At 37.5% G+C, this 496,079-nt stretch overlaps 5 protein-coding genes and 1 long non-coding RNA gene across 8 annotated transcripts; 4 read left to right on the plus strand and 2 right to left on the minus strand.

The window, feature by feature from the left end:
• Nucleotides 1-26,436: 26,436 nt before the first annotated feature.
• On the plus strand, nt 26,437-28,789 carry LOC126869353 (uncharacterized). Its single transcript, XM_050625753.1, has 2 exons — nt 26,437-28,060; nt 28,582-28,789. The coding sequence occupies exon 1, from the start codon at nt 26,707-26,709 to the stop codon at nt 28,048-28,050; it is 1,344 nt and encodes a 447-aa protein (XP_050481710.1). The 5' UTR covers nt 26,437-26,706; the 3' UTR covers nt 28,051-28,060; nt 28,582-28,789.
• Nucleotides 28,790-29,726: 937 nt separating this feature from the next.
• On the plus strand, nt 29,727-36,465 carry LOC126869356 (protein tipE). Of its 2 annotated transcripts, none has more exons than XM_050625758.1 (4): nt 29,727-30,070; nt 30,557-30,815; nt 31,548-31,726; nt 32,197-36,465. In XM_050625758.1, exons 1-3 carry the CDS (start codon nt 29,785-29,787, stop codon nt 31,717-31,719), a joined length of 717 nt encoding a protein of 238 aa, XP_050481715.1. In that variant the 5' UTR covers nt 29,727-29,784; the 3' UTR covers nt 31,720-31,726; nt 32,197-36,465. The 2 variants fall into 2 exon arrangements, with proteins under 2 accessions (XP_050481715.1, XP_050481714.1); XM_050625757.1 differs by having other exon boundaries at nt 31,548-31,715.
• A 1,794-nt stretch (nt 36,466-38,259) lies between these two features.
• Nucleotides 38,260-65,677, plus strand: LOC126869351 (uncharacterized). Its single transcript, XM_050625751.1, has 6 exons — nt 38,260-38,626; nt 41,792-42,187; nt 43,186-43,396; nt 52,659-53,113; nt 58,229-58,526; nt 61,474-65,677. The coding sequence occupies exons 2-6, from the start codon at nt 42,045-42,047 to the stop codon at nt 61,741-61,743; spliced, it is 1,377 nt and encodes a 458-aa protein (XP_050481708.1). The 5' UTR covers nt 38,260-38,626; nt 41,792-42,044; the 3' UTR covers nt 61,744-65,677.
• Nucleotides 65,678-83,851: 18,174 nt separating this feature from the next.
• On the minus strand, nt 83,852-89,751 carry LOC126869537 (cilia- and flagella-associated protein 298). Its single transcript, XM_050626188.1, has 6 exons — nt 86,814-89,751; nt 85,580-85,729; nt 84,745-84,830; nt 84,427-84,597; nt 84,027-84,242; nt 83,852-83,863 (listed from the first exon to the last, which is right to left on the minus strand). The coding sequence occupies exons 1-6, from the start codon at nt 86,950-86,952 to the stop codon at nt 83,852-83,854; spliced, it is 774 nt and encodes a 257-aa protein (XP_050482145.1). The 5' UTR covers nt 86,953-89,751.
• Nucleotides 89,752-89,892: 141 nt separating this feature from the next.
• LOC126869345 (rho GTPase-activating protein 7) lies at nt 89,893-438,892 on the minus strand. Of its 2 annotated transcripts, XM_050625732.1 has the most exons (16): nt 438,113-438,892; nt 408,030-408,269; nt 314,962-316,554; nt 314,272-314,446; nt 313,243-313,482; nt 312,134-312,373; nt 310,969-311,162; nt 302,268-302,310; nt 167,276-167,347; nt 121,549-121,709; nt 92,436-94,146; nt 91,911-92,248; nt 91,543-91,694; nt 90,938-91,219; nt 90,624-90,803; nt 89,893-90,324 (listed from the first exon to the last, which is right to left on the minus strand). In XM_050625732.1, exons 2-16 carry the CDS (start codon nt 408,225-408,227, stop codon nt 90,210-90,212), a joined length of 5,694 nt encoding a protein of 1,897 aa, XP_050481689.1. In that variant the 5' UTR covers nt 408,228-408,269; nt 438,113-438,892; the 3' UTR covers nt 89,893-90,209. The 2 variants fall into 2 exon arrangements, with proteins under 2 accessions (XP_050481689.1, XP_050481690.1); XM_050625733.1 differs by lacking the exon at nt 312,134-312,373 and having other exon boundaries at nt 438,113-438,891.
• On the plus strand, nt 205,027-206,681 carry LOC126869361 (uncharacterized). Its single transcript, XR_007690908.1, has 2 exons — nt 205,027-205,422; nt 205,590-206,681. It is a non-coding gene; the product is annotated as an uncharacterized LOC126869361 (long non-coding RNA).
• Nucleotides 438,893-496,079: the final 57,187 nt, after the last annotated feature.

Below are 496,079 nucleotides of genomic sequence, written 5' to 3' on the forward strand. Positions count from 1 at the left end.
TATCAATTATATAAGATGCGAATTATTCATTATAGACAGACATGTAGTTAAATACAGTAATCTAGACATATTTCCTGCTTTAGTTTAAAAGCAGAGTATTTAGTCCGAGTTATGGGAAAAACATAAATATTTTGATTAAATTGCGCGAGGCATTCAAACACTTATAGACAATATTTTAGAAGTACATAATATTGTTACGAACCCTTTACATAATTTAATTATATGTTTCCATTTCCCTAACAAAGTTGTTTAGGTTAAAAACAGAAAAGTGAAAGCAGAAAACTCATCGAAGACCTGATTGTATCGATCGGACGACGTTATTCGAGAAGAGGAAGAGGGTCGTAATAAGATTCTGGTTGAAATTAACGAAACGTATTTTTCGTAACACTCGACCGGAAATACTTGACGAAACTGGTTTACCAAGTTTCGCGATTTCATGGAAGCATCCGAGTGATTTAGCTCTGACTCTCCGCGATTTTCCTTGCAATAATTCATGATTCATTTCACGACGGTGGTATTTATTTTCGTAACAAACACTCGTTTTTTCTGGCGAACTTAGGAGGTCGACAGATTTGTGGAATTTGGGTTGTTACCATTTATATCAAATATCGTTTTGGTAACAGACCAGGTTGGTTTGCGATAACGTTTTACATATTGGAAATTAGCCAGGGAATTTTAATAGATGTCTGACATTTAAGGTCGAATTACAATGTGTTTATCGATAGCCGGGCATTGATGCTTCTCAATTTACATAATACTACTGCAGAGATTAGAGTGAAGTGTCAGTGGAAACTTATGGGATTGAATACAGCCGAAAGATTACTGTTTTTACGCCAGAAAAAGGATTAAAAGGATTAAAATTAAATATAATGGCCAATATACAGAGTGGTTGGTAACTGGTGGTACAAGCGGAAAAGAGGTGATTCTACGCGAAAAAAGAAGTCGAAAATATACAATAACAATTTTTCGTTTGAGGCTTTGTTTTCGAGAAAATCGACTTTGAATTTTCGCTCGGTACGCGTGCACTTTATCACGTCTCGTTATAACGGATCTCACTGTAGATCGTTGTCTCGATGGAAAAATTAAAAAAAAAAAAAATTTTTATTCTATATTTTCGACTTCTTTTTTCGCGTAGAATCACCCCCTTTCCGCTTGTACCACCAGTTACCAACCACCCTGTATAAATAAGATGGTAAATTACACTCGTAAATTCAACTAATTGTGTCGCGAAAAATTTTATTTCTATTCTTTTTTAAGTTTCAAGAGTTCTATATACTTTCTATTTTTTCCATAATATGGGATTCAAAAGTATGTTTGTTATATTGTACTTTGGAGCATTGTTAGCCTAGAACAGCTTTTAAACTTTTATTTCAAGTAATAATTACAAATAAAAGTAAATTATATTTCATATAAGTCTATTCCTCGAATTTTTCAATTTGGTTGGCAGTTGGATATGTTTTAAATATAAGATAATAAAATTTAAGAATTTAATCAAGTAATTCTGTAATATCAAACGTCGATTAATAAAAGAGAAAAGAAAAAAAGGATCTCTTGAAAATACAATTCAGTAATGAGACAAGTTTTTATCCTCGGATTAAGACGAGTCGCAAGAAATTGCGAGAAGGTAAGTTCTCCAAGATCGTGTATGCACCCTCCAGGGTTTCCCTAATGACCTAATGCTGATGCAGCCGTGGAGCTTTGGAACCGAAACCAATAAGAACCGGTCTACCATGAGTTTGGAACAGTTGTAAATCGTTGTAACGAAGTTAGCCAGTGCAGCGATGTTCGAGACGAGCCTGAGAAATTAGTTTGTCCGGCAGGGTAAATCGATCCTCTTCGCCAGGAATGCCGTTTCATTTATGAAACCTAGCTCTACGTGGATTCGTCGTATTAATCTGTCTATCTGTGGTGAGCACGATGAACCTCAGAAGATTTGACTGATTCGAAAACTGAATCCGACTGTTGAATTAAAATATAAGGAGAAAATAGGAAACATCGTCCTACATAACATTTACTAATAAAAGGGCTAATGTTTCTCATTTTTATAATAATACAAGATAGCATTTCGTATCTGATTTTGCTCTAATATTTTATATGACATTGTAATATTTTTATTTTAAATGACCAACTCGGAAAAAAGCAATAATTTTTTGTTCGCTTTTTCTCCACCTTCCCAACCTTACGTTGCTTATACCTTACGGTAGCTATATTTTGAAATATAGCTAAATCCATAGAATTTTGTCTCTAATAGGTTAAAGTATTAAAACTTGATCTCCTCAAGTGCAGAAAAGGTAATTGTTCCCTGACCTTAATTACTTCGCTAAAGCTAAAGTAAACTTGTGGATAGTGCAAAAACGCATACGTATCGTGGTATGAAAAATTTCTAGAGATTAACAATTTTGCCCTGTTCCAAATTCGAGGATTATTCCGTGCGGTCAAACGTGGTCAGTTCATAACACGCAAATCGTATTGAGCCAGCATATGCGTTTCGATGTCTGTTTCCGTCTACCGATGAACAGTTCGTTGATTATCGCATTTGCTTATTCTAGCTATTGTCACTCAACGTCAATTCCATTAAGGGAGATGACACCATCTCCAGGTTATTACGATTATCACGATGTCTGCGTTCCGTTACACCTGCGTTTCGTGGTATTCCCGCGGAACTAGTTAAAACTGGGACGACTCTGTCACGAGGTTTTTACCAAACGCCTTCCCTTGTCGTTGTCATAATTTATGGGACCGAATATTTCATGTCACGAAACTGCTATGAAAGTTCTCTTTTCTGTTCCATGATATTAGTGCTTTGCTCTAATTATCGAGCTTATATTTTGTGTTGGGGCAAAAAGGTTTGTTTTCTTTTCGCGTATTCAAAATAGCGTAATACTTTTATTTAGAGGATGTATAAGAATGGCATTTAGAGGATGAAACAGATCTCCCCTTACATCCTATTTCTTTATTTAGGTTCATAAAAGTACGAATTTACATAAACATCCGTAGTCTAACAATACCGAAGTTAATCTCACAGCATAAAAATAATGAAAACAATAAAGATATTTTATAACAAAAGAAACATATAAATATGTATCTGACCCTGTTTTCGGGTCATAACAGTTTGTCCAATATATATGTCAGCTACTTTAGATCTTAAAAGTAAACCGCATTAGAAACATTTCTACACGTATTATTCTTATCAAACGAACAGATCTAATATTTCCGAACGTCACTAGCAATTTCCGACAAGATGTTCGCAACATTATCACGTACGAGCATATTATTGAATCTCGATCATCGTCGATTTAGATAGGAAAATTGAACCCATTATTTTCATCAATAATAATTATCGAGTAATTATAGAAGTTTCGTTTCGTGGCTGGCATTCTGACGAGTTTGTTTCGTGTTGCTCGGTGATAATTCCTTGTTCGAAGAAGAGCCTTCTATTCGTTGCTCGTTAGCACTCGAATATCAAGTATGTAAGCGTTTAGCCTCTAACAACAGGCCATACACATGGATCGATCAAAACAAGCCCACAGGACGTTGCACTTTGAACAATGTCGTAACGAACCTTCTCTCCCCTGGTGAACTGCTTCGCCTCGCCGTATTGGAAGTGGAGTGCGCTCCAAGTATGCTCGAACCAGCTAGGTTTGTTTCTTTATTGATACAGACCGCACGGCGGATACTCTTATCCTCTTGATGATATGGAATATCGTTACCACGACACACTTTTCACTCTATTGCTTCTTTTTCTTTCTTTCTTTTTAATACTGTACACAATCACGAATCGATGTTGCCGACGTTTCATCCTTGTCAGTTTCCTCGACGATACGAATCCATTCATGCAATTCCTGATTGTTGTTTATTTTCTATTACCGATGGGATCCGTCGTGAAATGAAATTCCCGGGACGTCTTCCAGGGAATACCAAAACTCGTAACTTCGCGTTTCCTACTTTCCGTTTGATATACAGCCTCCAGAGTGTTTAGGATATAGCATATAGGATTCTTCCAGCATTGCGTATTGGAACGATGGTTCGATTTGAAAGAACAAAATGTGTATAATAGATTAGGTTTCTGAAAGTTCGTGGTGTTTCTGGTGATCGATATTAACTCTTTGTAAACGAGAATTTTTTTGAGAGTATTCCTTGGTGAATTGGATATATCTTTTATATAAAACGAAATCATATGGTGAAAAATTAAATTGCAATTTTTTTTATATTATTTGATAATAACTATGTGAATTATTATATTGATAACAATAAACAATTTGTATAAGTATTGATCACAAAATAGTAGCTGTTGATGATTAGAAAAGGAATGAAAAATTTGTTAATTAAATTTGTTTTTATTATGCAATACTGTTAAGTGGAGTATACTACCCTACATTATCCTAGTTATAATATAAGACTAGTAATAATAGAAGTAATAATAGTAGTGTAATAATTGTGAATATAAATTGCTGCGAATTGTGTTGCAGCTAATGAAATGATTTTTTGCCATCATATTTTCAACCTAGTAACTAGAAGAATTTAATCGCTTATTTGACCCAAATGGTTATTTTCTATTGTGCATTTGGCTGAACTGAAAGGGAATTATTCATTAGAAATTTCAAACAACAAAATGGAATCGGTTAGTTACGACACAGTTCTATGAAAACACATTGCCACAAATATTTGTTATATCTTGCTACGAATTCTTCAAATAATCAAACATTTATGACCAATAATAACTTAACAGTAGGAAAATTACGACAACAACAACAAATTAAAGTATCAATTAATAACAAATATATTATCATTAGAATTATCGAAACAGAAAGATACAAAGATTATATCAAATAATTCCCTTCCTTCGCGTTTCAGCTTAACAAATAGCACTTACGCGTTTTCGAATAAACTGGACTGATCAGATGTACTCTCGCCTTCGACTGTTTATTCTTCCCTTCAACGTTCGAGTATAATATTTAGAGAGAGTACGGTCGCTGTATCCTCCTTTGCTCGCTGCTAAAGTTAAACTGTTATCGCGAGTTTCGTCTGTTACGAAACAGGGATCGGTATTTGCTCACGTACTTTCGAAGAATTCACTGGGTTAACTAGACTGCAAAATAATTTACTCTCGGGGCTATTGTTCCGGAGGATCGCGCGAATGTGTGTTGCTTTCGTTCGATTGCACCGTGAACTGGATGCGATAAGTAAACAGCGTATCGTCGCGTCATGTTGTCAACTCCTTCGCCCGTTTCTCTTCACTGTTTATGGAAATGAAAGAAACGGGATTATTGCGAAATGTCGTGCTGTTACTTGGACATCTGGTACGAGTACTTACGCATAGTTTTACGACCTTTGTAATTTTGTTACGTTTGATTCTGTTACGGCTGTTAATGATCAATGGTTCTACGCTACTGGAGTTGTTTTCTTACTAGGGATAGGATCAAGTTTGATATGTACCTACATACTCAACTCAATCCCAATACAATTCCAGTAAACATACGGTTGTTTGTACATTTATGAGAAGTTCAAGAGTGCAAAAATATATAGAATACACGTAATGCGCAAAAATATATAAAATATTCAAAGTACACCACTCTTAATATGGCAAGGTATGGCAACGGTACAACAGTCTATGGTATTCATATATTTGCCCAAAACAGAAATCTTCTGGATAAAGTCCTCATAGAAAGATCAATTATAACTGAAACCACTTCTTACAATTTTCAAAGTATTTGGTTATAAGAAGTACGAATTTATCTGGTCTAGATATTTAACCGTATTGTCTATTTAAAAATATTGTTTCTTTTTTTTAATGTTTGTTCCAGATATTGCAAACTTATATTGCAAACCTATGAAATAGAAGAGTCAAACTGTAAAAGTTACATCGTCTAGACAATTTAGCAAATTGATATAAGTTAGAGAACGTAAAACTGAATCACGGTTGCATAAAGTAAACTTTAGCTGTGATTCAATCTCTATTGAAAAAGGTAGAACGTTGTATGCAATCGTGGGTGTTATATATCTGCTTGATGCTTCCGTGTAGTGTAGAATCTCATTATATCGTGGCGGAAACTGTTCCGCGAACTCCGGCTTCAGTAGTAGGACAAAAGCATGGCCAGCCGAGAGTCTCGTAAGTAGAACATGTTTACACAGACTAGGCGTGGAGGTTTTGAGTGTTTGGGAGTCATTTTCATTGTTACTATACCTGTATGATATTTAAAGCGAATAACTTCACTTTAAATACTGTTTTATCAATCATGTTTAATAATTTGCGGTAACATTTCGATAATCAATAAACTTTTATATTCAGAAACTTATAAATTACTATCTAGTTTCATTATTTCAAATTTATAAGAATTGTTAATTCTAAAATTCGAAAAATCTTAAAATTGACCTGTTATAGTTTCTTCGCCAACAATTGTTTGAAAATAATTTATTCGTCAAAAATTGTGTAGAATATCTTTAATCTTTTTCAAATGTTAAATTTATATTTCCAGCAACTTTTGTAGCAGTTTTCCCAAACTTAAACTTCTGCCTATTCATGACGAGCAATAATAAGGTTGTAACATTTCTATTAAAATCTTAACACATTGAATGCACATGATTTATGGCAAATTTCATCCGTCTTATCATAGTAGATAATTGATAATAGGAAAAAATTTAATCTATCGTATTGACTCATCAAAGTTTGAAAAAACGATATTTCATATGCACCTACCTAATCCCAATCCTTCAAAAATGGGTTACAAGCTCAAAGTACTTACACACTTTCTTCATTACGATTCAGAGAAATAATTAATCCTACTTAACAAAAACATTACACTACTCCTTAAGTAAATTTAATTTTTTTTATTTACGGCCAAGTCAAGGAAGCTATAGTTTACGTTGTGTATTCGATACAACAAGATGTTGCTGAATATTTCAACAAGAAGAAAAGGAAAAGAGCTATACAAGAGTCATGGATATTGTTGTATTCTAGTTTTGTCTTAAACTCGTAAAAACAGCATTCACGATACTAACAATGGTGCTACGTCTTTTTCTGGTAGCGTGAAAGAGGCAACGAATCTTCTCTATTAGGTTGGGCAAAAAAAAATTGGCTTGTATTCCGTTGCCGTGTTATGAATCAAAGTCTTTTTTTCGCTCTTTTTACTCGTTTTGTATACATATACATATACTTTTTATTTGGCAGGAGAAATATCTTTTGCGGCTTTTGGTGTTTGATATACATCTATGCAGGAAACGAATTCGTTAAAATATAATTTCGTCAAGACTCAGTCTATTTTTCGGTTCTTTTTATTTAAGAAAATTATTTAATTATTTCGTGACACTGCAAAGAAGTCTGGTTGAAGAACTAACAACTTTTAACAAGCTCTTAAACTCCCTTAAGCTGACCAGCGGACCTAGTTGAAATTTATACGCGCAATCCTTGCTGGCTTCAAGCACGCTCAGTCGCAAATAAACGTCAGGAGATTGCTTAAAGTTGCAACAGTTTGTATGCTTCGAGGAAAGCTATCGAGTAATTCCTGTTAAAGAACATAAGGGTTACGTTCACCGTTATTTTATCGGTCTTCCACGAATTGTTATTTCTTACTTTAAATAGTCGAAGAAAAATTAATTCAATGACGAATGAAAGAAAAGTCAGATATTCTTGCTCTTTTTTAAATTAAAGAAAATTAAAGATGAGTCAAAGTATTTAAACATCGTCAGACCTTTACGCACTAAAAATTAAGGATTACTCTTATGAGAAATGTATTCTTCATTGGACCATGTTTTACATTCTACGTATTGTATCTATGTTTGTCTGATTCATTTATATTGGTATGGAATTGACCAAGCTCTATCATTATAGTCGGTGAGAAGGATGTATATTTTATACCCTTAGGAGAAACTTCTTATTATCATAAAAAACTTCGCAATTAAAAACAAGTATACATCGCAAGAAATCAGTCTCTACGAAAAAACTCGACGGCACAGAAGCGTTGAGTGCCGGACAGCTGCTTAGAACGCAATAATATAATACTGACCGAAATTCCATACGCGACTCGCGACGAATCACGTACGTAGAAGACAACAAGGCTCGTAGGCAAGGATGTCAGGAATTTTGGTAATAATCCGCGATGAATTTCGAGTATTCGCCGGTGGCAGTTCTGTCCGGATGTGACGAATGGCTCCACACCGTCTGATCTCGATCGATTTGCACGGAGCCGCGTCGCGACTTCACTTATTCTGAACCTTCATCTCGAATTCGCGTGGTAAATGCCTTTTTGACCCGTGATGAAGCAGCGGTCTGTGTTTCTAGCTTTAGACCCTGCGGCATAACGAGCGCAAAGGAGATCAGAAAGACGATGAATCGCCATTGTGAAACGTACTTTGTCACCATGCTAACCTACGGAAGTCACGGCGACAGGGAAAAGATTGGACTGAGCAATTTAACCGGTGTCGTTTCAGAGAGGACGGTTTGTTCTTAGGGCGACGGTTTCTCGGGAAAATTGGCTGGGAGCCAATGAATGGAAATGTGGGCCAAATGTCTTCCTCGTATCCGTGCACGTTGTCTGTTCCATGGATTCTCTGATAATCTGTGGTCCATACCTCGCGGAATATACGATGCAAATGACGCCTGTATATCTTCTACATTAATTGTACACTCTGCCCCCAATCGACCCGTTTTCTCTTTTTCTCTTGATTCTTCGTGCGGGGTCACGTTTACCGAATTTTTGTCGTGTGATTCGTGGAAGTTCCAATGGGGATTCTAATGATACCTACTTATGTAGTTTATGGTAATTCTGGGTCGATCAGTTTCTAAAGAAATATGTATCTTGGATTTTTTTGGCTTTCCATATTAACTTTATTATTTATCACATACAATTATTAGATAGAAATTTTGTGATTAGGAATATACTAAATGAAATGAAAAGAATATAAATATTCTTTTTTGATTCTGGGATATACATCCATTATGAAGGGAATATAAGAAAGGAACAGTTGAATATAATAATTTTCCTTCTTTCCTTCTTGTCCTTCCTTCCTCTTTTTTTTCTTCAACTTTTTTTTTTATTCGATCTTTCGTCTTTCTTAGTTTTCCACATCCTCTTTTTTCCTATTTACCTTTTCCCTCGCCTCGTTCAACGAATAATTTCACTCAAATTGCAATTTTATCTTAGAAAATAATATCGATGATAATAATTCTAATAACTTTCCTGGCGCAGAAAGGAAAAATCTTCCATAAAGGTAATTTAATAAATGTAAATTTAATAATAGAGTTAATTTAATAAATGTATAAAGGAAAGGTTTTATGAGAACATACTCGTATGTACGTTTAAATTTAATGTTCGTAAATAGACAATTCTTAAAAATGTCTTTGAGAGAAAAGTATTGCTTTCCGAAGTTTTCGATAAACAACAACCACCTTATCGTTTTAACAGACCGCCTCAACTGAACGCGTCACAAATGGGATATCCCTCTGTAATACATCTAATGTCCATTGAATTATCGATAATCCCACAACTAACTGACAGTGTGTCAGATGCAAATGACATTGCCGGGTCTTCGACGCAGCTGGTCTTCCATTTGCTCGCATTCGATAACTTCTCGCCTTTATTTCGTTCCTTCTGACATTTGGAAACTTTTTGAATACCAAGTGTTTCCTTATTTCACTTCTCTTATGAACAAAACTTTCTATCGCGTTTCCTTTGATAATTTTCTAGAAGATTAAATAGCAACTTTGGAATATTAAAATTATATTTTTAGATTGCAATAGATTGTGTAGAAAGTACGACATCATACAAAAAATCTTTTTGAAGTACAAACACAGCTGACGACATACATAAGATTATGCGTCATTAGCATAAAACAAAACTCGTGGATCATCCCGAGTGAGATGAATTCTCAGCGTGGTTTCTGGTATACAAAGGTTCCGCATAACTGATTTCACAGAAAATCTGCATATATGCGTCAAATGCAAATGACGCCGATAAATCTACAACACTAAGCACGGTTTGGCTGCAATTAAGAGGAACGCGAAATAAAATTATGGGCGCAGCTCTGACAAGTGTAACAAGTTAAAAGGCACAGTGTATCTTTAACTTCAACATGTACCTTGGATTTCACTTTAATAATTTAAATTGTGAGGTGTGCATAAATTGTAACAGTGCGCTCACGCGGAAGTGTGTTTAAATTAATTTTACATAATTTGTCTTCATATCTGCATCCCGTGTTTCCTGATTATTATTCCGACCATTTCTAAAATGATCAAAACTAAAAGTTGGAAAATGGAAAAATGTGATCACATTCTATATCGAGAGAAAATAAAAATCTTCACAACTCTCCTAAATAAACTCTTTAAATCCTTTAAATAACAAAGACCATCTTTTAGAAATAAATAAGACAAAAACGAATACCACATACTACTACATTATACAGCGGTGCGAAAGATTTTGGAACTTATCTTTATGTTACAACGAATAAAGAAATAAAAGACATTTAGATATGTAGAGCGTGTGTAACAATTCACCTACCGAAGCAACTAGCCCTGAAAATGGATGGCACTGAAGCGCCGCGCCTATACTCCGCCGTCAGTGGCAAGTGGGAAGGCACGCGAGTCTCGATCTCCTTGCAGGATCGAAATGGGGGGCACGAGGTGGCTACGGGTTCTCAGGGCGTAGGTCCACGCCCTGGGAAACCCCGATGAATCTGATATTCTCCTATAGCCGGATGGTGACTGGTCGGCGTCTTCGGCCCCCTCCAGTTTGCCGATCCGGTGCGGAGAACCTCAGAGAAGTTGGTGGGCCCGTATCTGCCAAGACCACTCACCTCACCTTTTTGTGGGACTCCCCGTCATCCTGTGTCGGCCTTGGCCGGGGCAGGGTGCGAAAGAGTGAGTGGCACCAGGATGGAAACCCTTGTTGACGACCTCGGCGACTTCAGAATCACAATGGACAGAAAAACGAATCAAAAAATCGTTTATGGTGCAGGGGAGGGATACCCCAGTACCGGTGCAGCCGCGGGTTGTAAAGCGGGCCCCGCTGCGTCGTCATCGAGCAACCGTGGCCGTCTGGGGGTGGGCCGCCAGGCCCCGGGACACGCTCATGCGTCTGGCGAATGGGGACACACGAACTGGGGGGTCTCGGAGGGGGTTGGAGGAACCCGACGTTATGACCGTCGGCCCGGGACCCTGGCGGGATGGGATGCGGCGACGCCGCAGTCGCGGCCGGGGGGTGAGATCCGACGACGAAATGTCGTCATGCTCTTCCTATTCGACCGTTGCAGGCACGCTCGGCAAGTGGTCGTACCGCAGAATTACTGAGTCCACAGAAAGTACCGTCCCCGCCTCCAACGGTTGCGGCGGAGGCGCGGGACGTCGCACACGGCGGGGAGACGCGCCCGCGGGGGATCCGGACTCTGCACTACTGCCGGTTCCCGGTAAAAGGAAGAAGAGGGGCGCGAGGCGCGGGACGGATACTGACACCGACGCCGAGGCAGCCACTGTGGCCGCCACCGCCTCTACCATCCGCGGCGCTGCCGACGGCAGCGATAACATGCGGAGGGGTGAAGTAAGGATCGGACCAGTCGACAAGCAAGCGTCCGCGAAGGACGCGGATCCGACCCACGATTAGGAAGAGGAGCATGTCGCATACTTGCAAAGGAGGGTGCGCTTTCTGAAGAGAGAGATCAGCCGTCTCCAAGAGACGGTGGAACGGCTGACCAAGGAACGCACGGAGAAGGCAGCCAAAATTGATAATAACGACGGCGAAGGACAAGAGGTGGGGATCACCTCTAAGAGGGGCACGAAAGAAAATGCTCCCCGGGCTCTAACGGGGACGGTTATGGGTCCCCCTCCCCCACCTCCCCCACACCCCTGGTCAGCGGCGCGCCGTCCCCGCTGCCCCAACGGGTCGTGGAGTAATACACAGACCAAGGGAACGGACAGATTCGGTGGTCCAGGACCTCGAGATCCACTAGAGGATCTCAAGAACCGCAAGTTGGAAGAGCGGCGACGAGAAATAATGCCAGGGGGAGCGATCCTCCCGGCTACGGAGGCTGGCGCTGCCGCAAGAACCGTACAAGTACGGTCGCGGCCGGCGAGAGACACTTCGCGGTCGACCGTGGAGTCGTCGGCCGACGAGGCAGGGTTCATTGCCGTCCAAGGAGGAAGAAGAGGGAGAGCGGGGCAAAAGAATAGGAAGCCCTTGCAACCTCTTCCAACGGCCAACGCGCCGACCGGGGACGCAAGAACCAAGGGACGGATATCGTCGTCTCATCCGTCGTCGACACTACGAACAAGGGCCTTGGTGCCCGGGACGGCGATCGGGAGCGGCGGAACGAGAGCCAGGACTTTCGCGGAGGTGGCCGCTCGGCCTCTGGTGCACCCTACGGGAAGGGAATCCATGCGAGGAGCGGGCGATGGACTCAGAGCCATCGGGGAGGTAAAAGACGCAACGCTAGTAGGCGGGACGCGCACGGCGAGAAAGTGCCGGGCCTTCCCCGACCCCCGCGGTGCGCCGCGGTTTCGCTCACCGTGAGGGGCGGCTCGGGCTTCACGTATAGGGGATGCGATGTCGGTGGTGAAGAGGGAACTCGAACTCCGAACTCGAGATCACAGAGCTAAGACCGAGGAGAGCGATCACAGGGGCGCTACTGTTTGAAATTCCAGACCAGGACGCTAGGAGCAAAGCATCACGACTGGCCGAGCGGATGGCGGCCACGCTGAAGGATTTACCCGCCAAGGTAACCGTGCCGCGAAGGACGGCCGAGCTAAGAGTGACCGGACTGGAGGACTCGGTCACCCCGGAGGAGGTGGCAGCCACCGTTGCTGAGGCCGGGGGCTGCCAGGTCGATGAGCTCAACGTGGGAGTCATATAGCTACGCTACCGCTGACGGGTCGGTATGGCTACGCTGGCCGCTGACAGCGACCAGGAAAATCAGCAGAGGAAGAGACGCTCGACCAGGAGGTAGGATTAACATAGGCTGGTCAACGGCGAGGGTTTCCCCTCTCCCTGCGCGCCGACTCCAATGCTTCAGGTGCATGGAGTCGAGTCACGTGCGTCGGGATTGCACATCGACGGCTGACCGGTCGGAGCGCTGCTATCGGTGCGGGGTGGAAGGACATCGCGCCAGGGACTGCTCGCGTCGCACCGTATGGGGTCACCGGCATGCAAACCGCCTGCCCGTAAGAGGAGGACCAGGAAGCAAACACCATTCCAGGCAACTGTGGGGACGCGGTGAGTCGGAAGGAAACGATACCGCCGTCAACTGACCCCATGAAGGACAGAAGAGAGGACAGAGAAGTCGGACACAACGACTGCAAGGGGAATGGCCCGAAGGAAGCTATGGAGACGGAGCCTTCCTCGACCTGAGCGGAAGAAGAGGAGGAGGACAACTGCTCCTACAGTGCAATCTTAACCGTTTCCGCCGGGCTCAGGACTTAATGTTCCAGAGCCTGACGGAATGGCGGATTGCTCTGGCGGCAGTGGCCGAGCCGTACAGCATTCCCGGCGCATCACGAGGCACTGGGGATCTGATCGGTTCGGTCGCCGTGTTCTGGACCGGAATCGCGGGGAGCCCCTCCTGCCCGGTGATCGAGCATGGACGGGACTTCGTGGTCGTGAAATGGGGCGACCTGGCAGTGGTGGCCAATGGGGTGGCCTGGCAGTACGTGTCGCCCAACATCAGCGGGACAGAATACGCCTCCTTCCTGGACGGGCTCGCGGCTTGCGCGAGGCGTTTGGGCGCCTGCCCGTCACTGGTCCTCGGGGACATCAACGCCCACTCAACGGAGTGGTGCTCCCACAGGACCAACGGAAGGGGGCGCGACGTACAGGTCTGGGCGGCCGCACTCGATCTCCGGCTTACGAACCGTGGGCCGTTCAGCACGTGCGTGGCGTGGCGGGGAGAGTCCATAGTGGACCTCACATGGGCAAACCTTGCCGCATCCCGCCGTGTTTCCGGTTGGGAGCTTTCCCCGGAGGAGACCCTCTCGGACCACCTCTACATCTTGATGGAGGTGGCGGTTGGCGGCGCGATAGGCGACTGTTCGTTGGCTGCGCGCGGGCCCGTCGGCCCACCGGGAGGGAGAAGAAGATTCCCGCGGTGGGCGGTGACCCGCTGCGACGAGGATTTCATGGCGGCGGCCGCTACAGCCGTCGCTTGGTTAGAAGAACCCAGGATCGACGAGGACGCGGAAGCGGGAGCGACCCAGCTGAGGCGCGACGTGCACGCGATCTGCGATTCGTATATGCCGCGGCCTGGAGCCCCGCGCCGCGCCGGCGCTGTGTACTGGTGATCTGAGGAGATCGCTCGTCTCCGCGAGACATGCATCCGCGCCCGGCGCCGGTACACCAGATCTCGCCGTAGGCGGCGGGTGGACGGAGCCACGGTGGCTCGTCTGTACGAGGCCTACAGCGAAGAGCGAAGGCTCCTGCATCGAGCCATCAAGGAGGCGAAGAGGCAGGCCTGGGACGAGCTTCTGGCCAGCCTCGATTCTGATCCCAGCGGGCGCCCTTACAAAATGGTATTGAACAAACTCCGTCCATGGGCGCCACCCTTAACGGAGAGCATGGACACACGATTCCTGGAGGAGGTCGTCGGCACCTTGTTCCCGGGGGCAGCGAACGAGGGAGATGGCAGCCCTACCGAAGAGGAGGAGCAGGAGCCTCAACCGCCAGAAGAAGAACCACGTGTCTCCGCGGGAAGGTGGAGCCCGGAATCGAGGGTCAGCGACGAAGAACTGGCCGGGGCCGTCGGGAGGATCGGAGCGCGGAAAGCTCCTGGTCCCGATGGAGTCCCGGCCCACCTGTGGAAGGACGTCGCCGGCGTCTTGGCCCCGAGACTAATGCGTCTGTTCGACGGATGCCTGTCTCGGGGTGAATTCCCCGCTTCGTGAAAGGAGGAGCGGATCTACGACCGACGCTGTCGCCCGCATCCGCTCCCTTGTCGAGCGGGCCGAGCGGCGTGGTTACCTGGCGTTGGCCGTGTCGCTGGACGTGGTCAACGCCTTCAACAGCATCCCCTGGGACAGGATATGCCGGGCCCTCGAATTTCATCGGGTGCCAGCGTACCTGCGGGGTGTGATCCGGGCGTTCCTCCGGGACCGGAGTATCGTCTATACCGTCCGGGGCGGAGAGGTGACCGGGAGGGCTGTACACCGCGGAGTCTCGCAGGGTTCTGTGTTGGGTCCGTTGCTGTGGAACATCGCGTACGACGCAGTGCTTCGGACGCCGATGCCTCCGAAATCGGCACTGTCGTGCTACGCCGACGACACGTTGGTGCTGGTCTGGGGCACGGCATGGGGTAGAACCGTCCGCCTGGCGGAGCTGGCGGTGGCCTGCGTGGTCGCGGAGATCAAGGGATTTTGACTGAGGGTGTCCCCTGAGAAGTCCGAGGCAATGTGGTTTTGCCGCAAGGCCGATCACGGGACGCCTCCAGCGGGTTATTGCCTGAGGTTGCAGGGGGCTGAGATCGGGGTCGGAACCACCATGAAGTATCTGGGCCTAACCCTCGACAGCTGCTGGACCTTCAGCGCTCACTTCGAGCGCCTGGCACCGTCTGTTGAGACGACGGCGAACGCCTTAGGACGTTTGCTGCCTCGGCTGGGCTAGCCCGACGTCGGAGTGCGCCGACTGTACGTCGGCGTGGTGCGATCGAAACTCCTCTACGGAGCTCCGATCTGGGCAGAGGACCTGATGACCAACCGTCGCAGTCTCCTAGCGATCAGGAGGCTGCACAGGGCGGCGGCCATCAGGGTAGTGAGGGGCTTCCGCACCATTTCGGCGGCAGCAGCGGCGGTGATCTCCGGGTTTCCCCCGCTCGGGCGCCGACGTCAGGGTTCGGGCTCGGCGGGCTTTGCTCGACAGATGGCGCGCCAGCCTCGACACGAGAGCGGGTGCACCGGGGATAAGGGTCCTCGGAGCCGTCCTTCCAAACGGGGACGTTTGGTTGGACGGCGGCGGGCCTCCCCTGACCTACAGGGTGACGTAGGTGCTCACTGGACACGGCTGCTTCGGTGAGTATCTGCACCGAATCGGGAAGGAGGCGAACGCGCGCTGCAACCACTGCGATGCGAGCGTGGATTCAGCGCAGCACACACTGGAATACTGCCCGGCGTGGGCGTACCTCATCGCGGAAATCGGATGGGACCTCTCGCCGCCGACGATCCTCGAGGCATTGTTGGTAAGCGAGAGAAGGAGGAGGGCCGTGACCTCCTTCTGTGAACAAGTTATGCTTCGAAAAGAGGCCGCGGAGAGGGTGAGGGTGCGGTACTCTCACCCTGAGAGGATTGACCGGCGAGGGCGCGGCAGAGGCCATGGACGCGCTTCACTGAGGCGCGCTAGATCCGCCGCGCCCCCCGGTGGGGTGCAAACTTAGGCGCTGGCACCTCAGCGCCCCGGGGCCGCAAAGCAGCCCGGTAGGGGAACCGGGCTTGCCTGGCACGGCGGCTCCGGCGACGAGGCTCGGTGTAACAATGGCCACACACCGCTCCATCAAGCGGTGGTATTAGGCGCCCGGGGGGGGGGGGCGGTGTATCGCTCACACCGGTTCCCGGGGCCCCTTTCGATCGCAGCCGGGACGGTCATCGTGGAGGTTTTAGTCGGTTGGAGTCCGGCACTACCACGCCGCTTTTCTCCAGAAGCGACCTGGTGTCCGTGCGGATTTCCTCCACGTTAATAAAAAAAAAAGACATGTAGAGCGTCTTTTTATGCCCAAATCTGTTAATTATTAAGTATTAAATATATCTCATTATAAAAAATATTATATTCCTGAACAACTTTTAAGAAAATATCAAATAAATCATAATTATTCATTAACAAAGCGTGAACAAATTTTCTAAAATGACTTGCCGCCATATTGGGGTGTAACTCACAATCAGTTCTATTCGACTTTTCATCCAGAATAATTCTTTACTATACAGTGGAAGTATAAAATAAATTGTTTTTATCGTTATTATGTATTGGGAGAATACGACGTATATTTAATATGATGAAAAACGTAAAAATACGAACATCAATATTCGCTCCTTAGTAATTTCTCATCAAAATAAAGACTAAACATACACTAAGACTAAACATACACAAAATAAAGACTAAACACTACAATCTATCGTAGATATGTCATCGTTGAAAAGATCTACAGTTCATGATACACAATATATACTATGTGTATTATTTTACCTATTGTAATATGAAAAAATGTTCCGAAAACTTTTTTACGCCACTGTAATATTCCATGATTAACAAACAATACTGCCATCCAAACACAAGAAAATTCGTGCTGAATTATCTGAGAGGACCAGTCCTTTTTAATAGGCATAACAATAGATCGTAATAAGCGGGATTTTCCGTAGAAGTAAAAGACCATGAGTCGCGGTCATTGTGAATGGCTTATTTTTCCCGCATTTGATTTCATACCTAAGAATATATGTTCGAGCCAGGAATTTTCTGTTTCGTTATTGATTTACGTTTACCGGCCAGTGACCATACATTGATCGGGGGAAATCGTTCGACGGTTATCAGAAGTGGGATAATTCACACAAAAAATAACTTGCGCTTGTTGACGATGAATAGTTTCATGAAACATACAATGAAAACGCATATATCGACCACTTCATGATTCGATCGGGTAATTCAGCAATAATATTTGCTTTAGCCCGTCATAAAAACCGCGTATTATCACTCGGCAATTTTTAGAAGCGCGTGGAATCGAGCTGACTGTTTCAGGGAATGTAATTTTGTTGTAAATCATTGTGTTCTTGTGAATTTGTCCTCGACTACTTGCCGATTCTATTACCATTTGATAGAGATATGTTCATGGGCGTAAGTTATGAAATATTATGGTTGAAATTTATCGTGCAATTAAAATTCGCTAAATTATTCCGTGCTTTGCTGGATCATAATTATATATGTATATTTAATGTGTATGAACAGGTATATGTGCGAAATATAATAGAAATTCATATAGATTTTTGTTACCGGTGGAACTCGCTCTGTCATGTCACAATTCACAAGAACTGTCTTACCTCTGTGTTAGTCTAATAGTAACGAATACGCATAAAATCTAAAGACTATTAGCTACATAATTTTTTACTTCAAACTTCCAATCGAACTGACTTCCTGAAAATGTTATTTTCCCAGTTACATCATTCTCCTAGCAAACCGATGATATATTCGAAGGCGATTCCACCAGAGTATCGAACACGTTCTCTTTCTTCCTTGCTGTCTTTCTTTCCTCCCCTTGTTACATGTCAATTTTAAAAGGAAACGGGGAAATTCGATGCAAAAGCAACGAGACACGTGCTTATTTTCAAACTGACGTATCGCTTCGTTTTTCATAACTCTAAAAATATTACTAACTGTATATAGGTTACCGTTTCGAGAAAGAGAGGTTGTATGGTGCATGCCTATGCACCAGCTCCACGGAAATATCAATTCCCCGGCGGTTTCAGGGACTACACGCCAATTTCTTTGGCACGTAAGCCAACCGTTCTAATTTACTCACTGCAGGCGCAACTAGCCTTGTCAGTCAGTTGCTATTTACCGTGCGAAGGAGAGAAATAAAGAAAAAAATGCAGAGAAATCACTCGTAGCTCGTGTTTGCTATGGTAATTCCACGTCGACCACATTATCATAATTCTGTTTCTCCTAAGGTAATACTTTCACGTACGTGCGCTTCATTTCTACGTTTGCTTATGAAAATTTTGATCTTCTCGCGATAAGATATATCACAAAAATGGAGAGGATGTCGACACGAGAGTAGAGGTAAGCAAATTTAGTGGTTTCGGTTTATTAAAGAGATACTGGCAAAATCTTTCCGGAAAATTTATTATAATTTGGAATATTGAAATATTTATTTACGTAGAAAATTTATTTATGCTTACCGCGAGATTATGATATGTATTAGCGTGAAAACTAAAGGAACCAAATAAGAAAGTTTTTGATTGTTGGAAAGAAATTATAAAAATTAATTTTTTAACTAAAATTGATTCTTTAATTTAATTGAAAAAAGTTGGCGGTACCAAGAATTGTTCAAGTGCTTAGACAGCAGACTGGGCTTCGTCATGGTACTGTAAAAGTATTTTGACACTTTAATGTGCGTTCTAATCAACTTGTAAATATCACTAATAATGTTCGTTCACACATTCCACAAAAGGACTCATGCAATTTTAGTGACCTCCTTTATTGATTATATTTGATACTTTCGTTTATTTTTAGTGGTGAAAAAAGCCGAAGACAGAAATAGTGTTGATTAATCGCTAGCGGCTTCGTTCTTTAGTTTTTCTGTTTTGTCGCATCCCTCTCAAGGAAACGACGAACGACGCGGAAAGAAAGACAATCATAATAAAGCTTCCCTCGTAGTTTCATTCATAACTGGTACCTCGTCTGACCGGAGCCGCTAGATAATTTGTTTGTCGAACAAACAAATTATCGACTGCGAATTCTCTTTTTCTTTTTCCTGACGTTGGAAGGAACGAATGAAAGCAGTGATTCAAGACGTCTGCAAACATGTAAGATTAAGAAGGCAATGTTCTTTTTACAGAGAACAATTTCTGACGATATACTTCGTAAGTTTCTTCCGCTTCCTAACGGAATGGTAATGAAACAACTGGTTTCTCTGATAGACGAAATATATGTGAATATCTTGTATAATTCGGTGATTGAACACAGTAGAATATTGACTACAACATCCGAATGCGGTTGTACGGTGAGATATCTAACTTATATTTTATTGTGAATGAAGCAATTCGGAATTTATGGATGAAATATATTGGTTCCTTATTGCCATTTAATCGTTACGTTAACTTAATGAACTAAAAGTTTCGTCTCATTACGATGTTATGTTTCGTAAGTAACTCCGCATAGTTCCGTGTAAATAATTCGACGTGTGAAAAACACGGTTTCTCTCAGCTACACCGAAACCCGTAATTGGTTCTGCCCAACAAGCCGAAGGAAGAGAGCGCATAGCAAAAAAGCCCATCGAAAGTACGCAGGAAATTAAACAGATCGCCGAGCTTCGTGTCAGACTAATTAATTAAAAAAGCCCGGTGTACTCCGTGGACGCAAAGTAATTTTCATTATTATTCCAACTCCCGGTGATTATCCCTCCTACTGTCGTGTCGTGACGTAAAGTAGAATGGAAAAGAATACCGCAGAATCGAATTCGACGGCCGGACAGATCGATATCGCCACCGATGCAGAGTTAACCGATAAAACGGAATGCAGGCTGACTTCTACCATTGTTGTACAAAACTTTAATCAGGCCAGTTTCCCATTCCAAAGCTCTGTTTCATCCCAGGTCGAAATCAAACGTCCCGTTCCAGACAATGAAAAGATCGATCAATTGATCGTCACGTGCTTCATCATCGCGGTACTCATCTACCGATCTGCCACCAACTGAACTCAAGAATCAGTTCGATTGTATGAAAGAAACCGGTGTTTTGCCGTGGGCTACGGATGGTGAACAATTACGGAGAAAAAAGGAGCAGGCAGAAACACTGGTAAACCGAGGCGACAATAGGAACGGTAGCAGTCGGTGAGCCCCGTTAACGGGATCAGGAAATCTGATTTTCCGATTCCCATTCAGGCCACTTTTTCCCACCGTTGAATAGGGTAAACTACGGCGGAGACAGAGAAGCATATAACCAAGCTATCATAACAAGGATAGCTAAACAGAACGATAGAAAGCGACAGGGAAAATGGGATAAAGCGAGAGAACTTGTTAACTATCGGAAATTCTTCTTTCTTCCTCGAACGCCGTTCTATATAGGCATAATTCGAGTCCTCGTTCCTGAAAATATCGTAGTATTGCCTGTGGACGTGAACACGGTCCGAGGAAAAAGCCTCGGTATTGGTGGCAACAGGAGTATTGATTTTCTGGTACGATACGGCAACAACGAGGTGGAGCCATTGCAGCTCCAATGGTAGCACCGCCATATTTGTTTCCCCCAGGAGGACCAGGGAGAAACTGCGGAAAGTGGATTTTCCAGGGGCTTCTTCCAGTCGCTGATCTATCGCCGATTCACGTAAGTACGACCAGTTGACGACTATACATTCATGCCCACGCTTTTCGGCCGCTTCCGCTTGTAAAGCATCTCTAACGAGGTTTATCGGTACGCGACGCTGCGGCGAATGACATGCTTGCCGATTGCTGCGACTGTCTCTTCAAACAGGATCGTGTAAACAACGTGCAACGGCTGTTTGACAGGTGGTTGTCTCGGCTTGAGTGATCCTTACATATTAGTATTAGAGAATGATACAGTTTGTTTCAAGTTTATTGTTTCGGTTCGCGTGAAATCTCAAGAGAAAAACGCGCTGTCAGTGTCGGATTCTTTGCATGACGCAGTCTGTCGTGCGATCATTCCTTCCGTTCTCGTTTCGTTCGATGTCATTTTAATGTTGTGTGGAAATATTAGTCTGTTTAGATGATGGAAATATTAGTTTTTCTGGATAATATATGATACAACCAGCGTGTAATGATGTGCAGTTGATTTGGTGTAAAACCAGATTGATGATCGTTAACCGATCGATCGGCTCGGCTATTCTTAGACGCAGCACGTGGTGATAATATGCCATGTATTCGCGTTTATAAAGCTCGTTTCTACTTCCGGTGAAGGCGTGTTTCATGAGTTTGAAACACATAAAATCCTATCTGGTTTATCTATGCCGTGTAACGGCCTGTTTTAACGGTCGTTTTTAGAAAGGTTTAATTCGGTTTCCTGTGAAATCGAAGTCTTTTTTGTTTTGAAATCTTTCTGATTAATGTTATATTGTGTAACGAGTGTCGACAGAATGTGATCTGTTTATACATCGAAACTTGATTAAATTGATTAGACCGATCGCACGTGATGTGAATTGAAGTAGTATAAGTGCATCGTATTCGTGATTATCTCCTTTCTTGTTTTGCGATGGAAAGCTTGCTGTATAAAATGGTATCTCTCTAAATCCATTTTTTGCTTTGTAATTTTATTTTGTTTGATAAATTTTTTAATCATTTCTCTTGTACATTCATGTTTTATTTTATGTATACAGAATTTGCTACATGAAATTTTTTTTTAGTTGTAATCCATGAATTACGTTTTTGTATTTTGAGTAACTTGAAAATGATGTAGAGGAATTATAGACAATAATATCTACGAGTACATTAACCTGATTATTTTTACATCGCAAGCAATGAACACCAAGAATAACATGAAATGTGCTTTTGTGAATTTTACACTGAGTACGTATTTTCTGTGCATTGAGTAATTAAATGTTTGAACCACAATTTATTATTTTATAAAAACAATTTCTAAGTCATCGATTCCTAAACCATTCTTATAAAAATTAGCTTTGGAAACGAAGAACGGAGAAAACCTGCAAAGTTTTTATACGAACCAAAGCAATAACATTTTTCAAAAATAGTATTATTATATTAACATAAAAATGTTAAATAAAAATAGAAGACATAGTAGTCCTATTAGTTATTTATAATTATTTATACAATATCTTGATGTGATAAAAGAATTTCAATTCCAACGACATAATATTTCGATTAATAAGCTTATTCCAATGAAACATAAAACCATATTTAGTTTAATCGAAGAAGAATGATATTTCATATGACATAATCTGATTCATAATTTTATATTTCACATATTACAACCTGATACATAATTTTTGTATTTTATACGTGGAAACCGGATACTTTATGATTTACGATATAATTTTAGAAAATAATAGTTACAATTTTTATAATGTTATTTTACCCCATTTATAGATATTTAAAATCACATGTGTACATAATCATTCGTTATCCGCTACATGTTCCATAACTATTAAAATAACACCCGTTTATGCCTACGTACAGTATCTGTCAGTTGACCATATAACGATTCATCATAACCGATAGAGTATAATCTACAATTTTTTGCGTAAATATTTTCCGAGCAATCCTTTTAAGTCGGTATGTCTTCAATAAATAACAACATCGAATGAATCGAACCAAGACTTTCACACAAGAACAATCATTCCTAACATTGAAAAGACAACGATAGAAATTTCTCGGAGGATTTTCCTCGAGCGTTTGGCTTCGAACGAAGCTTGCACGAAGTGTACGCACTGGCGCCGTTCGCACAAAAACTGCTGCTCGCCTGGAAAAAACAGAGCAGTGCCGAGTGCTTTTCTTCGTGTAGGTTCACGAGCCTGGGAAATGGGAGGAGCGCCATGGAATTGCCCCGAAATATTTATGCCACCAACGGCGGAAAGCGTATGAAAGTGTCGTGTTCGTTTAACGAGCAACGAAAGAGACGCGGAAAGCGAAGCGGAGAATAAAAGCAAAGAAAAGTGGTCTGCTCGTATAACTAGAAACACGATCGGTAGGGCAAAAAAGATGCAGGGGTTTCGTCGTAAAATTAACGAGCAAGTTTTTAAGATCTGAATGATCCTTAGAAAATCCTTTGATATGGAAGAAAATCTGAAGAGATAAGGAATTTAGAAAAATGAAAAATGACAAATAGTGCCAAAATATTGAAAATATTTTAAAATAGATTTCGAAAAATCAGAAAGTAAAGATGAAAATTAATCATGAAAATGTAGAAGAATTTTAAAATTTAAATTTAAATTATATCAGAACTAATTTCAAATTTGATTGGAAATTTATCGAGAAATAGAAATAATCTTAAGTAATATCGGAGAAATTTTTTCTAGAGACGAGAGGAAAAATTCAAAAAATTCAAGGAAATTTTTAACACAGTAACGGAATTGCAGGTGAAACACATGTGAGGTCGAGACGTAAAGAAGCAAGGCATAAAACAGCAGGCGCCACACCGTCTGCGGCTAACGCTCGATAAACTACATTATGTGTTAACGCGTTGTGCCTTCTACCTCTTCCTCCACCTTCTTCTCTTTTTTTTTTTCTCCCCGTGATCTCCCCTCCTTTTTCGTTACCTTCGCCTGGAACTGTGTCAGCTACGAACGAAGCTATCACAGCGCGTTCTATCGCGTCCTATCGCGAGGAGAAACTATGTCACAATCTCCATGGCGGCATCGACTTGGCGGGAATTAAAAATCTGGAATGTACGTGTTATGGAAAACGCGAGCTGATAATTAAGTGGTTCCGGAGAGCAAAGCTTTAATTTCGCGATAAAAAAAAGGGTCGCGTTCTCAAGTCGATCCTTTCGCGTGTGTTCTCATTGTACAACTACCACAAAAACTCTTTTTACCGCTGAGTCGTTGAAGAAAGTGCTACGACCTCGTAAGAGGCTTCAGGTAATTGCAGGAATTGTGAGTTTTCGTGCTTGCACGCACTGTTTAATATTCTACAAAAATATACGAAGAAAAATCTGGTATAATAGTTTGACGATATAAGAATTTTTTTCAAAGATTAACTCCTTGAATTAAATATGCTTTTATCCGTTTACAAAATTTTTTAGTAGGTTAAATTATATCGGAATAAAATCACAAGAGGATATATAAGACAATTGAAGGAAAAAGATTTCTATATCGACATAATTAATTACGTGTTAGCGCTGTGAATTTCGTGCTTTTTGTCTTCGCTACTTCTGTTACTTGTTCTTCAAACTGTGTCACCTGTTCTGAAAGCCCTATGGCGAGGAAAACTGTGTCACAGTTGCACTGGTGGTTCGTGTCGCACATCGATAGTCTCGAAGGAAAAGCTGACCTGATCCGTGTCGCACACTGTCGAGGAAAACTCACTTGCTAATTATTTGTAGACTCATTATTTTCGTGATTCAGATTTATTAATATTTTATCAGTTTAACATTGGAAGAGCTTGAGAAATTGGCAAATGAAACGTTTTTCCGAATTTTTTAATGATTTTGAAGTAAACATTTAAACAGTTAATATTAAAATTTCAGATGAAAATTTTATTAGAAATTATTTATTTGGAATTAAAGTTTTATTCTTTCTAGTATGAAAATTGATGGTTCGCTTTTTGAAAGGAGGATTCTTTTGTAAAACAAAATGTATCCAAATTTTTTAAAAATTTACGTAGGAATCTTATGAAAAAAAAGATGAACGTAATAAAATGCATGATAATAATCCAGATTGATTTTGCATAAAGCACTTGAAACTGGGTATCGCAACAGACTTTTTGATTTCAATCTTTACCAGAAACTTCTCTTTAGGATCTGTATGCAAAGTAGAGTGAATAATAAACAGATTTAAATTTGTGATTTAAAACGTGATTATACATATACTATTTCGCGGTAAATATTTCTTAGCGTACCAGTTTAAAAGTCTTATATAGAAATAAATAAGTCTTCAGCATTATGAAAATAAAATTTTGTCTAGATATCCCGAAAATAACCAAAGCTCGCTTGGAATAATTAAAGAAAGTTCATCGCATTTAAATCTTCGACCCAGTTTCGCCTAATGCGCATTCGAGTAAAGTTTACACAGAAATGCGTTGCATTTGCGTGCAATGTTAGTATATCGATTTCTTTATTCAAGAAAATATATTGAAAAAGGGAAGAGTGCCAGGCTCCAAACTAGTCACTTTATTTATTAACTCTTTAAGATTATACCTTAAGACATGCTCGAACAAACTGATAAATATAATAGCACAAATTTCATGTCTTAAATGTCATCGGATACAAAGCAATTATTAATTCAATCGAAAATATGTATTTTTTATATCTGATACCATAAATTTAGAAAATCTTGAGGATAAAGCGATAATTTTACATTCTTTATAATTTTATTACACTATTAAAAGATTAAATTTATATTTAATATATTTGGTAAATCACTGATTGACTATAGATATCCTCAAATCTACAACAAAGAAATGGAAACCGACTGAAAATGATCGATAAAAATTATGATTTGTACTAAATGCTTCGTGCAAGTTAGTTTTCAATATGAACAAGAAGGAATCATTAAAGAAGAGAGAAAAGTTTTGTATAATAGAAAAGATTGAATGTCTTGCCGCTGGATCCGCCGGATCCCGCCATCTCTGGACGATTATCCTGCAACAGAGATCTTCCTGATGGCACGAAGGTGGCATCAATGACGTCAAATGCGGCAGTACACGGTGTCGTTGCAGTTGCAGAGGATGGGCATGCGCGAGGCATCGATCGATGCGCGATGCTGCTCGAGTTTTCGAGCCACGCACCTCACACGAGGCGCAAAGCGAACGAAAGCAGAACACGCGCGCGACTGGCCTCGTCCTGCTGTAAAAAGAACACCGGTGACACGAACTCGCGAGAAACTCTGACGTGGATATCTTCGAGATCACGATGTGGAAGCTAGACTGATCTTAAACTTCGTCGAGACCCTTCGAATTTCATCGGTAGAATTCGCAACGGTTTGTCTTCCTATCTCAAGGGACCAAATCAGTGGTATAATGAAAAAATCAGACACGGAGAAGCTTCGTGAATAACGTCAGGTCGATTGACTAACAGCTGGAGTATGATAAACATTATTCTGGAGAAGCATTCTTGAATAAATGTTCGAGCTACTCATGGTACGTTAATGGTACGTACAATCTACGAAACTTATAAATCCATATATTGATAAAACGTCAATGACTTCGACCGTGCACACCTCGTAGCTTCTATTCCTTTTAATCGTCGAACGATCGGAAGAACAAGGAAGATCACATATTTAAAGAACAATGATGTAGAAAATTCACCAGCGTAGTACATAGACACGATGGACAGGCTGACGTAGGATGTAATAATTCATTGTTCCTTGACATCAGGATCTTCTTGGTGATCGAATCGAGCTCGATAAACTCGACACGATGCCCAAGCAAGTGCCAGTGGAGAATTTGGTGATCCCGCCGCAGGACGGTCGGATATGCGGGACGATTTGCATCTGCCAGATGACGGCGGTGTTATCCTCCGTCGCTCTGGTTTATCTGACCGTGGCGATTTACATGCCGAGCACGCGAGCGTTTCAATCTGGTATCAGCGAGATACCAGTGATGTGCACGACAATACGCGCGATCAACGCGGATAATTGTGAATGGGGCAGCTGTGGAGAGTGGTGCCTGTCGAAAACATCCGGCCCTTGCGTCCAGATTCATGTAAATCTCCGCAGAAACGGCTCGGCGATCATATTAGCGAACTGTACCAATACCACGAACAAGACCTGTTACGGTATCGATCAGGAAAACGCGAAGAAATCGAAATGCATCGCGGACGAGTGTCGCAATCTCACCGGTACGTTCAACTGTACGTCTGGTGTATGCATTAACATCACAGACGCGTTCGAGTGTATATTCCACGACACGGATCCACCGTTGAAATGTTCCGGTAGACGCGGTAAGATAACCTGCATAGACATAGACGGTCTGTTTAATTGTAACCGTGGAACCTGCGAACGTATCAGAACACCCTACAACTGCGACCGTAGGTGCGTCGATATCCCGACCAGGAACAAAAATATGATTTTATTGAGCGGCGACAAGGTTTACCTGAGTCAATGCGAGAGAGCTATAGACGTCGAGACGAATCGGGAAATCTGGCACGAGGATCGTGGTGACGTCATGATGGCGTCCTGTTATGGAATATTCAACTCCACCTTGGGCGTCGAAGCTGTTGATTGTATCAATGGATCCGTTTTAGAGAAAGATCTTCTCTCTGATCTGACGAATTTCACCTATCTGTCATATCTCAACATATTCGCGACGAAACCACTGGATGAAACCAGAATGGTTGCTCCACCAGAGCAAGATCTTATCATCGCTAACGAAAGTCGTCTGCTAATTAATCTCGAGGGTTGCGTCAATACCCTACGCGAGGAATGTAAAGAATTCCTTCACGTATATGGGAAGGATGGTTCTGATCATAACGCACGCGCTAGATTTCCATGTTATTACGCTGAGGGTAACACTGAAGTCGTTGTATCCCGATTTAACCTGGAAAGCACTTACAAGGAGTTTCTAATCGCGTTGGTGTTGCCCAGTGTACTGTTCGTCATCAGTTGTCTGACGTTGATCTTTTGTCAGAGGACCGTGGTGGTCGGAGATGATGCCAAGATGAGATTTAAGGGCACAGTTGGTGCCGGCCTCACGTCGATAGAGAAGAGCGCTTCGGGTAACCTAGGGGATGCTGGCGGAGGAAACTCTGCTATGGCGCTCTGAGATCCGTCACGTAAGAATCGTTAAATAGAAATGAGACAAAGGTTATAAGGCATCTACATATAGCATTGAAGGGTTCTAAATGGGTTTACAGAACACTAAAAATATACTTTGAAACTTTTCAAGCGTCTACTGGAGAAATAAAGAGTTTTGCAAAATATGGAAAGGAAACAATTAGATAATTCACCGTGATAATATGTGCAGGCTCTTAGAAACTATTCCCTTTGAAAAAAACAAATTGATTATCGATTGCACGAAATTTTCTGCACAATATTTACATAGTTGTAGAATTACATTCGAATGCAATTCACTAAAAAGATTGAAATCCTATTTAATTTATTGAAAACGAGTTTTTTGGGATAATTAAGATTAACATGTATTAAGAACCAATTAAGTCGTAGCGTTTAGAACAATTTGTTCAACAATCTGATAAAGCAATAGTCACCAATGTTCAGAAAACTGTGTAGAGTTTTGAAGCGAGTAATTTCATAGTAGAATAGGAATTTTATGCGACATACTCTTTTCTGTTTGCAGGCATTCCCCTCCTGGAGGAGAGTCCGGCTCGTCAGTCGATATTCTCCCTGCGCGGGCATTATTAAGGTGTAGGGAGGGGGGGAACGCGTGGTTGAAATTCTCATCTTGCAAAAAAACAAAAACTACAAAACAAAATATACAAATACTTCTGCAGAAAGCGCAAACTATTTTTGAAAAACAAGCAAAAATATACAAAGAGAGAGAGAGAGAAAGAGCAAGCGGTCAAGAACAAGTACCAAAGAAAAGCAAACAAGATTTTTCCTACTTGCACTGCCTGCACACTAAAAACAAAGAAAGGAACACTTTTGAGAGTTCACGTGCTTTTTTCAAATATTCGCGTCACTGCACGCATGCATGAGCGCGGATGAATCGCTTTGAGAAGTTCATACGACCGGATGCGCGATATAGCTCTCGCCTGTCTCTCTTCTGCTGACAAGGAAGAAGAAGAATCCTGAATTTGGACTCGACCAATTCATTTTTCGGATACGACGGGAAAACGTAACTAGAGAAAAAAAATAAATAGAAGGAAAAAGCAGACAATTCGGCGTCTTTTACACGTGACACAACATTCGTCGGTAGCTTTTAAGTGTCCCCCTTCTGATTGATTCGCCGTGACAGTAGATAAGAACCATTTATTACATATAGCTCTAGGTATCAAGGCTAAGCAATTCTTATTGTAATCACACTAACACCACAAAACCACATTCAGAACCGAAGGACGTACCTTGCTGGTAAATGATCGATCGATCCCTGCACAGCTGGCAACAAGCCCACAGAAAAACATTTGACAAACTCCTTGCTTAGTGCATCTTTTGAATGTATTCGATGCTTCTCGTATAATCGGTAGAATAATAATAAGTTGAACAATCAAAACTTATCGTCAGTTTACAGTACAAGAAGACGAACGGAAAACGTAACAATTCGGTAATTTATTTGATAATTTGGAAACTCCAACAATTTTATTTGGAAGCTACACGGAAACGGAGAAGAAAAATTCTTTCGGAAAACGTTGAAACGCGTTGAACGTGTGAAAATAAGGTTTCTTGACTCGAAATCAAAAGAAAAATTTCAGAAAAGTTCAAACAACTTGGATATTAATCTCGTATCTTTAAAGACGAAGAAAGTTTTTAATATTTGAACAAACAGGGTCCAAGTGACCCGTACAATAGAGCAATCATTGATTCCGACGAGTCGACGGTGATCATGGGTGCCCAGGAAGAGGACACTAAGTCCAGCACCTTGGGTGGGGTGCTACCGGTGGTGGAAGTAGCGTCCTTGATGGAGAAAGCGAAATTTTACACGTCCCTCTGCCTGGGTACCATAGCCATCCTTGCTGTCTTCGCCTTCCTTTTTCTAATACCTTTCGTTGTGGAACCGGCAATTTCCACGATTTTGGCCGATTTCTCTCCTCACGCTGTGGCCTGTGTCGTCACTGATCATGTTTACGCTGAGGGACTAAAAAATTGCTCTTGGGCGAGCTGTAGAGAAGGTAAATTTTGAGTTTTCCTAACGCTGTAAGTTTGATATTCTATTTCAGTTAATTTTTCTCGGTTCTAACACATAAAACAAATATATGTAAATATAGATATAGCGACGAGCATAGCAACGAGATGATATTTACGTTATTTACATACTCGTAATACTATATTATCATTAATTAGACAAATATGAAAATTCTCTTTATTATGCACAGCTTTTAAAAACATTTATGCTTATTAAGCATGAATCAATTGGAATGAAATGTTGAATGTTGTTTGAATCATAAAAAGTTAAACGTATACTCCTTTTTTCTATTCTCTGTAAAGAATCACATCCTGTGAATAATCATTTTATTAATTTATAAATAATTTTTAGGAGCTTTTTCTAATAATAATGATTGATGTGAATTCTAAATTTGAGAAATTCGTATACATTTAATAGTATTTATGTACTAAAAATTTGCATAGATATATTAATAGATTTTTCTCGATTGTAGGTTGTACTAGCGCCGCGCTTCGTTGTCATCAGATTAGGGTGAACTATACGAGATTAACGTTCGAGGAATTCGTGGCAAAACCTTTGGGTTCCATTTCCTGGGATGTCTCGGACACGAAATTCTTCGTAAACACAGAAGGCTGCGGTTACCCACCCACAGTGAACTGTTCGGATTTTGCTAAGAAATACGGATATTCGAACATGGGAAAGATATTCCCCTGCTATTACAGCAGAACACACCCAGAGACTGTCGTTGCAAGGTATAATCACAGTATCATATTCGTGATAAATACGTTAGCGAAAGCACGAAACGTGTCATGCTTTCAGCGCATCGACATTAATGCGGCAAATACTACTTTATCATTATGATTTTCAATACATTTAAATTCTCGTATGTGTATGAAACTATATTCTATGCTGTGTTAACACGCTCACGCAAATCAACTTTGTTTGTTAGAAATATCACAGTCCGTGTTTTTCTACATCAAAAGAATTGGAAATATTCTTCTCTGGTTATGAAATTACAAATGGTTCTATAATTAGGCTATGTTACGAGACCTTGTTTCGTACTATATAATTCTTGTCGACCTACTTTCTTTTAACCGGGTCATTGAAGTAGAAACTTCTATAACTATGGTATTATAAGATAATAAAAGCAATTTCTGTTAGGTTCTTGTAAGCGCATTAGATAGAAGCGCTCAATAAATAGGCACCATGATGGTTTTTTACTCTTCGTATGGTGATAAACAATCAACATTATTAATCTCATATGATCGAGTTTAGTCCAGAGAAGATATTTGATGAGAGATTAGTGAACGATGCACATATTGTTTTCTACATACTGAAAAATTAGTACGAACTAATAAGAATGATATAATTTTTAATAAAAATGGAGCGATATGTGAAAGAATAGAAATAAAGAAATTTTTCTGTCTTCTCCGATTAATAGGGTAATAAAAATCAGTAGAGTGACACTATGAATATATTTCTAGGTACTCTTGGGATGAAAATTTGAGGCATCTAGTGCTAGCGTTGGTGGTGCCTACAGTTGTTTTTGGAGTATCCCTCAGTGTATTATGTTATTGGTATTGTCCACCGATGGCCAAGAGCTGCGGAGGGCCAGGTCGTAACCTGATTGACAAGTACTCGAGGAAGGAAGAGTAAGTAACGTGTATGTATGCAGTGCCCAGTGAGGCTAGAAGAACCTATATACCTTATTTACATTCTAGAATTGCTTCAAGGAATTAATGTCTTTTTTCCATAAAATATGCTAAAATAATATTTCATTAAAGAATCGTAAAGCTCAAAAGCTATTATCTACGTTGCTAGATTTTAAACGAAAAATATGTTCATCGCTAAATTCTAAATAAAAGATTCTATTTTAAATCGACTTCTCGAAAAATGTACTTTATCCACTTGTATCACTCGTCTAGTAAACCTACGATACAGTAAAAATAACAGAAACAGAAAGAAATACAATACCAAATTCAATTCAACGTAGAACCATAAAGAATTAATATATCAGTTACTTTGTTCGAACTAAAAATACAATAACTCCTCGAAGCAATACTGCTGCATTATATTTTGACAAAGAGACCCTGCTGTATTTTCTATCACAAGTTTTCTGTTGCATTCGTACAGTATCCTGGGAGAGGACGAGTTCGAGGAGGACGAGGAAGAATACTGACTACTACCAAGGGCTCACCCCCCAGCGCGGGAGTGACGCCGAAGGAATTACTGAAAATCCCCTAGCGTACTTTACGCTCTAAATGTAAGCGATCGTCCGAAAGCAATAGCAACGTTCAGGAAATTCCATCAACGGACATAGAATGCAATTCGTTCTCGTAATTCGCGTCAGCTCGTCTGACCCAGTTTCGACTTCTACTACTTACAATCGATCTAAACTTGTCGCAAAACATTGCACTTGCGCTTAATCGATTGCTTTCATTAAAGAAAATTGGTAACCACGCTAACTTTGCTATTTAAACCTCGCCTATGGACCATTCTCTATTCTTACACGGTCTAATCAAATTATTTCCCATTTTAACTTGCAATAAATCAAAATTAATGTTATACACCCTTATTGCGAGCAAAACGATTCCTTTCTAAAGACTTCCCCGTGATAAAGTGTAGTACAAACCGAAATTAATCTAAGATCGTTCTGTTCGACCATATTGTGGGATCGTACATCGAAAGTGCTATCATATTTTCCCCCTGTGGGGAAAGTGTCTGCCCCTTACGAATTAATATTTGAGATGTTTGCGATATTTTTACACCGAGTTACCGTGGAACCAAACAGAAACGATCAATGACACAAACGATCGTGCAACTATTGTTCGAGGTATAATCGCGATGTTTTTTCGATATTACACGTAATTACTTTGCGAGATTTTTATATACAAACGCAATAAACTCCAATGGGGAAGAAAGGAAGTTGTTCATCGATTTTTAGAGGTAAAGTAAGTTTGGTTAATCGACGGGAGAACTCAGTCTCGATCATCTACCAGTATTCCGAACGAGATTCAGAGATACGATGTGACATGGTGCGCCTTCCTACAACGTGATAACTTTAAACGTAAGGAACAAAATATTCAAGTGGCACATTTTACCACAGCATTCGTTCGTAATAAGATAAATGAGATGTGCTTGTGTACGTATTTGTAAGTCATGTTTCCCCAGACTCGGGTAAGATGACGTTTGAAACGATAAATAAGAAGATAATGTAAAAGGAAAAGAGAGGAATGAAATATTTTTCGAAGCAGCATAGTATCTGTATCGATTTGACATTTGATGTTGCTTTGAATATTTTGAAATCACAATTGAACGAAATTTGGGAAGTTTATTATGTGAAATATCATTTTACCCAGATCTGCCTGTATCTGAGCCGATGATCGAAGAAAATAAGGAAGTAAAGGTTTGTACGTCGCGGAAAAGGAACAGTCGATTCGTCAAACATTTCAACAAAAAAAGAAAAAATCAAAATCCTGCGCAGGCTCGTGTCACGCGAGCGTACGTTTCAGTACGATCATTTCAGTATTTCTACTTGGAATGTTTCAAACGGATAATTACATTCGGCGATGGAAGTTAACAGTGAGATAAAGAAGAGAGAAAAGAATATTTTCGACTTGAAAATTATATCAAAATAAAAACGAGAACCGTAGTGCTTTCGCGTATGATCGCAAGATTAGAATGACGAATCTACACGGCTATTTTTGCAATAAGAGCGAAGGAAAAACTCGTAGTTAAAATTCTAATTTTCGAAGTGAATGAAACGTAAGAAATACAGAAGAGGCAGTAACGCGATCGTCTCCAGGATCTGTCTTCGCACCAAAGGATAAAACTCGTAGTTTAAGTTTAGCCCGTAAGTTAAGTCTGTGAATATAATCGATTACCGTAACGAGATCGATACAATGATTGTTACAAATTTTTTACGCGGACGCAAGTCGCGTCGTGGTATAGTTAGGATAAACAAACGTATTTGCATAAAGCGCAGGTGCACGCATGCACGTATCGCGCGCAGTAGTTTATAGCTGTAGATATCGGTTTTTCAGTTCAGTTTTCCAAAAGGGACAAGCGATATGCGTTCCATAAGCTGCGAAACAACGTGACCTGCCGAGCCAATAACTTAGTGAATTCATTAGCAATAATTCTCAATTTATATCTAAAAGAATTTTGAAACGCTTAATCAATTTATTTGCCGTACAGTGAATTTCATAAAATGTGAACTTAATCTTAGAAACCAGATGCCTAGCGCACTTTAATGAAAAGAAATTACATAAAAGCTGTAAGCAAAATTACTATACAAAAGGAGTACAAAATAATTTTTTTAAGGGAAGATGTATAGTCAACATTATAAAATACTTTAAAATAGACATCACTACAAATCCAACATTTCTAAGATCTTATTCATATTTTATGAGAAAACTTGTACAAAATAGATCTGCAAATAATTCATCTTAGATATTTACCAAAATTTGATATTATTAGGCTAATGACCACTGTCGATATATTCAGTGGAATTATTGATATATTATTTGTACAGTACTTACTAATTATATATCAATTATATATTAATTATAACGATATCTTACGTTAAATCGTTAGCTTTATATGGATGGGATAGCAAAGAGTTACGCAGTTGTTTCGAAGCGTACGGAAACTACATCGCGAACCTGTACATCTAGAATGGTTGTGAATCCTTACTTGGCCTTACTCTAGGCATCCAGCAAGTTGGCACGATTCGCCTCGAATGAGATGCGAATTCCAATGGAGCCTGCGTTTCGGCACTCATTCCCCACTCGAAGCTTGCTAATCGATTTCCGTTCTGTGCGTGCCAGCGATTGATCGATGGATCGCAAGCGCGCCTTCTAAAATTAAACGGACGAAATCTTCTCTCTTGCACTTTTTTGTGGTCACGTGAAACTTTTGCTCAAAGACGCTCAACTCACGGGACGATGAGGTCGATTAAAAATAATATTAATCGGTGCAAAAAAGAAAGAAAATTTGAAAAATATGGACATTTCTTTAATGGAATTTGAGACACTAATTAGTAGACTGCGGATATTTATACATTTTTTAGAAATTGAAATGTGCGACGATATGAAAATTGTGAACAGATATATGTTTAGATTCCGTTTCTTTATCAAAACGATGTTTTTGGTTCTATTTCTTCAGTAATCAGTTTTGTAATTAGATTCTACGTTTCAATTCTGTCTCTTTAGTACAAGTTTAAAACTTCTGTTTAAGTTCTATTCCTCTTATAAAAGTATGGGTTTGCATAAAAATCCGCATAGAAAACTAGCGCGATATGAGTTAAAATTTTGTAGTGATCGAACATCGAAAATCCTGTAAGTCGAACTATTGAATGATTGTCGTCTCCCTTAGATGGACGCATGAGAAAAGATTATTTAACTTTGATCGAAGTAAATGTTTCCTAGCCACGAGAAATTTCGATCATCGAATCATGATTACAAATACATTTATAATGCATTGTGCTTGATCAACATACACGCGAGTATCGAGTATCGTTTCGAAAAATTCAAGCACAAATTCGTGGACTTCTTCGTCCATGGGAAAAAGTGCTCATTCAACTTCGAGCACTTCCATATCTCTCATATCAGATCGGTTTAGTGCCAATTCGTTAGTCGATTAGAATCTCGCAAATGACCATCGAGTTAAACGTATTTAGAATCATCGGTCGCGGGAGAAGACGTCGATACAATTAGATAGATTATACGAAATTCTTAGGAGATCGAGATATTTATTAAAAAGTGATAATCGAAAACAAGATAGTGTCATTGGTAAACAGCTAGGATAAATATTAACCAGTGGTTGAAATTAATCAATGAAATGAAAAGAGATGAAACGAAAATTCCATAGACGGTTACAGATTAGAAAGCAGCGATTAATTGTAAAGTATCGATACTTATGTATAATACGCTCTATCGCATGTTACTTGATTATTCTAACGTACCTGCACTTAATATAGTTAAGCTGTTACATCGATTTTCTTCCTATATTCTATTTCACTCTGTCTCTTCGTTTCTTTCCCTCCCTTTCTCGATAAAAATTTCTTCTAGCCTGTAGAAATATCTCGATCAGTATTCCTTTGCCTCCTCTCTTTCCTATTCTTCTCCTAACCTATTAATATTCTTTCCAATTGATGACATAAAAAATACAAATCAGGGAGAATGCTCTACGAGCTTCCTGGTTCTATACTCGAGAATTTTAGACCTCATCGAAGAAAACATTATTGTTCACCGCTTCGTGCGTATCATTATAAAGTCCTGAATACATTGTACATAATATATTATATATAACATACTCGTTTTCTGCGATACTAACGGACTATTGTAAATAAAAGGTTGTACGATTTCGTTTGAAATATACAGAAACACGTTTTCTGTTAAATGTATTTTCCTTTACAACATCCAGTACAATTTTTTTTCATAGAATTTAAATTTTCTCTTTCTTACTAAATTTCCATTTTAATTTTCATGAATAAATGAATTTCTTTCAGTGATAAAATATTTCAATAAATCACAATCACGGAAGATTAATGAATATTTTGCCATAAAATACGTCCGCGTAGACGAAATGTCTTTTTCGATATGAAACGATGTACTCTGCATTCGAGTTTCATTTATTTGCGATTTGATTTGCGACTATACTTTATGTAACGACAGCAATCCTTTGAAAAGCTTTTAAGCTCTAGTATGTATACCGCGCTTAATCCTTACTAAGCGCTCGAAAATATTGAATCACTGTAACAAAATGTTGAATTACCGAGAAGTTTATTTTTTTTTTATAACAGAACTACTAAATAAAAGAAAACTTTAATAATGCGAAAAGTAATTACGATGTGCATCAGAGTTTTTCAATATTATTTTTCTTTTCTAATCTTTTTTAATACTCCAGTTTAATCAAGCGTTACACAAGGAAGTTTGCTTAACGAGATTCAATATGTTTACATCAACATGATGCCTCTTAAAGCTCCCAGATCGTTCGTCAAACATTTGTGCTGCATTAAACTATTCAAACGGTGGTAAGACTATTATGCTTGCTAGTGGGAAAATTTTCGAATTGTTTAATACGTTATGTAATTACATCAAAGAGCGAGAAATTTACTAACAAGAGGGAACTACAGGTACACGAAACAATGGAATTCTGCAATTATTCGAGATCCTATGAGTCTGAAATGGAAATTGTATATGTATGTTATTACTAAGCCCTATAGAACTGTTACAAATATCATATACATATACGATGGAACAGAATTGATCGAGATGGTCAAACGTTCGTAATTGGATACGTTTCTGTTTTCTAATTGAAGAATATTCCGACTTTTGTTAGTAGGAAATATTATCTATATATTAATAATAAATCATTATTAATAAGCACAAGGAATTTCTTCACGTAACATAATAGTTTAAAGGCTAAAATTAAACCTATCAACTCGATACCTTAAAATAATGTACCTGATAATAAGATCTGTAATGTGATGATCGTGAAAATTAGCAACAGGTTAATTTAAGATACGAATATTAAATCACGTATAAACAGATTAAGAAGTTTCTAAGAGAAGCTTTTCAAATTGGAACCTCAACATTTTCAACATCTGCATGATCAAAACAATGTTCTGCAATACTGATAAGATATGGGGGTTGTGAGTATAGTAAAATAAATCATGATATACATTACACACCAAGTAACCACTATATATACCTATGAATAAATACAAAGTGACAATACCAGCTGAAACGTAGATTTAATAAACCAAAAGTTTAATGAACAGTCAGTTCCAATCTACTAATAACGCAACACCACCATCCTCCCCACAGAGCGTTCAAAAACTGTTTAATCAACGAAACGTAATGTCCAACAAACCATGAGTCAGCATGAAAGAAGCGAAGGTCAGCATTGACTTCTCCCTCACTAATTAATCAGCTTTTGCAGGGGAAGTCGCAAACGCGTATTCGCACTCGAGGGCAAAACAGTCGTAGGTAGGTTTCGAGGTATGTTGGGAAGATTCGAGCGCCTCGGGCGTTCTGTCAGCCGCTCTCGTAATATAAAGGAACACCGGCTAGGCCCCATAAACGCAGAGCCGTGACGGTGCTTCAGGGCGCAAGCTCGGTATGGGGGAGCTTGCGAGCCATATACTCGACGACCAGCCTTGTTTTCAAATAGTCGTCTAGATTGCGTGGATACCTCGCGGTCGTTCGACGCAGTATAAACTGGAGGAGATTTCTTGTTCTCCTCGCCGATGTCAACGCACCGCGGGAAGCAATGACATCGAGAAAGATGGATGGAAATGAAAACTCGAGCAGCTCGCGTCGTTATTGACTGGTCTTTTTATCGCGACCGTTTCGAAATCACATCGACCAGACCTTTCGCTGCAAGCGAATCTCGCTTGTATCGATACATATCGAGAATCCCTGCGATATCGCCGTGTGTGGTTGCGTTCCAGAACTCTGTAAAACTCGAGTGAATTTTTTTCGGTGAATCTCGTTGAGTCTTGTGCATTTCAATCGAAATTTTTGTCTATGCATCTGCCACGATTTCAAGATTTCAGGTAAAACTTAATTATTTTATAAATCATGTTTGATGTTGGATGACTCATGATTGAAATTATTGTAATTTAAATTGTTCTGAAAGTTTTATGTTTGAAAACGTTATATTAGGGAGAATGGAGTATAACTGACTTTTTAAAGTGAGAAAGAAAGTGATATTTAGCATGTTGTACGTGATCGAAGATATTTGACATTTAGTGCAAGTCTCGATAGACCTGAAGGTAGAAGATGTGTTCGTACAATGTTGTTTGGAGGATGTGTCGCTGTGCATAGAAGTTTTGTAATATTCAAAGTTGATACAATGGAAATTGCGTACGTATTTCGTTGCAAAGGTTTAAATTTTCGCGTTACTCCCGCGATCTTCACTCGAACTATAATATTAGAACTATACCCTCAACTTAAGATATTATCGTAGATTTATGTCGATCATTTACAGCCAAGTAAACGCTCTTGCGTCAAAAGAACGTAATTCTCAAACGCTTAAGAATTGCAAATCAGATATTAACTAATTAATAGCAATTATTTAGCAACAGTTATTTAATAACAAATTCATTTAAACGTACCTTTTATTGTTTTAGAAAATGGAACATTTTGGAATTAGTTAAATCATCATTGATTGAAATTTATTTTTCAAATTCCGAGATCCAAAGTAAAACATTTCAGAATTAGTTATATCATCGTTGTTTATTTATTATCTAGAATTTTTCAAATCTCAGGATCCAATATACTACTTCCAGAAAGTCGATAACGCACTATATTTGGCATAGCAAATATATCACGGTATTCGTATGCTAACATCGATTCGTCTACTCCTTGAATTCTCTTTGATGTCAACTTAAACATCGTTGAATCGTCTTGTCGTGAGAACTTTCAAGATACCCTACAACGGACCTGTTTATTCAAGCTTGAAAGTTTCCCAGAATCGATATGTATTATTTTCCAGTGGTCGTTAAGCGATCGTCTCTTACGCAATAATGGGATTACGAGTATCTAATTGCACGTCATCCGGTGGAGTGCACCTGTTTACACTAGCGATACACATAACGAAGTTAAAACCCGGTAATTGCTTTAACTGCATTAAGCTTGGTGCGCGAATAGCATGAAGCAAAAAAGGCGATGGGAAAAATCTAGGGAAAGAGACTAAAACTATCAGAGTTGAAGATAAAAAGTGATCGATAATTGTTTACGACCGTTCCAGAAGTATAATCTTAGTACAGAACGTATACATTCGTTAAAAGTCAAATTGTTTTATTCGGCGTTATGGAATTTATAAAATAAAATATCTTTTTTACATGTTCTACTTCACGAATTCATAAGTATTTCTCGTTAAAATCTATTAATCATTTAACGACGCACTTTTAACCTTCCTTTCCGTGAATCAACTCGATAATTTCCAAGACTTCTTGGATATTACGAGGATTCGCAGGAACGATGAGTCGAAAATCGATTTTCTGAAAGGCTACCAGACCATCGCGATATGATTCCTTAACGAGAGACAGCGTGTAAGGCTAAATGCCTAGAAGAGAGCTTCCAACAGAGTGAATCGATAGAAAGTTTCCGACGTTTGTATCTGTTCTAGAAAAGCGATTCGAAACTCCGTGAACTTTCCCTTTTCAATGGGATATTTCACAGTCGAGCGGGCTTGAATTTCGTGGCGATTTTAATTGGAGCAACGATTGGTCGAATGAGTGGTATTCGCGGTTTGAGTCATTATTTGCTCGCATGTCAGTCTTGGGACCTTATGTAAAATCAACCACTTTACATAATCAGAAAATCAATGTTCCGCGCGAGCTTTCATACTTCTGGTGATATCTTAATCAAGGTCAAATTTTTTGTATTTCGTGTGGAATATACTTTCGAACGCTGGATCGATCGGTTTATTTAGGAACCTGATATTTGAGAGAAGGTAAACAGTTTCTAATACATATGTCTGACTCGGTTACGTAGAATTCTTGCCAGCGCGCCGGGAACTCCTGGATCGATGATACGCGGCCCGTATTCTCGAGAAGAATGTTTGAACTCGACCGGCGAGCTATCGAGACACCTGTTGTGAAGCGGACTCAAGCCTGGAAAATTCAACAGCTGTGGCAACTTCCTTCGAGAAAATTTCATGGCCGTCGGGATCGTAAATTAAATTATATTCTTAAAACGTTCTTCACCGTTTGTTTCCACGTGGAAGTAACAAAACCGATCGGTGCAAATAACTACCTCGGTTCCACGATCTACGGGGAATAAAAATCGATGACGCTAATAAGTCAATATTTCAGTAAATTGTAATAAAACTCTCTTCAATGTTGCAATAGAGAAACTTGGCGAGAAAAATAGTACAAGTGTGTTTAGCGAGAATAAAATCTTTATAAAGTCTTTTTAAATAAAAAATGTGTCTATGTGGTTAATTTAACGGCAAAATAGATAGTATTCACAAAATTGCATCAATTTTATAGATCATAGAAAACCCTTAGAACATTTTTAACTCGTCTTTTCGACTCTTACTATTTTTGTGACAAAAGTGCGATGTAAGTACAGAGAACGAGACATAATATCCCCTTTAATTAGAGGTTCTTGTTCTATATATCTTCCATAAAGTCTACAATTTAACGTTCTTCCCTTTATACGTCACTCACCGTCAACTCACCCTCTCATTCATATACCGCAATATAAATCTATTTATTAGTACGTATAGTAATCGAAAGCGTACAATTTCGTCTTATTAAAGTTTCACTTCATTTACAGCTTTCTCAAATTAAAGATTCTGTCACTCCTATCGCTTTGATTCTGAATTAAGAAAGCGTCTATTTCTCAATCTTTAATCTATTCATATCTTTTGTGCAGAAATTCGTAACAATCGACGATCGATCGAATAATTGTTTGATCTTTTCTACTAAAATTTAACTTCATCGTCCGCCTTCTTTTAAAAGAGTTTGTCACTTCACCTTCCTCTCTGTTCCTTCCAACCCTTCAATCATAAATTTCAAGTAAAATAAAATGCTACAGAAAACTAAAAAATTTTATCATTCGTGTCACTTTATTTTTGATACATCGATTATAAATATCGGAATAAAATTCGTTACAAAATTCTATTCCTCAAATGTCAATCTATTTATTCATCATCACTGAAAGATTCGAATAAATAAAAATCATGCTAACTGATCGCGTTTCTTTTCCAGAAAACTAGTATAAACAGGCGTTCTTCAAAGCTTCGCGAACATTGCTTACTTCGGTGAACTGTGATAAAACATGTGCCGATGACAAATAGAGTTTCTTTCTATCGAGAAACGATTTGTGCCGAGCGAGCCGAGAAATCGTCCGGTTTGAAGCGGATCCGAAGTTGATGAGAAGAGACTTTAGGTTAATCCGTTCAGAAATTACTGTTGGAGCACGGTTTCACGAAGGAAAAGAAGATCTGATTGGCTGCTCGCGATGGGTCGGAAGCACAAACGTCGCCTGATACCGGAACAGGATCGCAGGATATGCGGAATTATCTGTTTCTGTCAGTTCACCAATGTCACCAGCTGCGTGGCATTGGTTTATCTGAGCGTGGCAATCTATATGCCGGCCCACAGGTAAACGACAAGGCTGCATCGATTAATTGACCAAGGTCGGTAGTAATTAAGTTACGACTCCGCCGGCCTTAATTTCCTAGAGGAGATCTATAACTTGCACTCTATGACCCCAACTTTAACCCTCTATACCAGGAGTGTTGTTTATGAGAAAAGAAATTACTATTCATTACAGCCTTTTTATTTCAAATTAGAAATAATGAATTAGTAATTGTCATAAATAGATTGCTTGCATCTCTTTACAAAATAATTTATCCATTAATTTTACTAATATTGGTAAATTGTCGAGCAACAAATTGCGGATTTAAAAATTTTACTTATACTATTGCTTTAATTTTGCAAAAGGAACAGAGATAAGTAGAAAATGAGGAGTTAAAGAGCGTAAATGTACAATACAATCGTAAATTACATGGCATTATAGAGCGTTAATAATTTTACATTTGTCCTACACGGAAAATTACCTCAGGAATCACTAACCATTCAATCAATAACCATCAGAATGTCTGGATATTTATGAGTTATAGAGTGTATGTAGCGAAAATCAGTGTAATTTGGAAGAATAATCTGTTACACAATAATACGGTAGCGAATATAATGATTCCATCTACACAATAGCGTAGACACTGGTGTAGATTCAATTCGAAGAACATCGATAAGTGTATGATCTTTGGAACTCTATAGGTTAAAGGTCAAATCTTAAATCGCGTAAGGTTTCTTAGAATCTTTTCGGTTGTTGTGAACTATAAGTCATGTAGACGTCTTATTTTTCTTTCTCTTCTTTTTTTTTTTTTGATCTATAGTTACTTGCATCTGATTTTGACGTCTATTCGCATTTTAAAAATATCTTTCAATCACTTGTAATTTTATAAACGAGGGCGATCGATAATAATGCTATATCAACAAATTCATCGGCTTTTGTACTTGGTATATCGTATCACATCATGCAAAAACCAAACCACTCACAGCAAAATATTAACGAACGCGACGCAATTAATTTCCAGAGTCTTCAACGCTGGGATTGATCCGGATCCAGTCATGTGCCAAACCATTAATACCACCTTAGCCAATAATTGCGGCTGGGCAAGCTGCGGGGAGTGGTGCTTGACGAGAACCACAGGATTTTGTCCTCAAATCCACGCAACAGTAAGAAGAAACGGAACCGACATCGTTTTTGAAAACTGCACTAATTTCAGCAGCATATCCTGTCCACAGGTTCGTTACTTATATTTTAATATTCGATGAATCCAAATTTAATCCATTAAAGGCGAAGCATTGAAACAATATCTGAAAATTACGTATTCACGTACTTACGTACTGAAAGACATGAATAAAGCAATTTATGTATTGTTTTGTTAAAGTATAAAAATGTATTACCCTAATAGACATTCTATAGAAATTCTATACAAATTTTATACAAATTAGAGACACAGAGAATATTTTTATTTATGTTTTAAAGAAAAATGTTACGATCATAATCTCAACGCTATAAAATTGTAAAACCTGGATAAGAAAAAAGTAATAACGAAAAAGATATTCTTATTAAAAAAAAGTTCTTGACATTCTTCTTTATAACTACAATGTGATAAAGTAGAATTTAATAATATAAATGGACTAAAAAGAAAGAAATGTCAGGTTAGCATAGCGTTAGTTCTTAATGGATCACTGTATTTTATATCACTGGTTGACGTAATAAATATCTATAATTGTTTTCCCACTTTCGTTATATAAAAAATGGAAAAAGGATTCTGCATCATATAGAATGATTCTATATCTTTCACAGAATTTAATAAAACATAAAAAAGCCGTTGTATGTTTTATGTAAATTTTTATAAAATTTTTGTTTTTTTATTTTCTTGAGATAAATTTATTTCATTATTTTTCATCCAAAAAGATCTTCATATTCCATACAGCAGAAAAATTTTAATCATATTCGACAAGAAACTGATGATAGATTTAAACCCTGCGGAATAAGCAAGCAAGGGAAATAAGATCGTATATATCCGGACACGTTTTACGACCAGCTTACACGCTCCTATAACTCACATCATATCACAAATTACTTGCAGTAAAAATTGTGCAGATAAGAATTTTATATGCAGTTGAAAAATTATTAACAATTCCATCCAGTTGAGCTTTACAATTAGATATTTCTATAGTCACTTTTATTTAGCATTACGAAGAACATGCGTACATATATTATTTACAATATACCTAAATCTTCTATGCACGATAAATTTCATAAGATCGAGTAGATATCGTAAAACAATTCACGAACGGCGCTTTAAATCAGCGATAACTTAAATTCACGTAAAATTGAGTTACTGAAATACGTTCTATATTCCTTAGGACGTAAAAAGCGCATAAGGTAAATCTACATGCGCAAGCATCGTCAAACGATTCCCAATTTTTCACGTCAATATTAGTTTCCCACACGATCATCCACGTATAATATACAGGGTGGTTGGTAACTGGTAGTACAAGCGAAAAGGGGGTGATTCTACGCGAAAAAAGAAGTCGAAAATATAGAATAAAAATTTTTCGTTTGAGACATTGTTTTTGAGAAAATCGACTTTGAATTTTCGCTCGGTACACGTGCGGTACGTTATAACGGATCTCACTGTAGATCGTTGTCTCGATGGAAAAATTAAAAAAAAAAAATAAAAAAATAAAAAAAAAGAGAGGGAGAACGTTCCGAACAGGCAAATGACTTTCTGTGACAGGTTGCATGCTGTTCCACTCCTGAAGGAGATGCAACGCGGAATAAATTGATCTGAATAACTTTAAAATTATGCGTCCTGCGGAATCGTGCAGAAGAATGAGTTTCATGGATTAAGTGGAAACTGTTAAGTGATAAACAGAATAGATTTTACCATGAACAACAATTTTCCATTATCTTGATCGCCGAGAATCGATGCTTCTTATTGAAAATGATACTCTCGATTCTCTCGCCAAATGTTTCTTCAACGTCACATTCTTCTTTTCTACCTCTTTGCATTGATTATTTCGCTCGTGCCAATTATGAGATAATAATTACTTTATCTCTCATGCCGAACACAACACGATTCCGCTCCTGTCTTATCCGTCGTTCCATAGATAAACCGGAAATGATTAAATTGCAGACGACAAAAGCCCTAAACTGGCGCCATCGTGATTGCCCGCGAAGATCGCTATTATCAGTGGCTCGGCTTCTAGAATTTTATTTCTTCCCTTGTCAACTTCAAAGTCGATTTCGCATCTGCACCACTTGGCGCTTATTGTTCGACCAATCGATTTGATATCCTGTATGTAATGTACAATGATTTATGGATGAACATTCGAAAATATTATTTCTCAGAATTTTTGTGTTTCCCGGTCAGGAAAAATCGATAGCTCTTCAAAGGCGAGCCACGTTTTTAATTAATCCGACTAGAACTAGCTCAATGAACATTGCTTTAACCAAATTAAATGAGAAAAATCCGATTACATCGGCGAAAGGCTCCGAGATACAGAAAGAGAGCGTTTTAACGCAACTCTCACGCTATTTTACGATCGGAACTTCCGTTAATATAGTCGAAAGCCAACTAGCCATTTAAAAAAGTTGTTTCCTGAAAAGATCATTCTAGCGAATAAAAGCATAAAAAGAGAAAATGTGACATAGAACCTAAATGATAGATGAAATTGTTATGATGATTCGAAAGTCAATTTACTTAAAATTCTTGGTCGTGTACATGTGAAATGTATCGTATCACTCGTTTTTCTGGCGGAAGTTTTTCGACAAAACCAAGGTTCCACGCCAGCGAGGCATAAACGATATTACCGAGTTATGCTAATGTAATGAACATAGCCCGCTGGCCGGTTACTTCGATGCGCTAACCTCGTTACCTGCTACGTAACGCTTTCGATCGGGTTCGTCGTCTTGAATTACTTTCTAATGGCGTGTTCTACTCGCCTGCCACACCTTTTATCGATCATTTTAACCTCACACATCGTGATTTAAAATAGACCGTTTCAGAAGTTGGTTTCATTATTTTTGAAAATATAAAAAATGAAAATAAAATTTAGTTCTTCATTAGTTTGTAATTATTTTGTTATATAAAATTATAGTAAATATTTTAGTCGAATGTTACATTAAAGGGGAGTAAAAGTAATGAAGATTTGCTCCGTTTTCTATTTTTACACAAATGTAGCTTTTTGCGTATGAAAAAATTTGTCTCGTTTATCGAACAGCTTGTTTCGAGCATGACAAAAGACAATGAAGCTAATTTAGAACTGGACGTCAATCATACTGAATTTCTATCCACGGAGAACGCACGTCAGACGGTGGAATATAAACAACTCTCAAGCGAACTGCTGTGAAAATAGAGAGAAATGGGTTGTATGAATTTTATATTTTTAAAACGAGCAACCAATCGTCTTTTCCAAAGTTTGATGTGACGACAAGCTAACTAATCGATGATGCCAAATCTGTCAATACCCCAGGTGAATCGACGAACAATTTCTATATTGCAACTTTAAACAAACTATTAAGTTGAATGTAATTTCCTCTGAGAATTGAAATCAGCAGAAAGACAGCATTCCTTAAATTTCATCTAGTATTAGTTATTAGGAGTTCCATTGGGGCAGTTGCGTGGAGCAGTCGTAGAGAAGACGGAGCCGTGAGCGCGAGCGAAATCTGCGGGAAAACTGGAGAATTCGGACAAGGAAGTTAACCAGAGTGAAGGGCTAGTGCCTGTGAAAAAAAGTGGGTGTAAGAACTAACGAAATCCGGTCTGGAAAGACGTTACAGGCGAAATAAAACCGAGTGTGAGGTTATGCCGGTGAGGAAGTCATATTGGCACGCGCGCCGAAAACGCGTCGCGCGGGCCATTTGAACCACAACCGCGGGGAAAGATAAAGAGGTGGATGAAACCATGAGAGGAGGTAAAGCGGAGTTGGCTGCTGAGCCGACACACGTCAGCACCAGAAGTATGAGGAAGGCGGTCCCTCTTAAGAAGGGGTTCTTCTGCTCCACACTGAACGGGGGGAACCTACGGACGGATGAAACGACGGAGGAAGAGGAGACCCCTGCCGTCGAAGCACCCCGCGCGACGAAAAGGAAGGCCAGCGATTCTCCCGAGCTCCCCACGGACTTGGCCGAAGAGATGAGAACATCTACTACGGCGGACATAGGAGTGGAACTGATCCGTCGAGCTTCTGAGGTGACCAAGGTTGCCGAGACATTCCGCAACCTCAAGGGCACACGTGGGAATACTCTGAAAGAAGCGGCGAGGTCCATTGCCGCTGGCGCAACAGAGATGATGAGAAGTATGGACCCCGCCTCTGGCGTCTTCGCGATAATGGAAGGACTCATAGCGGCATTAGAGGCGGAGAACGAGGCGCTTCGAAAAGAGCTGGCCTCGCGCTCCACTGCAGAGGAGAGCAGCGAGACAGCGCGTCTCGTCGCAATCGAATGTTAGATGGAGGAGCTAGGACCCTCGCTGATCCGGCTGATGGAAGAACGCCTCCAAATTATAGAAAGAAGAAGAGAAAAGAAGGTCGTTCCCAACGAGACCAAGAGAAGGGTGGAGCCTCGAGTTCCAAACACTCCAGCGACCAAGGGAGGACAAGCGGCTGCCATTGGCAGACCGTCGAAAGAAGAAACAAGAAGAAAAAGGAGCCAGCGAAGAAACAACCGGCGAAGCTAACTCCCGGGACAGGAGCGAAGGGCCCGAGGAAAACTCAGAGAACGTGCGAAGAGGGGGAGACAAGCTGGTCTCCCCCACGTACATCGCGAACATCGGCGGTAACGATCACGCTGAAGGATAGATCGGGCCAATCCTACGCAGAGGTGTTGGCCGCGGCCAAGGACAGCGTCTCTCTGGCACAGCTTGGCATCAACACGGCGAGGATACGCAAAACTATGACCGGAGGCGTCGTTCTGGAGGTCTCCGAGGACCAGAAGAGGGAGAAGGCCGCTGCGCTCCCGGCACGGCTGACCCGGACCTTGGATCCGAGCAAGGCCCGCGTGGCGATACCCTTCCGAACTGTGGAAGCAAGGGTGACCAAGATAGATATTTCGGCCACCAAGAGGAAAATCAGGAAAACTATGGCGAAGGAGAGCGGTTGCAAGGCGGAGGACGCCCGACTGGGAGAGATCTGCGTCGCTCGAAACGACCTTGGATCTGTATGGATACGAGATCCCGCCGGTGCAGTGAGGAAACTGGCCCAAGCTGTCAAGGTCGCCATGGACCCTAGGTGATTGAAAAAATGCGCATCCTTCAGACCAACTTGGGATGGTCAAGACGAGCGCAAGACCTGCTCCACCAAACCATTCCGGAGAGCACAGTCGCCCTAGCGGTGGTGGCCGAACCATACAGAGTTCTGGATGCTCCAGACTGGGCTGGAGATACGGACGAAATGGTTGCTGTCACCTGGACATCAATGCCGGGGGCGTTCGCCCACGGAGTCCCGCTGGATCACGGCAACGGATACGTTGCGGTCGAGTAGGCAGGGATGATGATGATGGGCGTGTACGTGTCACCTAATAGCGGATGGGCAGCGTTCGAGGAGTTCCTGGATGGGGTTGGCGACTGCGTCAGGCGACGCCTTCTCCGGCAAGTGCTCGTCCTGGGAGACTTTAACGCACACTCCACGGAATGGGGAAACTACAGGACCAACGCGCGCGGCCACGCGCTGTCAGACTGGGCCCCGGTACTTGGACTCCTGTTGGTGAACAGGGGCTCGGCCAGCACCTGCGTGGCGTGGAGAGGGAGCTCCGTCATTGACATCATATGGGCTTCCCTCGATGCATTCAGGCGGATTTCAGGCTGGAGAGTGGCCGAGGGAGTCGAGACACGGTCGGACCACCTCTACATATTCATGGAGGTGAAAGACACACTTGGACCCAGAACGATGGTCGCGGCCCGCCGAGAAGAGGACGCGCGCGCCCACTGCCAAGATGGAAGGTAAAGGAGAGGAACGAAGATCTACTCCGGGCGGCCGCTATAGCGACAGCTTGGGGCTGGGAGGCCTCGACGACGACCGAAACAGGCGTGGAAGAGGAGGCCGAGAATCTTCGCCGAGCCATGACAGCAATTTGCGACGCATCCATGCCGCGAGCCACGCCGAGCACGGTGCAAAGCAGAACAGTTTACTGGTGGAATCCCGACATCGCAGAACTGAGGGCGAGATGCGTCCGGGCCCGAAGACGGTACCTGAGGGCCTTCCGCTGACGACAACGCGACGAGGAAGAAGTCTCCCTGCGCTATGGCGCCCGTTACAAAAGGAGATCAAGATCGTGAAGGACCGTGCCTGGTTCGAATTAGTCGAAGCAGTCGAATCTGACACACGCCCTCTGATAACGATGGAGATTGAACCTGCGCTGCTGCTGCAGATCATCGGGACGCTTTTCCCCCCACAAAAGGACAGTGCGGGAGAACAATCGCGGGAAACAACATGGCCGGTAGAATGGACAGATGACTGGGAAGTCACGGAAGAAGAGATGTGGGAGGCGACCAGAAGAATGGCCTCCCGTGACGTGGCACCGTGCGCGGACGGAATCCCGGGCTGGATCTGGGGGGAAGTGATGGGGTTCGTGGCTCCCAAACTTCGGCGCCTCTACACAAAATGTCTGAAAGAGGGAGTTTACCCCCGAACATGGCGAACGGCGAGGCTGGTCTTGCTCCGTAAAGAAGGCCGACCGACGACTTCTCCGTCGGCGTACCGGCCGATATGCCTGCTGGACGAGGCTGGCAAGCCCCTCGAGAGAGTGGTTGCCGCCCGCCTGGAGCGACACATGGCGGGGCGGGTGCCAGGTTGGCACGAAAGGGACAGTACGGCTTCCGGAAGGGACGCTCGACGATTGACACGGTCAGACGCGTGTGGGCATTCACGGAGGACATGGTTTCCCGGGACGGCGTGGCGCTAGCGGTCTCTCTGGACATCGTCAACGCGTTCAAATCCATGCCGTGGGACAGGATAATGGCGGCCCTGGAGCACTTCGAGGTTCCCAGCTACCTCGTTCGGCTGATCCGAGCCTACCTCAACGACAGGTGGGTACGCTACGCCAGCAGGGAAGGGGAAGAAAGGCAGCCCGTCGAGCGCGACGTTCCGCAAGGCTCGGTGTTGGGACCGATCCTGTGGATCATCGCATACAACGAAGTACTGCAATGCCCGCTGCCTCCGGGCGCAGCCGTGGTGTGTTACGCGGACGACACTCTGCTCTTAGTCGGAGGTCGCGGATGCCACGAGACGTTGCGCATCGAAGAAATCGCAACGGCCTGCGCGATTCGTGTGCGAACTGGGCCTAAGGGGTTTCCCTGCGAAGTCGGAGGCCATCTGGTTCTACGACAAGAAAAGGCGAGGGATTTCTCCGCCCGGCCTGAGCATAAACATGGCAGGTGAAATCGTCGGGGTGAGATCACAGATGAAATACCTGGGTCTTGTCATCGACAGCCCATGGACGTTCGAGCCGCACTTCGACTCCCTGATTCCGAAGGTGTCGGCGGCTGCCAATGCCTGCTGCCGAACATCGGCGGGGCAGGAGTCGCGGTGCGCCGACTATACGAGGGCGTCGTTCGGTCCCTAGTGATGTACGGGGCTCCGGTATGGGCGGACGATCTGATGGCGAGTCGTCGCAGCAAGTATTGTCAGTCTTTGGTTACGGGTGCTTTCCTCGGCGTCTATTTATCGCCACACAGTACCCGGGCACCCCTAGGGCCATAGGGGTTGGGATTACGCCCAACCATCGCGCAAGGCACCCAGTGCCTTGCTACCTCGATTAGCTAAGCCTGCAGGGACTGTCGCTCGTCTCAGGTCGAACGGGGCACATTCTAAGCCCTTCCGTCTCTCCAGGACGGTTCCGGAGCAGGTGGGACGCTGCTCACCCGTCGAAGGCCATTCGGGGCGAGCCTTACCCCTTAAATCGGCCCTCTTCCCAGCATCTTGGCCATCAACCACTGCCACCACGAGTCCAAACCCATAATTGGCCGAGCAGAGGGGTCGCTACTCCCTCCGGGCTTACACACGACCCCCGTGGTACCATCCTAAGTCCATTGGTGGGACTATCGTGTAGATGTACGGCCACGTCACTGCCGGCCGACGACCTGCTAACCGTGCTCGGCAGTTCTAGATGGGACGTAAGCGGGGGCCTCAAGGTACAAAGTACCCGGGAACTTATCCAGACGGTCCCATCCTTGGCATCAGGATCGTGGGTGCGCTACTACCCAAGGCCACGTAGGTACACTCCTGGCGACCTTCCCTGTGCCCCAGCCTCCATAGACTTACATAAGCAAGTCCTCCCTGCGGGAAGTCGTCGCAGCATCCTGCTACTCAGAAGGCTGCACAAGGTAACCGCCATCAGAATCGTCATGGGATACCGAACGGTGTCCCAAACGACCTAGGAACTGCCGAGGAGGACGCGTAGTATCAGTGGCGATCCCAGCTGATCAACGAGAGAGGCGAACATCGAGGCGCGTAGGCGGTCCTCCCAAACTGAGAGATATAGAGAGGCCGCCGTGGCCTCCCGCTCACCTACAGAATGACCCAGGTGCTCACGGGACGCGGCGTGTTCGGCGAGTACCTGAGGAAAATCGGACGGGAGACGATGGACATCTATCACCACTGCGGGGAGAGCAGGGATACGGCGCAGCACACGCTGGAGCTTTGTCCGGCGTGGGAGCTGTCCCGCTACACCCCGCGGCACGTCATAAGCGAAAGATTGCCCCCTCGGCGATTGTAGAAGTGATGCTGAGCTGGCCACAGGAATGCGAGGCTGTCCGCCTCTTCTGCGAACGAGTTGTGCTCGCAAAGGAACAAGCAGAAAGAGAGAGAAAGAAAAACTCTCACCCTTGTAGGATAACGCGATGGAAGAGGATGGTGGTCAGGAGCCCTAGGGCCGCTTCATCGCCGTCCAAACGGACCACGACTAGAAGGGGGGATAGCGCTAGGGGTAATGGCGTCCCTAACACCAAATTCAACAGTAAGAGAATTATTAGGATTGGTTCGAACAAGAGAACGCGGGAAGGGGGTGCAACAGAAGATAATTCATAAGAGGTTTCTGGAGTACTCCTGTCATACGCGTAGGATGTCATCGTGGAGTTTTAGTCGGTAAGAGTCCGACACTACTCTGCTGTTGCCGATTATTAGCAGCAGCGGAGTGTCCATGAGGATTTCTCCACGTCCAAAAAAGAAGTATTAGTTATTAGAGATGTCGAATATTATATATATACATGTCGAATGTGCATAATACATCTCTCTTATTGAAAAGAATTGAAAGAATTTCATGAGTCTAGAATTGATAATTTCCATAAATTAGATAAAATTATATGAAAATTATTCTACTTAAATATACGGTTCTTCAAAAAACCTACATATGCTCAAAACCTCAACATTTTTTACCATCATTATGCATCAACTTAACAAATCAAAATCTATCTATCAATGTAATCTACTATCTTCTTTTTCTTTCTACTCAAATTATTCTAATTACTGAAATCGAAGTATTCTCCTGTTCCAGGTGAACGTGGCGTCTCTGAAAAAATACAACTGCAACAATGGCAGCGAGTGTAGCGTACTTTCGGGGGTGTTCAACTGCAGCCTTGGCCACTGTGTCAACATAAGTGAGCTGATGTTGTGCCATCATAAAGCTGACGGCATTGTTGTGGACAGCGAGAAGGACAACATGAAGCTGAATGGCTTCTTTAGCTGTCAGAACTCGAGATGCACGAAAATCAAAAGCCGCTTCAATTGTGATCGTTATTGCCCGAATATTGCCACGTCAGACGTAAACGTATTCCTTATGCAGGACGACGACGTCATCACCGCGAAATGCCAACGCGGCCTAGCCCTTAACAAAGCAAATGGAAATCTGCTTGGTGTCAGATTAACTACGCCTGAAGAATTTTGGGACGATCGAAATGGAAGTATCGTTGCTAGCTGTTTGGTGGTGAACAAAGAAGCCAACGAAGTAAGGTAAATATTTATCAACGATTATTATTCACTATTAGTTAAACGATGGAAGTTGAAACTTTTATTTCCAATAAAAATAGAAGTTGTTGTGGTTTATAAAATACAGTAATATTTTTTTTCACTTGGGTATTTCAAAGTAAAATTATTTTGTAATTGGTTCTGTCTTTTGTGAAAAATATCGTATAGCAACAGTGAAACAGTTTTGAGAATGAACGAGTTTCATATCCCAAAAATAATCATTTATGTGGCGAGATTATTGAAATAACAATTAAACTAAATTACTATCGTTAAATATATTTTGACTAATATCTTTCACCATGATCTTATTAGTTTGCTCTGATGTACAGAGTGACAATAAACGGCTACTAGACTTACGAACAAATTTTAAAACGTGATGATGTTACTTTTTGGTCTCTTTTATAGAATGCTAATATTTTATCAATTTTTCAACTTATATATTTACTATTTCCACATATTTATGTAAGAAACTTTCTTTCTCATATAAAAAAACCTGAATGAAGTTATTCAACAGAACAGTGTAAACCATAATGAAAAGTTGAATTAAATTTAAATCGTTTCTCGGATAAACTATATAAATATGAAAAAGCTGTAATGAATGAGTAATTTTGAGGTCAAGTAACAATGAATCAAACTGTTGCGTACTCTTGTGCCACTCGTTTAGTCGATACCTTTTAGTGACGTCATTCCGTGACAACTAAGATCTCGAATGCAAATCCAAGGAGACTCGTGTAACGGCTTCAAATTAGTTCGAATAAGTTCGAGAACTGTCTGGTGACGTAATTAAGACGTCAGAAAGCAAACAATCGCATATATATATTGTGTCTTCAGATTAATTTGATATCTGGGTACATCCATCCCTAATAAATTATTTTTAACTGAATAATTAATTTCATTCATTTCATTCATTTCCAACTCTATTTAATTATCAATTTCAAAGAAATATTATGTACATCTACGTTATTTCACATGATTTATTTAATTCCAAAATATAATTTTATAAATTAATTGTATTCGAGGCGAAATGTATATTAATGATGTTTATGTATGTCGGGTTGGCGTTGGGATTAGGGTTATGGGCGTTTGATGAATCTCCACTGGAATCAGCCATCGTTGTGATACAATGAAGATAGAGTTTATTAACACAAGTATGGATACAACCGATTTGACAATTAACTGCGACGATTAGGCACTCGTAACACTAATGACAATGGCCTCAGGTTCGATAACGAATCCGCGGTCAACGGGATGGCGAATTTATTACTTTCGTCAAAGTCTAAGTTGGACTATATGTTAAGACGTGAAATATTCACGGATCGTAAAGACGTTACTTAACTCGTTGATGAGACCGTACGCGAGAGAGTGTCTCTCCGTCACGGTGACGCTGTATAGGAAAACTATGATGGGTGTGTCTAAGGGTACGAGATCATCGGATTCGTGGAGAAAAGCCTTCTTCCGGAAAGTGAGGGAAATTGACGTTACTGTTAATCGGTTAATTCTCATATTGGTGGTCAGAGAAGGATGCTAGCCGCCCTTGGGGAAAGTTGCTAGCGGGAAGCGTCGTTCTTGTAAAAATTAAGTTTCCCCTATCTTCCCGTAGTTGGAACAAAGACTGTTTGTCTGTTTGAAGGATTTTAGTTAACTAAATCTTAAGATTTATAACAGGACCTTAGACTAGCTGAACATATACTGTGGAGATGCGTCGACATCTGGTAATCATCTTACCCGAAGAATAGGGTCTGCGTGTGGCAAGCCACGGGACAGAAACCGTTGGAATGTTTACTGTCGAGTGCCGCTACAACTATTTCTTTTTAAGGAGAGCTATACTATTACCTCATACCTTTGTTGGACGAAGCGTTCATCCCTTGACTGCGGCCACGTTGGGCGCACTGGTTGTCGCCTCGAGCCCAATCCCACTATCACAACTCTCGAACAAATACAATCAGATTGAATGACGACAATTGTTTAATTATGATAGAATCTAAATTACGGTGTTAAGGGATTTTCCCGAAGTTCTAAAGGGGAGGCTCCGATGTTCTTTCATTTTCGACATATATTTATAAGAACTTTAAGTGTGAAAAAAAATGAATATGCGAAGATATATAAAGTATACAACGTAAAGCATTTGGATTTTGATTGAGTGTTTACATGAACATACTGCCTAATATGTGGTCAAAAAAATAAACCAAGGTTATAGAGAATGGTAACTATTTTCATTATTTGTTTTACTACGTGATCTATAGGTACTCGTAATAATAAAATACGCGTAAATATTACATTTTTTTTTAATGCATCGAATTAATATCTAAATAGTTGATATATTATTCAGTGTGTCTGTCTAGAACAACGCAGTTGGTCGGCTAGAGAAGATCGACGTTCTTGATTATATTGGGATCAATGCCTCCCTGAGGTTAAACGGTCCGAGCCTTTCGTTCTTCTGTATTTTGGTCGCGTGCATTTTGTTCCTTTTAGTGCTGACGATTCGTGAGTTTTCGGAAAGAAGAATATCGACGTAACAGGAGAAATTACACAATAAACTAACGAAAAGCTGTCTGTCGCGATATTTCTCGGTGGTCGCAAACCCACACGATAAAGCGGCAATCTGCCGCACTTTGCCAAGTCAATATTCGATTCAATCGGCTCTCAGAACGATCTTGGAAACTTCCTATGGAAATTCTTTGGTCGCGAAGCTCGTACAAACATGTTTGCTACCGTGAATTATGCTACAATTTGTATTCTTAGAACTGTGCTTGCAAATAATTGCGTCATATTCACACCTCAATTTGCATCAATAGGACTGGTTGCCGCTTTTCGAAATTATCTTATACAAATCCGTAAATATGAAATTTTCGATCAGTGCCGTTCGAAGACCTATGTTTCTGAAAGGTCTTAAAATTTAAATCTTAAAGGTTTTGATGCACATTGGCTCATCGAAATATTTGAACAACTATAAAGACTTGTTATGAATATATTATGAGTGTTACACGAAAAATTCTAAAATTTCACTAGCATTGCAGTGAAACGTTGATGAAATTTCAAAATATTTTATATGACACGCATAGTATACATGTATTTTCGATCTTTCGCGGGGAGACGCAATCGCGAGGAAGCGCGTCAACGAGAGTCTGTAAATTCCCTTTACAATTATAAGAATCAACACCTCGAACAGATCGTTCCCCTTATTTCTTGTGGGATAATAGGGGTGATTGATGTGGTATAACACTGCGATTAACAGAGTTATAAAATTTGTATTTTCAACACTTAATACACTAAAGAGTTACACCGTTACGTACGATATAAATGTCGTAGACGATACTTTGAAGTATAACACTCCGATAGATGAGCACTGAATGTTCTTTCGTAATAGAGCAAGGCCTTTACAGTTGAATATAAGAAGGTGACTTCCTTGATGTAGCAAAAATAGCAATTGAGCAGACTAAGTTTAGATATGATGTGACTACTCTGTAGTCTAGAGCACAAGTTTAGAGAGATGAAGTGACTGCTCTGTAGTGATGAGAACCAGAGAAGTTCGTTCTTGTGTGATTACGGAGGAAAGCTCGGTGTGGGTGTGTCTTTTGAACTAAAGACGTGGATTCGTTGTTTACACTTTTCGTTAGAAAAGTGAGAGTAACGATTCGCAATGCCCATTGGTTATAGCCAACGTTAATAAAAGAAGATTAGAGGAGGAAGCCTCCTACTGACGTGGCTCGGGGGTGACCTTGTTTATGGAAAAAACCGGCTTTTCCGTTAGACAAGTATCCACTTTTTCCGTTATGTAACTACTCGCTTTCTCCGTAATTTGTAAGAACGTGCAATAAACCTAAGGACTGTTTTCAATGCCAGCTATAAACCGAAAATACTTGCAGGATTAAAGGTTCTTGCAAAGTGATAAGATTCAGTTTTTTGGGCCTTGACGTTCAGACAATGAAGGATGTCGCACGGACCATCTCACGCGACGTAACAATACATATACTATATAAGAGTTTTCTGTGATATGTGTTCAAATGCTTTCGTGAGTCACTTTAAGTACGTAACTGTACTTTTGCATTTCCGTATCATTTACTTATCATGGGCACGTGTAGTTTCCATATATTCTAGTTCTTTGGCTCTAGAAGACGCCGATAAGGGTATTTCCATGGCAACCATTGATCCTGCGGCTCTACCCACCGATTCATTCCCTATCTTTCGAGTTTTTCTGGCTCGTGTGTTTTCTCCTCGCTTCTTTTATTTCGATACTTCATCTGTACTCTTCTTTTATATCTACGAACGCCCACATTAAGGGCGCCGGGTCAAAACGGTCGACGGGTATAAGAACCAGGGAACAATGAGGCAGGATTTTTACACCGAATCACCAAATAAAAACAGTCGTATCGAAAGATGTGTAGTCAAGCATTCGCGGTCGGAGCAAGCGAAATTTCTTTTGAAATGTGTTTACGAAGGAATGTTTCAATGAGGAAAATGAGGCAACTTGGATAAACTATTCCACTTTGTCAACAACTTGTTTTCTGGGTGAGACATGTAAAGATTATTATATACGTGTAAGGATTATTCTATTTAAAATGACATTTTTGAATAGAATTCTTATACAAAACGTGGAACGTTATTTGTACATACGAAGCTTCGATTTCGAATAAGTCGATATTAAAGATTTGTCGATTACAGATGAGCTTACACGTGATCTCGTTTACACATACATGTATATTAGTAAATGTCAGTACGAATGGTCTATATTGTTCTTTCAGATCATCATGTTAGATAGCAAAAACTTTGTAAATGTACAACTTTTTCTGAATGTAGAAGTTATTACAAATGTCTCTACCAACATTATTCTGCCCTGTGTATTACGTTTTTATACGCATTCTTCTCCGACTTATTCCAACATGAAACTCTGTGTGAAAAAATGTTAAGAATGTTTTCGAGCAATTTATTATCAAGCTCATACTATTTAATTTACTAAAAGAAATTTATTAGGAAACTTTCCAATCTTAAAAGAGGAAGTATTTTTCCCACATTTTCTGAAGTGGAAACACAATGGGAAAAATACGTGATGACATTTTAGAACGTCGTTTCGTAAGTCAGGTTTTGGCTTCTTCTCCGCAGGACGCAGGATTGCGTGAATGGCACCTTATTAAAGGAGATCCCAGTACCTGAGCCGAGTATCAATTTTACAAGCTTTCTAAATATATATGAAAAGAGCTTACAATACCCTGTGGATCCTACGAATGTCTACGTGCCGGAACAACGATCGCTGACAATTTACAATAGTTCCCGCCTTTATATCAACTACGAAGGCTGTGTCAACACCCTGAAAGGAGAATGTAAAGATTTTCTTGCTACTCATGGCCGGGATGGTGACAATCAGACGGCACAAAGTCGATACCCCTGTTACTACATAAAGGTATGCTATTTTCTGGAATATCTCATTTTCTTTGAAAATTAGCTTTTTCAATTTTCTCTTATGAAATCATTTTTCTTAAAAAAAAATATTGTGCCTTTACACGACTTTAATGAACATATTCCATTTCATAAGTCTTTGCTTAGCAATGCTTTTAAGAACCTGTTGCTTCAAACTAATGTTTCTGCATGACATTTATTTCTCTAAAACCAAGAAAGAAATTATATAAGATACGTATAAAGAACGATTCTATAGAAAATTTTCTCAATTTTACAGTAGTATCCCTGTTATTAAAGTAAGAAATGAGTTTTCCTGCCACCATGAAATCTTTTCTAATATAAATATTCCGCGTAAAAGCTTCGTAAAGCTTTGAAACAAAGGCTCATGGTGTATAGAAGATTAATTTCATTAGAAAAACACACCAGTACTTTCAACACCGCCTAATCAACTTTTTAATTGAATCGAACCATCCACTGGCTGGTATGTTTTAATACGCTCAAACTTTGATAGAATCGGCATCAAGCGAAATGAAACTTTTGGCTGGTGGAAAATTGCATTAAGCAACATTGAACAAGAATTACTGTGAATTTTCTTGCAATTAAACTTTTCAAGTATAGATTAACAGGGAAAATGTACCGTTACGTCCTTTGAACATTTCTACGAGTATCTATGGGAATAAAAATATTACGTAATAATTGCTTTGTTTTGTTCAATGCAAGACGTAAGGTTTAATGAATGACTCGAGTGGAACTGCATCCTAAACAACGCAAACTGTTTTTATATTTCTTCTTTTTTTATTTCTACAAAAAATAATACGTTACCGTTGCTCTCGTTATTCGGTTTCCTTTAATTGGATCTTCAACGAAATTATTTTGTAACAGAGAGTTTCGCGCAGCTCTCAACGATCGGCTCCCTCGTCTTCCACTTTCACGAATTAAATTACGGAGTCCAACGAAGTCCGATGCATTTAATTATTCCTTTTTTTCCCGGCATACTTCCGCGCCATGGTTCAAGTAAGCTTCGAGTTATATCCATTTTTAATGGAGAAGCATGAACCTCTGTTTCGCGCATATTTCGTTATTTCTAATCTAGCAATTGTTGATTTATTTTAACGTATTTTGAAACTAGTAATATGGAATAAATCACTGAACATAACGTTTGAGATTATACGAATATCCTAGAAATGTTATGTTTAATTAATGAAAATAACTGAAACGTGGTAATATGAATGTTAATTCAAAATTAATATCAATCAATGTCTTATTTGGAATAAAATTCTCTTTGTAATTAATGGTATTTTGCTATACTGCTGTCCTTTTAATTAAGTTTTCTTTAAGATCGTAAAAAACAATTTTGAAATTTTCGAGAATATAAAATTTGATAACATTACGAAACTCCTGGAATTTAATTAACTATTTCGGTATCCTTAAAAAATAAACTTTTACATGATTTATGAAAAGCAATATGTTCATTTTAATTAAACTTTATTCCGAGAATAATGTTTTTCTTTGAGGAAGAAACAAGAAAATAGGGCAAACATAAAAAAGTCAAACCTACAGAGAGAAAATTGTACGAGGAAGCTGTTTTATTTTTCATCAAACATTCGTGTTGGCAATTTAAATCCTAAATTTTTTAAGAACCAGCCTTTTTCTATCTTCTATCTTCTTGTTCTATCTGCCTTTGCCTTTGCATTGTCAAAAACGTCATTTCAATGCTTTTTACACCCTTTCAATAAAGGGATATGAAAAATACATCAAAGAAATCGTAAACTACCGTTTTATTACGTAGCTATATTTTAGTATACAGGAGAAATTTATAGATATGTATCACATATGGTACATACATATGTGTAGCAATCACATATTATACATTTGATGTTTCCCTTCAACATAGGGTAATTAGAGAGTAAATATCGCCTGGGACGATTTATCACTAACAACAAGTGTATGCTTCTATACATCAATTAACATTTGATTAAAAGTTTATGTAATCATTTTATGTAATTAATTACTATTTATGCTACCTATCTATCTAATTTACAAATGAATTATGTATATTTAGAAACTTTCATTGCAAAAATGTAGGACAGAGTTGGAAATCAATTTTAACGCCAAATAAGATCATAATTATATAGATTAAAAATAATTCTTAAGTATAATATCCAATGCGTGGCAAGATAGAACACAAGATTTTATGGATCTTCCATATAATATACAGGGTGGTTGGTAACTGGTGGTACAAGCTGAAAGGGGGTGATTCTACGCGAAAAAAGAAGTCGAAAATATAGAATAAAAATTTCTTTTTTTAATTTTTTTTTTTTTTAATTTTTCCATCGAGACAACGATCTACAGTGAGATCCGTTATAAAATACCGCACGCGTACCGAGCGAAAATTCAAAGTCGATTTTCTCGAAAACAATGTCTCAAACGAAAAATTTTTATTCTATATTTTCGACTTCTTTTTTCGCGTAGAATCACCCCCTTTCTGCTTGTACCACCAGTTACCAACCACCCTCTATATGTATCCTACAATCTCCTTGCCTATTCTGCAGTTTATTTCACTCAGTCCACGAAAATTACACAGACATTCGCAAGATACGTTCGGTCATGTCCACCTAAAGCCTTGGATCTCTACGCTTCCTCCTTTCACCCTAATCCCAAGCACTCAATACTTCCTCTTATCCCTAGCACTCAAAACTCAGTTACAGTTACCATTCATACAAACCTCGCATTCCTACAAATATTTTTAGGAATATACAAGTAAATACAAGTAGAAAAGATTCCAATCTTCATTCCATATATCATTTCCACGTTTCAAACTGAAAAATCATAATCGAAGCAGATCGTGGGCACGTTATTTCACATTTATTCCCAACGACGAGTAATCAACAATTACGTAACGTGCCTACTTCCGATATTTCCCGCGCGGCTTCTAACGTCATTTGTTACAGAACAACTCGTTATTAGTCGTGGCACGTTTTGACCTGAATAAGACACGGACGGAATTGCTGATCGCCATCATCGTGCCATCGGGCTCATTCGTCATCAGCCTGACGACGCTCGTTATCATAACGCGATTGGTGCAGGTGGGCGACGATGCGAAGATGCGTTGCCGTTACTGCATCGACAAGCAGGAGGTCGAGGGCGAGGACGAAGGACTCGTAGAGGACTCGTCCCAAGGTCAGGTAAACGAGAACGAGATCAAAAGCATGGCGCTTTAGCAGTTTAAGCCATCTGGGACGAGTACCGTGCTCCGTTACGAGAGAGTGCCATTGATCGACACTGACGAAGCCGAGGACTCATTTTGAACAAAAGGGCAACGTTATATTTTCATTAAAAATTGATTAGCAGTGAATTTAATTACCTTCATGACATTCATTAATGTGTTTCAATCTCGAAGTCAAATATATGGTATCTCGCGCATTTTACGATTCGAATTAACAAGAAATCTTGTGAAATCGCTGTTAAGTGATGATAAAAGTGAGAGATTACAGAATTTGCCCTTAAGTAGTCTCATGAACGTTACTTACGGTGATAAAAATAAATTATATTGTTCACCAAGCGAACCTTGTCATTTGTGGAACGAATAAAAAGTGTGTACGTGTGTATTCCTTTGTGTGAAATTAATTGGCAGTACTAGGAAAGATGTTAAACGTAGAAATATTGAACGTAAATTGTTCTTTGATCGTGCAAACGCTTCAGCTGTATCGCACTGTTTACAAAGTCGATTAAACGCTTTCCGCAAACGATTATCAATTCGATTAATCGTCATATACTTTTGTAAAAAGTATAAAACGGTAAACGGAGGAATAAACGATCGACAACCGAGGGGTTCGTGTTTCATACAGCTTGTGTATCACGCGTTTCTGATCGAGTATGGCTATAAAAAAAGGGAGGGGAGTGCGCGTAGATTTATTTGTAATTAATAACATTTTTAAAGACCTAAAAAAAAGACTGATTTCCTTTTTTTGCTGAAATATCACCGTTTTTATCTAGCAGATATTACCAATGAAGACGAACAAATTACTCAGTGTTGTTGAGTTCGATTGGAATATAGGTAATAAACGAATTGGTGAATCCAATTGCAATGTACAACACGCGTTCTCTTCGTGCACTTTCCGTAAGAGCGCACAATAAAATGTGTTCGAACAGAATATTTTATTGTTTTTAATATTATTCGGTCCTTGTAGAAATTTCATCGTTCGTTCAATGTAATGGAAAAACCGGAAGAAATGCTTGGTGCAGCACAAATCAACGGGTAATAAATTCATAACTTGTTGAATGTATAATACAATGTTAACGGCCATAATACCGATACCTTTCTCATGACTAAAAAGGTTAAATATTAATGTTTCTAAGAAAACAAAAATTTCTTGCATTAATAATAAATTAAAGTAAATACGAAATAAATTAAACTAAATAATAATTTTTAATTAATAATGATAAATGATATGAAATACGATAGATATATTAAAGCAAATATTGCTAATTTTTATTCTTGCCTTAATTGCAGAAATTTACGCTTTCTTACTTTCGGAATTTCGCAAAATTATTGGCCGCGAATGTGTCCAAACAAAAGCTTGCGATGGATTTTATATCGTCTTCCGGGTGGAAACAAAAGATGAAGGTACGAGGAAGGTAGGAGGTTTAAAAGTCACCCACATTAGTGGCCAAAGTAATTAAATAATCATTTAATCATATATTTGTATACATTCTACGGATATTTTACATTATCATCGATGCCTTGAATAATTTGTGACTGCTTTGATTAATTATGTTAACAGAACTATGTTCAATATATATATAAAAGTAATACTTGAAAGATTATGATTAGAGGCCAGCTTTTTAAATATTAGATGCAAAAAATATTCTGTGTCTTTGCTTTCATGTTCAGTACAAAATTTTTATCTCAATTTTTAAAAATTGGGATATTTCGAATAACTGAAAGCTTTCTATTGTTCGACTGTTTTTATTCAGCAATTCTTGTTATTTTTACGTCTCGAATTTTTTACAGCCACTGGGATGTAGTTTGTAATTGGTTCAAAACTAAAATTTCTTTCAAAAAAATTTTTGGTATAAAAATAGAACAGATCATTTCGACGACTTTAGCAATGTTTTTCTTAACTATATATGATCATTTGTCAAGTTATATCGCAGATAGAATGATAGATAACACTTTATTGTAAAAGTTAACTATCAAACACGTTAATAGACGGTAAGATATCTCAATTTGAAATAATGACATAGAATAATGATGCAGTGTATACAATTAAAAACACTCAAATTTTTTCTACTAATATGTCATTTAAGAAAGTACCTTTTTACTTTACCTTCAATAAAGAAAGTCTTTTTAAAACTAAAAATAAGATTACTAATGAACTACTGAAAGATTTACTTCTAAAAATTAACTCAGAACTAAACATCGTAATTAAAGAAAGAAAGTTCGAATTAAATGTTCGAAATATTGTTTCATAAAAACTTGAAAAGTGATTATACACGTGATAAATATTTTCTGACTGTATAGATATAGATATTTCATAGGAAAGGAAATATAAAGAAAATAGAATGAGACAAAGAACCAACTAGAGCAACAATGAAATATTGTTAACCGGTTAATTGTAAAAAAATTCATGTTTCTCCGTGCGCGCGATGATTCAGAGCACGAACGAAAAATATCGCGATGCTTTCGATGTACAAGGTAGATTAGAAAGAAAAAAACAATTTATTCTGTAGAAGTTATTCGTTAGGTTTCCAGTTTTCGAGCGTACATTGAAGCCGATTTAACCTCGGTTGATCTCGAGTTTCGACTGTCAACGAACGTACACTTATATTATATTTCATAGATGGTGATGTTGTATACCAAAATATAGAGTATAAACGAGTAGAGATTAAATATCGATTTACCAGTGTTATTAGCAAATATTTCATTTCAAACGCTGCGACTGCCTATAAAAAAGTTATGGCATCGTTCGTTTGCGATAAATGCAATTAAAACTTAATCAGAGATTTAGATCTTTTACAGGCTAGCAGTGTTATTCGATTTTTTATGAAAGTAGCTGAAATGCTTGCTGGTCTTGTGTTACAGCCACCAACTTCGATTGTCAATGTTGAATCGTGCTACGAAAGCTTAAACTTGTAGCTATAGAAGATCTCAAAGATATCACATTCTATTATTATTTCTAATAAACTTTGGATTACTTATAATTCACTGATAGTAACATTATTTTTTTAATAAGATCATTGTAGATATACAAGATAGAGTATAATCGTAAATGACTAATGCCATCCTCTCGATAGTATAAAAGTTTTTGTTCATAAGATATATTTAAATAAATATAATAGATTGAACAAAGAACAAGAAATGATAGTTATGTGAATAAATGTGTCATTCAACAGTTGCTATTTGAAGAATATTTATGTAACATAATGAAAGACAATTTACTTCTTGTAATATGTCAATACTCGATTGAGCAGCAACATTTTAGATCATTACATTTAATATAAAAATGTTATTCAAAAATCATTGCAATCATTTTTTCCAAATTTTGATAACAAAGAATAAAAAATATTTTCTCGACAGTTTCAAGACATTTTATTTGAAGAACAACTTTTTGCTTAATATTTGTGTTCTATAAATGTAGATTACAAGCTAGTATATGACATGTAGACAAAAGAAATTGTGTTTTCAATGCATGTAAAATACCGATAAAGCTATACACTATCATATTTGTCATGTTATATGTGCCTTCTTCCGTTTACGCTAAAATTGATAAAATATAATCAATCGTGTCTTCGAATAACGTAACTCTTTCGCTAGAAACTTATACGAATCAAAAACATTCTTACAAAGAAAGCCTTTAGTAACTTCATAGCGAATAATAAAATAAAAGCTCTCATCAATTATAAATTTATACAATCGTCAAATGAATCACATTTCGATTGAAAAAGGGCCAACAGCATTTATTAAGTGTTACCGAATTAAAGAGCGAAAGGGTTAACTAACTGCGGCTAATATGTAACAAATTGAAGAGATCTGTACTTATATGAACAATATATATAAATATAATATATTTATGTTATATCCATTTATTGTCTGAATATATTTGTAATAACATATATGTATGTATGAAACAACGGAACCTACATGTATCATTTATAATAAAATTATTGTTTATCAAATTTCTATATTTTAAAATCTTTCATATTTTACATAATTTCTATTCCTTAAAATCTTTATAGATATATTTCCATTGGAAAGGGTAGATTTATATAGATTTATACAACAGTTAGAAATACCGTGGTATATCCGATAAATTAAGAAACATAGCATATTTGAAAAGTAGATTACACTTTCGTTATTTTACGTGTGTGGGGCGGTTATTAAACACACGATTTATTATGCATTACATTGGGAGGAAACAAGCGTGCATGTCGAAATACATTTATCGAAATGCATTTATGCGAAACAAAGAGACAGAAAGAGATGACTGAAACAATTAATTTGCATGTTACACGGCGATCTATATTTGTAATTGTAAATGCGTCAAGCGTTTATGGTTTTCATGGTTATCTCTTTGAAAAGTGAGATCAGTTTCGTTATTCATTTGATATTGTCTAATCACTTTATACATTCGTACTTTTTACGAATCACAAATTCTTATTTTTACGTATTACAAACATATGTATCGTAAGGAACACTTTTCAAAAATAAAATTAAAAAGTTACCGTAAAAATGACAAGGAATTATAAAAAATAGTGGTGAATATGCTGTAGATTGAATTGAATCTTAATCTAGTATTTCTTACACGACTAATACATAAATTTTAATATTTTTGGTACTTGGATTTGGATTTCACTTTTCATAAACTAAAAATGTAATAAGTAAAGCATCGAAAATAATAATAGTAGAATTTGTTAGAAATGAATACTCTTAGGAATTGTGTACGATAGCTAAAATTGGAGCACGCATAAAAATCAGTATTATTCTCCTTCTCTTTGCTTATGTATTCCCGTCACGAACACGTACGTACTCTTCGCATAATTGCGTGTAGATGAAATATTTATTGGGTCTGCATATATTACGGGGTGTCTTTCAATTATACGAATCCATTGTTTGCTGTGTGAAAAATTGCGATTCGAGAAATTTACCTCAATATATCAGTTTAATGAATATCTTTTGATCTTTTTTAAACATAATGTAAACATTGAGAACGAAAGTACAATAACGTTGGCATGGGTTGCGTGTCTTATTGTACTTTTTGTCGAGGACACGTTTCAGAGAAGCTACAGAATAACAAACGATAGAGCGATTACACTTACGATATGTGTACTGGTAATGATGGTAAGCACTTTTTTCTTTTATGCGATAAATGAACATTTTTTAATTAAACTTTCTCGAAATAAAGAATATTATAACCAGCTATAATACAGAATACTATAAACTAGAAATAAGCAAATCAATATCAATTTTATAAGAACATGTAATAATATAAGATATATAGATTATAATCATTTCTTGTTTTTTAGAATTAAATATGTTTGAAGAAAAAACTATAACTAAACATAAAGAATTAATACCATGTATAAACCAGGAATAAAAAGTTAATTTGGTTAAATTTTATAAGATTACGTAATAGTATAAGAAATTGTAACAACATTTATGTTCATTAATCACCTTGGAATTTATGATTGCTTAAATTTCTATATTTATGAAATTCGATGGTTGAATCTAACATTAATCACTATCCTTAATAACCTTAATAAAAACCTTAATAAAAAGGGAGACAAAGTCGAGTCGACATTAATAGCCATCAGAATTGAAAGTAGGTCGAAATCGAGTACATTCAATGTCAAATCAACGTGCCAACCAATCAAATAATTTTTATTCACTCGTTTTCCTATAATTCTATAATCTTAAGTTGGCTGTATCTTTTTTTGTATATTTTGTATATTTTGTATATACCACGTAGTGTGATGATCTAAAGTAAAAAGTATTCTTACAGTAGATAAAGTTTAAACCTTACACGAAGGGTTGAAATCATCGGATCGATACACTAATGTAATCAAAGACCTTGACGAAATGTACACACATAACTACGCCCTAACAACAGAGAAATATGGAATTGCGTCTTTCTCTCATCGATCGAAGAATTTTTAATCTCAGGCATAGTCGTTATTTAAGTAGTCTAATTAATTTTAGTAATTCTTTTTTTATTAAAGTATAGATAAGTTAGTGATAGGAAGAATACTCATTAGATATTTGTATTAATTACTTTCTATTCTCTTACTCATTAATAATGGCATTGCTAAATAAAAGAAGCTGCTTTTTTATAAGGACAGTTTACATAGCTGAAAGGATGACATTCATTCTTTCTGCTTTTTTCGCCCATAATTCTTTTTATCTACCGTAGTCTAGGATTCTTTATTTCATTAGAGATACGAGACAAGTTTCCGAGATTGTATTTAATGTCGCTCTCTTATTATATCAACTGTTGCTTGTAACTATGCAAATAGGAAAACATGAATTTATTAATGACGAGGGATTTCTTATACCAAATGTGATGTATTAAGTTCAATATTTACGATGTCTTAATTTAAGCACCATTGTTTTAAATATTCATCTATCGATTCGAGTTATTATCAAAAGTGATTTGAAGCTCCAAACAGGATTAAGAACTGAAACTTTTTACTACAATTTTCTTATAACTTTAAGAAAGGAGCTTGGAAAAATTCAGTTTGAAAAAATACGATTTCTTCATTGAAAAATAATTTGTCGAACAGATACGAAAAATATAGGAAAAATTAGAATACTTTATTGTAAAAACTTTCGCTCATTATCCCTCTACATTACGGAAAAGTTTATAACAAATAAAAATGATATTCAGTTGCGCATAAATTGCACATATTATAGAAAGTTTAGTATTACGGATTAAATTACAAAGTCTCTATATACCATTGATTAATTTCAATAAATTAAAAAACTTATAGAAGAAATTTGTTTGGAAACTGCATGAAACAAACTTGTGTCAAAGATTTAATTCAATATGATATTTTATTTTTTAAAATGTCATATTCTATAGAGAAAGAATTTATTTATGAAATATCAATTCGGAAAAATATAAAATTCATGAAACGATAAAAGCAAATTATGAGAGATAAATTCTATTATTGATAGGTCACAGTTGAATGTACTTTGTAACATAAATGGAAATCACGCAATTATGGCTCTTGATCGATAACAGAAATAGAAGAATCGTTTAACGAGTTTGTTCAACTGGCACGAATATATCTTCTGAACATGAAACTCATGTATTTCTGACAGAACTTCATTATTTATTGTGTTTGTTAAATTTAATTACGTTTTGATTTATTCCACTTAATCCGTTTTATTTAACTGAAAAAATATAAATGTATGCCAGAAGTTCCTTACACTGTTTGCCAAAATTATGACTCCATCGATTCTTTCTAATATATGATTTGAATAAAATAAATTTTTGAATTATCGACAACATATGAAGCTCAATCAGTCGAATCACGTCTAAACAATTTATATTTCTTCCTTTACAAACATGCTAACGCGAAATAAATATGATATGAAAAGAAACCGGTTAGATCTCTCACAACATACGATTTATACTCATTATACTATGAGGTGTGCATCTGAAATGAATTAACCTACTTTAAAAAGGACGTTCAGTAATGGTCGATAATAAAATACATGTTGCTCTATCTGAGTCTTTAAATCGGTAACGACACCATACCGTTCATACTATGAGACAGAATGAATGGTTGCATAAAACGCAGAAGATAAAATAATTAATATGAACTTTTGATTAAATATTAATTTGCGATATTCCATATATAAAATTATTAATTAGAAAATGAACTTCATGCTTCTTTCTTATTGGAGTTATTCATAAAATTACATTTGAAACGTGCGTAAAGTGATCTAATACATTACATATTCAAATCACAAGCAAGGTACAAGATAAAATTATGACGCCTTTGTAACCCCCTTTCAAGTTCCATATTCTGAAATACCGATTGTGCAAAGTATCAGAAGAAATATTTTATATCTTAGACAGAGATAGGAACGTATATTGGATATTTTTGACACGCAATTTTGGGGATCATCTGACTCCCTTTTCATTCTCGTGTCACATGCTACATTATTGATTTTATAATATATAGAATAAGATTGTAATCTTCATAATGGTTAAAATAAAAATTGAATGTAATTATGAAATTATAAATTATAAATTGTTATTTTAGATAACACAAAATTCTGTATTTTTTTAGTACTTATGTTATTCATCCTTCATACAGGTTAAATAAAAAGATGGATGATTGGAACGGTAATTTTGAACAGAAATTACAATATTCTTAATTCCATTTCGATTTTAACATGATCTGACTCGATAAATGATTTTATCTTTCAAATTGTTAATAATACGAGAAATATAATATTTTTCGATGTTTATTCCATTATTAATTTTTTTTGTATCTTCATCATAATAAATAAATTATAGTACAACTTTAACATAATCTAGACATTAATAACTATTTCAAACCTATATAAAAGCTGATCCAATAATGTAATTAAATTTCCATGTTAAAACTATAGTTCTATTTCATGCTAGATGAAAATTATCTTTAATTATTTCTATTACTTATTAATCAATTTCACTTGTCTGACAACGCACGCAAATATGTCGAAGTTGTCTACGTTCTAAAATATTCATATACAGCATTAACAATGAAAACGTTTTGCTACAACACTTACCTTTTTCCAGGAAACCACTCATTCGTGCCCATATAATGCAGATTTCATTACACAAAAACCGTAGGACTAAATATTTCTTATACCAGCGAAAATTTCTCGTACCACTCTATTTCGAAGTTCGTTAACTAATAATCGTTTTATGATGCAACATACGAAATTTAGATTCTCGAATGCGATTTTCGAACGCAATTCTTAAATGAGAAGGTGAGGGGGGAGAACGCCGATTTATCTTAAGATGTGTGAGTTTATTTGACGTCCGTAATGGGAGCATTAACATCTTAATATTTTCATTGTTATTCTCTCTACATTTATATGCTCTTATTGACTTATTATTACTGTGCGTTCATATAGTGACATGTTCAATGTTATATCGTTATATGAAAGAATCAATCAATCTTTTATGTTCTTTTCTTGTTCTTTCTTTGATTATTATGTATTTAGAGGTTAGAATCACCGGTAGCTTGTATTGTTATGTGGGGAGCACGAGGCGGCTACGGGTTCTCAGGGCGTAGAACCACGCCCTGGGATACCCCGATGAATCTGATATTCTCCTATAGCCGGATGGCGACTGGTCGGCGCCTTTGGCCCCCGCCAGTTTGCCGATCCGATGCGGAGAACCTCAGAGCAGTTGGTGGGCCCGTATCTGCCAAGACCACTCACCTCACCTTCTTGTGGGGCTCCCCGTCACCCTGCACCAGCCTTGACCGGGGCAGGGTGCGAAAGAGTGAGTGGCACCAGGATGGAAACCCTTGTTGACGACCTGGGCGATTTCTCAGAATTAGAATGGATAGAAAAACGAATCAAAGAAACGTTTACGGTGCAGGGGAGGGATACCCCAGCCGCGGGTTGTAAAGCGGGTCTTGCTGTGTCGTCATCGAGCAACCGTGGCCGTCCGGGAGTGGGCCGCCAGGCCCCCAGACACGCTCATGCGTCTGGCGAAGGGGACACGCGAACTGGGGGGTCTCGGAGAGGGTCGGAGGAACCCGACGTTATGACCGTCGGCCCGAGATCTTCGTGGGGCGGGATGCGGTGACGGCGCGGTGGAGGCGGCGGCGCGGTGGCGGCAGGGGGGGAGATCCGACAACGAAATGTCATCGTGCTCTTCCTATTCTACCGTTGCGGGCACGCTCGGCAAGCGGTTGTACCGCAGGATTACCGGGACCGCGGAAAGCACCGCCGCCAACGGTAGCGACGGAGGCGCTGGACGCCGCTCACAGCGGGGGGACGCGTCCGCCTCTACCATCCGCGGCGGTGCCGACGGCGGCGACAACACGCGAAGCGACGAAACGAGGATCGGACCGGTCGACAAGCAAGTAACCGTGAAGGACGCGGAACCGACCCATGATCAGGAAGAGGAGGATGTCGCATACCTGACAAGGAGGGTGCGCTTTCTGGAGAGAGAGGTCAGTCGTTTCCAAGAGGCAGTGGAATGGCTGACTAAGGAATGCACGGAAAGGGCAGCCAAAGATGACAACAACGACGGTGAAGGACAAGAGGTGGGGATCACCTCTACGAGGGGGACGAAAGAAAATGCTCCCGGGGCCCCAACGGGAACGATTAAGGGTCCCCCTCCAAACAAACAAAGGAAACGGATAGATTCGGTGGTCCAGGACCTCGAGATCCACTAGAGGATTTCAAGATCCTGTTGGAGGAGTGTCGGCGAGAAATAATGCCAGGGGGAGCGACCCCCCGGCTACAGACGCTTGCGTCGCCGCAAGAACCGTACAAGCACGATTGCGGCTGGCGAGAGACACCTCGCGGTCGACCGTGGAATCGTCGGCCGACGAGGCAGGATTTACTTCCGTTTTAGGCGGAGGAAGAGGGAGAGCGAGACGAAAGAATAGGAAGCCCACGGGGCAACCTCTTCCAACGGTCCATGCGCCGACCGAGGACGCTAGAACCAAGGGACGGGTATCGTCGTGTAATATCGGAAAATAAGGATAGAAATTTTTTTTCCGGATTACTTACAATTTATTAATATTAAATTGAATATACAAATATAAATTGGACAGAGAACGATATTTATTTAACGGAAACTAAATGCAATACTCGTATCTATATCAAATAACTTTACAGTTATTTGACCATTCTCGTCACAACGAATCTAACACACACACTCTCTCTCTCTAACAACTCTATCAATTCTCACGACTCTACTCTTCGACGACTTGAAACCTTTAACGACTCTACTCTTCGACGACTTGAAACCTTTAACGACTCTACTCTTCGACGACTCAATTAGCTCTGCTCTTCGCCAATACACTCCTGCCCAGTCGTGCTCGTTCTTGCTCTCACCCTCTCACACACATACACACTTTTCGGCTCACATACTCTGGCCTCTCGATTGCCACTCCTTGAAATATGAAACCGTACCTCTGTTTTGACGCTGCTTATCCTTTCTCGCGTCGCTGTTACTAGGCGCTCTTGGATGTAAACAAACCACGAAAGACGACGTACACGGTTTTTTTCTATTTTCAACCGACCTCTAATTCAAATCTATTCTACGATATTACAGTCGTCTTTTCCGTCGTCGACGTTGCGAACAGGGACCTTGGCACCCAGGACGGCGACCGACAGTGGCGGAACAAGGGCAGGGACTTTCGCGGAGGTGGCCGCTCGGCCTTCGGTGCGCCCCCGCACGGGAAGGGAATCCATGCGAGGAGCGGGCAACGGCGATGGATCCGGAGCTATCGGGGCAGGAAAGAGACGTAACGCTAGTGGGCGAAAACTACGCGGCGAGAAAGTCCCTTCCCTTCCCACGGTGTGCCGCGGTATCGCTCACCGTGAGCTCCACGTACAGGGATGCGATGTCAGTGGTGAAGAGGGAAGTCAAGCTCTCCGAACTCGACAAAACGGAGTCAAGACCGAGGAGGGCGATCACGGAGGCGCTGCTGTTCGAAATCTCAGGCCAGGAGACTGAGAGCAAAGCATCGCGACTGGCCGAGCGGATGGCGGTCACGCTGACGGGTTTGCTCTCCAAGGTAATCGTGCCGCGAAGGACGGCCGGCTGGAGGACTCGGTCACCTCAGAGGAGGTGACAGCCGCCATTGCTGAGGCCGGGGGCTGTCACGCCGACGAGGTCAACGTGGGAGTCATACGCTCCGCTCCTCGGGGCCTCGGGTCGGTATGGCTACGCTGCCAGCCGACAACGGCCAGCAAAATCAGCAGAGGAGGAGACGCCCGACCAGGAGGTAGAATTAACATAGGCTGGTCAGCGGCGAGGGTTTCCCCTCTCCCTGCACGCTGACTCCAATGCTTCAGATGCATGGAATCGGGTCACGTGCGCCTGGACTGCACATCGACGGCGGACCGATCGCAGCGCTGCTACCGGTGCGGGGCGGAAGGACATCGCGCGGGGCTGCTCGCGTCGCACCGTATGGGGTCACCGGCATGCAAACCGCCTGCCCGTAAGAAGAGGGCCGCACAGGAAACAAGGACCGTTCCAGGCGACGGTGGGGACGCGGTGACGAGGAAGGAAACGATGCCGCCGTCAACTGACCCCACGAAGGCCGAAGAGAGGACAGAGAAGTCGGACACAACGACTGCGAGGGGAACAGCCTGGAGAAGGCTATGGAGACGGAGCCTTCCCCGACGTGAGCCGAAGAAGAGGAGGAGGACAACTGCTCCGGCAGTGCAATCTTAACCGCTCCCGCCCAGCACAGAACTTAATGTTCCAGAGCCTGACGGAGCGGCGGATTGGTCTGGCGGCAGTGGCCGAGCCGTACAGTATTCCCGACGCGTCACGAGGCGCTGGGGATCTGATCGGCTTGGTCACCATATTCTGGACCGGGATCGCGGTAACCCCTCCAGCTTGGTGATCGAGCGGGGATGGGGCTTTGTGGCCGTGAAATGGGGCGACCTGGCCGTGGTGACCGTCTACGTGTCGCCCAACATCAGCCGGACAGAATACGCCTCCTTTCTGGACGGACTCGCAGCTTGCGCGAGGCGTTTGGGCGCCTGCCCGTCACTGGTCCTCGGGGTCTTCAACGCCCACTCAACGGAGTGGTGCTCCCACAGGACCAACGGAAGGGGGCGCGACGTACAGATCTTGGCGGCCGCACTCGATCTCTGGCTTATGAATCGGGGGTCGGCCAGCACGTGCGTGGCGTGGCGGGACGAGTCCATAGTGGACCTCACATAGGCAAACCCTGCCGCATCCCGCCGTGTTTCCGGTTGGGAGGTCTCCTCCGGGGAGACCCACTCGGACTACCTTTACATCTTGATGAAGGTGGCGGTTGGCGGCGCGATGGGCGACCGTTCGTTGGGTGCGCCCATCGGCCCACCGGGATGGAGAAGAAAATTCCCGCGGTGGGCGGTGACCCGCGGCGACGAGGACTTCATGGCGGCGGCCGCTATAGCCGTCGCTTGGTTGGAAGAACCCCCGACTGACGAGGACGCGGAAGCGGGAGCGACCCGGCTGAGACGCGACATGCACGCGATCTGCGATTCGTGTATGCCGCGGTCTGGAGACCCGCGCCGCTCCGGCGCGGTGTACTGGTGGTCCGAGGAGATCGCTCCTCTCCGCGCGGCGTTCATCCACGCTCGACGCCAGTACACCAGATCCCGCCGTAGGCGGCGGGTGGACGAAGTCACGGTGGCTCGTCTGTACGAGGCCTGCCGCAAAGCGCGGAGGGCCCTGCAACGAGCCATCCAGGAGGCGAAGAGGCATGGCCAGCCTCGACTCCGATCCCTGGAGGCACTCCTTAACGGAGAGCATGGACCCCCGGTTCCTGGAGGGGGTCGTCGGCACCCCAACGAACGAGGGAGATGGCAGCTCTACCGAAGAGGAGGAGCAGGAGTCTCAGCCGCCGGAAGAAGAACCGCGTGTCACCGATGGAGTCCCGGCCCGCCTGTGGAAGGACGTCGCCGGGGTCTTGGTCCCGAGACTAATGCGTCTGTTCGACGGATGCCTGTCTCGGGGTGAATTCCCCGCTTCGTGAAAGGAGGAGCGGATCTACGACCGACGCTGTCGCCCGCATCCGCTCCCTTGTCGAGCGGACCGAGCGGCGTGGTTACGTGGCGTTGGCCGTGTCGCTGGACGTGGTCAACGCCTTCAACAGCATCCCCTGGGACAGGATATGCCGGGCCCTCGAATTTCATCGGGTGCCAGCGTACCTGCGGGGTGTGATCCGGGCGTTCCTCCGGGACCGGAGTATCGTCTATACCGTCCGGGGCGGAGAGGTGACCGGGAGGGCTGTACACCGCGGAGTCTCGCAGGGTTCTGTGTTGGGTCCGTTGCTGTGGAACATCGCGTACGACGCAGTGCTTCGGACGCCGATGCCTCCGAAATCGGCACTGTCGTGCTACGCCGACGACACGTTGGTGCTGGTCTGGGGCACGGCATGGGGTAGAACCGTCCGCCTGGCGGAGCTGGCGGTGGCCTGCGTGGTCGCGGAGATCAAGGGATTTTGACTGAGGGTGTCCCCTGAGAAGTCCGAGGCAATGTGGTTTTGCCGCAAGGCCGATCACGGGACGCCTCCAGCGGGTTATTGCCTGAGGTTGCAGGGGGCTGAGATCGGGGTCGGAACCACCATGAAGTATCTGGGCCTAACCCTCGACAGCTGCTGGACCTTCAGCGCTCACTTCGAGCGCCTGGCACCGTCTGTTGAGACGACGGCGAACGCCTTAGGACGTTTGCTGCCTCGGCTGGGCTAGCCCGACGTCGGAGTGCGCCGACTGTACGCCGGCGTGGTGCGATCGAAACTCCTCTACGGAGCTCCGATCTGGGGAGAGGACCTGATGACCAACCGTCGCAGTCTCCTAACGGTCAGGAGACTGCACAGAATGGTGGCCAGGGTAGTGAGGGTCTTCCGCACCATTTCGGCGACAGCAGCGGCGGTGCTCGCCGGGTTTCCCCCGTTTGGGCGTCAACGTCAGGGTTCGGGCTCGGCGGGCTTTGCTCGACAGATGGCGCGCCAGCCTCGACACGAGAGCGGGTGCGCCGGGGATAAGTGTCCTCGGGGCCATGCTTCCAAATTGGGACGTTTGGTTGGACGGCGGCGGGTCTCCCCTGACCTACAGGGTGACGCTGGTGCTCATCGGACATGGTTGTTTCGGTGAGTATCTGCACCGAATCGGGAAAGCGGTGACCGCGCGCTGCCACCACTGCAATGCGAGCGTAGACTCGGCGCAGCACACGCTGGAATACTGCCCGTCGTGGGCGCGGCCGCGCCGCGACCTCATCGTGGAAATCGGATGGGACCTCTCGCCACCGACGATCCTCGAGGTATTGCTGGTAAGCAAGAGAAGGAGGAGGGCCATGACCTCCTTCTGTGAGCATGTTATGCTTTGAAAAGAGGCCGCGGAGATGGTGAGGGTGCGGTACTCTCACCGGCGAGGGCGCGGCAGAGGCCGTGGACGCGCTTCGGTGAGGCGCGCTAGGTCCGCCGCGCCCCCCGGTGGGGTGCAAACTTAGGCGCTGGCAGCTCAGCGCCCCGGGGCCGCAAAGCAGCCCGGTAGGGGAACCGAACTGCCTGATATGGTGGCTCCGGTGACGACGCGCGGTGTGACGTGGCCGCACATCGCTCCATTAGGGGACGTATTAAGCGAAGGGGTGGGGGGGCGGTGCATCGTTCACGTCGGTTCTCTGGCCCCTCTCGATCGCAGCCCGGACGGTCATCGTGGAGGTTTTAGTCGGTTGGAGTCCGGCACTACCACGCCGCTTTTCTCCAGAAGCGACCTGGTGTCCGTGCGGATTTCCTCTACGTTAATAAAAAAAAAAGTTTGTATTGTTATGTAGATGTCGAAACGATATCTAAGAATTCGATTATTTCTACATATTTGTATATATATATGTATATATTTGTATATTTCATAATTGGTGTTAGTTTTATCCAACTTTTTGAAGGTCTTGAATGCTTTTATACAGATTATTGCGATTGCGTGATTGACTTCAGAGGTGATTGTACTATCGACGCCATGCTGATTGATGTTTAATCTGATGACTTTTCATGTTGTTAGGACGTTTGATTTATTGTAACAAAGCCAAACGTACGTATATGTATTTATTGGATTGCACGTAGCATTTGGTGAAGATTTTAGATTTATTTTGTGATATACAAGTTTTAGTTTGTAATGAATATTTAGTATACCTCATTATAGACAATTATACATATATGTATCTTGTTCATAATATTAAAGTGAAGGTAATAAAAATTAGAAAATTTACTATTTTTGCTTCCAATACATTTAATCATTTCTTTTATCTCAAATAGGAATATATTGGAACTCATATTGGTACTACTATTTCATTGTATTGTAGCATAGAAACTTGCAGTAGATTCAACTATTTGACACTATTAAGAAAACAAAATGCACGTTCATCACAGTTAGGTTCATATTCAATCTTCATAATATGATGTTAACGAAAAATTAATAATAGCCACTTAACAGTTAAGCTTTACAAAGCAGTAGCTTTTTCTAAACAAACGTTCGGTGAATAAGAAGAAGATAAAAAATATGTAAACAGTATCTTGTTTCTTCCGTTATATTTCCTCCCTTCCTAACACACCTTTATTAAGATATTAAATCGTTTTTACTTTCACAGAATGCTCGTAATCGCGCGCAGTGCGGTCGATAGAATCAATGTTTGCAGCGTAGTAGTATTTTTAATATTCTCAAGACCACAGTAGCTCTCACTAACTTCAATTAGAATAAAGATTTAATGCCAGTATATATTTTAATTTTATTCAAGGAAATGTGTACGCGAAATTAGAATCAGTGCATATTCGCCGATCATTACTTAAATGGACGTATTAATAGTTTTTTCATTTATTTGTACATATTATATGTGTTTTTAAATATTCGTTTCCGGTATTAGAGCCAATGATCAACTTTTCTTAAGATGTAATGGCTTTCCAAAAATTAATGACGTAAATATTTTTCTATATATTGTACTTTTTTAAATTTTGTTCTTGATTTAATTATTATTAAGGAACAAGTAAATCAGTAATTTGGGAAGTTTCAAATTTGTATTCTTCTATCAAAATAAAATTCAGGTTAACACAAAGCCTTAATGTTGCATTTTAACCTTTATTATTATTAGAGTTTTAAATGTGATAGAATCCATATTTGACTACTTTTATTTTTTTAAATAATCTGTGACTTCAAGAACAATTATAATATTCTTTGTTTTCTTTAAGATTCTACAGCTTCCACCTTCTTCAATGGGGTCCAATGATTCTTTCTCAATGATGGTCTATCTTGATTCGTGATGACGAGTACCTCTGAGTTACTGTAACGTCCTTCACATCGAACTGTGGTGAGTTTCATATATTTTGTTTCTTCAGTTGCCTAATCATGCCATGGGATGAAAGGTCCGAATCGATGCAAGTGACTGGTTATATTCTGTAGAATTTTTTTACGATCGTAGTGGCATTTATTATATACAGAATGAGTAGAAACATTTCTAGTGTTTCATTTATTTGTCTAGGTCTTCCTGCGTATTGCGTAACTTCATAGCAATAATATGATATTGAGATGATTAATTTTTCATTAACAATATAAATATACCGGTGCATGTGCAGCATGTCCTGGCCGTTGTGGAGGACAGGAAAGCCGAAACGCGAACCTGGATCGACGATAGTATACACGAGATCAGCCCAGATCCAGGACAGATTATCGCGGTCAGCGCAGAATAACTGCGGTAATCAGTCCACCTGCACAAAACGTCGGAGCAAGCGATCCTTTGGCCACCACCATCAACGTGTTGAGCGAACGGATGACCCAAATGCAAGCGCAAATAAATGCGCTGAGTCTAGGTAGTACCCGCTCTGCACAAAGACGAAGCCGGAGTCGTCGGAGATCGACTTCAAGAGACTGACTACAGCAGTTCGGACTTTGTTACTACCACGCATTCCACACATTTCAAGAACGCACGAAAAAGTGCCGTTCCCCATGCACTTGGAATACGGGAAACGGAACCACCCGTCCGTAAACGCGGCAAGCGATGACGGCCTAGTATCCCGCCGTATATTCGTGATGGACAAGTACTCAAACATCTCCTTTCTAGTGGACATCGGCGCCGACATATGCGTATATCCGCGCAACAAAATACATGGCCCCGCGAACAGAAGCGAGTACGAACTGTTCGCGGCCAACGGAACGCGGATCGCAACATACGGTACCATCGCGATTAACCTAAACCTGTCCCTAAGACGAGCCTTCAAATAGCGTTTTACAGTAGCCGACGTCCAAGCGCCCATCATCGGCATGGATTTTTTGAGCCGCTATGGGTTGCTCGTGGACCCGCGAAAGAAAAGATTCCTCGACACGACAACCCAGTTGTCATCAATGGGATACGCTGCCACAGCCGACGAAGTATCGATAAAAACTATTATCGGCGAATCAGTTTACCACTAACTCTTGGCGGAATTTCCAGACCTAACTCGTCCACCGGTTTTCGGAAGAGAGAAGACTCGACACGATGTGGTACACCACATCGAAACCACACCCGGCACACCTGTCTACAGCAAACCCCGCCGCCTCGCATTTCATCGACTTCAACAGGTTAAAGCAGAGTTTGAAACGATGATCGAGCAAGGCGTGAAGAAGGATGGGAACCTACTACCATGTGGCGACTATCGTGCATTGAACGCTCGCACCGTACCCAACAGGTACACGCCGCCACATATCGAAGACTTCGCGCAACATCTACATGGTAAGAATAGCTTTTCAAAAATCGATCTTGTTCGCACATATCATCAAATTCCGATTGCGCCCGAAGACAATCAAGAAAACCGCGATAACGACACCTTCCGGACTTTTCGAAGCAACCAACATGATGTTTGGACTTCGGAACGCCGCGCGAACACGTCAGCGATTCGTCGACGAAATCACACGTGGTCTCGATTTCGTCTACGCGTACATCGATGACTTTCTTATAATTCCGGAAAACGAAAAACAACATCGCGAACATTCGCGAATCCTGTTCAACCGCCTCAACGATTACGGTGTAGTGATAGACCACACGGAATGCGAATTCGGCGCGCACGAAATCACATTCCTCGGATATATGGTAAACTTCGACGGAATTAAGCCGCTGGCCGAACGTGTCGAATCGATCGTAAATATTTTGAAGCCCGCGAACGTTAAGCAGCTACGTAGGTACCTCGGTATGATTAACTTCTACCGACATTTCATACCGGGGATCGCGAAAATACTTCAGCCACTTAATGATCTGTTAAAATGTGCGAAAAAGAGCAACGCGCCCATTGAGTGGTCGGAACAATCTGAAAACAGCTTTCGCGAATCAAAACGTGCCTTCGCGAACGCCACAATGCTAGCGCATCCGATACCAGGTGCGCCCGTCAGCCTCGCGGTAGACGCGTCCGATTACGCAATAGGTACAGTATTGCAACAACGCGCGAACGACGAATGGCAGCCGCTAGGGTTCGTCACGAAATCCTTGACCCCCGCGCAGCGAAAATATAGCGCGTATGATCGCGAACTACTCGTGATGTACACCGTGGTCAAACGTTTTCGACAGAAGGCCGTAGAAGGCAGAAATTTCGCAATATACACCGATCACAAGCCCTTGACATACGCATACAAATCTAGAGAATCTAAAATCTAGAGAAATGCTCGCCGCGACAATTTCGATATTTAGATTATATTGGTCAATTTACAACCGACATTCATCACATAAAAAGTCTAAACAACGATGTAGCCGACGCTCTGCCACGCATCGCAGCGATATAAAAGTCCGTAGATCGCCAAACGCTCGCCGCCGCGCAAGAAAATGACATCGAGCTACGCGAATTAGTCAAATCCGATACATACGCGTTACACCTAAAAAAGATACGTTTTCTCGATTACGATATAGAAATATATTGCGACGTATCGGACGACACCGTACGACCGTATGTTCCGAAATCTTTGCGACGCAACGTATTTAACTCGTTACGTGGACTTTCCCATTCAGCGATACGCGTTACACAAAAATTGGTGACGACGCGTTTCGTCTGGCCTTCGATAAACAAGGATTACCGAACTTGGACACTACAATGTATCTCGTGTCAACAATGTAAAGTCACCAGGCACATATCCTCACCCATCGGAACATTCGGAGAGTTAGGCCGATTCGAACACATACACATAGACATTATCGTGATGCAGTATTCGCAAGGCTATCGATATTGTCTAACGTGTATCGACCATTTTTCGCGTTGGCCCGAAGCCATTCCCATCGTCGATATAAAAGCGGCAATCGTTGCTTCGACCCTCCTTTCTACATGGATATCTCGTTTCGGCGTGTCTTTTAAAATAACATCATAACCAAAGACGCCAATTCGAATCAAAATTATTTGAGGAATTATGCCGGTTGCTCGGCATTAAGCATTTGCGCATGACGACCTAACACCCTGCGTCCAACGGGATGGTAGAGCGTTTGCACCATCAACTGAAAGCAGCAATCAAATGCCACGATATAAGCAACTGGGTAGAAATCTTGCCAATTGTTTTATTGGGGATACGAACTGCTATAAAGGAGGATCTGAACGCAATGGCAGCCGAAATGGTTTATGACACCGGCATACGATTGCCGGCAGAATTCTTCGTACCAGCGAAGCAACAGGCCAATTCCGAACACGCAAATCGTTTAAAAGAACGGATAGAAAAAATCAGACCACACCCGATTACACGACGCGGCGCGAAGAAAACTTTCGTTTTTCGCTAACTAAAAATATCGCCCTATGTATTTTTACGCTGCCTTTACAACCACCCTACGACGGGCTATATAAGGTGATACAGCAAGGCGAAAAAAATTGTACAATAGAAATAAACAATAAACATATAAAGGTATCCATAAACCGATTAAAACCCACTTTTATTGTAACCGACGATATCGAACATCAGCAGCTCGAAAATAGCGCAGGAACCCACGACGTGTTCACATCGCGCAAAACCCCAACAATGCAAAATACTAAACGAGCACAGCAAAGCGAAGGTGACTCAAGAAGTCATTACACCACGCGCGCGGGCAGGAAAGTTCACTTTGTAGGCAGGTTGTAGATAAGTTAGTACATAAGATCTACCTGTGTAAAAAATAAAGATTAACGTAAGGGGGTACTGTAGCGGCACTCGACAAAGACTCTATCCATCGAACAAGATGATTGCCAGACGTCGGAACATTTTTATAGCATATTTTCTACCTAACCTAAAGACCCGCTATAAACCTTAGGATTTCTCTAACTAAGGTTCTTCAAACGAGCAAATATCCTTTGTTTTAGCATTTCCTAAAGTTTATTACATACTATAGAAAGATACGGGAAATATGGTTTTTCTCACGTACGATGCTTCCCATTAGCAAAATTCTCTCGAGGGCGATTAGCATCTTTCCTCAACCACCGACCTAGAGATTAACTAATTAACAGTAACGTCCATTTTCCTCACTTTCCTAATGAAAATTTTCCTCGACGAAGCCGATGATCTTGTATCCTTAGACACACCCATCATAGTTTTCTTCTGCAGCATCATCGTGACGGAAAGTCAGCCAAGAGTCGAGTCTCGAGTCGTCAATCGATAGTCTCCAGTCAGCAGTCGTTTGTTGGTAGTCGATAGTTGACTAGGTCCCTCGACGCAATCATCCTCCGAACTCGCTCCGCACACTCTGCTGAATCGCTATCGTAACGCATTGTCTAGAAGTCGAACTTGTAACCGCGAAGCGCGAACCGCTAATTGTAATCGCAAGCTCTACGCAAAGTGTACAACGAGAATATTTGTTAATTAGTATATTGTTAACTATACTCTAGTTTTTCTTCAGCACATATCATGACTAACCACTTGAAAAGATTTAATTAAAATCTTATCCTTAGGATTTTTTAATCAATTTTTTTTAAGATTTAGGTTGTTTTTTTCGCATAACGAGCAAGGATTGATTGTTTCGTAAATGTATGTATAAGAAAAGGAAAATTTATTTGAAGATTAATAAACCTTACGTAGAAAGGAGTGGATGAGAATTACTGTTCCAATCAACTGTTTCATAACATTTAGAATATATAAAACAAGGACGTACAATGTACAAGCACTGTAAAGATACAAAATTCTCTAGTTTACTTTTAATAGTAAAATATTCTGTTCTATGCATATCTTATTTGTAATTTCATAACAACATTTAATTTCTTTCCCAACCACTGATAACATTGGAATTTAACATATTCTATACTGAATCGGCAACGTTGAAGATGACAAGACTTAAAATGATACGTGAGCTTCAATGCCTCCCAGAATTAGGAGAAAAAAAGTACATTGTATTGTGTTTCTACTTTTCAGTACTGTACTCGAATAATATATAGTACAATGTGAAATAATAAGAGTGGATGATGAAACTTACTTAAATACTTACTCATTGGAAGGGAAGATATGTAATACTTACCGTCAGTAGATATTTTTCTAACATGCAAGGTATAGATAGAAAATAGTTTTCTTGTTTTGTACAAACATCTTAATAATTATGGGATATGTCTTTAGTACTATTACATTATCAATAACGTAACTTACAATTAATAGTTAGCATCGATTAGTACATTAGAAAATGTAAACATCAACTATCACAATATCACCTTTTCAGAAAACAATGTATATTAGTGCAAATTGGGAAATTTAAATTTTGCCTTTAAATTATTTCAGAAATCTATTATAGGTAACGTTTCAAAGTTGCAACTCAAATATATGTACGTACAAAAGAGAAAACTACTTTATCAACAAAACGGAAGCTTCACTTACCTTGAGCTGTTCCTGTCGCTTATAGGCGTGTAGCATTAGTTGTTTCCTTTCCTCTTCTGACATTAATGGTTCACGAGCAGGTCTTCCGCCTCCTCTTTTCTGCAGCTTGATAATAATCTTTGTCTTTTCGTTCATCCCGACATAATCCTTTAATTTCGTCCCTGGTAATAATTCTTTTCCTGAGAACCAAAGTTGTGCCAGTTGCACATCTATAACCTGCGACCATCAAATGTATCCTATAGCATCTACAAAGTTCTAATCGAACAATTACCAATAATTATATAAATAAAAAATGGTTTGTTATTTTCAAATAATTTTTGTTTATTCAAGTATCATTTGAATAAAATTTTATTCGATTTAATCTATTTGAAATGTTAGTCAAATAAACTCGAACTCTGACCTCGAGCGATGCTTGAGTGCCGCTCAAATCCTCCGTGTTCTCGAATTCCTGACGGATAATATCATGAGGAGGAAGCCCCATTGGATAAACGATCGTCACGGCACCTCTTAGAATGTCCAATGCCTCTTGCACGGTTTTCTGTGTCACCAGCTTTTCTTGCTGCACCAACTTCTACGAAGTCCAAAAACGAGAGAAAAGACGCCAGAAACACATTAGTAGAACACATAGGGCGAAAACGAGAAAAGTCTATCCTTCAGTTGATAAAAACAAGAAACGAGGAACATACACATACACACAGACATATAGGATGAAAATTACCTTCGAAACCATAGTTCGTGCCTCTTCGATCGTTTTCTTCAAGACCTCCTGCATCTTCACGTTAGGTTGTTTGCCATTTCTGCGGCCTGAAACATGGAAACCACTCGTGGTAACATTCTGGCTGAGACTGGCAAGCAATTAATGCAACGATTACAAGCCCATTCGAAGCAACAAAAATCCTGGTTGAGCCAATTTCTCGCCTGCGTTGCACGCTCCATTCCCGATAACCATATATTTGCATGCGCCCTAAGCGCGGCCGTTTAGAGCGGCGTAAAATAAACTGCATCGTTATTCCCTTCCCTTGGCTCAAAAGTCCGTCGCTTGTATATACGAGATTAAAAATATAATTTGTCATCAAAAAATTCTTCACCTTTTTACGATATTTTAACTTTTTTTTAGGTATATATGTTTTGATTTATATAATTTATAATTCCTAACTATCTTAGCATTTCTAAGAAAAATAATGTACATTGTACATAATCATTGACGATAAAATTGTAGTTAGGTCTTCGTAAACAAATTTCATGCACACAAGATATTTCATTTAATATTAATAGTACTCTTGAATCCTATTATATCTATAAAATTCTATAAATTAACTCTTTCACATCCACGGAAAGGATGTTTCATAGAATGAATTCTACAGAATCCGTATAATTTCCATCAGCGACCTCATATTGTTAAATAACCATATTTAAAATGTCGTTTATGAACGACTTTCTATGGCAAAATGTGTAGGTACTATTTGTTTCGTCTATTAATGTGAAAAAGCTAATATAAATATGCGCATACATGCCAGTATCCTCCTGAAGGAGCTAAATACGTTTCCACGTACCTATGACGTCCTTGTTAAAGGTCCATCCGCCTATCGGCACGCATTTTTCACCCCACTCGTCCTTGAGCTTGAGCTCCTCAACCTGTTCGTCGGTGAGACCCATCATGTCATGGGGCAGCATGGTGCCGTGCTTAATCAGCTCCTCGATTTCTATTTTTCGAAAAACACAGACCATGGTGCACGGTTAAACGTAACTCCACGTAATTATTATCCCGGCGCGACGTGTGACTAATATTACATGGTGCGCAGGATGGATGGGTTCATAAACTCGGCCCTCCACTTCTTATTACGCGCTGTTATTACGAGCCGCGGGTGAGGCCTTCCACGAGAGATAATCGTTAATGGATTTCTCGCGTTAGCGTTCCGTACAGGAACCGAGACCGACTATAACGAAGCAGAAGAGTCCATTGGAAATGGTAAAAAAATCGTCGAGATTCGACTAGTACTCGTGTGAACATACGACCACGTACAAATGATAATTCATTGCTTTAAGAACGTATGTAATTGCTAATGGAGAATTGCTTCCTTGGTTAGTTGTATTTAATTGATCGTAAATTGTTATTCTCTTTCGCGGATCTATGTGAAAGGTCAATCAGTCGTTGGGTGGAAATTGTTAGCATTTTTTGGTATTAACGTCTTTGTAATTTAATATAGATTTATAAATTTGGGATGCTATACAAGTCTATATATATATAAACATTTAAGAACAAAAAGTCCTACAACATTCATTATATTAGAAAAAATCCCAAATTTGAAAAGTTCCTTCAATATCCAGAAAGGTTCAAGTTCGAAGATAACAAAGAATAAAGACGTAAAATCTCTCTGGTCAAGAAAAATTTATAAATAAACGGCAGTATGTAGACAATGTTAAAACATGTCATTGGATTAATGGCACAATCGGAGAATAGATGAAGGGATACGTAACTTGTTATCGTCAATGAAATCATTGGCATTCGTGCGGCCCGCAGTAATACTCGATAAAATCGTACGCGTTCGGTTTGCGAGAGGCCGTTACATGCACGTGAAAATAAAAAGGCCGAGAAAACGGTAATAATGCGTTTTACGTTGTTACCTCGGGACAACTCATGCCACTTAACTTGCGATCCCGCAGTCAACTGTGCCTAAATAAAGTGTAACTTTCCACGGACAAGCGAACGTTTTCTTTTGCCACGCTGTTAGATATGTCATCTTTCTCGATCTGATTCCCCCTTTCCGAGATACAAGCGATCATTACCATAACATATTCTTGAGACTTTCAGCCGACCGTTGTAAATAATAGTAATGTCGTATATAATGTCTTCAATCCGAGCCTCCACGAGTGTGTCGTACAGAAACTGGCTCTCGTCGCCTTTCTTCACGTGCAGCCGAACCATTTTCTCAGAAAGCTTGGAACAAAGCGTACGTGACCACTTTCAGCTTCTTGTAGCATGTATTACTTTATTTATATGAGATGCGACGAGCGATAAACATCATAGTCTTTAACGATAGGCTGGAAGACTCTACCAGTGTGATTAAAATAATCGATTCATAATTTTTTTACAGAATTTTGAGAAAATAATGTAAAACTTCAAATTCAGAAGGTGTATTTTTTCAGCTACATGAGGAAATATATCACGTAATATGTTATATTTCACGTTAGTAATTAAGAATTAATATGGTTACTAAAAGGGGTTCATATGACGTTCAGATAACATTACAGTGACAGACATTCTACATATTGTATTGCTGGTAACACGAGATACTATCATTTTCATTATAAAATATTGGAAACATTAATAAGAATAATGAAGTTAATTAATTCTAGAGTATGTTTATCGCTTCTCGTGATATGATAATACTATAATATTGTAAATATGACAATGTAAATAGGTTACCTTTTCAATACAGCTAGTCAGTTCCAAAGATTTGGTGCTGTCAGTCAATAAAACAAATTGTTAATCGGTTTGACACTTAACTCACTTAAGAATTCCAAGGTAAATTATTCTTCGAAGAAAAATGTATCTACTTGATGTTGGAAACGAAATGTATGCAACACGTGTTACACGATAATAGAAATTGACAGTACCCTTTAAAGCGAAAATAGCAGCTTGTGTCCGGCTAACTGATCGAGAAACGGCAAGATCATAGCACGAACGCGAAAACGCCAATGTATTGCTCGTGGTAACGCAAAGTATCGATTAAACAACTCGTGATAAATCGTTTTTAACTTTAACTGATCGTTCATTGCACAACTGAAAATCGTAAATACGCGAGCTGTAACTTGATTGTTTCGAAAAAACGCGTTTTGGAATGTAATTAAATGGCTCGTACGCGAGGTGTACAAAATAAAACAATCTCGTTTAATGAGTATATAATCGTGTTTCATTATTGTATAATATACATATTTACATATTCTAGTGAAACACGGATTACAAGAATAAAGACGACCATATATCGTTACAAATAACGGAGAAACATTCAGACGCGCTCTCTTGCCTGCTCTCTCTCTCTCTCTTTCTCTCTCTCTCTCTCTCCCTCTCTCCCGCTCTCTCGTTCTTTCTTTCTCTCTCACTCATTCACATTCGCGGTACTCCCTACTGGCGTTTTTTGGACACAAAAATATCATCGATATATTTCTTTCTTTTCCATGTAATTACTCTATGTGTCAATAATATAATAATTATATTAATAATAATAATTAAATATTCTCGACGCAGCGTTCGTAGAATAAAAATCTATACACTTATATCCGATATCCGTAACTTCATCTAACTTGTAAATGACTAGTATTATGTTAAAATACACTTATAATTCGATTCGATGAGGTGTATTATTTCTCCAGGTCGTTTTTTTCCCGATTCGGTATATTTGTATAATATATTTTTTTCTTTTTCTTCATTTTCTTTTAAGGTGTAAGGGGAGTCTGAATGAAGGTGGTCCCTATGCGTTAATAGTGCATGCACAAACGTATCTTGAACGATGACGGATTCGTTCTAAATGCTTGACTGTCCGAGAACAATTGAAAAAAACAGTTCCCCGGGCCACCGGCTCGATTGACATTTACAATTTCAGACAGACAATTAACAATAGACGCTATGACGATTTTTCAACGCTTCAACATCGATAATACAAGTGACAATGACAATTGCTTAATTAACGCGAGTTTCACATCGTTTGCGCCTGATTGCAACGGGCGCGAGAACTTACACATTTACTCAAAATCCTTTCGCATTGCTCGATTAAATCGGATTAATCGTAAGATTAGGGCATTATAGGGGAAGGAGACGTAATTTTACGACGATTTGGAAAAGAAATACAATTTGAAATTGCACGTACAGAAATATCGAACGCAAGTGGACCGCGTTGGACGTCCAATTTTCACGTTGTTAGCTATTTTGTATATAAATGGAATATACGTAAATACATTGTATAATTGCGTATCCATTACAATAATTTCACACACGGTCCTCGTGGTCATCTAAATTGTGACATGTACAAAAAGAATCGATCTGAAAGAACTATGTCTCGAGATACTCGTTACGACGGCGCGTGATATGATACAATAGAAATATTGGCATTTGGTCCGAAAGAAACATACAAAATAGGGGTTCTTAAGTGCTAAACAGTGAATTAATAATATTGTGCGCTGCTTCATTCTCCTATCGATCGCTTGTATATCATTTGGTGAGATTAAAACATCGTGCGACGCGGAATATTACATACACAGATTGCAACAGCATTTGTAGCGACTACAAATCCAAAAATATTCTACGTCCATTCTCTCACATGCTTCGCGTATATTTTAATCGATACGATTATTGAAATCATTCTATCTAACCATTGAAAAAGGCAACATTATTTGCTACGTTAGCGTTCTTCTTCTTTACATCGAAACATCGCAAAAGATTGTATATTCCACAATATGTTATCGCCGAAGACAAAAAGCATCGCTCAGTGGAACTTCGATTAACATTATAACATCTGACTACGGATATTTGCAAAAATAGTGCGCTGTATCCTACGTACACAGGGGAAACACGTACTAGCCCATTTTTAACTTTCCTTCGACTCGGTCTCCTGCCTTTTTTATTTTTTATTTTTTTTTTCTTTAAATGACTTTCACGATCACTGGACGGCAAGATCCTTAGACAATAAAACATCACACCGAGAGAATTTTCGTCTAGAATTACGATAACAATAAATTCTTTCTTCTTCATCCTCTAACAACACGATTAATAATAATTCGTCTAATTCTATACATCTCAGGCTTCAACAAAAAATGCTTCACATCAATTAAAGCTCGTGCATGGTACCGTTAACGTTTCTGTTTTGCATTTCTTTTTCTTTTTTTTTTTTTTGTTTCCCCTATTTTCAATTATAAATATCATCTCATTAATCAACTCGAGAAACGCACGACGGGATTCATATCTTTGACAGCGAGTTGTCCCATTACATCTTCCAAGATCTCTTAACTTCTTGGTCATGGTACCGATGAAGTGGGCGCGATTTGAATTCTTCTTTATTCCTCGTCAATGGTAGGCTGAACCTGTAGCACATCCTTCAGGATCCTGTGTTCTTCATGCTGATCATCCTGATCCTGTAAAGTAGAGAAAGGACCGTGCAACGATCTTCGTTGCACGGTTGCTTCCTCTCAGACTTTACTCTCAGGACCATCTGTTGTATGCTTGAAGGAGCTGCGAATTTTACTGAGATGAAGGGCAGCGAGGTGGCCGTAGCTTTTGTTGTACCATTCTGGAGTGCGTCCTCTGTAATTAAAATTAAGCACAATAGTATTAAGGATTATGATTTAAAATAATGTATGAATATAAAAATTGTAAAAAGGTTAATATGAACAGAAAATCAATATCTTTTATTTAAATTTAATGGTTAAGGTTGGGATTAACGCGATTTAAAGTATTTAAAACTATTAATCTACAAGGATATTGATTCATCAATCAAAATATTGAATCGCCAATTCATAATTTTTCATATTTTTAGGGATTTGAAATTTTTTTACAGTGCATATAAAAAGATTATCGATTCCCTAAATCCAAAGAATACGTACTTTGTATCCACTCTGGAGAGATGCATAATCCGTGATTTACCGCTACCACAAGGTTCGATAAGATAGCGCGAGGCTAAAACAATACCACGTGTTCCACCAGGCATAACAGGAGCATCCGGATGTTCTACGGATGTTTCTACGATGACGCAGGCTCCTTTAGGGAGATCGTTACGCCAGGATCTGTACAATGCAACATTACATAATTTACAACTCGACCCTCACATTTTACACCTCTTATAAATCAGTCTTGCTATTTGTCACGTTCGGTTTCTCGATGCAATTGAATATCGTGCCTCTCAAACACGAATACACACCTTAGCACACAATAATCCCTAGCAGGAAGAGGACTCATGTTCCCAGTGGCGTATTGAAAGACCTCCACGTTGGTGTCCAGTTTATTGACCAGTCTGTACTTTAAAAGCTGAGGATCCCAGATATGCCTTTCTCTCAGAACACGATGGAGAAGCTCGTTCGGTGGTGCTTCCACCTCGGTTGACACTCGCCACAATCGGAGCGGATGTCCATCTCCGACCTTCTTGTATGCCATTTCCACTGTGCTATCAGCTGGATTGTGCACGGTGACCCATCCTCGACTTCTGTAAAAGAAGTATACATTATATGGCTAGCTACATGTATATAATATTTTTTCTAAATGAATAATTTTCGCTGAAATTGGATGAAAATTATAGAAGAATTTGTATCAAATATCTGTATTCACCAGAACTTGTATCAAAAAGTCTAAAATGAATGGTATACGAAAAAATATATAACGCGATGAAAGAAACAAGACTTTACGAGAAATCATCCAAATGCCAAAAAGTGTAAATGAAAGCATAACTTTTTTTAAAGAAGATCCATCATTATATTAATCATAAACAAAATTACGACAAAAGGGAAGACAAACTTCAAATGTACGTACTTCTCACGCGCCTCCTTCAACAAGGCCGTAGTGCAAGCGTAAAGATATCCTCTCCAATCCTGCTTAAGTTCGGATCCCAGCTCCTCCAAGGCGACCGGTACGCTTTCCTCCATGTAATTGAAATGACACTGCGTCAACATATCCGAGGAGACCTGATGCAACAAGAAACAGAGAAAAGGGGATGAGATTAACTCGTATTTCCCTTCATGATTCGTGAGAACATATCCGAATAATACACACATATACATATGTATAAATATATATGTATATATATCTCAGATTCGAGCGCGATCACAATCGCCGTTTCGAGACGACGACGGATGACGCTCCTCTCGAACGACCTGGACGTTCGGCATCGAGCCACTCACCATGAATAATTCACGATGCATCTTGACCAGATACAGAAGACAGTCGTGAGCGGCTTTGTTTTCCGACAGTTCCCTCTGATCGGGAATGCCCACGGTCTTTCTCCTACGTGGCGATACGCTGCTCGACCTGTTGGTCACGTTCGTGTTACTGTGGTTGAAGTGGAACAGGCTCGGTGCCAGGCACACGGCCAGGTTCGAGGCTGTCATTTGGTTGTAGGGAGCGTTGCTCGCTACGTGGTTCAAGAAATCGAGCAGAGTCTCCAACGCCTCCCGATGCTCGTCTGGCAGAAGCAGCAGGACGCATTGCACTGCGTCCGGTCGCAGATCAACAGGTACATCTATAACAATTATGGATATCTGTAATTACCTTTGTTGTCGGTTTTAATTTAGTTTACTAATAAGTCATTAGTTCAGAAGGCTTACGAGATTAAAGATGTATGGATATCAAGAGCGTTAAAGATTCTGTATTGGTCTCATTCTGTCATCGATATGGATACTGATATATAGATGTACATATATACTCACGTTGGAAGATGGCGATGAAGGTCTCGGATAACTTGTTGGTTAATAGCGCTTCCGGCAACTCCCTGAAATACTGCTTAACGAGATCAGCCACATCAAAGGCCTGCTGACCATCAAAATTAATGTTATCCCCGAGAGTCTCGGTCATCATTTTCAATTTCTGTATCCTCGATTTGACACCGCTCTTCCTAAAAATTCCAACTTGGTCGAGGGCGTTCGCTCTCAACCACCTCAACGCAATTTGAATACACTTTGGTAAAGCCTGGCCGGTTCGCTGCAGAGATAACAACAACGGTACCCCGAAGACTGTTTTATCCTTGTAATCAGGGGTCTTTATCTTCCTGATGAACTTTGGCAATTCCCAGTTCCAACCCGTACGATGAGTTGGACAGTATCGTTCCATGCAAGCGGTCAGTTTTAACAGAGCCAATTTCCTCAGTACCAAGAGTTGCCCGCAGGACATCGAGGCCATAGCTCGTGAACACAGAGGATCCAGCGGTTCAGGATACAGTGATCCCCTTTGAAAACTGTGCCACCTAACAACGGTACCCTTGTGCCTTGGAGAATCCTCTTCCTGATCCGAATCACGACTGGCTACTGTTGAACTGCTCTCTTGACTTCCAGCGAGTTCGGAACTCCTGGACCTCGACTTTTCTCTGTAAACCGTCACTTCCTTGGACAAGAGTTTACCCTCTCTGTACGGATCGTCGCGATGTCTGAAGCTCTTGTGCATCTTGTCTTCCCTCTTCAACGCGGCCACCTTGTCTTCCTTGTACCTTTCCTGACTTTGTCCCGACAACTTGTCCCTGTACCTTTGCGACTCCTTCCCAAGATTCAGGCTTCCTCCGCGACTATTTATGGGAGTTTTGGTCGGCGAATCCTTGGGACTTTGGGGATGGGCAGTCACGTACTCTAACACTTTAGCATGATTGCTGTTCGCGTCTCTGAAATACCTGTGTCGCCAACTGGTAGGTTGACACTCGGAGTCGCTGAGCGCGCCTTGATCCTCTCGGCCACGATGCAAGAACCTTCTCGCTCGATTCATCTTCGTGCGTGTCGGCGTAGGCGTCGGGCCACCTCCTTGTGACCCGTCCGAGCAATAACTCGACGAATCGTCGCCGAACGGACTAGGCGCGTTGGTCAGAGGCGACGGTGGAAGGTGATAAGGAGAAGCTGGTAACGTGACGGGTGATCCAGGCACGTGAAGCGGCGAACCTGGTAAAAGATCGTTGAAAGACACCGGCGCGGGTCCCGTAGGTGATACGTCCACGCAATTCAACTCTTTCATCTTTTGCTGCATCGACATCACGTCTAGAATTTGCGGGCCACTGATGACGATGCCGTCGCGGTTCTGGTGCTTTCGCCGTCGGGATTTCAACGACTCGACCCGCCTAAGGAAAGCTTTAGCTCCATCCCTCAGTCTCTCGGAGCCGGTTCTTCGAAATCTCGGGCCGATCTCATCGGGAAGCGTACCAGGTGGTAAGCTACTGTATCTGAGAGTGTCCAGCATCGTATCCTCGGCTTCCTCGGCTTCCAGTCGATCCTCCAACGAGTCCTCCTCGGATTGCAAGTTCTGCCCAGCAATCGCCTGTAACCTCTCGACGTTGGTTTGCGTCACGTCGCACACGCGGGACCAGCGTCTGGTTTTCTTCTCGAACGTCCAATTCTCGCTGAGGGCGCACTGTGTATCTTCGTCCGAATCATCGCCGCCACCCTGCAACGGTGTAAACGTATTGAGCGTGCGAAAATTAAGCGAGAGCGAATTTCAACGGTGCCCTTAATTAAAAGGAAAGTTACGAAACGCGGCCTTAATCGCGCGTCTCATTTGCATAAGTAACAGTCATAAGCAAGAATTCTATCTTCTTCCATCTTCGACCATGCCTGACAGGTTTTGACGTCAATAACGTACGATGCAACGATTCGTTTTGGGATTTATTAAAAGAACGCCAAGATCTACGTCTATATCAATAAATTTTGGATTACACGCGGCAATATGTGGTTACCTCGAAACTTGATCTTTTTTATACTATTACGGTAGTGGGGCTCGTGGAAGATTACAACGAGCTAATGACGTGATTCAGAGGAGACGTGACTCATGATACACTCCGGTCGACCATTGGAGAGTGTGGAGAAACGTTTCGTGCAAGATTAACGACTCGTAGCGAATGTTTAGCAGCCACCAGTGGCACTGGTTGATAATCAATTTGCGTTTGATGTAGCGACAAATTAAGGACCACCGTCGAGGACGCTATCGTGTCGTGTAATTAATTGTAGAAAGTGTTTCAAGCCCCATTGCTTTTACCTATGGTCTCTCGCAATCGGCTGTGACACCGTACGTAAGTTGTGGAAGATGAATGATTCTTCCGGCAAGCGTGAGAAGAAAAAAACCACGCCTTTATGTTACACCAGCTCTGCTATGAAAATATAGTTTTTTAAAGAACGAATCATTTCCATGCATTTTACACGCTTTCTGTTTTAACGTAGTATTACTTTGGTTTGAATACTCTTGAAATCTTGAATTTCTGACTTACATAATTGATATTTCACATCGGTTGTATATAATAACGAACTTAATAAGGCATCAATCGCATTTTGCCTTCCTTGTTTGTTCAGCAGCTAATTATATTAACTTCTTTTTTTTTACTATAATTGTTGTATTCGATATACTATAGAAGAAACGCAAAGAAGAGAAGAAGAGAAAGGAGAGTTACGTAATGTATGTGTTTGCAAATGTACGCAGCTCTCGAGTAAAACTTCATCTGAGCACAGACACCTTTAACAGTATTGTGTCACAATTATAATTTCTGCTAATTAAATTATTGGACCCAGCAAATTATCACCATACGATTACAGAATACACAAACGTCGCAATTTCTCTATTCGACTATTTCTTGATTTTGTATTTTACGGAACTGATACTGGTCAACTTACTATTGCAAAATCAACTCGATTTTTCCATTTGGTTAATTGCCAACTTCATGTTCTGTCGAATTTGAGAAACTATCCATTTTAGCCCGACAAACTATCGATTCTATCTTATAACTACAAAATCATCTCAAACTTTGTAAGTTCTTCATCAAACCTCGCCTCAATCCGATGTTCCTCTACTTTCCCACAATGCAACTCTGAATTACCATTTCACGCTTTATTATCAAGCGGACAAACGAGCCGAGAGACTAACGTGGGATTCGACGTCTGGAAGAGCCGGATCGGGGCCACAGATGACTAAACTGAAACGCTGTTCCTTCTGACGACCGTAGGCAAAGCCAGTCCGTTTTCTAACAATAAAGCCGACGCTCTGTTGCTCGTTACGAAACTTGACGCCTTTGTTGTTTCCACGTAGGGCATCGGCAGGGCTGCGAGAGTCAGTCGGGAGAGTGTGTGACCTTACGTGATCTTCGCCACATGACAATGGACCAAGTTTCACCTCGTGTCGCTTCGCACGGTTTCCATCGGTGGCATCGTGGCGTACAGCTAAACTCCTCTTTGCGCCGCTCGCTGTCCAGGAAGCGAGCATCACGACCTAACCATCTAGTACCGCAATTTTTTTTCCATTCTATTTCATGGCGATGCATGAGGACATAATGGAAGCTATGCCTCTACGTTGGCGCACGCCGACGAATTCTCTTGCCGACGAAAACTTGGCCTCAAATGTGTCTAATCGCTGTCACGGATGTACCGTTTCCCTAGCTTTCATGAAATCGTTATGAATGAGTGGGAGGATCTTGAGTGTTAGAGAGAATGTGATGATTAATACACAGCTGCATTGCATTTTATTTTAGGACACCAAATGTTCTTCACAGATCTTTAGGTGTATTTTTTTAAAGTATTTGACGAGTAGAGAGTAATATAATTTCTGAATGTAGGAAATTATCGGCTCAAAAGCTAGTTTTCTTTTCAGAATTACGTTGGGTTTGGTATAGGTGGTTATATTCAAACAGTAGTAAATCAAGAATTTGCAATAGTGAAGTAGAAACTAGAAATTCTGGTGGAGAATAACTTTTCAGAATAAAACTTTTCATGTAATGCATATTGCTGTAAAATTACTGTATACGCGTATTGAACATTAAGAAAGACTTCTCCTGTGTATAATGAATTTTATAATGTTTATACTTTGATACTTGCAAATGAAAGCTGAATCGAAGCATAAATGTACGACAGTGGGAAAATAAACGACAGATTCGTGAATGTCGCTTATGAGAGACCAAATTACTCCGTAGAAAGCTTATCGCGTTTTAAAAGGATTGAACCTTAATGATTGCGGTGATGCAAGGAATAGACGAAGAGTATTTATGGATATTTACGTTAGCAGCTTAACGCTGTACAATCTGTTCTTTTTCCTCGGGGTGTAACGTTATTACGGTGATAAATTTTAATCGTAAACGCCATGCCGAGCAGTGAGATCGTTAAACGAAATTACCAGAGCATTCGAGGAAAGGGAAACGCGTAAAATGACATGCAAAGTGTTCCCTCTTTCCTTCTTCTTTTTTTCCTCCTCCTCGTCTTCTTTTTTTTATTCTTCATCGATGAACGTTACGAAGTCAGACAACAGGGCCATTTGATTATACGAGAAAATAATCAACGTGCTCGAATGTGGGCCATGGTTAAAAATACCCGGCATTGCAGAAATGGGATATCCGTTAAGAATAAACGGACTCCCGACCGGAATAGATTTTTCGAATCTTAGATGTCTCTCCAGACATTCACCATTCGATCACTCATTCTAACAGAAGCTATAATTTCCTGTCGCTGCATTAGAAGAAAAATTTAGGTGATACTAAAAGTCCATTAGAATTTCGTTACGAACGACAACCTTGACACTTACAAGATTGTATATTATATCCTAAATACACACTTCTTAAATTAATCAAAAAAAAAAAAAAAATAGGATTTATTTATAGAAAGATTCCTATGAATTACAAACTGGCTTAAGATAGTACTGTTTTTAACACAGTGTTTCTTTTTTCATGCTATGCTATATCCGAATATAATCAACATTCCACTACATTATGTATATTTTACTAGCGTGTATAGGGACAGCGTATTGTAAAAATAGAATCAAAGAATTTAAGGGCTTCTAGTATATAGTACTCATCAAGGGAAATGAAGAATGTTGAGTAAACGTAGGTTCTAAATTCAGTGCTGTTGGTGTAAAATGTAATTTTCTTTCTCCTTATAGGGGTAGCTAATGAATTTCATTTACTCGCCCATAAGACATAACGTAGTTGAATTGTAATATTAAATGAAAAATGCAGTATATGTAAGACAATATGGAACAAGGTGGGAATGTTGAAAAATACACATCCGTTGATTCACATAATTTACATATTACAGTCTTGTAAATTATGTTCCATGCCTTTCTATGATTTTTTGTTGATATTAGATATTCCTATCTTAATTTTTTTCAATTGACGTACTGGCAATCCCTGAGTAAGGCGGTTGGTTGGTTTCATGTTATTTATGCAAATATGATCATTATGTCCCATGTTATTCTTTATCATCAATATACACCTAATATATTATTCAAGCACATATTTCTAAATCTATTTCTTTATTCATATCCAATATATTCCCACGAGACGTAACTAATTCATTTACAAATACACAATTTTATACTTCATTACAAAAAACTTGATTCCTCTATTTATATCTATATCTAAATAGCTCGAATAATTGATTTTATATTCTACACTCTTTTTACGACGCACCCTAAATCCTTAACGTCTTAAACGCATACTTTTTGACCGTATATATTTCTTGAACGAAATTATCGAGAAGCGACGGTTGACGAGCAGTAATTCTTGTGAGACGCAGAAGAATGTGTCTCGAGGTACACCCCGTTGTCCAACTGGTCCGAACGAAGGGAACCTTATCCTCAAGGAGAAGCGGGCAAGTCGAGTCGGAGGAGACGGGGAAGCCGCGTTTCGCGTACGATTATCAGCGATCCGCCACTTATACTTCTCTTACATATCTGCATTTCCGTTCCGGCGTGTTACCACACGACGTGACGATTCTCGTACGTGAGTTATTTCCGCGCGGGTTCGTGCTGACCAACGAGCCGTGTCGCCCCACGTTGCTACGACGTCACTTCCGTCTAGGCAGGTTGAACAAACCCTGGTGTTTTATGCGTGACAATGGCTCGGGAATGGACTCGTAAAACGAACAGTGTTTCGTGCGAGTTTTATGGGCTTCTACTATTTATTCTGCGCGAATGTTAGTTTATCCTTCTTTTTTAACTGCCGGTTACGTGTGTCTACTATCTAGAGAGAATAAAATTTCCCTCTCCCCTTCTCCAATAGGACGCACGTTCTTATTATTTTTAGAGTCGATCGAAGTCTTCAGATTCGATTTACGCGCCAACTGTGATTTTTCAATTTACGATAAAATTGCTTGCTCTGAGGATCGATATTTGAAGATCAGTTACGTGACATAATTCGTAAAGATTCTGTGATGATTCTGTATTCTTATAACTCAAATTCCAACTCTGATAATCCAAAAAGTATATATGGGATTAAACCAAGCACACGTCCAATCTACCGTAATATCGGAGCAACTTACATCTAATCTCCACGTCAAATCTCTAACAGTTAAAGTTCCTTCATAAACAGTATAAACTTTGCCACAGGATATGAAGACAATTAAACTTGTAGAAGCCGTAAACAATCGTTCAACGTACTCATCCGATTAAAATTCGTACTATGCATACTTCGCGTGCTTCCTAAATTACCAAGCTGGCAACTCGAACGAATAAAAGTCGCACAACGTTCATTGCACTCCGAATTTAGAATACGATGACGGTACAATGACCCAGATCGCCGTTCTCGCTTGTTAAAAGGACCCTTGGCACATTAGTCGTAGCCCTCTCGCGTTAAGTATCAATTAAACGTTGCCTCGCTCCCGATCTCGTCGTCCCCTGTAATTGGTCCGCCAGACCAATGGATTGCTTCCTCTAAATCGATAATATATTTCTGGTCGCTGGAGAACGCGTATGAGAAACCCGTACAAAATCATATACTTAACCCTGCTACGTTCTTCCAATCATTTTCGATCCAATTACGTTGCTTTAATGTTGAGAGGTATCTTAGGTTTACGAAAAAAAAAAAAGAAAAAGTAGTTATAGATGTATACAATTCCTCGTTTCAACTTTACGTTACACACCATTAACATTTTTGAAATATTTTTTATTATAAACTGAAGGATCGTAATGACGCTAATGCTTTAAGTCTATAACTTTTCAATTTATACAAAAGATTGTGTAATTAAAATTATGTTTATTAAATGCCTTCATAATGAACGTAACTAAATGAAAGTAACTAAAATAGAATTTAAAAGTTGAAATATAGTACCCACATTAGTAATAAAACAAAATCACTTGTTCTTTCCATTTTGGCCCATGGTGCCCCGTCATAATTGTATACACGGCTTTACCCTGTTATACGATCTTGTACGAATGTCTCCTACCTTCTTCTCGTTTTCCTTAGTTTCTAACTCGAGTATATGTCAGTTGCTGCATTCTCGTTACGGGCCAACCAGAAAGAGGTTAAGTTAAAGTAGAAGATAGAAAGAGGCTGAGTTTCAACAGCGAAAAATATCGCGTGCGAATGTTGGTCTTCATTAAAAATTCTTTTATCCGCGGTCTGATATGTTGGGTCTTTAAAAGGCCGCGCGCTTGTGTCACTTGAGAGTACGTAGTCAAAGTAGGATTCTGACACGAGGAACGAGATAATGTAATATCTGATGTGATGTGACTGCGGGAATAAATGATTTGAGAGATGAATAAGTTAGTTACGGAGGAGTTGCTGTAGATGGAAAGTTGGTTGTAGTTTGAAAATATTCCTCAATGGTGTTATTCAATCTGGAGAGACCCTGGAGTTCTTTAATGACGTTGTTGAATGGATTCTTTACGTTACGCTATCTCTTTTTTATCGCGAACATTAAATAAATTTATCTTGAATATCGATAAAAATGTATATGTCCGACATATTAACCCTTATAGAAACAAAATGTTTGTCTTCGCCCACTATCATTAACAGAAATATGCTTTTTCTAAAGATCTTGTAAAGAAAATACAACACACTAAAAATTAAGCCCAGTTTATATCTTCCTAAAATACAATACAGCATATACTCTACATGAAATACAAATGAGTCAATTGTTTTTATGATAATCATTCTTCAAAACGATTTATAGAACTTCACATAAAATAAAGGAAGCGCATTTCAAAGTATTTTACCAATGAATTTTAAACCGTCCATTGAAAAATACATCACGAACCCCTTTTCGGCTCCACCATACACGTTCAGTACCAAACAAAATACTTAATGAAATCTTTTCCGCAATCGAATGGGCCGCTTACAGTCGAATCGAAGAAAGAACGTTTGGGACAGGTAGGGGTTGAAAGGAGTATCAGCATTTTAAATCATGACGTCCAGAACGATGTATCATCCGGTAGGATGGAAGGAGGAGGACAAGCGAGTTGGTGAATTCGCACAGTGTCTCCTCGGTAGAAACAAGAGCGAGCCGAACGAATTGTGAGAACAAAAACGGCGTACGCTTCTCACGAGCCTCATCGATTCTGCCCAGTTGAAATCCTCCCAGTTCGAAAGTATGGTATCGTTTGTACGAGGGGGATACCTCGATCTCTCGACCAGCCAAAGAAATAGAGGAGAACGACATTCCATGGATTTCCATCGCGGTTGCTCTCCGCTCGCCAGACCGCGGATTTCTTCATTGACAATCGTGATTCAGTAACGAGCCTCCGGGAATCGTACGGTTCGCGAAGCTTTCTTTTCCCTTTTTCCGTCAGCTTCGTGTCGATTCACGGGACGAACGACAAAGACGATCGTCTCGAGTCGTGGCAATTAACCACCTCACGAACCAGATCTGGTTCCCTGGATTTCCAGCCTCGACGACGACCTCTTTTTGCCCACGGATTTGTCCCTAGCTGACCGAGCTTTTCGTTATTTCTCACCGACATATCGTTACCAATAACCATTTCCGCTCCATTTTCTAACAAGGTCAACGATGAATGGATAGATTCTTCGCGCGACGTTTCGACACATACACGTGTCTTTTGACGTTGACGCTAGCTTACGTATAGTCGATTACGATACTAGATTTCCTGTCATTTCCCAATCCACCGGCGTCAACTTTGAAAAGTTTTTACATTCTTGGCTTATTCGTCGTGGGAGATTCTTCGATAATGCTCGGTTTTAGATAGATGTTGTCGATCTCTATGTATGCTCTGCAAAGTATGTTTCCGTAAGAGTGTTTCTATTGAAGTTTAAAAGAGTTGGTTGAGTAGATTTTGGAGATAAGCCAAGAAGTATTTAAGTGTGGGATAATTTTGTAAAATATTTTAGGATGAAGTAGATACTGTAATGAATTCGTATTAATTGGCTTTGGCTAATTTAAGTAGATTACGTTGGTACGTTAAAAATAAAATGAAGAACTTCAATCAACTGAGTGCGGTAAAAAATTGGCAAGAGAAAAGGGGTTCAAAGCGGAAATCTTGGCATAGTATAAAAGCAACTTTGAAAACCACTTAATCTGATGCCATTAATTGCCGCCACGGTATAGTTGTCCTCGCCTACTTCTCGCACATCCGGTACCATTCTCGCACAACAAGCAGTTGCGTCAATCCGAGAATACTTTTACGAGATGTGAATTCCATTCCACGTGAAGGATATCATTCATTATACAAACTGCCTGACGCGATGTTTCCACTCTCGGCCAAAGAATCTGACAAGCTTCGCCTACGTTCGCGTTTCGAGTAAAAAAAGTACAGGATAAACTGAGAACTAAGATAGAAATTTAAAAAAAGACACTTTAAATATATGAAAATATATTTATAGAAGACTAAATCTATAGCTATTAATATAGCTTCCGCGATTAAAAAGGTTTCGTGCTATTGCTATTAATTAACTTCCGCAATTAAAAAAATTCTACGCTATCGCTATTAATTAGTTTCCGCAAATTTAAAAAAATTCCATGTTCGTGGCATATTTTCACATGCTTTAACAAGTCCCGCGCGTTCTTAAAATCTTCAAACTTTTCCCTGAATCATTTTACAAAAATAAATATTAAAATATGAATAAAAAGTGAGTTTCTAAAAAAGAAATAATCAAGTTTGTAACATGCTATGTTACAAACAGAACATCAGCTTTTGGCTGGTCGATTAACTGCACATAAGAAGCTTTAATCGATCGTCGTGATCGAATATTCGAATCTTCTTCGAAGTATTATGGTAATTCATTGAAAATGCAAATCGATCGTCGAGTTAACACGTAATTCCTAATTTCTGTTGAACTATTACAGATTTACGACTCGACTATCAGGTTCGAAACAATTTAAAAGAGATACCCTTAAATATTTAATTTAAAACAATTAAATCGAATATCATATAAATTAAATATCGATAAAATCCTCATTGGAAGAGGTAATACAAAGAAGTAAGAATACAAATTGATTATATCAAAATCATTAAGAGGACAAAGATACAATTTACAATGAATTCGAAATAAAATTATCAAAACTAAAACATAATTGTCGAATAACTTTTGACGAGCACAAATTTATTGTTTATATATTCGCAATGAATAGGAGTAAAAGCTGAATATCCTATAGCACTGAAAACGGAAAACCGCTTTATCGTACGATTTCACCCTCAAAGCTTTAATCAACCTCGCGAGAGCTAGCCATTCATTCAAGAGCCATCGTTGCACGTTAATGAACTGGCGTCCGATCTTAGACCGCCTTCGCAAGAACTAAATCCTCATTTACTAGATCTAGATCTCGAGCTTGATCGACAGATCGGGCCCGATTGTCGATCCTTTCTCTCCTTCGCTCCTATTTTACTCGACGTCGATTTCCATCTGTCCCCGTGGCGGTTAGTTCGCTCCTCGTAAATAGCAGACGCTTTTACGTTAATCGTCCTCTCAACCATAAGCGAAGAAGCAACTTCCAAGCAAGCAACAGTGTCCGTGTGAAACGTGTTAGACTATCGGGATGCAAATTTTCCCTGATATCAGCGAATGAGTTTGCTAATTTAGACGGTTATCCGCTAATACAAAATTCCAACGCCGCTACAGCGCTGGGCTGTTTTATTAACGAAAATAGAGAGGAGCCTCTGGTATCGTCGACATGCAACTAGCACTCTGTGTTAAACCAACCGATAACACAGCCACGAATTAAAGGAATACGTATGTGTTTTGTCTTTTGAACAGAATAAAATAGAGTTACTTGAGTCAAGCGGGTTATTTGAGACAAGCAAGTAATTTGTTTTGTGATTCGTTAAATTCTGTTATAAAACAAACTGCTTACCTCTTCATTAGTGACGTGGTAAACAATGAAATATTTGGTATACATTTACATCTCGATGGCCATAGATTTCTACGATGATATGATATGTTCTACCCATCAAAAGGAAATAAATTCGTTCAATGTTAATATTCCCAATCGTAATTATCATTATCCAATAACGCGTATATATTACTTTATTTTTGGAAGTTTATTTTATTAGTGCTTCTATAGTACCTCCTCGCTGGCTTAAGTAACACTACCACAGAGTTATTCGAATCATTTTCGTTTCTTATATTTTTTCTTGTTGTGTCTAAAATATTTTCTCATTTTTTCATTATCATACTCGTATTACAATGTACAAAGTTCAAGATTGAATTTTAAGACAACTCAAGTAACCTTATCTTATTATACCCTTAAATTCAATTAGAACTAAATTTCTTATTTGAATTTCATCCGTCTTGCAGATCGACCTCACCTTTTGATGTGGGTGGAGTTAGTTATGTTTCCGTTCACGGAACGTATCGTACATTTTATTACTGCCCTTTCCTTTATTATTCTCGCTAGCGGGCGTTTTGTTATACTCGTGTATCTGTATAGTTTAACGAGAGAACTTGTTTGATTTGCTCCAATTAAGATTCAGTTTAAATCTTTGCGGAATTAATTGCACCGCAAATAACGCGCGGGTTTTCGGTCTGCATTTACCAAGAATGCTGAGAAGAACGCTTGCGGCAAATATGAGAACGCTGACACGCGATGAAAACTAAATACCTACCCGATGAAACGTTTCGAATTTCTACATATATCGGATATTTGTGTCTGCCGATGCATTTTTCACAAATTCGATATTGATTTTTCATTAATCAGTTTATTAGCAAAGTGAATAAAACAACTAAATAAATAAACATGTTCGATCAGGCCTGATTATAATCGGATCAATATCGACAAGTATTAAACGGGGCATAATTTCCAAAAAGAACTTGTTTACTCGCCGAGCGAACTAGAATATACTGAGAATCGACTCTATTTGTATGTTTTCCGTCGAAATTAATTCCCGTATTTGCAAGTATCTCGTTTAAATCAAAAATCAAAATATAAAATTCCAAGTCCTCAAAATTTCTCAAAAAGTACATTGAACTACTCGAACTATTCATTTAAATTTGCTATGGTTTTCACATGGTTTGTAAATCAACTATTTCCTTCTTTGTCATATAAGAACAAATTTCTCAATCAAGGGCTCAATGTTAAAGAACATGTGGAAAAATCATGATAAGTTCATTTTTATTAATTCTTTTATTTCAATGTCTTACTGGTTAACTGGTACGGAAATATATATCTAATTCAAACTGAATAAAGATATGTTATTAATGTAAGAGTAACAGAGAATGTGCCGAATTTTAAAAATCCTTTCCTGTAAAATTGGAAAAATGTGATTTATCAAATTTTTCCCTTGTGATCTTCAATTGGGCAAGGCGACTTTGAAGTTGAAAATTCATCGGGCACGTCGAGTTTCGAGTTCCCCATCCCTGTTGGCGCATGATGGCGGGTCGAGTTCCGGTTCCACCGCCGTGGTACACGTATTATATACACGGGAAACGTGGTCGCTGTGCCAAGGCGCTCGGCCGGCGACGCGACGCCACGCTGTCTGGCGTACATGTTTCTCGGGCCTCGAGAGCTCTTTCACAACTCTCTCACGGTGAAATCATTTCGCGGTGCCCGTCGTTCCGCCCGAGGCTATGCGTGACACTTGTTTACCACGCAGCAGAGCAGAGCCGGGATAGCCAAAACGGAAGAGAGACCGCGACACTTATCCCATCGCGGAATCCGCGTCAGGGAAAGCTGAACCGTTTGCGCCTTTTTCCAAGCATTTCCAATTCACCTCGAACAGATTGAATGTAAATGGGAATTAACGAGACTCCGTCGTGACTCTTCCAACCGACCATTATTTAATTTTCGCGCCGTTTTGGAGAGAAATTTTCTCGGGCCGCCTTGTTCGGCTAGAAATTAATCGCGCGAGCTGTGAATAGCGGCGTGTTTGATTCTGGAATGCTTGAATGGAGGCTCTGGTAGCTGGTCTAGGCGAGATTTTCCCGGCTGATATTTTAGGTTTATGTAATAGCTCTTGAAGTATAGGTTGCGGGGTAATGAACTATCGTTTCTTGCGAATTAATGCTTTAACGCTCGTGACACCTTGATGGATTGTTATTTAATTTCCTAAGAGGTCGCTAAATTTTAGGTAAATATTTTCTCTCTTTAGATTATTATTAAATTGCGATTTTTATTATATTAAAATTGCTAATGTAATCTTAAATGCAAATGAAAGTCTACAGTTTATAATTGTTACTCTATTTTATAAATATTTGGAAAATTATATCAGAAACTATTTTTTGAATAAATCTTCTATTTTTGTATACCTAATAAGAAATTAAATACGTAAAATCTTCAGCTACGTAGTATTACACGAAGAAGGCTAATACAGGTAATGTCTTATTCCGTATGAAGAAATTTCCAAGGTCCTCCTTTTGATTTATATAAATGGAAAGTATTACACTGTTCGCTTAAAGAATGTCTGACTTGTTATTCTCGATTGAGCGATCCTTCGATCTTACAAGACAGTTTTTAAAAATATCAGTCATAACGTCGAGCCAATAATTGTCGTACAACAGATGGAACAAGATAGGCCTTCCTTTATTAAGCAATCTTGAATTTTACATGTCAGTTTTCGAAGTAATGCCTCTGCGTGTTTGATTGAAACGTAGGATCTTCGACGTTCACTTTCGAGTGCAGTCAAGAAAGAGATAGAAAGATCAAGATTGTTATCCTTGTTTCCAAAGTACTAGTACGTGCATACAACCTCTCTAAACATCCAATATTGCGCAACGCGAACAAACCGACGCGAGGTAAACTTTGGAATTTTTCAACGCAGAATGCAATTAACACTCCCTGTTTTTTTCATTCTAATGAACGCAGACCACCACGTTGAAAAGACTACCTGCCACGCCATTAACATAGCGTGAAAAATTCCACTGTGAAATTGCTCAAACCACGTTGCAGTTCCTCGAATTCCACCGAGATACCATCGAGATCGTTATCGAACCTTGAAATATCGGTGATTTCGTACACGCGGTCCTCTACACTTGCATACGACATTTACACACTACTCTATACTTGCATACGACACTTACACTCTAAGACGACTACTCTATATTCGCACATTAAATTTACACACAGAAGACACATTTACATTTACGCATTAAAAAAGTAGAACCAAGGCACACAGTTGTCTCACCTACTGAATATCGTAACAAATAATATACTTTTGACATTTTATATACTATATACATTCTATGGATTTTTGAATGCACAAAAATCTACAGTCAGTTACAAGCAATATTCGCATGAAAATTATAGAGTAGCCATTGAAGTTATAAAAGTTGCAAACATCATTCAGACACTGTCTGCCAACGCATTTGCTAGTGAGTACGTGCTTTTACATTCACATATTACTTCGTGCTCACATATTACGCTTACGTACCACACCACTCTTCACTGGAAGGTCGCGCAGATGTAACGAACGGACGTCGTACGTTACCTGCCGGCAGGACAACCTGGAACGAATGCGAAAATCGTCGCGGCGAGTTACTTAACCGAGCACCACGATCGCGACTCGATAAAATCCCGCTCGTACGAAACGAGCACGCTTATCGGTACATAGCGCGCAACACGGGGATCGCGATAGCGAAAACGATAGTCTAACAGTGAGGTAGCACCTGCGGAAAATCACATCAGACCGGGACCGATAAACCGTAGAGGTCAGCCGTTGTGCTCGATAAAACGTCGATCGATTGCGTCCTAGCGAATCGCCAATAAGTCGACAACTTTATTCGACATCGGTTATCGGGGCCAACGATGCCAGCTCCTTTTAAATGTTCTTCTAAACGTGTACTTATACATTTTAACGCGACTCCATTGTTAGTCTCCAGCTTGGAGCTGAAGAGCTATGCAATACAGGTCGCTTAAATTCCAATAAATCCAGGATCCGGATTATAATCTTCGCGGAACAGGTAGTGATTTTGTTCTAAAAATATAAAACTAGTCTCGTCACAAAGGCAGATCTATCGAGAACAAGTGACAAAGATATAATATTTTTCACTTACTCCCATCGTGTCTATTCACTTTGTTAATAGTAGGCTGCGGGCGTTAGTGCAAATTTGGATGTTTGGATATATCATTAAAAATATAGAACCTACATAGAATCCATATACTTTGCTTTAGATATTTTGGATATTTTCGTATATTACATTCATTCTATATATTGTTATATATTTAGATTTTTCATAAATGCATAAACAGTCGCTTAGATTTGGATTACATGTAGCTTTGAAATGAGTTTCAAAGAAATTAAAATATTTATTACACTGCGTATTTATCCTCCTACGATGAATGAACTTATGGAAGTAAATCATATGTTTCTTGAAAATTGAATAGTGTACCTACTCATATAGTGAAATTAAGAAATTAATAAAAAGCGAAGTTGATCAGTTTTGCTTATGCGAGGTTCACATAGCAGAAATCGTAGATCGGCAACTGAAACTGCTGTCGGTGTTGGTGTTTGGATCAGCGTGAGATTGGTAAGACGCCGAGAAATATCGTGTGACTTGTTGCGTGTACGTGTCAAACGGTCGAAAGGATATAACAGGTTTAACTTAATTTCGTGAAAATATCGCATTGGCTTATCTGAGTGTGCCAGCGGCATTCTTGATGCCCGTGGTGCCTGCACCGATTGCACGGTATTAAAACGGTGGCCGAGCAAACGGTTCTCTCCCGTGGTCGGGTTGATTTAAGTAAAACCACGTATCGCGGTCTTCATCTCGGTGTGACTTACGCTAATTGGCTTCTGAACGGTCCGATGGAAATTTATGGTAATACGCTAGCTCGCCCGCGAGCACGCTAACGATACCACACGGTTCTATATTCTGTTGCTGCTCTCGCACGCCAAGTTTCATCGTCGGCTCGACCGCCTGTACGAAGGATGCCCAACTGCGTACAGAGAGCGTCATCCCTGATAACCGTACTGCAGCTAAATAAAGCAGAGATATGGTAGGCTCAGTGGTAAGTGGCCGCGAAAACTTGAACGTATTACACGCCTCTGTTTGCGAAGATCTGCCTCTGTTTTGTTTGGAATCTTATCGGTGGATATGTCATAGACTTGAGATTTTAGAGATTCGAGCATAATATGACAATAATGTAAGGAACTAAATTACTCGTACTTCGGTGCAATTTGACTAATCAATCTGCTAGTAATTACATTAATACAATTTTGTTCCCTAAATCTTGGTGAATTTGCACATATTCAGCGTACTGTACCTCTATATGGTCGACTGCTGTGTTGGAATTATAGATTTAAAAAAACATATTTTCATTACATTCTATTTACATAACAACCAAGCTTGTCGTTTCAAAAGCTTGCCTAAAAAGTAAAGGATCATATACGAAGATCCGTTGTACCTTTGACAGTCGATCAGTGAGGCTTTCTCCAAAGAAAGAACTCAGACAACATTTCTCGAACTCGAATACCCGTGACACGATATCGTAAACGATGATTGTGAACAAGAAACGCGACGTGGAGAAAACGACCCTCTCATCTTGACACGAAAACATCGATCAACCGATTGTCAACTACGAATCCAACGTGTTAAAACGAACCAATACAATACAAAACCAATATCTGAAACGTATACACTGGTCGTAACAGGATAAAACGAACAGAAGGCAACTTAACGTAAAGTAGGCGAAGAATATTTTCAAGTTCAACGACCTAAGAAAAACTGGTGGCGGAAAATTGGCGCCGGAAACATCGGTGAACGATCGAATTATGTATGCCGCGAAAAAATAATTTAAATTTCCAACTGTGTGAAATCCCGTGGTCGCGTTGCGTACAGGTGCGAACTTGTGCAACGGACTACTAAAAACTAGATCCAACGAGCTGCGTCCCCGCGGATCGTTATAACGGTCTGCCATAGAAATGCGTATATATGTCCTCACGCGACCGCGGGACATTTATATCACGTTAATGACCGTTTCCAGCCGGACAATATGTCACATCGTGGCAAGAACATGTTATAGCTCCAGTTAGCTACCTACTTTTGACGAAGTTCGTCTTGAAAATTTCGAGTAACGAGCGAGCCAAGATGCTTTCCAATGGAAAAACGACGCAAGACGAAAGATGAAACGCTTTCAACGGTTCCTGTCGAACTCGGGTTCGTTTAATCGGGTGTTTAATCGGGTGATATAATCAAGCTAAGAAAGTTTCGAACGTACGATAAGTGTGCGCTCGTTCGCACGAAACGCGTTCGCAATTAGAGGAAGAACGTATAATTACTAGGAAAGCGATCCTGATCGAGATGGTGATTGGTTCGATCTGGGAAATCGGAAATTATTTCCTGCTACGATTTCATTTTTTAAGTAAGACGAGAGTTGTTGAATTTCCAGGAAAGGAAGTGGATCTTGTAAGGGGATAATTTTGTTGGATATTCATGGCGTTAATTTTATGATCGACGATCTGTCGATAATTATACGACGAACTGTGTCAAATTTCCTGTAGATAATTATTTATTTAATAAGCTATCTTGATGTATCCTCCGTGGAAAGTTGGACTCCAGAACGAATTTATTACGATGGGAATAAGAAGTATTTTTTATTTCTTTGGGAAAAATAATATATGTATAATATGTATTTATACGTAACAAGTGGATATCAAGGCTGACTGTTTGTGGAAGGATCTTATTTCAAAGGAGTATTCATGGAATCTTTTGAATTGAAAAAGAATTGTGAGTTATAGAAGGAACAAGCAATCAAAAGACCTAAAACAATAAACCTGTCTTCATAAACATTCCACCTCCACAACAAAATTGTTAGCAAATCAAAAGTTACATCTTCAGACACTATATAAGGTTATCATACATTTGAGAACAATCAACATAACCATCATCCTTTGAATTCTCCGACCGCGTTGAATCGATTTCCATTTACCTAAACACGAAGGATTAACTGGGAAGATGGTGAGATCTATAACTCCAGAGAAACGATCTGCAAAAGCGGCGCCTTATGTCGAGGACGAAAGCTCGGTTGAGAGGAGGCGGAGAGAGGAACGAGGCGGTTCTCTGTCGTGGTCGGTCCTCCAGGCAGGTTGACAGGCGCAACAGCAGCCGACATTCCTTCGTCAATCGGGTAAACCGGTTGCCATAAATTCGCGCGAACGAACGCGACTGTCCTGTGGCCCGTTTCAGCATTTTCTGCCGGCGATACCAGTATCCGCTTGCCTGAGTACTTTTTCTCCTAGTACGGCGGGGACGCTGTTTCTCGATCCGAGACGCGTGAACGTCGATCGCCGGAATAAATCGCGCGCCACCGCAAAAACCGTATTATTTTGCAACAAGTTCGCCACAGGCTCGTTGATTGCACGTTGAAATAACCTCCTTTTCGTTCTTTTTTCTTTGTTTCTATCTGTTTTATTCTCGATAAAATTTCCGCCCGGGTGAATTAGCTCGAAGTTTTTAACGATCTATAGATTGTACCGGCGCATGGTGAAATATTGACTCGAAGTTGCGTCACGTGTTAGAATATTTTTCATCACAATTTCGTTCAAACGTTGTTACCGACGGTAGGAGTGATAGCTTTGTGTCGAAGAGTCGTTTCGTTTTTCGATTTCAGTATGTGAGAGATCTGACGAGTTTCCATTAATCTGTGTCGTCGGAAAAGCGGTGAAACACTCAATCTTCGTATTTTTTTCTCCAGTGCTAATTGGACTTTTTCCCGACAGATGAATATTCATCGACAATTTATTAGCACGCAAAAATCGAAATTTTCCAGGTCGAAACTCGGTTCTCTATGTTTCACACATGTGTCCAATGCGCATTTTTTTCCACTCTGATTCTGATGGACAAAAAGTTCGCGCATCTGTTGTCGCTTCCTCGTTTGGAACGGAAATTTGTTAAGCCACTGCAACCGTACCGGAAACGCCAAAACGGTACTAGTTTGTGGGGTGCTCCGAATAAAACTTGTATGAGCACGTTTATGGCATATATCGTTCATTTTCATCCTTTGGTGTAGCAGAATTTTTATATTTATTGTCTGATATACCTTTCGTAATCGATTTATCAAATTTCATATATTTTATACAAAATATAAATGAGAAGCATTTTCGGAGAAACAACAACAAGATTTCTAGATCATTCTAGATCACATGATTCACTGATTTCAAAATTTATCTAATCCATCGAATAAAACGAAGTGCTATACGAAACGATATATAATACTAATAATTATTTTATTCTTCGTTGTCAAACATTTTGTTCATTGTTTGATTGAAAAATTACTTTTCTATAGTTCTATAATTTTCACGGTATGTATATTAAATAGAAGTTGCATTGTTATCGACACTATTCCATTCACATCAGGGAACAGGTGCCATGTACGAGCACCTTGAAACGACAAAGATTTGCTATGCTCCAATTCACCTATATAAAAACTAACAGTAAAGTACCTCATCCTGACTCTATTATCCACATTCTTACATTTACCACGAAAATTGATCCAAATACGCATTGTAGATTCAGATACAGATATGGAGATTATTAAATTCTCTCCGGTAACTACCTTGTCTATATACTAAATTCACATCTTCCGCTATCCATTCCATTTTTTGCTTACGCTATCAATTCAAAATTCTCTTACCAGAGACTACAACCAGTTCACCGACGTCCTCAAGGAAAAAAGGATCGTTCCCATATTGCTATTTTCACGGTCGGCTGCTTCCTCAAACAGACGTGAAACGGTTATTTAAAAAGAATTAGAAAAGAACGTAGAAACTTTAAACTGGCGCTCTCATCGCTACGGAACGTCGCGGAGCGGATTTCATCACGCTCTAGTATGCAGCAGGCGTGCATTTGCGCAATCGAACGCGGCTGGTGCAGGTGCAACTGGCAGCCGTGCCGCGCAGTCTGCCAGCCACGACTTTCAGTAGGGTCTCGCGTGTACCGAACCAGTTTCCAGCTTTTACGCGGCAACGACAACGATCACCGTGACTGTCATCGTCGTCGTCCACCTCCTCGTCATCCCTGTCGCTCGAAACGCGGCTCCACGTCCGCAATTATTGCTCCTGCACCTTGGCGAGGATGTAACATAGAAAACTAGAAACGTATTGGTACAAAGTGGAGCGAGAGGGGGCAAATGAGAAAGGCGGTAACTGCATAGAATGCCTTTTATAACGAACCACTCTGCTCGGTAATTAACTGTTCGCCAATTAATGAGTCCACGAAGTCTTCGTCTTGTTTCCGTGGTTATACACAGAGAGGGAAGAGGTGTGTGTGTGTGTGCGTGCGTGTATGTGGAATGAATATGATGGTCTCATTTTGCAGAAAAGATTTCTTCAAATGAATAAACGATTGTGAATATTTGTGGTTAATAAAGATGTAGTTTAGAGAGGTTTATTTTAGAGTTAAATGTTTAGTCTATCTACTAGATTATTTATTAAGTATATTAGAAACTTTTATAGTTATGGAATTTGAAGTTAGTCGAGACACTTAATACTTATACATGCAAACACAATATAATTCATTTTTAGTAGAAATTACATGACACGTAAAAAAATTGATACGCCCAAAAGATCAACAGTTTTAATGACGAGTTAACAGGTTAAATGGTCCTATGTGTTCGCTAAATCGCACACTTTGTATAAATTAAAGATTCTATTTGATATTTATATTATGCTATCTTTTGTATGAGATATTTAATAGTGAGACATTTAACAGTTCTACATTTTCTTGTGAAATTTGGAAAGAGAAATTTATTATAGCTTAACACAAGTTAAGATACGATAGATGATTAAGATAAGAGAGACGTTAAATAGTAAAGTTTCGAGATTATTCCTAGATTTTGTACTGGATATGGTTAAATCGATTTGAAGAAAAATATGTAGTCGCGGTTAAAACTGGTTCTCTTAATTGAATATAGGATGCCAACGGGCGTTACTTTATGGATATTGGAAAGTGAAATTGAAATTTTCTTCTAACTTAACAGTTAGTTAAATTAATTTTACGACCGTATTATCGCTTTGTATGTATTGGAGAAGTATCGAATACCTAGCTAGCTTCATTACCTTCCATTAATGTCACCATTTACAAATCTTAACCTTTATATTAATTTAATTATGTAGATTTTCAATTATTAATCCAAACATATCTACACAATATGTAAATCTTCCTACTTTCACTTGCGATTCATCTTGTAGCCAAACGATCTTAATTAACTCTTCTATCTATGAATTTCATCTTCAACCTATTTATATACAAACGTATCGTACGGACAAGTATTTTACATGACGTACACTATCAAATTGGAAACAGTTGGGAACAGTTGAATAAAAATCTTATAAAATTAATTTAGAAATGACTTGCAGTATGACACTGCGATATGTATACGTTGTTTAACAAAAGAAAAGATAGAAAAACACGCACGATAAGCAAAATTAAACAAAATAAAAAATTGTTTAAAAACATTGCTAGAAGAAGTTAGTAAAAGTTCTGTGATCACAATTTCATTATAGTAAATTTCGAGTCAATAATAAAATTAATAGGAGATTCGGTGGAGAATGTTTGGAACAAGCGGGAAGTAATTACAACAAGTGTTATATAGTAGAAACAAGCGAAAACGTCAGTGCTCGACTGAACCTCGCCTTTCCGCACCTGTCGCGCAAGAAAAGGACAACGGCGTCGCGTTCAGAAAACACCAAGAGCCCAGCATTGCTCTCTGAAATCCATCGAATTCCATCTGGCTGTGAAACGAGGTAAAGGAAAGCGCGGGGTTAAAGGTTCCCCAAGTGTGTGCGCGTCTCGGAGTCGACGATCTACTTCTGCGTTTCCAGGAGTCGAGCCCGGGCGAACCGTCAAATTACTTTCGAGGAACCAAACCCCGTAAAGTGGGACGCTATACGACGTCCACGAGTTCGATAACACAACCGTAAATCGAGCCTCAATCGTTTCCTGTTCGATCGGTAATTACCGCCAACCATCGATTCGCCCGACACGCGACGAATCGCCATTCTCTGGTTTCGATCAAAACGGACGATCTCGCTGGCCAACGTTTACAGGGATGAAACTCGAAGAAACGAAAGGCGCACTTTCTGACAGCGAAAGTCTCTGATTCGACTCCAGTATACTCGAACAAGCGCGTACACATGGCCTGGCATGCCTCGGAAAGTAGACGATTGTCTGATCAAATTTGAAAGGGGGTTTCTTTTCGTAATTTGTGAAAAAGGAGCAGGTTTCGCGTGAAAAAATGGGCTGACTCGATATCGTGACAGATTGGGACAAACTCGGAGTGATTGCAAGAAATTATAATTGCATCGGATATTGGTATTATTCGTGGATTTAGGATTTGTTTAGTTATTCAGATTCTTAGAATGAATTTTAGACTTGAATTTGGATAATAAATCTGCGATCTACTTTTATTTATACAGCATTTCTCCTGTGTTTTATAAATTTACATGACTAAGCATGAAATTGTGTTCTTATTATACTGTCCAAAATTAAATATTGTATGTACAAAGTTGTCATGTTTTGTGCTTATCTAACTGATCTTAATGTCTTCCATAATACAATGAGGAAAAGGTATAGTTCCATCTAAAAAATTCAAGATGATCCTACCTTCACTATGAAAGGAGAAAGTATATTTGAAATGTTTTTTATCGCTACTTTTCTCTGAACACAGATAAATCTTCAGGAATAATTTTGTTTTTCCTATCTAGACTGTCACCAGTGATTGAAAAATGGACACCCTTCACTTCCATCCAAATCCTGATTGACAAATATTTCAAGACCGAGCCCTCTTCCGCAACATCATGACACAAATATTAATTTCCAGATCCTTTCTCTTTTTTCATCGACGATGATCGAAACGATTCCCAGAAGGAATCGAGGCGAAATAACTGGACATCGCCTCTAACTTTCTCTCCGGGTCGAATCCTGGCGATCGGTTGCGCGCCTATTAATTTTGACAATCGAAAAGTCGGAGTCTCGACCTTGCACTCGTGGCCAAGGAAAGCCCTACTAGGTGAAAGCAAGCAGATGAGGCGTGGACACGTGGAAACGATCATCCACCGGAACCGTACGCCTTGCGAAAGCAAAAGTTGAAGCCCGTGCTATCGACGTCGTTCTCGTGAAACGTCTCGCGAAACGAGCGTTCCTTACGAAATGGCTGATTAGACGATAGACTCGTGGCGTGTAACGTTGTCCGCGTTTCAATGAAACGACGCGACGCGACGCGACGCACATGTTGTGAACAGTCTGAGGAAGCTACCTGTGGCGTCATGGTCGAAAGTAAAACGTCGTGTACTTAGCTAGGCACGTGTCTTTCGATGAGCGAAGATAAGAATATCGTATGAGAGATTTTAGTAAACTTTGTTTATTACGTACAGTGATGAATCTCGCAAGTTTAGAAGAAATTTGTGAATGTATTTAAAAAATTAGAGTTTTTATTTATTATGTTTATTTTATTTTATTTGTGATCTAGCATAATTCGAGTTATTTATGCTTGTATTTGGAAAGCTGACAAATTTTGCGTAAAATTTCTAAAAAGGATACTTCAAAATTTGAAGGCAGTATCGTGAAGTTACTACATTTTTATATAAATTTCAAAATTAGAAAATTAAATATTTAAATAATAGCAAGCATAAGGAGGCATGGCTCCAGAATTTCATGTTATTCGAAACATGATAAATAATCAATCACATGATAATATGGAATAATAGCTGATGTAAATGGAGCAAATGAATAATAGCATAAAACGTGATTAAAAGCTTCTATCCCATCGTGGAACATAATTTATCGCGAAATTTGCTTTCAAGTAATTTTTAAAGTCGCGTTTAATTAATGTTTCGTGATAAATATAACGTCAAGGTTGATTTTTGTCGATCCTGTAGCTAATAGCTGTTTGCGGATACCTTGAACATGTTCGTTCGTCCGTGAAAAGTTTGCTTTTCAATGAAAATTACGATCGACCGAATTTGCAGAGTAATCATGGCGAATGATAGTGGTGAATTCTCAGGGTCTAAAGTGGATCGATAGGCTACGTTCGAAAATCGGGTCAATGCAACGATAAAACGTGAATAGAATACTCGCCGTAATATCCAATTCCAATTTGAAACAAATATTTTGCGAAATAATATTGAAGCACTAAAAGCCAGCAACCAGTACGTAACTACTACTTACTTTATACTTAAATATAGCTAGTATAAACTGCATAAGATAACCTATCGGGCATAATAACATGAAATCTTCTTCTTAGAGTTTAATTTAGTTTCTAAGTATTAGTACATTTAGGTCATATAACTTATTTTTAAGGAATCTTATAACTTTTAATATACCTAACTAGTTATCAAGAATATCACTCGTCAATGTCTTTTTGTTAGCAATTTCTTCTTCACTCGTATACGATACAGCACAGGTTACCTTATCTTACGATCTTATATGTCACAAGAAGAAAGTCGAAATATACATAATTTATATCTGAAAATCTTAGAATTAAGAACTTTATTATAGATATAATCTGCCTTGAATGCATCTTAACCGTAATCTATGTCAGTGTTGTCGTCTTGTAAGAGTTATTGCTATAGGAAAAAAGCCTTTAGAATGAGAGCGAGAGATCCAATGTGAGTTCTCTCATTCCCCGTCTCATTGTACAAACGACGAAAATGATTTATGATAATACAAAAAGCTTACTTTATGCGCGAACAATATTTGAACATGTCTGATCCATACTATTATATAAATTGATATAATTTAATGTTATAAGATTTAAGCTCTTTCGTACAATAATTTAGTAATGAATCAAGTTCTAAATTTACATCGAATAACCCAAAAAACTGACACATAATTCGAAAATACACTTATGTAAGACTACATTTATTTTATTATCACGCTTATTACTCTTATGCAAGTCAAATTAATATTACTGGTTACTTGGCAAATTTCGCCAATTACATTAATTCAATTGTGCAAGAGGATCACAAGGCGACCATACTTATAAATAGTTACACATCTGATCTTCGACGTATGACTCAAAAATCATAACGGTTATGATTGATCCTCTTATACATACGTGTCACGTGTTGCAATTGTCAGCAAAAAATGGCAACGATATCGAATGATTTCGTATGCCACGACGGTTAATACCATAAATGTGCGAACGTGCTTTCTCTCCATCTAGGGAGGCATGTTCGAAAAATATTCCCTGGTACAGGCGCTTTTTTTCTCTCTCTTTCTCTCTCTTTCGCGCTTTGTGGTTGCACGGTGTCTGTACTTGTCGGTCGCTTTATACGAGACCTCGCGACATTTTCTATTTATTAAATACAGAGCGCGCATAACGCAGTGTCCACTCGCTTCCGGTGAGAGCACCGACACTTGTTGCAGCTGCACGCGTGTCTACGCACGTGTGAGCTCGCGCTAATAGCGGGTAAAATGCGCGCCCGTGCACCGTTTATGGGCATGAAAGTCCTCGATCTCCGTGATCTTCGGGCGCGTACGCCGACAACCGTTGAAGAAAGCTCTATTATTTATCTAGCTGATTTTTCGTAACAATAGAATCGTGGTTGTTTTATTATTTTAGCAAATTGTTTGTTTCAGCATTAAGTAGTTGGAAATACTGCGTATCATTCGGCTGAAAAATTTTCTAATGCAGGAAGCATGAAATATTCAAATTAATTTGGAACCTAGCTCTACGTTTCAATTCCTCTTTACTATACTAAGCTTAAAAAAATCTCAAAAAGTTCTATGCTAGTTATCAACGTTCTTAGTATATTATATAACCGCTCACTAAATTAAAAGTTTGAAATGTTGTTTAATAAAGATAGAAAATCAGAAGAGAAGGTGAAATTTCATTCCAAAATATATGATGATCTAATATTGTTTTACTGTACGAATTGCAAATGTTAGCAGACAAAAAATTGCCTGGAGGAGTCGGAAGAAAAATCGCACGATATAAAAACAATTTATGAGATGAAATCTCGGATAGACGGTTTCCATTGATCTATCGATTCGCACCGTCATGTTACGGAGATAGAGATTACGCGTATCGATACGTACATAAGGTATTCTCGCGTATGTTTGAATGAAAATAAAAAAGACAGAGGAAGAAAAAAAAAGAACAGCAATCACGATTATTCGCAATGAATTCAATCGGACTCTGCGCTGCTTTCTTTTGTACGATTGTTACGAGGGGCGCGTGAATGGATCCGAGTAATTTCTCTCTTGAGATCGCACGAATTGATCCTCGTGATCTTAATCGACCGGCCCCGGCGTATAATTGATTTAAGCTCACAACGAAACGCTTTTAACTCTGATTTGCGAGGCGAATGCTCGTAGTGCGTCGTCTCATTGTATAATTTTGGAACACTTCCTGCTTGAACGACGGAGGCTGAACAATAAAATTTCTTTAAGATTGATCTTTACGAGTTCCGTGACACCACGCGGACGATTCCCGCCCTCGACTCGCGTCAGTTTTGAATTTAACGAGGCATGTACATTTCGCGCCATATAGTTCGATTAAACGACGGGAATAAAAAGGTGTTCACGCGAGAAGTTAAAAACGTCAAACACTGCTGGCATTGGTCTCTCGATTCAATTTCCTCGATTATTCTTCCATTTCACTCTTCGCGATAATTGTACATATCACACGTGCGACTGCTTTTTATGAAAGTTTATGAACACGCTAGATTGGAGGTAATCGTGGTGTTAAACGAAATTGTTTTAGCAATGGTGATAAAATTGGTGAGAGTTATTTGGGGAAAACGCAAAGAATGATTACGAAATCGAGCGATTTGAATCCTCCCGTTGGGCATTAACTTTTATTTAGCAATGAATATTATTTTTGATAACACTATCAGTTACTGATAAGTACCTCGGTTTTTTCTTAATCTTAATGTCTTTTCGCTATCCTAACGAACCGGAAATCAATTACGAAAAATAAGATTTTACGAAACGATCCTAATGGAAAATTCGAATGCCACTCTCGTACGACCACCATAAGGACGTCGTTCCACCATGCCTGGCAGCACTTTCCACGATAATTAACTCTGGTCTTATCCTGGTCACGTGACGATCGTTAGTTGTTATTCCATTCGTATGTTCGTCCTCAGCAAATCGTAAGAATAGCACGAGACGGCCAAGAGCCTCGCATAACAATGACCATACACGATGGAAACGTGTCATAACTCGTTGAATTCCGATAGCTCGAGCCTGCAATTAGTCGACGGAGAAAGAGATTCGAGATAACGAAGTGTATTTCGATGTCGTCGCCACTTGGCGAAACACGGACGATGGAATGACGAAATGACATTTGTGACCCTGGAATTTTACTCGAAGCAAATTGGAAAATGTCGAAGATAGAATTAGTCGACACCGTTACTGCACTATCTTGAAGATTTATTCTATTTTGTGTAGGATTTAATCGACGTGAATGGAAAGTTGGTTCAAATACGATCGACGGTAAATGTATTAATTAAGGCTTAGAGTGTTGTTCGTATGGCTGGATACCGCTAGAAAATTAAATTTGTTTTTGTTAATGATTTTCAAGGGGACAGAATAAATCCTAAATCTTATTGAGCTCTACTAAAACGTTTCCTAACCTTCTAAGAATGAAAGCACGAAAATGATTTCTAAATTTCACTCAAGCGTACTATAATTTTCCACTTTATTTTAAAATAATTTTCTAATAAAATTAGTAGATACATAGAGTGCCTCGAAATTTTCGTAATTCGTAATTTCATGAGAAAGTTCATCGAATTTTAAATCACGTTTTAGAAATGATTCTTTCTTCGGTTCCTTTATATTTCATTTCACAGAATATGAATTTTAATATATATGAGGTGTATAATGAGGATCGCATGTCTACAAGATTCAACAGAAGATACAGCGTGGAAACTAAGGTACCTGAGTTCCTGTGGAGATCCTAAGATCCATCATCAAAAAGATAACAAAAAAAAATTCTATTGTGATGTGAACGTATCCTACTCACAAAATTCTACCTACTAAAAATTCAACAACCAGTTACTTCGACTAATATGCAAAGTAATGATTCGAAAAGTAACTCTTGCTTAAACGAATTTACTCTAGGTAATCTCAGATCAACGTCAAATATTGGACATTCCTGTGGCTCTTGTGGCTCTTGACATATCAAGAGATTACTCAGGTGACGTGTAATGTACGTCTTAGATGACGAATCCTTTCGGAAGCCGAGCGACAAAGCGACTTTCCCAAAAATTTGAGGAACGAATCAGCGTTCAAACAGATAATCTGGTCGCACTACGGAAGTTGAAGAAGGGACGTGATCCTTGAAAGGACCGCACCCGAGAAACCGTGGGATTCTAAGAAGCATTTAGGTGGAGGAACCCTTGTCGCGGCAAGCCCCGACTCCATCCTGATATTCCTGATCTAGACTGGTATTTCCGTTTATGGAGATCTTCTCCTTTCGGATAGCTAAAAGCTCAAAAGGGTCTACTTGAAAACGAGCAATGAGTTTCTTTCAAAAAATATTCAGAAACCAGGAACGACACGATAGAAAGAATACAATGCAAATGATATATCAGAAAATACAATCAAACTGACTTTTGCTTGTAACTTTCCTTTTAATTTATTCGAGACCCTTAAAGAGAGTTGTGTGTTTTATTTATTTTATATTTTTGAGAAAGGTTTAATTCCTTCAGTTAAGGGATATACAAAAAATATTGTCCTTTTAAAATTATAAATTATTAGAGACTACTTACGCTTTTGCTGTGACTAGTGCTGTGCGTGTGATGCGTGTCGATTTTCATATTGGCACACCGATTAAGTGCGTGCAATCGTCGAAATAGACTTTGTAGGGAATCAGCCTCGAGGAAGGGATGGTCCTTGGCTACGCCAGAAACGTCTATTGGGAACTGGTAATCTGGAACAAACAGGAAACAAGCGTTTCATTTATCTGCACCACTTAACCAGTCGGCATCAAGATTTTAAAAATTTACTTATTAAAAATGGAACTCTTCTTTTACCAACTGCAAAGTTACACATTTCGTTCTGTTATTTTCTCTTTTAGAAAGAGAAGAAAACACTTGAGTTTTAAATGGAAAAGAAAATGTTATAGTGTCAAAACATATCTTCAGAATATTATTAAAAAATGAAACTTATCCTGAACCCTAACAATAATGTATATTTTAATTAATTTGAAAATGGTAAAATATACAATATCAAAATTCTAAAAAGAAAAAAGAATATTGTATCGAAATCGAGCAAGAAATGTTTTCAAAACGTCATAAAGAACAAAATGTTCTTCGAGCCCTTTAACAAAATAACACACTTCACCAAAACCCGTTTATCAACTAACAATCCTGTACCGATCATTCTTCGTGTACGAAGTCTAATTGAAATAATGGCTAGTAAAATCAATTAAAACAGGGCGCGTGCGTTCCTACCGTTCTTCGTTTCTAATTGAATTTAAACGAGCGCTACCGCGCCCGGAAAAATAGAGGAGCAGGGATGCCAAGGCACCGACAATGGCTGTGGCCAGGATTTTATGGGCCCATCGAGTTTACGAGGAGATTAATGCCTGCGGGCTAAGTGGACACTGACCAAGCCCATTCAAGATCTTCGTTTGTGCAAGTTCATGCATTTACGTGCTTGAAAGTCGATCGTCCTCTTCCCGTATCAACGACACCACCATGATACATGAATTTCGATTATTTGATTAATGAACTCCATGTAAATTCTATACCGCAGGGGACACGTCTGTCCAACTTCCTACTCGGTTTAGAACCTAATTTGCTTCTAATGACGCGATTGTATCGTTCGATGATGCTCGAGATAATTATTGATGCTCGAGATAGTTATTGTTACAAAAACTTAAAATTGCAAAATGGGTGTGTTTTCTTATTAAGGTATAGAGCGTCTTACAAAGGTGCTTTGAAAAAAATACATATTCGAATTACTGCGATTATTAAGTATTACAAATATCGCTTTATCTATATTTCTTTATTTTCAAAAATCTTTTCAATATTACTACTAATATCTTTAATATTATTTACGTTGTTTTGCATATATGAAAGACTAATTTGTTTGCAAAGAGTTAATAACAGCCTTTGGTATAATTTTTATAATTCCCCTATATTCTACAAAAAAAAAGATGAATTTTTCTATTTCAAAACGATATTCAATTGCAGAGGAAATTTACAGTCTACAAAGAGGTATGTTTCCAAAAATGAAAAAACTAATTCTTCAAAGAAAACCTAGCGATCGCTATACAACTACGGGTTTTCAGTTAGCGCGTAAACGAAACAATCGCGATGTCTGATGTGGGTAAGGATTCGAGGAAACGTAAGATATATGGGTACCCGCAAAGGTGGAGAGGATCGCCTTAAAGAATCGCAGACTGGCAGAAACGAGGGGGAAAAAGGACACAAAGGGGACTTTCGTGGAATTCTTTTTTCGCGGAGTTGACTCGCGAAACATCAATACGTTTCGCCAGACCGTTATTTTATCCCTTATCGGCTTTCACTTGAAAATTTCGTGCAGTTCCGCAGATGACATTATTCTTGGCCGTTTTCGTCGCGGTCATCCGTCTCTGTCTCCTTTTGTTCACAAAACACCCTGTTGCAAAACACCATGAATACGTGATCGTGGATGCCCCGTTGAAACCTCGGATGGCCTCCATCGCGGCTTGCGCAATGTCGACCCAGATCTCTTGAACCAGATCTCAGATCTATGATCTCAGAACGAGGGACCACGGATTGATCGAGACGATCTATTAACGTCCGCGGTAACGTTCATTCGATCGTAACAAACCGTTTTTTCTTTCGTTTTTTTCTCTGTGCGTATTTTTCTACGAAATAAGAAGAATTACCTTTCGTCGAAGGAAATTTTTTCTTGAGGCACGAACAGTTCGAAGTTACGAAACCGAAACTGTCGATACGGAGAAGAGACGTGCCGGTACGCTATGAGATTTCATACGAGTGAAAAATGACTGATCCAGGTAGTAGAAAGATTTAAATGAATTTGCTACTTCTGACTGGGAACACAGTGTGAAGGATTCTAAGAAATATGAAAAATGGACGGTATGTCGGATTCGGAATCTTGTTGGTAAATTAAACGCGAGAGATTTCGAGAAATAACAAGGAGAAATCTGAGAAACTTTTTCTTCTACCATCTACTGTTTATCATTTTCGTGTTGTATTTTGTACTTTCCAATTCTAACTATTTACTTTCTCATAAGTTCGGTATCTATTCAGTCAGATTACATTTGCATAAAAATAGAAAATGTTTAAAAGTATTATTATCGAATTATTTATATCGTTAATTTTAAGAGATCACGCGTATAAGGAAGGAAGGTTCGCAAGATACGTCGTTATTTAAACGAACACCTGGATCTGTAATTATGTTTGGGTCGGCAATCAAAACATTAACTTCATTATTTGAAATTTAATAGAGTCCACTCTATCGTGTTTTACTATTCTGTCCTGTTCGCTTCATTTTATTACAATTATGACGTTGCATGGCGTAACGGGACTTTCTCTATAAAAGTCCGATGCTTCTAATAATAACGGACGCGCTTCGTGTACAGCGATTCCCTTTCGTGATTTAACGTTCCCCGCGATAATCAGGAAATTAAACTACGCCACGTGACGTAAACGAATTTACATATGCCCTGAAACCACTTTCGATGAACTCATTAATATGAAAACCCTTCTCGAGTTTAGTATCCACTTTCTCTGTGATAAATGATTCAACAGTTGGAACACCCTCTCAAACAGGAAAATATGATACGAAAGTGTTTTAATAAAAGGTATTACATAGGAATATTTCGTATTAGTTATTTTTCGAGATAAGTAACTATTTTGAACAGTATTAGATTTTGCAGAGAATTGTCACAGTTTTTTTATGGTTTTGTTGCACATTATAATGCGTTTTATTCCACGGTATAAGTGTTTTCTATGTCTAGTTGGTTACTACAGTTTTCTTGTTTCGTATTACCTATTTATTAAATTACGCAAAAAGATGATGATCTATAGATGAGATTTGATGGATGAAGCAAAACCTCTTATCCTAAATGTCCAAGTTTCTTTCGTGCGATAAATGCAATTCACGTAGTTTTACATGCAAAGCAGAACGGATCTTTACTACATTTAATATCTTCTACATTCAACTAACTCAAATAATGTACATCATCTCAAATCTAAATAAGTGAATCCATTCATAAATGACATTAGAGATAAAAAATGAGAATAAATAATCAGAAATTCAATCTACCTTCTCTAAATCTCGAATTCAGCACACTTTAAAAAGAACGTCCATTGCTTAAATCTCGATGCTAAACAAAATTTCTAAAACACTCACATCGTTATAACCCTAAAAAACCAACTCTCAAGAGAGAAAGAGGAGAAAAAAAGACTTTCAGTAGCCACTTTCTAATGAATAAATCAATCGATCTGGCCGTTAATAATTTACAACGATTCAAGTTCCTAACGATTCGCGTACGAAAGAAAACGAGACTGGCGCGGCTCGTGCAGTTTCGCGGCGATTTTATATTTAATGAACACGTCGGCTCATTATCTGTGTTTCACGTGTGTCTACTTTTTCATCTGGCAGAGGTCTACGCTCTCGTAGTACATCGATACACAGACGATATTCCATTAAACCGGGACAAACGAGGCGCATCGCGGCGTCGTGATTATAACAAAATCGCGTTGCCCGATAACTCTTGCTTCACGATCGATAGATTAACGTTAACGATTGGCCGATTACGCTCTCGCTTCCTGGATGTACTAATTGCCGAGCGTTCCGCGAGGAAATCTTCGTTGCCAGCTGCGCCGTCCATCTCTGCTTCGCCTAACGTATTAATTAGCATCCGTGGGGACTGGATTTCACTCACTCGCCATCGTTATTAGCGTAATCAATAAATATTAACGGGACGAAGAGGATAATTGGAGTTAACAATTTTAGATAATCACCACGAGTTTAAATAAACGTGTATCTCTGCCTCGTTTTCTCTCGATCGCGAAGACCATTGTCTTTTGGTTGAAAGGATTCTGCGAGGAAGAGAATATCAACGTAGATGAAATCAAGTTGATAAGGTGTATCGAAGTGCATTCTTGTTCTTGCTCGAAATTGGAGGGATCCGAACGAAGAGAATTTACGATTTAAGTTAGTGGTCTCGGTACTTTACATGGAATTTTAGTTGAATATTAATATTTTTCTTCGATAAGGCGCAGAACGTTCGTTCATAGATGCAAAATATGCGCTGACAACGCAGGGCTATTTTATGGAACATCGATAGGTATAAAGAGTTTTGTTAGTTTCGCGAAGTTTATGTTTTGTGTATGAATTATATCGTAAATAGTTTTAAGTAGTGGTAATGTTCTTGAGATATTTCAACTCCATCGAACTCATGCGAATCCCCTGTGTATATAAAACGAAGTAAGTGCGTTTCGTAATAGCGATTATAGGAATGAAGTAAGCATCCTATTGACCGTGAGTTTGATTTCACTGATTGGATCGCAAATGCAAGTGAATGTAATGCTCGCATCAACGTGAACATTGCCGTAAAAATTCTTTTTTTTTTTTTCTTTCCAAGCGTAAAACATTCTCTCGAGTCGAATTAAAGGCATCTGAACATAAAACGGCGATTTGCCAGGTGTGACAAACGTATCGCGTGTCTGCAAAGCCGATACCTCGAAAACACGCATCATCGTGATTTCCTGTTACTTTACGCAACGAAATGCTTCTCGTGATAATCATCGTACGAGCATCGATCACTTCGTAATGCGAATTTTTTTAGTTGATCGCGTCACTATATTATAAACGTGGTATTCCTGGAACGAGGCCCGCTTCTCTAAAAGGAAAAGAAATCGACTAGCATCGATTTCGTCGAGAATTCTATTCGCCCAACCACCACCAGATCCCTCAACTGGAATCAATGAATACGATATACGGAGCGACCATAAATGTGAATATGACGTCAATGCTGTCCACGCGTATTTTTCTCTTCGTTTGATCGTATCGTGAATCATTGATCGGTCGGTAAATCGACGCTATTGAAAGATCGTAACGTTAGTAACTTAATTAACTATCGATCCTCTTAGTGTACACGTGCGACCAAAGAAGTGGGTCAACGAGATTGTACCGTGGGGATGATCAATATAAATCTTCTGTAACTGAAGTTGGATTTATCACGGGAACTGCGCAGCCTCTATACCGTCATGTCATTCCGTGCGTGTCCCCCGATCTCTAGATCTCGTGATCTCTTGATCCTTGTACCCGACCATTTATCGGTGCGCAACCGGCCAAGTGATCTATGGAGAAGTCCATAGGATGCACGGAAACGCGTCGTTTTCGAAAAGTTTCTGTTAATCTGTTTCTTTCTATTAAGCTAAACGTTTCTTATTAAACTTTTAGGCAAGAAATTACGATCTAAATCTTGTAAGACAATTAAATACTATAAATAATATAATAACACTAAATAATATAAGTTTTACAATTTAAAATTTTGTAAATATTATAGAAATACACAAATAAAATTCGACGTAGTGAATTTTTGTATAGAATCCGTAAAATTTTTATTTGATCGCATTCATTCTTTTCGTATTAGTAACGTCGATTAGCTTTTTAGTGTTCGAAACAGGTTCGCGAGGAATTTGAAATAACTGTGACGTGCTTGGAAGAATAAGAAGTTGGCGTTTGTGCACGGTTTGATAGATTACAGTTTGCAAATATATTCGAGAGCACGTACGATTATGCTAAATATAATGGTAGAGTACTTCAGACTCTAGGAAGAATAAAAAGTAGTACAGCTAAAGATAGAAATGTGGTCGATAAAAACTGTCTGTTAGACACGCAATACTTGTTCTCTATTTCTGTATGCTAACCTTCTGCACGGAAAAGAAATTCTGTTACAGAGCGATGAAAGTTTAGCACTCCATATATTACATTCAGAGGTATTACACAGAGATATTACATAGCTTAAAACAAACAAAAAAGTAACTTCATACGCGTGTTAAATAATACCGAAAAAAAATTGTAAGTGGTATTGAACATGTGATCAAACAGAAAGTATCGAAATCGAAGCTCTTTAATAAACAGAATCTGATACATCCCCATCTTTGAAATCTTGTAACTTGATTCTTTCACAAACCACCATTTCGTGGTGTCTGTTTGCTCTGGCTTGTATGCAACATCCAAAATATTGTATCACATATATATTACATATTATGAATTCCATTGAAACCAAAACTGGTGTAAATACGATCTCACTTATCTATCGTTTCGTAACTTGATTCCTACGCAGGAAATTCATTCAGGGTAGCGTTTTAATGAATGAATTCTTGGATAAGATAAAACTAAAATAAAATACTGAAAAATTACAAAATTAATAAAGATGTTGGAACTTTTAGTTATAAATTAATGGTTAATAAAGCATTTGTTTGAAAAAGTTGAAAGTTATGTAAATTGTACCAATTAATACACCAAAATATGACAATATTTTTCTTGAGATTAGCGCTTTTTCTACTTAAACTTCTTACATGTTTCGATACCCTACAACTTTTGATTAACATCAAGTTACAAGTTAAAGAGAGTTCGGCAACAGATCACTGGACTCAATATGACTTCTTTTTTCACGCGTAGCTTTTAACCGCACGAAGTACAAGTCCAGTTAGTTCACCAACAGCACTTTTCTACTCTGTTCTATCTCAAATGGAATTCCTCGTCCATCTACCGCATCTAACATTATCAAAGCCGCAGCTGCTTCACCAATATTTTGCTCGGAAAACGAAAAGCACAGGAACATCGATGTAACCATCCTAACCTATCGAATCTCTATGTATATCCGCCGTTTGTATCGGTATCGTATTTATATCACGGCTTGTGCCGGCCGACTGGAGTTCAACTGGGTCAATTAGCTACTATTCATAGTGCGCTCCGATCGTGAGAGGCCGGTTGAGTTACGATCCGACCGGTATACGTGCGCTAATACGCGGCCGAAGGAACGAACGTGGCGGCGGGTCGTCTCCCTCTTGAAACGCGTTTGTTTTGCCGCGTTGCACACATAGCACTGTGGAACCGGTGCAACAAGAACCGTGGCCGAAGAGAAAGAGAAGAGAGCCAGCACGTCAAAGAGAAGCGTGGATCGGATTTTCTCACGCGATCTCCCCAACACGATCCTCCCAAGAGCGCGTCGATCGGTTTCGCTCGCCGATTTGACCGAGCCGCAGGCTCGCCTCTCTCGTGGAATTATCATGTTTCGAACGGATATCGCGATGCCGTGAGCCGTGGCTTCCAGTTGCATCGAGCGAAATGGTTCCCCTGTTTCGACGCCTCCGGTTTGATGTTTCAGGCAAACGCCGGTAGCTACACGCTCTGTCGTTAACCTTAGAACCGTACGCCGTTTGAACCGTAACGCCAACTTGTACGCCAGCCCTGATTTACGAGCGGCTCACTTGCTTTTAGCCGACGATTGTGAGTGCTTGGAAATCGCGGATATTTTTGTGGAGGCATGTGTTATTTGAATCTTTCGTCATTTTGGTGAGGTGAAGGGGAATTTTTGGATTATTTGAAGGGTTATTTGATTCAAGAGCCATATTCTTTAGTTCCATAAATTGAAATCTAGAGAAAAGGTTTGATGTTACGAACACCAAATTTACCTTTGAATTTGCTATTATTTATGTCATTATGTTACAATAAATGAGAAGCGAGTCATTTGTCTCTTGGAATTTGAGTATTAATCGTGTACTGGTCAATGATTCACTTCAACACTGAAAAATACAGCTGCCTCTTTATTGCAGTGGCAATCTATGAATTGTATTTTTGTGGTTTTCTTCATATACATTATCCGGAATTCGGAGTATTTCAGAATATATATATATTTCAGAATATTCTGACTTTTCCTCAATAATTTCCTTGAAATCACATGTATTTTCGTAACCTCAAAAGATATATCGAAGTTTTTATAATAATAAATACACCATGTTATGAAAAACAGCAAGGGACTGATTTATACCACTATGATTCTCAATCTCTACCCCTTAATAGAAAAACAACTTTTTAACAAACTATTATGGCAGGAGGAATAATTCCAAAGTTAATAAACAGCAAAGATATTAGATCTTAGATCAAAACCCTCGTGTCAAATGTTGGATCGAACCACGCTCCTGAGGTACCGTAACTTATTACTTATAAACCCTGAAACGTTCATAATCAAACGAATCTTTATGCGGAAATCAATTTGTTGGTTGGAGTTTTCTTTAATTGCTACCCGAGTATTCTGAATTCCACTGGTCTCATATATCAAATCAAAAGTAGCGGGCACAGCAAGCGTAAAATATTCCGCCAATGAATATATCAAGAGAGAGAGGAAGAAACCTGTCTCGATAAGAAATAACGATAAGCAATCACGCCGAAGGCGGAGACGACCAAGCTTCTCTTCAGGAATCGTAACATTGCTAAAATCGCTGTCGCTGTTGCTGCTGCTCTCTGCTCCACTGTCGATCGTCTAAAAATAGTTGGCAAGTTTCGTAACTTTTTACCACGGCATCTCATCGAGAGCCGTGCAAAACATTGCTGCGGTTAAGGGTACCAGCCTTTTATTTAGAAACTTGCACCATTCTTTCCTCTGCATTTGGCATCTGGGTTGTTGCAACACACTGCTCAGTGCGCATGCTGCGTGTGTCTTGTCCAGCTGCGCTACATGGCAAACGTGTTTCTCGGTAGCAGCGGGTCTGACCATTTATTTACATACTGATTGCTCTTGAAAATCGAGCGCCTGAAGAATCTTGAAGCATCAAGGAAAAAGGAGGGAAGATGAGTTCGAGGTACGCGTTCGATAATCCGATAAACGAACTTGTTACAGTCGAAGGTGTCACATGGCGGAAAGAAATTGTGGCTACTTCCTGATTATAAGCTTTTAAGTCACCGCCGAGCAATATCAAGTTGACATTATCTGGCAATAATTTCGTTTGATGTTTCCCATCAATATCCAATATCCAATAACATTCAGTGGAACTAGCTTAATATTGCCGCTCTATATCGAACTGACCTTCACACTTGTATTATTTATTATCTTATCATCATTATTATTATTCTAATCTTTCCAGTTTTAACATATTGCGTTGCAAATTAATTTTCCAACATAAATACATTATTGGAAAATATTAATAATTAATACGTTAGGAAATATGAAATTACAATAGAATCTTGACTAGCCAAATTAATCATGACACATGCTATTCGAGTAACCGAATAACTCTGTTTCTGTATAAGAAACAATTTCCTAACAATTTCTTCCAATTCCTATTTTAATCGTTCTTGCAAGAGATCATCTCCAATTTTTCCGTTAATCGAACTTCTATTGCATATTCAAATTATAAACATCTTCAAAACAGATACAGGAACCGCTTAGGATAAAATATCGAATGCCACTCGAAATGCAGAGGAATCAAATCCACAAGCACAGTTTCATTTGATTGAACGAGCCCAAGGATAGTGTATCGGTTCATCAACTGTATCCAAACACCGGTTGTACAGGCATCGCACACCTTTTAATCGAGGCGACGAAAAAAAGGGTAGCAAGCATCGTCGCCGATCAGAAACACCACGGAAACGATTACCACGGCTCGTTCGAAGTGGCATTTATAAATATTAATACCGGTCGTTCGCGGCATCTCGCGCCAACAGGGAGAGAGAGGGCTGCGCGCCGTTCTGCGGTTAGGGTAGAACCTGTTATTTAGTAACTTGCGCCATACCTTCTCTCCCGCTTTTGGCATCTGGGTCGCTGCAACGCACCGCGGTGTCGCCTGTCCAGCTGCATTGTACAGGACATGTTTATGGGTGCCTCGACCCAAGCAACGGTCAGCTCTACTGACTCACCGTGCAAAGCTAATGTCGCACGGGCCGTGTTTCTAACGACTCGTCAGCCAAACCACGTCAAACGTCCCCCTATCGACGATCAAGCAAAATTGAGCAGCTACCTCGTACCGCGTACTTATCCGACTCCGCATGGTGCTTGCGGGGTGTTTCATAACACGTGGCCATGTAGGGGCGTAATTTAGTAAATGAAAGAAGATGAAAGTACAAATAAATGTACAGTCACCTATAGATGCTTTCGTGTATCTTGTAAAAGGGTGTTTTTATCTGAACAAAACGTATATGATATTGTATTTGTTAATGTATAGAGTATTAATAAAACGGCTATCAAACATCTTGGCGAAATGTGCTAATTTTGCAGTGACATCTCCTAGTATTTTAGCTTTAAGAAATCCTAATTTAAAAAATATATAATTTTTCATGGATGAATTCAATCATTTCGAGCTACAATTTCATAAATAAAAGCGGCCAAAAATATGAAACAAGTCTTATATAAACATATGTTGTTCGTGAATATTAATACATACATTGTTTTCAAATTATTATCGTTCTTTTTTTCTACTAATTCTTATAGCAAACTAAAGTTAACCCTCAACTTTCAGGCTTATAATTACAATTTACAAACTCATTTAAATTTTCTTATTAGTGTATCTTAGAACCGAATCTAACATTTAAGAATTCCCACTCCATTGTAACAATTAACAACTAAATATTTTATGTCTACTTTTTTATAAAAAATCATCCCCTTCCCGTTTATCTTATAATTACAAATATCCTCTATATAGCAATATAAATGTGAAACGGGGGACATTTTTTCACGGCGCAAAGTTAACCTTGGAAGATTGCATCATGCCGCGAGGACGTTTGTTACCTGCCGTGCAGAATGAATGGGCGGTGAGAACAGGGTGCATGTGTTTAATGGGGCGTGAAACAGTTTGGGAAATCTTTCTCCGGTGGATTGACCGAACATTTTGATGGACCAGGCACGTCCCTGAGGGTTTTAGACATAATTAAAGAACCGCTGAGCAGCTAAAGATGATGAGTTTCATATGTAGGGAATTATAAATAGTTTGATAATGGATGCTGGAACTAATCCCGACGGATGTCACGTTAGGACACGTGCTCGATTTTCGATGGTTTTCGCTGTCAGGATAGTGGTAGGACAGAGTGGATGTGCAGCGTGACCGCTTTGTTATCCACTAATTTGTTTAATGTTCTTTTTCTTTTTTGTAATGAGTACACTGTGTAACTTTACATGTTTGCATTTTACAAATAAGTAGCAAAATATTACAGTAAAAATGAACGAAATATTTTGAATAATATTGAGATGTCAAGTGAATTTAGGTTTGAAGTTTCAAATGTTTAATTTCTAAGTTTCTAAATTCTCAAACTTTTAATGTCAAAATTAGTGCAATTTTCTATACTTTACTATGCATCGCATGAAGTAACGCGAAGAGCAGTAACAGGAACTTCGTGTGTCGCATCATCTCGAACTTCTGTTCATTAGTCAACGCGATAGACGCCGTCGATCCGTCAAATATAACGTTGCAATCGACTTCGTGCAGATTCATTGCGATTACCCGGGGCGCGCGACAAATTACCCGTATCGATGTCGGTCGTGAAGATCGACCCTTGACATTGAGTTCGAACGCGTCGCGCGACCTTTAAACCGACCGCGCGGAGTCGTGCAAACGAGCACACTCGCCCGTCAACCGGACGCAACGTGAAAGTATCTGATAACTCCACATTATTACGAAACGAATGATAAATCTGTCTCACCCCCATGACACTAGGGAGCCCCGGATCGCTCGTAAACGACTCGGTCGATAAAGATTACATTACGTGTTGATGCTCAGCTCGCATAACTCGAAACGACGAAATTCATTCGTTACGTATCCCGATGCCATCGTATGCGAATTTCCGAGCTATGACTCAGAAATCGCGATTATGGCCTTGTTCTACTAAATTTCAGGTCACTTCATGGATACTGTCACATTCTTCAGATTCTTATTTTCGGTTGTTTTGGTTAGTTGTGCTAATGACGTATGACGAAACCCTTTTGTTATCATTTCCAAATCAAAATGTAAAAATGAAAATTAAATAGTTTGATACTTTAACGAGGATCAAAACTCCATAGAAAGTAAATAGCTTGAGATCTCAGTGAGAGTCAAGGTTCCATAGAAATTGTTTATAATGAAATAAGCAATTAAAAACATTTATGTTCAACACACTTACACAAGTTCCTCGAAGAATCAGTGAGAAAAGAAATTATAGGTAATTAAAGCTTCCTGCCGCAATTTAATAGTTAGAAGAATTTATTGTATCGAAGTAACAGTGCAATGTTTAATGAAACGAAAATGACAGACAGATGACAGAAAAGTCCATAAAAGCTTTGCTTAACTGACTAGAAAACATGTAGTTCAATAGGTTAAATTTCACATCGGCTCTGTGACACCAGCTCATTCACGGTGACATTTGAAGAATAATTACACAAGACACCGTTGTAACATTTCCCAGCATCGTTTCACACCGTGAGTGAATGAGTTCACGGGCATCATTCGCGCTACCGTCACAAGCTATCACGCGTCACGACAATTCATCCAGCGAGCAATTCATTCTCGAAGAGGCGCCTTCAACGTCTGTAAATAATCGACGTTTCCAAGCGTATCGCCGACGCAGAACCCGGTCGTTGAAGTCTCCCCAGCGCTCAAATTACTACGATAATTCGCGACCCACGGATATATGTACATATATATACGTATGTACTCATTTGGTACTAGCCAATCTCGTAAATCTCGATGTGGCCTGTTGCCATTTGTTTGTGACCCATGCACACTTCTTATGCAAGATATACGACTAACAATTAACAACAGTGCATCGTATTGTAGTTTCGTACTGTGTAGATTCTGAAGAAAGCATTCGGATATTAATAGAAGACACTTTTTACCAATATAATATATTGATGCGCACATACATATAATATACGTGTAGGAAACATTTTCAAATTTCTTCAATGATAGTGTTATGAGACTCAACTATGATCATTATATTCTCAGTCTCATAAGTCTGGAGAACGAATATATTGTAACAAGATTATATGATAGCAAATCTATTTATTAACCACATGTATCACGTTCAGTAGTTCGATTATTCGTATTGTCAATTGATTTTACGACGTCAAGAGTTACAGATGCCTGTTTCATGAAACAAAACTGTACTTGAAACCCATAACTTAATCTTAACGTAGGTGATTAACAAATGTACCGTAGAATATTAAGATTACAATTTCTATAACGTTTAGTAATACCGCCATTGTGAAATTTTTACCTAGAACAACAATTGAAGATCTTTTCTTTGTTTAACACTATAATGGAATTATGGAAGGAGATAAAATAACCAATTCGTTACTTTACGTAGAAATTTTAAAGATTTACGATAGCACCTCTGGAAATTTCAATGATTTTTTTTTTTTTGAAGTACACGAGCAAAGTTTAAAACTGAAACAAATCGATAACATTCTTAAGTCGAATTTTTGGATGTTCCACGAAATTGTTCCGCTTTCTCACGACCGCGGTTCAAGTCTTACAACGCAACTGTATCTACTCTGCGAGCATCCAGCGTGAATTTTGATCCGACTTTACGTAACGAAGTCGGCTGACCGATCACTGCTGTACTGGACACCTGTGCGAGTCGCTACACGGAAGGACGAAGTCGAGATCGTAGGACGCCAAGAAATTGCGAGATCACAGCGACGAAGGCCAGCCTCTTATTTTTAAGCCTTCGATCCGCGCTACGGTTACACCCACACAAAGCGGACAGAGAACGCGGATGACGTTGAATCCGCTTGGCGTTTCTCTTCACTCGGCAACGGTGATTTCATTCGCGATCGTTACATGGACAATCTAATTAAACCATGATTCTTCGACGACGTTGCTATCGATTACGACACTGGCCATTTTACGCGGGAATCACACCCACACTCCCTACATTCGTATAACGGCGGAATGTTTAGTGGATTTAGGGTAAGAAGGAATTTATATCGCGTTTATGACACTTACATTTAACAAGGTAGAATAGGATTATTTGAGTCAAATTAAGCAATCTGCTTGTATCTCGTTAAATTCAACTACGAAAACTTTTTCGATGATCTATATTTCAAAAATAAACAATTTAACTAGTTGTCAGTGGCACCTGTTCGACTTATTGATGCTGTTCTGATAAGTGGTGAATTATATCGTGTACATTGCATAGTGCAGATCTTAAATTTTCCCGAAATGGACTTTTATTAACTGAATTTATCTATCTGATCGAGAATTACAAGTAATTTGTAGGTAGAATTGGAATTCTATTATATAAACTTCAGTTATAATATTTATCCCCTAACATAGCAGAGTGAGTAGAATTTTATCATACCACGGTAACGCGTAAAATATAATTAAGAAACCAAACTATTCTATTTTCCTGCAGTTCTACCAAAATGACCTTCAACAACCACTTCGTTCCAAATTGGCAAAAATTCAGTGATTTATGAATGACAGTATGATTGCTTATAGTTTCGAATCTCGGAAGACGTTTCAGTGGTTCATGCACTATTTGCGCGCCTTATCTCGCAAAAATTCCGATAACAGAAGATAACGCGACTCTGGATCGTCTTTTGTTGCATGGCCCATGTCACGTGGTGTGGGTCGAACGTTGTACATATTTCTCAAGCGACTTTTATCGGGCGACGATATCGACGTTTCGGTGTCGTTCATCTGGCCGTGATAAAAATGCGATACGCGAATACGGTATCGTAAATCGATTTGTATGTGGAGCGACACGTGTACCCCAGGGGAGTCGAGTGTGAATTACGAGTAACGACACGGGACCATACGTGAACGAAGCAAAAACCGATTGGGAACATCGATGAGAGCATCGTGTCTTTAAGACGAACCGACTGTTTCGATATCCCTTATCAGTTAGAGATTTGATTAGAGGAAAATATACGACATAATACTCTATTGTCATGGTTTTTGAGGTTATTTCGGTGGTTCATATCGCATGGTATTGAATGAAGAAGAAATTTCGAAATCGTTTTTATTCTTATTGAAGTTTGAGGTCGTTTTTTTATCTTGTTAGAATGGTGTAGAAATAACGCGGATGAATGAGTTTGCTTTTGGAATTAAATGTATTGATGCTAACATAATTTATCGAAATATAATTTTTACTACGAACAATGAGATCTTAAAGGAAACACTTTTCGAAAATAGTATTCGAAATGATTGATCGTTTTCTTCATATCGTTTTTCGATAGCCAAATTATTTTCAATGTTCACCTTATTATACCATGATTATTTCTAGTGTGATATTGCTCTTGTAAATAACATACTTAAGTTTCATATCTTTAAAGTATTAATAGTCGTCATTTTCTTAATTTTGGGTTTTCTGTTGATAAAAATCGCCATATATAGGATAGACATTAAATGTCTTATTATGTGTAAACTCTAAAATAATCCTAATCTTTCTATAATTGATGATAATCAACATCGATAAATCGCCAAAACAATAACCCGAAAATACGATCGTTAGATTACGTGGAAATTACGAATCGAATAAATATAAATAATTTAACAAAACAATCAATCTATACTTGGTATAAAATAAAATTCCTACTCCAATATTAGTAATGCTAAGTTGCAAGCAAGAATAACGAACGCGCTTCTGACATCGTTGTAAAATTAGTTCGAAACACATCGGCGACATCGAGCCCGGATACTCGGACGCTTTCTCGGCCCGACTGTTTGCGATGCAAATACAGACTTCAATTACGAAAAAGCGGGCGAAGATAAGGCCGCGGCGTGAGCTACCGAACGAGCATCGAAACCGAACGTCTGCCAACTTTATCAGGCTTGCCAAGCTCGCATCGTGTGTCGGCCAATCTCTTGATCCCGATTCCGACTCCGGATGCAGTAGATTCTCAGCGGGCTTCGATCAAGTTATATCGTTTTGAGAAACGCGAAGATAACATCGTATGGAGGTAAAAAACAATCTTCAGATAGCAGTATGATTGCGTTTACAAATAAATTGGGCGGAAATCAATGGAAAATAACGCGTGTTCGATGCGGTTTTAGATTTGGAATTTTCAAATCTTTTTCAATTCTTTAAAAGTTATAGATACATACGATAGGAATTATAGAATTTCCAATCTTTGTATATATCTATTATAAAACAAATCAATTTATTTTGTTTTCGTACGATCTTACTCGCATGATCTTTCTCGCTTCGTGATCAAACTAGGTCATTTCTGACAAAGTCTAATTTTTTACTGCTCTAGACTTCCAAATATCCTAAAAATATTCTAAGATACTTATCAACGTCTCTATTGAGTTATACAATCATTCATCCAGCCGAAACTTCGATGTTTCTATCGATAGAAATAACGCATCGTTTCGAAAAAATTCAGAGGTGAAGTTTCCTTTGAATCGTCAGTGACCTAGTTTTTATTACGCAAGTTTAAACATTGTATTCGATTCAGAGTATTGAATACTCAAAGGGTAAAAAGGTCTTGGCTATTTTGAACGGTCTATTAGGAAATCGGTCTGTTTACCTTTCATGTTTCCTGCGTGACAGTGTCGACACATTCGTGGCAGCGCTGGTTCGATTCCTCGTTTCTCCGGCAACGACTAGCCTTCAGTGGCGCACGAACGTGAAAAATCCCATGCTACTCATGGCTACCATCCGCTTCGAGCACCCAATCGTTCGACCAGCGTCGCGCGTCGTTTTTATCGATCAGCTGGGGAACCTTGCATAAGCTTCGCGCTACTCGATCGCATTCCGTCTTCGAATGCTCCCACCAGTTTCCTAGCGTCACGATCGATCGCACTTGTTCACGTAGGCATAAGTGCTTCGCGGGTTTACCGGTACGATGACCCACGATCATTCGTCGAACGATTTCTTTTATTGATTGATCCAATAATACAATATGGAGTCTTTTTCTCTCTCCCACATTGAACAATCGAAACACGAATTGTACAATTCAAGTGCGTACCTTTCGCTTGTTTGCTTTCAACGAATAAAAAGCAAAGTAATAGCTTGGTGGGTATATGTACGACATATAACAAGCATTTGATGAGAATTCATAGAAATCACTTAGTTCTTCGCGAAACTTCGTTCTGCCGAGATACTTGGATGGCATTCATTATCGCGCCAGTTGGAAACGATGTATAGAATGCGTAATGTGCGATGCACACGCGGCATGGAGTATCATATCAGCTAGCGATACGAATTTTCACCGAAGGAGTTCACGATGGAGAACAGCGTATGAACACAGCGTATAAACACAGCCGCTGGAATAATAGCACTTCTGTTCCCCGATTCTTTTCACAACGGAAAGATAGGCCGCACAATACGAAGTGCACGAAACACCAAGAGATCTCGGCGCAGACCGGTAGGAATTACTGTCAGACGAACTGGCGGCCGTGGTAATTGACGCGGCTCCTCTTCCGGTTGTTGGTCGACCAGCAAGCAACTGCTGTACGTGATCTAAAACCAACACGATCGCTGTACCATCGTTTGCGGCATAGTTCCCTGCACTTTCATCAGCATTTTCACCATCGTTCTTAGCTACTGTCACTCTAAAACGAATCACCGTATCATTCACCAGAACGAGACACTATATCGGTCCATGATCACAAGTTCAGCCTAATTCTAGCTGTTCACTGTTCTAAAAGCACACACGATGATACCGCTATTGGTAGATCACTAGTGTCAAATGATAGATAATCGTGGAATAATCTTTTAATCCACCGAGTAAAATATCCATAATTTTACACATCGAAACACTTTTTCGAATAGGATCGCTCGAAAACGATCTGGTTTGAACCTGCATCCATTACGCGAATTAAAATCACCGTTAGTATTGATGTTGAATAAATTCAACGATTCCTGAATACGCGAATGGTGATCGATCAATTGGATACGCAACTCGAGCAAAATCGGAGCAACACTGAGAAAACGTGTATTAAGCAGATCGGTCTGAGAGCAACAACTCCTCCACCGGTTGCCTGTCGACTAGCGGTCGTCGGCGCGTAGCACTGGTATAGAAGAGAAGCTCGCAGTATGAAGAAACTACAGCACGAAACGTAGCGTGATGGTTAGGTGGGGGTACTCGTACCCGTGGGGCAGCTGTCTTGAAAGAGGGACGGCGGCGGAGAACGCCGGCCTGCCGCCTATAAATGTATACGAATGTGTGTTTGTCAAGTCCGTGGTGGGGCACCTTGTATCCTGCGGAGGGCACACGGAACGACCGCCAACCTGGAGGGGAGATGCAACCGATGCATTTCACGGGTACATGCCCTGTGCTCGACTTCGCTCCGGACCGCGTTCCGCGCTGATAATCCTTGCACGATCGCGAGAAACCGATCGTTTCGAACCGATTTATTTCTGAGCGCCCAGCTTTGTTTCTAATTTGGATAAAGAGCCTGAGGTTCTTATTATTCTACCTATTACTGTTTCGGTAATTTCATCGATACAGGTTTATTGTTTACTATGGCTTTTGGGGAAGAAGAAGACTCAAGGATTTGGAAAGAATTCGTACGAGTTCGTTTCTACAATAATTTTTTTTCCTATTTTTTCTTCCGCAGAACTGAGCTTTATTAGATATTTCTATTGCACACGTTTTTATGTATGAACGATGGGATTTGATTATCAGATAAAAATATAGCACTAAGAAGTACAGAAAACGAGCGAGAAAAAATTCGGCGATTCTCGAGAGGATGATGCAACGTCAGGATTTCGTGGTACGATTCAGGGTAAATGAACCAACTTTTGCTGTTTCCTTAATTATGGCCGTTACACACTCGAAATCTTAATCCATCGTTGCTTTTCAACTTTACCACTCTAAATATTAACTTTATCAGATTCTATTAAGGCGTTTATTTAATTATCACACCTGCTACTACATATACACATATAATTTTACAATAGTAATTAAACAACGGAACAATAAGAATTTCAATAGTAAATAAAATACTTTTAAACGTATATATCGTGCGATTACACCGGAAACGAAATCCAGAAAACGCAGCTGGAATTAATGGCGAGGTATCAGTTAGGCGCAGCTGCAATTTCGAAGAAAATCGTCATTAGCATTCTACCGGAGAACGATGGTGGTTCGATTCAGAAGCAAATTTCGTGTCCACGATGGTACCAGTGAGATCGAGATCTGCGGTCGGTTACCTACCGATATGCATGCCAACAGTATGCATCGTTGGTCTCACAGAGAGTATCCATCAGGTCATCCTTCTAGAGATCGAACGATAGCGGGATCCATTGTTAGTCTTCGCAACGAGCCAGTGATCGATGGTCCTTAAAGATCCACCTTGTGTTCGTCCCGAGACACGAGAGGTGTCGATTAAACGATTTACAGCAAACGATCTGGGATTTCGCGGTAAATACACACCAAGGAGCCCCCTCGTCGATCGATGCCATCGATAAGTGACCGACTCGCGACTCGTGCCTTGCAATTCCAACAACGCAGTGAACGATGGCCCTTCGAGGAATCGCCGGCACATTCTGCGTCTTCTAGACATGCATATCGTAACCGTGCCTCAAGTGTGTCCCGACGTGGAATCGAGATATTTCAACAAGTTGTTTTTGAATGTCATATTAGCCATAATACTGGTACGTCCTTTTAACTTCAAAGAGGGCATAATTAATTACTTTTTGATTTTGAGGATAAACGCGTAATGGTTTAAGACTTTGTTGATACCAAGTGATTAATATTTTACTTTGTCTCTTCTGTGGTGAAATTTTGTGGAAAACTAGTTACTTGGTTAATCAATACTCTGGGTCTGGGACTAAATTTGCAGGAAGCTCAATATCACAGGTACAATTCGAAAACTAATTTCAAACATTCAATCAATAGCACATATTTGACAGTTCAACAAACAGCTCTTTCTTACTAAATTCGATTTCTCATCTTACGTCATAACCAATGAGCAAAAGTAACTAACTAATTAGCGAATAAACCAAAAACATCTTATTCCACGAAAGAAACTATGAGTAAATCTTTCAAAACACTCGGCGTTGCATAATCCGAAACAAGTTAATATTCTCCAGAACTTAGTTCCTCTACCATCAACGTTACCAATCGATTATTTCAAAACCAAATAACTCTTCAATCAGCCACTGTCGTACAAAATGAGTCCAAGTAGACCAAACTTACCTAATCGAACTAACCTAAACACTAAATTCCCCAAATATTGAATGTTCTCGTTAAAGCCTGTAAAAATAGCGGTTTCGTTCAACCAAACAGTAGCAAAGACGCGTGAAAAGTAAACGCGAGGGTCGACGTTTCGCGTAAGACGACTAAGAAACGCGCGGCGAGACGAGTAACACGCGAGATCGCCGTGAACGCGATTCGATGTATCAGGTCTAATGATGATCGCGATACCAGACTGGTTCGAGTGGCGTTCAGAGAGAATCAGGACAGATCCGATCGACCTCCAAGGAAGCGGTCGATTCCTCGCCTCGGGGGATAGATGCGGCAGCCGGTGAACACGTCCGCGTGAATTTCTCGCTCCATCAGCGCGCGGACGAGTAGCGTATGAGCAGTCAGAAGCGGCCGACGTTTCCCTCGGCGAAAACTGATATGGCATGGCGGAATTCACTGGCCCACCTACCACGATCATCGCGAGCCAGAGGACACGCGTTCGCGGAATCCAGCCTTTGAGACACTGTGTCCTTCGATCTCGCGCCTCTCATTAATTACGTAGCGCTTCCACGCTCGCAGTACGCGGAATCGTATTTTCGAAGCCGCGAATTTGCGACTGCTCGCGAGGATGCAAGTTTTAGTGGTTTTGTCGGTGGGTTGGTGAGTTGGATTAGTTTGAGATGTTTTAAGATTTTGGATTGATTCAGATCGTGGATTGGATCGAAAAAAAAGAGGTAATAAGGGAAAATATTGTAAACATTCTGAATATTTGTGGAAGACTTTAGAATTTGGAAAATAATTATCTCTTTATTTTCAAGATTGCATACGTGTTTAATGTCAAGTTGCGTTTTCAATTCTTTTCATTAACAGCTAAGATACTAGAATGAATATATTTTTGTGAAGGTTTCTATGTATAATAAATGGATTCTCTATTTAAAAATGGATAGTTCAAAAGTATCGTTCTCCCTGCAATCCTAATATCTGTATAGTAACCCTGTAATCCAATACATTAAAAAAGATATACATATAGACTGCTGATAAAAAAAGAAATTCGTGGCAAATACCTTTCCGTGCACTATCTCTAGCAAAATTTCGTTAAAATCAAAATATATGCATTTGATATGTTTCCTTGCAAGTTCATGTATTTCATACATTTATTAGCTGATTCATATTATTCCCTGAATTATTTAAAAAAACGCAGCTACATGATATTTATACTTTTGCAAACAGTTTTCCAAAAATATGTTTTCAATAGTAAAATCAAAGTTAATGACGAAAGATATGTTTAAGACCATCCAGTGCATAGTCGCAAATGTTTAAAATACGAGGCTAAAGTAGAAATAGACATATATACATATTTGACTCGTCAGAAGTACATTCTTTTTAAACAATAATTTAGTACGAAGCAAAATAATAAATGCAGCAATATATTGATTTATATACAAGAAGTATTTTGTGGAGGATTATCGTCGCGATAAATCATGACTAACGATTTTTTACCCACTTTCAACGATACGAAACAGATAAAGTTTATATTATGTTTATATTAAGTGTATAAATACGCGAATCATAAAAAATTCAGTAAGATATGTCTTGTTTAATATAACGAATAAATTAAATATTCCGGTTATTTTTAGAGTTATAACGTTTGCTGTGAAATGTTGTCATTAGATTTTGTTATTCGGAAATATTGTCTTCGCCCATTAAGGTTTACTCTACCCATTAGCGTCCAGCGTGGTTTCCCCTAGCTGGTTCAACGACCCACGCCTTAAAAGTACTTCAAGGTCGACAAAGGTCGAAATTTAAGGCTTAACTAATTGTATAAGCTAATAGGGAGGAAGACTATTCAGGGAGGTCTCATGTTCTTCATCGCGTTTCACGTTCAACAGCCGCTTAGGCTTGCAAGGAGAATCTTTACAGAAGGTACGATGGAAACTTTGAAGCACCTTTGGGTCACGGGTCATTGAACTCTGCTTTGGAGAAGGTGCTATCAGATGTCGATAAGAAAATCGACAATGTTTCATTCAGAAAAAGAAGATGCCCTTAATAACAAGTAGTGTAGATAAGGAGGTTAGGTAAGATATGTGATACACGTGCAATTGGATTTCTTTAAAAGATAAACCCAGCTGTTCCAACTTTAATTTTTCGCTTTAAGAATTATTATCTCTTTACGAATTTAAATTAATTCAAAATATATTATGTAAAATTTTACGGTGTCCAAGGGTTTGACAGGCAAACTTTGTAGCGATATTTTATCGGTATAATTAAGTGAAAAGATAAGAGATGTAAATGGAACAGTAATAGTCTTACGATTACTATACTATGCATAAGTGTATATACAGATTATATCTAGCAGTCATATCGATTCCTCGAAAACTTTGATAAAATGAAAATTATTGTAGTTAAAATTTCTTAGAAAACGATGATTTCCCATAGTCGTAAATTTCTTCAATAATACATTGCGGCATGTAGAGAGAGAGAAAGAGATAGATAGATAGATAGATAGATAGATAGATAGATAGAGAGAGAGAGAGAGAGAGAGAGAGAGAGAGAAATTCACATAATGAATCTCGAACTGGGAACCGATGATTTCCGCGTTTCTGGCAAGCGTTCCCGAGAGGATTCATAGGACTGGCATAGGGAGCCATCGATTACGCACCACGACACGCGATTTTCAGCACGACCAAGGTTCAAAGGGACTATTCGCGGTCCACCTACCGACTATTTTCGTTAGACGCCTCGTCCCTTTCGGTCCAGACGTGATTAAGACCGCCTGTCTGTCGCTGTCGTCCGCGCTGGCGCGTTCGCGGATTTCATTCAAAGGCCAGTTTCCCAGACGGACGCGTAATAATATCTTTCTCAACAATAATAATTCCTGTCGTCGGTCTCGCCTGAACTTTCAGGAGATCCGTGGTGATGAAGAATAAACGAAAAGCCACGACGCGCTTCGACGAAAACGACGCGGTGTCGCGAAAGGGATAATGATATAAAATTATTTGAAGAAAAATATCGTTGGGAAGAGTATTCGACCCTATCGCGACGTTCATCGACATCGTCGCGTGATTGCCATTCTGATTCGTCGCTGCTTCTCCTTTCGATTTGATATTCCAGACAATACCTAGTGAATCTATTATGTTTAGACGTTGAAAGGTTTGTTGACTTCGGCTACGTGGCCGTCTTGCTTTTATAATTTCTGTAGTGATAATAGAGATATGTGGATGATTGAAGTTATGAGATTCGTAGATTTTTTCTCTATCGTTGTAGATAATTCTTTTCTAGGGACGATATACAATATACAATATACAATATACATTTCCAAAATGCAATTGTTTGCAACTCTTGGATTATTGATAATCCGTTTTTAGATAATAATTTGGATTGCGAGACTACTAGATTTCGATTAAGAAGCGCATTGTTATTGCATGTTTATAATGTTACTCTTACATTAGTTTTTGTATAGAGATAGAACAGAATATATGTATTACACATTTTTGGAAGATATTACAAACTTACGAAATGAAAATTTAAAAAACTGTAAAGAAAAATCACCATTTTGTCCATGCTTGAGATTTAAAATGATCTAAAGTCAGTAGAAACACAGTTCGATGTAAAGTTAAGAAATCCCAAACAACCAATTAGTAGAAATTCCAAAATCAGCATTTACTATATTATTATAGAAAAAAAAACAAACCGTTCGCCAAGTATCTTTATAAACCAAACATCCTCAATGATTCTCAAACCAATTGGATAACGCGAAATCCTCATAAATCCCTCACACATTCCTCAAAAACCATTCCAAGCCGATTTGTCTAGTTCCAAGCCACGCGTCTATCGTAAATTAACATGTCTCGCGAAGAAACGCTCGACTCGAGACAAACTGGCCACCTACTACGAAATGTGTGACAAAGAAGCGTTTCATGGAACATAGCATTTACCATCGAAACGCATTAAGGAACGTTGACTACCAACTGCGCCCGTTGATTCCATTTGGCAACGGTAATTTTCCGACGCGGCTCACGAACGGTCGTAACGCGTGCCTTTGTGCTCATTGGCAGGAGAATCGCAAGCGGTTTATCCAGGTGCGGTCGCGGGTACAGGACACGTTTTCGGACTTGGCTCACCCCCAACAGATGTGTCAAAGACACATCGACAAAGACGCACCCTTTTTGCAACGTTCGAATCTGCGTACAACGTAACCCGCCGCCCGCTGTTGGCACACGACCAAACCCTTAGATGGCTGTTTCGTGGAAGTGACCGGCCAAATTAGAGCGTGTATCGAGGGATTTCGGGACTATATCCGACCCACCACACGCTGAGCATTCCTTTGTATCCGCGCAACCGAATGCATCTTGGTTGCTCGAGTTTTGCGAGAATTTTAATTGGAAGTAGATTAATATGTTACTTTGTTACCTTGGATTCTTGTCTTGTTAGTTTAATGCTGAAGAAAAAATGAGTCAAGAAACTCCCTGGGCTATTGCATTGACATCACTCTAAAGATTCAAGACTAACTATCTTTTTAGCGAAGTTAAGAAACGTGAACGATACTTTATAGTCTCATACAAAGTGTAATAATTAACGTAGATTGTTAGGGAAACGATTGATCAATCAGAATTTTTTATTCGTGTAAGATAATAATCAGAAGTACATGGCAAAAATTTGGACGAATTATTTGCAAAAGCTACGAGCAAATAATAAATTAACAATTATGTATAAGCTTCTGTCAGATTTATATATACTATTTATATATATATTACTTAGTAATAATTAGACAGCCAAGAACGACTTAATATATGCATCGTACAGCTTTTGAGCTGGAAAAGTAAAATTTCTGTATGTAATTTTACTTTAAAATATTACATCTTCATTTTATATTTCCGACTTCTAATTATATCTACTACCACGGTTAATGGATGATAATTTCATACAAGTCTATCCACTTTCTTATAAAAGAATACAACTCACACATTTCCCACTTCAACATTCCATGTGAAGAGATCCATCAAAACAATTTCTCATAATGCAATATAATCTCAACAAACCGTCCATCAAGAAGACGACGAATCACTATGAAAATATTCCCTTAATATTCTCCGTGGAAGGGGCAGCATGTGCATCGGTGAACTGAGCGTATTTCTCGGTAAGAACCGCGTCGAGGACCTTTTGGATGTTCGCAAAGCGAAACCGCGTCTTCTTGGCCACGGTCCAAGCTGTTGCAGTCGCGCTTCTACCTAGGAAATCGCGACGATCCGGAATTCCGGAGGCGTGTCTGGGCCGCGTTTAATCCGGTGCGGATCACGGTTTCGCCGCAGAAATGCGAAAACAGACACCTGGATCGCGACACTTCGTTCAGACGAGCACGAGCAGGAGATTCGTGTAACCATAAACGCGTGTTTTCCCTTCTTTCAATCGAGATCACACTCGTTGGTTGACTGGCCAATTTTACGCGATGGGATATAATTTACCGAGAGTATTTTCAGACGTAACAGCTCGAACATACACTATTCGCCCGCTATCTGAAGTCCGTAACAGCCGTATTCCTGATGCGCGGAAGCCACTCAGTTTCAGGACACCGGATCCTCAGCGAATAGGATGTTTTGTGTAAACTTGGTTGCACAAACTGTGTCGCAAGTCATAATCGTATAATATATATCATATAATCTCTTGCATTATTACATTCAGTAATACAATATGGCTATAATTCAAAAGAATCTCCATTTACACGTAATAAAAACTTTCAATATCTAATATCATGCATTATTGTCTTTATAAACATTGTACAATATGTGCATTTGTTCCCATATAAACATTGTGACAGTCTTTAATATGGTTTCATATTGATCACTATTAATTAAATATTACATAAGCCAGTAGAAAAATTGTCTAACTTTACAAGTCATTTGTCCTAATAATAAAATATACTAAACGACATGGAAGACGCTTATACATTATTCAACAAAAGCTCATAACATGATGGAAGGATGATCTCTCATTGTTAGACAATAGCTCGATTACTTCTATTTCTTCGAAAAATATCACCCGGTTCTATCACGTTCATTATATAATGACGCATGAAGGCGCAAAGAAAAACATCACTCCACGACGCCGACAAAATCCCACTCTTTGTCTTCTCAACGTAGTCATCAGCTTGTGTGTAGCGGCTAGCCAGGACGGTTTACTTACATTAATCCGGTGCATAAAGTAATTCGTTACGACGAATATAGAAGTAGGGCTTCTCGTTGCGAAGCAGCTCGGGTGTCGTAGAACCGTGATTTTCGCTTTTTCATTTTTTGTCAGGGCTCAATGTCATCGCCCGAAATAACCCCTGTTGTTCCTAACGCGAGAAAGACGCATCGAGTTGCAAAAGCCTCCTCTTCTCTCGTGACAGTTCATTAATTAATATTCACGAAATAGCGTTGCAATTTGAACGCGGACCTTCAAAATGACAGAAACTTCTTCAAAGTACTTTCTCACGGATAGATTGTGAAATCTCGTGCTATTAGCCGGCGATGATCTTTGGAAACATCGCATATAATTTTTCACTGTAACTGATTTTTAAGTAAAATCGGTGCAAGAGAAATCTTTTAAAGATTTCGTCTCTATTTGATTTACCTTTTGCCACATTGGAACTTCTTTTGCATTGGAACATATTTCCTAACTTGAGAACAAGTTCCACCAATGTTGATTCTTTTATTCGATTCTACGTAAAAGGTGTGCGATTAAACAATAAACCGTGTAAACGCGAATGTCTCGGGGCATAATTTATTTAAAATATACTGTTTTCAGAAAAGCTAACTGTGCCTACGCAAGGTACTCCCACACGTACTTATACCTGTTCAATTTTTATGTTACTCGACGGCGTAAAGCATAACAGAATTATAACATTCTTGTTAAAGAATCTTCCATTATTATTTCTAAATAAACAATAAACGAATGTATCTCTTCTCTGAAACTAAATTTCAAGGGATTACCATTATTCAATATCAACATTTCCACTTATTTCGACATTTCAAACTGTAAAGTCTATACGAAAGGAAGATTCTTGGTAGAAAAAAAGGCGTATCTTATCCACTTGAAGTTGAAGAGCATCATAGGTGGATTCTGGTGCTTCTCGTGTTCTATCACGAGCCCGCGTGACGTCAGAGCAAAAGCCGTAGAACGCGCGAGTTGAGGCCGATTATTTTCAAGACCAGGCTCCGTTTCCAAGCAGCCTTTAAAGCCTGACGATGTGTCTACGGTGTCACGTGACTTTCGAGACTTTCAAGGGTGCGTTACTCATGCAGCTCAAAAAGAAGTGGTTCAGGAGAGACCCAGTCGTTCCTCTCTTTCTTCCCGCGACCATTTCTTGCCAGAGAGAAGCCGATGACGCTGGATTACCGGCGTGCAAACCAGACGAGGCAGCGACTGTCACGTAAGGTGATCGAGTCATCGAGCTTGCATCGACGTCATTTTGATGAACGAGCCGAGGTGATGCGGTCCGTCGTCGTTTTTGACCTTCTTCTTCGAGGCAAAAATCCCCGTCGTATCATGGCCGAGCCGTCCTTGCTAACAGAACTTCTGCTAATAAGGAAACGTGACGTTCCCCCCGTGATCTTTCGTGTCGTTTTTCGTTTCTTTTCTTTTCTCTTTAAAATATTGCTTCGTTTATTCGTTGCTTGGTTCTATGAATAGTGTGGGCTCTTTTTGAGCTCCGGTAAATGTCGGTTTGCACATACAATTGGTTGAAAGCTTGGAATCACTATGTGTTGTATAGAATCTATGAATTTAAAGGAATGCCAGCTTAGCCTTCTGTTAGCTTAGAAAGTTCTTTTGTCAAAAATCTTTCAAAACGAAGAAGTTTATTATGAATTTCCTCTGTTTAACTGTTATAACTGTTTCCTCGAGTTAAAGCATTGTAATACAATTCTTTTACTTGGACTTGAATCATTCTATTTAAAAGCTTGTTCTTCTTGAAGAACTGAATGTGTATCTTGTATGCTTAATTTCAAAGCAATCAGAAGCTACAAACATCGGTCAATACGCGCATCAATCGTGTTCCCAGCTTCCTAGTTGCTGAAGCTCGAACTTCCTAGTAACGTAACGTAAGCTATAACTCCGATCTCAATCTCAAAGCTACTAAGAATTATAAATGTCTATGCAACGAACAGTGCATCTCTCACTCCTTCACTTGAGACACCAATCTCTTTGCTCCTTCTTATAGACATCGCTGTGAATTTTCATTTCAAAACCAGCTGTAATCGTAAACTCCGCGCGACATGTGACGACACGTCACACGACAAAAATTGTAGTAAACCATTCAACTCCCTAAATTACGCCCAAAAAATTGATCAACATGACACAAAATCTCTTGAACCATTTAAACAAATCAATCAACAAAGATTACCACTGCAGGATTTCCAAAATTCCATGGACACAAAGATTCGAGATGTTGGTGGTGTGAATCGTAGCCATATAAATTAGCGCGTATGTGAAAGAGATTGGCCACTTAAGTGCCAGAGCAAAGTATTCGCGTATAAATTGCCGCCCTCGCCCACCGCCAGGACGAATTTGCATTTTCACCGCGCGTCGAATAATTTATCTCGGCCGAGATTACTTTGTCGCGGTGGGAGAACCGCGCGTGGGACCGAAACGAAAAGAAACTTGGAGCAAAGAAGGGGGAAAAAGGGTAGGAAGGTTGTGGAGGGCGATGGAAATTATTCGAGCGATCACACGAGGAATGAAAGTCTCCGCCTCGAGGACGACTTAATCAGCTTAGGATAGAGGCTGGTCAGACTGGAACGATCAAGGCTTTTTCCTCGCGTTTCGACTTCGTCTTGGTGCCCGCTTTTATCGTTGCCGCGAACAATTGTACTGAACACACGATGAACGTATACGAGGTGTATCTAAAAGTAACAGACACATTGTGGAGACGTTTATACATTTATGAGGAATTTTGGTGTATTGAATGCAGAAATTAAACATATGCAAAAGTATGAAAAGTGAAATATTCGTTGGTTAGACTCTAAGTACTTAGACTTTAGACTTTAAGTGTGGAAACGTAATTATATAATCTAGACTCTTTGGTTAATTTATACTAAAAATATACAAATAGCACTGAAATGCATAGATAAAATCACATTGATAATTGAAAATAGTTTTGATCATCTTTTTATAAAATTACCCCGTTTTGTAAGTGTGGAATAGTAAATTTTGTTTTAATATATTAATTTGTAATTGACTCGTTATTAAATATATACAAGACCAGTTTTATTAGATACATCATATATATCTATGATATATGAGGTACAGCAAGCAAGTGTAGGTTACAGTTTTTATTTTCATTCTATCTTGATAGACAACGTTGTCGTATACTAATGAGAGAACGTAATGCAAAAACGTATAATAGCGGGGGAAATAGGAAAGCGTGGACGCAAAGAAGCTTGTTTCTTAACAGTTGATTTGACACGTAATTGATAATAGACTGGTGGAATGCTCAGATATAAAAATCCTAATACAGGAAGCGAACCACCGAAATGCTAGGCGTTTCCTGATTCCAAACTTCGTTCTTTTTTAAACGAATGAACCCTTCGACTATTTTCAACGGCACCCTACAGCGACTTTAGCGTTGATGCACGAGCAAATCGTCTCTGCCCGAAAAACGACGAAGGAAGAAGAAAACGAAATAATCAAGCACGAACGGCAATAGTCCGAAAAAAGATCCTTTTCTCTTTCATCCGGTGTTTGTAGCCACTAAAAACTCCTCCGGTAGAGAGAAATGTTGCCGTGTAATCCCGGTCTAAATTAACAAAGATCAAAGTATCCGGTGAAAAAGAGCAGCGGCAACGATCTACCCTCTCGCTCTGTGTGAGAAGAACCAGGAACGTACCTGTCGCGTGTAAGCGCTTCGTAGAAACATTAAAATTTACGGAAAGTACAATTGCCTTCCACAAATCTTTCGTTGTTCGTTCTAATTCCGTGTCCTAAAACCTCGTTTAGATTAGTTGAGTTACTTGAGTTCAAGCAAGTGCAACTTTCAACTTAGAACTTATCCATTTTGCAAATGTTTGTTATTTATTGGGTTTAGCAATGTGCCTGTTACTTATGCAACAGAAATTCATATTCAGATGAACAGATTCAATTGATAGGAATTTATTTAATCGAAAAATAATATAATACGCGTATCGTTCATCATTATTTTTTCTTATTCTTTCCTCAATAATCTAATGTATGTTCTGGCTATCTTTCTAACAAGAGAAGACTTTCTCCCATCTTTTCGTCACGGAAAGTAGTAAACATAGAAATCCTCCTGCATCGATCGTGCTAAAAAAAGCCAAGTTTTATATAGTGGAAAGAAAAAATAAATAAAATTTCGTTCCAGTAAATGAAGTTCTGCTATAACTTGAGTAATCTGAGCAGAACTTAACGATTACGCATAGTGGAGTTAGAATGGCCATTTAGACGGTTGCAGACAGTCGCTCAGCTAATTTCTGGGGAGTTGGCGTGTGCGCGAAATCGAACAGAAATACATATATCGCGCGTGCGTTGAAATCGTCTATTTTGGTGCTCGCGCGAGCATCTGTTCCTCGTTTCATCGACTTCGTCGCCACGTCGACCGATGTATGTATAAATTTTCCGCGTTTCTTTTCTCGTGCACATCAACCCGGAAGAAGACGAGGAAATGAGAATATGTCCGCGAACGCCGATGACGACGATTCGTGAACCTCGTCCGACCAGAGAACCGGGTTACGCTGCTCATTTCTCCGGTTCCACGAAGCACGCGCGTTGTTATTTAACGATCGCCAGCAGCAGTTCGTTTTTCTTTCGATCCTTCCGCGCGAGCCCGAAGAGACGCGAATTTATGCTCCTGGGATCATTACGCTTCGGCTTAATCTTCCATTTCGGTTCCTTTGAAATGTGTTTTAATTCTAGGTTGCAGGGATTCGACTGATCGCTTGGCAAATTTAAAGGAAAATCGGAGAGTGATACGATAATTAATATTAATGCTTGCAAATAATATGGTTAAGTTTCGGATAATTAGTGTATCATACCAACATGTATACAGGGTGTTTTTATTATCTGGCTAGATTCACTTTGATCACGAATAAATTGTTAGGAATTCTTGGTTTCGGAAGAAGATAGGGCAACGATATTGATACAATGATCAACATGAATCTCATCATGCTTACAATTTGCAATTGTACGTCAATTTGTAATTGCAATTTGTAATTGCTACGTCAGAATTTTAACGATATTTATATTGCGTACAAAGATTTTGCAGTTTATATTTGAATGAATGAATTCTCGTGGTCTGACTATTTCACAAACGATATCATACACATGTATGTATCTATTGTAATTGCGAACGATATTCATAATAGGAAGAAAGTTTTTTCAATATCATAATGATTTCGCTGAGACAAATTTTCTCCAGCTTGGCAATAACTTTCAATAACAAGAATATCTTGACAGAAGTACAAGAGTTTTGGTATTTCCAATCTTGTCGATGGAAACATCAAAAAATTGTCCATAATATTCCCTGACACTGACAGGAACAACGAAGACTTACAAGGGCCGAGAAATATCACGACGCAGCCTTACAATGGTACTTGGTACCTCGTGTAATCACGATGGATGTAACGGCATCGTTTGCCATTACGAACCAGTTGTAACGATGGAATTGATTGGTACATCATATTCATGATGTACAAGGCCCCGTATCGCCGCTTTGTTTATCCGATACGAACACAATCGTCGATGACGAGGCCATCTTTCTATCGCGCGACTTTTATCGCTTTACGATTTTCAAATATTTACGTCTGAAATCCGTGCTGCAAAACACACCGCGTTGTACCTTCTTCGCGTTTTTTTCAGGCAGTGAAACCTGGCAAACTCGGAGCATAAATCTCATTTCAGATATATTGATTTTTTTACTGATTTCTGATGAATCGTATCAGCGATTCAACTCGTAATAATAATCAATTCACCTCCTAGTATCTTCCTGTTATTTTCTTTGCGTTTCATCTTGTTCAAAACAGGTTTGCCGTACAATCTTTATCTTTCACTTAGATTTTGCGTTTGAAAGGTATTTTATACATCATTACAATTCTATTGTAAATAAGAAATTACCATTTCTGGAGTTATATTCTTTTCTTTTTTTACCAAGAACTTCTTTATTTTTAATAACGATGATCGTTCCGATATGCTGCCGTTGCTTTATGTGTCTTTCTAGATTGTCTTATCCAAATACACAAAAATTGAAATGCAACAATTGCGTCATTATATTCAGCGAATTAATGGAATGGACGCAACATACCTGTCAATAGCAATGAATACGTTAATCGAGTATTCAAATGTAAAATCCATAGACGTTAAATCACAAGAACGTGCTGGCCAATTAATGTCAGCATGTTGAAAAGTGTCATGATCATTCGCAATGAAGTCACTGTATCTCTCTTTTATTTTCTATTTTTTTAACATAGTTTTTATATTTCTACTGTACATGGACACTAAAAGGTGACAGATATCTATAGGTTTATTTAAAAAACAAGTTCAAAACGAGACGACTATCAATTGATCGAATAATGATGGCTCGAACTTATCAGACAGAAAAAAGGAAACGTTTTAGCAATTTGCAACGTTAAGAGGAAATAAAGTACGTTAGAATTGGAATCAACATCGCATTGACTAATTGTGTACACTATACAACGTCGTACGTGCTGGCAGCGCTGGATTAGGTCTGGTATCGAGCCTATCTTTTATTATCATCTGTTCGATGGTGGAGAATAACAAAGGACTGGTGGCTTAAAGATAACGTTAAAACGTCTCAGTCGAAATTCAAGAGAAAGGCGATTAGTGCATTTCGAATCCTGTCACGTAGGCACTACTTTAATCTACTACTTGTAAACTTGACCTTCTCGCCACAAGGAAGAATTCTAAATGAATGAATCGTTCTGTTAATAATTCGTCAAATATTAGTTTTCTAATTGTGTAAATTCTCTCTGTAGAATTATTATATATGTCCTTCTCTTTTAATTTATAACTGATTTAATTGATTTGATTACTTGATTGATTTAATAAATCGGATGATTGAATCAGTAACTTAATTGATTTACATTCACGAATACAAAAATTTGCTATTAATGATTTATCATAATTAGTATGCATAATATATCGGTTTAAAATTCGGACTGTTCCAGCTGCGTATATTCCCATAGTTTGACTAATACAACTGGCCTACACCAACATGCAAGTCAGCGAGAATGCATCGTTATGACTCATTATACGCTTCATGGTTAAATTAAGTTTAAGGAAATATTATTCTTCCTATTCTTGCTGTAACAATATACAACTATTCGCCTAATCTGTTTCTGACAAAGTGGGAACGTTGTAACAAAAACTACATCTTTTCAAAGCTCATTTCATTAAAAGCCTCTCCGTATGTCTACGAATTTTATTCTTTATTTGATTTCAGAGTAACTTAGACGGGAAAAAATTCCATGCTATAATTACCAAGCTGTTCTCTGAAGATCTAAAACCGTCTTGTTTAAACTAAAATGTAAATAGTGTATACCGACGCATTTTCCGGTGTAGTTTATTTTATTTTAGTAAGTATGGAAAGAACAAAAGTCTTTAAGAATCGTTTTTCAATCTTAATTATTATTCGTCGAATTATAATAACGAATACAAACGTAACTGGTATTAAGAAACGAGAAGTAAACTAAATAATTAAATTTATTTGTGGGCACTTTTCTAAAAAAAATTCCTCGATCAGAATTCAAAACGTTATAACATATATATGGTATATTTTTCAAGCGTAGATTTTGATATTCCCCTGAAGTACGATTTTCTACCATTTGCAACGCGAACGAAGCAGAACCGGGGCCGAAGAAATATTAAAAAATATTAAGTAACGATGCCGGTAACGACAAACGATCCGACACGCTTCTTTTGTTGTTCCACTCGACTTTGCCTTCAAAATCTAAATTTAATGACGTCCTCCTTACAGGGTCGGCTATTTGTAAAGCAAGCGTAACAGTAACACCATCCGTCCCTCTATCATAATGTATAACAAAAAAAAGTCAACAAGTTCAACGTCATTTATCAGTGTCAATATTGGTCACGAGCGGATCATTGCTGGTTGCGGATGCATGCCAAACGGAATTCTTTCGTTTAAACGTGAGAACCCTGATGTGGTTACGTTTTATGCGAAACCTTGGTCGATTTGACATCGGACCACTGAAAATAGAGGAAAACGTATGGCCGTTCATCGGGAAATATCGATGGCGATTCCCGAAAACTGGGACGAAGGTTGCTTAGATTACAATTCAGCAAAGGAACCGAAGGACGCGGACTTTACCACCGCTTTATTTCCGACAAAACAACCCCGGCTACAATAATAATCTCGTGCGTGCACTGATGAAAAGAATTTTTCGCTGCGAGGAACCTTCACCCACTTTCCCTGACACGGCGCCTTCGATGGAAAATCGCCGTCAAGATTCTTTTGTCGTGCCTTTGCACATGTTGCGGATGGTCATGATGGAATGACGTTTCTGTGAATGGTAATTGCGAAAATGGTGAAAGATAATTATATGCTTACATATTGATATTAGACAGATGAATATTGATAGAATGATTGGAAGATTCTACATGTGAAATGACTTAAAGAGCTGGTTTACTTGGAAAAAATCTAGGTATCAAGAATAATATGAATGTGCTAAAAATTATCGGATAATAATGCCCTTTTACCATCTGTAAACTATAGATAGTAAAAGGACGTCCATTACGTAAAAATAGAAACATATCTTTGATATAGAATGAATCAAAATACATTTAAAGAGAATGAACCTACATTAATTTGTATAATTATTAAAGTGTAATTGAAAAGATTTAAGTTATTACTTTGTTCGATTCAAATATCATTTCTAACATAAAAAGATCACGTAAAGAATTTTTTGAAAGATTCAAGCTACTTTAATTAATTCCTAAGATATAATCTAATCAGTAAATTTCACCTCACGAATATTTTTCTTTACCTAATTGCTTTAATTAATAAAATTTTCACTTGAGAAAGTCTGAATCCTCCGCTGACCAGATCGATTTCACATTAATTATGTATTTTTATAAGTTCTTACTATCTCTTGTAGTAATTATCGCGCGAGGCACGCGAAATTTCAAGAATAATTTTTTACCTAAAATTCATAACGAGACGTAATATTAGTACTTTAAACAGAACCCGGGCCAGTTTTAACTTCCTCTATGAACATATGTATGCACTCTAGTTTTCGCTCCGGCGAATCTTGTAAGTCATGACCGCATACGTTTCATGAGGTCGTGGTTAACTAGGACGTCCCGTTTTGCGCAGCTACAACGTAACAACTGCTTAGTTTAAATAATCATCGCCGCTCTAAATTTCCCTTTCATCCGTTCCTCTTTCAAGCATCCTACGGCTATATTTCAGCTGTGCTTTATGGAATCAGCTGAAAGTTTTGAAGAAAGAGTCTCTGGAAAAAGCTTTACCTTCCCTTTACTTCGAATAAAGTGACTGACATAAAAAAAAATTATACAACCTAATAGAAATAGTAACGTATGAAGATCACAGAAAACTGGCACTAATCTGTTTCTAAACTGACACTAATTCAGTCGATCAAAGAACACAGCGAATTTATTCGACCATATCACAAACCTCCAATTTCTACAGGTGTCCCAATTATCGCGGGTTCTGAGTTGAATTAAACGATTCCAAAAACGCCGTTAATGGCGTTTCCAAACGGGCTACCGCAAAGGCCAGCGATCCACATGCTAATTTGTATTTGCCATCCGCGGTGCAAAGGCCCGCCTCGTAACGACTCTGCCGCAACAGAATAATAAGCGTCGTTGTGCCTGTTCTTAATCATCGCCAAATATTCTCGTCGCGCAAATACCCCAGAAACCTAATGAACCTCGTCTGCGAGAGAAGGTTTCTCGACTATCCTTCTTGGTGGGTTCTTCCACGTCCGGTTCCGTGAACCGTTCTATATGCGTGTTTCGAGCAACTAATTAAGCGAACCCCATCCACGGAAATCGTTGTAGCGACAGCTGCCCGCATGCCATTCGCAATTCCGGGTAATAGACCGGCTGTCTGGCTGCTCAGAAACAGGATGATCACGATTTTCGAGCTGGACAACGGGACGAGAGCGAGAGACGGAGAGGCTAAACGGAGAGGAACAAGACGAAAGAGTAGAAAATAAAGGAGAGACCATCGCTGGACGTGTTCCAAATCGATGAAAGGAACAGAAAGAGCAGCACGTGCTTCCGACATCGCGGCATTTCGTGAATCGTGACTACAGACCCGCGTGTAATTTTAGATGTACCGATTGAAATTACTTTCGAGTAAGTATCGTAAATTCGCACGGTAAATGAAAATGTGGCCAGCCGACGTTATATAGAGCGATACTCTTGCAGTAGTAGCACGATAGTACAAAAAGGACTGAGCTCACGTGACGCTGGGCCACCTTTCAATGGCGTCTTGAGAATTGGGCCATCGCATCGGCGTTATGGACGATACGGGCTATGAAGTATCGTGGAGATACATTTGGCGGACGTAACTGTTGACGTGATTGATCGCTGTTTTATTACGTTTATACGCAAGATTGATCGTTGTTATTTTGTTATATATTTTTTGATCTCACGAGGTTCGTGATGCGATACTGGCATGGTAGGTGTTTGTGAGATACATTGATACATATATCAATTAGTTTGAGTTCGAAAGAAAAAATGGAGAAGATTATCTTCCGGATTGGTAGTTCGTTATTGATGTAACTCTTAAGTATATTTTTCATGCTAGTGTTTAAGGTGTGGAATGGTTACCTACCTGCAAATTTGTAGGAACGACAAAGGTACGTGTTTATGCCTACAATAAGCGGCGTGATATGTATTTTATGAACTGTGCACTAAAATGCACAATTTGAAAATGAAATTTATAATTAGAGTATACAAGAAACGACGTGTCCATTATGTAAAAAGTTTATCAAGCTACTCAGGTACGCATTATTTGTAATTTTTGTATTTAATTTCCTGTGCAAGAAAATCTTTTTAGCATCAGGCAGATACCACGAATCTTCTAGAATTATAAAATCCTTTACTTAGGACACATGAGGTTATAATTTAAAAAAAGATTCGATCGAAACGAAGAATAGAACATTTGCAATAAAAAGAAAACTTACTGTCGGTAGAATATGTAATGGGATATTTTTGCGTCACCGTCACTTTTATTATATTCCCGCTTTTATTTGCCGTTTGTCTGTACGATGTAAACAGATATACTTTCCACAAGTTTATGGATTTCATTCTCTCAACGAACCATTCAGGAGTCTCAACAAATCAGGCAAGAAAAGCCTGGAAGCGTGTCTCGTTCCAAGAAAATACGTAAACGCACGAAAGTACAGAAAATTACCATGGTGGTCAACGCTGAATCTCGTAGAAACGCGATTGATAAATATAGAAGGTCCAAATTCTTTCTTTGAGCGGTTTCTTATACGTCATTCCAATAAAGTAGGGCACCTTTTTTTTTTGTAATGCTAGATTTTTAAATAGTAAGATCCAAGTTAACGTGCGAGCGTACACAGTCCTGCTTAATGCGTTTATTTTTATGGACTGGTGAATAGACATTTTATCTTTATCTTAATCATTTTAGGAATCGTAAAAATGTCAAATACTTTTCCAATTAATGTTCTGCTTTAATGGATGTAACAGTCTGAATTCGAAACAAATGATTTTTCTTATTTTTATGTTCGTAGTGCTGTGACGTCCGTTAATAAAATCATTTCAACGTAAAATGACTCGCTTGGCCGTGTGCCAATGAGGACAACGTTATTAGGTTATTCATTAATATAGGATGAAATTCACGGATTCGAATTTCGAACGACCATAGATGGTCCTCATTTACCGTTAAAGCTTTCAATTTTGTAGTTGATTAATCGGGCCATAATGACCAAGTCATTTTTCGTCCACAATTCTTCCAAGTTGAATTTTAAATTCATAAATCTTAATTTAATAAATCTCCAAGTACTAAACCATGAATGATATTCAGATCTCTGTTCATTATCTAATATATTACATTTTTATATATTCATATGCATAACATGTGTAATCAACATTTTTAACTCTTTCGCAATGGTACGCAGAATTGAAAGTGTTTCTGATAAACAGATCGAAGCATTTTATTAATATAGAAAAATACTTATGAGTGTTGAAATACTTCGTATAATTAGTCGTGGAATAAATTTCATCGCATCTACATACATACGTTTAAAAGAGTTAAAATCCATTTATTCCAAATTGATTTGTCTTTATTAATGTTTAACTTCACGATGATAGAAGTTAACTAGAACGACAGAAGCCTAATTAAGAGATTATCGAGTTAACGAGTTAAGTTACCAATGTGAATCCATACCTGCTCGTGCCATTTATCCTACTAACATTATTATTTAATCAGAATGTATCGACGTAGTCTCGTCTTACAAACCTGCGGGCCGCATACAAAGGAGGATCGAATGAAAAGAAAGGCCAGAAATCGAGGTTCCGCCGCGAAAACCGATCGTAATCGACGATCGAGCCGCTCATTAGCCCAATTCTCCAGCGAGAAATCGCCGGCCCCTCGGTTTACGCGCGGTTGTTAGCCACGAATACGAAAAATCTAGGCGACTATCTGTACGACTTCTCAGCTGGATTTCATACAATGTTGGGCACGCTGTGTTAACATGACGCTTGAAACGCCGCGACGAAATAAGTCGCGTTTAATCACTCCGTTCTCAAACAACAACGAGATCCGGGAGAGACCGTGCAAAGATTAGATTCTTTCCCTTGACTACGAGGATCGGCTCGTTTGATTAATATAATGGAAACAAGAGAGGCGTGACTCGATACTTTCCACGATCCCTGGCTGCAGTTACACGTGATCCACGGTTAATCCACGTGTATACTAATTAGCGACGGATGGATACCGTCTGACAGACCGCTTTTCATCGCACGGCTGAACGCTCGAGCGCACCTCGCTCGAACACGCGTTATTTCGAGGGGAAGGAACAGTATCGTCGCTTGTTTGCCAACTTCTTAACATGCTTCTTGTCCATTATTTGTCTCTTTTTTTTTTTTGTTTCAGAGATATACACGTTCTGTATGTATGTATATCATGCGCTTTATTATCCTTTAATTTGGAAGGAAGGGGTAAGAGGAGGAAAGGAAGGATTGGCTTTAGGGGTTTGATTTCGTTTGACTGTATTCGACGGAGTGTTATACGCAATTGGATAGGATGAATCATTTTGTTGTTGTTTCGAGAGCTGATTTTATAGTGTTTGTGTTATTTTTCGTGAATTAGGTTAAAAATGACGTAGTTCAGCGATTTTGGTGGATGTATTATTATACATAATTTTAGAAAAAGTTTTTCAAAAATTTACTGGAGAAGATTTAACTAATTTAAACAATTTTTACGTATTTTACGTATTTTATCGAAGAGTAAAAATTTTGCCAAAATTTGCCAAAAGAGATTTGTTGCTGATTATATCTTAGAAAAAGCTTAAGCAACGTCCATGTCTTAGCTTTTTTTATGTAAGTCTTGGTTACATGATGAAATTTCGGATAGCATGCAAAGTGCTTTTCGATGTAATCCCGTTATCTCTTAATAGTTCGTCTATTATGGTGTGGTAAACTTTGCGTAATGATATCAAGTTTAATAATAACATCAATCTAATAATAATTTTTCATTCATTCAACGAAGCCATCTTTTTTCTACTCGATGTTTAGCAGCTTCTTTAATAAAATTTGAGAAGCTTTCCAGCGATCAGAATTTAGACTCGAAGATTCTCGACTTTCTTTCCTACTATTTACGCCTACATTTCTCACAGAAGAATTATAGATACGTTGAAATACTAGATGAATTCAGAGAAGCTTGAACCTTTGCCAGCTTGTTAAGTTTTTCAAGAAATATTCCTCGATTGCAAATACGCGACTTGTCTCCTATTTCAAAGTCCGAATAAGTTAGTATCGAGGAAAGTTATTGGAGAGATATCGTGCGTACTTTATCGGATATTCCTTTGATTTCTGCCCTCGTTGCATCAGTGTAATATGATTTAAATAGAATTGAAATATAAATTTACATTCATGCTGAATCAAGACTAACGTTTATTTAAACGTTTATTTATTTGACAACTGTTGGCAGAATTTCTATACAAATAATTCTTTAGTACTTTAAAAAAATTACTCATCGATTATTTCGTACAAAAGAGTAAGTTTAGAAATTTACAATGACGAATAATGATTTGTGACGTTTACGATATCTTTGTAATATAGTAGTTAGGGCAGTTCGTGTCAAACAAAAATTTTTCTAAAATAGTTTTATTTATGGGACAGTACTATATGACTTGTCCAGAGACGACATTGATCAACTTTATAAGTTAAAAAGTATAGAAGAGTGACGATCACTTTTACTTGAAAAATATTGCTTTTTAAATTTACCTTGTAATTTACCATTATTTACATCACGTTACGATGAATGAATTATGAAAGTAAGTAATTTGTTTCTTGAAAACTAAATATTAATCGTGTACTTGTATAATAAAATTAAAGACCGAATCGGTCAGTTTGATTTCTGAAAGGCTCGCATCGAAACCAGCAGTCGTAAAGGTATACTGTCGTGCTACCGCGTTTACCAACTTACCGCCTCCGCTCAGCACCAAAGTTTGCTCCATTCGCACAACTAAATGGTACTAAATAACCGTCTAACTGGCGTTATATCGCCGTCAGTGTATCCGGACGCACATCGATCGAAATTGATTTAAATAAACGCGGTAACGAGACAGCGTAGAGAATTTATGCCAACGCTATGGTGCACGGCCTACTAATTCCTCCAGGTTTAAAATCCCTCGACCCCGTTTCCGCATAAATCTCGCGGGACATTGTGTTATTTAGCAGGCAGCTGGTCGTTCGACAGTCTATCCAGGCGTAAATTGGCGGCGTTGCGCCACCGTACCGTTGAAAAATCGCTTCGGTCATTAATCATCGCACGGCGACGTACGCCTCATTATTATTCCCGCATTAGAGCTCTTGAAATTGAAGAAAGACCTGGAATTACTCGCTGGCACCAAGGACGTTAATGACCACAGAACGCGAGTTGTTAGTCCTTTCCCCGGTATCGTTCTACACCTGGCTCAATGCTACCACGCGACACGCTCCCATGGCAGGTTGCGTGTCAACTTCGTTTTACCTCGAACATGATACCGTGTCCGGTACCCGCGATACGCGTCCGGATGGAGGATACGAAAGAAGGCTCTGTTTTGTCTGCTCCACTTTTAGGTTAGGGCCACGATTTTCAACTGGTGTGCCGTAACAATTGTTTAAACATACAATACTTGAATGCCCTCTTCCGAATATATTGTTTGATGTAATTTTAGTATTTTAGTAATTAGTTTATATATTCTTTCATTATTATATTAAAGACTAATGGCGTCTCATAATTACGTGCAATATTCAAAATTGAATTTTAAGATATCGAACCTTATGTAACTCAGATAACTCTACCTTGCTTCATACAACATGCGCAGCTAATTATGGAAAGGAAGAAGTTTCTTGGGAAAGGAGTACTTCGAAGTCTAGAAAGTGTAAAATTGGCAGCGAAAAATTCCTTAGGTGTGAATGTAGGACGATGATAGGGAGGCTGATATGGGAGAAGGAAAGTAAAACGAGGAAGTAAGGTTTCGTGATCTCAGTTCCTGACTTTTTATTTTTGTTTTCACGCAGTCTAAAGATTCGTATCAAGAATTTAAGAAGTTGCTCCTGCCGTAAAGTTGCACCGTGTGTGAACAAGGTATGGTTGAAGATTTATGACATTGATTATTTCGAAGTTCTTTTTATAAGTACTATAATTAATGGCTTTTAAGAGTTACGTTTACATGTCCAGATATTAATATACCTATATAGTTATGTAGCATATGAATATATACATTGATGAAGTGATAGTACTTACAGTTAATACATCTCATTTCACGTGCATGATAATTTTGCACCTGCTCGTTATACCATGGCCATATATCAATCTTTGCCAAACTTTGATTTTGTGTACGATATTTTATGATTAACCACTTGACGGTCATCGAAATAATTCTCTTGATCTAACAAAAAGTTCTTAAGATATTCCAATCTTTTTGTCAATATTTTTTTCACGCTTATTGCTTTAATTCCAGGTGGTGTTAGTGATAAATGGACAAAAAAGCAACGGAAATTCGAAAAAAAGCGTAAAAATATCATTTTTCAAAAGGAAACGAAAAGATATTCGCCAAGTATTACAACACCAAAACTTCGGTATAAATTAAGAATAATAAATATATGTAATAATCTTCTTTCTGCCCGAATAAAAATAAAATCGAAAATTATCAAAAATATTTAAATGTTTTTAGTAATTGTAAAGCCAATAGATTTGATATCAGTCTATGGGTAGCCGTAACGTTAAACTCCTGCATTCTGCTAGACTTCAGCGAATTCTCATAAGACGAAAAATGGCGTTTGATCAAAAAATTTCTTAAAAGGATAGAAAAAAACCGCGAGAGAAAACTTGTAACGAGTGACACGTGGGCAAAGCGAATCGAATCGCGACGCCAGGAGCGATAGTAACTTATTAAGGAGCAGCTTGATGCGTCCGGACATGTTAATACTTATCATAATGGGCCCTTTGTCGCAGCGCCTGCCAACAATGCATTCGTTATTGCACACTCGCACGTCTATGCGTTCTTGCAGTTGCGTTTGCACTCGCGGCAGCCCGGTACTGTTCTTACGGCGTCATTAGCGAGTCATTGTTTCATCGCGCTGTTTATTTGCCTGCTACTGCCGCGCCAGTGCACCTCGAGAACCTATTTTTAAACAATCTACGGCAATTCGCACGGAAACGGTCCGTTATTTGTAAACGATTAGCCGTTTCGTTGGAACAATGTAATTTTACAGTGCGTTTTGTTAGCAGAATAAAATTACGTGCTACGGAAGCTTTCCCGAATCTAGACATCTGGTACAGGCACCGATTTTTATTTGATCCTCCTTTAGTTTTATTTAAAATATAAATGATAATTTATAGGTATAAAATTATTAATAAATTGTAATTTAGTTAGAAAAATAAAACTGTAATTTGGACTTTTATTATGTCAAAAGATGTGATTTTACTCGTAACTGTAACATAACAATTAATGTAACTTATTTAGCAGTATTACTTCAAATGAGAGACATTATAAGTGTTCTACAATAATATATAATTTAGGAACTTCATGTTCAAGCACTTTGGTATCCATGTTTTTCAAATCTAATTTTATCATTCGTCGTTTCGTTGCATTTTATTGATAATTATTTCCCTGACACTAACTTATAGATATATTCATAGCAATTATTACCAATTTTATAAATTCCTCGATAATTTTTATAAACGATATTCATGAAATAATATATCGTAAAGTATATAAGAGAAAGTAAACATTCATAATTAATTCATAAACAAACTTTCATAATTATAATTGGAAATACAAAATCGAAACTCGTTACATTTCTTTACCTCTCCGCGATCGATGAATTGCAAATGAAACGGTTCATCCAAGGCCGTCGAACAATGAGATCTTGAAATTTATACTCTAATATTATGGAGGTACGTAGCTGAGGGAAAAACAAAAACGAAACAGGGAGACCTTTGTTTCCGAGGCTGCGGATATTAGTAAAAATCTCACGTACACCAGACTGCCATCGAAAACATTCGCATACGTCCGCTTCGGTGGTCCATGGACCACCCTCTCTTTTGACTTGACGATTTTTCTTATTTAAAAGGGTATTGTAAATCTACACTTGGGTCGATTCTCTTATTTTCATCTTTCGAAGCCTTGGTCCATTTTTTCGAAGGGATGCGTGACGAATGTGCTTTGACCACACGCGACATTTCTTTGAAACCGAATTTGTCCATGTGATAGACATTATATACGAAACATAAGTGTCAACATAAATCTGATATCAGCAATATTTTTATCATTCTGTTAGTATTGCTTGTGACTATCATAGTGGTTCAGAGTTTGTAACATTATTAATGTAATTATTTTCCATGTTATTGTCTTAAATGTATATTGCTTATGAAAGCAAATGTTGAATTGAAATTCTAAATTTAAAATTTGTATTTTCAAGTTTTAATTTCCAAACAAACAATTTCAAATTCAAAATCTCAAATCTAAACTTTACATTACCAGATAAACAATTTCAAATCCAATTTTTCAAATTTAAAATTTTCGATTTCAATTTTTTAGTTAAAAATTTCAAGTCTATATTCCTTCTTTTATGTTCGAAAAAATTACATACAAGTTTGATCAACTCTTAAGTACTAAAATAATTTGTTATAACATCTGCTATCTTAAATACGTATGAAAAAATATGTTTCTCAAAATATTATAACTGCAACGGCTGCTTCGCAAAATTACTGGAATAAAATGAGTAAACAAAACTCATCTATCCAACATAATAATTATGAGGATTACAGAGATCCACTTCATAAAAATCCGTGGTAACCGGTCATTTTGAGTTATTTCTACCGCAAAGTGCTGATCCCTCTCGAGCTAACGACGCTGTTTGCCTCGAGCCTCAAAAGTTGACATTCTCTCTTTGAAACGTCACCCCTTTTCGGGCAGCCAGAGGACGTGACCACGCTTTTCGCTATACGTGACCGCTTGGAAATGAAAAATGGTGGACTGCATTCAGAGTGAGAAGAACCACATGGCTCCGAAAGCGAGAGGAAACGAGAAAGGGGATGCTCGAATTTCGTGAAACTTTTTTCGACCCATAATCTGTCCTGATCTGGACAACAGCTGACAACTTTCTATGCGTCATGCGAGGAGATTCTCGAGAGTAAAGACTCGAAAGAGGCTTTCCTAAGAGATCGTGTCGATTATTATGGTGAATTATGCATGGTAAATTCAAAGTAAATTGGAGCTGTCAAAAATAACGAGCGGTCACCCCCGCAAGAATTGCTTTTCATTTTAATTACATATTTTGGAGCACTTCCAATTCAGAAAGCGTGCTTAAACGTCGAAGATTTAGATTTTATCAATGACAGATTCTATTGTGCCCTTAGACTGTTGTAGGATGCGTTTTACATAGATGAGTCAATGTGGCTGTAAATGATTCATTCCATTTTATTTCTTTCCTTTGTTGGGGTGAATAATGATTGAAGATGGATATTGTTATTCCTCTATGACAGTAATTATTCTTGGAACCCGAAGGTAGGTAGAAATAAAAGATATCTTACTATATTCCTTTTCTTTCGGTTATTTCACGTGTTAAGATGAATATACGAGGAAGCGATATTATAAACAAAAATATTTTCAATTTTTATTTAATATTCAGTTAGGTTTTGTAAACATATTATAGCTAAATATTGAAAAATGAGCTTAACTTACCCTCGTACATCTGCGCATATTGTGGAAAACCAGCTGCTCTCAGCCATTTGCAAGCTTCTTGTGCTTCGATCTCTATAACAAAAGAAATCACACGTACATTAGAAAAGTTAATTTATTTCTTCACAATTATCCCACACATTATTAGATATAAGCTATAGAAATTCAAGTTAGTTTTCAAAATTCTCAATTTTATTTCATTATTTCATTTTAAAAAGGCAAAAGATCTTCAACGCATCAAATGTCAAAAGAGTAATCACAAATTATAGATGCAAGAAATTTCCGAAATATATCGAATATGAACAAATAATTCAAAATTATTGGAATCTGTCAAGTTTCAACATAACTGTACCATAATTATATCCCGTGCCGATCTCTCAAAGGCACAGTCCCATTAAATGAGGAAACAGCGATTTTCTTCTTCGCTCGACAAAATTAAAGGATCACCAGTCAACGAACAGCAGAAACATTATCGAAGACAACCAGGCTCGTGCGATAAACTCGTTTTCAGCAAAGTGTGCGAAAGAAAAAAGGGCCGGGATCCGCATTTACATGAACAAACATTCTGATCATTAGCGGGGCAGGATTCCTCTGCTTGCAGTGCACGACCCTGCTCGTTTGGTGGATGAAGGCCTCGTCAGAAAAAGCGGCGACCACGACGAAAACGGTGCTCTTCATTATGCGAGACGAGATACCTTGGCTGACAGCGTGACGTGAAAAACTCGCGAGAACGCGAGTGTGTCGCAGCGCGAAAGGAATGCATCGCGATGAAACTCACGAGACAAGGGAAAACGGACGTCCCGAAGGAGGGAATTACTAAAACGAGGCAGGAATTTATTCCCGACCGACAGGAATGAGATCGATCTGTATGCTGGAATTCCGAGTATTGGTGTCAAACGTTCTGGAGTCGTTGTCGATTTCGAAGGGTTTTGTTCTTAAGGATGATGTCCGTCAGAAGGGAAATTTACTCTTTTGTTACGAAGAATTTATATATATAAAGAATCTTTTAGCTTGTCATGCTTTAACAGGGTATTTTATTAATGTACATAAGAAAAGAATGTTAAACGATATTAACTAAACAACATTGTAAGTTTTAAATTATATAGTTTTTACTTAAAACTAGAGGCTTGAAAGTTTCAACTTAGATTTGAGAATATGGAATTTTGAATTATAGAATTTAAATTTAAAGTTTTGTATAAATGCTTAAATTTTTAAATAGAATCGTATTAGGTTGTCCCAAAAGTATCTTTCGCTATCTGCACGCATCTGCTTTATCCAGCAATGTTTATACAAACATGAAACCTAATCTGTCAAATGTAAATAGAACAACGTAATAGAACAAAATGCGGCATACATAATTCAACAAAATAATACAAACAGGAAATGTCGTACATCTATTATTTTCTTACAAAACGAGAGAAACTTTTGAGAGAAACATAGATCACAGAAAGGTTAATATACTAGACTCGTGTTGCAATACAGCATCTTCTCGCTCGTTTCTAGAAACCGATAAGAAACGATACGTTACTCTTCCACTGTTTCCAGGTTGTCAATCAGAAAAGTTATCTGAGCAAGCTGCGTATCTAATCTTCCGAGATGCCAAATGGGTTATGAATGGGCATAGTTCAGTAACACTTGTTCCTTATCATAAAAACGTGTGATCGTCGACGTTCTTGGAACTAGATCTCTCGTTCTTTCATCATTCTTTTTCATTCACGAGGTACTGTTTTTGACGAGATAAATGCGACATATTTTTCTATATTTATTTGATTAAATTCGCATGAAAAAAATTGAGATCAGTACATAATGCATAACATAACATAAGCATCAAACGATTATGAAACCAATACCAAATATTTACACTTCCATAGCAGGCTGTAGTGTATTCAACGGTTCAGTAAGAAACACAACAAAAGCTTCAATTTCAAAACAATATCTTAATAAATAACATATAAGAAATATTTCATTACTCGACCACAAAAATTAATGAAAATAATACATAGAACAAATTTCAGCAAAACATTTTTTTAATAGAAATATTTGTAAAAGACACGCATCAAATTAATGAAAACAGATACAGTCAAAATATCCGCTAGAAAAATCCTAGATAAAACAAAATATCCTATGATAATGAATATACCTAAAACTAATCTGATCAAAGAGCGACATAACTTCAAAATCTCTATATAAGTTTAACTGCAATAACCTTTCTTTAGATCAGGTGGACTTGCGTGTAAGATTTGCACACCGATAACAAGGAAACAGGAAGAAGGAAAATGGAGAATATCCTGCAACTCTTCTGAAATTTCTACACGGGTCAGAGGGACATATCACTTTTCAGCAGCAGTTTTTTTCTGCGTATGGTTAATTGGCCAGGAGGCAGTCGCGAAAGTCCCACGTGGGATCCACGAGAAGCCACAAATGAGAACAGGGATAACCAACGATGGTACGAGCGAAAGTTGCGAAAAGGACATAGACGATCGGTGATATAAAGAAGAAAGCAAGAGGGTAGGGGGAAAACTTGGTGTCGAGGCTAGCACGTTTCTGTCTTTGAGGGAGTCCTTAACCACCCGTAGCGACGGAAAAGAGAATTCATATCTATAACACCGATGCGATCGCGCATTGCCACGCGATAAAACGTAGATAGCTATCACTATAAAGAAAGAGAGAGAGAGAGAGAGAGAGAGAGAGAGATGGATGGAGAGAGAGGGGGGAGAGGGAGAGAGTGGTTAACATCTTTATTTTCTGACCGCTACGTCGTCGAGCTTCTCGACCGTGGCGCACGACATCACGCGCTACATCATGGATCATGATCTGTTCTACAATATACGTTCTCGTGAATTAACCCTGCTACATTCTTCTGGTTATTTCCCATCCCATTACACTTTTCTAACGATAAAAGATGTCCCAAATTTAAGAAAAGTGTTAATAAAAGTACAAGTCCATACAGGAAAATATGATAACGCTATTATTACTAATTTTCCGATTTCAGTGTTATTTGATGACTCAAAAGAAGTATTTATAAAAGAAGCATTTATGAAAAGCTTTCGAAAATAGTTGATAAATACGCAATGTTTTGTAGGAAACGAATAATTGTGTGTTAATTTAATTCAATTAATATTGCGGCATAATTAACGTCATTAATATTTCCCAAGAGAGTAACAAAAACGTATATTTAATCCTCAAATCAAATGAAAATGTAATTAATTGACGACATATTGAATCTTAAAATTGTCATATAAAAGATGGGAGATGTAATTTATCTTGTTTTCCATCTACAGTCTATTGAAAAACATTCAAGGACCACAGCAAAATTAATTAGTCCGTTTACTTCAAAACTGTTCATAGAATCACTGCGAAACTGTTCATGAATTCCAATTCGAATTCGATCTCGTCTCTGTGGCCAAACTAGTCAAATTCGATAAATGGGCGTAATAGAGATATAGTACATGCAACCTCCTTCAAGGACGTTTAATCGAGCCTTTCACTCTTGGTGTTTCGATGGAAGTTTATTAATTAGCAGAACAGAACGGCGTGGCGCTCGCGTCGCTTTTCATTAGGTCGATCGATCACGGAACCGATATGCGTTGTTGTGCGGACGTGCTGGAAGAAACGTATTTCTGTTAGTTTTATGGGGATGGGCTTGTTCTTAAGGGGCGCGAAGGGTAAGCGACGGGTTAAGAGTCTTTTCTTAGTCTTCGGTGTGTTTGTAGTGTGCGTAGTGAAGCCTTTGCGAAAGTTGTAAGGTGGATAATACGAGAATATTTTGAACAAGAAATAATCCGTAGACAAATTCCTATCGATAATTTATGGAAAATTTTACATTTTAATTTTTTCGAATTCTTGTGTGGTAGAAAAAGATTGCAAACGCTTTATCTCACGAACGAAAAAATGAGCGTGGATATAAATGACTCAGTTTACCCACAAATATTTCCCTGTTTCTTGTAGTTAAAGAAGCGTTCTTTCATTTTCAAAGTCACTACAATTAAAAAGTTCAGTCGGAAATAAAGCGCAAATCATACCATTACCCAACTTTACACTATCCAGGGATGAATTTAGTAAGACCAGAGGAAGATAATCATTTTTTACTTTTGTATATAGATTTAGACTGGCCATTGGATGAATTGAAAGGATCCTATAAACTGAAGAGTATTTATTCACAGAGATGTACATTGTATTCTTTAGAATCATGCTTGAATTAAAGAAAAACTAAATATATACGCATATGTGCAAATATTCCTCCTATTAAGGTTAATGTTTGAATAAAATTTAAAAAGATTCCTTTCCATGATCCCTGGTAATGGCAGTTTTTAACGAGCATACTGTGAGTAGAGACATCTTCTGTTATCTTAAAGTCTGCCATGGGATAATTGTGATCGCATACTGAATTTTTTATTCAATGAAGCGCGCTCCGAACTTCTTTATTCATCATGTAAACGAAAAGACGTGCTTCGAAAATGCAATTAAAGTTCCAATGATTGTACGTTCCTTTCACAAACAACGAACTAACTGATTCTTTTCTAAACTTGCAAAAAAACCCAATAGGAATCGCGTCAAACGTAATCCATAACTGGCGTGGATTTTCGTAAAATCATATTTACAAGCCCATCCCCATAAAACTAACAGAAAAATCACGCACTAATTATAGAAATACAACTGAGTCATCGTCGACGTTATTAGTCTGTAAAGTTGCAAATATCAAGACTATTACATAATTAAAATAAATACTATAAAGTTCGTATTATCGTTTCGCAAAATTTAAATTCTTCGTTTTAGCAAAAATAATTTAGCAAAAATTTCATAGCTATCGAGATTCGTGCATCTCCTCAAACATCATCGATTGTGCGAAGCAATTAATCGAATATGCCATTAAACAAGATCGACCAAATCGAGTTTCATGCTTAACAGCAGAAGTGACGCGATATTCGCGCGTTTGAAGGCCGATTTAATGATTCATCGTCCAGCATGACGCGTCTTGGAAAGGCGGATGACACGGAAATCCAGCTCGTCGAAATAATACGGCTTTGCGGTAGGTCGCTGCCTGAGACTTCCAGCTATGTTCTGAATAAAGCGGCACGTAGGTGTGTCACTTCATGCGGAATAAAAGACCGTGGAGCACGGTACCGTAGCCGTGTAGGTACACGACCCTTTCGTAAGGAGATTTGCTTTTACGCAATTCAGGCGACAGCGGCCAGACGCCACAATCCAGAAACCGGCAAAGCGGCTGCGCCTTCCGAACGAATCGCCGTCGTAACGCGGGCAACCGGATCGAGCATCGAGACCGAACTCCTTCTAAATAGTTATTGAAAATATTTATTCATTAAATTACACTAAAACGTTCTGTTCGAAAATTTCCACGTAACTAATGATATTATTAAGGATCAATATTGTTGCTTGTTTGTTAAATTCTTCTCCGATACGCTCTCACGTTCCAAAGCAATATAGGTGAAACATATGTTAAACAAACTAACATTTCTGATAACACCTTAATCTTTGCTTTCTATGTGCTTACTGATTAACTATGACGTTTTGGACTTTCTTATCCTTTCGTATACAACGAAATACACGGAAAAATCGGTGTACAAAAAAATAAGCTGTTACGCTAAGTTAAAGAGACCTCAATCCATCACGTGAGGTATCTTAGCAATATCTCGAATTTGTGATCGAACTTAGCCGAACGTCAACAAACTTGATTAAACATTCGAACGTCGATGGTACAAAAATTTCTTTCGAGTGTCTTATATCGAAGAGCGCAATAAACCGTAGCTGAGAGAAATTCTGTATCGTATTCGTTTCAATCGAAGACCAAGATATTGTTTCGAAGATGCTCTCCCTGCTCGTTTTCTCTATGAAAGTAATATCACTGTGGAACTACACGCAAAGGAATGCCTGTTTCTCTAGTATCCTCTCGAGCTTTATTTAATTCTACTTTCCCCTTGCAACGTGGAGTACATTCCGTAACTGTTGATATCGAAAAAAATGATGTTTTTCCAGAGCTTGCGAGAGCGAATCAAGGAGAAGCATCATCGCGGGTCGTGAAAATGAGGGCGTAGAAACGAGTAAAAAAATCTTGGATAAACTTATTCAAATTGCTTTAAAATTTGAAACCTAACTTTTATGTTTAATGATAAAAATTCTTTGATCATTGATAGTTCTATGTAATTGAAGATTATTGCATTAAGCTGAAAGGATATTGAAATTCATATTATATTAGCATATACATACAGTGACTCCTCTTATTCATATTCGGACACTGTAGTATTCCATCCATTGCTACTCTGTATATTTGACCATGATTTAATTAACGTATTTTTTGTTTTTTATTATGATAAAGCATATATTTTTCTTGGCGGTAACGCAAATTTTATTTTAGACTAAATAATTTGTAGCATAACAAATAATACATTAGGAAATGTATTATTCATACGTTGCAAAAATGTTCGGACATTTAATTTTTTTAGAATGACTTTACATAAAAAATACATGTATATTATATGAATTTTTTAAATGTCAATATCTTGTTGAATAGCTTTTTTGTTTTATTACATGTTGTAATCGATTTGGCATGTTTGTTATAATTTTTTGCAAATAATTTTGCGTGGTGCACTTTCATTCTTCTAATAATCTTTGTTTTAATTCATCCTTTCACGTAATTAGTGTTTGCCGAATCTTTTTGTCCAGATAGTCCCATAAGTTTCTAATTGGATTTAAATCCAGTGATTGCGGTGCTTTATGTAACACACGATGGCAGTTATACAGGATGGTTGGTAACTGGTGGTACAAGCGGAAAGGGGGTTAGGTTAGAATAAAAATTTTTCGTTTGAGGCTTTGTTTTCGAGAAAATCGACTTTGAATTTTCGCTCGGTACGCGCGCACTTTATCACGTCTCGTTATAACGGATCTCACTGTAGATTCTTAAAAAAATTAAAAAAAAAGAAAAAGTTTTTATTGTATATTTTCGACTTCTTTTTCGTGTAGAATCACCCCCCTTTCCGCTTGTATCACCAGTTACCAACCACCCTGTATAACAGATATTCTTAAACTATCCTGGCTTTATGTTCCAGTTCATTATCATGATAAAAAAAGTGTGTTTTCAATGTCCACTGCAGTTACACCTTTTTTTAGATTTTGTTTTAAAATGTCTAAATACCTATTTTTATCCATAATTGCATCTATAAAAACCAATTCCCCAACTTCTTTCGACGAAATACAACCCCAAACCATGACACTTCCATCTTCGTGTTTAATTGTCGGACTTAAATTTCTAAAATTAAGCTCTTGACTCCGTTTACGCGGCTCTATTTTTCGTCCATCAGGTCCAAGTAAACTGAATTTACTTTCATCGGCAGAAACATCATTCCACCAAGTTTGTCCTTCGTTAATAAATTATTTGGTAAATACTAATCTTTTCTTACGATTTGTCTCATTTACATACGGCTTTCTACGTGCTACTCTACCGTTATATTCACATTCTTTTAAATACTCGACGTATCGTATCTGGATGAACTTTCTTTTCTGACTCTTCAAATAATTCAGCACTTAACTTAGGAGCATTTAAGTCAGGATTTTTTATTTTCCTCCTAATATTCCGTTTATCTCGATCGTTAAGTATCTTTGGTCGTCTTTTTTGAAGAATTTACTCTATCCGATCCTCACGATTGTATCTTTTTATGTCTGCCACGATACACTTGCTTAATTTTAAGAGAGAGACGATTTCTCGATAAATATTTTCCTTTTTCACGGTTGGAAATGTCTAATCGTCGCACGTTAAAATAAGTATTTTTGCTTTTTCGTTTCATATTCAACATTTCTGACTGATGACAATGATTTTCGAATAATAATTGATATTTCGAAGTATGCTCTACATCTTGCGCAACACACATGTATGTTTGCAAACAGTACTAAAACTGTAGAAGTGTAACTAACAAATATGAATGAATAAGTGTCCGAATATTTATGCGACGTACGAAAAATATATTTCCTAACATATTATAGCGTATTATATGTTATGCCACAAATATTTAGTCCAAGCAAACAAAATTTGCATTATTGTCAAGAAAAATACATGCTTCGTTATAATAAAAAACATAAGGCACGTTACTTTAATTATGATCAAATATACAGAGTAGTAATCGATAGAATACTATAGTGTCCGATTATTAATAAGAGTCACTGTATAGCATTATTAAGAAAACTCTACGAAAAAAATACACCTATCAGGCTTGTTTCAAATTCCCCAAACCATTGAAGTTTAAGACATATAAATTTCGACATTACAACGAAATACAATTTCGACATTAAATATTAAATTTCTCAGAAAACAGACTACTGATATACGAAACTAAATTGTGCAATGTATATTTCAAATTAAAAGTTCGATATCATGATACAATACAATAAATTAATGAAAATATTATCTATTAAAACTTCCTTTTTTCTTGCCCACGAACTTCTATCCCTTGTAATGAAAAGCGTGACATTGCGAATTGAAATGAAAATTCTTGACATGATCGACTTAAGACCGTGGACAATCACGAATTACACGACACAATTTCGAGAAAAAGCTCGACGTTTGCCCTTCGATTCTCGATCTGTCGCATAAAACGCGCGATATTCTTGCCCGTGACTCTTCCATCGAACGTGCTGCAGCTTTTAATGCCCGACCTACTTCGATTCTGACGTCAAAAGTCGGCCGTAAACACCATTGCTTAACCCCTGCACGTTGCATAAAAGCATGGATACACCAGGCTGTTCCAAATGTTTCTCTACGTAAGCACAGACTTCCTCTTCCACGTAGCCTACTACAAATGTATTCGTCCCTTTCAACGATCATTTCACGGTCTCTGTTTCCCTACATTTCCTGCATCGCGATTTCCTGCCGAAACATAAATTGATAACTCGATAATTCGCATTTCGATGCAAAACGCTTCGTGTCTCGAAATACGCCTTTCGCCTATTTTATTTTATTTTTTATCGTATTACATCATAATATGCTGCTAATCGTCTCATATTACATTGCGAATCATGGAATCAACGAAGTCTGAAAAGAATCACGAAACAAAGTCAGTATTCGATAAAATTGCTTCTAATTCTAGTCTTCTTTTTACAAAAACATTAAATATTTCTATTATCAACAACTCTATTTCTATTATTACCAACAAAGATCTATTATTTCTCTCGCAGCTCGAAAGAAATATTTCGCAGCGAAAGAGCGAGTCATTTTAAAAAGATTAATCATATTAAAGTGGTTCCTTCGTCAAAATTAAATGATCACCAAAAACGAATTTATTATGTCCTTCTGTGACGACCCTCGTATAACATAATAGCAAAATCTCGGAAAAATAGTCGTTTTACTTCTGTCCACGTTCGCTAGCAATCAATGTCTGCGGAGAGAGACAACGCGAATTCTTGTGGAGCTCGTTAATAAAATACAAAGACAGCATTGGAATCAATGGATACTCCGGAATCGAGTAGCCGTCTTCGCGTTCACACTTCCGCATTAATCAACGATGCGTAGCCAGTATTGCTTACAATGCAAAAAGCCCGTGGACCGCGTTCGATAACGAGCAACCACTGTCGATCGAGTTGTCGCATCGGCTGCATCATTTAATTAACGTCTGTCTCGAGAAACGGCGAAAAGCCACTCGCTGAAGGAATTGCAAAACGATACCAGCCAACTGAAACGAGATCAATGTCGACTCTCTTCTCGGTCAGGTATTTGCATATGTCGCCAGAATGTTCTTGTGTTCTTGTTGTTTCCACAGAACTGTGTCCATCCGTAAAAGGGGCGATGTATTGTTGATGCGGCGCCAAGAGTCAACGCGTGTCCTCTTAGCGAACGATTTTAATAGCTCGGAACGTGTGCGATTAGAATAGACTCTTGGTTATGGTAATTTAGACGTGAATCATGTCAGAAGCAAATTTTACGCTGGAAAAATAGTTTCAAGATTAATGGCGTTTTCCCAATTTTTTTTGTAACAATTATTCCACAAGCATAGAATATTGTGGTAGTAAATATTGTAGAACGTTATGTTCATTTTTGTATCTTATATCGTGATAACAATATCGCCAATATGAGTTAAACTGAATTCTTGTTTAGGCTACGTGACTTAGATATCAATCATCTCAGAAAGAAGATTTATTATGAAAAAACAGATTTAAAATGACTGATCCTCTTTTAAAACATTCTTGTGAGAATTATCGTGAAACGTATGCAACTGATAATATTAACAATATACTTTAAAATGTAAAATCTGAATAGATTGAAAAATAAACATTTAAAATTTAATAAAATAGTCATCAGCGAGTGTTTAATAAATAAAAGACTGGGTGTTAATAATGTTGGCACTAGAAATTACTAGAACAGTCGTAAATCACACGCGAGCCGATAGTAATGGCCTCCAAAACACGCGAATCAATAGCTACAACCTGCAAATTATGCCAGACTGTCGATGACTATTCGTGTAATCCTAGTGTCGTGGTTATTGGTTCTCACGAGTTTGAGATTGTCAGTACCAGGTTCCAGGACCTGAATATAGTCGCAATTGATTCGCATGACTTCTCTCTATCTTCTCGCAGGAATCACGATTCGATACAGTCAAGACGTTTATTTCGGTCATTGATTATATTAATTTACAGCAAATCCAATTTTTATGACATCTTCTGCTTTCTCATGTTTTTTCCATTTATAAGGCGAAGTTATTCAGAATCAATTTAGAATTTGTTAAGAATAAACAGCTTTTTATTGTATCTAAAAATTTCATAAAAATTAATTTCTCATATGCAATGTGTTTTTTGAAGCTATCAGCTATTTAATTAGTTAATCGTTTATTGCGTTACATATATTTTTTTAAAATGTTGGGGTATGAATAGAACGATCAGCTTGTTAAAACTTTTTAAATATGTCCGAATAGGAAAGATACAAGGAAAACACGTGGATTCACTGGCTCGTTGCCTCCGTCTCACATGTACGTGGATGCACGTCTGCGACTTATAGAGATGCAAATGAAGTGTCTCAGTTCTAAGTACCCTCCAATTGCCTTCAAATCCTTGAGTAACATAAAGAGGGACCTGGTACAACCTCTCTTGTTCTCTGTTTCTCATAAAGAGGGTTCTTCCCAACGACAACTCTCAACTACTTGTAAATAGCCGTAAAAACGATAAACCTCGAGCGTGTAAAATTATCTTCTCTTCTGAAATATCGTTAATCAGACATTCTATTTTGCTTAACGTGAAATGTAAATTTTCAGTATTAAACTTTGTGGAGTAAAATTTCAACTGAAAAGTGAAATAATGAAATTGAAAAATATAGTTCGTTTAATTTCACTTAGTTTCATTTACGTTGCAGACGTTGTATGTTTAAAAAAGGAAGTACAATATGGAACTTCGCTCTGGTACAAATTGCCATAGCGATTAACACGGTCGCGTGGGTGAATTACAATCGAAATTAAACGCCCGTGTAAGCTTTAAAAATTCTCTTTTTGGCCACGGCAATTTTCTTAATAACGCGCGGAATTAGTACTCTGTGAAACGAGAAAAAAAGGAAATCACTTTGCCGAGAGAAGGAAATTACGCTTAAGCGTTTCGTGATGCCCTGTCATTTGCGAGGAACCCTAAATCTGGACGAGCGATTATTTGCTTTAAATTTTCGTTCCATACTTTCTTCCCATAATTAAATTATTCCTCCCGAATATATATTTGAGAACTTACAGGAATATTCTACTGTTACTTATTCTACTGCTTATAATTTTTTCCGCCATATTCTTCGTGAAATTTATATCCTTTCCCGTTAAGAAAACCGTTTCTTATTTTACGGACACCCATATCGTTTACCGTTTCAACTTTTTAATTGACGATTCAGTCCAGAATTTTATGGGAGCGATAGCTACGTGGAACAAAGGTGAGCAACTATAAAAGAGGCTATCAGAAGGAGGCGAAGTAGAGTCGAATCGTTCCCAGTCTGGATATTTAGTTATCATTTTCATTGGTTTATTGCAGCTTCTAGAATGCGAGATTATCTACCCGCACCCATTACTGAAAGTTCTTTTGCAATTCGTCCCCGTTCCTCGACAACTCAACCTTTGTTCAGTGATATATGGCAACGTTGTACACTGTTTATGACCTTCCATTGCATAAACGTAACTCTAATGAGTTGCTTTAGCCACTAACATGATCGCACTGTGTTCTGGAAGTGATTCGCGTTTTCGTAACCAGTTCGTGGCGCCTCGTTTCGTATAGAACTTCGACCATGTAGCTCTCGGTCCCTCGACGTTTCGAGCGAAATAGTCGTCTCTGTTTGAAATAGACATTTGCGGGCTTTGCTTCGCTAGATATAACATTGTACCATCAGTTTTTATCTCGTAGAAATTTTTAATAACAACATATCCAGTTTTATTTTCTTTTTCAGAATGTCAAGTTTTGTATCGATATTGGGTTATTTGGAAAGTTTATGTGTGCTTTACTCCTTAATATTGTTAGATTCAAGTTTAAGCTGTAAACCAAATGAACTTCTCTGAAGAATAAATTTCGGAGAGTTATTGTTTATAATAAAAGTCTATTATGCTATCAAATATATAATACGAAAGTACAAGGAACAAGAAATGGTTTATAGTGGCCGTTTTGCTCTAATTCACTTTGGTAACAACTGTGTTAATAAAATGCTAAATTATTCCTCAACTTCGCTACGAAATTTTCGAACAACCTAATAATTTAAAGGCAAAAGAAAACCAGCATCGATTCGACAGCATGCAAATTTTTATAGCAGCGTAAAATGTGACGTGAAACAATACGGTTCCGAAGCAATTCAGAGACTTAAATGGACCGGAAATTCATGGCTGTCGGTGAACGTGCGTTTCCTCTTCGCTCGTGGTTGCCACACCCTCTCGCGTGCGCCAAGGTACTGACGTGCCCTCGATCTCGAGGAACGCTTCGTTTATTTTCAACTTGGAAATATTATTCTAAAACCACGACTCCTTGCACATGTTTCCCAACTCGGTATCTTCTAACCGATTTTCTTTCTTCTTCTAGTCGAATTTTCATTTCGTTGCGTTACGCAACATTTATCGATGAATGAATATTTTAAGCTAAACACGATTTACACGACTCGCACACGATATACAGTGAATGATTAAAGTCTCGATGTAATTGTTATTAATTAACGTAGGATATAAATTTGAAAGAAATTTAGTACAGGATGTCAGATTACTTAATAGGACTTCGAACTTAAAAGAAATTTGAATTTTCAAGTTGTAAAACTTTTAAATTCAATATCATCTAGAATTAAAATTCACATGATAGAACTAGGATTCCTATTTATTCTAGTGATTATTCAGAAAATTACTTGAAATTATTGCATACTGGACGTATAAAATATTTCTCGATTGCTGGAGTCAATAGAAATTTGATTTAACAGAAATTTTCAGAGTTCGGAAAAAATAGAAAAGAGACAACGTATTAACTCCATACTTTCAAAAACGATTGAGGTCGGGATAGTAACACCCTTGTGTACAAGAGCACTCCAACCCCGATCGCTAACTACTTGGCACGAGAGGTATCATTTGTGAAACCGGAATTATGCGTTCGCTGGCGACGAAATCCATTACCAGCGTGGGTGTGTCGGGCAATGATTTACGCCTTCCCGGGGATGAATTAATACGCTTGTATGCAAACTTTCGCTCTCCCCAAGATTCTGAAAAGTCACGAATGTCGGACTCTAAGCTTAAAACCTTTCAAACCAAAAACAAGTCTTTTACCTTTTACCTTTTCTAAAGAAATATGTTGTCACAAATAGAAAAGGTTATTAAACGACAGAAAACTTCTATCGATCATATGCCAAACGACTCGAATAAGAGTTCCACACAAGGCAGCCAAAAAAACAACGGCGATAAGGGGCAAAATGACAGCGAGCAGCAGACACATTTTAACAAAAACAAGCATATCGACGAAGTTGTCCGAGTGTGCAGTTGGATCCAGGGACCGAAGGAGAGACCTCAATCTTCTTTTTCTTCCATCTTCCTGGTGAAAGATCGGTGGACGTACTAGGACAAAGGCGTGGCCCTCCCTCTTCCCCTCGGCGTGTCCCTCTTTTTATTCTTCTTCTGGTTCATCCTTGCTGCCATCGGTCGGTGCAGATTTATCTTTTCGGCTACACAGAATACGAATCCCGTTGGTATTTTACCAGGAGGCTAGCCGATGTCGATGGAACACCACTGACAAACCACTCACAACTGATCAGCAGGGTGCATTAGTGGACATTATACATCGTTTTGCTGGCATGTTGCGCCTGATAATCGACGTCCGAGGACACGATAAATGCCACGTTCCAAAAAGGGGCGGCTTCTCTTGCACCCATGTAAGACGTTAACATAATTTTGGAATCCTTCTTGACTAATTTTATTTCATTTATTACGACTTGTTTGGGAACTTTTATATGGAATAAGTGATGAGACATTTTATTTTAACAGCAGTTCCATAATGTATGTATGTGTGGATTGCGTAATGCAATGCATAATGCACAATGAGCTGAAAGTATATATGGGGAAGTGAAAATTGTAAGACATTGAATGTGAATGGAATTTCTGGGTAATAAAAATTACAATAAAATTGAGGGACTTTGAGAAAAAGGTAAAATTGTTATTTGGAAAACAATGTAGTTTCAATATCCTAATTACTATTTGTTTTCTAAATACGAATTACTATAGAAATTGTCAAAAAAAAAGAAAAGAAAAATAAAAAATGTTCTAATATTATACATCGTTTGTAGGAGTTCCTTTTTCAAAATTATTTCTCTAGAATAGAAAGAGAGGTCCATAAAATAATACATTTAGAAGATGCATGAAACTTTAACATATAATGTAATTGCCATATGTTTTCTCTAATCTCGTACATCGAGGTTTGTCTTTTACAATTATTTAAGATGAAAGTTTGTTCTCAAGAGATTCCATATTTATCAATTATTATTCATTGTTACTCATTTTTCACCCCAAATAAACCGTTTCGAAATCCTCATTTAAGATCGGTTATTTAGGATCGACCTTCTAGAACGTTGCAGACGCTATAAGGACGCCCACTTTTCCGATTTCGAGATTCTTTCGGAAGATAACTGCGCATTATACCTAGGTAAAAGGTGCCGACTGTTTCCGAAACAAGTCGCGTAGCCGAAATATGCGGATCAGCAGGGTGTAAAAGACACTACCACTCGCTGTGCTAGAATAAGGCAATGCGCGTGGTGTCGTCACGGTGACAAAGATGAGAGAAAGGAAGCAAAAGGGAATGGCAAGAAAAAAAAAAAGAATAATGAGGAAAGAAACTCGGTCTTGCCCTATGGAGATTTGGAACTCACAGAACCGGTTTGCTTCTTTGCATAGTTCACCGGGCCTTTTTTGATGATTTGCACTGCACTTCTACGCTGAACGCGTTCCAAGAAGATGAATATATTTAGTACTTCATTAGTTTAATGGCGCGGTAGTTACTAAATTAGAGGACCTTCGTAGAAGTTAGACCTCAACGTCGAAATACACGTATCCATCTCGTCATTTTATTTCGACCAATATAAATCATTGGAATTATTAGTTGAGAAGATGGTAAAAACTTTTTATACTACTTTAAGAGCATTCGACTCGTAAATTTATCTTCATAAGCTTTAAAGTAACAGAAGTCTAAGTCGTCACATTTTTTCTGTAACGTATAATACAAATATTAATGATCTAATTAAACAAATAAGTTGGTAGCAAGATAAATCTTCGAAAAATGCATAATTTATAAGGAATAATCGTATCATATTTTTCTTCAATACTAAAAGCATCTTTTCGTTTCTCCATATTTCTATTTCTCACAGATGTATATTGTGTGAAAATAGGTAGTTACGTGCTGGTAATCAATCAAATCTAATAATATATTTTGTATAAACGCAGTTCTGTTTCAACAAAAATGAACAATAACCTTTTTTATAATTCCAAAAACAAAAGTCTGATAATTCTAATATTAAAGATGGCAATGATCGAATCTGCGCGACTATGAAACTGAAGGATATAAGGTCGGTACTTTTTCACGATACATAAGTGCACATTCCGAAGGGCGAGCATACACGTAACCGTCCCTGAAGTAAAGGCCGTTTTGCATTGGTGACTGGTATCGAGTGTACTGGCTTGCCTTCCTTTTCTTCCCGGTAACAATGAGACACAAAGGGGACGCGTGTGCGCATACGTACGGGAGCCCACAATGGCGTGTAAGTGTTCCCTTTTCATTACGAGTTTCTTCGTCGTACCGAGTGTCCCGTTTGCTATTCACCATCTTCTCGAACGATCACAGCCAGTTGAGCCGCCACCTATTTTACGGTCGTGGGTAAAATTAGCACCCTTCTAGGGATAAGGGTTTCTTCTCCACATAAACCCTTGGTTCCAGGCTAATGGAGCGTCGTCGAGCGAGAATTTCATGAGTTGGAAAATTATTAGGCAATTTTTATTACTGCTATTTATAGAGCTATGCATTTATAGAAAATTTTAAGACGTAAAAATGCACACGATACGAAATACAAGTAGCGTAATAAAATACAGCAAATATATGGAGAGCATATTCAACTTTTTAGTTTGGCGTTTAAGTCATGATTATATCTATTACTTCCGATTCACTTCAAAGAATTGAACTTGTAACTCTCTCATCCCAATTGAGACTCCGTAATTTTTTCAACAGTGAATATATATAAAATTCAGAAATTGCATAAATCCCACGTTACATTAATCTACGCAGATGTTGCTCTTTATATCACGAATAATAGAATGACATCTCAGGCTCTCGTTTTAAGCACGAGTTTAAGCCTCTTACAGAGCCTGCCTTGTTCATCGACCGATCGTTCCATCCTCGAGATCCCAGACGACCGATTATCAATTCGTCAAGGTGTCGATCAATCGATCAGCCTTGAACAAACCCAGATTCAAAACTTTCCAGCTATCTTCTCCAGGTTCTTTCATACTTTCTACGCGTGTAAAAGATAAAGGCTATCGAGTCGAAACTCGACTGGGCAACGATTTAACGATTCCGACTCAACAATGTTTGGTTAACGAGTCGATGACGTAGGAAGAAAGCTACACTCGATGGGCGGAACGAGGAAGGGGAGATACGAACACATAGTCGGAGTCATTAACTGGCAGTAGCCTGAGACACGTAGCGTGACCTAACCTACCTTTGCTGAACCGAGGTTAGGTCGTTGGTGAAACGAACCGTAGGTGGCGAACGCGACCGCTGATATTATTACGTTTTAACGAGGCATGGGCGAGGGTTGTATTTACGCCGGTGATCTGTCATGCGCTCGTTTTCTTTGATTTCTTATCATACTACTACGTTAGCAATGAGCCGATTACGAGACTGCAGTGTTATCGGTACTTCCGTTGATTAGAAATTGGAAGTTGCTTATGCAATCGGAATTCAACGAAGAAAATCCGATTAGGAAGTTCGTATATGAAAATGCGGACAATGGTGAGCCGACTGTTTGTTAAGTTTGCGATATTGCTGTTGATATTAACGACTGTGTCTAGTATACATAGTAATCTACGATAGGAAAATCGGGGCAAAATTTTTCATTGAGCAAGAAAGACCTTCCGTAGCATCTTTTTGAACAAAAAATGTATAAAAGAAGATTGGAATAATGCAGATTCTGTTTTTATCCTTATTTCTTCTTTCATTATCGAGTTTTGAACTTTCTTTTAAAGTTCGTTTTTTATTTTCTCGCGAAAATGAAACGAGTTTACTATTTTGAAACCTACAATGCAGTATGTAACTTTTAATAAAAATAATAACTTTTATAAAGAGTGACCTGGATTGTAATTATTCTTCTGCTACATAAAGCTTTAAGAGATGATCCCATTATAATTGGAGCTATATGTCCCACTTTAAATATTATTCTTAACCTATTTTATTCTTCCTTTTTTTGTTCCTTTATAATTTGATTGTATTATATGTGATTTGTGCATTGTGACTGTAATTTTATTGCATTATTGCATTCATTATTAAGAGAAAATTCATCGTGATAGAAGGTTAAATGAATTCTTTTATCTTCATTAAAGGTGACCCTTTCCTGTACATTTTAATATTATAAGCGAAAATGTTTTGTATCCTTTCATACCTTCCCTTGTATTTTACGTCCTATAAATCCATTTTTATACTTATGCCCTATATCCTGTTTGTGCAGGGAGATTATTGCGTAAACAAATAACCTAAGTAAATAAATTATTTATAATCATTTTTACTTTGCAGAAGCCTGCAAAATATTCGATCTATTTTGGTGAGTTATATAAATACAAAATTTAAAACAAATCCCTAACTATTTATTTTAGGATTTTTCTACGAAAAACTTGACACCAAATAATCTTACTTGCTAACTCCATACCTAAGTATTGTATTAAAGACATTAGTCGCATATTATTACGTCATTACTGTTTTAACCATCTTTATTTAACGCCATCTATATCAATTCTATTAATACTAAACTAAAAAAAGAAGGAAAACGATAGAGGAGAGAAAGATAGAATAATCAATATCTCGGGTTAAAGGTCAGATGCAAGACCCATGGAGGGATAGTCGGTAAAAAAAAGCAAAAGAAAGGGTGCAAAGGTATTTCTTTGCTGCGTACTAACCAAGAAATGATATGCTACCTAAGCTCTCGCGAACTTTGCGTAAATAATACCGTGCTCTAGGTAGGTACGTGACTCCATCCACTAAATTTCACGTTATGTCACCAGTACTATATAATTTTAACCTGTTCTTTTTTCATTGGAAACTCTGTTTGAATTCATAATCAAATACTTCTTAAGAAGGATTGTTGTTAGCATAAAACATTAAAATATAAATTTGTTGCATTCAATGATGCCACATTAAATAAAGGAAGAAATCATAAAGAAATGTATTAAGTTCGTGTTACATAAACTATAAGGAAACAAATATTGTAATAAAAGAAAATAGTTATTATAACAGTACATTAGAGGACATTATTATAACAGAAACAGTATATCAAGAGAATTTTGTAGACATACTATGGTTCATGAAAAATGACATATAGCTCCTAGACTTCAGCTTTTACAGACAACTAAAATTCTCGTATGCTTCGTGTTCGATTTTATTCGAGAGAAAATGAAGAACACAGCTAACAATAAGCACGATCACCTAGAGAATGTTTTGTAATCACAGGTGTTGGTCAATTTTTCGCGATTGCCATTCATACAGGCCAGATAAGGTCTGGTTAGCTTTCCAACCGCGGAAAATTACACGTCTGCCGATGACAGCGTCGCGCTTTTCGACGCAACGAAACACAACCGATTACGACGCCCACAACCACAATTTTCTGCGCAACACGATGACCTTTATGATCGAATTTGGACAATGTACGCCAGGGGGCTTTCGACCTGTGGCCAACAAGTGCGCACAAGCGGTATTTGTGCGCGAGTATGCAATTCGTTCGAATCAACAAACGACGTTGATTGTTCCGTTTTTTCTACAACTGCCATTTCTACGATGTTTGTCAAATCGATATTATTACTCTCCAGGCAAATCGCTCGTTATTTGTAATTTTATTGCTTTTTGTGTCTATATTGCTAAATTAAATTATTTCAATGATTTAAATTGGATTCTTTTTATTTTCTGTCTCAAGAATCCTCTTATACATTAATTTATCAAATAATAGCATCGTCAAGTGGCTTCTTCAATGATAAATTACAAATTTCTGTTGTAGACATATTTTGTGTTGCACTGTACATTGTGCAGCGAATACTGAAATGAAATTCGTCCTGAAAATAGCGTCTAAACGCTAATCGAACAAATTAATGGCTAGCACGACGAGCTACTTAACACGAACGATTAGGAGATATGTTGTTGAACGCTGCCTCTTACTCCCGGACGATGTTTTGAGGTGAGAGGATATAATTAGGAAGGTATGTCGGGACCCCCACTAGATATTAATAAATTATGTAATAATTATAACGAAGGAGTTAGTCACGACGTCGTGAGAACTAAGCAAGAACTGAAGTAACAAGTTATTAACGGTAACTGATAGATATCCTTAAACGTACTAATTGAGTTTAAGATAAATCATTTACTTTTTACGACGTTGAAGAAGTGATTCGTTGCAGTAAGTGCAGTTTATGAGTGACTGATGATAATTAAGGTCAGTTAATCAGATTTATTTTAGTAATAAGCAAGCGATTTATCATATCATATTGAAATCGTGTTCTCCTTTATTTAGACTGTAAAACTAACAAAGTAAAATATCAATATTTCAATATACAATTATCAGGAAAAAATACCAATAAAATAGTATAAATATGAATATAAGATTTAACCGAAATAATTGCTCCACTGTTATACTTATTCTTTATATCCCAAGTTGAAATTCATAATTCGCATTATTACCAATGTTCCACGAAAAGATAATTATCTTACGATACGCGTACATATTTTCTTGAGCTTCATTAATAATCCTATTATTAAATTGAGACGACAATAGCATACTTATCGAACGATAATATCTTTCGAATCATTAATACCAAGTAGAAATCGATCAATTATAATTATCACCGATTGAACGATGATTCCTTTCAATGGAAAGCCCGAAGAATCGCGAAACGCGTTTCATATTTCATTTTCTGTATGCAATAATTGAATTCCTCAAAATACACGAGAACACGTTATCCCCTATCAAATCGATTAATATATGCTTGAAAATAGCTGTTAATTAGAGTTCAATGTTATTACACGGAATTTATGAATTGTCATATTCTGCGCCGTTCGCGCGCTTCTTTGAAAACTGACAAGTCTTTTACGTCCCACCACCTGTTATAAATGTGTACTCTTGCGAAAATCTGCGTTGCGAGTCTAAGTGAAATCTCGCAGAGAGAGAACAACGTGGGTGTGCTTGGTATTTCCACGCTTGAATTATCGGAATATCGTGTTCGATGAGACGTACAAGAATTTTTATCGCACTGTTCCCGATACTCCTGACAGCCAGCACGTCACGTGGCCGATAAACGAGTGACTTAAAGAGCGTCGTTTCCGGGCCATCGGGCGGAAGTTATGTAACGGAAAGATTCGACGTTAATGATGTTTCTAGTTGAATTCTTTGTTTATTCCTTTATGCGATAATCCTCCTGATATCATTGTATAATTGGTGGATTTTTGTTAGATGCATTGATCCCCGACTGAAATGTTCAATTCCATCAGTCTTATTTACTAAATTTATCAATTATTCTGGTTTTTATAAAAACTTTTTATCAATAAGAAACGAAATATTTTAAAATTCTACAAAGACTATTTGAAATTATTTAATAATTATTATGAAAATAAATTATCTATAAATTCAAGCAAGTCAATATGAAGAAATTATGTATATCGTAAGCGAATTTTGTCGTTCACTGTTTAATATATTGAACGTATATGCGATATCGTTGCATGGAAAATCATCACTGATCGAACTTCACGCGAAACAAGACACCATAAGAAATTTTCCAAGTGGATGCTCGCCAAGCGAAATTCCTACGAGTAAGGATAATTACCGCGAAAGCAACAACACGCATTTCCGCGTCGTCGTAGATCGTTCAACGACAATATGTGGGTGTTTGTCACGGAGATATTGCGATTATAGGCAGCTGCCAAGGCTTTCTCCATTGTCCTGAATAATTATTCACGGTGACAGTCGCGCTACGTTCCGCTAACCGTATACAGTCTCATTTACTTAAAGCCATCGACGAACCCGATACGAGCGCCTACTTAGAAAGAAAAAAAAATACTTCGTTCGAATGGAGACTCGCGACAGAGGTCTAAAAATTCTATTCGAGCTTCGAGCTAATGGATACTTCCATTCAGTGCCACAGTCCAATCTGTCGAACACGCTCTTTGAAACATCGAAATCAACTATTTATTCATCGCTCTAAAATCTACCTCGTATACAAGGCCTTTGAGTAAAAATCGTAATTATTCTCTTTCTTTTTTCTGTGGCAAAGTTCATTTTCGAAGGATTTTTGTTCGATGAAGTAATTATATTTTATTGTACATTTGAGATTTCTTCTATTGTAGATTGTGATTTTAGTCACTGGCCTATCAAGATTTAAATAGGTAAATAATGCATGAGTGCAACATTATTGAAAACATAAAGAAAGTAACATATATTGTTTCGTTAAGGTGCGATAAATTTTTTTTAGAATAAGAAAGATCCTAGGAATCAAAGATACAAAATCAATTTTCATAATTTAGTTTATCATAGAGATATAAGTACTTTAATTACTTCGAACTTCATAAAATCGTAGCATCCGGATGGAGTAAGAAATAGTGAGAAAAAATATATTAAACAAACCCGCAGAGCCTTTTTTCATAACCACAGTGTTAAAAAACATGATGCAGTAATATAACTCGAGTAAAAAAATTAGAGATAAAATATTGTATTTAAATAACATTCCAAAATTCTATATTTTTATAACCAAAATATGAGTAATTAAATTGAGAATTTTCTACAAATGTTGAATCATACACTTTATTAATCATGTACTTAAATTTGTACAATACAATGCACTAAATTCATCGAATGATCAAGTAACTGATAAGGAATGGTAAATAATACTGGCGCCGACGATAATTCAGTCAAAAAATATAATCATAAAAGAAAGTATCTTCGCAGACGAAAAGAAGACTGCAATCATCTTATTAACTTGATAAAACAGCCAGACTTAATATCTTTTTATTCGTTGTAAAATAGGATGTCTCGAGTGTGAATTGTCCGTCGTGCAATATAGCCAATCGTATCTCGGTAACGTGTTCTTTTCTTTCCAAAGAAGTATCGGTTTATATCCTACAAAAGTCAAAGAGATATGCGGCCACGAGACTTTGAGTCTATAACCATGCCTGTCAAAACTATTAACTCGAATATGCCAACGTGGGAATGCCGTGACTCTCGATGGACCGCTACAATGACTTACCCAGGCAGGAACCGTAACTACTTAGCGTACAATGGTAACTACGAAAGAATGTATGCGAACCAGTTAAGATTTTATCTTTTTACCTGAAATGAACGTAATTCTGTCTAATCTACCGTATCGCGATACATAACCGTTTCTTTATAATTCTATTTTTTACCCAAGTATTGTAGTAGTTGTTATGATAAAAATATTTTCTTCGAGAGTTTATGAAGTATTAAATTGCTATTAAGGTATTGTGCGCTGATCGATATTTTAATGACGAAGTAAGATAATGGGTATTGTATATGGAATAATTGCATTACAAATATGAGATAAGCATATTTAAAATAATATGTAATTTAAATGATATTAAAAATACAGTATAAAAAAATAATCAAAGGTTCTTTAGATTTTTAATTTCTTCAAATTTTCATATTAACACCTTTATGAATATAAAAAGATACGATTGAAATAAAACTATTATTTGTCATAAAGTCGCTATACAGATAAAGAGCTAATATTTTGCAGTAGGTATGTAGGTTGCGTTTATTTAAATTTTTTTATGTGTTAGAATTTAATAACGCGATATTTATTTTCCACAGTCTTTTCATTCTTGCCTGCTATATTTTTTTGATCATACGATATTTAATGATATATTAAATATGAAATATTATTTGCAAAATTTTTGAATGAAAACATAATTAAAAGAATAAAATATTTTATATAATGCAAATATTCACAGGAAAATTTCCAATATATTCCATTATTAACAATGAGCCAGAATTTTATCATTGCACACATGATTTCAAAAGATCTAATATTCTTTTAACTATAAGGATTCGCTTTGAATCGACAAAGAATTCACAGTGCGATATCTTATATTCAGAAACTTATGAACGTAAAGGGACGAAAGAAATGAGTGCATTTCTCGTGCTCCAGTTCCAAAGTTCAAGAAAGTGTTTCTGGCGGAAGTATAAGACGAAACGTTGAGGTTCACTGGAACGACGAGCTCTGAATCGTAAGTAACGATTCCAGGAATTACTCTTCCAACAGCTTTACTGACACGGGGATTTAGACTGCAAAACGTATTGGACGTTTCCGTAACCTCCGTTGCAATTATCAAGAAGACATCACGTCATTTGCCATCTACACCATGGAATATTACATCTATTTTCCGACGTTTTATATTTTATATCATCTTTTAGCGAAGACAGTATGGAAAGTTATTCTCGACTTTGGTATTTAATAACCTGTTTTAATGTTTCGTTGTGATAGTAATTGGAGGGAAATAATAATAGTTCGTGAATAATGTGATCTAATTTGCATTTCTAAAATCTGGGAAGATAGTGTGTATAAATCAGGAAGAATAGAAGTAATTTATAAAAGCAAAAATTTATTTAGCGTGAAAAGGTAGTATTTTCTAAGTTGTAGTATAGTAAATTCTATAATTAGAAAAGGATCTTTAAATATCATTATTTCGTTTCTATTTAGATCTTGGAGGAATAATATACGCATATAAAACTCGTCTTAGCATAGAAGATCCTAACATTATACTAAAATTATTATAAAAATGGCCTTCGTATAGAATATATGAAGCCTGTTGTAAATGACTATACATCGACTAATAAATATACACATTTCCTAAATTTTGTGTTTGCACCGCGACACGTATAAAAGTCACAAAATACTCTTAAAATTAACATTATACCCCAATCGTAATAAAGAAACGCCTCTAAAGAAAACGACAAAATCTGACCGCTCGTATACTCGAAGTCGCTGTCCCGCTGTCATCGCCGCGTGTTCACATCTCCGCAGCGGACCTCCCCGAAACACAACTTCGATCGGTTCCTTTCGCTGCTTTTTCGCGGATTATTTTGGACCCCAGTCACGAACCAGCGCTAGAGGGCACATGCTTCAGGCGAAAAAAAGACGAAGTAAGCAATGAGAAAGAGTAAGAGGAAGAACGAAAAGTGAGAGGGGGAGGGGATATTGAAAAAGAAGAAGCAAATGGCCAAGAACAAAAAATCGAGAGAACCAACCCCGCTTACGAATTTCTTCGGAGGCTCGAGGCATACACGAGCGAGGCAGAACGAGTCAGGAAGGCAGGCGCGAGCCATTCCTTTTTATTATGCTCCTCTTCCCACGGTATTCGTGAAACGAACGTGCGTAGACGCTGCTAGCTGCGTACCAACGTAACGCCCCGAATCGCGGCACTCTACTCGTTTTATTTCTGGAAAGAAAAACCTCGGAAAAAATGCAAATCTAATTGATCTATGAATGTAATAGGAACTACTTTCCTCTTGAAAAAATTTTAGAAAGAGGGTATGCGTATTTTCGTCATTGGCTGAAGTGGTTGCAATTTATGTAGAAATCTCATCTTCATTTACAAATCAAAGAAAGAGCAAAGAAATTATTAGAGCGAAAGTGAAATTTCTAACGAACATAATTAAGGCAACGTAAAACTCACAAGTAGCACAAAGATCACAAGCCCTTGTATTGCCTGTTTACTAAAATTTACCAGAAAATTTCAATTTCGTCTTGGTTCTAGCTATGGACGTGTTGGATTGACAATAAAGCGCGATAATGCGATCTACAGTGTGCGTTTACTCGTTGCAATAGTCACTACTGGACGATGAACCTCCCTTTTCCTTCTGTGTTCAATATAATTTTTCACGAATGATTCAATCGACCAAGATAAACATATATCCTGGCGATATCGCTGTATCATTATTGTAACACCGACGGGGAGATACTCCATTATTCCGGGGAAACCGAGTCGGTTCGATGTTGCTGCGTTGAACCAGCTGCCAGTCCGCTGCACTCGATTGTGCTCGGTTGCCTTTACTTTGAATCGCTGCGCTGCGTTGGCGCGAGCTGTGCAAAGCTGATATCGAAGTATCGTAGATATAATACGTCCTCGTGCGTTTGAAAGGGATTCTATAGAGGAAGAGTATAGTGAACAAATTTCTGTAGGTTGCTGTGTACTTCTTTCATTCCTGAATAGCATGGATATTTTCATAACGTCGAGTGTTAAGATGTATAGGGATAGTTGCAATAGTTTTCGGCAAACTTAAAAGAAATTAGGTTCCTGGCAAGGGTCGGCCCACATATGCCTAAATTTCATTATAACTTTCTTTTCAAAGGAATGTCAAATTTTTTTTTATTTGGGATCTAAATTGAACATGTTGATTAAAACTATTTCTCAAAGAATGATCATCTATTCCAAAGGATATTATCAAAGCTGCAAATTGTAACAGAATTACTTTTCAACTATTCTTTTGAGAGAATTGTAGAGATATCTGAATGAATCCAGTTTTAAATCAAGATATTTATCTCAAAGAAAATATTTGAGTCAAAGAGTTCTGTATGAGTTTTGCAATTTCAATGTATAAAATATCCAAAGAACGAGGGCTCGGTGCAATTTTATGATACTTGCACTACAAAAAAAAGATATATACAGATATAGAAATGCTTCTCCAGCTACCCAGTTACTCATATTAAAGTTTATCTAACTTCAAGGATGCAAGTAGAATCTTTTTGCAGGGTTGCATTCTGCATAAATCACGAACTTCCTCAACAAGCCGCATTGTCGTTTCCCAGCGCCATTCTTAATAAAATGAACTTCGCGATTTAGTGCGTGGCAGCATGATTTACGGTGGTATGTAATGATATTTCGACTTGCATTTCTTCGGCTAAAGGCGTGTTTAGACCACTCGATCTAATGAACGTTCGCGGTCTTCGATCCAACGGCACCGCACCGCAATCAGCAGAGATAGTGAATTTTAAGAACTTTAAGTAGCCCGAGATTTATGCCTTTTGATGCTGTCCCGTCGAAAGTTCAAAGATTCGAGAATTCATGTGGTTTATTTGAATGCAAACGTCCGCCGGGCAACTCCATAAATCAGACTCCACGAGCATAAGAAAGTTAAGCTAGTCCCGAATGACGAGTATTGCGATTTTGAAGTTGTATCAGTCGCTTGTCTTTCGAGTTGCAACATTTTAGTGCTGTTTTATGACTACCTGTTAATTGTTATTCAATTATGATAGACGGGCTATTAAGCAGTGTACGTATTTTACTTTCTCTTCCTTATGATATGAGTTGATCCTGTGTTAGTAAGTTAGATTGGTAGATCGAGTTTAGGAGTAAGCTATTTACTCTTTGATTTATTCTTTGATTTACTCTTTGAACAACTATTTCATTTCTCCGATGTTCTTTTTTATTTAAATGTGTGTATATTTTTATTTGAGAATTCTTGAGGATTGTTCATTCAAAATGTTATAGAATAAAAGTGGGAAAATCTGTAGTGCCTACATTTTTTGGCTATACAAATATTTAACTAAGGATATGCTTTTAATATCTAATGAAGATCAATCAATGTCTGTTCTTGTTTCGGAACCTCAATGATTTACGTAATTCCATAATAAAAATAATTTATCAATTTAAACTATAAATGGATTTGGACTATAAATAGATTATAGTAAATATTATTGCATTCTTAATATTTTAAATTCTTCTTAAATTTCTCCACTATAATAATTGTAATAGATAGTTACCTATCATGGAACGTTACTAATAATGAAACTATTATTCTATATTTAGCGTTATAGTGAACAAACTGAAAATTCGGCTTTGTAAAAAGGATACGAAGTATTCACGATGTTGCTGTTGGAGGTGGGACGGTCTAAACGCGCCTTAAGCCATGAAACTTTCATCCGAAATACGCGGCAATCGTATTTCATCGTTGAAACAGACAGGCCAAAATTACAAGGAGGACGGTGCGCGTCGGTTCTACGCTATTTTTTTTACTTCTTCTCGTTGTACGTTAAAAATATTACGGCAATCGTAACGAGGCAACGACAAGACGATGATTTACGTATCGATTAATGCACGGTTACCGTGACAGCAGAAAAATAAAAACGCCTGATAAATATCTTTAAAAGCGTTGAACTTCACGTCCACCAAAGAAAAGAGAGGCCAAGACAAACAAGCACTGAGAAGTATCGTAGAAATAACGTGTCCATTTCGAATAACAGAAGCTTCAAAGAAATATTATAGCTACTTAAATTCGCAAGTTTTACCATTCAAAATAAAAATTATGTACATTTCGACGACATAAGATTATTCACTTCGTTCATAAGTAACGCAGCGATGTCTATTTAAATTTATATAGCTTAAATCATCAATCGACGCATAAACATCCGTAGTTGTTATGGTACCATAAATCTATCATCGTAAAATATTAATTATCATTACAAATCGATCTCTTAATGCCAAAACCATTATCTTCAGAATTATTTGATAATTCTATATTCAACTATGAATTTCTATAATTTATAACTTCATTCTTATAACCTATAACATCCACGATATGGATATAAAAGAACTAAAATATTTTAAGATGGCCTGGAAAATTCCTAATAGCAAGAATCCACGCAGCTACCCTAACAAAGAACCTAAGCGAGTCAAGAGATGTCAAATCTCCCTTTCCCGAAGCCTAATTCCACCACTAACGAGACTGCTGCGCGTGTCTTAGAACAATAGAACAGGCAAAATAAAACCTCGCTAACAGTTTCGAAGGCGTATCGGCTGTTTCCAGCCGAACTCCGTGAAAAGGCGGTGCTAATGAGTCACAGTTACGACTTGTAAAGAAATTTTCTACGGCGGTGATACACGGGAACCGGCGCTACGTTACGTGACAGCGCGCGATCAGTTGATTTATGAGAAACTAGGCCGATAATTAGAGGCTTAACAGTACTTGTCGCTGCAGATTTTTCTTCTGGTGGCCGCTGGTTTGTCGTGGCAGCCACCGTGACACGGTTTTGAGAGTATATCGCGGCCTGACGCGATTTCATGATTGAAACTGCGAGCGTGTGCCGCTCGTATAACGCTGTGACGGCGTGCTTCGTTACGTACTTCCGACAAACGGTGCATGAAAGCTCGCTACGAATTTGTCCGGCGAACAATTCGACAAGTCGACGTCGTACCGTTGACAATGATTAATTTCCGGCAGATCTTGGCAGTCGGTACAAGCTGTTCGTTATAAGAGAGACGAAGAAGGAGCAAGGTTGTATGGAACTCCGTTATATTATCGTGAAATGGCTATGGAACCGTGAAATCGAACACACGGTTCCTCAACTCCTGTCAAAATTAATCGATCCTAGAGAAGCGTTCTATCGTCTCTATCACCATCCTGAACATGCGTGTTGGTGAAAGTTCCCCGAGGAATTTTGGCAAAGCAACTGTCGCGCTGTTTTAGATGCGAGGAGATTGAAAGAATGACTAATAAGAAACGACTTAGCTGAATAGGCGCGATTGAGCAAGAGTAACATCTAATTAGTGGAAACTCCAGTTGATATGTTTAGATAGATCAATTTGGAGTGGATATCGCTTTTAGAAGAATCGTATCTTAGTTACTGAATAATAAGAGTGTATTTGAGTAGGTTTGATTCTATTTAGTAAGCAGTTTATTAGTCAGTAATCTTAATATTTAAACTTTTAGACAGCATTTTATTGAGAGTACAGAAAGATAATTTATCTTGATTCTCTAGTCGCATCTTTCATTTGCACTCGTGGATTAGACTCCTATAGATCATCAAATAAAAATTGTAAGTATCCAGCATTATATCCATTCGTTGTTCTTATTAAATATATTTCCTTATTAAATATGTAGCCCAAATATTTCTCACTCGCTAAGACATTTACCTCAACTATTCTCAAACCACTGAAAAAACAAACGTTATTTATAACACTCCAACCTCTCAACTTAGCCAATATCTTTTTCCAGTCTCTTATCCCTGTCAGCCGATTTGGTTTCTCACGCGCATTTCCCGGATAATTCGTATGGACGGCATCGCAAATGAGCGGTGTGCGCGGCCCTCGATTATCGGACCCGGGCAATTAGTCAGGATTAAAGGGAACGTGGTCGGAGCGGGCAATCGACGAACCCGCGGTTCGTCGTCGGTGCCCGTGGCACTTCTAAGAGGCGATTTAATGAAATGCAATAAAAGCCGTGTTAATGCAAATCCAGCCCAGTGTATATCGCGAATAATACAGTTCATTAGTAAACGGACCCGGCGTGTCGTGGATCGTCGCCGGTCCGGCCACTTGCGTGTACGCATATTCAAATGAGACGTACACGTGCATGTGTATATACGCGCGAGCGGCGTGTCTCACGTAACGTACCGTTTAAAATAGCACGCGAGCCACCAGACGTGCCAAGCGAACCACGGGGATCCCGATTTTTTTCCGATTCGAGTTATCTCGAGTTCTGGTATACACGTATCTAGTATTGTTTCACGAGAACTTCCGTGAAATGGATGACATTTCCAGATTATTCTGTTCCTTCCGTTTTCATTTTCAGGGTTTTCGATTATAAATAGATATCAAGCGTAGAGATTGATATCATAGGTTAGTAGATAGTTACAAGGAATAACTTATACGTATTAAAATTAGTAACAGAGGTTTAAAAATCTTTAAGAGTTTATGCATGAATATTCTATCCTGGTCCATTGGAAAATTTGAAAATGAATTTGAAACATTGTACGTTCGTGATTTTTTAGCTGAGATAATCTTAACATTGGAAGTGGAAGTATTTCAATATTATTCATTGCTGCTATCCTTTATATATCGCATCAAGTTTGAAAGTTGTTAAAGAGCTAATTAAAAAATTCATTTAGAGGTATTAGAAAACTTGTAGAGATGTTAGTATTCTTTGTAAAACAATGTATATTACTTGGAAAGTAGGTTCAAAACATTTCAAAGGAAATTTATCTTGCAACGCAATCTTGAAAATGTTTCTGAATAAATCATAAGATTAAATATAAAATTGGAATTTAAACACTTTTCAAAGTATTTTAATATTACTGCAGTGAAATTGCCTCGTTTTCTGTTGAAATTGTACGTCGAGATATTTAACTTTTCAAAACTTTCAACAGCTTGAAAATTTATTGGCCATCCCATTCGTGAATGCAAACATTGAAAGTAATCGCTTTAAATGGCATTGATGAAGAAATTTCAGTTAACATTAAAATCACAGTAATAATGAGAATATATTATAAAATACGATAAACCGTAGAACTGTAAACTATCTAATTATGCATCAAATTGTAATTAATAGAATATTTATGCAAATTCATGTTTTTATGAACATGATTAAGAAAGTATTATAAAACCTAAATGAGAATGTACTTTAGATATTTTACGTATTCTTGCATATTATATACATTCTGTATATTTTTATACCTTCAAATTTCCTACAGATGCATGATCCGCACACACCATAAAACACGATAAACTGTGATATCATAAACATATTCCAGCGCTAAAAAATCACTGTAATTCCTCTTCAAGACATAATTAAACGTCCCAATAGTTGCTCCATCAATTCCATAACGTACCAAATTTTATTCTTTCTCTCTCACTTTCTATCAAATCTAACCCAACAACATTTTCAATTACCAACACACTCGTCATCGAAACTATCTCATTTGTTTTCTATTAATCATCCACGAACGTTCAACAGTCATTTACGAAAGTTTGCCTTATTATCTATCAGCAACGCGTTCAATAACCATCGATTCAATGAAGCGTGTATGCACGATCGAGTTAAGGATGGCTCGTTACAAGCGTGCTATGGTCCGGCACCGTTTCGCGCTAGATTAATGGCACGCTTTCGATTTAAATAAATCAAGGGGGTTGGTGCCGTGGCTGCTATCGTGTTCCCGCGCGAATATACGCGCTGCAAGGGCCTTGCTATCCGTGAGTCTTCGTCCAGCTCACGAAGTGATTCGCACGCAACCACCGTGTGCGCGAGATGTAGCTGCTGAGAGCGAAGCTGCTGATCGCAGAGCCGCATTCTCCGAGCAGAATTAGAGAGAGTACTATTACGGGGCATAAATTAAGTCCGATATTTTCGATGGCGAAGGGAGAACGAATCCTGAGCGTAGTACTATGGCGGTGCTATGGTATCGAACTCAGCAATCTACGTTTGCCTTCTTTTTTCGGGGCAATCCTTTGGAAACCGGATTTCCTTGCTACTCATAATTATTCAGCATAATGAAGTTCGTACCACGGATCGAGAGCTGGTTTTCATGCGAAAACTTATGAAATCATCCCTGAATACGAATCGTGTGATTGCGGCTGATTGAACTTGTTGCAGACGTTATGGAAATACTAGGAAGTTTAAGGAGATATACAAATTATATTGACGGATGATTCTGGTGGGTGGAAGCGAAAAAATTTTGTGAATGAGATGTATAACTTTTTTGTTGCGTTTAAGACTTTGTAGTTATATATACTCTTGTTTTACTTTTTCATATCAGAATTTGCATGTCGTTCGAGGTTCACCTGTGAATGGATCTATATTTGTGAATAAGTTGAACAATTCTTCTTTTATGGTTATATCTAGGATCTTGAAGTTATATTGTGTTTTATTCAGATTTGAATTTCTTCGTATAAAAATTTGGAAATTTTTCTGTTGGTCAATATCGTAGATGAATTTGTGTTCCTGGATTTGTTAGACTACATTTAAGATTTTCATACTTATATTTATGCTACACGGCTTGTTCATATTTAATTTTTTGAATACCAGAATCGGATTGTTCTCTTGGTTAAAAATTCTGTGGTTTGTTTATATTTGACCTTCTTCGGAATTTGAAAGTGATATAGTTTAAAGTTTGCATTTCAAATTGCAATATTATTGGACTTCCATATACTGGAGACTGGATACTGGGGACTTACTAATAAAATAAAATTCACATTCTCCAGCATCATTTATTTGCTTCTCATAAATATTCTCTTCCTCATTTTCTCTCTTATATTCCACACCAACGGCGCGTTTCCTTAGCAACTTCTTTAACGTACAATTTCGCAAGACGTTTCTAATTAAGAACTAACCCGCTAAATCCAATCACCGAGCACAGAACGCATCGATCACCAATAGCAAAACTTTCACCACAAATCCACCAATCATTAATCAAATCATTAATCACACAAACGTGCGAACAAATTAAACTAACAGTTATGTAATGTCTCATGAAATACGAACCAGCAGTAAACCGCGTATAATTAATTTAGCCACAAACATCAATCCGATGCTTAAAACCGCAATCACCTCTTTACCCCTTAACGCCAGAGCTCGTCTCTCAAACCATACAAAAGTATAACTTTATAATTGCGAAACAGCATAATACATTATAAACATAAAACGTAATTAACAGTTTGACAGTGTAATAAAATATCAGAGAATTCAAAATGAATTTTGATTTAGAAAATAATCACCGCCTTGTCCTAAAGATTTTCTGTATTTCTATTACGACGATATACTTTGTGTATTTTCGATGTTTTTCCATATTATGTGTATTATGGTTATTTCTTCGCCTTTAAATCTCCTACAAGTGTGTAAATAACCGTGGCCTAATTTTTATATATTCAAGAAACTTTTCTTAAAACAAGAAATTTATCACTTTTTTGTGAAAAAGATCGCGAGTGTTAAGAGGTTAATCAACCTCACGCGAAAGACTTAAACGCAACGTTTCCAAACGGTTCTCAGTGCCGAGTCCTGCCGAAAGCAACAAGACCATGGCTACATCCACGCTGCACGTTACACACGAAACAAGAACCGAAACAACGGTCGAGCAACGGTAAAACGTCACACCGTACCAAACGATTCTTAATTACCGAGGTCAGCGAGATACAAGGCACGCGTAGCCTTGCACAAGAGCGCGTATATCAAGCGTATCATATCATGCCACAATTTTTCCAGTTTCCCAACCGTCGGTATACGAAATCGAGCGAAATCGAACGAAATCTACCGGCAGCAGTCCGGTCTCTAATTGAAGATCAACGGTAAAATGCCACCATATTCGACGTCCCGTAATTGCCAGCCAATAACAGCCCCCGCTTATCTGATTCTTCGCCGCTCTATGGTTTCTAATTCGAACGGTATCAGCGAGGCCTGGTAGCTCGCCTCGTTAAGAGGCCTCATGCCTTCGATAAAGAGGCGAAAGAACGTTTCTCGTGGCCGTTGATCGGGACGCTGGCAAATTAAACGCGACAAATGTTACGTTTCCGCGTACGGACACGATTGTGCGACATGGTCGCTTAATTTAGATACAAGTTCGCTACAACGAACGGGCACCGTCGACACCAGAGGCTCGTAAGATGCAACGATACACGGCGCTGCCGACGAGATCGGGACCGGGGATTAGATTTTGCTTTTTCCTTGTTTTGCCTTGTTATTATCATTTTTACGGTGCTTTACGGAGGAAGAGATTGGGGTAAGAATGTATTTGACTCAACGTTGGAAGGAGATCGTACGAAGTTTGCGAATACATGTAAGGATTTCACGGGGATGATATGAAAAGTTCATTTCAGTTGTCTTTTTAATTTTTCTACTATTTGGTGGTTGAAAAGAAATACTGGGATATAATACAACTGGAATAATAATTGGATTAATAATGTGGAAAGATATAATTTCCAGCCGTGGAACAATATATACATTATTACATAAATTCTATTCAATTAACTTCTTGATAAATCAAAGATAACGTTTTAATATTATGCTAATAATCACTATTTGAAACAGATAACAACCAATAGCATAATCAAAAAGTCAAATATAAAAAGTGCATTGTGCAAGTATCATGTGCATTGTTACTCGTTTACACATATTAAGCATCCACCTTACAACATTGACACACCCACGAGAATCACGAAGATCGTATGAAAAATGCTCGTCGAACGTTTTTATTATTTTCGCCACCATAAATCTTGGATACCTGAAAGGAAACAGGACGAAAGCCCCGGCGCTTCTGCCAAGTTACTTAGTTACTCCCACGTGCGGACGCAATTCCTTAAGGATTAATACATTGCGAAACTACATACACGCATGAATCTGTCTTTATGGGCTCGAAGCTTCAAGTGTTCCCGGGTGGTCCGAATTTTACCGGCGCCACGTTACGTGTCGAGCCATCTGCAGTGTTAGCCCGCGGGCGATACGTGTTATGCTAATTGTTCCGAATACGCCGCCATAAATATTTTTTATTACGTTTCACCGCGGACAAAGAAGTATCGTTTGCGCGCGCGTTCTGTACTCGACGAAACGAAAAAGTACCACGTTACCATTTACAGCAGCTGGTTATACTCTTTGTACCAAGCGTCTCGTGTAGTTTAAAATTGCAACGCTAAAATTTTTTTAATTTATTTTTTCCAGTAAAACTCCGTTTATATCAACCGCGTTGCGACTGCTGAATTTTTATATTTCAATTTGACTGCCACTTTAGTACGAAATAATTTTTAAAGGCTGTCCTTTCTCAACTGAAGTTCAGATAATCAATCATTAAGTAAAATCCCTTTCACATAAACGGAGTTTCGCTGTAACTATAATTTATAAATTAGATCCGTGAAAAAACATCTAAATAATTATTTGAATTGTGAGAGTGTTTCATAGTACTGCTTCCTTAATTGATTTTATGGAAATTTTTGCTGTTAAAAGCAGAACTTTGCGTTACTATTAAAAACAAAGAAATGCAAGCGTCAGCTTAGGAATGAAATACAGATGCGAATATATTGGGTTGACAGTTTCTCTGGTATTTCCACTTCTATTTCGTTTCTAATCTCCCCATTGTATCCGTTGCTGTAATAAAGTCTCAGTTCTTCAAAGAATATTAAACTGACGGTCTCATTCGCTGCCAACCATAAACGCTGCAAGTGTCAAAGTTCAAGGGTTACCGACGGAAATATGTGGGATATTTTCTTTCTTCTCCATATTTACGTACACAGCATCCCTTATGTTGCTGAATATATCTCGCGTCAGGGGAAAATGCGTATACAGTGTAATAACGTACAGGGTGGTAATAATAATGGAGAATAATTGTTGATACACGTAAATAAGAATTGTTTAAACAGTAACCGCACGCTATCTCCTTATTCCGCGGCAAAGGAAATAGAGATTTTAGATCTGAAGATTTTATAGCACTCATTGCGAGAAATAATGCTTGATATTAACAAACATTGTTATTACGATGTTAAACAGAAATTGAACTTAAAATGAACTTTTTCATGAACGTTAATTTTGAAATATATACTATATTGATCAAATAAATTTGAGGAAAAATATCATACTGCGATAAAAAATTATCGTTCAATAAAACTTCGTAGAAATGTAGGAAATTACAATTCCTCTTCCACGGTTGATGTTTAATTCATACGTGTAAATTATGAATCAACGTCAATACATATGATGCACTTCCACATTCTTTCACACGCGCATCTACATTTTCCACTCATTCATGTTGTTCAATTAGTAATACAAACAATGACTTATAGAACGACTTAATAAATTACATTTTATACGAAAGATATTTAAAGTCTATGATGATCAAACATTTTTTATTCTTCTTAGTTGGAATTGTAAACCTTCCAGCTAACATTAATTTACTACATACTTATCATTCTAATTAATAAAAACTTATTATACTACATAATATAATATATATAAAATAATAATAATAAATCGTTAATTTATTATTTAATCAATTGAAAATTTATCTAAGCGCTTTCATAATAGTTGACTATTTACACTCTCGTATTTTTCGTGTTAAAATTTCGACAAAAAGTGAAGTTATGGTAAAGTTCAAACCACCTCGGGTAATACATAACTTCGGCTAAACGTGACTGGGATAACCGAGACCCCATTATATTTCCTTCTCCACAATTTTTACATTTTCTCATTTTCCGAGATTCTACGAGTTACTACGTATTTTTTACTTAAAATTCCATTGGAGAGAAGCAATTGAGGTCGAAAAGGGTAAATCGCATTTTATATGATACCCTGTATAATATAAAACCTCGGCGCGCAATCTCTACGTTGCATAATTCTCATCCTGGAGCGGAACGGAAATGGCGCGTGGCGAACAATTCGAGTCGCCGTTTCCGCGTAACACCTCATTCCGTATCCAGCGAGCGGCCATCCCGTCGCTCTCTAATCCCGAAGAACAATGCTCTCGTTTTCACTCGCTCGCGATGGAACGGAACGGTCGAAGTGGGACGACCAGTGTATCGGCTTTCCCTGGAAATTCGTAGGTGGCGAATGACGGACGCGAGCCAGCGCGATCGCGCATAAATTTCGAAACGACGCCGCTAAGCCGTGGTATCAATTTTCACGTGGGCATTAATTCCGCAGCGACGCAGCCCGCGGCTTCAAACGGTACGACTACGCCATTTTTCTCCCTCAATCTTCGCCCGTTTCCTCCCCTTTTCGAACTAACCTCTTTCACCCTACGTCGAATGAGGTCTCGCGACTTTCGATCATAAATACATCATCGAAGACACGATAACATACGATGATCGGCAATTATGATTTACGTGGGAATGATGAGAATATGTGGTTTTTTTGAAGATATCGAGAACAGAAGGCCGTGGAGGGATTGATGATTTGATATTTCGGTTGAAACTGTGCATAGATATTTATGTATCAACGAGATCTAAATGTACGGTAATATTTCATTTTATAGATTTCGAAATAGAATTTTTAATTAGACGGAATTAGAATTCGGTAGGGTTTCTATTATCACAGTTTTGAAAAGGAGAATAGAAATAGATTGCTTGTTGGGTCTTTTTATCACGTACCTATGTAATGGAATTGAGAAATTGACAAAAAGTAAAAGTTTTTCTTCTCAGTTTTCCTTCGAAGAAACTCATACAAGAAAATAAACTAAACTATTCAAACATTTTCTGTTACTCACACACAGTAAACATTGTTGTGTTCATTGCTACCTTGTGTACCTCGTTCATAGCTACGTACCTAGAACAGAGGAGAAAGATGGAGTGTTAACAACGTTATAATTGCTTGTCGGGGAGACGAGCGATGTTCGTTAAATTCGCGATATTATGATCGACCGTCGAACAGCCTAATTGTCTATCGAGGCCTGGCAGTATCTAATTAACCAGCTGGCCGTTTCGTTATCGCGATCCGACGACTTGGATGCGAGCATGGTATCGCGCAATTCAGTCAGGAATACCAGATGCGGTGGACGCAAACGTTGATGCAACCGAGTGCATGTTCCGACATCGAGTAATTGCTATAATCGCTTCTATGTGTTTCGTGCTTTGTTCCCCTTTCGAAATGACCTCGTTCGAGCGACGGTTCATGCTTTAATATTTCACGGTGCAATGTTCCCTACATTCCATGCTCTCTGGCCAATTGTTTGATGGATTCAGTAAGTTCATAAACATTATTAAAGTTTTGAGAGTGATTTTCATTTATTTATGTCATTGAGCGTTAAAGTTAACTATTTGTGAAAGCATGCTATACACTGAAAAATATACATTGTTAACCAAAATTATAGACTTATTTGCACGTTTATTTGTTTATTTTATATTTCAGAAATTAAGATGTCAGCGTAGAATTCTTTTACCTCAATGTACTCTTTATACTAGTCTCTGCAGATGTAAATATAGAAACCTAGTTTTGGTACAGATACAAATACGAATTAAAAGATGTAAATAATTATGAAGTATAAATTATTGGTAATTTATACCATTGGTAGTTCAACTGTTCGGGTTATCAAACTATTGATAATATTAGTTACTAGATCAAAGAGAAAAAAGAGAGAACTATGGGATAAGACTTTATATATGTTATATTTTTAGAGTTAATATTTTGCAATATATCTAACTCCATTTAGATAATGCTTGCCTGTTTTTATAATACTTCGATATCATGAAATTGCATAGACATTTTGCGATATGAGTTTGCCCGAAAGCGGATGACGTTAACAACGAAATCGTTCGAAACAATCCTACAGGAAGGCTAGCATTGCGGATGCGCGAGAGTACTTCCTGTTATGCTTGAACGGTGCAATTCAGACGTATCCAATAACTCTTGTGTTTTATTTCAAACCAGACGAGCAGCAATCATCGAAGTGGGCTAAGAATTATGGGACTCCTCTCGATGATGTTGAACTCGGTATGGCAATCGTATTGCGATTATCCTTGTCGTGCAAAATACAGCTTCTCGTAGAAAAACATCAAGTCAAAAAAGATCGTAATATGACGAAGTCGCACAAATCTGCATAGATCGAGGAAAATTTTACATTCTTTCGAAATAAAATATAAATGAACATGTAGAATATATATCATATTAACTTTATATCGTGCCATAATTTACTACGTTCGATAAAAAGGTATCATCATAATTAATTATAATATTAGTACATCTAATTTATAATATTGTTTATTACTGATTTATCATTGGATAATATTATTTATTGTAATCGTTCGTCTACTATTGATTTATTTTAATGGCGATGCTATTCAATAACATGTACAAAATATATTTATCACTAATAAATGAATATATGAGTTTCACAATTATAAAGGGTATAAATATCGGAAATTACGTTGGTGATTTCATTCGATAGGATATACCAAATATATTTAATATTTACAATAGAAATACATCACGCTAATAAATTAATATACCAATTTTATATATAACTATAGAATAAATAAATTTTTAAAATGTATAGAGTTCAATAAACGAATCGCGTGAAATTTCCTATTTCTAAAAATATTCCATAAATCCAGTATGAGCGAAAGGTTTAATTACGTAATCGTTCCACTTGTACCTCGTTCTTCCTCTAATGGGAAATTTTAATACCGAAGTCACCATAAACTATCAACAGCTGGCATTCCGCGAATATCACCATTACAACCTACAACATCTTATCACGTCAGTCAGAATCATCGTATCCTCCATTCGATGTAATCGCGAACGTACAGCATACACAATATCCCTTCATCTGTATGCAACCTCGAGCAGGAAAAGAAGAAACCTTAATCATACATCTCGTTCCATCAAATTCCTCGGACTATGGCCGGGTAAACGAGTGTCGAGGGGAGAGGGAACAGAGTTCACAGAAACCTTTCTGTGTCTAGGATCTAGAATCTAGAAACTAGTAGTAACGTTAGTATCTTGCACGCGAGATGAGCTACAATCAAGTCATTGAAAGCGAGGCTAAGAGTCATGAGAAGTGGCCCGATTGAAAGAACCCATACCGATTACCTGGACTTATTACCCGTTTCAACGGTACGTGTACATAACGCGCATGGTTTTCCTAGTTTTCGCGGTTTCTCGTGAAAGGAACGTGACTATCATTATCGTCACGTGTGGGCCGCACCCTTCGGGGTGGTACAGCCCATTAAAAGATACTCTGCACGTACGCTCTCACCTTCTAAAATGGTTTTTAAAATATACAATCGATCCGGTAGACAGCGATTTTCCGACTGGAATTTGACAAAAGTTAGCCATCGATTGTTGTCCGTTGGATAGTAAGTAGATTGTGGAGATTTTTGCATCTAACTATGGAGGATTTGGGAATTGAAGGAATTGGAAAATACTGTTTTACCTATTTTAGTTACGTTCGCAAGCTTGGAATTAGGTTATTCAGTTTTGGAATGGAGTTTAGGTTATTTAGTTAAATTGTAATTTGTGTATATTCTGTATTTCACGTAATAAATATTATTAAAAGCTTTCATCGTATAAAATGTAGATGTTAAAGTGAAGAGAGGGAGAGATTGAAATCTTGAATACTGTAACATCCAAGCATTGTATACTAATACTATTGACAATTTATATAGGAGATCCATTTGTGAATTGGAGCAAATAATCCACAAACATCATTTGTATCGTTTCAGGCTGAGAATTTTCAATCTGACGTGAAATTTAACTATCTGCTAATTGTATACAGTCTGACCGTACAAATATTAGTCTTGATTTTAATTATTCTATCCGTTCGTGTTGTGACGAAGCTCTGGTGTTACTTTAATTACATTCAGTATCCATTATTGTTTCGCATCAATTTCCTCTTCCCATTAATAAACAATCCATAATATAATTGTACTTCGATATTATAAAACTTTTAAGATCCTGTTTAATTTAACTTCCACCTACACATCAATGATTTGAAGACCTATAAGCGACTTGCAACGATCAATTTTCACCCACTCGTCTATTCCGCTTACTACAGAAACAAGTTGTTTGCTCCGAAACTAATATTTACGAAACAGAAAGAAAGATATCCGCCTATCATAACAAACGAAGTTAGTAAATCCACGAACAACATCGATACTTAGAATTTTCAATCTGACAATGGAATTTTTTAACCTTGCCTTCCTCCCACAGCGGCGGCAATTAATCAAGGAATATTAAGCAGCGAAGAGGGCGAGGGTAAAAGTTGGAGAATTTACGATTCATCCCGCAGTGAACTTCGCCCGCGGACTTAATAATTGTCTTCGCGTTTTTACACGGCCGTAAAGTCTGTAATCGCGCGAGATGGCTCGGATTGCCGAGGAAATTGCCAACTTCTCGCAGATGACATTGGCTTCGCGCCGTGGTGATCGCACGAAACGTTCGTGGTGCACGTAGGTGGTGAGTGAACGGCGCGCACAATATCCGCGCGCATGAATGAATGCGCCGTTACCAGCCTGAGATAAACGGTCTTAAGCAACGAACGCCTCACGCGTTGAGAAGTCGGGGGAGGCTCTTTGCAGTATCAACATCCAAGCGATTGAACCTCTTGGGGTAGAATTGGCTCGAATCGAGCCAAAGACATTGTGATGTTTCTTATCTAATGTGAATAAGATTCGAAAATTTACATACTGCTATGATATATTATAATGTACCTATTATTGGAAAGTAAAGAGAAGTGGATTCTTTTAAAGCTACAATTATCGATTTGTTAATCCTTTGAGTGTTTAATCTCCACGTATGTATTTAATGTATGTATTTAACGTATGTATTTAATGTATGTAACTACATTAGATATCCGGGAAGGAATATTCAAAATGAATTTTTGATTTATTATACTGTATTGGTTAACAGAGGGTATTTTATAGAAATTCTACTAATAAACCAAACAAGAAAAAACAGATTGCGTAAATGTACAACCAAATTACAAAAGAGGCGAGATATTATTCAGATTGTCGTGTGGACCTAAGTATTCTTCATCATTATCTTAACTCCTAACTATTATCTAACTATTATTTTCCCTTTTATGTCATAACAACGTATCAAATCCTGCAAAGAATTCGACATTTGAATATCGGCCTCGATGTTGTGGTTCGATGTGAAACCGACCACTTGTCTGACGAACGAAGAAACAGCGTTTACAAGCGTTCTATCCTACTTCGGATGACAGATGCTCGTTGATGGAACGTAACGAAGCTCTAGTATAGTTTATTAATGCGAAAGTTGAAGGAGATAGTAAGTAGTTTGGTTTTGAAAATTACGATGAGATTGATGGGGCTTGAAGACTCGAAAGAAGGATCAAGTGCATATTGTTTAGACGGTGTTCGGATTTCTTGGATTGAATTACAGGCAATGGAGGAGAATTTTGCAAGAAGTTTTTTAATATCTCGGAGAATGATTTATTAAGGGCAGAAACAGGTAACCTTTTCTATTATTCCGAGGAAGATAATGTACTTATAACTTTCCTCAACACTGACAGCAGTTTCACTAGAAAAATTGAAACCTACATTTGCGTTCATTCTAATAGTTAAAAATAAGTGTAGCGTACAAAAATATATCAAAGTAGTAACTTTTTCGTATCCTTATCTAAATAGGGATCGCAAGAGGGGATTCGGGCACGTGCAGTGTAAAATTGGTAGAGGTAAACAAGAACGACGTTCAGCAAGGGTAAAGCGCAGGGAGAAAGTAAAGAAGAAACATAGGAAGAAGAGGAGGAAAGAAGGAGACGAGGAGGAGAAGGCGTCAACCGAGCCAATATTCTAATGTAATGGGCTAGGCGTTCGTTGAACTTCACCGGATACCACTGTTCTCCCTCGTGTATTTTCTCAATGAACTGCCGTATACTGAAAATTCTGCTACGTCATGTGTCAGTTGCGCGAGAGACGAGAAAACTTCTCAAACGAATGGAATTTTTCCTGCTGAGAAGCAGCTTACGTGATATTTTATAAAGTTCGTTGCGATCCCATTGAAAAATGTACGAATTTCGGAGGATAGCAAAATTTTCATATTCACACATATACATATATACGTCTCAGTAATCGAAGATCCCTTTTGAGATTTTATTGAAAAGTGTACGTAGCCTAAATCTGAAGAAATTTATAAAAAGTTAAGCTAAGTTATTTTTAGGATGCTAAAATGTTAGACGCACGTAAATAAACATTCTGTTTACATTATTAATTTCTATTTCTCATAAACGTTATAGGAGACGTATAAGAAAAATAGAAAAGTAGGAATATTGTACTGTTTGTTATACTCAATGTGCTGACCTCGACAGATTCTCTGAGATGGATATGGTCGTGACGAAACTACTAATTAAAAATGCAAACATCTATTTAATCAATCTATTTAATCTAGTTATTAATAAATAAAAATTAAAGGGGTGATAGCATTATCTTAAAAAACGCGAGAGAAATATACAGACACGTCTCTTTTTACGTTCAATTAACAGTCAACACAAGTAAACATTCGTATGCAGGTACAACGTATCGTGTTACAAGCATGAAGGTTGTACGCGTGTTCTCGTTTTGGTTAAAAGCGACGCACGTTGCTGAACGAATTCCATTATATAGGTGGTGTTGATTCCATCGAGACGTTGTCGATGCAGCGATGCATTCTCACTGAACGTTTGTCAGTGATCCGACTGCCACAGGTTTGCGGTATCACGCGCTGTCAGCCTGTTTGCTCGTCTATGCTAAGGCTAACCGAGAAGTGTCAAATCTCTGTGCGAACACCATCGTGAATGTTAACGTTTACAGTAAGGTTGCCGTGAAACTTTGCCGTAAATCGGCCGTGGCTGCATATAAATGCATGACACATCTCGATACAGGTACTCGATACACCTCGTTTAACATTTTTTTAGATCCTCTTGAAACAGAGTCATAGTATGAACGCTCCCATCTCTGTCGCAGTTAGAGTTTCCTTAGTTTTTTTAAAGGTTCGGATTCACTTTGCAAATGTTCTACGAACGGGTATTTCTTATCTCGACGATAAATTAAATCGTCGAGTTTTTATTAAAAATATCAGTGACTGACCGTAGATCAATAATAAGTGTTGAAATCATAGATTTATATTCTGCGAAAAATCTAGCAGAGTTTTTAGGAGAAATCTTTTTTTGCTAACACTTAATTTTATGAAAGACGTAAACAAATTATTAAAAGACAAAACTCATCAACGCCGTATATGTAGAATGTTGATTGAATGAAAAAATACTTTTCTAACCTAAGGTGATATCCTTTAAAAAAAAATCCTTTATTCGCATACATTGCAAAAATCATGTAAATCCAAAAATCTAGACAATTTCTATAAAAAATTACGAATTTATCATTTGTTAATTGTATCAATGTGATAGTTCTGGTATTAAAGAATCTGAAAATTGTGCAAGAATTAACGAGCTACTTTTAACCAAAGGATTAATTAATCAAGCAGCTGGTTCGAAGTTTCAAGGTGGAAATTAAAGTCGTAAATTTGGGTCGGTTTCGGGCGGAACACATTTCTAGTCGCGTTTTTATCCCAGGACAATGTTGTCGATCTAAATAAAGGGCGTAGATCGAAACCGAATTAAAATAGAAGCATCCGTGGCAGAGGTGTATTTGTAAAGCTTCAAGTACCTCCTCCCGTCTTGCACTTGGCACAAAGAGACTGAACGACGCCTGAATCATTGATCAGCCGCTTGTTTACACGTAGCTAATTTTAGAAAAAGAACGGAAAGGGCTGTTCAGCTTTCGATGTGCGCTCACGATGACATTATACCGTTTCAGTACAACGTTTCCAGCATTTCTATAGTTGGAATAAGAGATATAGTTAGGCGGCAAAATCGGTCAAAAGCAAAGGTTGTTATATTTCTAGAGTTCAAACAAGTATCTAAGTTATTATTTTGGGGGACATCTTTGGATATTATTTCTAATCTAAAATCTTGTTCAGTGTTGTACAAACTCTTCCTGTATACTGGGTGGTTGGTAACTGGTGGTACAAGCGGAAAGGGGCGATTCTACGCGAAAAAAGAAGTCGAAAATACAGAATAAAAATTTTTCGTTTGAGGCTTTGTTTTCGAGAAAATCGACTTTGAATTTTCGCTCGGTACGCGTGTACTTTATCACGTCTCGTTATAACGGATCTCACTGTAGATCGTTATCTCGATGGGAAAATGAAAAAAAAAACAAAATAAAAAAAAATTTTTATTCTACATTTTCGACTTCTTTTTTCGCGTAGAATCACCCCCTTTCCGCTTGTACCACCAGTTACCAACCACCCTGTATAAATGTATAATAGCATTCTTTTTTAATTTTATTCTTTTATTATAAATTTATCTGGAAAAATTAAATTGTTCGTTGAGTTTGTTTGGATATCGTCAAAATATGAAACTTCTTCGTTTAAAAAAGTATTTGTTTTATCTACAAAGAAACAAACATTTCGAAACGAATAAACTCAGATCACGTGATTTCTTCCTTGTTGGATAGAGTATTGCGCTTTCAAACAAAACATGAGCGAAGAAGAGCCACAAAAATACATTGCTTTATTTTATTTTCATGAAAATAAAAGAGAAACCAGGAGAAGGAATGGAAGACTCAAACAAGAAAATTTCGTTTCGATTTTTCGCGTCTCTGAAAGAACAATAAGTGGCGCACATGGAAAGATAATAAAAATTCGATATATTTTTTACAGTTAATTCGATAAATATAAGCAATAAAAATATCTGTACGTGAAAATATTGTTTTATAGGTAAAATATACGTTTTTATGTATTTTTCGTATTATTATGTGTAAATATTAAAAAGTTGAACCGCATTTTATATACATATAGGTACATGTATTAAATGATAATGAAAATTGATTAAAAATTAAAAACTAGAATTAAGTAATATCACACATATGCAATGCGCGTAATAATTCGTCGAACAAATCTTTTTCACAACTCAAAATGTTCAAAAGAGTTGAAGAACTAGTTAATATGATAGACAAATCTGAAGGTTCACGTAACAGGAAGGTTGCTGTTACTTTCGCTGTTATTGTATCGCGAAAACGAAGTTCATATCGTGTGTAAATCGATGGAACTGTTCCTGCCACCCTCGTATTCTGTAGGGTTAGCGCGATGTTTACAGCAGAATGAAGTGCGATCATCCGTGTGACGATAGGAAAAGGCAGAGCGAAAGAGACAGAGAAAAAGAAAGAGAAGAAGAGGCTTTGTCCAAGGTCCAGGACATTGATTTTCAATAGGTCAGTCGTGGAACCGGTCGACAACGTTTACAGGATCGTACGATGGATCAACCCACATCGTGCCTTTTGTCGATGGATTTTGGTTTACCTCGTCACTTGCCTCGATAGTTCGACGCAAACTCCACGAGTAAACAGAGCACGTGTGTAGAGGAATAAGAGGCTACACGTGTCGTAAATCAAAATCCTCATATATGCGAAATTTCGCGAAATTTCTTATAATTAAACGCGAGAACCAAATATTTGCGCCAGACTTCTCTTGAATGGAAATCAGAGATGTACGGATTAATAGACGAGTTTTATATAAATTGAAATTAAAATACCATTTTTATAAATTGAATTTAAAATATTAGGAATTTCTATGAAGATGATTGAATTTTGGCAATTGTGATAAAATGGGGTTGAAAATTACAAAACGTACGAATATTAAAGCTAATTTTTCTTAATTAATTAATTAATTTCTTAATTACATTGGGAACATGCTTAATATATTTTATATACAGAGCAATCAGACCATCGATTTTTGTTTCCTTTTTTCAAGATTTGGAGAAAAAGATAGGGGATAAAATAATGGAATAGTTAAATGATCGGCAGGATATACTTACTTGTCTATCGAGAAAGGTAAAATATATAACACGTAAAAAATATATATATAGGATTTAATATGTTCATTTAAAAAAAAAATTCAACTCAGAATAATGTTGGACATGCCTCAAGAATGTTCTTGAGGGTATAAGGAAATTCGTGTTAATGTTGTAACCCGTTCGAAGAATGACAACGAGAGAAAAGAAGCAAAAAGATCGAATGGAGCACAAAAGAGTTGTGCACACTCCATTTGCCACGATTCGCTCCACAATCCGTTCCCTAAAGTATCGGCTAATCGATTCACCGGAGCGGCTTCATAAATTATCGTGCTCGTTGAGCCTGAAGGAACCTTGACCCAAATGCCTGAATCGACCGTCCAGGAAACTTTTCGACAAAAGCCTCGAAGCATCGGAGCGACTGCATCCGAACGTGCTTACGCACGTGCGCGTAAATCGCATGCAAAAAAGCGTGCACAACCTTCGAAATCGCGTCCTCGATCTCGAACTTGAACGAAAATGTGCCTATCTTCAGGCATTCACGGAACGACAAACTCCTGTCTTATGAATTCTGTACTTCTATTTGCCATCGTTTCAATAATTCGAGAAGCTCGAAGAGTATATATGATACACGGTCTAAAAAAAAGTATTAAAATCAAAATTAACAAATAATTTATTTTATTAATTTTGATAGTTTAATCAATTATACAGTTTAAATGCTTATTAATTCCACAATTCATTTGACACTACATTAAAAAATTTAATTTTTAGTCTTGAACGTTCGTCCAAAACATTTGCATAGAAAACATTATATTCTGTTTCTTATATAGCAAAAAATAAATTATAGTAATTCTAGGAGAAAAGAACAGAATTTTAACCGTCAGAATTTAGGTGTTTAAAATCCCGAAGGTTCTTTCACAGGATTAAGAAAGGGCGCAAACAAAACGATGGAAATCCTGCACGTGCATGCGGTAGTCCAGCCGAGTCCCAATTTACGTTTAATACCGTGGTCATTAGAGGGCAATGCTAATCACGACCGTTCAAAAGCACGTTGCACGTGGGACCACCGTTCAGTGGTAAACTTCTCTCGTTATAGGTGAGTTTTAAGCCGCGTGGCTGTGTGTCATCGCAATGACAGGAGTAGTTTGTAATTCCAGAGGAACGCGCGTGTACATTTATTTAGAGAAAAAATGCAGCATTTGTAGTTCAATTGAATCGAGAAAAGAAATTTAATTATATAACGAAAATGTGATCTTTACTTAATTTTTTAGTTTATTAATTTTAAAGCGCTTTTATTTAACGTTTTTGTTTTTAATCATAGAAACGTGAAACAAAGTTTAACTTTAATTTTAACTATTATAGTATAAAAATTTGAACCTGCACAAAATTTTTTTATAGTTTGCTATATGCTATTTTCTCCCACCTTATCACCTTTAATCACTTGCCTTGGAATCTGTCAATTGTGTGAGTAATTGCATGACTACCTTCACTTTTCGAAGGTCTTCTACCGAAGATTTTGATCAAGTGTGAGCGGCGTTATTCGAAGTTAAGTGGTAAAGTTAACATTATCAAATCAACCATTCAGAACTGTTTCGCTATTTGCAAAGGCGACATGTCAATTGATCTTACATTTCTGCGAAGAACATCATAAAAGCAGTCGAAAAGCAAAGAGATCCATGACATGATTCGCAAATACAGGTCCTGTGCAAACAACATGATCGATCACCTTTCTTTCTAAATAAATATACGACGAAAGGATCCGTAGAAAAGAACTTGATCAAACGAAACGTGAAGTTTTCATCTTCGTTGCAAATCGTGAGGAACCGTTCGAAGTTGAAAGAACGACGCATGAACTAAAAGAACCTAAACAAACAGGCTCTAAGTGACTCCATTAACGGATATCTTTTGGCAAAAACGTGAAATCTTGACTGCCTAGAGATTCACTAACTAAATTGAAAAATATTTTTTCTAAAGAATGTATACGATTTTGTGCAGAAACCGAATCGATTCGTTAGTGGTGTCACTATATCGAAAATACAAAAAACAAACTATTTCATTAGGGTTTCAGGCTTTTATCCTTTGTATTTTTTCGTAATGAACTTTTTACAGTCAGATATTGATGTAATTTATTAAAAGTTTTATTATAGATTTCACATATTGCGTCCTTGCTTGCAAAAGTGGATCAGTTTGAAGAATGTTTGAAAGTTTTTTAGATTCACACGCTTTTGAAGCACAGAATATGATTGTATACATGTTCCTATATATTTATTTTTAGCATATCTATCTCTTTAATGTTAACAAAATAATGTACGTATTCACAGTTACATATTCATAAGCAGTTCTTTGCAGCTTGTAAGAAAAGCTAACATTTTTGAGTTGAATTACTTTCAAAGCGAAAGTACAGCATATTTGCGCAACTTTATATTATGTCCTAATAATAACACCTAATTTCCAAAAGAGTATTTCAACTTCATCATTATTATATCCAAGACCTCATTCCAACAATTTCATTGCCATGAAGAAAAACAAAACCCATGTCTAATTCTTTATTGCGCCTCAAAACACATCCCAAAATTTGCCCAATTCCATAAAAAAGAGAACGAACGTTCTCCAAAACGTTGCTCAGCTCATTCAACGACGCCACGTGCGGCAATCGCAAAAACACGATAAAATCTGAAGCGAGCACGAAACGCGCTGACGTACAGATCTCTAAACGCCAAGGAACACCTCCGTTATAAACCGCCATCAACCTCCTCTTCTCACTCCTCTTGCTTTTCCCTCAGTTCCTCCTTTATTTTATGTACTAACAACGCTCCGAAATATTCTCTACTTGCTCTCGGTCGGTTCTAATAATAGATCCGAACACAAAGGGGTATCTGTTGGCTTTCACGTCAGAGCCGTTGACCACCGCGTCGAGGAGTCAGTTTGGTTCCTATGGCGGCCCTGAGGATCGTGGCAATAAAATAATCAGGAGCTTAAGGGATGAAGCCCTGCGAATGGACGGGAAACCTAAACAAATAACACGGGGCGTCTGAGTTGGAGCAAAGAGTGGTGGTGGCGTGCGCCCGTGACGTCACCCAGCGTCTTTCTCAGGGTGTATTTTCTCAACAATGCATCAAGACCGGCATTTATAAACGGCGTTTGTTTTTGTTAAACGGTCCACCGCTATTTCGGGACGTCGAAAGCTCTCTGACGTGTCGTAAATCAGTCCGGCTGCGAATGATTCGCGGCGCATCAGGAAGTAAGCGGCTGAGGAAGATCAGCGGCGCCAGGCCCTGAGGAGAACACCGACGATCCTTCGGGGCCGTCCACGAACACGTGGATGCGTTTACATTCGACGATTCTTCGTTAGATCTCGGCCAATTTAGTTCTTCGATCGTTTCGTCTATCTACGTTCGATGTGGGCTTTTTGTTGCGTAGATTCGACGGAGGATCGGGTTCGTAGCTGAATAGTTTGTAGTTAGGATTGAAGATGTTCTTAGACTGCTATTTACTGTTACTGGATATCGAATTAGAACCGCATGCAAACAGTCCATACTATATCATAAGCGGTAATTTGTCATTGGCGACCCAAATTATTACATATAGAGATCATAATTTATGCAGGGTGATTCATAAATGCATACCCATATTTTAGGAAGCGAATTCACATATTACAATAACTAAAAAAAGACGTCATACGAACATATATATCGTACATACTTTAGTTTTCAATTATCGATGGTTAAGGAAAATGTTGTTCTGTGAATTGGCGATTTTCACTTATCATGTATGCGTTACACCACAATTAATTATGCCTATTATACAAACATTAATATGTACATTTTTTATTAATGTATGAACTACTAATTACTAGTATTATTAACTGAAAGTTACTTCGATATAACAAAACGATATTAACTGTTATATAACGAAAACCTTCCCAGTTAATGAACAGATTATTCGTTAAAGAAAAGATTAAAGATCTTTTCAAATATATATTCAACTAACTACAAAGAAGAATTTCAAAGAAAAGCAATACCAGAAAGAGACAATTATTAATTATTCTTTATTCTCCGAGAAACAGCATTACCACACACAGCTTAACATAGAGAAATCGAAACAATACAACTGTAAACTGTCAAATAACGACCCTCTGTGGACGATTCCAACGAGGAAGAGGACACGGTCCAAGTATGACGATTACCAGAATTTGCCAGCCGTGAAACGAGAGCCGGTATTTCGCGTCGCTGAACTTCGGTACGATCTTTCACAATGCTTCTGAAAGAATACATCCTAGGTACTTGACACGCTTTGCTGATCTTCTCAAAGACTTTTCGCAAACATATATATTATTTCACGACGACGCAGCTCGATGACACTGAATTGATAAAAAGTGTATATTATTGCACAGAAATTTCAAAGATCCTTCGTGTAATATTAATGAGACTTTCCGGACGATGTCAAGGTGGAAACAGTATTAGATATAGAATCTGTTTAAAAGAAAGATTACTTCCAAAGATATCTTATTTCTCTGCAGGCATTTCTCTGAAGAAATAATTTATTTCTATTAAAAACCATTTCCAATATTTAATTTAACGGTTTGTTTTAAGGTTATATAATAAAGAAGTTTTTTTCTGAATTTCTACTTACTAATTTCAAAAGCTTTTAAAAAGAAGGATTCTTTTTAAAAGTATATATCTTAATCTTTTGTGTTTCTTAGAAGAGAGATTTTATTTTTACCGAGGAAAGCTTCCAATATTGATTTAACAAACTGTTATGTAATGTAGAAGTTGTCAAAACTTTTTCATGTTTTTTGGAAATTTAGAACAATGAAATGATTAAACATAAACACCCCGCTTCGTGTAAACAGCTAAATTGTTATTTTCACGCGGTACAATAATTCTCAATATTGTTATGAATTCTCGATTCTTCTATAACTTTACATAAACAATGTGTTTCTTTCTTGTAAGAAGTAATTTCTAGGACAAATAAACACTTATCTTTTTCTGTCTCCCGCACATTTGTTTTATCCAGCAGTAACTCTTAAGATTCATAAGTATACTCATGACTCGTTTAAATATATTACAAAATTCAGAACTCTACAAAACCGAGATAGATATAAGCGATTTACTTAATCATTGGGATTAATTCTTTTCAATTACAACAAAAGTAAATTTTTACTAAGTAAATATATATCATTCAATCTTCTTTTCACCGCAATTTGTACAAACAAGTCTTAAAAGCGCGATCACCACGAGCAAATATTGACTTTCCAGCTACAGGCAGATTAGTACCGTTTACGCGTTTCTGCACGCAATAAATCATCGTCATACGGACAAGCTGTACTCTCGTAGCCAGAACTGATAGAAATTATCTGAATTTACGCACACTGGCAATATAATTTGCGTCACTGAACGTTCTGCGGTGTCATCGTGTGTCGAGGAATGACGCTAGTCCTGTTGAGATTTCCAAAATAGAGTCCAATCACGATCGATTTCCTTTTGCAGCTTGTCATGCATTGTACTCGTTACGTGAAGGATGATGCGCTTGTGTACGTCGCGTCACAAGAAAACCATTTCCAATATGATACGTGAATCTTGTCTTCCTTATAGAATTTCTTACACAAAGGAAAGAACGAAATAAGATACAGTAACTCACAAAGGCATTTGAGATATTACAGAAATTTTTTATGAATATATTATTTGCGTTATGCGAAACATTTAGAAGCTTCATTTACTCTGTAATGAGATTTGACTGTCATGATTATGTTGGTACAGTTTGAAACAAATCTAAAAATGTATATATGTAGAAGTTATAAAATATGTATTTTAATGCAATGTATACGGAAAATTGATTAGAAGCATGACTATGTGAAAAGTGCTTTATATTTGGTGTCAGTATTTATTTTATTAAATTATGTTTCTCTTGCAAATATTTATATCACAATCTTCCCAGAAATTCTAGTTGAAATATCCATAAATTTCATGTCAGTACCTATTTTATTAAATTATTTTATCAAATTACGCTTCTTTGAAATATGAAAAATTTCCTAGAAATCCCGTTGGAAATATCGCGAAATTATTATTTCAAAAATCATACGAAAACAAATAAGCGTTAAGAGTCTATATAAAACAGCGCCTCTGATATAAATCACGCTTTTTAAAATAAATCTTTCTAGTCTCCACGAGGAACATACGGACGATCCGTTAATTCGAATGGAACATTTGCAAAATACTCGATACGTCTCGCGATCAGACGCTTCTTTAGCAGGCTAGAAAAACAATTGGCAGCCACTTGTTTCGTTTACGCCAAACGGCACGTTTCGTTTGTTTTTCGCGCCTTAACGTCGCGTCTCCCTGGCACAAAGAAAATTTTATTCCTCGACTTTCTGTACCGATGAAAGTTCCTTTTTGCTTCAACTCCATAAACTTTAAAGCTTAAAACTTAAAAGCTTGAATTTTAGAGTTTCATATAATGATAGTGTTACAAATGTAGTCTTTAAGGTTGAGTTTTAAAGCTTCGAAGACTCAAAAGCTTTATATATACCACTAGTCTGAATAATCCTACAACTCACGATTCTGTAGGCTCCTTCGAACATAGATCGCGTGGTTAGAGATCCGGAGGTTTTACCGTTAGATTCGTAAATTCTCGCTTAAATCTTTCTTCTTACGGTACCGCTCGTTTACATGCATTTAGCAATCGCTTGGATGACTATATTCTGACGATAAACATCGCTGATTTCGATAGGAAAGCACGCTGACGCGATCAGGTTCCCTTTACCGTACGTATCTCGCGGCAGGTTTCTATTATTCGATTCTATGGAGATGTTTAAATACACATTTTATTGAAGTCATGTTCATTCTGTATAAAATAGTAATTAACTTTATTATACAATAATACTAAAATAAAAATAAAATATAATAAAATTGTGTAGCATGAGATATTAATAAAAACTATTAACTCTAATCTATTAAAGTAACTCCTAAATATTATGCACCTAAGGAATCACTTGCAACATAATATTCATTCAAAACATGATATACATTTACAATACTTTGACGACATAGCACGCCAATTGTCAAATAATCATATTGCGCTATGTAAATATGAAACTTAAGTACTGTTTCAAATAATATATAATAAAATTAAATATAAAATAATATATAACATATAATATATCAAATGGATAATTATATATAGAATTAATAATCAAAGTCTTTTAAATATCGTCTCTTCAAATTCTCATACCAAAATCATTGTTCCCAATAAAATAGGCCAGTCGATGTGTTGATTACGAAACAATGTAAAACACCCACAACAGAAATAAATATGAGAAAAAGGTTAAAATACAAATATTCTACGCGTGTATTCGACTTGATCGAAATATGTGTGTGTGGTCCAGGCGACGACACGCTGTCGCAGGCAAACGAATCGGCACGATTCGAGGTCCAATTGCGTCACCGAATTATTATTGCTTCCACGAACGTTCTACATACGTTTCCCTGTCGCATAAAAAGGCGCCGCGGCTGGAAATGTTCCGCGAGACCGGTGAAACTTTTATTTCAGCACGTCGAGCGCGTACACGCACACGCCTCCGCGTTTCCACGAATCGAATTTGGCCCGGCTAAATTTGAATCTCGCGAATCGACGGTTCCGTGCTTTATCGCGGGGCGATACTCGTTCGTTCGGTGCATCAAATAGTATTTTAGCGTCCTGTCCTGCATTATTATTTTATAGATATTTGATTCTGAACAGTGACTTCTCCCTTCATTAATTAAATTGTTTCATCTATGAAAGTAGTTTTTCATTTTCTAACATATGTTGAAATATTTAAGTTTCCTGTGTTTTTTACTTTCTCCGTAAAGTTACATAACGAGATACAAATTGCTATGTAACAATAATTAAATATTTTAAGCTGAAAGAAAAACAAATACAGCATAAGGAAATAATAAAAAGTCGGCTGTATCGTATGTTTCGAAATGGTCATTGTAAGCGTGATGGAATAAAATTCAAGACTTGCTGAACATAGAAATGACTGTAACTCAATGTTTGATCATGATACCTTGTCAACTCTTTTAATTATTCATTTTAGGATTGCTTTAAGGTGATATCCTTGATAAGAAAACTATGAAACGAAACTAAAATTATCAGAAGAGTCTTGAACATAGATTCTATGAATTTTAATCAGAAATTTAATTAAAACTTTTAATATAACACATATCATTTCCGATCTTTATGCTCCTTTTATCGTCGATTTCTGATAACTCAATATCCAATTCTCCTTCGTAATACGATTAACACACGTAAAGGCCATATATATTTTAATCGTGTATCAGGAAAAATCAACAAATAAAACGTACACGAATAACAACGCCATACTACTTCTTGCTGCAACCTGTAACCAAAGGAGAAAGTTTGAAAAACTCCATTATAAGGCTATTAATTATTCGATAGTGACCTCCGTGGTGGAAAATCAGCATTCCTCGCGATAACCTTGCGACACGTTTAACAGGAAAAGCTTGTGAATAAAAACGGCGAGTGTTGAGGTGAATCGATTCCCAAGAGAGTAGCTCTAGCCGGAGGTCTGGTCGCGAAAACCGCTCTCACGGTTCGAGTTTACGATCTCCCTCGTTCTGCGACCGAGCCAATGCAGTCTAAACAACCTTCGTTGGTCCACACCTTTCGAGCTCCAATGTCTAAATTCGTTCATTCGGGAACGTGAGACCGATTTTTTCTCCTAATTCTCCCCTTTTCTTCGTCCTCTAGCTGGGATTCTTTCTAACGATACTCGAACAAGCACAGTAGGAGTTTTTCGCTAGGCGAGATTCCGTGTGAGAACACGATTCGCATGTAAGCGGTCCGTCTTTATAGTCGACCGTTGAAAATAACGCTGGATGCGGCTCTCTTCGAGTTCGTCGACCCAGCCTGAGAAGCATTGACGTCGCTCTGACGCAGGATGCGCCCCAGCTTCGCCTTCTGTCCAATAGTCGCGCGAACCATCTCGATGATGGCACCGATTGACGGGCCTATTTTCGTGCTTTTTATGTAATCCATTATGGACACCGACTGACTACCACCGACGTTTGCAGACCAGTGATAGAAATGGACCCCCGCGGTTGGATCAAAGCTTCAGAGAGGACGGGGAGAAGCTCCGTTCACTTCGAGAGCGAAGTGACTCTTGAGATTCTTCGAGCGATTTTTGACGTGCGGGCCAGATGAAACAATCATTGCCATGTTTTAAATTAAAGAGTCGATGGCACTGCGGACTTTGAACTCGGGTGACGGGGCGGAGGAGAATTTGTCATTGTGATTGGATCATTGAATAGATGGATATGACCAATTTGTGGATCCCATCGGGGAAGATTGTTATTAATTATGTTAATTATTAGGACTATGAACGATTAAAAATATGGAGATTGTATTAAAGGAATTAAAATGAAAAGTATATGAAAAATACATGATCTATCGAATTTCTATGAAAAATTGTTAATTTGTCTACTTTGACTAGTCTGGTACTCTCATATTAATAAGATGTGCAATGAGTCAAGGTGCATTTTTTCCTCCATAAATGTTTTTGCAAGAGGTCCTTCTGTCTTTTACCTTATGTTTTGAATATAATCTTATATTATATATAAATGATATAATCTTCTATATTTTATTTTTTGGTTGATTTCACCTTATTGTAATAAAGAACTATTAGTAAATTTCGTTTGATTAAAATTAATTGTCTATAAAGAAACAATATTGTATCAAATGGATGTTTAGCAAGCTATTTTTTTTTATGATATAACGTTACCATAATTTTGATGCATTTATTCATCGACGTCTCGTAATTTGTTAATCTTATTTTCTCCTAACTTTTCTTCAAATATAATAAGTTCTTACTTTCATTTCCTGAAGTATATATCAAACAAAATTTCAGAGAGCGATACGTCATAAATATTGTATCGAAAAATTGCAATACTAAAAATTAAGTGTAAAAAACTTTAAATAACAACTTGTGTCATAACAATAATTAAGCTAATTAAATACTAGTTCGAAAGCAGCGCTCAGTTAGTGAAGTTAAGATTTATAATAGTTTCCTTCTTGAGTATTAAAAACTTCGCCCGTGGCTATAAGCTTTCTCGAATAACTTGTCCGCTGAGAATTATTCACGTACTCTTGCAAAATCGATTTTATACATTTAGACGAACGAACAACGTCTTAATGTGTTTCTGAACAGCCGTGTATATACCTATAGACTAGTATAAACATACCTATCTGCGTTCTTCGTTGAGCGAAAGAGTCGTAAAATTATCATTCCATGCAAAACCAGTAAAGTCGAAAGGTATCGCAAATTACACAGTGAAAGTTACACTCGTGCGTTTTAAACGATCGGTTAAACTTGTTAATTACCGAAAGCATGTAATTTGCAATATCCACGTGGGCATGGAATCACGAACAAAACTTCCAAGCCAATTATCTATCCCAGTTGAGTTTTCCATGTTATACACCGACGCAATTCCAATTTTGCGCTATTCAATTCGAATCAGAGAAACCTACATTAAATATTCACGTGGTGACGAGATGAGAAGTCATTACGCGCTTCTGATGCCACTGACAGCAGCTTGCGTAGCCACGAACGTCGTCGAGAATATCAACGTAACGCGACCGTGCAGAAAATTAAATTAAACGCCAGCTTCGTGTAACCCTTAGTCACTTTCTAATAGCTAGTCTAACCATTTTTCCTATACTAACCGCTTCAATATACTCTCTGGTCAATAAAACTGAATTCAAAGGATTGCGTGAAGTTCCGTTCAAATCCGTCATTTGAATTTGAATCGTCCGAATGCATCTAAATAACTTATTAATAAATAATTGTGTTCATGCAAACCAAGTTACTTGTCCGAATTCATTAAATTTACTCACTCATGCAACCTGACTTTAAATGAATACCTAATGGCAAATGAATACCTAAAGTAATATTTCTTGTAGCAGACTTAAAAATTAAAATAAATTTTTCCAGCATTTATATAACGAATTTTACCTTATACCATTTCGAATTTGCATACTATTCCACTAAAATTAATTCGTTTCCTATTTTTTCAACCCTTGTGTCTTTTGCCATTCAAACTTCTCTTTTCGTCAGCTATCGGCGGCAGGACAAAAACAAAAGTGCTTCGTTCAACGATTTCCTAGCGATCGATAGTATACGAGCATACAGCCGATAGTCGTCAGCGATCAATCCACGGATACAATGTCGGCCATCCAAGAATTCTCTGGTTCCAACGTAAAGTACCGGAAGAAGGAAAACTCTTATCGAAAGTCCTCGTCAGAAATATCGCGGAGATATCCTGGAAGAGATATCGAGCGCGAGAAACCGACGGACCTGGTCGTAAGCTAAAACTACGCATTACCAGCTTATCTGCCACGACCTTTCGGGACGAACGAACGAAGATCTACGAACCGTGTGAACCAACGTCCAGTTGAGGACCGCGCGTGTTTCGAGCGGAGAGGAACGCGGCCCACGCGATCATCGGGATCTGATCGGCGATGGTTCCATCTTCCCTCTGGTCGAAGGAGATGGGTGACGTCAGGCTACGTGGCATTTCATGCTAATACGATAATGATTGGGCCAGTTAGACGGCCACCAATTGACCCTACCGGTGTAACGTTCACGTCCTACCGGGGACGAATCGAACGATCAAACGACAGAGTCAGAGGAAAAATATGGATACAAAGAGGATATTTCAGTGAAAGTTCATCTAAGTGGATTTCCTTGGCCAATCACGAAAGATTGGACCGACTGATAGTTCCGACTATATCGCATATTGCGTGGGAGCTTCCAATCAGTGACTCTCAATTTCAAGTTCTAATAGGACGATCGTGGGTTTAAACTGGCGATATCTAATTGAGAATTGAACACTTTTTGCGATATAATACGATTCTTAAAACAGCACCGTGTTCACCGTTTTCAAAGAGGACATCAGTTTTTTATTTCAATTTTTTGAATTACACGTATACATTGAAATTGTAATTTATTTAAATGGAAATAGTGGCACGAGATATTCTACTAACTATAAATACCTTCGGAAAGATTTTTCGTCGTAAAGTATGGGCATAGTATCAATTAACCAAAATGTGCAGCGTCTTTACTGTACTTGACCTAATTATATAGTTGATATAGGCTATCAATTTAGTTATATATAATGCGCGAACGATGGAATTTTTAACACTAGAGCTACTGATTGGCAATATGTAGCTAAATATACCGTGTATAAACGACTATAATTAAGGCGATATGATAATAAGTAAGTACACATATATAATTACGATTCCCCCTCAATGAAAGTCAACATTAATTTTGTCCAAAGCACACATGCATATTTTAGTAATTACAAAAATAAAATATCTGCACTATCTTAGTACTTAGTTTATGTTGCTTCTGTAGAAATATGTATATGAAATCTAAAAATTTTTTGTTACTAAAATATGAATTTAAAAATGTATTATGTAAATGTATTAAAACATTTTTATTCATATTGAACATAAGAAACAACATAAATATTTGACACGCGTAACAATAGTAATGAAATAATAGTGAAATTTATTTTGAGCTATGACTTCCACTTAACCATATTCCTTTTTTTATCGAATAAATGTTTCTGACATTACGTAAACAGGTTCTTCGAAAAAGAAGATAGATTAGAAATAATGACAGTGTGAATATTTCGCCATTCGAAACATCCTACACTTCATTCGAAAGTTAACGCCAACGAAAAATAATTTTCGATCATATGGAAAAACCAATGGGTTCTGCTCGATTTATGCCGGTGATGTATCTGTATCCTTAACGTTTTTTCTAATTAATTAATTTTATAATTGAGTATCTTTGGTTGGCTCACCGTAAGCAAAGACTTTCCTTGTGCTGGCCTATAATTAGCGATAATGAATTCGAAAGAGGCCAAGACAGCTCGAAACTCAATAGTTTACTTTCGCCGTGACGCGGTGGTGTCTCTGATATCACCTTGATTAAATTAATTTCTCACAACTCTCAATTGCACTACTAATTACTGACTCGCGTGTAAAATTACCATTTTTCCCCATAACGTTATTATTTTAGAATAATTAATGCGGCAAACTTAGTTCTTGTCTACGATAATGATACCATTACTGCGATGACGCGTGTTGTGTTTTCTTACAACAGCGTCATGCACGCTTCGTGAGAACCATTTCTTTTCACTAGATTCCTTTGTGCGCTGTAATATGGTCAATTAACTTTGTTTCATACATCTGTTCAACGTGTCCACGCCCACGCTGTCATTTTGCTACATCGATATGTAACACGTAATAAAGAGGTTATTTTAGAATATTAAGAATAATAAAAAGGAAAAATTATTTAAAAATATGTAGATTAGATAGAAAGATATAATTATTCAATCTGAAAGCATCTTTTTCTATTTAAATATTCTATTTGTTGAATAGATAAGATAAGAAATAGTACTAGTACTTTACAAAGAAAAATAAGTCAAGGATAAGATTCATTTTAATGTAAGAAATTTGCAAATGCGAAAGTTTCGATGATGTTCTAAATGATTACCTTATTCAATATTTACCTTAAATTATAGAAGAATCAAACTCGGAGAACTTTTCGTTATCGTTTTAAAGTATACTTTTAAACTTTGCAATCTCAAAGGTGAACTTGTTAGCTCTTCTGCGAAGAGTAATTTCCAAGTACGATTCCATAAAAGAATGGAATTTAGTTTCAAATAACTTCACTTAGAAAAACGAGACTTAATTTCAATAATTCAAGTGCACTTCATTTGTCAAAATAATCTGCTACCAATTTATGCATGCACTTCGTTCGTTCGTTATTTGTTTCAGAAATTTTTATCTTTGCCATGTTAGCTTTAAAAATGAATAAAATCCAGAATTGTAAAAAATTCAGAAGAAAAATATAATAATGTAAATAATAATAAAGATATGAAATATAATAATTTTGAAAATATAGTGTCAGAGACGTTATATTTTGATGAAAAAATTATGCCGATTCTAACGAAACTATAAACAACAGAATAATTATTTAAACGGAAGGAATAAGATATTTCCATTACCGTTTTATTTTCATCAAATCTTTCTCATATCTAATAATATCAATTTACATACATTATATGTATATATATATATAAATATGCTTTACTACAAACCATAGATTATTTATCCCTTTAAAAACGTAAAAATTTTCAAACTCATTTACTCCCAACAATCCTTAGATCTTTCCCACTGATACCCTTCTATATTCCACTCAAAAATGGACGATCTCAAACAAACTCGACAAAAGCGCTGCAAAAAGAATTCCAGAGAAGCAATCAAAAACAAAATCCTCTTAAACAGATTTCTTTTCCTATATTCGCATGTTAGACCTGGAAGAAGTGATGCTGTCACTCCTCGAACATTATCTCATCCGCATTAGCTAAATTGCAAGCCTCTGGCATGCATTTATAACTGGCACGCGAGATAAATCTGCGCTTAAACAGTCTCCTTTGCTTTCTGTTCCCGCAAGGGGATGAGAAAAAAGTGGTACATCCTTTGTTCAACTATGATACCCAGGGAGAATTTAGGAAAGGCGCTGTGCATAAAATTCGGTACTATACGCATGTCCTAAGCGGAGGATTCTCGAGAGATTCTCGGGCGACCAAAGTACTTTTCTTCTCTTTTTCACTTGGATCGCCGAACTCTCAGGCGGTTGGATAAAGGTCCCGAACAGTGGAATTCGGATGCACCATCGAGCTGTTATTCTACCTGCGTGCCGTGCAAGGTCGTTTCATCGGGACCAATAAGAATTCAACGACGAGTCTAGGCCTACGTGCCACGAGGAACGAACGACAAAGGGTCCGACCCGTCGTTTTTGGAACGCTACGTCTCCGATTTGATAATCGACACATCACCTGACTATGTCTCGTTACGGCACGTGCATCTTGATGCACTCGAATGCACTCACGTATACTAAAAGGGTGTGCACGTGTGATACGAGTTTTGGTAAAATGACGAGGGTCAAGATGTTTTAATATTCTAATGTCGGCTGAGAAGCTTCAGTATGTTTGTGAGTGAACTTTTTTATTATTATTTTCATTTTTATTCTTATCGAGGTAACTTGAATTTTTATGAAGCGATTCGAATGCATTCTAATGTTAACTATGGATATTTTCGAGTGAATATTTTTGAGTGTTTTCTTTAGATCTTGAATTTTTGAGCTGTGGGTACAGACATGATTTTCTGCTGCCACTATTTTCATAGGAAAGTTTCTAGAAAATTAAATGTTAAGTGAAAATTTCATATCTCGAAAGATTGATTTATTGGAAAAGAACCACGTTAGAATCAACAACGCGTTAAACGCTAATTACTCGGTGAGTTTCAAAGCTTAGGTATATAAGACAAAAAAAGATAAGAAAAAGGTGACTGTCAGAGCGTTAGAGAAGAACATTCACGCTTCTATTCTCCAAGCGCGCGAAAGAGCGAAGACGAAACCACAAGGAGATCACGAAAAGGCACAACAATGCTTAACGAAAAGGCACCGGTTGAATGTAGGGCAGAAGGCGCGTGCTTCGCTGATGGATGTAACCTTAATCGATCGAAAGTCCGCAGTGTAAGCTGTCCGTTCGGTAAACTAATATCCGAATGATCCGGCGAACGTCCCAGGATGTACACCTTCGTCGTTGTTACCGTGGCACGCATATATAGGTCAAATTCTCGTCGTACGGATCTCGTCATTTCTATTCGCTACGCTGGAGCGAGAATCCAAGTGCAAACTCGTCCTGATATTTCCATTTGAAATGCGATCTCGACATGCCGATTTCTAAATCGCACCAGGTTGCTCCTTTTTTCTTGATTTTTATTTGTTTCGTCGTATCTTCCCGTTTTTTATATTCTTTTTCATTGTTTCATGCATCCTCTGATTGAAAAGTACTTCTCAAAAATTAACAACATTAAAGTGTACTTCACTACATACTTTCCTTCCAATCTATCTAAATTCTATTCTAGAAAGATTTGAAAATTGTGTGAGAACTATAACAAGATTACTAATTTAATAATATTTACTTTGATGGAAAATTATCAATATGTGTAATTGCAGAATGTCATTTTTCTTAAAAAAATAAAAAATTCGTTAATTTCGTTACCTTTGTCGAGTCCCGCTCGACATTCTTTCAGTCCCGTCCTTTTTTGTGAAACGTGCGAAAGAAAACCAGGATTGCATCGTGGAAATTGTTTCAAGACATATCATAGACTTAAAAATTACACAATACAACAATAGTGTGAATAAAACTGGTATTTAAGTGAATTTGTTTCTTCCTTTATTTATTTAAATTGCCTTATTTTTTAGTTAAAGTAAATTTCAAATAAAACGCTTAAAAACGTTGGAAGCTGCTGGTAACGAAATTGAAATAAAATTCGGAGTGCAAAAGGTTAATATAATATCATATAAAGTTCATTTATACTTATCAATTTTACGAATGAAAAAAATATTAAAAATTGGCAATAGCTAAAGCCTGTGCAGCATTAGTTATACAGAGACAAATATGTTCGTTTCCAGTATATAATAAATTAAGAAAACGAAGATAAAGAAGAAGAAGGAGAAGATGGAAACTGGTGTGTCTGAACTACGATTTCTGAGAATTCAGGTGATGTTAATGCCCGATGACAGAGGCGCGCCGATGCGTGTCGCTCGAAATTATTCACCGGCCACTTCTGATGCCATTTCCGTGAATAACGAGCCGTGTCTCGCTGTTTATCGCTTAATGTTCCGTCATTCGCGGGTAGCTTTCGTTGTGACCAACGCTACGATTTTAAACACGGATAATTCACCAGAAGGCCGGAGTCGCTGGACCTCGGTTTCTCTGTTTTTGTGCAAGCGTGGCTGTGTTTCCAACACCAGACTTTCGGACGTTTAGGGGCTTCTCTAAATAGCACCGGACGGATTTATGCGGCCAACAGTGGGAAGGACGTTTCATTAAACGCGAGCTTAATACACGATCATCGTAGGGGCTGGATTACGCGGAAAATGGTTCCTCGAATGAACAGAGTGCTCGGGAAAATTTGTCGCATATTCTGCTGTGTAATGATTCGTTTTCCAGGGTTGGAGTCAATGACTCGTGCATTCTATTATGGTATTCGCGGTTTATGTACATTCGCTATATGAAGATTTTCTTTAAATATATTTGTCGTTGGATTATTGGAGCTTTTGTGTTATTATTGGTAATGTAACATTTTTCTAGATTTATTCTCATTAAACATGTTTCTTGAAGGATTTATTTTACCACTGCTACAAAATATGATAATCGAGTGTGAAGATAAAGTGCAATAATTTCAACTAATTACATATTTTGTGATATAATAAAATGTTCTTGTTGTTCTTGTTCCTGTTGTTAAACAGTTTAGTAATTCATATTATAATCTCTACTTCAAACTTTTTATTTTAAACTCTTCTGGTAAACCTAGTAAATGACCTAGTAAATATAAAATTATTAAACTCTCGGCAAAAGATGTTTCCTCAGCAAAACAAAATACTATTCTCTCTCATATTTCGCACTTAAGAATAATGAATATTTGATGACGAAATTAAACTTCTCAAAACGACCAACTGCACTCAGCCTCTGTCACTATTATTTCATTTCATCCACCTACTCACCTTAGCACGTATCATTTCCACTATTCAACCGTTTCAATCAAATCGAAAGGTTGGTTAGGCTTCTTACTTTAGCATCATCTATCGGTGACTCAGATCGTACTTTACATAGCGGGGACTAATAAACGGCGATTAATACAGCTCAAACTGCTCGAGTTTGGTTGCGGGGGAAGCAAATGCGTGCAAATAAGAATACGTTAACACGTCGAACAAACGATCGTAATCCCTTCCCCGGGCTGCTGTCCCATGAACTTTCTATATTATGAGATTTTCTGAAATATTCATGTAAGCGATAACTGTACTTCCTTTACATTTGTACGTACATGTAGTCCCGTTACGCGAGGTGCAAGTATAGCGAATAGCGATCCACGTCTCGTAAGTAAACCCGGTAAAAGAGACCAAAGAGACACCGCGCCGCGACTACTTGAGTTTCCGCTGAAAATCCATCAGCTGATAACGGCCATTTATCCCGGCCGCTTGTGAAACAACCAGCCGCGTACTTCCAGAAGACATTAGATACTCGCGGAGTCCGCGAAGCCTGTTCAAGGGATTTCCTCCGGGAGTACGTTCCCCTTTACGCGTCGCCGCTTCCACGCGTTCTTCACAAAAACCATCGCGACATACAGCGCTGTGCAAAAACCTTAGATCATTTAAAATAGTGACGCTATAATGGTAACTAATCATATTTTTTAGAAAATGAGGATTTTAGAAGTAAATACTGTTGTTATTTGAGCTATAGTTATGAGAAATATTAAAATAATTGTATTTAAAATAGAAATTAGTATTGAAGTCCAAACTATTTGTTCTTTTATTTGAAAGAGTTAAGTATCATATCAAATTATTTAACCTGAACATAAAGCAAAGTTATATTCTTTATGTTATTTTTAAAATAAAACTAATAAAGTAATGATTCATAGCGTAATATTTGTCATATCATGAGAATATATTATTTCAAATTCTTCCTTTTTATTTTTATTTCAAATAAAATTCACCTAAGCTTAAAATCTAACATCGTATAACACAATTTATAACACGACTAGGTGCTTCAATCGAAGCATACATCGCATCGCATAATAGAGACGTGTAATAGAGAATATCTTTATTCGCTGAATGAAAATTTTATTTCTACCTATTATTGTGAGTCACCAATGTCTCACGAGGAATCAAACGTGGCAAACATTAATATAGCTTCCTACAACAAAATTCTTTTACTCCCACTCCTATGACACACGATACAATATTTGATTTTCAATACTATAAACAAAAAATATGTATATCACTAGTGTTTTCTTCATCTCCCAGATAAAATATTTTATACGGCAGGCGTACCGTTAGATACGTAGATCGTTGAAAATAATATATCGAGAAACACGACTTGTCCAATGATACGTAGCTTCTGCGAGAGGTGAGAAACCGAGGAGGAAATCAGAGGATACAAAGAGCGACCGTCCCGACCACTTGTGTTTCCTGTGAAAACCCGTCAAGAAACGGCGACAAGTGGCCACGCTGGGACCCGTTAAGTCTTCCGTGTCTTCGGGTAAATATGCATAAAGGGACGTAACTTACGCGAAGCGAAAATACTTCTCGCATAACAAGTGTCTTTCGCATTCTCCTGCTCGAGTTGCAACCGCGCTGGCAGTCGTCGACATTGTCTTTCGTCAGATATTTATGAACAGATCGTCGTAAATATTCGTTCAGAAGCACGTCTGTCCAAAGGAATTCAACAGCGGGAATGAATATGTCATAAAACTTACAGGTATTTTTAAACGTAATTTTGTTTTCATCTTGTTATTTGGTTTTCACTTTTTCATAATATCTATCTTCTAAACGTTTGGAATATTTGAGAAAGTGCGCAGATATTTTGTTGCAAGAAAATTGTGAATATTTCTGTGTATTATATTTATCAATCATTCAAATATTCTTTAGCTCGGTTATCTATATCTATGGACGCGCGACTTTAAGGCTTTGACGAGTCTATAAATTTTTATTATCATTGATTTGCGCGCGATAAATTCTCACGTTTTGTTCATACGAAGCTAATTACGTAAATTATTTTTACGAAATTCTATAATAGATTATCTCCGACAATATACTAAATGTAATATTGCATGTTTCATTAAGATGGAATGGTAAAGTTGTGGTTCTAAATTATCAAACTAAATTATTATAAAATCAAATTTAGTGATGGAATTATATACAAACGAAAACATATTTATATAGTCCAATTTTATTATATTGTAGTAAATACGATACACTAGAATGTTAAAAAATATTTTAATAAAAGAATGATCATTTTTCACGTTCATTCTTGAATTATGTAATTACATTACATTATATTATAGTATATTCAATTTTAATTCACAAGAAATGAACAAAGACCTTCCAATAAATTCCATGTTTCTTTTAAAGGTAAAAGTCATTCTTATGCAAGGTCTTGTATAGTATAGTAGCCTTGCTACGTCGAAGATAATAGTCTACACTTGCAAAAGACACGTTTCAAAAATTTATATCGCGTCCATCCGTCGGAATACAATATTAAAACACGCGAAGAGCCTTAGATAAACTACAAATGTCGCGTTTCAGTCATGTGATACAAAAGATAATTTAATATTCAAAAGGATCCAATCGCAGAGAGGGACTTTGAGAGCGAATAGTCCCAGGGGTTGCGCGTTTTGAGCGGCCATTCTCCGTAAAAACACGTCGGGACAGTTTACTGCCATGCAAAGCATCGCCGAAACGTTTTCTCGCGCGATCGTAAAAGCAGGCGCAACCCGTTCAACGGTGGAACGGAATCGCCAGACTATTAATTTCCACGGACAACCGAGGAGTCAACAACACTTAACCTCGTGTTGCCTCTTGTCAACTTTTGCTAAACGACCGCGACAATAATTTCACGGGGCAATACATCACGATTCCAATTATCGAGCGGCGTTACAAGCAACGAATTGAGGAACAGGGAAAATTAATCTCTAAATATCTCCAGCTTCTAGAAAGAAATCGGGAAATACATCAACTTAGAAATCGACTCGGACAGGCGGAAAACGACTCGTTGTAGTTTCCAAGAGATATATCGCCAATGGTTCGTTCGAGCGCAAATCTTAGACGAGGAAATTACGATCTTCTAATTTTATCCTCGAGATTTGCTGTAATTACTGTGAGCGAGGAAATCTATGGTGCAAACGAATTATCTCGATGGAATTGAAAACGGTGAACAAGTGAATTAGAAGATTTTTGTGCATAGTAAATTTTTTTTATTCTATGAAATGTTCAACCTTTGTGGTTTTTCTTACTTTAGGGACCTTTGAACTTCTTTTGATCGTTGAAGAATATTTTTTTAAAGATATTTTTTCACTTATGAATTATATGTTGTAGATTATGTTATACACTATACCTGTAGTATTGTTAGTACAGCCAAACCCAGCTTCATAGTTCTTTATTTGACACTATAATTTCACCCTCATTGTTTAGAACAAAACTTGCTACTTCCGGAGTTCTTTACAAATCGATAGATATCATTTATATAGCAAATTGAGAATAAAAACTGAGAAAGGAATGAAAGAATTTCAGAAGAATATGAGAGCAACGAAATATAATACAACCAAGCACCAATTTTGCAGTTTTTTAAAGAATAGAAAGAGTTAATGTTATATCGAGTGGCAATAATTCAAATTCATTTAACAAAGTCGTTCACGACACTGCATTCTGAGCGCGGCGATTGAAGTTACCGCATTCTGCGGAAGTTTCTGTTACAGCTAATCCGAGCTTAACGAGACTCCGCGAGTTCACCGCGGCTTCGCAATGCGAGTACATGGATCAGCTAACCGAACTGCATTCTACACTCGAGGTAAAGAACGGTCCACGCCGAAAACGTTCACCAATGGAAAGCTCGAATTGATGAATCGCAGGAATTCGATCGGCGCGATTGCGATTCAAAAGCACTCTTGTGTTGCGTTTCCGGGGAAATATTTTACATCATTTAGATAAAATGTGAAATATTTCAGGAATTTATTTTATTTTAAATTGACGGAGTAATTGGGTACTGTATTGTTCCGGATGAAATAAATAGGAAAAAGAGAAAGATCAATTGCTAGAGAACGTTAGAAATCCATAAAAGAAAAATTGTTTGATTTAAATTTTGGAATTCGATTTAGAATTTTAAATCTAAATTTTAACAACATAAGATAAAAGGAAGGTAAGTGCCACAATAATATTGTCGTAGATGTACAGTCGGTCACAAAATGTTTCGGACACGGTACAGTTTGGATTTCTAAACTCTATATGTTCATTATATATATATATTACTGCCATAGAGAGAGAGAGAGTGTGTGTGTGTGTGTGTGTGTGTGAGAGAGAGAGAGAGAGAAGAATAGAATAGAAAATATATAGCATAGAAAAAACTTTTAAAGAAATCCTTAATAAAGCACTGAAAAAGAGTGAATTTTTATATCAAAAAAACGTTTCGAACACTAGTACTAATCATACACATAAAATTAGACAAGAACTAAATTATACACATAAAACTGAAATGACTATTCGCGAAGGATTATTCACGAAAGTTTATTTAACTGGATATCCCATATGTTTCGATAATATGGTGTAAATGTTTCGGCATAGTAGAAATAAGATTTTTGAAGTAATTATCACTGATTTGTTTCCATTTTTGTTCCAAATGTTTTTTAAATTGTTTTTCAACACAGTTTCTTTACTGTTATCTGCATAATGTAGTGTAACATAATATAGTACATTTTTGTTGATCCTTGTACATTTATTGAAAATGAAGAGTTTAGAAATTAAAGTTGTATAGCGTCTAAATTTTTCTGTGTCCGACTGTTCTGTGTGTTATTTTTTCTCTGTTAGAAACTTTCATTGAATGATAAAATATAATACCAATGATCTTTGTTTTGAAATGGAAAATGTGGCTCGCCATATGATACAAAGCGTAGAATGAAAAGTGACATGAAAGCATGCCACTATGCGTCGTGTATTGTCAGCAGGACGAATCAAGGCTTGAAATTCTGCTTCGAATTAGAAGGTCGCCGCTCATTTGCGTATGTAGGATATACGCAGCAAGAAATGGAATTTCGGTCAGCGAATTCTCCATTGACCAAATATTTTAATGAACGAAAAGGAAAGAAAATAAGAAAAATTTAAGGAATTGAAAATTCTGAAAATTTCCCTTTCAAGAGATGTAACAAAATTAACAAAATTAGTCCACTATGCCTTAATGATAATTTCATCAAAATCCTTGTTACTATTAATTGTACAAAATACAGAGAATGATAAAATGAAACACCTAAAACAAGCAAATATACTGCACTGGCCACCGATCAATTAGTATCGACTGGATTTATCTCGTTCACTAATTAAAACATCATGGTACAGAACCAGAGCTGCTCTTGAAATCGTAAATAATCTATCGAATATTACAAAATTTCCTTTTCTGCTAACAAGGAGATAACAAGAACTACGAAATATCGAATGTGTTGGCTATATGTGCATTGGAAGCTTCAGGTTAAATTAATAAGTTTTTTTATATCTTACTCTATAAATTCTTTTATTACTAATATTATGTTCCTTTTTCGATATGAAATTTTTGCATTTTTGAGAAATTTTTGATTATTTTTGTTTATTAGTATCCTTACATACGTTTTCATTCTTACAATCTTGCGGATGGAAATTGTAATAAAAACATCTAAGACAAGAAATTATAATACTACACCAAAAACATAATTTCTCGATTACTTTCTCGAAAACAAAGGACTATGCATGTAAATCCCCTTAGGACTATTTTATCATCAACCTAAAGCATCAAATGCACATATGGTCAACTTATTCGAGATTTCACAGTTCTCGTCATCTCTTTGTAAGCTATATATACGTAACACTAAAACCAAAGTCGCTCTCGAAATCGCGACAAATAAACCCCTCCAAAAATCTGTCTTTCAAATTGCATGCAATTGCAACTATTCAAGTCTGAAACAATAGAATTACCAGTGACACGACCTGTGAATTAATGTCTCTCAGACAGTTACAAGGTAGAAGCGTGGCCGGTTCACGGGTACGGGACCAGAAATAGCGGAAATTGAATTACCTGATGTACGTTGTTACTCGAGGATCGCGTTCCTCTAACGACCATCACGCGGTTGTTTCTGATTTCTCATTGATTGGCTGGTCCAAGTGCTTACACGTATACGTGCGAAGTTATATACTTGGAAAGCAGTTAGATCGCTATAGCTTCTAGCCATTCCGCGTTCACCCTGACGCGTGGAAGAAGCGCAACACGTGGCGAACACACGTCGTTTCTGGTTTGACCGCGTCCACTTCGGACACGTCACGCGGACGTACGGGTGATATTTATGCATGAGGACGCATATGCGCCACGCGATGCATCGCGATGCATAGAATATTACTATTTATTATAGTGGCCCAATGACAGCCGCGGGGACGAAATGCCGTTACCCGACATAGGCACCAGTGACACACATTTCCATCGCTTGTCCTATTCCGAGTTGCAGATCTGCTAGACGAGAGCTTGGGTATGAACATGGATGAAGAGTGTGAAGGATGGATAATGGGAGTAATCGTGTGTCCCTTGCTTGTAAGTATTGGGATACTTGTGAGAGATGAAGTCAGTTTGAAAGGTCAGAGAATATTGAAATTTTTAAGAAATCGCAAGAACGTCGTTTGGGAGTTTAGAATGTCAGAATGGGGATCTCAATTTATATATAATTTATATATCATTGCAGATATTTATGCTACTTTCAGGATATATATAGCTGAAGTACAGTTGGTAAATGGTAGATGTTAGAGGTTTTTCTGGGAATGAGAGATTTATGATATCATGAAAATTTGTTACAGTTTTGGTCACTCAATTGTACAGTCTGACATTTGTGTAGTATTTTTAAGAATTCTTCGTGAAATCTTTCTTTCTGATGAGACGCTAACAATCAGAAAACATCAGATATTAAATATATATTACTTCATATGCCATGTTAATATTTCTATGCACATATTTTCCTGTATAAAAGCTACATTTTTAATAATTAGAAGTATCCTGCAACGGCACTTTAAGTTAAAATAATTAAATTGGATCGATCCTGTTCACAACTTCACTAATTCCAGTAATTACCATAAGTCACGCGATAAATCAATCACGATAAAAATTTCATGTACAAGCAATTCCTTTAATCTTGTATCCATTTCCAAGCATTTATCACTTAAGTAACAAATATGTATCAGACTTCCTATTTCTGATACTTCTCTCAAACCCCATTTAATAACGTCGAAAGCCACTATAACCAGGAAATCAAAAATTCCCCAACATCGGAAATTGCATGTAGAAAACAGCAACTGTTTCTCTAAGTATTTGAAGAACACTTTCCATAGAAGCATATCGAGAAGTGCCGCGTTTTCTACACGGCGCCCGACGACTTTCGAACTGGTTCGCGTCGCGAACGAATGATATACGATTTCCTATGATTTATCGTTTCGAAAGAGTATATATGTAGGTATATCGTACCCACGCACGATCGTCGGACAATTTTATCCTTGAGATCTCTCTCGTTCTGCCGGCGGAGAACCCTAGGCCTCCAAGGACTCGCTGCCGGGAGCCAGCCAGGGGCAATAAGTAGAAATCAAGTATCACTTAGTGTTACAAGAAGCCTCGCAACGATGGAATTTGCGTTCGTATTCGAAACAGCATACCCATAATTACAGGCTCGCCGGACGAAAAACCGTGTAATTGGAATATTTACAAAAAACCCATTGACAAACTTAATTGGCGTTCAGATGAACTGGATCGTCCAAGAAATCACTGTTCACGTGCTCTTAAACAGCTATTAAACAACGCGTAAATATTTGATTATTCGTGCGTTTTCGTACCATCTCCCGTGCGAATTTTTCTTTTCGTTTAAATTTTGTCATTTTGAAAATATTGGATCAACTGTTTTGAATCTCGACTTGATGTTTAATTTATGGGAATTGTCGAGGATTATGAGCATTCCCGCGTGATATAGATGCATCAGCCACGGGTACTTGGGATGTTAGAGACGTTACACTAAAAAGGAGGATCTAATTATTATTCGATGGATCGATAAAGTTTGCATCTCGTGTTCGCTGATGCAATAAAATGAATTTTTGTAGTGTTTTATGTCATGGGATCAGCAAACGATGCTTTGGATGTTGGATGAAGATTTCGCTAATCTCGGAGTTAATCGATTTGGTTTATTTTATTTTACGAGAGTGTGTCGACATGTTTGTAGAAGAGGCGTGGTGTATAAAACATTCTAAGTTTAGCTTTACGTGTACTCACATGCATGCATAATAAAACATAATAACAACGTAGAGCATTTAAGTCAGTTAATTTTATCTCGCAATTTTGTTCTGAATCTGTTACAATTATTTCAGGAGCCTAGCCTTGACGTTTCGACCTAACCTACTATACTGCCCTCGTAATAATATCAAGCATAATACCGGAGAACTTCTATAATGTTTAAATTTGTATACCGACTAAACTATACCTTGCTTTTTGATATCATTAAATATAAGCAGATTATAATACTAGATATATAAAATAAATGTGATCCGAGAAGATAGACAAACAATTATATATATATGAATATTATCTTTAGGTTCCGAATGAAAATTTATAAAAACTTAAACGTTAGATATAGAAATAACGAAACTTTTAATTTAAATTATTGGATAAAATATATTGAATTTTATGATTTGTTATCAACACAATGTAAATGAAGAATACTCATATATCTACTATACTGAAAAATTATTTCGTCATAGGATTATCTCTTCTTCTTCCATTAAAAAAAAGGAGGAACAGAAACAAATTTACGATGTTTTTCTAAATTGTACGCAAATAATTCCAAACATCCGTATAATAATCCTTCCAAACATATCATTACGTTCAGTATACCCAAAAATTTCCCTCTCGATGTTGGAATATCCCTTTCCCTTTACAGGCATGCACGCGGTGGCACGGGAACCAGTCAGTTGCGCAAATTTAATTCACTACCGTTCCCTGTTTTCCGAATTTATGCGAGCTCGCACAGCTTATCAGCCGTGACTGGAGTTGCTTGGTATCACGCGATGCATAACCGCGCCGATTACGTCCCAGTTGCACGCGCCATAGCACCGGTAATTGCACAATTTTATTTGAATAATTTCCACGAGTCAATGGCACATTGCCGGTGCTGGAATGCAGCCGGCGATTGCGGCAACGTAATCCCGTGCCGTCTATCAGTCTACTCATCAAAGACACGTCTGTGCAACCCGTGTGCATTCAAACATGCACACGTGTGTACGTTCGTATGACGGCCTGTGGTCGTGTGTGGCACTTGCATCACTTCCTCTCGCACAACCTTCACATTGTTGATGCTGGTTATTGACAGACCGTAGGTTAGAAGCTAACGTATACCTATACTACCGTGAGTTATTTGCATGGTAAACGGAGCGGAGAATTCGAGCAGAGAGGGTTTTTCGATGGTGGAAAACACGTCCAGACAGCATTAGCTATTTAGAGATCTATGTCGAATTAGATAGAATATTCTACACTGCGTCTCATATCTATGTATTGTTATATATTGTTATATGTTGCGCTGTACATATGTTGCTATATCTTAACGCGAGGAATAAAGTATGAGGAATAATTTATCCTTTTCTTCTCCAAAAGGAAATTATTCACTGGTAGAAAACTAGTTTATTCATGCAAAGGGTTAATGTTGTATCTCGTTTATATCGTGTACGGTTGTTTGACTCGGAGGCTTGTGATCTAGAGAAGATAATCTTTTATTAGATTGTAAATCAAGACGTTAATGGCTGGTTTCACACGCGAATTTTAACAGGATGTTCTTTTATAAGTTTACAGAGAAACATAGTGGAGTCTTGTACAATTATACAACTACTTAAAAACGAGGAATTCAATTCGGAGAATTTAGTGTCGGAACTGTCATAATTCTCTTCAAATTACATTGCTAAAAAGGTCTTTTTCATTAATTTTCCCACCAACCTGATAAGTTATCCACATTATTCTATTGAATCTCCAGAATTTTCCTTCAGTGTTTTTCACATTTCACAATTCCATTTATTTACAATACCTCTAATTGCAATACCTTCGATCTAGAATATTCTAGCAAAATCAAAATTCCTAGAACAGGTCACAACTTTTCCTAAATCTTTGAACATACATATATAAAAGATCGAACTGGTCTATGCTTTCAAAGGTATCCACTAAATCACACCACGTTTTCAACGAACAGCCGGGGGTCGTTCGATAGCGCGAGACGCGACTCGCTCGAGATCTCTCGGTGAATCTCCATAACCGTGCAGATTCTTGGAATCGGTGTACTCGCGGAGTGGCCGTCCAGGCTTTATTTAATTATGCCATAAAGACAAGGTTCTCCTCTTCGTCCCGCGCCCCTGTTTCAGAGGATAAACGCGTGGCAGCGTCGGTATCGGCGGCATTCCGGCCGGTCGATGACTTTTTCCATCGGCGCGGCTCCGATCGAATTAATGCGAGAGAAGCGTGGCCGATCGAGGGCGGCCGTACCTGGCCTCGCGAACGTGCAATTAGCTTAAATATATAATCCACGTGATTATGGTAATCGCGACGGAAGGCAGGAAGGGAGGGCTGCTGGCGGCCAGACGAAACGCGAAAGAAGGTGAGATCGGTCGAGATTTCATGTTGGTCATCGAGTGCGAGCAGGCTAATAGGGCCCACCTGTCAGACACGGGCCACATCAGTGCTTCGACTTCTGCCTCGTCGCCGATTAACAACGAGCCACGAGCCCACAAAGATAATCGGCCGGCGACCCAATTACGAAATTATTCTGTCGTGCTCCCACGATCCTCGTCGACGAGCTCCGGTGTCGGATCGAGGATGGAGAACAAACGGGATTTGACGATTTCTCGGACGAACGGTATATGAGCCTCTTCTAATTCGGCGTAGAGGAGATTGATGAGGCGTGGGAAGAACTATGGGTTTCGTTGAAGTATTTCTGTTGTAAAGATACGAGATTGTTACGAGGTTTTAATTGAGTGGGTGTAGTTTTACTTTACTATTTTCTGTAGTTTAGACAGTAATTATGTAGTATTTGTCACAAGAGATTACATCAGCTTTATGATCTTTGTGAATGATTTTATGCGGTCGAAAATATTCGATATATTTTCTGTTCGTATTAACTTGGAGATATTAAAGAAATGTAAATTATGATCGATCGAAAATCAATAAACTATAGAACCTAGAACAAATGAATTTATATTCCAGAATATATGAAAACTATCTTGCAAAAGTACGTACTATATTATCTATGAAAAGTTTAAATACAGCATTCCTCTCGAAACACGCACGTTTAATCACCGTATCTTAGCAAACGTTACTCAAGAAATTGAAGTCCGACAAATAAATTAATTGCGCGTAGAGAATTAACGTTTAGCGCAACAATCAGTACTGGACCAGTCCGCCGTTGCAGTAATCGAACCGTCGTCGGAGGGGTAACTTACCTTCATGAGAGAGGTAATTGAATATCGGAAAAATCGCAAAGTCGACACGCGTGAATGTTCTATGGGTTGACAGGTCGATTATTCGGAAGGCAGGAGCGCGAAAAATGTCTTGGCCTCAAAATCAATCCGAGCCACTGACTTGCGCGCCATGACAAGAAGGTAGAAAAACGGACGTACTGGCTGCCGAGGAACAAGATTTAACGAACCCTTCCATTCTATCGTGGTAATTGGACTTTGATGGAAAAGAAGCGGATCCCTCTTTGTTCCCATCTATTCGGCCCCTCGGTTGCTCTCTCGACTCCGGGACAAGGGTCTTTCACTCCCTTTCGAGACTGTGCACAACTTGAAGGGTGCGTCATGGATCTTTCCTCCCTTGTCGAACGCGACTTTAATTGTCTCGATACTATATCAAGATTAACACTACTTCTGGGACGTCAAAGATGGAGGTTGAATTTGATATGAAGAGAAGAATTCAACATTTCTATGCTTGAGTTATCGAGTGATGATTCAGGAAGAGATATACGAATAAAAAAGGAAAAAATATAATTATTAAATTACCTATAACTTAAGTTATTTGAGGAAATCTCGAATTACGTTATTGAATGTTTGCAGTATTCGTCACATGGCTTTTGTATAAATTTACTTTCTTACAAATAAAATTTTGGCTTTGTCATTAGTTCTTTTGAAGAATCGTAGAGCTACAACTTAGATTAGAAAGTGCAACGTAGAAATATTCGAAAAGGTCACATTAAAAATTTCTATAACATTGATATTATATCAAAAAATATGAATTGTGATCCACAGTAGCAAACGTAATATCTCATCAGATACGTTGAAATTTGTAAAATTGTTGATCAGACGAACTCCGCTTATTCTCTATTTTAAAAGAGCAAAGTAAAATTTTATTATACGTTGTGTGTTTTTTCAAGAAAGTCATTAAAAGTCCATGCGAATACGAGATATTATTTTCTATCGTAACGATATGACTTTGTTTAAAGAAATTTACCCCATTATCCCTTATACTTTATTCATAAATATTACCAAAATGTTTCACGATATAAAATCTTCCTCTGGATCCCTATCGGTACGAAACATTTTCCTAGCATAAATCAAAAAAGTGAAAAAATATCGTTTCGTGAAAATCGATAAAATTGATTATAGCCAATCAATTAATAATAAGGTGCCTTTATTATTGCTTATGCAATGTAGGCGAACCTTTCTATAACAGAAACGTTATCTAATTTATGATGTTGAATTATTGCATGATTCGCGTTCCCTTCTAATGAGTCGTTGCGTTCGGTAACGTTTGTCAACATTTTTGGCGTATCGTGAATAAAAACAAAAGCATCTTAATCGGATATTATCGTATACATTGCACCTTTGGTATTTTAACGATCGACCGTGTCATATTTCTATTATACGCTTAATATATTCGCGTGCCTTACCTACGTTAAACGTTTGGATCGTTAACGCGAAAAACAATGCATCCACGACATCTGTATGCACCTTTCTCTTTCACTCGATTTCTCGAAATTGCTTTTCTATTGCCTTGTTAACACTACAAGGAATGAGACGCAATTAAAAATGTAACGAGCGGAACGAATTAAACGTTTCACGGCTCTCTGCTTCGTGATAAATGCATAATTCATAAGGTGGCAGATAATAAGGTTTTTTAGTTAACGAATCATACACGTTTCTCTTATATTCTTTCTTAAATTCGATTCCCTCCTTACAGTTTCTGACAGGTCATTACTATTGACTTTGTGTGGTAGTAAAAAATTAATTTCTCTCATCGTATCGCAGACTTTCCTATTCGAAGTTATTAAATAGAAAATCCTCGATATTACTTTGCAAGGATATTTTGCACAATTAATATTCATACTTGTTCGATCGATATCGTTATGGTATTTAAATTTTTTGTTAACCTTTAGGTAAGGTGATTCAGACTTCGGTAAATCAGAAACACTTGTAAATAACAGATTCTGTAGATCCAGCGATAAATGCATAATTTATGAAGTGACAGGTTAATAAGAATTGTAGTATTACGCTCGACGAACGTTCGAACGGTCTCGAAGAACCAGTTCACTATATTTAGAATCGTTAACAATCGCTGCGTTAAACGGAAATATTTAAAGACTGGATACCAGCAGCTGCACGTTAAAAGCCAATTTATATAACGACCACTATTTTCCAAACAATTTCTCTTCATTTTCCTCGCTAGAAAAATCTAATTACGTCGTAAATCCCAAGCAAAGTTAACAGATAATCACCTTTATCACTTTTCATTTTAGCTAATGATTTTTGTTATCACACTTTTTGCTATTGCACGTAAAATTGTAATGTCGAAGTCAGTACCGTACACCTTGTAATTTGTCAATTTACTAATATATCATCGGTTATTACGTACAATATTATGGAAGGAAATTCTAAAATTTGTAAAAATGTTCAAATGAAGTAGCGAACACGAAAACAAAAACGTTCCGACCACAGAACTTTTGTATAAACCTAATGCATCGATTCTTCTTCAGTGATTTTTTCATCGTTTCTCCGTCATTTTTATCCTACTCCGTATAAGGATGATGATATTTACGGTTCTCTGCCGAATTGGAGCGGCGCGTTTTAAACCGTTACGAAGTTCTGGAAAGCGTATTCGCGGCACCGCTATGAAATCGGATTTATGCACGAAAGCATTGCATATAAATAACTTTGCAGATGGTATCGACCACTACATCAAATTTCCACTGAAATCGTAGCACGTAGCATAGCGCGCGACTATGAATACGGTTTAACGAACATTCTCACCAATTTATATCCAAATTCTTCTCGCGATTATTGGCATTTTATACGAATCACGCCTCACCAAAAGTGTATATAACGTCGTTCGAATCCTCGTCGAAACGCTCGGTCCGTAATAATATTGTATTCAAATACGATATTCATCGACGGTAGTGGTTCTTCCCCTTCGTTTAAACCTTTTATCTTAGAACGTAACGTTTCTCGAATAATAAATCATTTCCGATATATGATATTACATAAGATTTGAAGATATGACATTAGAAAGTTATTTGATTTTTAAAGAAATTAAGTGGGGTATTTGTTCATTGAAAATTTTGTTCGATAATGGATTGAAATAAATCATAAAGAAAGGGATAGTGTACAACTATACTGCTTTAAATTTCACTACGCAGTTCTCAAAGGCTCAAGTAAATCTGAAAACGTCAATCAGCTTTTCATACAACTCCCGCTACATCCCATTTAATCACCTCACAATTAATATTTCATCAATAATACATATTCCACGAATCTTTAACCATCAAAAAATAGCTATTTGAAATTTCATTCCATTCAATTCTATCTCAACTAATACATATCTTATACGAAAATACATATTTCACCTTTTCTTCGACCACCAAAATCTGCCATAATTTTCACCTGGAACGATCTTTCCTCAGATATATAGGTCAGGTCAATTGTAGAAGCGAGCACGCGCCGACTTATTCGCCGAGTCGTTTCGATGATTTATTACAAGCTATCGAGCTCCATTTATTATACGTGGAAGCTTTTCAGAGGCCGTCTGGAAGGACGGCTGGCATTCGATCGCGGAACACCGGAGGGGACAGCTAAAAATCGGCATTCCGAATCACCACCCTTTATTCGTGCGCTTTCAATTCCCCGTAGCGGACGCAAAGAAGTCTCCGGCTCGGTTGGCGAGCCGGGGAATGGACAATGAACGCGTTGTTCCGTCTACACGCACGAATCGACCAGCTAGAAGTGCGTGTGAACGAACACGGCCTGGTATCATGCGCGAAGAATTTGCCACCATGACTGCGTTCTCAAGTTATGTAAGTGGAAGGGTGTATAAGAGGGCTTGACGGTAAAAGTGCTTGTTAATTAATGGACAGGGTTGCCCACTTTCTATTTCAGATGAAAATAATGAATAACAAATCAAGTAATTAACCCAAATAAGAATTATTTAAACACGTTTGAATAAATGAAAAGACAACTCGTGTCTCGTAATATTTGTAGAGTTTCATTTACTAAAATAAAATTTCAATTAACGTCTGATTAAATGACCTGTCGATTGGAACTAACGAGAAGTTATAGACAGTGACGAGTTATACGAACTGTTTATTGAAGATTATCAATTGCAATAAGTAATAGGAAAATTCTAGAACAAGGAAGTTGACTGTTTTTCAAGGTAAAAAAACGTTGACCAAGCTAGAAATTCAGATTATATAGCAAAATATCAAATATATAACAATCTACGAGGAATTATCCACGATTTCAAGGTTCAATGGAAAATCGCATCGAGTGGAGACTCTAACGAGAAACTATCATGCAAGTCGGTAATATAATCACCGTTATTTCGAACCAGATCATCGATGGGCAAACATGCACCGTGGACGCAAGAATAAAAAGAAAAGAGGAAAAGGTTCGAGCCTAGGAGACTTTAGCCTAGAACAGCTCAACAACAATCTATAACGTGTCACCGTACGATAATCGGTTCCTGGCACGCCCCGTCCGTCAAACTCGATTAAGCTCGCGTTCATGCGATTCCTTTACATGCAGCCATACGCGCAATCACGTATGAAATACACGGGAATTATTCGCGCACACGCATGTCTCTAATTCACTATTAACATACGGAACCCGCGAGCGTGCACGAACCAGCGCCGCGTACAAAGCGAACGCAATTCACATAACGAATGCTTGGATCCGAATGTGCGTCACGCAATAAGAACGGGGCGCTACGTTGTTGCGGATGAACTCCAGCTTGTATGTACGTCGCGGTAAAACGTATCGACAAGTGCTCTGGAGGCGCGTTACACACGTGCAGATTCATGGGTCTTTTTGTTTTACGTGCGATTCGTGGAAATTAGATTATATTTAATGGCTTGCGTTTGGAAAGCTGCACTTGAAAATTGCACTTTGCGTTTCAGGATCTTATTTCGAAGATTGTATTTGAAATTATTTATTTGGAATTAAGTTTGGAATTGAAAGATTTATGGACTTGAAAATTTCATTTTGGGAATTAAAATTTTAAAGATTGCATTTGAGAATGTAAATTTAAAAATTTGCATCTGAAAGATTGACGTTTCTACAAAGTTTGAATTATAAAATATGAAATTTAAAGATTGAAACAAGAAGTGGAGGAAGAATAGCGGCACACGAAGTAAGAGATTTTATTCCTTTCACTTAGGAACCTCCAGTCCATTAATTAAACCAAATTACATTTAGAGTTCGAATAAGTGTCAGAATGTATATATCTTTAAAATGAACAGTACTTATAAAATCACATCATAAATTTCCCAATAGGAGGTAGTTTTCCCTATAAAGAATTTATCAAAATGATAAATTATATTCAATGTTGAAGAAGAAAATGAATTAGCATCGGAACTCCATGATGTTCTAAATACCAAACAGAAGATTCTCCTAATTAATTCTCTCGACACTAGCGATCCTCTTCTAAACACTAGGTATCAACGCAGGAATGCCAAACGACTCTTTAATACGGTCATTAAGATAATCCACGTTCTCTGTGGAAATTGTAGAGCGAATTAACCGAACCAAGTTACACGAGGAAACACGGATAGCTGAGTATACGCGTGTCAAAATTACACGGTTAATAAATATCGAGACAAAGATTACAATAAGTACGTTTCGAATGTGCACTAGCTGGTCGTTTAAAGCAAATTCAACGGGAATTATCATTTCAGGATATTAATAAACGTAAAAGGATTATTTATAGCGGAACGTATCGTCCCTATGAAAAATACGTAGAATCACATAAATTATTAGCGTTTAAATCGCTATCGAGTCCCGATCACCGTTCCACATAGCTTAACTCGTGCATTAATTAATGAACGTGCATGGCGATACTAAGCACCGACGATAGTTTACAACTCTTAACGTTTATGACTTTGTAGAATCGCGTACGATTCCGTCCAACGAAACGGTACACAGATGTTCAACGCTTGATTTCTTCGATTTATCGCCCCCCCCCCTCATACGGTTTTGATCACTTCTAACTACGATCGTTTCGCGATGACCAATTTTACGGTCGTATAATCTGAATAATGTTATGGTCGATGACCATTGCGACTTCGATCGGAATCATTGCCACCAGTTATCATTAGATTATCAACGAATATTTTATAGTCGATAGCGTCATTTCAATGGGTACGTATATGTATTTCGGTAAATTTATTTCTCGACCGTGGTTACGAAAAGTATTTGCACATATTTTTATTTGAGAGCAAAGCGTTTTTTAGATATTTACTTTATAGCCTAGTCGACATTGTCATATTCTACTGTGGGATATTCTAGTTTAATGTGATTTTTTACGTTTCAATAAGATTTTTTTTTACAAAGGAAGCTTAAGCCTTTCTCGTGTCGGCTATTTACACAAATATGTTTATTTATATTTGAGGAATGTTCACTGTTATTTTCAAATAAAAATAATAAAGATTGAGCGTTTTGTATATCATCTAGTACGGTCCTTAAAAAAGTATTCTCTTGTCCGATATAATACGCAGTTCTTCTACTTATCTGAAACTATATCCAAAGGAAACCATTGAGGCATTAATATAAATATAAATATATATTTCAATTATATTTAATAATTTACAGTCTTACAATTTGGAAGTAGGAGAATTTTAATATACGAATCTCAATATAAATGAATGAGCTTCGACTCTATTGTCAAGTCGAACCAGTGTTCATTACGTTTGAACCATGATTTACACCAAGCGTTAAACTCCATATTAAAATTTTTTATTTTTTATCTTTTCCATTAATAGCATTCCGGTTTAATTCTCTCATTTATTTGACGATTTTTTGTAAAGAATAATTGGAGAAATGAGGGATGAATGGAGATTAAATAATTTTGTATTCACTTCATTCAATTTCACGATGAAGATTCTACGAAAATCAGATGTAAAGAATAAAAAGAGAAAGTAAAATTGAGCTAAAAGATTGTTATTTCTGTTACTTAGCTGTTGAGAGTTGCGGGAGAGACCCTTTCAATTTGCAAAGATTGTATCGTCGCGACATTAAATATCTCTCGCGTTAATTAGCATGTACTTCGTATACGTATTGCAAAAAAGTAAAAGTAACACGATCTCCAGCGATCTATCTCGAACCGATAATATCTTATCGTAGATCTAAGAAAAACACGCGCGTAAAAGCTTGTAAATGCATAAGACGCTTCTCATCTCACACGCGAGAATCGATAGTGCAAACGTTACAGACAATTTAACAATTGACTAACAAACGCGTGTACAATCTTACCGAACAATAACTCGTGAGCAATTCCAAACAATTCATATCAAGAATTAAATCATGAGTGCCAAACATATTCCTTTGATCGAATCATATCATCCATTTAACCAATTCGTCATGTTAATAACAAATAAGCAAACAATTCTGACATACATTGTTATAAACAATATAACACATATATATGAGGAATTAAATTAATACATAATACACTATCCTTCAAAAGTATCTAGACACTTGCTTGTGATTTTTCTCCCATGTAAAAAACATCCTATCCAAGTAAATCGAATCGATTCAACAAACTCAAGTTTCATGCAAGCCATAAAACAAACTATTTCTTCAAACAATCACAAAATGATTAAGCAAATTCTAACTTGAAACAGGAAAAAACACTCTTAACTCCATCGACTCGACTGAACAAACTATCAGTTCCCTCATCAGCGGAATGGCTCGTTTGGTAAGTGAGACCGTGAGAGTAACGTGTGGGAAACAGCGATTCTCCAGTCGGCACGTCTCCCGTCCAGTTGGATTTCGCGATTGAAACGTTCCTGGAAGACGCGGATGAATAAGGTCGAAATAACAGGCCGGAACAAGACGTACGGCTCTGTTTAAATGGCGCCATTATCGTGGCCGGTATAGATTGGCAAAGGCCGTGTGTAAATGGGATTACGGTATCTCCGGATGCGGCCGACGGTACCACGGATAATGGACGATCGTATATTACCGAACGTAAATAAACGAACCGGCTGGAACGACGCTTTACACTTCACCGTTCGCCAGTCGCGAAGAACGCTTTCGCTTTTCGACGACAGAGATTTCAGCGGTCCACCCTGTACCACGAAGAACAAGCTGTATAATATGGAACTTTGATAGAATTTTATTGCAGAAAAAAATGTTTAACGTATTTATATATGTATATATATTTTTATTTAATTTATCATTGTATCGTGTCCTTGAGAAAATGGTAAAAAAAAAAAAAAAAAAATACCTGACATCGTAAAGCACACTGATTGCTTAATCCTTAATTGGCAAGGAGGAGTTGCAACTAAGGCTCTTCTCCAGCTGCTTGAAAATCTCCACCTGTACAGATGCGCTTTAAATTGCTGAGTCAACGCATATGCGTAACGAAAAGTTTATTTTTCTCAGTATCCCTTTCTTCAATCAAGGACTTCGCAGTAATCGAATGTATTATAAATAACAAAGCCTCTTGAGCGACCAAGGGCTTCGGGCAATTTTATCTCTTCAGCCGTCATTTTCCTTCATCTTTTATTACAAGCAAGAGATGATATACATCGTTACAAATCTAATTAACAATAGGTGAATAATTCTCAGAAAACAAAATAAAGATTTATCTATTTTTACCCTCTCGATGAATTTAATTTCGCAAAGAAATTAAATTTGTAAAAAAAAATGTTCCAAATGATATGACAGCTCCTATTATATTTTCACTTTAAATACACTTTAATTTTACGGTTTCTAAACCGCAATCGCCTTAAGAAAACTCTTCGGAGGATCAGACGACGAGTTTCGAATTAGAAATTCGAAATTAACTTTGGTCATAAAACGCCATCGCAGAGAACATGGAAGATTTTTCATTAAACTTGCTCGCAAGCTGAATCATCGATGTAACGTTGCTTCCTCCAATACCGACTAAAACGAAGAAGGTGCAAAGTTTTTGCGTTTACAGTCTTGCGAATAAAACTTTCCACTTTATGGTCTCCCTCCTGTCACCTATGCAAGAGTGTTTCTCTTTGACGACAGAGCCGAGTAAAACTTCGTTAACATTAGTCAGTTACTACAACGTGTTTTTAAAGTGCAATTAGCACAACTTAGGAAGTCATCAATTTAAAAAAATCCTAGTAAAAGAGAAAGCTACGAAGTGAAAAGAGGAATTTCTAATTTAATCAAAATAAGAAAAAAAAAAAAAAAAAGAAAGAAAAGAGAAAAGAGATTCTATATAGAGATCTTTCTAAATCAGCAAATTCTTATTAATTGGTTGTGGATGTTTGTGCGAATTAATATTTTCATAAACGATTAATAAAATGGAACTTATTTAGAAAATTTATCTACTAAATATCATAACGATTATTATATTGTAAATATATTATATATTTTTGCATATTACATGCACTCTGTGCACTTTTGCATAGTTCAATTTTTCAGAAATGCACAAAAATCTATTGTATAGGCTGTTTCATTTTTATCCCGCGGAACGGTGTCGTCATATGTATTCTACGATCAAAAATGAGAAAAGATTGTTATATAAATATATGGTAGTAAATGTTTTATTACAAATTTATAACAACGATACCAAAATTATAACTGACTGACTTGTTGTTTGCTTCTGCATGGAAACGATGTCAATTTTGTGTTTACAAGAACGGACAATACTTCGAATAGGAACTTCAGTAAACATGACCAATTGATCGAACGAGAACGCAGTCGTTTATAACTTTGATACTTTTGTTATAGCTCTGTAATAAAGCATTCACGACCCTATGTATATATAACTATGTTTATTTTGGCAATGTTTGGTGGGATAAAGATGAAAACCATATTTCTCTCCTGCTGTCATCAAAATTGAAATTTCAGAACAATTTTACTTCTCTATTCACGTGATTTTATTCACGTAATTTCCAAGCATATTCCGTCTACGACCTTCTTGGGGGAATACGATTCTGCGCTGATATTATCGATCAGTAATCATTCCTACGAACCGAGGTTTAATCGCGGTCGTAGAAAGGATTTCTTAGTCTGTCATAAAGGAATGACGTTTCCGGTCCACGGTGAAACTCTCGGTGAATGAGCTTGTATTTACTATTGGCGACAAATCATACGCACGTATACGGATCGGCATTTGCATAATATATTTCGACCATAAAACAACTACGCGCGTCCTGTTTAAACGCGAGCAGCTACACTCCTGGCTTCTCTAACGAAGCTTGGAAATTATGGGTCTATAATAATCCTGAGGTGGCTGAAGGCGATGCAAGGCGTGTGCGCGTACGCATGCACCACGGTGTCATTGTTGAACCTCTTCGATTCGTTCGCTTCCGACCTGGAGGACTCGTCGAGGAAATCCGCCAAGGAAAATGCAATTGTTTCTATATTTCGCCTAGCTTTTACGATCCGAACACGCTGTCCCGTTAAAGAGTTTATTATCAAACTAGGAGGAAAGTTTATTATTCGATTTGCGCGAATCGCCGATTCGTGTCCTGAGTCAACAACTATATGTATCTGTAGATACGAATTTTCCTGGGAAGAACGCTTCTGCTGAGAGGTCGATCACCTTTGTTCTCGCGGAAATGTCTTGGCTGAAGTTTGCTCGTTAAAATGTTTGCTAATCTTTGGTGTGGAAGCATCGATGAGATAGTTTCTGTGTTATACATGTGGTGATTGGTTCTAGGAAGGTGAAGGTTTATAGATTAAATTGTTCAGATTACCATTTGTTATACTTCAATTGCAATTTTTTAAATAATCGATGTTGGCTAAAATGTTTGATATGATTCAATATTTTAAAAACTTATAGATCTCCAATATTCAAACATCCATCGGTATTCTATTAGTAATTTAAAGCAACCAGCATTTCCTGTTTCACCTACAAAAATAATCAAATTGTAATCAATTATAACTTTCTTTTAGAAATTACGAAGATTTGGTTACAAGTAATAAATAAGTAATTACTAAAAAAAAAAAAAAAAAAAAAATGACTGAATTCCTTTGTAAAACATATCGAATTTTATAATTCAATTTTATCTTTATCCTTTCCAGGAGAACCATTAAATCATAATGTGCCGTAACTTCTTTCGTAAGATCATCAAAATGTCTAACCACAGGTTATTTACATACACTTCTAAAAAAAGTGAATCGACAATTTTCATAAAATATATCCAGCAGAATCAATCGATGCGGAAGTTTTCAGAAAACTTTTTATTCACCGAATCGAATTATCGCTACCTAAGATGGAACCAAATACTGCAACAAACTAAAACATTTCCCATGGAGGCTTCTAACGCGTATACACGAGGCCAGGCACTAAAGTGATCGTAATGGCGGTAGTAAACCGTAAAGGTACAATATTCCTTGCCCTGTTCACCTTCTAAACAGAGAGATTGCATCTTTTATTCTTTCCCGAGGCTTTTTCCCCTCCATTGAAATGACGAAGTTAACCGACCAAGGAACAACGACCATGAAGCAAAGCCGAAGGTGGCGGAGGACGAGGATTGGTCGCACGCGCGATCAGTCCTCTTCAGCCGGTTGATTGCGCCATTAGTGTCCGTCCACAGGGTTTATAGGGCTGCTCGTGCCTCGCGTGTCTATGTATGGGGGTTCAAGCGTGTGCCGGTTAAACGCTAGCCCCGAGTGATCTTGTTCATTACGTGTAAGGGTGTATCGAGGCCGTTATACTTAATTCTTAAGCCTGCCGTGTGTTTTCGCTCGCTTTTATCATTCCCGTCGGGCCTGTGTTCCGTTCAGATCGCAGGATTCACGGCGATCATGAACGGCTTAACGTGTCCGTTACTAGTGCTCCCGACTTTTCTTCGCTCCTCTTTCCTAAGAGGGATAAGAGATGCAAATAGAAATTAATGTATAAGGAGAATTGGCTAGTTGAAAACAGTAAACGACGTAAACGTCAGAAAAGATTTTCAATATACGTACAGCACTTTCGCAAAGAAAGTGACTCAACTCGAAAAGGTATGTTTCTCAGAAGAAGCGAAAAACTGTTTTTGATCATAATTAAATCAGTTTCATGAACGAGAAGAATAATGCTCATAAAATACGTTCAAGCGTCCTTTTCTTCTCATTTCTAGTTCTTAACTCTGGAAAACAATCCTTCTAGTCAGGACACAACTAATAATAAGATATATTTGCATATGCAGCACCATATTGCTATCTAAATCAGAAAGGACGATGTACCTGCTCTCTACCGATCAAATTATGAAGAGAAACGAATAAGATTTTCATAATCCATCCATGATCCATCATAATTGGTATTCAATATGGTACTTGTATCTTTTTTCAATAAAGACAGCATTGACATTTTTAAATATGGTTACTTTTGACATAACTTACATATGATTCTCCTCTTGCCATACTTTGTGTAATGATCTTTTCGATGATTAATTAATTTGTCATTTTAAATAAAAAAGACATAGAGAGATTATTTGCTTGTATAGTTATTTAAAGAACCCATAATTAATATTAATAGATAATAGAAAAGTAGCACAATATTTCTACCATTTAGTTCACTGCACACAATTTTCATTTTCATTGAATCTATAATTATCTATCTATATTCTTCTGTGTATGTGCAGTTAATTAACTAGAAACTCTTCGATGTTCTTTTAAACCATAACAAACAGCCCTAGCCCGACCCATCGTACGCAACAAGCCCTTCCACATTCCGCAATGATTCGGTATTATCTCATTTCTAAAGACGTTCCATCAACATGCTCCCATCCTGTTTCTAGCAAAATCCTCGTCCGTCGATTAACTCTAAAATAATCTCTGTAATCTCGCAATAGCAAGGCGTATAGACGTCGTCTTTCAATCTCCGAATGCGTTGGAATTTTTCTGGCTGGTAGACAGGTCGAGCAATTATCCTTAGCCAAGTAACGAACCTTCAACTGGGGTAGAGGCCAGACAAAACGAAAGCATGGGCTGCTAATAACGTCGCTAATTATGATTACACAGAGCTCTACTCAATTCTGGTCGTGTCACGGGAGGAAAAGCAGTGATGGAAAAGAAGGGAAAAAACGGAGAGTAAGGATGAAACATGGTCGGAAAGAGAGCTCGAGAAAAGCGCGGATGAATAATTGTTAGGACGTGGCCGTGATCACGGATAAAGATATCAGGCTTCGGTACTGTAGATTGAAGCGATATGCTGAGGTCGTAAAATCGGCCTGTAGTTGAAGTCTACAACTATGGATGATAGCGAGAATTAATAGTCTTATCTTTTCTGACTTATATTGTAGTATCTCCCAGTTTCTTTCAAAGAAGGTTTCTATGATCAACGTTGAACTTCTAAGGATGATAGAAATTGATTTAAAAAAATCTATAGTGAAAGCGATATTAGTGTTGTTTATAGTCAAGTGGTAAATCAGTGATTATGGTTTACAACTTTCGATAATAGCAACAATTAATAGAGGCTCGTTCAGGGCTATACGATGTCAATTCAGAATCAATTCTTCCCTTATGTCATGTCTAGGAAACAATGTCCCCTTGTAAAGGAGAGTAATTATAAATTATTTATAATTTGTATTCTTGAAGCTGGGATTATGGTTCATCCTTGAGCTGCCAGGAAGAATGGAAATTGATATAGAAAAATCTCACACGAATAACTGCGGGCGTACGGAGCGCGTACGATTTTAACTGTAATTAGGTCAATTGGCTCTTGATGATTTTGTCAAAAGTTGTAAACTTTAACCACTAACCGATTTTACAATCTCACTATATCGCTTCCACCTACTATACGTTGGGTGCACGTTCCGCGAAGGCGGCAGGGGCGCCCAGATCATCTTGCAAAATTGATGTGCCGCTATCAACGCCGACTTTATGCCTCGGAATCGCAACGCGTACTGCTACTTAATGTGCTCGCTCTGCGTGGGCATTAGTATGTGCGAACATAGAGACGAGCTGATCCGGCTGTTTGTTTTTTGTCTGTCGATGGAGGGATTTCTTCATTTTTGCTCGTTATTTGACACGTGTGGTGCATTAGATCTGTTGAGTGATGTTAGAGTGTGGGAAAGCGCCTAATAAATCTGGTTGACGAGATTCAGACATTTTAATTTTGGGGAAATTCGAAGGTATTGTCCTTTAGAGTTTAGGTAATGTTCGCAATTAAAGTCTATCAGTCAGTTATTCATCGCTGTCCACCTACAAATAATTGACTACAACTTAACTAATTCCAACAGCAGCTAATTTTTCAGCATTTTTTCAGATCATAAAGTCAATAACATATTTAGATAAGCGAAAATATCAAAACTTCAAAAAAAAAAAAAAATAATAAAAAATAAAACACCAAAACTCTATTAACCTGAAACTGTGAGGTAAATAGTTCATTTAGTATGAGTTCATTGATCCTCTCCACTATCCATTTCTCGATCAAATAATAGAAATTCACTTTGAAATTCAATTACTTACTTAATCAAATTGTAAATTAAATAGAATCAAATACTAACTAGAATCTCACTCCAATAAATGGATTTCTGCTGTATGTAGATATTTTGGTCGCAACTGACAATGGAAGAAATTGATTCAACTTCCGTAATTTTCTACTTAATTCAATTCTACGCTTATCACCCGTAGAATCATGCCACGATACACACTTGAAGAACAGCACATCATTATGTGTCAAATCTATTTGAAGTAAGCAAATAAAACTATAGTTGCTCAAAAACAAAACTTTCTTCCGTTTCATTGTAGAAATTATCTATTTGATTATCATTAAGCAAAAGCTACAAAAGACGTTTTCCCTACAAATCTGACCGCAACGCGGCGAAGAAAGTAAAAGTGCCAGAATTTATAGTAGAATTCCACGCTGGTTGAAAGCACCGGCATATTTTAACGCGTGTACACGTTCTTTGACCAACACACATGCGATTTCGAATCGCGACGATAGCGGCTCATTAATTTTACGATGATCCCACGACTCCCACGATTCGATGCTAAGGAAACTGATATTCATCTTCGCGTATAATCTTACACACAGATCCGGAATTATTCATTCTATTAAGAATCATTGAAATTCACGACTACCGAGGCGGGTTTACGCGCGGAAGAAGAACGACATGTCGTAAAGGTCTCGCGGGAAGTAAACGAAATACTGGAAGAAACCAAAGAGGGGACGTCGTTCGAGTTAATCGCGGTTTTCGTAGCCGCCAAGTGGCAATCGGTCGTTTATCGCTCGTAAAGCTTCGCGTTTCTTGCGAACTTCAGAGCTGTGAAAAGTCACCGGCTATTAATGTTAATTCTCCTGCATTATATTTAGCCACGCTCTCAGAAATCAGAAGTAGCGCCACTGGTCCTTATCTTGTTTCATGCTTCATATTTTAGAGTTTCATTGTAACATCGCTATCTTGTTCGGAAAATTTATCCAAGCTTCAATTTTTGGGAAGAACCATTTACGTTTATTAAATTGTTGCATAAGAAGCGTTATTCTTGTTTCAAGCATTCTAACAAATATCACAAGGAAGTACTTGTTGTTTACTGAATCAACATGAATCAATACCTTCAGCTTATGTAGACATGCAAATTTTTTAAATCGCAAGAGAACTTGTTGCAATGGCGATGACAGTTAAGTAATACGGCGCAAGAAAAAATGATTTGCAGATTGCACTGGAATTCTATAAAATCGTAATTTACAAGCAATTCGAGCAAATTACGTGGCAATTGTTGAAGAAGTAAGAAGTCATCTATCATTACAGACGAACATAAATGTACAATCAGATAGTATACAATCGAAAAGAAGCTATTAGAATCTGCCTCATTACTCTCTTCATTTTAATCGATCAATCATCAGCGTGGTTCTTCAATATCCAACACATAATTTATTATGTACTAACTGCACTTTTCTCTGCCTTTCAATAAAAGTGCTGTTATAGAAAATAGAAAACTTTAATTGCGTAACATTATATCAAGCTCCTATTCCTTACATATAATATTTCTTTTTCATCCAAGTTATTTATATGTCTCTTTTAGATAATAACAAGAAATGTTATGTTTCTAACCTTATAGTGATTAGTGATTAGAAATATTCCAATCTTTAGGAATAAAAATTTCCCATAAGCCCATAAAGGCACATAGGATCAACAAAGTCAACATTACAGAATTTTTGTCTACGCCTAACGCTTCATTTATTTTTCCAATTACAGCAGATATTGCGATATCGAGCTTGTTTAATCAAAGAAGCTATTTTACGTCGCGTCTAAACACACTTACTATAACTACAGACGAAGCTGTACCATACCATCAAGAGAGATAACGAAAGAATGTACGTTTTTTTATTATGGACTCGGTCTCTCCTTTATTGCGAACTCATTCGCGAAGGGAAGGTTGAAATGGCTGTAAAACGTATCTGTTGTAACCTCCCGTAGAACCGGAGATTTTAACGAGTGTTTGGATTACGACGTACATGGGAACGATAACGCAGAAACGCGGCCAAGTCGCGCCAAATTTAGTCGTAAACCAAATGGAATTTTTTTTATCAATGCGCATTCTACACGTCTTTGCAAAGTTACTGTACTCCACTGTGTTCTCTGATTTCTCTACCGTTGGATCAAGCTCATTAAGATGGACAAAAAGAATGCAAGAATCTCAGAATTATTTTATTTTGAGGCAAAATCATACAAAGGAATTTCCGTTAAAAAATAAACTACTTTGTTTCTTTTTACAGATAGAAATAACTAAATGTAAAGGAATGGAGTTTCGTTTTATTTCGCAGATAAATTACTTTCTGTATGTCCAAGTCCAATCTCTTTTTCTGTTCTGAACATTCACAAAATCTGAGAGAATTCTGAGTGATTTACACGATCTACTATATTATACGATCATTTCCCAAGTCAGATGTTTGAAGTTCTTTATAATAAAAATAAAAATTCCTTTGAAGAGATTCGAACGAAAAACATCATTTTAGGAAATTAGGAAAGATTTTATTTAGATATTTTCTATCTTTTAACACATTTATATTTTAAATCAATTGTCACTTTTACGCATTTGAAAAAGCTAATATCGTTTAACTTTTATCAGTCTATAGCTTCACGATCATAGAAGTTTCTAGATAACCAAGTTAACGAATGGAAATTTCTTATTACCATTTATTAACAATTTTACATTTTCCAATTACTAAGTTTTTATAAAAAGAAACGACAAACACGGTACCCTATTCGAAGAGGGATAATTGAATCGGCGTTTGAAAAAGGAGCGTGTATTAGAGTCGACGTTAAAGAGATAGAAGGAGCGAGGGATTTGCATGCTGGTAAGGGACGCAGGTTTATATCCCATTGTTGCGATTACTTTTACCGTCAGGCGAGAACGTGGCGCGAGTAGGTGTGACACAGAGATCCCAGAGAAATGGATCTGGAAATTACTTTCACTCGGAACACACTAATTCGATGATATCGTATACGAAGCGTTTGAAAATCGCACGAGTTCGAGTTCTCTACGTGCTCTGAATAGCACCGCTCGTGATTTACGATGGATCCAATCTCTCGTACTGCGTCACGTATCTATAGTTCGAGATGTAATTATTAAGCATACATTGTGTTTGATACAATCGTGCCACTCGTCTCGAGAATACGCGATAACTGTAATCGCGAACTTTGTAGAAGATGGAATTCTTTTTCTTCTTTATTGTCGATGTTGTTTTAGAAGGCGAAGTATATAATCGCGAAGACTCGAGTTTTCGCTGCTGATTCGAGTCAGTGATTTTTCAAACGCTGTCACGTACATCATCGGTAAATCGTTTTGCGTCACGTTCGATGATCACGTACACGCCATGCCGCGGTCGTGTCAGAATTAGTTGGACAATTTCCGAGACGCGATGATTGCGGTGCAACGATCCGTTCCAAGCGGCTCGCTCGCCCGTTACAAGGAAGAAATTAATAATTTCAGTTAATCCCACGTGATTAATGTTGTATTACGGCTTCCGCGGGCTCCCGAGTGTCCACCTTCACAGTGTACCGTGATTTACAGCGCGTTTCAAAGTTTGCTATGGTGTTATTTGAAATACCGCGTAGGCTTGGGCAGATTTTACTCGAAATAAGATCGATAAAAAATAATAATTTGAAATGCATTGTTTCGACTATCTTATTATATCTACAGTGGCTGCAAAAAATACTTGTACATTCCCTTATTTTCTGCTGGAGCATCTTTTTATCAGGTTCAACATTTCATTCTCAGCATCGAATTTTTGTTGCCATGTAAAAATATTATTAAATAATTTGAAATTTAATGTGCTTGAACCTAACTATTTAATATGCAAATGCTACGATAAATACAATGGTGAACAAATATCTTTTGTAACCACTGTATTTTGAAAAGTAATTATATGTTATGTTGAGATGAAATGCATCATATTCAAAGAATTTTCTACTGTAGTTAACGTTTACAAATAATTCTTACTTCAACAAATCAACTAACAATATCCAATTCATTCTGAAAAACGCATTCAAAATTTCACAACGGTGCACAAATTTCGCGAGATTTCCTATGACGCGCGAGATAAAAACGCACCTGTGCTCGCGTGCACGCTAACCTGGCATTTTTCGCGATTCTCATCGCGAAGAGACCGGGTCGAAATGCAGTCCACCTTGAAGGTGGATAACCCGCGCGTACGTAGGCCCATGAAAATGCAAATTGTACATCGTCCCCCTCTCTGTAACGACGCGCCCTTGGACACTATTTTATGGTGATTGGATGAGCCTTAAAACGTAGAACGTACTTACGTTACGATTTAGTGTTTCACTTGCTACCACGATACGCTAAGGTGTTTCACAATCGTAAGGTGCTTACCTGAAACAGAGAGAGAAACAGAAAGATTTTAGAGGTAGTTCAGTGTAAAGGGCTTGGTCGAACTTGGTTGCGTTTACGAGACAATGATTGATTGAATCGGGGCGATCGGGTTTACGAGAAACCGATGGCTGTGAAACGTGTAAAATTTTCAACAGCGTGTAAGATTGACGCGATTGAAAACTTCCCGAAGCGGTCGCGCTGAATATTTTGTTTGAACGGATTTACGTGAGATAAAGAATATGTATAAATCGTAAATGGTTCGATGTGAGTGATAAAGTATTTTTCTATAAGGCGCAGATGGGACGAATTTAAATTCGAGAAATTTTAGGAAATGGCAATTGGAAAATTCTTCTTGATACTTTTATAATAATATGAATTGATCGATGATTGATTATACTTGTAGCATATTCTTGACAAGCAGAAATTGATGGATTATGAAAGTATATCGATGCATGTATTGTAATTTATTATTTTATTTACTATTCTATTCAACGATCATTTCTGAAAATGTTTGTATTCAATAAAAGATGCACTAGAGGACAATTTATCCGCTGTTATTATTTTGTTGTAGAAATAAGAGCGAATCCCAATCCAAACAAATTTTGAGCACGTTCCTTTCGTTTGTTTCATAATTCTGAATTATTTTTGAATAATTAACAGGCGGCAAATATTCTACCTATATCGCATACAAAGCTCTAGGACCAATTTGAATTGAAACAATAAAACCAGCATATTTTAAGAATATTCTGAATTTGAACTACAAAGAGCGAAATAAAAAATCGTTCACTCGAAAAAGATCACCGCATAAATGAACATAATCAAAAACTGCTTGAAAAAACTGTTGTCTTTTTTAAAACATGCAGCGTGTGGTCTCAATTAACTGGGATAAATACCAGTAGAGATAACCTCCGGTGCACACGTACGAGGCGAACCATGCAATGCAAAGGGGCAATATTTTACGAGCAGTTCGTCGATAGTGGCTTTTTATACAACTCATAACAGCGGCGTGCATCTGCATCTCCTTTCGCACAAACCAAACCAGATGTCGAACGGAAGTCGGAGACGATCGAAACGCGGAAACGTGAAACCAGTCCACGGAAATGAATGTTTCTCGATTCATCTGACTTCCGTGAAGGAGTTATGAATGAAAGTTCGCGGATGGTGACTAGGAGAAAAATAAAAAGAAAAAAAGGAAAACTAGGAAAAAGGAGGAAAATGAGAGCAAAAAGAATCGTACGTACAGGACCCAGGGGCCGTATAATCGATCGGGGAAGCGATTAGGTGATCTGGTTCAGGTCTAATGATAGTGAAGGAACGTCGATTCGTTGCGTTTGCGAAAGCACTGGAAAGTAACGCTTCATTGAATGGCCGGTTGTTGCTAAGTGAATGCCGTAAGAGAGGTTCGACCGTTTAACGAGGCCGCGATTGATTACGTGATCGCAAAGATATCAGGGTAGTCTAACTTGGTCGAGATATAATTAAATCGCGAGGGGGAAAATGTTCTGATTCGAGGGAATAGCTTTTGTCGTTCGGTAAACACGCTTAGTCCGGCGTTTAACTGCCGTGAATAAAGAAAGAACTTCGTTGGCTAATATTTGTTCTTGAACGATGGTTAGGTAACTTAGGTTGTCAGTGAACTCTTTGGACATGCTGCCTTTCCTGATTAATGCTGCATAAGCGTAACTATGTTGCGAACGAAAGACACGGATAGATGCTTGAATAACGGTGAAAAACTACTCGATGATTATTTAATCAACAAAGTTGAATGATTGGTGAATGACTGAAGTGAATGGACCGATGTAAAGCACGCTATGGATGTTATTGTTCGTTTATTCTTGTGTATCTTAAAATGCATTAGAAGACATTAAGTAAATGTTGCGATATCGTGCTACGATTACAGTATTAGTTTTTTCATATGATTGAAACGAAGGAATTTGGTAATTGGATATTAGGAAATGGCGTGATTGTTATCGTATAAATTTCTTTTTGTATTGCTAATAAAAACTTGATTCACTCTGGATAAATCGGAAATAAATTGAAACTCTGTTTCATAACCACAATGTTAAAAAATAGAACTTCATAGATTACAAATCAAATGTTGTATCAACACAATATCGAGGCTTAATGAATTAATTCAGTGAAATTGTCGGTATGTAAAATATTAATACAAAATATATATCGAGTGACATTTTCTTTATAAGAAAAAACTCGAGACACGCTTCTGAGATACTAGCGCGAGGAAAGCTATAATTCCTAGTCTGTTTTCAGCGGTACGCTCTTTACGATCGAATCGAAGCTACGAGCCATAAGATCCTCAAAGTGATTTTATGTACTGGCGGCGATAGGATTTGAGTGCAATTTGCTTCGAAACGAGGAAGCGATTCCTAGCATGGTACTCGATAAATCCGAAGTCCGTGACGGAGAACTGTGAAATGTACTGTTCGATTTGATGTAAAACGAGAGAGATTTATATTTTGCTCGCAATCTCTCGAGAATTGCACGAGTCTCTTCACATTTCGTATTCTCTTCGATAGAGATTGAATAGCATCGAGTGAATGTAAAATTGAAATTATACTACGAGTAAATCCTCGTTAATTTTTCGAAGCATTGAGTTTTCTCTTAAGCTTCTTGGTATGAATCGTTCAACTTATAATTATTTAGCTTCATTGCATTTTCTTTATTTATTCGGCGTTTTTACTGAAATTTATTTTTATTATTTTACTATTGTACATAGCTTTCATTTATTCGGATTTTTCCGTGGTTTATTCTATATTCTCTAATAATAGCTTCATAATTTAACTTATAAATTCCGTAAATTTAATTAGTAGAAAATTATTAAAATAAATGGAATATATAAAAATGCATAAGTTTATGCCAATTCCTTATTCTTCGTCTCCTATTGGGTTGGCAACTAAATGATTGCGGATTTTGTCAATAGGTGGTGTCTTAGCACATTATTTTGTTGCGTGTTCAAAGCACCTAACCTATATTGTTTTCTTGTTGTTTGGACTTCCACCTTTAATTTAGTACAAAAATAGTATCGATTAGTTGTTTAGTTTCGTTTTTATCCCAATATAAAAATGGAAAAACAAGACGCGCATTTCAGACATATTTTATTGTATTATTTCCGAAAAAGCAAGAATGCATCGCAAGCACTCAAGAAGTTATGTGCCGCATATGGGAATGAAGCCTTGAAAGAAAGGCAGTGTCAAAATTGGTTTGTCAAATTTCGTTCTGGTGATTTTTCACTGAAAAATGCTCAACGATCTGGCCGTCCAGTTGAAGTTGATGAGATCCATATCAAGGCCATTATCGATTCAGATCGTCATAGCACAACGCGCGAGATTGCAGAGAAGCTTGATGTATCGCATACATGCATTAAAAAAAAAAAATTAAAACAGCTTGGCTATGTTAAGAAACTCGATTTATGGGTCTCTCGTCAGCTGAAGGAAATTCATTTGACGCAACGCGTTAGCATCTGTGATTCACTTCTGAAACGCAATGAAATTGATCCATTTCTGAAATAAGTGATTACTGGCGACGAAAAGTAGATAGTTTATAACATCGTTAATCGGAAAAGATCGTGGGTGATGCAAAATGAACCAGCCCAGACAACACCAGGCTAAGATTCACTAAAAAAAAGATTATGCTGTCAGTTTGGTGGGATTATAGATTACGATTTATTTCGTTCCATGCAGAACTCCTTAAATGGTAAAATTTTTAGTGACGCTGATATAAAATCACATTTAATTCATTTTTTTGCTGGCAAAAATCAGAAGTTTTATGAACATGGAATTATGACACTGCCTGAAAGATGGCAAAAGGTCATCGACAAAAACGGGCAATACCTAATTGAATAAAGTTATATTTTTAAGCAAAAATTTTGAATTTTCCTTCTTATTTAAAATACGCAATCACTTAGTTGCTAACCCAATATTATACATCTCATTCTTTTACTATGAATGAAAGAGACTTACTTACTACACAGACTTACTTAACAGTGAACCAAGTATACTAGAGTGTATCGTGTGTTGCCTATAGGCAGGGATGGAGCATCAGAAGCATAAAATTTCTTAATTATTATTATACATATTTATAATGCTTGTTTATAAATTAGATTGTTGTTATCCAATACAGTTATCAAGTCTACAACTGTAGCAATTATTTACCTTTGTAGAAGTAGTCTTTTATTTATTTATTTGTTAATTTCGCTTAACTATCGTTACATGTATTAAAATCCTTTCTATGTTATCAAAATTGTACAAGATTTACAGATATATATTATATACGAAAAGGAAATGTTGCACGATAAACACCTTGATTTCGATCTCTTTTGAAAATGTTTCTAATTTCCGGCACGTTCTTTGTTCAGATTCTTATCCGAAGGACGTATCTTCCCCTTATCTGACACAGCACTAATCGGCCTCGATGTGATTCCAGGGAAAAAATGGTTTTCTAGGCTGAACTCCGTCCTTCCTCCCACATTTTCGCAGAAAATGACAGTTCTTGGAACGATAATGATAAAGCGTACGGAAGGAAAATGACCGAGATAACATCACGTTGGCGAACCGGGACGAGGATAAGTAGAATAATAAACACTTCGACTCGTAGTTCTAATCACTGATCATTGAACAAATTTCTTTTAGTTGTGGATATGGAATGCGTCATGTAAGGAAAGATTTTAAAAATATATTTATTAATTATATTTATTTAATAAAGAATTTTGAAATTCATCATTATTTAGCTTGTTTAGCATAAATTAAGCTTTAAAAGAACAAACACAAAAAGAAAAAATAATACCTATCATTCTTAACGAATATTCCTATTAATCACTGGAAGACTGGAAATTTCGTATCAATAATCCTATAGTTCTCGTATAAGTATTTGTATCTACACGTCTATTTAAGAATCGGGAAATTTATTATTTTAAGAATAATCAATAAATTACATGTACTGATGAATCTTTTAATCTAACTAATAAATGAAGAGTTTCAAAATAATGTCCAATTGCCGAACTAATAATAACTTGGAAGAAAAAAATCTCTGTTTTATTAAAATTCATTAAAGAAGCCAAATGACTAGCAAAATAGTACAATTTTAACTCAATATAATTACACCCAGTGTATTCCTACATGATGTCGCTGTCAACGTCGTAGTTGACGCGACATAAAATATATAAAAGAAGCACACTGGTTGAAAAAAAGCCGGAATCGATGGCGTAATCGTAGCCGGTCGTTTTGTGACGTTAACAAACCGATGGCACCATAATTTCTTTAGATCGCGACGTGCAACGAAGCCGGAGGCGGTATCCTCCGAGGACAACAATGGCGTGAAATTCAAAAGTCGAAGGAGACAGCGGGAGAAAGGGCAGCCAGAGACGGAAGAAGCGTAATCAACAGGGTGTATCCGCCCGCAAAACGCGAAGTTCTCTCATATGCATACTCGTCCCATGCCATAATAAATCCGACGATTTGCATCAGGGTCCGTATAATAGCCGCTTACCGGCGTAGAAAGTGAACGTTACGATTTTCAAGGGAATTATAACTCTCCTCTGAATTATTATTCATGCTAATATCCGAGACGAAGGGTATTGAATCTTTTCAATCTTTTCACAACACTTTTCGACAAGTTTACGCTTTTTGATGATAGATTATGTAATACGATTTGATATTATACAATCGATCATTGTATATTTGTTATTCTCTTTTTGTAATGATTAACGCATGTTTATTGTTATTTTTCTAATTTTATTGAGAATAATCGGTTTTTATACCAGATGTTTTGAGTTATGCAAGCTGACATTAAATGTTAGCTTTTATTAAGATAAAAATTCGTTGATATTAAAAATTGATAGTTCCAATACGGAACAAAAATCGATATAAATTGCTAAAGAATTTTTTTATCCGAAATATTTTATAATATTAATTAATCCTTATTAATTTCTTTAAATAAAAACAAGCTTCTAATTTGTCATATTTCGAATTCACAAGATTAAGTATAATCCTCGTCACTGTTCGAATATTATATCCCAGGTGGATTTATTCGATCCTGGGACGCTGAAAACACGTGTTTATATTACTTATTCCGTATCAAATCGCCAACTTTTTTTGAACGAACGCGATTTCCAAGTGGTTCCGCGACATTCCCACGGGTAATACGCTCGAAAAACTCTTCGTCGGAAGGCCAGGACATTCTCAGGTGTGAAACCACGGTTCATTCCAACGCAGTCAAATGTTACGCGCTTTCTAAACTGCGATTTGTCGTCGTGTGCGGTGTTCTCATTTGTCAGGGCGTGCCTCACCTCTGTGTCATCCCTGTCTAATTAAACGCCTCATTGTTTTGCGGCTTGTTCCTTTCTATGTACTATTTTTTCAAACTATTTGCGACAACTTCGTCTAGTTTGTATTAGGTTTTGTTGGTGAAGCTTAAATCATTTGTTGTCTCTATTGAATCGATTGGAAAGTTGTAACAAAATTTAAGAAAAATGTTAAAGCTTATGTTCCCTTTATTATTTCGAATTGAAAACCTTTTTCATTTTTCACGTTGTGTTACGTTCATAATGGAAAATTTCTTAAATAAACTCAATAGAACATCTTCCTGTCGTATCTACGCAACGGTCATGTCTTCGGCAGACGGGAACGAACTTCAAACGGGTTAATCGATCTGCTTAACCTCACGGAATCAAGGGATATCGTGGTACGTAGTTGGCAGGTGCAGGCTTCTACAGATAAACTTAGAATAGTACAATGTTCGTGGGCTTTAAAATGATTACGAGGTTATTCGCGTTAACGAATGTCCAATTAGATTCGTTTCTAATTTCATCTGTACATAGATTGATAAACTATTACTTATTGTTAATTTTATTTGAACAGGAAATCATTCAATGTAACTTGACACTAATATACAATTGTCCTAATTAAGCGACAACTAATCCAAAATTCTACTATCAACACGTCACATATCTAATTTTATAAATGTCTTATCTAAGCTATTAACTTGACACTAACATGTAGTTGTCCTCATTCTACTACTAACACTTCGTATGTTTAATTTCATAGATCCGTCAAAGAAATCATTAATTTGACAGTAACATGCAATTGTCCTAATTCTACTAATAACACGTCGCATGTTTAATGTTACAGATCTCTCAGCCGAATCATTAATTTGACATTAACATGCGATTGTCCTAATTCTACCAGCAATACTTTCTATATTTAATTTTATACGTAGATCCATCAGCAAAACTATTAATGCATAGCTGGTATAGTTGTCATTTTATCAGGCAGACTGTAGACGGCACAGTGGAGTCTAAGAGCTATTTACTTAGATATGTGCAAAAAAATATACGAAAAATAGAAAGAGAGATGTTATGGGAAATATGGCAAGAATTTAAATAATACAAATAATATACTAGAATATATAGAATAAAATATAGTACTAGTTTTTATATTCAATGGTGAAACAAATATCTATCAGATTCAATTACTCTAGTAATATCCATAAAAATACGAGTTTGTATAAATATCTGCTGCCTTTACTTATTACATTATTTACAAGCGAATTAAAAAGTACTAATACACAGAATGCCTCATATTTTTAAGTAACCACAAAAATAACAATTTCTGTAATTTAAAAGATTCAACCTTACGACTTACAAATGGAAACAGCTAATACTGAGAATAGTCCAATGATGAAGATTCGTTTATGCAATCGAACAGTAGCTCGCGACTGTGATTCGACTTTTGGAACGAAATCTGCGTTCCTGGCGTTGTTTGAATTATTAAACGAAACGAAGGCGCGTGGAAAGCGTATCGATTTTGCAGTAGAAAGTAAATCGGTTCTAATCGTTGCTCGTTTAATTCGAAGGGGATCGATAGGTGCACGCTAGCTGCGGTAGACAGGTGCAATTTCCGCAAGCAACTTGGCACGGTAATGTACACTGACAACGCTATACGTACTTGCGAAGAGCTACGGTGTGCCTTAATCATGACGCTGAATCTGCTAAACGCTTGCCAAGGTTTTCGATGGAGATATAAGAGGACCATTGTCTTATATCACTTCTCTGCCCATTTCTCATCGACCTGGCGCGCCTTTCAATAGTGCGGAATGTAAAAAGACGTCTATTCTATTTTATGGACCTATTATTTTTTAAACATTTTATAGGTTAGAAATATTTTTATAAATTTGCCTTCAAAAGAGAATTAATGACCACGAACATGAACTTTATTTTTCTCTGAAGCAAAAAGAATTAATGATGTGACAAAAATGTATAGCTTCAAACCATATCTTCGAAGTAGGCGGACTCATCGGTCTATTTCTGAATTCAGATAAACAAATCGCGATCATTAGCGTTCTCACGGCGTTACGCTCTGCCTCCCACCAACGACGTATATGTGCCGCGAAATATTTCAAACTGTTGCGTGGCCGAAAGAAAAACCGTGATATTAAACCCAGATGTTAGCAGTCTTTGATTCGGCGAAAAAAGACGTCCAGAATTGATACTAGTGTGACGAAAGAAAGTCACGAAAAGTTTCACTGATAAATTCGACGACAAACTTGCTCCTCTTTCTTACCGAGTTTGTATGTTGTACTAGGGTGAAAAATCGATACCAGGTGGCTGGTCCGTAAACCAACTCATTTTTATAAAATTTAGCTAAGATATCATCTTTCATGAATCATGAACTTCGAAAATTGGAATATTTTAACGGAAGTGTTTCATTTGTTTTTTTGTAAATTGTCTGTATTTTATAAATTTTTGTAAAAGTTTCTAGAATTGAATTTTAAGATGTAATCTCAATTACTTTCAAACATTTTTTTTTTTCTTTGAACCATTGGATGGTTTAGATATAAATAATATCAAATGCCAAATGTATAATAAACATATAGTATAAAAATTCAATTAACAGTCAATTTAAATCCTATGATGAAGGATGATATTATTTTAAAAAATGTAATAATAAAAATTTGGGCATATCTGGCTTAAAGTAAATTATATTTTACTTTTCATCTTAGTCAAATATAAAACAGAACTAAATACCAATTATTGTCAGACATACCTCGGAACATTCCTAAAAATCCTAATATTTCTCTATAAATTCTTTTATTTCCATCTTTTGATACAAGTTTCATATTTTAACTTTGATATTTCATATTTTAATCCTAACCATCTTATACAATATCAATTGAAAAAACATTCGAATTTCATCGTCGAATTAGAACGATCCGGTGCTCTCGATTAGTGTTGCGAAATATTTGGGAAGAATAATAACCGTAAATTAACATTCAGTCCCAGTGCAAACGCTTCGTAAATGGTCGGTCTCGAGTCGAATGACGATTATCCTGCAGTTGTAGCAACCGCTGATGGAAATTACGTTCCGCTTCACCGTGATTACAGCTATGCTCGTGAATAGCCTTCGGCACGTGTTGGTTGCCAACAGTTTTACCTAAATCAACGAATTCTTTCCCTCCGGCGTAGTGCAACGCTATTAAGTATCGGTTTCGCGATTAATCATTTTCCATTACGCCTTTATCGGGCCATTTAATCCGACTTACGCAATTTGAAACATTCACCAAGTTCATTTTGATCACGTTCTCGTATCAATCTAGCCCGTGAGATATTTAAAAGTTGATAACAAACAAATTTTATTTTTATTTGTTTTAAAATAGATCATTTATGTGTAATAACAAAAATGAAGAAAGTTATCTACAAATTATAATATTCTCACGATTTTTTTGGAATTCTTCGTTAAAAAATTATTGAATTGTTAAGATGCCTACGAAAATTCATATTTTTTAGGGACACACATGAAAAAATGAAAGATAAATAGAAATTTTGGTAGTTTATACAGTTAGACGCAGTTTTAATTCAAGCTCTAAATAAAATATCTTGTATGCCATATGAAAAATTTGTAGGAGAAACAAGGAAGTCTGGTATTGTAAATTCACGAACTTCGCTTCAGAGCTTATTACAAGATACAAAAGCATTGGCAATGATACGTCAATGAGTTAAAGAAAAGTAGGAAGGTTAACAAAGGTGCATGAAACAAAAGAATCCTTTGGTCTAAAGTAACCTCTTATTTTATAGATTAGTCAGTGTTTAACATTATTCATATCTTCATATATTTATATATATTCATATATTCATACATCATATTACAATATAGAAATTAATTTTCAATATTGTATCTTATACACAGAAATGCAATTTCTTTTATACAACCGCAAGAACATTTTTTAACGACGATGCAATATTAATCATGGAGCCTTTAAAAGTAAAATAAATAAATCATTAGCTTTTAAAAGCTTGCTAGAAAACCTTTTAAAAATTCTGAAAATATCGAAGAACATTCTATTATTGATAGAAACTTAAAAACATGTACATCGCAAAAGGTGTAAAAAAAGCAAAGGAAAAGTTCTGTTACAACCGTAGGAAGATGTACAGGATTAGAGTGACCCACTCAGCGGCTACATCCCTTCCTACAGTATTTCTCCACATAATCTTTTGATCCTGACGAATACTGTTACTTGGACTTTCTCGAGCGTCAATGACTTCATTAAAATATCACCTCCATGTTTTAAGTTTCTAGGAGGATATGAAACGATGTGACTTCTTTTTTACATATTACGATATTTGTAAAAAAATTGTACAGACGATAGTGTCCATTGTTTTGTTATATATTTTATTGGATTTCATACACTTTTGTCTATTTGATAGAAAATGTCAATCTAACGAAAGTTACGACGATGATCAGAAACTCAATTGCGCATTAACATTTGCAATTATAATCAAGCATAACGCGTCTATTAATAGAAGCAAATAATATCGATGCGTTAATACGTTTATGCATAATTTATGACCGTTTAAATATCGAAGCTATAAATTATGGACTGACCGTCGATGCTCTCATCAAACCGGACCGTGTGCTTGTTTGCCGAAAAATCATTCTTGCATAAATGAATAAGATCTAGTATTACGACAGGATTATCCGAGTGGATAAGCGAATCTTAATTAAAATTCGTTCTGTTTCATGATACAAGATGAAGTATGAAAGGGATCTAAGTTATTAATACGTACATATTATTCAAGAGGATAAATAGAATCAAATAGTAGGAAATAATAAATATAAATAATAATAATTATTCGATTACTGAATTATGGAATCCCAGAGTTGCACGAAATAAAAAGACTACATATTATATTTATCGCCATATTTGTTGCAAAGTAAAGCTTGAAAGTGAATTGCCAATCATCAATTTGCTACAAAAAACGGCGCAATTAAGAGAAATAAATTTGTATTCTATTTGAAATATAAGATTCTAAAAAGCTCAAGCATTTAGCAATGAAAGAATTTTTCTTTTTTCACAATTTAGGTAATGAACTTTGAAAACGTTTTAGTGCTTTTAATAGAATACTTAAAATGTTTCGATATGTGAAAATTTTTTAGATGTGTCAGTCATCTAGCAAATGAAAGATACCATAATTTTCAAAATGCAAAATACTAGAATTTGCATCTAAATCCCTACCTGCCTTCTCGGCGATTTAACTAAAAAAAAGGGCAAAAGAGAAAAGGAAGGTAGGAGAAGAAAGAAAAAAAAAACGGGAGGTAACGACACGGTGCCCACGTGGAAAGCGATAAAAGGCTATCGAGATTCATCGAAGTAATTGTGGTGCGGTTTGTCTATCATTAGACGTATTATTATACGTTAGGCTGCAAACTCCGCTTCCATAAGGGGCAGCTACGGTAATTGCATATCCTTAATTGTTCGCTTACATTTATCAGAGAGACGAATCAATGCAATGAAAACGAATTATGGCTAAAATTTCCCTCGCCATTATACGATAGACCGAGAGACGGCGACTTTCGTTGGCAGTGAAAGGCCACCAACGTGAACAGTATAGTAAAATCAATCAGAAGTTCAACTTGAAACAAACAATCTTTGAGATATTTCAGAGGACATAGAGATTTAAAGCATCATTCGTATAGTGTTAATTTGAAATGTTAATTATTTAAAGAAATGATATATATATTAAAGGTTGATCATGCTATTGTTAACGAAGTACTGTAACTAGTACCTACAGTTTTGATAAAATATTTTTGTAGCCTAAGATTTGAAATGCTTTTATAAAACGCATATGATATATATCAATGTCAATGAAATGTCGCTATTGAATACCTTCATTTACAATCTCACTATATCGGTTCAGCCGACTATACACAATTATCAGCCTCTGGTACCTTGGCACGTGAAATCGAAACCATGGATTTTATATCTACCCAGAGAATACCGAGCTACCCGCAATAATTGTGGGTTGTCGCGATGTAAAGTATGCGTTGTTGTACGCATTTGGAACAATGGAACGCAAACGCAGCGACCACTTTCGTAACATTGTGGTCTGCTTGGAAGCGTTGCAGTTGAAACACCGTGAAGGTACCACAATCAAATGGTACTCGCCCCCTTGTTCCATACGTGTGAATGAATCTTGAAAGGATTGATTGAGTTATATACTATTGAAGCTTCGAAATATACTTGGAGGCAACAATAGGATTTGAAGGGGTGATGTTGGCTTTGAGGCTTTGGAAATATTAGTCAGCGTTAAACAAGTTTGATATGTCGTGTGTTTACTAGGCTGAAATGCTTTGGATAAATGTCATCAAAAATTTTTCAAAGACACGAAAAATTTTAAGCGTGGAAAGAAAAGATGGTCTGATATCGTTGTACAATCTTAATTTGTAAATTGAACTATTTTTTAGGTTTTCCGACTGTGACAAAGATATAAAATTTTGTATTAATTGTTATTCGATTATGCACCCGTTATGCCAGCCAGCAATTTGGCTGCAGTTAGAATTTATTTCTTAGTTTATTTAACCATTTCTTCTTCATTTATTATACAGACTTATCCTTAACCAACAAGTATTTGATAAATTATAAATTCTGTATTAATGAATTTCATTTCTATATAAAATTCCATCTCTCTTTTACTTCGAAATAGAACTATATTTGAAATTTATTTTATTTTAATTTCCAACGACGAGCAGAATAATATTAAACCGATAAAATACAATATATTCTATAACATATGTAAATTAATAAAAATATTCAACGGAAAAATAAACGTTCTTTTGCGATCCAAAACGCACAATGTACAAAACCCACTAATTTCCACATGAGAAACAACACGTTGAGTCAATATGACGATCGACGATCGACAATAATCAGAGGGTTTCGAGTATTCCTATCTTACGCGTACCCCCCTTTTTCTTTTATTGTATCAAATCCGAACAGAAATATCCGAAACACGAAGCGATGTAGAGTGGTTGTGCTCGATACTTTTCAATTAAATGAGTCCGATAAAGCTTCTCGTTGAAGCGCGGCAATGTTCGAATAGCCAGCGAGGCGTCGAATATTGTCAAACAATAATTAAATCGAGCGTTGTACGAGGGAGCGACATTGCCAGGAACGGGCTGACCCATATACTATACGTGGATCGAATGGAAAAGTGCAATTATGAACGTCTTTGTGAACGGTTTTAGCTTTGCGGAATTTCCACAAAGCCACACATGCGACCGCATTACTCGTCTCTCATTCTACAATTTAATGAATTTCGATGTTGCACTCGCAACAACCTTCGTTAGAAATCCAATATAAACTTTATGAATGCGACTTTCGTAGTTTCTCTTACACTATTAGAAAACATTAACTTATTTAGAACAAAATAAATTAAATCATCAAACATTTATTAAACATTTTTTTAGCGAGCAACTAACATTGCAAGTTACAATACCAAGTTAGAATTCTAGTATAGAATTTTAAGAAACCTTCCTCGTTTCAAATACTCTTTTTGACCTCTTTTTTTAAAACTTTGGTTTCTGTGGTTCACATAGTAACTGCAAACTTTCGAGTAACAGACGCAATCACGTGAAAATACTTTACGAAGTTTCCTTTTTCTGAAATAAATCATCCAGTAAGACACGCGCGTTCGTGTTTACAGCGAGCCACGTTTCTCGAAAGTATTTTCACACATGGCAAGTGTCAAGAGTCTATGGCGTCGTAAAAGAAACGGGTGTTTTTCTCGGACACCACGGGCCAGCATGCAGTTGGAAAACGCGATTTCTCTGAAAATTCATCAGCGACCGTACGCGGCGATTTCCTTTACAGAATGGAATAACAGTTAGGCAAAAGCAGGATCCGAAAGAAAATGTTTTTCCATATCGTGAAAACGATGATACGTGTGGTTCCATTTTTTAAACAATCGACAAAATGAAGGTATTTCTAGTACAATTTATACATCATCAAGCTTCTTCTGTTTCGCTTAAAAATCGAAAGATCAATCGATTCGGGCTTTCGATAGCATTTTTATAGTTTAGTAAATGAAAGAATAATTCTGAACAAATATTCGATTAAAAAACATCAAATATCAAATTGCGCTCTACAAATTCTCAGTACCTCCTCTCTGCAAAGAGTTCATTTTAATTCATATTCTTTTTCGTTTGTCCTATTACTTTCTTTGAATTCACTCTACGGACCACAGCATTACAGACGTTTCATTTTTCTGCAGAAGGCACATTGCAATTCCTTTTTGCTTTGCCATACGTCAATAGCATTTCAACGTCTTCTCCGTGATTTTTCGAATTCTCGCAGCTCGATCTTATACGATAAAATTTACGGTCCACATGATGTCTTAGTTTTTTGCACATTACGTTTTTTACTAAAGCATTCAACGTGACGTTATATTTTTCGGAAGAATTCTTTTGAAGTTAACTTGAAAATTTTTTTCAAGGATAGATACATACTTCATTGCAGTAAAAAAATTTCTACAGAAAGCAGATTCTTCCTTATTAAAATTTAACTAAGGCGCTAATTTTGCTGTATTATTTCAATTCATGAAAAATTTGGTAATCAATTTTATTTTTAAATAGAATTTTGATACAATATGAGATTCTAAATAGAATTGTATCGAGTATCTTATATTTCGAAATATTCATCTTAAAAATGAATCTCTAATCAATCTTTCAAACAACAGTTCCTTCAAGAAACTGAATTCTAGTTGTGGGAAAAATTAAAATAAAGGAAGTGAAAAAAAAGTTGTATGTCCTTTCAATATAAATTTGTGAAAATAAAAATGTAGAGAATGTCATGCTAACCTTTCAGTCGGTCGAAACTTCGATGACACCGAAATATCTTGAAACGCGTGCGATTTTGTGTTACATATGCCTCGTGACTACGATATAATCCTCGATAACACCAGCATCGACGTAATTGCTGTTATTCCGTCTCAACAATGGCGGAAGCTTACGAGATGGAATCTTATCGGTCATCGGTGGCATGGAGAGTATCGTCTTTATCCTGATATGATGTAATCGCGCGACTTTATCTGACGCGGTCTATGATTTTGTCGTCGGTGCCTGTTGATATTAAGCGATCCTTGCTTTCCAACTACGTTCGACGGAATCCCTTGAAATCGATGAATTTAAAGAAAAATCTAATCACATTAAGTGATCTTTCGCGAATGTTAAATAGGAACGAGGACACTATATCCATTCGATTATACCTTTTACCAAACAGAACGACTATGATTACTATTAATTCGTGTTTTATTATTGCCATTATTATGAAAGTCAAATATCGTGCTTTTTAGTCAACAGCATCTTTTGTTACGTTCGTAAATGAAGCCAATGGGGAAGAGGAATTGATTAAAGAATTTCAAAGAACCGAAGAAAGTTGCAATAAAAAGTTGATACGAGAAAGGTTTTAGATTTATTTCAATAACAAATACGAATAAAAATCGAAGAAATATTTTCAAAAATGTGGCTTACAGAATAATCGTATACGTTTGCTCCTATGAAATTATGTTGAGAACTATTTTCTCAATCGGTATCAGTCGTCAAATTCCAAAATTTTATCATGCGATTCAAATTAGTCGTACAAGGAATCGATTTCAAACTAGGACAGAAGTGCTAGACTCGCTATGGCGTTAGCTACTATTAAGCCAAACTAATTTCAAACTAGGACAATTGCATTTGTCTCACGACAGACAAGTAGCATCCTGATAATAATGGTAACACGTGTGTTTGAGCAATAGTTCCTTCTTCTACGGATATTGTGCATTGCTCAGTTGACGGTCTGGAAATTAGTTTATATTTGCCATTGTATTTCTGAAGTATTTTGACAAGCAGATACAAAATTTTACTGGATTAACTGTATCCTTTCTAACAAACAAAAGTTTAACACTATCAACGTAATGAATATTTTATGGATCGATATACTGTTGATTAAAAACCATATTTTTATTGAATAGTAAACAGATTGAAGAATTTAAGAACTTATTTCCATCAGTTAGCTTCCTACGCCAGTTGATTCTTCAATGAACATTTGTTTCTACATTTCTACATGGTTGCACACAAGAAAGAGATTGAATTTCACTGAATTGTTACCAATCCACATCGATGTCAATGTTTGAAGAACAAAAGGATTCCTTTTTGCTGTATCGATTTGCTTTTACCTCGTAATGGCAGCGTTCGAATTCAGTAGACTTGTTAAATCTATGAACTTTTTTCTTCAAAAATAATCGTGTAAAATTCAACGAATTGTTACTAATTTTTAAGAGGCATCCGTTCGCTGGATATATTCAGCGATTCATATCAGTCTATTTTATACCAATTGTAATGTTTCATTAATTCAGATATTCCTCAATTTTTATTTATATTTTTTACTTTAGCGTCACATTTTCAGTGAATTAGATGTAATACGACAAGCTTCATCTTCAAATAAAATCTTATATTCTAAAATACACATTCTAAAAATTGATTTCTGCTTTCGATTAACAATTTCTTTCAAAAACCCAAACTGTAGCTCTGCAAAATGTTGAAGCAAAATGAGGAAGAAGGTAAAGTTTAGTTTAGTAGAAAAAGGTATCAGCATCAGCCCCATAAAACTTCTAAAAACAGATTCCCGCTGAACCGGAGCTCAGACCATCAATAGTAGCGTCTCGTTATGACGTACGATCCTTTCACGACGAGCAAAGTATATGTCTCGTTTCCTTCCAGCAGCGTCTTTGAAAAATGTCTCATCGTGGAATTCCGCTTTCTCGATATCGATTACGCAATCGACTGAGAATTGTGGCGAATTCCTTACGAACCAAAATAACCAGAAATATCATCGTGACCGACAAGTTTCCACTTTGCACGAGATCATTGCATCTACTTCTTATCAAAATCCATTCAAATTACTATTTCGTTATATCCAAATATACAAAATTTTTCGTATATTCTGCTACATTCAAGAAAAATCTAATGCAGAAAAATGCTTTCTATTACTATCTACATTATACATTGCTCAAAACAACGACAGAATCAGTTTCTGTATCACTTTGGATTTTACCCACTACTTGTGTCTATTAGATCCGAATAATATGTCAATCTATCAAATCTATAAAATTTATTTTGTCTTGCACGAGATCGTTGAATCCCCTGGGAGACAGAGGAAAACGAGACGAGAGTATAGCCGATGTTCGCGTCTCCGATTTACACGCGACACGCGAGTGAAGCGTTTCGCCAAAACCGGTAGCAGCTTGTCGAGTAAAAATCGTGAACGAATCGCGCGGTTCGTCTTGGTGAAAGCTGCGATCCTCGTGTTGTCTTACACAAATGCGCGGATCGCTTTGTGATGTAAAACGCGAGTGGAACTAGACTAGCGACAGCGTAATCCATTCCTCTTTTCGTTGCGCTTCCGAGGGAAATAGGACTGTGTTGCTTTATCCGTATAAACAACCATAAAGGTTCCTTGATGAGTTCCTTTTCTAAGTTCGTGAATATTTATGTTCTTTATTTGGAGTTTTTAAAGAAGTTGAAGAAGTTGTTTGTTCGAATTATTAATTTTCTATGAGACTGTATAGTTTGGAAATTATATGTACTTGTGTACTTATATTTTATAATCTTTACTTTTCGTTTCAATTATGTTCTTCATTGTAACACAATAACGTCTATATTGATGTCTTCATCGTACTGTTACTAATTCTTTAAAAAATACAGTTTTTAGTCAACAATATTTTGTCACATGAAATTTCTTATTTATAACTAATAAAATATATACAGTCCCGTGAATAATTATTAGCTCTATTCTACTTTTAGATTTTTCATAATATTAAAACAAAAACTTACAAAATTCTTTGTATAATTTCATATTATAATGTAAAACTAAAGATACAACAAACAAAAATGTCTTTGAAATCTGGAAAATATTAAACCTTCTCTTGAAATCGTATTTTTGGTTGTAAAAAAGATATGAACTCGATGTTAAGTTTGTTACGTTTTCACTCGATATTTAGTGAATTTTTCATTATCTTTGATTACTATTATTAATCTGTAGACTATTCAATAATTTATTTAAAGCTTTGTTTTAAATATCCGCCCACGCAGTTTTTATTTTTTCTTCAAATTTAACGATATTTTCTATAGGTGACTTCTTCTGATAGTAAACTTTTCTTGCTAAAATTTTCGCACGTTTTCCACACGTTCTCCATCGAGTTCAGATCAGAACTCAATAGCCGTGGTAATGATTCCGAAATCTTGAAACTACCTTTTCGTAGTGGTGGCTGTATGAATAGGAGCATTGTCTTATTGAAACATTGTTTCTTTTATCTTCTGTTTTGATTATGAAAGATAATAATTCGCCATATATCATCTGATATTCTATAGCGTTCAATTTACCCTTTACAAAGTCAATTTCACTTCACATATTCAGACATGATCAATGGTTTCTTAGAAGTATTAAAGAAATAATGCAGAAAATATGTTTGAGTTTAAAATTATTCACTCTATTATCTTTTGGTATGTCGAGCGAGTTCTTTAATTTTTTTATTTTTCTATACGTCTTTTTCCATATCCATTTCAATACTCTCAGTTATTTATAGATTGAACATCGATAAACCAACTTCCATTGTCTGATACAACGTTTATCTAATAACTGGAGCAAGTTGATCAAGTTTCAGATCAAATCTGACATTAAATCAAGCACCTAAGAACCATCTGAGCACACGATTCACTAATTGCCTCGTATCATCAACGTAATTCGAATTTCTAATCGACTAACAAGGAGCCAGAAGCGTGGAACTGCGGCAAATTTGCATGATACGACGATGAAATGACACCGGGATGTAGAGACACGGTGGAGGCGTATGACATTTCACCCTCAGTTCGCGTCATTGTATCATCCTCTGTATCATGCAAGCGCCCACAGGATCGTGCCGAAATATACCAACGCTTCGTCGAGCGCGATAATTAACTCCGGCAATTATTCAGGATAATAATTATGAGGCGCAGAAAAGCGATGAACCATGTGAATTTACTTTTCCATCGATATACGCTCCTGTTCACTAATATTAGGACACCCGGACCCTTTTGCACGATTAAATTAATATTATTAATAAAATTTTGGAAGTTACAAGCTAAAACTTATCAGTATTAAAAAATACCCTTGCATAATAATAGCACGAAGCAGATGAAGAATTTTACGAATAAATGTTACAAATTCCAAATTATTTCGTTACTTTACTGGCTGAAAAATTATAATATCATAAATTTGAAGTTTATAACCTATAAATTGTAATTTTAAATTGTTACTGTTAATATTGTCTTTATTTTTGCAATTATTATTTTGATTTATCAATGTTATTAATGAATAAATTATTGCGCGAAGAGGAACCTGTTCGAGGAGAATAACCGACTTCCGCGATCAATTTGCACGTGCGTGTCGATTCGAAGCGATTTGAACAATTACTTGACTATAGTACGATTAAAATGCCATTACGCTTGGGCGAAAGGAGGATTAAGGCTGGGGAAAGGTCGTATTAAAAAGTAATTTCAGGACGATTTGATTCTGGCGCTTTCGCCATTGTGTGCTCGCCCGAGCTTCGACGGATGCGTCCGTTGATAAATGAATGTCTAATTTGTCTGGTAAACAGTTATTTGATGTCGCGCGTTAACGGATTATATAGACTGTTTTAGAGATCGAGGTTTAAGTAGGTTACAATGGCGATGATTAGATTTATGTATACTTTGACTTGCAGATTCACGTTATTTTAGAATCTAATGCAGTGTATTATTACAATTCTGTTATAACTTCGTCAATCATATAAATATAATTTAGGTATTAGTAATTTTATAGTAACGTACTATAGCAATGAAAAGAGAAATTTTATTAAACGTACACAAGAGGTAGAAGTTGATTTATGAATTACAAATAGAATATTTTCCTTATATTTCCTTCTTAAAGATTCTAAGACATTGGGTTGGCAACCACCTAATGACAAAATCCACAATCACTTAGTTGCCAACCCAATAGAAGAACCTGATGGATAGATTCTTTGTAACATAATATCAATCGTGACTCTTAAAAAAAAAAAATCTTTATTTCAAATTATTAATAGTTTTATACAATCAACACAAATTATAAAGATTATAAAGTTAGTCTTAATTTTAAAAACTCTAAGATAATGAAACCTAATAGATGATTTTTCTAAAAAAAAAAAAATCGATCCTAACCTTTACAAAAGAATATTTTATATGAAGTTACTTGATTAATTCATAGAACAGTTTGTCAAAAATAATACGCGCTAAACGCATGAACATTACTCTCTCACCTGCAATCTTCCTTTCGCGCATACGACGCCATAGAGCTTCCGCTTTTCGCATCGGCCAGTTCTCCACCTTCGCGCTGAAGCTGCGGAAGAATTTATATTCCTTGAAGTGCGACATTCTTCTGTTGCCTCCGTGTCCAGTTTCGTCGATTACACCAGAACCTGCAGGAGTGGAAGGTCGACCATCCTCGGTAGACATCTTCCGGTAAATCTTGTGAAGTTTTTTCTCTGCTCGCTTTTTCCCCTCCAGTTTTGCCGTTTTTTACTTCTCAATCTTCTCCACTCGAAGAAACAGGAATTATGTCGAGGAATTTTTAGTTTCACGATAAAAGAATTCGAAGAAACCAACTTTTTTGTATATAATTAATTTCTGATTGATAGATTGTATATAGATGAACGTAAATCATATTCGCTAAGAAATTTTCTTGTTATACTTATTCTTGTAACTTTCTGACTCTTAGATTAATCTTCTTCATTTTTTAGAATAGTTTTATGGAAGCTCCACGTGATATATGGATCACGAAGATTTATTATAAAGAAACGAATTGGATTTTCAAATCTCTTACTTTGACTAGAGAAAGATAACGAATAAGACGAGAATGTATTATCTTCCAAGGCGTGCTTGCACCATTTTTCTTCCAGAAGGACTTTGTTTGAAAAACTCATGAGATTTCCCATCTGCTTGAAGAATGAACCACTTGTTGCAATTTTCAATGTAATTCTACATTATCGGTTCTAGCTATTTCTAGCTATTGAATTCTCTCTGACCTCTCACATCAGATTTTTGAATTCTCTTAATTTCGTCGAATTTACATCCTCTTTCTCTTTATTCAAATTATTTTCAACGATAACGGTCATTAAATTAACATAAACGATAAATTAAGCGTTATCGTGACTCGTAAAGCTTTCTTTGAAAATAACTACTAATTTCTTCCGCTCGACTATTAAAAATCGTATCTCATTAATAAGGATTCTTGAACTGCTTCACAAAACAAATGATGAAAAATCTTTCATTTGCGTTTCGCAGCAAATTTATATTTCCACAACTTCTCGTTTTCTCGTTTCGCTAAAGTTGATTATATTCAAAAGATCGTTGTTAATATTATAGAATTGATCTCACCTCCAGAGATTTTTAAGTTTTCTCATTCCTTTCAGACTTTCGAACATCGTCCATTAGTTTTGCTCAATAAATCTCCTTCCTTTGGCGGACACAGATTACTACTGGTTGTAACTTTTACCGCGTTTTCCTGTTTTTATCTTGTAATTGTAATAGTTTCACACGACCTCCTGCTCTTAGACGAAGAGAATTTCGATAGAATTTGCGAAGATCGACCAGGTTACTTAGTCGAGACGTGTCTGCGTTCACAAACGACGCGAAAGATTGCGAATCACCTTGCATTATTTCCGTCGAAGCCTATCACACATCGAGTCAAACATCTTACGCACTTCATTTAAACATCTTTTTCCTTAGTTACATTTTTCTTGCTTAAAATTACATTTCTTTTTGTTCGTAGAATATGTGAAAGTTGAGTTCAATAAGAAGAGTTGAAATCAAAATTCACAAAACTATTTAAATTCCCACAAATTTATAATAACTTTAAAAGAATTTTATGTAGTTTGAGTAATTTTAGAAATTTAAAATGTTGGGAATTTTTGTTAATTGATCGATCGTGTACAGAAGAGTATGCAGCGAATATAGATGGGAAGTCGGGAAAAATATATTTCCGGTTAATAAATGAATACTTATATCCTGTTGGTTTGAACTATTTGATTTTCTCTGCTGTTATACAAATAAAATTTATAGTTGATTAAATAGCAGAAATGTTATTCCTACGTATTTCAAAATGTGTATATTTTTTTATTTAATCAATATTTTTTCTATCTTTTATAAAAAATAAAAAATATCACAAATTATTGAAATTGAATTTTTTATTTGCTGATTAATCGTATGGTCTCCGACTGTCGAACAGATTTATCGAGAGGAATATACACGCCAGACGACTAGACGTTTGTTTGCAGACGTGGGAATATGATGTCGACGAGCAGTAGAATACCGAAAAACGGGCCAACCATGGAATTCGCTTTTCGACGTCGGGGATTTGCGGTTCGAGGAGACGAATATCACCGCGTATTGCTTGCCATCAAATATTGACTTGCCAGCAGAAAACGCTACTGAAATTTGAGACGATGATTCATGACAGACACTTTCCAGGCTGTTTGTAATTCAGACGTAAAATTGCATGAAAGTTGTATGCTGTCTGTTTAAATTTGTCAGAATTTTCAGTAACATATATCTAAAAAATATATATATATATTCATTAATTTATACACATTTTGCTCGGAAAAATATAATTTCATTTGGCAAATATAATTGAAAAAGCAAAATTAAGAAAACAGCAAATACAAAGTTTGAAGTCTCCATGTTTATTGGTTATCACAGGTAATTTTTACGATAATATGTATTTTAACCTTATTTAAGAGCAGGATTAAATCATAATTTTAAGAATTAAAATAACTCACACAAAATGAACCAACTATAGTGACCTAGAGCCTGCTATAGTAACTAAGACGACTATAAGCAATCAATTTATAAAAATAATGAATTAAAATTATCTAAAAATCGACATTTAACAATTTTTGAACTTGGAACAAAGAATAGCAAAAATCAAGTAATTTATTCTCAAAGTAAACTTTTCTCGCTTCGCCTATCTGAAATATAAACTATCAAAAAATATCAAAAATATCTCTACAATACGTTTAAGTTCCTTATCATTTAAAAAACAATAAAATTGTAACAAGAGAAAGGTTCGTTTTGCAAACGGCGCAACAGTCGAGTTAAAGCAAATTCGCCCGGATGTAAATGGACAAAGGAGTATTGCCATTTGGCTTTGCTCGACAGCTCTTGACGACGACAAACGCGAGAAAGATTTATCGCCAAAGACGCGATGTATTTTGCCGAAGGAAAGCGGTAATCACGGTGACTAACGAGCGATTTGTAGCACTTGAAGCAGCGACCCCTGACTTCAACAGGTCCTGCCGCGATATCTCTCGAGGACATTGGTTAATCACGCCATCGAACTTTCGACTCGACCACCGAGCAACTTATACAGCCTTCTCTTTGAATGGTATTTTCCATTCGAATTGATATATATATTATTACCAATTTATTTAATATATTATATACATAAATGGATCCAAAGAAGATCTATTTGGACAGTTACATTTGTTATTCGGAAACATAAAATTCGTCTAGTTATATCATTCTTGTGATCTCTCTCATTACTGTGATCTTTGAATTTGTTTTGGAGTTTCTTTGAAGTGTGTACAAAAATACGGAAGGGTCGGTTTAATCTTTCACATTGAATCGTAATTACCATGATCGTATCTGTATCTGTGAGAAACCTATGTGAAAATTAAAAGGGAAAGCTGCGCCCTTCTGGCATTTCCTCGCTTTCAATTTTAATTTCAGTTGAATACCAGAGACTGTCTAAACAACTGAAGCCAACCACTGTTAACCGGAAGTTAACACAATGGTGCTCCGTGAACAACCAGCTCGCGAGCTAATAAACCTAATTTGGATAACGAATTTGGTGTTATAATGTGTTGTTGACTTGCGATCAAGTTTTCAATCAAGTATAGTTTTACTTAATAATTAAACTTAATGATAGTATGAGGAAGTGAAATAGTTTGCAAGAGTCCTATAAGGTGAAAATGTAGAGAAGAAGTTTAAAATCCTTTTCAGGTAATTAATTGCGAATTACGAAATTATGGGTAAAGAAATTTGCAAGTTCTAATCTTTTGCAAATTATAGTTTGATTCTCCTATTTCTAGGCTATACATAAAAATTCATAAATTTTAATTCTATATAAATAACAGAATGGAAAAATTTGGAAAAAAATTATAAATGCAGGAACATGGTTATCTCTATGAGAAGTCGAACGAGTATCGTAAGATTAATTGCATCAATAAAGTCCAAGTCGGATTTGAGTCCGCTTAATGACGATCAGTAATATAGGTAATATTATCGCCACTGAAACGGTTCTGAATAATTCATCGGAAGTGAGGCCAGATTGATTCGAAGGCGGCGTTAGGTTTTCGCGTGGTTTAATTTTCATCGCGGCGCAGTGGCGACGGCGAGACGGTGAAACGATCGCAGCCAACGAAATTAAAACGACCAGTACAGTTTATGCAAATTACCGTCACTTTCTCGAGCTACCGCTGAACAAGTCTTTGTCGCATTATCACGGTGCGCGACAGCCCGGAGGAAGCTATTAGAGCTTGTTCACCGGCGTTTGACACTTCCGGGGATATTCTACTTCGCCGAAAAATCTGCTCCCTTAATTGCTTACGCTTGTCGAATCAATGGTCCGCTAATTGTCACCTTGCCAGCGAATTAGACCGACAAGGATGCCATGTGAGTCGTTACGCATCGATTTTACCGAAATCTTGTGCAGGGTGGGAATGAGAATACGTCCTGTTCTTGGTTTGATCGTTTTAATAGCCTGTTAGTTTAGCTCGAAAATTTGGAGAAAGGTCAATAATTAGATTGCAGATTTTTTATGCATTTATGGGAAATTTGAAGATGTGCAAATGTATAGAATGTATGTAATATACAAAAATATGTGTAATATCCAAAATAGTATACTGATGTAATTTGACTTCTGTGTTAAAACACTTCGAAAGCACCGACTATCGACACGACCAACGATATAAGAGCCGGTTAATCTTCGATTTTATATACAACGTTTCTCCAAAATTAATGTTCTCGAAAAATCCGAGTAGAACGTCTTTTTTAAAGCCTTTTTTTTTCTTCGTAGAAGAGCGAATCGCGACAAAAATGAGCATCGATGAATTTATCTGTCACGGATGTCTTGATTCTCCTTCGACTCTGATCCCGATTTATCGAAAAAGAGTTTTCAATGCTATACGCACGAAATTTTCGTCCATGGATACAGGAAGATTACAACTTATATATACAGATTAGTTTATCCGTGTCTGTATCGTTTCCTTTTATCCTACATTTTCGAACGATGCATAGTATGCACAAACGTGTGTAGTTACTGGTATCGTGTTTTCTCGATAACAACCTTGGAAGATAAAAATCATCCTAGAAAGATCGTGTATTTCCACTCGTGGCCTTCTATCGACTCTAGAGCTATGTTACGAAATAACTTCGTTCCAGTTCCACCTTTCGACTTGCACCGAAATTTTCATTTTATCAGTACAAGGACCTAGCAATCTATTTTCTATCATCTTCTCAGAGATGAATGATTATAAGTTATTAAGGATCAACGCAATGTTTGGTTAATAAGCTGATGCGATACTAAACAAACAAATTTAAAAAACAGAGACCAATGCAATGTTGTACCAATGCAAAATTCTATTTATGATATTGGTTCAGTCAATAATATATTTTATTCTATTTTTCAATAATCTGTTATTCTTATCATTTTAATCATTTAATCATTTTTCTTTCTTCGGGCAAACTATATATAAATTATTTAATTTGCGTTTTTCGATAATGTTGCCTTACTATATTCTTCATTCATACGAAGTATTTCAGTACTTAATCCTCACTGATTTATTGGAAATCTACTAACTTCGCTAACACTACTTAGTGAAATTAATTGCGACAGAGTCTTATTAATATTCACCGTGTCGTCAGTGGTCGAGAGGATCGCGTCGCGCGAATACCAAATACTCTTTTTTGTCGTTATTTACTGACCAATCGGAACAGGTGTCCCATACGTTCGATTAGCGCTATCGTTCATGCGGATTGTTTATAAGCCAGTAAAACTGGTTGTCTAATCGGTCACGCTTGTGAAATCGTCAGTCGGACAAGGGTTCAGCGCGCGTTCAACCAGAACCCGCTGACAAATAGCAACTCGATCGTCCTCGTGTGACAATTCGAGTTTCTTTTTGAAAGAAACAGAAAGAAGTTAGTTGTCAACCATGTGATTGATCGTCGGAGGTCGTTGCACTCTATGTTGGCAAATTTGCTTTCTCTGACTGGTTATTGGCATTAAGCAGTTAGTATATTAGGTTCGGTCATATTGATCATTTGTGAAAATTGATTGGTTATTTTGACAGAAACGTGAAAGAATTGGAAGCATTTGACATATCGGGGATTTAATTATTGGAAAATATAGTGAATTATTTTCTGTAATCTGTGTAAGAAACCATTAATTAAGAAACCTGCATTAATATGCTAATAACGCATATGGAAATGTTTACGTTTGAGAGATTTAAAGATGCAAAAACATATAGTGTGCACACAATATACAAGAATATATAAAACATATCAAATAAAATATCTACTATAATACTTAGTAGATGAAATAAATGCTTAGATCGGCAATCTAATTATTCATAAATTTCAGTATAGAAATAATAAAATGAGTAAGTTTAATGTGAAAGCAAATTTGGTCGATAATAATTCATGAAAAACATAAAAAAATCTTGGGAAATTTCAGTCTTTTTAGGCTGCATAGATGAGTGAACCCCTCCGAGATTTTAACGAGTATGGAATGAAGAATGTCGAAACGTCAGGAATGAACTTAAACTGGTGGAACGATCAAACGCGGGTAAAAATAGCCCTCCATCGCGCCGAAAATATAAATTTCTCGAAAGTGTAATCGTTTCGAAGGGACGGAACCCCTTCGACGTAAGTTTAGCAGATGCTGATTCATTCGTATTTAGAGGAAGCGTTTGGAGCATTAAACAGTTCGTTTTATAAATCTAGGGCGATATAAAACGCATTAATAAAACTTGTGTTATAAATACACCAAGTCTTGAAGAAATAAATTGTTTTGTCTAACATATTTTCTGCATCTAGTTAGAAAATCTATGAGATCGAGTAATCATTTTAGAGTAGCATTGAAAATAAACATCAAAAAATTTTGTAAACAGAAGATGATAACTAAGATCAATTAATTTGTAACAAAAAGGAAATATATCAGACTATATTTCAGTGTTGGGCAATATTTATTGCAATTAACAATTAACGGTTACGAAATATTTGTATATAAATGAAAAATTTGATTATAAATTACAATTATATATAACGATTAGAATAGAAGCATCTTTTTTATGAAAGTAATATCTGACAATGAGTCTAATTTGAAACGTAAATTTAATCAACTTTAGTCGCCAACAATGTTCGCTTAATATTGGATTGGCAACTAAGTGATTGCGGATTTTGTCAATACCACCTAATGACACAATCCGCAATCACTTAGTTGCCAACACAATATAATACACCTTTGTACACATTAATCACAACTATAATTAAACTTCGATCGAAAGATAACAAATAATAATTGAGGATCAATATTTATAATTAATGATCAATGACGGACGATCAATATTAGTCGTTACTAGACTGGCAAATCAATAGAATGGAAATTTCACTCTATGCCCAGATATTATGAAAGCACAGTTTTACCTTTCCAAAAGAGTAAAAACTTGTCATTCATACGATCTCCGGAATACTAGAAGTTGCTTCTACTTACAAAGAAATTAAGATACTGACACTAAATCATCCTCCCATGACAGTTCTTAAAATTAGTAACTGAAAATAACGACTTCCGTCGGAATTGGCTGTCGTAGAACATCATCATTCTCATCAGAGGATATCGACAACCGTTTCCAGTTTCCAACTAGTTTACTTTCGACGCGTCAAAGCGCATTTAGGTTTTTCTCAACGAAGAATTTCCTTCCCACGATCAATGGAATTCGAGTTCACAATGCAGACAATGTCAAGAAACATCGATTCCAATGCCCTTTTTCGCCATGCTAAACAGAATGATCAAAGCGTACGCTTAAACGCGGTTAATGGCAAGATAAAACACTTCCCGGCTGAACAATAACGCTGTTATCTACTGTTAAGATAGAGATCGATCTTAATTCGGTATTGTTACGAAACGTCATTTAGCAATTGACACACACAGCGGATTCCAAACTGAAAACTTGATCGACCACGCAATTAGTGACAGATCGCTCGCTGTCTGTCATTGCTTTGCCACGAGCTCTGCTTTCAAATGTGTTTAATCGATTGCGTCTTATTTGGTAATTACACAATAGATGATTGTAGATCAAATCGAGGAATTCTGGATAGTCAGGCTGAATGAAGGTATCTAAATTTAGAAATGTCAATTGAATTTCCTTTAAGAGCTTGCCAGATTGTATCATTCTGACGCTTAAAATTAATAAGTATATATCCATGGATATTATTCGGAAAGAAAAATTAAGTTACGTAAGTGATAAAACTATTTGTAATTGATCAACGTGATTAACTGATTGCTGAAAGAGATACTATGTGCACTATCGTTCAAATATATTTGGACACGCGTTTATTATTGACAATATTTAACCAGTAATGGTTTAAAACCAGTAGACGATCAACTAGTTTTTCAATAAATAATGACAACTTATATATATACTAAGTATCACAACATTTAACCACTGGCTAATTATTAACTCGTATATTTTAGTAAAATTCATGCATTGTTACTAGAGATTGATTACTTGTTCCGATATTTATGAGTGACAGTGTATTTTCTTAATTTTCCAAAGGTGGTATGAAATGAAGCTTGTATGAAATACTAAAATACAATATGAGTCGGAAGCATAGAAGATTCTATTAATTTAGAAAATATGTACTATTCTACGACTCAGATTCAATAATACAGATTTAAAACTAGACAATGTTTTTTTCATTCGATATGTCTGACTTATCCTCGATTTATCAAGTAGATTATTCGAAGCAGAATATCACACAACGAGAAAGCAATTTTCAAGGTAGAGATTATTTAATCGAAGAAGAAAATTTTACTTCTGTTTCAGCAGAATAACGTATCTGAGGATACCTACTATCGGATTCATAATTCGAGCTGAAAGCGCATTCCTTGTTCCAAATATGCATTTACGGCTGATATCGGAGAGCACAAGGTCCAACACCTTCGCGTCTGATATTTATTCAAGCGTGTTCGATGCTGAATATCTATAGGTAATCACTGTCACCGTCTCGTTTCATGGAAAACCTTTGAACTTTACCAAAGACGTTTGTTTGAAGCGCGTCTCTATCGGGCGAACTAACGACTCTTCGAAATTGAATTTCCCACCTACATCCATAGTAAAGGCGGACAGCCATACATTGAAATTAAATTATACCAGTGCAAGAATGAAATTTTGTGATTAAATCTGCAATTGTAATCCCTGAAATTTAATATTTTCATGTAATATCAGTTGCAAATTTGATATGCTACTCTCTTCAAATATCGAAATTGACTCACATTTAAAAAAATATTCGGGTCAATGTTTAAATTGACGTAGGAGTATAATTATTTTTTTTAGCACCAGAATGGAACTACCAAATCTGTCAAAATGACAGGCTACAATATTTTGTTTCTACTATAAATATATTAAAAACATGATGACTTTTATTGATACAGAAAATTAATTTTAAATATACAAATACTAATATAATATACAACAATTCTTTTTACTATATAACTACAGTTATAATCACCTATACATATACTACATTTTGCAGTATATATTCATACATAATATTTAATTGATTTTAATTGAATTATCATTTAATAGATATGCACTAATGTTACCAGTTAGTAGTTTCGCTTCGTCATTTTTTACGAAGAATATGCACGTTAAGGGCTCCCACCTCATCTCCTACGAAATAGAAAAATCGATTTCAAAATTCTCTAATTGTACATCTCTAAAACTGAGACTAACTGCTGAAATATTCATGGCGACTCGAATCAACACTCGATGAAAATCAAATTTTTAAGAAGCACTTAACTTCATGAAACGTACACGCGAAACTGGATGACGAACCGGTCGAGAAAACTTAATAAAAGTCGGGACCGCTTAACAGGAAGCGAATGAGAGACAGGCGAGACGGCCGATGAATAATTGGGATGAAACGCAAATGGAGCGAGAATTAACGGCGGATAAATTTTGTAAGCTTCGTCGTTTCGTCTGTCAATAAAGTCTGCCCCTTTGACTTCGTGTCACGCTGCGGTAAATATTTTATGATCCTGCGAGCAGTCCTCTTCGCGGATATATATTTAACTTCGTCCACCACTCTCCTTTCGAACGCCGTGAAAGTCATATACATCGACGTGGATCCCATTGAAAAATCGGACAATCCTTTCTATCAGATGCGATTTCTTTTCTCTTTTGAATATTTTCAAAAACGAATTTGAATATATCGAACAAAACTTGCAAAAAGGTATTCTCCTTTTTCATTATAACATCCATAGATTTTTATTATTTGGAAACTTATAACGAATCTGATAAATGTCGAAGAAGAGTATTCTTATTTTACACTTTTGAAGTTCCTCGACCATTGATCAATTTTATCCAAAAATTGCGTTTGATATCTTACAAATTTTCGAAAATGTTCGGTTATATTTCATTTTGTACCTGAAAGAACATTTTGTTGTTAAGAAATTTGGAATGAATTTCGCAGATCGTACTTTCTACGTATAAGTAAAACAGATAATAAAGTGCACACGGAAAAATCAAGCAAAGCTGTGAGTCCAAGTGTTTGAAATTTGATTAAGAGACAAATATGACAGATTACGATTGATAGTGTCGCTGATTTACATGACCTGACGTCAATCCTGCAATACGTTGCGCTTTGATAACAGTCTGACTAATTTCTGATGAAAACGGAGATATTATCAATGTTGTTCCTGTTGATAGATTGAAAGTTGCTTTCATCTGACAGAAGTGTTTGTGGCGAACGTTTCAGACTCAATTCTAAAAATGATATTACATCCAGTTAAATTTTTAATATTGCACATTCAATACATCTTAAAAGGAAGCTTTCCTCAACAGTCGTTTGTTGCGAAAGCACCTTACACGGTAATTGTGAATTTCATGAATACTTGGAAATAAATGTTTCCGTAAAAGTCGTCGAACATGACGAAGAAAACTTTGAAATCTGACATAATTAATGCTTACTTTCTTGCAACTTATTGCATCGTGGAAATACGAAAGAAAACGTCAAATCCGTTAACGTGAATTTACATTTCTGAGAATGTTACTGTTACACTGTACTGCAATTTCAAATAATCTGAAAAAGAATATATTTTCTTGTTGTTTCAACGTTGAAACGCAACTTTGACGAAAGTGAAGAATTTTGACAGAAAGAGTTATGATGTTAATTATTTTAAATAAGAATAAGAAGCAACTAAAATTAACAAAGGGATAAAAAAAAGGTTTCTTAATTAATCAATCGATTAATCGGATTATTACGCAATCAATCTATAAATATAGCGCAGTGTGATCAATAGATAGGATGTTCCAGCGGCCTTTTTAACGATGTAAAAAACAAGATTTATTAATGAAAGTATCATGTTTTTATTGAAGATATTAGTACGAGTATTTTTCTGATTAAAAATCAGAATTTTTAGAATCAGATATTATAAAGATAGAATTATTTTTTTCATAAACAGCTGATTCAATATTTCAAACGTGGCCACACTCAAATAAAGCCAGACATTGCTAAAACCCTCCAGATAATTCTGAATATTAATTTTTCTGTATATCGTGGAAAATCTGGAACATCGATAAGGCACGATACGCAGCTTCGAGAAGCGGAAAGTTTTGCAGAAAAAAAAGAAAATAGTATAAAGTTTTACAACGAAGAACTTGTCTCATTTTAAATTTCAGCAATTACTAGTAGATCAATATTTACAAAATTTATTCACAAAGAATGAAGAAAAAAAGAGAATATTAGTAACCCCTATTAGAAAATTTACAAAAATAAATCATTAACGAAATCATTTAACAAACACGACTGAGAAAAATAAATAAACAACTGACTAAATTCATCACCCACATCAACAACATAGATACCGTTTGAATATCTTGGATTACAAAGTCCGTAAGAAATTGGCGCGCTAAACCATCCACTACTACAGACCAAACATAAAATGTTTCCTACGTACAAAATGTCAAACTATCTCTTATCCTTCTTCACTCTTTATCAAACAAACCTTTATAAGATCAATCAGTCACAAATATCTCCATATATCTTATAATATGTCCCATTCCTATTTAAATAAAACTTTTATAACATAGTGTAATAACGTGCCAAAGTCTTATCTTTCTTCATCCGCCATCAAACGTTTCTCCAAAATGTTTCTTCATTACTTTTGTTTTAATAAAACTTCTATACTTTTTATTTAAATAAAGCAATAATAAAACAACTTTTATATTATTCATCTCGTCGTCGAAAGCTCTAACATTATACTTAAGTTTTGTAGCATGTTATTTCGATAAAAATGAATTTTTTATAGAACATACGAAGACTTCTATGAATAACTGTATCTAATATAACACCTATAGAACACCCGTGTCAAACAGCGATAAAAAGAAAACAGAACTCGTTATCTGTGCGAAGAAACTGGCGCGCAATCACGCGAGTTTCAAGTATACAGTCTCATACATCAAATCTAAAATTGCAGCTTCACCGAGAACTATGCAAACGAACAATTATACGTGTTAAAATATTTGATGGTAAAAGTGAAAAGAAATCTAAAGGCACTCGATACATCGATGCATACTCTTTTCTGACGATTGATCCAGATCGTTTCACGCCAAACGAATATCGAACACTGTTTGCGATCGATACCTAAAATCAAAAGTCTTGGGCCTTGGACGATAAGAGAACCGGTGTAGTCCGTTTGGTACAAGTGTCTAACGAGATTCGCGCACAGGTCGACGCGAGAACGACGGTTTCGCCTCGAGGGAGCCTCGAAAAGCCCTCTCGAAAGCCGCATAACCAGCTCGAGGACCGGAGACGCGCGTCGCGAGTCGCGTGGACGCCGCTTGGTGAACTGCGGCCAGCGCCGCGGTGCCCGTGATAGCGACGACTGGCACCGTGTTCCATTGGCCGACGGGACGAAAGCCACCGTCGCCGCCGCCGTCACCGCCGCAGCGCAAGCGTCTCTTCCACTTTTTTCCTCGCCAACCGATCAAATCACCTGCTCGATACATGCCGACAAAGAACATTGTTTTAACTGTACTACCTGATGATATAAATCACGTAATTTCTGTTACAATCGTATTCACTAATTCTTGAGTTATTATTAGATTGTGGATTTTCATGCATTTGGAAAATTTAAGGGTGCAATAATATACAGGATGCATATAATATGCTAAAAAATGTGTAAAATATACAGTACAGTATTTACTATAATAGTATTTACAGTATTTATTATATATTTTTATATATTTGTATATTATATTATATATTTATAGTATTTATATTGATAGTATTTATTATAAATGTAATTAAGGTATAATATATACTATAACATTTAGTTGGTGAAACGAATGTCTATTAAGGTTACTTTTTTTAATTGTGTTTGTGATAATATGAATTTGTATAAACGTGCATAGTATAGTTATCAATTTATGAATTATTGGTGGATTATCTTATTTGATATCGAATTATAAAATTATAAATAATTACAAAAATTAGAAATATTTGCCCGGAAGTCTGTAATTTTCGACTTGTCACTTGTTAAGTTTGTAATGTTAACATAGTAGGTTATAGTGTAAAACGTCCTTATTACAGAATTGAGGGAAGGTGATAGGACATGGTGGTGAATTTTAAAAATTGAGAGTTTGGTAAAAATATGGAAGGGAATTTTTTTGATATTACGGAGGAAACTGAGAATAATAAACGGAGAAAAATTGTTGAGAGATTCCAATCAAAAATCGAATAAGGTTCCAATGAAAAGAGATTGATAGGTCTGATAATGTTAAAACGTACGAAGCTAAAATATCAGGAATTTTGATTCTCTCATCCGGTTATAAAATGAAATATCGTTTAACTATGAAACATATTGGTAAAAAATGACACCGCTAAGACCGGATTAAACTTTCTATCATAAATCAATTAAAATGCATGAAGAATAATAAAAAAAAGGAAAGCCATATAGAGAAAACTTGTTTCATCCTCAAAATAACCTATCGTGAGATGAAGTACCTTCCAGCAGTAGAAAATTCAAAAATTGGACTAAAGTAGCTTCGTTCTCATATAAAATAAAATTTTTCATCAACATAAAAAAAGTTAAATTTACCCCTTGTTATTGCAATTTTCTCAATAGAGAACAAAGGAAGTGTGATTTCCATAATTTTTAAACATCGCAGTAATATCGCTTTGCCGATATATCGATAAATCATTAAACATAAATTTTCATTTTCGACAAGAAAATGCTAAGTAGCCATAACTTCCTCAAAAAAATGAATATTACTTTAGTTACCGCACGAGGTAATGAATTTATATGACAAATGTATAAATCACAAATTGATTAATAGCTTACGAATGCGGCAACTGAATTCATTAACGTACGAACACTGGTTGCACGAGGATTTGAGACCGTACTAACAGAGGTTTATTGAAGTAGACTTGACCCACTTTTCGTTTAAACCTCTGTATACAATAATCCTTGAGGCTTATAAACGTATTCGTAATTAATTTCACGTAAAACAAGTATAGAATTACTGGCGACCGCTTTTTGCACCGGATAAACGTGATTAATACATTTATTGGCTCGATGATTACGGTAATTCGTTTCAAAACGCTTCGAAAAGAGGTATCCTGCTCTTACCGCGTTTCGTTTTCTCCCCAGGATGAAAGAAAAATACGCATCTAGATGCTTTAAAATAAGGAAATTTCCATACGAAATGTAGCAAATTTCCCGACGAAGAAGGGTTCGTGATACATTATGCGATACAAAAAGTAGCAAATGCATTAAACCGGTATAATTTTACGATCATCAATCTTGTTTTACGTAAGGAATATAAAGTTAAATGCAGATACGCGCGCGATATTTTGAGAACGCTAAAAGTAGCGGTAACAAAGTTTTCATTTCCTGTTTCTATTATTTTCTATTTTTAAATCAAATTAGACATTTGCATGACAATGAAATTATGGTTGATAAAATTGAAGGGGTCGAAATACCAAGATATGTAAATGAGAAAAAGATAAAAAGAGATATTTTTCGTGCAAAAGGATGTAAAGTCTATGAGGAATATGTTGAAAAAGGTTACAGTGACGTACATATAAATAGAAAATTTAATCAGACAAACTCCCGAATGCAATAATGAATAAAATAGAAATATTTGAGGATTCATAGAATTTCAATGAAAATCTTACACCCTTATAATATTTTGTAGGAAGTCTGAATTTCGTCTAAAAGAGGCGAGGCTTCAGAAGTAGATTAAAAGAAGAAGGTCAAAATCGTTCCATGTGGCACTTGTCTTTGATATTCGATTATCGATAGGCTATTGGTTGTACTCGATGCCCCACATTTTACAAAGAAACATTTAAGGGTCTCGTTTGAGACATGCTGAAGAAGAACATTCTTTTATTCGTTTTCATGGACTTTCAGCAAAAATTGTTTAATCGCCTGAAGAATACGTTTCAATGTTTCGAATATTCGATAGAATTCTCGAAGAATGTAATGCGCTTCGTCGTATCGATTTTTAATTACCGTATCGAAGAGCTGAGAGCGTCTTCGATAATTTGATTTAAAATGTGAGCTCTATACTCTACGATAAACTATATATACTTCGCTAAGTGGCAGAATGACAATAATACGTTTGACGATTCCAAAAAAATTCTACTTACCAGAATTCAAATAAGTAGCTATCACTTAAAACAATTAGAGAGCTTCCTTTTCGTTTTTTGAAAAAAGGAGAAGTAATATGCCACGACATTTATAGAAGTTGTCAAAATATCTATTTATACGTTAGTATCTATGTTTAATCTATAAATCTTTAATTACTCAAACAATTTGCTTTAAAATAAAATAAAAAATATCTCTCTTTTCGAGGTGAATAAAAAAAGATATTGTCAACAGCGTATTCCAAAATATCAGTACCGGTTTAACGATCATATTACTTTGCAATCCAAGAAAGTTTCTGCGTACGCTGAATTTCAAGAAAATTCACGTTTAACACACGACCAGAAATTTCTACCTAAATATTTCATGATTCTACGTTGCTTTTATAATAACAAGTTTCATCCAGGTTTTCCAAAAAATCGTAACGCCAGACGTGGATTTAAATAATAAAAAGATCGGGGGGGGGGCGGAATCGGGAAAATCAAATTCCACCATCTAATACGCCTGTGGAACTTGGCTAAATAAAGGTATTAGATACATTTGCATGAATAAGATAATTTGGAAGAACATGATGAATAAGGTAATAAAGAAAAAGCTAATAATAAAATCCTCATTAATGTGTAATTCCAAGCATGATGTATACGCCTCTCCGTGTTTCTTCCTATAGGTACTCTAAAAATTTCAATAAATCACGGCCAGCAAATTTACATAATTGTAGACTCGATATTCAAATTCGACTTGCGACGTCCGCGTTTCTAACACGTGCGTCTGAATCGATAATATCCGGTGACACACATTCTTCTTCGTGCGGAAATGCGACGATATATGTATATCATCTCTATACGTTCGATGTTCTGCCCATGGAAGCTAATAACCTTAACTTTAATTCGCATAGAAACACCCTTGTTATGTCGCTACGAAGATAAGAAGACTGCAGTTTTATGAAATCACCGGACTATAAGTTTAAATTATCTATAAAGAACGATGACAGTAATATATTTTATCATTTACTACATATACCATAAACTTTTGCTGTGACATGTGGCTTGGTGCGAAGTTTTATTTTTATCGTAGAGAATAATTCTTCGTTTTATTCCACCATTTATTACTGTTCACCTTATTCATATTATTAAGGATGGTTTCATATTGAGGATTCGAGAGATCTGGAATCTTTTTACGCTATTCTGAAGATCTTTTTTCGTTGTCGATACTGGGTATATTAAGTTTCTGTTGAGTTTTCTTTCTGATAATAACAACCTTCGAGAGACGACGGTAAATGTCGAAAAAATTTTACAGACGAACAATTTGATCCTCTGTCATAAAGCTTCAAATATGTGAGTTGGACCATATAATTCGTAATATTCTTTCTATGTGACCTCTTCGACTAACTAAAATTTTCATTATATAAAAAAAAGTATTTAGCCTAAAAGATTGATTTAAATCCGGTTGATTTTCCTTCGAAAATAGCTAAAAAATCCCAATACAGTAAATTTACACGACAAATGTTAAATATTCCATCGGATTAATACTAAAGGATTACCCAGTCGGACAGTTATTGAGATTAGAACTTGAACCTAATTCTTTTACAAATTTTAAAGTTCTAAATTCTTTTAAAATTACTTTAAAACTATCAATATTTTGACAAAATTTTCAAATTCTAGTAGTAGTTGTACATCTTAAACAATTTCACGTGACCAAACCAACTTTACTTTTTCACTTACCGGTTAAGCACAAATTAAGAAACTCTAACATAGGATAATAATATCCGTGAATCTAGTACTCTATTTCGGCATCCATTTCTCTTATTACTAGCTGTCGTTCCAATAAAAATCCACGTATTACATCCGCGACCCTTAACATCTGAGGATTATTTTTGGGACAACAAAGCGACGACGAAGATCATACTGTCGGATCAAAGATTAAAGCCCCCAAGGGATTGTCTACAGGTGGTGTGCGTCGTCTTCTACAACGTCCTTTTAACGGTCTCTCTATACGACATTTCCGTCAGCTTTCTGTACTATTTGCTTGCTCGTCAACGAATCGCGATGCCTCTAAATATACTTGTAATGCTCGTAGTGTTCACAAAAGTTGGAAATCCATCGATCGTGTGAAATGCTTGTGAATGTCAAGTTTTTATAAATATCAATGGCGGTTATAGAAATGAAGCAAACTTTGGAGTGGAATTAATATAAATATCTCATTTTTAATATAGTTTATAGAACGAAGAACTAATTCCTTACTGCCTTATATTCTAATTAATTCTCAATCCTCAATTAATGCTATATCACTGAACTAATTTTAAAGCATTTAGCTTTACTTCGTGTTCTAAGTATGTTTGAAACGATGAAACCCATTAATAGCAATTTTATTTAGCACGATACACGTGATTAAATAAAATTATACTTACACTTTAAAATTAAATACTATAACTTAAATTCTTATAATCATCTATCACTGACCCGATACCAATTGAAAATTAATTAACATTTATATAACATTTTGTTTTTTTCTTATTATTATTTATGAATACTCTTGATACTTATGGCTCCATCGTAAAAAATAAATGAATCCTATTTTAAAAATCATTCTTATAAGTATATAACATTCTGTATATGATTCCATTGCAAAGAATTAATATATCAATCGTAAAGAAACTATGTATTTCATTTTAAAAATCATGCTCAACATTTTCTGCAAATCGGAATCCATTATAACCATTGTAACCGTTATTATATTCATTGTTTAAACGAACAACGTTCCGTCTTGAAAGGGTCGAACAGATCGCGTGTCAAGCCGCGCTTACAAGCGGTGCACAGGCGTCCAAAGAACAGCGGAGGAATCGATCGCGAAAGTTTAATTAATTATCGACGAGTTCGCGGGGCAGCGCTAATTGCTTTCTCGAGGAGCGACTTCAAGTCTCGTCGTGATTAAGGCTTCCGGTGGGAGGTGTGCTGACCCAAGGTTGAAATTAAGAATTAACCTGCACTCTCGAGCGCGAGTTTCGCGGACGTGTACGAGCTACTTTCATTCTCGGTGTCGCGCCAGTGGCGACAAATTGCTCGGACTTCGATCGAATAAATCACTCGGCGAGTGGAGAGGAAGCTTGACGGAAATAGAATACGGAGGAAAAGGATCCGAACAGGAAGGGTTGTACAAGACAGTCTCTCAACGCAGGACATATTACTGATATTGCAGTGACCCTGCTACGGAAAGCTTCTTACGAATGAAACGTGGTTACGAATAACTTACCTTTCGTGTATGTAAAATTTCGATATGACGTGTTTTATTGTGTAATTTTAATTAGTTAACGTGCAATTCTTTTGCTATTGAATTTCTAACAAGTTAGAATTTAATAATTCAGTAAAAAGTAGAATTTAAATCTTTTTAATCTGTTTGTGTATCTTAATTCAAAATCTAATTATTATGTTCAAAAGAAGATTACTATTTCTTATTCATCAAATGTTAAAGAAAAGTATTGAGAAGATTTTGAAACTTTGACGAAAATAATGGACATATGTGTGGTCAGATACTGTATCTTTACATATTTTATATCCCAATGAAAGAAAGTTAAACGAAGTGGAAACAATGTATAGATATGTTAAATTACGATAACGATGAAAATTTAGTGCAATTTAGTGATCTTCTTTTGCTATTTAGTAAGCCTCGGAGCATTCATATGTAGTATAACGTACATTTAAAACATGTCAAGCTATAATGAAAGTAGTCCAGTCTTTATTTAAGTTCTTATTGAAACTCGTAAATATATATATAAAGAGTTTTAGGAATTTTGGAAAAATAAGTTGGCTCTCTAGCACAATGGCGACTAAAATAACTGGAATCGGTCGTTGTTACAGCAAAAAAGAAGGCAATAAAACAGATTAAAAGTTCTGTCAAAAGTTCAACTAATTCAGAAATAGTTAAAGGAAACTACAAAGCTAAAGCGGAATCTAACTTCATTGCAAAGAATTGTGTACCTTGTTCGTTGAAAACTCACCTGACAATTGACGTTCCGACTGTGAGCGTGGCTGTTGTAAACTCTGTAATCAAACGAAAAAATCCGATTACGTTCCACGTAGAACGTCGTGATCATATAAGATGACATAAAATTTCCAAGTAATGCTTTGAAAAGTTTATCCTGTTTAGAGCTTTAAACATTTGATCTCAATTACATTTATTTTATAAGCATAATGTTCTCGAATTTCAATTTCAACACAACACAGGAAAATCACATTTCAATGCAAGAAAATGCTTTCGAAAAATTACAGTGATGGGACTTTTTCTTTCATAATATATTCTCCTTTTCGTTTCCTATTTTTTGCGAGAAATGACATAGATGCGCATAACGTTGGATGTATACATTTCTTCTTATTCGAATGATAATTTTTATGTTACTTTTCATTCTCATCACTAATGCACCGTTCAGCCAAAGTTTTATGCCATACTTTACGTATTGTAATTTCAACTTGTGCAACTTATTATTTCGTTCCGTATGTAATTGCATAATGTTCAATATTCATTTCTTTCTGAAACGAATGTTCTGACATTGGGCATTCATGCAAAAGTATGGGAAAAAAACATTTCATAATATCTACATATTCATAGAAAAACATACTACAAGAATAGTAAAACCAACTACAAGAACAATTTAATAAAAATATTCCATGTAACATGTATCAAAAATATGGAAAATAAGAAAACTCAAACATTCGCCTCAATTTAGTTTCCAGTTTGAAGGTAAAAGTATTTCAATCAGCTCAAACAATATTACAATCAAAATTTGCAATTTTCATCATTTCAAGATCAATTTGTACAACAACGCACAATGAAGCAAAACCACAAACTCCGGGAATTGTACGTCACCCCTAAAATTGGTAGGTTCCTTTCCTTGTCGCGCTATCATTGATTCGAACATGCTATAAACGACGACGCCTGACCTCGCCTGCATCGACAGATGCATTTACCTAAATACAAAATTGCGCCGAAAGATTGATGGATCCGTCGCGTCGTCCTGTTGATGGCTACCAACGACGCCACTAACGTCCCTACGTCAGGTGGTAGCAAAAAGGAACGATCCATAAAACTTCGTCCAGACTATTCTATTTATTTAAAATAGTAACTCAAATTCAAGCTTGTTCATTCACGCAAATCATGAAATCATTCATGAAATCCATTCTGAAAAAATAAACCAAGTCCATTGGATTTTTTAAATTGGAACCATGTGTTTTTGTTGGCTTGTACTTTATATTGTACGTACATAATATATGTTCAAAATATATTCTATGGTTCAAGTCTTAATCAAATGAATCTTAGCTTCGCTAGATATTCGAAGGAATATTTCGATTTATGTAAAATAACTGTAATGTTAATAAAACAATTCCAAGCTGGTTTAATTGAAACTAAAGACGAATTCAAGTAATTAGCATTTCATATTGATCAAGAGACTTCAAAATGTTCGAATCCAATCAACCTGGCCAATCTGAATGAAGCTTAATGAAAAAAAACCTGGACCAAATTAAAATTCAATTGATCCGACGACAGTAAATCGACGAGGATGGCATTTTGCGAGAGTTTTAGCAACAAAATGTCCACAGACAGATTTGCCCGAGTTTTTAATTGAATCACTGGCCCTGGTAATGCCGCGTAAAATTTTCCATACAAAATTAGCATTGGTTGATGGCCGATGATTGCGAGTCTCAAATTGCATTTAAATCGTTCCACCGCGTTGCCTATTAATTGGCGTCGTCGAAATTCACGTAGGCGGCCATTATTATCATGTTTTGTCGGCGATGAAACAGACTAAACCGCGTCACTCGCGGGGGCGTGTTTTAGAAGGGAAAAATCGTACACAGGCTTAGCAATGGGGAAACGGGCGAAGCGAAGAGGTCAAACCATGACCTACATACATGCAAGATATCGAGCCGGTCCGATACAGAGCATCAGAACAAACGAACGACCATGACCTTATCCACGCCATACTGCTGCGAAGCCTTCATCGATTAGCGTGGTGTACAGATAATTTCATAAAAAAGGCAACGTAGAGGAAGACGACATTTTTTCATGGGAAAGCTGGAAAAATCATGTGTTGATATTGAATTTAAGACTTAAGAATGAGATATCGTCAGACTGAATTTTATTCATGCAACGCTGTAGACTTGTATGAATTCAAGAAGTTTGATTTTACTTGGAACCTCAAGGCACACACATAGGAAAACAGAGAACCGATGCGAAAGAGCGTTCCCTTTTCACAGGGATGAATGTTATTAGTCGTGACAAGAGGGAACCACGTAAGCGTTGAGAATTAGATTTTGAGGAAAATATAGAAACTGCGTGGTATCGTGTAGAGTGTTATATTAGAAAATAATTTGTGTCGCAACAGCATACCTATTGAGGGAAGTGATACAGTGAACAATCTGTGAATAGAAAATGAGACTCCAAAACTGTTTCGTTTGGTTGCTTCAATCTTAAAATAATTTTTTACATTTATGCAGATCTCCAAAATATTTTATACTGTTATTATAATAATTATACATAATAATTTTGTATATATGTATATTCATAATAATATATTGAAAATCAAAAGAAACAGTGCAGAAAGGTAATCTGATACAGAAAATGCCACTGAGTTTGCTCACAATTATAACATAATTCCAACATGCCGATAAAACTAAGTTTTAAAGAGATATCGAATGTAGCAAATTTCTCTGGTATTTACTCGTATTTATTGCATATTGCATCGCCGTTTATCGCCATATTGCATCTAATATTATATCGCATTAAAATCAATGGAAACTTCAGCCATGCTATACCAAAATCACCAGCGTAGACGTAATGCCATTAGTTTCCGGTTAAAACAGTGTGTAGACCTTACGAGCGAATTACAGTTGCATTCGTGTTTGCATATTGAAAAATCAAGGTTTAAGATGTCTGCACAACATGGCTCGAATGTGACGAAATTAATTGTCCTTCACCGCAAAATACGAAACGATAAACTGGACTGTTAATCGCATTCGGATTGTAAATTTCGACATGTTGCGGTTGTATTTATGAAAAGGAAAAAGAAATGGGAGCAGCGTTGCAAATACTTCTCGAACAATAGCCAATAGGCGGTGCGTTTCTTTCTTTACGAGCTGCATAACTTCGAAAAAGAATTCCGATAAAATTCTCTGATCAAGGAAATTTATTTCCTGTTCCAGGTTTTTGTTAACACGTTTTTCTTCTTCGTCCTATTTTACCGTACTGCGAACATCGATCCATAGCATACAGTGGAAAAAAGTATCTGGTAGACGTTAAAGTTCGTCTCTGTTTCTTGACTTCAACCTCGAACGAAATCGTAAAATCGATACCGGTTTTTCTCGATAAATATTTGTTTCTGTTTCTGCCTGATCCATCGCGTAGTTGTATGGGGCTAGATAAAATTGTGAAAACTTATCTAATTGCGCGATGTTAGATCGTGCAAACATTTGTGTGCATCTGGTGTCGAATAAAACATTCTAACAGTAAAATTGAAATTATTATATTTCTTAAAACATTAAGAATCTTCTTGTTTATTAAAATAAAAGTGAAGTGGGGATATAAAAACTCGAAAACTGTGACAGGATAAGAAGGATATACGATTTTCAATTAATGTGAATCGTGGTCTCCTTTCTATGTAGCTTGAAATGCAAATATATTCTAAGAGATCCGTAATTAATATTCTACTAATGAGTCACATTAATTTACGGTTAGGACCGTCATGTGTCAAAGTAGAAAGTAAGATTAGCTATCGTACTTTCTGGTCAACTTGAAAGCTTGTCAGCTACATCACAGGTGCAATGATTTTTTCGCTGTCCGACGGAAGTTCTCTTCTACCTAAGGGCCTTTTGCACGTACAACCCACACACGATGGTTATTAGAGCTATGAGAGATGCCAACCGATTAATACGCCGACATGGCTCGCTGCTCCATTAGCTTTGATCACTCGCTACCACCAAGATGCCGATCCTTCATACGTGTGTATATCGTGAAATGTATGTTTACCAAGGCAATGATGCTCACTCGTGCACAAACTACCTCCTCGTGTATCGACACTTCATTGATAATACGCATTCACCAACGGAACTCTACCGAAAACTATTTGATAAAGCTTCCTCTAGAATTCTTCTATCTTACGTCTCTACGTCAAGTCGAGATTTAGTGTAAAAATGTTGAACATAAATGCACATAGTGGGTGAAAAAATAGTTATGTTCTAATAATAAAAAGAAAATTTATATAAGTTAATTTTTTAACGAATTTACTGTTTGGAAATTGTAATTAGAAATATCTTGTTTTCGTTAGGATATTTTGCAATTTCTAAATTAATATTATTTTTATAATTCCTGTGAAATACGGTTACGGTTAAACAGGTATGTTTGAGTATGCAGTATATTTTTGCATTGTAAATTTAAATCACTCATAAATATATAGACATCCTCAAATCACTTATGTGAAAACTTTTGTTGAATTTTATATTTCATAATCATATTCATGCATTTATTATAATCGCCACTTATCTTCAAGGTATTTTCACTTTCCCATGCCATGAATTGCAGTAAATATAATTTTCGAATTTTTTTAACGACATAAAATGAACGTTTGTCGTATTAATGCAACTCATACAACTCATGGATCTGAATAATCATGTAAAAATAATGATATATATTTTAATGTTGTATTTGAAACTTAAAATTTATTAAAAGCTGCATCACGAACTGGGACTATAAATAATGTTGTTCCTCGAGAAACCAAAAATATTACTTCAACTAAAATACCATTTTTAAACCAGTCCAACCGATTAACAATTTGTACTCCATAACGTAACAATGGGATACATTCGTGATTTATAGACACTGAATATATTGAGCCGCGAGCTGATCAATAAATTCTGAATAAATAACGCTCAACTGGATACAAATTTTGTATCCAATCTTTTTTTTCTATCGAAAGATAGTAAAACTCGTACGAACAAACAGAAAATGTTGTAAATTCGTATGTTGTTATGATTTATTATTCCACTCGTGCAAGCGGAATAAACAAAATTTCTTTCACAATGTGTATCAGTGTATTTAAAGTTGCTACAAAATTGCTCGTCAACTTTCTAAAACGTAATAAATAGTACGAAATACTATTTTATATTTTTCCTCAAACAATTAGAATTTTGATGTATAGCACGGAAAATTTATACTTATTATTTTTATCTTTAAACTCATAAATTTTAACGAATTGTGAGAAATATTGTTTTCATATTTCCTCAGGCAGATAAAAATACAGTAAATAATACAAAATAACATTTTCTATCCTTCCTCTAGAAGATAGAATTTTGACAAACGCGCACCAAATTCTACTACAATGGAAACAAATAGGAGTATTATTTTCTCGAACATACAGCATCGAGCAGAAACAAATGTTACTTGTTCAAATACATGGAAAATATCAACAGGACCATTCGTGGGAAACGAAACTTCCACGTTCTGTGCTAAAAATTCGAATGTTATTTTCTGTCGTGCAGTGGGGGGGGGGGGGGGGGGGGTAAAAAATGGCCGAGGTAAACACAGAATATCGGCTGCTGTGGTTGTGCATCGATGCGAAGGGTCGTTTTTAGCATCAAAGCATGGAGGCTGACCTTGGACAATTTACGTACACCGGACATCCACCACGAGGTTAAAAGCGCTACCAACCGGGTCGCGCTGAAGTTTCCATAAATTACGTCCGTCTATTATTCAATACACGGTTGCACGCGAAAATATTCAAAGAAGAAGTCGAACCCAAAGCATGTGACTCGTTGTGGTGTCGTGAAACGATTTCACGACAAACTATTGCGCGATCGCGATGCAACCACACGGGACCGATGATATCAAAGAGAGGGTCCACCGGATAAATATAGAGCTACCTCACGCTATTTGCTCATACAGCGTCAACGAACGAGAATTTATTGCATCCCTTAGGACACGCAGGAACGTTTGAATCACTCTTTTTCTTTCACATGACGAAGAATATTTCATAGAGCAACGACGTACAATTTTTGTTCGATACGATGGATTTCAAATGTCTTTTATCAGGAAAAGATATTACGTTATTACGAAATAATTAACAGCTATTCGTATTAACTTTATCTTGGGCAATATTGCATAAACTTTGGATATTTCCACTAAATCTTTTTCGTTGTTAATATTCAACCTCGTAAAACCAGATATGAGCACATTTTGTCGATATTTAGAAATATGTCGAAGAACATCAAACTATCTATCTGTATAACGGTCATCGTATAACAGAACATAAATTCTTCTTATTTAAAAAGTTACCGGAAGATCTCCAATTCGGGAAAATCTATGAAGTAGGTCTCAATCTAGAAGTCAAGCAAATTACAATTACAAGTTCGAAACTGCACGTTCTCTACGGGCATTAAAACAGGAAGGCATCGAACAAGATTAGCATTATAGATGGAAAGATTATCGAGGACTACTGATGCTATCAATGCTTGTTGTAAAATTAAAACTTTTCTAACAGAGAGATCTTAGGGAGACCTAGGTAAAGGTCTTATATTTCGTTTCGCAGCAGGGCTGCTGATATTCGATATCTCGATAATTGATCAAATTTTCTTTAATACTGTAACGTACATACGATAATAAGTATCTACAATGATTGTACAATTGATATTTCGTAAGCCCGATGAGCTTAATTCTCCTCACGGCGGGTATCTCCACCTACTTCGCGGATCATCGATGTATCTTTCGGATAAGTCGTCGATTATAGATGAATCACTGATAGTACAGTGGTTCTTTTATTTTTACGTTTGATCCATGGAAAATTTATATCCAAATTATCGGTCGATCTTTAATCATGCCAATAGAAATATCTTTTATCCTCTTTGTTATCTTTTGTTATATTTGTTGGATATTTGATATTTTTGTAAATTGCGACAGCGTACTTAATTCCTATCCTTGTAATTTATTAATTCGTCGTAATTTATTGGAATTATTTTATAATTATTTATTTCGCACAACTTTTGATAATTTTTAGAACTTTTATAAGTCCTGATAGTTACAAGATCTTGCGTAATATTATCTTTGAGAGAACAATATCTGACATTTTGTATGAATTGTATTATTGATTTTTCACTAAAATTGCAAATGACCGGAACGTGTAGAATTTAAAACATGGATATCTCTTAAATAAACGAATGCAATTTTCATTCGAAAACAAGAAGAACGTGCAGCAAAAATAGTGGGATCGATAGCTGCCGGAGCTGCTGGCTAATTTTAAACTCTCCGTCGACCATTTTCACAGTTAATTAGTCGGTTGCAGTTTCTACAAACTCTTTTCACACTTAGGATCAATCGTACTTCGTTGCTCATTGATCCTCTCGGCTATATTTCCCCTAGCTAAAGAAGTAACCTTTCTTCTGCCTAACGTCATATATATTTCATTTTATTTCACTTAAAAATTGTTGCATTGAATATATTCTGGTATATTCCTGTTTTAACCACTTTAAAACTTAATTCTAACAGCTATTCTCAGAAAAATATGAAAGACGTTTGCAGAATAAAAAAACAATGACATTTTACAATCTTTATTCCCATCGAATAACCGACAGGTTACAATACATCTCAAGTGCAAATTTCCTGTATTTTTCTTGCCGAAACTAATACAACAAAGTTACACAATGTATATCCATATAAAAGCACAATGGACCAGGCAAAGAACGACAGAAGTAAAGAGAGAATGGATGCAAGATCACGGATTTCCTTGCTGATTCAATTCAAGGGTGAATCGGTTAATTTGCAAGATATTCGACTTACCTCGTCTCGTAGCAGGTGGAGGTACCTGTCATGAAAGGGAAATTAAGGTTCATCGTGCCAACAAAGTGTCAATCTCACGATGGCCTCCGTCAGCCCACACGGGCTGCACACGCGGTTCTACAACAGCGAGTAAAATACAAATACCGTGTTCGCGATGGTCAATGCCACGCAACGTACACGTTTCACGTGGGCAGAGACTAATGGTGACCCATAAGCGCGGATCACCGAACGGAGTAACAGTCCGAGCAACCTATCTCAGCCTGGTAATCTCGATGCCAAATGCCATACACGCTTTACTGCCACGTGATTAATGTTTCCTATTGAAGCTAGGACGATACTCTTCCCGGTTAAAACCCCGAACTTTACTTCTCCTACTCACGGACTCGTGGTTTGAGCTTGTTATCGATATTTAAACGAATATCTCGAGCAGGACACGCTGCTGTCTCGCACGAACAGTTGTCAGTTTATCCGACTGAACGCTGTTATTTATCATCGATATGTTCGCGTTGATCGATCGCGCGCCGGTTCGATTGGCTACGAGGAACGTACGTCATTTGAACAAACTACGTATCTTTTCCGTTTCAATGGGGCTTCATGTTCATCATATCCCAAAAAGCTATCTATAAATACTTTTAAAATTAATCAATCAATACGAGAATGTACTTCCTGAATACAGATTTTTAACTACAAAACTTTTTCTATTCATAGAACAAAAGAAATTGTTTCCATAATTATGTAAAATTTTGATTAAAAATATCTCCTTTGATAGATTTTTTATGAAAAAAATTCAAATTTGAGATGATAGAATTAGGTAACAGAGGGATAGAGTTAGGTACATATCATAATGTGACATATATACTTTACATGATTTATGAACCTACCGGCACCTTCCCGTTCGTCTTTTCCACATCGTTGTTCTCCAACAGGGGTGCGCTGCTACTCTTTCCGCCCATCTCCACACTTAGGGGTTCCGGTTTTAGTTGAAGACTCGCCGCGGAAGGGGACGACGGGGCTCTGGGAGGTGTTTCCAGTAATTCTCCAGAGCTTAGCGAACTACTCGCTGTAGTGGACAGACCTGTTAAATAAAATATTAAACAAATTATTCACTCATGAAAATTGTCACAGAACGCTCGAAACGTAGTTACTGTGAAACACATCGTTCGCTTTAAAGAATCAGAAGAAGGACTTATCAAACTGATCACAAAACAGTTAATAAGCTTTAGTTCTTACAGGAATATGAGACGATCTTGGAGTATTATGAAATATGAATAACAAGGCGAATTTTTAATACATTGATGGTGCATCGATATATGTAATATTGGTGATGATATATGTAATATTTAAGAAAATGGACTTGATCATTCCTCCTGAAAGTATTATACATATGTATACTAATTACTACAGTAACACGTCTCTTTATTTCCTTTTTCTATCTTCATAGAAATCTACACATCTTCTCTTCTCTTCATTTTCTATTCCATTATTCATACTCAATTCTATTATTTATATTCTTCTTGATTCTTAATTAGCTTTCACTGTACATATACAAACATTACATAAATTTTTACTTTATAACAATCCTTGTAGTCAACGATTGGAGCCAAGAAACTCGTCGCCATTTCAATAAAAATCAGAAATACATAATAGAATAATTACACAGCATTTCTACAAACTTATTAAAGAACCTTCCTACTTAACCAATATGTATACACAACTGATCCCCACCACTATTCCTTCATTACATCTCACGCAGCAATACCCACAGTCGCAGATTCTTTCTATTTGCATTCGCTGGAGGGGAACGTCGATTACCATCGAAACCTTTCCCCAGCTCGACGAAGAATTTTTCCCTCGATTAAACGTTGCGGCTCGGTTAATTGCTTCGCAAACGGACAGGACAAAAGCGCTGTTTGACTTTGTAGAATATTGTCTCCTCGAAAACGAGCGGCATTGGAACCGTGCAATTTGCATGTCCGTTGAATGCACGACGTGTTTAGAGGCGCGATTAGCGCCGTCCACGCGTCATAGCACGTTAATGAAACTCACACAGAGGCAAATTGGTCGGCCGAGGCGGTTTGATCCTCGGCAGGGTGTCGTCGAGTCCGCTGCTGCTGTCCACTGCGTCCTGCGAATATTGGTCGTCGATTTCCTTCGTCTGCGTGTGTACGCTCTCGCGTTTGATCCACACGTCCTGCGAATGTTTGTCGTTCCTCGAGTTCAACTTCGATGGCCGCCGCCGGATCCTCTCCCAGGTCTCTTTGCGGTGACACTTGCTGGAGGACGGGGCTGTGACCGAGAAGATGACTCTTTGATGATGCAATGAAGCCTTGAGTGTTCGGACGTGTTTGGATTAGTATAGAAGATATGTTTATCCGAGGATAAGTTAATGTATAGTGGCCCACCAAAGTATTTAAACACTTGTAGAAACTTTTTATGGACATAGGCGAATGTAGGAAAACATATAACACATTGGAATTTTAAATGAAATATTAAGTTGTTATATATGAAGTGTCAGTTTAATTTGGAATAGAAAGATGTGTTGATGATCTGAAGATAACTTAATTTGTGATTCGGATATTTGGGAGAACGAAGGATTGAAATTTGAAAAGAAGATAAGCTTTCGTTATGATGAGTATGCTTTTGTCCCGTTTTACCAAAGTAAGTTTATTAACATGTTAATAATAATAAAACCAATCTTAATGTAAAACCTCCTACTGATTCTTTCTTTACTATATGGTAACATTAACCTACCATATAACCCGGTATCAAGGCTTTTAATACTACAAATTATTATTATCTCAATATTTTAGAATTATGAGATTGCGAATGTTTATGCAAATTCAAGTTTTTATGAACAAAACTAAGAAATGTAAGAAAAGATTTTATTCACGAAAAATTATAGTGATTATTATACCTTTGATATTTTATATATTTCCGTATATTGTATATATTCTTTACTTCTTCACATTTTACAATTTCTCATAAATGCATAAACATTCATAATCTACTAATTGCATTAATTCATGCAAATTTTGACGAAACACACAAAAACCATAAAACATTTCAAATTGCACGGTTAAATAGCTAAGAACGACGTTCTCGAGGAAAGTGCACGCAATACATAATTTCATTTGGAGAAACAATAATCGACTTACGCTTAACTATCCGTCGATCGGTGCTTCTAGGAGGACTGGCGGTGCCGATGCCGCTCTCGAGCGGAGATGCTCTGTCAGTCGTATCCGGCGACAGGCTTCCGGAGGAAATCTCGTCCATGCTCTGCAGAAGATCTTGCGACGACGACGACGATCTATTGTCGTCGTCCACGGTGTCTTGCGGCGAGCCAGGGTCCAATGTGCTCTCGTCTTGCAACGATTGCGAATCCATTTGCGATTCAGCTGCGAACATTCATTTATAGACCAGAATAATAAATCCATCGGGCGAACATCCATTTCTTAATGTTTACATTTTTGCCATTGAAATGAACGCACGATTGGTAGTTGAGGATGAAAACTGATTAACAGGTTAACACTATGAAAACAGGCTAATTATATGATTAACTTTTGTTTCTACTGGGTTTATGAAATCAATTGTTGTAATTACGGACAATTATGATGAATTTGGTATCTATTGTAAATCAACAGGATTGTATACCATTTCAAGCTTTATTTAGAGTTTACTATATTTTCTTGCAGCTCGTTTTGTCAAAAATAAGATATATCGCATTTATATGTGTGATTTGTCTTTACTCATTTCTAATTCAATTTCAATTAATGTACTACGAATAAACAATATTTTATTAGAGATCTTCAAATCTGAGAATTGAAATACTAATAGATAATTTATAAAGGAAAAGAAATCTTCTCATTCCTAAATGATAAAGCATGATAATTAACAATGTTCTTCTAGTTCATACTTTCTATTTGAAATCCATTTCCTGAAAAATACACTTTCTTGAGTTGCATCGTTCTTCTAGCTATCAACGATATACGTATATAACATTAGTTAATGAAATATTGAAAGTAGCCATAAATAAATAAGAAAAGAACATGCTATAAATTCACTTCTTCCGTAGGTTATCGTGTTTTATTGGCACTGGCTATTAGTTGTGAAATACGGACAGAAGTAGAAGTTCAAATAACGACTTGACGAAGCAGGAAGAACGCTCGAATTAACGTGAGAGTTACCTCGTGGAGAGTCACAATCACTGACCCATGTGAAGCTGGAACTTCTCGAAATAGCTGGCGAAGTTTGCGTCGCCATGTCGGCACAAGTAAGCGAATCCATCGGTGGGCTGTTCGGACAGCATGAACCAGAGCCATTTCGGATCTTCGATAACAGGGATTGAAGAGAAATCGGTAGCTGAAAGTGTTTCACTTCGTTACTCGAAGCACAGATTTGATCTTGTTACCTGTAATGTTCTACCGTCGACTTTCTGCAACCGGTGTTCATCGAACAAATAAATCTAATTCCGACTCATTGAACATTTATTTTTCAAAATTTCACTTTCGCGTGTCTATATTTATTAATATCTCAAACATTGCTGGCAAAATTATTGAAAATTAACTACGTCCAAAATATTATATAAAATTTTTTTGTGGAAACCAACATCAGATCTATTAAACTATAATATATGCTATATTGAAGTATATAAAATAATTAAAAGTATATAATATCAATTTTAAATATTATTTTAATATTAGCGATAATCCTAAAAACAAAAATTCCGAAACCTATCATTCTGATAGGTTTGATAGTTCCATTGATATATCGTAGTTCTATGAATAAAAAGGAAAGTAAATGTGACGCATACTATAGCTCATGATATTAGAAACGAATCTTCAAAGAAAGAAAAAAAAAAATTCATAAATGCTCACCGAACCAGATCTAGAATTCTGTTCATCCAATATTTTCTTCACGTCCACATTCTCCACTCGATCAAACTTTCCACTATCGACGCTTCCTATTGAACCAGCGTGGTCGTCTTTCGGAAGATCGCAGCTAACACCTACGTCGTTCCCTCTCGATCTCGAAAGCGAGAATTTTTTCAAATCTACAGGACTAACTTGTCTCACATCCTTATCAGACTCCGACAATCTTTTCGCCGATATATCTGAACGTAAAGTCAACGGCGAAACGGCTCTTTTCTTCGAAAGACCTTTGCAATTGATTCGGCCATTCTTCCCCTGCAACGTGTCGTTCTCCATATGAAGAAAATCTTGATCAGGTAACGAGGAGACTCTGACGAGAACAACATCCTCTGTATTCTCGTGAAAAACAGGCGCATGTTTCTTCCACAGAAACTTCGAAAATGGGGACTTTTTCTCCTCCGTTGGCGTGACTGGTGCCGATTTAGGCCCGTTACCGTCCAACGACCTCGGTCCAGGCAAATGTATTTTATCCTCATCCAGGTCATAGTCGGGATCCATCGCGTTTTGGTCGTCGTTGCGCCGAATTCTAGCCAATCTCGGCACTCTCCTCCGTTTCTGGTTCGCCAAATTCATCGGCAGGCTAGTCTTTCTGTGGGCGTCCAACCGCTGTCTCGGTGGTAATTTCGCGCTCGACTCGTCTTTATCCATGTCGATACCGAGCAAATTGTACGATCCGATCTGCGAAGGTCCAACTGTTTTCTTTTCATCGACTTCTTCATTGGTCTTCGAACTTATCTCTACATGTTTCTTTGGTTGGTCGTAACTGTTTCCAAGGTACTTGGCGCGCGAATCATCTTCTTCCTCTTCCTCCATCGCACGTCCGCGATCCAGTTTCGACGATAGACTAGAAGTATTTCGATCGATCTGCCCGTGATCCTCCATGAAGCTCATAAATGATGAATTATTTGGCTGGTCGTAGTCGGTGTTCAAGACATCCCTATGATATCCTCGTTGATATCTATGTGCAACGATGATGCGTTGCAGATCTTCGGGTAAGCTTCCGCTCTTTCTTCGATCGTTCTCCGCGGAAACGATCCGATCCTGTGGCTCGTTGTAGTCCGAGCTCAACAGGAAGCGATAGGCTGTCTCGTCGCTGAACAACTTTCCATTTCGTCGATCACGGTTCTCCTTGTTCGGCCGAGATGATGATCGATCGGTGCTCGCCTCGCACGAGCTTCCAACGGAACTCTCGCTGTCCGATATGCCAAACTCGTTCAACAGCTCCTTGTACTGCACGATCCTCAACTCTTCCTTGTTCCTCTTCCGCTCCAGCTCTTTCGTCAGCTCGTTGATTTCGTTCGCGATGATCGTGTTGAAGTTCGACCATTCGCCGATGTCCTCGACGGCGTTGCTGGTCCTGCCAGCGGAGTTCTGTCGTCTGAACGCGAAGCTTTTTGCGGGAAGCGATTTCACGTTGCACAGATCGGTCGTCGCGTAGCACGTTGCCTGCACCGGCGCCGTCTGTGGGGGATACTTCGGCTCGCCTGTAATGATCAGGGGAGTCGACGGCGCTGACTCGATGATTTCACCAATCTCTTCCTGTTGAACAGAAAGTAGAGTACGTTAATGATACGTTAAGGGCAACGGATGTTTGGTGGGAGAAAACCTTGGAGGTTTGTTTTCAAATATTTATGGATAATTGGAAGTATGAGATTGGTGAAATTAAGATCGATGAATTTCTTAGAAATATTACAATTTTCATTAGACACAATTTTAGAAACAATCTTTTCTGGAATAAATCAGCATGGCTGAAGCGATTTGAATAACTTTTTTAACTTTTCAACCACCATCCAAAAACCATTTTCTATTAATTTTTAAATATTGTTATATCCCTGTTACTATACCTCTTCGCTAGGCAAGAATACAATCAGAGAAGGTAACGAGTAGAATGAACTTATCATCGCCAGACACGAAAACAGCGAAGAAACAACGACATTTAAATGAAAGGAAACCATGTACGGCATATACATAGCCGTAGCAAGAGTTGATGAGATCGACATTGGCATTACAATTCCTTCGAGCCTCATTTCTCTCGATTATGTTACAGCAACCGTCAGAGATCAATATTAATATCCGGAGAAACGGTGCGTCTTGCAACTTAATAACAGCGCCTCGCATAGAACGTCAAACTGAAATGTCAGCTAACGAAATCACAATCGAATACAGATTGCAGGCTGAACGTCGAGGAGATAATAACAGCCTATATACCTAGATACAGTTTCCTACTCTGTGCAATGTACATATTTCTAATCCTTGAAAGCAAAGAAAACTTCCAGTTGCAACGCGTCGGTATCTCATCGGCTACCATCGCTGATAAATCTTAACGCGAGAAATGGAACTAATTCGTTTGAAATAGCTAGTGTTGAAATCGGTTCGACACGCGTATAAAATGGTTTATAATGAAGTAGTTATGTTGCTGACAGTAACGACACGAGCCTCGATGATCCTAATATACGTCGTAGAACGAAAAATCGAATGAACGAATGTTATTCTTTTCCCATTATTCTCAACCGACGTTGGCTTACGGCTGGCCATAGAAAGTGATGCTTCTAATTTATGAGCTGATCTTCGCCGTAGACAAGGGTCAATTAACCTCGATCACCGGTTTAGAAACCTGTTCAGTTTGTACGACACTTGTTCGACTTTTCTACTCATTCGACGCCTGCTAATCTTATGGACGCGTTTACTGATCGGTGTTGCCTCGGTTTCATGACACCGTACCAGCCGTAATAGAAGTGATTTCGAATAGTTAAAAAGGTTATGTAAGAGATAATAACGCGGCATGGTGGAGAACTTGCCCGGTTAATGATGATATAGTGTCTAGCTGGCGGCAAACGCTGTAACGAGGACCTTACGTATCGCGCCGCTAACGTGGAAACATGAAATTCACGTGTAACTGGTGTTGCTGATTTTAATACAACGTCGCTGCACGTTCTGAAAACGATATTTATTGCATCGCCACGAGTTATAGACTCTGATGGATCTTACTGCTTTGCGTTTACTTCCGATATTTCGATTTTTAAGTCGCTTTCACTTTCATGGTTTAAAAAATGAATCTATTTTCGTAGAGTGTTTTTTATTTATATTGATAAGGTAACAGAGTGCAACTATTTGTGCAAATTCATATTTTTTAACAGTCATAGAGAAATGAAATTTGAATGAATTTCTTCGTGTCTTACTTTTTATATGTTGGCAATACCATACCGTAAACTTCACTTCTGATATTTTACATGTTTTTGTATAAGTAAATATATAAATTACATTTTAATATATATAATATGTACTTTACGTATGTAAATACATAATCTATAAAATGACCTGTTTCGATATAAAAAAATTACAAAATGTTCAAAATGTAGGACACCATTTATTTTCCTACAATTAAACATTTCGATACAACTTTCTCTCCAGGTTTTGACAGTTTGTCAAAACTGTTAATTTTCACCTAGTGCGAACGAGGCTAAGCTTCCATCCATCAAAAACTTTCGAACCGTTAAAGTGAAACACTAGAGAAGCTAGTATCTCTAGCAACGAAATGAAATAAAAATAAGAAAAATTTTTCTTTGTTCCAAGCTCATTAATCATTAACTGCATACTTGTAATAGGATCCATATGCAATTTTAGAACTTACAAGTAGCCAATGAGCCGCATCGATCTCGTGCGTTTTTTCCCCACCGAATGCTTGTTCGTCGACCGAATAGTCATTTCTCTCATTAGTACAGTAATATTTTCACTTTGCATCATGTCAAGCATCGTTATATATTTCTTTAGAGAAACGTATCCATGCTCTGTTTGTTTAACTCCTTCAGTAATATAGTCATACATACACAGATCCACGTTTTATAGTGGACAGCGTCGAAGCAAAGGCTAGAGTAAGGAGTAAAGCGAATGTCTATTTAAGTCCTGTTTCTATATAAAAACCGGTTCATAAAAACCGGAATTTGCATTAATATCTAGAATCTACCTATTACGCTAATAAAATTTGCTCTGCGTAGGTTTTCACAAACTTAATTTAATACAAAAAAAGATTAATTTGAATTTACACTATTCGAGGGCAATTCAACTGACTCACGTTTTATAGTCAATATAAGCGAATCAAAAGATCGCATCACCTTCGACGTACCAGCGATCTATCAACCACGCATTCTGCTCGCTATGGCGCGCGTAATGAAAAGCTTGATTAAACCTACTTGCGGCTAGGTCGAATTGTGATCTCGCGGCTGAGATACCGAGGTGCTGATACGCGCGTCTATCATTAATCAAACGAGCGAATAATATTCGTGCACGCGTTCCTTCTAAAGAGATCCTTTTAATGCGCCGGCAACGCGGACCCATCGAACTCGAGATGAAACTGAAAAATTGCCTCTCCTCGTTCGATCGTCTTCGTATCGCATCTTTCACCGTGAATTCTTTTTCCACCTGCACAAAGGAGCCTTTTCATTTGTATTTATTCCGTTACGAAGGCGCGTCTCGATTTTAATTACATTCTCTTATACGTCGGAATTGGACTTCGAATTATCTTTAAGTAACTGTAAATTCAATTTATACGAGCTTACGATCGACACACGGCCAATTCAATGGCGCTATCGTTCGATGATATCGATTGCAATCCCTGCTGCGAGGATGGACGGTATTTTAACATCGAGAGATCTCAGAAGCGGACTATATAAGTGCCTACCTTTGATTCGTTCGTTGGACTCGATCGTGTTATCTGGTACGCGAATTTTGTTCATCGCAAAATTGCCATTCACTCGTCCTTATATTGAATGGAATCTAATTATTACACTAGCTAATCGAATTTGTAGCATTTGAAGGATTTCTTGGAAATCTGTTTCTCAATCGCTTTCGAATTATTGAGCTAGAAATTTGGATGATGAAATTTAATCAATTAATTAAAAAAAAATTAGAAAGAAATTAAAGAAATTTAAAGAATTGGAAAAAAATTAAGGAAATTAAATTAATATTTTAATCGGATTTGCTCCATTTTATAAGATTTCTTGGCAGTTTTATCTTCCATCGTTTCAAATACCTCGTTCTCCTATTTACTATATATTGTCAAGCAGATTATAATAGAATTCTATTTATTTGAACTTATCGTGGAACAAACAGCTCGTGTACCTAATAGAATTTGATTGATTTTCCTCGTTATTCACAATATCCAAATAAGTAGCTTCAATCGACGGGAGTTTAATTGAAACATTAAGGGTTATCTAACATTTTTGCAAGATTTTCACTCAACTTAAAATATTCATTTCTGTCGTTGAACATGATGACTATGGAAAGAAATACCAAAAATTTCTTTTAATATTTTTCTCGTTACTAATTCTTTTTCCATGTAGATTATACAATTCTACGAACTTTGAAGAAATTTAAGTACCATATTTACTGCACTATTGCGCTTCTTAAGCCAAACTTTCTATCTATTATCATCGATTTGTATAATTAGTTTTTGAAACTATTTGTTTTTTAATAAATTTTTATACCTATATAAAACAATACGTACTTTAGATACTATAATTTACCACATTTTCAATAATATTGCATTTATACTATTTTTATACATTATTTCACTGGACGCATAGCGAGTTAATTAAGAATTACCTACAATTTCATTCCAGCAGATAAAATCCAAATAAATGAAATTTTATCGTGAATATTTTCTAACAAAGAAATGAAGTTCCACTGTAAAATTTCATTACGCAAAATAAATGGAATATCGCGAAATGACGCTTCACTGTAAATGGAAATTGGACAAACGAAGTTTCACTGTAGTTTCCATGGACAATTGCGGTCAGATGCATGAATTAAGCGGCTGCAGTTGCGTCAGCGACGCATCGAAAGGAGAATTAGTGGTCTGGTGCGATCGTTTAAACGGTGGAAAGATAGATACATTGGAGTACAGATTAGTCACCGATAAGAATCCGATGGACAACGCAGTGATAGTTATATTCCGTTGTCCCACGTAAGTCAGCTGCTGGCTTCGGGCGCACAATGCAACACCCGTGTCAGGACAATGGGAAGCTCGTGCTCGATGATTAATCGTCAGACTGGTTATAATAATGCGAACCCGCAGCCAGAGAAGTAACTATGGTTTTATTGCGATAGGATCGAAAGCCGAGACTTCATCGCTACGGAATGAGAGATGTTCACAGGCTGATCGTAATTAGATGAATTGTTTAATTTGTTGCAATTTTATGATTTCTTTTTTTAATAGCCTATATTGTATTAGAATGTTTCATAGGCAACAAATAGCCTAGCGACTGTACAGAAAAATGTAACGTGAGTTATTGTAGAGGGGCTTTACATACATTAACCAAATTTTTAAATAATGGCCTTGTATTAATATCCATCTATGCATAAGATAACTAGATTGGGGTTAGGTTGGGGTTACGTTAGATATCTATAAGATAACTAGAAATTATTTTTTTATTCTTAAATAAAGTAAAAGAATATAAACTTCATTTCGAATGAAAACCATAAAAGTATCCTGTACTACACGAAGAATATGAAGATTTCTTATGACTAAGATTATTCTTCCACGACAGTCATTGTCATAGCAATTAAGCAAATAACCACCTTGCGCAAGAAAATTCCACGGACGTTTCTCTAATCACTTCGTTATCCGTGCAATCTCGAGCAGGAAGAAAACGGTCGCTAAAAGCACGCGAACCGAGCTTTCACATAAATATCAGCTTGATAAATGCACTGGCGGCCGCATTATGGATGGAGAATATTAGAATGGAATCGCGATGCCGATTGTAGGCGTGCATCTGGTTGAGATTAAATGCAATACCAATCAAGACGATTCACAAGCACTTCCGTGTCAGACAGTGGAAACATTGCGCCGTTTTAACGACCGACTTTCCTTTAATTGTCTTTTGCAATCAACGTTCAAATTGAACGTTTGAATTTGTGGTTAGGCAGAGGATAAGTGAAACCACGGTGAAATAAAACCATCTACCTTAAAGTTTCAATACCAATGCGTAACCAATAAAAGTATTCGATTGGAAACATTTGTAAGATATTGAGAGATGAATTCTATTAAGTTCAATAATAAATGTTCTATAAACAATTGCAACTGAAAGTAAATATAGAATTTCACAGAATGCACTTTGCAATCTGCTTAAGTATCGTAATGCACAAGTTGAGTTATGAGACATAAAAGATTCGATATTTTATTTTATTATATTTTATGATTGTATAAGGCACCAGTGTTATACACTCGAATAATAATTTTTAACTTTTCAATTTACCGTGGGACCTATCAAAATGATTGAAAACCTCTTCGTTCGAAGCTGCAGTATTAAAGGATATAAATTTTAAAGTGAAATGCCATAGGGTGCTTCGAAGCCCCTTTGCAGCTGTTCGAACAATAGAAAATAAATTCAACCTGCTCTCTGTAGCGACAAATGTGAGAAGCGAAAAGGAAAGTCTCTTCTATCAAAAGGGGGAAAGTGCAAACACGAGGTAATATATTATACAAACGAAATTAAAACCAATTATATGTGCATAAAGGCAACATTGTAACGGTATTCGAAACATTCTTTTCAAACCATTAAGTTTTCCTCTTTCTAAATACTAATCTTATCCTTTAAAATCTAACAAAAAGCATTAGTTCGTTACTAACTATCACTAATTATCAGACATTTAGTATATTCGAGACGTAGAGTATTTATGAAAGTTTTACGTTAGCATATATTAATTTTCTTTTATTTTAACCCTGGAGGAAAGGTCTCCTTACAACCAAGAAACTTTCTGTACCTTTTTTCCTATTTCCTTCCTGCCATTCTTTGTGTCTTTCTTTTTTTCTTTTTCCCTTACATACCTTCATGTATTTCCCCTTCTTCCTATTTTCTTTTCCTTTTACCTATTCTCCCTTCCTTCTGAATGGAAATTCTTCGTTGCGATGTAGGCCGCGAATATTAAATCTTATAGTGAGCGCGTTTTTCACATTATATGCATTTTGCATCCTGTATATTTATACACTTCTAAATTCCACATACATGCAAATAAATAAGCATCTACAGTTTATCAATTACCTCCTTTCTATGCATCTTCTGCCACCCTTTCTTCTTTTTTTTCTATTCCAAACCTGTACCTTCTTTCCCTCTTCTTCTCCCTTCTGCATTTTCCCTTCTTTCAAAATACACACAACATATTCCAGACATTTCGGTCAGATTCGAACCTATTACGAACATACTTAATCCCATCTCTAGCTATAAGATGAATACTGGAAGGGGGAATGAAATAGTTGGCGAGCGAAGTCGCGTTCAGTTATTAAATCACGATTGTACGTGATTCATAACGGTGCTCGTTGGGCAAACGATAAAATTTTAAATACACCATTGTCCTGATCGCTATTAGCGACCACGGTCCCGCTCGTACATCACCGCGTATTGGCGTACTCACGACTTGCGCGATATTTTTCTTCATCGAGCTTGTATATTTCCGCCTTTAGCTGAGCACAAATAGAGATATCTAGGCATACTGCTATTATGGGAGACGCCTACAAAGTCGACGATATTACGAAACGGCAATATCTTAACCTCTCTCGAAGGATATTGGCTCACCTATACCCATTAACATAAACGTTATTTAACACGCTCGCGCTGAGAATGCGTGCCAATGATCCGACTTGTACAATGTCATAAATTAACGATATGTACTTATGCTATGAAAAATATCTCTGTTTATTCGCTTATTGGCAACACAATTTTCACGTTTCAGATAATGCTTGAGATTTTAATAAAATAAATTTTTAGCCCGTTACACACTAAATTAATTTCGTAGCTGTTAGTCCAGTAACATATACAATTATTATTACTTGCTGTCTCATTGTTTCATATTTTTTGAGAAATCATACACCGATACTCAACACAATTTCAAACCATTGCCTCTAAAAGCTAACAAACAGGCGTTACACGAATTCCCAGATATAGATAACAAGAAATAACAAGAGAGTATTCAGTGAAACTTCCTGCAGGAGGATGTAATGCATCAGTCACCGGCCGATTCGAGTAACACACAAACGAAATAATTAGAGGTCCGAGGACGAGAAGACAAGACCGCGAAGTGACCTTTCAATGTCTACGGGGATTTCACCGTGTGTCGGGCCGAATCGGCCTCCTTTAACTCGCCACGGTCTTGGCATGCGACAAAGAAAAATTAATAAAGAAATATCCGGAGACGCTCGTTAGAAGAAGCGGAATCCGGTTGTGAGGAGTCATTCGTGTACGAGAACCGCATCAAAGTCACCAATATACAACATCGACCAGTCCATTAGAGTTTTTATTAACGTCCACTGGTGAACAGAGAGACAGCGTGGCCGCTAATGACACCGATCGCTTCCCGAGTCATTAGTTTCCGCGAAATTTTCCCAGGGGCCGTGTCATCATACCCGAAGCAAGCTTCACGAAAGAAGAAGAAAAGATAAAAAAGAAAAGAAAGAAAAGGTATAGAAACACCGTTTCCAACAGGAGAAAATAGGATTTTTCAATGTGACACCTGTATACATCGGCAATTAGCGCAATTTATTTACTTTCACGGCTTAATTTAGCACCTTCGTTAGCGTATTTATCAAACCGCATGGAAACGTTTATATCGTCGTTAATGCGCGGTTCGCTTATGGTGCTTTCTTCCAATAGTATGTCCGTTACGATTTGCCGCATAGAAACCTATAATCGCATGTCTTTTATCGATTCCTGGTTGTATCTGGTGAAAAGTTGTTTTTAGTACGTTTAGAAGAGGGTTTTACGATCGGGATATTCTTTTTAATTGAAGAGATGACAATTTCTAACAGTTTCAGAGGATATAAAAATGTTGAAAATATATATAGGCAATTAATATCAATAGTAGTAAACGTTTCTATTGAGTACTAAAAATCTATATCTTTTTCTCTTCGAATAATTATTTGATACAAATGACCTCTAATGTTATTTAGATATAGAGCTGCCTCCGTTTTTCTCGGAAAAATAAGATATAAATAGGTCTATTGTAACTGTTATAAAAAACCGTATGACTATGTTATAAAACTGTATGACTATAGAAATGTTAAATTGGACTAAAGGCATGATTTTCGATGATATTATTCTTCGAGATTTCGATGATACTGTTGATATCAAATAGAATTTCGTGTTTTTATTACACTCATATACAGCAACCTACCAGCAAAACGAGGTAAAAAGGAATTGAATTAATACGAAAGATAATCACCGATTTAACAGAACATTAATTTCCGGTAAATGAATATTAGAGGATTTATAGCGGCGCATAAATTATCGACTAACTCCGCTTGTCCCAGTAACAGAATCATTGCATGACAGCTCAATCCTACTCAACGTGCAAGAAAACGTCCATTAAATTTCCATCAACCACTGAAAAATGATTTCACCGCAGCCGTCGTTCTGCACTACATTTCCAATGGGGCCTCTTGATCGAGTTTTTGCGCAAGAAAATGATATTTTCATTACACTTTCACCAACAGATGACGACTGATTCTCGACGATCGGCAACGTACCATACGTTTCAATCAAGAATGTCCGTTTCCCCTTCGCGGGCATACAGAAAGACGAAGCTGTGCACGATCGTTTCTGGAAAACTAGGACGTCATTCGGTCTCTAGGGACGCGACGATCATCGCTTCGAGACTCGTGCTACCAGCCCGTGACCTGCTACGTTTGAAACTTTTTTCTTTTCTCTACGATGAAAGCCGCTTGCCCGTCGAACGTACAATATCGGAACGTTGTAGCAAGCTTTTGAATTTTGATGATCAATTCTATCTTGACGCTTGGCCTCGACGTGATCTGAATCACGCGTCACGTTGGTAGATAAACGAATTTTGTGCTCTAGATGGGTTCCTTGTCGAGATTTCTATGGATTCTTAGTTCAAATCTTCGTAAGAACAGTGTCAATCCGATTTCATGGAAGTATTGTTTGATAAGATTAACAAGACTAGAAAAAATTCAGAAAGAAAAAGGTACAGTGGAATTTTTTTGATGTGGAAAGTTTATACAGATCCTCAAACATAGAAATTCATTGTTTTCGTTATCCAAATTAGAATGGAATGAAATTCTGGTTGAATTTATGAACGTACATTCTTGTAATTAGACTATGGGCGTTTGTATAAAATATTTAAATATACAAAAATGTACACATGTGTCCACATAATACAACAAAATATCTAGAGTGGACATGCTGTTCGTATTATATTTCCTTAATTGTATTCATAAAAACAAAAATTTGCATAGTCATTGGTACTCTAATCACAGGAGACACTAAACGTCATTTGTGTTGTAGTCAAAACGAAACTTTCAAAGGAGGTCCCAAAACTTGAGAATCCAACCAGATTCTCAGGCTAACTCAATATATCCAGAACTAAGCTAACTATCGATCTTCCCATCAGCCCCACACACTCAAAACTAGCAACTCATACACTGCAGGAGATTGACAAAAGTTACAACATCGAATTATGCTCCAATAAAATACCTACACTAATTGGTAGATAAAAAAGTCGTTAAACGACACGGACGGAATTAGTCAAAGCAAATCAAGGTTTCAAGCAGCAGTTTCCCAACTACAGGGGCAACTAAAATTTATAAGCGAGACAGAAACTCGTTCGAGCTTAAGTTGCGACACGTAAGACGCATTCCAGGTAGGAACACGCGTCGTCGAAGAGTCGAACGCTCATTCGTTCGCGTGGAAACATTAATCTTCCATGTTCGGTGAACGATCGACATCTCGTGTCCAGCACCGTCGATTATATCGTTAAATGCGGGGCGCCACGCAAGAAAATCCTCAGTAGTATAGACGTTCGTTGCACTTGTTCTAAATCTCGAAACGAAACTGGAACGCGATTTACTCCGGGGACACGAGCGAAGCGCGTCATCGTGTCTTCGAGATCCGCTCGCGTTCCATCACGGCTAAAACGCGACGAAAGCCAGTTTCTGCTCGTTATGCAAGTGTACTTTTTTTTCTATACACTCGTTCAGAAAATTCTTTCGGTTAATTGATTTTGCTCTTGAAGTGCGTGGAATTTTTAAAATGTGTGATGTTCTTCAACGGTAGCTTGGTTTCTAAGTTACGAAAGGGAGCATAAATTGTAGGTTTTTGATATGAATTAATGAAGTTTTTAAAGATTTAGTTTCTGAAAATTTTTTAGGCTATGAAGGAGAAAAAGAAATAGGAATGCAAGTGGGGTTTCTTAGTATTTGGAAGACTGGCTGACATTTTTGTTTTAAAGTATGGTATTAGCGATATTAACTTTATATTACACGAATTTTTGTTTGGTTTGCTCATCGAGACACAAATAGTTAATATATTCGGTGTTTACTAAAGTTCCTCATTACCCTTAAGAGGAGTTCGCATTTGGATAAGTAAATTTGGATAAGTAATTCAGATGTAACTTCTTAATTTCTTTTGGAAATACGAATTGCTTCGTTAGAAATTAAATGGAAGATTTAACTGAAGTTCAATTTAACTCTCTCAACTTTCTGATTAGAAATAAGAATAGTGTGATGTGTTGGATCACATACTTAATCATACATATTGCAACTGCCTCATATAATTCCAATTACGTCTTTATAACGATATGAATGTATTTCGATGTTATTTTGCGAAATTTCAAATGAAGGTGAAAAAAGGGCTAAAGGTCTATATTATCATTGCATTCTCCGATGTTCTCAATATCAGGGTGAAAACAATGGGTCACAAATTGTAAAACGAAAAATCGATCGACAACAGAGAAGCGAATCCGTTGAAAACCCCCATGGAATCGTGCAATTCACGCACGGCTAAAAATCCATTGGATTTCACTTTGCCTTTTCGTTATGTCGTTCATCCAATGAACCAGGCTACCCACGTTTAGTCACGCTTGCCAACTGGAAGATAAAAAGGCGAAAACTGCAACGACAGTGAACGAATTCTAAAGAGAACCAGAAAATTCTAATCATTTGCCTTGTTTCTTCTTTTTTCTTCCTTGTCTTCTGTACTTGTGCTGCGTGAAACACGAATAAAAATTCAATGAACTTTTTATTTACGTCCAAAAACAAGTCAAATGGACATAACATGAAACAATTTTGCGTGTCTTCAATGGATTTGCCTTCCATCGAAGGCAATTAACGAATGGCACGACGTATAATCGCTTTCTAATGATCAATGATTCGAGAATTTACATCCAAACTGCCAATAATGTGAAGGCTTAGATATTTTTATTGCAAATCTTCTTAATATCGGGTACACCTGATTTAATGTGGGTCATAATAACAGGAAAACAGGAAAAATCTAACGGATGATGTTGACCTATCAAATTCGCCTTCCGCAGAAATAACATTACATATAGTGTACACCAACCTAGTTTAAATATGTCGTAAATTCTAAAATGAGAAATCGATACTTCTATACGACAAGTATTTAAATTTTGTAAATAAAAGTTGGTCGTAAGCAGAAGTAATATAACAAGATCCATGAAACATGAAACGAAAGATGGTCTGAAAGCAATGGTAAAATTGCACATTTCCCACCGTCACGAAATAAAAATTCGAAGCAATTTCTCAAGTACCCTAGGCAAATGAGACCACGATCCGTGTGACCTGTTGGCATGATACATGAAACAGCATTTTTTCCTTCCTTTCGATATTTTTCGCCTCGAGGATGAACGAAGATCGTACCAGAGAGGAAAAAGAATCTCGTCGATAAATTTTCACCAGTTGTCATATCATGATATTTTATTGCTATTCCGACCATAAAACAGCCTTATGACGATCGTGGTTGCATTCATCTGCATCTATATCAAACCGGAACTTCGATGAAAGTGCACCGACAGATCTTCACTTGAGTTTCCTATTAGGATTTACCTTTGACCGGTTTCATCACAAGTCTCTTTTAGTCTTCTTTCATCGAATGCAATATCTGTTATTAGAAATGAGAGTTTGCTTTTTTTCATTAAGTAACGATAGGTAAGTGATTAGAAATTTGTTGTTACGACTTTCTTGGAGCTATAATGAGATCTAAGAATTTTCTTCATGGTATTCTTGTAAGGAACAATCTTTCGTGATTTATTGCTTGATTTATGTTTTCATTAATTTATAACGTTAAAAGAATTATACTTTTATGCTGGAAATATTAATATTAATATCGAATATGATTGTGATATTAAATTGATTAATAATTACTGGACTTTGGAAGTTTATATATCTATAGAAAAATTAAAAATATAACATTGCATAAGTATCTGTAGTCTAACAATTGCTTCTAATTTTTGTTAAAAACATGTTTCTCGTTCCTTGCTATTTTAATTTACGTATATCACTTTATTGATTTCGAGATACGTCAAAAAACATTAATTGACTTGTAGGGTTTTCAGTGAAGAATTCTATAAAACAGTAGAATTGTTCAAATAATGAGAAGTTTATCGATCGCTTTTTCCGCGGTGCTCGAAATTCCATGTAACAATAATTGCATTCTTTGTCATACAAAAAAAATCGATTCGCAAGTAACAAACACCTTATAGTTTTAATAATTCGATTGTCACGCGTTGATTTATAAAACAGAAATGATACACTGTATACTAAGAACGATGATAAAATAACGGTAAATGTTATAAAGCATAACGATTATTCTTAATTAACCACGTGCAGAAATTACACCTAACAGACGGCCTGTGAATTTTATGAATATCAGCATTGTCATAAAACGCCATTAAACGCTCATCGGTGGAACAATACTCAGCGTTCGAAAAATCGAAGAAAAATCATTTGATGCGTCTTGATTCTTCGTAACGATAAAAAACACCTTACACAGGTAGATAGAATAATATAAATAATGTCGAGAGCAAACATAAGATACGATATCGTGGTTGCTCTTTAATCTAGAATGATTTGTCGAAATTTTTCTTTTAGCAAGAGCTTTTCAGAAAATATTAAAATACCATCATTTTCTCGCCAATATAAAAATCAGGAAATCACCGGAAAACGTGACATTTTGCGTTCCCATCCAGAAATATTCAATAAACAATATTACACAGAAGCTACACAACGAAGGAGAAGGAATTTAAATTTCGTGCTCAGTTTCAAGATCGATCATCTCGTGCGCGCACCGACAGCCACAACTAAAAATGTAAAGTATACTTTCAACTGCGAGTATTACGTAAAAGTCTTTTCAATGATTGACCTTAAACCCCGGTCCGTGTATCGGTTTCAGAATGTGTTACAAACTCTGCAATTGAGCGCATTTGTTTGATTATGTATACCAGTTCTTTCCGATCTCTTTTGCGCACCCGGTTGCATGTAATGGCCTTCCTGATGGCAGAGCAGAAGCATAATGCGATTATAGCCGGCGTACCTCGTAACACAAGGGAATACAACGTGTAATTTCCGTCGATGGCCGATAGAAAGCTGAAAGAGCTGCACGGTCGACCCTTCACTGGCCGCGTATAATGACCAGCCTGACATGACGCGATCATCGTTCTTGATTCTTCATGACGAGAAAGTGTTTGGGGTGTGTGCCATTCTTTCTTTCTTTCTTCATTTCCTTTCGTATTTGTACCAGGTTTATGTTGTTTGCTGTCACGGTCACCAATAAGGTACACCTTTTTGTCACCGTGGAAAAAGAATGCGTCTGTCCTTTCTTGCGTTATACGCGCCGTTTTTATTTATCTGGCAATTTGCGATGATTCGCAGATTCGTTCGCGTGGGAATTAAGGACAACCGCTTAAACATGGAGGAAAGAATTTGTTCATATTATTGGTAATATAAGAGAATAGTTTAATAAATAGACATGTATTATCATTCGGATAATGCAGCTAAAATACCCATTAGACGTACAATAATAATCAACTCGCAGTAATTCAGAGTGACGTCAGTTATCGGATGGAACATTAATTTCAAATTTTTCTTCAAACGTTAAAGCAGATGATTAGGCCACTGAGTGTTTTATGAATAAATAAGACATCAAATCCGTTCTTCTGCTATCTAAAGTTGCAAGATTAATACCAGACATTTTGCAGATATAAATTTAGCCAAATATCCGCCTACTCGCTTATCTTTCCAAAGTTTTTATTTCACCCCCGAACGACAGAAGCAAATAATCGTTCTGTTTTCTCCAAACCGATGGAAACCTGGTATCCATTTCTTCATATAGAATTCAGATACAAAAGGATCGCGGCCTACGCTGCAGATTTCTTGGTAAAAATCTCGAATCCCCTTCGCTTTATTTATCGATCTGGTTTTATCGAAGCTGCGCGGCACGTCTGCGATGCGCTCACGGATATACGCGCGCAACCACGGATCCGAGCCTTGGGTGCGTATTAATGGGTCACAGCACGTGTTCCCCGTTCCGCATATGAGGCGCGTCCGCGTACACGTATGGTAAACGGTATCTTATCGGTTTCGAAGCTACGGGCGTCGTGGTGCATGCTCGGAGCATTTTAGCTGCCGACGCCTCCCATAGAACAATGTCCCTCGTTAAAAGACTTTCACACGGAACCTTATGTCACGTATGGAACCGAGACTGGACACGAATAAATCATTGCTTTCCGTGGTACGTTCGTGGAATATATCGTTCCGCTACGCCGTGCTCGGATATATTAACAGGGAATCGGTAACGATCGATGGCTTGAACGTCGTCGAACACATTGAGGATTTGCATGATGTATAAGTAATGCTGCCTGTTGAGAAGAAATAGAGAGTCGAGACGTAATATAAATTAATAGTAAATCACCATAGGGGGAGGTTGGCAGAGGTTAATCTACTATGAGATGAATTTATTAGCAGGATATATAGGACTGTGCGAATATTCATAGTTATTAGGCTACATGTGATCGTAAATTTATATTATGGTGTATTTGTATTTTGTATGTATTTTATATAATATTTGGCTATCATGTAGATATAAATTTGAGATAGTATAATTATATTTTGATCTCGATAAAATTCAACATGAATTTGGAGAGAAAATTGAAAAAAGGACGACAAATTCTAAACATCTAATCCGCTTTGTTTAGTATCAAACACGTAACTACTTCTTTTATTACTGGATGCTAGATACCTATTACTACTCCTAAATGCTATACTAAAACGTACTAAAACGAAGTTCTTCCAACACTATATAACCATGTATCACCCTTGCATTATGCTTTCACATCGAACGCGTTGCAGGTAGAAGGCAATTAATTCGTCATCACACGCATAAATCAACTTAAACGATTTAATGATATCGCGTCGGGAGGACTCGCTGTGCTGTTTCCTTCGCTCATTTATCTTCGATTCCACTCCCGCGAAGTCGAAGTCTTTCCTTGAATTAAAGTAACACTCGCGGCCGGGGGAGTCCCATCTAAAATAATTCGTCGGAATCGGAACCTCCTCGACAGCTTTCCTGCCTTTTTACGGGCAAACCAAGGATCACGGCTCATCCTCGGCGCTTACGGTTTGGCTATCGGTGAATCAAGGCCGGCCATTTCATCGTCGGGTTATAAAACCTCTTAAGGAACGGCAACCTGCTTCCGATGTCGAAGATAAAACGATTGAAAGCGAGCAACCTGCGCTTTAGTGTAAGAAGACAGTAATCGACAACAAAATATCGGATCGATCTTCCAACTCTTTGACGTTAGAAGGGAGAGCTACTTGTGTTCACATATTCTGAATGATAAGAAAATTAGTTTTTTGAGCTGCAAATCTTGCGGACATAATAATTTGTTTATTTAGAGATTTTCTATCTTTTCACGTATTCTTTCATTTTTCTTAAAAATAGAGCATGTCATATTTATATTTGCAGTTGATTTATCTTTATTTGTTTCATTTCGTAATTATTAACATTTTTTATTAAGGGACTCGATCAATGACTTAAGTTCATAATTCAATTGAATTTCCAATTGTAGCAGCAGATATTTTAAAAATAAATGAGTTTCAGAAAGTTAATTGCAGTCGTTACTATGAATTCTTCTCGCGAAATAAAAATTTTATGTTTATTGCTGAAAAATTATAGAAAAGATTGAATTCTTTCTTACGCCCACTTATGTTCCCATTTTGTATATAATTTAATTTATCTGTGCATAATTTTATAGGCATTCTCGCTCAAATCATTCGATTTCACCATCGTAATACGTGGCATTGTAAAAATTCATCATCGCTAAAAAAAAAAAAAAACTGCGGCATTTTCAAAGATTTATTATACGCAGATTTAGAGCTTCGAAAGCTGCGCGCATTTGACGTTGTATATCCACTGTTGCGGATCGCCTAACGCGAAATAGGAAAGATAAATTGGTTCATGATGGATTAATATCTATGACAAACTCGATTCTGAAATAAGAGAGCATTTAAATAAAGCGACTCTTCGTGAACGACCACGGACACCGACGTATTGAGGATACTTTTGGATCGTTTTAATTTTGATTTATGGTTGTTCGTTTAAATTGTTGCGCAGCCGAGGGACGAAAACTGTTGGAAACCGAGAATGGCCATTGAATATCACCGATGACGTTAGCAGTTGAGAATTTGACCATTTTAATTGGCTTAATGAGTCGCTGCGGCCACTGGCCTCAAACAATCCTAAATTATTCTAACACGTAGAATATTTGGAGGACTGTCATTGGCGTGCATTGTGGTTCACTAAAATTTCGCTGAATTTCATCTTCGACCAACGTTCAATAAAATGTGCCAGACTTGGTCATAGCATAAATAGAATTTGACGGTGAACTCTTTGGTGAAATGTGAAGACCTCTGGAAGTAATGTCGATTCATATAGTGTTTTGTTTAATTTTATCACCTGAAAATGCTACAGCTACAATTTCACAAAAGTGTATTCTACAAAAATTGTATAGTTTTATGGTAGATGAAAGATTGAAAAGTATTAATGAGACGAGAAAGAAGATAAAAAGAGATAACTTTTCCTTAAATAGGAAAAATTGCTTGTATATAATAACCGTTTCGAAGACGAATTCTATACCCTATAATACCAAATTCTTAAAGATCATCGAAGATTGACTAAACAGAATTTTTCCTCTAATTTTTGACGCGGACATTATCAGCATGAAACTTTAAATATTTATACTTAAAAATATACGCAACACGTACATGAAACTTTATTTTAAGAGAAATATTTCTGTGATTCCCAATCTATTCTGTAGTTATTTACGTACGTTCCTAGTTCTATATATCCTACGTTGTACTTCAATTTTATTAATTACAATTAATTACAAACATCACAATGCCCACAGAAAAGTAACTATAAATGTATCATTAAAAACAAAAGCTCCGTGCAATTTGTTTCTATGTGTGTTCGTTTCAAAATGTTAATAAATACGATCCAACAAAGTTGTCGAATCAATGACAACGACAACTGAACGTTCGTCGAAAACCCACGCAAATTTCAAATGTCATAGCGGTGCACGTAAACCTTGCAACTTTCTGCCACCACTACCACGTGTATTGTACACGCAGGAAATGAAGTTTTTAGACGTTGTCAATTCCGCTTTTGTACCCTAGTAAAATCGTTCAAACCGATGACATTTTGTTTTACAACGAAACTTAACCTTTAAATGCATAGTATTACTCTTTGCCAGTTGATCTGGTCCCATTCAACGTTGATAGGCGTCCTGATCCTATATTTCTTAATATCTAATTCTTTCGTTATGTATTCTGTATTCACAATATTAGGTTATAAAATATCTATGTAAACGAATAGATAGAGCGTTTATCCATAAATAAATTAGTTTTTGTTTTGTCATTTTTACGAGCTATAATGCAAATGTTTTAATAATATTCGTAACTATCTCTTTTTATATTTAGACTAAAATAATTTGGAAATAATATTATATAATCATAAACATAAGCAATTTATTATTTGATATGATTAACGATATTATTATGTAATATAATACTTCAGTCTTAATTGCATTTTCACTATAATTAATTTCTGATTTGTTTACATACACGTTCTGCACATGTCGCAGCTATTTCTTAACTTTTTTAACTTTTTTGTCAATTAACATAGCTTATTAGCTTCCATTTTATCGTTTCATTGCACATAAACTAATAGTTTCAAAATATTTTATATTTCGAGGAACTATACATTTAAGAGTTAAGTATTGTTTTCGTTCGTGATAAAGTCGTAATCCGTTGGCGCGAATAACGACGAGTCTCTACGAAGCATTTTACAAGATCTCATAATATCGTTTACAACCGTTTTCCACGTTTTACAGCGTTTGCTGTAATTACATGCTACGATAACCTTAAAGGTATAACGCGTACGTTCGAACGATTGCTAAACATTGGCTAAGTTTCAATGAATTTTCACGTACTCACCGTGAACACATAAATCTGTTGTAACTCTTATTCCCTTTAATTTCTACGCTTCGTTAATTGCACGTTTGGATTGTATAATTCGATCGTAGTTCGCTGACGATAGGTAACACTGTTTAGCTTCAAAGTTTAAAGAGATTGGCAAGGACAAACGAACGAGCGGTTTGTTCGCTCGATACGATTAATCGAATTAATCGGCAATAGCGACCGATCTGCGTCCGACAAGGTACGCCAGAAAACTAAAGAATCGCACCGGTGCGTGGGGACGGACTTTCGCCAGTGGTCCGAGACCAATTCTCAGCCGGTTAAAAAATGGATATGTTGTAACTGGCTACGAAAACACGTGGGGAAAAATTTATCGATTGAATAATTCATAGGGTTATCTTTTGCACATCTAAAATTAACGCAACATACGTATAAAGGTCGGTTTAGACCAAACGAGCGAATACTTCTTTCCATTCTTCCCCTCGCGTTAGTAAAATTAAAACGTAACCGAGCATTGCTTCGCTTAAAAATCGAACACTCCGAATGCTTAAAGAAAGCTCCAAAAATTTTGATTTCTTGATCGTTGTGACGAGTCCGAGTGAAGACTAGAAATAACTATTGGACAGTCTAGACACTCGCACTAATCTCTGCGAACATTCTCTCACGTTCGCAGTAAAGAAGCTTTTTTGCTGTAAATGAGTTTACGAACAGATTGCTTGATGACTGTTTACACCAAACGAGCATGGGCGAATGCTGTTGCGAACGCACCTTAATATGTATGAGACACTAATGAATGATTCGCAACGAGTCGTATTGAAATGACCGCTATCGCGATTCTGAATAAGTATAAATATATTCGAAACATCCAATTCCGTTTCGTGACATAAATTGTTCTTTTATTGTGGCAAATTGCAGGCGATTTTTATTCCTTTCGAATGGTATAGTGATAATTATAAATACGAAAGTACCTATATAGACTGACAAAAAATAATTTAATCGAGATACGTAAATATTGTTCTATAGCTAAAAGAATTTTTTAACATCCTCTAATATCGATATTTCTTGGAGATAAATTATATTTATCATTGTCTAAAATATAAAATCATCGGGGGAGGAGTAAAGGCGATATACGTATCCAATCTACGTAAAGAATAACTAAAATATACATAACAACTCCTAAAATATCAATAACTGGATAGCAGGTTTTTTACGCGATTATGTATTTTTTATCGAGATAGTGAAAGAAACAGAAGCGATATAAAGATTTGTTTTATTCTTCAAATCTTCCACAAATGCGTACAGATCCGCGAATTTATTAATATCGATAATCATCTAAAAAAAAAAAAAAAAAAAAACGCTAGCAACAGTTGGAATAGCAAGGAACTAGCAAGAAAATCAAGCGAAACCGACGAATAGGTAAATCGGCCAGCGGAGATGGCAGCGAACGAGAGGAGAGAATCTCGAACGCCTCTCACTCCTTTCGAGAAACTGGAACCACGAAGGACGAGATTTATGTCGCTCGCCTCCGCGACAACCGCGGCCGAGAGCTGAACCGCGGTTAAACCGATGCTCACCTTTAATTGGCCGTGAAACCTTCCCCGTGCGAGCGCGCCACGGGACGATTAACGACGCATCTAGAACCGGACCGAAGGTGCTGCACTTGAGGAATTGCCGATCACCTCTATCCGAGAGAAAGATATTCTTGATGCGTCCAGGTTGACGTGAGACATTCATCATCCGCGAGGATGACGATACAACTCGCGACCGGTGCTTTACCTGGGATGGTACGCGGTTTCGAGGTCGGTTCTTCACGTCAAACGCACAGATTTTATTTTTGGATTAAATATTCGAAACACTTTATGTAGTTACATATCTCTTGTTAATTATTCGAGCGAATTGTGTGTGATGAAAATTTAGGTCAAGTTCAATTGATGTTTTATGACCATTAATTTTTTCAATCTTTAAAGTGGTTTCTGAAAGCAAAATTGCTTTTACGTTTTGATTGCAGTGCTGAGAAATGTGCAAGAATTTTTAATGCGTGTGGTCTTCAATGTCTAAAGACATGTAGTGGCAAGCATAAATAGGGACACTTTGTTCTCATGACTTGAAACATGAAATATCTGGTGCCAATTTCTATATTAATATTATTTGAATAATTACAATAGATTAGATTAAAATAATTAGGTAAAAATATATCTGAAATATATAATTGAAAAATGTAATTTCAAACATTAATCTCGCCACTGTACATAATCTTTTGTATTAACAGAAAATTATTTATTGTTTGACATTACAAACAAGGATCTCAAGAAATTGTGTATCCTCAGGCTATGTGCACTGTTCTCATATCCATCCCTATCGTAATTGACTATTTTTCCCCCGTGTACGGGCGCGTCATTCTAATTATCACGGGTAACATCTCGTTATCACGCGTAACATCTGCAACGCCATTACTTGGCCCGTTCCTTTCCAATGAATTATTCCTGCTCGTTACGGATGTAACTGGTCAGACCATATCGTATCGAATAATATCTTCGTGCGTTGCGAATGATTTTGAACGATCATAAACGAGTCTCTGATATTTTCATATCAGAAAAATGTGGTTATAAAGAGAATTAATTATAATACTCTTAGAACTTAGAATTCGTATAGAGAACAACTTGTGATATTATTGAGAGAAAAAATTGCTATTTCTTTATTGTTCTTCGATAATATTTCTATCTTTAATTCAATCGGTTGCAAATCACAAAACACAAATATGTGTTTTTAATTGTAAACCTCTAACAAATGTACAAGTCATTGACGAAATTAACCGATTTTTAATGAAACGAAAATATGGTTTTACGTATTCATTTACTTGCGTTGCATATTATCTCGTCTGAATTAAGATCATCTCTGTATAGTATATTCAAAAACACACATTACAAATTGATAATTTTAGTATTAAAAAACATTTCAAACAAATTTTTCAAAACTTAGTTGTCCGAATGACTCATACCATAAACGAGGCTGTCATAATTGTGATAGGTCGATGCCGACGATTATAGGCTAGGTTTGTCGCCTTAGCAATCGCGATGTTCATTAAAATTCTTGCCTTAACGGAACACCGTCGCGTCATCCTAACGACGAAATGGTTCTCCGACCGAGTTTCTTTGCGGCAGCTTCGCCTTTCCGTTCGGAGGTTCAAAGAATCGCATTATCGCGCGAGAATCTCCGCGAGAAACCTACTTCTCGGCCGACGCGTCGGGAATTTATTATTAATGAATCTATCGACTGGTCGCGGACGATGGATAATCGATTCCGTAATTGCGCGAACAGCGTTCGAAAACGTTCAGCCCGGGGGATCCATCGTGAGACTCGAGCACTCGACAAGCGTTTTATCGCCGATCCAAGTGTGCGCACACATCACCAGCCGCGATTGGAATTCCTGAAACGCGAATTACTTTAATCGACCGGTTGATGAATTGCTCTCGCAGAGGGTTTCTCGCTAGAATTTCTATTTTCTGTGAAAGCGTTGTGTAATCCGCTCGGTCTCGCTCATTGCGAAAGAAACGAAGGATTTTTAATATGATTATGGTATTTTGAGTAGGTGGCGTCGTGGTTATTTTCACCGGTATGCTAGTGAATGATATGTATATGATGTTTGGGTCTATTCTTGAGTTTTAACTCAACCGTTTAGCTGGAACAAATATTTTATCGTTTTCTTCGTGACGATCCATTTTTAGGAAAAAGAAGACGAATCTGCGATCTGAATTCAGTCTCGGGGAAATTAATTAATCCTCGATATTCATACATTTACAATAAATTTAAATATGAAGAAATGTGTAGAATATACGTAGTACGCAAAATATGTACAATATCTAAAGTAAATTACCCGTTATATCATTTAAAAGATGAAACAATGGATTCTGGATACCAAACATTTTTTCGGAACAAAAAGAACGAAGAATCAATCCCAAAGTGATTTAAAAAATGTCAAATTATACAAGACTAACGATCCCTGGTAAATGCCAAGACGGTTAACATCCTATAGATACAATCTATCGCATTTTAGATTGCTGACCAGAGAATCTGAGGTGCCGAAGAATTTTGTTCGACACGCGAAACTGTCAAGACAAGCTATTCGACATTTAACAATCTCGAAAGAACAGATCCCGACGAAACGATCGAAAACCTTTCGTAATCGTAAAAACGAATGATGATTAGAATGGAAACAATAACAATGACTTTCCAACCAGTAAATCATCGGCCATTTTTCAGCTTCGATCAAGTTACTCACCTAAGTGTGCTATAACACGCTAACACTGGAAAGTTTCCACTTCTTGCGAGCAATAACTCGTCCCATTGTTTTCCAGCTGGGATTACAGCTCAATCATAATCGAATAACACTTGGAAACGACCACTCGACAAATGCTCTAGCGCAGGTTAACACACAGAGAAACACACTGAGGCAGCGTGATGTTCGACGATGGAGACGCGAGTGCGTGCGATCCACGATCGAGCGTGCACGCACGATCACTGCTCAAGGATCACTGGGTGACACCGATCGAGCAGCAACGCACGGGTTTCCCTTGGTCGTTTTCGCTACGAAAAATTATAACACGTGTTCGTCTCACTTCAAGGTAACAAGCTATGCTTTGAAAACATTAATCATAATTGCAGACTCAGACAGAATCATTTGATGAAAATTCGTTTCACGGAAATTTATTAGTTTTAGCACGAGAATTATTTCGTTTTTTCTTTTTTAAGAAAAGAAACGATTATCGTCGATGAAGTTGATTAATTGATTTCTGCGTTGATTTGAAGGCAAATGGATTTAAAAAGATCATAATTATGCTGAAATTGATCATTAAATAGTAACTTGCTTTTTGATGCAAAAATATTTTTAACAGTAATTTTTATAGAATTGGATATAAGAGAACCTGCAAATATTTGCTGGCTGCTTTTATAAATTTATTATATAAAAGACTTTTATATTGATTTCATTGTCAAAATTGTGTCAAATAAAAATCGCTTCTTAATTCAGTAATAACAGTCCTGAGAATACGTGTATCTAATACTTTCACCGGACGAAATCACGAATCAGTCACGCAATAGAATTACAGCTACATTGATGAAGCCCTCACGAGGCACACGAAGGGCTATGTAACCTTAACGAACATCCTACCTCTTCTATTCACTGACAAGATAATAATAGAAACCGTTATTCAGTTTGATACACTCCTAATGTCTTTATCAAAATCAACTTTGTGAAATATCAAAATATTTACCGAGGAAATTCCATCATAGAAATAGATATTTGATAATATTTAGATAATATTTAGAATCTATTCAGATAATAGAATAACGTCAGAATAAAAGCGAAATATTGTAAGCAGATTGCGAAGATTCACAATACATTTGTGAGAAATTTAAAGCTGAAAAAATACATAAAATGAATATAATACGCAAACATATGAAAAATATCTAAAGTACAATACTCGTTATAATATTTAGTGAAACAAATCTCTACTTAAGCTCCATTGCTATAATAGATGTAGCGTAGTTATAATAAATTCGTAAAATTATATTTTTTAATCTATGCGCGGGTAAAAGCAACAAAAACGTCAGTATACATGAACATTCTCAGAATAAGAGGAGAAATCCGCAAACTGGGTAAAATTGAAACCACGTGAGCGCCAGACAAGATCGGAACCAGCGCACCAATTACTGAAACACGCACAGAGCCACACTGTCTCGTTGTGCAGTTACTGACGCGTCGCAACCGTTTGACTAGACTGCTGGTAGCCTTCTACTGTAGAAGAGAAAATCGTTCAAGACACGTTTGTTATGACGCAGAACCATCGGGACGATGAATTGATCCACCCTATAAATTCAAGGCATAACCGCCCATATATGGCACTGGAACGTCACAATAACTCAAGGGAAGGTTAAAAAGTTACCTTTTAACCAACATCGCCATACACCTGCTTCGTAAAAGTTGTAGACATGATAAACGACTATTACTACGAAACGATCGTGTAAAACAGAAAACGCAAACATGGTTTTAAAGAGGAAAAGTTATAGTGTAAAGTTTTGTGAGTCGAGAAAAGTGGATGAAATGTTGGAAAAAATTGTAGAGTAAAAAGTTAGTCACGGTATTTCATCTTTATTTTTTCTTTTTCTTTTTTTGCGGTACTATGTGTCATGTTTTTAACACTTTGTACTCAGAAAATTGTTATGGTACGGCCGATTAATAACTTCACTGAATTTTGAATGGAGCGAAAATGTTACGAAATCTGAAAGAATTTTTCTTGAATAGAATGTTTACAAATTTTCTAATACGATGGCTTGCTTCTCTTCTTCAACTTTTTTTATTCGTGCAATTAAGAAACAGATTTAAGCACAAATAAAATTCCAAATTAATATTTAGAATATTTTTGCCTAGATCATTACGCAAATTCCAGAAGACAAAAGAAATGTTTTTTCAGTTACTTTCCAAAATATCGACGATTGAAAAAGTAGGTTCAAATTCGAATAAAATTCAAAGTTGCCACTAAAGAAAATTAAAGGTAAAATGCAGTGACTGAATCGCATGCAGATCACCGAATCAACATGTCGGATAAACGAGGTGGGTAATTTGCACGCGGATTACAGCTTCCAGTCTTGAATCGATCTAGGCTCGTGCGTTTATGCCACGGCTACTCGGCTTCCACGCGACCACATCGAGTGATTAACCAAGCCGCGTTAAGGTAAAGCTAGATTGAAAGATTAACCCGGCTACCCGTAAATGTGCTTATGGTGGATCGTTGCAGAAGTTTAACTGTGAACCCCGTACGAAATGGCGAGTCAATTAGACGTGAAATGGCTGTCTCGACATACCGTTTTTTCACTACTTATCGTCTTCGTATTGGTTACACCGATTCTGCGGGTTCTATACAATTTCAAGACTATTAATGATCCTCGTTTCGTATTAATTATATCTGTGGTTAAATAATCCCAATTTAATCGAACGTTTCACCATGAGAAATGGAAAGTTCTATCTGAAATCTCAGTTTTATTATTTTATGCTGATTCTCAGTTCTACTGTAAAAATTCCAGTTGTGCCACTACGAAACTAATTATGCAAGGATATTTATTCCTACCCGTAACTTGTATCTTGCGACTTGTAAAATTACACTGATAATATTAATTCAATTTTGCGAGGTACAATAAAGGAAGCAAACTTTAAAAAATTTAATTTGTTTTATTACTAAACTAGTTCATGTAGGTTGTGCAAAAATAGTTATAAATAAATAAGTTCACTAATGATATCGATTCAAGTATGTACAATTCCAAGAAGCAAAATTGTAATTATAAAGCTATCGAAAGCTTTCTGCTATGTTAATCGCCATAGATGAAAATCCAATCACTGTCAAATTTCCGTGCATCAGAACTCGAAGCTTTTTTCTCGTTATTTCAAGCAAGTCACCTGTCGCGAGGCTGGCTTCGCACGCTCCCGAGCGTCATTCGTCTAACGACACGCTGTCTAGAGGAAAAAAAACTCACTTTCTATTCAGTCCAGAGGTAGAAAGTTCGACGAGGAGCGGTACCATTTCCGTGTCCGCGGTCGCGTATCGAGGGATGTCTCTCAAGGGGGCAGCGCGTCGAGAACTAGTCCGGAACTGGAGACGAAGATGACGTCGTCATCGTCGTTTGTGATTAGAATGATCATTCTCCGGAAAACGACCGAAAGCTGTGACCCAGAAGCTGAGAGTAAATTGATTCCGAGAAGAATGCCCCGTAAAATCGACCGATTAGCGGGGAGCAGCGTCACGAATCCAATTATATCAGCCGCTGAAAATTCCCTCGAAGGGAGTGAAAGTAAGAGACAGACATCGAGAGGAACGATGTTCGCTTTCGGAAGTGTAGACGAACTCGAATCTGTCTATAGCTGATAATTAAGCCTTTCGATCAATGCTTCGTGAATTTTATCATTTTCTTTCATATATTAACCAATAAAGTGTGAAATGTTCACATCAAATTTTTACTTTTCGTGGGAGTAAATTTATTAATCGAAGTGGCATTTCGATTGTTACAATTCTTATTCTAATATGATTTATGGATGCATAAGCTCCGGATAACGAAACAATTGGAATTCAATGAGAATTGGAGATACAATTTCACTTTCATTCCCCGGTTTCGCTTCCCCAATATTTTTCGGGTTATGTTGAAACTGTAAACATAAAATATTTCGATTCTTATATAAGACATAAGGTTTTATCCGTTTTGTAATCGTGACCCTTTGTATGCGGCTTCGTCGATATTCGTTTCGAATGTCTACTGGAAGCCTGTCTTTTTGTTGAAATTCCGCAACGGGAATTTCGTATTTCAATATTAATGAGACGAGTGGAATACGTGGGCCAAGCTTTCTTTGTGTACCACGATATGTTTTAGTCATTTGATGGAGTAGATGGAGTAGAAACATACATCAAAGTAGTTAATTTTTATTCAAAAGTTAATTGATCTCGGTAATTAATGTACCTTCGATTCTCTTTTTAAAATGTTAAACCGTTACATTCAGTATCAACGCTATTACTATGATACTATTGAAATTATATTAAAATTCTTAGCAACAGTAAATCAAGTTCCGATTTGATTGGATTGCTCCACAGCAAAATTGATTCAAACTTCTAAAATTTTTGTTGTTTCTGGAACTAATGTCTCGAAAGGGTTTCAAAATCGACGGTGACTTCATTCGAACACCTTCCATTGGATTCTCTCTTCTCTCTTTTTCCTTATTTGCGAAAATAAATTTAGAAAAACCACACACGTGGATCGCCCAAAGTGAGATCGATCTCAATAATTTCCTTTCGCAATATGAAATAACCTGTGTGGGCGCAAAAATATGAAACTGGTCCGCCCACCGGGCTTTAAAAAAACAAAAGAACGAAGAAAACAACGGTATAAACTACGTGAGAATTATTATAAAGCGACCTGGTGCACATTTCATGCACTCGCTGCCTTCAGGCTCAATGTGACGGATGCGACGTTTCAGTGCATTTCGAACTTTTATCATGCCCTGGTGGAATTCTTTACAAACTATTTCAAACGATTCTCACCGTTTTGGAAACGTATTTTTAGTGATTATAGTAAATTATCCTTTTGACTATATTTTTCGAATAAATTCATTTACATATACATTTTGTACCATTTACTCTCCCTCTGAATTTATTAAAGTACTAAACACTGAAAATCTATAGTGTTCAAATGGCAAACAATGGAAATATCAAAACCAACAAATTATTGGAAATTGTCACTTCTGGCACCAGTTTATCGCTTCAACTCCTGGATCAATCCTGGAACACAACTGTACGCTCGAACATCACGAATCCTTGATCTCTCAACGTTCTCTCGTGTCAGTGAACTATCGGACTTTCCAGTCTTTCACGATGAAGGTGGTCGGAACGCTTCGAGTTCCTTGGAAGTTCAGCCGAAACGCAATGGGAGTGACGCAACCGGTGCAAGGTAAGATCGGTTTCCAATACGCACGCGTGACGCAACGATCGCGGAGGGTACGATTAAAATGCACAATAAAAATCGACCAGAGGAATTACGTAAAAACGAGTCAAGAGAAAGAGTAAAAATAAAAAGACGGCAGAAAGGGAGAGAGGCAAGGGACTCGAGCGATTGGCCCATCCACAAACGAAAGTGGGATTCCAAAAGGCTGTCCGATCTGGAGCACGTTTATCATTCGCATAACCGTGAAGTTAAACTGGTTCCAACGTGTTCATCGTAAATAATGGCACGATTATTCTCGGTCGGCAATCGGCCGCGTGATTAATACTTTCGTGCAAACGCGATGCAACGTCCGGCAGTGGTTCGTTAATCGTTCTAACGGTGAACTAGCTGCGATAACGCGCCTCACCTCGGCAAAAATCGCACGGATTCGCGCTAGTCGCCGAGACGTTGGCGACGGCTCGATCGTGATCATCATTTGGCTCGATCCACCGCTAATATTTTCATTGATTCCGATTAATGGGATCGAGTAAGGGACGTGAACAGGTACGTCGAAGAGAAGGCACTGAATAATTGATCTTATGCTAATAGAATGCGGTAGATGAATTTGCTATTCTGAAGATGGGCATCGGGGATTTGGGATTGCAAGATGTTCGTTTTGGGTGATGAGTGATTGCGGATTTTTATGCATTCAAGGGGTATTTGAAGATGTAAGGATGCACACAATGCATGTAATATACAAAGATATATAAAATATTCAAAATAATATAATGTAATAATTTATTATAATATTTAGTAGATGAAACAAATTTCCATGTTTAATATATGAGCTCCCGAAAGAATTAATCAACTCCATTTTTTGTTTCTCAGTTTCGTTATCTGGATACGTGACTGGTATTGAACTTGTTAAAATTTATTTCTCAAATTTATTTATTCTAAGGAAATGACATAAATGCACGTAAGTTTCAAGAAAATTAATAAAACTATGAAGGTAATATAAATGGTATGGATCAGAGGAAAGTTCAGATTTGACTCTTGAACTTTGCACCTTGGAAAAGTCAAAGTTACTACGAAATAGATGAAGTGCAACATAAATTTCAATAACATTTTTTCATACTGGATATCATTGTGATATTTTGCTAACTATTTAGATATAATTATATAAATGATGAAGTATTTACACATATCGATAATTTCCAATGAAATATCGAATGCCTAATTTACTTTCTCGACGTCTCTTCATCTTCTTTTCATACATTTTAAACATTAAAATATTTGAAGTACTTAATCATCGTTATTTCTTGCATAAATGTCAAAATAAGAAAATGAACTGTACTAGTACCTTTTACCTCCATTCTGCAATCGATTAAATTGATCTATCATTCTATTACATTTTTATATTGTAGTCAATAACTACCTACGTCTTAAGACCCCATTATCACCGATTGCATTGAACGAATCAATATTTACCACCGCGCAGATCTATCTCCGTCTAAAGAAAAAAAATTCCATCAAAACATTCGACACACCGTGCCACTTATCCCATTGGGAACGCAACAAAGGCCACATAAGAAACCGAAGAAAAGGCGTAATCGATGACCGATCGATTGATCGAACTAAGCACGCGCGGCCTCGAGCTTCGCGCCGCGGTGAAAGTACCGCTTAAACATTGTAATTAACTCGTCGTTTGCAATAATAGCCGCGAGAGAGGACAAATCGATGCGATTTCGAATCGTTCCGCTCGGCGATAAGGCGCGAATCCTCGCGCTTGAATAAACGTCTCGGCGGTCCTAGTTTATCGTTACTTGCCTTGGAAAATTTATTTCCCTACAGGCCAAACCCTTGTTACTCTCGTCGATCGAATGATAACCGGACGGATAATTGTAAAATAGAATTCAGCGAAAATCGCGGACGCATTTCTTCCTCTTTATTTTTCAACTCGCGCCACTTATTCTGCGCCACTTACGCCGTTCCGATGTTTCGTATTGCTCAATTTAATTGCTTCTCTGCGCTATTGCCTTGCTTTATTTTCTATCGACTAAATCGTTTCGTTACGACAACCCTGAATATACATTTGTTTTTGGCATTTATTAGATTAATACATGGTGTCGTGATAGAGAAAAATGAATAAACGTTTTTAATGAGAATGTATATGTTGTTGGTAGATTTTTTATGCATTTATGAGAGATTCGAAGATACAAAAATGTACTGCATGCACGTAATATGCAAAAATATGTTACGTGTTTGAGGGCATTTAAGTTCCATTTTTCTAATTTCATAAAAATATGAAATCTGACATAAACATCCGCAACCTAGTTGTTCAGTCATTCATAGTGATGTCGTGTGGTGAGCGTTAATTATTACTGTATAAATTACTATTATTAAATTTTGCAAAACGTCTGTAACGTTTAACGATTTAACAGGCAAAAGAATATTTAAAATGTTGAGAAATTTATTAAATTATGGGCTCCTACACACAGAACGGTAGTTAAAATAATCAATATTAAGAAGGGTATAATCTTTTTCTGATTATCGAAACACGATAGTAAGGTATTTCCACGACAAAACTACCGTTTCACTTATTCCGATTTATCGAAACACGAGGAATAACAGGTAGAACAAAAACTCCGTGTATTTTCGTTCACTCCTTAACCGGTTATATTTATGAACTTGAGACGCTACGAACAGATGTTCATATTTATGAAACATGCTCAGAAGTGGCTCAAAATATCGCGACATCGTTATCGTTACAATGTTTCAATGCTTACCGGTGGCTCGAATCAAAATATACTCTCCAATTCGTGGTAAAATTTATGCTCTTCCAAAACACGACCATCTGCCAATGTTCTTATTAAATTCGCTCGCAAACAAACCTTTTTACTTTCGAAGCTAGTTCGAATCAATACCAGTAAAGGGAAATCAAATGAAAACGAAGCTTATGCATCTTCCTGGTAGTGTCGTCAATTTTAGTAAATTATCCTATAAAATTCAGATATATCCGTTCGTGCTCAACAAGCGTTTAAATCTCCCTTCATGGAAGCCATTAGGTCCTTATCGGCTGCAATCGGGACGAAACTGCACGGATGGTGTTCAATGGAATTGCAAAACAAGAAAATTTACTTTCTGCTGAATTAGAGGCTCGCTCCATGCTAAAGGCTAAACGGGTTAAACGAACACTCGAATAAGGAAATTCAGCTACTTATCACAAATGCATCGGGAGTACTATGTCCTTTTTCGATGTTGTTAGCAGATTTTTCACATCGGAGAAAAATCTTTCGTATTTATAAACCGGGACAAATTATTGTTTTGCATGCAACGAATTAACGGTGTATGATGCACGTGAATATCACCCACGTATAATATAGAATTTCCAATAATGTTTTAGGTGGTCAAATACCATCCTAGTTAAATATCAACCAACAAGTATCGTAAAAAAGGAGAAAATATGCATATCGTATAATATCATACAAAATATCATACGAATATCGTAAAAAATGAAAAATAACGCATATCGTATAATATTATACAAAATATCAAATTACGGAAAAATTTTTAGTATATCCAATATTTGTAGTCAATACTTATAAAATATCCATTATCCTAGTATATTTTCGTAGCTTGGCAGAACAATTTACAATACAATAATGTATATAAATTGTCTTATTTATGGGTTTCCAATAATATTACGCCTACGCTACTTTTATGCATTATTTCATTTTTTTTTTTTATAACAAAGAACTTAATTAATACCAAATACGTATCAAGTATTTGTTACTTATACGTTATGATTACCTTTCAAATTAATATTCTCCTTCGATCAATTGATATTATAAATGACGTTTTAATCATTCATAAAGAACATACAGTAAATCTGTTAGAACAAGAGTGTATTAATACGTTGGGATAGGCAGCGTTACATGAAACAGTTCGTCCACATCTCATATTTCTAGCCACGATGCAATTTTTCAACAGGCAACTGAATTTTCATCCGTTCACTAAATCTTGGCTAGCTCTCGCGCCTCCCCGACGATTTCGAAATCTAAAAATAAAGGATAACGCAGCCAGCTCTGAGAGATCTATGCCTGTAGCGCGAGACAAATTTTCAATTAACTTTCCCTCGTAAATCCAGATGTTTTAGTGTTCGAACGTTGTGTCTAAACGAGAATCCAGAAGAGAAGGTTAGGAAAACGAACTAGAATAAAGTAATCTAATGCTTTTAGCTTCTTCTAATCAGATGAACTATCGTTTATGAGACTCGGTCATTGCTCAGATTTATAATTCAGTCATAATTTAAAAACTCTAGCTAATAAATATACGGAGTATATATTAATTGACAAGAAGAATATCCGTGAAAGATTATTATATATAGTATATACATGAGGAACAAGAAATTTATAAATATTTTCCGCACTTGTACAACTTTATTTGTGTAATATAAATAAAAAAAGAAGCTTTTCAAGATTTCGGGAATAATTTGTATGTTTACAGGTAACAATCTAAAAGATTCTGTGAAAATAAAAGCAAAAATATTCCTCACCATTTCCCATACCTTTATATAAATCCTTTCAGCAATTGCCATCTTAAATCATTTACACGGAAATTAGAAATTAGGACCAGTTATTTCAACATTACTTCCTCCCAAGCTGCTTTACAATAGCATTCTAAACATACTAATAAGCAAACAAATAAAATCATGGAGCAACAGCGAGTCGAACAAAAGAAGAATAGAGCTGAGCGTCTTGAGGAAGGCTGATAATAGGATCCCGAAGGCGATCGATTCCGTTGCGACCAATAAAACGCGAAACGAAAACCGTTCAAGAGGGTGAAGTTCGCCAGTCGTTTGACAACGGCCATAAATCCGCGATCGTCTCTTTTATTTCTCCGATGTAACGCTAGCTAGCCTTCGCTGCCGATAATGAGTTCCACGCGGCGCACGCAACACGTCCAGCTCTGGAATGCTCTCGGAAATCTTACCCCCAGGGGAACCAACCAAAGATTAAGCCGCTGCAATAATTTTCCGCCGTTCCAACGCGAGTGCGTCTTTTACAATTCGTACCGAGCATTCAGCATTCCGTAAATTCTAAACAGAATTGCGACCCGTCGTGTCATTTTTTTATCCCGGTCATAAAATAAAGATTCTACTTTTTATCTTTTACCGATACTTTTTATCGAGCGGGAGAAATGCGAGTTTGACTGGTTATTTCTGATAATCGTAAAAATAAACACGTGTTTTAGTCGAATGTATGACATATATACAGGTAAGATCGTATGATAATAGGTGACGGTGACCATTTTTATATGACTTTCGCTATAATGCAGAAAATGACTTTTAATATTTTAAGGAAAAATTTAACATAAAACTGAAACGAGAAATCACGCGTCTGTCACGTTTTCATCCAACTGAAGAAATTTGTAGAATATTTAACGAGAATTGAAACTTTCTACTCTGATTCTGAGAATAACTTAAAAGGTAACTCGCAGCAAAAATCATTATTTGCCAACTCTAGCAAGCGTGAAACCTGTCGTTAAAACGTCGACGAACAATATTGATACGTGGCGGCGAAAAGCGTGGGAAACTGGAAGGTAGAAAGCCGCGGTGTGTTGCACACGCGATTGAGAAACAGTCGGGTACTTTAACCCTCGTACGCTATTGTAATTCGCTCGTTACGTCACCGAGACTTGTCCGCTTCTGTCTTGTCTCGAGTGTTGTCGGCTTGAATTTTCATGTAGTTTCCTTGTATAGCTCCGTTCGAGGTTGGCGCCTTTCTGTTGCAGTTAGCTAGTCTCATGATCTCTATAGTCTTTCTCGCGTTCAGATAACTATTAGAAACTCAGGGTACACGTGATTTTATGATGATCGATTTCGTTTGTCGTTAATGGTCAAAGGTATGCTTAGGAATGTCACGAAGAAACGTCGTTCAGATTTTATAACAAAATCTACCATGATATTATCTAACATTCGATTGACTTCGCTGTGTTGTACCACCATGATCATTGCATTAGATTATTTCATCTTACAGTATTTAATTCCAATTTACATTCTATACATTATACGATAAAGATGGTTGATTACATGGAATACCGTATAGAGACTACAAAATATATGAAATTCTTGTAATCACAAACTATGATACGATAATGCAAATTAATACCTTGGTTGATGTTAAAAAGGTATTTTTACCAGTTCAAAATCAGTATTGATAATTTATAAGTAAAACAATTAAAAGCTAGTATAATACAGTTGAAGGGACTTCGTGAATTTTGCTATAAAAACGCGCAAAGTAATTCACTAGACACAAGAAAACATCTATTTTTGCACGATTTCGACAAAATTCAAATCATCCTTATCGACGATATCCGATCAGCCATTCTAAATCCCGGTCCAAGCTCGACACACCTGTCGTTAATCAAACTTCCCCGAAACTCACGAAGAGAAGAACCAACCTCTAACTTGCCCGAACGACAGAAACAAGCTACGGCGATTTTAGACCGTGACAGCTTCTATGAAAGACGACGTTGTCGCGTTTTTTGTCCGCGAAATTTCCGGTGGAGCGCGGTTCCAAAAGAAAAGAAGGCCCACGAAATACCATGGAGAGCATAAAAATGGCAATAAAATTCTGTGTATCTGAGCTCCGTGGTCGTCTCTTGCGGCCGATAGTATCTCTAGCTCTGTTGGCCTCGAAATTTACCGCCGGCGTGAGTTACCACTGTAAAATCGAGCACGGAGGATGAAGCAAGAGGATATTCCCGTGTAAGAGGAAGAGGTTGCGCCATAGGGACCACGCAGTATCGCCATTATTCGCCTTTCCTCTCGTTGTTCCCGCCATTGCCACGCATTATTTATTGTCCCTCGGCGCATTGTCTCGCCGCGTGTGCATTTCGATTCTCCGTTTGTATTTACGCGCCGCGTGTTCGAAACCGCGTCTCAAATCCGCGACACCATTGATTCCAACCAGCGGTAATTGCCCAGCCTGTTTCGATCCTCAGAGATCCTAATCGCCAGAAAAACACGGTTTTACTCGCCGTTCCGATTTTCGTATCATTATCACGTATTAAGCGCCACTGTTTGACGGAGTATTTTCTACAACTAAGACTATGAGGAAAGTAGTGGTTCAGTGCATTGTACTTTCTGCGGTTTTGGTTTGGAGATTGGTAGACGTTATTATATGTTTGAGTATCTTTTATGAATGTCGAATATTTTTAGTTAGACATGGATAAGGAAGGTTTTATCAGAATCTACGTTTCTCACCTAAATGATGTCTTTTCGGACATCATTTGGATAATGATGGAGATTTGGAAGTATTTCTTTTGGATGTTAACCCTCTGAAAATTCAATTTTTGTTTTCATCTACGAGAAAGATTGTTCTGTTTATGAATTACAAGTAATTCATGTGCTTTTATGAAGAAGAACATCATGGAATAAAATTTGAAATCACTTTTACCAAGGACAGATGCATCATTTATAGTTTAGTTAATTAATGCAGTATTAAAGTGGCGTCTGGAATGAAATGGTAAAAGATCAAATAAAAAGTGAATTACATATTTCATAAAGAATTTCTATCAAAATTTCAATCCAATATATTCTATAATGATTCGCGGTTTGGTAATATCCATTATAAGAAACTAATTCATAAAGCTAGATCTGACGTTGATGGTTGAAATCGACCTGTCATTCATTCACGAAACATTGAACATCTTGAATCCAGTTTCCTCGAAAATTAATCAACCCTTCTATCCCAGAAACTTATTGTTAAGACCATTTATGGTACTCGAGCCTTCTAACGTCGCGTAGTAGTACCTACCATTCCAGATTGCCGTCTAGAGCCCAGCTTAATTAACCGAACAGCTGAATTATGCTTCAATTATGGTAATCATTGCTCCCTGGCTAATATCGTGGCAATTTATGCTCGTTTGCCATGTAACGAAATATCGTTAAGCCCGATTAAATGCAACATTGTCGCTCGAGTATCTTAAAGAAAATGAGCCCGAACCATTCGTGTGTTGACCAAAATGGACACTTTGAAGAAATTAACGTTGTCTAACCCTTCCACTGAATCGATGAATACACAACGAGTCAGGTCCGGTGAAGATGAGCGATAAGCAACATGTGCGCTGTTAAATCCTCCATCTGTTACAATTTTGCGGCAGAGGTGTGATTTAATAACTTGTAAAAAATGAAATATATTTTTTAGGAAATTACATATGCTTCTGCGATTTGTCGGGTAAAATTGTTTTAATCAAGGAAATTAACACAATCAAGATCATTCATAATCAAGATAGAGAACAAAATTTAAGAAATCAATAATGTATAATAATAATAGCAACGATGCTATTCTGAGATACTCTACAAAGAAGAAGACTTCAAATACGATATTATAAATTTACGAGGTGATTTGCACATTCATTATTCTGATCGGAAAGAGAAAAACACTCGACGTAATTGCGAAGAAAAGAGGTACAAAGCAAAAGAGTTGTGACGCACGAAACCGCATCGACCGTGGTTGAATCATCGAATAATCATCAATACGATTATGCAAGGCTTTCGTAAGGTCTCTCGATAATTATTTGGCAAAAGGAGATATCGAAAATTCGCGCGGTCCTCACCGTCCCCGTGTCTTGTTCACAGAAAATGACGTAACAACGTGATCACGATCCCGGCGACTCGAATGCTCCTGTAGGCCGCCTCATAAATAAACATTACTGACCAAGGCACCCGCTGAAAACTGAATTTACGAGCCGGCGAATGCATGGCGATAAAGCACCGATATTTCGCGCTAGCGACCAACTCCTTATCGTTCAACTCAGCTTCTGCTGGGACCATCGCCGGCGCCTTCAACTCGTATCCACGAAGATTGCTGGAACTTGACGATCCCGATCATTTCACTGGATATCTTACAATTATAGGTCAAGCGATTAAGTCACGTAAGAGAATTATACAATTTTAAAAACTTTTAGTGGAGTTACAATCGTTGGCTCGCGGTACGAGGTTTAAGAAAGTAAATGTGGAATAATGAAGCTTGATTTCTGACTGATATTTGTTAACGAAATGGAGATGAAATGAATATTTAGATAACGCTGTATGGATAATACAGTAGTGTTTATAACTATAGAAGTGTTGCAAGCAATCAAGAAATGTTAAATATGGCGACCTGTATATTTGTAATTTTATAAAATTTACTTCGTACAATTTTATTTGTTTTATTGGCTCTATAGCATAAGAAAACTTATTAGTACTGACGTCTCGTAACTTGTAAAATGTTGCTGATAATATTAGTTAAATAGTGCAAAGAGCCTCCAATTCACAATATCAGGTTCAGGTGTAAGTAGAGGAGTTCAGCCGATAGGAGTTCATAGTCAAACACTAACTGAAGTTTCATTTCAACAAATGGAGCTTATCTAAGAGTTCTGCTTCATACGTATAGTAGTGTTTCTTGGAACATATAGTAGATTTTCATTCACTGCTAAAAAAACTAATTAAAGCAAGTAGAAGTAATATCAGAGGTTTAAAAAGAATATTTATATGCTTTACGTAAAATATATATAATCGATTTGAAACCATTATTGAGCGATTCGTTATTGCTTTCGATAGAAGCAAAGTCGCTTCAAATAACCGAATCATTAATATTCTGCGAGGTCTACAATTTCATTTGCAGAGAAATTCTCGATAAATTCGCGTGTTCGTTGAAGGAAGTAAGAATGCGCGTCGACATCGGAAGCAGCTGCAGAAAAATACAGTCGAATTACGTGGATTGCATCATCAAGGCACAGTCATCTTTGTAATTTCGAGCCTTTGTATCACGTATGCGGATGTACGTGACCGGTGGAACTCTTCCCTCCTTTCTTCTAGGACGATCCACGACAACGTGCTTGACTTCTAATATCTCTGGTACCACCTGAAAGGGTGTGGTTTATTGAAAATGATTCCCTCCTCTTCCTCGTCTTCGACCTCATCATCTTCTTCTTATTCTTCTTATTCTTCTTATTCTCCTTTTTCTTCTTCTCTTCTTCCTCTTCTCCCCAACGAAGCTGAAACTCTTATTCATTCCGTATTTGGTACCATATGATTGACTTGAAACATCATCCATGTAATTCATCCACTTAAGAAATTTCTGACATTCGGAAAGAAATTCTTTTTCGGATAATTTCTAAAGACAACGTTTTTTTTCTGAAGTTTTTTAAAGAAACAAAGCGAAGAAAATAAAAATAGACGATCAGGGAGCCAACTGCATTAACCTATACGTGTAAGTAGGTACATCGTGACTATCATCTTTGTTTCTTTCGAATCGATCATAAAGTATATTTTATATTTTTTCGTAATTTTATTATTCTATCGACGTAAAATCTTACATCGATGAACCAGACTTCATTGCATCATCTTTTTTGTAATAAATATCTGCGAGTTTTTAGATGTACATGTCACGTATTTTAAAAGTTGAAGTATTGCTTTAACACGCACAACATTCCAAATTAGAAGTTTCGTCCCATTTTCAAACTGACTTCATATGAAACTATCAAACGTATTTAGTCGCAGAGGTTCACATAAGTATTACTTAGACCGCAGATATCAGAATCTGCCTTGCTTCGCTCACTGGGACATCAAGGATTTAGGTCGCGACTTCAGTTGATTGTACACTGAGGTAGAAACTCTTGCGACGTATAACAAAATACAAATATTCCCTTATATAGTTATTATATATAAGCAACCTTTCAAACCAGTATAACAGCTAAATGAAATACGTACATATGTCATTTATTTTTATATATGAGCTGCTCAGAAGGTATACTTTATTGAGTATCCATAAATAGAAAAGCAAAGAAACGTGTGTCGAATGTTACAACTTTTGTAGAGTTTCCACTTTTTACAGAATATATTATTTATGTAATTCTTCTGACGTAAACATTGTGTTTGAAAAATTCAACAGTAATCAGATATTCAGACAATGAGATTAAAAAGCCTATAGAAAGCTAAGTTGATCAATTTGGTTTCTGAAAGGCTCATAAGCTCATATGTTTTTCATATATTATAACATCTATATTATATCATCGCATTCATCTTTAAAAAAAGACCATCTGAAATCATTTCGATCAATAACTTTTCACTTTCCTCCACATTCAGTTTCGGGTCGCTTTCTTCACTTTCAAACGTGCAGTCTAGTCTTCCGACCGAAATCACTCGTTCCGAGCTAAAAGTTCGATTCACCGAGCGACGGTGTTGCCCATTTTCCCTGTCGAACGATTCCAGATCGATGTTCCTCGAGGAGCACCGCCATTCATCGCGAGAAACTCCCCGCAGAGCTTTTTTGCCTACTGGTGGATCGGAATTCATCGATCGTGACGCGCGGAACGACAGCAACGGGCAAGCTGCAACAGAAGCAGCAACAGCAACAACGACAGCAACAGAACTCAACGGTTTCATAACCAGCCAATTGCAACGAGACTCTCAATAAGCTCATTGGGAATTCTATTGACGACGGTAGCGCCGCTGCCTGCCCTAATACGGCAACTTGTCGTTTCTTGGCTCCTGGCAAGAACTGCTGCCTCGTACCAGAGAGATCATACGGTCCTGTTCACCAACGGAGAAGCTTGTGCTCCCGCCAAGACAGTAAGAACACCGACTACTGGCCTCGCGTGTCGGTTTCAAACGAATTCGACGGCTTATTTAACTATTTCGATATCCTCGTTATCCCCCTCTCGTTTTGTCCTTTTCATACAGTGTTCGCAAAAATTAGCGAAGATTAACGAAATGGATTGAATAAACTTTCCGAATTCACGCGGATTGAATAATCCGAATGATTGGTCTTCGAAGACGATTTGTCGGAAATTGAAATAATTTGTGGGAATAACTGAGACTTTTGCAGAGTAGATATAAATATGCTACCGAGATTTTATTTTGTCACTGTCTAATCCAACAATAAGAAGGGAGAAAAAAAGAGAGAAGTATTTTTATCAAAATATATAAATTAGTTAGTAATATATAAATATATAAATTAGTTAGTAACATCGAACGTTTGACAGCGCGATGAAATTTCCTGCATTTCTGATACCACATACAGAAAATACATATTTTCAATTTTCTATCAGAAAGAAATATTAATAATTATGTTATATCACGCACAATTACATACTGCGTTTGACAGGATTAATATATCTCCGTTTGGAAAGAAAGTGTAAATAAATGTCCACTGTCAGATACCATCAAGCAGATAGAGATAAAGAAGATGTTAATTCTAGGTAGTACCTAAATGGAATTAAGCCCATTTATTGACTCGACAAATTGTAAGAAATCCAGTCAAACGAGCCAACAATAAGGAGCTCGGAGAAGAGAAGGATATGTATATCTTGGTTACCGTGGTTGTGCGTTGAAATAAAATTACCCATAATACTTTCCGCGACCAACAACTGCTCAAATTTCGACCAATTTTCCGAGATCATTTATTAAAATAAAGAGCAGAATCACTGAGCGAAACGAGATGCAGATGTTTGGGATTTGGCAAGAGGGTAGATCTCGAGGAATAAGAGGAGCAGTCAGCGAATTGTGATAAATCGGGACTAATGAGGGTTGCGCGGCGTCTTAACGATGTTCCGGACAAAAAGCGACGGTCGCGATACGTTTTGAGATCGTTACGCGTTGCGCCGGGTCAGGAATGACAAACGGCGCAGGGAAAAAGGAAAGAATCGAAGCAACTGTAAACGGGCCGATTTATCAACGCACCGCTGTTTGTTTCACTCGATCCTTAGACTCTCGGTAATGCTATTAATCGCGGCTCGATTTTCTTCGTTTGGAAGAAAGGATCTGAATTGAGTTGACCGATCTCTGGTTTCAATTAAAGCGAAACAACATCGTTTTTGTCTTTTATAATCCCGGGTAATTGTTAATGGAAGTTTATTTTTGCAAGATTGCATTCGTGTGGGGTTCTCTTTTTGTGGATATATCACACTTTGAGATTTTCAAGGAGTCTAGAAACGAATCGGAAGATGATTAAATATAGATATTTTAGATCTTGTTACTTTTCTAAAAGTTTGTGGATTTCTCTAGTGTGTGTATATGTTCCTTTTTATGAACATAATTCATTTAGAGGTTTTGGAGGCATTTGAAGACTAGATATATGGCGAGTAAGTATAGAATGGTGATACTTTGAATTTTGTTCGTCTTTTTAAACAAGATTGATTATTTTTGTACGAGTAATAAGATATCGATCTAAATTTCAATCTCGTACAGAATAAAATACCAGAAAATATCAGAATATATAATTTTAGAAATGTTAAATACATCAATCGAGGACTGTGACCACAAAGAAGAGAAACGAAATAAAATGTATAATGTTTGAAAATTTGAGATCAGTTCGTAGATTCCAACCTGACCGACTGAAACTCGCACCATCGTGATCATCCCGCCATCTGCTAACGAAATCACATACCCATTTGCCTGGTTCTTTCACTCGCTCGACAAGACGAATCCCTGTAAAAATCGATGCTAGAATATCGCTAGAATACTTCAACAATCTTAAAAGAAAAGACAATTTGCCACTTTAACCTCGAGGAAAGACAAGGTATTTTTCGTAAATTTAAATCCACTATGTCATTCGGTTTTCTTAAAACTCAATAGTCTTATAATAATACAAAATACGATTATTTCTCTTAATTTTCACGATTTTTCAACTCTTGAAATCTTAAAGATACCAGCAATATCAACAATTTCATGTAACATGAAAGCAAAAATCAGACATATCTTACATCCAAGCACTTTTAACTGATGCTTCAAGAAGTAAAAAAAAAAAGAGTCCATATAAATGTTAGTCAAAATCTTAGAATAATTTCCCCAATTGCAGTTTACTGTTCCTTCGATCAATGATGTCATCAATTTGATCACAATTATTTTTAGCGATAATCTACTTTACTGACTAACTTTTACAATCTCACATTTTTACGAAGATCATTTTTTGCAAATTGTCGGCGCAATAAAGCGATACGTCTACGATTATCAGTTGACGCCAAAAATATACAAGAGTGCGCGTGCTTGGGAAAATTCGACGAGAACCAAAGGACTTATCGAATTCGTGAAATTATCTTATCGTGCCCGGGTCACGAGCATGTGTACTCTCGAGAAGAGGCACTCGCGGCTTGTCTAACGCGTCAGGTCCTCGTAGTGACGTCCAGCCGTCGAAACACAGAGCGGAGCGGAGCAAAAGGAAGTAGTAAAACGCGTCACGGGGGTGGTGCATCGTGGTCGAAGAGAAGACGATGCGGAAAGATGGGTAAGCCATCCGAAGGAGATACGAGGTAGAGAGGAAAAAAAAAAAAGAAACGAAAGAAGGTGGTCTTAAGATCGCCGCACGAGAATCTTCCCACACAGGATCACGACAAGATTACATTGCAGAATCCTCCGCGAAAGGATCATATTGCCTTTGTGCGCAGCACCCGTGCCATTTGACCCTCCGTGCGTTCTCGGTTTCCTTTTCTATATAAAACGTGGCCTGCCCTTAAGTGGAACGAGATCACAGGCGATCGCCATTTAGCTTTTCGGACACATTTCCGATCTAATTGGCGTGCCTGATTGCGTGGAAAACCCTACGTTCTCTTTAGGTTCTCGAATTTGGTGCGTCTTTGTGATAGAGAAGAAACATGAAGATTTTTTAATTTGAATTTGTGTGAGATTTCTTAATCTGTATCTTTGTTGGGAGTGAAATTGCATTTTCGCTGGAAGCGTGTAATTTTTTGTGGGAATATATGAATTTATAACTGACACGACCGTATTTATAAAAATATAAATTTGCTTAAAAATCTATTGTCTAGGTATTTATACTTCATCGCTATAGTTTTCATACGCATCAATGTCAAGGTAAAAGTAAACCTTATTAAAATCGATCATCTAGTAATGAAACATTCACAATAAACTGATAGAGGATCATTGGTAAGCTGGCCATGATTTAAATAAGAAATCGCTGACTGTCCGGTCTGTTCCATACGCGTCACACGCTCGGTTAAGTCGGTCGATGACCCTTTCAGCTGATTGCAAGGAATCACCGTCGAGAAGGCATACGTAACACATGTACGTCGGGAACAAGGGAATCGCGAGAGTGGCAATCGTATCGAAACAGAGATTACCGCTTAACGTCCACCGACTCTCTCAGCTTTGTCGACGTTCTTTTTCAAAATTCACGATGAAAGGCACAAGGTGGATCATTTAGATTTCGCGGTGACGTGGTTGGGGCAAGGGCTCGATGAATTATGACGAATCATCGCGAAAAAACTACCACGTAGTGCGGCTCGACGGCTGGCGGTAATTAACGAGACAACCCGCCGCTGAGTAAACAAACTGCACACTGCTGTGGCTCGACTACCAACTCGTTAAGGCTATTTGGAGCAGCGTTTACTCGCTTGAAAACAATTACGTTTGATAGTCGTACGTGTGACTAATGGATAATGAGTTCGGTGTAATTGGTGTGGTTTTGGCGAGGAGAATTTGAAGAGAAGAAAAAAGGACGCGTGGAATGTACACTGTGAGACGAATACGTCTATTCGTATAGGAATGTGAAAATAAGGAACGATATTTTCTGTATAAATGTAATTAACTTTTTTTATATTTCATTTTACAAGTGTATCGTGTATAGTTATACGTATTCGAATATATCTAATACTATAGAAAATGTTACTCTTTTTATTTCTACAACTGTATAATGCAAAGTAACCTGTGTTTCATTTATTCCACTACAGCGTGATTAAAATTGGAAATATTTACGATAGATATGGAACGAAACATCTGTCATCATAAATGATGTACATATTAATTAGTATTTATGCGTTATGAAGAATGCATATGTATAACCGTTGTGAATAATTGCGTACATTTTCAAGTTGAGTGTACAAGATACTTCACGCGATGGATACAGTGTATCATCTTCTCGTTCACAAATAATACAAAACATAGTTATCTTCGAATATTATTATTTATATTTTATAATATTATAATAGAATTAAATGGAAGCATTTCTGCTACAAATAAAAATTCATTGGAAAAGATTTGAATACTCGAACAGAAAACTGTCAATTTGGAAAGCAATTTTGCTTTGATTTCGCCAAATACTACTTAAATCAGTCACACTTAAATCACTTGCTCAAACATATGCCCGTCCATAAACATGTCTATCATAAATGTACCGGTACGTTTGTTAATCCACTCATGAGACAGCTTATGAACGTACCTTCGCGTTCGTTAGTCCACTCGTGACCTCCCCACGTATTGATAAAACGTTTCTAATTTTTTGCATCAGTATCGTCACACGTCAGACAATCGTGTCTACCTTCTCAATTTTATACGTGCTGAACATCAATCTTGCAGTCCGATGTGCACAGAGTAAACAGTCAATATCTTCGTAGCTACATCTAAAGTCTCTCTAGCTAGATACAAAGTCAATATTTCCTAATGTGTTTACTAAAACGAGGATCGTAAAATCAAGTGTCAGATAGATAAAATACGGAAATTTAATTTCATAATCTAGCACGCGAAGATGTTTATCCTATAACATGGTAAAAAATTTAGTTTTTAGGTCATAGAGATCAAACAGTATCTTTAAATCTTATAGTTTTAGAAATTTTTACATTTGTAATATTTACACCGACGACCATAATTTTTTTTAATACAGGTATCCAAAAATATTATAATTTAACGTTTTATCTTATTAATTAATCCATTTATATCTTATAGCTATTAGTATAGACCAGCGTGTAGGTAAATAATTGGGTATAACAAGGATCCAAAGCTTCTGTATCCTTATTTAAAAAAGAATGAATAAATCCATCAAATCTCTACTTCCTGTACAAATTCATTTCCATTATCTTAATATACCTATCGTTTTCAATTACACCTGTCAGAATCTTGGTCTCTCCGCGCGGTACAGAAAGTCTCAGTTCCCTTTCCCTTTTACTCTCGTCACAAGAGCGTGCAATAAATCATCCACGCTTAATAAACGCCGCCTTTGCACCAATTACATTCTTGCACAACGATTGTGAAACGGTCCGGCGAACACCGTGAGAGACGAGAGAAAAACGGTTCAACTTCCCTGTAGAAAACTATGTTTATAGCGACCACAGCACAAAATGTTCATCGAGGTCGTAAAGAAACAACAGATCGTTAGATGATCATTGAAGCAACAAAATTATCCAACGAGAGGATGGCGAACTCTCGTTGACACAACGAATGGAAGGAACGCTCACATGTCTCGAGAACGTCTAAAAATTCCCAAACCGCGAACGTACTCACAAAAATTTTAGGATGTATGTAGCATGATGTAGTTTATTATACATGTAATATGTTAAAACATCGGTGTATCAGTTTTTCTCGAACGACTACAAACGCTGTCGTACGCGTTACTGCGACGTGTAATCAGTAGTTAATAATCATCGTGTTTATAGTAATTAGTCACGGTTTCACAGACTTACGTAGCCATTGGGCAACACCATGGTTAATCACGGTAATTGAGGAAACCCAGCATCTCGGTTGATCGGATGCCGCTACATTAGAGACGCTACTTTCTGGTCTTGAAAGAAAAGGTGTATTATGCAGGTGATTCGTGGAGATCGCAGGGGGTCGAGAGGAATAAGCGATTTCAAGAATGCGGTCGTTAAAGGATTTCATCATTTCGGTCGGTACAAATGGCGTGTTTACTTATATAATTTAAAAATATAAAGATATATCGTTTAAACTGTCTCGAAATTAATGAAATTACTCCATCGACAATCGAAGAGTCAACGACATACAACAAGCAAGTAGCTTCCATATTTAAATCGTATTTATTGGAAAACAAAGAAAAGCATAATCTTTAAAAGTTTCGTGTGTGAAATTACAAAAGTGTATTAGGACGAATTACCATTACTACGAATTCGTTGACTATGACAACGTGTCTGAAAAATGCTTGATTTTTAATTATTTTTTGTTGGATTATTCAAATTACCGGTAAGTGTAACTACTTGCTTATTGCAACAACCATATATGCAATTTCATTAATATAAAGGATATTCTATATTAATTTACCCTTCAGCAAGAACCAAATTCAATCTTAATCTGCATATTTTACAACTTTCGAAAGCGTGCAAATTCCTTCACCAAAATATGAACATAATTGCTCAAAGACATTTTACATTTTCGCATCTCGGCATTAACAGGAGCATTATGTCGAGCCTTAATCTTACTCAATGTTTCGCATTCCTCATGTAATTAAAAGTCATTCGACTGTAATAACTTGCCAATTGTCATCATTTACACCGGGGCGGTCCGCGTGTTTCGTACTTTAGCAGTGTTTTCGCGGTTACGTAACAATTTCGGCAACATCCCGCGGCGTTATTATTAACTACCAATTGACCGATAGCGGCGTGAATTCATGATCAACGAAAACGCGAAATTAAACAAGCTGTCAGCCGGTGTTGATCGAACGTTGACATTTCGATTGCGCGGTGCGCTTCAACGACTCAAGTTGAACATTTTGTATGAATCGACTATAAACCGAAGTGACAAGCGGACAAACGAAGTCAAGCAGGTTCCTCTCTCGATCTCCCTTTTTCGTCCATCGAATGGCCAACCACATTTTCTACCATTTTTCTCGAACCCGACATGCTGCACACGATACATGATTTATCACGTGAATTCTCGTCTGTCATAATTAGTCACGCCTTCGCAACTTCTCCGGCGCGACGATATTTGGCAACGAGAGTTGTAATTCCTCCGATTCAGGAAACGTGCCAACTTGTTAATCTCCCGTCTGGATTCTGAGTGTCATCGACTTCTACGTATGCACAGTGTGGATAGAAAGTGTCTTTACGGCAAGAGTATTTATTTTGGATTTTGGTTCTATAATTACAAGTGTTTTTTTTTTTTTTTAAATTTGATGTAGATTTATCTTACGGCTATGAAAAAATTTCTATGAAACATTACGGACTGGTCAATTTAACGCTATGATAATTGGAGTGTTGAAATAAGTAAATTTTCATGATGGATTTTAAAAATTACAAACCGTCTGACTATGTATTCGTCAGAAAATTATATGCGACAAGGGTAAACACAATCTACAGCTTGTCACTTGTCAATTCATTAATATTATTAATCAGTAAATTATGACGCAAGTGAAAATTACCGGAGTGTGAAATACACAATTTGAGAAAGATATATATCTAATGAATTGTACGTACAGGTCTATGTAGACACTGTTTGTATCTACTTAACTTATGTAATGAAGCATGTCCTACAAAAGTCTCTTTTTTCGTTTTTTTTAAATCACAAACTGCATAATTTTTAAATTAATATCACGGTTGTTTCTTGTCCAATTAGTACATATTTTTACGTAAGCAATGTCCACATTCTCCATACAGAAGCTTACGTAACATTTATCTACTTTTCTTCCGCGATTTTGCACTGTTAATTAACTCCCTAGGCAACGATTTCCAATAAAATTGTGCAATTTCGCTCGTGTATCGATCGATTTTTCACGGATCGTGCAAGGATGCGGATCGAAGACGGAAAAGGGAACACTTTATAATAACAGAACACGATTGCGGATGGTTGAGCAATCTTCGGTCGTGTCGCGGAAGAAAACAAAGGACTCGCGATTGTACGCTCGATGGATTAACGAGCAACGCCTTCGTAATAATAATTAGAGGGCCTGCCTGCAATCTTGAATCGATTGAGCAATATCTTCGTCGTTATTCTTAATAATTAAGGAAACGACGGATAATCGAGTTGTGCCTTAGAGAAATTATTTTCTCGTGTTTCCTTTTGGTTTCTTCCCTTGTCTTTGATTTACAGGATTTGAAAGTGTGAACATCAGCTATCGTTACTTATAATTAAGATAATTTGTTCAGATAATCGGCGACGATCTCTATCATAATAATCGAAAGACACAATTTTACGTTGTTAAAGAATCATTGAGCGATAGTTCAATAGATATATTGATTTCTATTGCTTTTAGTATTTTTACTTTTATTAATATCACTTATATGTAAATGGAGATCAGTGACACATTAAATATTAATAGATACAAGGTGTTAGTAATTTATTGGAACTGTTTAGGAAAATCGATAAAGAAGTTACAATAAAGTTGTAATTATGAAAATTAGAAAACTATTTATATAAAAGTTTACAATTTAAATGCACTTGTGCAGCTAAAACAAACCTTTATTGAAGTTGCAAATATTTAGTACAAAAAAGAATTGATGAAAAGACTCGAGAACTTTCTCCGATATGTCAAATTATCTTGGAACAGATTCTTGTAAAGATTAACGAGGAGAAATAATGGATTTTTCCCGGACCTACAAGAAATATAATTTCTTAAAATATCGTGAAATTAGAGAATTTTTCAATGAAGAAAGCAAGTAGAAGTTTTCACATCGCTTTTAATCCAGGATGGAAAAGGAGTATCAGACAATATATAGATTGTACATAGGAATCGTAAATCCATTACTATATCGTATATGTGAAATGGTATCGTGAAAGGCAATCGTAGAACGATTGTGGAGGCGTAAACAAAGATTGCGATCGACGGCTCACAAATGAATGCTTTGAGTTGCAAAATCTTTCGCCATTAACCAATGCTGTAATTTTCAATCCATAGATTCTCGAATTAACTGTGAATGACTTGATATAATCGTTCCAGCGTTTATCAAGCGTGATTATGGTATAATAGAGATACATAGTACGAATTTTTCTATGTACATACCGATAACAATTGTTTCATTCTAATAAATAAGGAAACTGCGAAATAATTGCTACTATGAATGATTTACTCAATGATACAGCAATGCTACAATGATAAAACAATATAATTTCAAATTATACGGCGCCATGATTAATTTAAATTTCATGACAAGTATACATATCAACTTTCTAAAAATCATTTTGAAACAACGTTTCAGTAGTGCAAGATTAAAATATTACATTATAGCCTTCTGATTGAAATCCCACGACACTGTTCGATATATGTAATAGTTATCGGCTGCTAATTTAAAGAAACCGTGAATTATGAAATGATACGTTTCGACGTACGTGGCCATTATATTCACTGTACAATTCTATTGTAACTGAGCTGTACATTAAAATATACGATTATAGTGATAAACGATCACGATGCAGCAACACTTTTCACTTGACACCAATCATTATGTATTGATACACTTTAGCCCCGCTTTCCTTGCTCATTATACGATAGATTGTTCTTCACCCTGCATCCATTCGATGGCAATTATTCTTCAAACCCTCTATTATCGATAGCTACGACCGGATAGAAATGTCACTCCTCTATCGCTCATTTAAAATCAATTCCGTTGTTTTCACTTATAACGCTACTTTCCGTTTCAAAAATGTTATAACGTCTTATAGATTATTTACTGTAAAAGATATAGATAAAGTTATTTTTTCCTGTCTGCAGTCATTTATCGTCTATATCGTAGACTTAGAATACTTTGGATTATCTGTAATTATGTTTCTCGTTACTTCTTGCGATACTACATAAGAAAATGTATCCCTTGTTTATCTTTAAAGTATTTTTGTAATATTTATTTCAGTTAATTTTTAACTATAAAAGAGATATCTTGGATGATTCTATTTTCTTTGGTAACAAACTCCTATCTACCGTTCCGAGACTTGAAGAAAACTAAAGTTTTATCATCTTCTTCGTATTGGTATCTCTACCTCTTGAAAGGGTACATTTTCGATAAAGTTCCACATTCTAAAATCCTACACAATAACAGCGTTTCTCAGTGTCCCAACTCATGCTCAAAACACCAAACATTTCGCATGATTACGACTCACAATTAATCCTATTCACTCTGCCGTCGATAATGTCATTCTGAGTCTCCAAAACGCTGCACGGTGCTTCAACAGTCCATCCGTCATTCCAAGCCGCCCAGCTAGTTTTCTTCACGGGCCACAATAATGTCCATCGACGTATCTCTATCTACGACCGAAAATATCCCATCGTCGACGCCCGATCTTTCGCTTAATTACCCCTTATCTCCAGACCGCGTTAATCAACGACCTCACGGTTATCTGACCGAACGTCTGCATCAGCTTTCAGTAGTTCTCTAACAACATTCATTATTCCCTCGGGACTCGGACGATTCCTCGTCCAGGAAAACCGCTTTGCTTCAATTGTAACCATTTGTGACCGTATCTCTGCTCTCGACCACGAAAACACTTTTATTGTTCTATACAGTTTACTCCCTTAGTCACTAAAATAAAGAATGATTCTGATTATATAATTCCGTTCATAAGTAGTGGGATACTTCCTGGCTTCGTATAAAACATGATAATTGCATCAGATTGGTTCAAGTCTAGGAACTTACAACGATTATTTGTAAGAATTACAAAGGCACATGATGACGAATACTCTACTTTGGATATGTTATACATATGTACAATTATATAATCATATAATTTGTATATTGTATGCATTTTATGTATTTTCGTATCTTTAAATTATCAATTCTAACCTTTATTTATACACTTTTATCTAAGAATCGACAGTCTAATTATGGATGTTAGTTCAACGAAAATTAATTCTGCCGCTATGGTATCCATATGTGAAGTACAAAGGGTTAAGCTTGTCGGCGAATATCAATCGTTCGAAGGCTACACGAGTAGTCCGCATAAATCTCGAGCTATCGTTGCTTCTCTGGTCGACACGAATCTCGGCTTCTTTTTCCACGATCTCCTTCCTTCCCGGTCAAAACTCGTGTTCTTCTTGTTTCACGCCCAACGAACGACCCAATTTCAAGTTGAATCAGCCTCGCCAACTTGCACGCGAACACATCGCCAACGTGTACACGTATGTTAATCGGCGAGACCTGTGCACAGTAATGTGTAGAATAATGCAGAAACAGGAGCACGTTCCCGATGAAACGTACCCGTTCAGGTGTTTCGCGGATACGGATAACCAGGACGAGGATGCCTGCAGGCCATGAGGCAACGTCGTTGGAATTGCGCCGACACCTTTAAGAGCGGTCCGTTTATAAGCCCTTTTTCTGGACTAAGGTACACTATTTTCGCGTGATAGGGAGTGGTGAGGTTTAATAGGGGAGGTATGATATATTTGTTTTGATAGTAGATAGATATTAAAATTATGTTACGGCTATATGAGAAATTTTTTGGGAGAACAACTTATAGAAAGGTTAACATTTTTTCTCTTGCCTTTTTGAAATATTTTAAGATTTTTAATCGAGGCTTAATGTAATTTCATGGAACATTGTGTCCAATCATTTTCAACTTTCACCGTTCAAGTATGTACCTGTTTAAATTACACACATCCTTTCCTTTAACGTCTCTGGAATACTGAACGAAGCTTAATATTTTCCTAATTAGTTAGTTTAAAAAAGATAGGATCCACAAACCTCTAGGTGTCTTTTTCAGAAAGCGTGAAAATTTGGAGTTTTATACTCTACAGAAGCGGTATGTATCTCGTGCTTAACGTTTTTATTAAGATGTGAGTTTATTTCCCGTAAAATCGTTCATCTAAAACATCGTTGTCTGTTTTTACAATTCAAAATTAATTATCCATCTACATGCGAATCATATTGATTCGATCCACACCCGTAAAAAGGCGGTTAACCGGAAAATCGTCAATTTAATCGCTTTCATCGACTAGAAAGCACAGTCAGTCTTCCATTCATGTCATCCAAACACATCCAGCTCGGATGCAACCGTTATTCACCTTTCACTGAAAATCCGCGATCAGAATAGACTTCCAATGAATCGGCGATACATAAACATTGTTAACTACCATCAAAATTCAACCTAGGAATTTAACTAAAATTTATATAGAACACATTGGCTACTAGTTGTGTCAAGAACGTATAGTAAAATTCAGACCCGCATATTCACGACCATATGGCTAATTACTATCTAATTACGCGCATTACCAAATGCAACAACGACGAGGCGCGGTCGTTACGGGCAGCCGCAACGCATAAATGAGTCCTGACAGGGTATAAATTCAGGTTTAAATACTGCACGCAAAACGCAGTAAAGCTCCGGTTTACGAGCATCCGACAACATCCCGCGTGCGTGTATCACACGTGCGTCCGCGAACTTTGGCGTGTTTCACCCTCGCACGTATCAGTCTGTGAACGCGTTTAGACATTATCGCGAATGTTGGAAGAAGCCACGTCCGTGTCACACGATTTTGACACGATGTTTTCTATATATGCTGTCTCATAACTAGATGATTCTATAATAAATAACTATAATAAAACTGCAATTTTTGGAAAAACTTAGCGTTCCATTTGTTAAAGTCTACCGATTAAGTCTAATTATACGAGTGTGAGCTTTTATGTATAAGATTTGTTAAAAATGTATTTTCTAAAATGATAAATTTCTATTATTTTGTTATATTACATATAAAAAAGAAATCAAGAATTTTATCTTGAAAATAAAGAGGATATCAATAGTATATGTAGTAACGTACTCTTATTTTCTCCTTTCTATTTGTGAAAACAAGGCAAGGAATAATTGTTATGAACATCGCTATAGCAACGCTAGTTTTGAAGTAGAAATGGGTAATAAATTTCCATCTAGGTTAATATTTCTATTTGTATTTATTATATCGAGTAATGTCTTTTTATGTAGAACACCCATTTGCACAATCAATTACAAAACACTCCACATACCGTGAATCGAATGATCATTCTACGTGAGATGATGCACGTGTCCACTAATCATATTCTAACAATAAGATGTAAAATGATTTACGTAAATGCAACACAAGATGCATTTTGATACCGTTAGATTAATTGTTATAAGGTATGAATTATTCAGACATTTAGATGAAACGTTTGAGAAAGTCATCCAAGGATTAGAATTGAGAAAATGAAATAGATGAGCGGATAATATTTACGACAATTTCCTAAGAAGTAATTCTTGTTTATGAGTTGCATGTAAGTTACTGCCTAACTAGATAGCGATCTTTATTATATACTAGATGAGTGGAATGATTTACGTGTATAAAATCTAACCCAACAGATACCGGACTTATATAAGTACAGAAATTTCATTCCAGTGATCGACAGGATCACCTAACATGCCAATAGAAATCTCGTGAGAAGCGAAATTACCTAAACTCGTTTTAACTCGCTAACTTCAAATTTAATTTAAGCTAAGAAATCCTATGCAAATAGTTTGTATAATAACCTGCTCTAATAGCATAGTTGTCGTTGTTGGAGCAGCCAACGAGCAATTACGTGTTAAACACATAGTCACCGGGAACTTTCCATTCCACCTTCTAATTCTCTTCGCCTCGCCTTAGCTCGCGTGAAAATTCGTACGAAATTTGCATGCAACAATTATCTCTTTTCTTATCCAGTCCGTGCATAATCATCGTGAGAAACAGAGGTGGTATAAATGGAAGGGTTGAGCACGTGTTTAAATTCGTTCGAGGCGCTCCTGCTTCGAGGCAGGAGAAGAAAAAAAGCTGATCGGCGTGGCAATGACGAAAGTTCTTATCGGAGCAGATTTATAGAGAAGGTTCGTTGGTTGGTTCGAGAGCGTTCTATTTAAAGGCGCACGGCTACGATGCAAATGTATCGAGCTGATTCAAGCTCTCTCAAGCGTTCTGGGGCGGCGCGGCGTGATAAAAATTCTGGCGTGCGAATTCGGGATCTGGCTGCTCGATCGCTCGTAGTTCGTTCGCTCTCGACCGCTTCTCGCAATATATCCGCGCCTCGTAAAACTCCGCCAAGGATTCCTAAGACGATAAATACGCGGTTTCACCCGGACAATGAGCGAGCCAAACGACATGCTGAATAAGAGCGAACGTCGATAATAAAATCGACGGGTTTATTAGGGTTATTTGGCGATTTATTCGTCCCGACGCGACGCGACGCGGCGACGTTCGTGGTTATGCGTGTAAAAGAAATGATACTTCTTCCGTTCCGTTGTCAACTGGAGGATATTTCTTCGCTTCAAGCTTGAGAACAATAGTTCCAATGAATTAGCGTTCTGTATTTGAGAGACAGATTAATCTAAATGCATTTGTTTCGAAATTGAATTGTTTTATTGTTCTTTTATTTCGTTGTGAACAGTATCTGTTAATAATATGCGAATAATATGTGTAAAACTTAACTTCAACTTAAAAATAAACTTCAATAATAGTATGTACACAATACGTGTAAAAACACATAGATATCTCTGTTTCTTTCTAACGATTTTACTCTAAATAATAATATTTCAAGTGTCTGCTGGTTACAATAGTACAAAAAAATAATTTCGGAAAATTATTTTTCAGGAACTTGTTTCATGTGATTTTTGTTTGCTAACTTTACGATAGGAGGTAGCAATCTTCATAAAAAATTTACGTGAATATTCTTCCACGCTCTTTCTTTCTTTCTTGTCTGCTCTTTATCTTTTCGGTTTCCACTTCTTCTCCCTTCTTGTTCTTTTTCCCCGTTTTTTCCACATTTCTCGATCTTTCCATATCTTTGACATCGTCTTTCATACAACATAATTCTCCTTTGAATTGTACCATCGATTTACTAACATCTTCTAGAATACAATTTGTCCTTCCTTACGCATTCTATTACCTCTACGCTTTCTCTCTACCGAGCATCTTCTTTTCTGACTAATAAAAAATAGCGAAACGCCAGCATTAAAGCGATCGATATTACGTTACCGCTAACGTTAAGAGCATTATCGCGAACCTGTTTCCCGCGAAGCAAAAGCCATTCCTAACAAGGGGACAAGAAGATAATTGCATAATTGGTCGGTTGTAGTAAAACAAATAAGTTCCCGCAGGCCTGCATAATGAGTCGACGGCCATGAAAAGTAATTACACGTACTGATAATCGGTAGCGCACGACGCGACACGATCCATGTTTATACTTTACTCTTCGCCAATGTACTTCCTTCTACGTGTTTACTACTTTGTATGAAAAACGTTAACCGTTCACGAACAATTCCTTTAGTCATCACAATGCGCGAATTAGAAAATTAATTCCGTGCAATGTTGAAGTTTATGAAAATTTTTTAGAAATAGCACGAAATAAATAGGCTGCGCATGTTTATGCATTCGTGGAAACTTTAAATACATATAAATATTCAGAATGTTTATATACAATAGATGTAAACAAGATATTCACAAGAAAGTATTCATTGTAATATTTACATGATCAAAGACTCCATTTAGATTCTATTTTTTAGCTGTTTGCACAAATACAAATTTGCCTAAACATTCACAGTTTAGACATAAAATACAAAGTATATAACATCGAATGAGAATGTTTTTTATCTAAAACCAATAAACTAAAAGCTTCCAGCACCTACACTTTATCAGCTATTTTTTAAATGTATCATCAAATTGCTGGAATTCTTTTCAATCCAAGTTCTTGGCGCTTTAGTGTGAAAATAAACAGATCAAATCAATAGCTTCTAATATAGCGCTCGCACAATAAATTTCCATGACTTATCATATTTTTTTGCCTTGGTCCTTTCTTTTTTTTCTTGGTATTTCATACGCACCAATCTAATAATGCTCTATTTTAATAGATTCTCCGAAAAATTTCCTACGTTTCTCAACGATTAACTCGAAGAAGATTTTACTTTGTATATCAAGCTTCTCTCCTGTCGACAAAGAAATATCTTTACATTTCTAAGACAGAGGGTCGACTCTAGCCATCGTAGACTTCTTCGAAGCTACTCCTGGTGTTGAATCGCTAGGAGGGTCCGCAAAGGCGTGCTTTGCATTCGTGCGGATCAAGCCACGAATAGATGGATAGTCGTTGGCAGGCTCGATCCGTACAGCCAGTAATTACGCCTATTAGCGCCGTGCTGATTGTTTTGGTCGTGCTTACCTTTTTACCAGTGTGCCCCTCGCCTCTGTGTCCTCTTTGACCGTCTTCAATACCTAGTCGAGGCGGTCTTCCCTTCAGGGCGGCACACAGGAAGATAGGAACCGATTAGTGCTCACTTTGACCGGCAATTAAAGGATTTTAATGAGAGGGAAATTTACTCGTACGCCAGCCTCTCCTAGTTCTTTCCTACCCGCCGCCGTGGGTCCGATGGACGCGGCCCGATAGCGACGGATGATCGAAGACCCCGATATCTGATTCGGTTTCTAATGAGAACGATTTATGTACAATGTTCGTCCTTAATGATCCAGGAATTATTGTGACGGGAGTTTTATTAGGGAGAGAGATTCTTCGATGTGGAAGATCTTTGAACGAATAGATCGATGGATTAGTCGAGGCAAGTGGTATTTAGGGTGTCGGATGATTATTTGAGTCATCCAAATGCTACAGTGATATGCTACGTCTTGTGAAGATTTCTTAATTTCAGTATCGGACTACACATGATTAATGTTTTGCTTTTTAGAAATCAAATGCTTGATCTTGATGGAGTCGATTAGTTTAATTTCCAGATGACCCATTTGTGTCTAATAAGTAAGATGAACTGAAATTAAGTTTGATGCTATGAAGAGATGCGTGGACTGATCGTACGTTTGAGAAAAGAAATATTTGGTGTATAGTCGATACAAGAGTTTAATATACGTAATAAAGAGATTAAAATGTGTAATAAATGTGTCAAAATGTATAAAGGCAAGTTTTATGCGTTTATATATCTCTATTTATCTCGTATCTATCGCATATTTTTCCTTTTACGAGCGACTAACTTTATCGCCGATAGGAAAATGATTAATGACAGAAATATAAAAAGACATCCAGTTTACTTTCCGTAATAAGTAGATCATCCGATAAGTATCAATCAGCTGTTATCTTTGTAATTATCGAATTAAATATAGATACAGCAGCAAAAAAAAAAAGAAATCGTAGTAACAAAAATTTATGAACCAAAGTAATTATTACTAGACGATTCGAAAGGAAAATCACGATTACCGCTAGAATGACAATCATCTTCCCAATTAGACAATATTATCATCAAGGTTGTTCAAACTTATACAAAAATATCATAACCGTGAACCGAACGGAAGGGTCTAAAGCGGATTTGGTGATAGCACGGTCGTGACCAATTATTTATGACATAACGGTGCAACGTTACCGTGCCAATCGAGATTGTCGGTCGTTCTAGTTCGTCGCCAAGAGCGCTTCGAATATACCGACGATTTTCAGCTTATACCTACGCTCCTTCAACACGATAAGCGCGTTGCAAATGATCTGTGAAAGTCGTTACTTACAATTACCTTCAGGTAATCTGAGCAAAATTACAGAATTAGCTGTGAAATTTGCTTTTATTGAATTCCAAATTCCAATTTATATAGATTCCTAGTAAACTTCTTAGAATTTTTTATGAAAGTGTAAAGAGCAACACGTGGGTAAGATTCTTAATTCGTAAGATTCGTGATCCTCTTCTAACTCTTGCAGATAGTTTTTACAAATGCTTAGATCGTTATTGAAATATAAATTTACATAAAAATCCGCAGTCTATTAATGACACTCGCGTTTGTCCAGCATTTCCTCTCAAAATTTCAAGCACAGACTCCCGTAAACATGGCTAGTACACGCGGTAAGCCGAACGTACATCGTTTCTAATCCCCAGGAACACGCAACGAGTTCTCGTTGTCGGCTTTCCGAGGTATCCTCTTGGCTGATCCGATTACAGGGCCCACCAAGCAATCTTTTTCACGAAACTCTGAACTAACCGAAGCCTACCGTTGGCGGCAAGACGCGGTCGTTTTAACATTCTAACATGGCTGGTCACAAGGCAACACGTAGTAAATCGTGATGAAATTATGTCGTTGAGAAGCAAGGTGTTCTTACGCAATGTCCTCCTTATACACTGATTTAGTGCCGTGGTCTTTTTGGGCTCTACGTCGGATTTTCTGCGTATTACGTGTGAAAGTAACAGCCTGAACTAGCCGTGTTTCAAACATTCGTGAACCGTGCCTCCATGATTTGCGTGACAAAAGGAACTGGATATTTAATGGCGGATGGAGGTTAAACTTCGCGTTGCTTCGTGATTATCTTACTGCATAAATTCATGGAAACTGTAAGCGAAAGGAATCTCTGTCTCTGGTGTACGAAAGGAAAAGTAAATTCTTTAACCGATATCCTTTTTGTTTTACGTTCCTGAGACTATTTAACTCTTAATCCAACTCGATAAAAATGTTAACTGTAACATTCGTCCACGAAAGTTTTGTGAAAAAAATGTCTCTAGCAAAATTAAGCAGATAAGGCAAAGTAACATATTTACTGCAATAATACAACGTGACAACTTAGTACAGCAGTACAAAAACATAGAATATATTCAAGAAACTCTCGATAAAAAAAACCATCAATCATTCCTTGGTATATTATATTATATTAAGAGATGGTACACCCACACGACTGTACTTTGATATCAAAGCTATTTCGTACCCTTACATTTCCACCCTTTCAAAGATACGATAACAAAAATTCCCAGAGATCGAAGATTGAAGCCATGAATCCATTTAATCGCGAACCATGAACGCCTCGATCATCAGTGTAATCCAGGAAAACCAGGGTTTGCGTGTTATCTCTTATGGGGCAGGTAATTCAATCTCAGCTGGAACGCGTTCACGGACAACGTAGCACGTGCAGAACGATTTCAGACTCGATCACGCGGTTGCCCTCTGGTATGCATTCGTGGCCCGTGCGCATGTGTAGGAGAGTGCAAGGATCGATTCCGATCGATCGATCGACGCCGAGTAGCCGTTATACCTGCTAGCCGAGTTCCAATCGGTCAATTTGCGGCACGATTCGCGCGTTACCGTGTTACGAAACGAGTGGAAGCAGCTCGGACTCGACGATACGCCCCGCGGTCATAACTCATCGTCGACCCCCGTAATCACGGGGTGGGCAGACCCATTAGAATTATCGATAAGTATCGATACTTCTCACCGTGCGGTGCACGCCGCCCCCGGTCCCACGTTAGATGGAAAAATTACTTATGAATAGAAAGCTGCAACGGTGGTTAGGATTATCCTCTTATGTATTATCGTGCACTGGTTTGGTGGGTACGCTGCGTGAGAATGTGATGTATGGGATTGTAGCTTGAAATTGGAGGGGCAAGTATAGCGTGGGTGTTAATAATATGAAAGTTTTAACTTGTGTAATTTTTTTCATGAAGTAAATGATATATTCTGGAGAATTCTTCTTTGAAGATGTCATGCAGATTTTTTTTAAACGGCAGTCAAGGTATTTTGAGATATTTTTCGTGGAGGGGAAGGATTAATAATATTCAATAGAACTCATTGAGTTTCACAGAGCGTATGTTCCTGATGAATAATTCCATTGAATTCATAGCAGTTTCATAAAGAATGTGAGAAAAAATGGAATACTGGAGAAACCTCGGTATACGTGCTGGTAAAGAATAGTAAGTAAATTATGTAAAAATACACGCTCGTCCAATTTTTTAGAAGGTAATTAGTCATCTTTTTAGTAGTTCTAGTATTAAAAAAAAAGGAAGTCGATTTCCATCGGCAATAATATAACCAAAAGCGATAAGTGACACCGCGTAAGGAAAAAATACAATTACGAAACCCGTTTATTCGCGAACGTTACTTCTTCATGGACGATAACATGTCTCATTTTAAGAACGGAAACATCCGCCGGTACCATTCATTCTTCTAACGGCCGGCTGTCCGCATCGGGGACAGGTTTTAAAGGTACATAACAAAATATGATAGCTGGACGTGAGTCAAAGCGGATCCTAGAAAGCGGCTTAGGACGGCATTAAAACTGTCTATCGACGTTAAATATTAGTGCAATTACGAGTGCTCGTAAACAAGATAAGCGCGCGCGCAGTTCGTGGTTACATTATTTATAAATATCCGTAGAATTTGTAACCAACATCTCGTTTTTCTTTTTTATTACTTCTCCATCTGCTTTGCGTATCGAGATAAATACATATCCATTAGAGTAGTCGATAAATATCGATGGTCCACCGTAAGCATCTCGCACCTTGCTCAAGCGAGTAAGAGCAGCCTGGTCCGTGGAACCGGGTGAAAAATCTTTTCGATACAGATGGAAAACGCAATGGCTCGCCAGACCAGGTTCTAGGAAGCACACCAAGACGGTGTGAGTGATTTATAAACGCGATAGCGCGGAATCTGCAGGCTTGTTCGCGATTTAAGAAAAACCCACGTCGCGCGCGTTCACAGCGTGCCGCGTAAACGATATAAATCAATCGGTGATATTATAATCAAGATTCCCCGATGTTGTACATCCGTGTACGATATTTGTCTCTCATAAGCGCCTGTCAACCTTGATAATTGTTTTACGATCGTTTGAGAAGTCGTTCAAGATTGAGCAACTGAGTGTTTCACCGTTCCCCAGGAATCTAATACTTTTATTCAAATTAGTAATTTCTACAAATAATATACAGTTTGTAGCATTTTTCTGGGAAAACTGTGTCAGGATGTTCTATAAGTATGATAAGGACTGAATGTTTTCCAGATTGTGGGAACAAGTTTTTTTATTAGTAATGCAAATATATTTTTCTGGTATATTTATAATATGAAAATCACTTTTAACATGGAACATCATATAGTTAGTTAAGAATTTGTTAAAGTACTGTATATTACATATTATACACATACACTAGGACACCGTACAATAAATATAGATTTCTATTGATTGAAGATTATTAAAATCTTTCTTTTGCTTTTTAATTTTATACAGTATTATATGAACGTTATAATTAGAGAAAAATGTTAAAGAGTTAAATGAAGCGGCTGCGATCGAAGTATGTAATACTAATTTTAGATGACCTAATACTGAATCAGTGAATGAGAACACGTGGGTAAAGCGATCGAACGTACACGCAATACACGTGCTTTTCCAAAAATGTATTCGGAGCTTATCGATCGAATTATGTCAACGATCATCAGCGACAGATTCGTAATTAACGATTCCCGTTAACTCTATATCCTGATAAACAGGAGATTGGATTGAAGCACGGTCGATCAAGAATCTACCGCGACATGGTAGATAGAGGAGCAAACAGGACATAGTTAATCGAGTTGGCAGAAAGCTCTTTAGCCTATTGACAAGCGTTCTATTTTTGGAATGAACTCTAAGCTTCCTCGTAATCTAAATGACTGCATGAATGAGGTTCCTTGTCTCAGAAATAGGTTAGTGTTTTGGAGAAGCAATATAAGTCAAGATGAAATAACTCGTAATACATTTTTATAGGGTACTAGATCGACTTTATGAACGATAATGCAATAACAAAGTGCGATATTAAGAATAAAGATATAAAAAATGGTAAAAATATCCTGGCTTGGTAGAAAGCGAAGAGTGCAATATTAAAAACCGCCGAAACAATCTTTCTTCGATAAAAAATCAAAGTTCTACATAGGTATGGGAATGTCCTAAAAATCGCGGCAGCTCCTGACCTTCTTAAGAATTTCACAATCAAGGAACAATAACTAAAAACTTATCTCATAAAATCACAAAACATACAGTTTATAAATTATCGAACATTCAATCGCTTCTCGTTATGTAAAAATATACAACTATTGCTTACATCTTGGAAACCCCGACAGTGCACAGTTAAGTCTGATATCGTTTTGATTAGACGAAAACAAAAACGGAATAGAAAAAAAAGAAAATAATCAGGCATCGTGTTTAATAGACTTCCAATTAGAAATCGCTCATGTATGTGGAACTAATTGCTATCCCAGCAATAACGATGCCCGGTTCAGGAGTAATTATCGCCGGCAGAAATACTGCCTGTTCGGCGATAACTTGTTGCAGGTTGATGTATTGCGACACTTTATCGCCGCATAACGTACTAGTGACTCAACAAACGCTGGCTCAAAACAAAACGAGCCGAACGAGAGAGGTCCGAGAGTCCAGGGCTTATTTTAAGATTTCTCCCGCGAAAGTGCCGACGATTTATAGGCGTATCCTTCGAACTATCCTTTTGACAAGCGTGGAATTCGTCGGAAGAAATCCTCACGATCTTTTGCTCTTCGTCGTAGCACGAAGATTCTCAACGATCATTTTTTATCGGGAAAACCGTCCCCAAAAACTTTTCATCTCGATAAATCAGACTAAAAGTAAGCGAACATTGTTTCAAAATTTATAAATCGAAGAAATGTAAAGTTTTACGCATCTCTCGATCTACTTTCGGATAGAAATTTCCATTCGGTAACGAACGAAAGAAAGATTAGAATTGATACATACTTGTCTAGGTATATGCTGAAGTTCCCATTGCTTACTATCTAAACTTTCTTTTGGCCGCCACGATCAATTTACATTACGTCCATTTACAACTAGAACCTACGAACCGTCTAACCAAATTCTCCACTGTCCATTGCCTACAATCAAGGAACTTCTAAGAGATTTAACTGAAAAGAGTTTCATAATAGCAACGAGAGAATGGAGCAAAGAAAGGCGGGAGCAAAAAGGAAGCGGCGATTCGCTGCGGGCAGGCGCAAATCAGCGGACCATGAACTCCTACACGAAAAACCCACAAATGGACACGGGTAGCCCCCGCTCATTGATATCCCTCTGTTCACCGAATCCGCCAAGCGCGACCACCAGACGTGCCCCGAAACGATAAACAATGCGATTAGAAAGATCGAGAAAGTGTAGTAGCTGTACAAAGGGAGGAAACGAGAAAACGACAACGCGGTTGTTTCCAATAGAGCGAAGGGATAGGCGAAAGAGAGAGGTCCTAGTCAGGTAGAAAATGAAAGAACGTTCGGCTTACGTAATCCTTGCGAGAGTGACCCGCATAATTATTCGCGAATGCAGCGCTGCATAAATTCTCGCCGGCGTAAAGCGTGTCCGCGAGCCATAATCCGATCACATCGCCTCACCCTGAAGCTGGAGAACGCTGATAGAGTGATACCAACGGCCTTACCACCCTCTTCCCTTCCTCTACTTCTCTCCAAGGTATTTCTCTCTCCTCTCTCTCTCTCTCTCTCTCTCTCTCTCTCTCGTTCTCTCCTTCGGTGTAAGAAAAGCCTGCCCGGTTCGGCATGGACCGACACGCGGCGGAGACGCGACCAACCGCGCGGTTATTTATCGCGGAACAAGGAAGGAAAGTTACGGGCGAGGAGTTACGAGGATGCCCGGAGACATTCCCGCTCGAGCGCGCGGTCGCCTTTAATGAGAAATGCCAGCGCGACCAGCCTGTAACCCTTCAACCGAGGCCTCTGCTGAGCCACGTGCCTTCTACGCAGCCTTTCGAACCATGCAGAACGGTTTCTGAAGCTGCTGGCTTCGAGTTCCGACTGTATACACGGTATTTTGTTCGGTGGTTGGGTAAGTGGGTGGATTTTTCTGCTGATACTGAACGGTCGTACGGTTAAAGATATTTATACGAGAGAACGATTAACAATTGTAGGCAGAAAAAGTGAAATTTCTAATATGTGAGAAATAAATTTTGTGAATTCCTCAGAGCTATATCCGATTAGTAAACCGCAGACTTTCCTATATTTATTTTCAAAGCGTAAAAATCCATTGAATGTATATAAAGACGATCTCACTAAATATTGAGCTGTATTGGTATAATGGATAATCGACTGTTCATATACTTCGATGGTTTATGCAAAGTGTATACTTGCAATAATATTTTGTAACTTTTACATGTCTTTTCAAATTCGATTGAAATTTTTCCGATGTAATTATGATGATCGTACCTTATTGCTGTGCTAATGTGATTTTTAAATGTTTCATATAATGCACATAATATACGTGGTACACTTTCGTAATCTATTATATGTCACGAAGAAGAATTTTCTGTAAGAATTTGCAATTAGTCGAGTGAATTTTCGAGAAAACGGTGAGCATTTGATGAAAACAGCTGAGAATTTTTATTCTATACAGAACTCGATTTCGTTTCGAAAACATACAGATAACGAAGTTGAGCAACGATTCTCTTCTTTAAACAGTTGGACGCGTGCCGATGGGAAAACTGGTCGTGAAAGCTTTAAAATTTCAATTCTAAACTAAAATGAATGAAATCGAGAGGACTAACTTGCCCGTTTCGTGATTTTCATGATTAATTAATCGACACGTTAAACGGCTTTTCTATCTGCTGGCTATTTTTTCGCCTAATTGAAATGGAGAGAATAAGAGGCAAGACGATGCCAGGTGAAAATCTACGTCATTGAATGGTGTACAATTATTTAGAGTCTAACGCCAGGCAATTCTACCATTTGCCAGACGAATCGATAAAATTTCGCTCGATAGGGCACGCTCCTATAAACAACTTACAGCTTTCTAATCCCGGAACAAATTTATAGCGTAACGAGGTAAAGGCAAATATATCTGTGGCAAGTGCATTAAACTAAACGGATAAATATAGAGAACACAATGCAAACATTATCATTCCTTCATGCTTTCTGATTGTACTAATCTTAGAAATATTAATATTGTTCTTAATTCACCAAATAGCAAAGTAAAATTCGCGCAAATGTAACGCCGTTAAAAATATACAGTTTCGTCAAAGTAAAAAATATATTAAAATAATAGACATTTTAAAGGAACTCGTTATCGCAATCAGAAGCATAAGGAAAATTTCTATAATTAGAAAAGGATAATTAGAAAAAAGAAAATAATTAGAAAATTTCTACCATACCAGTATTTATACTTTGCTATCTTCGTAAAATTGTAAGGTATAGGAAATGGAAGAAAATAATGACGAAAAAATACTAAGCAAATTCTTGGAATCCTCTTTTAGAGGCATGATATCAAACAACAGAATTGATTTAAATAAGTTGGCTATAAATCATTACGGAAATTGTACAGAAAAAATGCGTGACGTTTAATTGTAAAGTTAAAATCTCAAGTTAATGGTTCTTTTCCCACCTTCACTTCCTATCGTGCGTTTCCTATCTTATACTTAATCTTTCTTTGCGAAAACTTCTTCTCTGTCATTACCGACAGAGAAGCGCGTAATCTTCAATCCGAAACCGCAACTCGTCACGTGAATCGACAGAGAGTTTCTCTCGTTAGGGTATGTTCACATAGATACTTACAACTTTCTAATCGTAAGCTTAATTTATAGTATAATAGGGTAAAAACGGATGGATCGGTGATACATTTATAAGCGGCGCATCGTCGGCTTCCTTTCCGAGGCCGTGTTTCTTGAAGAAAGATCGCGAAACGAGCAAACGGTACATCGTTTAGGATTAATGGCACAGCATTTCGTAAAAACCGTGACAAAAGAAGTAATCGTGCGAGGTGGACATGCTTTACTGAATGAAACTTTACTTTCATCGATCCATATTCTGATCTTAAGAACATCCGTTAAACGTGAATGCGAAATTTCAGTTAACTGTGATAGTTGCGCCGTTTCAGAATGTTAGAAGACAAATTCTACTACTTTTAAATTCCTAAATTTCATTATACAGGTATAGAAGAAAACGAATTATTTTCATAAGTTCATTTATTATAAAAAAGATGGTATGAATAATAATAAATTCCAAGCTGAATTTAATGATTAATCTTTCAATATATTCTGCGTGGAATTGACATCATTTCCCACTATAAAAATCTGGATTTAATTTAGTATTATTTATACTGCTTACCATTTCAACTTCATAATTTGCTAATGGAAACGTCCTCTTGTCTTTTCTCTCCTCCAATGCGATTAAATTCCATCCAGGAATCGAAAGAAACTCCTCTGCTTCTTTCACCTTATCTTCACGTACATACCGTATCGCGATGAAATTTCTTTCATTCGGTTGAGCAATTAATATATCTGTGATTGATCGAGCAAACGTCGCCAACCATGCTAACAACCATGAGTATCTATATACTTTCTCTTTAAGTGTCCACCTGCGCGAGCATCTTCATTTCCAGTTTCACATATTTACAACGCGATGACATTTCAAGACATAAACATTCACTCGATTCTTTTTAACCGGTCACGAATAAGAAATAAGACAAAATTCGACTAAAACGACGTGTTATCCTCGTTTAAATGTTATGTGAAATTGTAGATGGGAAGGGTTAAGCCGTGGCAATAAATTAATCTGGTAACACGGTGTTTCCCTCTAATCGCACCGACCTAGATACTCAGCTTACGTCAATTTAAACGTATTAGTTAAATTACCACTGTCCACCCGAGGATAATCAAGTAACGCTCGCGCTGCTATCAACGACCAAACGGATAAATCTCGTCGTATTTTAGCATTCCACACCGGTGTCGCCGTTTCCAGCAATTATCGATACTGATCGAGGAGTGTATAATCACTGGAACATATACTTTTCGCGGAACGTCGACACGCACCCACTTGAAAAATTACGCGATCACGATACCGTTGCATGGCGATATCTTGATTAGACGTACACGCAGTTCAAGGGAGGTATTTCAATGTTCTGAATCAAGAGAATTTTGTAGAGATTAGAGCGAGGAAGGAAACATAAAGTTTGACCGCATTCAGTGATTCAGGGATTGGATTGGTGTGAACGTTTGCTTTATTTTGATCACGCTTACTGGTGGGAATTTCGTTCATATCAAAGTTCTATGATAAGTAAAGGACGTGTGTCATTTGAGAAATTATAAAAATGGTGCTAGGTAGTGATTCCGCCAATCAAGGAGAATTTGAAAGCTTATAGAATCTTTAAATTTTCCATCTTTCGAATATTCAAATATTCGAATTTTTAAGCCTTCGAACTTCTACGCTTTCACACTTCTCAAACTTGTTAGCGTCCAAACCTTTAAACCTTCAAATCATTAAATCTTCAGATTTTTAAGTTATCAAAGCTAAATCTGACCTCACGCGGTGTAAAAAAAGGACCGCATAACAAATTTCGCAAGCCATTCTAAAGATATACTATCACTGATTAAAATCACATTACGACCGTAAATAAACGTTGATTGATTCAACGACCACACGTTATAACTTGCCCTAGGCAATAAACGGAAATACAAACAATAACACCGATCATTATCATCTACAGATTTAAAATCAGCCTTTAATTTCCCTCGGCAGGAGACAATAACAGACTTTCATCCGCTTGCGAGAAAAAATATGGCGCGCCGTTTGTCGCGTGCCTCGAATAATTTGTAGTTTCCAATCGTTGCTATCCGTGCGGCGATCGAAACATTAAAGTTTCGAGAAACTCGTCGCTCTCGACAAAGGCACACACTTTACAGCCGCTCGATAAGACGACGTCTTGCGCTCATGTTCGACACGTTTCTCTCTCGGCGTCACGGTAGATAGAACACACGAGTCGATCCCGCTCGTACGAAGTGGAAAATAATTAGATGCGAGCTTCGATAAACGGTGGAAAGGTAGTGAATGCATCGAAAAATCGTCCGCCGCGAGAAATCCACAGATCGAACTTCTCTGTATTCTGTTCGCGATTATTTCGTGTCTGATCCTTGAACCTACCGACACTATCGCTTGGGGAAAATCTCGTACGGCCAATAAATCTCCGATTGATTAGAAAAATAAAACGAATCGCGTGTAGGCCAAGGATAGATTATTATTTGCACCATTACTTTGCGTTGTTTGGAAAGGTCCCTGCGATTTCACGGTTTTCCTTCAGAGATTTATAGCGGAATTATATACTAAACTTATCAAATAAATATAACGGTGTGCCAATACTTTCATGCCAAACATCCTTTGTTTTTAGCGCGACAGAAACTTTTTTGCATATATTTTTCTAGGAATTCTCAAGATTTTTCTAAATCATTTTTTTTTTTTCTTAAAACGAAAACAAGTTTGAGACATTAAATTAACGTCTAGATTTTTTTAATCTAAATTCGCAGAGTGGAAAGATACATATAGAAAACAAAATATTTGTTAACGATTTTAGTACAACGATTTTAAGGAATACGAAAAGAAAAGTTAAAAGTATCAGGGAAAACTCTATTTTTCATCAGAATTACTGACCATCGTTTCTTATCACTCGTTATCAGTGGAAGTAAATTTTGCAGAACTATCGATGATTCGTGTAGCGCTTCGGAAAACAAGAAAACAAAGTTTCAGTATTTACACACGATATCAATAGCTCGAAGGGAGCGAACAACAAAATCAACGCTGCAATTGAAAGCCGTTATCCAACACTAGGTTTTTATCCAAACGAACGTGAATTGTGATCACGATAGAAGAAGCAAAGTTTGCTCGATCTGACACGCTTTTACGGTTTCTATTATTTCGCAAGTAATCCAATTATCGTGAAAGCGAAACGAGCATTTTCTCCTCGCGGTGATGGTTCGCGAGGCAAAAATTAACGACTCAAATGATGCGTACATCGCAATCTTTAAAACTGGTTCGTCTTATCAGAAACGACACGATCTCGTATTCTATTTGTTAAATTCTTTCGAAACTGTTTTCCGATAACAGTTATTGCAATCGAATTGAAAATTATTTAAACTTCATTGCTCATCGAAGAAATAACTGATACAACCTTGGCATTCAAGTTACGGATAATCTCATAATTTTACGACGGGATTCTTTCCAGGCCGTTGATTTTCCCGCGAACAGGAATGTGTTAACTAACTCGCGTATAATATCGTTTCCGAGAATGTAATTCCGAATGATAAGAACGCAAGAAAGGTAATAGCGAGTGTATGCATAACTTTCTAATGCTGTAATAAAGGCTGGCACACAGCTGTGTCTGAAAAACGTCACAGGATTAGAGCACGCTGGCTAACCGGCAATTCTTGGTGTATCTGAGAAATGAGGTGTTCATGAGAAATTGCGAATTTCCATTTATCAATCATCAGTTATGAAGAAAACACGTAACGAATTGTACTAAAAAGCGTGTATAGACTTGTTACGACTTTCATAATAGTTTCTTTTTCTTTCAATTTTTTAATCTCGTTACACTATCGAAGAGTATATTACTTTAATCGAATCTCAACAATTTAATTTTCACACTTTGCAAAAAATTAGTCACGAAAATTTATTATTCGAAAGTTGTCCGAAATGTTTCTTTCGTTTTATAAGGAAATAATAGACGCACACTGTTTTTTGTTTTATATTAGTTTATTGAATTATGCTCGAACATAATAATAGAAATATAACGAAATAGATCATACCTAATTCAATAAAATACTATAAAACAGAAATTGTTGTTCGTCTATTATCATCTTATGAAAAAGAAGAAACTTTTCCAACAACCTAATACATTCATTGATAAAAGATGTAGCTATTCATTTTTGGAACTACAAATTTTTATACCGGAAATATTTTTACAGTAATAACGTTTGTACCAATGAACTGTTTGTTATATTCTTTTCTTCAAGTCGTTTGTTTGGTCGTTATGTACATAAACAGGATAGGAACTATGCGTCAGTAAGAAAACAAAACTCTTCGCGTTCAGTAGACGAAAGAGAAGAAATTTTCTAACATGCCCAAACGCGACCGTTTCAACTACATGGTACACGACATTATCGTTCCTAGAACGACAAATCTACCGATAAAATGTTCGACGTCGATAGATATTCTAACAGACGCGGTTTCACCTAACTCGTGTAGGGTGTACCTCTATGCAGTGCATATATCGTGCGACCACGGCTAAAATATACATATCGTATATATCGTGGAAGTGGCCCAGTGGGCTTTCGATAGGTAAACAGGTGGGCAGAGAAGACTGTTATCGAGGAAAAATTGCAAAGGGAAAAGAAAGTATCGATAATGTCAGCGAATGTGACAACGACACGAAGACAACGCTATGACTCAAGATTGCTATATTAACTCGTTTTATAGTGTCTTTAGAGTTCTTCAGTAGGAAGTGTTTTATTGTTGTAATCCACTGTTTCCAAGGTCGACATAAAGTGCATCGTAGTTTCAACACAATTGTATCTACATGGTAACAGATAAGCGAATACTTTAAACATATATAAGAGATAAAACAGGATAAAAAAATTATTTCAATTTTTCGAGAAACATAGATAATGTCCTTTTTGTTTTCAGTCCTAAATATTTCTTGTTCTTTTTATTTCTCATCTACAATAAATGTGATAAATATTTATACGATGACCAATTTTAACAGAAACTTCGTGGAATTTTGTTTATCTAAAATATTTTGACAAAAAAGAATGTATACATATTCTTAAAAATCTTGGGATCAAGTCTCATAAAAGAAAACTTCGAAAATTCTATTCAAAACTGCTAAAATTTTTTAACAAAACCAAACTTTTCTAAAAAATTATAAATAAAACTCAACCTTATAAATTATAAATATATATATATTTTTTTTTAATAAAATACATACATTTTTATATATACACGCGCGCGCGTGTGTGTGTGTGTAATAAAATATAAAAGAGTGTGTGTAAAAAATATAAAATTTTCAGTAAATGATTAGAACCGAAATAATTCGGGAACGGATATCTCACCGGGCGATTGCCAAAATTTGTAACATCGACAGATGACAGAAACTTGGCAACTAGCGCTACTTAGGGAGTGCCAACGATCGAGGACCGACCGCGATTATTATCAAGCTATTAGAGTCAGCAAGTGACATGAAATAGTGAAAACACGTCGAGATAATGCGTCCCTTCTTCCACTTTCCACGTAATCATAAGCGTAATCGCTTGCGTCATCAACTTGCTGCACTCGTGGCTTTGAAAAAAATGCGTCCTATATGTTCATTTACGCGGTGGAACGCGCGACGAGAAAAGTTTTACGACATCGATTCGACACAGAATGCCAAGAATGTCAGCGAACATCTGTTATTTCTTCAGACAATATCATCCTATTTATAAAACTAGAAGTATCTATCATAAACGAAGAAAATTTTTTTAGAAAATTGCTTTGAGTCGACAGTATGGCTACCAAAAGAAATTTTTCAAGTGCAAAGTTAAATGCAAAATTGAAGGATCACATTTCACAAGTAAAACACATACTTTTTCCCGTGAAACAATTGCAAATGATTACAAACGAAATTTATTTAATCCACTGCAAGGAGAAATAAAAGCAGCTCTACCAGGAAGTAACTAAAGCAACTCAGCATCCACCCACTATCTGAGAAAATCCAGCGTTTCAAAAGCATTAAATCCTGGTAAAAATGCTTTCCGTTGAATCGCGATGCGGAACACAACATTTGGCACGCGACAAAGAACTTGCTTACAAGATGTAGTACAGGGTGGCTCGGCTAGGTAGCACGAATTAGCTTCGTGGCGAGGAAACGTAACGGTATGAAACGAGAGGCTGGCGTGACTCTAGCGATGACATAATGCCTCCACCACTTCATAATCGCCTACATGTTTAGACTACCTTCACATTAGGATCATTGCCTCACCGATGATCGACCACGTCATAAAGTCTTGATAATTGTTGCAAAATAATTTTATTTCTTCATTTCTTCACGAACAAGGTAGTAATAACCTTTTTTACAATTCTTCGCGAATCAGGTCGTAATAACATTTTTTTAGAAGATTTAATTTTCTAGCGGATGCTGGTATGTGATTTTTTTTATGTACATGTAAGTTCAAGAAGTGTGTTTTTTGGACGAAAATTACGAGATGTATCGTCACGGATGCTCTTCGTGACGTACGTTTATGTTTTTCTTTGTCATGTACGCGGTTCTCTGCGTAAGAAGCTTCGGAGAAATTTATCGCACAGTCGGTCATTGACGTAATTCTTATCCTCGAGGAAAACTATATTTGCGCGGCTCCTTTTGCGATGCTACCGCAAACTGCATCACGACTACTATCTTTTTTGTTATCTCCAAAATGGTTCAAATGTAATTTCGTGTACGTCAAATGTACTTTGACGTACTGTGAAAATGCCACGAAAATTGGTTTGCGTTAGAAACAATGAAATTCGTTAAGCAACGCTACGAACAACTATCCCATCTTGTTTCTCTAGTTCATAACAACATGAAATTGTGAAAAAAATCCACAGTCTACTAATAAAATAATTACATGACACACAGAAATAATTGCGAAAAAGTAAAATAAAACATGTGAGGAAAAAAGAGCATAGAAATGAAGACAAAAAATATATTTCTTTAATCGTATATAATGGAATAATTTATATGACATCCAGAAGCAATTGCGGAAAAGCGAAACGAAACGCATGAATAGAGAAAACAAGGTGGAGAGGGTATCGAAAAATTGAGGGGCAGCGAAAGTGGAGTTGATCGGTTCGCCACGTGCAAAGAGACGGTCGTGAACGTTAACAAGCTTTATCAGTTACCACCCACGGACCATAAAGTTCTCCTTTATGGTAGTCAAACGGGAGAAGATATACACCGGTCGCACACGAATTAACGCCGGAAATGGTGTATTGGCCCGACGACGCGCGCTCGTTGCGAGCAAATTGTCGGCACAAAGCCGCCACGAAACGCGGCGATGCCACTAAATAGATGTAATTCCGAGTTAACCACACGTCGAGATCAGCTCGCCGCATCTGCTCCGGCGGTTACATCCGCGTTGCAGCTGGCTAGAAAAAGAGAAAACTGGAGTATATATCAGGGCTGTTGCCCGTGGCCGAGGGGATGGGGGCGAATTAATTTCGACGTCGCTGCACGAGGTCGTTCACATCGGGGAAAAACGTCGTGTGCAACTTGCGAATGACTGGTCTTTAAACCCAAAGGACGATGATATGTCCTTCATGATGAGAATCTCTCGAAAAACGCAATAGCATTTAATGAGAATCGACAGATTTCTTACAGTGAATATTGAAAGTATTCGTATAGCAACCAATTTCAATAAAAACGTCGTAGATCTTTTGTCAGTTAAAATATTTTAACAAATAAAAACTGTTGAGTAGTCGTAAGAATCTCTGGAACGAACTTCCTAAAAAAGAATGTTATTTGTATACGATTGTTACATAGATTGTGGTAGTTGGAATTTATAAATGGCTTCTGAACAACAGGTGATCATACACTGCCGCAATGAGAATGTGGCGAAGCTTAACGAGAACTGACAGTATTTGGAATTTGTAAACAACTGGTTTTTGGTCACGGATTTTCGCAGGAGTGTAATGAAACTTAACCACTACTGACAATATTTGTAATACATAAACCACTGATTTTCGAACGATGGACCGCTGATGCGTCGTTTATTACACCGAGGAATGTGGTAGGAATTAACGAGACTTTCATGAAAGACGCACGCGTTCGATATACGTAAAGAACAGAGGATGAAAGGTTGTTCTTCGAAAAATGACTCTTGCCAACTTGTGTCGATGGAACAGGTTTTTTGTGCGTGGAATTACAACTTTCGAAAAATCCTTCTCAACTATATTTTATAGCATAAATATCAGATACCGTGAAATATTTATGTTGACCTCCCATTAATGTAAAATTGACCAAACACATCGCATAGGAATTTTAAATTACTAATATTAATCATTCCAATATCTGGAAAATTTTGTTTTCGAGCATTTGTCAAATAACTTAAAGACTGCAAAAATATACATATTAGAATTTTGTTTATAGAAGAATTAAAAAGAAGAAGAAGAAATATAAAGCGTTGGAATTATGCGATAAAAAGTTACCTAAGCTATTTAGAAAGGATACTACAATGACAAAATACATACTCAAGAGATCTTACTTAAAGGAAACAATTTTCGGCGCTGTTTTAAAGGAATACAAAATTATGCAACCTATATTTCTTCTCGAACAGAGTCAAAACTTCACATATACCTTTAAGATTCCTCTTCTTAATACTTCATTGATGTAACGCCTCGCTATTTCCCGTAAAGGAACAATGGTCGATTATAAATGTCAACCCACAAAACGAAGTTTGGTTCTGTTGTATTAATCTCGGCGCGGGGTTCACGGTCCCGAATAAATCTTTTTCCTCTTTTTTCTTTCCTCGTGGTCAAACTGGCCCGTCTCTCCTCAGCTTGGCGTATTTTCAATTTGCAATGCTGATAAGATGGAAATACCCGAGCGGATTTGTAAGTCGAGCACCGACGTAATCGGCTTCGTCGCGGCGAACGATGAAAGCGATCCAGTCCCCTCTTGACGGCCGTGTAATTTTTCGCGTTTTTGTTTTCCACACGTGGACATTTTTTTCGGTTCTTCTTCTTTTTCTTTCCTTCTATGCAAGCAGCAGGAATTTAGCCAACAGCAATAACCAGAGGAAGAGACGAATGGCTGAAGCGGTTTTGGTTGTTTTAACGTCGATTCGCTCGATTAAGTTCCAGATTTAGACGTTTAACTGCGAGCACCTTCTTGCGAAGATTTTATGAAAAGTAAATATGACACGAAGTATTGTAAACGTCTATCGTACTTTGAAAATTAAAAAAAAAATTTGTTCGCAAATAGGAAATTTCTTTCAAGTTTAAAAAATAAAGTTTGTAATATCTCCAATGAAAAAGTGGAAATATATTGAACGAGAATAAGTTAAAAGAAAAAAGAAGTTATTTTCAAGTATCAATTTCATTAACTTTCGTTCTTTATTAATTTAAGTTCACGCACAAATGTTTATAACTTATCGAAAAAAATATTGCATATTAAACAATTATATAAAATATTTCTCGGAACAAAATAAATTACGATGCCATATGTAACGAGTAAAAGTCATAATAACATCATGTTACGACACACTCGTTAAAACGATTCGGATCCCCGAAGTGATTTACGTAACATATCGAAAGTGAGTGTCCACACACTTCCACCCGTCCCAAGCCGTCTTCTCAGCAAGGCGATTGACTGCATTTTTGGTAACACGTGATTGTACGAGAACTTGCGTGATCCGCATTCGCACCTGCGTACTCGTGTTTTCTACGTGCACGAGAACCACGTTCCAGGAAACGGTGAATTCGAGTCATGAGTTCATTGACACATCGGATTCTCCCATTCATAAAAGCTAACATGTACGGTAATGTCTCAGAAAGCGTAATTTGAAATGCTCCGCATAATATAACTTCGTTATTCGTACCATTTCTTACCAATACCGTACCATTACTTTCCAAAAATGAAATTTTTTAAATTATACATTGGGCATGGACAAATTTTATTTTGAATTTTAGATTTGCAGTAATGAATTATCCCATCAATTTCGTTATCTTCATACACAATAATATAAGAAAAGCATCTTCTTTTTAACTAATATTACAGAATTTTAATATTAATTTGAATTTTAAATATTTCTGTAAAAAATACGACTTTCCGATCTCCGCTGCGTTTTCTGATACCTTCCTACACGCACGCACTTGCTCACTCGGCTATCATAATACTAACATTGGCACACGTTGAGGAAACGCGTTATACCGCAGCAAGTTCGCTCTTGAATTCAATCAGGTCGAGTGCTCCTTGTTCATCAATGAAACGTATCAGTCAAACAATTTATAAGAATGGATTCTTGGCCTTCGTCGTCGACAAATCGGTGTCAATTGCTGTTTTAATAACAGTTACGAATGCATGTGACAGTTTGTATTGATACCGTCGATCTTGGTGTACGAAAGGCAATTAATGGAAAGGTAATTACGTCGCAGGTGACTAGAATCGAGATCAATACTTTTAAATAGCGGGATTGGTGTATGACAGAGTTCTTGAAATAGTTTCGGTGGTTTTCCTAGGTTAAGATTCATTGATACACTCGGCATTATATAATCATAATGTGCATTTAAGAGATCGCTGACGATTGATAAATAGGAATAAAATTAAACGTTCATGGTGTGTAATATTTTACGGTTAGATACAACATCCGCTGGCATAGTGATTTTCCGCTGGTATAATCTGTCCCATTTAAATCAAGATTAGACCGACACCGCGTCCGTTGTATTCAAATCGAGATATTACGACGAGATCGCGGTGCAACCTGAATTATCAACCTTCATAAATCTCTAATGTATCGCATAAAGACATAATGAATAGATAATAAACAGTTTTATGCATGAAAAGTGCTTAACTTTATTAAGTAATTGCACGCTACGCTAGATTTTTCAGAATGATCGGAACGTTTAGCCGCGATTACCGAGAATAGCGGTACTCTCTTTTATAACTATGCATAAAATATCGCACGGCAAACAGAATATCGACGTTTGCCGTCGCATTCCTGAACATCGCCGCTTCAGAAGCACCGAACCAACTGAAATTTATTAAGCTTCCCGCGTATACGTTTCAAGCTTATACAATTATTGCCAGAGTTCCTTTCCCTTCTCTATATCCAGCCTTTAAATACACAGTTTCATTTTAAGACACCTCTAAATGGCGGTTCGAAACACCTTTGCATTCCTTTCGCATTCCTCAAAAACAAGCTCCCCGACACGTTCCTCCCTTGGAAGAATTCTACTCGCGTTAGACAGGAAAGTTGTACACGCTTCTTTCGACAAGCGTAACATTCAAACGACACGAGCTACCTACGACGTTTGCCATTTCCTCGGTGTGAAATATTCAAATCTAACGATTGTTTCACTTCTTTCTACGCTTTACTCTTTACGCTAAGGTATTCAGCTGTACATAATAGAACATGTGGTGTGTATTTGTTCACCATGCAATTTGACTTTAATCCACTACGTGAAGTTAAAATTTATTGCCCGTTTTTAGAATCAACGACATACTGGTTCAGTTAAAATATTCATGGCTGTTGTGAGACTGGATTTACTTATATATATATCGCAAGATCATATTTCACGATACCGTAATTATACCAATTAATTACAATACTAACAAGATGATTTTTTTATAAGTTGTTATATACAAGCAACATAAAGATGCAGACAAAAAGTTAAAATATAAACTGAAAAATTCCTTTCTCTTTTTACAGTTGAGGCTTCTCAAGAATTCTTAGAAGCATTTTTAACCGTTTTATAATGCAGCAGAAATGGAAACAAAAAATGAAGAAATTCTTTTTTTTTCCTATTAAAATTGAAACGTCTCGAGAATACTCAGAATTACTAATTCATTTCATTCATAAAAAATTACTTCATCTACTTGTAAAATGCACCAAAAATCATTGTATATCTGTGCCAATTACCCATTACTCAACCGACAAGCCCAACCTAAAATGAAATTTCGAAGCAAGCCAAGAACTAAGAAAAGAACTACACTCTTGGATCCTAAGCGACCGTTCCAAATCCTCCTCGTTCTTCACAGTTTCGCCTGAGCCAAATCGTCGATGGGGGTTGAAAATTAACGAGGTACGAACGTAATTTGAGCAGCGAACGCATCCGACACACCCAACCGGATGTGCGGCAGTCCCACAGTTCCACCCACACAGGCAAATAGTTGGCTTCCACGTGTGAACAGGCGGTCGGGTGCAGCACCCAGGGAGAGACGCGGCTGCTCACGCAGCTGCGTGCATACACGCGTGCAATTCTCGGTGAACCGACACACGAGGACACGGTTCTGCGTTATATACCTGGTTGCTCGAACTGGCTGGGAGATGAAGAGTGAAAGTACCAAGGAGCCTGGGTACAAAGAAGTCATTGAGGAATTCGAGGGAACGACGTTACGGTCATTGGCCGGGGAAGGATTCTGCATTTCTGGCAAGGTTGCGGTACTGCAGTGCAGTCGTTGAAGTGCAAGGTTAATTGTGGCTCTCGCGTTAATCAAGCTATCGAACGCAAGGCTAACTGCATTCGAACGTGCACGATATGCCGATAATACTCTCGATATACAGTTGAATATTAATTTTCGATCGTGACCCGAGGTGGTCTATTATTAAATCGTTATTAACCCCTTGTCGACGCGGGCGACTCTTATATATAGATCAGCAGTGCCTTTTCCCTTCATTTTTTCGTAATATCGTCGATATGAATGAGAAAGAGATACAGGTCGATAGAACTGATCGTTTATTTTATATATGTGCTCGCGTTTGATTAACGATTGGACGATTTAGACGGTAAATTTAATAGGCGCGTATCTTTCCATCGATAAATGTCACCTTTGCATCTAGTGGTTATTAACGCTGTTTTTTGTTGTTAGATGTATGGTAATTGGGACATTATTATGTCGCTCGAATATCTTTTCAGAGAGAGGTGCACTGTCGACGTTTGTTTTACGATACAAGCGTGTCACTATTATAATTGCAGTATTTCAGGCAGACTTGAAATAAATGTTGCTTCACAGGATTTTGATTATTCGCTTTGATACCAGAAATATAAGTTTCTGCATTTTCATTTTCTCATTCCTTGTTATTTTCATGTAATATAATTTTGACCAAACTGGCTTTTCTACTATTAAATTGCTTAGAGTCATCATAAATTTGCCATCATCATAAGATTAAACATTTAAGACTCTCAAGAAACCCAAAGCTTTTTCAACTAACAGTCAAATTCTTAATCTTTCCTTTTTAGCAGACAGTATCATAAAAGAGATCCAGTCATCCATTTAACAGTTTCGCGAAATCACCAGCGAAATAAGAGAAATTTTTATCGGAATCTTGTAAAGAATGGTCAAGACATTTGCCTTTCGAGGAATGGAAATGAAATTGGAGGTCAAAGTTCGATCGCAAACGATCGTAAGATAAATTAGAAATCACGCACCGATGTTTGTGATTGGTTACAAACAGCTAATTCTCGGTCACAGGTCCGGTAAGTCCACCGGATTCTCTGGCCATTCGTTATCCTAATTGGAAGATTCTTTCCGGATAAACCGAGTCTTTTTTATATTCCTCGTCGATTTAACCTCGACCGCTACAAGCATCATGCAGCGTATTAATGTGTATTATCTGGTTAGGCATTCTTCGGTTTGTTTCCTTCTATCATTCGACGACTATCGTCGAACTAAGGATCTTCGAAGCAGAAAACCATCTGATCGTTTCGATGCGAACGATCGCTTAACCTGCGCCGAATGAACTTTGATCTTCGAACTGTTTTAGCGAACGCCATATATTTCTGCTTTTTTTACTGTGATTAGTCTTTTCCCCTTTCTAAGTAGTTCGTGTTTTATGTCTATGGAGCCAATTGTGAATTAATGAAAACCAATAAAATATTTTTGTCGAATTAGAGTTTTCATTAACGGAACATTAACATGAGATGAAACGGGGGAAAATTTTAAAGTTTGCTAATTGATTTTTGTACCTTTTGTGTAATTATTTGTATATAATTACAACAAATTTGTCCTATTGATATTTATACGTAATTTCCAATTATGTGTAATTGTAATTAACCAATAAACATAAATTATTTATATACATAAAAACGAAACATTGTATTACTTGATAATTGTTTTTTTTTTTTTTAATATGTGACGAATATTATATTGCAATATTCTTTACGCCTTTCATGCATTTTGTAATAATATTTCGCAAGAATATAGAATACTTTATAACGTTCCAAAGACACGCACATTTTTCCGTAGCAATTGAACCTGTTCAACGTGAAACGAGAGAAACGAGACAGGCCACGAAGTACTGGATCGCTGGAACCGCTTTAAGTGGCATTTTCTGTGGACTGGCAGCGTCCCTCGCGAATTCAGTTGGAAGCCGTCCTCGTATATTTTACCAGTTCCATCTCGACCCGCTCTATTTACCCATATACCGCGTTATTCGCGCGTTACAATTTTATTTACGTCCCGCCTCCGAGCGTACACAAACCTCTCGTCGTTCGCCAGAGATTTGCATGCGAACTTGAACGTTACGTAGGAATTCCAAGGCCGTACACGTCCTTTCGAATGCCCACGAACATGATTTCTCTGTACTGAGTACTAGGGTTTAAACAAATTCGGATCACCACGGAATAATTCACATAAGAAAAGAATACGACAAAAAGATAATAATTGGAAGAAAAGGTGTTGAAACATGAGGCGAAAATTCCTTCCACGATATGTTTTCAATTATTCGCTGATTGAAGAGACTGCTACTCCCTTTCATTAAAAACCAACTCAAAACCAGATCATCCTTTCAAGTAATACATTTTGACATTTTTAAATATGAATCTTTCAAATATGAAATTTATATCTCTTTTTCTCCTGCAATACAATAGATACAATATTCGAATTGTCTTCTTATGGTTGCAATTTTAATCCAATTACGTAATCTGGTAAGTTGTTCACAAAGAAGAGAAAGCAATTCCGAGAAATGACCGATACACAATAAACCTGAATGTCTGAAAGGCGATCAAGCAATTACTTACGCTGCAAAAATCCGCAACTGCTACGTGTGTCGCGTTCCTTGATAACGTTCAAGCTGATTTCAGCTATTCAATGCAGATCGAGCGCCATCGAGCCTTTGTTAACCTTTCATTATTATGCATTGAAAATCGGCAAACGATCGAAGAACCGACAAACATACGACTTCGCGTCGCTTATTAATTGTTCGTGGCGTTACTATTTATCTTTGCGACATTAACGAGAAGTGTCAACGCAGGATATTTGCGATTGCGACAACCAGTCGATTGCACACGTTCTAATGGTCATGCTGTTTAATTGCTTCTAAAGTCGCGGTGCGGCTACATTTCGAGTTTCTACAGATGCAGTCTGCACGATGAAGATATTACCGCAAGTGACATGGAAAATAAAGACAATCGGAAACGAAGCAATTAACATCGAAGTAATAAAACGATGCACTTCTTAATTTTCTCTTCTTCGTTTATTTTTTCTTTTCCTATTTTTACGACAATTGCCATGCATGCCATTAGCAACAGATACCATCTCATAGGCAACATAGTGGATTCATGGGAGCCGCTAGTTATTAAAAACGATACTCATCAAGCGATGCTCATTAGGATGCCGTAATTTCAAGTGGCCTAATAAATGCGTGACTCAGCGAACGCCGACTGTGCTCGCCTCGTGTAAATTACATCTGAACATTAGATCGTGTTCAAGTAGCACTGGAAATGATACCGGTCGCGGAACGCGACTCGAGATGCAACTTTGTACGAATTGCTCTTTTATTGTCCTTCTTTCATTACCGAGTTGCACGACTCATTATACCGCGTACGAAGTGAACAAAAAGCTTAATATAATCGATTCCAATGAGACGAAAAATTTATTCATCGATTACGTAAAATTCTCGTATAAAATCAACATAACGCAGGATGTTGTTTTTATAATCTAGAAAGGAAAATGCCAATTCTGTTCCCAATTTTATCGATGCAATTATCATTGAAGCTTAATTAAAATGAAAAAGTGCTAGTGTAGCAAATGTGTACTTGTCTACAAATAACTAAAAGAAAAACTAAATAGGACAAAAAAAATTTGTCTTTAATTAAAAGGTTTCAATGAGCGAGACTATTCGTAATTATACGTTCTCTCGTAAAACTTATTTAAGAAAATTATTAAAGGAAAATAAAATGTTTTAACGATAGAGCCACAAGCTGTTGCTATAGTGGCTTTTCATAACGAAAGTGTTAATTAAATTTTTTCTTTTTATATCACTGTAGAATTTCGTTTTTCTTCGATTTTATATGTACCAATCAAGATTAAATCTTTTCCACCGGTAATTATTGATAATTATGATATGAAATAGCTTCTTTCCAACTGTATAGCAATAGAAATGTTTAAAGCAACAGCGATTACTTACAAATGATAAAATTAGGTTAATAATAATTACTGCTTTATAATGTGCTTGAATATTATTAAACATGGAAGGTGGTCTTTATTTCGAGGCTAATACTGGAGTTCTGATTGCAGTAAGAAATTCAGTGAAATTAACGTTAATTGCTAGTTTTCAATAAGTTATCGTGCTAACCTGTATTAATTTCCTTAGCTACTGACCTAACTTAATCGTATAATCGATCGCGTGATTACTATAATTTCCATAATTTATTTCAAGCGAATTTATTCATTTTTGTATTTCAGACGTATTTGTTCTAGTAAAAATATTTTTATGCAAGACAAACTAGTTATCGATTTAAAAGAAAAAGACCTTATGTTGATCGTTGAGAAGTTGAGCCATAAACAAGGCTCGACGAAAATACGACTTCATGGGAATCGATAAAACCACCTTTTTTCAAAGATTGAAAAATGGATATATCTACAAATGTTCGAAGAACTGTTGGTCGTTAAAGAATTAACGCAGAGATCACAGTACCTTGCCTCTAGACTTCTTGAGAATTATTTGCATTATATTTTTTACGTTTTTCGGCTATCGTATGAATAAAATATCGTGTTTTCCTTGTAAGTATACGTTTTCTAGAAACCCGCGTTCGCATGAAATTACGATTTGTTATTCCGCTTCGCCGCACGGTTCGATGTAAACTGCTTTTGATGCTTTGAGAAAACATTTATATTCCCCAATAAACTGAAAAACATCCTGTATATTATTTCGATGACGAATTGTATGTACGTTGGTTCTGTCCAAAACAGGCCTTCTTTTAATTCAAATAAACTTTGTTTACATAATCGCTTTATAAGCTATTTTATAAACTGATAAATTTAAATTTATAAGAATAGTTCAAAAAACTTGTGTTTCATAGGCTTAATTTTCTACACTTGCAATTAGATAAAATAATTAAGATGCTTGGATAATTGTCTATTATCATAATTTGCAATGACAAAACTAATATTTTATTAGAAAAACTTTAGGATGTAGAAAATATAATTACTTTATTTTTAAAAAATTGTTTATTCGAAACATTCGCCAGTAAAATGTGTATTACATAATACCAAAAAAAAAAAAAATAGCTTTTACGGTGTTATTTCTTTCAAAAGTCTAAATAAAACGGAATAAATTTATTTTCACAAAGATTCGATCGAAACGATATACATACAGCGATCGCATCGATTGACATTCGCGTTGAACTTGATCTCGCCGCCGCGCCGCGCCGTCGATACCAATGCATCACGGCATAAATCGTCTTCTGGAGTGACGCGCGACGCCAGCAGATAAAATCTTCGGATGCAAAATGAGCAAACTAAGAGTTAGAATGCGGCGCCTGAGCGCGACAACAGGGGGGAACGTTGGAATACGGAATGACATCCGGCTGGATGACTCTAGTGGGTTCCTGGTATCTTGAAACTCTTTGGAATTCTCTTCGGTGGCCCGAATGCCTGCGCCCCCAACGGAGATTCTTTCCGCGTACGTGATCTATGCCATTTCGTCAGGGATAAAAGCGCTTCAAGTCAATATACTGCTACTAAATCGTACTAAACTTTACACTGAATTAGAATTATACAATCACCTGTACACTTAATTATGCGAACGCTAAAGACATTTTTAATCTTGGAAAATTGTTAGACGTTTCGTTGTTTACCATATTTGCGGAAGGAATTTTATTTTTCTGGTGTTCACGCGTTTGACGTTATTCTTTTAGATGCGTGATTTGCAGAATTAATACGCTAATGCAACAATTTATTTGATACATTTAATTTACACTCCAAACAGAAGAAAATGGTATTATTTTGAGAAAAAGTACAAGAAAGAATTTATTAGGTTGTCCGAAAAATTCCTTTCGTTTTATAAAGAAATAATAGACGCACAATGTTTTTTATTTTATATTAGTTTATTGAATTATGCACAAATGTAATAAGAGAAATAGAACGAAATGTATCATACCTAATTCAATAAAATAATATAAAACAGAAATTGTTGTTCATCTATTATCACCTTATGAAACGAAAGAAACTTTTCAGACAACCTAATAAATATGTTTTGGTTGATCGCGTATTTTACATGTAAGTTGCAATATTCCTGGTCATTTATAACAAAAACACGAATTTTCATGAAATCGGTATGCAACATAAAATTACTTTTAAACTACCAAAACTACTGACACCGTTGTAAAAATTGAAAATTGAACTTGGAGAAAAATCGGTGCTCTACACAAACACAATCTACAATTTCGTTCCAACAACGGAGTCAATTTCTATCCAATCGGTAGAAATATTCCCGAGTCAGAGTGATACGAGGAACGAATGCATTCAGATTTCCGGTCTTCGTATTTCGGATCACGGCTGATCTCAGCAATCTTCACACCCGAATCAACCGATGTTTCAATATATAAGGCGAGTACTAATCCAATTCCTACATATCTTCGTACGAATTCCAGTCGTCTCTCAATATTCCATGCAAACTACAAACATTTTGTATGCAAACTGCAACCTGTTCGCACGTTTATCTATACGCGATTCCTTTATTTCCAGATCCACTCGCTTCCATTAACATGGACGTTACCGATAATCGTGAAACCATTCGAAAACAATTTTGCTCGAGCATATTCCACAGGGACATCACGTTTCTTGACTACAGTCACAAGTGTGCAGTCGCATTTCTCGTGACTCTTCCTTTCGTTAGTCTGTCGTTGTGTACCAAATTTTTTCTAACTTTGAAAATCGGTCGACGATTCTTACTCGAGATTCTCTAAGTTCATGGGGGTATGTTTTCCTTGGTTTGAAGGCGTAGATCGACGAAGGCGTTGAGAACGATGCTTTAATGCAAATACGTTTCGTACAGCTCGGATGCGATAGCACACGTCGTGCTCGAGGTGGCGGATAATAATCAGAACGGAACGCGGCGACCTGAAGCGTAAACGCAAACGCTAGCTGCAGTTCTCGCGCGCAGCAACGCTCTATCTGCATAGCTATCTTCCGATCTCGGTAACACGTACGCGTACCGCGTGCACACGCCGGACGGGCTCGAGCGCGGAATAAATTCGTGTCCTCGACGTCGCGGGGGCTGATTGAAATTTTAAGCCGTCGAACGAGCCCAGATTATGGGAACCGACCATGAGAACTCGCGCAGGACACGGAGCAGCTTGATCACCGAGCTGGCGAGGCATTGTAGTTCTGAGTTTATTTGATTCGTGCGTGGTGGATGAAAGAAATGGTCATGGTTAAAGATTTCAATAAGATTCAAACGATTTGTAGAAGTAGAAGTAAATTGACGAAATTTATTGTGAATGCTTGCAAATGCTTGTAAATGGTATTTATTCGTAGAATTACATTTGTAGCAATAAAACAGTTTTGGATGAAACAGATCAGGTAAATGTATAATAATAATCCAATGTTGTATAATTCAAACTGAATTAGAAGCATACTACCGCTTGACGACTTACTAGTTACTATTTACTACGACGACTAGTTACAGCGATCGAAAGAAGCTTGAATCGATCAAGCTCTTTTCTTTGTGTAAGCTACAACTCTTCGAAGCAGATATCACAATTTGTAGTTGCATTCACGTTGACATGCCGCAAAAAGCTTTTTATGATAAATACGTTTCACAAAAGAATTAAAATCCTGTGGAATATGATTATTTTGTAAGCCAAAATTCGCAGGTAACTTAGCAGAAAACTAAGCTTGAAATATATTTTCATTATATGATAGTTCGTATAGCTGGTGAAACTATAATCCCATTTACTGTCATCAAGCTGAATCGTTTTCTTATATAGACGTCCATTAGAGGATGTTGCACAGGGTTAAAACAGACATCATTTTGTAATTTAGTCGCCGAGGGTCAAACGATTTACAGCAACTCTCACAGATACGCGCATCAAGGAGAGATGTACCGCTCGTATGTAACTAAATTATGCGTCGGGCATCGTGCCCGATGTAACAACCTTTCGTTCCGACTACTACCAATCGATTTCTACATCAGACTGAAAACACGTGCTTGCCAGGATTTATACGCGAGGTCGGTTGAAACGATGGTCCATCATAAATTCTTCGAACGATACGATGAAAACAAGCCCAAAATCTCTACAAGCTTTTTTTTTCCTTTTTCTGGTTTAGTAAGATTAGAAATCGCACTCCCGTTGTTTCGTGACGCGATTTCCAAAAGTAGCTAGATCAAGTTTCTACACGAGAGTTGTAATTTATGTGAACATACTTCACTCCTAAATATACTAATCGAAGAATCTACATTTTATTTCGCCTTTTGATGCAAATAAAAGACTTGACGTATTTTCGCTGCGATGTAAGTTGTAGACTGAGATTTACATTCTAGTTTCAATTTTAAAAACGTCTAGAGAAAGTCACGTGTCTAATTTTACACAAAATTAGAAGTTTCCACATAGGAATACGGTAAAGATTCGATGAATTAATTGAAAATAGAGAACGAAAAGCCTCCAAGTATAACAACTAAAGAAGTATTCTCGCCGTTTCTATTTTCATAATTTCTAACAATTTTTTTTTAATTGTTCTTCCTGATTACTATAAAAACTTCATAAAACGACACCATCAAACTCATGGATCCTTCTTCTTTCGCCATTAAACCAAAGCATTAAATCTTGATTTCCTCAATAAAGTTGTTGCATGTTTTTCCTCATACCGTGCAAATGAACTTTCACTCGTTACCGTCCCAGAGAAATTTAACGAAATTCTCCGGAAGATCGCAATTCATCGTGTTTCGATGTACTCTACACAAGCTGATGGGACGCCGTGTTCCAGCAAGAAATTTCAAGCGAGGACTCGCAACCGAGGTGCTGTAAAAGCAAGCTCACTTTCGGCGACCTACTGACTCACCTGTCTCCTGTGTGCCAGGTGAGCGTCGCAAAAGCTGTCGCGGCCAAGCGATCGAGCTGCCGATCGTCGACCGCAAACATTTCTCCATGATACACGATCATTAAGCAATAATTCCGAGCTGGTGATCGGCCACTCGGCCAATCTGTTACACAGTTTGTCCCTCCTACGCGGATCCCATGCGAACGGGTAGCTCGGTTGCGTTCACGGAGGCGTAAATTGCGTAGGAATAATAGAAGCTGATCGCTGACACAATGAACGACATTCCCGCGTATGACAATCTCCACTCGACGGCATAATCGTTCCACGGAACCTTTCCGCTGTTGGCCACTTAATTAATTTACCCAACATTCCAGCCCATTATACCAGTCCCGTGTAGCTATTTATTTTTACAGAGAACGTTTGGGAAGTTATTATAGTTATTGTTTCGTGGAAATAGGCATTTGTGGACTTTTTTGAGACACTTGTGGGAATGTGAAATTTTTCTTGGAATTTTTGCAATGCCTAAGGAGTATGCGATAAAAAGAAATACGATTTATGAGGAGCTAATGAGCAGGTATGTATTGAGTAGTCGTTAACATACTTGTTAGAAACAATTGTATTAAAATTTCCGAAAACATCCTCGCAACCTTTCCTTTACCTGTGGAAGCGATGACAAACATCTACATCAGATTTGCTATCCTTCGCAATACTCAAAGATCAGTTTATAAACTGCTGTTGATTTCATGCTTTGCACAGCTCTCTGGTGAATAACAGTTTCTGGAAATCTAGGAAATTTAAATCATCGTTCTCGCGAACCATCAACCGCAATTACTACGTATCTTCCTTGCTATAATAAATATTTTCCATGAAAACCATTCAAGTCTTTGACCTCGAGAACTTGCATGTTCGTGTGATTTGCACACGAGCGTTGGAAATATCAACAAACTGCAAGATCAGCCCTAAATTTGACACGGTCGAAACAAGTCTCCTTAATCGTTTTAGACTTTGGAATCGAGGCTGTCGATGAGCGCTACTTCATTCCTTTCGCGACGAGAAAACAAGGATCCTGTTTGTACGACGTTCGCAAGGCTCCTTGGCAACTAATCTCGCCGCAAATTCCATGGCCAAACTTTCAAAATAACCAACGGTTACCAAACAATTGAGTTAACCGATTAAATCAACTGTCCGATCGACGAATCACTTTCATCAATTAATTATTCGCCAGCTTCGAGGGAATTGCATATTACCCAAAATATCGTTTAATTAGCGCAAGCTTTGGGCTTTAAGTAATTAATTATAAATACATATTACGAATAGATAAATTATAAGATAGACTACTACTATTATACTGTTATTACATGTTAGATATTACTACATATATTCATCTTATATTCTATTTAAATGAGTGTGAATGCGAATGAATGTATTTGAATTAAATTAACATGGTAAACTATGACTTTTCGATATTTCAAGTAATTTCGTTAGAAGCTATAGAATTTTGTTTCAGGCGGTTCTACAATATGTAAATTTTGAAAGAAGATTTTCGATGTGTATAATCTTTCGTGAAAATCTTCGTACACTCCACAGAAGGACTATTCCTATTAAAACTAAATACTACAAAATTTCACTGTCAAGCTAGCGCGTTTTACACCAACGCGATTAAAAGAGGTAAGAAGTAAGTTTGTAATACCATGCGTTATATAAGTGTACGGTTCATGTATCAACTGTAACAAAACTTGTTTTTCGGTAAAAGGAACTTTACATTTGTCATAAGAAAACTGCTTACGTAACTCCGCAATGTACGAAATTAATTAACAAAAGCTTTTCATCTAAGTTACTATCTTACCATGAATTTTCCACGAACGTCTCCTATGACATATTTAAACACTCGCCTGATGTCTCGTGGCTTATTTCTCTAGCAGCAACGCGAACATTTTAAGACGCACTAGCCAGTTCCAGCGCGTACCATCTGTCCAATTAATTCCGGCTGTTCAACGTAACCGCTTAATTAATTATCCGCGAAGCAATTAATTCGCTCATGGCCCCGTGTCGGTGAACATGGCTACAAAGTCTTGACTATCTAGCTTGCTTGAAAAAAGCAGTAAAGTTTCGCGTCATTCGCCTAGAAAGAAGGGACCCATAGTGCGATCAACGACAAGCTGAGCAACAGATGACTTAAACGGATCTCTGCTACTTTTTACGAGCGATGACACAAGCGTTTTTGCTTTTTCTCCCGATCGTGCGAACGTGGAGGGTCTACCAAGCCTATCCACGAACCAAGGGAAACGCACTCGAGCCCTCGATTTCATCATTTTTCTTCGCTTTTGGCCTTTGACCTCTCAGGCCCCGCCTCGCCTTCTTTCTGTTCACGAAATATTCGTATACGAAGGATCCAGAGAAGCTGACGTTCTCAACCAATCGAAAAACGGGAGAGTACGATAGGATCGAAAACTGAACTCTGTAGGGAGCTACTTGACTGGGAAAGTAACCTTGACCAAATCTCTTCGACTGCTGGGATCCCTCTCGTGAAAGAAATATGCTACGTAGAACTTTTGACGGTTGAAACTTCGCAGCGACAGCTTCTGTCGAAATCGAAATGCTTGCATTTGCTAAAGGTTATTCTAATTTTGTACCTAGTTGAGTGTATTACTGTCGTAATAAATGTGAATTGATGTCTGATTATTTTTAGTAAATTGTGTATTTAGAAAAGCATTAACCATTTCTATCCAGACTTTTTATCTACCTTTTATTCGGGATTTATTTAATATACATATATCTAGGACCTAAATAACCGAATCTTTTTAATGAGATGAAGAAAATTGGATCACTAAATCCCAAACAAAATTTACACTCTATTTAATGGGAGTTGTATTAGTGAAATTAACGGAAGTAGCAATTATTTACAAACCATTTATAGAATGTAACAAATTTATAGAGTATCAGGAAAAGATCTTTCGAAGAACACACGCTAGATCTACCACTCGATAGAACATTAAATATGCTAAGTCATATTGCCACCAATTATCTTACGATTTTTTCACTGGCTATATTCATCGCCATTAACTACTTACGGCTTTAACAGTAAATGTATTATATACTGTGTCTGAAGCGAATCATTCAAATATCGTACGCAATTCACATTCAGTATTTCATACTGTTCCAATATGGAACTAAAGTCAAAGCTAAGATTGAACTGTGATGCCATAGCACATACATATACGTATGTTCTCCCTTCATTGTGTGTAATCCATAACAAGATAATGAAACATGTTGATGATGCATGATAGATTCGTTCAAGCTTTTCGTATCTTCTTTTTATCACTTCCTGTGCGAAAATCATAGCAACAAGATAAAAAAAAAGACAACGCCAAACTGGCAGAAAATTCTGAGTCACGCAACGCTGCAGAAATAGTGGGAGGATGACGGACTGTTTCCGCATCGTCTTCGTTTTTAGAAGCAACGTTCGACGTTGCAACAACGTGTGCCGACCGATCGAAATCCTCTGTTTGCTCGGTGTAAATATCGGTTTCGATGTTCGCCTTGCAATGTGTTGACATGCATCGGTGCATTACGAGGTCTATATACACTACTTAGACGAGCTACATCGACGCACCAACACGATTCGTAAGAAATAATTGCTCCGTGGATCTCATGTACGCGGCCAGGTACAAGCTTTTGACTCTCGCGAATGGTAACCGGTCGCGCGCGTCTTTTTCTCATACCGCAGGAGCCTCGCGCCGTTTAAATTCGTTGGGTAGGGATTCTGAAACAGGTGTACCAATTTAGGCGGCGAGAGTAAGAAGGATTCCAATGATGCGGTATTAGTTACTATCGGTGAATATCTTTAGAGCTTGAATCGATGTAAGCTATTGCTCTCTTTCGTGATTTCATAAAATTGTTGATGATATTTAATCTGCATCCAAACATTAAAACGTACTAGAAGCGCAAGAAAAATATACCTACTTGTTAAAAAATGCTAAATAATTATACAATAAAAACTGGTCCACAATAGAATTTAAAAGAAGAACAATTTGAATTATTTAGAGATTATTCTTTAGTTATGAAAAATATCCAGTAGCTATTAAAATTCCTTGTCTACCAGAGTGGAAGTTCTTGAGATGCAAATTTAATACGATTTCGCGTCAGTCCCCGAAACTGATAGGACGTTGAAAGACAAAACTTGAAGGCGAAAACTGGCTTACGCTTTCGGGTGTCATTCAAGGCATTTAGTTTTGTAGTTGAGGTCTCTAAAACAACCGTGCCGCGGTAAGCAAAGACAGAATAAAAGGAAAGGACGAGGGGAAATAAGAAAACGACGTGTTGGACCCGACGGTCATGGACGAAACGTGTTTTGGAATCTTGCACAGCGGTCATGGCGTCACATTCAATTTGTTGTGCACGGTTTCAGCGAAAACATCGATAAAGTAGATGATCGATTCCTAACTGAACCGTGTTGTGTCGTGTCGAAGAAGAGTTTCGTCTTATGAACGGGATCGTATTAACGCTTCATTAAAAACGTCGCTTACGTTCGACCGTGATTAAAATTATCAATCAGCGTCAGTGATATCACTTCACTTTGATATTAAACGTAAAACGTCCAACATTCTCGGCAAACAATTGCAGTGAGTTACAAAAATCTACATACGCCCGTTAAACTTGAAATATTGTAGCAAATTGAACTTCTACACATATTTGAAAAAATAACGCTAAGAAGGAAAAGTAAAAAAAAATATGCAATATTATAAAAGAGGAAATATATGTACCTGTTATACATGATAAAATTAAAGGGCTTCTAATTTCTAAAGCAATTTCTTTCTGCGACTTCTGCGAACTAAAAGTGAATAGCTCTTTAATTCCCATTCGACATTCGTTGGTATACTAAGTTAAATTCAAAGTCATTTTACATGCTTTTATGTTAGCGAGTGTAAATGATGTTGTAATAAAGAACATTTTTAGTTTTTACCGATAAATTGGATACACAAAATTCAATGGATGTATGTAGATTTCTCAATTGACCACATATGGAATATCTTTTTATAAAATAAAATTCTTTCACAAAATACAATTCTACTTTATAAAAAGAAATCGCGTATAAAAATTCACGTGGGAAACTCACGTTTACTTTGGCGAGATATAACTCCAATTCCTTATATGGATCCATCTCCGATTTAGTTGCTGTCAGCACCTTGCCACTTTCATTACCACTTTCCACTATTTTCAACTGATTCACTGTTTTCGAGATGGGTAAACCCGACGCGACACTTCCTTTCGAGCCATCGACATACAGCCCGCCGCTGTCTTGCATGGTCTCCATGCTCTACCGTCACCTTGACCTCACGCGCATTTTCTTCTGCACCTGTAACAGCGAGGAACATAACCATCAGTGTGATTCAGAAAGCGATCCAGTCGGATAATTGGAAGAAAGTTCACGACATATTGATATGCCTCGGTTAATTCCATGACCTTTGAGATAGAAACTTTATCGTGGCGCCATGTATCGTGTATTATCGTTTCGCAATTACGTATCCGTCTGACATCTTTCACGCACTTGATTTGTTTCCTAAACTTCGCTAGAATTGTGAACTGTGGAATTTTAAATAATTGTTTATCATTTAAAAATCAATTGAAATTCAGGTTATTTTACTATTATTAGAATGATACAATGCGTATCAAGCTAACTGTTACGTCGGGCGACACTACCTAGACCAGGCCACATACCGCGGGCAAGATGGGAACCAGATGTCCGCTCATTCTTACTGCGTACCCTCAATAGTCTTAAGGACCCATCATAAATCTTAGAAATTTGCTAGCTAAGGTCCTTCAGACCGACCAAACATCTCTTTACCGAATCGTTTCTAAACCTTATTGTTGCTACGGGAAAGTTAGTTTTCTCACATATGATGCTTCCCACTAGCAACTCTCTCTCTCGGGGGCGGTTAGCACCCTTCCTCGCCAACCAACCTAGAAAATTAACCAATTGACAGCGAAGTATTTCCCTCACTCTCCCAATGAAACCTTACCCTTGACAAATCAGCTCCTTCTTGTAGATTAGACCCACCCACGACTAGCTTTCCTCCGACACAGCATCGTCACTGTACCTCACTTATTCTTCATCGTTAGAATAGTCAACATGTCATTACCGGGTTTCTATCCTTAAATCAATCACTTATGTAACTTATACATACGCATCAGTGTAATTATCTTCTTTACAAAGTTGTTGGAATAAACGTTAATTTATACCTGTTAATTCAGTATAACCTCAATTGAAGCACCTCTATTATCGTAACAGAAATCAGGGAATCGATAATTTCGTGGCGTCGATTATCTAATCGTAACGGGAATTTACGACTCCCGTTGACGTGCTTTCTCGCGATCGCGTCTCTCCGCGAATGGTCGAAGTAACTTTTTAGGCACATGTCTGCGGATTGTTCTAATTACATTATAAACAGAATTACGTATCCCATTTTCGAAATTATAATTAACATATACTGTTTCAACTTGAATACATTATAGTCTGTGCTGAACATAATCATAGTAATAGCCTGTGTATAATTACATTCATCGTAGAAATATGATTTATTAGAATTTATGCGCTAGCTCTTGAAGGAATAGAATACGTAATTAATGAAAAAGTACCGGCCAATGCCTTCTCCACGCTCAAAGTCAACAGTATTACATATGTAATTTCAATTGGACCAATATTGATAGTACTGTAACACCAGTAAACCTAGTCGTAACCCAAGGACAGAGGAAGGAACGAAAGTTCTCAATCAACGAGTAATTTATACGGTCTTCAGTCAGCAAAAGATTTCCTAATCCCTTTTAATCCATATTTGCTCTTCAAAAAGGCCTATAATTTATATTATTATCGTTGGAGATACAAATTAGCGTTTGAAACGATGAAATAGGAGAACAAAAGAAGAGACCAGGTGGATACCTACGGGCGAAAGGATTATAATTAGCCCTAGTGTGACTCACTACTAGGCTCGCTGCGTGTAGCGGCTCGTATAATCCCGGCTTGTCAAACACTTGAAAAGGGTAAAATGGCCACCTGCGCTGTTATGATTGCATTTGGCTAAATTTAGCAGAACCGTTCGCGTTAGTCACCAGAGCTAATTATATTTCGCAGATTAGTCTGCCCGCCGAAACGCGAGAAGACTGATCTGAAATTACTGCTGCAGTTTGTACCTCTTTCCCCCGCCCCTTTCTCTTCTCTCTTTATTCATGATCGTTTTACATCATTAAACTGATTAACGCAACCAACATTCTCTTCCCGATTCTCTTGCCGTTCTTACAATCGAGTTTCGTAACGCTCCATCTACAGAGAAATTCCGTTACAGTCTTTTGTTAAACATATGTGAATTTTATAATTACTTTGAATTACTACAGAATCGTATCTAATTAAAGTGTGCAGTTGTGGAACCATGACAAAGTTGTTAATTTTCACTGCACAGTAAGTCATAACATAGATCATTTTTTTGTAATATCAATTTCATCGTATCACGTATCTCGTTTCTGTTTATTAGCGTACGTTATTATGTACCTAACAAGCCGAATAATTCAATAAAAGTAGCTTTCGTTACAAAGTCATTAATTATAGGAAATAGAACAGCCAACTACCTTATTAGGATGAACACTGCATCCCTGAGTCTCTTCCTATACTTCACTCTTAGTTGTGTTTCTCATACACGTGTCTCCGTGTGGAAGCACTCTAATCGCCCTGAGACTCTTGACTTTATAGTTTCATCCATTTCCTTGCTGAACATTCGCACGGAGTATACGGTCTCTTGTGAATGGGTCTCGTTTCCACGAGTTTGGCGAGCATTTTAAAGTTCAACGGGTCTCTATCATCAGAGACCTGAATCACGATCGAGCGATCTACAGCGAGATCGTGTGTGTCGATTGCGCGGAGTCAAGTGGCATACTTATAGGGCATGATATGACTACCGTTTCATTCAGTGAGCCCGACAACAATAAAGTTATGCATGAAAACACGAGTCGCTTCGAGAGGCGCAGACGTAATATTAGAAAATCGCCGGATGTCTGGATCGCAATAACCTGTCGACACTCAATATGTCAGGTGATTTCACAGGTGAACGATGATGCTCGAGCAACGTCATAGCGATTTCATGATTTCCGCGCGAGAAACTCGCGAGGCCAACATGGTCTAACACGTAATAGATTCTTCCGTTAATGCTGTGAGAAGAAGAGGAATTATAAATATACATGAACACGAATGTAAGTATATACGTAGACAGCAAAACAAGTTACGAAGTATCTACGTTAGGTAATTCGGAACCTGTAATAAAAGTTTGTTATTATAATTTATCACTTTAGCTCGAAATTAATTGATTAACGTCGTATCGTTTATCGAAGGAATTCTTGCTCCCTCGTATACGATATTCCAAGTGATTATCGCATATGACTTGGCTGGAATTCGAAGAATAAAGACGTTACAACAAGCAAGAAAAACATTACCTCTCTCGAGTAATTATATTCGCTTCCACTTCATTAACGCTACGAGTTAATTTAAAATCCAGAAAAAGCGGCGCGTGGGTAGGAAATCAAATTATAAAATTATTTCCATGTACGCACACATATACGGACAATTTGGTTGTCGTTTGATAAATGTATCATTACACTTTACCGCTCTACCGTGAAATTAATTGATCCAACTTTTAATTAGAGCTCAGCGGCGATCAAAGATAGCGGTAATAATATAGTTAGAAAGTAGCCATTTATAAAACAGAGACTACTTCGATGCGTGGCACAGAGGTGAAACTCGGCGATCTGTAGTGTATTTCGTTGTTGCATACACCTAAAATTGAGACATTGCACGATGGAAAATATTGTACGTCTGGATAATTATACGAAGAGACATACGCACGCCTCTACGCGTCGTTGGAACGCCGACCACGTTCGAATCGATTCCGCAAAACCGTGATTAGCCATGCGTCCGCCGTTTTATATCTGCCTGTCGGGTCCTGTGACGCCCTGTTAACTACCTGTGACGGCGATATACAACATCGATATTTAATTAATTTTTACGCAATGATCAAAACACACACGCTCAAATCAAGCCAAGTCTGCCTGGTTTCGTAGACCAGTTTCTCGATCGACGTTGATTTATTAGCGGGAATACGATTAGCGTCTGCGATTTCAACGACGACGATCGTATGTTTGTCATTCAAAAGAAAAAAAAATGGGGGAAAAATACGAGAAATATAAGAGAAAGAGGAGAAAAAAGAAATGAAAAACATTGGAAACTGGCGCTTGGCGTCGCGAAAGCTTTGTGCGTGGAGGCTCGAGGCGCCACTTTGACGCTACATTGCCAGACATTTGCAGTCGACACAAACGATCCGTGTTATTTCTACGATCTGAGCTATCCAGGTGTGAAGTCTCGCAGGATTCGTGCAATCGAGAATAAATTACTGACAATAATTTCTAAGCGATAAGAAAGACACGCGTCTCAAGGCGAGTTTTAATTCAGTCGAACCAACTGGTCGTGTCCACCGTGGTCGAGAATGGCATTTGATCGGGGTGAGGTATCGATACCACTCGAGGCATCGGTATCGAAGCTATTTGCCAAGCATTCTGACGCCCCTCGCGTCCCTATCGCGAGCCACAAATTCCCACGTCCCACGCCATCTCGGTGACAGGCAGTTGTCGACTGGAATTTCACCGACTGCTGGCTTTTCTTCACGAGGCAAGAAGTTGATTGAGACAAATTAAGAAGAGTTGTTGGCGCAGCCATTTTTGGCAATTAAACAGTTTTCAGTATCGTAATCTGAAAAATGCTAGTATTATCATTATATTGGTTTGAACAAAGAAGTTCCATGCAATAACAATGAGCGATAATATACATATACATTCTTATATCGGAGTAAGAGTTGATCGTTCGTTAATCGATTATGAGAAGAAATCTCATTTCTTTGATAAATCTGAATAACTAACATTTTTATCAATTAAATATTAATTTACATGCGGTAAAAGATGTTTTGATGCTATCATCGGATAACAATCATCTCTAACATCGCTAACGTTATATGGGTATTTTAAATAGACGGAGTGGAAGAACGAGTAAGTTCGTGGTTTCATTCCCCTGGCACACTTGAATTCCTCTTTCTTTATGAGCGTACCGTAAAAGAACAAGGGCATAATTAAAGCTTTCTATTTTTGAAGATACAAATTCGGAAAAAAGCAGAGTGTGTCATAAATAAAGGAACGTTAAATAAAGATACGATTCATTACGGTTATTGCAATGAAACGTTTTTTTTAATGACATCAGCTGCAATTTTGTTGTTGTAAATTTCAATTGCAGTCCGCAGTACACGTGTAGGCAGTATTGAGTCATTATATAACAGTTATCCTCGAAAACATTGTTCTATAAAAAGGTTTTATATGTACCTATCAGATCAAACGCGACCTCCACAGATAGTTAAGTTCATCTAAACGAAGCTTGTTATGAGAAAATTTAACAAAATGTGATCTCAATGATGAAAAGAAGAATGTCTCATATATTACAATTATATTTAAGATGTACGATCACGACTAGATAATTTTTTCCGTTCCAGTGCCATAAGGAACCGTAACGAAATATTTTCTTTCCAGCTGTGAATACGAAATATTACTGTTCGCCGTAATTCCATTCGCGATACCTCTATCAAGGCTATTGAAATAGGCGTTCATTGCTGACCTATCGCTGGCCACAAATTCCCACGTCCTACGCCGACATTGTCAAGCGGACACCAACAGTAATTTCGCCAACAATTCCTCGAACCGTACAGGTAACATGGAACAAGAAAAACGGTCTCTCTTTCCTTCGACAAAGGATCGCGATCGCGGTTCGTTAACATGTTGACTGTCACGCGAATTTTATATATTTTCCCCAAGAGCCACAATAGATCGAAATATACAGCGAGACATTTAATTTTTGAACAATATTATATTGTATTTGCACACCTTTTTCTGACAATCTGCATTGTTGAAAGCTTTTTGGTTCATGAAATTTGCTTTATTTTAATCGATCTAAAAAGTTTAGACCATCGTGATGCTCAACGTGTCAACGGTCAACAAATATCGAACCTTTATGTCTTCGCGCGAATATCCTTGCGCGCCTAAAATGTCTTGCATACCGTACATTAATAAATGGACTACATACATATGTCTTTACCGAATAAACTTATCGTTTCAATGCAAATACCACTGGTTTCACAGGCTGAACACGAGAAGTCGTTCGCGTTCGAATTATATTCCCCCCGCGCGTTTCCTTGATTTTCTGACACGAAATTTCCTCCTTCTTGTCCTCCCTCTCGAAACGTCACGTCGTTCGTTTCCGCTTACGATGATCGTCGGGACTTGCTAAAGAAGGAATCCGAGTTGAGACGTGCGTTAAATCATGAATTCTATCGCGCGTTACGGCGCAGAAATAATGCGATGCGCGACCAACGTCCAATCTCTCTCTCTTTCGCTCTTTCCATGCTCCTCTTTATGATTACGTTCCACTAATCCGATTACGCGTGTATGTTATTTCTGTAAATTACCGATAGGAGGAGTTTTGTACTTTATACAGTGGCTCATGAAAGTATTCAAATATTTACATGGAAAACTTCTATGTGTATATTGTGTGCCATATAAAAGGTTTTAAAATTTCATTAGCGTTATAATGACACACGAATGTGATAACTGTGTTGGTAAAATTTGGAGCTAGTCTGAAGATGTATGTAGGAATATTAAGATAATTACTGCAAACATATATTTAATAAGCAATTAGTATACAGTATGAATATCCATCTTCGACGCACAATACTTAAATTTTAAAAATGCTCCCGCTGAATATTGTGGTTTATCGATATAATGGATAATTGTCTGTTTAAATACGTTCATGATTTCTGCGAAATATGTATTTGCACTAAATATCCGGTAGCCTCTATATATGCTTTCTATATACACTGACATTCAACATGTTTCATATGACCTACAAAGTATATGCATAAAAGATTTCTACAAGTGTTCGAATAATACTTTCATGGGCCACTCTACATGTATACACAAGCGTAAATTACTTTTGTTAGAATACATACCAAATAAGCATCTATTATTTGCTGGCACAAGGATCTTTCTAAATCAATCCTATCGAAGCGAGATATTTATAGCGCATAGAACACGAACACAGTAATCGCATGGAAACGACTGACGACTTTTAAAGCTTCATCTCCGCGTAGAAAATCAATTGCACGTGACGCTAGGTTATTTATTCGCGAATGTTGTAACGCCACGATGATACTCTCCATCGGCGCTTTTACGATACGTACATTGAAGTATGTTAATCACATGGCGTAAAGGCAATCGTCGAATTTTAAGGGTCGCATAAACACAACCGCGAAAACCCTTTACGCGGCCTTCCTCCTTCATAAAGTCGCACGACGGCACGCGGTCGTAACGCTTTAGAAGCGTGCCATTACGTTAAGGACAATTCCCTGTAACGGAATCGATAATAATATCCGCACTGGCCAGACACGTGGATACTTGCTCTCTATTATTAGCAATACGACACTGCATATTATCCCGTGTTCTTTCCATCCAGCGGCCAAAGACACCGTGGGCGCCGCGCTTTTTCGCTGGGACCGCTTGTGCAAATAGTTTCGACGCGGAGCATGCGTAAACGGCCAACAATGCATTCCCCTGTTTTTTCTCCATTCGCGAATTCTCCATACGATTCCCGAGTTTTTCGAGAGGTAGCTCATTTTACCGCTCGAAATACATAGCTGTTTCATCTTCAGCATCTTCAGGCACGTTCCAAAGTTTTTCAACAGCTTTATTGCTAATTTTAAGATATTCCGAAGGAATTCTGGATATTTATTGCTTGGAAAAGTTCGTAAGTTTAGGAAAAAATTTAATTGAATAACGTATATATGCTTCATTTAGATAACAATTTACTATTGGATCGGATCGTTATTCTGGAAGATTTGTCTCATAGCAATGAATTCTTCCGAGTGTTTCTTGCGGGTTTCTGAAATATTCAACTTCTCGCTACGAAGAGGACATTTTGTAAAGACCAGAATAAGTGGTACTTAAACGATGATGTAAATTCTTGGTGAATTCTGAAAATTCGAGTTAAGGTCATTTTTTGTTTATTTCTTCCATCGAAATATAAGAACGTAAAATATTTCTTGTTGAAAAACGATATTTTCATAAAACAAGCCATAATAGCGTGCATCCATAATTCTGGAAGAGCTAAAATGCGTAAACTTCAAACAGTGCAGAGCCTCCATTAGCATCTCTCATTGAACTATCTTACAAACATGAAGCAAAACACCGAAGTTCGAAAATCAATGTCACGCGCGTGAAAAGCCGACTTTCCTCACCGGCCAAAGGCGGGTTAGGCTCGATACATAAATAAGGACGAAAATATCTGGACAACGTAGCGGTTTATCGGCAAAAGCAACGCACGCTAATGACAGCGTGACAAAAATGTCTGCCCACCGCATCGAAACCGGATCATAATGCAGTGAGCATAGAAAGGTCTCTCTCTGCCAGCGGAGCTTCGTTCCATGCGGCGAATACGTCGCGCGAGCTTGTAACCGCGGCTCGGTTCTTATCGGTCGGATTTACGATTTCGATTAGCATGTGGCCGGCGTGTCCGCCTTCCTGGTGGCGTGGAGGCACTAAAAACAATTATCGCCCGATATATTCGCGAGACGCGGACGGACGAAAACGAAGAGGAAGACACCGTCTTACGTCTCGTTTCAGGCCGGTTCCAAGGCGGACTCAGCCTTCCGTGCGACGCATTGTGTGCAGTTTATCTTTGCGGCTCATAGCCTGCTGAGGCCACCAGGAACGTCCCAACAAGTTACGTAAGGTTAATTGCGGTCGTTCGGCTTGCCAGGCTGCTCCGCGCTCCTCGCCAACCTGTGTGATGCGTGTCTTGAAACGTGCGTGCATCGATGCCGATCGTTATCACTGGGGCCTTGCTCGCGAGGACATCGATATTTACGCAATTCAATCGCGTGAGAGCCCTGGATTGTTCTTTTCATATTGTTTTTAGGAATATTTAAGGTTTCGTAGTTGTTAACAAACGATTTGATTTGAACAGGGATGGGGATCGAAACCTGATTTTTATTATGGATTCGCAAAACTTTGCATGGTCGCGATAAATTCGTAATTGATGTTTTAATGAAGTTGAATTAAGTTAATAGATTTAGGTGAATTTTTGATACGTACAAGAAAACTCCATTTGAACATGTCAAGAGACAAACAGTTCATACGTTTGGAATTAATACGAGTTCATTGATTCTCCCTACTACCTACAATTTCTTATTCAAATAGTAGGAGTTTACGTTTAGATAAGTGTATTTAATCAACAGGAATCCCAATGAATAGAGTTCAGATGAGTAGAATTTTATCGTAGTAGAACCTCGCTGAACCTCGTTTATCCGGACAAGTCGAGAGAAAAACAATTTGGATAATCGAATAGTTTCGACAATCTCTTCTTATTAGTTCGGACTTCAATAGGTGCTGATATTCGGAAAACTGGAACTGATCAATTGATTCTATATCACGTTCAACTGTCCCTTCTTTAATATGTAAGTACAATTCATTCTCAATAAAAAGAAATGATTGCATATGTTTATTATAAGAATACGTCCATTTAAAGTTGACCATTAACTTGTTCATATAAACCAACTGCAGATAAACGAGGTTCTATTACTAACTATATTTAACAATACAATCAATTATCTTTCCAAATATTAAACACAGCATAACAAAACAATAAATCTATTTTGTAGTGTGATTAATCATTCTCAACTACTAAATATAATACAATATCTCGGCCACTCATCATTCCACAGAAACCAGCTTCAAATTACCATAAACAAAATCGCCATCGTGAAAAATCGTGCAGCATAAGTGCAGCAGAACGTTATCATTGAACTTGCGCATCCCTTACACGCGTAGCTACACGAGAACGAGCAAACAATAAGCCACGAAAGAAGGAGCAAAGCACATTATGCGAAGATTGGTTGGTAAGGGCGAGCTAGCTGGGTCCTCGATCAATCACCCACGCAAAAAAGTTCGATGGTATCTTGCGGCCATGGAGACCGTCCTGGTCGTTTCTTCCGTCTGAAGGGACAAGTCGAGTTGCAACCGATTCGACAGGTTGGTACACATAAGGCGTGCACGCGGACGAGAACAGCAGAAAACGGAAGTGAGAGAGAGAGAAGGACGCGAAGGAGCAAAGAAAGCGAGATATACAGAGGACGAGAATCCGCATGACAAGCTTCATCGACCAGTCATGCTTATCGCACACCTTAAGGCTCGTTTGCAAAACAAATTATTGGAAGGATAGTCTGCCGAGCTGGAGGAGCCGGAGGAGTAAAATGTCTTTTCCATATTTATATACGCATGTGATACAATCGTGCTATGCACTGTCTTCCATAGGGAAAATAATACTATATTGTTTGTTTAACTCGCAGTTTTCTTCGTATTTCATTAATTATGTAGTTTTTTGCTTTCATACGAGTAGTATAAACCAATAATTTTTATAGATAACTTGCATGGTTATAATGCACCTAACGAGACATATAAAAATAAAGTAAAATAATACGATAGTAAGTAAATCTAATATTGAATTACACGATGGAAACCACAGAAAATAATGAAGCCTGTGTCCTCTTCAGTTTCAGAATTACACGTTTTAACTAAAAAGAGTGAAAAGCCGATTAGATTCCCAATCCTATGTCGTAATAATAATTTAGAAAGCGATCTTGGAACTTCTTTTTAAAAGAAATTTATTCTGAAAATTAAAACTGTTATTTTTTTAATGCATAAATGGATAATTAGAAAAGCTCTGACGAGCTAAAGTTGATCACATTACACGCTTCTTTTTTTTGCTTTTACGACATATTCCCTATAGCTTACTTAAACATTCCAAAGATTTAATCTGATAGAACTAGCAGCAATCATGCGGGTGTTGTAAAAAAGTAAATTCATTGGAGTTCCCCTGCTCCAAAGTTATTCGTTAAGAAATATAGTCACCATCTACGACGGCGTATCATCACACTTTATCGAACGTTCCGTCACGCTTCCTGGATGTAGGTTTCGAATGAATTTTCTGATCATATCATTGATATTACGTGTAAAAGTCAACATGGTCCCTTCATTTCTATCCAGGGAAAAAGGGGTATTATATCAAGGAACACGTCGTTCAGATATTTTATGTAACTATCCATCGTGTTCCACGCGATACAGTAAATAACAGAAAATGTGAGTTATTTTCGAACGTTTCCGTGCGTATTATTGTCACGAACAGGTATTTGCGAGCTGCTGAAGCTATTCATTGTGCAAAGCGTTTACACGACAGTGCGATATGACGCGCGAGTCATCCTGCAAAGATAAAATTCAATCACACGTCAGAGTTACATGGTTTTTCCATATGAAGATCACAAGATAAATCATCAAGTACGTTCTTCATTTTTTTAACGTGGAATCGTTCGTTCTGTGTGCTTCTAATTGTCTGGAAATTTATAAATAAACGTAAAAATATACGCAGAAGAAAAGGCAGATAAAAGATCATTAATATACTGACCGAGCAAACGATTTTTCACAAATGAAATGAAATTGTTCTCGTTTCTGACTTGGATACGTGCTGCGTAGCCCACTTTGAGAAAGTAACGGAATACCTCGGCTCGAAGAAGCGGAGGCGTCGAGCTCATAGTGTCAGCAACACCTTTATGGGTTTAACACTCGTTAAACGTTTGTGTACATTTAGTTGAGTAATGAAAGGTACGAGTCGAGACAGGTACATAGGCTACTTCCATCGGTGTGAACAAGTCTGTAGAATTCCTAGTTGCTTCAGGACTGCATGAAGCTTCGAACATGTTAAGCTTCAAACGGAAGCATCGTCGTAATACTTCAAATTACAAGTTCACAAAACTTAACATCTCTTAACATTTCGTACAATAGGTATTGTTGATGAATAAATTCATCAGGAAATGATTTATCTAAATGAAAACGTATAGCTCCATTTCTTGGAAATTTTGCAAGTACGTCCACCTAAACAAAATTTGTATTAGTGATAAAATGACTTCTTCGAACCAGAGAAATTTCTACTTGAAATATTTTTTACAGTAGATAGTTCGGGCGATAATCGCAGAGCTTCATACTTTGGAATACTCTGTAAAGGTTTTTATTACGATTTTAAAACAAACGAATCTATCGATATATAGAAACACCGAGCATGCGCTCGATGAAGGATTTGGAAGCAACAGTTAATCATACACCCAGCTAGATTCTTTTCTATTCTGGCTGCCTCTATCCTTATCGACGTCATAAATTATTCAAATTACGAAACAACCGATAACTACGACAACGGTAGAAAAGATAGGCAGTGGCGGCGTGGCTGATCTCAAAAAGACAAAATGAAGGAAGAAAAGAGGAGGAATAGGAAAGCTCGTGAGCTAGAGTAATCGCGGTGCGTGGTTCCACTGTATCTCACACGTGCGAAGGATATCTCGACGAGAGAATAAGAGGCAATACATAGTTCCTCATCGAATGGATCCTCGGTGGTTTCGAAACTGGTTTCGGATCGCGACGACTAATTGGAATTAAATGCAATGCTTCCCCCTAGTCGCCATTGCTGACGCTCGAATGATAAATGCTGTGATAGCGACAATAATTAGAGGTACACGGTATATCCATTCCTACGCGAAGCTGTTCCCCATCGGGACACCTCGCCGTCACAATCGTCCTCTTCCCTTGGCTAGTTAATCACGCGACTCTACGATTCCGACTAGCTTCGTTCCTTGAAGATAAACTTCGTTATTATGTGGTGCTCATGCGCGGGTCTTGAGGATTCGTCGATCCTTGGCCACGTGACGCAACGATGCCGTTATGTGTCGTCAGAGGAAAGAGAGGGAAAATTCTTCTGAACCAAACGTAGATGATCGGGCGATACCGACTACCTTAATTGCTTGAATACCGATTTGTACGAGAGACCAATCGGAGCGAAATTCGAAGATTCAAAGATTATCTGCATAGAATGACATTTGTTTGTGAGAAACGTAGAGGTAATAGGAAGGAGAATTGAAATTTGAATGGAAACTCTTTGTGATGGATTTTGATAGACTTATGAATGTAGATGAGAGATGTTAAAATATGTGACAGACACTCTATTTTATAAAATGAATTGTAGTTAGAATATTCTTATGATTGGCAGATATAAAATAATTTAGAAATAGATCATCATAGTATTATGGTAAAGGTAATAGGAATTAAGTTCTGTTTATTAATAAATTTTGTATATATTTTTAAACTATCAGAAAATGCTTCAAATATTTAACGATTAATTGTGCAATATAATATAAAAATTAATAAGAAGCCCAGAAATTTTCCACATCCTTTAACACCTTCGAACAGCGAGAAACTAAACTTGGCGCACGAAAACTGTAATTTATATGTAAATCTTAACACTAAATTTGAAAGTTCAATTCTAATATCTAATACATGAGGATGCTAACGATATGTCGAGCCATAAACACAATTTTGCCCCAGTAACCTACAATAAGAAACTGCTATAATCCGCTTCTACAAGTCATGATCTTGTTATATGAAACTTGCTATTAACCTTGTGTATTAATGAGTTGAAATCAAGGAACACGATGTATGTACGATCACTCAGCGTATCCAAATTTACCTTGTAAATGAGGTTTAAACGCTGGCAGCTTAGAAGAAAGCGTCGCACCACCCAACTCGAGTAGCCAGAACAAAAACGGCGGACGTCGAGTCAGACACGTCCGACAAACAAAAAGCTCGCGACTCGGACGGTTGCCAGGTAAAATTCAATCTCAGCCGCGATAACTCCGTACAAGCGAGGCCGTCGCTGCGTTAATCGCTGTGCACTACCTGATCGTGCTCGTTGCTGCGGGCTGTTCAGTGGCCACGAACCGTAGCCGAGCATTCGCGATTTATTTACGTCGGTGCACCGTAATCATCGCGTCAACTCGAGTAGCACGATCATAATGACGACCGGTAATTACAAAGTGTATTACGATTGCGACATAACCGTTGCCTCCTCGCACCCTACGCATTAAAGTGTCAAAGAGTAGCCGACCAACCGCGCTTTAGGTCAAGGAAGAAGGGATGCATGTTTTGACATACATATATATTCTTGGCGAAGGATTAAAGAAATACATATGGGTAAGGTCAGGAATAATCTGGACATAGAAGACATGTACGGTGGTTCATGAAAGTATTCAAATACTTACCATACATAATACTTATGTAGATATACAGGGTGGTTGGTAACTGGTGGTACAAGCGGAAAGGGGGTGATTCTACGCGAAAAAAGAGGTCGAAAATATAGAATAAAAATTTTTCGTTTGAGGCTTTGTTTTCGAGAAAATCAACTTTGAATTTTCGCTCGGTACGCGTGCACTTTATCGCGTCTCGTTATAACGGATCTCACTGTAAATCGTTGTCTCGATGGAAAAATTTAAAAAAAGAAAAAAAATTAAAAAAAAATTTTTATTCTATATTTTCGACTTCTTTTTTCGCGTAGAATCACCCTCTTTCTGCTTGTACCACCAGTTACCAACCACCCTGTATATTATGTATTATATAGTACATTTTAAAAGTTCTTTAGCATCGTAGTTAGGCACGACTATCATGGTTGTACTGATGAAATTTTATAGCAATTTGAAAACGTATACAGAAATAAGAAAAACAAACATACTAGTTTAATTATGATTTTTTTCAACAAAAACCAATTATTTCTATATAGATCTTGAATCTACCAATATGAGCCTTCAATATCGATAGACAAATGTTTTTCTTTTTGTTTTATCTCGTAAAAGCGTAATGTTTTATCTCGAAAGCGTAAAAACGGGGAACGCAAGCTTCGTACTATCTTCTTGCCGTACGTTCAACGGAATGTCTAATAAAGTCTGAGTCATGTCTGTTGGCTACCGCAACAAGAACTTGGTAAAGCACAAAGAGACTATATACACTGCCGGACGGAACATCTGATCGATCGGTAAACCGTGACGAAGAATGCCTGAGGGAAAGGATTGTTAATGATCTTGACTCTCTGCCTTACCTACTCCGGATTCACTGACGAGGAATGTTCGAAGAAAAACCGACGTTCGTCTCGCTTCGTAAATATGAGTCAACCAGCCACATCGCTTAGGAAAACGGAAATTCGCAACAGCTCTGCCAGCCAGACCGGTTGTAAACGCAAATGAGAATGTAACAGACGAGTTGTAATCATAATGGTTCGCCGCGATTTTCGACGGGATCCGAATCAGGCCTTGCCCAGCTGTTACCTTACAGAATTAGCGTAATCGACGAAGGTCGACGCAAACTGAACGACCGCTTCTCCGAGTACTCGTCGAATCTGCGTCTCTTCGCGGAGGAGCGAAAGAGAAAGAAATAGACTGGAACTGCCCATTCCATAAGAGCTGTTTAGAACCATTAACGGCTGCTAAATACCGCGAGCATCCAACATCCTGGGTAAGCAGGCTCTTTCCAGTTCTCGTCTCCTTCCATTGAATGTCTTGTAGCGGGTTCCTTGCTGGGAGAGAGAGGTTGCGAGGAGGCCTTGCAAGGTTACCTATCTCTTAGCGAGGTCTATGAACCTCCTTCGAGTTTGTGTTAACGAGTCTAACGTTACCTAACTTTCAGTTCTCATATGTCAAAGGGTCTTTTAAAAAACGTATTGAAAAATTTATGAAACATTATTTAATTACACTAGGTATTTAATTATACCGATTGTAACATAATTGATGAAACATCCCGTATTTCTTTTTTCATTTCTGGTTACTGGTAAAAATTGATTTTAAAAGATAATCACAGAGCAGATTCGTAGCTAGGGGAAAACTATATGTATATGTTGGTAATCGCAAAATGGATGCGTTTAAAACTAATCATAGTCGACTTTGTAATAAAAGGCATAAACTTGGCGCCACTTAGAATATCGTTAAGTAACTCCCTTCATTACAATGTTGACACGTCGTGTTACTTATTACATCTTCATCGTTAATTGAATGTTACTATGGTGTGTAACATGTAATTATCCTGACGCGCACTTAGAGGAATTCAAGGTATATTGAAAATACGACGCGATCGAGATGATTACATGACGAAGGTTATTACTGAAGCATGACTTACAGTTTACCGCTTGCACCATCTAAATTTACCCCTTGAGTACTTAATGAGAGGTTTTAGGGAACGTGTAACTAGAAAACATCGAGTTGGTACCTTCACGGGTAACGAACACGGTGTTATCAGTGTCAATTTAACAGGATCTTTAATTTCAAAGAAATTCGCGTTTGTGGTAGTTTACAAACTTCGTTCTCTAATTGAATAATAAATGAGCCGTTTAGAAGCCACATTGATCAACTCCATAAATTGAAAATAGAGAAAAATTACAATCGCTGACTAATATTTCGACTATGAACCTTCCTTGCAATCATAGTAATTAACTGATATGCCAACATCTTAATGATAATGATCCAGCAGAGGCACAAGTAATGACGTTGCACACAGAAGAAATGAGATTTCGTCTGACTCATTTATACAAACATTCGTCTTCTTTAAACGGTTACAAGATTTAATTGCTCAGATATAAGGTACCATTTTCATTTTTTGATATAAAACAGCCAATTTGACGTGAATTTCCATCTGCCATTCAGTTATCACACAGTGCAAATATATGCATTCAAAACAGAAAGGTCTTAAACTCTATATGTAACGATTCCATATACCATGCGAATACAAGCGTTAACGATTAACAAAGCTTTTATTTGCAATACGTAATGTTTGATTATCGATTACTAACCAAATAACATGTTAAACAACTAACCAATAGATAAGATATTATCGATGGTTATTGTTTTATAAAAATAATAATCTACAGTTCGTACAGTGACGAGCTTATGAATAGAGAAACGCTTAGTCTTAACTGCTAGTAAATTCAACTATGAGTTTTATTTATCCTTTTATTGTAAGGTGTATATACTGCATTACTGGTAGAAGAATGTTCAACAGAAACTTCTATCCTAAGTTTAGCAAATGTCTCTAAGAAGGAACCATAATTGTCCAAACAAATTTCCGGGGAACAGCATCCTTCATTTCACTTCCATATGTAAGCAAAAAAGGTAGAAGAAGACGAAGGTTCACGGACTCCAGAGGGTTTTCGCGTAATTCCATAACAAACGATTATCCGGGCAACCGAGTAATCCGTCTGGAAAATAAACGGCGGTCTCCCATAATGCGAAATTAAAATGTTTCAACCGTAGCCAGCAGGCACTGCAGCAATTTAAATAAACGGCACGTCGCGTCGTCTCGGCTGCAGGAGAATAAGGAAACGCTGGCATGTCTCGAATCGGTTCAGACGCGGTGTTTGTTTAAGCGACGCCAAGAAAAGAGCGGAGATTCATGGGATGCCGATGAACGACGGATTTCGTATCGAAAGCGCGGTCTACGCGCGATTAGATTCCAGCTCGCGTCTTCCCTCTCTCGTGCACCCTTTAATTACCAAGTATTGTGCGGCGCCGCGATCGTCAATGTCCTTTTGTTCAGCCAATGTTCTCTTATGCTTTGACATTCTCATAATGTCGATTGACAGTCGAAGGTCTGCACAATTGCGTGTCCCGAACAGTGCACGCGCGGAATATATGCTCCGATACCAATTCGTTTCAAATGTCACTGGGAGAACGACTGGCTCTGTTCGCCGATTTATCGAGAGTAATAACTAGATTGCGGATGTTTATGCACTTATACAAAACTTAAAAATACGAAAATGCATAGAATACATATAATATGCAAAAATATATAAAGTACGTAGCACAGGTTTTAGTAATTAACGTGTGAAACAAATCTCTGCTTAGATTCCACTTTTTAGTCGAGTTCATAAAAAAATAAATTTGCATAAACATTCGAGATCTAGTGATAAGTTAATTGGTGTGATTATATTGCTTTTTTGCGCAACAAGTTATTTCTGCTACTTGAATAAATCACGTTTTAAAATTTATTTTATTCAAAATTCTTCGCATAATTTTAAAAGACCAGAAAAAGGCTGTACACAAAAATACTCGTTTCTCCGTAAAAATATGTAAATAATTCTGTCCACTTCGTGACAAACCATTCATAATCCAGCTGACATTTGACCGTCATTAAAATACACTTCTTTAAAAAAAAGTACATTCGATGTAGTCATAAACGAATATATTAAATTCGCAGTCAACAAATTACAATTTCTCAAAACCAACGACGATCATCATCCGCAAATATCCAGATTTTTTCTTAACATGAAAAATCATCGAGCTCGTGGCTCCATCGAGACGAAATCAACACCACGTGGCAAAGTGTTCGACGCACTTCGTCACATTTCACTCCCTCTTCCATGTAAAACAGAGTGTCACGCGAGAAAACACTTGGCAGCCACAAAGCAACGACGAGCTATCGTTGCAGAAGTCTCGAAGCACTTCGGATCGCGACGAACACGACGCGGAGTGCTCGGCCTCGCAGTTAAGTAAAAGCGACACACGATACACGGCTAAACGAAGAGATACCCTGAATGGGTCAGACTATCCACAAGCGGAGAACCACGATGGATGCACGCGTAGAGGAAGGTGAGGCCAGGAAAAATACAATGAAGCGTGATCAGTGTGAACCATTTTGCTTGAGAAGCCGCGTGCACCGAGTATAAGGTGCTCTATCCTCTCGCGATCCTCGAGTCGCAGAACTGGTTTTACACGCGGTCGATTTCGATATATATAAGGACGCGAGATACAGACAGAGAGGAAGCCACGAGGTAACAAAGAGGGAAACATCAAGGATCTTCACATGAACGACGACGCTGCGATCCTCGCGATCCATTGATCCTCTATTTGTCTAATTAGAAGCACGAGTATTCTCTCAGCACTACGCAACGATGACAATCTTCCTTTTTTTTCTGCATATACTTATACCGGACTGCTATTTTTTTCGGTCGAGCCTTTGACGAACAACGACACAAATTAATTTGCTCGTTATTTGACGTCGAGGTCTAGTGTCGAGGATGATGTTTCACTTGTTTGTTCGATGAGAGCTCTAACGTGGAAATCACGGTGATAATGTCGGTTCCGCGAACACGCGATGCGTCTATTGGCGGTGTACAGCGATGTAAAGAAGTAGAAAATCACGCGTGGGAATTTAATTTTCTTGGTGACTCACGACCAATAACGTGCAATCATGATTGGCACTTATCGTTAGTTGTCGTAGAGTCATATTTTTTGTACGAATTACGGTTATGCTCTACGCTGCTTTCGGGTTAAGCTACGTACTTTATTAGGTTGTTTAGAAAATATGTTCATAGCAAAATTTAAGAAGGTTCGGGTTAGATATGCATTTTCAAAGAATTAGTATTTTATTGAATAATATATTAGTTTAGCATTGTTTCGTTGAAAAAAGGAAACCTGTTTTATGAACGAATTTTGATTATACTTCTCCTTCGTTATTTTCAGCATTTATGTAAAAAGAGTATTTGTACAACCATATCATTACGCGCCAGAGATTCATAATAAAAATACTACGAACCTTCCGAATAATCTAATATAAGAAAATTATCCATTTTGAAAGAAATCCTTCGGCCTTCTTTTTCAAAGCAATTAATTTTACTTTATCAGGATGACTCTCAGTTTCTCAGATTCTCGAAATACAGGAAGTCCTATCATGAAATACTTTCATTTCCTACTTCATGATAGAGATTTGAAGACATAGCTATCGCGGTATCATTATTTGTTCTATCAAAGGAAAACGGCCCACACTTTCCAGACTTCCTGTGACCCGAAAATCATGATGACAATGTTTTTCACGAGTATCTACATCATTTGGAGCCCGTCCGTTTCTTGGCTTCCTCTTTTGTTTAATTTCATGCACGACTGCCGACAGAAAGCTTTCATTCGCAGCGACAATAGCCCCTCGCTCTTTAATTGTCTATAATTGTTTTCAATTTCCTCCGAAGCCACTTCTGTGCACGACTGAGCAAACGACAAAGATATTCGACGAGCAATTCTATGATTTGTTATTTTGAATTTGATATATACCCGTGGAAATATTTCAACAATTAAAATGAAAATCCTTGATGAATGTATCGTATGTTTTATATTATTAGAATAGTTAGAATTATTAATAGAATATGAACATTTTATCACCACTGTGATCGAACACAGTTATCATAATTATAGGTATCAGTAATATTTGAAACAAATTCGAAAATGTACCAACATAATCCTAATAGCCGTGTCCCATTACAATGCTAGTGAAGTTTCAACAAGCTTTACATAATATACATAATATCGCATAATATACATAATATACATAATATACATAATATACATAATATACATAATATACGTAATATACATAATATAACCATCAAAGTTTCCTACAATAAATGTTTGAACACTTTCATGAATCACTCTATGTAATAAAGCATGTGATATTTTTTATTTAACATCATCTCTGAATGCTATTTTTATCACAACTCCTCGTTTACCTCCATCTATCGTTCCTATTATCTATTAGATCGTCTTCATTTCCTGAATCATTTAAATTAACCTTCAGTAAAAAGCAAATAAGATTTATTCCTTAAAAATACTATAATAGCGCATTTCTACCGAAGACAAATCGATAATTCAAAGCGGTTAGTCATATGTTTGTCTGCGTCCTCTTTCCCTATCCAACAGTTCCGTAGCGAAATGATAATTCCCAAGTAACTAATGGAGCAATTTGAGACTTTTCTCGCTCCGCGCGTAGCGAAAGTAAGAGGTCGTCGAGAATCATAACCGTGCCCTAAAGGGAGCGACATTTACGTGTCCCGCGAATCGTTGTTTCGATTTTGCAAGAGCCACGCGAGTTACATACGAGAGCTCGTCGAACGGAACTCGTTCGGCTATGTAATTCTACGTGAAAGTAGTAGACACGTCAGGCATAATTTTAAAGCGCGTGTTACCGCGCGAGCGCGCACGCGTTTCGTGAACGATGATGAAGTATCCTTTCCGCGTCCCGAAGTCGAACGTTCCGCAATGTCGAAATCAGTCGTGCGAATAAAAATTGTACCCGAACCCGTATATCCCAACCCTGCCTGGAAAACAAATATGATTCACGAGAAAGCGTAGCATGCTTTCAAAAGATAAAAGTCAAGCTACAGTTTTGCACGGTTATAATTCATCGAGAGCCACGCATAAGTAAACCATGCGTTTACAATGGTGCTGAGTATATCGAGCCGCGCTTTTTTCAGTGAAAGACGATGAACGAGATTGCTTAATAACTGTACTTCTATCTTACTTCTCTACTATTTGTAAACTTCATGTCACTGAATGTCTTAACGTGTCACAAAATTGACAGAGTCGACTTTACCTGTAAACTGTCGGCTATAAGTATTAGAACACCTGTTGGATTTAGTATAAATTTACTTAAAAAATAAAGCTGTCAATGTGGTTCGATAAAATAATAATATGTAAATGTAAAATAATAATAATTTATCAATCAGGTTGTAAATCATTTTAAAAAGTTTTATCGTACAGTATGTATTATTTAGATTCTTAAAATATACCTGAAAATTTCATCTACCAATCTTACGATAATAAACTGAAATTTCTCAATTTCGATAATAAGTCTGACTTATTAGTATTCCTTAATAAGAAGTACTATATTGGCGTAACTATTAATATCCATCACGTTGTTGGAAAACAAAAAGAATCAGCGACAACGACAAGTCAGTTCCAAACTCTTGTTGCTCAAACAGGCTCGTTAATTTTGCATCGTTTTAGTCATTGTTTCTTGCGTTCACGAACAGCTTAGCTTCCTACATAGTACCGGGCTTTATTAACAGCGAATACTTCTCAAATAATAAATTACTTCGTCCAACTGACGTGTATGTACATTCAGATGCACCGCGCGCCTTCTTCTTTGTCGATAAACCTATCAGTTGAACGAAGAATTTACAACATATTTAAACCTCATACCGCAAGTCGCTTGTTACTAGGGAAAAAAGGAAAAAGTATTGAAACTAAACGGTGCGTTGCCAGCCGTGGACTTAATGCCTCGCGAATATATGCATTAAAATATTGAAATATAAACGCGACGAAACGATAGTTCAATATTATATAATGTGCGTGCAATCGATTTGAAACTATTTATGTACACGTATATAGTACGTATACATATAATACGTATGTGTAACTGTTGGTTTTATATTTCTTACGTTCTCTCAAATAATACTTACTTAAATGTCTCGATGTTTAATGCAAATATAAGTAGCATACAATTCATTAAAATGTTACAAATGAATAAAATCTAAGATTTCAAATATTCTGTTTTTCACTAATCATCGCTCTACAAAAAAATATCTAGCCATGCAATTCTCTATAACATAAACAAACAACGAAAAAATTCCATCACTCCAATAACCATTTCTTCCTTCCTACCTATATCAAGTTCTTACTCGATGTTACACCCCATATTTTTATTTTTATTTTCCTCTGAACGTCAACGATTAAATGCATCTCGATGGAACATCGAGGTTTTTATCGTAGAAGAGAAAAAAACCCGTGCACGCAAAAGCATTATTCGGCGAGTATACGAACGTTCGATCCGATAATGTGGACGCATCGCTACCAACGCATCGCAAAAGGGGGAAGCACATTGATGTCAAGTGAATAAAGGCCGGGTTGCGCATAAATATTTCATACATCGTACTGCTAGATATACAGATGTCTGCGGTCATACGATAAACCATTGAAAGATAGACGGAGGAGAATGCGCTTTAACCGTTCTCTGCGTCAGTCATCGTCAGCGCTGTTCCATAAAAATTAACGGACGTCTCATTTTTGCGAGCGGTGCGTGCCGCGCAGGGAACACGGCATTGCATATAAAATGTCGATGTGATATCTTCTTCACTGAGTACAATCGACTGTGTAATAAATCATTTTTATGCAACGCCGAACGATAGGCAAGCCTTTCACCTCGATTTCTGCTAAACGATTCATTCGACCGTCTCACTGGGAATTTGAAAACCTTTTACACGCGATTAATTGTATTAAATTATCGGAAAACTTACAATTCGTTTTTAGATAAATAAAGAAAGACTAATTTCGATAAGGCATATTCAATAAAATCCGAGAAAATTTTGTATATTTTACTTTCAAACTATTTATAGTAAGTAATAAAAAGAATCGAAATAAAAATGTTTTTGTGTTTAGAATTTTTATATAAGTAATTACATTATTTCCTCGGCATTATCAAGTTCCATTTGACGGTACGTACTTCGTAACACGAAAGGAAGCAGAACCAAGCGGTAATCCCATTCAAAACCGAGATATGCGAACATAAATAACCAAAAATCCTTTACGTTCAATCTCAGTTATAATACAGGGACGTATTATCTGTGGAAGCAACCGGACTTAAGGATTAAAATCCAGATCCAGAATTTCCATTTAAATTTAATTTAAAGAATTCAATTTAAAATCCAGAATTTTTCATTTTTATTGCTAAATTATTCCTCCAGTGCCTCTGACTCAAAGTTTCGTAAAAATCTAGTCGAACTATCAATCCATACGAAGAAAACGATGAAAGCTATATTTTACAAATTTTATTGTCTGCAATTTTTTGTTACAGAACAATATTAGCCCACATCTTTATAAATTATCATCTAAATTCAACAATGTACTTGCCATTTGTAGAAACCTCCGAGTAAAGTCGCAAATATACAAGCAAAATTTGACGATAGAACTTGTTGATCAACCTAACTAATATCGTGTTTCATATAATATACTACAAGAGACATACAAGTGAAAGAGAGACGCGTGCGTGAGAAGAGGCGCAACACCGGAAATAGAGAGGAATGGTCACGGAAGGAGAAGAAGGCGTTTAACCGCTCCTGGCTCTGCGTCCGCTAGTCAGCGAAAACTTCAGCGCGATTTTACATTGCGTCATAAATGCAGGATGTAAATCATGACCGGTGATGCGGTCGATTCTGTAGAGGCGCGTAAAGCTTAGTAGAAATGACAGTCAGAACGCGGGAGGGAAGTAAGCTTAAAAGGGAGAAGACGAAACGCGTTGGCGACGCAAAACGTCGTAGTAATCGACTTGAAAGGGCTTCCTTCGCGGCGAGATTGATGCTTCCGTTCGAATCGAAGAGATCGTACCCAACGTAATTGTAAATTAGAGACTGTTGAACAAACTGCTGCTTCGTAAATTATATTATATAATAAAGCTGAGTGATTCTTATTTGAAAGGCTGGGCTGTCGATGATGATTTTTCGTGAGAAAAAGAATATTATATTATTGTGTTTCGTAAGTTATTGAGTTTGTAAGAGATGTCTTTTCAGTCAGAGTTTAGCATGGTATCGGTATTGGTATTACGATGTAAAAGGTTCTATGAATACAGCGTTTCCATTCGAATCGAGGAGGAATTGTACTGGTTGCGATTGTAAATCACATGATACTAGACAGCTTCTGTTTCTTGTGTACTTATTTGCTTCAACAGGTTTCATGGCTTTTTCAACGCGATGCATCAAAGCGTTGCTGAAAGCGTTGACGTGTTCCGAGAGGTTCTCCGAACGTAGTCAGCGTTTCCATTTAAATCGAAGAAAGTTCTATTGGCTACGATCATAAATCAGTGGATAGCAAATAGCTTCTTTCCTACAATACCTATTTATAACTATCGCGGTATACTTATTCGAAAATGACATTACTATTCTTCAGTCACTTAGAAACTAATTATTGACCAATGAACATTAACAATTTTTCTATCGAGGAAAGAAAAACATACTGAGTCGATATATTTATTCCACGTAAAAGACATCAAGAAACCATCCAAATGATCAAAATGTTCTAAACAATGTTTCCTTCGAATAGTTTTGGCATTATCAATTTATACTACACCTAGCTTTATCCAGCAATCAAGAATAAATACTCGATTGCTGCCGGGACATCGAATATACGTAATTGAATTCGAATCGAATTCAAACTAACCTACCACTCGTATACAGTCGATCAGTATGGCTGCTGAGTCGTTCACACATCGACCTCCCCTGCTCCAAACCTAATCGTCCCTACACTTCGTCAAGAAAAGAAACATTTAGCAATGTCTTGCATCGGAAGTTCCTTTCGATTATAGCCGCTGGTATGAGGATCGTGCTGTGTATCGTGAATCACGATGTAGTTTTTCGCGAAGACGCTGGACACGAATGCCAACCACGTATTTCCACGGAACCGCGGCAAAAACGAATCTCATCATTAAAAGCGCGATCTCCGATCATGAATACCAGCACGGCATGAGACTATAAACAACGGCTGCTATCTTCACCACAGTCACTCGAGATTATTTTACGTGAATTCCACGCGAGTACGTGATTACACGTACCTACAACTGTTTCCTTTTTATAGTTTTCTCCAGCATTTTCTTTTTATTCGATGAGTTACTGGTAGATTTCATTCTTTCGATCAATGCGATTCAAACCGATCTTATGAATGAAATCGTAAAGGAATATCAAAGGGACTGGACGCTGCGACTGCTCTCTCAAACGATTTGCCGAGTTTCGTTGTTTTACGAACTAGATCATGTACGAATTATAAAATATACGTATAACGAAAGTGGAGTAATCTCAAATAGAAGAAAAGTTAAATGAAAAGAATTTTTGCATTTGTAAATACTTCATGAAGAACGTACTGAAACTAAGGAGGAGACTGAGCGATTTTAAACATAGTTCCTTGCGGTAGGGTGTACAGAGGCTGCAGCGCGGAACAGAACATCGAAGGGGCGTAGTCTTTCCCAAACGACAAACAACACGTGTTGTCCACGTGATCTTTCATATGCACCGAAAGTTGCGTTGGGCTCTATCTAAATGTAAACTATTGAAAAAGTAAAATAGCTGACCAAAAATTTTAGTATTTTAGTATTTTTTTGTATTTTCGAAACTTTGTAAAATCATGATCGGCTAATAACGATCTGTGAATATATATGAACGACCCAATACGAGTTTCGCCAAACCATTGCATAAAGTAAACGAAAGAAAATTCAAATGCGTCTTTTTTTAGCGAGAAACGATAACAGACTCGTTTGCTTTCCAATTATTTCAATCTCCAGCGATCGATAACCGTTGGTGTGTTTCAAAAAAGAGAAAAATGTGGAGAAAAATCGAAGTCACAATCTTATCACAGACGAGACGAGAGTCCTCGGTACAAGTCTTACGACAAACACAAATATCTGTGTGACTCGACAGTCTGAAAACACACGCGCATTATGTTTATTCGGAGGTGATAAATGTCCGACCGCCATTCACAAGTCGGCAGACTGTCGATCACGCCGGAAACATCACGTAAGAACGATTTATGGTCGAAGAAATACTTTCGTGATCCCATCCACGGTAGCTCGCACGTGTTTCCCATAAGAATTCGATCGGTCGTGGCAATCGCTACCTATAATATGTAACTCTTTACAAAAAAGAATCCATCTTGTAGCTTGCTTTTCGTATAAACTCCAACGAAATGTAAACTTTGGCAAAATAGACAACATTTCTATTACGAAAATAAAGACACCATTTCACATAGGACCTAGAAATATCAGTAGTATAAATATCACTATCTATAAATTAAATTTCAAAGTAGTCTTCAAGAATTATTCTTCGTGTCCATACACTTCACCATTCCACTCAAACACTAAACATGTAGAAAAACCTGTCAAATTACTTATTTTATTCGTTAAATATTATATTCGCTCTGCAATTCCATGTATCTTACATTATTTATACAATTTTATCAGTTTGGTCGTATCTATTTTATTACTCCACATGACTGTCCATACTGTAAAGATACATAAATCCTTCATCTCTGATCTCTTATTTACCACGACTTTGCACTAGTCTTACGAAATATATTGAGAAGGTCGATTAAAATTTGCCTAATTTTGTCTTTGTTATTTCCTCACCTTCTTACTTAACCATCCATAGAACTTCCTCTAATTACGACTTCGATGCGGTGTCTTTGCAATACCATAATCGAGAACAATAGCATACGAACACATCGCATAGCAAGTGTTATGAAATCTTAAACACGGTCTATCGTTGATTAAAAGCGCGACACGTTCGCAAAATTTGCTCATCGGCATCGCGTGTGTTTTGACTCGCAGAAAATAGCTCGGTCCCCTGGCTCGGATGAAGTACCGGCTACGCGCCATTGTCGCGGCACTGGATTTTTTAGTTTCGCAATCATTCGCAGTTGACACGACGACAATTCGCTTTCTGTGCGACTATGTGAACCCCTTCTATGCGATAATACAAGGAATACAACACTGTTGGAATAGGAACGGCCGTACGTTACAACGATACCGGAACTCTTGTCGACATCAAGACCCTTTTGTCGACTCTGTATCTGGTTCGTTCGAAACGTTTGATAGATCGCGATAAATAGCGATAAATAGCGGTAGATGGCGGAAAGGGAGGTCAACAGGAGCACCGCGGTTTCAATCAACGAGCTTCCGTTTGACAACGTAAAAGGAATTTTATTTCGAATGGTAATGTTTCGATCATATATCGATTCTTGTCATTGATAATGCTGCAAATAAAAGAAATCAATTTTGTATCTATTGTAGAAGTAAATTTTATAGGTAAATCATTTTAGCGTTTCTAATTGTCTTAGTCCCACATCAAAGAATAGGTATTAATATTAAAATCAATTAATCTTACAGTATTAACGAATACAAATGTCGAGGTCTTATTTAATGTTAAACGTAGTATGTACATTCGTTTTACATTTATGACATAGTTAATTAAATCTAAATCATAAAATGATTATTCATCTTTATGCACGTAAATTTTTCGTGGTTGGAAAATGTAGGACCAGGGGTACATGTCACAGGCGGGCAACACAAGGGGTCACAATTGACGCGTGCAGATTTAATCGGCAAGGAATTCCAAGAGGATGATGATCCTCGATGATGTCATTGCGACATTGAACAGAATCGTAATCAGGATTTCGCCTTCGAGAATCGCGCATACTCGCCGAACGACTCGTCGGCAGATACCGATCGGCAGTTCGATAAATCGACCGATTACGAACCACTACTACCGTTTGTCGCTGCTGCGCACTACACAGCGACCAGCCAGCAACTCTCTTCGACTCGTTTAAAAGCTACACGCGGATGACTGCGTCGCAAACAACACGATCCTTTTTATTCCGTCGATACGAGCGGTTATTTTCCAATCTTTTTCAGGTTAACCCAATCAAGCGAAGTATCGATTGTTTTTTCTCGAAGCAGAATACGTTAAATTGTTGAAATGTAGTCTGCATAAACTTTGGTGAATTATGACAATCGATATAATGCACGTAAAATATTCGTCCAAAATATTTGCAAAATATTAGAACAATTAATGATGATAACTATTAACAAATAATATTTCTAAAGTATAAATATGAGGATTACCATGAGAATGTTGATAATAAAGAATTGTAAAAAAAGCTTAATGCTCGTTATTGTTAAAGAGAATATGTGATATTATGACCTATATTTCAAATAAATATCTTCAAGGCAACAAAACAAACGATGATTGTAATTTTTAACGCAAATTGAGTTCGTTTTAAAATCAATGATAATACGAGTCAATATGCATGAACTACCTAATTAATGAGGAAGCTTCGCATAAATTGAATATACCTCGTCGTACTTTCGTAATATAATGATACCGAACGACACAGTCATGCTTTGACAATGAAGAATAATTATACGACAGTAGTAAAATTAAAATTAGCTATTGTTCAAACAATAATGAGCAGCATTAGATAACCGAATGGACTCTTCTTAACAGTAGCAGCGACATTATTCCACAGATTCATTTGCATTGTGTTTACTTATTGCTTACTCATTGCTGACTTCTTTTAAAGTTATAATATCTAATACAAATAAAATACAATATAAACTGTTTTAAATAAAAGTTCTGATATTATTTTCTGATTCTAATTATTTTAATCTAATATTTTAAAGTAGTATTATTTTCTTTACATTAGTATTATTTTCATTACACTATTTCCTATAATATTATTATTATTTTGGAACATTAAAAGCCAGTAGAATATAAATATAATATTTGAATCTAATGTTTATGCAAAATTCTAATAATTAGTGGTCCCAAAAAATATTTATAAAAAAGAAGGAAACAGTCTCAAATGTTTACCTTTGTAAGGTTCATAAATGTGTTTTAAAGTAAACCCCGATTATTAGATATCTACATATAAAGAAAGTGAAGTAACCACTATAACGACAATCATAAATATCTGATTCGTAAAGATTTCCACTATCAATTTCAGATAGATCTCGAAAGAATACTCTGTTAACAGCTGTTCTTTGTTCCGGTTAATGAATAAATTATGTCACCTTGAATTTAGAACACCGATTTTATTGCTATAGTAATATTCATGTAACGCCAATGTCAGGTGATAACGGAGCCAGCGATAAGAGTAATACAGTGATGGTTATCTAGGATAACGATCTAAAATAGCATCTAACGTCAAACGTAAATAACGCTGAAATTGCAGTACAAGCATCCACGATGGATTTGTGGGAAATATTCTAAAACAAATGGTTTCACAATCTAGGTTAGGTCTGGGATAAGTCAATACGATTATCACCTCACTTTCGACACTCAACAGAACCAGGTTTGACAGCTCGATGCATATAGCGTACGTGAGTGTCGAATGATTTGATAAAATCATACCATAATAAATAAATATCATTTCCGTTTATATTTTTGCTAGTTGACATGAAAATAAACGACGCTCGACTGTTGTTTACATTTCGAAATCTGTCTACTGTTCGTAAGTATTGGAATCTTAGAGTATATATAAGTAGTATATTCTATAATATTAACCTTAGTCAAACATATGAGAAAAAGAAAATGATTTCTTGTATTGTTTTGAAAAAGTTCAGTTTTTATGATACATTTCTAGAGGATGCATATGTTAAATATACTAGAGTTACTAATTCATACAAGAAAAGAAATATGTACATATATTAGAATCACAAATGTTGGAATAATTATGAACAACAATGAATAATCAGAAATAATTAAGCACGCTACTTATACATAACACCATAGATAACCCTGAGGCAAACACATCAGTCAAAGCGATGAAAGTCAAAATGACGAAACATGTTTTTAACCTGGAATTTTCGTGCAGACAGCTTAGCCGCTCAGAATCACGACATCGTCGACAGGACAGCGTACATCCACGTGTTCGATCGCAAGGTTAAATCCACTTGTACAAACGCGGCGCAAGACACGCTACAATGTGCCACCCGCCGTGTTCTACGGCCACGAGAGAGATTACCACCAATAACCACGATTTTTCACTGAGAAAAACGCGTTAGGACCGTCCACGGTAACCAAACTTCACCGTATGTATCGCGCGAAATTCAAAATTCAGCCTGCGATGGCGCCCGTGTAGCACGTGGCGTTTGGCGTCGTTACACTTTTCAAACTCGCGTCTGCCGTTCGTTTCGTGCGGCGTTTCCTCGTTCACGCATGTTTCAAACTCTGATCCTTTCTACGACAAGTGCCCCGCAACGAGGAATGAGGACCGCCAATAAGGTCGTAATTACTGTCACACACTACTGAATATTGATATCCTTGGACAAGCTGCTCAAAAATCTATTCTCCCTAGAAGATTTTCTAGATGATTTCTTACAGCGATACGAGACTGCCACCGAATCGATAATCCTCTGGAGACACGTCCTTGTGTGAGTATACGTTAATCCAATTTAATCCAAACAAGTCGCACGTTGCACCGAAATTAACGCGCTCGGAACAGAACGAAACGAAACGGAACGTTGAGCGCGCACCACGAAAAACTACTACAAGAGAACCGTCTGGCACGACCGCCGCGGCGACACTGAGAAACGACGACGACGTTCAGCACTGCTTGCTGCTCGCTCGGCACGCTACTACTACGCGGCAGGCGGCAAGCCGACCATACGAGCACTCTACCCCTCTTTCTTTCTCTCTCTTTCACTCCCCTGCAGCGTTCCTCTTTTACACGCGGTTTCTCCGTCCCTTTTCCACCGTTCCTCTTCTTTTCTACCGCTACTCTTTCCGCTCGTTCCTCTTTTTTCCCGTACTTTTCTTAGTTCCCCCTCTCACCTTTCCAATCTAGGTATTTGTTACTTTCCACTGTTTTTACCGTTTCCTCTCTTCTTTCTCTAATCTCTCTTTGTATCAACGGTTCTTGCTCGTTTCCTTCCGCCACTTTTCTTCTTCTCGTACCTTCGTGTTTTCTATGCATCTTCTTCTGACTCTCTGTGCCTCTGTATAATCTTCTCCCCTCGTTCCCTCGTTTTTTCCCTTCGCACTTTTTCGCTCGCTCACGCTGCCTATCTCTCTCCCACGCTCCCTTATCTCCGTCCTTATCCGCTTGTCTCTCGTTCCGTTCTGTCCTGGTCGCCACGACCCCCTCTCTGTCGTCTCTCTCTCTTTCTTGCACTCGCGCGCTACCTGGAAGAGACGAGGAGCTGTCAAAGCAACGACCAACCGCCGACTCGGGCGGGAACTCGTCAATGTGATACGTATATGCGTCCCTTGCTGCAACTCTCGCGCGGTTCTTTTGCCGTGTACGCATAAGTACATGCGTGAACGCGTACGTTATCAAGGTATTAGTGTACGTTACTCCCAGACGTGGGTGTTCATCGATGAAAGAAGTTCCGCAGATTTTCGACATGTACCATGATGTTTTATATGTCTGAGTTTCTTCTGGTGACGAAGTATGCAGTTCGTTCTTTTAACTTGAATCGGGTGTATACTTAACCTCTCAAGTATTTGGAGTCCTAACGCTGGAATGCATCGAGGTTGACGAACCTCCAATTGCGCTCTATCCGGCTGCTGTTGAAATTTTTTCGTCGCATCTGGAAGTAAGCAAGCTAATTAATTCAGATGAGAAAATTTATTTTATGATATAGATTGTAGATTCAGATGCTTGTTCATGTTAATTGTACAGTGCAATCCTGTTTGGCTGAACCTGTGTAGGATAAATGCTGTATACATATTGTAAATTAATGCACATGATGCGCCTCGGTTAAAATATTAAGTTATCGAGAAAACAAATTTAGTTTGCCTTAACCCTTCATTTACTTCAAATCTGGTTATGCCCCGAATAATGTAGTTATACAGCTTCTAAATCGCCATGTAGTAATTAATTGTTGAAATATATCGTAATTGTTGAAATATATTACATTGACATGTTATATTCACCTGTGTAGATGTGTTCGACGGTAAATAAAAGTAGTCTACAAATGCTGAATTCGGTAAGTGATTAAAAATTTGACTAAATTTCATTGAACATATTAAAAAAAATATTCGGTTGCCACCCGTTCGACGAATTTACATTTCGTTACGTTAATTATATCATGTTCAACAAAGAGTCATGTACTTCCGAACTGTTATAATTAATTGTGATAACATTTACTAGACAGATTAAATAGTGCTTCCTGAAATTACCCCTAAAACCTTTAAACTATAGTATAAATATATCCTAGAGAAGTTCAGTTAATTAGTGTTCCCCAATTATGAGTCAGTACTGCCTATAAATTTTTGTTCAAATAATAAAAATTTTTTATATAGGTGGATACAATCAAGAAAAGCCCATTTTATGAAAGGTTTGTTCAAATAAGTGCTTCAGCATTTATACTATTTATTATATTATACTATATACTCAGGTAAATCAAGTTCTATTGTATTTACACAGAAATTTACTCACGTTTCGCACATTTTACGAACTTCAAAGTAACGTTAGGGTATCATACTTTGAAATATATGAATCAAGCTCAGATCGCGTAGTAACTTAATAAACAGTTAAGCGGCTATTGAAGTGGCCCCTCTCGTATTTTCATGATAGGTTGAAATACCTTAAACGCGACCAGTACTTCCTGACACCGCACATCGCACAGCCGCGGAAAATTTATCGTATCGCGGTCGATCGGCGGAATGCAAGGATGTTGGTGGCACTGTTGCGATAGAATGTTTCGTCCTCGAAACGTACAAGCCCCTGTCCTTGGAACCGAGAATCCTGGGACATTAATTTCGTCGTGGATGTATCATACCGGGGAACACTCGTCTTCTCTCCGCTCTCAGCTGTTTCCTACGTTCTCCGTATACCGTCTCTGTATACACGTATGCAACGTCGTTTCCCTATCTCGAGTGAATAGACTACGGCACGATGTGTCGCCTCACGGTCTACCACTCGAACGGGTTCCCGCCTTGCACTCCACAATGTTTCGTAGGCGAAACATGGGGTCACGGGACTCGAGTAACTTCGCTTTAAACCTGTGTTGGTGCTAATAGCCTGTATTCACGTTAACTCGAGCGATTTCGACTTAACAGGCCAATGAACCGATGTTAGAATACATTTTCTAAATTAGTGTGCGTTATTGTCTATGGGCGTTGATTGAGCTTTGTCTGGTACTATTTGACGCGTTGGTCGATCTTTGTGTGCAAAACATGATTGTTACTTGTTTGAAAGGGTTATTCTTTTTCTCGATTATCGGAGAAAGTTTAAAAATACAATCGGGAATGGATCGGGAACTATTGCTCATTCACTTTAACGAAGTGTCGGATGTAGGTAGAATGGAGCAATATTCGATTTCTGTTCAACAATTTACATGTATACCCTGGCCCGTGAAAAGCATTCGAATGCTTATCATAGGAAACTTTTATGTTTGTATTGTGTGTGTTATATAAACCATGTTGAAATTTCGCTGGTACTATAATGAGACACGACTGTCATGATTATAATATTAATAAAATTGGAAAGCAATGTATGTCTTGTAATTTGTAAATATACATATGTATTTTCAGATTTATTGTCGAATACTTTCGTGAAACTATATACGAATTCTTTAATTTATTCATGTTTTTTTTTGTTTCCAATTATATTAAAATTAGTGTAGATACGTTATATGACTATCCTTTGAGATGTTTTGAAATATTTCACGGAATATCCATCAAGGATGAGATTAGCAGGAGTAATCAGCATCATAGAGTTTCATTTTTAGAAATTAATGGCACGCGTTATTTGCGGGTGGTCCTAGCGCCACTTGATGGTCATGAAAACCACGGAGATTTTGGTCCATTTCAAGGACCCTCAAGGCGGTCGGCGCGTTAAGAAGAACGCGAAGAAAGAGGGAATAAGCGACACCCGAACTCTACGAACTATACGAAGCAACGACGGTATGGTTCGTCCAAGTCAAAGGAATGATGGGCACACCCACGCAACATACGTGTTAGTAGACAGATATGGATATAATAAAAAGATAGCGTTTGTAGTATTCATGGGAAAGTTGAGATGTGTAATATTCGCGAGACGATTCCGACGACGTGAATCTCTTCGTGGAATTTTGTTTTGCTTTATGTAAGACCTGGTCTAAAACGTTTCTCGCATGAACAATTCGTGTTTTTACTCTTTTCACTAAATTTTTGTATGTTCTTCAACGTGTTGAATATGTATTTCAATGTTCATTGTAATTTGTAATACATCGTATGTACTTCATGTTACAATGTAAATCGCTGGTTATAATATTTCCAACATTTATCTGGGGTACTGATCATTTTCTTTTATTAAGTTATACAATCCTTCGTTACATCAAATTTTTGGAACTTCCCTTAATAAAAAAAAGTCGCTAAAGAAATTTTATTCGCGCTAAGCATATACATAATAATTTAGTCTCATTGCTCTACAGTCTGACTTATCAATGTTCTACATAATATTCGAATCAGTAGAATCCAGTTAAATTATCTAAAAATTATTTATTATCCAAAAGATATTAAAGCTTTAATATAGGCTGAATTAAAACCAGCGGACATATAACTTTCGCGTGTAACGTGTAATACGTAATAAAATTTATTACGCATTTGAGTCTCGCGAAAAGCAGTTGGCTGTCACCATTCTGAACTAGATGAAGTAATAACGGGGGCAATTCGCACGACATGCAACGAAGAGACCGTTGCGTTGCACAATACCGAATGAGACTTTAGCAAAAAAGGATCGCACGAGGATATCGAGTGACCATCTTCCCAGCACTTGAATCTTTTCAGCTACATGTACTGTACGCCATGAAATTGCGAAACGAACGACAAAACGATGAAGCTTTATAGCGTGATGTTTTATAACGATTTCTTTGGTCTGCATGAACCGCGGAGGATCGCGTGACGAACTCAAAGCAAACGAGCGCGGCGGTTTCTTTTGCAGCCCGGAGTCGTATGGTTTAATTTTAATTCGCTGAGGGGTGATATCATGAACGCCCGCATGCCTTTCCATTAATCTCAATTACGGGGCAATTAAAAGCAGTTAACGAAAGTGGGGTCGTGAACCGGTGATTGTGTGTGCCCACCTTCTGCAACCGGTCCCTTCGCCTCCTTTTATTCTCTCCGAACCCGACCGACTGATGACACACTGCTAGGCAAGTCACTGACACGATTTATTGAGTATTAACTATTTTATTGCTGTGTACCACGCCGCTTGCTCAGCGTTCATGCTGACTGTTGTAGGTCGTGGGAAGCGTATTTTGAATTTCCACTTTGAAATCCTTCTTTGGATATATTGATAAAACGTGAAGAATTAGTGATTAGTACTTATTAAACTTGAAACTTTCTTCTTATTCAAATAATATTACGTAATCACGTAATTTCTAAACATAATTTTTTACTTAATTTATTGTATCTAATCCTTATAGGTAAATTTTATTGTTTATGTCCAACTCTACTTAGCTCACTGAATTCTGTTCTTGAAAGATCTAAAAAGATCTTGAAATACTTATGAATTATATTACGTCTTCGTTATATTATACGATTACTCGTTAAGTTAAGTAAATTGTTTGAAATAGTTAATTATTTGAAATAACTAAATAAACTGCTTTAAAAAGAATTCAATCAATCATTACCTGTCTGTGAAAGGTTAATATCAAAGCAGTAAGGAACAACGATTATTATGAATAAGAGCATTTGATTGAAGAAAAGCACTGCTACAGCAAAAGAGAATCCATGATACAATATTACGTTCCTTTAATTGTTCAAAGTCCTTCCGACTTTATGATTTTTTTACGCAATGGATTCTCCAGTTCAACACTTCGACTCTTTTATAAAACTATAAATAATCGAATTGTCGAATATCACAAAAAGAAACAATATTAATGACAAATATCACGAGCAACGGGGGAGAAACATTGCTCGTTTCGCGATTGTGGAAAGTGTCGGATGAAAATGCGGGCGTTAAATCAGGGACTGACACAAACTTAACTCGTCGCTCCCTATCTCTCTGACATTCTTTTCACTGACTTGAGATTCAGCAAACAATGGAAACCAGCATCCGGAGGAGCCAAGTGTGAAGATAATGCGACGGGGAACGAAGTTCTATGTGCCGATTGTTCGAGGTGACCGGAAAGTTTTAATACCGATCCTCCCTGAATAGTTGCAATTAATTATCGCTTATCGTTGCATTATACCTAAACATAGAGCACGATTAAATAATGTTAATAATTTCCCAATATAGAAGAAACGTAAAAAAACGTTGCAATGGTATTTTAAATAGTTTCTGAACTATCATGGAAGCTCGCAAATTATCACGAACTGGCTGTGAATTAAATAGAAAAATAGCAGTGAAGTTACTTATCGATTCATCTAGATTAATATCGCGCTATGAGTGGATTCTAATAGGGCAGAAGGAGAGGAAGAACGGTTCGTTGGGCGGCTACATAATCGTTTGCTACGTTTCCGACGTTAAGCCAAACTGAACAAGCCTCGGCGAAGGGACACCTTAAAAGGGTCCATAGATTCAAAGTCACTCCAGGGGGTTCTTTCTCTTTTTACCGGAAGATTGTATCTCCGTGTCTGCTTCTACCTACTATCTGGTTTGCACCATCACCACAACCACGAAAACGAATCTTTGCCGAACGTGACCTTACAAACTGTCATGTAGCCTCGCTTTTGTGAGTCGGTGGCCATTAAATTTTTCATTTCGCAGGGTCCTCGATAAACAGTTCTGCTGAATATAAGGACGCCTCTTGCTGCTACTATCGAATCCCTTGACAGCTGAAAGTGACCATTTTCCATGGGCACCTACGTTCAGTTTCTTTGCGTTTCGTGCAGATATCTTCGTTTCGTTTTGATGTCCTTATTTAAAAGGACCAGTTTTGGTTTCTTGAAGAACGCTTGTCCGAAGTTGAAGTAAAAAGAATGAAAGTTAAACGAAGATACGGTAAAATAGGGATAAAAGAAAAAGAGCTCTCTTAATCTTCGAATGACGAAGACTGGTTCAATTCTGACTTGTTCAGAAAGCTCGGTGAAGTTGACCAATTTAGTTTTTGTGATATTCCTCATATGAGAGAAATTGATTGATGGGTTTTAAAACAAAACGTAGTTATTTGTTAATGACTAAATTAATTATCATCGCAGTGAGAAATTTGTGGTGAGAAATCAAAGTTACGAGAATGTTTCCTTCCTGATGACGGGTGGAGTCTTTGTCTATAATAGGAAATCAGCGTGAAAAGTACAAAGTGTAGTTCTTTGTTTATGACACATTTCCTCACGTCTAGTTATCGAATTGTCTTGATAAACCAATTATGTATACGTGATTTCTGTAGAAAAGCTTCCGATAACCGCGGCACATCTGCAGTTTATTCGATTGTTTTACACTTGTATCTAACAAGGGTTTCATTGTTAAATATTTACATGTATTCGGATATTTCTCTCGCTGTTGTAATCGATATATTACATTATAAACATACATATAATATACATATAATGTAAGTCTAATAACGTGAATCAGATTCAAGTAAATGAAATTATTTAAAGGGAACCGAGAGAAATTCACCATTTAAATAACGCCACGAATCGCTGCTTTTTCGATTACTGGCGACCTCGTAAACTACGTACCCCGATAAGGATCGAATTGTTATTCACACAGAATCAACCAACCTAAGCTCGATGTCACCTGATACCCTTTTTTAATGATTTTCACACGGTTTATCCTGATGACATCAATGGATCCTTGTGTCTTTAACACATGAGTTCTTCAACCGACAATTTTTCCACTGTTCTGTACGAAATGATGGGTTATTCTTTAAACAAATTATAAATTAACAAAAGTTCCATTCTGGGAAGAACATGCTTCAAGGTTTAAATTACAATTGTATCGAAACCAGAAACCTTCGATTTTATTCAATAGAAATATTTTTCCCTTCTTGAAGTACCTTCACCCCTTTAGGATGTGGCATCGAATTTCTACGATGCGAGTAAATTGTAAAATGGCGGGTGTTCCGTAGGAATTGGTTTTCTATAAAAAGTTCTTCATTGTTGATGTAATACGTGTGATCGATGCCCTCGTTTCGCCCTTTACTTCAAACCGGAGGATCGAGTGTCCAACCGGTTCATTTGTAAAACGATTCCTTTTACATCACATTTTTTACCAACCACCACTGTATTATATCGATCCATATCAGAGCATAGTCGAATTTATTACAATAAATTAATGAGCTAATAGATATTGTAAATGGTTAGGAAGTAGAAATAGTCGCCGGAGTGACAGAGGGAAGCGTTCGTTTAGATAACTGTTATCTAATCGTAATGATAGAATATTCAATTACACAGTATATACATAATAAACATACCAACTGCATAAAATAATAATAATCAATATAGGCTGCGAAGAAACATGAAAAAATGCAAAGAAAAGAGATAGGAACAAGTATTCTATTTTGACTTATAATTACAATCAATAAGTTTAATTCAATATAATCGTAAATTAATCTAAAATTCAATTTCGAAAACTATTGTGATATTTTTGGGAAACGAATGAGAATTTATTGGAAGTAAATTCTAAATATAAAAGTTTTGTAATTGCTCAGCTGTATGTTGAATATTACAGAGTATTATGCAGACTGCGAACGTCGCAACACATTACGGTTATCACTGGTATTTTATCAGCATAAACAAAACCTGTATGTGTTACAATCCAGCGTACGGCGGTTCAGCTTATTTTCAGACGATAATTGATAATAACGTAGGCTGACGTCGGCAGGGGAACAGTCGACGACCCGTTAAACCTTGAAATAAAAGTTGATGTAATAATGTAATTCGCGAAAAATATTTGTTTTCTTCGGATTATTTACTTTGTCATAATTGAGGATCAGGAACAACTAACTCGTATAACTGTACAATTACGAACTTCGTTAGTTCTCTTCGAAAGACACCAACCCAATAAAAGTTCGTGGACAGCATAGCTTCCAGATTTATTTGGTCGTAAAATATCGACAGTAAATATATATGTTACTTTACAAACACGTTTTATAGATATGTTAATTAAAATCCGTGGATTGTGTCCAAAGTGGATATCTCAGTCAATTACGTTTGGTTTAGAACGTTCTAACAGTTTTGATATAATAAAATATACATAGACTGCACAAACTTGACTCATCTTACTGTACACTGTTTTATAATTTACTAAAACTATTCATTACTCTTCGGTAGTGCTATATAAACTTCTAAATAATCATTACATATGTAAGTTAATCTCCTTTGTTTTATCCCTCTCTATTTGTGGCCCTCAAAGTGCAAAAGCAATTAGGAAAACTGCGAAAGCAACAATATTTCCTTTTCTAAATAGTTGAATAATTAATAATTCGCTGTTTCGAATTTTCTATTTCAAACCGACTTCTTGGAAAGCTCGGTTTTCTTTATCGTTACTTGTTTAACAAATTATCTATATCATAAAATACGTCATCACTTTCAATATTCACGTAATCAATCATCTTCTTATATTAAAAGATAGAAGTTCCATATTCCCTTAACATATTAAAAAGTCACCGTTTCCGCAATAACTCGCAAAAGATTTAGTCTAGTTTTCGAACCATTACCTCGAAAAACAATTTCCAAAATTGAATAGAATAAGATATTCCCAAAAAACACTAGGGAGGCTGCGATGTACCTGATCGCGTTGGAGCTGGCGCGTCGAAGCGCAAGCTAAGAGGCCTGCCACGGGACTGGAAACAAGATTACGCGAACGGAAACCAGGCGTGTGTATCACGACAGTGACTATGCAAATCGATGACACACGTCAGTAGTTCTCTGTTAAATAAAAACGGCGCGGGACGAGGCGTGGTGAACGTAGCTGGCATGCAGATGCCCGGATAGAATTCGCTGGTAGAAAACGGAGACCCTCAAGGCTACCTAGTTTTGCCAGCTGCGCTTCTATCCGCACGGCCGCGCGCTTGCGTGTGCACGCGACACAGGGGGACGTGGCGGCGACCACGCCGCAATAAGAACGTGCATAAACGTTGCGCAGGTATGCGGACGTGTGCATAAGCAAAGGAGCCTATCTATGAAGGGGAGACGTTAACTACCGCACGGAAAACATCGTTAAACCGGTTCGATACCATCGAGAGGAACATTTTCTCGAATGGAAATCACCGTTCGTTCCGCCGCCGGCGCGCGTTATGAGGAAAACGGCAATGGCGCGAAAGAACCGCGAACCAACGCAAACAGCTGGTACCACGGTGTAACTGAGACACACAGGTAACCAAGAGACATAGAAGAGGCTCTAGTGATGAGAGAAGTTTCACGGAATTGGTGGTTCGTTGGTGAGTAGAGACGTGTAAATAATAGCTTGAAATACCTGCTTAGTCGTGCGCAATAATTTACTAACAAATAATATTAGTGAATTGACATGTCACAAGACGCGGGTTATAGATTTCCCATTAATAAATAATTATGCTTATCGGTGAATATAGACGTTTAAATAGTAGTTGAAAGTGCCTGTAGAATATAATTTATCGACTAGTAGTATTAGCGAATTGAGAACCTTCAAGTTATAGGTTATAAATCTCTCTTTCGAAATTATACAGTTTTATATCTGATAAAATGTTTTACCACTTGTAAAATTTTACTAACAGCACTTACTTTAATTTAAATTAAACTTTAAATTTATTTTTAATTTTTAATTTTTAATTTTTAATTTAAATTTACTTCAATAAAGTAAGAGAAACGTGATGAGACGAAAAATTGAAGTAAGACAAAGTTCTTCAATGGTAAATGGTGAATTTTATCCTGGATTATTAGATGACTATCAAAGATGTACTATTTTGATGAGGAAATATGTATGTATATGGAATACAACGAAAATTGATAGGAAAATAGCTAATGGATTCCATACAAAAGTGAAATTGGAAGTTAACCCTCATGAAATTCAAATGATATTATTTATATCCAAAATAGTACCTGCTATAATCCTGTCCAAAAACAATATACGTCAGATTTACATAAAAAAATTGAACACCGTGTTTAAATCTTTGAAACGCCATCACCTAGAAAGAATTCGTTTGATCCATGTTACAACCGTCATGAAATCGTACAACTTATGCTTGGTCCATTTACTACATATAATATCGACATAAATCACTTTGGAATGCGTTATTCTGCGTATAACTTTTATGAAAGATGAACGTAAATAGAATGGCTGCGGACTGGGTTCTCTTCTGAAAGAATCGTCGAAACGTGTGTAGCCGTGCAATCGTGCTGAAATCGTACAGAAATTTCCAAGGAAACCAAAAGGAGAAGTTTACAGAACTTCCAGAAATAGAAGTGGCACGATAGCCAACGGGAAAAGGGATGCAGGAAAGCTAAAGTACATTTTCCCTCGTCAAGCTGTCGAGACTGAATAAGGAGTTCCACGAAACGGAGCGATAAAGCATTTACGTCTCTTCCCCGATCGTCGTCCAGCCTATCCTCCACCCACTTCGAAATGGGTTAACGAGTTGCCTCGGCTACCTTCGTCTGTATACGTAGCCCGTAAAGACTCCCTTTTATGCACGGACTGAAAATATTTCGGCAATGGCACGCTCGACACGATAAAACCGCGAACGACAAAATCGCATGTTTTTCCTCCCTCTCATCTTCTCCTTCTCTTTCTCCTTCTGGACAGAATTCCGTTTACGATGCATCTTCATCCCTCTTTTCTTGCTTCAACGGCGGCGACACTTCTCGAGCATCAGCCGAAAAATAAAAGGGGAATAAAGTTCCGACCGGCTCTTTTTCTTCATTAAAGAGACGCGTCCGGTGAATCGGGAATGAAATACGACGTATTTAATCCGTATGATTAGTTTTCGGGGGATTCTCGAACCGTTCGTTGACAGGACCGAAATTTACTCGGTGGTAAAAACCAAGATTACGCCAGAGGTATTTGTGTGTCATGGAGTATAAAATTTTAGTGTGTAATTCTCTTTGGAAGTTATGCGGTTGATTATAAATAATTTACGCTCGAGAAATAGTACCAGTATAACATACATGTAAAAATATTGTGTTATAGTATGTTGATTAGGCAACAAAATAATGAGCTTGTTTTTCACATAATAACGCGTGTCAGTTTATACATTTCCTGTGTATATTGTACATATTTTAAACTTTAAAAGGATTGATTTCATAAAAGAATAAAAATACAAAAAGGAGAAGAATCTTATACAGATTTATGTGGATTATAACGCAGACGCAGAAAGTTTTCAGCAATGGATACAAAGGTATTGTATAATATAAGTCGCTCGTCTGCCACCCACATGCGAGTCTAGTTGTGAGGACGCGTAGTAGACGCCCATTTCATTCTATCTCCACAGGACAACGAATACTCACCTTTATGTTCTTTAGCCTTTCTTTATCTTTTGGCCTGTGTTTAGAGGTGCGCCGTTGTCTGGCCGGTGCATGTCACAGTTTTTCATGCGAGCGTCTTCGAGCGCCGCCAGCCGCCAGGACTGTCTTCAGCGAGTCTGAGAAGATAGCGATCGCCGACGAGTGGCCTAACTTCGTCAGGAATCCGTCGTTAGGAATCCCAAGTTCAGATAGCGTGAAGTACGCAAGGAAATATTGGGTGTTGAACAACTAAGGCGAAAATGGTATACAAGTCGTAATCCCACTTCAAGTGAGAGGTAGAAATTGTGTTAGGTTATAAGTCCATATTTTTTAAATAGCACAGTAATAACGAGGTATATTTAATTGCTTTACAAAAATGCAAATTTTTATTGTTTATAAAAAGTGAACATATTGATCGAAAATTTTAAATGGTGTAGATATAGTGAATTTAATTACATAGATGGTACTATAATTATTATTTGCTTGTAGCAACACAGTGTCATGTTCCTTTATACAGAGGTTTCGAACACGCTACACATAATGTACTTGCCCTTTTTAAACCTCCTTCAACATCCAAAATTACCCATCTAAAATTATCACAGCACAAGGAAATCCACTTTCTCCAACCGTAACAAACGTCGCCGTAGCATTTCTAGGAACCAAAACTTACAAAGGAGGATAGTCCAAACAGGCAATTCTTATCCCTTCTCAACCACCTAAAAATCGAACCTAGGATAATAGACGAATTATCAGCCAAAGCCTCCTTTGATCTTTGGTCCTCGACGATTATTTAGCAACGACCGTCTTCCATTCTCACAAAGAAATCTCTCGGTCGATGAAACAACCTTTACAACATTTACCTGCCCCCCCCCCGCCCTCCACAGAAAAAGATTTGATACACTCCCTATTAATGGCTTACTTATGAAGATTTGAGAAAAAAATAAGAATATTATTCATACAAAATTCGATTTCGTAATAAATTTTCGACGAAATAAAAAATAAACAGAACTCAATTTCTAACTCGTAACTCGCGAATAGAAGGTTAACAATAGCAATACTTCAAAAAATAATTCAGTCTTACCATATTTTGTAACAAAGCAACTCTTAATAATAACATCTCGAAAGATAATTCACGCTTATAGTATTTTGTAACAAAGCAACCCTTAGTAAGCCGAAAAATAATGCAGACGTACTATTTTCTAACAAAGCAGCCCCTTTACTCTCTTATCCGCCTTCTCCAACGAACCTTTCCCAGGGACGTAAAAGGAGGGAAAAACACGGAGCTCGAAAGGGCACGTCCTTGGGTCGGGACGGTGCATCGTCGTGCATTTTAATACCGTTTTGTTGTCGGGTGTCCGTGGCACGGTGCGTCACACCGAGTCACACCCTAACGTTCGGTCTACAGCTTCTTAAAGAAGCGCGCGACCATCTCGGCGCGTACGAATTATTTATTGACGCGACGGCCGATAAATTATTTCCGGCATAATATACGCCATCGCGTACCGCGGCGTGGACAATTTCTGCGTGACAAAGTGTCGTGGCTGCCACATTCACCGCACGTCGCCGATCCTAGCATTGTTCGTGGACCGCGAGCCGTCAGCCTGTCGACGAGATTTCGTTCTATTGTCTCGCGGTCTGGAATTAATAAAGCTGGCTGAAAAACAGACTGGCGATCGCGATAAATCGCCAAGCGGTTAGCGTAGAACGCGCGGGTTTTCCATTCAACGAACAGTTGCTTCCAACCGTCGAGCTGTTCTCGCGGTTACTCACCAGAGAATTGTGGGCTACCCGCGTGATTTAAGATTTACTTGGAAAACGTGTTTCTCATTTCGTGATATTGTTGTGCTTTTATAATGGTTATGAAATTCGAGGGTGAGAATGACAGATTTATGGACTGCGATTTTATGATGAGTTGAGTTATCAAAAAGTTTTTGATTCATTGCTTGCAGTTTGATGCTTATTGTGGGTATAAAGGATTTCATGTAAACACAGATTTGATTGAGATATATATGAATGATTAATTTTAGTTGCATTTGTTACGGAAATTCTACGAAATGTCCAAATCGGACAAATTGTGAATGTAAACAACTAAATAAAAAAAAAATTTGTTACGGATATTGGTTTGTATGATCGTACTACTACAATTGTTTCTAAGGTGTTCTATATATTTTAGTATTATTGATAAAGGGATTATTGATTTAAGCTGTTTGGTTTCAGCTAAAAGCCGGCGTCAAAAATCTGCTTGTTGATAACTTTTCCATTAAGGATCTCTATTTCAGTTAGTCTTTCTTCGATATCTATCCCTGTACCTATCTCTGTGTCCTGTCCAACAGCTGGTATAATATTTAAGGAAACCTACTCCAAAAAACGTAGAGTAAAATAAAAGGGAGAGATCACATTTCAAGAATATATCGTTACGTCTGACTGGAAAAAGTATACTTGCAATAGTTATCTACACCATTTTTCAAATAAACTGCCGATATAACTTTTCTGGCGCCTCTTTCTTTACAAATTTCCCTACTAGAAGATTTCTATCAAATTCTAATTTAATTTTTATTTCAAACATATCATTATTCTACTACTAGATAAAAATATTGGTTACCTTCAGAAAAGGAAACTAATAAAAGCTGTCAATCTAGTTCAGAAAGTTTCATTAGCAGCAAACATGAGTTGTTGAAAGCAACCATCGTACTTCAGCTGCACTATACAGCTCAATAAAACCAGCCTGTTTCCTTTATTGGAATAATAATGCGATTAATGTTTCAACACTTACCACAAACGGCTTTAACGAGCTGATTTGCTTAATGGAATTTGTGTGATAAATAAATCATGGTTTTCAAATACCATGTACGATTGTTTCGAAAAGCTGAAAGGGGCATGGTCCTCTGGTCAGAAAATCGACGTGTATGTGAGTTCTAATAAAGAGGCCATTGTATGGCGCGCACGTGGGGTTGGTCAAGAAGGTCAATTTTCAAGGGTTGGTCCTCGAGGTCAAGAGAGGGTTGGCTGGTAAGCGGATCCCTCCACGCCAAAGGGATCATTATAATATGATAAAACGAACGGCTAAGGTATTACTCGCTCGTAAACATAGTATCGCGAAGCTGTAAAACGTCCAATGGACTAAATATATAGGGTCCTTTTCTTGGCGCGAAGAACTCCAGCCTTGTTTCTTGCATTATACGTATGCCGCTCAGTGTACAAAACAGTATTTGTCTCGGATATGATACCGTTGGTTATCATAAAGAAATTTTGCCTCTACTTGGAGGATAGATATCGAGTTTCCTTCGTTCTACAAGTATAACTTACTAGTTGTATATTTATTTGTAGATATATATATATATATATATATATGATGTTAGGGAAGATCTAGGAGCTTAAGGGTTTATATTAGGTATTGATCAGGACAGATAAAATATGTTTAATTAATAATAAGAACAATAATAATAATTATAATTATAATTTTACTTCTCTTTTCATATCTTACAATAAAGATTTTCTAGTGTTTTTAACAATGACTTATTATTATATTGTTATATTAAGACATCGCTAGCCGTTGTACTTCGATATTCATTCTCTAATCTATTATGTTCTATTCTATTTACTATTTACAAAATACGTTTAATTAATGTGGAATTTAAAATAAATACTTCGTAGTACATTCATTACATACATTCCTCAGTTGATTTACAATGTGAATTAAGCATTTCTCTTAACTTTGTAGTTTTTAGAATCGTTATTAATTATCATTTAATAAAGGAACTTTCAAGATTTTAATGCTGGGATCGAGACTCGTAATCTGCATTTCCGGAGTTTTAGCTTCATTGTTGATAGGAACTCTCAAAATAGTAAGTTGTAGGTGTAGCAGTTTTAAAATCGAAAAGAATCTTCACACGTCTATTAAGGAGGAACCAATGTACGGTTTCTTGGATTATACGCGTAGAAATAGACGCCTCACCCTTGGAACGTGCCTCTTCAAATATTTAGTTCTAGTCGGAACCCCTCTAAGTAGACACTGGATATCCAAATAAAAGAAAGTAAACCCTCGTGATTTGGAATACGTGAAGTATCACACGATGATACATTTCCGATTAACGGAATTACAGAACACTAATATTTTCTATTAGATTAAATCATCTTTTATTGAAAAATGTCTTCAATATTAAAAGCTTCTTAATAGAAAAAAAGATAGTAAAGATATCTTACATATTCGAGCGTTTATCTATACTTAGTTCATGTGATACATAGTTTTGTATAAAAAACTGTTCAAATTCTTAAAACAACACTTTGTGTGAAGCAACAAGGAAGTGACCAATATTTCGTCAATATGCAACAGATGCGTTTTATAGGGGATCTAAATGGAGAACCTGGGCGCGATAAACATTAGTCTAATAATAATCCAGATAAATCTGGATGTAGATCTGGCTGTTCCTTCCATTTCCTTCGTTTACCGATTTTCCGCTTACAAACCATCAGTTACGTTAAGTGTAAATCATCGGCGCTTCCGACTGTTGAAACGTGACTACAGTGTTCTAAGGAAGAACGTGTGTTGCACAAGAAATTCGATTGTGATGCCTTTTATCTGTGATGTAAGAGATACTGTTATGTGCTCGAGATAAGAGCAACATACATATTGGTAACTTTAAAACCGGATCTTGTGCTTATCATTTAAATTCCTTAAACACAAAAAGCTTAAGGAATTCAATTTGTTTGTATTTTTTAACAATTATTTACTTCCAAACGCCGATTTGTTCATTTTACAATTGTTTATGTAATACGATACTTGCGTACAGAACCACTTAAATCTAAAATATAAATACACAAAATTAAAAATTTAGAAATACAAACAAAAAACATGTCTTAAACATCTTGGTCGAGTACTTAGAAAATTGTATGTTCTTATATTTTTAATAATTCCACGTAAATGTTGGAAATGTCAATGATACGTCGCAGACATTTTCTTGTAGTAAGATAGTAAGGAATAAAACTTATTATTTGCGTATTGGTCTTTTTCTAGAGGAGGTTTTAGGATTCAAGAAATCTTGTATGTAAATATTAGATTTTGGAATAAAAAAGTATACGGTTAATAGATATAAAGTTATGAAATACAATAAATTTTATATGTAAATAAAAGGAATAAAATTTAAAAGGAGAGACATAAAATTGATTGAATTCCTAAAACGAAACAGAACCAGTTAATTTTTTGCGCACCTGTTCCTTGAAATTGATGTTTTTGCAAACCTGACTCTTAGAAGATCTCCGAATCTAAATGGAATGTGCCAGGCACAAGGTCACGAAGATTAAAAAGAGAAAAATGCGTATAACAACCTTCTTTGGTCAGGCGTGGCGGCAATACGAACGAATGGAGTTTCAACGATTCTTCAAAGGAGATCGAAGAATAAAGGGGTCCTGCAGCAGAGTGGAATTCATAATTCACCCTGCGAAGAAACTCGCGCCTGTTGCCAGTCAAGAATTTATGTTCGAACGAGTCAGAAATTCAGACGGGCCCCGCTTAAAAATACAAGGAGTCCGACGTGCTACGGTTCTTTAAATCAGTATCGAACGACATTGGGCGGAGGAAAGGTGATAATAAAGAACAAAAATGAAAGGCGAATCGTGAATATGTGGACCTGGAGAAAACGGTCGAGGCATAGCTGTAGCTAGTACGTGTTGCAATAATGAATCAATGAGAAATGAGATAGATTGAGAAGTTAAAGTGCAATCCTAAATAATTTGAAATTTAAAATTTGCAATTTCTTATATTTGATGAAGTTCGAGTGTTCCACGACAAAGCCAAGTTACAGTTCGTCTGCAAATTAATAATCGGAACGTTAAGATAAAGCATTTACAAACCTTCAATCATTTCGCGATTAACGTTCTTATACAATTTATTTGCGCGTACTTTAAATCGAAGACATTAAGAGACACCGCGGACAGGATTAACAGCAACGCGATAAATTACTATAGCTGCACTTGACAATGCTACGGCCAGCGTGTGATTCATTGTTGGTTCGTGACAATAGTGGATACTTTAACGATGCAACAAATTCTCGGGTACAATTAATGCCATCCTTTTGTTCTTGCCTCCTCTTTCGCCCGGTTGGTTCCCTTTTTCCCTTTCGATTAAATCTGATCACGAATTTCACCGGCGCGAATTCTATTACAAACCCTAATGGTATTCGATGTGATCTCTCCAACCAAAGTAGGAAACACACAGTGTTTTCTCCGTGAGAGTTTTCCACAACGTTACTAAGTTCAATTTACGGAGATTAGAAACTCCATCGCGGAACAACGCTAATAGAAAACGAGCTATCCAGCTCGTCGCGAGGCTCTTTCCTTGTGAGGTTACGCAGGAAACTGCGGTTTGAGCAGAATGTTTCATACGTCGTGCAAATCACGTTTCACGCTGAGTTACGGTAACCTGGAATCTCAAGGATCTTGTATCTCGCTCTATTTCTGACAGAGAAGGATATATTAGATTATTTTTGTCATTTTATTTTATCATAACAATAACATTTCTTCATAAGTTTTGTCATTTTGTTTTTCAGGACATCAATATGGAATTCTTTCTTATTTTCTATCATCCCTTCGTGTATAGAAATTGATTGTTCTAATCCTAATTTCTAAAATTTCTGTAATTTAGAAATAGATTAGAATTCGTTGATAAAAATGTCCACATGTCTAGATAATAAAATTTTTCGTAGAAATGAAAGGAGAATGATATTTTACGATCAATCACAATAAATAGAACGATATGTACTTATATCATGGGGCATGAAACGTCAAGAGATGGGTCCAGAAGTACATGTGACATGTACATATGACAAATACGAGACATAGGAAAATCGGTTACAGTTTCCAAACATTCCTATGATCACATGATTCTCTTTGTGATCTCGTTAAGGCATCGTCGGTGAAGATGAGAAGCGATTATTCGGTGCCCCAAGTGCGTGTCCAATCGATTGCCACGCTCGACCCATGATTCAGGTGCCTCGTTAGCCACAAACACCTATCGATATATTATCACGCGACAAGGATCTTCGTATCAATACACTCCGGAGCTGTCAGACACTTTTCTGACAATGCTTGTTGAAGCTTGGAAAGAAATGCCAGTCTATTGTTTTGTCACGATGCGATGTAGACGCAAACTTTCCAACGGCGCACTTCCTTTTCACGAAGTAAGCACGACGATCAATCCTCTTGCCATAATTTTGGTCGTCTGTCTTGAGAAATCTGCCTCAATACGTGAAACAAATGTCTTGTTCACGAAATGTCAAGGTTTCTTTTTAACAAAAAATAAATGACAATAGTTATTCGATTGAGAGTCAGTAATATAGACATTAATACGGGATGTGTTCTTACATTAATATCAGATTCTTATTACGTAATGTTAGGACAACTTCTTAATATCCCAACTTTTTCTTTACAAGAAACAAGATGTTTTATTGTGATCAGTCTTTATCCACTCCTCAAGCAAAAGTAGAAAAGAAGTTTGCTATATCATGTTGTAATTAATTTTTTTTACGGCGACTATAAAAGACGTCACTTTTATAGTCGCTGGCGAAACGCGTTTCGACGAAGCGTACAAAGTTGCACGGTTGTAAGGAAAGAAAGGAAATAGAAAGGCCGCGATTCGAGTAAAGGGATTTCTTCTGCCTGTTGGAGCAAACATCCTGATGCATTTCGCGGAGAACAGACAAGCGGCATTGTCTTTCTCGACGTGACAGAGGTCACTTAGCATAAAACAACGTTGTTTGATCGTATTTAGCATATCCCGCGCGGTAGCCTGTCTAGTCTGCATATATACAACTCGTGTAACACACGCCCGACGTGCTCGTACCGTTTTCCTCCTGTTGACATCACAATAATGATATTAATTATGTCCGTGAGAGCAGATAAATAGCTGAAAAGAAGGAACGAGCGACCTACGTTTTATCGTTTCAGACGTTTCGTGACGTATTCGGGTGTCGTAGTTGCTTTTTTTATCTCTCTCTTGCTACAATTTGATTTATAAACTATAAAATTATTGAGAGTAATTTCATTAGAATGTTCGGAAAACGTGATTGTACGTTTTATATTTTTCTATTCTTATAACTTGTGTAAAAGAAACATTTGATTAGAAAGTGATCCAATTAACAAATAGACGTTTCATAATACTAAATTATATGCAAAAAGAAAGTATAGAAGAATAATAAAGTATCGATTAGAAAGTGATCCAATTAACAAATAAATGTTTCATAATAGCAAATTATATGCAAAAAAAAATCTTAATCTCTGACCCCGATAAAATGCACATTTCTGTCCTCCCATCAAAGGAACGAACCAAACAATGGTAGCACAAGCAAAGGTAACAATCGTTATCCTGACACCTCGATCTCCCATTCTTCCCTTTATACGTATTACAATCGTAGTTCCATTTCCTCGTAGTCGCACATAAATTTCCAAGCAGCGCGTTGCACAAAGAGTCACAATGGATTTCCTTAATTAAAATTCCCTCTCTGTTTTGTCAGTTGTACCTCAAATAAATTAATAAAAAAAAGTCGACCGTTTCCAATAGACTCGCGTTCTTTTCTATTCGTCGTTCCTTACTTCTTCCGAAGCGTGAAAACCGCGATGCGCACGGGAAACGGCGTTCCTTCATTTAGGGGGCGGCTATTCACGTTTGTCCCGCCACCGATAAGTGGCAGAATGCTCGGCTAACGAACGCACAATGTCGGCCAATTATGTTTCGCGGTAGTGCAAATTTGCATCGCTAATCCCACGCGTAAAGAATGATGGACTTCGTTGGCTGCATGTCCCGTCGGCCTCGAGACTTCCGAGCAATTTTAACGAACATTGTACTTCAAGAATGTGCGCCGCGGTTCAAGGTGTACCGCGACAGAAGGACGTTTACAGCGACCGGGAGTACACTACGTAGGTACAGTTGCTCACGAAAGTAGTTGAACATTTATGGCAGAAAATGTTTGAATATTGTGGCTGTTATATACAACGTTCTCAAATTTCCTTAACACTGTAAAGTGACGCAATTATCACCATCGTATCGATCAAATTTGAAATCAATCTAGAAATCTATATCCACCTATAGAAGTCGCAAGAAATTCACTTGGTTGCAACGTCTAGATGTTTCAATGAAAGACGTGTTCTCTGTAATGGAAGGGTTAGAGCTTTGTGGGGTTAGAAAATCGTTTCTCATTGGAAGTTTGTTAACATGGTAGTAGCATTAATAGGATATGGTGGAATACAAGTGAAATCCTTTTTGAAAGTGCACAATTTATTGGTTAGAAATGTAAATATAATGTCCTAAGTATTTTCGAAAACGTGTTGGATCAGTGTTTTAAATGCGATCAGTTGGTCACACGTGGCATGTATTACACGCGATATTCCCAACCGCATTGCCAGAACACGTGTATACTATGCACCACCGTTAACATACTCGCTCGCGTGCAGCTACACGACACCCGATATGTCTCGCTTAATTGTGCAAAAGATCGCTGCATAATCGTGTTATCGTACTGCGTGGGCGAGAAAACGACGATTGAAAAACTCTCAGTTTGTCAGCTCATAATTATTAGTAGCCGATTAAGCGAAGCGGAAGGTTAATTAATCGACAGATTGGCGATGCATAATTGAGAAGCCTGCCAGTAACTATGAATGAGATAAGCGTTTCACTGATGGTTTCAGAAAGATGAATCATGATCTTATTGTACCTTCTCTAGACTAAAAATAGATTAAGTGCATTACTAATTAAATAGAAAGTTTGAAGACACTTTTACTCCTTCGAAAGTAGTTTCAAGAAATTTATTTATTTGAAGGAAAATTACACTTTTGACCCTTAGCTATAAACATCGATATTTTTATGCCTCAGATTACTTGACAGTTTTTATTTTCTTAAGTTATATATGTTTTTGATATATTTGTTCGTTTCAGTGAATTGCGGAACTGAAAGAAATGTTTAGATGTTTAGATTGTAGGTGTGAGTTAATCAAATACAGTTAATTCCTGTTATCTGAACCCGCTTGAACTGGACATATTCTTGTTGAGAGTAGAACAAATGACATATCCAATATTTTGTGATTCGTAAAAATACTATAATTTGTTGAAAGAACATATTTTCGAATTAGCTGGCCATTTATTCATGCACGAAAGACTTTAGTTACATAGAAGCAAATTTAAAAAACGTCTACTTTCCTCGTGACAATTCATTAGCGAACTTTACTTGAAAAACGTACTTCCATTATCACCTTATCTATCCTCATTCCATCTATCTCTCTTAGCCACGCAAAACGCTATAAAAATAAACTGTCTGAAAAAAACAAATTCGTTTTCATTCGTTTCATCGAATGATTTATATGGTAGGTGGAATCCATAGAACTTGTAGCGAACAACGAATAGAGGATGTCGAGAGGGCATCGTAGCATGGACTGTACACATTGATATCCCAGTGATAACACGGTTTACCCAGATGTGGTGGCGGCATGGTATCGCGAGTGCTACGCGGTTTCCTATGCTATTCTAGCTAGACATCACGGATGTATCGCAACCGGAACAGCACCTGCAAAAATAAATATCAGTCGCGTGATAAATGGATTATCAGGCGACTTCCTGGCTGCGAGGGCGAAATTTTGTCGTTGGTGAAAGTCGCGATGACAACGACCGCGGAAAATTGCCTTTATCTCGCTGAAAATAGCACTGTTGCATCGCATAGGAAGCGATGCACGATGCACGAGGTGTTTATCCTCTCGACGTGTTGGACCGCACGAGACCACTGCGTTACGTTTTTCTTCCCTTTTCGTGGTTAATCGAGAAAGTGATTGATGTACCGTTTAAGTCAACGCTAACCTGTGATTAAATATAGACGACGATATTACGGTCTAATCGATCGGAAAAGCAATCGCTCGAACACCCGACGAACCAGGAAGAACGTGTCAATGGAAATTGCATTATTAATTAAATGATCGTTTTGATGCAGACTTTTGTTGTTCTTTTTAAAAGATATACCGTGGCTTTATTAAATATATTACATAAAACCGCCATTGCTGAAGAGTGCAGACTCCGCAAAACTTATTCACAAGAGTTAAGTTTTAAAATCAACTGCATGCTGCGCTCGCTATTTTGTTCGGCGATAGAACATTTTATGACGAAAATAACATTAGGATAAAAGATTTTTTCTTCCGCTTTGTTTATTCTTCAAATTGTAAATAGCGTCGTTCATGCTGAAGTGTAATTTTTTTATTGTTCTAGATTAGGCATCTAAAAATCCGCGGAAGTGCTCGCAGTGCTTTTCTACAATATCGTATTAAACTCTTGACAAAAAGATAACAAACCTGAGGAATCCTCAATAAACCTGATACAACGAATATTCACGACCAAGATACTAAGAAAAGTCGACAGAAATGAATCAACACGCTCGGTCTCATAATGATCATCAAAGTCAGCTGGAAATCAACGCTGCCGCAACTGAAACGTCTTCTGAGAAGGCAAGATTATTATTTTTCCGCCAGGAATATCGTCATTTTCGATTCCCGCAAGTAGCATGTACACGCCAAACCGCGGCGTGGAATCTGTAAATTACAATAAAAGCAGGAAGCGATAAAAGCAAACGATCGCATTACGAACCGTTTAGACACTGGCGCGGGATGAATTCAAGCCGGTTGCCCTGAGTCGTGTGACGTAACAAGAACCCCAGCCAACATTGTAACGAAATGCACGAAGCGGCGCGACAGGCGTAAATAACGCGCGCGACCAGCTACGCCGCCATAAACGTTTCGTGCATTTGCATCCGTGAAATTTATGAAGAAATCGGCGCAGAGTCTCGTCGATGACCGTTCGTCGTACTAATAATAATGCAGCCAGGAAATCAACGTACGCATAAACGTCCCGCGAGCATGCGTGCTGAACGTCCGCGCGAACGTTAACTAAATAATTATCGTATAAAATAATTCTTAACGCTGGCTAGGAAGCAATAAAGGTAACCGACCTTAACGGTGGCTGTGATACGAATATATATCGTCGACGACGATATAACCGATGCAACGTGTCGGCGTAACGGATAGAAATATGCCTTGTACGATAAACTATCGATCGACCAGCGTACTCAACAGCTGGTACTGGTATCCACCGATTCGACTCGTCTTATAGATGTTATTGCTTACAAGTGGAAAGTTGACTATTCTTATTCATTTGATTATTGCATCATTCTACGACGAAGTGATTGGTGTTTTGGACAGAAATTTTTTTAAAGATAGAAAATGTTATAAAAAGGATTGAACTCAACATGATTCTGGAGTCAGACTCTCTAATTTCACATGGATTGTTTTAATCTAATGAAATTTTTTTTTTAAAGATTCCCGAAAAGGGACAAAAGTGATTGATAAAGCAGAACGAAATCTGATACGTACAATGTAGGGGTAGATATAATATTGGTATTTATGAATTGTTTATTTAATCAGAGAAAAATTATAAACACAAATATTAATAATTTTTTCTAAAATTCATTTTCTCGTGTGAAATCTTAATCGGTGCTTTAAATACAAGAATACGATTTAGCAATAATTGTATTATAAAAAGTATCTATTATTCTCACAGATTACTGGATGTTATAACGAACATTCTGTTATCTGCATTATTCGCTCAGATATCTCGATATTTATATTGCAGTATACGCTTAGGATTTCTCTGCTTCGCGAACCAAACATTAAATTTTCATCACCATAATCGAGACGTCATAAATTTCAAGAACAATGTTTCAAGACACTTTATACACCTTCTATAATAAGCATTCTTTGCACATTCCTGTGTTTCCTTACTCTCCTGTATAGTTACACTATCTTCCTTTATTATCACCGGTCGAACCAAACGATTTCCTAATCAGTTATGAACATAATCGATGTTATACCAAGAAAAATATGACGAAAATGTCAAGAGGAGATGAAATGAAATTGGAATGAAGGAAACATGTTTTGTGCAAATCCTTGGAATTTATTTTCAAAATGACAATTTGTTCAAACACAGATTTCATAATATGAATTATTGACTGAAAATATACAACTTACATATTACGTCACCGCAATATCGGGTCTTAATATATCCGTAGTGATATGATTGTATTAATTACATCGCAGACTGGTTTATTATAACAGGATAATCAGTGATTCGATCAGAAATAATATACATACTAGGAATTGTTGTTGCAATTTTTCTTTCTAAAGCCATTAATTTTGTGGGCGTGACGTGGATTTGTTACACTTTTATTACATACTAACACCTGGTCGTTGATATTATATTGTAATTTAGTTCATCGTGCACGTAATATGCTCAAGAGCTTTCGTGAGGCACTGAAGGCAGTCATGTCGCGAGAAACTCAGACCTTTTATCAATCTGTGATATTTTACGAATATTACTCCAACGTTGTGTTACCTCAGATTAATGGTAAAAAACATCGATTGAGCGTAGAAACGTCATAATCGAAAACCGCTTATTCATTAGATACGAGCAAATGCTCATTTATCTTTCTAGTCTGCACCTGTTGCAACGAATAATAAAGATAGCATGACTGTGAGAAATTGCAGTACCATTACCTTCACCCATTTAAAACCTCTGCAGTTCCCATCCTTGTCGATTCACACGTTCGCTTTAAAATCTCGAAATCGAATTAAATTACAGACATTTTTCTCTTTTTTTTTTTTTTTTTTTGGAAGAAAAATTGTTTTCTAAAGCAGGGACTTCCTCAGTTGAAAGAAGCCACAGCTGTTGAATTAATAGATCAAATGCTTTAAAACTCGTGAACGCTATGAACCATTGTATCCATTAATTTTCACATTTTTTCCTTATTACAGCACCACAGATTAAAATCATTTTTTTATTCTTCAATTTAATTTCTCAATCATCAGGTATCCCGATGGCTATTAATTAGAGTTCACGTTCAGGTACATAAGCAGATTCAATATGCAAGAGTTCATTTAATCAGAACCAATCTAAAATTTCGTTTTAATAAGTGGTAGTTATAATAAAGGGAGTTCCACTGTAAAACCCAAATGTCAGATCTTATAAAGTCGTTTAGTACCAAAAGATTTTATTTTGTTTATCTTAAACGTGTTCCACGATTAAGCGGATCCTGTGAGTTGTATTGAAATTTTATGAACTTGTCTTGGTACGTATATCCTCTTTCAACAATCGATTCGAGCGTCGCATCTGCATCCACACCGTTTTCCAAGCTTTCACGGCGCTTACTCGAACGTGCTCTAATTAATTAAGGTATAAAATAATTCTCGAGTCGATAGAGAAGCAATAAAGGTTGACGGTTTTAATGAGAATCGTTTCGAGGACTTCTCGACAACGAATTAACTCGATCGAAGCGATTGCAACAACGTGATATAATGGTCGTCATTACATCTCGATCGACGCTGGATCATCCGATGCAGCCTGAAACACAGTTATCGGAACGCTCGCTTGTGTAATCCGATAGAAATCAGCGAATTTAGTTGACTCACCACCAGTTAATTCAAGTATTTTCAGTATACTGGTTCTGTTCTTAATTCACTCGTTAATTAATTGCTGCAATGAATTTATAAATATTCATGAACGGGAAAAATTCACATAGAGAGAGCTGCAAGTTTGTCCATTTAATTAAAGATACGGATTTTGATTAAACCGTAAGTTATCGGTGAATTTAACGTCATATAATACTGTGAATCTGCAATGGCTTATTCATTATCAATGTAACAGAAGGTAATTTATCGAACTGATAATTCAGGTTCGTAGAAGTACAGTACCATTCACAATCGTTCGAATAACGGTAAATTGAAACTCTTCAAATTGTGACTAACGTTAATTGTTATTATCAATTAATTATTCAAATGCTTTTGATTAACAATTTATTATTCAAATACATTCAAGTGTTAATTTCATTAGTGTTTATTAGTTGTTATTAATATTGACACACGTAATATATTCTTAAAAAATGTCTTGTAAATATTCAAATATTTCGTATTCTATCCTATTATTATACTTCGTTGTATCCTATTATCTACAATTATATATTGCAATTGTATTTACAATTATAATTAAGTATTATTCTACAATTTATCAATTTTTCAAGCATCTCCGTAACAACAAACACTGTCTGTCTCTCATGATAGCAAACACTCTAAAACTTGTTATTTAACTTTAAATGACCGATCAATTATCCATCGTCCACCGTTAATGGACTTCTCAAGAGTTTACCTACCCGTCCAACAGTTTCCTACCTCGATTTCCACTTCCTTGCATCGTTAATTAACGGATGATTAACTGTTCGCGGGCGATATCAGATTCTGTTCGCCCACGTCAACGAATCCCACTGATTTGTAGGTTAAATAAAGTCCAGCTGGCCGATGCGCAGAGAGCTGAAAGACGCGGTTGTATTATGCGGCCTACGTGCACTTTGCAGTTAGCTCAAGCGTGGGCGTTAAATTGCGGTAAATTGCCACGAAAATCAGGAAATCGTATGTTTAACTGTGGCCACCTTCGTCCTTATTCACTGTGTGCCCACCGAGCACGCGCTTTTCTCTGATTGACAACCGTGGATCTGCGAAAATTAGGTCGCCCAGAGTCGCTGGACGATAATAAAAAAAATTAAGTCGTTAGCTTGAAAGGAAATACTCAGTTTCTTTCGATATAAAACGGACTCGGTAAGATCTAACAGGTTTAAAGACATTAAGAATCAATGTAACGTTGCGTTAACGCAACATTTCATTTATAATTTTCTTCAGGCGATTTATATTGAATATTATTTTGCAATATCGTGGTTATGAAAGGGAATTCCAGGGATTTGCTTAATACATATCTTTTTCTTCCAAAGTTTTCAGATGTTTTATGAAATTTAAAAATGTTGTGATATTTACACCATTGTAATCATAATTGTTTCTTAAATCATAGATTTAATAAAGACATTACTGTCTTTTAAATTATAGGAATTCTTTTGTTATACATTTATCATATCTTGGCAATATGCAAGTTATGTCATTTCTTTAATAATGCATTTACGCAACTTTTGCGCGTTACCTCACTGGCTGGTCCATAATGCATTAAGAGGCGGATTTGTAATGATAGCAAAGAATTATGGAAACGAGTTGAGATGAAACAAGATATACAGTGTCTTGAATTTCTGCTTGTGGGATCTTTTATTACACGATGAGTTGGAAGATTTTTCTGATATACCCGGACTTTATCGTCGAACTTTCAGAAAAAGGGAAACGAAAGTTAGGTTAATCTTTATGCTGCGACGAACGCTCCTGCATGCTCGTTTTATTCGAGATTCGACTTACAATTGACTCTCTTGGAAGCCAAATTAATTAACTTTATTTTTTATACCTTTTCTTATAAATGAGTTTGCTTTTTGTAAGGAAGTGGTGTTTATTCGAAAGAAAGTCATGCTTCTCATGACTTTTGTCTACTTTTGAATTTACAGAACTGATCAATATGATTTCGGACATCTTAATTATTAGTCAACTTTGATTATATACTTCACATACTATTAAAATTTATGCTTCTTCACCGTGTAGAGTGATAAAAAGTAAGTTGAAGATTAAAAAATTTTTCTTTCTCCTTCTAAAATTGTTACCTCTTAAAAATAGTTATAGAAACATAATCAAAATTTCAAAGAAATTCTTTACTCTTATACAGGAAACGAGTAAGAAACTATTTGCTAGTGATTTTAAATTGCTAATATTACTTCGCAATTTGCTTTGCGACTAATACAGCAATTGATGGTTAGATAATCGTAAATGGTCATCGAAGTTCAATTTGCATTACTATCGTACTTAATGGTTGACTGTGATGCAGAGTTCGGTTCTTTATCAGTAACTTAACACTGCGTGATACTATCGCCAATATAAATTACGAATCTTCGAAGTGAAACCCGTATAAAGTAACGTCTGGTGGCAGGCGTTTTCCATCAGCTTGGAATTTTAATAGGAAAATTCTGTGCTGGAAATCGTCCCACGTATTTGGTGACTTTCTATTGCGACACGTTAAGAACAGCAAAAGAATAATTGACGGTTATTGCGTGGTTCGGTTAACTCAGGAATCAGATAAATTCGCCGATATGGACAAAGTATATGCTCGACACGAATCAGTGACTTACTAATGATTCGTGCAAGAATGTACTGTGACTCGGTATCCAACTCTTTGGTATCATAAGATACAGAGAAACGACTTTCAATAGCTGTTACGGATTAGATGCTTGAAGTTTTCATCTTTGACATTAATCGAGTGATATCTGTTGAACACCGTGAAATTTTCTGCTGCTATCATTGTGTTGTAATTTGTCATCGTAGTTCGCATAAATTACCCCAATGAAAATGTTGATTTTGCCTCACTTTGCCTCGCCTTCACTTAACCTTCCTTCTAAAGGAAGCTTTTACCTCTCTCCTACATTAACCACTCCCACTTGAGCGATGTTCCTCGAATTAGTTTCAACAAATCCTCTCACGTTAACCTTTTTCATCTTAGACTTCGTTCTACCTTAAGGGAAGTTCATCAAATTAGTTTCAACGAATCTTCTCACGTTAACCTCCTCCTTCTTTGACCTCCCTCTACCTTAAGGGAAAATTCTTCGAATCAATTTCAACAAATCTTCTCACGTTAACTTTCCTCCTACCTCAAAGTTTCTCGAATCAGTTTCACCAAATTTTCTCACGCATCAACTTCAACTTCAACGTACGATACAGTCTCTCAATTCAGTCCAAGACATCTCAAATTTCTGTAAAACTTCATCTACATTCTTCTTATGTGAACCTCTCGTCGATCAACACCGTTAGACCATCATGACAGCGTTATGTCATAGGGAACGAGTACGGTCATCGTGGCGTCGCGAGAACGTTCCCAGAAGCGTCACCGGCTGATCATTCAGCCAATGAAACCGAACTCTTTGACCCGTTTCTAGCCTCGATTCGTATTCCGGAATCGAGGAGTTGAAATAGTAAAAGATGTGTATGTTAGAAGTAAAACTAAAAATCTATTTCTGCTAATTTATCGCTTGAGTATTGCAGACCTTTCGACCATTACCACTTTTACACATTTACGAGGAAAATAAATGGTAAAGAAGGACTAATATGTATGGGCAATACATATATAGATATCAAATGTGCTTTGTGTATTTGTAGTGAAATAATTGAATCATTATAAAGTTGTTCAGAATGTTCCCCAATTGTTCCAACACTTATCACACAATCTTCGTTATCTTATTCCTCATGATTTACACTTCTTTTTTGTACTAAAAAATCGTTCTTTAGCTTTTAGTATCTACACTGTGCACAATTTCAATTCTGTAACTGAACTATCGGCGAAAACTACGTCGTTAAACGTATCCCGAAACAAATAACACGCGACAGTCATCTGGTCATGGTGAAAGTGCGTATGCATTCTTTTCCGTAGGCAACAAAATTACGATCGAGCCAGCCTCACATTGTGCGATCGCGAAACTCGGAGACACCAACGAACCACGTGAAATATGTTGGCAATTTTATCGTTTCGGCTTGTTTCGAGCTGTTAAGAAAGTTTCGAGATTGAGCTAGTACACGGTGCCATGTAATACCATACAGTTTCGATAGATCGAGTTTCACGTTTGCGTAAAAACCCTGTTCCGATGGTATTAAAACGACCGAATTAAACGAACGTTTACGACATGGCTGAGTGAAAAAAGTCACGGTGAAATTCGAATTATTCGCGAACGAACGAGTCTGTTGGAAGGCGTTGTTCCATTCAACTGTACAAGAAAATAGGACACGAGTATCTGTCGGGTTGGTTACTTGTCGCCATTAGTTCGGCCGCATTCCGATCGAATTTCATCGGACGCGCGGAAGAATGGCGGGGACGAGCGATTTCAATGAGCGTCAACAACCGGCTCCTTCATCGACGCTGCCTTACGCGATTCTGCCGTAATAATTCACTGTCACCGATGGTTATCGTCCCGGCCCGATTAAACGGCTCACGCGCTGATTCCTTGTGAATATTTCCATAGATTTATGACGTTACGATCTAAAGAGAACCGCGCAAACATCGTTTTTTCTCGCTTGATCGCTTTTCCGTTTTGTTCGCAGTCTTAATGAATAACGGAAGTAATTTGTGACTCTGCTACCTTTAGAAAGCAGCTTGAAAGTTTCATTTCGCATGCATTTTTATTATATTACGTTTATTGTTTTCTTGAAATAAGTCGAAGTAATAAAACAAAATAAATAAGGTGTGCAGAACAGTAGTGAATTGCCGAAACTTTCGAGTCAGTCATAAAAAATTAAGAAATGAACCGTTCTCCGAGATCATTCATGAGTTTTGCGATGATCAAGATTTCGTTCAAAGATAGTCACCTCGCGTTTAATAAAAATATATATCTGGCTCATAGCTACGTGGATCGAGCATTAATCACTCGGAGGATTCCGCGTTCGCCGCTATGTCCACTAGTAATGACTAGTAACTTCTATACTTCCGTGCATGATCGAGAATTAATGAGATACGCGGGGACCGAAAGCTAGTCGTTAATCATTATTACAACGTAATTATCGAGAAATCGTTAAGCAAAAGTCGAAGGAATTAGGTGGTGCACTTTATTATTAAACCTAATGCTCGCCGCTAGATTTAATAAACTCTCGTGCATCGATTATTTCGTCATTCGAACGGTTCCACAGTTACGTATTTCCTCGTTTGATTCTCGCGTCCTCAGATTTATCAGTCTTACTTTTCTATTCACGTCGCGAACTTACACCGTTATAACGTCGTATAACGTCGGTTTATTGACATTTCCTCCGTAATGCAAAATAAATCACGCTACGCCGCAGAGGAAAAATCAAAGAGGAAAAGAAATAGAAACTAGTCACGAGATTTTGTGTAATTTGCTTTTCAATTACATCCCTAATGATCCTGTCGTTTTTAACTTCGGCCGATCGATCGTGTAAATATCAAAGGAGCAACGGGACACGTCGATTTAAACGAACGAGCAGTTTTCTCGATCGATAACAATACGATTCTTTGTCAGGTACACCCACGATCGTCGTTCGTTTAAACAAAGATCTTTATAGTAATCCCTCCACCAAGGATCGGTTCGGTCGACCGATAAAATCTCTTGTGAGAAATTCGACGGCGCGATACTACAAATAACTTCAAACTGAAACGCAAAGGCATAACACGAGGGAGATAGATCGACGGGAAATCACGCATTGCGAGCGATTCGCGGTGGTTCGTGGCATGATTGAAATAATAGAAATCACAGATAACGTCGGAGACTGTTGCAATCACGAGTAAGATCGATTGGCCGATTGCTATCTGAAAACGTGTAACGACATAATCGCAAGGAACGCTTCGTGGCAATAAAATCAGCCGAGGTGTTAATAACCGATTCCGTATTTCGTTGCGTGGCAGAACTCGAAACGTGCCGTGATTTCGCAAATAATCGAATGTCAGTTGCCGCCGTTACACCAACGTTTCGCGACAATTATTGCCACTAAAGGGAGTTTACGACTTGGCGAGATAAGAAATTTTTATGGCACTGCTGAAGCGGTTTTAAGCAACAGCCTGGTCAGTTTGTTGCGTATGCGTGTATGTACTTTAAATTATATATGCGCATGCTACGAACGGTAACTAATTTTGCAGCTACGTGAAATTTTTAACTTTTAGATTGATTGGAGGATTTATTATTTGAAATTTTTTCTCGAAGATTTCACTTTCGAAGAAGTCGTTCGTCGCCAATTCTGCTAATCGTGTCACTCGTGTAAAACGTGTCATTTCTATACCAATCTCTGACGCATCTTTAGTCATAATAATTTATCTAAGCGCAGCCTTAAATCGAAACGCAAGAATTTTCTCTGGCGGATAACCGTCTTAAATGTCATGTAATTTAAAAGTTACATGCTCATATACTTATATCTTACAAATCCACCGAAACTGATTATTGTATCGTCAGGCAAACATCATAAAACCCATTTATATCAATTACTAATTCCTATACTTCGAATTCAAACAAAAGACTGTCATTAATTACTACTAGTTCGCTCCTAATCGATCAAAAACCAAATTGTAAAGGATTAAGCAAGTCTCGTAGCTGACAGTTGCGGCGCGAAACATATTAAGGAACGATTCATAAACTTGAACGTTAGGAGCGTCCATCCGAGGCGTGTGCCCGAATGGAAAGCTTCTAGCCGTGTTACGTTCGATACTGTTTCGCGTCGCTTTAACAAACGTACGTACACGTAGGAGCTCACGATTGCGGCGTGACCGCGCAGCCAGCTATCGATTACCGGCGATTTTATCGATTAGATTAATGGGCGAGAGCGCGAGCCGGTTACTCAGACGCGAAATCATTTCGTCGTGCGAGAGAGTCGGACATCGTCGACGATCGCGAAATCGTTCCACCACGGAATTTACGAAGGCTCCGTGGGATAAGTAAGGAACCGCCGTTTGTTAACTGCCGCTGACCTTATTTGCGCCCACCAATCGCGATTTTAAATCGATATTCCTCCGGTAAGGGCGCTAAGAGTCACAATTTAACTCCGATACAGCTGATATCTAGTTAATCGATCGACATACGTCGCAAATGAATTTTTAAGGCCGAGGAAACGTCGATCTTGACACTTTTCCTTTGGAAATAACGAGGAGACGGGGGTGATTTGTTGAGATTGTTAGGGTAAGTGAGGACTTGAAATGGTAAATGATGCGAATAAAGTTATCATTTGAATGCTATGGACTTTCGGCGTTTGCCATCTTTACAGATTCGGAGAGAGAACAAATAATACAAAATACATCGGATTTGTTAAATTTATTGATTTTAATGAATTTACTTATAATAATAGAAATTTTTGTGAATCACGTGAAACACACACACACATACAATTATTACATACGTACATTACAGTTTACCTTAACCACAATAGTATAGGGAAAGTGATTCACAATTCAGGACTTTTCTAGATGTATTTTATCGTAGTGAAATAAGTTCATGAATAAGTAACGTGTTCTCTGTCAGTCGAACGTTATAGAACAGATGACAAATTGGAAATCGAAGGAGCACATGGGAATTACCGATGATTCGAAAGAAAAGGTGAAAGTTCTTGCAATACAACAAAAAATATAGTAATAAGAATTCTGTGGTCAGTGAAATTAAAAATAAGAGAATAGAAATGTGGCAATGCTACATGCTATTTAACTTTCTCAATTTCGTGTTACATTGCACTACAGATTACAAGAAAAGTTCCTTTCAACAAAAAAATGACGATACTCCGAATCTCTTTAAATCCGAGTACATGTAACACAATTTCTCATGTCACACTTTTATTTTTCGTTTTTCGAATCAAACAACTTGCAATCTGGCTGTACATTGCTATTACATTTCGCATAAAACAAGACATGTCACCCCACACGCTCAATACGCCAACCGTAATCAGATATTTAGGTTGCGACACTTAACGAGTATCCACGGGGTAAAGGTAATCAAAATGTTCGTTGAAATTAACGATACAAGTGCCGCCAAGCGTCATTCGTACGAAACGACTAAATTGGCTGACTACTGTTTCGAGATTTCCTCAATCATTTCATCAGCCATCATTATCAGCCTCGACCGTTAACGGTTTGTGGGGCAGATCAGTCCCACGCGATCCCATCGATTGGACCGTCAAGAAACATGGGGGCAGAATTGCCTCGGTGTAACGCAATTGCCGATACGCTTCGCCCACTTGCATATTTATTTGTCTTCTCTAGATTCATCAGAAAGTAAACGAATATTTAGAGTAGTTTAAAGAATAATAAATGCGATCCATAAAACCTCGGACCTTTTCCTTTTATTCTGTATTTTATCTTATACTTTATATAACCAAGTTACATACATAAATGTTATAACTTGCATAGAAAAAAAGATGGGAGAAACATTATCCGCTAGATAGATTCAATCTTTTAAGATCTATCCACGTTTGTCTTACAAATTTACGCAATATACTTCCTTTCACTCAGCCACGTATTTTTCACCCAAATCTAATAACCACAAAGCTTTATCGCGATTGTTCGGATTTATACTTCACGCTCGAGTTGATCAAATCACCCACGTAATATTCTTCTATTTTTACAGTTGCCGATCTTTACCGCGTTGACGTTACTAATTTCATCGTTCCGCGGAAACTGACCAGCAACAGTGCCTGAATAACGGACACTTTACGGTAAACGCTTTTCGTGATAGCGTAGCAGAAAGAAAAATCGTTAGTCAGCCGCGGGCATCCTTTCAACTAAATTGAGACGTTCACTTTGTAGCGTTTACTTCTCACATTTACGCTATACCGACAATTTTCACGCGTATCATAAAGATTTTTTGCCCCTGGTAATTGCAATACGCATACACGCGAAAGCCACCGTGATATACCAATTATGTACTGGGTCAAATTAAAAGAATTCGTTTAGTAAAGTAATACCATAATCATCGTAAAAATCGGACTTTTGCGTTATTCCCGTGTCTGTACGGACTCGTTTAGAAATCGTTTTCATCAAACGAGAGTATTTTGTAGGGGAGATAATACCATGTACCTACTTTGAAATGAAATGGTACCATGGGAGTATGAAGCTATCTCGAGTAGCGTACAACGGATGTTTTGCATCAATCACGGGTAAACGTTGTTCGTGATGTAAATTCAATGCATAGGAGGAATCGATAGCTGCAGGATGCTCCAAAATTGAGACGTTCGCGATTCAACATTTAATTTACGTATCCTTGCTATTGAGATTCGAAGCAATTTCCTTGTTTAGAATGCAACGCGAGAACCAGCGTTAGACAAGCTTCAAGTCTCTTTGTTTGTCTCTTGAGAGCATTGTAACAACTATACTGCTAAATAACTGCTATAATAAAAAAGAACAAAATATCCAAAGGTGTAATAATGTCGAAAAAATGAAGCTGCCTTCTTATTGTTATTATTTCTTCGATTACCTAAAACAGAGCACGCAATATTACGGGATATACTTCATTTATAACCATGCAAGGTATTAAAGGATTTTACACCGTTTCCACGAAACGAAACGAAACGAGGTAATCCGAAGGCGCGACGTTAATTTTTATGAATTTCACACAGCTTGTTGCAAAGTGAGAATTGCACTTGGCCCGGAAGAGGCGACTATAATATATTCGCGTACGATCGTTTTTTCGAAGGCCATTTTGTTTTGTTGTTTAACGGAACGATCCTTAACCGACGATCAATTTTCATTCACGGGCAGCGTCATTATTTTCCCCGTTCGCGTTTTAATGGCGTGCGCGAGCTTTTACAATCGACAACGAACTGCGGTACGCTCAAATGAGCCTTAACGCATCGATTCGCAGTACGCAATCGAAGGAAAATCGCGGCACCGGAATGGCTCCTCGAAACCGAGCCGGCGATTAACCAACGAAGAAGAGAATAATGACAGGGAAGAGATCGGCGAAATGACGTCGTATCGCATACCAACGACTAATTTGTTACAGTTTTAATATCCTCGCGAGCGCGTATTTAAATCACGCGCGTTGAAAGATAAAACCTCTGTATGGTATGTTAAACGATCGTTAACTTTTCGAAGGAGAGCAACGCAGCATCGAGAGTCGTTTATGTTAATTTTGTAACAAATACTTTCCAAATACTTATTTTATTAGAGAAAGCATAGAATATATGTAATTATAAAATATATTACTTTATGGAAGGTTTATTAATAATGAGACGTTTTGTGTAAAGAAGGTTGAAAGATAAATAATTTTCACAAAATGAAGTTGACATAATTTAAGATGTATCAAAAACATTGAAAATGTTACAACTTACTATTTTTACGTAAAGCTTGCATCTTTTATTATTATATATTTTCACAGAATCTCTTCTTTCGTTACATTAATATTTTTACTAATATTTTCATCCATATCAACAACTACCTCTCTTATATCGATTTATTTATCGTTATCAAAAGTTTCGTAATATCGAATTATTTTTTGAAATTCTTATTTGTGCTATCTCCTGCTGAGAACTAAATTTATAGGAGTAAGTTATTTGTTTTTTAAGATAGCGGATACTAAGTATGTATGTACTTGAATAATAAAATTAAAAAATGTATAAAAAGTGAAGTTGATCCTTTTGGCTTCTAAGAGGCTTACATTTTTTCTGAAGTCCATTCACTCAAGCGATCAATCAATTCTTGAACCTTAGTAAACTTCAAAGGGTATTATCGTACAAGTACAATGAAACGATGGTAACGAGTTGAGCGTAACGATGAATCGATAGCTCGAGCAACTCATGCGACACGAAAGAACGATCGAATCAAGTTCAAGGCAACTCGGCTAATGGGAATGCAAGTCGTGTTCCATTCGTAGATACCTGAAATGCCACAGTCGAGCACAAGCTTCCATAGAAGATCACAGATCCTTCTGCGGAAAAAGGACGGTACTGTTCGTAGGATTAGTCGTTAGAAAGATCAATTTACCGGAGATCCGTACGCCCCCGCATTCGTCTCGTTCCTGTATATCATTAAAACGTTTCAAACTCTTGAAGCCTTGAAACCATGTTTCTCCATTGTCCAGAGAACCGAGACTGACGTTGCATGTAACCGAGACAGGAAACTTCCATCGTGGCTCTATAATTTCTGAATTTACTTCGAGCTCCTATACACGTTGCTGCCATTTCTGTTTCGAGAGAGTTTCTGCCGATTTTTCCAACGAAATTTCTACAGTGATATTCGCGTAGGTGTGAATAAGTTTACATTGTTCCGGTTGATGTTGTTGCGTGATTTAGTAAAAATAGGAAATTTTCACTTCAACGAGATGTAAACACATCTGAAGAGCCCCCGAGGAAAAACGAAATCTGAAACATCTTCGTTGTTTTTGAGGAATAAAGTAAACTGCCCCCTTACTGTACGCTATCAGGAATTTTATATTTTTCTTCTTTATAACGTGTCTCCGGATGTTTCTAAGAGCATCAAACATTGTCAAAACGTTCCACAAATTGTATGAAAGTAAAATTTGTTTCTGTAGACTGACGTTGATAGAAATCGTTTTAACATAGAAGCGTACAAAAAACGTTTTGTTATGAGCAACCATAGTAATGAAATATAAAAATTACTACAAATCATTTTTGGAAAAAGGACATAGAGATAAATTATACGTACCATTTATTTTTATCCTACTATCTTAATTATTATCATTTACACATACAACTCCATATTGGAGACATACCCCAGATCAGTAATTCTATTAACAAACCTGTATCCTCACCATCCTATATTCTTACTTACTTCAATTGTATATCGGAGAAGCTTCAATATAATAGAGTTTCAGCAAATTTCAAGGAGAAACTATACTTACACACTTCGCAAACCTCTCAAGAGCAATTCAACCGCAATAACCATCTAATGTCACGATAAGAAGTCAAATTTTCAAGCATAGTCACGCGTAAAGGTGATTTAAGCGCGATTCGATCGGGAAGTCGCGAGACAGGGTATCGAGAAGCTGTCGCTACCTGTTCTAACGTCTCGACGACATCCTTTATTACGTCGATATCGGTCGTCGACGACGTTGGTACACTTGGCGCGCGAGACCGAACACCTATGCGGTCTCGTATTTCTCCTGCTGCATAATATCGATACGTGCCACCGTCGATATCTCAGGCTCGATAGTCGCAAATGTAATACCGGAAGCTGCGCCACGATCACGTCGGCCCTGTCGATCGTCAATAGCTTCCTCGTTGCTTTGCAACTTAGATGGTGTGCGTGTTGCTTTCGCTCGATATGATCGTCGAGTCCGCGTGGCCGGCGTGCAGCAAATTTCTTGATCGCGCGCGCACCACCTACGCGAGATTAAGTCGATTGGAAAGTACGATCGATCCTGAACAGAGAACCATGAGGGATGAAATAGCGCGTCGTCTAGCTAGATTTTTTTTGTTCCTCTCTTGGACGTGGTTGCACCGAGGAACGATGGAAATTGCAGGTCTATGTGCTTTGAGTAATTACGATAGTAACGAAATTGAATCTTGACTTTTCTCGATCAAACGAGATCATTGTATTCAAAGATGAGGATTTTGGAAATGGAGAAATTTTGATGGCAATGGATCGCGTTTTTTTAGAATGTCTTAACGATACAATATCGTTGTAAATATCCGTAGAAACGAGTAAATACAATTTTAAGTCATATCGATAAGGGTAAGATGGTATTACACGTTATCTGGCAGACAGTTTGAAGTGGAGCTAATTTCCTCTCGGTATATTTATACTTTGATTTCAGTCATAAATATCACGTACAACGTAGAAAACTATTTGTTAATATCGTTAAAGGAGGAACTACAGAGGTATCAAATTTCTACGTTCACTACACCTACTGTATTAAAATACCATTACTCATAATCCTCCGAGGGACGCGGCATTTCACCTTTCGACGACAATACATTCGCATCACTGGATACTATTCCAAGAAACGAACTTCCATTCACTTGTCGCAGTATGCTCTTTCAAGGACCTACATACATTGGCCGAAAAAAGTGTCTTCACCCTGTCCGCGAAAAATCTCGCGACACGCTAATTTGTCACAGTCGTCCGTGAAAAAAACTCGAGACACGACGCAGCAGCACTGATTCAAGAACCGTTTGAAAGATCACCCTGAGCATAAGAAAATCCTCTTCTACGTACCATAAACGCGTATCGCGATTCGATTGGAGAATTCGCGAAACGCGACGCGTGGGTGCGCTCGCGTGTTCGCGTGTCCCACGTGCGTGTGCCCACATAGCGAAAGGACTTAATGGACTTCTGATAGACCTCTCAGTACAGAGAGGGAACGTATATCAAGGGTTACGTTGCCCACGTGAATCTTTCTCGAGTTTCTGCAACATCCTACAGAATCTGTTCGTCCGGATGAAAATTGATCGTCGCTTCGCGATCGAACAAAAGGGAATAATAATTCGCAACCAGTCTCCCCCTTCCTTTTTTCTTTCTTTTTTCAATGAAAACCAGGAGAATGTTATTCACGTCGCCGCGGTCTTCGAGGAACACTTTGCACTCGTTATGCTTCGGCCAATTCGACAAAAACTTGCCGGCGGTTCTTCGACTTCCGTCGCCAGGGACGTCGGGTCGGGCATAAAAGTGACTTTGTTCCTGCTTGTTCGCCTTCGTCGCGCATTTATCCACGAACACGTTGCTATATAGATGCATCGATATGTTGTAAAACCACCGTAGAAAATATCGGAATTATGCGGCGGCTTGCTGCGTGCCAGGGGTGGTCGTTAGTCTTTCCATTGGATAGAACCGTACATACCTTGGGGAGTTGAATGTGGAAAACGAAGGGGATTTAATCATTCTTCTGCTGACTGTAATATAAAACACCAAGGGGGGCTGATGATCAAGGAAAGGTAGACACTGTTACAATTATTTCACAGCCACAATGAGAGTGTTAAAGCGAATGTGTATCGGGATAGAAAATTAAGGAGATCTTTATCGATATCTAAGTCCTCTTGCGTAGTAGCTGGTAGTATTTACCAGCTAATAGTATTAGTGACGATACAAACGTACGCGAAACGAATATATCTCCTCCATATCGTATGTTATATACTGTACGTTATATATTGTGTTAAATAAATAATTATTGGTTAAAGAGTAGTATATATTAGTTAATATATAATTATTGTATTGAATAAAAAATTGTACTAGAAAAAGAGAATTGATACTGCATAGAATATCGCGAATAGAATATCATACAAAAAGAAAAAAAGCGCACCTGGTAACATTACTATGGTCGTTTTTCACATAAAAATGTACGATAGCTGTAATTTTATGCTTTTTAAAGGTGTGAATTTTAATTGTGGAAGCGATAGAGGTGTGAGCACTAGGCAATGTTATCTAATATTGTATTACATTATAAAGATCGTCGATAGCAATGTGTATAGCTTGTTCTTATTTTATGTTATGAGAAGAGTTTTCGAAGGAAAGTAGAAGAAGTCTCGAGTTTAGTTGAGAATTTTTGTTCAATAAATTTAATGAATTAAGATTGTTCAGATTTAAAAAATGTAGCTGTCAGAGATAGTGAAGGACGTGTACGTTCATAGATAGATTCAAAATGCGAGCAACTACGGGAAACTGGTTCGGTTTTGTTCCTTTTACATTGATCCACTTTTTTACGCAATCGATCCAGTTAATCCGCTATCGCGATCCATCTACGTATGAGAGTCAGCTTTTTTCTTCGCACGTGGCCATCCGTTTGATAAGGCCGTTCGTTTTTCTCTAAATTATTTAATTTATCGCATATCGGGTAAAATTTGATACGGTGGAACGTTTGTTAATCAAACTCTTGCTGTTTTTTTGCGATAGTCTACATCGATTGCTGTTAATTAATGAAGCATTCGAGTCAATTTACTACTTTCTTCTTCCGATTTTTATTTAGATACTTTTGTGGATAACGAAAGAACGTCAGCGAGCCTCCTGATATGCAGTTGTGAAGTTTCTGTATAATTAAGGATTATCGAAATTATTTTCAACGTTAATGATGCAGATTTTTAACAGTATTCCTATCATAATATTTTTTCTATTTAACTATACTTTCTTTTCAGTTTCCTATTTATTTTAGTTTCTGTGCTAGATAAAAAATCAATATAGCTGATCTTAATGACCTCGTCATTATTCATTCCAAATTCCTATTAAAAAATTTCATATAATACCTCTGTACGTAACAATTACGCCAAAATTTTATTCCATTTCTACACACAAATCCACCACTTTAACAAGATTAGAATAAATAAATTTCTATCCCACTCTCATAAATCACCAAATATCACACTCAATCTCACTTCATAGCAAAAGAACACTCCACATAAAAGCTCGTCAACTCAGTGCCATCTTTCCGTCATATTGTCACTCAAGCGCTTGCAACGTTTCAGTCGACCACCTTCGCTATCGATAACCGCAAACACCTACAAGCATCACTATTCCACTTCGATTCACGAAACAATTCCTACATGCAATAACAAACGTCAGGTTCGCACGTGGTCGGCAAGCAAACTCGAACCGTCTCAAAGAGATCGAACTGGTTTGATTTTGTTCTCTTGCATCCGGCCCAAACCAGGCAGAAAAGGTGCGCACTCGCGTCTTAGCGAGACAGGTTCCGTACGAGTCGTAAAGAGTTCGCTGGCCCCTGGAGCCTCGAGTGTCGTCCGGGCGGTGTATCAGGATGAATCACCTGGCCGAAGGCTGTTTTATTATGCAAATACGCAGCGGTTTCGCGCGAGCCACGCCACGCTGACACGCTAAACGCGGCCGATCGGCTCCCCCTTCGATCCTGACGACCTGTCAGGCGTCGATATCACCGATCGGACAGCTGCTACGGATGCTCGAATATCGCCGCGTTCATATTCTGCGCGCCCTACCAGACCGCAGACGATCGAAATACGACTTTCACAGTTTACGACCGTGCCGCGGTACGCAATTCGTGCTCCAACCACTTTGGAGACACGCTTTAATGTCCGTCCACGATTAAAGCGATTTCGTCCCCGGACCCTTCACAGTCGATGACGATCGTGCCTCGTAAAACGACAACCGACTCGCATCGCCGACAGTGAATTAACCCTGTCTGCAATGGGACCAGTGCTACGTTTTACGAGGATTTTTAAATCACTTCGTTCATTCGCTTCTGCACCCTCTTTTTTTTACCACCCTGTAAATATAGGTGCGAATGAAATTCGTATCGATAAGAAAAGTTCAAAAAGGATTCGTTTGCTATTTTGTGAGACGTAACTTAATGTTTGGCTGGCAGCTGGTGTGGGTTGAAGGATTATATTAGTAATTTTCACTTGTAATATACGAAGAGGGAATGATTCCTTGTGTGGAAGGAGGTAATGGAGTTTTTGGCCTCATCGTGGATAAATTATGGTAATTGGAAGAAATATCCTTTGGACGTATTATATTCTTGGTCACGTATTATAAGTGTATGATATGTGGCAAAATTGACGAGAATTTTCTCCAGAACTTTTACCGAAACCTACGAGAAAGAGAACGGAAACGACTTTTCTACACAACGTTAGTGAGGATGGCTCGTGAAAAGTTTCAAATGAGATTTCTCCGCCGTGTTTCTCGCGAAGATTGTAATAAACTTTGCCAAAGAGATCCGCTAACTAGCAACCGGTGGTAAGTGAAATATTCTCCCGATTGCGTATCCGTAAACCCACAATGATTTAAAACTCGCTGTCTTCGTAAATTTCAATTTCATTTGAATTTTGCCTAGCATTAAAATCTACGGATACTTTGAATTTTCTTGCATACTTCTTCGATTACTTAGTTTGTACCTATCTACTTTGTATTATGCAAATGAAACGTTCAAATATTCTGAATGTTGCAGATTACGCTAAAATGTACAATGGAATCATTTCTTGTATGCAACTAGTATCCTAAATATGGTCATATCTTTTCATGTGTTCTTAAATATTATGCATATAATATTCCGTAACTGTACTTGCATTTTTAAAGAATTTGTGACATGATCGTGTATACATTCTAATTTGCAAAATGTAATAAAATGTTATTCAATAAAATTTTTTATGATTGTTTGAAATCCTATACGGAATCCTATTTGTAATCCTATATGGAATTTTAAACAGACACATGTATGAATTTTTAAATAAAACATACTAATGGAGGTACTCCATTATTATATTAAATTCACTCTGTCTTATTCTAAATAAATATTAGTATTAATATTATTAAGTGTAATTTTTTATTTTATACTATTCACTATCTAAAGGAGGAGGGAATTTAAAATGCTTCTTAATTACTAAATTAATCAAATAAACTAAGCTACAGTGCCCGAAACTTCCATAAGGCCACTAACATTTTTTAGTAAAAATCTTATAATTGTTTCATTCTAATGAGAATTTTATGTATAATGTCATTTTGGAAAAATAAAAAAAAAGAAACATATAGGTACTTCGGTTGTAACAACAAAAGTAAAATTTATTTTAAAAAACGTGAGAATAAAATTAAAATTAACAATAATTTCTTCGCTATTCTCATATTAGCAGCGTACATAATTGCCATTTTTTTAAATTACGTTAAAAATGCAATTCAGTATTGACAAAATCAAATCTTATTTACGTTTTTGTTAGCAATAAATGCGCATGCTTCGTTTATCGCGTTTGATAATCCACAAATGCAATTATATTGCCTACAATTGGCATAAACTTTTCATAAAATTATTTATGTGTAGAATACACTGTTTCTTGTATCTCGATATATGAATTGGAGCATTATCGTGTCGATAAATAAAATAATTATCTTCAATTCTTTCTATTCTAAATCATTACTACGTATATGTTTTTTCTAATGTTTCCCAAAATGCTATTATACACAAACTTATCATTAGAATGGAATGATTATAAGACTTTACCAAAAAATATGTACATCGTCTTTACGGAATTTTCGGTCACTGTATTGTATAAAAGAAATCTTCAGTAGTGCCTTAGAATATTCGCCTTAAAGTTTGTACGATTTTGCAACAAAGAACCACCCACGACGATCTGTGGCCGAGTTCGTTCTGAATCATCCGGTCGACAGTTTCCGTGTATCGAGATATTTCGCGTATCGAACGACATCGGTTAGTTCCAAAGGGAGTATTGACATATCGTGGATGAGTAGCGGGTCTCCATCGAAAGGCAGTTTCCGCGGTATACGAGTCATCATCGGGGCCCCTGTACGACAATGGATCGTGTAGGCGTGAACGACGATGCCGTTGTTCTCCGAAGGTGTTTAGAAATCGAAGGGAGGCGAGCATCAGACGTTCTATTGTCTCACTGGTAACTGCTGACGAGGTATCGTCAATCTCATCCGACCTGGTTGCACAATGGTCGAAAGTCGAAAAATCTTGGCCGCTTCTAATCAACGGCTTGACGTGACCGCCATTATCGTCCATTTTCCAGCGTTTCTGTCGCAACGGGGCGTGTAACAACATCACTTTCGTCCCATATCGAGTAAAATATTTTTTAAATTAGGATGAGATAGATTTTCTGACGTACTGTCGTGTTTTATCGATAAAACGTAACTTGTAACTGGACGTTGTATGCGTTTAGATGAAGCGAAAAATATTGAGAATGTGGGGGAACAGAAAGAAATATTCATCGAAAGGAACGAATTTCAAGAACAATTTATTGGAAATATTCTCGTCGAAAATATATCGTTGGTTTTTATGTAGGCGACCAACGAATTGCCTAAGAATTATGAATCTGCAGGTGAATCATTATCTGAGATCATAGAAGAGTACAATCTATGACAAATACATATAAATGTGCGAAAATATACTAGCGCAAATACAAATACAAAAGTACATAAAATATGTAAAATACGTAAGATACTCCTTTGTAAAAAATATGAAATTACATAAACATCCGTATACTAGATTCGTAGAGACAAAGCTTTCTTTAATAATTTTCTTTAGATTTTTACAAATTATTACAAGCAAAGTACAATGTACTAGATATAAAGATTTTAACATTCTAAATAAATAAACTATCTGTTCATAAAAATTTGGTAACATGCTCTTTGCATACATATTATTAACAGCTTGCAAACATCATGGAATACTATAAACATTGTTCATTGGATGAAAGGCAGAAGCACGAAGGCAAGGTTATATAATATACATGTAAAGCAAGATCAAGTTGGCGGATCTCGTCCGAGGGTTCGATAAAGCAGACTGACGATGGAATTTAACGAGATCCGCGCGTGACAAAAACCAGTCAGCGTTCTCGAGCTCATGGTGGAAAACCTGGTGAAACGAGAGCTGAATGGTGTAGCAAGCACGACAATGGCGATGTTGAATGAGCTCATGAATGATCGAAAGAATGAAGAAGTGCCACCCGTTAACAGGTAATAAACAGCCTGCTACCATCGTATCATTCGAAGCGATCTCGTACATTTTCCTCGTTTATAAAGCTTGTAGAAGAACACGCGATAAACTCGTAACTAACATACCGACGTACCTTCACGTTGCACATGTTTTTCAAAATGCATGAATGTTGACGATAATCTTCTAGAATGAAACTTTCTTTATTAACTTCTCCAGTGAAGTGGAATGCTTGGATGATTTATTAGATATTTTTGATTTTACATTCAAAATGCAGTTAAATGTTTCTTTAGAGATAACCCCATCAGAATCTAAGGAAAATTGTTTTACCCTTAACATTAACCTTACCAGGCCCGGTAATATATTATCTGATTAATCAGTTTCTCGACTTTTGTTAATGTAAGAATTTATATAAAGCTAGATGAGCGAAAGAATAACAGTGAATGTAAAACTTTAAATTAAATTTTGAAAGCGATCATTTGACCGGACCTGGTAAGCTTAGTGTTAACTTCTAAATGGATATTTTACGAAACTTAATTAATTCGATACGATATTAATTGTTTCAAAAATTGGTATCTCGTAGAACTGATTCAAACCATAATTTTAAAATAATAAAAGGTGAAAGGAAGATTTCATTAGACGCAATAAAATGATTTTGAACAGTGATAGAAGTGGAAGAGTTTTATAAATTGACAAGTTACTTGTGGGATATTATACACTTGTACTTGAAATTATACACTTTGGCAAAATTTATGAAAGACAAGGAAAGAATAAACGCGAGTATCGCTTTGTACAATTGCATGGAGAAAAATATAGAATATTTTACAATTAAGAAATCAACAAAAATAACACACGTGAGTTGTTCCATAGAACAGATTAAAACTCTCTTCAGAAACGCCATAAAAGCACTATTCCTCTAGCGTACAGAATAAGGAACGAAGGGACCAAAAAATGTGTAGAACGGCACGAGGCAAATATTTTCTTCCTGCCTCCGATCGTTTCCCGCAATTTTATCGTAACGCTTTCAAACATATCGTAGCCATCGCATCGCAGGTGTGGCTCGCGACAGGATGTGTCAACGCTTGTGGAAGCCGGTCACGTAGGTGCGTGCATCTTGTGATTGTGGACGGTGCATTAACCCCGGTGAAGATATAATGAACGAGCGGGCTTGTCGACACCTTCCCGTTTCTGAAAACGCTTGTTCCGCGTTCAAAGTCCGTACTTCAACCATTTTTCGTAAACGGGGTCGCTGAGATGAATTTAGCAGAACCGATTTTCGAGGATTAGACATTTACGAGCCAAGACATTCCTTTTTTGACGACGTCGACCTATTTTAAATATTTCTAGCGGAAGGATTGAAGTTTAAAACGCATTTTATATGTATCCTTTTAACTCACAGGGCATTTGACTTAGATTTATGAGCAGTAAAGGTTTGAACTACGAGGAATTGGGTCAGTGGAAGGTGAAAGAGAATACATTTTAGTTCTTTCTTTTCTTGCCGAACTCGTGCTTACGTGATCGGTGATTCGAATACTCGATTTCAATTATAACAGATCTCGATCAGATACGAAGCAATAATAGTACAAAATAATAGCACGAAGGATTTTTAGTCTCTCGTAAATCATTACATGAACACGAGTTACATACGCAACGATTCGCATAACGAAACATAAAGAAATCCCTTTCTATTTTTTGAATCCAGATTTCATGCTATGTGCTATGCATCGATTGAAATTTGTACGTCCATGAGACTCTCGCATTACAATTTCCAATCTGAAAAAGCACCAACATACGACTGATATGACTAACATTACTCATATACACATGTATATTTGCTTGCAGACATGTATTGCTCTCTGACGGCGTCGCGTCATTAAAGGTTAAGCGTCTCAAAGATAGAAACGAAACAAGGTCGAGAGACATGCGTGAAGGAAGGAGGGCAAAGAAACGAGAAGAAACGGAAATAGAAGGACAAGAAGAGCAACCAGGCAAAGAAGCAAAGGGGTCGAGTGCTAAAAGGGGGGCAAAGAAAAGGTGAGAGAGTGCGACGCGAGCCCTGAAACCAATTTCACTGCGAACGTTTTGTACGATTCTTCACGGTACTACAACGAAGGAACGTTAAACCTTCCCACGACTAGCGGACGAGCTTTCCTTAATGGCTGCCTTTTCAAGGAAGCAGCTCTAATTTTGTCCTCCAACGCGATAATACGACGCACAAGCCGCTAAAGAAACGTAAGGAGAATGAATAATATTAAAGAAATCGTTTTGTGCATTAATTTATGTATGAATTTTGAGGTCGAAGAGGTGACAATGAGTTAGCAATAATTTGTAGGATAGGTGATATGAAAAAGCAAGAAATAATTAAGAGGATTGCTATGATAAAGAGATAGATCCATTTTCCAATAATTTGGATAAACCAACAAAAATCAACTCAAATCAAGCCACTTTTCAAATTGCGACGTGAAAGTACTCAAAAGGTGGGATACTTTCGAAAGTTTCGTATATCTGTGGTGAAAGATTTTTAATGAGGTCCAGCTTGGTAAATTAATTTTCAAAATGGGTCGAGGTACTTACTTAAATCGAATTAGCCATTAAATCAAGTTTAGTGAATACACTGATGATTTACGTGAGTTATAAAGTATAGGTTGTTGCCCTCGACATAAATTATACTTGGCGAGATACTCGATGTTTCTTAAATTCAAAGTTCATGGACAGCAATGACAGATTGGCACGGTTGCTTGACAAAGAGCATTGTTTATTCAGTCTTTCTCATAGCCATAGCGGATGCATTGTAAATATATTACTTTCTTTGCGCGTTATATGACTCATCCCGCGAAGTAATGACTAACATGTTAATATCTTTCATTTTCGGTGTCATATTTATAACCCTAACTCGTAACTGAGTAAATGTTTAAATCATAATAAAATCTGAATTAAAATCTTATTATTCTCTTTAAATTTTCTTTTACATTTGTTCAAGGTAATATCGTATATTACATCTAATTTCATTAAATAAGTTTAACTTTATTCTATATAAAGAAAGCAGAAGGTAAATACTATGTTCAAATTGATCGTTGAAGTAAGTACTCATATTTGCTTAAATATATTTATTCGTCAAATTTTATACAATTATGACAGCAGACGCTACTTAAAGATTATAGCGTAAAAGTATAGTAGCTCATATTTTGTGGCGATTTAAATATTTAATAAGCTTTCAGCCAGTATTATATTATTAACCTTCATTCAGACCTAAGACAACTAACGCTAGAATTATCGATAACTAAAATAGAAAATTTGTACCAGAGGTATGAGAATGAAAATGAAAAAACACACACACATATACAAATATATATATTGCAGGGAAAGAAAGAAGCTTCTATCCATATATCCTTATACAAAATCATTAAAAGCAGACAAGTAGAAAACATTACACGATCAGATATTTTCCGATTTTTTATTTCGCGCCTTAATGTTTATTTCTTAATAATTCTATGGTTTCTACTAATTAAATTTATTATTCTTTATCCTAATAATTATATTTCTTATTTCAATATTTATTATTTTTTACATTATATGAGATTTGTAAATTTTATTAACATTCAAGATATATTCTATTCAATAATATTCGATTAGTCCCTACATATTTGGCAACATTCTGCATATACGTGCAATCAAACTTTGGACAAACCTGAGCTGAATTTCACGTACAAGGAAAAGGATGTTAAATAATTGGCGATGCATTCGCGTTGGAAATAGCAACGCTGTGTGGTTCGAACGTGGAAGCGTTGGTCGGCGTCCGCTCGACAGCCACCGTGATCGGGAACGCCCAACGCCTCCTTCAGGAGTATTGCAAGGAAATGATCGCTGATGCAAAGCGTGTCGTTGCATTAATGCGTCATTGCATCTTCATGAAGCAGCCGTGATAAGCGGGCCGCCTACGACTTCGTCAGATACTCATCTATCCTTTCCGGAAAATTTATGATCTCTCTGCTTTTGGAGGTTCTCTTATTAAGACTAACTATCATCGCCAACCGAACGTTCCTAATCTTCTATTCTAGCTCTTACACTCTTGAAAACACGACGCTACATTTTAGCTCATCTTAAATGACTTTCAATTACTTTCAGTTATAAAAAGATAAACGTCTGTAATTTGGTTTTTCTACCTTCCTATTTTCCTTTTTGTTATTACTTTGAAGGGTAGAGTTTCGATTGTGTTTCATTGGGAAAGATATATGAGTTAGATATTCTTTGTGAAAGGAGACGTGTTATGCACGCACAAATATATTATTTTCTGTTACGTTAGCGTATATGAAGTTTCTGCAATGTCTGAGTATGACGGTTCGATACTTATTTGTTTATGTGTCGATTATCAGCCACATTATAAAAGAAGAAATTTATTATAAATCGCGTATATTCAGTATTAGAAAGATTTGTCATAAAAATGTCTACACTTCGTTATTGTCTGTTTTAAATTTAATGGACCAATGATTATAAATTTAAATTCAGAAAGAAATGATACGAAAGTTGCCGAAAACATAAATATAGCATTTGAGGAAGGTTAAGGATGTCTATTTCTGGGTAATTCTTTAAATGCTATTTGAAAAGAAATTGTAAGAGCAGCTTTTTTGAATTCTGCAACCGATGATTCTTATGTAACAACTGATAAATATTAAAGAAATGATTCACGTAAGCGAATATAAATGAGCTAAAATTACGTTAATCGCGTAGTTCGATACATCCATCGAAATTCATATTGTCCCCAAGTTATCACGAATGCAATGAACTTTCGACTCCCGTTACAAACAATGAGTAAGATCTTACGAAATTTATGCACCGCGTTAGAAAGTCAAATAAGCTCGTTTTCTAATATGACTGGCAGTGAGTGTGTTTGTTCATTGACTCGTCCATTACCATGCAATCGACTTTCCTTTTCCGTTTACTAGCCTTATTTTTATTCTCTTCGTGCAAATCCACGCCATAAAATTACTTCTTCGTTTTCATCGATTTCCCCAAACATAAGCAATGTGTAAGGTCCTATCGATAATACCATCGACCGACCACTCGTCCATAACAAAGAAAGAAAGAAAAAATGAAAAACACGGTAAAGAAAGTGCAATCTTGGTAAACGGCTGGGAAAAACGAGGACCGTGTTTGGAGCGAAGATCTTCCATGAAATCATACGATACAGGAGGAAGGTCCGATTTCGTAACAGCAAAACGATAGAGCATGATCGTGAAACGAGGGAAGCTTTTGTGGCCTGTGTTTGACTCCGGTTCGAGATCGAGGAGACACTGAGACCACCTAGACGTCAGGCTACACTTTAGCACGGACGTATGTTGCACGTAAAGGACTTTAAAGATCGTGATTTCTATGGTTCGTGTATGAAACGTTAAACTTGCCACTGGGGCAGGCTGTCTTCCGTTGGCAACGATACACTTTCGTAGTCTGCAGCGACGAGGTGGTCCAACGGTACAATGTCTCGACCTATGCACTTTCGTGTAGACATTGTTGTTAGAAGTAACTGGAACCAGTGCTTTTCGAGTGTCACTCGGCGAACGGTGCTCCTGAGAGATCATAATTGACCGCTATCTGGTAAATGCTCGAACGTGGTATCCATTCTTAGAATTTTATGGACTTCGTACTTACTTCACCACCAGATACGAAGAAACTTAACATATTGAGCCATCAAGTCCAATTTCAAATTTTTTGTGTTCTGCCTTTTGACAAGACTATAAGTATGACAGTTCTGAATGAAAACGTCTAAATTTGGAAATATAATACGATGTAAGAATATTGAAGCGTTCATTATAACCGTTGAAAACGATGATATGAAAAAAATCGATCGAACAATCGTAGGAGTATCGAGTAACTGTTATTGAGCAACGCAATTGGAGATGCATGATGAGAAGGATCGAGTGGTGAACATCGCATTGCCACTCTACATCTAATAGAGACCAACGGATCGCGAATGTGAATGTTAATCTTTACTCAGCCGTTTCCTGCATACAGTAAAGCGGCATAAAGAGAACGACTTAAGTATCATCACGGCTGTAAAAATACTACGTTTAGTATTTTTATTGGCTCATGAAAATCATTATATTTGTTTTGCAATATTACTATTCGATGCTGTATCACATCGTGCTTGAAAACGGACAAAAATTCACAACTCATCATCCAATTAGGAATTAATTCGTATAATTATGATCTTCGTTAACGTTGTTACTTAAATAGAATTTCAAATCTTTCTCAACTACTTTACTCTAGCTCTATACTCCTCTACCAACATCATAGGTACATGCATCCGTGTTTTTGTCTGCACCACGTCATTTGCTCCAACATATTCATCGTTCATAAATCTCGTCACGTTTCGGCAGACAGAACCCAGGTAACCGAAAAACTGGAGAATGTTCGATGCTGGTTGAGTGTTTCTCGCGATGAAAAATCGCCACACACGACGCCGGACATGAACGCATCATCGAAGGATAAAAGGGGCCTATCGAGAGCGGGGCGGTTGCGTGTACAGCGGAGAAGACGGAGAAGAAGCGCGTTACATTAACAAACAAAGGCTTTGTACAGGTTTGTGCATCTGTGCACACGAAGAAGGAAGGAATGACACTCGGACGAGACCAGGACGTAAAAGTGAGACGACTGCCAGAGGACGGTAGAACGTTGGAGAAAGAAGGACGAACAAACGGAAGCAACAAACAACGACGCGAGTGGCCGCTTTTAACGAGCCCAGTGAAACTTTTCTGGATTTCTTGCGCGCGCGCGTTGCAACCGGGCCGATGCACATGCAGCTGCACGGCGATCGCCTGGAATTCAGTCGGGAAGGTGCGTGGACGTGTCACACCGGACAGGATAATAAGTATTTGTTGGAATTTATGACACGGTGTACCGAGCGGGTCCCGCTCCGACTTATCTTTATGGTTTCACATTGTATCGCGGCTGAAGCGTCATTGCGACGATTTAAAGAGAGAATTAATGGGGCCTCCTCCTTTTTTCTCGCGGGAAGATGGCGTCATTGAAAGCGTAGCCTAGGTTGAGTAGGGTTGAATGAGAAATTAGAGTTTGAGGTGTTTTGTGAAAGAGGAGATATAGGCGAAGTGGTTATATCGTGAGAATTGTCGAATCGTAACTTGATTTTGTTAATTAGTTATTAATTAATACGAGATCGACTGGAGTGTCACAATTGAAATAATGTTATTAGTGAAATATTACAGGTCACAAATTATACGTTGCACGTAATGTTACGAATAAATTTTACAAATTAGAAGTTAATTGATCATTTTATTTGGTTGTAGAAAAATTATAGAATCGTAAAGAAGTCCCGCAACTTGTAATTTGACGATTTATTAACGTCATTAGTTCGTAAATTATTGAGCAAGAGAGGCTTGATGTTAAAAGCATGGAAAGAATAAATGTTGATAATAAATTTATCTGTTAATTTATATCCACAAAAACGACATAACTTTAATGGATTTAATTGAAAATCAGCAGTTTCATTGGCTGAGAGTAGAAATTACTTCAGTCAAATTGAAATAGATACGACTAAACATTCGTGAGAAAGCTCACTTCATTTACACATTTCTTCATTGAGTATAATTCTAAAGAAACGTTTACATGCGGGGCTTACAATATGACACGTATAATGAATCTATTGTAGAGGGCATCGCTTTCATGTGCCGAAACGCGTTTCGTTCTTTTCTTTTATCGTCTTTACAAGTATAGTCGAGGGATTTTTGCTTGCCTAGACAGGCAACCTTCCGGCTTTGATTAAAATTGCATCATACTAGGTCATCGTTGCAATAGCTCGTGAATGAGCTGATGTCATCGCGAGACAATGGTAATAATAGAAATGATATCAGTAGTTCAGATCAACAGTTACATGCAAATGAGCTCGTATCTACCATAACTTTAATTACGAGTATCTTTCCTATATTTGGAATAGCTGAATAAATTGCATAATATCATGGAACGATGTTTTAACTGAAAACACTAAAAATAAGAATACGTAAAATTTTCTAACAAAAAGTCATCGTTTCTCGAGATTTTCTCACTATCAAACGTAAGAAACTGTTCTAGATTTTCGTATTTCACAAGAACTAAGGTACATAAATTAACGTACATAATTTACAAGAAACAATTTGATCTCATTCCATGGGGGTTGATAGCATCGAAAAGAAACTAACACGTACGTAGCTCGTATGCTGTACTTTGTAACAAAAAGACATCGATGCCCACTCGAAGAAAAGGCGATGTACACAGTACATGCATCGTCTAAGCATGCGCAGGGAGTACTTAATCATCCTGCGGTACGCAATTATTCTAATGAAGGGACCAGACGCGACTCACATACGAAGAATAATCTTCGGTCACAACGAAGCCAAGGGTGGCTACAGACCCCCTGTGTTTTTTAGTGCGGCGCGGCGTCCTCTACGAGATCTCCAGCTTGTTACAAAGTATTTATTCCGTGGATGATTGGTGTGGACTTCGTATCGCTGTTCGATGAAAAATATTCGAATATTTTCATGAATATACGAGAATAAAAAATTTTGAAAGTTCCAATAAGCTATCGTGTTCCCAAAGTATCTAGCAAGACAAATGGGACGAAGGACTAAATTTTTTCTATTCTCGCTATATTTCTTAACTGAATACTTGATATTGTGTAATTATTTAAGAAACAGTGTCGAAAGAAATTTTGAAACAACGCCTGGAAGAAGAACGCGGCAATATAAGCACACCGAATATTTAGAAAAAAGTAAAATACGACACGCCTCAACATTTGAAAGTCATTTGATAAAGACAGCGTTTAACAAAATATTAAATCTTTTTTCCTTTATAAAAGTTAATACACAAATGATCAATCTTAGTATTAACGTTGCTCACTGTGAAACTCTATATTGACATATTCGTTTGGAATGTTAGAGCAATTTAGAAATATCCATAAAAATGTTACGATAATACGATAGGTGTAATGCATTATCGATGATTAAGAATTCCTCGAAATTATGATACACTCAATACTAGATCGTAAGCTATATCTCAATGACGAAACGCTATTTGCGTACAGACGAATACTTGTTCGAATGATTTTCTCATAACGTAACATACCAGAATTAATGTCATACAGTATCATGCATAAAAACTGCAATGGAAACGCACGGTTTAAATATGCGTCGCACGGATCAAAGGAAAAAGAGGAAAGAGAAAGAAGAGGAACGGTTAGAACGTTGAACAGAGGCCTTTGAAAGGGTCTATAAAGTTATTTCATCGTCGACAGACGTCAGCCAAAAGACGACGTCAGATCTTAGGTTCCAGAACCCAAGAGTTACCTCATCGTCCGCTTTTTTCAGCCGTTCTATAACGTCTTCAATTTGCATGGGACAATATCGTGCGCCAGAAAGCCTGGAGGCTGTTTTTTCTTCTTCATCGTGAACCGTTTCAGTTCTCGCACCACGTCGTAAACTCTTTTTAATTGCCAGCCTTTTGCACTCCGTGATGTGTTTTAAACTCGAAGATAATTGGCAACGTCCTTTTTTTCGAATCAATTAGCTCAAGTATCTCCGTCTTTCATCATTCTAAATCTTTGCCATAAGCACTGCTGGCTATATAATTAATATTCATCAAACTTCTCTTATGCCTTCCAAAATTTTTCATATTCAAATTTGTAACCTTTACTCCCTTGAAGTATATGATATCGATGGAATTAAAGATTTTTAAGGATACCTTTCAGTATTACTTTAGCATTGGTTTGATTAAATGTATGTGAAACTTTTGTTATATATTTCAGAATTGTTCCTACTTAAAATCAAAACATTTGTTTCCTTGAAAAGAAATTTATCAATGAAAATGTTAAAAAATTATTAAATATCTCTGATATCGTGAAAACTACGAAGAAGAGTAACAATAAAATCATCGTTCGTTTTGACGAAGTAAAATTATTCTTGACGCGGCAGGAAGCAACTTTCGAGCAGATTCAATCGACTTCCATGGAAGTGCGAGTTCCTGCGACGGCAATTTTCTTCTAGCGTGGCGCATTCCTTCCTCTAATTTCCATAAAACGGAGACGCATTCCTTCCACCGACTATCGTTCCGACGTTCCTCGCTTTTCTGCTCGTTTACGTGGCGTGCGTCGCATGGCTTCTCGGAGCCGTTTCGTTTCCGCGATAATTGCGGCAACGAGCTTCCACTTGACTCGTGCCACCAGGCCCTTAAACTAACCCCTCGTGATCGTTTCTCCTCTTTCAACACGATCGTCCATTCTCCTTCTGCACATGGCCACTGTGGGAATTTTAAGGATGATTCAGAACAACGGATGAGAAAAGTGCGTTGTAGATGATGCGTATGGTTTACACGCAAACCGAGTTTGAAGCAATATTGGAACGATGATTATACAGAGTGTTCAAGAAACAGCGTAGAAAATATTTAACCCAGATATTACGAAATTTTTCTCTGATATTTTTTAAGATAATGTCATTTCTTCTTCATTTCGAGTTCATATCGAATGTACCAAGCGTTTTTTGCGTTTACTCTTTGAGTACTTCATATAGAGTTTATGGCGGTTTATTGCGAAGATTTTAATTCTATTAGAATTTATTTCTCCGAAAATGAGTTTGATAAAAATTGTATGAAGAAATATTTAAATATCCTTAGTATGTAAGAAAACGTATGAGAGGTCTCAATGAAAGCAATGAAAAGTGTCATGAATTGAATGGTCAATGAATCGTGAATTGAATTTAACGATGCTCTGTGTATTTATATGTTCTTCTTATATTTTCTATGCTAATATTCTTTACTTCTCAATAATATTTTGAGTTACTTAAAAAAATAGAATAATTCATTCTGGTATCGCCATGCAAAAATTATAGTGGAAAGAAAATTTAGAAAAAGATGAGCCAGTAAGACACAATCTTCTACAGCACGTCTACATCAAAACATAATTAAAAAGAATATGATGTGAAGCATAACCAGTCGAATCCTATCTTAAAAATACGTCTCGTTCTTATTCTATAAAAACTCGCGAGGCTTCATTTACAAAGTTCCTTCTACGCCCACCGATTAATCTCTTTTTTTTTCACGTTTGCCACACCGTCGATTCAATGTATACTAAATTATCATATTTATAACGAATATGATAATTAGTACATCTTAATGCAGATCCCGTGGACGTTTTACATAGTTTTTGGAACTGACTACAAGGGTCTTCTTTGGCCCATGGTGGAGGTTTACGTCTTATGCGACCCGGTTGAATCGTCCATGACAGCGGAAGGAAACGCGATTATGTCAACATAAAACGAAAACTTGTTCCCCCCGCATTACCATTCAAGTCCGAAATGCATTTCCTACCGTGCAGCGGTACGTTTGATGCGTCCAACATTCACATTGCATCTTCCCCACCTCAATGTGTTCTGCATTTCTCTTTTCAGCTGTTTGCCATTTTTATACCCCTACACTCTCTGCCTTCCCAGTGAGCTACCTTTTTTTCGTTTCACCTTTTCTGGTACGTCCATTTGTTTCTCTCTAAGGTTAATCCTTCTGGAACACTCTTATTAATTTTCATGTCCTTCTTCATACTGTTGTTAAAAATATTACGTATTGGGGACGTATGTATTTTTTGTTAATTTGCAAAAAATATTTGTAAACAATTTGCGATGTAT

The sequence above is a fragment of the Bombus huntii genome, chromosome 9, assembly GCF_024542735.1.
Source record: "Bombus huntii isolate Logan2020A chromosome 9, iyBomHunt1.1, whole genome shotgun sequence".
NCBI classification, from domain to species: Eukaryota; Metazoa; Arthropoda; class Insecta; order Hymenoptera; family Apidae; genus Bombus; species Bombus huntii.

Bases quoted from the DNA above. Each gene is read 5' to 3' on its own strand.
- LOC126869353 (XM_050625753.1), top strand. From the start codon at position 26,707: ATGCCCAAGCAAGTGCCAGTGGAGAATTTGGTGATCCCGCCGCAGGAC.
- LOC126869356 (XM_050625757.1), top strand. From the start codon at position 29,785: ATGGGTGCCCAGGAAGAGGACACTAAGTCCAGCACCTTGGGTGGGGTG. The intron at 30,816-31,547 runs GTATAATCACAG...ATATATTTCTAG, and splicing joins CCAGAGACTGTCGTTGCAAG to GTACTCTTGGGATGAAAATT. The intron at 31,716-32,196 runs GTAAGTAACGTG...GCATTCGTACAG, and splicing joins AAGTACTCGAGGAAGGAAGA to TATCCTGGGAGAGGACGAGT.
- LOC126869351 (XM_050625751.1), top strand. From the start codon at position 42,045: ATGGGTCGGAAGCACAAACGTCGCCTGATACCGGAACAGGATCGCAGG. The intron at 42,188-43,185 runs GTAAACGACAAG...ATTAATTTCCAG, and splicing joins ATCTATATGCCGGCCCACAG to AGTCTTCAACGCTGGGATTG. The intron at 58,527-61,473 runs GTATGCTATTTT...CATTTGTTACAG, and splicing joins ACCCCTGTTACTACATAAAG to AACAACTCGTTATTAGTCGT.
- LOC126869537 (XM_050626188.1), bottom strand. From the start codon at position 86,952: ATGGTTCGGCTGCACGTGAAGAAAGGCGACGAGAGCCAGTTTCTGTAC. The intron at 85,730-86,813 runs GTAATGATCGCT...TTCGAAAAATAG, and splicing joins AGTCTCAAGAATATGTTATG to AAATCGAGGAGCTGATTAAG. The intron at 84,831-85,579 runs GTACGTGGAAAC...TCCATGTTTCAG, and splicing joins CTTTAACAAGGACGTCATAG to GCCGCAGAAATGGCAAACAA.
- LOC126869345 (XM_050625732.1), bottom strand. From the start codon at position 408,227: ATGGAGACCATGCAAGACAGCGGCGGGCTGTATGTCGATGGCTCGAAA. The intron at 311,163-312,133 runs GTGAGTTTCATT...TTTATTTAACAG, and splicing joins GCCGACCAATTTGCCTCTGT to GTCTGTCCACTACAGCGAGT. The intron at 121,710-167,275 runs GTAAGTTAAGCT...TGTTTGTTCCAG, and splicing joins ATATGCGCAGATGTACGAGG to ATTACCAGTTCCCAATAGAC.